We start from the raw sequence: 565805 nt of genomic DNA, 5'->3' as shown, positions 1-565805 counted from the left end.
TCTCATGTCCCCATTTCTTTATCTGATTACTAGTGAGCTGGTTGTAGAGCTGATGTCTACGTTGGTATCCTGCACCTCTTTTGTCATCACCCCATGCCTCTCGTTTGCACTGCATCCTCTGTCCCTTTTTCAAGGCCTCTGTTATCACACCATGCCTGCATTTCCTTCTTCTGTATCAATATGAGGAGCAGGGAGCACATGACCTCGTCTGAGTTTGTCTTTTTGAAAACAGGGGCTCCCAAAAAGATACAAAGTAGTAGCAGTTGTGGGTTGGTCAGCCAGAGAGAGCCTGTTCTGCTGGGGGAACACAGAGTACTTCAAAACCAGCTAGAGGACTACAGGGGATCAGACTTTTAGGAAACCAACTGGAGTTTTCAGTGTGGTAGCACAGACTCAACTCAATTTAGCTAAATTAAGCCCTTAATAAAAAATTCACTTTTTTCTTCATCTGCCTATTCTTCAAAGGCATGTGGACCAACCTATGGGGGGCATCATTACCAGTGGGCCCTTGGGTGCAACTAGAATATGAATATGAAATAATTCTGAGGAGTCCTAGTTACTGCCCCCAGTGTTGTTCACTTTGCCTGGAAACATCTGAAAGTGAGCACAGACCTGAACCAAGTTTTTCAGCTGAAATTCTTCCAAAACTGTTTTTTCCTCACATTGCATCTTTTTGTCAAGAGATTCCAGTTCAGCTTCTATATTTGAGCTTCTCAAATATAGAAAATTTTGAGAGGCTTTTTCTTAAAGCTTTGAAGGAAAAGTGTTGTCTATGAGGCAACTAACTTTAGCAAAAGTAATCAAAAAACCAAATACCCCTCACTTCAAAAAAATAATTAGCAAATTAACAATTTCAGCAGGGTCAGGATTTAATTCAGACTAGATTGCTTGGACCTCTGACCAGTCAATTCTTCAAAATCTACAAGGACACAAACTCCAAAACTTCTCTGAGCTCTTCCACTAATTGTCCTCAGTAAAAAGGGTCTACCTCCATTTTCTTTATGACTTTCACATATGTATTGAAAGACAGGTGCCTGTTCCCCTATCCCCTCTCCTCCAGGCTGAAGAAGCCCAGCTTACCAAGCTTCTCCTTGTTATCATGTGGGAATGAATCAAGGCCTCTACATCCCTGCCTCAACCAGTACTTGAGCTCAATCCAATTTAATCAGTAGAGAATGACAAATCATCCAAATAATCAGAAAGCTTATTCGCATAACAGGGCATGCTAACCAAAGCAAGTGTTCTCAGAGTAGTATCTGCACAAACACAGTTTAACAACTTAAAGTGCATGTAGGACAGGAAAGGGCCAAAAAATTTCACTGGACATACCACCATTTGAAAGATGATGCAGGTACTACTGAATTTGGGGCTGGGCTTACACTTGTGTGTAAGGTTGTATTTACTGGCCTGTAAAGTTACATTTGAGCACCTCACATGGCCTCCTGATCCTCTCTCTAGTGGTTCAAAGCAGCCTTTTTCTGAAGTTATCCTCCCCCATCCAATCAACTCCCAGTTTAAGACGGCACAGATTTCTTCTGAGTATAGAAATATCAGCTCCAGTTACCACGGATACTATTTTCTATAATGATTTCTACGAGGTGTCATCTCCAAGAATGAATCCCTCTCCCATAAGAGAAAAAAAGCAGCTGGCTTTCTCTAGGAAATCAAACAGCTACAAACCAGATTTTTCTGAGGCATCTCATAAAATGGATCTGGATGTTATGAAAAAGACAAGAGCACAGTCCTTATCCATACCTGGATGCCAGAGTGACTCAGACAAACTACACTGTTGATCCTCTCCTCCTTAGTCCTATTTTCATTACTGACATGTTGCTAGTAAGAAAATCAGAGGACTATACTATAATGTATTCATGTTGTTGGATTGAAAGTTTAAAAGCTTCCCTATTTGATTAAGTAAATGCAGCAAGTAACGTGCAATCAAGGGCCAAAACATTCCTTGGCCTGCAGCCCAATATATGAATCCTTAAGGAGCTGGCATCTCACTTCCACACAAATATAGCTCTCTGCTCATTACTAATCCAGTCTGAAATACTGGGGAAGGCTACAGGAAAACAGACACCTGGCAGAGACACTAAGTTAGTTTCCTGCATATTGATTTATGCAGCAATACTTCCGAAATCACTAACAAGGGGAGCACAAGCTCTGCAGTGAGCAGCAGCCCCAAGGTGTGACTGAGGTGCACAGCAGAGATCCTACAGAAGCCTTGCAAGCCCTACAGGTAGGACAGCAAGGTCTTCAGTGTCACAACAGCAACATGGGGTTTTGACTGACATCCACTTCACAGTCATTGGCAGGGGGTCCTCCCCCACAGTGTAGAGGGGCTGGAGTCCATTTTGAGCCTGCTTTCCCTAGGCTGTTTGATGTTGAGAGACAGGCCCACAGCAAGGGCAGCTAATGTCCTTATAGAAACCAGAAGCTCCAGCCTAGCTAGCTTTCCTCATCACTTTGGTCATGTCTACAGCAAGACACATTAACCTGCTCCTGCCTGGGATAGACCTCTTCCTTTACAGGCAAATTCCCCTTCTCTTCTATAGTTCTGTCTTACAGTTTCAGCTCACCAGAAGGCAGGAACTCACACATCCCTCATGAGTGAAACTCTGGTGACCCTGGCACCCAAACCCCACATCATCTACAGTATCACTGGACATCTGCCTCTGCAATGCTTGTTCTGCCCTCTCAGCTTACTTCTCCTTGGAATCAAACTTGGCCTCCATGAAGGAATGGCTGCAAAGACAGAAACTGGGACATTTATGGAAATAGTTGGGTAGTCATTAAGCCTGAAAACTTCAACAGTTCAATATTTCACTAGTGAGCAGGATTGCCTCCCAAAATGGTCTCAACATTATTCAGGTGTGCTCTTTCTCTTTCACATTGTACCTTTATTTCTGTACTTCTGTTTGTGTGCAGCACTGAGCACACTTTGGCTGACATTTGGGTTTGGTATTCCTAGGCTCTACAGTTGTAGAAATAAAGTATGTGATATGCCTAATTGAAAGTGTGATCCAGGCTATAAATTATACAGTCCTGTCAAAACTGAATTAATCATGTACCTTTCACCAGCTCAGCTGTACTCTACCCATTAATCCATCCTCACCAAGATGTATTCTACTGTTACAAATAACTCACCAGTTTCAAAGGCATTTCTCCCCAAACTATCCCCACATAGGACAGACAAAATTCAGATTCAGCCTCGGGCAAGTAATGCTTTTCTAGACATAAAAACCCTGTACAACAAAAACTCTCTCATCTTTAATGCCTGGTGGTTGTGAAGGGATAGAAAAAGGAGCCTCATGCTATTAGGGAAGGGCAATTCCCAGCTGCACAAAGGGGACACAAGTCCTGAAAAGACTCGAGATTTTAATGCTATGACTTTCTCTGCACGGAAATGCATTTGAGTAATTTTTAAATGATTGCACAGCTAATTCCTTTTGAATTCTACACAGTTGGATTCATTGAAATGGAGGCAACTTTGTTCACAGGAGTAGTATTGTTGTAGTTGTGAACTCTTTAGGCTGTAGCTGAGACAACGTTTCCAAGGAAAGGAATTAATTTTTATTAGATCAGCTAAGAGATGAAAAAAATATATCAGATAATCTTTTGCAAAGCCTTCAAGATTAAAAAAAAAAAAAAAAAAAAAAAAGAATCTCTGGATCTGAACACTATGGAGCCCGGGAGGAAAGAATTCTTCCAAACAACATTTTAAATTCACTACATTATTCCAGGGTTTGGGGGGTTTTCCCAGCAGTTGGCATGCAATGGGCTAAAAAGTTATCAGGGCTTCTTCAGGATGAGCCACATAAACAAGCTGTACTTCAGGACACATTAGGAACAACTCCCTTGTCAACTCATTCCAAAAAAAGCTTACCTGGCATGCAACTTGACTCCATCCACACATCACACCACAGCAAAGACTTTTCAGCTGACAGCTGGCACCTGCAGGTCACTCTTAGCCAAGAGAACAAGCAGTTACATCCAAAGAAAACCTTTGCTGCTGGAGTTTTGTTACTTTCTTTAGTTGGTTGGGTTTCTTTCCCTAGCTGTTTCTAAAAAAATAAAAGATAGAAATTAATGCAACAAGTGATGACATGAAGAGAAGTATTAAGTACTGAAGAAGCTGGAAGAAAAGCTAAAGCAGAATGTCACAGCTTCAGCTGGGAGCAAGCCAGGATTGCCAGCCCTAACTTCCGCAGCAGGAAAGTACATAACATACACAATTTAATGTTTCTCCAAAAGAGAACAAGCTCAGCACTCTCTAGCCTTTGGAAGAAGAAAAATGGGCTCCTCCTTAGGGTTAGTAATGGCAGGAGGAGCAACACTTGTTACAGAAATAATGTGCCATTAGGAGGAAAAGGCAAGAGGGGTAAACTTGGGAAGATCATTTAAGTGTGCCCACAGGCAATCCAAGCCAAAAGTTTTTTGGTCTCTTCCAAACATAAGATATTAGCAGTCCCTGCTAACTTTCCATCCCTTGGGTTCTATAGGCATCTTAACACCACAAAGAGGAGAAGAAAATCTCTCATTCAGTATCATCTTTGAGCTGAATTAAACTCCAAGAGGCCCACTGGAGACAGACAAAGGTAAGAGGCAAAAATCACCTCCCTCAGTGCTCTAGACGTCACAAAACTTTTCAGGCTGACTGGGAAAGCACTGCCCAAGCTTGGGTCTTAGATGGGTCTGCACAGGCTGGTTCAGATTGGTCACCAGTGAGTGTCAAATAGGCACTGTGAAACAAGGCAGAGCAAAGTCCTCACCAGCACATCGAGAGAGAAGGCACTTACCCACCCTTTACAGAAGTAGATAGTGTAGTAAAGCTTATCTGAGATGGAAGAACATCAAAACCCCACCACAAGAGTCAAGCCTTTTTAAACTTTTTTAATTTTTACTGCTTTTTAAGCAGACCTGCTGTCACCAGATGATGGTCCAACACAGTGTCACAGCTGGCCCTGTTTATATAACAACAACCATCAGCAGGACTGCAAAGGAAAACTTTGAGGCCCTTCCACTTGCCTCTATTAGCAGCATTTCCTCATTTAGCTGTTGCAAGTTTCCTAGCAACATCCTTGCATGAACATTAACACATTCATTAGATTTTGCACAAGCACCTGTAGAATAGTCAGAGCTAAAAAACTTTGCTTTCATGTTGACTCAGAGGGAAAATCAATTTGCTTCAAGAAGCAAACCCTTTCAGGGCAGCAAAGGCTACCAATATGCTTATGACATGCTTGTGAAGCTCTTAGTGAAGGAAGAACCCACTGCATTCAATTTCATTATTGGCATTTTCCACATAGGAAAGCAGTGGGTAATCCTCTCCCTGCAGCTTTCAAAGAAGACAAATGTCAATACACAGCATAATGCTCTGAATAACAGAAAGAAGCCTGAGTAGCCAGACAGGCAGACACTGGACAAAGGGTCAAAATGTGCAACAATTCCCTGCTACCCAACCTGTGTCAAACTCTCCATGCGTCTAATATCTGCCCGTTCAGGCAGATGATGCTACCCTTCTTTCTCACTGCCCGAGACAGTGGCTTTCTTGCCCATATGCAGTTAGTTGACAGATTCACCTTCCCCAGCACTGTCTCAGTGAGTCCATCATGGAGGAAGGACTTGTCCCAGTCTGCCAGGTGAGTTCAAATTTCTCACTTCATGCACCTGCAATGTCTGCACACCAGGGAGATGGGGATTCACCAAGTGCCCAGAGCAAAATCTCAGTAACTATAGGGAATGAGAAAATCATCCTTGATAAATCTCACTTGCAGCAGTGCCACAGGGAAAAATAACACCCTGGGCTAGGGTAGGGCAGAAATTGTGCCAAGTTCCTCATACCATTAATGTACACCAGCACCTCCCAGGAGTAGCAGCAGCATTTACCTACCACATTTGCCATGAGAGTAACACAGAGCTGCATGACTGACTTGGCCTGAAATGACTTGGAGGCTCCTAGACAAACAAGGAGCATTTGGGACATCCCTAAAGGTGATCTGGAGGGCTTGGAGGTCAGAAAACTCCCAGTCCTCCTCACACTGCGCTCCCATTTCCCTTCTCTGCAGCAGTAAGTTGAACTGCAATTTTTCACTTGTCTGGAAAGTGATTTGGAGCATGTTTTGAAGCCCAAGTGTACCTCATATCTTGCCCTGATGAAGCTTCATGCACTGGAGACAGGCATGGTGCGACAAAATTGCCTTGAGCCAAAATGCACGCTTTGGGGAGAGTGTTTTGCTTTTGAGGCAAACACAGCCTTGTCTTGCCTGCTGCCTAAAAAGGAGTCATGAGAAGCATCCCAATTTCCTGCTGCCTTTCAAATGGGATGCCCAGCCCTGGTAAAAGCCAGTGTGCAGAGCTCCTCCAGACTCGGAGGGAAGCTGGTGCCTCGCAGGGCCGTACCCCAGGGCAGGGAAGCGGCAGGGAGCTGGAGCGAAGCCACTGCTGGGAAGTGTGCATCTCTCTGATTAATGCTCTCAGGCTGCCTGTTGACAAAAGCAGCAAGAGGATTTGTAATGCCTAAGCTTATCATCATCACGCTCCAAGAAAATCCTTCTCCAAGAAGCAGTGTAAGTAAGTAAAGTTTTAAAAGTTAGTGGGCTCTCTTAACTGAGTAGCCCTTGTAAATTAATAACATTGAAGTAAATGTGCAAAGACTTCACTGACTTTCTAAAAGATGTCTAATAAGGTCCAGGTTTACTAAAGTCCCCAAAGGAGCAGGTCCCCAAACCTTTTTGTAATTTGTTGAGACACTAATGATAGTTAACTTCTAGTGGTTTATTCAAGAGCATGAGTATGAGAACAGCAGAACCAGCAGTAAGTCTTCCCTCCAGACCCAGTCAGGTGCCAGTCCTTCTATTCCTACCACCTGCAGTCCTACAGGAAAGGATGGGGGTGTCTCTCCTTCCTTCAAGTGGGTCCAGTGAAAACCATCCTTGGAGCACCTTTCAGAGCCAAAACAAAAAGCCCCAGGAGTGTCTTTGTGTACCACTGTTCCTGCCCAAGAGCTTCATATCTCACATGCTTCCATCCTGAGCAAACGTGTTAAATAGTTTAGTCCAGTAGCTAAAACATGAAAAAATACTTGGTTTCCATTTCCATTGCACTTCTTGCTTTGCTTTCCCCTGTTTCAGACATTAACAGCTTGGTTTCCCTTAGAAGAAACTGTGATTGGGTGAATAATGCAGAGTGATTATACTTTTTTATTTCTTTCAATGAACTTTGTCTTTCTTTGGTCATGGACACCAACAGCAGTTCCTGCTACTGCATTGACTGTTTGAATCTATTAGGTCACCCACACTGTATTTATTTTGACTTTAATGGCTGTGAATACTCACATGTCTTCAGTCACGTTTCTCAGAGCTTGCCTACCCTTAAAATTGTGCTAGTGTAATATGCATTTAGTTGAAGCCCCTCCTGACTTCGCTTGTACTCTACAGGATTGAGAAAAGCTTATGATGATCCAAGTTAAGCCTGTAAGGAAATTATGAATTAAAAAGCAGACGTAAAACACTTTTAGACTAACATGAGAGAGCTCAGGGAGAGGATTGTGATGCTTTAACTAACCCAGGGTAAGGCTGTGAGTGAGAAAGGCCTCAGGCGATGAAGAGTTGCCTTCCCTCAGATTCAGCCATGCCAGTGGAAGAGCAGATGTACTTCAGTATCTTCTCCTTGCCCCTGCAGGGATGGAGCCTACACAGCACTGCTGGGAGACCAGTCCACAGGAACCTCCCAAATCTGAGCCATGGATTAAACACATTATTTGAAGCCATCAAAATGGTTGATGTGAGCTAAGCTTGAGGATTTTGCACAACTTGAAACAGGGAGGGAAACTTGAACAGCTTCCCCAGCAGATTGTGCAGGGCTGGCAATTTCTAACAGGGCAGCAGTGCCAGTGAGTTGGGACAGCCATCCTTTCAACACCATGGGGCCCTTGTGCTTGTGTTAAAAATACTTAAACTGGCCGTCCCTTTCTAAGTTGTGGGCAGTCTTTGTCAGTGAAATACATGTGATTTGTGCAAAACAAAACCAGAGCAGACCTTGCATGTGCACCTCTCTCAGCATGAGACAGCCCCAGCTCAGGCAGTGGCCTGATATGTACAGAGAGAGCCAGGCAGAGGTGAATTCCCACCTCCTGCAGCATGATCAGCACCATGCAAACACACACCCCCCTCCACACAAGGCTGTGAGGCTGCTTACCACGCTCACAGTTCCTCAAGTTTTCCCAAGAAGGAAATGGATGCTAGGACCCATGGAGCAGTGATGCCTACCATTTGTTGAGTTTTTGATGGGGTACCCTTCCTTCTCGGACCAGGGTAAAACAGCAGAGGAGGCTGCTGTTCTGCTAAGTTCTTTATTTCATAGTCTCATAGCTTTCTTGAAGGCAGAGTTCAAAGGGGTTTACATTATAAAGCCAAGCAGCAGCAGCAACAGCAGGCAAAACCAGCTTCTTCTATATGTTCTATATGCTCCATATATTTTTTCTTACAGAACTGTGGATTATATTTGTTAACTGAGCAATAAGATTAACACACAATTCTAGTTTTTCTTTTCTTAACCTATCCTGGTCTAATTCTAACAATCGTAAGCCTTACACAAGCATTACACAGGTATTACACGGATTTGCATGTACAGTTTCTATCAGTTCTTATTGTTTAAATTGTATAAATTCATTGGAAACTCAGAGGCCAGGAAGACCTTCTGTTACCACAGACAGCAAGCATTTTGTGCAGCCTGGTGATAGTCAGTCTAGCAATCTCTAGGACTCTAACACTTCTTGAAGGTAGTATAGCGAATGGAAAATGAATGGACGTGGGGTCAGGGACTGATATCTGAGCCATGCTTCTCAGAGCCCTCAAATTCCATTCCCTTTGCCCTCTTACACCTTGCATATGTGCAGTAGGCTTCAGATCAAGCCCAAAGTGAGAGACAAGGGCTTGTTTCCACAAACCAAGTCTTCCAAAGCATAACAGAACACCCCTCTTTGCCCTGACCACAAGACAGAGAGAGAATAAGCAATGCTGTGACCTTTAGAGGAGTATGGAGTAGGATGGGGATGAGGGACACAGTGCACAAGTCCTGATCTCTCAGGGAGCAGCTGAGCTTTGGCTGACACAGAGCAAGCATGATGCACTGATTGCTGCAGATCAGAAGGGCTGTCACTGGCCAACAATAGCCCAGCTTTCTTTTGCACAAATAGGTATAGCAGGCAAGAGACCATGACTGTCTTGCTGCCTCCTATAACCTCCTGGCCTGGATAACCCTGTGACTAGATCAACCCCTGAGCTTGGAACTTGCTGGTGCAGTGCAAAAACCCTGACAGTGCAGAGAAGCTACTGCCATCACAGCTACCAAAACATCTGCTGCAGCCAGGCCTTTGTCCCTTAAGGAGCGGCATGGCCCTCACAAAACCATCCTTTTTCTTCCTCCTCTCTGTCTCCTCTCTCAGTCCCTAGTCTCTTCTCTGCTTCTTGGTGCAGCACAGCTCATGACCCACTCCCCAGAGGAGTCCCAGAGGAGCACTCCTGAACTGAGCCCAGCGTAGAAATCAGGAGTGAGATCTCCAACACTGCAATAGGATGTGCAATCTATGTGTTCAAAACAGGAGAGAAATACTCCTTTTACACTACTAGAAGCCAAACTCACTTCTGAGCTTCTCAAGCTAGAGATACCATGCCATGGCAAGGTCTTGTTCTTAATATTTAAATACAAGTAACATGCCCTTGGCAAGTAAGTGCCTGTCTGGTAGAACAAAGAGATTTTTTTGTCAATCATCAAGCAGAGGTGAAATTTTACTTGCATGCATCCTTAAGACAGCACAAAAAATGCTCCTGAACTTTGGGCCATATTTAAGTGTCAAAGCCAGTTCCCTGCAACTGCAATTCTCTTCCAGGCTTGTGGCATCTGCAGACTTACAAGCTGATGTGCCACAGAGGAGCACAGAGGAGATGTTCATACAGGGAGATATATGCACTCACAACGCATCCACATTGTGCAGCTGCACTGTGTATTATTAGACTAGCTTCTCATTTTATTAAATCAGATCACTGCAGAAATGAAAGAGATCAGATGCAGTGGTCTAATGAAACATCAACATATAAGGGAAAAAAAAAGCATGAAAGCTGCTGATTGGTTGGTATATGAAAACATTCAAGTAAATAGATATAAAGGTGAAGGGAATGGTGAGAAACAGCTGCTAAAGGTGCTCATAGAATAAAAGAAGATAAAGAAGCAACTCAGTAGTGCTTCTCTCCTCCTTGAGGAGCTCAAAAAAGCCCCAGAGCTCCTCACAGCCTTATGCTTCAGGTAACCATGACCCTAAGCCAAGCCAAATCTCAGGGCTGTCCCAGCTCTCATGAAAGCCCAGCCACATCATTTTCTGTTGGTTAGGTCTCCTGCTTGGTTTGTTTGGGTCTTTGCTGTCCTTTCAGTGGATCTCAGTGCAAGGGGACTGTGGCAAGAGCAGGTGACACAGGTCAGCCTCTTCTGCTCACAGCCATCCAGTTCCCCACAGCCCCTACCAGGAAAGCAAATCAAACTTCTCCAGGAAAGTGAGGTACCACGCTTCCCCAGTTTTCATGCTACCAGCTGGTCTAATTTCTCTTGACATTTCTTCCGTAACAGCAACTGCAATGTGTCAGGATTAATTAAGCCAAGCAGTGGGCAAGTCTCAAAGGAGAACACACATCTGCCGTGACCTCCCCCCACCTAAAAGCCAAGGAGTCTTTCCTGCCATGGGGATGGAAGGGAAAACGAAGAAGGAAGCAGGAATGATGAGGCATCAGCCAGTGGAAGAAGCACAGTGAGCAGCCTTGAACCACCAGGGTTCAGGTGAACACCAGCACAGCTACAACACTCCAGCTAGAGAAAGCGCCTTGTGCCCTGTTATTTAGTCATTCAGATAGACCCCAGCAGATTTTGCAAGGTGTGCGTCAGAGGTCTGGCAGGCAATTAAGGCTACTTCTCTCCAAATCTGAACATGGGACAGAGTTTGTTGGAAGACTGCCAGTGAGAGGGTCGGAGATCAGTGTGTTTCTGTGGTCTGGACAAAGGGCTAGACTTCCATCCACAGACCAAACGGTGGCCTAGCAGTGAGGAGCACAGCTATGTTTCCCAGTTTCAGGCTGGGAAGGAAAGTAGATCCCCAAAATAACTAAACTAAAAGATTTTTATAACTAAAAATCAACACACCTGGTAATGACAACATGAGACATTAAGTGCACAGCAGCTGCTTTTTGTGAAGTCAACCCTCCCTTTCCTGCTGTGGCCAGCAGAGGGGTTTTCACCAGGCCGTGTGCAGCAGTAAAGGATGCCCCTACCTCCACATGGGTGCAATTGCCAAGCAGTGGCACAATATCCATTTCCCTGGGGCCCCTTTTCCAGCTAGGAGGCGAGACATGGATCAGCCCCTCAGCTTAGTGGGTCTCCGTGGCAGTCATCTCAGCCACTAACAAGAGAATATAACAGCTGGAAATGCTGGGATGTACTCACTTCCCCTTCTTTTTAGTTGCTTCTTTCAGTTCCAGCCCTGCTGCCACACCTTTCATGCTTCCAGTAGTCAGATGAGGAGCCATAGGTAGTCTCCTCTGTGCTTTCAGCATTAATTCACACAAGCTGAGCTCTGTCACTTTCATCAAGTGGCAGGTGGCTCAATAATAAGAGACGTTCCCACAATTATCATAATGTTTTCAGGCAGGAAAGGTATATTTTAGTTATAAAAAGAAGCTGTCTCAGTAACTGGCACTACACGTAAGATAAAGATGTCATAACATCCTGTACAGACATAATTACCTAAATACTAGTGTTGGTTAATTATCAAAAATCCTGATCCATGAATCAGCCTTCTGCTCGACTCACTCTGTGTGATGATGTTGTATGTCGGCGTCTGGATAGCTGCAGAAATACTGGGCTGAATGTCTCCTAATTTTAGCAAAGATTTTAACACCAGTATATTTATTATCATGCTCTTAAAATTAATCCTCTCATCAGAGACCACCAAGACAGATTGCTGCATAACCAAGGAGGCCAACAAAGAATGCATTGCAAAACCTGTAATTTATTACTTAAAATTGTTTATTAATAACTTTTGAGAAAAATCTACTGGGAGAAAACCAGGATCGAGACACAATTCATGCACAGAAAAAAGGAGTGTTATATAAGCACTGTGCCATTGAGCCCACTTTACTAGGTAGTACTACCAGAACAACAATCTCTAAGCTGTGTTGTACAGATGTTACAATGCCAGATGTGAAAGGGTTTGACCTTATTTGATATACTCTGCATTCTTCAAGTGCTAAGACAAAGTCTCAGATGAGAGAGTCATATTTCTGCTCCTTTTCTACCAAAATAAGCATAGCTATTTGGCAAAAAATACACCAATCAAGCCATGGGCACAGAAAAGGATGGGGTTTTTCTATACATGCTGTTCTTGCAAACATCCAGAGCTGTGGATTCTCTCTCTGACACACTCTTGATGTATATTGGCCTATATATTATGAATACAGATATTATAATAGTGTATACAACCCATTCCAGTGAATCTCTCGTGCTCAAACTTCTCTAGGTATACCTGGACTGCAAAATTCAAGCCTGGCTCCAAATCTAAGTCCTTCCTTGTCCCACCACTGATGAAGAGCTCCATGTCTGTCAGGGTTCATAATGAAGAGACACTATGTCTCCAGAGACATGGCATACAATCCTCAAGGTCACTGTTTGTCCTTAGACATACTCCATCTGCATCCACACCCCACAGCTTATTGCACTTTAAGCCTGTCCACATGGTAAGTGGTTTTCTAATACCAGCCATAATTTTGCACCCAGTTGGCATGTGGAAAGCTATATTAAGCCCAGACGATTAATGCTGTCTTTGCTGAGAAGCAAGAAAATAGTCTCTGTGCTATTATACTTTGTCAGCTTTCCCAAACACTTCAGGCAACTAATTCTGAGGCCTTTTTGACTGAATTGACATAAAATACATCCTTCCCCTCTTGTTGCTTTTTAGATACTTTAGGTTAATTTTATACCGCAGTCTCAGAGGTCATTGGCAAGAGCATGTTCTGCCACCCACCAGGCACTTGAGGAAATTTTATGAAAACAGTCAGGTCCCATTTCTTCTGGTCATCCTTGGTGGTTTACATGTCAGCATAATGTGGTATGAACATGAAATTGCTGTTTGTCATGAGAAGCTCCCTGGGTCTGTCCATGGGGAGCTGTTTTGGAACAGATATAGCAGTCACTGCCTTCAATAGACACAGGAAGAATAATGTGGTCATCAGTAGATGTGAAACTGAGAGAGGCCACCCAGAAAGAACTACAAAAACTCTAGGAAATCCATCAGAGCAAAGTCAAGAGAAGAAGTCATTTATAAGGTAGACAGGGTGGGCAAAAGGTTTCAGAAAAAGACATTTATATATACACTTATACATTCTTGGCTTCTGGGATTGAATGCCTTGTGAACATATCCTTCAGAAGACATTCCAACTCACGGCTCAGTTTCCAAATACTTCTACATCCTTACGGTGTGAAATAAAGTGAAAGGACTGATCTTAAACACTAAACTGATATTATTCCCAGGGAATTGGAGGTTATTCTTTGGCAACCACCTTTTCCAGCTGCTTGCTATTGTTATTGACTGACATGGTACACACCAAGGTGAGGTTTGCAGCTCAGGAGTGAGAAGAACTGTGTGTACTCGCAGCGCCTGTGTGATGTGGCTGCCTGGACTGCAGGTACCTACATGTGAACTTGGGGCCAAATGTTTGCTTACAGTCAACAGAAAAGGAGTTAATGCAGGCTGCAGGCTCTGGAGAGCCATTCAGCCCATCAGCTGTGTCTACTGTGTCTAACACGAGCAACACAACTCTCCAATCTGCACCTCCTGCATTGACTGGATCTCTGCTGACTGCATTGTCAGAACTTTCCACATACCTGCTCTTAGGCAATGCAGCTGGAGGAAAATCTTGCTGTCAGTAAGAAGTTTTGGAAATTCACTCACTGCCAGATTCTAAGGTGAAACATGCTTCAGTCACTGCATATCCAGTTGGCCTTGCCTTATTGTCGTGTTTTGTTTTTCTTGTAGCTTGCTCTGACTAACATTAGGTATCTGCCTTCAAAGTGTCAATTGCAAACATGACATGTCCTGATATCAAATACGCAGGCTATTCTTTTGCAGACTCAGATTGCTTTATAACATCATAATCAGTGAGACTTTAATTTCTCTGACTCATGTCATCCAGGTAATGGGGCTTCAGCAATTTTGAGCAAAAGTCAGTCTGAGGGCAATCAATCAGACCATTGATTTCTATGCAAAAAATAAGATGTTGCTCAACTGCAACATTTTGACATCCACTAAGTAGGAGATGCAGTGGTATGGAAGTGAGAACTGAATGTTTAAACTCCTCACTGTAGATAAATTGTCTCAGCAGCATTTCTCCTGTCCACAGAGCCGCCATCCCTTAACCAATAAGCACTTTCTGTATGGACACTGCATTTTGCTGGCTGCCTTCCCGTGAGATTTGTGAATAGGTAGTTCCAACGGTGCAAGCTCCTCCCTTGGAACAGAGAGGGTGTTGATGAAAACTGCTTTCAAATCAGTTCAATCCCTCTTGGATCAAATGACATTTGGGAGACAGAAGACCTTCTGTTCCATCAGACAGAACAAAGTTATCTGTTTTACTGTGGTTTACGATGTCAGCACAGTCATGTGCAGAACACAACCAACAAAACCACTGCTGTCATGCACCACCATTTCAACAGGAATACTAGAATCTGTGTTAGTTCCTTGGCACATGACCTTCAAAAAGGCCAGTGAATGGGGGTTTAAATCTCATCTCTCTGCATCTGCTCCTAAGTTGCTGTTTTTTGTTATGGAGAGATGTAGCAGCATACTTTCTACAGAATCCAAATGACTAAATTTTCCAGTACTGGACAATGTAATTTCTGATAAGGCTGAGTTGCCCAGGCAGAAAACAAGAAAAGAGCAGTAAAGACATCATTCTCTTGCTATCCAAGATATGCTAACATCAGAAGTGATCATGTACTCAGTCTTTCTCATTGCTGACACGTTTTGGACTGGCAAAGAAGTCTAGGGCCCCATCTCCACTCTTGCTGGATTGCAAGGCCAACTTCTCAGCTGAAGAGCTTAATGGCGGGAGCTCCTGGGGGATCAGGTATTTCATGCCTGAGGACTATTGCCTTCACCAGTCTCATAAGTAACACAATAGGAACTTCAATAAGATAGATCGCATCTTTTTCTTCGGGCATAAAATCACACACAGTTCCATGATTTATACAAATGCAGAGTAGCTATTTGCCTTGTAAGACAGATGAACATTATGGAGATCTTTTCTCACATGTTGTTGGAAAGCTGAAAGGCAATCTACTACAGAATCAATACTAAGGCTTTGGCAAAAAAGGAGGAAATAGGCCAGACAGGATGGTTGACGCATTGGTATGAGACCCTCAGCCCACGCTGCACTGACTTCTGCACTGCAAAACATCTGCTGAAGACAACAGGAATTCAGATATGAAGAAAAGCAGGACTGGTCCTTGATATTCAAATAGCAAGAAGCGACTAGGGTTTGGGCAGAAAAGAGCACTCTGCCTCATGCAAAGACATTGCAAAACCCTTCTCTTGAGTTACTTGATGCAAAATATCTCTGCTCATTCGTGCTGGAGCAGCTAAATTAAGTGTGTTACTTTCTATAAATCCTTCCTGTTGTCAGTGGGTTGCCTTTTACTTATGGCCATTGTCCCTTTTGTTGCTACCAAGGAAAGAAACATAGCAGAGAGCTTTTGTTTAATGAGCCATCACATTTAAACATCATTTGTCTCAGTTGTTTTCCTTTTCTCATCTACCTTTGCTCATTAAACTCCACCCTGCTTGGCTGTTAACAGCATAATCATGGGGAGCAATAGCATCACGAGATTCCTGGTACCAGCGTGATGCTGCTACCCCTGCTGCTTTCCCCCAATTCAGCAGCTCTGATGGGGCTGTGCTTGCCTAGCATTACAGCCAGGGTAGCAGCAGCTTCAGAGCCAGCTTACTCTGAAGGCTGAACAGCTGGAACTGTACTGCCCCATATGGAGCAAGATTTCGGATGGATTTTCTTGGTGCTGCCTGTGACGTTCACCTTGTCCTTCAGCACGTCTGTCGCAGCCAGTTGCCAGCCCTTTGCCTCTGCAGAGGGCGTGGGGCAAGGGAAAGGGCCATCAGTCTGCTCTGTACAGATGGCACATCAGCTGTGGCAACACTCACTGGGGACAGGGGACAAAAATAATTGAGGTAGAGGAGTGCATCCGTGCCCCTCTGCAGAGGTGCTGCAGGAGATTCTCCAGCATAAAGGCTCTCCTGGGCTTCCTTCCCTGTCCAGGAACTTCAGCAATCTTAACTCAGGCAACCTAAGCCAAGCAAGCAGGGGAAGCAGCAGCCTCACTAACAGGGCAAGGCTCTGGGATAAGGGAGCTGCTTGCTCCAGTCATTCTATGACTGCAGATATCTTAGCCGGAGCTAGAGTGAGCAAAGACAAATGTCATTTCCACAGTTCTAATCTTCATGTGCATGCTCAAATATAAGCCAAAAAATTTACCCTCACATCCCTGAACCTCTTGCTTAGTCAGTTTTGGGGAGGAAGGGTACACCCATTGACTCTTACCATGACTCGTTTTTAGCATGAAGAACTATAATGAAACTCAGGCTGTGTCTGTTATTTACCTCTGTGGCTTACACTGATCATCTCTTCTCAGCTGTCCAGCACAGGGACACTCAGATCCTGATGGATGGCACTTGGTACCTGTGAGGGCAGTGCTAGGACCAGGAAGCTGCAGCAGTACCCTGCAGTACCTGTTGTTTGTCATGTTACCTGCGTGAAGGAACACATGATGAGTTTAGCCTGCAGCTCACAGATGCCAAGTCCAGGCACCAGTGGTGGGAGATGCCAACTGTGGAGCTGTCACTCTTCTGGCTCATGGGCAAACAGCTGAGTCTGGAATAGCCATGAGTGGGACAGTGACCCCATGGTTCTAGCAGGGGCGTTGTTAACCCTGTCAGGAAGACAGGTCCTCAAAGAAAGTGGTCATGTCCTTCCATCTGCACCACCATTAGCTGGCTCTGTTATGTTTCTCACCTATACCAGCCCAACTGAGGGTTTGCATGGGATCTCATCAGAGGATAAATCAAAGACCTTACGTTCAATAAAACAGGGAAGACTGGACATGAGGAAGACATTTCTGAGAACATGTTGTAGGATCCTGCAGAGATGGTCAAATTTGAATATTTTTCCCAGACCACTAGGAATACTCAGTAGACACTGTAACCTCCCACCAGTGGGAAGGTTAACATCAACCTCAAATAAAGTCCACCTGTCAGTTCTCCAGTTGCTCAACCTTCCAGTGAGCTGAAGCCAGCCAGCAAATATTCACACATTCAGATGTGCATATTCCCATTCTTTACTAAGCCATTGCGTGCAAGCAACTCTGCCTTGAGCCATGGGTAACCCTGAGCCCCTTTTCTTGGGCTGAATTGGCAATTACAACTACCAGACTCACAAGAAAAAGTATTCCTATGGCAGAATGAGGAACCAAGAGGCAGCACTTTTCCAATGGGCGGCAATTGTGCTTCTTTGTCAGCACCCTAACTACGCCCCATACATATGCACACACGGTGCTGAGCCCATCTCTTCCAGTTATACAGGCTGTGGCTACTTTTTGCAGACAACTGAGCCTTAGCAAGTCAGAGCCGAACACCTACTTCTCCAAGGCTTAACCCAGTGAGCACCATGAGTGGGGCTCAGCCTCTTTCATAGTGCACCACTCCAGTCTTACAGAGGGGCAGAAGAGTTGCAACTCCTCCATACCCACTAGATGATCCTGATCTTCATCTCTCCTTTTTTCACCCACACAGGTTGGAAAACACTCTTCCAGCCTTGTTAATTATTCTGTGTACCTTTCCTTCTCAGGAAAAAATGGCACTTTCATAACATCATGTCCAACACTGGCACAGCACAGCTAATTCCTCTTTTATGAAGGGCTTGATCCAGAGCCAGTTAAGCCTCTCTTGCTCCTCTTTGATTCTTGTTGTCCAGACCCAAGATATTCTTTTCAAGCTAAGCTCTTTATCAGCAATACCCTCTAGATTTTGTCATTGCAGGGAAATTTTACCAGTATAAACTAGGTTATGAGATCGAAAACTAAGTCGTTTTACTGGTGAAAACATGGATAGGAACTCCCCCTTTGTTTTAGTGATGTTTTGGAAGAGGCTTAAATTAAACCAAAAAGTCATTTATTCTAAAAGAATGCCTGCAGGGGACATAAACCAATAGTGCCTTAATTATGCCTGTATGCTCATTTTGATTGCTTTAATGTTTCTAATTACAGTGTTAACACTTCTCCCATTTGACAAGCAGGGAAGACAATTTGGCTCAACCAAGGAAGCTGGAGCATGGGTTATGGGAGATGTACACTACCTTCCAGAATGGCTTGCTTCTACCAGCTTGGAAAGAAAGGATGCTCACTGGCATTCTGTTATTTCAGCCTGTTCTTCCGCTGGGGCACTGATGGGGCAGCATTTTCAATGACAACGCAGTGGCAGTGAAAATGCTGTTATTGCCACTTTTGGCAAGAAAACTTTGTGGACATATGCAGAATCATAGAAAACAAAGTTGAAAGAAACTGCAAAGAATGATCTCTGCTTTTCTTGTGGGAGAAGACAAGATTCAGTGTGTTCATCCAAACTTCTCTACAGGCAGAAGGCCCCGAGTCATTTATTCCTGTGCTTAATTACTGTACCATTAGTAAAGGCTTCTTAATGTCTAACGAGATCTTCCTTCTGTTTAAGCCAATTACATATTGTCCTATCCCTCTGGAGACACAGCACTGATTATTACTTCAAAGCATGTTAAGGCCGATACAAATTTAACAGCAAAGGCTGGATTGTGAGTGAGGTATCTCAAGACTGATACTTACGCACGTTTGGATGAGAGCCATAGCCTGGACAATTTTTAACGGGTCTCCATAGACAGTATGAGTGCTAAAAAACTTCACTAGAGAAAATTTTAATCCAATTTCCTTAGATGGAAGAAAAGGATGGGAGCTTTTAACTACTGCCTGCAAAAACATGCTTCTCTTAGTCCAGAAGAATGTTAATTCAGATCCCTTAATAACATAATCTGAACTATAATTTAATTGGTAAGAAATAGATGATATTTATATCTTAGTAAATTTAATCAATGTATTGAATGTGGGAAGGGTTTCTAGTCCCTCAGCTCTAAGACTGAAGTGTCCAAGGCTTAGACATATCCTCATGCTCGGACAAGGGTTTCATCACCATGTTATTCACTGCTGAGCCAGGACAGTCCATCTAAAACAGCAACAAAGGCAAGAGAAAGAAAAAAAACAACACAGAAGTCAATAGAGTAATGCTTCAGATAAGTATATCACTCTCTTTGTAATCAGTTCCACCCCATTTTTAGTCTCAGATTCAGCCCCTGTGTGTGCTCAGGACCAAAAATAAACCTTTTCATTTCCCTCTGAAAATACTGAACCTTTAAAGGTAAGTAGGCCAACTCCGCTGAAGTCAGCACTCTTTTCCTGGTTCATTCTCTGATGCCCTCTTTGACCACATCCCAAGAAAGCTGTCAGTATCCATCCTGCCCCCTTCCACCCATCATCCTAGAAGATCACCTGTTTGCAGCTTCCATCTGGCTCCCCCTGCTTCCAGGAGAGCACATCGGGTCTGATTCCTGTAGGCACCAAGACCGCTCCTGTTTTTTCAGGAACAGTAGTTATTCAGAGTCAGGTGGAGCACACACTTCTCCAATCCCTGCAGATTAGAACATTCATGAAAGTTAAGGTAAATTACCAAAGATGTGAAATGAGTGCACATGAAAGCATGTTAAGCCCTGTATGGATAACTGGAGATAAAGTGACCTTTGCTTTGCTTTTGTTTAGTCACCATAGTGAACCGTGCCATTTTCCTCCTTTATCAGAGCCCTCACACAGAGGTTAAGCGCACTTCAACTTCTGCACATTACCTCACACTTCACACTAATTTGTCTTAACTCCCCATGTACAAACAAGCCCTCAGAGGACTGTTTATCTCCTCATGTGATGGTTCACTTTGTCACAAAGTGAAATGCATTGGAGAAAACCATTTGCAGGGAATTTTCCCTCAGTTATGCCTGCAGTGACATCTTTGTTGTGAATTGCTGCAAAACTTCTCCCTCTGCCTAAGCTTCTCTGCTTTTTTCCTCTTTCACACACCTATATTGGAACACCTTATAATTAATAAAGCAGCATCCCTCTACCAGGCAGAGAGGGAATTGTTGGCCTGGTCTACAGGTGAGGTACAGAGGTGATCTAGGGAGATTAACTGCTGGGCTAAGGATTACACAGGCTGTCTACATCTGAGCATGGAAATCATCTAAACCCAGACCTCTTCTGTCCCTGGAAACATTTTTTCTCCTGCTCTCAGTGGATTTTTGCTCATTAGAAATAGTCAATGAGCTTTTTCAAATCTCAGGATCATGCCAGTTTTGTGGGAAAGAAAAAACCAACAATTACTGCCATCTGCATCACTACCATCAAGGGACAAATCTTTCACTCTCCCTCTCCCCCTTGTCTTCCATCCTCCCTTTTTCTTAAGAGCAGTAGGAGACCTTCACATTAAGATACTGAACCCATCACAGTTGGAATAGACAAAGTGAAAAGGGAGGTGATGGAGGCTGAGACAATGTATTTTTAGTCATTTCGATGAATTATGGAGACGTGAAGTTGATAATTTATTGAAGAAGGGAAAGAGGGGACTCTATGTAAATGTTTTCAGATGAATAATTAATGTGCCTTTCTAGCATCAGGGGGTCTTTAATTAAAGCCTCTGTTAAACAAGGGAAGGCAGACAAGCCTGGCTCCTTGCAGCAGCTAATTGCACCTTTCCCATGTACAGCTAGGATTCAGAGATAAAGCATCATTTGCATCAGTAAGGAAGGACAGATCCTACCTACGGTGAGTGGTGGGAGGCTGTGGAGGCCAGCTGAGTGACCCCAGGGCTGCTTAGGTGGTCTGCATCATATTTTAAATTAGCTTGGCATACAGGCCAAATAAGGGGGTGTGGGGAAGAGAGGATGAAGAGGGTTCTCTGGCCACAAGGCTTTGAGGAATGCAGAAAGCCAACTCACAACCATCTGTGGATTACAGCCTCTTCAACAGGGGCCTACTGACAGGGTTATCCAGGGTCTTGCTGTCACTACGTGATACACTTGCCTTCCACAACCCAGTTCCATATCTGCCTCCCTGTTCCAATGCCAGGGACGGGCTCACAGCGGAAGGGAGCCCAGCAATGAGGCAGTGTTCACAGGATGGAGAACAAAGGCAAACCTGAGTCTTCCCAGTACCCAGCTGCTGTCCTTATGCCCAGCATCCTCCACAGGCACCATTCCCTCAGGTGAACTTCATGCCTGGACTCTTCCTTCCTTCAAGGAGTTTCACAGCTAATGGAGACAGGATTGGATGAAGGTTCACTGTGGACTTCAGCCAGAACACAGTACCCCCTCACTCTCATGCCATGTGATGGTGAGACAAAAATGAAACCTTCTGCCTTACAAGGACTGGGCCTCCCAGAAGGTCTGTGATTATTTTCCAAGACAACGTATAAAACCATAATAGTTTCAGGAACTAGAATGGCACAAATAAGGAATGACAGAAATTGCCCCAGTTAATGCTGCTGAGGAGTATCTAATATAATCCCAAATTTGATTTATTTAAATGTCCAGGAAACAGCAGGTAAATTTCTAAACAGGGAACAAAGTCTTGTTTTCCTTGAGAATGTTATCTAAACTAGACACAGATTAATTAGTTTTGACACCTTGGCAAAGAAACAGTATCCCACTTTTTTTGTTCATCTTTATCACCAGTAACATTCATGGTGACATTACACATGATGGAAAAAGAGACAGCTGAAACTTTATTTTTAACAGAAAGGGTTAAATCTAAGGTAGGCTAAACAGGTTTCCAAAGCAAATATTCCCAAACACAGAAGCTAATAACATGTCTCTTTCCTGCGTTACCAAAGACTGGATTAAAGGAGACCTCGAGGGGTTTACCTAGTCTGTGCCAGTCATCTACGAAAGAGGTTTGCTTAACCTGTTGGAAGTATCTCCCCATTTTCTGAAGCCATACTTAGGACACTCCCTTTTGGCAAACTTTGAGCACAAAGACAATTTGAACACCCCTTCAAGAAAGGTTTCTCTGATTTCTGCAAACATCTCGGTTTTCAGGAAAGCCCTGAATCTTCGAAATCGGGAGCATGTGTTTTCTGTTTGCCCTCACCAATGCTCTTGACAGGCCTGACATGTGCCTGCGAGCTCAGCGAAGGTTTACTGCTGTGCTTTGCGGAGGCAAGCGCCGCCAGAAGGTCTCGGAGGCCGCCACACTCCGAGCCCCTGCGAGCAGCTACGAGGCTCTGCTGCTCTCTGCTGGGAAATGCGGGCACAGCCCGGGCTGCAGGAAGCGCTGGGGGAAGAGCTGCATTTGCCAGCACACACTCAGCGCTACCTGTACAAGCGCAGACACCGGGGTGCAGTCTCCTCCTCAACATCGCTTCCAGAAGCACACCCACATCAAAGTGTGCAGGTACAGGAGCAGTTTGGGTGCAAATCAGCAGCCCCAGCCACCTCTCTTCCCCATGCACCCCAAGCTGGCTTTCTCCACTCTCTTGCACTAACACCTGCTCTCCTCACAGCCTGGTGGGTTTTTTAAAAACCCTCTGGATGGAGGGCAGAACAATTAACCCACCATACAGGTAAGGAACCAAAGTGCAGGGCAACCTCATGACCCCACAGAGTCATCGGTCAGGACACAGATGAGCAGAGATGTCTCTCCAAGGACCCCAAGCCTCTGTCTCACAGCCTGGTTTTTTTGATCATTGCTCCATGACCTAAAGCTGCTCTTTGCTCACCAGACCTCAGGAAGGCTTTAACTACATCTGGCTGCAACTGTGCAAAACCACAGGTCAGAGAGTCTTGGGGCTGCAGCATGCAGGGAACCACGAGGCCCCAGCCACGGGTATTGACTGGGCTGCTGCAGCTCATGGATCGTGAGCTCCCTGCTCCGGCCACCAACCTCAGCCCGGGGGAAACCCTGGCTTCTGACAGCAACTCCCGCACAAAGGAGGGGGACAAATTCCCCAGCCTGGTGCTGACCAAGGCCCTCTGGCCCTTTAAGCAATGACATTTAAATTTGCTGATATGTTTCATCCCATGCATCTCATTACGATTTTCAAGTAGTGGATGAAGCGACCAGAATTTGAGATAGGCATTTTCAGGATTTGGCTATTATATATGTATATTTACAGCTCAATAAAATAAGAAGAAATATTCAAAGTAAACAGACTGTGGAAAGTGATTTCTTCCAACTCTCCACTGCAGACTTGCAAGAAACCAATCAAAGACGCTCAAGAGTGGTTTGAGCATAATTTATTAACCCAAAAGGGGCTGCATTGTTAACCAACATTATTTATAGTGAGCAGCTCAACCATCTCTACTGAACAACTGTGCGATACTGCAGGGACAAATGCAGTGAGTTACTACAGACATAGGACAAAACCAGCAGCAGGTCTTTGTTACAGCTGTTAGAAAAAGCATCCCCAGGAGACAGACACTGAATCTCTAATGGCTATCTTATTTCTCTGACAATTTATTTAAGTTTTAACTTAACAGCAGGAATGATAGCCACAGTTACACAGTGACTCCCAATAAAGGAGTGTATTGCTAATCTGCAGCTGGTGTTTTCTTATTTATTTCAAAGTCTTTAAGTTCCAGACTTAGCATATGGTGCCATATAAATAATGATATAATAATACGTTTTTGCCTTCCATGTGCCTGTGTAGAAAAAAGCCAAGTGATTTATCTTATATGAGCATTGTATTTAAGGCATTATTTTGCTCAGAATTTTTAATGCGTTTAAAATGCATCTTCTGCTTTTTTTAATCTGTTCTTTTGAAAGAATAAACAGAGCAGTGATGTTTATTTAATAGAGTCATTCATCTTACTTCCTCGTGCAAAATCCTAGCTTTCCAGACCCAGCAGCCAGAACCCTGCAGTAGGGAGCGGGGTTGGAAATGGAGAGATCTGCTGTTTACCAATGAGGCACAGATGAAAGGAACACATGGGGCTCGAGATTTACCCACAGCATGACATTATATGAAGCCAGCAGGCAGCTGAGAACTGCTTAGTCCCGTCCAGTAAAGGATAGAAAGGAGAAACCCATGAGAGAAGTTCTGCAGGGAGTCATGCTGTGGAGAACACAGCACTGGGATGTCTCAGCACACAACCACCCTTACACACAACTGATATCAAGATGCTTCCTTCAGATAAAACTGTATCAGCAGTTACAAAAAGCCAGCAGTCCCATGCTGTCTGGAACCATCACTGTCACATGGAAAAGTGGGAGAGGCAAGAAGGGCTCAGAGGAGTAATGACCTGGCATCCCGTGAGTGCAAACAGCAGTGCTCCAGTGCAAGATGATCTGAGCGGTCAGTGTGGCTGAGGATAGGGACAGCACTGTCATGAACCTAGTACTGGAGCAGTAGGACAGCTGTTTCTCTTAAAAGGCCAGTGGCATAACCTGAAAAACACACACAAAGTGGACAGCTCCAAATGGAAGTGACATCTGTAAGTTTAGAACAGCTTTTGAAGTCCTGTATCTCCCTCCCTCTCACCTCCATAAGCCCCCATGGCAGTTCCAGCCAGTTGTTTAAAGCCCAGCTCTTGTCAGACTGAAGCATGAACCAGAATATGTCAGAAGCTGGTTACTGTGGTAACCCAGCACAGCTTTTATCTTTATTCCTTTCATCTCCTCTTTGGGGAAAACTGCCAGTCTGTTTATTTGCTTTTTCTGACGAAGTTCATCACGCAGAACACTAACTATCTGGATCTGTGTAACACTGAGCACAGGAGCAAGTACCTCTCACATCAATGTGCACGGAAATACTTCTCTCAGCACTCTACTACCCTACCTCTTGCTTCCCTGCTTCCCTTTACAAGTTATTTGACATGTCCTTTTCCATCTGCCCCTCCATGCACAGCTTCTCTCTGCCCTTCTCCTTCAGGCCTTCTCACTACCGTGGCACTTACTAACAGGGCCAATGACAGCAAAGGGCTACCCTGGGCTTTTCTGCACCCCTTGCAGGAGCGTGGCAAGGCCAAAAGGACACTGGAACTCACAGAGAAGTAACTCAGCTCCCTGCAAAATGAAAGCCCAGCGGCAGGCTGGGCTATGGGCGACCCCCGCAACCCTCCCTCTGCCAGGGGAGCCCCCACAGATGGTTCACTGGCTCTGGCACACACCAGGAAACCCCTCTGGCTGCTTTGAGGGGAAGAATAACACAGGTTAGGGGGCGGCCACCAGGACCAAGACCAGAACCAGCGCCAGAGCCAAGACCAGGGCCAGTGCCAGGTGCCACCAGCAATGGCATCCTGGCCTGTATCAGGAATTGTGTGACCAGCAGGAGCAGTGTAATAAATGGTTAAAAGGTTTTTTTTGGTTGAGAAGAAGTTAAAAGTTGCTTGTTAAAAGATTGGGGATATGCAGTTAATGAGTTAATTGTTATTGCGACTGTATGGGTGTAAGGTTGCTATGTGCCCACTAGATGGTGACACCAATGGGGGGAAGTAATGGGTCTATAGAAAAGAGGAGAATGTTCTAGAATGTTCTTAAGATGACTTAATAATTACGATGTAAACATTTTGGGGAATTATTGGTTAGGGGGCAAACCAATCACTCGACGCCCCAGAGACTGACAGAACTGAACACCAATGAGGGAGGATCTGAGCTGCACCAATCACAACATCAAGAGAGACTATAAAAACTGCCCCGGGGCTCAGCCCCTCCGGGGGGGTCTTCCTTAGGAACTTGAGTCTGAGGGAACGCCCTGCGCATCGCACTGTTTGTTTTTTCTGGGTTGTCGAGTGGGACTCGGGCTTACCTCAAGTCTCCGCTCCTGGTTTTCTTTTTAATAAATGAGCAGACTTTTACTCCACCCAAAAAGTCCAAGCCTCGTTTATAACAGCTGGGCAGTGATTGTCCCCCTGTACTCAGCACTGGTGAAGCCACACCTGAAGTTCTGTCTTTCGAGTTGAGCCCACTTCTGGGCCCCTCACTACAAGACATTTTAGGTGCTGGAGCAAGTCCAGAGAAGGGCAATGGAGCTGGTGAAGGGTTTGGAGCACAAGTCCTACAAGGAGCAGCTGATGAAGCTGGGGGATGCTTAGCCTGGAGGAAAGGAAGCTCAGGGGGAACCTTATCATTCTCTACAACCACCTGAAAGGAGGCTGTAGCTAGGTGGGGGATGGTCTCTTCTCCCGGGCAACAAGCAACAGGACAGGAAGGCACAGCCTTAAGCTGTGCCAGGGGAGGTTTAGGTTGGACATCACGAAGAATTTCTTCACAGAAAGGGTGATTAGACACTGGAATGGGTTGCCCAAGGAGGTGGTGGAGTCACCGTCCCTGGGCATGTTTAAGGAAAGACTGGACAAGGCAGCTAGTGCCATAGTCCGGCTGCCATGGTGGCGTTCGGTCACCAGCTGAATTCGATGATCTCGGAGGTCTTTTCCCACCGATTAGCTCTGAGATTCCCACCGCCCCCACCCGGCGCTCCCGCCCTCACCCAAGATGGCCGCGCGGCCCTCAGCGCCCACGTGACACCGGCGGCACCGCCCGCCGAGGCACGTGACGGCGGTTTCCCCGGCAACCGCCGCGGCTTTCCGCCCCCGCCCTCCGGCTACGGCGAGCGGCGAGCAGCAAAAAGGATCGGCGACGGCGGGGGCGAAGCGCCCCCAGCCTTTCCCTGCAGAGCCGGGAGCAGGTGAGGGAGAGCCCCGGCCGGGAGCCGCTCCCCCGCGCTTCCGTGGCTGCACCGCCCCGCTTCGCCTCGCCCCCGAGCAACCCTGCCCGGCCTCCCACTGCCTCCCTTCCGCACGAAGCGCCTTGCACCCGTCGTCCCCAGGAACAACACTCTCCTTCCCAATTGCGGGCGTGGGCGCAGGTCCTGCTCCCCCTCGGTCCTCCCCCAGAACTCCGCTTCCGGCAACAGTGCAGCAACCGGGACAAGGGATGGGAGGAAGAAACAGGGCAAGACTGCCTGCACTCAGTCACAGCTCTGGGAATGGGAGTATGGGGCATGGACACAGCACAGTCCACGGGCAGCTGCTCAAGGGGTAGATGGATAAAGCCTGCACAAATTGCAGCTGCTGTTGTCAGGGAGCAAACCTGGAGCTGCACCAAGCAGGAGCCGAGGGCAACCACAGTGCAGGCAAGGTGCACATGAGAGGGCTTACCAACAGTCCCAGGCAAGGAAAAGTCATTAGTCGGGTCTGGGATCCATCCAAGGGACTTCCATAGACACAAAACTACCTAGAATATACACTCAGAGTCACACTAGGAAAACTAGTCAGCAGGTGAAGATCAGGCACAGATACAGCTGCTGCATAGTTCAGACAGGTTCTGAAGACCTGGGCCTGAGCTGGAGTTCCTGGGATCATGCAGAAGGTGCAGGTGGGGCCAGTCACAGAAATAAACCATATCAATGCATGCTTTAAGTGTGGCTGCAGCATCTTTGCAGAAGGATGAAGTAATGTGCTGTGTCTAGTCTGTGGAGATAGATGTTTAAAATACTTTTGTTCTTTATCTGCTAAATATTTTAGCAAGCGTTCAATGATCATTCGGAATCTGAAGTGGAGGAATCTGCATACCACCAGCTGCTGAACCACCTGAGACCACACACCTACAGTTGAATCCCCACCATCACTGGATGACTCACCTGATTTAGAAACACCAGCATCTGCAGCCCAGCCATCTCTAGTGGAATTGGCAGTGTCTGCAAGCCAGCTGACTGTCAAGAAACCACCGGGTTCTGAGGACCCATTCCTGCTCATAGCATAGTCTGCATCCAGGGAAAGCTCACCTGAGATCAGATCACCTGTGGGTGAACTTCCAGGTTTCAAGATGTACACCTCCGACTCCACACAGGATGGCAGTAACACGGTTGAGACTGTGTTGACTGCAGCAGAGATTACATTTGAATCATTGGAGAATCCAGAGGCATTTGGAGACCCCTATCAAGTCGCCATGAATTATGTGGAGGAACATAAAATTCTGCAGATATTTCAGGTGAAACACGTATTTCTCATCTCCTTCCAGAGGCTTACATGAGAAGCTTGGCCTAAAGTTAGCCTGAACCAAATTATCTCTTCCCCAGATCCCTCCTTGTCCAGTGCTTTCTTAAGCATATATTTAAGAAAAAGCAGTAGAAAAGGACCCTTGAACATCTTTGGTGTCTGAAAGAGATTCTTGCTTTTTAAAATGCAGATGACCTTGGTACAGGAACAGCCAACCATCTATCCAAGGTTCAATAATTCTTTCCTTCTGTCTGTCTCTGTCTCAGGAGCTCACAGAAAAACTGGTGTTCCATAAGCCTGATGACCCCTTGCAGTTCATATTGCAGGAGGTATGGTGCCTTGCTGGGGCTCAGTGGGGACAGGGTCAGCTTTGCTGAGCACACCAGAATCATGGTCAGCCTAGGACTGTTTCTCTGACTCTGTGTCTGCTGTCTTGGGAGGAGGGAAAGCACAGGCAGCAGCAGAGTGCCTGGGGTGCAAGGGACCATGTGTGCTCTAAGAAGAGAGGGAGGAAAGGTATGGGAGGGTGGGGGAAGAATGGGATGAATGTGCCCTGGAATTACCTGAGAGGTGAGGGAAGCTTAATGACAGAGATGTCTCTGTAACCCTTCTCTAGCTGCCTCTGTCCTAAACTGGGAGGGAACGCTTCTGCCCGCACCCCCCTATTCAGGAGAGCTGTCTCTGCTGATCCTGCAGGGTATTAAAACACAGGTAATTCAAAGTCAGTGAAGTGAGACAATAGTTTGGGAGTGAGTTAGAAGTGTGGGTTGTTTCTTGGGAGAAGGAGGAGGTTAGAAGAAAGAAAGCAAAGAAAAAGAGTGAGTCTCTTCCTTCATTACCCTCTAGTCAGTCAGGAGAGGCACCATCTTTGAGGTTTGTTGCTGGGTTCATGGTGTACTGAATGCAAAACCTCGAGAGGAATGGCAAGGTCAGTTCTGGACATCGGTGTGAAAGGAAATAAGCTCCCAAATGACCCTTCTCCTTTTCCTTTTGCCCAGGTGCAGTCTATGATAAATGCCAGGGAAGCAGAACCGGAGGAGAACAAAGATGTGTAGGTGTTTCTATAGAAGAGGGCTTGTGCACTCCTTTTGGCCCCTACTGACCTTGCTGTTGTGGTATTGCCACACCATGCCTTCACAGCACCATGTAGTCATTGCCAATAACTTGGAAATGTCTGCTTGTCTGCCTCTTGCCTGGTTTCTCTGTTTTGTATGCTTGTGCTTTCCCTTGGGTTGAAATCCTGCAACAAAGTATTGGTTTGGAATCACAAACTGAGATCTAAGCATGTGTGGACCTGCATGCACATATGGCACATCTTGAAGAGGCAGGCCTGCTGAACTTCTAGGCATATAAATGCATAAATCCCATATTTAGGCCACTCCAGACTCTGTCTTTCTGTGCAGAGAAACCTCACAGCTCAGACAATGCAAGGACGAAAGCAAGTAGAATTAAAAAGCAGCCCTGGACAGCCCACAGCCTTCTTTTTTCATGCTGCATTGGTGGCTTACTGTGTCCAGTGATGCAGCAGCACCAATGCCCATCTAATACTTTGATAGTTTGGGTCTGGGCTTTCAGGCTGCCCCCAGAGCTCCTCTCATGCAAGAAGCTATCTCTCTGCCTCTTCCACACACTGGATGCAGCTGTCTCACCCTTAATCATCCCTGCTGGACACTGATCACTGTACTTTTTGGGGTTGCCCTGCCTGTGTCACTGTAAGCACAGTGTAAAACCAGAACAGTAAAGCAACAGCTGCACACACCCTTTATGCATTCAGAAGACATTGTCACTCAGGAATGTGGGAGGTGAATAAAACCAAACAAACCAAAACCAAGCCCTGGTAGCCCAGAGAATTAAGAGTCAAGGTACATTTCACAAACACATCATTTGAACTGCTCCTGATTTTTGAAACACTTGCAATCCTTGTTTTCATACTACCCAAGTGTCTGTTTCTACCCTGTAAAAAAACTTTTTGTTTCTTCTTCTTGTCTCTTGCCTGACAATTATTGAAAATGTGCAACAGAGCATACTGTTATTTTGGCTTAATAGATTGTATATGTGCAGTAGATGCCAGAAAGAGTTTTTATGTCACTGCAGGCTTTTCTCTTTTTTAGGCAAGTGCTCTAATTTCCTGATGAATGGTAGTGTATTCCCAAGTGACTGTCTCTATGGCTATGAAGAGAGCACCATAAAAACTTCCATCTATCTATTTTTAAAAAAATAATGTATGATGATTAGGTTTTGTGATTCTCCACAGCACAGCTTGGGCGCCAAGAGTCTGGGAATAACAGGGGGCAAGTATTTGGCATACAAATTCCATGTGTGAGATGAGTTTCCTTTCTAACTGAGTTTCTCAAGAAGGATCAGTTAACTCATGTGTTTCCAGATTAAAGGCAGGTAAGCACCCCTATCATTCATAGGGCAGGGACTTTTTCCAAGGCTGTTTGCAAGCCTAAAGATGGCTCAAGATTCATATTAAATCTGCATTGGTTTTATAAGAGCTTTAGTGTAGAGTTAGGCATCTAGGTCCCACTGCAGCAGTGAGATGCTTTTGAAATACCTACTTACCTCCAGCTGGAAGAATCTGACACTGAGAATCTGAGATTGGTCTGCTTACAGATTCTTGACCAAAAATGTATCAGGCTGAAAAACATGTATACGTGCCCTGTCCTAATGTATCTCTGTGAAACAGGAAGTGTATGGAAGATGAAGATAGTGTCTGAAGCCTTCTCATCTCTATGGTCATTTGTCAGCACATTGTCCCAGGAGATGGAGAAGCTGACATGTCTTTGAATTTTGTTGTAGAACAGGATTAGGGTGCCTTGGGGTACAGCCTTCACTGTGTATTTCCTGCTTCTGTCATTTGGGTATTGCATTTTGTTGTTCTCTTTTACTTACAAGAAGCTTTTAACCTGTAATATGTTCTCAGACTATAAGTATATGCCTTCAACTTCATGTCAGCATTAAGGGAGTTATGCAAGGGAAGAGCCTTAATTCTTCTTTCAGATAGGTTGAAATGAGCTGGAAAGCATTCTTCATACAGATGACAGAAGTTTTGCAAGAGAGGCCGTACCCAGTATTCCTCAGTAATCTCAGGGCAACAATTTTTCTTTGGTGGCCTGGCCACCTGATCTCATGCTGACAAAGTTGCTGTGTGGTAGCAAGAAGTCCTCCCCAGTACCCATAAGAGAGAGCATGTGTCTTTGTTTCTCAGGAAAGAGGAAAAGTGTTTTCTGTTTTGTCTTTCCACTAGGGAGAGGTCTCTCTCCTTTGAGGAGCCGCAGTTGTGTAGAAATGAATGAGGCTGTACCCAGGACAAGCTCTGTGGGCCTGGAGTTGGCATGTGTAGATGGCATGAGACTGGGGAAGGCAGTGGGCCAAGGACAATCCTTCAGCTTTCACAGACTTGGAGGGGGAGGCGGGTATATATCATCTCTGAGCAAGGACTTTGACCAGAAATCTTGGGGAACTTATCATGAGCTAAGGAGAAATGTCACTTCCTTCACCTCAAGCCTCTCAGATGATGGAACTGAATTTTATGAAAACAAAAAAAGCATCCTCCAGGACGTTTGCAGATTACTGTGTTTAAGGTAGTGTCACACAGCTGTCTTTTTTGACCTACTTCATAATTCTTCTGAAGAATACAGTCTAGTTCTAGAAAAATTCTACTTCACGTTAAGGCACCACTGTTTGTGTATAAGAAGGCTTTTCTGTGCTGAAGAAAAGAAGAAAAGTTAGATTTAAAATGGAAACTTTTACTGTAGTCTTAATTCCAGAGCGACTGTCCCTTTTCCACAATTGCTTTCCAAAACCACTGGATCCTTACTTCTTCCTAAGTGGAAATTTATCAACATGACGTTAAACTGTCATTAAATTTCTTGCCTTGAGTGCTCAGAAGGAATTAGCAGTTCCTCGTGTGTAACCGAAACTATTCCATATAAGTCCTTATAGGACACTAGTCGCAGTACGTTTGAATGCCCTCCAGAGTGCTAAGCAACGTGACTAACAGCTGTTGTTTGCTCTTTCTCCTCTCCACAAGGGAAATGGCTGTGCACTGAAGTGCATTCTTTTAAAAAGGGTGGTTTGGGGTTTTTTTGCCACACCTGTGTATTTCAGTGTACTTCTAGTGGATAAGTCATGAAGTGGAAGGTGTGGAAGTTGGAGGCAGTTTGTAGTTCCCAAGGATGATTCCTCTGTAGTATGAGCTGGGTACTGAGAAAGCGCATTATTTTCAAGGAAGAGATTTTTTTATTCATCCATGAACAAGCACAGAGGTGCAACACCCAGTTCATCTGCCAAATGGCATGATCTTATGGTGCCCAAACTGTTTCTGTTGTGAACTTTGTGCTCATCAAGAGGCAGAATGCAGAGGAGCCAATCAGGAGGAAAGTGTACTCCCTGTAAAATAGGTCTCTTGGACCAAAACATCAGTTTCTTTTTCTGCCATCTCTGTATGGAACTTAAAATGACTCAGCTGCCCCAAGCAATATTAAAGTTGCCTGTGTACTGCTCTAACCAATGGGGGAAAAAAATGTTGTAACAGCTGATTAAAAATCCTTTGAAAAGTTCACACAGCCTCTGCTCTGGTTCTTAGATGGAGGGCACAGGCAAGATCTCCTTTCAATGGGCAGCTACTTATAGCATGAGACATTTTATTGTGACTCACTGGATATGAATCATTGCTGCATACACACCAACTTTAAGCTAGTTAAATGCCATTGATTTCAAAGTTTCACAATCATGTGGAACTCATAGTAGGCAGCAGCAACTGCTTTCATGTCTGAAATGGAAGAAAATAACCTCTGGGTAAAGTCCAACAAAGAGCTTAGCTAAAGAGAGCTCTGGCTGAAGCCTGGAGAATGTTGACGTGCTTGGAGAGGGAATATACCAGGGCAAATTGATCAAACCCTGTCTGACATGCCTCCAGGTTTTATTCCAGGGAAAGCTTCTCTTGACCATTCTTTCATCCAGATGAAATGCAGGAGAAAATGAAGAAACATTCCCTTAAGGTCATTAATGTCCATGGCTGCATTCCTTTTTTTTTGGGACTGTCCTTATGGACAACACTGATGTAGCAGCATCACCAAAAGCTCACAGCCATAGTTTGACATACAGTAATGAAAAGAAGAACCTTGAGTTGTTGAAGAGATGTGGATTGGATGAGTAGTCATTCATCATCTTCTGGAGAAAGGTGGTGGGCTGGAATGTCACTGCAGAACAGAGGAATTTAGGTGAAGCAGATGCAAGAGATTTCTGTATCTATAATTCAACACTGAAAATTGACTGCAGACACCACAGTAGTTGGTCTATTTTAGAAATTCCTGGAATGAATGAATGAATGAATGGAGTGGCTCTTCTCCCTCAAGGCTATCATCTCAGTTCCCCATGCAACTCCTCTCACAGGTGGGAAGAGCTCATCCTACTTTGTTACAGACTTTATTGTTCTCAAGCACTAGGAAGGACGTCTCCATGGCTTATTCATCCAGGGGTCCAGGGTAAACTGTGTTCCAGGGCAGAAAAGAGGAGAAACTGCTGGTGTCATCTCATAAACTGCAGTGAAATAATACCAGGAAAGAAACAATGAGATCAACTAATTTTCTTTTTTGACGTTGTTACTTTGAGACTAAAATGAGCATCTTTTTCATTGTCACTCATTGAAGAGGCGAGAGGTGGAGGAACATGGGGCTGCACAGAGCCGGACTTATGAAGGTGCACAGCTATCTAGTACAGCTCTCAAAATAAAAAGGGAAGCATTGTAGCTAAGGGAGTGCAACTCTCAGTTTACACTTGCCATGGAAACTTCACTATAAACTTGCAAGCCTTTAAGGCAAATGTCTTACTTAGAATCATGTGGTCCAACCTTAAAAATTATTATTAACTAGGAGGCAGGATCCATGTTAGGATCAGAGAGTTTGTAAGGAAAAGAGGTGACCTCTGTCCTTCCTCCTTCCTGTCCCTCAGCATAAACCAGGAAATGGGTGAATAAAGGCCTGTGTAATACTGCAGTTGTTTGTTAATGGAAAAAACACATGTCACACCAGCCTTTGAAGAAAAACAGTTCCCACCTTGAGGAGCTTTTGGAGTTTGGACAGATGAGTAGACATTAGGGGGAAAGCTAAATTGCATGCAGGCAAAAGGTCAGAGACTCAAAGGTTTTTAACAGTGACTCCGATTTACATAAACATCACGAACACCACAGTCGCTTTGAAGAGCAGATCGATGCCAGCTCTATCCCACTATTGTTTAAGCATACCCATGGGTCTAGCATAGTATCCTGCCTCCTTGCAACGAGATTCAGTGAAGGACAGCATTGCCAGTTTGCTGAAACGCCACAGTACTGAAAGCAAACAGTGCCCGTTGGAGAACCCAGCTTTTGGCCCTGTTGTCTTAATCCTTGGTAGCATAACAGAGCTGTCTTGAGAGATTCCTTGACCATGGTGTAATGCCATGATACCAATATATGTTTCCCATGGCAGATAGAAGTGCATCTGGAAGAAGTTTAGCCTGTTGCTGGGAGCAACAGCTCCCTACTTTTTGCCCCATTAGATGTTTAAATCTTTGTAAATGAAGAGCAAAGTCCTTTAGAAAGGTAACGCTGAGCAGGGTCCAGCACAACTACAGATAGAATAACTTTTCCTAGTTACCTTCCATAGACCTCTCAGTAGTTGTTCTAAGCCTTCCTGGCTTTTCAGAAATCACGTGGAAAAACGGTGTTTGGGTAGCAGGTTAAAAAGCATCCTGAACTAAGAGCACTAAGAACACGAAGAATGAAACGTAACCTTTCCTATGTGTGCCCATGAGAGGGCAGCACAGACCGGCTGAGCCTTCACTAAAGGCCATTCAGAGGCATGAGTTTACATCCCGCCATGGAGGTACCTACAAGCAGAGTCGAAAAGATCCATGTAAAAGGACTGGATGGCCCAAAGCACAAGCCCATCCGTCGACCACCTGAAACTAAAACCCAGGTACAGCTGAGTACAGGCTTGACTGGGTCAAACCCCAGGAGTCTCACAGATTTCTCAGAGCATTTTCCAGTTAGGTACTGAAACCTAGAAGGAGTTTCAGTAGAAGAATATTGGACAGTGCCTGCAGTTGTGTCAAAGCAATGAGTCGGTATGAGACATCAACCACACCCTTGCCAAGGCAGAGGCTGTCACCCCGGGAGCACTATAAACTCGCCCGAGGCAAGTGCTATTTATTTCCATCACAGTGCTGCACCAGCCAACACCCCTCTGCTATTCCCCTTTCCTCCCGCTGCCAAGACTCTTGTGATGCAGCTTTAACTGACTGTCCTCCCTTTTTCTGCTGGGTGCTCCAGCCCTCTGGCAGGGTGGATGGTGGAAATGCTGAGTTAAATGGGACATATGCTTGCAGCAAATGTGTTGGAAACTGGGTACTGACAGGCAACCATATGTAGATGGCAGTGCTCCACTGCCAGCCCTTTACGGCATCAGAAGCAGCTAATGCAGTGGAGGCAAGCAGGTTTGGGAGGAATGAGGTATCCCCAAATACCCTTCAATAATAAGCTGGAATCAATTAATGTGAACAAGTTTCTTTGGCCCCTTGCAAACAAGCAGTAAAGGTTCCCAAACAAGACCTCTTCTTTGGAGCATGTTGTGGCTCATGACTGACAGAGCAGATTTTGAAGGAGAGGTTTTTAACCATCAGCAAGAACAGTGCAGTCACTAGATCCAGAAAGAACAGCTTGTTCCCAGTCTGTTAGGGGAAACTCAACTGAACTAGCAATAGTAAAGGACCATGATAGTGCCAAGGCCATTCAGGATCTGGGACCGCATCCTAATGGCTGTATTGACACTGACATATGCAGTCTTTCAGAGGCCAGGAAGCCCTCAAATTCATAACCAAGAGCAATACAGAGACACTGTCTAGCAGACCTTCCCTGGACATTGTCAGCCTTTTAAAGAAGCTATCTAAAAGACAAGCAGAAAAATTCTGCCTTCTCAAAAGTCTTTTCTCCTGCTAAAGATCTCTGCAAATCCCAGGCAATCCTTTGCCAAGGCACAGTGAGATTTCTATCATCCTGTGAGCCTTCCCTGTGAGCTCCTCTCGTATGAAGACAAGCTGAGAGAGTTGGGGTTTTTCAGCTTGAGAAGGCTTAGGGGAAACCTCATTGTAGGCTTCCAGTACTTATAAAGGGGCTTATAAAAAGGAGGGAGAGAGACTTTTTATATGAGCAGGGACTGATAGGACAAGAGGCGATAGCTTCAAACTGAAAGAAGGCAGGGTTAGATTTACATGTTAGGAAAAAATTCTTTACTCGGAGGGTGGTAAAGCACTGGAACAGGCTGCCCAGAGAAATTGTGGGTGCCCCATCCCTGGAAGTGTTCAAGGCTGGGCTGGATGGGGCTCTGAGCAACTTAGTCTAGTGAGCAGCATCCCTGCCCAGGGCAGGAGGGTCAGAACTAGATGATCTTTAAGGTCCCTTCCAACCCAAACCGTTCTATGATTCCCTGTGGCCAGGCTTCTCTTCAGAATGAGCTGGCCTGCCCTCATGTGAAGATGAGATGCAAGAGAACACCATGTCCTATTCACTGGCCCCTTCATGCCATCAAAGGCGTTGGCTGTGGAGCGTCACTCTTGGGCTCGGCTCCCCGTCCCTGCCAGGAGAAACTCCTGCTGGTGGGAGGGGAGTCAGGGCAGGGCTTGACCTCTGCACTCTCCCATGCTCCTCCGTGCTTATTTTACCTTCTGGGTTTTGTGTGTACAAAACTGTGACCTGTAGGTTGCTGAAGGACCTGGGTGAGACCAGCAGCTCTAAGATGCAGATACTTCGATCTGGATTTTCCTTTGCAGAAATTGGCCTCGGGCCTTTGTTGAGGCTCTCCTACAAGTTTCCTTCGTAGTCAGCAGAGTAAGAGACATCCTTAGGGTGAAACTTAGAGCCCAAATCTCTCTCAGTGAGCACAAGAAGGCACCCTGAGGGTCTTCTTTATTAACAGTAGTATTAATCTCTACTAGCCAGTAGAGATTAATCTTTATGAGAATCCACTACTTCTCTAAGCTTTTGGGTTGAGACCAGTGAGAAAGGGAGCAAAAGCAGCTGGTCAAATCGTTAGCAGCAGGGTACCAAGATTTAATTTGTTACTGCCTTTACCCACACGTGCAAATATCACTATGAGCACTAGCCCAAAACTCCCTGGGGAAGCAGTTCCGTGCCTGACCTCAGTTCCTTACCAGACAGAGCACCTTCCTCCAAGTTGTTTGTCCTTTCTGCTTGCTCACATGTCAGGAGAAACATTCTTCTGAAAGGTTGGAAGTAGAGATTTTCTTGCAATCTCATTATTCCAGTAGCTTGGGCTTTACACAAGAAATTGCAAGTTTTAATCACAACAAAATACAGACACGGTTATAAGCTCATAAATAAAGCTACTCTACAAAATTAGAAAGATAAGGTTCATCCCTCTCCGAACCCAAAATATGAATAAAACCCAGTCCTTGAGAGTGTGCCCTATAGCACTCTTCTTAGGAATGAAGAGTGCAATGCCATATTCATTGCTAAATGCAAAACACCAGGATTACCAGCATCACAAAAATGCTTGTATCTGAGTTCTCTGTAGCACTCTTCGCCAAGGTAGCAGAGGTTTTAGAAAGAAGTTACTGAGTGCATTCCACATCATACTAAATATATATATACAGTTCTGCTTTTCAGCCTATATGTTTGCAGGTTTAGCTGGGGCAGCCAGCCCAGTGGCCTGGTGGTTTATCCTAAGCCACTATAATTAGCCCATGGTTGTTGCTCCTGGTATGCCATTTGTCTCCCCACACTCAGCACTGTTTGGTAAACAATTTCAGAGACAGAGTTGCTCTCCCCTGATCTCACTAGGTGGTGTTCACATATTTATTCTCTGCACCCCCCAGTTATTCCTCTCTCTTGGGGTTGTGAGGTATAGAAGTGGCAAAAAAGGGCAAAAATGTTGTCGAAAGGGGGAGGCAGTGGTAGCAAAAGACACAACTCAACTGGGGAGGCAGGAGGCAAGGCTGGCAGGAGGCCAGGCCAGCTGCAAACCCAAGAGGCCCAGTGGACATCTGTCCCCCACCGCCTGCATCCTCACCTCCTGTGCAGCCATTAGGAATTCCCTTCTACTCCAGGGAGGAGCTGGCTCCCAGCCATGGCACGTGGAGGGCTTGGGTGGCAGACACAAGCCTCAAACCCAAATCTGGCCCAGAGAAGGAAGGTCAAACTGCGGACTGGGAAGCAGCTGTTCGCAGCCCTCCTGGGAATGCAGGAGCAAAGCTGGGTGGCAGGAATTGGGGCTGGGGCCACTGGGAGCAGTGCCTTCAGAAGGAAGTTGCTGATGCAGCCAGTGAGGTTGGGACTCTGCCGGGAAAGGTGGCAACCCTTCCACTCATGGGCACCACTTTTGCAGCATGCTGCAACAGGGATGCTTGGCTTCAGTCCCTGCAGTGCTGCTGTGAACTTGCCACCGTGTACTGGAGGGACAATCATGAAAAAAGTCCCCTCCCTGGGACAAACAGGCAGTGTGTGTCAAGCTGAACCTCTGCATGGGAGCATGGCTTGGCCAACACTGAAGCCACACTAGTAGGGATGAGGGATTTCCTAAGCCCTGTCCCTCAACCATGAGCTTTGATCTTACCATGGAACACCACAAATGCAGTCAGTAGCCTTCCTGCTAATGGATGGCAGTGGCTCCGTCATGACACTGACATCAGGGGGTCACAGAGATGACTCCTGGGAGTCTGCTACTTTGACCACAAGCTCCTTTTCCTCCCCGTGTGCTCACTCCCTCCCTAATTCTTCCCTCTCTTATTATCTTAGCCTTAAATCATTATTTCCATGCTATGAAGAGAAGAAAGTCAAAGGACTCAGGAAGGTGAGAAAGTGTTCTTGGAGGTGAAGAGTGGAACCAACACACTGGAATTAATATCTAATTAGCCCTTTTCAGCAACTTTGGGCATCCTCCAGCATGCCTTCCATGCCAATTTTGAATAAACACAGCATACTTTGTGACAGGCATGTTCTAAGTTTGCCCTGTCACCCACTGAGCACGTTGCAATAACCAAGTGATAGATCTCCTGAGAAATTTCATTTTCCACCTCCACCCAAAAACAGGCCAGGCTGTGGCCTCAGCATTGACTGCCCCTCCAGATGAAACCCCAAATGGCAGCGTGTCTTCACTCCCAAGTCCCGCTTTGCCTTTAACTCACATGCAGCAGAGGTGTGCATATATGTGGACCTGTGTGTGCATACACAAGGAAAGCACATGCCTGTATGGGTTTGTAAATGTGCACATACATGTGTGTACGTATGGCTCTGGGGGGGGTGTGCACATTCAGGAGTCTGGAGCTTTCACAAGCACGAGAGCTTGCACAAATGTATGGGTCTGGCTGTATAGAACTGTTGGTCCATCTGAAGTAGGCCAGCACAGACAGAGGAGGCTAAAACAGCTGCAGGCACCCCACTGGAGATACCCATGGGGACACCTGGGCTTCCTAACACAGGCTTGTCAGCCCCACAGTGCTCCCTCCCCAGCCTAGGTGTCTGTCAGACCCTCTGCTCTGCACAGACATTCATGTAAACTCATAGTCCGACCTTGTTGGCACACACCAAAAGACGTGCAAAGAAACAAACAAAACCCCCATCCCAACCCTCTCCTTCCCTATATCAAATTTCTCTCCTGAGATCATAAAAAATACTCTTACCCAGATTCTAAACCAGATTAACAAACTGTGAGAGCCAAATGGTGACAGCAGCTGAGGAGTGACCACCACGCACTCCAGCGTAACCCACTCTTCCAGCCCAAACAAGGATTCACTCTTACAGCTTTTTGCAGTGTCCTGGACAGGGCTATAGAGCTGCAAGAGCTCAGCTGCACCACGGTTCTCTCCCAGTGCTGGTGATTGGCTATGAATTTCACTGCCAGCTTCCCTTTCCCTCTCTCCTCTGTCCTCATCTTGTTTTCCCAAGACAGTATTTCCACAGTTGCTGCCTCCTTTCTCCTCCCAAGTGAGATGTGATGGGGTGTCTTGCCATGGCAAGCTTTTGTCTAGTCATTGCCCCAAGGTCAGCCAGGCTCTGATGCTCAGGAGATGGATACACTGCTTTTTCCCCTGCCAGCTGCTCTCAATGTCCAGCAACGATGATGGGAGCCTGCCTTCCTAGAGCCCAGGACAGCAGCTGGTGTGAAACACCTGGTCCCACCAGCATTGCCAAAATATGGGGTGGCAACTGTACCAAAATAGACTTCATGTGTTGTAGGGAGCACAAATAGTGGGCAAGGAGGTCTGAGTCATTTAAATCTAGACAAATCTACATCTGTATGCTTGAGGACCCAAGGGACTACTTTCTTGTCCCTTTCTACTAGATCAGGCTGGCTGCAATGGCTGGGTCTTCTTTTGCTTATGGCTGTGATACCTCGTGGAACTGGAAAGGCCAAAAGTACTGTCCTTTGTTCAGGGTTAAATCTCACACAGATCTCATGGGAGAGCGGGCTCTCTCTTCAGTTGTCCACAAGTACCAAGGGATCCATAAGGCATTAGAACTATTGCTCACTAATTGCACACAAAATATTTGCCAGGATGGCCACCAATAGGACATACACATGTTATTTTTGTGTTTGTTTTTGATTTGTGAAAGGCTCTAACATCATGGAACTCCCATTACCCTTCCCAAGCCCATTATTTATTTGGCTGGCTTTTGCATCAGCAGATGAAGAACAAGCACAACCACCTGTGCTTTTGCCAGACATGTTCAAGGCTCCAGTAAAGTGAATCATGACTTTTGGCAGACTTGTGCTGGAATGAGTGAGGGAGAGAAAGGTGAGAGACATTCCTTTTCTGCTGTGTTCCTCAGCCTTAGCCATTCTCAGTTCATCACAGGCCAATTAATCTATATATCTGTTCTTGACTTTGCTCAGTCTTAATAGGACTATGTGAAAAATCCAGAGTGCCCAAGGAAATGGAATAGTCTCCCCACTTTTCACGTTATCCAGTGTCTTGCAGAGTAGCCAACACTTACACTTCTGCTTCCAAAAAAAATCCCAAGCTAAGTAAAATGAAAATGGATCCAACCCAAACCACTGGATCTTGCCCATGCAACATTATTAAATGGAAACATTAAACTTTAATTTACTTTCTTTTTCTATTCAGTACATTCTTCTTATACTTACGTTCAAACAGTGATCCAGCAATCCTTGTATATTTACGTCCTTCCAACTTGCCCATCCTCTTTAAAGTTCAAGTACCTCGTATGAGTGACTCACTCATCCACCCTTTTGAGAGTATAATAATAGAAATTCTTTAAAGCTTTGTGTTTTCGGCACAACGGCATTCCGATATGATCTAAGAATCACAGAGACACCCTCTGGTCCTAGGAGGACCGGGGAACAGGTTTGGCTAGAAAAAAAAGTTTTCCTCATGTGATGGGCACCCCACCAATCACACAGCACGTTCCTCAAGCAACCTGGGCTCTTTAAAGAGCAGCAGAGGTGGGAGAAAGCGGCCTTTTCAGCTTTGCAGGTGGGTTGGGATTTCTGCTGGGAAGCATCACAAGAAGAGAGCGGTGAGTGCCTTGCTTTGGTTGTCGTCTTCCTTTTAATGAGGCATGTGAGCCGTAAGTGTCTATTAGGAGAAAAGACAGCTCTTATGTTTAAGGTTTTTTATTTTAGTCCCTGGACTGTTTGGTGTGTGGGAGTCTGGTACCTGGATAAGGTTAACTGCAGGAAATTATTAAGTATTTCATTTTTCTTACCTCAGGCTGTGTCTTCTCTATGGCTCTTTTAATTTCTTTCATATTTTTTCTCCTAAAGACTGAGGAGGAGGGAATGGAAAAATTAAATAGGTTGTAAATCTGAGTGTTAAAAAAAAAAAAAAAAAGAAGAATTGTTGTACAGGAAGAAGAACCTTGTAATTCCCCCTCACTTGTGAAAATAGGAAAGTTAAAAAAAACCCTCTTGTTTTGGCTGTGCTGAACTAATAAAGGAGAGAGGAAAAAACTACCTCCCAGCTCTATTTCCGAGGTAATTATGCTTGATGATTTACCAGCCACACCACTGTTCACACAGGCTTCATTTCATAGCACTCTCTTCGAAAGGAAACTTAATTAGTCAGTGACCCCTGCTTGATGCTGAGCTTTGTATTTGCTTTATTTTTCTCCCCTGGTAGCACAAAATAACTGTCTGCCTCTTCCATTTCTGAGTGTGGTTGACTCGGAGCACACAAGCAGTTTTCTGTGAGAGGTGGCTGCATTTCAGGGGAGGTAGAGCATTGGGAAAAGTCCAGAAGGGCAGGAGGAGTGCATGGGTTTGTGTCCACTGGAGATGTTTGCTTTAAAATAAGTAAACAACTGCTGAACTGACATTTGTAAAACATTTGGCTTCTTACAATGGAGTTCAAGCTATTCATCATAAACATATTAAATTACATCCTCTTAGAAACTGTTTAATTCTGAAGGTGTCCCAAGCACTTGGGAAATACCTTCTTTTTAAGCCCCATAGGTGCTAAATTTTCCATTACAACCAATTTAGAAAAACACAAAAGTAAGTTTATTGCTTGATGCATCAGGGTCCACAGGAGGTCCGGGTGTGGGCAGGTCTGTGGCACCGGCGCTGGCCTTGGCACAGCACCTCCAGCAGCGGTTCCATCTGGATGACTTCCTTCCATCAGCACCCCAGGGCTAGCCCAGGCATCTCGCTCCTGCCTGTAGGGACACGCTCTCCAGTTGGGCTTGGACAGGAGGGGTGGTGCCCAGGCTTCCTCCCCGCAGGGCTGCACGGGCAGGGAGCAGGATTCTGCCGTTGCGCAGCCGGGTTTGCTCAGCTGCGCTCGAGTGGTGCAGAGCCAAGGCGTGCAGAGCCCGTGAGTCATAAAACAAATGCATCCTTTGTCTCTGCCTCCTTGCACCAGGACATGGGAATGCAACGCCCTGCACAGGGACGCTGAGGGAAGGAGAGGTAGCAAGTGTGAAGCCCTTGCAAGCCCCACCACCATGCTAAGAAACCTCCAGGAGCAGGGTGTAGAAGCAAATGATGCTCACAGAGATGTTTTGGGATGTCCCTTTGTCACAGTGCTTGACAACTAGCACAAAATGCAAGGTGATCAAAATGACACCTGGTTCTGTGTTGGGCAATGCCAAATGAACTATTATCCATTGGGTTTTTTGGCTAGAGATGGAGTAGAGCTAGGCTAAGAAGGGCAATTCATCTGTAAGGCCACTGAAATCCTGTCCCAGCCTATAGAATAGGATGTGGAGGCTTCAAACGACCAGCCCAATGTGTGTGGGGGTACACAACAGACCCCAAATCCCACTTGAATCCAGGAATTGTTGCCAGAAGAGCTTCCTTTCAAAGTATGCATGAGGTTATCACCTAAAATACAAGGGCAGAAGCCAACCTCTGCAGAAAGGAGCTTCCTTTTCATGTCCCACAGTTGTGCTGAGGGTCTCAGAAAGCCACTGAGAGTAAAGGAAGGGAGGGGAGGTCAAGAAAGCTTCAAGAGCATGGAAATAATAGATTGCATGCAGCTTGTGGGGTACCAGGGGGAGGCAAGGCTACCCTTCTCCTGGGTTCTGGCAGGCTCAGCTGGCCCCCCATGAGTGTCAGGGGTGTTTTGGGGGTGTGAGGGGAGAGGAGAGGGGAGAAGTTACAACCAGTTGTACTGGTTGTGACCAGAATGTCAGGAAGAATACGAAGTATGTGCCTCAGGAGGGACATAGGGGTTTTTTGTACGAGAGCAACAGGCACCTTTCCAAAGCTGCTTAGAGCATGGAGCAAAGTCTTTGGCAGTGGTCATTGAATACCTCAGACCTAGATAGGTCACACCTAAATTGCAAGGTTTCTAGAAACCTTGAGAGAAACACCAGGTCAAGGCTGAAAATCCAGGACCTGGCTGCCTTCTTATGTGGAACTTTTGGATAACAGTTGCAGCTGAAGCTCCAGTTTCTTCAGGGGTTTCCCTGAAGCCCCAGGAAACTGCATTTGGGTCATAAAACTAATCTGAACAAGCCCAAGAAGAAGGTCCCTCTACCTCCAAATGCATTTGTGTCTGCAGGCAGAGGCTGCTGACACCTGTGTCTCTGGGGCTTGGGAGGAGGGCTGCCCACACCTGGGGGTGCCTGTGAGCCGCGTCTGTGCACAGCTTGCCTCGGGCATGCCAGCCAAGTTTGCCTCGTGTCTCTGGAGTCGTGTACCTGTGCCAAGTGCTGTGCGACCCACTCTGGCTAAACGCAGCTCACCTCTGAGGCATGAGGAGCAGGTGGAAAGCTCCAAATCTCCCACAGTTTCTCCTCTGGGACATGTTGGAGGATTGGCTCTCCAGCTGCCCAGCTGTTGTCATGGCCTTGGAGCACCTGCCTGGTCTCTCATTGCTGATGGTGATCCTGGACCATCTGCAAGGGAGAAGGGGTCAGACAAGGGGTTGCCACATGTGGCAGAGGTTAATAAAGTGGACACCAAGAAATGAACACTTTCAGCACCAATCACTGGGAGGCAGAGGGAAAATTCATAGAAATATGGCTACAGTGCGGTTTTTTAGGTCTGGAGTAAATCCTTTTTTCCTTCCCTTTTCTTCTTCCTGACTGCTCTGCTTCTCCCTGTGCTGCAATCCCATTGAACTTAGTTAAGGTACTGGAGAACATTAGCTTGTCTGGAAATTTGCCATTTTCCAGCTGATACCTGTGGTGGCGACTGTGTCCAGCTTTCCTCACAACCACAGTGGCCCACAGGAGGTGGGTTCACGCCAGGAGAAGGGGTTTGCTTTCTCCAGCTAATGTGGCTGCAATAAAACTTGCCTGAGGGGAGGCAGGAATGAGCCAAGTTATGTCTGCCAAGGAGGAGAAGAAAGCCAGCTTGTGGAGAGGCAAGAGCTTGGGCTGGATGGACAGCCCACATGCAAGGTGTGAGTGCTGTTATTACACTGAACATTGGGTAACACACTCAGCCTTGGTTTATACACAGCAACTGGACCAGACCTGCTTCTCCATGTAGCAGTCAGAGTTCAAGTGCCTGCATTCAAACAGGAAAGAGTTCCTTGCTTTTTGGACTGCTGCCTGGCTTGTGATGTCTCTTAGATGGCAATAACTAAATGTTTTTTTAAAATCTCTGGAGTTCGCAACACATAGGTCCATGAGCCAGGCAGTGGTCTCTCCAGCTTTCAGATGAGTGGAGGACCAGGATTCATCTTAGGTTTAGCAGACTCTGCAGTGCTGTACCATAGAACACATGGCTGAACATTGCCCAGACCCAGATTTGACTTGCGAGACAGTTTTATGTGATCCCCTGGATACCCTGGCTGGTCAGGAAGTTTGGCAGGGACAGAGATTCAGGTCGACCTCATGAGCCTGCCGTTTTCAAATACAGAGCCATACTGTTTCATGTATACTTGTCTGGCCTCCAAACACCTGGGTGGGACTAAAAATGGCTTCTCAACTTTAAAATAATGGCCACATATTATTAAAAGATTCCCACATGTGCTATCATGCAAAAATACTTAGGCACTCTGCTGGTATGATGGTGAGAGCACTGGAGATGTCTGCATGCCTAACTCTCAAACCACTGCAGAAAGAGTGGTGGGAAGTGCCTGGTTTTCATCTGTCACTGTTGGAAGTCCTGCATACCCCAAAAGGGGCAGCTGCTGAGGAGGCAGGAGGTAGTGTTGTTAGAGAGGTCTCACAATGCCCTGTTCCTCAGAAAGCTCCCCTTCGATGACGCCTTTGTCTGCTCATATTTCCCAACAGCTTCTTTGAAGAATTGTGAAGTCAGTGACCCCAGCAAAAGAGGCACAAGTGCAGGTACTCTGGCAGAGGAAGGATGTTCAAGGAGTTTTTCCTGTTGTCTGCTCAAGCTGGACTCACTTCAGCCTTTCTTTCCTGTATTTTTCTATACATATTTCCTATATTTTCTTAACCACCTGGCAAATGCAGTTGTCTCAGGGTTGGGGTTTTTTCCCTCTCCCTCTCCATGCACACGTGTGCTCCATCCCTTTGAAAGAAAAACTTGGTGGGCCCTGGTGTCTGAGCTTCTTTCTGCAAGAGGTCTCACACCTCTGACTGATGCCTTTATGCTGCTCTCTCTGGAAGGGGATGAATTTGATGCAGGGCACCTGACTCCAGACTACAGGATATAGCACTCTCAGGAATTTGGTAGGAATTCTACTTGGCCTGGCTCCCATGAGCCAGCTGCAACCTGAGCTGGTCCCTCCCTCCTTCCCTTCCTCCCTCACACCTGACTTGGGGGACTCAGCTCCTGTTCCCAGCATGGGTGGGAGATGGGGCTACCCTTAGCAAAGCCCTATGCTGGATGTGTGTGGGATACAGCCAGAGCACCGTGGTGACCAGTTAAGTCCCATGGTAGCGCTGGTCAAAATGGCCCAAGACAGCATGCCCTGGAGTAACGCTGGCTCCTTTGGAATAGGGGTGAGGTGAGGGTGCTGAACTTGTCCCATGTCCATCTAAATGTAGCGGGTGTTTTCGGCCAGATAGAAATGAAATACCATGAGCTGAGGTTGTCATGAGTCCTGTTGTAATGATGAAAATCCTACCCAAAGGGGAGCTGAAGACACCAGCTGCCCCCAAAGTGGTCCCAGTCTTCTGTAGCTCAAGTATCAGGGAGAGTTTGAGTTACCAGATTAACACTTGGGGAGGTGTCTTCTCTGAAACTACTATAAAGCAAGGGATGGGAGGTGTACAGACAGGCTGGCAAGTTCTGCCTATCCTTTTCCACATGGATAATTTGTGTTTCTGAGTGAAGCATACTGTACCAGTGGTCTAACTGAAGACTGTATTTGGTTTTTTTCTAGGTTGCATGAAGAATTAAAGATGGCAAAAAGTGATGATTGCGTACGCATCTTGCAGGGTCTGTTAGTCTTTGGGAATGTGGTCATTGGGGTAAGTGAAGTGGAACAAGTATGGGTGGAGGCCTCCTTCCAGTATGACACTTCTCAAAACAGCAGTTCTCTTTCTTCACATGTCAAGTCTACACATAAACAGTCCAGTAAACCATGAGAGAAGAGGATAAGGAGAGCTGTCCTAGATGATCAGTTGGGTGGGAAAGGGACAGCAGGGGCTGATCCACAATACCAAGATGGGTTCTAGGGGAAAAGCCTTAGAACTGTCAGCAGGAGCAGACCAACATTTTTCCAGCCACCTCTCTCCATATAGTGATGGAATGGTTGTGTTCATTCTTTCTTAACATCCTCAAGTCCTAGGCCTGACTTCTCAGATCAAGGCTGGGTGAGATTTGCCTGCAATTCTTCTGTGAAGTCCCAATACAAGAGATTGTACAGGTGGGCAGAGGAGGACTTGGGTAGCTCCCATTTGGCTGGAAGTTGAATGAAAAAAAGCACTCTACACCTGTTTCTGTCTTTGCTATTTCTTTGGTGAAGCTTGATCTAATGGATTTCTTGTGCTTCCCAGATGTGCGGCATTGCCCTGACAGCAGAGTGTATCTACGTTGTGTCTAGCCCCCATGGTCCCTACCCTCTCCTGAAAGCCACAGCAAACAATGGAATCTACGCTGCTGCCTGGATTGGCATCTTTGTTGGCCTTGCACTCTTTGCTCTGTCTATCCTTGGTATTATTGGAGTCATTAAGGCCAGCAGGACCTTGCTGCTGGTGGTAAGTGTGGCAAAGTTTGCCTTCCTATTGCTGCCCAACTGAACAAATGCTGCCTTAGTGTCCCTGGTCACCTTGGGAATCAACCAATGAGCAAAGACAGCTTTTTTACTGATAAGGAGACAAAGGTTCTTCTTGCTCATGGCTGTGGTGTCCCAGAAGGTGTCTCCTGTGAAGACACATGCACGAGAAGCTCCTGAACCCGGCTGAGGGAACTAATGGAGATAGCCACAGTGGAGGTTTGACTGGCTTGACCCTGACCTTGCCCTGAAGCAATGCAGGAGCACTTGTGCAATCACATATAGCTTGTTTCTCCCCACCCCGTACTGCTTTTCAGCTGTCATACACTATTCAGTTTAGGAGCTGATAGGTAATGACTTCTGTACAAGGCATTAGTAAGTGTCAGGATACCAAATATGGGGGCAATCAGGAACACAAGACATCAGCAGTCAGGCAGAAATTATAGGGGTGGGGACAGAGGTTTGGATAAGCCAGGGACAATGTTAAGATGTGGACAAATCTCTCTACAATGTCTTACTTAGTCCTTTAGTTTGACAGTAGCAAAACTTAATTGGTGCTTGCAATAATGAAGGGTAGGGACGAAAACTCTGGAATGAGCTCTCTCGTGGATGACTGTGGGGTTGTAGGGTGTCTGTTTTAGACAAGAGGCACTCAGAGGTCTGAATTGTTGGGCCAGGGAATATGCCAGCAAACAGCTGAGGAAATAGAATTCCCTTAACTCTGAATTTTGGTGTCTTGGCTGACACCCAAGGCTCTGGTTTAGGATATATGAGAGGGTAGAAGGGACAGAAGCTGGGGTAAGTAGGAAAAACATGCCTTAAATCAGAGAAGAACATTATAAAATGTGGGAGGAGGAACAGACATGAGAGGTCCAAAAGGAATATGGAAAATGTCAAAGGGATTATGTTGGAAAGGGAAAAGAAAGTGTGAAAGAGAATATGAGAGGTGACCCTTGGAATCTGTTTTCATGAAGGATCTTTGGTCACAATGTAGGAGTGTCCAGGAAATCTGATGATGAAAATTCAGGGGGATCTGACTGACACCCTAAGTTGCACCTTCTGTTTCCCCAAAGTACAATCTCCTGCTAGGACTAAGCAGCTGCCTGCTGAAAAGCTTATAGCTGGCAAGTGGAAGTGGAAGGAGGACACATGACACAAACATGGGTTGCCAATGAGATGCAACAAAGAAAAGGACAAAGTATTTTCCATGGAGGCAGGGTAGTCTTAATGCCAAGAGGTTCTGATGAAATCTTGTCTGTGAGATGGAGGACAATTCCAGTCATTCACCTTCAAGAAAGTAGATTTCAAATTGAAACAAGCACAGGGAAGGGCTACCTGAACATTTAGGAGCACAGAGAGGGCAGAGGGGAATATGATAGCCTGGCCATCTTTGCATCAAGCAGGGTTTCCATCTTAATCTTGGAAAAAAATACTGGACTGCTTCTCCAAGAACTAATTCTGCTCTCTTTGTCCCCCAGTACATCATTCTGATGCTGATCACTTTTGCATTTGAAATGGCTTCTTGCATCACAGCAGCGACCTACCAAGACTCCGTGAGTATTTCTTCCCTCGTGTATTCTTTTAACTGGGCTGGGAAACACAAGTTCTAGGGCACACAGTCATCCTGTTCAGTGTAGTAAATGTGGTAATACAGTGTAAACTCACAGGACTACTGCTGAGCAGAAGACAACCCCACAAGAAAAAACTCCAACATCATTATTCTAATCAAAGAAATAACTTTGTTCTTTCTGATACAGTTTTGTTATTTTTAACATTTTAAAATGTTTACAGCCTTGTAGTTAAGGAAATAATAGTGTGGGTTAGCTGAATCATCAATACAGTGTTTAGTCTTTCAGCTACAGACTGATTAATCTATCATACACACAGAAGACAAATCTTCAGCGTTGCCCCAGGCAGTGTTACTGGAGAGGGAAAGATTACATGGATTGTTGGAGATACTGTGGGGATGGAAATGGTTTTTGGTGCTTTAGTTCCAACATACCAGATGCAATCCATAGCTTCTGCACATCTGTTGGGATCTACATCTGGTAGTGCCTGCTTGAGATCTTCATCTTTGTTGCTCCTGCCCCTCAAATCCTGCTCTTTATTCTCTCATGTGTAAACTGGAGGAGAAGCAACATTCCTGTTCTCCAGCAGGACACTGAAACAAGAAAACAAACCCTCCCCAAATAACCTTGTATTTGCTTTATATGACCGCCTATTTACATAGTTTCTGCGTTTTTCTTTGCTGGGTTTTTTTTTTTCTGTAGCACACTCCAGGTGTCTTCCTGAAGCAAATGCTGGAGGGATATCAGAAGACAGAGCCAGCCAATAACAGTGACAAAGAGCTCACAAAGACATGGGATAAACTCATGCTTCAGGTAATAACAACACTGAAAAGTTGCTAATTACTAAATGCTCTGCAGGCCTGGAATTTCAAGTCCTCGTTGGGGCTGCTGGATAACAAAGAGGATCAAGGCATCTGCCTTGAACCTTAAAGAAAGTTCTGACACACTCCCCCTTTAGCTCATTTATCAGACGACAGACTGTCAAAGACAGGCACTTCAAAAATCTCTCCCATAAATTGGTGATTAATGCCTAACTGGCGTCCTGACATGTGCAGGGCTGTGACCTGGGCCCACAAAGACCCTTCCCTCCTCTCTCCCTGCAGAACCATTGCTGTGGGGTGCTGGGCCCCTCTGACTGGCAGGAGTACACGTCTGCCTTCCGCGACACACACAACGATGCCGACTACCCCTGGCCACGGAATTGCTGCGTCCTGGATACACAAGGGCTTCCCGTCAACCTTGATGGCTGCAAACTTGGAGTGCCTGGCTACTATAACAGCAATGTAAGATCATCTCTGCTTTTTCCAGTTAACATATGTCAGTCAAAAGTGCCTTGCTGGAAGGGAAAGAAACTGTGAATAGCCTTTCTCCTTCACTGTAAGCTACAGGTGTTCAAAAGCTTTCTGGAGGAGAAGAAATGCCTGTAGAGTCCTGACCATGTTGCTGAACACAGGACAGGAATTTTTTTTAGGATAGAGGCTTTCCTGATGGAGAGAGAAATCTCCCAAGCCACTTGTAAGAAGTGACATCTCTAACATGTAGATGGACAGTAGCTAAATCAAACTTAGCCCAGGGATGAGTGTATACAATGCAAGTGAGCAAATCATCAGTACCCCTCCTCAAGGAAGAACTTTTCAGTTGACCAGAGTGTCCTGTTCACTAGGTTGCTGGGTCATGAGCATCAGCTTCTGTACTAGCTTGCATTTCTAGAAGGCATTCAAGCTTCCAAATTTGCCTTCAGGTTCTTGATTCTGGAGGTCAATTCTCTGTCAACTGTGTTTGGTTATCTAAGTGTACTTGGCAAGTGAATGGCACAGGAAGTTGTCCTTGAAGTGTTTGAGGTGGGTCTATGTATCTGGAGCCAGAAACAGGTCAGTTATCTGCAAGTTGCAATAAGCAGTGTAGCTCTGGCTTGGTTTTTTGAGACCCTCTGAGCTACCCAAATTGCAGTAGGAGAGGAGCATGCCACCATGCCACCTAAGTCTCTCTCAGGGGTGAATAAGCTTGTCGCCTCACAGTGCAGGCTCAGCACTGGTGTTGAGTCATTCCTGGTTGTCTTTCAGGGTTGTTATGATGCTATTTCTGGGCCAGTGAACACACATGCCTGGGGTGTTGCCTGGTTTGGCTTTGCCATCCTCTGCTGGACTGTAAGTACTTAATATTTGCCTTTATTTCCTCTTCTCTTCTCTTGCTGTTCCACACCCAGCTGGGTGGAGGTGGATGACGGGACTTACGCATTTAAAATGTCCATAGATTATCGTCATTCATTCATCACAAATCTGCCTGTAGCCTGCTCCACTAACAGCCACATTTACAAGTTCCCCTCCATTCTGGCTTCCAGAGGTGAGGAACTAGATGGCCTTCCAGCCTGCCATGGCCTGCTGCGACCTGCTGCCATCTCAGCAATACAACACAGCAAACACACCTTGCAGATACTTCTTTGTGAAGGGTATTGGATCATCTAAGCAGTAATCATGATAGATAATTCGGTTTGTAGTTCAAAGATTTTGTATGAGTGTATTAAGTACTCAGGGTTCAGCAGCTTCATGACAGATAATCCCCAGTGAGATGAGCGATACAGTCAAATAGTTATAGCTGCACATATCTTCTTTCTTTGCTGTGTAGTTTCTGTGCAGATAAAAAACTTTAAGCTTCCTCTGCCTGAACAGGCTTTGCTTTTCAAGAATTTCTGTTAATCTCTCCAACCAGTTGGACTAAATGGGGCTGGAGGAGAGGTGGAAAGCAGGAAATAGGGAGCAGAGAAACTTAACAGTATTGTTGTTTCAGTTCTGTGTCCTCCTTGGTACCATGTTCTACTGGAGTGGGATTGAATACTGAAGGCCCAGCGTCCTCAGTGCTGTCCTGAAGAGCCATGTGAATCTGCATGTGTTTGTCTTCTGTTCCACTCTCCTTGGGCCATGGAAGATTTGAAGTTTTCCCACCACCTCTCCCATATATACTTTTGCCCCCCCATAAACTTGAAGCAAAGAACTGATGACTGCAGGAAAGAATCTTCGTGTCCGTGCTTTGCCCCTTGTTCTGCAGCCTTAATGCCTCCTGGCTGAGGTACAATTTGTTTTTCACTGTGCAAGAAATCCTGGAGCATAAGGAAAAAAGTGATCTGATTTGTTCTCTGATGACATCAGAAAAGAAACACTTGCTCCAGAAAAATGTCTCTCTAATATTAGTTTGAATTTAAATTATAATGCTTCAGCAAGGGCTGTGTGAGCAAAACTATAACCTCCTGTGAGCAATAAGGACGGATGCTGCAAGGGAGAAGACTGCAGACCTCTCTATTATATTTTACTGTTCAACTTCTCTTGCTGGTCTCTGTCACCCTTGCCTTAGAATAAGGCAGATTCTCTGAGCATTGATGTGTGTCAGCGATAAAAACATGTCACAGATAAAAAGTCTGTTGCTAGTCAAGCCCAATAAAAGGCTAGCTCACTCCTCAGCAATATGCTGCCTATATTCAAGCCTACCTCCTGTCTTTGATGAAACTACTGCATGTGCTCCTACCTTCAGAAGTGCCAGTCCAGGAAAAGCTCCACTTGCTAACAAGCAACTTCCTCAAAAAAGCTGTTATGTACTTCACACAAGATTTCATACACCTACGGGCTAGAATTTGTGCAGACTACAAGGGGTTCTGTGCTGTAGTTGCCTTTACAAAAGTGGCTGTCCCATGCTCCTAGTTTACTGTGCTTCTTGCTTCAGCTACCTGTGTGTATATGGTCACATCCCCTGCGTCATTCCCCTTCCACATCCCCGGATCAGGTAGGACAAACGGCAAATAATGGCAGTGAGTAACTCTTGTGAAAAAATGCAAGCAAGGAGCTAACTGAACCAAACCCAGTCCTTGCATCAGTGCTTGCAGTTCTCACTCAGTTCAATAAAGGCTGTTTACTTTGGCCCAGACTGAGCTGGTGTCTTTCCTAGTGAATGCTTCATTAGTTAAACGTATTGTGAGAAATGTGCTCCTCCACAGAGCGTTTTGAGGTGAAGCCTCTTCCAAAGATGTACTGGTTCAGGTCCTGATGCTTGCCATCTGCCTTGATTCTTTTTTTTTGTATATTCACCAAAATACTAATTAAAAAGAAAGGGAAGTGATTTTTTTTCTCTTGTTCAAGGTTGTGTCTTTGGAAAGGGTAAATAATAAAGGTCTGTGTCTGGGACATGTGGGGCAGGACAATGTCAGGCTTTAACATGCTGTAACAGAGAGAGTAAAGCACCAGGATGCAGCGTGCTCCAGAGACTCAGCAGCCGAATAGTTCCGTGCCAGAGTGCTGGGGGAGAGAAGGAGGCAGATATAAGGGCAAAGAGCTTGAGGAAGAAATGGGTCCCTGCAACACAGACAAAGTTTTCTGTGTGACTGTGCCTTCAGAACTGACAATCCTCACAGATCAGCCACTCACCTGGTTTAGAGGCGAGGTGAGGCGAGGCAAGGAGAGGAGAGGAGGGGGATGGGGATGGGGATGGGGATGGGGATGGGGATGGGGCAGGAAGGACATGGCAGGCACAGAGACCTGTCCTTGCTCAGCCAAACCCTCCAGCAACTCTTGGTCATGGCAGCTGTTGTGGATAGCTGCCCTCCTGCATAAGGGCCTCTTGCTTGAGTTGTTTCTGAAACTGAAGCAGCTCTGCAAATGGGTGAAACAAGTGGCTGTGGGATATTCTAGAGGCTAGTAAGCCCTTCTGAATACGGATGTCACTGGACATTCAGCCTGGAGAAAACTGGAGGACCACAGAAGCAGGTACGATCAAATACTATTTTCCTCCTCTGGTCTTCTTCCTCAGACCTAGATCCTTTCTGCGACATCTAAATGTGGTATGATTACAGCACTGCATTTAATACAGAGGAAAATGCTGCAGGATTTTGAAGGAGAAGAGAAACTGAGACTACTTTAAATAGACTATTGCAGTATTAACTGCCCCAAACAGTTGCAAGTGATACCATTGACCTATAACATAAATGGCAGCTCAAGTCAATTTGGGTTTGGGTTCTTCAAATTTGCTTTCTGCTTCTTAAGCCTTTCCCTCCCAGTGCACTTCATTATTTGTGTACTAAAAAAATAAAAGCTGTGACCAAGTGATCCAGGCAATGGTGGATCTGTGCAGAAGGGTCAAACATGCCACAGTGCATCCAGAAAAACCAAGTTTTATCTGCCTCAACTAAGGGGGTAGGAGGAGATTGGACTGATGACAGAATGATGTTGAGCAGGATATTTAAAAATTCCTGCTGAAAAATCAGAAAAAGCCATGCTTCTGAAGGCTGATTCCAGCCTCTGCAAGTTCCTTACCTGGGGTGCCAGGGAAAGGGTGAGGAGGGGATGGAGTCTTTGACAGGAATGGTGGTGATCAGGTTTATGTGTCAGCTGAGACTTGTAAAGAAATCCTGGTCAGTCTCAGCTGTTTGGATTGCTTCCTGAAGGCATGGATGTATGTGGTCTTCAGAGCAGGCTGTAGGCATGTGTGCATGAAAACTGCTGGACTAAGACATCCTGCTAAGACAGGATGAAGAAAAAAAAATGCCCCAGGTGGAAGTCGTATGGTTTGTTTGCAGATTTGCTCTGTGTATTTATTCTCTGTAGGTGTGAATATTCACAGTTCTCTCTCTCTCTCTCTTCAATTCTCCCATGGAGTTACCAAATGTATTTTTAGATTATTAATTTATTGCAATATTCCCAGCTCTGAGAAATCAAGAGTCTCACTGAGAAGCATCCTCTGTTCATAATTGATGGAGTGGCATATCCTCCAATCCAGAAAGAATCCCAAACCCTCAGCTGCTCCCCTCCCACACACACAGAAACGTAACCTGGTGTTTTTCACACTGCCGAATGTTTGTGGCTGGCAGTACTGAAGGTCTCTGTTCCTTCAGGCACTGCGGCAATGTGGGGCTGCCTTTGTGTATTTTTTGCCTTGACCCCATTTTTCCAACAGGTTTTCCTACCCCTTCCTCCCTTCCCCTCACTTCTGCAGGAGACCTCTTTGCACAAACTCTTTCAGTCCCTGCTTTTCTTTACCTTGCTGGTTTCCTTACAACATACAATGGCCATTATGTGCCATACTTGCATTTGGTTACCCACCTCATTGGGAAAACTGGGAACCAGGCTGCCAGTGGTGGTCAGTATCCTCTGGCATGGGTGATTTATTCCCTTTCCTGCTCACTGCCCTGGTATCCTAGTTTTTCACATTCCTTACAGCAGGGAGTCATGCCAAGCAAATGTTTATCGGGACCAATCACGTAAAACTAACTCATAAACAAAGCCAACCCTTGGCAGCCCTGCCCTTCTTGGCAACTGGGGAAAGCCCCTGCAATGTGTGGTATGCTGGGAACCTCCTGCAAGAGCTCTCCCTGTAATCTCAGGCATCTATCTTTAGGAGATCCTGCTTCAGGAGGAGTGGAATATGACTGCTGGGGGGTTATCCTCAACAGGAAAAAAGGTGAGGGTGTTCCTGACCTCCTCAGGAGGTGAAATTACATCATAGGCAAGGGCATGTGCAGTTCTCGTATGATCACTATGATGCCTTAGGTTTTAACTTTTCTGTTTTTCAAATCCTGTGCTGCCTGGTGTGTAACTCTGAAGTTCCTTGTGGCCTGTTAGCTGCAGTTCTCTCATGCTGGTTAGACATAACAAGCCTCTCCAGGTTTGCTCTTCAAGGACACCAGGCCCCAAAATGTGTAAAGTAAAGCCTTGAGGGGGGGGGCAAACTTGGGGTAATTACATCATTAACTGAAGTTATAATTGGAGAATTCACCCTGATATGCAAATGGACCAAACTTATAAAAGTGTGAAGAACCCGTGACCCAGGGTCCATCTTGGGTGTAGCCTTTTGACTGCCCAGGGTGTACCTTTGAAGGCCCTTCAGATAAATACCTCCTTTTATTCTCTTATTCTTGTCTAGCCTCTGTTTTTAGGTGGCCACCTCAGGCATCACCTAGTGAAGATAAACCCTGCAAGAGAGACAAGTGATGAGCAGTGAGCTGCTCTGGCTACCCAGAGCTGTTGCTAACTGTGAGCCAATGCAGGACTTCTCTATTTTTCCCAAAGCAATGCTCACCTTTACCAGGGTCCAGTGGCTGGCACAGAGGCTGGAGACTGTAAAGCCAAGTCACTTCAAAAAATCCCTGTAAATAACCAGCCTAGTCCTTGTACACTGTCTGACCCTTGGTGTTTAAAGTAAATTACCTCACAGTGCAAAAAAAAAGTAAAGCGGTTTGTGAGCACACATTTTTTCTGATTTATTCTTCCTGATTGTTATGAAATGTTGCCTGATATTCTTCAGACTGGTTCAACTCAATCTTATAGCTGGGTGTGGAGTTTTTTGAGTTTTACTTATCTGGAAACTTCCTCTGTTTAATAATCATCATGTGTGTTATTCTCCTTTCTCCAGCTCTGGTTGTTCCCATGTTTTTGTACCTTGTGGTTCTTTCTTAAGCAGCCACAAAGTTTTTTTGGAAGTCATTTCCTCTCACTGAATTCAAATATTTCCTGGTCTTTTCAGATAAGGGATTTAAATGACAGAGAGGTGTACCCTCTGCAGCAGATGTGCTATGGAAGAAAACAGGTCCCATTTTAAGATGGATCTGGACCCAAATTGCAAATGTAATTCCTAGGAGTTGTCTAGGTTTGCAAAACGTAGTTCATCTCACACTGCAGTCTGCTAATAAAACATAAGAAAATACCTACCCTGTTTAATTATGGAGTGAGGCAAACATTAGTTTTAACACTCACACTGTGTCTAACTTCTGAGGGCAGCAGGACTTGGGCACCTCTGAGCTTTGCAGATCCCATTCATTTCTAATCCTTAACTCTGAAACTGTTCATCCTTTACCCTTGTGGTGAGGCATGTTCTTTGAAAACTTTATCCTACTCAGATGGAATATGAACTCAGAAATCTCACTGCCTTTCTCCATCTTGGCTGTTATGATTCTGTTCTTTTTGTTGGTGGTGGTGCCTTGTGCCAGTCTCCCTTCCCCACACTGCCTGCCTCCCCTTTGCTGCCAGCTGACCTTTAGCCCCATCCAGTGGGATACCAGTGGGATGTCCTGGTGCCCAGAGCTGCTGGACTTTTGTGTTGCAGTGAGGATGCATGAGATACCAGTGTCAAATGCTCCTTGGCACTGGGCTAGGTTGACTCCTGGTTAACAGCCAGGGTGGGAATTTGCTTAATCCTGGTTTTGGCTTAGCTGAAAGTATCCAAGATGTTGTAGCTGTGGCTTCCAATACAACCTACACAGGGCATTGCCCTGAGTCAGGCAGGCAAAAGAAACTGGCTGAAATTGTGTTCAAGCATTTCCATATGTTTAAGCACCGTGATTTAGGGCACAGTGCTGACTGGAGCATAAGCCTTTTGCCTAATTTTCATAACCATGGGAATGCTGTGGGGCAGTCTGCGATTCTCCCCTTGCGTTATGGCCAAGCCACTGCTAGACTCTGTGGCACAAAGAATAGGAAAATACTGGTTCTCATACAGCAGTAATAATTGGCTCTGGCTAACAACAATTCCAGACTCCAACAAACATGGTTTTCTCTCTCAATTTGTGTGCCAGTTGCCATGGTAAGCAGGAAGCACAACCCAGGCATTTTCCTAAAGGGAAACTGAAGTCATGAAGGAGGTAGGAAAGGGAGTCAAGCCCTGAGTTCAGCAGCTGAGTAGGAAAAAAAATATTTAATTTAACCTGATGATTCATCTGCCTTTTAGGGAGAACACAGAGCAAGCTGTGCTGCAGATATGTCCACTGAGGCTACAAGCACAAGAACACCCCTCTTTTTTTTCTCTCTGTGTTCCCAGGATGGAATTAGAGACACATAATAACAATACTTGCTTCCATGCTACAGCTCAGAGACTGGGTCGGTGAGAGCCAAGGAACTAAATTCATAATTTGTTTAAGTTCTTGCTTGTCCTTTACAAATCAACAGAAGTGCATACATGATGCACCAGAGGCCTTCATAGTAACTTGTCCTGTTCCAGCTTGGCTTCTGCTGTACAAGCACTGGGATCACAAAGTTTTTCCATACTCTACTCTGAGTTGCTCTGCATTATCACAGGCAAGGCAGAATTCTGCAGGTGTGCTAAATGGGAGGACATGGTAGCACACCACTGAAACTTCAGCCCGGTAGAACTAGAAATGGTAAGAAAAAAGACAATTTTACCTTTGAAAATTTTAAAGCATTTCAGATACCATTAATTCTACAGAAATCTCCCAGCCCTCACTTCATTTTCAGAGCTGCAAAGCAAGTGCAGTTCCCATAACCTCCAATCAGAAGAGTGTGTAGTCAGGCCCTAACCTTTGATCCCCACCATCAAAGCCCGCACAAACCCAGATCAGTGCCCTGGCCACTCACAAAACAAAAGAGGGGCTCAAACTCCATATCAGAGGATGACAAAAGCATTTGCACTGCATTCATAAATCAAATCCAGAAAAATAATAAAATGTTACAAAACATCACTAGGGCACAGATCTGTTTTTATAAAAACTCCAGTTTAATCTCATGGCTGAGACCTGGCAAAACATCTTTCTTTTGTGGCTGTTGTTTTTCTTTTCTTTTTTTAAACAATCAGGCACAGAGGCAGGCAAGTCCACACAGAGAAAAAAGCTTAACAAAACTGCAATTCATCAGAGCTAGCAAGAAAAATAATCACAAACCAGGGCCCATGGGATGGAGACAGTCCTCTTCATAGTGTCCAGCTTCCAGCCCTTCTCTTGACTTGGCAGCAAATAATATTTCAAAGGGGACTAGTGGCTGCAAGCACAAGATCCAAGGTCTAGACTGCTGCATGGAACCCTCAGAAAGTTCTTGCCTTCTGCCATCCTTCCTTTCTGGGGCTGCTGAAGTCGTACTCCATCTCCAGTTGAACTCAATGGGAAGTTTTCCATTCCTTGCTTGGAGCAGCATTACTTATCACCAAGCCTTTACATCAATTAGGGGCAAGCACAGGTTAAACGAAATCGGGATCAGCTGCAGCTTCTCCCCCCACCCCTAGAGATTTTTATTCTTTTTTTTCTAGAGATGGAGAGAAGCAAAAGGGACAACTGCAAAACCTGGGCATGCCTGAAAGGTGGTATATGCTTCAGTAGATTGCTTGCATTTTCAAGGACTGGGGAAAAGCTTGTGGTGGAAAGCTAAATCAAACCTTGAACTCTGGTCTCCCCTGATCTTGTCACTTCCTTCCCAGGGCAAGATCCTTCTGAGGAAGGCAGATTCAGGCCTTCTGCCCACCACAGATTAACCAGAACTAATTAGCTAATCTGTGGGCAAAAAGCCATTTATCTCACACTCTCAGTGCTGCAAACGTAGCAGCAGAAAACAGTCCCATGCATCAGCCCAAGTATCACAGATGTGTAAAATACTATTTAGGAAATTCCTTCATTTTAATTACACTTCCTTTTTAATACATTTATATAGAATGATCTTTTATATATATATATATAAATTTAAAAAATATTCACCATTACAGGCGTTTCAGAATCCATAAAGAAAGAAAAAAAGATATTGATTGCACCATTTGGACTCTGGATGGGGGAAAACGTTGTAGATGGATGCTCTCTAATACAGACCTAAGTTCCTCTGAAGCTCTAAAGGCAAAAGAATTAAGCACTTCAGTCTTTCTGCAGTGATAGCATGAGATGGACAGCCCAGAGGACTGGCATTTATAAGGTAAAATACAATCTTCATTTCTGTTTCCTCTCCTGCCAGTGAGGCAGCTCCCACATGAGCTAACATTATCCACGCCCCTCCTTTCCATCAGGGATTCTCACCTTTGCCAGCTCAGCCCTCTCCCTCCGAACTATGTTTAAGAGAAGCTGCACCAACCCTCTGACTACATGGGAAGAATAAGTGAAATTTACTCACTTGCTTTCCACTGGTAAAAGTTCACAAGCAACACATGCTGGTGATATTTTGTCATGTCTGATACTGGGGCCATCTGCAAACTGGGGAATAGCCTTTACTTTTCACAGTCTCAGGAGAATTGAAATGTACTGCAGGGTCTCTGAAGTGATCCTTGTGGAGCTGCAGATGATGAGCCAGTCTATTTAGGAAGGTCCTTTCAGTAATACCAAGAAAAACTAGCTTGGCTCTCTTGGGCCAGACTTGTCTCCCATAAATCTGATCTATCCCTCTTCATAATGCTTCACAGATAAACAAAGGAAAAACAGAAACTAAACCCCCCAAAAAACAAAAACAATAGAAAACAAATCAAAAACTAAGAAGAAAAACCACAAGAAAGAAGAAAATCCTTTCTTAAAGAGATCAGGTCTGACCCCGAAACTGACACTGGGGATAGCTTAGTAAAGCTGGATCTCAGGAAGCTCCTGCCACCCAGGCAGCACCATTCAATGGGAGATGGCATCTGTCTTCTGGTCCTGTCCAACTCCCAAGCTCTGGTCCTTCAGGTGACTGCAGGTGCTAGTATCAGCATGGATCCATCACCAAGCTTTACAGGCTCTGCAGAAGGCTGAGTCTGGAGTGAGGAACGATGACACCTGCACAACAGGGCACCTTGCAACCAAGAACATGATTTCATCTCTGCAGGACCTGGGGCTTTACTTTAAGTGTTCTTGATACATCAGCTGAAGGCTGGAGATGAAACTGTAGATAAGAAATGGGATCAAGCTACAAAATAGAGATACTATTACAGCATCTCTGCTTAATCAAAATCCAGGACCCAGATCTGAGTTCAGATTCTTAAACACCCTTAAAAAGTATAGTCTGGATACAGATTTTAGTTGAGGCTGATCTTTAATATCAAGTAAAGATTTCTAATAATTTTCCCTTGCAGGAGTTTCACCACTTTTGCCAAAAGCACTATTACTTACTGGAATGCTGTTAAGAGTTGAGACAGTGTATTATATACAAATTGCCAGACCTCATTTTTTGTTCATAGATCAGCTTATACGAGAATAAGGAGGGGAAAAAAATTGTTTTAACATGCCAAGGTTTCATCACATTTTCTTTTCTGTTTGATGCATTACTTCGTGAGCTTCTCTAGCTCCCTTCCAGGTGCCTTGGCAGTCAAAACTTCTAGGAACTGAGAGACTGTAAGTCCTTGCCCAAAGTAAACTATTTTGTTGATGCCAAAAAAAACTGGACATCATTTCCACAAATTTTACTTCCTCTAAAACCTTACCACACCACCTCGTATCACACCTTCCCTTTGTCATTAAGCCAGCCACAGTGATTAAAAGCTTTCTCATGAGGCAGTGCCATGTAAATGCAGTGTGGAGCTGTGCTAACTATGAGGAGCAGGAAGAACTGGAAATTCCCTAGTTTTAATAAGAGGCTGCACAGGCATATTATGGTCTGGGAGTAGAATAATACAATTGTCATGAAGCGGCATATTCTGGGCCTGCTGTCCACAGCTTGCCCAGGTAAAGCATAGGCTGCTGCCTGTGAGAGAACATGGACCCAAACAAGAACTCCAGGCTCTCATCTGGTTTAGTAATCTCCCTCAACAAAACTGACAGCAGGGACTTAGTTTTCTGCTCTGTTCCCATGTGGCACTATACACAAATAAAGAGTGCAGTGGGGAGGGTCAAAGACTGCAGCTGGTGACAAGGAAAAGCCCTCATGTTTTTTCACATTCCCTTTGGATATGGAAGGAGAAAATTCTGCTGAAGATACATCAGTTGCATTTGTAGGCCCAGAATTCTCAAAAATACTCCAGTATATCTCTCCTTTAGCAATCAAAGAGTTCAGAGAGAGCCCTGTATGGGGGGGCTCAGGGCCCTCCAGCCACAATGGCACTAATAAAGTGACACAGTCAGTACAGACTAGAAGCTCATGGGTTGAGTTTACTAACCATTGGAAATTGCCAGTGCTTCAGAAAACAAAGCCCTAAACTCACATCTTTGGGGAAATTCTGGCTGACACTCATTGTGGTGGCTATAGCACCTCCTAACAGTTTACTGCTTAAACTACAGCCCATCGTACCCATCTGAGGGCCTATGGACTCAGACATTTCCAGGAATGCTGGCCCCTGCAAGCACATTACAGGGACAATCTCAGTGCTGGCAGCAACTGTGTTCCCATCTCCTCCGTAGTCACCAGTGACACTTAAATTGCAGAGACAGCACAGGCTGTATCTGACTTTGCCATCGCCCACAGCCATAGATCAGGCAATAGATGAGCCTGTGGTGAATGCAGAGTTAGAGGCTTTATAAAGGAAGCTTTAATTCTATTCCCACGGCAGCTGTTGCATATCTGAACATGTATTTGCCTGTAACATTAATGTTCCCTTCAGGAGAGAGTTTAATTCACTTCAAATCCCCCTCTCAGGACTTGTTCATGATCAGTTCTGCAGTCCCACAAATCATCCTCTTTACCATACTCTTAATCAATCTGAAAGCACTGAGGTCCAGGGAGGTGGCAACCAGCCACGCTCTCAAAGAAACAGTGTAAAATCATAGGAGAGGAAGTTTAAATGGAGAAGAAGCACCTGGGGACATGCCACACAGTGGCAATGAAAGACCAAGGGTCAAAGATATGTCAGTCAGGGTGCAAGAGGGCAGTAGCCCAAGGATGTGGAGATAAGAAGATCCTCTTGCTTTTGTCTGCTGTTGGCAGTGTGGAGCTCAGCTGGAGATAGCTGCAGAGGTGTCATCTGGCTTTAAGCAATGATGAAAATAGTTGATACTGGCCTTTGTTATGACCTTGCCTTGGCTTTCATTGCTATCAGCCTGAGGGGTCTCTACCACTGGGAAGCCAGCTGCACACTCATTCCTCAGCCACACGGATCTCGTGTGCCCCAGGAAGGTGTGACTGAGCACACAAAACTCATGAGCAAGACTTGGAAGACTAAAAGAACAGCTAGGCATTTCCTGTTCAGCTGCTTTCATTCCAGCCCTTGCACATGCTGGAAAGAGCATCTCCTTTGTTGCAAGGAGAGAGCTGGAGGCAGTCTCTTCAGGTTGTATGTTTATCACTGGAACATCCTTGGGTGTCTCACTCCCTGTGTGATTTGCTCATGCCAGCTTCACCTTCCTCATCAGCTATCACCAGCCTCCTGCACTGTTTATTTACACTGATTAATCAGAAAGTCCTTCATTGGTGTCTGGGAAACAATGGTAGGAGTTCCCAAACATCTGGACTTAGCTCCTCAGCAGATGTTTTGCCCCTGCATCCTGGGCTGCAGTGCTTTGTAAGAGTGTTTCCTCTCAGCCCTATTTTCTAATTATACAGAGATTTACTTTTCCTTTTTTCCATAGGGAGGATGAGAATTTCACAGGGCTTGTTAGAAAACAGGTGTGAGAAATGCAAGTTCCCTGGGACCGGCTTACCAAAAAAACCAGACAGTGAGGAACTGGGCAGGGGAGACAAGGGGAACAAAAAGCACGACAAAGATACTGTGACCTTCCATAGCAAAAGCTTTGCAGGAAACCATAAAGGATTCAGGTCCATCTTGCAGAGAATAGTCATAACAACAGCAAAATGGCAACAGAGTTGGTCTTGGACACTCCCACTCCAACCATCACAGAAAAAGAATAGGAGAAACAGCTGCTACTCAATCTGCCTCCCACTTCGTCCATCCAGAATCACAGAGCGCCTCTGGGGCTGGTAGAAGCAGCTGGTAGAGGTCTCCAGTCTCTGGCCATTCTTGGGGATGGTCATTTTGTTCCGCAGCGTCACCCCTTCAGGCGTTGTCCGCGCAGGGTCGGACAGATCGCCACAAATGGGGCTCAGAGAGGTGGTCTGAGTGGGGCTCCTGATGGGTGACAACAACACCCTGGAGTCTGCTGAGGAGCTGGGGTGGTCCATGATGGGGAAAGGGGGACTGAAGAGAATCAGACTCTGGGGCCTCCCAGGCCTAGATCTGTAGGAAGGTTTGGAGAACCCCGATGGCCTCTCTATCTTTGAAGACTGTGGGTTATCTCCAGCTGTCTCCCCGCCAGAGGTGCGCTTTCGGCGCAGAACAGGGGCATCCAGAGCAGGGTGATGACTGGACTGAGACGGCTCCAGTGGAGAGCCAAGGCTGCCATGCCAAGGACAGGCTGAGTCCTTTTGAGCCGGGTCACTGTTTTCTTTCTCTGCTTTGGCTTTTTTCTCTGTCAGCGGGCTCTTGGGGGCCTCCAGGTGGCTCCATGCCACCCGTGGAGCTTGCCTGATGGCCTGCTTGGCTTCTGCTTCCTTCTTCTCAGCAGCTGGAGCAGTGTTCTGAGCCTGCAGGGGCTGGGGGATCTGGGTGTACTGAATCTTGGGCGGTATCACAGGCACCGCTCTAGCCTGGCACATCTTAATCATGAAGGAGGTCCTGACTGCTGACACGCTGACTGGGGCAGAGTTACGACGGCCAGTGGTGGCATGGGCCACTGCTAGGTAATCCAAGTCTAGATCCACGGGGGCATTGAAACGAGACCCCCAGGGAACACCTCTACTGGCAGCAGGGCAGTGTGTCGGCAGGGATGGGACAGAATCACTGCTTTTTACTTCCTTCTGCCCATACAGGAGGTTCCCAGGGGCAGATGGCATGGACAGGCTCTCAAATGTGAAGAAATCTGGGGCTGGGAGGAGTGAATCCAGGTTGAGGGATGAAGGCCTGGTCTTTACTTTTCGAGGTGTTTCTTCACCTTTATTACTCAGTTGTGACTCAGCGGCAGAACACAATGCTTTGGTGACAGTCTCTCCTCCCAGGGCAGTGTCCTGTGAGATGGGTAACTCCTCCTTTGTGTTCTTTGTCTGTGAAGAACCGCCTGGGCTATTTTGGTGTGGCAAGGACAACTTTGAGCTCCAAGGGTTTTCTTTACTCACATGCACTTTCTTTTCGTCTGTCTCTGAAAGAAGGACTCTGGAGGGTCCTGCTTTCTCAGCTGGTGCTTTCTCCCTGATAAGAGGGTACTCAGGTTTTGAAGGTTCATCTGGAGGACTTGGGCCATTCCCACCTTGCAGAGCTTTACCCAAACTAGAGGGGGACATGGGTTGTGTTTTGGACAGCTCACAAGTCCCTGAATGCAGAATGTCACTGCATGGTTGCTGCTGGTCAGTGGCATCTATGAAAGAGAAGGGGGTAGTCCACAGACTCAGCACTGTGTCTTTACTGTCCAGGGAGAGGCTGCGACTGAACCGTGGTCTAAGGGAAAGGCTTGTCTCTGCTCTCTGGCTCTGTGGGTGAAACTCCTGTGTCATTTTCTCCTGAAAGTCCTTAAAAGTGGGGGAATGGAGAGGGCTTGTAACCCATTGGTGATCCTCCCATGGCTCCACAAGTTCTAAGCTCTGCACATTATCTGTCCAGGCATCCTCATCATCCTGGTCACCAGCATCCTGGGTTCTGCTAATAGTACTGCCTTCCTTCACCTCCTGGATTCCAGCTCCACTCAGTGCCTTGGAGGAGAATGTGTCCCTTTCATCAGTAGTCATTATCTCATGCTTCTCCCTCTGAGTCTGGACTCTGGTAAGACCATCCTTTTCCCTCTGCAGCTGGCAAGTGCTATCTTTTTCTTTCCCTGATTCTGGACATGCTCCTTTGGAACAAGAAAATCCATCACTTGGGGCAATCTCACTAAATTCTGATTGACCATGAAGCTTCCAGTCGAGGGTAGGAGCGAGACATTCACTCCTGCTGTCCAGCACTGAGTGGTGGTTCTTTGGAGTGGCTGTGCTTGTTGGAAGAGCGCCCAGTTTGGGTAGGGCTGAAGCACCATTCTGCTGTGCAACTGCATCAGACTGGCAGCTGGGGAGGCTGTCTTGTTGCTCCACGCCACTGCCACCAAATAAAGGCACCTGAGTTATCTGTGATGCTCTGCCTTCAGATTTCTGCTCAGCGAGTGTTGTACTCTGCCCTGGGCCAGAGGAAAGACTTTCTGTTTGTACTGGAGAAGAGGATTCAGAAACTGGGCTTGTCTTGGGGACAGCTGCTGGCAAGAGCAAGAGCTCCTCTTCAGGTTCTATAATTTTCAGTTCCTGCTGTATCTCTGGCCACAGTGGGTCTAGAAGGGCATTCGCCAGGTCCTCCTCAGTCTGAAAAACAGAAGAAATGCCATCACCTGGGAGCTCACAACTTCCAATAAATACCCCTCCATTTTCCCCCAGCAGCTCTCCCAGAACAGCCAGGCTCCTGGATGAGCACACTCACGGGTACAGAAACACAGACACACAGACTTCTACCAGTTCAAGGAAGAAAATACATCTATAAACAAATGGGTTTATGGAGGAGAAGGTCTGAGGTGCAGCCAAAAGAAGGCCTGGACAGATACACTGAAATAGTGAGCTGAATGAGTAGCTGGAATGTTCCAGCCCATTTCTCAGCAATTCCCATTCAGGCTCACTTGGCCTTGCCAGAGAATATGCATTCCCAAACTGCACACAAACTCGAATGAATAATCTATTCAAGGAGCTATGCCAACAGATCTTTAAATAGCTGTCCAGAGATGAGTATCTCTGTAAGAAACTTGGTGAAAAGGCTTTGCTAGAGATACAGAGGAGGCAAAAAATAGTAAGAATTTAAAAAATAAAATTGTGTGTAGAGAATGGAAGTAAAAAGGACTGTTCAGGCTGCCCAGGACAAATGAGACAGCAAAATTAGAAGGGGAATTCAGAGACCACGGGTCAAAATGCTCAGACATCCGGACAGTCTCACATCTGGAGAGTCTCAGAGCAGACAGATGGTACAGACTGAAATTGTACAGTTACTGGAAAAGATGACCAAAAGGGGACAGTAGGTAGTTACATAAAGGTAAATCACCACACGGTGACTTCATAGAAGTGAAGTAAATCAGCCCATGGTCAAGTCTTGGTGCTGCTTTGCCTAAGTCACAGACTGAGTTTTCCCAACTACACACACAAAATGAAACTTTAAACAACCTCCCAGTCACTACCACGACATGGTCCCCCACCTTTCTCATGCCTTCCTCCTTACCACATCTCTTAGCCGCGATCCTTCTTCTGTCTTAGCCATCTCAGTCTCCTGCTGGTCACAGCTGCCTTCTGAGGAGACCTCCTTCACCTTGAGCTGTCCCTGCTCTGCTTTGTCTGCTGGGAGTGGCCCCTTACAGAACTCCAAAGCTGGTGTTTGCTCCAAGGTGGGACTCTGCTCTGAGGACTGCTGAGGGCTGCTGGTGCTGCTTGTGCAGCTGCTTTGCCCACACATCTCCTGATTTTCTGCCGCTGGCTGTGGAGTTTCCGAGGATTCAGGTTTCCTGGCTGCCACCAGCTCCTCAGGAGGAGAGCCTGGATCAGAAACACAAACGAACAATATAACTATTTGAGAGTGAGAACTTGTGCCCTGGGACAAAGCAGTGCTGCTAAGAGCCAACACCAACTAACAAAGCTGAAGAGCCCCCTCCAGGCACACCCAGACATTTCTGGGAGGTCACCCACCTCCCCAGACTCCTTGCTGCAACAAGCACCACCCTGGCCTGCTGTCAGAGTCAACACCCACCCTGCTACAGGTTGGTCTCTTTCCTGCCACAAGCCAGGCTGGAGAAACCTCCACACCAGCAAGCTGCAGGGCACTTCCAGCAGCCCGACTGAGGATCCATATCCCTCTCCTTAAGACAATTTACCTCTGGATGCTGCCACTGGCAGAGTTGGCCCCGACTGTTTCTCCTTGCGCTCTGCTGCCTGCTCTGTCCTTGTGTGGGTCCCTGCCTCCAGAGCAGAGGGGCTTGTGCTCTCCACCAGAGAAGACAGCTCCTCTAGACTGGAAAGGGAATGCTTCTCCTTGGTGGGCATGCGGCAGGGTGTGCTGTTGGTGCTGATGACTGCGGATACCCTCAGTGGGACAGAGACAGCAAATGGCTCCGAGATGTTCAGGGCTTTCCTCTGGTGACGAGGGGAGGCCTCCAAGGGAAAGAGGCTGCTCGGAAAGCCTGACTTGGTGGCTGTTTCAGAGGTGTAGAACATGAGCACTCCTTTGGCTGAGGTCTGCTCATTTTCAGCATCCTCTGCTACCCGGAAAACCTTCAGCTGCTCAGGGGGTGACTTCACCTGTGGTGTCCAGGGAGGACCTTTCTCCCCAGCCAGCTCTGAACTTCCTTTGGCCCCCATGGCAGATCCTTCCCGCTCCCACTCATTCTCCTTGCTGAGGTCATATGAGCTGCCTGTGCCTCCTGTCCGTATCTTCGTGGGAACAAAGAATCCTCCAGTAGTCACTGACCGTTTGAACCTGCTTTTGTCATCCTCCCCTAGAGACGGGAACACAGGAGCAAGTCAGTGCGAAGCAAAGCACTAGCAAACAAACTTCCTCTGTGAGGAGCCCTCCTCAATCCCTCCAGGGATGAGTCCTGCCCTGGTGAACACTCACATCTCCCCAGATAGATGGAGACACTATGTACTGAAGACCTTCTGTGCTCTAGCCCTAGGGCCTCCTTCAAAATGGGCAGGCAGCACTGGATTGAATGCCCTCCAGTGGAAATCAGCTTTATTAGACACCCTTCTCTATCAGATGCAGCCAAGTCTAGGGCTACATACTGCCCACATACATACTGCCCACAATGCACACACCAGGATTTGTTAGCTTATTGTAAGCCTTTTTCATCTACGAATGGGATTTTTTGTGCCCAGAATAACCAAGAAAGAAATCAAAGCAATCCAACTGCCAATAAAGATGCAGCTAAACACCGTGGTAGTTCTCAGGTGGGTGCACTGAGATAAACAACACAGAAAAGAGTCAAAAAGGCATGCACACAGAGGTGGGGGCACACATCAGCAGCCATGGCATAAGCATATGAAGATACACAACATGGTGAGACAGACACAGACTGCAGCATCCACTGAGGCTGGTGAGGCCCTGGCACAGGCTGTCCAGAGAAGCTGTGGATGCCTCATCCCTGGCAGCGTTCAAGGCCAGGTTGGATGGGCATTGAGCAACCTGGTCTTGTGGAAGGTGTCCCTGCCCATGGCAGGGGGTTGGAACTAGGAGACCTTTAAAGCCTTTTCCAGCCCAAACCATTCTGTGATTCTGTGATCCATGCTGCTGAAAATGCAGAGCTGCAATCCTTCCCCCTTACAGTATAGGCTAGGGGTGTCTCACCTTCCACTGGCAGGGAACACAACGAGTCCATGCTTTTTGCAGGCCGAATAGTTGCTTTTTCTGTGGAAAAAGAGTTTTAGAAGCAGGTATCAGATCCTGTGCCTTTGCAGGCTTCAGCCCATAAAGATCAAAGGCTGCATACATATAGACAGGCATGCCAGGCAGACATTTTCCATTTCCAAGCATTCCCCCATGTATCTACACCACATGGCTTATTACCCACAACACTTGTCCACACAGCTGGGGATCTGCTAGTGCTAACAACAGCTTTGCACCTGCTGGACATGTGGAGAGCTATACTTAACCCAGCCAGTCAACACCACCTCCACTCTGAAGCAGTTAAGCATCCCCAAAGCTGTCATGTGCCACTCCCCTTCCCAACTTAGTCAGGCTATTGGTTGTGGGGGACTTTTTAACTAAACTGACATAAATGCCTTCTCACCTCTCATTGCTGATAGCAAATGTTGGGTTATTTTTACGTTGCACTCCCAGCTCTTTTGCTGATGTGAGCATACCCTGCCTCCAGCAAGAACTCCAGGAAATTTCTGAGGGCAGTAAGTGACCTATTTTGCTGGCCATCCTCACTGGACTTGCTTGTCCAGAAACAAGCTGTCATTTGTTACTATACACTCTACAGGTCTGTTCCTGAGAGGTTTTGGAAGCTTGTAGCTGTTACTGCTCTGAAAAAGGAAGGGAGGTGGGGAAACGTAGCTGGCAAGGAAGACAAGTTAGTCTCTGGCAGCCCAAAAACAGTCCATGGAGATCTGGAAAATGTCTGGGAGTTAAGTTTGCTGTTTACAGAGTTGCACAAAGTAGGTAAAGCAGAAAGTGAGCAGGCTTGTTGGACTTCGTTTACATAATTGAGGCTTCTAGCTCTGACTCTCACATGACCATAGGAGAAACACCAGCTACCTTTTACATTTATATGGAGTCCTGGCTACTTTTTACATTCATAGGACGTGATGTCTTGAGCAGTGTTTCTGCTTTCCAGGAGGAACAGAATTCAAGCTGGGGAGCTGTGTAAGTCACAATTTATGCGAGTCACAGATTTGTGTGCACAGACTCAAGCTGTGCTAAAGCATGTGCTGAGTTCCAGCAGCAACTTCGTCTGTTCCCTCACTTTAGGCTGTAAGCAGAGAGCACTGAGAAGTGTAACACAGCAGCACAAAAGGTCTGCTTCTGAAAACACTGCTTCAGTGCTGAAAACTCTGCTCATGGCTGTGCATTTGTGTGTTCCTGCTGGTGAAAATGTCCAGCCCCCTGTCACTCAGTTCTGTCCTTGGAACAAGGCTCAGCCTCCACGACCACTGGGGCTGCCGTCATTCCTGGGCCTCCTTGGGTTAGCACTATTTTGAGACAGAGTGTTCCTTATCAAGGTGAGGAGGTGATCCCATGATCAAAATAGGATCGAGAGCTATTTTGAAGTCTGTCACGAGCTCCCTGTGTGAAGCCATATGTACATGCAAAACATGGGGAAGGCAGCGGTCCAAAAAGAACTGGATCCAGCACTTGGATTTCTGATCCAAATACAGCCACTCTTATATGAAGTGATAGCTAATGTTGCTAACATTAACTATTTTATTTTAAGTCTTGCAATGTTAGGCAGTGGTCCTGCAAACACCAGCTCCTGGAGTAATGAGATTATATAAATAAAACATCCACCTTCATCTCCCTGTAGAAAGTAAATTCCTTGGCATGGAGATACTAAAAAAATCTAGAACATATAAACCCAAAACATTTCTTTATGAATTCAAATTAAAAGGGCATGCTTTCTTTTTAAAAATGTGATTACTTTTAAGTCAAGTTCATGATTTTTAGAGCTTGAGTCATCATTTTTTAACACTGGGAACTGGCACTGCCATGTGATCTTCTAGGAAGCAGAGTGTTCAAGAGATTGCAGCTCAGGAGAGGTTACAACTTGGGATTACAGCCAGGAGAAAAGACAACTTCTCTCTTGTAAAATCTGCAAAAGCAATGGCTTCCCTCAGAGTGCTGAGAGCCAGAGCTGTAGGCACTCCTGGTGCCTAGTTTTTCACAAAGACACTAAATGCAGTTGGTTCTTTACTGCCCTTTAGTGGAAGGACAGCCTAGAAGGACAGCCATTCACCCAGTGCCATGTAATGAGCCTTAGGAGGCAGAGACTGGCTGGGCTGGGAAAATGGACTAACCCATAAACATTTCCTAGTCCCCAAACTCAACAGCTGACACAGGAGCCCATTTATCAGGTACCAAAATGCAATATTTACTGTAGCTGTCTGTCAAATCCTCCTGAAAGGCTGTTTCTTGCCATCACAGGAAAAGGAGATGTGCATGAAAACAGGTAACAAGCACAACCCCATTAGAGGATCTCAAGTCTGTGGTATTAGTGGCAAGTGGCTACAGGTTGCCCCATACTACCAACACACAAGAGAGAGCTTCAGAGAGAAACACTCAGCTGGAAAGTGTGTTCTTACCAGAGAGCTTCTGTGCCCTTACAAAGACACTCCCATTTCGACTCAGTTTGGACTTCGATTCTGAGCCAGAGCGGCCCAAATTAAATATTGACTTCCATTTCTTGGACTTGGTTGATAATTTCCTCCTGGAAGGAAAAAAGGCTCAGGTGGTCACCAAACTTTAGAGACTTTTTACCTTTTTTAATACCCTCCAAAGGCCTCTGAGCTGTCTCCCCTCAACACATTCCATTTCTTTCTTCTCACACCTCTTTTAATTCTAAAGCATGCAAGGCATAGCTATACAACCAACCCTTGTTGGCTATAGAGGTAGCAATCACTCTCTAAGTGATTTATCTGTACTGCTGATTTAACCATTCCATGGATGGAAAGACACCTAAGCCTTCAGATAGCTGGCTCTGGCATCATTCTACAGCAACAGTGATTGAGCAATCAACCATGCTTGTCTCCAGAAAAGAGAGGTTTCCAAGGCTCAGGCTATCCTGCAATACAGCAAATAAAAAGTGCCTTTTTAACAGGTTTTAATGACACAATGTATGATAAATTCCAGAGAACTGATGGAACTGGTACTATTGCTCAGTGCACAAAGTTATGCTTTAAAGACCATGTCTTATGGCAAAAATAAAATTATTCCTTAATGAAAACTAGCTATTAAAGCTTCTCAGGCCAACATTAATTTAATCACAGGTGTTATATATTCATATGAAAGTATAATGTACTAAGCAAACAGGAGGAGGCTTAAGGGAACTAAATCAATTTCTCATAACTGTCAGAGGAAGTGGGACACCAGTTCCCTGTGTCTCTTTGGAAATCCCAGCTTTATGCAGAAAGAAGCTGCTCATTCTAACGCAATCTTTTTCTTGGATACGTATTTCTGCATGAAGCTCTATTTCACTTCCTTCATACTCATTCTGACTCCTCCTTCAATCTCCCCTCTTTCAGAGCAAGAATTCTCTTATCTCCCTGTCTTGCTCTCCACACTGGGCTTTCTATCCCCATATTTTTGCTTTTTCTTTCTGATCAGTACTCAGAAAAGTACAAATCAGTCCTGCAGAGGGGATTAATATCCTGGGGATAGGACTTCTCAAATGAGAAAGGAGAAGGCACTCTAGAGGGGCAATACATCCTTTTGTCTTAAGCTGGCTATTGTCTTGCCAGTATTCTGTTAGATGACTCCTTTTTCCTTTAATATATCAAGTGCCAACAAATATCTTTGTTCTGGTGCTTTCTGGGTCAGTAGATTAATGAGCCTCCTGCTGCAGAGGCTATAATCTATCAGACCCAAGCAGTAGAGTGGCTGTATATTAACAGTTAGATAGACCAATAGATAAATACTTATTCTGGGCAGCTGTGCCAACAACTGCAGCAACCTCAGCTGAAATTGGACTCTTCTCCTGGCATAGACATAGCTGGCATAGGTGCCACTACATAAATATCTCTCCATGCTGGGAGTCAAAATCAGCCTTCCTGCTTGGCTGTAATTGCACAGGAATCAGGAGAATGAAGATGCTGGAGCAGGTCAGTGGCACCAGGCGTGCCCTGGACCAGCCACCAGCAGGTGGAACTTGTAGATGAGCTGTGCCCCAACCTGCTCCATGCTCATCCCGTGTTTAGCCAAATTCTGAGCTGGCACAAGTATGCAAATACAATTCATTCATCCTGCAGGAGGTCTGTGAGGTTCTGCCCTGATGGAGAGATGAGAACTAGAGAAGTTATGAACCCAGCAGCTGCAAGAGTTCTCAGGAGCAGCTCTGTCTCTTTTGAGAAGGACACAGAATTTTCTTTGGATAGTGGCTGTGGATTCAGGTGAGTGCAGGTGTGCGGGTATCACGTTAGCAAAAGGATCATTCCCAATCACACTGGGGAACCTGCACTTTTTTGTTTGCACTTTACACTCCTCTTGGCACTTACTTGCTGTCAGGAAGGTCAACAACTGTGTGGAAGAGGGACCCAATTACAGGCACAATTTCAGGCAAGCTGTTCTCTCTCCTCTCTTTCCGAGCAGGGTGGGATGCAGACAGACTCCGTGCCTGTGCTTCTTCTAGGCTCACCAGTTTCATTGGCAGGGAGACCGAGGGGAGGGTCAAACTTTTCACAACTGATGTGCTCTCTGAAAAGCAAGAAAATACATTCCAGCCTGGGGTGAGGAGAGAAGAGAGCAAGAGCTTCATGACTTTGTTTGACTGGAACGTCTCCTGTGGAGGGGAGAAAGAAGTGGCACGTGCAGGGAGAAAGGCTTTTTGTCAGATAAGCCTTTCAGCTCCCCAGCAACCTTATCCATCTGAGTACACTCCCAGCAGGGGCCATGCTTGCCAGCCAAAGGCTGTGTTGTGTGGATTTGCTTCCTCTGCTGTGGACACTTCTGTGTGAAGGAGGTGTCTCTGAAAAGCACCAGGACACATTCCCTTTTCCTCCTCCCTCACTCCCACTTTTCCTCCATCCCACCCCCACCCTCTCCTAGTTTTGAAGCAGTTCAGTCCCTGATCCCAATTTGGTGCCTAGATCTTTCTCTCACTTCCACATCTTTCTCTTTGTCTTGTTCCAGGAAGGAGATTGTTCTAAAAACCAGCATTACTTCTAACTTTCTGATTCATTTCAGGGCCAGAGAAAGCAGTATCACTGATAGCCCAGGGAACTGAAAGTATCTGTTTATGGGGGCAGTGGCAAAGCCATGTTAAGGTAAAGGAGGGCAGAATGAGCTGACACAGGGCTGCAAAGCCGAAAGGTGGATTGTGCAGGAACCAGGAGAATTAAGTTCTGAAGGCATCACAGATCTTCCGAGTGTGTAAAACCAAAAGGTGTGTATTTCTGAAATTATGTGAGGTCACTGGGGATCCATGCCTTCTCACTTCCCAATCTTTGCCAACAAAACCATCGCTAAACAGCAAAATCAGCATCTCTGAAAACTGTTGATGTCCCAGGAAAAAAATAAATCTCTTTTATAAAATGTTCTCAGGAACAAGATATAAGTTTTTGGAATGCAAGATTAATTTTTTTACCGGGAGTGTGACTTCTGACTTGGGTGGAAATGGTGGCTGCAGGGCAGGTATTGTTGGTATGAGGACTGGGGGAACCTGAGGAAAGAGCTGAGACTGTGGCTGATGGACTTAGAGAGAAAGCTTAGACCAAGACTGAGAATCAGTCAGGTGGTCTTCCTTTTGGGGACAGGGTTCAGCCACATGAGATCACACAAAAAAATGAGACATAAGGCAACCAGAGAAAACACTGAAGGAGGCTAGTATTCAAAAAGAGAATGTTGAAGATAGGCATGAAGAAGACAAGAGTAATGAGCTATTGGGCTCAAGGTGTCTTTGGGGAAGTCTGTGCTGATAGCAAGGGTTACTGTGCTTGGAACATTAGTTGAAGGGAGAGATGAACTACATAGCAAGTGACATGGGAAGTGGGTCTGGGAGGTTGCTACCAATGTTCTCTGCAGAGCTGGCTTTCCTGTTGTTGCTGAAGATCTGATCCACGTGGTTCAGGATGAACTCGATCACCAGTTGCTGCACTCGCACCTCCAGGAAAGCTGCATCCCCATTGCAGCCTACTGCCTCAATCTCCTTTGACCTGCATGAGGAAAGAGGTGTACCAGTAGTGAGCATTGCCACACAAAGCCCCTGGCAAGGACAGACCAGATTTCTTCCCGCAAGCAAGGCAACAGGGATGATTTCCCCACTCCTGCTGTACCTCTTGCTCTCCTTCCCCCACAGGCTCTCATCCTTTCTTTTTCTTTTCACTCTTTTGAAAATTATTTTCCCTGTTTTCTTTGCCACCTCTGTTACTCCTTTCCTGAATGTGTTATTTTCCCTACTTAGCTTTTACATTCTTCAGCAGGTAAAACTGTGACTCTCAAGCTCCATTCTTCTCTCTCCTTTTTCCTATTTTAGCTATTTCGAGGCTGGGCCTGAAAGACAACACACAAGCCTTCAAATGCTGCTTCTAAATCCCTACTCAACGCTTCAATCATCTCTCAGCGAAATCCCTTAGACCCTGCTCAGGTCTTCCCCATGCCAATTTCTTCAATACTTTGCCCTGTGCCCCAATAGTCTCTTCTCTGCCCCCCCTGTGCCCCCACATTCTCAATCTTGCTCTCAGCAAAGAAACATTCCTTATCTTGACATGCCGAAGTGTTGCTGAAGAAATTATCTCTGGGCAATGGATCCTTTGTAAAGTTAATGACTGGTGTGTTAGATAAGAGCTTGGGGCATTGCCAAGAGGATAACCCTGTAAGGAGACTGCAGTTGCATTGCTTGCTCCTTTCTTTTCCTCCCTGTGACTTGTACTTACGAAAGATTGCAAAGGGAAACAGACTTCTTTTTTTTTGACAAGGACAGATGCTAGAATGAAAATGTCTTGGTAGTGAAGGCCCACTTTACAATATTCAATAGAGTGAACATTTGATTCATTTTCAGAACCTGCTCTGCCATTTTTGTGATTTAGAAGGTGGAGATAACTCTTTAGAGAATGCTTTTCAGGCCTGTACCTCTCTAGCCAATGTCCTCTGCCAGCCCAGGGCTCTCTCCACCAGCTCTGCCATCACCCCTCTCCTGCCCAGCTGCAGTCCTGGACTCTCCCTGCATAGTTCATTCCTCTATATACAGGGGTATTGGATAGATGGAAAGGGAATTTTGACAAGATACAATTTTTTTTTCCCAGATGCTATTTTTCCTTGTTCTGCTTAGCTGTACAACATAGCAGCCAAACCTCTGCCTGCAACTAATCCAGGCTTCTTCACAGCAGAGTGCCAGGCATAACAAACATGAAAAACTAGCTGGTGCTCTTGAGATCTGACACTGGCTGCCATTTCGAACCCAGCAAGCTCATCTCACTTTTGCACAAGCAGATCTGGGAACAGGTCTGTAGTATTACTGCCCTGTTTCTCTCCCTTCTGATCCTTGCTGTCTCTCCCTGCCCTGCTGCAGAAACACTGGCACCATCGAAAATGTCATTAACATTCCCAAGTGATGAGTTAACTCCTCATTTTAAATCTATGCTCAACTTGCAAACAACAACTTTTTTTTTAATAAGAAACCCACAAGCTTCCTTGGATGCTGGCAGTAAAACCTTAGATTATTCAACCTGGAAGAAAAGCTGTTTGCCCTGCTCTGCTCTGCCCTTTAGTTGTTCAGCTTTTCTCTGTCTGCATTTCCCTCCAGTGATGAGTCTTCAGGCTCAGATGCTGGCGCTCCCCTTGGAGCTCAGCACGGTGCTCTGGGTCAGAGGAATCTCTACAGTACCTGAGGAGATTTGGAGCCCACACCAAGGCCAGGTTTCTGGTGTGCATGTTGGTCATGTTGCTGAAGGAGGCCAGGTGAGTCAGGTGCTTGATCAGGTATTCCAACGTTCTGCAGTGGTTTCACACAAAGAAAGAAAAATGTGTCACGTTACCAGTGCCTGCCTGCTGGGACAGCAAGGCTCAGAGCCAGCCCTGTCCCCTCCCCAAGCGTCTGCAATGGCACAACAGACCCCGTGGGGCAGAGGATACACAGCACCAGCATTTGCAAGGGGTGGCAGTGAACACCTGAACAGCTGTGCTCTGGGGTGGCCCAGGGTGGGGCACGAACCAAAGTGTCCTCAGCATGATGGGAGCAAAGGAGACAGGAGATGGGTGGAAGAGGGAGTGGGATGCTGCAAAGGCTCTTAGCTCTTGCTCAAGCACCTTCATCAGATCATCTTCTCCTTACCACACCCAGGACACTGGCCAAGGGTGCCACAGGGGTCATACCTGGGGACGGAGGATGATAAGACTGCAGCAGGGAGATGCTGTTCTGTCTCTAACAAGGGTTTGTTCAATGATATTTAAATGCCAGATAAATTGTTGCCAGATTTGGAAATGGTGAGTCAGCTTTCGGAAATTGATTTCTGGAAATGAATCCCAGAGCTATTTTGGGCAATATTCCTGGTGAGGGTGAGGGTCACCACGCTGATCCTCAGCACCTCTATGGACATGTTCTTACCTGTAATGTGATGGTGGGAGCTCCTGGATGACATTTTGAATTCGTGCCAGCTGCTCGTCCTCGGGGAAGCGTGATACTGCTTCCTGCAGGGATACAAGGGAACAGTACACCCTGGCAATGGACTCAGGGGAAAAGGAAGAGGGATAAGAAGGGCCACATGAGACACCCTGTCTCAGAGGGAATGCTCTCTTGTTACCCTACAGAGCTTCTGGAAGAAGAAGTTTCTTTGTGTCCCCATCACAGCAGAGATTTCCTGAACTGTTATTCCATGTCTCAGCACCACCACCCCAGGCATTCAGACATGGTGGTCAGTATTTACGGGAGAGAGGCATTTAAGGACTTAGACCTTCAATTACGAATTATGGGGGGGGGTTGGCTTGTGTTGATTTGTTTTGATTTTGCTTTGCTTTTTGTGGGCTATTTTTTCGGCTCTTTTACCTTTTTTTAACTTGGACAGTGATGGGTGAGATAGAAAGAGAGGGGAAAGAGAGAAGTGAAAATAATGGAAAAAGTAAAAAGCAATGACACCCCCCAAAAATAACCTGTAAAAATAAAAGCTCTGTGTTATGAGAACATGATATACATGTTCCATATTCTTCAAAATAAACAATATTTTGACTGTCATAAGAACATAGCTGAGGGGATTGTTTGTATGGGTTTGCATCTCTTATGATGGAAGAAGCCTTAGCAGAATCCCTGTCCGGCAGATTAATAAGTTCTTATACTCAGGGTTAGACAGAATCAAGGTTATACATCTCAGTCTTGAGCAAATCTCTACAGACCAAGAGCTTAGAGAGCCATGATAAGCTTTTGTCAGCATTCCTAGGAGTTCACTGCATTGGTATTCATCTGTTCAGCTATTCCCTTTCAATATTTGTGCTGGGGGAGGACAAGCCACCAGCGAGTTCAAACAGTCCATGACTGTCTGGGAACCTCCTACCCACCCTACTGCCACTGGAGTTTGGAGCGAGTTCAAAGCAAGGTGCTGCGACCCACGCTGCCAGCACAAGCTGTGCCTCCAGACAGATGTCAGCACTGCCAGGGAAGGGAAGGAAGGGAGGAAACAACCCTTCCCAAGCCACCCGTTGCTTAAACATCATCAAGCTGAAATTACCAGCCACCACTAGAGAAGCATCTTCTTGCAGCAGTCACTACAGCACCCACCGTGATGATGCTACCACCGCTGGTTTTGTCACTGTCCTTTTCCCTGCAGTCCACTTCTCATCAACAACCACCAGCAAACCAAACATTGCCAGTTTCAAGGCCAGAGAAGTGACGGCAGATCAAAACAAGCGAGCTCACTAGTTAGGTATATATGAGATGCACGTGTATTTGTTTTGCCCAAATTAAAGGCAGGTTAACTCCTTCTAGTGCTTTTTACACATAGCTATAGCTCTTCTAAAAAAAAAAATCCCACAAATCCTACATATAAAAGCTCTTGTAATCTTAATACAATGTTTCCAGTTGAAGAGCCTTGTCCAAAGATGGATATGGAGAGAAATAAAAACTTTAACTGGTGCACCTAAAGCATTAGATTTCAACTAGATTGTACGCAGTATTTTCTCCCCCAGTGTGCATTTTCATTCCCATATTCAGTCTTCCAGGTCTCAAAGACCTTATGATTAGACAGCAAGCAAATACCAGCTTCTCTGAGGTCATGACCCACTCAGTCCTCTGAGCCACGTGTCTGACCCATACAAACTGTGCCTTTGAAATCTGAGGAGCCCTCCAAAACTGTGGATATGCATTTATGGCATATCTGTTCATCATGGTATGAATTTATGCCATTTAGGATTTTTTTTTACTCCACCAGTGATTCTGGGAGTGCACAATTCATAAGCCCTGGTTAACAAGTGGAATGAAGTCCAGGGAGAGAAGGCAGGCTTGGCCTCCTAGAGCTGATTTGCTCTGAGGGAGTTCTTGGTCCCCCTATGCCCAGGCTAGAACAAGCCAAGCCGAGTCAACTTATCTGTCCTGAGAAGCAAGCATCCATCACTAGGATACAAGATGGCAATCATCTGGCAAAAATTTATAGCCAGTGAGGTCATGACCAGGATGTTACACCTGCGAAGTTGACACAGTGATGACCAAAAGGCTAACCCCTCCCTAGTCATTAAGAATTTGACAAAATTCTTAGACAAAAATTTCTGAATCGCTCTGGTGATTCAAAGTGCAGCCTATCCCAACTCAGAGACAGCTCTGGCTGAGTCAGACTGGGATTAGCATGTGTTCTTTATTCTTACCAGCACTCGTCTGCTGAGATACAGCTGCCACTGTTCCCTGTTCAGACACCCCACGCACACACACGCTCCTCGTGGGTTTTCTGCTCCTTGGGGAATTGGTCTTTTTTCTTTCTTTCCTCCTGGTATCTGACTGTGCTTCCTGTCAGCTGGGTTATGAATTATAAATCACTACTGAGCAGGCTTACATGAACAATGGATTTTGTGGCTAAGTGGACAAACTGAAAAGCCAGAGATTTAAAAAAAAAAACTTTTTGGTCAACCCAAAGTGTTAACATTTTGGGGAGCTGGCATGAGATTATAGAAAGCAACTGTTCAAGGTTGACCAAAAGCATCACACCCAAACATTAGTTTGAGAAATTATAATTGAAATTTGGAACTATTTAACCCTTTTCTAAAAGACATTCTATGTAAGATAGATGTGTTGATGTAATGTTGAAACATTTCCCTTAGAAAGTACTTGTAAAAGAAACACTCAGTTAAAGAAATGTTTTCCCTTTTGTTTTTGAATAAAGCTATTAACCAAATGTATCTACTGAAAATCTGCAAGTCATCATCCCAAAACTGCACTTTTCAGCAAGCATTCTTTCCTAAAAAAAGTCTCCCTCTAAATCTTCATGTTTCCTTTAGAGCATTTTTTCTTTCATAAATCAGTAGTGATAGCCAGGAAGACACCAGCCAAATAGCTTCAACAAGAATGAGACTCATCAGTTACAGTGAATGGTTGAATGATACCCTGTATTTTCAAGATCCTATTCATCCTGACTCTCTCCAGCAATCCTATCCTATACCCTCAGAATCCTTATATCCTGAGGATACAGGTCAATTTTTCAAATCTGCTCGGGATTTTCCCTGAAGATTCGACTATACATCACCTTGAAACAAAGACCAATCTTACTTAAAATTTGGCATTGGAACAGCGAGACACCTAACATCATTGCATGTCTGTCAGGCAGCGCAGTGAGCCACTCCCCACCCCATGATCCCCAGCACAGCTGTGTCCCTAACAGCCACCTGACTTCTTGTAGCAGGTTCCTGCTTGGCTGGTCCCGTCTGGCTTTGCCCCACAGCAAGCACCCCTAGCACTGATGCCTCTTCCCAGAGCAGGCAACAGGGAGTCTTTAGAGAGCACCTCCTTGTGAGGACCCCGTGCATCTCTCTCAGTGCCTCCTGTGCCACAGCAGCGTCACTTGGAAGTGCTTGATTCAGGATAGTGGCAACTCAGACAGTAACACCTGATTTTGCACAACTTCTTCTCTGCAAGATCTGACATTTTTGGCAATGGCTGTCGCCTCCTCCTCCCAGCAAATGGGAAAGAGTAGGATGACAGAAATTCTTAACAAAGGATGGATGTTTCTAACGCTGAGAAAACAATCTTTCCCATCCCTCACCCCAGTTATCTTAAGAAGCTGGTGAATTCTTTTAGCTGCAAGTGCATACCTTCAGCACGCAAGATTTCAGCCTCAATGATGGGATTTAAATTTGTTGGTGTCATAAAAAACTGAAAGTGGATTTAGAGAGGTAAGAAACATGCAGCTTTAATAACAAGCATAGCTTGCTGTGCCACCTTTTAATAAAAATTATCTGTCATGAAAATTAGCCAAGTCTCTTAAAAATTCAGGCTTTGTGGTCTTATATTTCTGCTCCCCCGCAGTCTGCTCCTAAGCTCCAACTGTATCCATGTAAAATCTATGGCTGTTTTCCAGAATCAAGTAACTACTCTTTGAATTGTAATCTCTTTAAACAAAGTTAGAGATTTCTGCTTGGCCAGTTGCCACGTTCCTCTGCCATTTGTATTTATAACGTGATCGTCATGGACCTGATATGCCATATCTGGCATAACCAGTACCATCATTTGCAGTCCTACAAACAGCATGAAAAATGTGACAGATGCAGAAAAGTTGATGCTTTACACATGGGCTGGGCAATCAGTTTGTGCAGGTGTCAGGGACAGCTGGAGGGACAGGGACAAGGAAACTGCACGCTTGTGATTATGATCACAAGCCCCAGGTAACCCAGAAGACTCTCAGTGATGGACAGTAATGAGGAAAAGAAAGAGAATTAGTAGTGCTGGGAGGAGATGCACAGCGGGGAGAAAGAGAGGCAGTGGGGAAGCAATGCAGTGAAAAAATGAGCAAGAGGAAGGGGAGGAAACAGCAGACAAACTGAGAGAAATAAACATGAAATGGTGAAAAGAAACAAGGATAGGGAAAGAGAGCCAACACGAGATGAGAAGGGAAGAGCACTGAGAAGTGTTTATACGGATAGATGCACCAGAAGCCAGGACATTGGAGTGAATCCCAAACAGCTGTCATGGAGGAATCTGCAGCACATCCACACTGCTGGAGAGGAACAAGAACAGCCAAGGGTCTCACCGTGAATTTCTTGTAGAGCTCATAAGTGAGGAGAGGGTTGGGCAGTTCCCTGAAGTACAGCTTGCAGAGTGACCCCACACAGTGGATGTCCTGGAGGTAAACTTCCCTTGTCAGATCTGGGCATTGGTCAGAAACAAACTCTTGTCTGAAACAATATGGAAGCATAACAATATGGGTGAATAAGAGCTGTAGCAGGCCAGTACTCCACCCTAAGTACTCGTTTATAGCTAGAGAAAAAACAAATGGCAAAGCAGAGATGTCTCTGCAGACTGGCCCAGATTGTGTCCCAAGTTCAGGCCCTGAGGTTTCAATTAGTCTCCATTACCCCTAACATAGGGAGTGGACCTCAAACTGATATAAAGAAATTGCTTTGTCTCAAAGTGAGAGAGAGCAACTCAGCATTTGTGCTGAGACCCTCCATGCCTTACCCATTAACAGATGCAGTTGGAGATTAAGGTTATTTGGGCTAATCCCTAAAATGTTATCTTTCTCTGTTACCAACTTCAAAGGCAGTTTATCTTCTGCATCAGTGTGGAGCTCTGTTGGCCACAGTCAGTACCTGAGGGACTAACGCCACATAGGTACTGAGTGATGTCCCTGAATCCCTCTGACACTCACACACGTGGCCCTTACCTCAACTTCTGTATGTTGGATGTCACTCCCGAGAGGCGGTAGATCCCGTCCACAATGCCATGAGTCTCAATGAACTCCGCACAGCTCTTCAGCACGTAAGGGACTACGAGAGGAAAGCAAAGCAAGATGTCCAATGAATACATGCTGACAGCTTCCACAAGTCACCACACAGGAGACAGTTCCATGAAAAAACAGCAGAGGCTCTCTGTGGATGCAGGGAAGGGTACAGCAATGGGAGAAATATAGGACAAACCAAAAATAACCCCTGCAAAGTGGCCATGAGGATATGCTGTGCTTGTGCCATGCAGTGCTCATTGACATGTGACAATGACTGACCCTGAAGTCACAGTAACATAGTGGAAAGAAAGGTAGGGTTTCCCTCTCGTCCTTTTTCTTTTCCTTCAAAAATAGAAGAAAATAAGCTCTTTCATTCTAATTGAAAGCATGCCTTAAGGCATGAGGTCCTGGGAACCTCCACCCTCCCCAATATAGAGCTCCAGCCTCGCTGAATTGTGCCAAAAGGTCTCATTGGCTTGGATAAAAATCAGAGGAGCATTTGCACTTCCATATAAGCCTACATACCCACAGTTTAGTGCTCATAAATCCCACTGAGGGGGTATAAAGTTCAAATATTGACTAGATCTGCACACTGGCAAAACCTGACATCGGCTTCAAAAGAACTCCATCAGCATAACTAGACAAAGACTTAACCAGTCTTAAAGCTGAGAGGAGCCTGAGGCACAACATTTACATCCAGACTTGGACCCAAAGTATATGTTTATTTTTTCCCCATTATATAGGTATAAGAACTCCCCATTCTCTTGGTCAGATCAAGCTTCCCTGTCCCCAGTACTATAACAACCCAAGCTATAACAATAACAGTAAGAAAGCCCTTCCTTATTAGGTGCTAGAAACTACTGTGTATTTAATGCAATGCTTCACACAGCCATAGGCACAAAAGCCAGCAAATGCACAAGTCAGAAGTTCCCAGCTGAAATGCTGACTCTGCTGCACTGCACATTTCAAAAGCTGTATGGAAGAAAACCAACTAAGCCATAGATTTGACTGGAAAGCCAGGCATAGCAATTACTGCATCTTTGTGACACCCTAAAGACAATGCCTCTGGCTGGACCTTCCCTGAGTTCTTCTGCTCAGAGTTCAGGACTATAACGACATATTAACACGTGCTTCATCAGATGGCATCCAAAGACAGCACTCCACCAACAGCATGAACAAAAAACTGTTGCTACATCCTTTTATTTCTCATGGGAGTCACTGAGGCCAGAGCCAGTTCATGGGTGGATTTGTCCCTACCAAGCAGTGCAGGGCACAGGCTCTGGTGAGAACAGCTCCAAGCTGGCACCCACCTCGGTGACATGCTACTGCTGAACCAGTCAGTCAGGGAAGTGCTGCCCTTCTGCCTCCTGACTTACTGAGGGAAGTAAAGAAGAAGTCCTTTTGTGTGTCCCTTCTCTTGTCTTTTGGCCAACCCAAATGCAGGAGTACACAAAGTCCCAGTGATTACTTGGAAGCCCGAACAGTCCAAACAGACTTATTCTTCTCAGTCAAAGGAGCTTCTTCAAAACAAGAGGGAAAAATTGACTTTGTGGGGTCTTTGAGCAGGGACTCATAACCCAGGTACATTGGTCATGCTGTGTCACACTCAAAGCCCTTGTGCTGATTTTCGAGCCCCTCAAGTTGTTGGGCGGAGCTCACAGCAGAGGCCTTAAGCCTACAACAGTGTTCGTGAAACCATGAAATTGCCAAGAGAACAGGTGAAGTCTACAGAGTCAAAGCTTTGTCCACCACGGTATCAGAGTTATTGTACTGTCTCCTCAAGGACTTTTGAGGAGAAGGAGCATCAGTGCCTTCCAGAAAGGAAAGAACTGGGGAAGCATTCCTTTCAGTGCATGCAACACCTTCTTCCTATGCAGACTAAATGGTGTGGAAGGAGAAAGAGCAAAAAAGAGAAGTACGAAATTTCCTTAATATCCTGCCAAGAAAAGTCCAAGTGACACATCAAAAAAAGAGGACCTTCCTATCTCTGAGTAAGTTCTGATTATCTGGAACTGCAGTAGGGAACTCAGATCGTATGATGATGAGAATGCTAAAAATAAAAAAAAGGGAAAGACAAATTACTTCAAGCCTCATCTCCATTTCTGGAAAATCAGACTTTAACATCTTTATAGGAGAAGCTATGCATATATGGCATATTAAGATTTCCTTCTTGGTAGGGGTCTTGGAATAAATGACATGTTACCAGGAAAAATGAAAGTTAGGCAGATCCATGTCCACCTCAGATATACTTGGGTGAGAGAATAGAAACCACTGAACTCCACACAACCTGAAAAAAGAGGAATTAATTGAACAGAAAACATATTTGATCACAACCAGCCACATGACAAGGTTTGTTTAAAGGTTAACAGTCTTTCATGGAGACAAGCCTCATATGATGGTGCCTGGCTGCCAAAAAAATGGGGTCCCTGCACAAAGCATCCTTTATTAGATACTTTTTAAAACCTCAGTGTTAAGAATAAGAAAACCAACTAAAAATGCAGATACTGATGTTTGTTGTGACTAATTTGACCTCTTGAAAGTAAGACCTATTAAATCACACCATATTTTTGGCTGAGTTCTACATTTCCTTGGAGTAAATTAGGTCAAGAGGCCTCAGGCAGGTAAGCAAACCCCCTATACAGAAACCAGAGAAGGCTAGACCCGTCTGTTGAGGACTGGTATGCAAAAAACAGGGGCCTGAGGGGAGCAATCTGTAGCAAATGTATAAAATTCATGTTTAAAAGTGGGTAAAAACTCCACAGCAGAGACAACCTATAGACTGCAAATAGACAATATGCACTGATCTCTGCCAGTACCTATTACTGCAGCTCTGCACTCTCCCTTGCTTTTCCAGCCCTGGGCTTGTCACATATCTCTGCCAGTGCCCTTCACTCATCATGTACAAGATTTTCTGCCACACCAGGTCTTTGGCTCATAGGAAGAGAAGCAGCCAGTTATGCCAAAAATTGTGGTGGTTTTCTGATATCAAAAAAACCAATCCCACATAGGACACTTTTCACTTGCAACTTACAGACCTCAGATCGCTGGAGGTGAAGGGACTGCATCAACTTCCTTCAAATCAAGCCCCTAAATTCAGAGCTTGTATGGAACTAGAGCACAATAAATGTTTTCTTTGAGCAGAACCTGTAGCTCTGGCATTCCTGAGCAGCTCTGATCTCCTACAAAGCTTGGCCTTTTGGGCTCTTGGGGGTGGTGAGGTTAGAGCAGCAGTGAGCAGCTCTCTCCCATTTCCAGGAGTTTCTGAGCTGGTTGGATTATTTCTGACGTGGCTCCTGATGAACTGAGCCTGGGATCAACCCTCAGTGCAGGAAGGTACAGGCTCTAGCATGTGCTTTACAACAGGTCTCCATCGGAGTTACAGGGCATGTAAATCACAGGGCTGGGTCTCTCCCAAAGGAAGATCAGACTTGGATGGGGATTTGCAGCAGGGGCTGTACGTGCAGGCACAGAAAGGAGTAGGGGGGGAGGGAGTCCAATCTTGACATTCCTATAATTAAAACTGTGCTGGAAGCCTAAAAGGCTTAGAAGCTGGAAGGGGCAGCTGGTGTCACACAGACCCCGCTTGTTCTGCCAGACAGCCAAACTGTCCTCATTTAAAACTACAATAGAAACCAGATGGAGGAGGACAAGAGAGCGTGGAGCAAGGCATCAGTCAGAAGGGAAATTGAGTTATAAACATACTGCACACAAAAGACAATACTTCTCTTCCCCTAGACAAAAATAAACCAGAAGGGCAGTCGCAGTAACTTGTTCCACTCTCACTGGATATCACCTCCAAGTTCAGTGTACACAGAAATTCACCTTCACCAGGGACTTTTCCAAGACAACAGCTCATGCCACCTTCTTTACACATCTGCCACTCTTGCTGGGTAAGGCACCACATCATCCTCCTTCTGATCCCTCCAGCTTCCAGTGGCAGCAATGGGTGCTGAAATTCTCTCCTCCCAGCACTGCTGGCTCTCCCTTCTCCTGTCCCTTCCCAGCCATGGTGCTGCCACCCACCAAACCTCCCCACCAGCAAGCAAGGTGCTCATTCTTTGCCTGCCTGACAAAGGCTTCATCTGGCATTGGACTGAGCATTTTGGATCTAATCTGTGGAGGCCTTTAAGCATGTCCCTATTTAAATCCCCAAGAAGGAGAAGTCACTAAGAACAGAGGGAGTGACCCCACCTAAGGACCAGTGGGAAGATGGCCACCTGGCCTCCCACCAAAGGCCGCAAAAAGCAAGGAAGACGCTGGTCCAGCAGGAGATGCAGGCAATATCCTGTGACTTTCAGCGCCACCTTCTAGAAGAAACTCTGAGTCTCCATGGGCTACAGAAGGACCCCAGGGAGGAGGTTGCTAAGTCAGACACCCTAACCAGTCAGTGTGAAGAGTGCCCAGTTAGACAGTAAGTTAGCTAACCTGGACTGGGTCATGTGTTTAGGGTACACTGCACTGAACTGCACTGAATAGCAGCAGGCTTAATTTTTCACTTTATCCTTCTGTTATTTTCTCAGAGAACTCCTTGTAAGGATCAGCACTGGTGACAAGAGATACTCAGGGCCTCCTTGGTAGCTGGTTTCTGCCACATGGTGGAGGTTTCATGTCCTCTCTAATTTTAGTTTAATTTTAGTTCAAGTACTGGGAGGATAAATGCAGACCTTTCATTTCACCTGGAACACCAACTTTTTGATTTTTGACTTGCAGGAGATAGCTTGGATTTTTTTTTAGTTTCTCCCCACAATGAATGCTGCATCATAAAAAAAAAAAAAGTTGTAGGCATTTTTATTTCATCATTTTAGTTTTGTTATTCATTAGTATTTTTTTTTAATTGTCTTCAATTACCCTCAATAGTAGCGCTTCCTATCATGCTATGTCAATACCATGACAATAAAGGTCAAAAGTCTCTCATTTCAACTTAAATGACTAAAATAGGAAATATTTCCTTTGAAGAAGTGTTTCAGTCTGTACTAAGCAAGAGTTATTTTGTAAAAAAAAATGACAAAACAGAACAAACTAATATATTAAGCTGGTCTTCTAATCACAGGAAAGGAACAACATTGTACAAATGGCAACATACTTGATTGTCAGTATCTCTGATATGATATTTTTCTGCATTTCCTGACTTTCTACTGTAAATCACGAGTTTTTAAGCTGATTCACTATTTTTTTTTCTTTTTTGCTGACATTGCCTGATTTGCACTAGGCATAAGGTTGGTTGAGAAACAGATGCCAGAGCAGATCAAACTGTGCTCTCCTCCCTGCAGCTCACCCGAGGCCTGGTGCAGCACATCAGTTATGATACCAGATTTTCTCCCAGTGCACAGCCCTAACCAGTGGCAGGTAAGCATAAATCCTGCCTTCCCACCATGTAACATTTCCTTTGCCTTCCACTGCCTCCTTGTCAGTGGCAGTCAGGGATGGAAGGGACCACAGCACCCAAAATCCCTGAAGAGGGTCTCTCCTGCTCAGAGATGAAGTTGGCAGAGCTGGGAAAGGGGATGGTTTGCCCTGTCAGGACATAACTGCTAAAAGGACAAAGAGCTTCAGTCTCCAGGATGTTTGTGCATACTTTTCACTAAATTCATTTTACAGAATCAAAAAAAAAAATACCAAAACCTGTCTCACTCTCAAATTCCAGTGTTGAATTTGGCTGTTAGCTGTGGCTAAGCTGCCACAACCCCTCCATACACACACACACCTGTATTTAAACAGCATGAGACAGCTAAACACCACCCAACAGGCATAAAAACAAACCAACTTCTTACAATCCACCTCGTCTTTTCTCCCTTAGCTGCCATAAACACAGTTTGAAAGGATGAATGGTTGGTACCAAGGTGATCCTGTCCACATGGACAGCACAACTGATTCCCTGTATAAGTCACACATTTCATGTACTTTTTCCCCTCTACTTCTGTGGGAAATGCCCCTGCAATGTCACAAAGGTTATCACAACAGCACCATTCCCTGTGATGAAAGCACCATCCTGTGCACGGTTGTGATTTGGTGGGCAAAGATGTAGGAAAAACAGATCTCAAATCTCTCAGATGCTGCGAGCCATCATCCTCCATGGCCTGTGTGGGAAGTGGAAACACTGAGTGCTGCTTGGGATGTGGCATTCTGATTTCAAACACACGCGTTTCAACACAACCTGCAGGCTCAGCTGTGAGTTTGAATGAAGTCAATGGCACCACCATCAAGGATTTTTTTTTCCCATTGATATTATACCCAGCTTACATCTAACGTATCTACATAACACATGTAGGAACACCTGATTTTCCAGAGCAGATCTGATAACTGTGATGCTTGAAGCAGGCATGAAAAAGCCCGTGGCAGACCTGGCCAGCTCATAGACAACACACATCAAAGAAAGCCTAAGAGAAAGCACTGCCAAAGCAGACACTGAATGCTGACTCTCAGCCCCGGCGGTCACTGTGCCCCTCTGAAATGTGACTTTACCTTGACATAGCTGGCAAATTCTGTCACGCAGGCACTTTTGAAAGAGGTTGTATTAAAAACTAGAATAGTTTTGTTAGGAAAACATCCTGCTGAGAATTTCCGGCAAAAAAAAAGACCAGATAACAGAACAGGATATCTCCACTCCTAATTTTTATGACTCTGTGGTACAACCACCACAGAAAAGAGCAGCTCAGGTTCAGCATGGCAGGTCAATGAGCTGGGCACGTCCTCAGCTAACCATTTGAATCCTAACAACCCTGATCCATGGCAGATTAGGGTGGATATTGTGCAGCATTTTTTTTTACCACAGCACAAACAACTAGGACAAATAATTCTGGAGATAGGAGTAACTGGACAATTTATGCTGTGTCTGGAAATGGACTCAGGTGTAAGTATAGAAAATATCAGAATATTTTTGAAGCTGCACATAATGAATTGACCTCTGTCTTGGTAAATGCCAAGATACTGTGATTATACAGAAGCTGTGAGACAGGAATTCTGCCATTAACCTCAATTCTGGTGACATGTACTAAAAACACTAACAAATCCAAAGGCTGCATCAGCTGATGGAATGCAGGAGTGGGGCGATGCAATGCTGCAGCTCAAGGGAGCTGGGAGAAGCAGCCTGCCAGGGAAGAGTCCAGGTAAGTGTTGGGTGCTGGGATGGAAAGCCAGTAATGTACACTTCATCTGAAGTCTCTTGAGAGCCTGCTGTCTTTCATCCAGATCGATAAACAAGCTTATGTCACATTTTCTGTATCATCCTTTCCTTCCTTCTTCTGCTCTCCTCCTAAGCCTAGAAACCAATGTAAGCCATGCTAACCCACTTAACTGCTGACAACAAAGCAACAAAAATATATGGACTCCATAAGTTTTTTCCTCCTCTCAGCACATTTTGATCTACATGTTTTCATTTACAAGAGCTTCAGAAGAAAGTTAAAAAACAAGCAGTCTCCATCTTTTACCTGAGCCTGCCAGCTGATGCACACCTGCTCAGTTTCTTACAGTCCCAAAATTAATATAGAGGCAACTTGTAAGCTTTAACACATGCTTCTTGACTGTTATAAGGGTGTAGAAACCAAAATCTTCCTTGACACTTTGAGATTCCTAAATGGGATTCTTAGGATCCTAGAATCAGGAGAACAGCAATTCAAGGGGATCAATGCTCCATACCTGGCTGTCAGCGTTAGTTTGTCCCTTGGTCCTTTTCAACTTGGACCCTAGTGTGCCAGGCAATAGGGATTCCAGGTTTCTCTTTATAAGGCAGACTTTTGGGGCTATTAGAAAGAGATTCTGAGTGCTTAGATCTTGATGTGCACCTGAAAAATACCAGCTACTAATTAAACAGTTTTGAAGTCTTTTGTACTGTGCCTTTCACAAACACCATCTCCATACACCAAAATCTGTAGCATTCTCTAGAGGACATGGAATTTGCCTGCAGTTTTTGTGCTGCTCTGTCATGTTATCTCACTGTTTGACAGATCCTTGCTCCACTTTTGTAGTGATGGCATGGTGGTGACAAAGCAACTAATTCTCAAATAAATGCTATTGGAAGGCTGGGGAAGAGACAGGATGAAGCAAGGAACTGGGTTGTTATCTCTTGAACACTGGTGCTGCAGCAAAGTGGGCTGCTCTGCAGTTCTCTCTGCTGCTCTTTCCCAGGAAATTTCTGTTGTCCCTTCAAACGTGCAAAGATGGGATGGAGGTCTGTCAGCACTCATGGTTCTCCTTCCATGCCTGACACACAGCAAGTCATCCACAAGCATACATGACAGCCACTCCAAAGCTTTAAAGCACACATCCAGCTGTGCCAGCTAACTCAGGATGGCACTGCCAACAAGCTCAGGTGTGCGAAAGGGAGAACAGGGGCCCATCACTGCACTGAGAGCCCAGGTTATCGTTTGGTAGCAAGGCACAAAGTAACAGAGAAGCTGGTCCTGGACCAAGCTCTCATGTGGAAGAAAACTGGCATGGCTGAATCTCACAGCACTTATTTATATCTTCTCCCTTCTTTTTCTTTTGCCCTCTGTCACACTGATGGACTGATGCAGACTGACACTAGGTTATGCAGCAATGTTCTTTCACTCAGGCCTCTCACTGATCTTGCCTCTAGGGCTCTCCTAGTGAAGAGCAGTACAGCAATTTCCAGAGGTTATTCCAAATGGGCTGTTTTACAGACAGTCAACAATTTAGGGCAAAGAGCAGGAAAAATCGCTGAGGATCATTACATATCACAGGCAGACAGATGAGGAGCCTAAATGCAATCCCGTAACGGCTGCAAATGAGAAGTGAAAGGCAAATGAAAACAGACTTTCGAGAAAGAGTAAATAAGGCTTTATGATGTCAATCTGATTGAAAACAAACATGCAAAGGCACTAGCAATAATCAGTCATTATAATTTGTAGCCAAGCAGCATCAAATCCATTCCATCTTTGCTCAGTTGCTGAGCATATATTTAGACTGTTTTCATTGCCAGGTTGCCTGAGCCTGACCCAAAGAAACATACAAAAAATCCCATTGGACTCATCAGTATTTTTCACAAAAGAAAATAAAATCAATTTGTTCTACACCCTCTTACCTTTTACTGTGACATGCATATACTAGCAAAGGAGGTGTATACGAACAATAGAAGCATTTTCACCAGCTTTACAGGAGCACAAAATGATGGTGTGAGGTTCAACAAAGTGGAGAATTAAGACTTCTGCTGGCAGTGGAAGGTCACTTAGAAATGCTCCTCCCAGCCCTGCTCAGAAGAAGCTGAAAACAGGTCAGTCTTTATTTGAAGAGGATTAAGCTGTGGGTGACTTGGATTGCTGATGTTTTCCTGGTGAAACGAGGTGCTGTTCTACCCATCCCTTGTAGTGCCCAGTCTGTGGGCTCAACTTGTGTGTCCAAAAAACATGGAGAAAATTCTGCCAGAAGCAGCACCTGGTCAGACACACATAACTCTACACATCAATAAATGTATATATCAGTGTGTATGCATACGTATACACAATGAATGTATTTTTACATGTACAACTATATTTGTTTGTGATTGTGTGCGTGTGTGAGAGGTTTCATGTGCATTACCAGGAAATTCTGCTTAGAGAAACAGCTGGGTTTTAATGAGGTGTCAGTCAAAGCCTAACAAAGTCAAAAGACACAAAAGTCATGCTAGGCCAATGTCATAGGTCTGGGGGATACATCATTACATGCTGGTGCTCTTTCTTGTTGAAGCATTGCCCTGCTTGTTGCTACTGTGCTGAAGGCTCTGCTGGGTGAAGCACTTACAGCCAGGGAAAGCTGTTGGTCTGGGGGGCTGTTCCTCAAGCAAGCATGGACATCTACACCAGCAAGTCCAGAACCAGTCTCAGTGGATTGGTTTCACTCAGCAGTTTAGTGAAGAAGGGCAGCCCATGGGATATGGGTCATATTGGCTACACCTTTCCATCTTCAGGAGCTGCAGTACTCTAAAGTGTACTCTTACAGCCGTGACCGCAAGGGTCTTGTTCTCCTTTCCATACACCAGGGAGGGCAAAGAGCTCAAAAAGAAGCTGCTGAGTAGCCAGGCTCAAAAATCAGGATGTGGTGCTACTCCTTCAGGGCTTCTTTCAGAAACAGCAGGGAGCACAGCACTGCTCCATCTGCCAGCCTTGTGGCACATCAGTGCTCACATATGTTGCAAGAGGGCAGTTTGCTCGCTCTCCAGAGCCTGAGAGAATCATCAAGGACAGCAGAGGAGGCAGAACAACATTTGCAGATGGTGTCACAATGCCTCACAGCCTTCTAGAGGATGATGCTGGGCTGGGATTGTTTAGAATACTTCCTGCCATGCTGTTTGTGTCTGCCCACCTCTACCTCAGGATGTCAGCACACAACTACTGAGATGCACCCAGAGCACATGGAATGGTTTCTCCAAGGCTGAGCTACAGGGACTGTACCTCTGTAACTGTCTGCCAGAGGTGTAAGGGCACCAGAAATAGAAACTAGCTCTGTCAGATGGTTAGTGATGAAAGGAGGCACAATTTTGCTCTTAAAGACCCTAGTAAAAGAGGAAAAGAAACAAAGCTGAATAAAATATTCAGCATTATGGTATCTCCTTATTCTCAAGAAGGCTTCTATCCCCTCACCTAGTAAGAACAAGTCAGGAAAGATATTCATCTATACAATACTTCTATTTGTACTCCCAAGGCCCCTCTGCTCCCAGTGGTAGCATTGTCCCCATGTCTTTCCTCCACAAAAAATCCTCCCAGTTCCACAGGGGATACAAGCCTCTTGCTCCCTTCACCGCTCAATAAATATGCATGCCAGGGGTTATCAAACTGAGGGTCATTCTCAGTGCTAACAATGGAAAAAAACCAATATCAAACAGTTACTAAAGTAGTAAATCTAATCACTGGGCAATTGTGCTCCTCGGTTTCCAAGCCCCCCAACGGATTCCTGATATATTCCATATTTCACTCTTTATTTTGTTTTCCATTTTGCAAAGGACAGGCTCTGAACCAGTATGAAGAAAAACAACTTTCCCGCTCCCCTTCCCCCCACTTTTTTTTCCCCCATGCTATCTCTGCTCCAAGTCAGGCCAGGTAGTGCTTATCATTTCCTCTGCACAGCAAACACCAGGGTGCATGCGTTTCCTGCTGGCCAGTCCTAAACTGCGAGCTGACATTGTTTTCAAGGCCCCCCTCTTTCAGAGGCAGGAGCAGCTCTGCTGCACAGCTCTTCCTGTTGATGTCAGGCCCCTCTTCCTCCTAAAGCAAATGGGTTTCCTGATGGCATCTGTGTCCTTTTCCATGAGGACTAGCAGGAACCATTTTCCTACACAGTGGCTGGGAAAAAAAAAAATGGTACTGGAGAAAGGGATGTAACAGGGAGGAGCAGGGCTGGATGGTTTTTTTCCCAAGCAGTCTTGGAGAACATCTGGGGTCCCTCTCAATGAGGAGGAGAGAGAAGAGATAAGAGGTCAAAACAATACAGTTATGTCTTAGGGATGCTGGTATTTGCAAGTACCAGAAAATCACTTATTAGCAGAGAACATCAGAGACTAATTACAGCTGCTGATTTCCCACTGCTAAGGAATGTAAGCTCACAAAATAATAGCTACAGCCACAGCCCCTGCGTTCCAGCAGGGCTGTCATAAGCTGTGGGAAATGCCAAGACCTTTACACCAGACTATTGCCTTCTTTTTTATTCTCTCAAATGGAGGAATCACTACCACTGCCAGCGCTGTTTCACCAACAGCGGAGAAAATGGGCGACGATTGCAGAACACAGCTCACACCAAGCTGAATCACTTCAGCTTCACAGATTGCCATTGTGTGTGCCACTGCCACAGCAGAGAGGGGGAAACCTAACCAGACATCATTTCAGGCCTCCGCCAGCCCATGGTATTCAAAGTTTGCATTTGTCCCATTAGAGGAGGCGATGGGCTTGTCCCATCTCCCACCAGGAGGTCTGCAGTTTGCTGCACAGTGTAAGAAACAGTCAGGGAGCCTGTGGCTACAGGGACACACAGCAGGGCAGAGGGTGAGGAGCACAGCCAGTCAGGGCAACAGTGCTGCCTGCCCTCCACAGGATTTCAGCCACGAGGGTCCCATGGCCTCCTGCACAGAGAAAAGAGTTGGGTCCCCTTAGGACATGAACCCCAGCAAGGAAGGGTTTCCCATGATGGGGAAGTTAGAGTCCCCCAGCATTTTCCATACCACATCCATACCACTATAGCCAAACAGGTGAGGTGGGGAGGGTGTTCACTATGGGTGCACAGAAGTAACCAGAATAGGGCCTGTCCCTTAACAGACCTCTCTAGAACTACTGCTCCTCTGGGATGAACCGCAGGTATATTTCAATAAAATATATTGTTATAATGTAATTTTCTCCTTCTTTTCCTATCTGTGGCCTAGTCACCTTCCTGTGACACTGCAGTAACTAAGCAAAGAACTACACTACCAATTTCTGTCCATAGATTGGCACAGAGGCCAACAAAATTATTCCAGCTGTATGCAACTGTAGTCAACAGCAGATGTGGCCCCAAGTCTGGCAAAGCCAGCAGAGCTGCAAGAGAGTGAACTGGGACTTAGTTTTCCTCACAAGAAGAAATTCTTACTCAAGGTGCAATTGCAAAATCTTAACGGCTGGTGAGGGTGTGAGATGCAAAGGAAAAAATCCCACCTACGTTCTCACAGCAGGAGTTGGCCAGCGCTGCTGAAACTTGCAGTGCTGACACTGAAGTAAGCATTCCTGGACATGGAAGGTGTGCCCCCCGCAGCTGGAGCTGTGCCAGGGCTCACACACAACAGTGGGATGGGGCACAACGAGCTGCTCCGGGAGCAAAACTGCCCATTGATGACACCACATCTTCCCGTTCCTCTCTCCCCCTCTTTAAGTACAGCCTGCTATTCATGAATTACCTCAATCCCTCTTAAGCAGTGTACTGACCAGGAAAAGGGCGTGGGGATTATTAATGGAAAAATCCTTGAGTCTTTCAGCCCTGCAGTGTGGCTACAGTTACAAGGAAAACAGGATACCATGCGGCATATGGGGAGGAGGAAGAGAAAAGGAGCAGAAACTCTAATGACCTACAGGGATTAACGAGCAAGGAAGAACAAAGTGCTGGTGGTAAATAGGCACAGCTGGTCCCAGTGACCAGGAGAGAAACGAAGGCACACAGGAGAGGTCTGCACAGGGTGGGAATACCACCAAGGGAAACAGCTTTTTCTTGGCGATGAAGGCGTTGTAGTTATGAGTGAATGAAACTGTGAGAGGATATTAAAGAGTAGGGAAAACCTCCTAAGACTGAGACATAGTATCATGTAGAATTGCTTTCTCAGGGAGAGGGTGGGAGGCAGGCTTCCTGGATACTTAAAATCCGTCAGAAGATTACTCGGAGTGGAATGGTTCTGCACTGGCCACTGAGACAAAGACAAAACCATCTCACAGCCTTCCCATGTCATTATCAGGTGATGCCTTTTAAGCCACAGAAAGATTCCCTGGAAGAGTTAGCTGTGTTAAAGGAAAGCATAAATGCCAGCACTCGCTACAGCAAGAGACAACCACAACCAGCAGCTGGAGTTTAAATTGCATACTAAAGCATGCGGGAAGAAAGGCCACTTGAAAACCATCCAGCTGAAAGATTTTCCAGTGGGAAAGCGTGCATTTCACAAATTCAAAATGTTTCACCAGAATGAAGGGATTCTGTTCAATTTTTTAACCAAATACTCAAATATACTGCTCTTAGAAGGTGAAATATGCTCACTCCCTTATCATTATTTTTAATGTAATAAAACCTTTTGGAGAACTTTTATTTAGGGGGAGTTTCTCCTTTTTTAGTCCAATTCTGGATGAAAGGAAGTCTTGTGGTAGGGGAAGATGGAGTACAGTACAGTGCTAAACAGGAACCAGCTCTAATGGACATTGAGTGATATCATCGATGCCTGGCTAGTGTTTGCTCCTCTCTGTACACTTCTGAGGACAGCAGCACTGTTCCTTGCAAGCTGAAGCCCAGAACACTGCATGTGTTTCTTGTCAATGAAGGAGAAAAAAGGAGGTGAATGTCCTATGGCTTGCTTTTCAACCCTCAGGACACAAAAAACCCTCATTTGAAATCTTGCTTGTATGTCACGTCCCCCATTGTGAGGATAAAACCCCAGCACAGTCTCACAAAATGTGCTTTGCTTCTGTCAGCAAAAATCTAAGCCCTCAGCAAGGACTCATGAATTAACAGAGGATAAGGATCGTTCTCATCCCATAGGTGCAAACAGGAGAAACAGAAAGGATTTGGCCACCTGAATCATGCACAGAGACAGTGGAAGACCTAAGGTTAAGAGCCAGTTTTCTTGTATCTCAACTCCTGGCAAACAGAAACTTACCTTCAAAAATTCAGAAGTTGGTAAAGCATGCACAGATTGCAACTGGTTTGTCCGAATCACTGACCCAAAAAGTTGAGTTGAAAACCTCACACAAATGTGTTTTTCTGGAAGAGAATCGATTTCCCCCAAGCTTCCACCAAACCAGAAAGAGTCTCCCTACCCAAACTTCTACCCTAAACAAGAACGTACAGGCTAAAATCTCAGGAGATTTGAATCAGAGATCACTGATCAGATGGTCAGATAAACCTTTTGGGTTGTTTGTCCTAGAAGTCAGTTTGTGCCAAAAGACCAGACTTCAGTAGCCCTGTGCCTGGGAATGTTTGGAACTGGTTCTGTGCTTTGTGGCTTGGTGTCACTTCTATGATTCTTTTCTTTTTCTTTCCTCTTGAAATGTTGTCTCATAACTGAATACCACAATAATAGCAAGACACTACCAAGGGGTCATCTGGGGAGAAACTGCAATATTTCTGATCATTTCAGGGAAGGGAGGTTGGGAGCAGGGGGGTGAGGAGAGGCCTGAACTCCCTGAAAAAGATGCCCTGACTGTTTACATATCAGTTATACCAAACTTCTTGCATTCCTTGTCTACTTACTTCCTCCATCTCCTCAGCTACTCATTGTTTTCTTTTTTTAACCTTTCATTTTGATTTCACAGCGCACTCAGTTTTCAGCATAATTTTCTTCCCCTGGAATTCAGACTCAAGCCCCACCTTTGGGACCTGGACGGAGGTTTAAAATCCCTCCCCAGCAAAAAGGCACTTGGATCTGGCATTTACAATTCAGCCCCATATCTTCTAACTGCAGCTCTCAACTGCATCAAATTCTTTTGTTCCTAGCGTTTGTTCCCAGCTTTTGTTCCCTTCTCTGTTCCCTTGAAATGTCAGCAAACATGATGGCTTTGTTGATGCCGTCAGGGTGGTCTGACCGCTTCCCACGCTGGGCATGCGGATTGGGCAGCCGTGGAGCAGTCAGCAGTTCACTGGGTGTCTCCTCTAGGATGTTGTTGTTCCTCACACCAAGGCAGTGGCCTGAAGCAGCAACATTGCCATGAAATCAACAGAAAACAAATCCACCTCCAGCTGCCCTGGCTCACACAAGGACACGCAGGCTATTCCAAACCAGCAGCTGCCGATGCTGCCAGGCAGACAGGAAAACCATGCTGGGGCCACAGGGCTCTCCTTGGATATTGGGATGGTTATCCACCCCTTCAGACACATTCCCTGCTTTGTCTGGAGGAAGGCTCCAGATATATGCATTACTGCTGCCTCCTGAGCCAACAGACTGCAGGGCTGTCAGAGCTCAGATCTCTTGACTGTTCTAACTCTGCTGACTTCCACGTGGAAATGGTTTCTCTCAAGTCCAAGTGTATGTGTGTCAGGGTAGGGATGGGGTGGACAGGCATATCCTGCCCCAGAGACCTCCTCAGATGCCCTCAGGACTGCTCTGAGATGACCTGGGACCCTCCTGACCCATGTTGTTCCCAGTAAGATTGCAGGAGAGTCTGTGCCAAGCCCAGCAGGCCCTGCCTGACCTCTGGGAACTACCCATAAAATGTGTCTGCCTGCTGCCACAACATCCCAGGGCAGAGTTCTTGGAAGGAATGGGGAAAATCAGCTGAGTCAACTACCAACCATGGGCCATATTTTTCTGCCCCACCACAGGAAACAGTTCTAGCCTGCACTGCCCAGTAAGGGTTGCCCTAGCATTGCTCCTCAGCCCACCTGAAGTGTTTGTACCAAGGGGGATATTCAAGGGCTTCAGGGCATTTGTCCTGCTCTCTCTCTCTCTGCTTTGCCTACCAATATTCTGCAAAATTTTGGTCATGGCCTCTCAGTTGTTCTGAAATTATGTGCTTGGTTTCAGCCTGAGAAGCCGGAGCAACGCTGCTCTATTGCACTTTCCTGGGAACCATTATGGTACGGATGTGATCCAATGTAGGAATGAGCTGAGGCTCTTCCTGCTCTCCGCTCTGCATCTCTCGGGTTCAATTAATCTTTTTCTATCACAATGCTTTTTCCCAATATTAATTAATTTTCTTCAATTACAGCAAAAAGGGAACCCGGCCAAAGAGGAATTTTGCTGCAAGTCTCACAAAAGATGATATTTGTCTGCAGCTTAGTTTCATTTAAGGAAGGTCATTCTGTGTCAAGCGCTCTCAAAACAGACAATGCCTTGTCTCCAGGTCTCCAAAACCTCCCATCCAGACACTGTCATCAAAGCTTTCAGCTTGAGTACTCCTCTGATCCATATCCAGCATCACCAAGAGTTTGTCAGCAATCTGAGAAGTGTTCTAGGCCAACACAACCTACTTCTCTTGGAGCTCATGGCACCACTGTCTTCAATGTCAACTACAGCAGATTACAACAGTCTACCTACTGTTGACAAATCCACCTAAAATTTGGTTCTTTTTTTCATTCTTGGCAGCAGTTGAGTTCTGGTGCATTCCTTGGACTTCCCTGGAATTAATCCATGGCTCACTCTGGTAGTAACAGGGAAAGTGCGGATGTTGCAGAAACACTTTGTCACAAGAGAGATTTGCAAATACCCCCACCACGCAGAAGTTGCTTTTGATCTGCTGTTTCACTAACCCAAATCATAAGCCCCTTTATGGCTGGGAATACTTTCTGTATATTCAGAGCTGAAGTACTTCCATACCAGCTGGCTGCAGTAACCCAGATTTATACTACTGTCACTGAGGTCAGAGGCTGGCCCGATGCCATGCAGGCTGTGTTTCAGGAGGAGATCAGTGGTAAAAGGCAGTATGCTGAAATGGAGGCAAGGGGTCAGAGGGCTGCAAGGTGCTGGAAAAACCTTTCAGTGCCACAGTAACAAAATGAAGACACTTTTTTTCTGACAGCATGAAAATCCCTTAAACTGCTTGTGTCCCATGGCGAGACTCTGTTATGGAGTGTTTGAAAGGACACATGGAGTGGCAAGAGGCCCATGATAGGGAAGGCTTGTGGCACAATGTACAGACAAGGGGTATGTTCCTAACTGGATATTTGGTGTCCCCAACAGCCCTGCTCCATCCAACTTTGCCACACTGCTCTGCATATCCCCTTCTACTCCATAGCTTCTGGCCCACCCGAGCAGCAGATGAAAGGAGTTGCAAGGAGACACATCAGTACAAATCCATGAAGTGCAGATACAGCTGCCAAGGTCTAAAGCCCAGTGCCCTGGTCCCCTGGGCACAGATGGCCCCATGTAGAGACTGGTTTCACATGCAGCATTCAGGTCATCCCAGTTTCTAAGATGGCTCTGGGCACACATGGGAGACAGTTATATGAATCCTACACATAATGCACTTCCCTTGATCTGAAATGCTGGGCATGATGGCATGGTTCAGCTGCATAGCCTGGTTCACAGACCAGTTGGTTTTGCAGTATGCAAGCAGATGTTTGGATGGGAATGGAAGGGGAGATGGCAAAGTGAGTGTCACAGTCAGGTGTACACAGGCAAGCTAGTCCTGCGCAGAGAAAACTAAGGAAAAGTTGCAAAAGATAGTGGTGTTGTCAGGAAATCCAGTTCTGAATCTGGCTTGCCTCACCCTGACCTGAGACTCCTTTATAAATTGCATCAGGAAGGCAGCACTGGCCAACAGAACACAACAGCTAATCATAAAATGTGAAGAATATCTATTATGTGCTCAGCTAGTGACATTTCAAAGCCTATAATTTTTTGCATCTGTAGTCTCCTGGCCTGTAGTATTTATTCTCCTTTCCCTTGGAGCCAAGCTAGAGACAGACTCAGATAAAAATCCTGCAGCTGAACATCCTGTATTTCAGGGAAATTGAAGTCAGGCGTCTGTACTTCAAATTCACCCCTGATCAGAGCAATCTAAGAATAAGTTCAAAATGAACAGGACATCAGACAGGCATCTTAATCTCCAGCTTTGGCCAAGACACAGCAAAGGCCAGTGTGAGAGCACAGAGTGTAATCCAAGCAGGCTTCTGAGATATGCAAAACTCAAGTGCAACCCAAGTCAACTTTGTGGGCCTATGGACCTTTGCAGACAACAGGCACAAGGTCTATTTCTTCTGACTTCAGGTTTTGTTGGGGAAATTTCTTAACTTCAATTTGGTAGCACGTGGGTAACCTCAGTCCTCTCTTACACAAAAGCCTGGGCACTCCTGATAGGAACATTTACAGAGGGTTTGAAAAAAAAACATTGGAAAAATACGAATTCAAGAAACAGGAATGTTACAACCTTGCTAGCACAAAGGCAAAAGCCATTGTGTGCACACAAATTTAGAAGCACCAATGGCAAAAAACTTTGAAGGAAAACAGCAGTGATTTTTATTATTGCCTTATATGAGTTCAGAATGTTGCAAAGTTAAACAAAGCAACTATAAAGCTGGGTATTTAAAAATACCTAATGTTTCATAGTCTTTTTTGAGATTACTCAGGTATCCAAACATCTGGGGACTGCAACATACATCAGGAAACACAGACAGATGAGACACATCAAGACAGGAAGGTTTAGGGCTGCCATTGGATAGACAAGGAACAGCAGGAGATCCCTGCAGCTTCTTTCGGGTCAGAAATATTAGTTCTACATGAATGTGTACACTAAACAAAAAGAGGAAGAAAAAGAGAGAGCTCAAAAAGGTTTTTGCAAGTCTCCTGCTGTTCTGCGTCTTTCTCACTTTGCTCTGATCTCTCTGTACATGTCACTGGCTGGCAGGATGACTGCTTCCTGATTCATGATTTCATATCTAATTCTTCCTATATAAAAGGAATGTAAAGGAAATTATTACAAATGGTTTGGCCACACTGCATCAAGTCACTGGAAACTATTTCTTTATCCCTGACGTTTTCTTTTTCTTTTTCCCTCCTTTTTTTTTTTTTTCTCCTTTAAGAGAAAAGTTAGATGCTTTCCTAAACACTTTCCAGACTTGAGCTATTCACAGATTGCATGTGGAAGGCAAACACAGCCCAGGCCTGGAAGAAAGACTCTCTCATGCTAGTCACCCCAGTAGCTTGGGGCATTGCAGGCGGTGTCCTCAGCAGCGTTTCCTTTCAGAGAGCTGTGGCTGCATGAAAATGCTTTGGGTGTAGCAATCCTGTGCTCATCCCACAGGCACTTCATGAAAGAGGCAACTGTTCCATGTTGGGAATTCAGAGAAACCTCTGGCCAGCAGTGGCTGCGGGAGGCACCCTGATTAAAGCCCCATTGTTTTGCCCACTCCAGCTAAACTGCTCCCTGATGAAGCCCCCGTCTGTCCAGTGGTTTGGGGAGAAGCAAATAAGTAAATGAAGTCGTTGCTGGGAATAACTAAAACTGGAGGAAGCAAGAAAGAGGAAGCAACCAAAGAAAAAATCTTTTAATGCAATACATTTCTCAAAGGCATATGTCCAGGAATTGGGTTTCTGGACTGTGTTTCTTTTGTCTTTCTGACTCCTGGATCTTGCTGTACTAAGGGTTTTGAGACACTAACAAACACTCTGCAAACACAAGAAGGGGTGTTGCAGGAAAAGGGTGTTGAGATCATACTTAATCAAACTTCCTTACATTTTGATAGCTACAGTACTGCTGTACAAGTCAGTCATCTCTTTGCCTTTGCAGCTCTCCACAGCCAACACAGCTGAGCCACACGCTTCAGGCCATGACCTGTATCCTGATTTTAGTACATGGCTGATGTGTTTCAGAGGCTCCAGGCTAACTTCATGTTCTTGCACAGGTGTGTCTCAAAGGGGTATGAACTGAATGATCTAAAAGCAGGACCTTGCTGGAGACTGTAAAATCAGAGGAGTTTGGACTCATAGCACCGGCTTCCAAAGCAAAAGAAGCTGAAGCACCGCATCCTTCAGCAGGTGATGAAAATGAGCACATTCAAACGTGAGGTATTGAAAGCTTATCCAAGCGAGGCAAAGCTTCTCTTGCTCACATCCATAGACTTTGGAAATAATCAGAGACTGAAGCTCCTTTTAACATCACTTAGGTGCCAAAAGGGGAATGAAAAAATGTAGTTAGCTGATGAAAAAAAATGCACCACTTGCAGTGTAGTAACTCAATGGCATCTCCTTGCACTTTATAAAACCAAGCTTGTTTCAAGGGCTGAAAGGAGTCTGAAATGATTGTTTTACCTCTTGCCCTGTCTCAGTTTTGGGTAAAAATCTGGAAGAGGAGTTTTGGATAACAAGAGCTGTCAACATTGTGAGCATATTCCTTTAGTCCTGTCTATCTTTCAGCTGTCTGTACCCAGAACAGTATCTCTTCCTCTGTTCTACCCCTACTAACAAAGCTGCCAGGATTTTGAATTTTGTTCCCACTTACAGCCCTCTCTCTTCTACCATTCATTAGCAGTCTCCATTTGTTCCAATACAGTCAGTTTTGCCCTCAGACTAGTTTTTCCAACCTTCACCTCCTCCCTTTCAAGCATATTGGAATTTCCTCACACGCTTTTCTCCATTCCACTTTTGCCCGTATTTCCCTTTCCCATCCATTTCCTCCAGTGTCCTTTTCCATTTCTCTGCCACACTTCTTTCCTCCCAGCTGTTTCTTTGGATGCATTATCATTAACTTCTATCCATAAATTAAGGCTGGGCCTGGTCCCAAAACCAGAATCAACTGAAGTTGCTGCAGGCAACTTGGAAGGGGCAGTCCTATCCACGAGCCAGTAATGAACCACGTCCCATGGCGTGCAAAGGGAAAGCTAGGCTATTGCATATTCTCCCTTCTAAATCAGAGACTATAAAATGAAGACTGAAGTCTTGCAGAAATCCTTTGTAGCTTTTTTTTTTTTGTGCTAGGTTTCCTTTTTTTTTTTTTTTTTTTTTTTCAAGATTAGCAGAAGCATCCTGGCCAAGTTCCAGTCTAGGGTAATCTCTTCTGCTATTTCAGATACATGCTGCATTGTTTTTTCCATTTCCTAACACCAGAGGTTAGGTGGTAAATGGCTGTCATGTCCTCTTCAAAGCTAAATTGTCACGTATCAGGGCAGAAGCCTCACCAAGTCAGAACGAAGCACTCTGGGTACGTAATGCCACCCTGGTACTCCTCACACCTCCCTCGGAGGCTCTTGGTATGGAACCTGCTGAGACAGGCAAGCTGGGTGAGCCCGGTCTTTTCCTGCCCTCACTCTCAGCCAGCGTGAGCTCAGAGCTGCAAGAGCCCACATTTTTTCCTGGGTGATGAAAACACCTAAGACTCTTCCCATTTAATAACAACAATAATGGGAGCTTTGCATCAACAAGAAGATGATAGCAGCATCATTTAATCACTGAGGGAGGTAAGATGTGGAAAAAGAAGGCATGCCCTAAGGTCTCTCACTGAGCCAGGCAGTCGCAGGAGCAGAGCCTGCCACCTCCTTCATGCAATTTAAACTCCAGTCTGAGCAATTCAGCCTTCACTGGTGCACAAACACTAGAATGCAAAGGGAAAAGCAAAAGGTTTGCTTTGAAGCTGCTGACATCCCCAGCAGGTCACCAAACCAGAGGCGGGATACAGGTAGCCAAGCCGAGGCTGCAAAATCTCACTCCACACATGAACATTCACGTTCCCTTGTAGCCACCAGCACTGCCTCAGCATGGGGCACGGAGTGGACAGCACTGCCTAGGGCACACGCAGAGCTCTTCCCAATATTTCAGGCAACTGTGCTGCTGATAGCTCACGAAAGCACGCAGCCAAAACTGCTGACACGTGTCAAATTCCCCCAGCAGCGTTACTGGCCCAGCCAAGGGAGTTTGAGGAGCCATCTGGCCAGGGACATGGAGCCCACGTGTCAGGGAGTGGCCTCTTGCTCCCAGGGCTGGCATAATTGGACATTGTTCAGCCTCTGAATCGCGGCTCTGTTGGGCTGTGGGCTTGTCTCGTAGGGACGAGCTAATTACCATGCAAACTGCTGAGGGGAGAAGGGGGTCAGGGATGGTCCTCACCCCTTCTTCTGCCCCATAACAAACAGGAGGGTTTTGTGCCACCACGACGCCCCGAAGCAGAGAGGGGAGAATGCTTGGGCAAGAGGAGGTGAAGGGAGAAGCCTCCTGAACGCTTCCATTCAAACACAAACATGGGACGCCATGTCAAACCCAGGAGCAGATTTTCCTGTCATACGTGGGATTTTGTTTGCAGCTCCCTGGGAACCAGCAAGCAGCCCACAAAGCTGCCCAGAGATCTCAACAGCCCAGGGTGCCGTGCTTGCTGCCTTCCCTTCCTTGTCCCACATCAGCCAACGTCCTGTTTTTCACCACCACAGCCCAGCCAAAGAGCTGAAAGTACAGCAGAGACAAGGCTGCATTGAACGTCCCAACCTCCACTCTGCCACCACCATGAGGTAAAGTCAGCAGCACTATTGCTGCCAGCCACTTTTCAAGGAGGCAGGACTGGGGAAAGGGATAGAAATAAGGCACATTACAAGCTAAAATATCTTTCCTTAAGCACAAGAATTGATGTCAGGTGCACCTGCAGTGCTCCTTGAATCACAACTATTCAAAATCTTTTCATACCCTGCAAACACGTTCTGTCAAGAGGCAGCAACACATTTTTCTAATTTTTCCCATTCTCCTAAAGAAAACATGCGTGTGTCTTTCCTCTTTTTCTACCAAAGCTCAATTAGATTTGCTTCATAGGTATATAATATTGCAAAGAAAAGCCTTGCTGTCACCCTTTGTCCACCTGCTAAATCCTTCCACCATCCCGCAGTGAGTTCAAATCTGTAGTAAGAGATACATGAAAAATCCCAAGTAGGGAACCATCATTAGGGCAGGGATAAGCCTCTAAAGCCCTCAGGATCCAGAGCTGCAGTTCACGTCTGTTTAATGCCCAAGAGCTAACATCAATAATTTAATGAGCGCCTTACATCCTGAAATATTTCACAAATGGCAAAAACAAGACTCACTCCACCCACCTCTAGGCTGGGAGGTGGCAGCTGTTGAGCCAGGCAGAGCAACACTGCGTGACAGTTTAGGACACTGGATAAAAAAACAAATCCTAGCTCCAGCAGAAATTGCTTCTGCGAAGGAAAAGACACAGCACAGCATGTGCTGTAAAAAGTAAAAGAGACACTATCCCCTAGGAAAGAAAAAGATAAACCAGGGATTTTTTAAAAGTATCGGGGTCCTTGTTTTACCATGTGCCCAAATGGCAGTATTTCCCCCAATGATGCCAAGACAGCAACTTGACTGAGCTGATACTACACTTGCCATCTTCTGAATCACCCACCCCATTCCTGTAGCAGATTTTTTTGGGCCATTCCCATGCAAGCACTAACAAGACATAAACCTGCTTAGGGTGTAATTGCTGCAAGTGTGGCTTAAAGCTGAATGGCAGCACCCTTACTGAGCTGCCATGCTGAGGGGCCTAAATAGTAGCCTGCTAATCTTCTCAAATCTCATTATTGCAGCAGAGTGACAGATGGGTATTTTAGCAGGCTAGAAATGAGGACTAATTAGGACTCCTAGCCCTCCTTTGTGTTTGTCACATCAGTTCCTCTCCGCCTCAAGCATGTTTGTGAGCAGTGATGGAGGGCTGCCTCTACCACCATGTTCTGCCTGCCACCCCGAGGGAGACAGCAGGCACGGGGTCACCTGCGCCCACCTGGTCTACAGACAGGGCTGCAGGGGATTCCACTCCTCATCTAGGTTCTGGCAAGTCTGGAGGGTGAGCCCAAACTGAAGTTACTGGGATATGGAACTGAATTTCCTGACTCGGCCCCCATTTGTGGCTTTACACAGCGAGCCTTAGGCAGCAGGATGTAAACCACTATCGAGCCAGGAGGGAAGAATGATGGACTCAATGGATCAACACCAGCTCTTCTCATTTACTGCTCCTAAGCCTGCCTTAGGCACAGAGCTTGATGTATTGACTTTGGCAACATATGCATACTGCCAACCTGGCAATAAAGTTATCGAAATGGAGGGAGACGGGGAGAGGAGGACAGGGGGAGGCAAAAAAAAAAAAAAAAAAAAAAAAAAAGTAGGGGGAACTGAAAACACTTGAGAGAAGGGAGAATTCTCCACGCCCCCTCTGTACCCCTGAGCCATCACCTCAGGCCAAACCCCACGCTCTTCTTAGAGATTCCAGGATATTTGTTTTAACTTTTTTTTTGCTGCATTCCTCCTTGTTGTACTTCTGGTTTCCAGTTGGGACTGGAATGGAGAGAACAGGATTATAGAAGCAAGTCTGTTGCTCTATTTTTCTGGCTTGATTAGAAGCAGAAGATGCAATAAATCTCACAAGAGAGTTTGTTCTCATTTAGCCTCTCGTGTATCTGAAATTACCTGACCAGAGCAAGGGTAAGGAAAATATACTACCAAGTGGAGCACACTGAGAAGATAAAAACAGAAAGAGCAAACTGGTGAAGCTGTTTCCCTCTCTGATTTTGCACAAGGAAAGAAAACAATTCAGTCCCACTGACAGCTTATTTATTTCACACAAATTGCAGCACAGATGCAAGGGCTCCAGAAGGAGGCTCACCCTGCCTGATCACACCTCTGAACCTCCCGAGGTGTGACTGCCACCACTAGCAGCGGCACCACAATGAGAGAGGAATAGAAAAACCAGCACTAGTTGCACATGGAGCAAAGGGTTTTCCACATGCTGGTGGCCCTGTTGTGCTGCCAAGCTGCATGTCTGCAACAGGGCTGACAGTCACATTCACTGCCGAGATGGTAAATGCAGAACGCCGATGATACCAAAATATCCCAACTGAAATATTCAGCTGCAGATAAACACATACACACACACACACACACACACACACACCCCCTTTCTCCCAGTGTTCTGTCTGCTAAATCAGCATTTTTTGATGAGCCAGTGAATATAGATGGTGAGTTCAGGCACAGACCCAGCCTGGATTCTCAGCCTTGCAGCCTACGTGTATAGAAATCTGTGGGTGTGTTCAGCATCTTTCAGGTAAAAAGGCAGTACCAATGCTGCTGTATTTAGTGAAATCCAGCAATGGTATCCTTTAAATGAAGTTTGTATTGGAGACCTGGTCAGTCTAATGCTCTTCAGAAAATAAGTTACACAACTTAGTTACATCAGGAATGTCTCCTGGCCATTTGGATGTTCAATCCCTATTTTAGAGATGGAGGTATATCTCCTCAAACAATTTCCTCATGTGACAGTATTTAATGACATTAAAAAACAAAATACGTGCACATTCCCAGATTGGAGAGAGCAAAGAAAGGGCATGAGATTTAAAGAGAGTTTTGTGTTTGGTTTGGGGTTTATTTTGTGTTCTTCCTTTAACTTTTCTGTGCTTTATAGAACTAAACAAAGCCTCCTGTTGCAGATGATAAATCTCCACGCTGCTTCTGGCCCCAGAGAGCACAGGAGATAATAGCATTTCCAAAGGCATTTAGTTAGCTGAGCCCTGAGTGTAGAAGAGGGCAGTGAGGAGCTGGAGATAAATTGCTGTGAACCCAAGTCAGCTGCTCAGGGCATATTTCTAAGAGCAGCAGACACAGCTGAGAATCCTGCAAAGGGATGCACGTTTCCCCTCCCCTTGCTGGATCCCTGTGCTGGAGAAGTACATGTAACACAGCTTCTGCTCCCCTTTTTCCCAGTGTTTCTGCTCTCCCTTGTTGCCATAGAGGCTGGTATCTGGGACTCAAAATGTGATGCTCCACTGGTGAGAGTGGGTGGAGAAAAAGCAAGATTTGTATTATTAATAATTTCCCCATGGTATCCATTTTGGCAGCAAAGTTTCTCACTCTCCAGTCTGCTGGACATGCTTTGGCAGAAAGGACCTTGGCCACAATGCCCTGGTTCTGTGCACTGTGGCTTTGGGGGAGGAGAGAGGAGCTCTTAAAAACACCACCTGAGAAAGGTGTGCTGCTTCAAAGCATCTTCTGTAGACTTTCTATTAAGCCAAGGCTCTGCACAGCTTTCAGAAGATACAGCATAGCAGTGTATTATATAAATTAATTTATTTGAGCTGACTGGCAGCAAAACTTTAGAAACCATTAAAGAAGTGGGGCTCTTTATGAAAAGACAATTCATTTTGAGCATTAACAAGGGCAGAAAGAGCACTAACCAAGGCAGAAAGGATCCTTTACAATGTCCTGATTGCACATTAGTTATTGATTGTATTGCCAGCCAAAACTGGAATACCAAGGAAAATCTCTGATAGTAACTGTATAGATTACTAAGAACATCAGAAGAGTTAGGAGGTGAGCTGCCAGCAGGTGGAGGGAGATGAACCTTCCCCTCTATTCAGCACTGCTGAGCCCACAGCTGGAGTCCTGTGCCCAGCTCTGGGCTCCACAGTACCAGAAGGACTTACTGGAGCAAGTTCAGCTCAGGGTCAAAGAGATGATTAAGGGACTGGAGCATCTCTCCTATGAGGAGAGGCCAGGATTGTTCAGCCTATATAAGAGAAGGATCAGAAAGGATCTATCATTGTGAATGAAGACCTGCTGGGAGGGAATGAAGAAAAGGGAGCCAGCCTATTCTCAGTTGTGCCTACTGACAGTACAAGATACATAAATTAAAAGCCACGAGACTCCATCTGAACTCAATACTTTTTTACTTTGATGGTAATCTGAGGCTGGATCAGTTTGCTCACAGAGGTTGTGGAGCCTTCATCTGTGGAGGTATTCAAAATTCAACTGGACACAGTCCTGGGCAACTGCAGTGCTCAAGCTGACCCTGCTTGAGCAGAGGGTTTGGTCTAGTTAATCTCAAGAAGTCCCTGTTCATCTCAGTAATTCTGTGATTCTGTAACATTTTCTGCTGCTGTTAAGGTAACTCTTCCTATATGGACATTAACTCACCTAAGTCAGCCAACCTGACATTGCCTGGAACTGGGTCTGTCACATAAGTCATCAGCTGCTGACACCAGCATGGAGGAAGGCTGGTCTGAGCCTAGGCCAGGCGGCTGCTCCCAAATGGGAACGTGGCAACTGAGGTGGAAGAACTGAAGGCAACTGCAAAAAGCATGAGTTTTGTTCTGCCCCTTTTGGTGCAGTTAAAATTGAAAGGGCCTCTCCACGGGGGTGAAAATGGGGAATCTAATCCAGCTGCAGGGATGTGTTCAAGGCAGGGGGTGAAGCAAGAGGACTGAGACTTCCCTGTCCACTTATGTGCCAAAAGACTCGTAGCCTTAGGGACTGAACTCCTTGCTCTCACTCACAGGGGTAGCGGTGATCTGGCACTTGAGTGAAGCTGAAGGTTAGTACTGGTGTCTATAACTTCATTATATGCAAAGGCCCCAGCATCTGATGAAAAGGTAGCTCTTAAGCCCATGGTTAAGTACTTTCACATCTGCAATCACACTGGTGCAGAAGATCAGAAAATCTGCTTGTGGTTTCAGATAAATGTAGAAAACAGAGTCTACATTATTGAATTAAGTATGAAAGTTAATAATACAGTCAGCACAATTGCACAATGTAATTTCATTTAACACTAAATTCAATTTATGTTACACTGTTCTCAATCTGTGTCCATTGTAAACATACAGCAGATTTCTTTTTTTTTTTTGGTTGACAATGCAAAACACATTAACTGAAGTTATCAGCAGAGAAGCTGAAGGCTCTGGCATACGAACAAAGGACAGCTGGGGCTTGAGGCTGTGGGAATGTATGAAAAGGAGCCACTAGTAGGCAGCCCTTGAAACAACCAGCAGTGCAGCCATTTAGCAGCCCTTGCATGGCAATAAGGTATCCGTAGGTTTCCATGTCAGAGCTCCAAGTGTATCTGGCACCCTGCTGGTGGTGTAGGACTGGAGGCAGATGCTGGTAGCTCTCCATCCTTTAATCACCCTCCAGAAAGAGATCCAGTCCAAGCCATGATGTGGGCAGTCAACCTGACAGCCACCCCAACCCTGCTCCTTCAGAGCAGGGCTGGTTATACCATTGCTGACAGGCTGTTTTCATTTCCCTTATTACCGTTAAAGGAGAAACACTGGAACATAAATTTTTGGCACAGCCCTGACTGCCAGCAAATGCTGCTGCTGTAGAACTGCGTCATATATGCAAAGCCCGAGTTACAGATACAGGCTGTCTGAGCTCTCCAAACTAGAACCAGGCCTACACCAAAGCTTGGGACCCAAGCACCCCAGACCCTGGGGGTCTCCAAGACTTGTTCGTCACGTCTAGATCAGCCTGTGTGGTACATTCACCCTGTGCACTGCTGGTGTTTCATCCACTACAGCTGTTTCCCTGAACCCTTGAGAGCTGTGATACCACAAGCAGTGAAGTCCCTACTCCTTGGTTTCCAAGTTCAGATGAAATCAGCTGCTACCAACAAAGAAAAAACATTTGCTAAATCAAAATATGTGTCCTGATCTAGAATCTGCAGGCAAGATGCGATTCATGCTGTTTGCAGGGAGTGGGGGAGGAGACAGGATCAAAGTGGGGCTCAGTGCATGCAAACCACACGTCTGCCTCCTGCAGTGCTCAGTAAGGGAAATGTAAAGCAGGAGGCAACATGCAAGAGTTCTCTGCTAATCACACAGTGCGAGCAATGGAAAGTCAATACAGAACAAGGAGCTGAGCTTGCAACATGAATGTTAAACAACAGTAACACTGTGCCACAGAAACACAGAGATCCAGGTCCCAGGAACCAGAAACAGATTGAGGAAGTAACACAAACATCAGCCAAAACAAGAAGGAACAGCAAAGTAACAGAAGCAAACAGATGGCTTCTGTTCCCGTTGTTCCCAGTGTCTTTTTGCTCTCACTTGTTGCCATAGAGGCTGGTATCTGGGTCTCAAAATGTGATGCTCCACTTGTGAGAGAGGGTGGAGAAAATGCAAGAATTTACATTATTAATAATTTCCTCCGCAGTATCCATTCTGGCAGCAAAGTTTCTCCTCTCTTGTCCACTGGACATGCTTTGGCAGACACTGAAAAGCCAAGGAGCTGTCTTCCCCTCAAAGCCCAGCCTAGTTCCTCCACCTGCCAACACATGTACTCAGCTCTCAGCGCTCTGCTGTCACAGCTCTCCTTCACTGTACAATAATACAATCCCACTTCTTTTCCCCCAAAACTCCCGAGTTCAACTGTCCTTTTTGCTCCTGTCACAAGGATGAGGGGATGCAGCCTTAAATATCCACACAGCCTACATGACTAGAGCCAGGAGCAGACCCCACAGAGTGCAGGCCATGTGGCTTCCCAGCACACGAGCAGTGTGAAAATGTAGATCAGACCCCAGCAGCACATCACACACACAAAAAAAGAAGACTAAAGCATTTCTGAGCCAGCCCAAGAAGCTGTTCTTGTCCTGTTCTCCTCCCACCCCCTGCCACTTCCTTCCTTGAATGGAGACAAGTGTTTGCATAGCCACATAGTGAGGTAGGTCAGGAAAGAGATCTAGATTGAAAGCAATTTGGCTCCATAAAAAGGTTTCTTTTCAGCTTGATCAGTTCTTGAGACAGAAATCCCCAGTGCCACAGTTTCTAATTTTGAGAGCGGGATGAATACAGCTCTTCATTCTTTTGCAGCAGATTAAATGAGCGTGTGGCATTTTCATTTTTCCAAGGGGACTTTAAAAAAAAAAAAAAGCCTCGTCTTTTTCCTCCACTTTGCGTTTAATGATCCTTCAGCAGTTTTCCCAGGACTTCCTGCATGCATCACTAACCAAAAGCACCCAAAAGCATACCCAAAAGTATGGCCATGCCTTCATTTTGAAACATCACTACAGAAAGGTGGCATTAAAAAATGTCCTAATGACCTCAAATGCAGCCTTGTGTGGCACACGCTTACTTGTGCTATGGACTTGCATGCACCCCCATGCTCATCCCGGCATGCTCTTATCCCAAAACACATCCAAGGGTGACAAAGGAAAGCCACAGGGCCCAGAAAAGCTGCTTCACATCTGTGCAGCAGGTTTAATGATTGGCTCCAAAGGGAGTCTGTTCTTGAAGAAAGATACTTTTTTCCTGAGTGACAGGCCACCTTATCTGTTCATGTATGGACAAGGCAGCTTCACAGTGAAACACACGATGACAAAATCAGGCAGAAGACAGTGTGCTGAAGGGGCTGTACCAAACAGCCAAGCAGTATCCAAGTCCACCTCTCCTTTGTATACAGCAAATTACTGTTGAATTATTGTTACTGCTTTCCCTCAGAAATACTTGCCTATGCTACAGCAAAGGCTTTGCCTGCTGCAGCTCTCAGAAGCATTTAAGAACCTGCTTGTGGAGCCAGAGCTGGACAGAGCTACCACGTTTTTGAGACCACTAATGACAAATGAAAACTTTCCTTATTCTTTCATTCAAATGCAGTTGGGACAAGGCAGAAGCAGCCACTGCACAGCCACACAGCATAGAAGAGCGTCATATGGGCTAACCGTGTGCTCCTTCCCCATACTACAGCCAAGGGACTTGTAAGGGTTTCTGCACATGTCTCCCTGTGCTATGTTTGAAGACAACAGCTCCTCTTCTCTCCCCAGCCTCAGGGAGTGCTGCTGGCTGGCCTTGCTCTCTCTTGCAAGAAGGAGCCTCAAGTGGGGAGAACAAAGGGGTTGGTGGCTTCAAAACTTCTCAAACGAAGCAGCCCTTTTTCTAAAGCAAGTAACAAAGCCAATAAGCAGCATCAGATGAAGAGATAGAAAGTGTTTTGGGTGCTGCAGGCTCAGGATGACAGCCTTTGAGGGAGCTGTGGGGAGTGTGGGAGGGGGCTGAGGGGAAAAGCTGAGCTCATTGCATCCCAACCAGACAACATCAGGCAGGAAACAGATGTAGAAGAAACCACAGAGGGGTACAGCAACAGCAGAATTAACTCTCCAGCAAATAGGGGAATCTCAGACACACAGAGCTGACCTGCATCATAACAACAAGGCATCAAGTCTGAGACTTGGCTTTATACAGTCCTGGTAGCACCTCCCAGCCCAACATCGAGACACCAGCATACCAAACAAAGAAAGCAAACAATTCAGCCTTTTTCCAAATCCTACCTGGCTCTAAGCATGTGAAGCAAAGTTAGGTGCAGATCGGTAGCAGTTCCTATGCAAAAGACTGGACCATCTTTTACCATCACAATAGATGCTGTGTGCATTTCCATTTTAAAAAGTGGAAGTAGTACCTGGCTGTATACCTGAAATCCCTGTTTGAATCTCCCACAGTTAGAAGCACTGGCAATATTAAACTCCATTTTGATTTAGCTTCTCTCACTCGAACAGCTTTGACTCTTCCAACAGCCTGCTCTTAGAACACTTCTGCGATATAACCAGAAGCAAGACTATTCTTTGTGACTGTTTTCTTAAGCAGTTCAGAGTGTCCTGCCCCAGCTAAAGATGGTGCACAAACTCGTGTCTTGACTTCTCTGCTGGCCCATCCATCACCAGAAAATTATACTGTTGTTATTACAGGAGCTGAGAGCCTGATGTGCAGCTTCCATTGACTTCAGCAGAGGCACCATGCGTTTTTCTCCTCTGGAAACCAAGCTGGTTATCAAGAGGCCAAAACGTGACTCTAATGTTAATCCTTCAGGACTATTATCTGTTAGCCCCACTGCACTTGTACATTTCAATAAAGTTTGGCACAGTGAAATGTTTTAGTAGAGGGCATTAGTACTCACTTCCTTCTGCATGGATGCCTATCCATGTCCAAAGTCTGGGCATGGACACTGCTTTCTAGTGAAGCTTTTCTATTCCAAAAGATCACTTGCCTTCAGTGTGGATTCAGTGCTAGCAGAGACACAGGAGGGACTACGTAAAATTAGACACCTTTTACTCATTGGTATTGCCAGCCATCATTCATTTATGTCTGATGTGACCTTGTCCTCTTACATGCTGCTATTTAAGCCATTATTTGATAATTTTAGTGAGGAGGAAGAGAAGTTTCCTTTTCCCTAAGTTTCTAGCCCTCTTACCAAAGAGAGACTTGAAAACATAACTGAGATGCACACTAAAGTTTCAGAAAACAGAAAGCAAACAGAGAACCCAAAGCACTGATTTTATGTCGTGGTTTTTGTGGCCTGAGTCATGATTTTAAATGCTTGTGTGCGCTGACAGCAGTCTGCCCCCGTAAGGAGTGTGACCAGTGTCTGTGTAGAGACTGCCAGCAGGAAAAGGCCAAGTAGGGTCAAATGCAGTACTGACAGGAACTGACTTGAAACACAGTAAATTCAACACATCTGAGTTTCTAACTAGCCACCAGACAGCCACATCTGTCCATCACCACTGACCTGTGTCAGATCTGAAGAATCAACTTAGGGCTAAAGCCTTTGTATTAGATTTTTGGCTCCTGAGCTACTTCACTGTACCTGCTAAAGTCTTCCTCTTTGATCGTTTTTAAATACTTTGTAGTTCTGCTGCAGCTTTTATTGTATTATCATAAAGTTCTTTCTAACAGAGGCTTAGGTACATGTGTCTGGTAAGGGAGACAATGGGATCTTCAGCTGTCTCTGAAGAGAACCATAGCAAGTTACTAAAGAGTTAAATGAGAGGAGAGGAAATGCTGATACCTTTAGCAGAATATAATTCTCTCCACTGGAATTTGGCAACAACACAGGGACTAAGGTCCCTACAGAAAGCACAAGCTGCTCATCAACAACCACAAGCATGCAGGGACTCAAGTCGTGCCTCTCCTCTGCAAAGCATCGCACAAGTAGTGCAGCACCCCCTAACTGTAAAGGTCATGTACTAACCCAGAGGGGAAAATTCCAAACTGAATTGTCTACACCAGCCTTGGCCACCTCCTGTGCTCCCTTGGCCAGCACCAGCAAAGCAGGCCTCTGCCTCTCCTCGCCTGTGCAGAACCAGTCACACACAACGGCACTGCAGGATGGAGTAAAGCAAACCTGAGCACGGAAAGCACAACCAGTATGACTCACATCCTGCTGGGCCCACAGCATCTTCTTTTCCAGTTAACCCTTCTGGGTGCATTTTAAAACCTGCTTTCAGAAAGGTCCACAACAAAATGTTTGCTGGACAGCAGCCAAAGTGCTCTCCTGCTCCTCATCACTCCCAGATACCCACCATGAACAGTCTTACAACTTCATTGCTTCCTAGGGAACAACCTGAGCATGCATCCCAGTTAAACACAAGTACTATGTAAGGCAGAGAGAAAGCTACAGCTTTATGTCCCTACAAAATTTGCTGCTTACAGGAGCACTGACTTGTCATCAGAAATAATTCTTAGCAGGACAATTCAACTCTCCCCAAATCAACCATCTCTCACACCCTAAATGCTCTTCTAATTTGGTATAGTTACAGGTGGCAAGTTTGTGATGTCCTGGTGACATCTGAACCTTCATTTTTTCCCAAGACATCACTTCAGCATTTTTGGTCATTCCTATTCATCCTGAGAGTCCTACTACCAACAAAATAAATATCTCTAATGCTTTAATTTCTTTCCCCCCTATCCTGATGAATCAAATTGTACCCATCTAACTTACATACTTACCAATAAACCTATAACAACTGAGTCTTTCGTTTCTAGATCCCACAGCACTGGGCAATGGGATGTGCTACTGAGCAAACAGTAGTACTGCATAAAGGAAAGGAACTTCCTATGCTCCCCCACTGCTCCTCAGCATGGAAAGATAAGTAGGTTGGAACTGTGAACCATGCCACAAACGAGATTTGAGAAAATGTCCTTCCTTCTTGTTCTCAAAAAACTATTTTTAAAAAACTTTGGGATTTTCGGTAATAGATTTTGCTCTTCTGGCCTAATTTCAACTGCAGTAACTATGGTTTTGCCTTTAAAATCCCCCTTGCTGCTTCAAAAGAATATACTGCCTGTGCCTGCCTTCCCTGTGTTTTTTTCCAGTGCTCCTGTAAACAGCTGTAAATAGTTCCTCCACCACAGATCTATGGTAGCACTGGACTGAATTTATCTATCTGCACCTCACACAGGCAAAGGGACATCAGCTCACTAAGTCCATTATTTTTTGCCATTTCAATTCAGTTGCTGTTAAGAGCTATATAAGTTAAAAGATACAGGACCTGCTACAGACAACCCACAATGCAACGGAATGGCTGGTTTTCCCCCATACCTAAGTAAATGCATATATATAACATTTTATCTCAGTGATACATTTACTGCCCTCTTCACTGTGCAATGGAAAGTACTCCTGCTATGTAGTCCATCCCTCTGCCACTGTGGTTCCACACTGCACTTCATCAGCCATGCTCATCAGCAAATGAAAGACCTGATTGTACAGTTCTCCCTGTACAAAGCTGACATTGCTGCTAGAAGTCTTTCTTTTTTTGCTTGAAATAACCTGACATCAGTAAAATTGGTTAATTCAAATTGGAACATAATGCTAAACCTGGATCATAATGCTAACATCAGGGATAACAGGCATGCATTTATTTTTCCCTCTTGCTAAACTGCAGGTCTTTCTGCTGGACAAACTCACAACCTCTTCTCTTGTCATCCAACCCACTTTAAGAAAAATCGTTCTCCTCCTTCCCTTATCAAGGACTGACCATTTCAAACTCATGACCCTCTTATTTCGTTGGAGTTACCTCTTGTCTGAGCTACTGTGTTCTCATTCAATACCTGGGAGCATGAAGGTCAAGGGGAGAAGGAATGAAAGACAACAGGCAGGGTGGTGAACATGTTAGCTCAGATGCCTCCTGCACCACACACCATACTCCACCCCATAACCTAGTCTCCGTCCTGCCTCCATCCAGCAGTCCAAGGACAACATGGGAACCGTACTGGAGTCCAGTTTCTCCCTACAGCCCTGCAAAATTCTAGTCTCATGGACTTAAGGTGGATTTTGAAATCATGGAGGTGGCAACACTGAGCACAGTTCGGATTTCCAAACCTGACTCCCAAAAAGCCTGCTACTCCCTCCCACAGCCAGGCAGATGGGAGAGGGCATCACAGCCAATGTCAGACTGTCTTTGTACACACTTAGGCAGCCCAAGAGCCCCAGCCCAGTCCTTTGCACACACACAGCATTATTCATGCAAGGGTCATGCAGATGCATCACCAAAGCAATCTTCCGATCGTTCATTCATTGTGAGTAATGGGGCAGTGACTCCACTTCCCAGGGATAAACCAGCTCCAGGTTGTCTAACCCTTAGCTTTTGGAAAGGTCTGGTTTGCAGTTGTACCAGTAAGAACGGGGACACGCGCTTGGCTTTTCTGCAACCAGAGTGAGAATAAAGAAGCATTTACCATCCTGCCCAGAGCTCTCGAGATACTCCGTCAGGTCGCAGCCGAACGCGCTCGCGGCTCCCTTCCTCTTGAGTTTCTGTTTGGCTCCCTTGTTCTTCATGAGGTTAGTCCCAAAAGAGGTTCACCCCCCTCCTGCCTTGCCCCCCTCCCCCCGGCCTCACGCTGGGCGACAAAAATCTTGCTCTTCTCCTCAGACCACCGCCCGTGTCCCGCTCCCAGGGAGCAACATCGGGGGTCCCGTACAGCGTCCAGCCAGAGAAGTAAACATTAATCCCCACCAGATGTTGGGCTGCTCCTGTGGCAGAAGGTCAGGGCGAGAGGAGGCTCCACAGCCCGCAGCAGCAGCGATCATAGCCTGAGGCCAGAAGGGTTCTCATCAGAGGCAAGTGGGTGGTGGATGGGTGCCCGCATCAGAGCTGGCAAGTTGGGGGCAGGAGATGGTGAGGGGGACGTCGTTCCCTCAGCGCAGTCCCGGGACCCTCCACAGCCACCTTCTGGGTTTCGTCAGTCGCGCTGTCGCCACTTCCAGCAGAAAGCGTCCCAGTCTGGTCGTCCTCCTCTTGGCTTTCGGAGGAGACTGGAAGTTCAAACACACTAATGAAAAGGGACTGGGGAAGAGTATGCACAAGGCTCCTCTTTGGCTCCCCCCCTTCCCCTCCTCCTGCCTTTGGACAGTTGGAGGAATAAGAAACCAGCTTCCTGTCCTGACTCCCGCTCACTGCCTCTCTCCTTTCCCCCGTTTTACAAATCCTAGGATTATCCAGCTCAAAAAAATGCTGAAAGGAAGTTAGCTGAGGAGGGGGGCGGAGGACGGTTTTTGGCAGTAAAATGCGTGTGTGTGTGTGCGTGTGTGTGTGTGTGTGTGCGAGCGAGAGGCTGAGGGAAGGCGGGGAGAGGAGTTGGGGAACAGGGATGGGGATCGGGGGAGGAAGAGGGAAAATTTGCCCTGCCAGTCGACAGATAACGGGTTGCCTGGGAGGAAATCACTGCGGGGCGGCGCAGCCCGTGGCGCGGGCAGGCGCTTCCTGCTCTGCCAGCCCGCGGCTCGGCAAAGGCCCGGGGAGGGTCCGGCGAGGAGCAGAGAGACCGGGAGCCTCTCCAGTAAACCTCTGTTCGCCGAGTCCTTCGCTGCAAGGCGCCTTCCTGCCCCCAAACATGACTCTGTCACTTCGGGATCTGCCTTTCTATAGAGAGGTGCAGGCTGGAGCTGCTGAAGTGCAGGAAAGGGGCAGAGTTGGGAAACTGAAGAGAGGGAGAAGGAGGGAAACCTTCAGCTCCCTCCTCCCCGGCAAGCAGAAACAGATGCTGTCCGGGCATCTCAGTTCACATACTTTTGAGTCAGCTCCCAAAAAAGTCTCCCCCTGGCCAAAAAAGGGGTTTAGATAAGGAGCTGAAAGGACTCAGTACAGCAAGAAGGGAAATGGGACAGGTCTGCCTTCAGGTCCTGAGCCTTGTCTGTGTCATCACCCCTTTCACCGCACAAACACTTTCCTAGTCCAGTTTTCAATACACACACATGTTGGCTCATAAGAGCAGTTTCTTGCTCTTACTTCACATTTTTTTATCCCAGAAATTCATACTTCTTTACAGGGCTGGTTATGCCCATCAGCATACCCAGGGAGGCAAAATTAACTCTACCAAGGCTTCACTGACCCCCTCTCTCACTCTGTGCCAAATGTGGCTATATGGGTCTGGGTGGAAAAATGAACAAACAAAAGAAAATCAGGAAATTGCAGCTTTTCACCAAAAATCAGACCAAAGACAAGGAAAGTAGTTTTGGTTTGGAGGAAAACTGGCCAGGAAATAAGACAAAGGTCTCCTTTAACCCACCTGCCTCCAAAACCCTTGGCTCTGTACTCTCATGGGACAGAGGAACCCCTCTGCAAATTCACCACCTCACTCACTTGAGAGTAATATTTCAGAGAAATCAAACCTCTGTCTGAGATCTGACCACTGTCAAAATCAATTCAGGTCCTGTCTGTTGGTATGGTGACTTTTTTTTTCTTTAGCAGTGTTGGATGGCACCTCTTCACACATAAGAAAAAACATCAAGAGCCCTAGTGAAGGACCTTGCACAATTATAACTCCGACTGTGCAGTTTATCACTGCAATTATCATCATTATCCCCATTTTACAGCTTGATGCCTGGCGGGTTGAGGGGAAATGATATGCAGAAGGTGTCATAGAGATGTCTGGCCTGTCACCTCCCCACTTTCTGCTCCCACTCACAGGCTAAGGAGGAAAACTGAGCTCTCACCACCAGACCAGTGGTTGTTCTCAGGAACCCTCGGTCTTCATGAAACACTTAGAACTTCCTTGAATTTATTCTGGGCTTCTCAGAGCACCTTGATGTCGAGTCAGTGCACAGGATCCCTCCCCGCACCGGCGTGCTGCCAAAGCCGTTGCGTGCCGCAGCGCATCCTGCCTGCCTGCCAAGGGCCACTCTTCAGACGGCTCACACAGACAACAGGGCGCTCAGACCTGGATGACTTGCCAGGCTATCCTCCCACTGTCTGGGTGGCTGGCTGCCTTCTGTAGGAAGATAAAGCCCTGTCCTAGCCCCCTCAGGGAGGAGGCATGTCCTGCTGCACTCGCCAGCCCTTTCCCACATGGCTGAGTCCCCACACCGGACCAGAGGTGAGAGAACAAGCTCACCACGGCGAGTAACCACACCATCTTCTTTGAAGTCCTGAACTCCCTGCTGCAGACCCCTCTCTCCCTCCTTCCCTGAGCCAAACAAGATGTTTAATCTCACTGTGCTGGTCTCCTCTATTGCTCTGCATCAGATAGAGGTCACACCACTTACAGGGCCTGTGTCCACCTGTACCTTCTCCTGGTGACCCACTACATCACACTCCTGGCCCATCTCCATTGCCCTCCCTCATCTTAAATATGGTTTCTCCACTCCTCTCTTGCAAGTTTATCCAAACAGAACATCTTCAAAAGAGGGTGGCTTTATTTTTAAATAAATAAATAAATTCAATAAATAAAATCACACCCTGCATGAGTAAAGCTTCCTCATGTCACCAGTGAGGGAGTTCTGGCCCCAGGGGCAGAGGAGAACCCTGTGCAGCATGGACCCCCTCCCCTCCCTTGCACAGCCCTGCTCCAAGGCCCACAGGCCCAGAGCATGGGCACTCAGCAGCACTGCTGGGTCATCACCCTTGCCCCGTGGCATTTATTACAGGCCACTAGGCATTTTCAGCTGGAAGCACCATTTCTAGGAGCTGCCTGCAGCTGCTGAGGGAGGTGCCATCTTTGAAGCCATGGAAGTGGTTCCTGCTGGCTGATGAACACTGCAGAAATTGAGTGCTTCCATCTCATTTTGGTTATCTGGGGTCTGTGCTCTGCTGCCCTGATCCCAGCCAGGACCCTGGACCCTGAGTGTCCAGAGCCAGGCTGCAGAACCCACCAGCAGCTATCACCACCGTGGTACCCTAGTGGGGAAAGCAGAGAGACTGCCACACCCATGAACAGAAAAAACAGTATTTGAAGCCCGAGTACAGAGAAGCTAGAAACAAACCAGGGAGTAGTCCCACTTTATTCACAGAGGCTCTTTCAGATGCTGAAGGTTTGCTGCCCTGCTGCCTTGTGCTGCTGCCCAGCTTCTCGTTCCCATGGAGGGAAGAGAGAGCTGGAGAAAGGAAATGGCATGGCAAGCAGGGTGAAAGAGGTGTGTGCTGCAGCAAGAGAAAGACGACATGAGGAGCTCCAGGAGAGGTCTTTCCAGGCAGGCTGGGCTACAGGGGTGGCTCTTCCCATGCCAGGATAAGGTTCAGCAAAAGGACAGAGGGGAGGTCGCTACAGGATTGCCCAGGGAGCATGTGGCCAGGAGGAGGTGGAGGAGAAGGAGGAGGAGAAGGTCAGGCAAGGTGAGTGGGAGCCAAACAAGGGAGGCTTTACAAATAAAGCACTTCATATCGGAGCCTGGAATCAGTGCTGAGCCAAGGGATTTTTCTGAGGGAAAGGGGGGATGTTCTCCAGAGAGGAAAAAATACGAAGTCTGGATTTGCGCAACCCAGGAGGCAGGGCAGGTCTCTGTACTAGTTCAACTGAGCAGGGCTAAGGAGTGAGCCAGTGTCCCGTATGCAAAAGCTTTCACAGACAAGATCAGGCAAACCTGGAGAGTAAAAGTTCTCAGGTGAGAAGTATGGAAAGCAAAACGGAATTCAAAGTTGAAACAGCTGGAAAAGAAGGGGGAATTTCTCTCCCTCCTAAAAAAAAAAAAAAAAGTAGAAAAACGTGAATCTGCAGAATAAGAGCAACACCAAGCCAAACCAGAGTTCTCATAGCAGCCATCTCTCCACAGAGATTCCTTCCTCGTCTCTGCTACCATATGCAGAGTGTGATGGCCAGTGGCCCCACAGTGCCACAGCCCAAGTCTGGAAGCCATGACCCATGATAGTTACTTTAATTCCTTCCCTTTGAACCTGTAAATATAGGTCAGGATTTTAAGTTAGTTACAAAGGCCTCCCTGTCAGCAAGGGCCACAGGTTCATACAGGAAGGTGGGGCACCTTCCCACCCCACTTCACTGCTGATCGGCGATGCCTCACTCTCCCTTCAGCTTGAGAACGGATGTGGCGAGCCAGCCTTGTGTGTGAACGAACACAGCACGGGTAATGACTTTACAGTTCTTCACAGTTCTCTCCGTTCTCACAGAAAAGGTGTCAGTGACACCAGAAGCACTCAGAGAGCTGGGGAATAAACTTTGGCCATTAGGTCTAAGTATTTCTTCCCCTTCCACTGAGAGCTGGGGGCCGTGGCTGAGGCATCGCACAGGCTATTTCTGGGCACCCATCTTTCCCCTCCCTGCTGCATTTCGTTCATTGTGTTTGAGCTCTTTCCTATCTGTGGCCTTTAAATCTCCACCAATCTGCCAGGCGCCACTCAGCACAGAAGAGGGGGGGGAGGCAGACTCAGAGAGGGAGAGATCTGAACCCCTAAAAATAGCCCTGCCGAGTACGTCTGTTTTCCTGACACAGACGGTTCATTGTTAGACTCTGACACGCCAGCTCACCCTCCCTCCCCACCCCTCAGCATACTCTCTTTCCTCTCCTGCCCCTCTCCAGCCCAGTTTCCTGTCTACTCCCATCTCTGTGGCCAAAGCTGGAGTGTATTGTGAAGCCAAAGGCTGGTGTGGAGTCTTTTGTTTCTCTGAATACATTTTGGACCACAGACTATGGGGTTGGTCCTTGTCACAGGGCACCTACCACTCTTGGTTCCTAATTTCACCCATTCCCAGCCACATGAGCCCTGCCTCCTCAGCTCTCACCTCCCTTTTTGCCTTCCATAGGACCTTCTTGACCTACATCCTGCCATACCTTGTCCTGTATGTCTCTGCCCCGTGCAACTGTTTTGTCAGCTACTTTGCAGGTGCCAGCACCTCGGGTACAAACAAACGGGGCACCCCACACATGCTACCAAGTCTCCTTGCTGCTGGCTGCCTGTCCATGACATGACAGTGTAACACGGATACAACAGCCCTTTGCCCAGAAGCTTCCAGTTATGAGCCTGCACGACGATGTGATAGCAGCCACGTTGTAGAAGGCAGCCAGAAGAGAGCAAATGGAGCACCCCTTCTACCAGAGAAGTACCCTTCTCCCGCTTTGCAGCTTGGGGCATAGGGCCAGAGGACTAGATGTGGTCACTGACATATTGAGAGCAGACTGTTCTCCCAGTCCCAAGCAGACCCACCTATTCCACCTGCCTGGTTGTTGTCCCAGGTGCAGCGAAGTCTGAGGTACATAAGACATGGCACTTAGGGACAAGGCTTAGTGGTGGATTTGGCAGTGCTGGGTTAACAGTTGGACTCAAAGATCTCAAAGGTCTTTTCCAACCTAAATTATTCTAAGTAGGCTGATATAACATGATATTCAGTACTGACCATACGGAGCACAACTACAAAACATGCAACTGTTTTTAAGCAGATTGCCTTCTCTCACTGTTCACAGCCCTTTCAGAGATGTCTCGCATACAGGAAACAGGATGAGGAACATATCTCCATTCCCTTATTCAGAGCATAAACTTGTTTGAACCATGACATCTGCCTAATTCTGTGTTTGTCCAGCATCTAGCACAGAGGATCTCTAATTCTTGACTGGGGACTCCAACTGTTCATTATTTAAACAACATAAAGACCATTTTAGAAAGGCTTTATGTGTAAAACTCTATTGATGGCTCAGTAATATATGATAGTATTGTAAAACAAACATTCAGAGAAAGAAAATCTATCGGACAAGCCACACAGCTAGCAAAAGCTTCCTTCATCTCAGAGGCATGGTCTGAACCTCCTCCTGGCATCTTACCAGTGGGATGACCCATTTGGTGAGGCAGGAAGACCACAAACCTTCCCCGATGGAGACATTCCAAAGTCACACAGGCCTTTTTGAGAGCATCCTGCCAGCAATTTTTTGGATAACTTCGAAGAGACAGCTGGCAACTTTATGCTGAATACAAGCAAGGTAGTGTGTCACAGAGGTGATTTCTTCAACACATTGCCTCACTGTAAATAACAACAATAAGGATTCCCACCAAACCAGGAAATGGTTTTGCCTGCTTTTTTCCACCTGATCAGCTAACCAAAGAGGCCCACAGAAATTAAGCAACTTTCTTAAAACTACATTGTGGCTGCATAGCGCAGCAAAAAGCCCCATCAACTACACCTATGAACACAGGGAATGTCTTAACCATAAGCCCATTTCTTCTCATGTCTTACCAGCCTGTGAATACAAGTGATAATCAGAATTCTCAAGCACAGACAGGTTCTCTAGGAGCTGAGAAAACTCAGTTGGGGAAGATCTATCTACCCCTTGCTTTGTCACTATGTGGCAGCTTTACTACCACAGCCTGAGAGATAGAAGGAGAGTTTCAAGTACCAATCTCTTCCTCCACATTTGCAACCTGCTGGTTTTGTTGCAGTTTCCACTGCCCTTTAGCCTAAAAAACACTGTTCTAAGAGTAATGAAAAATCTGTTGAGCCGGAGGCCTGTAATACAAAAAAAAAAAGAAACTGCTTAGTCTCTCATATTCTCCGTTCTGCCAAACAACAGCATTGGTAGCACTCTGTAAAAGACCCCACATGTGTAATTTCTGATTAGCCCAGCTCACCACCACTCAGAGGACACTGACACCAGCACCCACTTCGCTGCCTGTATTTCCACTTCCAAATGTGCCTCTCTTATCATCCGTTCTGCTAATCATGTTGCCATGGGAGAAGGAAGTTGTAGGTTAACCTAACTGCATAAAAACAGCAGCCTTGCATTATTTTAATGGTGATTCAAGGTTAAGGGCTAAGAATCAATCTCTATTATAAGGACTAACCTGGAAGGGAGAAAAGAAGTGGGTTTAGGGGTTCACGCCAGCAATCATCCATTTTGGTCACTTTCTGTAGAAGATAAGGGCTGTTTCATAATAATCTTTTTTTGTTGGAAATAAAACCCCCAACAAATAGCTCAGGGGATGCTTACTATTTTAGAGATAAAAGCTAGCCTGTTACATGCTATTTTTAAAAGTCACTTAAAACCTGACTTCTTTTATTCTGAGGTCTTCTCTTGATCACTTGCATGAATCATCTTTTGTATGAGAGACTTATCTTGTTTTAGCACAAGCTTTCAACTAAGATCCCTTTCATTGTGCCTGAACATCCAGCACAAGGATGAGTTCCTATGAAGAATCACCAGCTATGATGCTGGTCTTCAGCTAGCACAGTCTGCTGCTTCACACCTTCTCTCGTTCTCTGACAGGTCAAAGGATGATTTGGTGGCAGGAAAAGGGGAAGAGAGGAAATACAAGTTTGCAAAAGCCACATGTCCTCTCTGTAAACACCTCTAACAAGAGGGCTGGCAGCTGTGAGGGGTAGAGAGTGCTGGCAGCTGTGTCAGGCAAGGCCAGGTGTTCCTGCAAGTGGCAGGCTCTGGCACATTTGTTGCTTTTTATTTCTGCTCGTTGAGCTAAATCCCTGTAGGAAATGCACTGGTGGGTCTGCACAAATGATCTCCTATTGTCTTCTCTGCAAGGCTGATCATATCCCCTCTTCCTTCTAGGCTTTTTCTTCCTGCCTCACGCCGCATCTCTCTTCATGGTCAGGCATGCCCCTAGGTGAAGTGGAAAAACAACTTGCCTTTCTACTGTACTCTCAAATGCTGAAGGTACTGAGCAGGAAAATCAGCTCTGTGGGGAAATTCCTTCTGCCTGAGATTTGAGTGTCCCCTTGCTCAGGATGTGTAAAATTAAAGCTCTCCATATCGTCCCTCAGGAAAAGCCACGTTTCTCCTTTAACATTTCCTTACCTGTGCCCTGGCTGTTCTAGTGGGCTGTGTTTTCTATGGGGATATGCCCAGTTACAGAGGATGTTTTTAAGCTTATTTAGCACACTTGTTTTCTCTTTTCCTCTGCTTTCAGAAATGTCAACAGCTCTGCAGTGCTGTCAGCAAAATTATTTAGTTTGAATCCTACTGAGTCTCAACACCTCCAGGCAAAGGTGGCACAAAGTTATCTTCTTTCCATCATAGGTCAAAAGGGCTTGGCTTGCCTTCATTCTGGCACCTCATTCTCTAAATCTGTAGTTCACATTATTTCCTGACTCATGCTGAAGTTATACTGGGTGTAAATTATAGCAGAAAGTACTCAAAAGACTTCAGGCTGGAACCAGTTATATTCTCTCAGTGCTTTGCAATTACTTACTCAGCTTAACAGGCTGCTTTCAACTTTTATGGCTAGTGTAGCATTGTTGTAGCTGGCCAACAGGACTGGGACATCTAGAGAGCCCTCTCCTGTGTAACTGAGGTGCCTACAGCAGAACTGGTGTCTTTGCTGTAGACTAGCAGAGCGGGTTTGTCATCTTTAGAGTAAGCTTTGGCAAAGAAGCCTGGCTCCCTAATGCTGCCCTGCTATATTTAGACCCTCTTCTGGTGTGCCCACCCAGTGCTGTTCCCCTTGTTTGTTTCCTCCCAAACAATGAGACCTGAAAGAATTGCTTGGAAAGGGGCCAATGCTCTTGCAAATGAAACTGTCAGGCAGCCAAGCTTTGCAAGGGCCCCTTGTAACATACTGTACTGGGAAATGGGAAGCGATTGTGCCTCTTCACTTCAACATCCACCATGGGCTTTTTCCCCATGCTAAGAGCTCTGTGGTGTGGCCCTGCCCTAGGGACTGTCTTTGAAGAGGTGTCAGAAGACACGGGGGGAATGCCAAGAGGCAAAAAATCAGGATGGCAAGGAGCAATGTAAGATCTGCTCTGTGTTCTCCCTCACCCCTAATCCTGTATTCCTGCCAGAGTGCATTTTACCAGCAGGTTGTTCCTGGAAAGCTTTTGCTATCTCTACCCTGATTGTAGTAGAGGCTGTTCATGTACATATAGGGTTACAGGTGTGGCCAGATGCCCTTCTCCCTCACCCCATTGCTCTTTTCAGTGCTCTTGTGGTGTTTGGCCACCGTTCTCTGCAATGGCAGCACTGTAAGGGGAGAGAAAAAGCAGCCCCAGCCCTACTGGTGTGCAGAGCAAGAACCACATTAAGATTACTTTTGCTTGTTTTAAACAAATGGAGCCAAATTAAAAAACAAAGAGGGGGAGAAAACAAACAAACAAACAAGCAAGCAAGCAAACAAAAAAGCCATACATAGAGAAGAGAGAATGAGAAGAGGTTTCTTTTAAGACTGAAAGGTCTGCCTGATCCACAGCAGCCTAAATCATGAGAGCCTGGAAATCACAGATTTGCATCCAAAATGGATTTGTTCTATTACCTTAAGTTCCAAATTTGCTGCTTCTTCTGGCCCTCTGAGCCTAAATATCTCTAGCCAGAAAAGGACATGTGTAACCCTGAGGGAGCTTCCAGGAACATCCTTCCACTGGATCAGGTTTGGGTTTTCCTTGAGACCCACAAGGACTAGAGAGGTTTTTTTGAGGGGGAGGGGCGGGGGGTGGGGGGTAAATAGATATGTAAAAAAATAGACACCAACATTTCTTACGGGTGGGTAAGAAAGGTGCTGAGTACCAGAATGACAGAAAAATTTAGGGAAAGAGAAAGATCACGTAGGAAAGTATCTGCCCAAACCACACAGACATCTGCTAGTCCTGCCTGAGAAGAGGGGTATAAACGTCTTGTGAGGAGGAGGGCAGGAGTGCATGTGACCCCAGTGCCATGCTCACACTCCACTGATCACCCCATACACAGTTCTCTGGCAAATTTAAGAGATGCTGGGACAAATCCTATGGTTTAAGTTATAGTTATATAGCATCTTTTTGTAACAATACCAAGTATTTCCAACTTGAAAATGGAACCAACTTTTTAAAACAGCTTAGGAGAATGCATGCTGTCAGGAAGAATGCAGCTGGGGCAAAAGTAAGTAGATAATGATATTTTGACACCATGGGCACACAACACTGACTCATGGGCTTTATAGGACGGCAGTCTCAGGAAGAAACTGTAGATGAATGGAGGGTACAGGGAACAACTCAAGTGCTACAACTCAAATTTCACACGTAAATCAGTGAAAGGGAGAAATTAATGCAGCAAGGAGAGGCTGTATTTCAGACTGACCCCTAGCAGGCAGAGTCTATAGGATATGGCAAGCAAGACCCTACATTGTTGCACTTCAACATATCACAGAAGACAATTTGAGTAACTCAAAGGTCCCTAATAAAACTGAGTCAATTTGGAATGGCCTTTGTCATAGGAGATCAGGGAGTTATTAGAAAACCCAATATGTGTTGGGTTTTCTGGGTTGTAATATTATTGTCACACACAGCAACTGTCTTAAAATCCCAGCTCCTGGTGTCAGGGGGTTTCTTGTAGGACTCTCAGATTTCAGTATAAACCACTACCAAAAAAGCTACAGCCATCATTAGTGTACAGAGAAATTTTAAAGATGGAAACCCTAAAAACTTAGAAAATTTTGGATGTCAAGCTGAGAAACAAAGGCCTGTCTCTATAGCAGCTCCTGATGAGTGCACACAGGCTGGACAAGAAATCTGTGATCTCAGTTTGTGTTGCAGTAGAGAAGGAGGTTATTTCATACTTGCTGTTTATTGCAGAACACATATCCACTGTGCTCAGTAACTAAAGATCATTTATGGAGCCTTAACAGTCAACAGGAAATTATATTTGCATTTTGCCAAATCCCTTTATCATTATGCCATTTTGAAAAGAGCTGTTCATCTATTTCAGTGGTTGCTTAGGAGACGTGAGAGGGATTGGTCTGCAGCCATATCCTTTTCTGACTCTCCAAGACAGTGCTGCAGCCTCTTACCTATAAGAAAGCTACAGGGCAACTGCTTAAATGGCCAAGGAGATTTTACCCTTGGGATCCTTTTGTGACCTGTTGTGGCAGCATAGTGGAAGAAGTCCTGAGCTCCAGCTGAACATAAAACAGAAAAGGTTGCCAGCAGGGAGAATCAGGAGAAGAAGGTGGATTAATGACATCCTGAGAAGCTCAGGGAGGGCAGTGAAATGGCTGCTGAGGTGGTACTAATTGTTTGAGGAACATACAACAAAAACCTGCATTTGGTCATCGCAGAACGGGTCCTGTTCTGAGAGGAGCCTCTTGCTGAAACTTCTGTTTAAATGTAAAATGAGTAGGAGCAATGGGAGGACTGCTAGGGGTGCAATCATAGCTGGTTTGGGGTTTTTTTAATTGTGTTTTTAGCTTTTAAGTTAAATGGACCTTCGTTTTGGAAAATGAAGCTGAGAAATCAATGGGAAGTTTTGACACAGTGTAGTAAAGGCCTAATCTCACACCAGCAAAGTGAGGTAAGTCACCAGTGAAAAGACTAGAAAAAGTTTGCAGAAGTCCAAGATCTCCTTTCCCTACAATTTGCAGCCTTTTCTGGAAGTTCTGGGAGGTTTTCCTAAATTTATTCATTATTTATTATCCTTTTGATTCAATAACTACTGCTCTTACAGCACTACAAAGTCCATAGCAAGTTGGAAAACCAAGGAAGTCTAGATTTTTTTCTTTGGTCTCACTGTGAGGCTGGAAAGGCTGAGATCTATTAGCTCTAAAACCTTGTGAGACATGAACCAAAAAGAAACAATTCAATTCACACTTACAGATACTATGTCCTTACCTTGCTAAATCAGTTTTATCAGCTTCTCTGTCCTGCACAACTACTGGGTAGCTCCACTATCAAATAAAAAGTAGAATTAAAATGCTGTCTTTCTGCATCTTAATCGAATTCCAATTCTTATCCAAAAATAGCTTGACACAAATCAAAATTTTAAAAAATATATCATGTAAATAAGCAAAACCATTTGCTATTTTCTAACATAAGTAAATGCAAATTATGGATTTGAATAAATGTGAGCAATTAGATTGTTCTATTTACATGTGCAGAGAGCCCAGTCTAGCAAAAAGTTACTAAATTTAGAGGAAAGGCTATATTTAGTTTCAAATCAGGATGTTTTAATTACCAGCTAACAGGAAGCAACCTTTTTAGTTCAGTTTTGTTTTGTTTTCTGGTAATTTTTATGGAGTTTTAGAAATAACTATAAATATGAAGCATAATTAAAATAGATTACACCAATCATCCTTTTTTTGCTATCTGATATTTTTAAAGCACACCGTCTCAAACAGACATAATCATATATCAGCCATGTGGAAACTACAAATGCAAAAGATACCCCAGTTTGTGCCAACTTACAATTGTCTCCCTTTTAAACTCTCTAGGCTCCCCACAAATGAGTTGGAGCTGGATCATCTCTTTTCAGTCTAGCCTTTGCAATAAGTAACATAATTTCTCATGTGTTTGCTGGTTTTGCTCATTCTTTATGGCCAGAGAAGAAGTAGATAGCAGTGGAGACCCCCAACACTCAGTGTGTGCTTAGCAGCCTCCAAAAAAAGAAAAAAAATTACAAACCATCCCTTTTTCTGTTCACTCTAGGCTAACACTAGCTCCTGCTTATTACAGGCATGTGAAACCACAGCCACTCAGTACCTGAGGGTTATAAACACTTTTTGAACTCACTGTGAAGTGCCACTGCGCCTGAGTACAGCTCTTGCATCAGGGATAGTTATTTCCAGAAGACCTTGGAGTCTCTGTCACCTCTATCAGTCCTCCTGCTCTGCCCTTTCCGGGTACAATGTTTCCCATACTTCAGCTTTTCATGCCGTCCTTGGGTTCCCAGGGCCCGTTTGGAGCCTGCAGAACAATAGCAATTGCTGGAAATATGGAATGAGAGAAAAGAAAACATCTTGGTAAAACACTCACACACTGGGAGTAGGATATAAAAATAAGATGTGACAGCTCAGCTCTAGGGCCCCAGGATCTATAGGGTGTGGATAAAAACGGCTTCTATTTTTCTTCTAGAGTCTTACCTCTTGTTGTGCTTCTGAAAATGCCAATAAGGAGACAGATCCTCTTTGTCATCTCTCCTAGGGAGTACCTTCCTCCTGTGCCAATACCATCATACCTTCTATTACTGAAAACCATTCTGGATCCTTCTCCCTCCTTTTATTTGGCTCCTAATCTCAGTGAATAGTTTTGCAGTGAATTGTTTATTCAGCAAATCTCACTTCTTTTTCTACTTTTGGAGTAACCCAGAGAAGATTGAAATTTCCTCAGGTTCTTTATTATGTTATGCTGTCTGGCAGGTTTTCTGCAGTTTCTTCCTCTCATCCATGGATTGGCCATGAACTTTGACTAGTTATGTTTTCAGGCCCTTGGGCCAGCTGTGACGAGTGAGACTGCATGGCCTGAGAAAAATCAAGAACACAGTCACATGCCAATGTTTGATTGCAAAAAGATCATCATTATTACTTTCAGATGCTGTTAACTTTTACACCTGTATCTTCCACTTAAGGAGGATGCTGAAGGGCAAAAAATTTAAGTATAAGACTGCGTGCCATCGAAGGGGAATAACTTTTTCCTTATATTCAGAACAGTATGTAGCCTCAGATATAAAATTCAGAGAGAGAAATGACGACTGAGAAATTATATTGTCAAGCTGCCAAAAGCTGTTTCATTTCATTGCTATCCTGGGGCACCCTGGTGGTCTCCATGTCCCCATCCCTGCCCCTGATAATTTGTTGTTTGGTTGCTGGAGGCAACTCTTTAGGCAAGTGGAGCAGGTAGTGATAACAGGGATAAACCCAAAATGCTCCTTCTTTTAAATACCGTGTGGGTGTGGGTTGCCATAGTAAGGAAATCCCATGAAAGGATGTCCCAATGTTGGTGTAGTGGGAAGGAGGGCCCTTTGAAGGGACATACTGGTCTTGGCTGGCCTCTGCTGTGCTGTGCTGGCTGCACCTTGCTCTAATGAGGGCTTTGGTGCAAAGAGCAGGCTTGCTGCATGCTCCCATCATCCCTGAGCTCCTTCATCTACCTTCCCAGCAAGGGAAGGAGAGGCAGGGGCTTGGAGAGGAATAGCAGCATGGTTTCTTTGAACAGTCACTGTGCAAGAGTCAGAGCACTTTGTGGAAAAAGAAGAAAACAAGGGAGCTCCACCCTTTTACCACAGAAACGTCTCAACCACATCCCAAACCTCGGCTAGCTAGAGATTCCTTCCTCACATTGAGAAACGGAAAGGAAGCCAGGAGAAGTGGGATGTACAGGGACCCAGAGATATTTTTAAACGTGCTGGAGGTCTGATTGCATAGTTTTGGCCTGGTTTTGTTGGCACAAGGCCCTTTCTTTACTGGTTTGGATAGAGCATGCTTACTGAGGAGGCCCTCCTCATGAGTCAAGATGAAATTTTCAGGCTGGAGAGACAGCTTTGGGGACGAGTAACCAGACCCAGCAGCTTTCCTAACTGTGCTTGTTCTGCAGCCTGCTTTGTTAAGGAGACCCTCCTCTCGGACCTGCTGCTCCATGTAATTAAGCAGGACTGCCAAAGAGGACCTGCTGTGGGTCTTGACACAAGATTTTCAGATGAGGACTTCAGGCCAAGACAGCCTTTCCTTCCCACACAGCTCTTTGGCTGTCCTACAGCCAGAGCCTCCATTCCCTGTGTGGGAGGCAGGCAGCCACCATGCCATGTTGGACAGACCCTCTGTCCTTACAGAGCTGTGCCTCGGGGCCTCTTACCAGCTTGCCAGCCACAAAAGAGGACCACAGGACAAGGGAATTGAGGAGGAACTAATTAGGGACGTGAGCCATGACTCAACTTTGTCCACTGAGTGTATGTGGAGAATGGGCAGGGAAAGAACTGTGGCTGTACTCAGGGAGGGAACTTGGGTTCCTTACACCTTTGAGAGGTGTAAGACACCACTGCTAAATGAGAAGGTCGAAACCAGATGATGAAATCCTCTTGATTAGGCTGTGGAGGGAGGCTCTGCACCCAGTATTCTTGATCACTCTTCATCCAGTGGGAGATGATGATGAGGAACGGGAGGCAGGAGAGGCCCAGACACTTCCCCACACATGGCTGATCTCAGCCCATGTCATGCTGTGGTGATGCTGTATGTTGTGGTGATGTGGGACATCCTGTGACACAACTTGTGACAAAGCCAAGAAAGTTTAAAAGTGCTAAAGAAGAAAAGCTTTGCTGTGTTTATTTTTGGTAGAAACAAGAAGGATGCTGGTGAGGCTAAAAAGAGTCCAAGCCATGTCCTTTCAGAAGCCTACACCTAACAAACTGTATTTTCCAACACATGGTAAAGGCAAGATCTCATCCTTTACGTAACAGATTTCATGGAGAAAGCGTTCAGTTAGATGGGAATTTCTTCACCTCCTGCTGAGAAACAACCCTGTCTGGGTGGTAAAAGAGCTGTCATTTAAACCTGAAGGTAACAACAAGAAGTACACATCTGAGAAATCAAACTTGTGGTAGGTAGGAGTTTAAACCTGTCCAGAGTAACAGTGCCACACAGGCCTTTCCTGAGGAAGGAAACACAGGACTCGTCATTAACACACTTCATTAGGGGCTTCAGTGTGCAGCTCATCTGCAAGGGAGCACCTCCATCACTTCCAAATTAAGCTACTTGAAGGAATAAGCTACTCTTGTGGGTCTTGTTGCATGCAGAGGAATCCTTGATCCAAATGCTGATCACAATTTTTGTGCTTCATGTACGAATGCTGCCAGAGCCATAATCCTAAGCTAAGGGCTCCTCAGTTTTTCTTACTGATTCTGGTTTTAAAGCAAGTAAAACTTGCCAAGAGGGAACAAAGGAATAATATAGCCTCACTTTCTGGTAAGTTAACTTTTCCCCCTATGGACCTATATTAATTTTGTCCTTTCATTAATGGTGCGAGCAGGTAGATTTGATTTTTGAACAAAATCACAGTTAGTAGCTGTTAGTAACACCTCATCCTGCCTCTCTCGGCAAAATACGCCTTTCGAAATCCCTGTGTCTGCAGTAACTAAAGCCCCTTAATTCAATCATTTGTCAACCATTTTCCTCTGAAATAAAATTAAAGTCTGCTCTGACGCAGTTGCTGCAGCAGGAGCAGCATGTAGGGCCTTCCATCACTTGACACCGGAGGCACTTGTGGGGGACACAGTTTGACATCTAGTGGCAACGTGCGGTATAATCCCAGAGCTGATACAGGGAGCACAAGGGTCACAGTCCGGCATCCAAGATGAGGGAGCATCATCCCCCCTTCATCCCAGTATATGTTTGTGTGCTGCCTGTACAGCCACACATCAGTGTTATGTGTCTTCATATCCTGCACTGCCTTTTGACTAAGGCAGAAAAACAGCTAAGAGGTAGACCCAGGTCACATTTCATCCAGAAAAGAAACATCTTTTAAGATTTGTGTTTTGATCTCTTTGCTTATGATCCCTTAGTTGGTTCATTGTGCAATAGCAGGAGGGTCTTAACACAAGTAAAGCATCAGAGGATGTGCAAATAGTTAATTCTGAAGTCTGGCAGGAGGAGGAGTTTAAATAAATTTGGGATATTTCAGCTTCAGGTTTGATTGGTGCCATTAATGATTGCAACCAGGAGAGTCTTGTGAAGCTGCTCTGCTGCTAGGAACTAAATAATGAATGCACTGCTAGAACCGTCTTTATTAAAAGAAAATGCAGGGAAGAGCAAAATGTTTCAGGTGATTTGAGCAGCAGCCCAAAGTAACACTTCTGGAGGGTTACCAAACGTTTAAATGTTTTTTATTTTTTTACTTCTCTACATTTTCTACAATCAGAATGGGAAAGTATCACTATCCCTTCAGAAACATGATTTTAGCCCAACCTATACCCAAAATCTGACGGGGAAATTGCCTGCTGTCAAAAGTTTAGCCAGTTTCTTAGCTTGGACTGCAAGGGTGAGCAGCTCCTTTGAACTTGCAAGATCTGCTTCTTCCCACTGAAAGCAACCTGTGCAGATAGAAAGTGGCCAGGCAGTTTCTCAGTCTGCCTGGAAACATTAGATTAAGATGTATACAGGGATTAGTAACAATTTACAAGAGATTAATTTGGCCCGCTGTGTACAGCTGCTGAAACAAAAAGAATAAATGTTAATTAGAAAATATTTTAAGAGTTCTGAAGAATTTTCTTTTCTTGTCTCTTCTCTTCCTGTAACTGCAGTCAAGTGCTCCTCAGGGCAGGAATTATCTCTATCTGTCAGGAGGGTGCCACAAACATTCGTGGCACGAGACAAACAGGATAGTGTTTCTTCTAGAAACAGGTACAACTACAGAAAGAGGAGAAAATCTAGCAATAACAGGAGCTTGGCCAGTGGCGTCTCTAGTGTTTTCTTGTTGGTGCTGATCTTGAAAGAAAATTTCGTGGTTGATATGCTTATGCATGTGTAATGTGTTAGAGGTTTAAAGGAAGACTATCGAACAAGAACAGTGAAAGATTATTCATAATCAAGACATTACTCTCAACATGAAAGTATATAGAGTTCTTTTGAAGGGAGGGGGTGAAAAACAGGGGGGAAAGGCCATTACTTCATAAAAGACCTTGTAGCCCTCTCCTACACATCTCATCTTTGCAATCAGCCTGTGTAGCTGCATGTCCACCTCCAGGCCTGGGAACAGCCAGTGAAATCCCCGTTGAGGACTAGTGCACAGGAATACAAACACAGAAAAACTCTAGAATTTTTAAGCATTCTTTAGAAAGTGTATGAATCTATGTTAACTCACTATAAGTACTCTTAACAAGTTTCCATGAATACATTTTTTTTTTAAAATAACACATGAGTATTTTGGAGAGTGGCAACTCAGATGAACACAGAAAAGTCTGTATAGGAGAAAGTTGAAAAGATAATGGCCGTGTCTTTGGTCTCACAACACAAATAACAACTAAATCTTCTTATCTTGTTGGTATCATCTTGATAATAATAGTGATAACCAGTGCTGTTCTTCCTAATGATAGTGATAACCAGTGCTGTTCTTGCTTTGTATGGTATTGTCCCCTTAAACATCAGTTGCATTTTGCTGTGACTGTACATTATGTTAAAACAAAATGACAGGGAAAGTCTTCAGTGAAATTTATAAAATACTGGTGGGAATGGATGCTGCTGTCCCCTAGGTAAGAACTGTTCCGGTCTTGATCTTCAAAATAGAAGGATGAAGAAACAGGATTTTTGTCCCTATTTGTGGGAGTTCTTCCTTCCCTTTTCTCCTCCCATCCTGTCTCCTCTAACGGTTCTGCAGTCCTTTCATCTGGGAAGGTGAAATCTTGAGTACTCAGGTGAGTGCTGGCTTCTGCTGTACGGAGAGGGGATCCTGGTCCTGGTGTTTTACACCACAAATCTCTGAGCCTTAAGGGCATGCTGTATTCCCTGCACAATGTCAGCTCTCTCTTCTCTTGTTCCTCAGCACCTTGCTCTCTGTGCTCCCGTTCCTGCACCTTAAAACAAACATCAGTTCATTTGCTAGGGAGAAATGGCTGAAAGAAGACACATGCTTCAGTGTATTGGCTGATGCCCTTTTGCAGACACAACAGAGCAGGGACTACTGCAATCTGTCTCTGGGTACTGTTCCTATTTATCAGGAATGACTCTCCAGCTTAAAGCCTCCTGTTACTGCCTCAGTCCCTCTGAGCCCACAGAGGCCATGCAAGGCACAGAGCCAGGGAGACAGGGGACACAGCAGCCTGTGACCACTACCCACTGTGCTTACAGCAACCAGCAGGAGCCCCAGCATCGCCACAACTTAAACAAAAAACAAAGAGCCCGGATAGACCTGCCTGTGTATTCCTGGGCAACAGTTTCCTTCACAACCCAGCTGTCACTTATTCTTTGCAGCAGTGCAGCTCAGAGGCAGAGCCCATGCAGAGGTACTGGAGGAGCAGAGCACTCTGCACTCTGGCAGGTGCCCTCCTTACACAATGCACTTGCAGAGCAAGTGCCATTCTTGTGCCAGCTGGGACCTGTGCCCACCACGTGCCTGGCCATCCTTCCCCTGGGGTACCATCCTGCGTCCTCTTTAAAGAACTAAACTGCAACAGCTCCAGGGCTGGAGCTCAAAATGTTTTTCCTGACAGATTTTCAAAGGAGATGTCAGGGGAGGATTCTTCTCCCCCAGCTGCGCAATGCCTACGTCAGACCTTAACATCTACAATATCTCTCTTTATGATCAGCCACAACGAACAGGCACTTGAAGGGCATGGTTCATCTCTTTTTGCTGACTATAAAGGAGGTCCACAATGATGAGCCTAGATGCAGACGTCTGCATTCAATCAAGGGAGGGAGATGCATTCTGTCCCAGTGCCCAAAATTTTTGGAAGCTCTAAACATTTAACCCCATTGCTTAACATTCAGAAATTATTCTGCATTTTTTAGGCTGAAAGCATTTCTCTCTTTTTTCTGGCAAGCTCATTCTTTCCCTTCTTGCACGCTTTATAAAAAAGGAATATCTTGGCATCATCTCAGACTAAAATGGTGGATGCTAGTTAATTGTCTAACAAAACTGATTGATTAATTTTTTATCCATCTATTTATAAAACTCTCTTAACGCTATGAAGTGCTATAGAAATGCCATGTTGTTTGTCAATAATTAATGAAGTAACATCTGGTGGGCACAAAGATGGATCACTGTCCCACAAATTAAGGTACACTGTGTTAACTTGAACTCTATTTTTAGGTGAGTGCAGCTCATTACAAGCCTTCACAGAACAGTTTTGCCTAAAGAATGGTCCTTACAGCTTTTATTGTTCATCTTGCTGCAGCTCAAATAAAATAGTAGCCCAACACTTTGTTTTCGTCAGGATTATTATAAATATTCTTCCCTCTTTCTCTATTCTGCTCAATTTCTGGAGCCACCCCAGCAACTGGGATACCTGGTCTCCTGCCAATGCTCCGTCGAGCAGCTGTCCTGTGAGCCTCTCCAGTACCCTCCCCAAGAGGTAACTTCTGTGAGTGTGTGTGTGATGCTAATGAGATGCATGTGGCTTCGTTTAATAAGTTCAGAGGAATGTGTTGTGCATTTGGGTTCCAACCGATCCCTCCTTTTCAAGGCTGCAGGAAGTAAATCAGTCATGTTTTAAATGATCCCACGCTCCAGCTGCTGCAGATTTGGAAATTGTTAATGAATGCTGCTCACAGCATTATCTGCTTGTGGCCATACGGCTCTGTGGGGAGAAACTTTCATCCCGAAGTATTCTGCGCACCTTTCTGCCGTTCTGGCAGCACTGCTGGACGGTGACCATCACCAGGCTGGAAGGTGACAAACAAATCTTATTCAGTAGACAGTGCACTGCAACTGAGCATGAGGGAGAATTTTATTTTTATGGCTTTTACACAGGCTACTGGGGCAAATTTTGTTTTCTGTGCCAGTGGAGAGCAGATCTTAAAAGCCTTGACTCCTAATGATGTGTGGACAGCATCCTGCTTGGCATTCTAATGCATGAAATTAATCCTTTTTGATGCTGTATTCTGACTTGGAAATTCTCTGATCCCCTACTCAAGGCTCAGCAACTTTTGGAACAAATGTCCATTCCTTATCCCTGCATTCCAGTGCCAGACCTCTATCCCCCTTGTGTGTGACTAGTGGGAGGCTTTATCATATTGAATGTAGACTAGTAAAAAAATATGGGTTAAAAAATAAAAAAATATGGGTAAAAAAAAATGGGTTAAAAAGGGACCTCAAACATTCATTTTACCCATCTTCTGCCCCAAAGAGAATTACCTGTATCTGGGCCATTCCTGGCAGATATTTATCCAATGTCACCATGATGGAAACTCACCCATCCAAGACAATCTATTTCACTGCATCTGTAGCCTTAAATTCCTATTGCTGCAGTTCATTACATTTCCTTTCCCCAGCACAGATATGAAAAAAAACCAAAAAATCCCATACATTTTTCAGTGGCCTTTTATGTGTTGAAGACTGTGCCTCACATCCTCCTCCTCAACCACTGTCATCTTCTCTAGCTCAGGCAATACTCTCTGTCTTTTCTCACACATCTTGTTTTCTCGACCACTGACCTTTGTTGGCACCCTCCTCCCAGACTCTGCCCAGTTGATCCACAAACATTTTGAAGTGTGATGCCAGTTGTTTAAATGAGATCATACCAATCACTAGTGCTGAAGGATTACCCAGGCTCTTTACAGGAGTCTAGCAATACATCTGAGTCTGGTCTTACACATTTTCATAACAGTGTGACACTGATGATTCACTGTCTTATTTTGATCTGGTGGAAACCCTTCCCACCCACCCTTTTCTCAAACCCCTCTGTACAGGACTGTTACATAGATAGCAACAAACAGTTGCTTTTCAGTATCTAAGGGACTCGCTTCTCTTTGAATGCTGCTGATTTCCCCCTGGGAAAGATGAAAATTCTGCTATAGCTCCCAGATATACCTTAGAGGACCAATCTCCAAATTCTTAAAATTATTACACCGATTTGCAAAGCTAAGTAAAATTAGGCTTCTCCCCACATGAGGTCTTTTTAACCCCTACATGAAGCTTTCAGCCTATTTTGGTTGGCACCAGCAGAGCCTTGGCCCTCCCTGGCGGCAGGATGGAGTTCACTCCAGTGATAGGAAGACCAGGAAGGGCTTGGCTTGAACTGCAGCACCCCATGAGCAGGAAAGAGAGTTTTGTCACCTCTCCTGCTGGAAGAGAGTACTCTTATAGTTTAGAGGAGAGCCCTTTGCTAGAAAACCTAGGGCATGGTTAGCATATTCTCTTCTGTTGCTTCCTCACGCAATGGAGAGCTGCAACAGTCCCTTTGACATTTCACTGAAAGGAAATGTCAAGGAAAGGCCCCTTTAAGCGTTGTTCCAAGGGCTTCAGAGCAGGCCAACAAAAACAGGCAGGGATGATTAAACTACAGACCAGCAGAGGTGAGTTTGACACAACAGCTGATGTTTGGGTCATCCAGTGCCTGCTTTCTGTCCAGAGGATTTTCCTTTTGAACAGAGGAGGGTCCAGTCACACAGGTTGCTGGGCTGAAGCACGGAGACAGAGCTCAGAGATGAGCTCTTCATGGGCCCAGGGGAGGCAGATAACTTCCAAAGGGGCTGCCTCATCATTTTCATGCTGTTACTATGCATATGTGGCTGGAGGTGAGTGCTGAGGGGAAGGTCTGTAGCAAAAGCCGGCTTGTGGCTCTGTGAGGATGATGGGACAATGCTCTGCACAAAGCAGTAGGTGGGTTACTGCTCACAGTACCATGACAACACCAAGAGCTTCCTACCTGCCAGTGGCCCCTTTCCCCTCCTCCTACTGCCCAGCCAAGTTCTTTGACCTCCATGCTCCCAGTCAGCGGAGAAGGGAACAGCCCTGCAGCAAAGCCGAGGACAAGGCAGAATTGTCAGCCTCTGCCACTGGTGTCAGGGTCAGGCCAGCTGACAGACAAGGAACCATTTGAGCTCAGGGCTTTGGCAAGTGAAACGAGCAGTGCTGGGATCGATCACACACTGGCCTGTGGGTATTCATCATGGGTTATAGGTGCTGTCCCCAGAGGATGGTGCTTACAACAAGGGGCATCCCTATCTGAGCCTCTGTAAGAGTTGCAACTGGGGAGAAGACCTGGTCCATATGGAGAAACTTGTAGGAAAGTTAATGCCCTACTATGTTTAAAAAAAAAAAACAACTTTTTTTTCTCAACAGAAAACCTCTCTTTTTAAATGGAGCTAGTTGCTGATCTAATTCCAAATGCTCTCTGCTTGACTTGAAAGTGATTTCAGCAATGCTTTGATCTACACCCAAAAGCCACTGGGAATAGTACCAACTGCTCAAATAGGCCAAAGCCAAGAAAGGAAAGGATCCCTACACTTAAAAAAAAAAAAAAAAAGCATCCTGGTTCTTAGGCCTCCACCAGATCCACGCTGCATCCAGGCAAGGTCACAGGTTCTTAGGAATGCTTCTGTTCAAAAACAGCAATACCCTCTGGAAGGTCATGTGCTGTTGGGAATGATTTCCTTCTCTTTCTAGATCACTCTATCCAGCCTTCTAATTACAGCTGGCTAGATTATTTTTACAAATAAATTATACAACTAATTCAAGCCTTTATCCAGTTCATGAATCATTAGCAAACAGACTTTGCTTTTTGTTGCTCTTGGTAATTATTTCATGAGTGGTTCATGCAAATAAACTTCATTCTGTGGGGGGTGTCTGCAATTTGCTGCCTTCTCCCATTCAGGCCGTCTAAGTGGCTCCCTCGCTGATGTGCTGTGCTTTACAGCTCTTGAACTACATGTCAGAATGCTTTTAATTACAAGATTTCTCCTTCCTAATGCAGAAACCCCCCCGCCACAGCTGTGTCCCAAACGTACATGTCAGACAGAACCCCTCTCAGACCCATCCTCATGAATAAGAAACAAAAGACAGTGGGGGAGGAGGGGAGATGAGCAGCTGTGCAGAATCTGAATAAATATTCACTGATTCCCTTTTCTGCAGCATCTGCTGTCTAAGTCTCCTCCTCATGTGCAAATAACACATGAAGTGTGTGCAGGGAGAGCTCAGAGACAGTGTTATGCCACTTTTTTCTAGGGATGGGCCCAAAGAAGTTAACAAGTCCTAACCATGCCTCCAGACAGAAACAGAGATCCTTCTGATTATTATAATCCCCGTTGCTGCCTCATCTTCACACCTTGTGCTTCAGGCTCCCACAGCCCATCTCCCGGGGCCGTGCAGCTTGGCATATCCGAAGGAGCCAGAGGAATAGCAGAAGTTTTCATGCTAGAGCAGCTCTGTTCATCACCTTTCATTGTACATTCTCCTAAAAACTGATCAGACAGATGTGTTCTAAGATGTAGTAAAATAGCGGGTGGCATGCCTCATGTTTTCGTGTACGTTTTGGAAAGAAATGCCTTCCTGACTGTGATCCACTTAGACTGTGACACATGACAATTGGCAGCGGTGGTTGTTTCCACCTACTGGGTTGTTGAGCAAATTCTGTTGTTTTTGCACAGGCTAAACTATTCCTTTCTCCTGCCCTTGATTTTTCCCTAATATCCCTTGCTGTACTGTGTTGAATCCACAGCTGTTCTGCTGAGTGATGTGTATCCTTTGTGCCTGTGTATTACTACCTGCTGTATCCCAATGCAAGAAGAAATTCTTTCTACCCTATACAAAAAACAAACAAACAAACAAACAAACAAAAACAAAAAAAAAAAAAACAAAAACAAAAACCACCTTGGAATAGTCAGTTCACACTTAGCCCTAAGGCAGTTGTTCACAAGATGCTGTGAGCCAGCTCCCTGTGGTTCAGTGCTCACGTTTTCTCTTTAATGGTGCTCCCCTTTATCTACAATTTCTTATCTGCCATGCCTTGAGGGCACTAACAGACCTGAACTGCCCTGGCTAGCTTACCTCTGGCCATTAGCCCAGACCTGAGCTTCAATAAATCTCCTGAGTTATGTTGCCTGTGTACCTGTGCTCAGCGCTGTCCTGGCTTAATTAATTCTTTTTCTGGAGGTATACTGGGTCTACTTGTAGAAGGTCTCTTCTTGTTCCCTGGTGGGAACCTGGACTTTCCTCACCACCTTGCCTTGCTTGGGGCTGTCAGTGGACTCTGCCTCAATCAGGACCCTGCCTGGTGCTGTGGGACTGTGCCTGGTCAATGAGGGCACCACCTGGGCTGTGATTACCTCTGTGACAATAATTTCTCCTGGTTGCTTTATGCCATGAGCATCATACTCCAAGGAGTTGTCGTTTATTAACAGTGTTGCACCAGGAGTTCACAGAGTGGCAAAGATGCATAATACATCAAAATTCATACACATAAAAATGTGTGAAGCTTGTGACTTTGAAATAATATGACTACCTCAAAACTCTTCCACTCAAAAGTAGCCATAAGTGGCTACCATTGGCTACCAATGGCTGCCTCTTGTGGACAATCCTGTCCTGCTGCTCTCGAGGAACAGTTGAGGTTAAAGCTGTCACCACAGTTGTCCCCCTTATACCCAAACTGATCAGAAGGGATGAAAAGTTGCTGGAATCTGTCATACATTTGGAGCATATTCCACTCTCCTGTGGAAGATGGGGCATTTCAGTCTCAGCAGTTGTCAGGGTGACATCTTTCAGGAATGATAAACTTGACAAAGAGAGTGAAGGGCACTATTATAAACAATTAACCTGATTACAGACTATATATAGCCCCTATATGCATTGCAGACATTCACAGAGAGATTCCTGCCATGCTGTAGGGATTTCTATAGCACAGTAGCCTTAAGCTGGAGGTGGGAAAGCGTCTTGAGGAAGCAATGTAGGAGCATGCTGTGCCAAGTTCATCAGTCCATAAAAAGCTATCACAGGCAGTTATCTGTTTTAAGAGGCTATTTGGTTCTTTCTGCTTTGAGAGCATTCCATTTATTATCCTGGTTAGAATGAACTGCTAATACATTCATCAAAGGCTTGCTTTTCTTGGGTTTGGTTTTTTTTTCTGAACAAAAACTGAGTTTTCAAATGAGCAAATGCTCATGAGAAATGCATGTTCTCTTAGAGATTTTAATTCTTCAGAACAAAAGCACTTGATTCTTCTCCAATTTTTTGTTTGTTTAGGCTGAGGAAGGGGTATTAAAACAAACAAACATTTTTGTATTAGAAATTAAATTGGATGAAATTGCTTAATATGACTGATGAAAGATGGTCCAGATGAAATGAAACAGAAATTATGATTCAGTGATCATATCTAAATGAAACAAAGTTGGGGGTGGGGGAAACTTTGAAAAAAAATTGAAAGCTATATATTTGTGAGGAGATGTCATGAGTGGAAAACAGGCACCATATTTTGCTATTCCCAGTGAAACATAAATATGTTTGGGGAAAGTTGATGGGGCTTTATAGTTACTGTTCATCAGTTTTAGTCAGAGCTCTGGCTGTAAATTTCACAGCCACAGATTCCCTGTTGATATTCTTTTTCTAGACCTTTGGCTTCATTGAATCCAGAATGTTTTCAAAGTGTTCATTGCAAGGAGTGAAACTAATAGCAAGATTGGAGTCAGCTAAGAAAGCATGACAGACTGAAGAAGGCTCTGGCATCAGAGCACTGATTTGGGACCCTGGCAACAAGATCACAGAGAATTTAATTCAGATTGAAAGGGAGGACTTCAGGATATCATCTGGTCCAATCCCCTGCTCTAAGCAGGGCCAGCTATGAGATCAGACGGAGTTGCTCAGGGCTTTGTCTATTCTGATCTTGGAAACATACAAGGATGGGGACTGCACTTGACCCATGAAACTAATGGTTAGTGACCTGAACCTTATCATCCTGAACCATTTAATCTATTTTATGCTTCTGTTTATCTCCTCATGTTCCCACCACAGCAGTATCTCTGGTCATAGTAGTAGAGTGTGATGCTAAAAAAGCTGTTTAGACAGGAGCTGTCTCTACCCCTGCTGGCTGACTACCACTTCCCTGCTGCCTCATTCTAGCATTTGTGTGCATTCATGGTTAAATATTCAGATTCCTTGGTGATAAACATGAGCACGATCAAATAACAGACTGAGAAGCTCTCCATGTCACTTTAAAATGTGTCATGTCTAGCAAACTCTTAGTACAAAGGTACTTGCATGGTGCCCTAACTTCCTTTGACATTATTTTTCACATCCCTGTCTGTTAAGCACCTGTGCTGCCTGCTGATAGGTAGCCCGATGTCAAACACATGTTGGCTAAAATTCAGAGGCACAACTGTTCTTAATCCCCGAGATACACTCAGAGTTAAAGATTCATACTTGGTACTTGCAAGTACATACTAATGGCTCAGTGCCTGTTATAAGGAAAGATCTTTATGTAGAGGAGACCTGCTAACAAAAGTGGTGTCATGAGTAAATAATAAAGTTCTGCAAACTTCTCATGTTCATTTCTGTAGTCATGGCTATAATGGGAACTGAGGTTGCTCTCCAGGACTGGATTAGTTCTACACCAATAATGATAACTTCAGCTGACTTTCAATGCCAAAACCAGAGTAAATTACTTGTCATTACTCACACAGCTGCCTGTTTTTATTAGGACTAACTCCTGAACCATTTAGTGGACCATGCAGTGTGGCTGTGCACTGAGAAACTTCAGTACTGGACTCTGGAGAGGACAATAGACAGAAAGGTGGATGCAAAGTCATCTTCCTGCCTGTTTCATTATGCATTCTGCAAGACACAGCTCCTGGTCAGTGAGGGTGTCTAGAAGACACTCGGTGATAATGGCAACTGTTATGCTTTTCATTTATTTCTTGTCAATTGGCTCTAGCAGAGAGCCTCAGCACGTAGCCATACACTCTTTTATCTGCACTGGCATATGCCAAGATAGATAGGGTTGAAGTGCCTGTATGTCTACGATCTTCATCCTTAAGTCCTTACAGGAGCAGAAAAACCTCAGAGTCAGCAGGAAGGCTGCCAGCATTCAGTCCACAGCTGCCTGTGAGTGTGTCCACACTGCTGCTTTAGGGACACAAGGAAAATGCTCCTTCTACCCTTAAAGTCCAACTGCACCTATTAGGGATCCATGAGATAGCTGAGAAGAGCATGCCAGAGGTGGCCAGAAGGAATCAGTGACTATTGACTTCCTGAAAGTTCTTGATTTTTATTTTCCACAGGATATGGTGTAAAATAGGATCTCCTCTTAAAATTATTTTTTTAGGCATGACAGACTTTGCTATGTGTTGCATTCCAGGGAATGGTATATTCACAGGGGAAATTTCAGAACAAAGGCCCTAAAGAAAAAGAGGTTTTTATTGCCTAGTCTGAGAGCATCTGTACATATTCTGGACTTCAGGAATTCAGTTTAGCTATATATTTTTATGCTATCATATTTATAACTGTAATCGATGACCCATATATTTTATATGAAAAAAAGAATACTTTGTTAAAACAGCTACAGGTACCTACTGCTAAAATCCACTTACAGAAATGGTTACTGGCAAAGAAAAGTCCTTTAGCATTCCCTTCTTTAACATATCTCAGCCCACGAAAAGATATTCACATTTTCAGCTAACTGAATCCCAATTCTCAGGTACTTTGCAAATGGGCAGTAGCACAATAAATACCAACTTTCTTGTAAGTCACACTGGAAGTCAAAAGTTCACCTCTCTGAAAAGCCAAGATGGATATGCACTTTCTGCAGCAGAGAGGGTGTCAGATGTGTTACTTTTCCAGGGGGAGGAAGAGATTATACTTGAGATTTTCCATTTTAGTGCACTTGAGAGACATTTTTTATCCATTTACTCCTCTAGCATCAGTAGCAAGAAAGAGTGCGTGAAAGAGATTACTGAAAATATAAAGCCATTCAATAAATCAATAGTGTGCTTTCACGTGGAATACTGTGTTCATTCCTAGTCACCAGCCATCAAGTGGCAGCAGCAGAAATGGAAGTAGCTCAGAGATGGGTGACATGAATGATTATCTGCTTGGGAGGCTCCTGTTAAAGAAAGATTGAGAAGGATGTGATCTCTTAGTTTAAAGAAGATACAAATAAGAAGAGTAAGGTTAGTGAAATGCATAACAGCAAATGTAAGACCAAAAGTAGGGTTAGTATTTCTTGGGATTCTTCCCATTACGACAAACACAGTGAAAATTCTGGGCCTGGATTATTTCTGCATGTGTATATTATTATAATAACTAGAGTTTAATGCAGCATCTTTTAAAACTGTGAGCTTTATAGACAAACTTAAAGACACAAAGCACCCACTCAGCATTCAGCCTCACCATCCTGTGGAGCAGCTGTAACCACTCTCGGTCTGCACAAGCCACCACAGAATGAAAATTCTACATTTACAGACATAAGTTTCAATAAATATTTCTACCAACACATATAGGAAGGCTGTACTCTTCTTCCTTTTCCTCTGTCTGTTTGGTTTGGACTAACACTGGAATGAAGCACAAGTTTTTCAATAGCCTGATTGTTAGGGACAGCTAATTTGGGTTCTGTAACATTTAGGGCTCAGTGAGATGATTCCCTTGAATGTATCAGTGTTCAGCAGTTGAACTTTCTCTGCCATGGGAATTATTGCATCTCTTTGTTTATATGCTTCAAAGTCTTTCACAGCCCTTGGTCTTACATGGGGTCCAAGGTTGGGAGGGGTCAAGCCACATGGGGCTACTGGGGACTTGATCAGTTTACAAGAAACAGTGTGGTACAGTTGCTTTTGTTAGGCAGGGACTGGCCTATATCACCTTGGAGAATTCTTGCATTCATATGTTCCTAAATCACTGCACATTCTAACAGCAGGATAGTAGTGTGTGCATTATGTGCAGGATTTTGCTCCATTGCAAGCTAAACTTCTGGTCATAATCCTGGTTCTTCCCACTGCAGGCTGAATATATGACCCACAGAGCAGTTCACACACATAAGTGTTATCTGCTATTTCTTTTATTCACTATGAATATGTTTATTCCCTCAGCTGTCCTGCTGAAAGAAAGAGAGCTGCTAGCGATGGAACGAGGTAGAGCTACATGCTGGGGGAATTGGTGGAATTTGTGAGATCTAGTTGAAGATGCAAATTTGCCATGTTATCTCAGAGTCTGGTAGAATAAATCCTGACACTTCAGACCTGAAGGCATGGAACACATTTGCACAGGAAGGGTGTAAATCATGCTTTGCTCAGAGCTTAGGCAGTAGGAATTGTGGTGCCCATGTCTTCAGCTGGCTCCCTCCAAGAGCACTCTTTAAGCACCACCAAGGCACGTTGCAATGCAGTGCTGGGGTTTTTTCTCTGTAGTCTTCACTGGGATGTCAGGGTGCCAGGAAAGGTAACAGCCACCTGACAAAATATCCTCATCATCCCAGGGTTTCAATCCAGAACCTCCTGACAGCACTGAGGAGCCCTAAGCTCTTGTGACGAATATGCTTCTCTCCACCCGCACTACTGCTAAACCTTCTCGCCTGTAGCACCGCTGACAATCCAGCCACAATTAATACTGCTCAGAGGGAGCTGAGCTCCTCTTCCATTTTATCATTCAGACACAGATGAAAGGCTGAGGAAACAGCTGATTTTCCCCTTCCTGTGATGTATTCTCTTTTAAACGCTTGACTCAGCAGAGAGGTGACCAAGCATCTCCTGAATGACTTGCATTGCAGTAGGCACCTGGGCTTTTCCTTAGCCCAGAGTGACACAAGTGCTGGCACTTGGTGACTTGACACTTGCAATGTATTGAATGTGGCTGGGGAAGAGATGGATCAGAAGCAGGCAATCTGAGGCAAAGGAATAAGGTATCCATCCTGACCCATGTCCAGTGGCAGTGGAAACTATGGCTTGCAGCAAGCTGGACAATATCCCACATTTTTACACAGAAGCTGTGTTGTGAACATACACCGGAAGCAGATTTTAGAGTAATTGCCATTTACATACTGCATTTCCCAGATAAACCACTCATTGCCCTCCTGGGGCAATGTTTACTGGGTTTACTGTTTGTTTGTTTATGCTAAACAAGAGCGAGCTGAGGCATATGAGCAAATAACATCTCTGTCTGATGTTGCACGTAGTGATAAAACATTGTGGCTGAGAGTTTAATGGTAAGCATGGACTACAAGCAAATTTCTGATAAAGGAACGTGTTTTGCTAGGGAGAGTTGTTTTTCCTTGCTTGGGTTTGTTCCCTATTAGCCATTGTTGGAGTGTAACTGAAGAGTCTTTCCCTTACAGAGGAGGTGAGGATGCTGGCTGAGTAGATGCCTGTCTTGCTCCAGGAAGAACCAATGCTGGCTCTCTCCCTTTGGCCTGCTCCCAGAGACCCCAACAAGTCTGCTGTGGGCTGGGAAATCACCTGTGCGATTGGCCATTTATAAAAAAACAAGATCTTTTTCAATGGATTATAATGAAATTTAAACCTATATTATCACTCTATCTATATGTGTATGACTATCAGTATTTCTGGATCTCCGGTCTCACATTTATTATTGATGTTTGATGTCCTCTGCTGCAAAAATTTTTCTCCTATATCACCACTTGTCCCCTGCTCAGTGAACAGTCCCTGTAGCCCAGGGAGGCTGCAGACAAGGCATCCTGTTACAATGGACAGTTGCTCATCTACCTCTGAAGCTCCTGCCTGCATGACTTAAAACACTGCCCTCTGAAAACCCTTGGGAAGATGGAGAGATGCCACTGATGCCCAATCTATTGCCAAACAACTGAGCATGTGACATGGCCAGCACCACTGGCCCCATTTCAACGAACCTTGTGATAATTAGCTAGAGGGAAAGCAATTCAGACAAGAAAGACATAGCTGAAAAGCATAGAGATAAATATTCTGTCTTGCCTTATGGCTACTTTCTCAGGGACTCCCTCCTTCCAGAGCAGTTGCACAGATCCAGCTGTGTCCTGGACTCTGTCTCATCATCTTTGCACCAAAGCACAAGAGGTACCTTTTCCACTAACTCCCACAAAACTCTGCAGCTGTAGATATGAGAAACAAAGACATCTTTGCCTTCCTTTATTTAGTATGTCTTGGCATTATATATCTTATCATGAGCTTACTGAAGACAGACAGACTTGACAGGTGCCAAGTCCCAATGCAGTAATTTTTATGGTTCTTGTAGGCAAAAGAGTAAGCTGTCTCAAAAGCTAGCCTCTAGCACTGTTATAAAACACGGATGTTGATACCATCGTGACACCAGATCACACACTCCACACCCTGTGAGAAAAGCCACGAGTGCAGGAGTGCAAAAATGACACTGAACTCAGCTCATCACAGACAAACTGCACTGAGATGGCAGCATATAGGGAAAGAAATGTTTCAGCTGCTCATGCTGCAGTGCAAAGAGACTCTGTAACAAGCAAAAGAATTAGAAATTCTCATTGATATAATTGGCATTGCTGAAACCTGGTGGGACAATTCACACGACTGGAATGTTAAAATCCATAGGCTTAATCGGTTTAGGAATAAGTGAGCAGAAAAAATAAGTGGAGGTGGCAGTCTGCATTAAAGATGTCATTACTTGATTTAGAGTTATTGATAATCCAGAACCAAAGGATGTTGAATGCATATGGATTAATGTGTTACCTAATAAAACTCAGGAGGCATGCAGGTACAGGGATGTTCCAGAGTGCTAAATCTAAGCGGAAAATAAGGTGAGTTATTCTTTGGGCACCTGTCTCTTCTTCATACCTAATGCAGAAAGGAGAAAAAATGAAAGCACTGTTTTAATGAGCTTTGATTATAAGGATATATGCTGGGGCTGACAGAGTTTAAAGGTTTCTAAAATTACAGATGATAATGACTGTGAGATGATTACATTAAATGTGGGCAAACAGAGGGCAGTTGCAAAGAGCTAATTTCTCAACAGCAGAAGAAAAATACAAGTGAAGTTGATGGGGAAAAATTAGGCATGAAAGATGAATGAAAATTGGCAGGTCTTACAGAAAAGTTTGCTGGAAAAAAAGTACATCTTTTCAATCAGCAAAAGGGATGCTTTGCCTTGAGAGCTCATCATCCTTATTCAGCTGCAAAGTCAAAGCAGCAATCAGAAATTGGGAAGACATGTATGATAAATGAGTTATACTGTATCAGAAAACAGATGACAGTCAATATAAATTAGAAGTCATGAATATAGAAAATTGATAAAGGAAATTAAACATAAGTTGAAAACAAGTACGTGGTAGAGTTAAGGACAATAAGAAGTTTAAGTGTCTAAGGAACTAAATAAATTCTATCAAGGTTCATGACTAATGGAGAGAGTATTTCATTATATATTGGAAAAAAGGAGACTGACTTAAGTACTTCTTCTGGTCTGTATTAAAAAAACAGCGACATTGTAAGAGATGAAGAAGTGCTTTCCAGTCCATTAGTGTCCTAAGCTATTAAACATCACCCATTAAGGTTAGTTATTTTAATGTTTCCAGATCTGAATGACTTTTACCCAAGAGTCCAAAGGAGTTCACTGTGTCACCTATTGATTAGAGCCAGTAATCTCCAGTAAACAAATCTTGGCACGGAGGCAAAATCTCAGAAGACCGAGAGAACTCTAATGTTGTGTTAATGTAGCAAAAAAATGCAAGCAGCTTGTTCCAAGTAATGGTAGGTCAGATGGCCAGATGTCAGCTACTGACAAAGTAATGAGCAGAAATATAATTAATGCCAATCAACATGTCAAACCTGTTATGATTTTCTTGGACTCACAAGTTTAGCTGAAGAAGACAACCACACAGATTTCTCTTCACTTAGTAGTGCATGATATTCTGATTAAAAAACAGACCTGTGATGATTTTATAACATCCATAAAGCACATCATAAATGGGTTAAGGATAAGCAGCTGTAAGGCCTTTAAAAAGAGTTGCTGGGAAGAACAACTCTTCAAATGGGGATGGTGTCTCACACAGCTCCACAATCAGAAATGGGCCTGATGCCTAATGATCAGGAAGTAAATAAAAAATCACAGCCAGTAAAGTTTATAGAGAAATAAAGTTTGGCAGAGTAGTAAATATAAGAAAAAAAGCAGTCATGGACCCTGAATTGCATTCAATAGCAAGTGGATACTTACAGACAAAATGCATTTTGACATGGTTGAATGAAAAACTAAGAAGAAAGAGTACAAGCTATTCCTACCACAAGTGCCTTGTGACACATCAACTCTGAAGAAGATCTAGTGGCAAAGCCAGACAAGCAATGATCATCTTGTACCACTTTTTGACAAAGAGAGATAATAAGAGCCTTCGATGCAGAAGAAAAAATTGTTTCTTACTTCTCTGTTGTAGAGAGGTTATTTTATGTTTGTGTGAGAGTATTATGGAATCACAGGATATGCTGAGTTGGAAGGGACCCACCCACGAGGATCGTGGAGTCCAACTCCTGGCCCTGCACAGGAGCATCCCCAAGAGTCACACCCTCTGCCTGAGAGCATTGTCCAAATGCTTCTTGAACTCTGTCAGGCTTTGTGCTGTGACTGCTTCCCTGGGAGCCTGCTCCAGTGCCCAGCCACCCTCTGGGAGAAGAACCCTTTTTCTAGTATCCAAATTAAACCTCCCCTGACACAACTTCAGGTCATTGCCTCAGGTCCTGGTTGCCAGAGAGAAGATACCAGTGCCTGTCCCTCCACTTTCCCTCACAAGGAAGCTGTATACTGCAATGAGGTCTTCCCTCATTAATCAGACTAAGTCAAGAATACTTATGTTCAGCTCTGGTGTCCATCCTTTAAAGGGTGCTGAAAAACCAAAGATAAAAACAAATAGCAACTAAAATCTTTAGAGAGCTGGAAAAAGTGCCTTTCTATGAGAATCTCAGTGTTGAGTTTGTTTAGTTTATCAAAACCAGGACAGAGAAGTGATTTGATTGCAACTTACAAGTACCTTCATGGGGAGAAAATGCCAGCTACTAAAGGGGTCTCTGTAACCTAGCAGAAAAGAAATAGTGCAGGAGTCACTGACTGGAAACTGGACAAATCTGGGCTGGAGGCAAAACATGAATTTCAACAGAGAGGATGGTCAGCCAGGAAACAGCACTGACATAAGATGTAGACATCACATCCCCTGCTCTCCTTGAATCAAGACTAAATGCCCATCTAAAAGAAAGATGCTTTCATGGAACACAACCTCTTCCTGCCATTACAGTGGCAATGGAATAAGAATAGGAAAGACCCACAGTGCACAGAAGGTCAGACTGCTTGATCAAACTGTGATTCCTTTTAGCCTGAAATGTGGTAGACCCAGGAATTGCATTTGCGTTCAATTGGTCAAATGAGCCACATTGTAAAAATCTAATCTCCAAAAAAAATAAAAAGAGGGTCTTTTTCTGCCACATGTGAATGTGTTATTCCCCTCTACTGACCATCCACTGTGGAAGCAGATGGGGACCTTGAAGAATCAAGCCTAACACTGTGCTGCTCCTTCATCTGTCTTTACTGTTGCCTTTAGAGGTTTTGGTAGCAATCCCTAAAAATCAGCAGAACAAAAGCACAAGATCACCTGTGGCAAAGCACTGTGGAGTGTGTTGAACTCATTTCTCTCATTTGGAAGCCTGTCTTTAGCTAAAACCCTCTGGCACTACTTGCTAGTATTGGGTTGTGCTGTAATGTAGCAGGGAAAGAATTTGTACAAAGCGGGACCAACTGAAGGCAGCCGCAGAGCCAGGAAAGATCTTTAATTCACAGGACAAAACAGCACTGATAATACTTCCAAAGCAGGGGGGGGGGCTGTTTTAGTCACCAAGTCAGACTGGCTGCACAGCCCAGACCATAGGAGGGTAGGTATTGCCTAGATTTGTGAGGTACCTCCACCACTGATAAACCACGTGCTAGTGCCTACTTGCCAGAGGCCACCTCACCTCCTGTTTGAGGTATGAATGCCTGGGTATTGTTTCTTTGCTGCCAGCTGGCTCCTGAAGGTCGATCTGGCGGACTTCTCCTTGCAGTGTGAGCAAAGGGAAAAGAATGGAAAATGCCAAAAGGAAAAAAATTCAACTCCATCTTGCAGCTAATTATTAATCATATGTAGTTTCCCAGAATTTCCCAAGTAGTTCCTTGGTCCCCTCAGGACATGCCTTAGCCTTATGAATCACAAACAAGCTTTTCTCTTTCTTTTTCCTTTGCCACTTAATTGCCACATATTTTTTCCATTCTTTTGCCTATTTTCTCCTGCCCATCATCAATACCCCTTCATTTCTTCTTTGATCCTTCTTTCCCCAGCTGCTACTTTCCAATTTCTGTTCCCTGTATCTCTTCTTCCATCATCTCTTTTGCTCCATACTGTTTTCTCTCATATTCCCTCCCTCATAGCTCTACTACAGCAGCGCCCTGACACAGGAAAAGTTATCTGTTTCTGTAAGAACAGTACAGCTGCAGCCCCAGCCTGTTTAATGAAAGCCTTGAGTTTATGGCAAGAACAGTTTTTGAGTCCCTGAGGTAGAGGTAGTATTTTGTGTTAATATTTGATATCTTATTTAGGATGTTAAATCAGATGCATGAAATCTCCCAGGAAGAATTGAAGGCAGAGTTCTGTTTAAATGATATAGTGCTAAGCCATGCTGATGGACCACCCCCTCTTGTCTTCCTGCCAGACCTCTGTGAGCTGCCCTGGTTTTAGATGGAGCACAACCTGCTGTCTGTCAGAGAACCAGAGGAACAGTATTTATGAAACCCCTATACAGCTTACTTTAAGATTCCCTGCAACTGTGTCATCTCCCAACTTTTGTCTTGAGTTACTTCTCTCTCTGGTGGAGTGCCTAACCCCAAATGCTGAGCCAGATCCCTTCCCACATACCTTAGACCAAGCAAAGAAGATGACTGTGCATTTTTTTACTCCCTGTTTCTCTCTCTCTCTCGCTCTCTCTCACACACACACATATGCAGAGGGACATTCCCCCACTGTCTGCATCCACATATATGTGGCAGGGGGAATTAAAAAGGACCTTACACTCATTGTCTCAAGATGCATAAAGCCAAAGTGATTTCGACCCGGTTGAAGATGAAGATTTCCCAGCTTTCCCTTTAGGTGTCATTCAATTAATGCTTGTACCTTGCTCCATGTTACCCCCAAAACATGTGTATGCACCCTTGTCTTTTCTGCAGATGTTTTGGAGACCCTCATCTCCAGAGCAACCTCATTCTTCCAGATCTGCTCCTGCAGCTCCTGGCTGAGCTCTTCTCTGTCCTTTCTGAAACTCTGCATCTCAAAGTGGCATTAGCAATAGCCTATTTCCCTTCCCGAGCCTGAAAGGGCTTGGTAAAGGTAACTCAGGGCACAATTTGCTCTCATTGCATTCTTCTGTCCTTGGAGGGAGGGCACAGGAGGAAAGGTAGATGCATTCTCTATTTGTCTCTCACCTTCTCCTTGAGATAAGATGATGGGATGCAAGGAAGTAAGAAAAGAGGGGCAGAGGAAGAATGCACCTCTTTTAAGCCCTCACTGCCTCTTCTGCCCCGGGAGGAAGGAGAGATTGGGGAAGATCAGTCCTTCATGCCATAGACGTGGCTTGTGTTCAGACAGGCATCAATGCTGCAGGACCTGTAGTCAGACACATATCATGAGGCTTGGAAAAAAATGATTTCTCTGGCCTGGAGTTTTGGTCCGAAGAGGTCAGAGATATAAAAAGCTGTGATCTTTGTGTACCTCTTCTTGAAGATAACATTTCCATCTACTCTGCCCCGGGGAAGCCCTGGTACAATGGCTCCTCACTGCATGTCTGCTACCCTTCACAGAGGCCCTTTTCAAAGAGCTGTGCCTGACTGGCTTCCTTTTTTCAGGATGCAGTGTCTTAGCACGAGAGATACCTCGGCAAATGGGTCAGTGGGAGAAGGGAGGTTACCTGCCTCACAAACGCCCAGAAGGGCAGTAACAGGAGTAGTGAGGAGAAAAAAAAAACCAGCTTTTTTCCTCCCTTCTGGGCTTGGGCAGACTGACAGGCACAATAAAATGTGTGGGTGTCACTTGGCAGGTGTGAATCGTTAGACAAGCTACAGTACACATCTCTAGTTGTTTTAAACTGTCTTCATGCATCAGACCTCACCACCCCTTACACAGATTTATTGCCACAATCTTTCACTGAAAGGATTAATGTCACGCAGACCTGGCCACTTTGGACATTTGCATCAAGGCTGCCAGCCTAGTAGTCAACATTTCCTCCATGGCCGTTTCTTCCCCGAGTCATTAAGGAGAAGATCAATGCAGGAAAAGGGAAATTCTGGCATCCTTCAGGTGAAGCAGTGTCCTGTCAGCAAAACGACTGACCCTCTGCAGCTCCCCTGTGCTAATGCACAGTGCATTGCCTCACTGAGCAGAGAAGTCCCACCCAGGACCTGGGGGCAGGTTTGGGGAGGAAGTACAGCCAGAGGTCTGGGCAGGCATCTGGAAAGTCACACGTTCTCTGGTTAAACTCTGAGGCTGACTCACTGCCTGACCCCCAGGCAAACCACTCCCTTTGCTGAGCTTGTTTTCCTGTGTGACTTAGGGCTGATGGTAGTAGGGACATAGCCCGGGGCAAGATGAGGGGGTCTAAACTTACTGCTGTGAGCAAGAAATCATTGCTGGTGTTGAGCAATTAGGTGTGTGTTGTGTGTAGTGTTTGGCAGATTCTGGTGTTAGATCTGGCTTCATGCAATCAGAGGATTATTTTTTCCTGAGGAATGGTGATCAGCTTTATCTCAATAATAAATCAGAATAGCTTTCCAGTTTTTCAATTTCCTCATGAAAGCAATACAAACATTTTCCCACTCCAGAGCTAGCACTTCCTCCTCACTCTCTCTCGCTGCTGGCTACACAGGAGTCCGTGAGCAATTAGATTTCTTTTATCAGGCTGCCTGCCAGCACGATTAACCCATCAGCTCCTCAGCAGAACCCTTACACTTTCGGGGAAGCAAAAGCCCACTGCCACTACGGACAGACGGTCCTGCCTCCCTTGCTCTGCGCCGTGCACACACACAGTTACTCCCCATATGCATGGATTACATCCTCCCCAGGATTAACCATTTTTTCTATGGCTTTTTAGGGCTTTTTTCACCTCATGACTGTGAAACCGAGTGGCACCTTGCTCTGTGTGTATCCTTGGCTCTCTGTGTATTTAAGCAAGCCGGAGGATGCTGGCCCCTCACTGCAACAAGCACGGACCTGAAAGCTCTGCAGAACTGTGTTAGTGCCAGGCAGCCTCTCTACAGTACTGTACCGTGGCTCCCAAGGGCAAATATTCTTCCTTATATAAAATACACTGTTCTCCATGTCCTTCTTTTGGCTACTGCGACCAGTCCTATTTTGGTCATATACATTTGTGCTATAAATGGTCTCCTAAAGTCAGAGCTTATCAACATTGGCTCTGGTCTCAGGGCTTCTTTCATTGCATCAAAGGTACATTGACATTCTTCCATCTAATTTACTTCCCTTATTTTTGGCGTCTTTTTTTTTTTTCAGCAAATTGGTCAGGGAACATGGTAATAAGCAAAAATTCAAAAATAGACATCTGATAATAATCTTCTACCCCTAAAATTGTCTTGCTTTTTGAAGCTAGTAATTCAGCACTTCCCCTACAACTCCAACTTTAGAAACTACTTGGTTTTGATTTTCCCAGTGTCCTTAAGATACTTTAAGTATCAACTCTCTGAACCAGTCAGTGTATGTTTAGCAGGCATGGTAAAGAAGAAAGCTGCTGATAGTTATCCCCACTTCAACTATTTAGTTTTGGACTAATTTCACTGAGGTTGAACATTGCTGCAGTCAGTTCTGTAAGAGATCATGTCCTTTAGGCTGCCATATCCTCCACTTGGAGCTGTAGAAATAAATCCATGAGATGCTGGAAGGTCACCTGTGGCCCCGAGAGTCCAGATATCAGTGTAATCTTGCAGAGGTGGCAAAGCAGATTTTGTATTTGCACCCTGACTCCAGGGCCATCAGCCATACATGCTGGCAAGGTCTAGTATGGCCATGTACCTGCTTCTGTTCTGCACATCCAGCAGACCAGCTCAGTGAAGCAGAGGGTAGCTGGTACTTCAAAGCAGAAGCCCTAGGGAAGCACTAACTGCTATGAAGAGACAGCAAAGGCAGTGATTCTGTTTGCTGCAGACACCAAGAGCTCTGCTGCTTCCTTGCTTCACCCAAGGCTTGGAGGACTGTTTGTGGGAAGAAGCATGTCTTTTTGATACCATGCATTGCCCTGCACGGCTGCCTTTGCCTATGTACAAATGTGCTGACAATCTTGCTAAAGCTGTGAGCTCTTCCTGCTAGCTGTCCCTTTGGCTGTATATCCCCTGTTCCCTCCCAAACTGTGTGCTTCTACCTACAAAAAAATAAAAAAAGAAGGGACTTTTTTTTTTCCACATCTGAAGTGCAGTTCAGAGCTTCCTGGGATTTCATTCAGGCCAGAGACATAGTAAATCTACTTCAAAGGTTCTCCTCAGACTGTTCCATCCCATAATCTTCACCTCCTCCTTCCCTGCTCAGCCCAAACAGCTCCTGCCATTTTGCCTGTAGTTTATCTTCAGTTGCAGGTAGTAACAATAAAGCTCTTCCTCGTTGCCAGCCTGATTAGTTTTATCAGCCAGCCTGCCTTGCTTTTTTTGTCTGGGATTTTTCCTTATGCTTCTCTCTCTTATCTCTAAACTGTGATGGAAGTGTTTGGGGTTTAGCTTTGGACTGAAGTCCAGAAGGCTTTAAGCTGTCTGCCATTCAATACATAAAATGGAGAAGGTCCTGCTGAATCATGTGCAACCTCCCACTGGGCACACAAAATGTAGGACAAAAATCACCTGAGCTCCATTCACCTGCATACGTTTCTTCTTAGGGCCTGATTCATTCTCTTGACTAATTTTTCCATCCAGTGATGATCAAAAGACCTTTGAATGGCTTTTCTTGGGAGGAGGAAAGACTGGAAGTAGTCCTCTACTCCATCAGTTTCTCAGCCTAGTCAGAAATGTTTAACCAAGCCTTGCACAGCTCTTTCTGCCGTAGTGCTGTGTAGTGGAGCTCCCTCTGGCCATCAGGTCATATTATCAGAGATAATCAGAGCATATCAGTTTCACACAAAGCTCAGCCAGACAAGCAAGACAAGATAGTCTCCAATGTGCCATGAATCTCTCACTCACATCACACATCATTTTGCTTTTAGCGAGACCACCCTGTCACAGCATATGATGTACAGTACCCATCTTCTTAGAGGGCAGCAGTGAAAAACATGTTATAGCAGTAAAATGTTTTATTGTTAAGGCCTATTTATTATTTTTATCCTCATTCTGAATCTGAACATCTCAGTATCTATCTTTCTGTGTTCGTTTTAGCTTTGTTTCACTGTCATGCCTCAGTAACACAAAGCAATAGAGTTTTCCAGGCTGCAGCAGGGGAGGAACCAGTGTGCCACAGTGCCGAAGACCACAAGGTAAGGGAACACGGCTGGGAACCAAAATGGTGCAAGAGGTTTCTCACCCAAAGGGAAGTCGCCTGAAGGGACTGTGTGTGCCTGCATCCAGCTTCCTCTCCATCTTCCAGACTGCAGTGAGCAAGGAAGGCTCATGAGGGATCACAGAGACATGGTAGGACGTTACTCACAGCTGGAGGCCAAGGATGTTCTTTCGGAAGGACAGGCGGGGCAAAGAAAGAAACATGAGGAGGTTGCTTTGGGGTTCCATCACAAACCCTTGACCAAGAGGAGGAAGTAAATGAGGCTTCTTAAAAACAGCCAACAGAAATCTCCTTAGTGCAGGCCCTGATCCTCACAGGGAATAGCAACCATCCAGACATCTGCTGGGAGAACAAGAGGAAACCCAGGTATGTCCTAGGAACCTCAAAACACTGCAGGGATAAAGCAATGCTCTTCGTGTTCACAAACAGGGGGTAATAGTGGTGAATGAAAATAGTTTGGACCACAGTAACTATATAATCATTGAGTTTAAGATCTGGAGAAGGTTTGGGAAGGTAAACAGCAGTTAATACTCTGGGTTTTCCCAGAGCAAATTTTGATTTTTTTTTTAGAGACCTTCCAGGCAGAATCATATGAGAAAGAAGCTGCCATGAGGGCCTAAGATACCGAGGGGGGCTGACTGATTCTTAAAAAATTATTGAGAGCATAGGAACAGTCTTGTTCAGCAGGAAGACTGGTATTTCAGCATAGGGCTCATTTGGATAAGCAAGGAACTTCTCAATGAATTAAAATGTGAAAGGAGAGTATACAGGCAGTGAGACAAGGACAGACATCAAAGGAGGACTAAAGAAACTTTTCATGGATCCTTGGGGATGAAATAATGAAGACCAAAGCAAACAAGGAACAGAGCAAGAGAGATTGGAAACCTCAGCAAGAAACGTCCAGATGGGATTCATTTTAAAAAGTCAAGGCTAAAATATTGCTAGCACATACTCAGCAAATAGAAGGTATGTGAAATGTTTCTGGTTACAGCATAGGTCCTAGGGAGAAGTAGCATCAACTAAACAGAAGGTTTTAATATAAAAATGTGCAGAAAATGGTCCTTGTTGCTTTGGGCACCTAAGAAAGATGGGGGGAAATCTGACTGGCAAGAGTTTACATCAGCTGTTTACTTGTAGCACTTCTGGCCATTTCTGGAACTGGAGATCAGACAGAAATGATGAGACCAGTCAGAGGGCTAGAAGGTCAAATTTACCGCAAGTATTACGGAAGTTAAATCTATATTTGTGGGATAATAGATGACCAAAAGCAAACACAGCTATTCATCAATAGCTAAAGGGCAAGGTTGCTAGGGAGGCAGGAGACAAACTGGAATAAGCAGGAGCAAAAGAGGATATTTCCAACTCAGTATCAGGTAAGTTTTATGGCCAAAGTTGCACTGAGTTGTGGAAAAGTTTCCTGCGGGCAGAGATGGAAGCTCCCTCTACTTCATTTCACTTGTATAGAGGCCTCTGTGCTGGGTAGCACAGAGTGATCAGTGCCAGCTCTGGGTGGGAGGTTTTGGAGTCAGGATGTGAGAGGGACAAGGAGAAAATGGTGTCAAGTCCTAAGAAGGGAATGGCACTACTGTGTTTGATTGCCCTGGGTTTCTGCCTGCCATATGCTCTTCTGCCTTCACCCGAACCAAAACACCCACCAGGGACTGCTGCAAGACATCAGGGTTGGGCTCAGAATACAAACCTGATTTCTTGTAACCCTTATTTTTGGGTCTCACTGCAACAGAACTGACTTATCTCCACCTAGAATGACATAGCAGGAGCTACAAGCATCTCCCATGGACCCATTTCCCCTCTCTACACAAGATTGATAGTGAAGTTGCTCAGTTCCTTTGCAGTAAAGTCCAATTCAGTCAGACAAAAGGGACACAAACAGGATTTGGATTAAGAAGGTGTTGGAAAGGAGTGAGTAAGAGTGCTGGATGTATGGGAGAAGTTAATTCTTCCTCACTGGGGCCATTTGGGGAGGACAAATCAGAGACCTTATAGACATAGACCCCAGGGGCTGAGACCTACCTGCACACCAGGTGAACTGAGTGCTGTGTGGGGTAGGGAGAGAATGCATCATGATTCCCCAATCCTGCCTACTCTCCCCACCACATACACGCTACCCACTAACTTTTTGTGTCCTGTCTGCCAGCTCTTCCACAGCGGGTGTGAGACTGCAGATTTAACTCTCAACACACACTTCAGAGAGAAATGGCAGCTTTGGACAATTGCAGTCTGTTTAACTGGAAAGCTGTTCTGTCCACGCAGATGGCAAAAGGGAGGTGATTCCCCCCTCTCCCCCAGCCGGCTCACACCTTGCAGTGCCCCGACCGAGCGCTGAGCTGCCAAGAGAGGAATCCCTCACTCGCCCCTGACAGCTGCTGAGCCGCTGGAGGGAAGAGCGCTTGGTAATGATATGTACGCTTTGCTCTGTCAACACGAAGATCTGTCCCCCTGCTGCCCTCCCCAGCCTCACCCTGCAGCTGGATTCCAGCCAGTGGAAGCCCTTTAGAAACTGGAAATGGATGCATCTTTCAGAGTCATTAGTGTGGATTGTGCTAATGGGATGTCATGATAAATACTGACAGTTAGCTGAGGGCAGCAGCGTTCACTGAGACTCCAAATGAGAGGGCAGCAGATGCTACAACAAGCTCCAAGTGCACCCTTGGAAGGGGGAGGACGAGCTCGGAAGGCAAAGGCAAGCTGGTGGGCAGGCAGGCTCGTGAGGAGGTAACAGAGCTTGCTGCATCAAGGTCACCAGCCCGAGAGCAGTCCTGGGTGCTGGCAATGCTGCAAACGCAGAGCACGGGGGTAAGGGATGCAGTGGCTGGCAATGCTGCTTGTCAGGAAGGTGAGGGTCTGAGGGAGCCTCAGGAGAATCCCAGCTGTTAGCATATGTGTGGGGAGCCCGGGAAGGGCAGGCCAGGGGGCTGCACGGCGGGATCAGGTAAGTGCTACTGAGCACCACTAGCAAGGGTAGCTTCAGGGAAGAGATGTGATGCCCATGTTCAGGGGAGGGGATTACTTGACTTGCATTATCATTTGAGCTCGCATGCACACGAAAAGATGAGCTGAGAGCTTCAGTACCTCAGGGAACTGACCAGCATAACTATAGTTAGATAATTATACCATTAAATCTATGCTAATACTACTAAGGCTGATCATGAATTTTTTAACAAACCAGTGTTTCATTGGAAAATACCAACTGATTTTATCAAAGATGAAACTTTTCTCAAGGACAAGGACACTTCAAATTTAAAAAAAAAGAAGACAATAGGAGTCAGAACACACACTTATTACAGTGAAGGTACAGTTTTCAGGACATTTCTTGCTAAGCAGGATTTCTAAGTAAACGTCCATCCATGAATCAGAGAGTCAAGGGGCCTCAAACTGTGGATCATCCACCCACAGCAGATACTGATCAGTAGGATGCTAAGGAGCTCTTCCTGATCTCACTGATTTATTTTCAATGATAAAAATCTTAGAATAATCTGATATTTATTCTGGTGCCGATCAAAAAACAATTTTTGCATCCTGAAGTCTGGTAAGGCAGGAAAAACTAGTTCACACTCTGCTCTCAGTATAATTCACCCTCAGGGAGATGATGTTCTAGAATAAAAGCATTTTCTTACCTTGGAACAATTACTCTTATTCCAGAACAGATTATGCACACGAGGGAGTTAAAATAACATAGCTAGAGCAGTAACTGCTATTCTGCTGCCACACGACTCAACTTCCCAGAATATTCAAGTCTTAGAGGATACAAAAGTACATATGTTGTCTTTTTCTCATTAAGAGTATTAGCTCTTCTTAGGACAATGTTGCATATAGATGCCCTATTGACAAAATCAGTCTTGTCTGACAAAATCAGACTTGCAGACAGGTGACAGGTGGCCCATGACTTACTCAAGGAGATATCATTGACTTCATTCCTTGTGCTGCAGAGGTAAAACCACACCTGCATGCACACACATGGAGCTTGTGCACATTCATGTCCATTTCATATCCCTGACCTGATCTTTTGCTGCTTCTGAGATGGAAAGCACAGAAATTGCAAGGAGGCCTTTCACCACAAATGAGACTGAAATAAAGAGTGGGGTACAAGGTCCATGTGGTGTCAGCACATTACATCACATCCACCCATCATTCTTCTCCCAATATTTCTCACTGGAAGTAGCTCTGAAGACATCACAATAATGACTATTGGCAGGATTTGTGTGGGCGAGGTGCTGAGAGCCAAGCAAGCCCAAAGTCTGCACTAACGTTTGAATCTCCCACGCAGAGTGTCCTCTGCAGCGCTGAGATGAGGTCAACAGATGGAGGAGGGAGAGGAAGCGACTTCCATATCAGTGCTCATGAGCTCATCCCATTTCTTTGCAGACAGAGTCTTTCCTCTTGTTTCAGGTTGGGTGGCACTGCCTCTTGTCCTTAAGGACAGCCCATCAGCAGCAGTATAACCCATTGTCCAGAGGTCTGAAAGCTTTCTGAGCCCCCTTACGTCATTGTCATGTCACACTGGTCTAGCACACCTTGTAATACTCTATTTCAGGATTGAAATAGAGTTTCATGTTGCAAAAACCGTTAACTGGCCAAGCACTACAAGCACTCAGAACTGACAGCTTAGAAGTTGAGATGCCTTTAACAAAGAGCTCAGCAGAGTGGCCTTTCTATTTGCTGGTGTAGCATAATATAGCAATCACCAAGAGTCTTTACTTCTTCTACAGACACATTTGCAGCCTCTTGTCCTGTTCATGTTCTGGTTTTGCTCATGGACACAGACTTCTTCATTGCTGATTGACACAGAAACAGCCTGTTCTGGCATTCATCTCAGGCTTGGGGTTTTTTTGCTGTTCCACTCAGCACAGCTGTAATCACCTTGGCCTGAACAGTGGTCAGGAGATTTCCAGAAAGCAAAGAATGTTAAAAGCACTGAACCTGTAATGTCCAAGCTATCTCCCAAGCAGAAACCTAAGCAGGATTACAGTGGAGTAGTGGAAGCTGTTCTTGTTGAGGAAGAGCTTGAAGGCTCAGAGGAAAAGACTTTGCAAAGAAAACTGGGCACCCTGTACTTCTCTGCCTTGACAAAGTCTGCTTTCTCATCAACAGATTCAGCCCTCCTAAGAGGAAAGGCTCTGCCCAGACTTGGCTACCCAGCCTCAGAAGGCTGGCATCAGTAGCTGACATAGCCAAGGGGTCCCACGCATCCTAGAAGGCCGGATGAACGAACATCTAAGTGTTCACCAGCAAAGACCAGCATACATCTTTCTGTGATGCATAACCTACAGCAGGAGGCAGATTCTGTTCTAGCAGACGATGATCAAAAGCTTCTGTCGCATTTATGAGATGACTTTGAATGTTTGTGTTGGAGGAGGCATGAGGCTGACTCGGAGAGTCCATAGGGATTTGTGGCTGCCTCTCATTTAAAGACCAAAAATCACAACTAGAGCTGTAACCCAGATCAGAACATCACCACATCAAGAGAAATTTCCTATCTGACCTCCACATGTAGGTCTTTCATCCAGCACTTCACAGCTGTGACTACATGGAACTGCTGGCATGCTCAGACTAACATTCAAGCACTAACCCAGCAAGTAGGGGGGCACCAAGTGCAGAACAGCCCTCCCCAGCCACTAGATGTTGCACGGATGCAGCACTGCATGTTGAAGAGGGCAGTACTGCCCTGACATTTGCCTCCTTCCGCGGCTGGATGGATGCATAGACTCTGCCCCCCTGTGTCCAGTGCCAGGAGGGAAGGCCAGCCTTGGGGGCACATACAACTGACGGCGATTGCGTGTCCCCAGGACAAGCCCATACTGTGTGAGGCAGGTCCCAGCCTGGGCAGGCAGTGCTATTTGACCCTTGCACGGACCATTCATTCCCCTCGTACAAAAGAAAGTCTTGTTCAACTCGATGCCGATGAAAGATGTGGAGCAGAGAGAAGCTCGGAAACAGAAGCCACTTTCTCATATAGCCGAGGAGCTGGGTGACAACTGCCCTCTGTTCTCCACCCCCAGCCTCCCTCCACCTCCCAGAAAGAACAGACAAAGGATGTGTCACGATCGGCTTTTGGGAAAAGGATTTGACATCACTGTCAGTAGTTGTTGTGGAAAGCAGGGCTGTTTGCATCCTTCTGGATGCAAGATTAATATTGGCTGTTAGGAATGGCAGGGCAGAGAGATCTGTTGTGGTCAGGGTGTGTTGATGGCAACATCTCCTCGTCGAGGTCGGGGTCTCTATGACAGTGTTTTCAAAACTACTTGTGCATCAATTCACTGTAATGGGATGGAGGATCCATCCGTGCTTTCAACTGATAGCTCACATAAGATTTAGTTTCTTAAAAAGTAGTTACTTATAGAACTTTATGGAAAAGCCTTACAGAATTTAATGGAGATGAGACTGACAGAATGGCATAGAAATTGTTCTTAAAGCTGACAGTTTAACAGAGAGCATCTTCCTTTTTTAAGTCATTCTGTAGAGATTAACCCTCAGGATATAGCTCTCTGCTTGACATTAAAGAATGGGCCATAAATCGATCAAAAGGTAAATCATATTTTCCCTTTGCAAGACTTTTCCAGAGGGGCAGGATGCTGAAGTGCCATCTTTGGGGTACACGTGGAGCCCCCGACCAAACAGCTCAATGGTTCAGGAAGACCAGAAGGGCTGGCTGCCTTCAGGTGGTCGTTATATATCTTCAAATTTCTGACCTGCTACTGGCATTAGGGAAAACTCAACCTGAATTTGTCACCTGAGCTTGGGTTTCTTTAAACTTCTTCATCAGTACAACACTCCTTCTCACCTCCCTGCTCCCATCCTGTTCTCTCCCTATCACATGGGAACATTCTCTCCTGCTGGGATGAGAGCAAAGCCTGAGACTTTCTTTAGTTCTGCATTTCTTTAGCTGGTGGGCAGGAGGATCTGCGGATAGGCAGTCACTCATGCTCTCTCCAGCCAGACCCCATCCCTAGGGTGCAAGGTGTATGCAGAAGCAGGCAGTTGCTTCCCCCACACAGAAGCTGTGTGAGGGCTCTGGCCTGCATGCAGCAACCCTTACACATGCTGGAAGCTGATTCCTGGGGAGCTTGCAAGCTCTAAGCCCCTCGGCAGTAACACTGCCTTGCAGGTGGCCGAGGAGGGAGCAGAGAGCACTGGAAGCACCAAGCCAAAGGCCTGTGGGAGGCTGTGAGCAGAGCCCTCACAGCGGCTCCTTGCTGCACCTTTGGAGCGGTGCTGCCGGAAGAGCTGCCTCCCAATCGAAGAATAGCAGATGTGTTTACCACACATCAATCTGTCTCTGTCTGGGTCCTTACCCGGCCCCCATCATCATCCTATTCAAGAGTCTGCAAAGTATTTAAAAATAGCATTAACACTAACAATCTCTTTTCTTTCCTCCCAAGCTTATAGCAGAAATAGCTTGATTAGTGTACAGTTCTGGTGCTTCAAGGGGGAGAGAAATGAAACTGCAGAGCTTTGCAGAGTGGCTTTTCAGCCTTCTTCAGGCAGCAACTGCTGGCTGCTTCGCTGAAGCACAGGTTCTTCAAAGGATGGCATATTTTAGATCAAGGACTGCTTGTTCTGCCGTACATATTCTCAGGCAGATTTACAATGAGGAGAGAGAGGCTCTGCTGCAGCTTTGGACCTTGGAAGAGATGCACCTGACACCCCTCTCCATCCCCTGCCATTACTCTTTAACCATATCCAGAAGGTTGGGAAGAAAGGAAGTTGGGAAGCTGTCCTGGGGCAGAGGTGTGGAGAAGGCAGAAGATAGCTCAGCAAGCTCTCTAAAAATACCATCGGGCTGTAGGTAGCCTGAGCAGGGAGGGGCTTGGCAGGCAAGACCACTGGTGTCTCATTGCATCTCTCAGATGTGGATTTCAGGGGTGACTTTGGGGGAATAACTTGTCTTTTCCAGGGCTTATCCTCCTTCTCAGCAGAAAGGGAAAAGTTTTACCTTCCCAATTCACAGGAAAGGTTTTGCTCACTTTACTGTGTGTGTGCGCAGAGTTTTGAGATTTGTATTTACAGAGACTGTGCGATGCCACTATCTAGCAATGCTTCACAGGCCACGTCAGGTGCGGGCACAACACCGGACTGACCTTTTCAGTAGGTTTCCTTCCCAACTCCACATCCCCTGAGTGCCTTCTCTAGGGCTGCTGGCAGCTCTTCCTCATCTTTTGTTTGTGAAATACACCATCCCAGCTGGGAATCAGCAATGGCTCTCTTTGCTTCTCCCCTGCCTTGAGGGCACTGAAGAGTCAAGTTCTCAGCACAGCTGCTAGCAGATGGTCCCAACAGCACAGCACCACACACATTCCCACAGCAGAGGACACCGGCAAAGTCCCTGGTGCCCTGCAGCCAAATCCCTTGTCAAAAGGAAGGGTGGGAAGTGCGAACAACTCACTCCCGCACTCCTATAAAGTGCCTCAGACACACACTGTACCATGCATTGCTTCTAAGAGCTGCAACAGGAGGGGTGAGTCAGGAGAGTGGGGAGCAGCTGCAGCCACTCAGCCCAGATGGAGTAAGACCTCAGGAGGCTCACAACGCTGCGGCACAGCTTCTTCCTTTGCAGCACGAGTCAGTGAACATTTTCCACAGTGTTTCCTCTCCTGTGACCTACTGCTGCAAGATTCAGGGATGTGGTCTGTGGGTCTGCCTCAAGGCTGACACAGCATCAGGCCCCTTAGGGCATGGCAGTGAAAAAGCAAGAAAAGCAAATTGCAGGAATAAATTGCGCACAGATTGCAACTGTAAGCCACTCTCTCCAGCAGCATCTCTCCCAGGATCTTGAAGCACTTATCACTTGGGAAGGAGCTTAGCTTAGTAGCAACCTCAGGATGAAGATTTTATGGAGTTTCACATCATGTTGTACTTTCAGTGGAGGAAGTGTGGGCAGAGAGGGACAGATGGCCTGGGAAGGTATAGCATGCCAGGGAAGAGCTGCCACCCAGAGCACTGCAGTGTGGATTGCTGCATATGTCTGTGCTGGACAGAGCTGTGGTGGCAGTGGAAGGAGGAAGATCTTACCAGGGCAGCAACCCCACTGCCATGTGGCTAGGAACACAGACTGCCCCAGCCACTGCCTTCAGGAGGGATAAAAAAGACTGTAGCACACTGGATACTCCACCGTCTCCTCCAATAAATCTACTGTGGATGCTCTAACCAAGAAAAATATCTCTGCACAGACCCAGCTGCCCCAGAACTGAGTCTCATTTCCAAAGTGTGCAGCTTTTGCCAGGAGCCAGCTCTGACTGGGGGATGAGGGGAAGTATCTTCCTGCACTGCCAACTCTCAGCACCCCCAGTCCAACCATAGAATAGGCTGACTAAACTGTGGCTCTGTGTGTAGCAGCAAAACAGACATGTCAAAGGTTGTGGACATAAAAAGGGAGAGCATGGAGCATGAGTAAGCAAAGCCTGAGTGGTCTGGGCTTCCAGAGTATCCAGCAGCCTTGGATCTGATATCTTCCTCATGCTTTTCCACTCCAAAGAGAGCCCCAGAAGTCAAAGTCCTTAACCAACCTCTCCTAGAGAGGTCCCAGGGTTAGGGTGCTCACCCAAGGATTGCCTGCAGCTCACTAACGACCCGAGATGTCTGTGGTTAATACACAGTCAGCCATCTCCTCCCCAGCCACAGGAGGATAAAGCCTCTGCCTTATCCCAGGGAATGCTGAAAGACTCAGTGCCTTGCAGGCGTAGGCAATCAATTTTTTTTGGTGCGGATTTTCCCAAAATCAAGGTGCCGCAGAGCTGGAACAACCCAGCTAACTCATCCTTGGAGCAGGGTAATGCTTCTGCCAGTAGTGCAAGAGGAATTCAGGCTTCTGCTGAGCCATCTGTGGGGAAGCATCTCACCACTTCCTGACACTCACATTCTGGCTTTCATCCGCGAGCACACAGAACCCTTCTGGCCTGACCGTACAACCTGGGGACTTCATGCCTCCAACACTGAAGATGGCTGGGTGGATGGATGGATGGATGGATGGCTTCTATTAAGGGCAGCCTGGGATGCCAGGGAAGAATAGTGCCAGCCCTCAATACACTTGGTGAAGAGCAGCACTTTGTGCCCTGCTCTAGCCGGGGGAGAGGTGCAGAAGGACAGAGCCAGTGGGTCTGCACAGCCATCAGCACAGCAGTGCTGAGCACAGCCACAGTCCTGCTGGGCACTGAACACATCTGCTCAGAATGTCCCCTTGGCAAAGGGAGAAGCAGGTGAGCAAAGGCACTGGCACTGGCCTGCTGCTTTGCCTGTGTTGGGTTTGCCTCTGTGTTCCACGTTGTAAATGTCATTTGGGCTGTAAAAAGACACTTGATGTCTTTCTTTCCAAGGTGTTTTCCAGCAATGCCAGCTCCAGAAAAAAATGTGGTCAAGACCTGACAGCTAACCTGAGAAGACGGACTTCTCTTGTTCTTCTCCAAGAGCGCTTGCCAGCCAAGGATCTCAAAATATTTTGCACAGCTTACTGCATTCCACGGCAGGAGCTTTGTTACCTGGAGCTAAACTTGATCAACAACTCCCCACTTGAGCCTGGGACTGTGCTACCTTCTGTGCCTCATGGTTTCCTGAGAGTTGTTTTACCGAAACCTCTTCAGGAGAAACTCTTGGAATATGGCAGTCACAACCCTCAGAAGGGTAAGGGAGGAATAGATGTGTGTGCTGTGCAGCCCAGTGCAAGGAGAAGTTTGCTACAGCAGGGCTGAGGTGTACAGACCTCACTTCTGCCCTCCGTGCATCCAGCACCAGCTGGGAGGCTGAAGCAAGAGCTGCTTCTCACATCCCCCTTCAAGCAGCACGGTGACTTTATTATGGCCGAGAGAGAGCTCCTAAGGGAGGCAGGCAGGGGAAAACTGAAGCAGGCCAGTCTTCAGCTCCCTCCTAACCTGCTCCGAGGCAGAGGCCGCCAGGCAAAGCATTGGCTGTGGCTGTTCAAGTGGCCAGAGCAAGGAATGGCCCAGCGGCTGCTGCAGTGTGAAATGGTTGCACCAACATCACCGTCATCCCACCTCAGGGAAACTGAGGCACGCAGTGGCGGTGTGCGCAGCAAGCGGGAGGATCAAATCCCAGAAGCACTGTGGCCGCCGACTTCGGGCTGTGACCCCGAGGTTGCCTTATCGATAGCCAACCCGCACGGGCTGTAGCCATGGCAGGTGGCTCTTTCTTGAAGCAGCCGGAGCGGGAGATCACTCCAGCACCCAGTCAGGAGCAAAGCGAGACCTCCGGGACGGGCAAAAAAAATCCCGGCCCCTCGCCTTCGGCGGGAAGAGCAGCGGCCGGCCCGGGGCAGGAACCCTCCCCCTTCGAGGGTGCCCGGCCCCGCTGCGGGCGGCGGGGGCAGCGCTGCGGCCGTGCCCGGCCCCGCTCGCCTTTCCCCCTTTTCCCGGCTCGGATCGCCTCCTCGCCGCTCCTTCCCCCCTCGCTGCCTCCGCGCTCGACCCTTCCCCGCTTAAGGTGGCCCCGCGGGATGCGCGGCGCGCAGGAGCCGCTGCGGGCGGCCCTCGGCGCTCCCCCCACCCCCGGCACGGGGTGGCCTTAAATCGGCTCCGCGCCGCGCGTAGCCGCATCGCCGGCGCCGTCTGAAGGCGGGCGCCGCCATCCGCCGGCAGCGCCGACGGGCCGGTCCCGGTGCCGGTGCCGGTGCCGTTCCCAGGGCGCAGGGAGGACGCGCCTCCGCCCGGCGGCGGGCGATGCTCCCCCGGTAGCCCCCGGTGCGGTGCCGCCCCGCGACCGGCGCCCCGGCGTCTCCGCCGTGACCGGCTCATCTCGCCAGGTAAGCGGGAGACCCCGCGCTCGGGCACCGGGGCTTTGGGGGTGGGAGCAGCGCCGGGGATACAGCGGTGACCTTGCGGTCCCCCGGCGCTTGGCGCTGGAGGGGTGCCCTGCCCTACGACCGGCAGCTGTATCCCCGAACTTCATCCCTGCTCAGTTCCCGAACCGGCTCCGCGCTTCACGGGGAGCCCCTGTCCTTGCATCCCCGCACAGCTTGGTCCGGACACCTTCCAGAGGAGCGACATCCCATTCCCAGACTGGAATTTTCCAGCTGTGGGGAGATGCCCCGATTCCTGGTGTGTGTCCACCCGGGAATCTCGCCGCCGGGATCTCCGAGCAAGGGTACCCAAACGCGGGTCCCGGGCATGCCGCTGCTCCCGGAGAGGTTTTTTTGAGCCTCTTGGTGGCAAATACCGGAAAAGCCAAACTACAGAAGGGCGACGGGGTTTGTGTGCAGGCACAGGTAGCCTCGCTGGGAACCGACCCCAAGTGGGCGTCCCTGTGAGGGGCTCTGGAGAGGTGTATTGGGAGGCAAGAGCAGGACGTCTGGGGAAGGGTTCTGCCCGTTTCTACCCCTGACTGGCGCACGGGTGTCTGCCGAGGGATGCACTTGCTGGTTTTCTGGAGCAGTTTGGGGTGGATGTTGCTGGTTGAGTTGGAAAGTACTTTTTTTTCGGCCTCCCGCTCCAGTCACTCGCCCATCCAGCCTCGGGCCGGGGGAGAGGAGGGGGAGGGTCAGCAGCCAGTGCGTGACAGAGAGAAACCCCTCAAGGTGCTGCAAATCTGGAGAGAAGCAGCCAGTTCCTCAGCCAATCCTTAGGGAAACCTGCCAAGGGGCAGTTTCTGTGCAGCTGGAGAGAAGGGGTGTTGGAATCAGCAGGGCAGCACCAAGCATCACCGTAGCAGAGCAGTCATGACAATCTATAAATACCTGTCCAACAACTTGAAGTCCACACAGCTCAGCAAGTGAGTGGGGGAGAGTGAGCAATGCAGCTTCTGCAGGTGCTTTCAGCTCGTTTTCTGGACCCACAGGAAGCTTCCTTGTGCAAAGCACATATGCAGAGAGTGTAACAGGGTACAGCAGCTTCACACATGGGTCTGATCACCCACTTCTGCTTGGGCTTAAATCTCATCAGGTGCAGAAAGGGAAAAATGGGTGGGGAGGTTCATGCCTTGCAGCCCTGGACAACCAGCAGAAGTGCAAGGCATTGACCTCACGAGCCTCGGACAGGACTAGAAACAGGGGCCATGTAGCACTTCCACAAACTGGGAGACAGGTGCACAGAGACAGCAGGATAGGAACCTCACAGGAGGGAAGCCATCATTACTCCAAAAAGAGATTCCTTGGTAGGAGATTATGGGGACCTTAGTGTCAGGCAGCAGAGAGGGTTACAGGGCAGGAGGAGGCCACTGGCAGAGCTGTGTGTCACAGCCTGTGTCACGTCTGTTTGCAGCCATGCATGCTGCCAAGTCCCTTTTCTCTGTGCCCTGAAGCAGGATGTGGGGGCCTCGATCACTTTTGGTTGGTGCCTGCTCCATGGTTTCCTGGAAGCTGTCTGTTGGCAGGCTCACCTGGGATACAGACAGAGCAGGAGTGCCAGTGGCTGAGCGCACGCTGTGTCTGCCCGGTGTGAGGTCAGGAGCTCCGTGGCTGTGATTGCTGCCCTCCCTTCCTCCCTGCCCCCTCCCAGGAGTGACTTTGGTGTTGCTTTCAGGGTACTCCAGTCTGCATTGAATCAAGGCTCCGCAGAGCAGTTAATGTACAGAGGTAGATGTGCAGCTAACACGTCGTATCGGGTGTTTCAGGAATCTGATGAGATCAAGTTAAAGCTCTTCTTTGACACTTTCAGTGTCGAAGTAAAAATAATAGTAGTAAAAATTTGTAGTAATTGTAGTAATAATAATAATAATAGAGAAATCATCTAGGCAACCTTGCAATCACAAAGCAATTCAACCAGCTGACACAGAGCACAGCTGAGATGCAGCCACCTTTACAACAAAGGGCCTCAGCCTGGCTTGCAAGACACTTTAACAGCCACGGGATAGAAAGCAAAGCAGTTGCGCTGAGGACATTTGCTCCCACGACAAGGGTTTTAATGAGGAAAGCTCCCGTACCTTTGGGCTTTGTTAGAGTGTCATTTGGGAAGACTGTTGCCTAGGGAGCTGTACAGAGCTATACAGCAGCTAAATGTACGCAAGAGAGAAAACACTTCCACAATGTACAGCCCTTAAATTCATATTCTTTCCATGGCTTGGGAACGTTTTTGTGCCTAGTGGCTGTGTTCTCTAATGACATCTTCCCTGCAGAGTGTCTGAGGTTGTACTGGACAGCTCAAGGCTGTGTCTCCTGTGTACTCAGCATCCTTTCTTCTTGCCTATGAAGCACTGGTAAAGGTGCTTTTTGGCAGGGAACTTTCCTCTGCTTCAGCAGCAGGCCAGGAGATGTCCTTAGTGTCCGAGGCCAAAGTCGTACCTAGCAGGCAGGAGCCTGGATTGGATTCATGCCAGCTCTACCCCTGGATGGCTTTCCTCCCCTCTTCACCACGGTAATCACCTTCCAGTGGCAGTGCTCTACACATCCCTGTGTTTCTCAGTGCCTTCATAACTCCAGCCTCGGCTGCCTCTCTCTCCCAGCGTGTTGGTGCTGCAGGCACAGTTACCTCCTGCTTACCTCTAATGCCTCAGGAGACAATATTCCTGTCCCAACCATAAGAAGCCACCCCACAACTCCATCCACCTCCTGGAACTACTTCCAAGGCCTCTTCTCCTTGAGCATTTTCGGTGGTCTTTCCTGTTCACAATATTTGGAAGCAATAAAGACATGTGCTGGAAGCCTTCATATGTATGCCTACAAGGGATGAGGTATTTGATAGGCTTCAAAGATGCCCTTTACTGAGCATGCAAAATTGCTCTGGGAAAGCGCTGCAATTATTCTGCAGGATGTACACAGGAAAGATGGTATCTATCCCCTTCCTCCTTGTATCTAATTCTTCCTAATAAAAGAAGAAGACTAAAAAGGAGGTAATAAGCCAGACTGGAATCCAGGTCTCACACACCTCCAGGGCCCTGGAGAAGTCTAAAATCACTCTGTCCTTTTTGCTCCCGGCCTTTCTGCCTAATAATAAGCATTATGCTTTTCTGCACCGCTTCTCATCCTGAGATCTCCAAGTACTCCACATATGTGATTAAGAGCACTCCCTGCCCACGTACAGAGCTGTTTGTCAGGATGACTACCCCCTCTTTACAGGGGAGACACTGCAGCTCATCGCGTCAGAGCTGAGACAGCCCCAGATCATCTGTCTCACAGGCGAGAGGCCCCTGCGTCTCTGGGAAGCACTTGCTGGGAAGCAGCTCAGCCTAACAGGACTGTGATTTAAAACCTACCAGTACCACAAAAGACTAACAAATACAGGACATGGACAAGACCTGTGGCTGTCAGCACCCTCGTCTCGGGGGCAGGCATGGCTGCCTAAGTCCAGTTCTTCAAAAGGGACACTGGTCAGACCCCGCTGATTCCTCCAGGTCGGGGTGTGTCTCCAAACCGCACCTCAACCTATGGTCAGCACACTTAGAAATCTTTCATGCTGTTTTAGCTGTGCAGGCTCATAATTAAGAGCTTGAAGTCTCTTTTAGCTTGCTCTCATGTGACATTAGTGCTCCCGAAGGCCTTTCCTTAAAAGCTCAAATTTATCTACTTTGCCAATGTTCCCAAGTGTTCAATCAACTGTCTTGTTGGCTTCCTCCACCACGCAGTGTGGGGGGCTGTCTGACATCTCTCTGCCTGAGATGAAAACATTGCACTCTGCAAATTCCTGAGATTTATAAAATGGGAACTAAGTTTCCTCATGAGACACAGCTTCCCAGGTCTGAGACACAGAACTGGGATCCACAGCTGCAGCACAGGGATCTTCAGATTTTGTTTGCTGTTCATCCCTACTCCAATGAGGTAATCCCTCTAATGTCCAGTGCACATAGAGAGATTCCTTAAGATGGGGTTAGTTAGCTCAGGAAGACACATGAGGAGGGATGCTGGGGTGCAGAACAAAGCAATCAGCAACACAGAAGAGGGAGAATGAATGCTTCTCTACAGGGCTTTTCTCAGTAGAGGAACTGGACTGCATTCAGGAAAACATGAAAGGTAGCAATTTGATGATAGAAATAAGTATTTTCCCATGCTGTGCATTGTGACATAAGGAACTCTGTGCTACAAGATGCTGCTGGTGCTGAGTGTAGGATTCAGGAAGAGGAGAGATTCTGATGGATAGTAGGTTGTTCATCACTGGACAGGGCAGTCCACTTGAAATAGATCTAAATCTTCAGGGCTGAACCTCTCACATCCTCTAGCATAGGATTTCTTACACCTTCCAAAACCCACAACACTGATCAATGTAAGAGGCAAGGGACAAAAAGATACAGACCTGTTCAAGTGAAGATCACTGGAGCATATTTTAATTTCCCAGCAGAAGCAAAAATACGTGTTTTCCAGCCTGTGTGCTGACACTTAGCTCTCTCAGGGTTTTGTCAGCTGGAGTGGGTTCAGGTTAACTTCTGCAGAGATTTGAGCTGGTCCAGTGGTGCTTACGCTGCCACTTCCCCTGCCTGCGTTGTGGATTTTAGCAGACTGCCGGCATCCTGGCAACTTTGTGTGGTGCTGGTCTATGAATAATGCTGCATTACAAAAGGAGATGGTTTTCTTTGGATGTTACCCCTCGTCAGTAAGAGTGAGGGCATTTATTCCCAGTACAGCCAACCTGTAGCCAAGCAAAGTGCTGGGATTACTTGAACAGGGTTAGCAGTCGGGCAATCTCAGCTCTGGATGAAAGATTTTAGAGCCGCAGTGTTATCTCATTCTGTAAGTTCACGGTGGGTCTGTGTGGGGGAGTACAGGGCACATGGGAACTGTGATTTGCTAAGCAAAGTAGGATTGCTCCTCAGCAATCCTTGTGTGGGAGAACTTGGAGGAAAAGCCAAGGGCCAGGCAGGCAGCAGTAACTTGCAGACCCTGCCTTCCCTGGAGCGTTGCAGGGCAGCCTGGCTTCTAAAGACACTGTCTTTAAGGGCAGGGTTTTAGCAAGGTCCTCTGCTCCCAACAAAAATCTCCCAGTGCCTCTTGATAGAAACAGCACAGTTGATCCTTGCCTGGCAGGAGCAGAGGTTGCTGGCTCCTCTTCCCCTTCATGCCTCAGTTGTTAAAGTAGGATTGTTGACATTCATCTTGCCCTGACCCTCCCTCATTCTGAAAGCTAAAAACAGCTGTAAAGGGGTATTTCTCCTGTGACTGGCAGATTTAATTTATTATTATGGTTATGTGCATAGCTATGGGTCAGGCAACAGTGCTGGGCTTCATGAAAGCCCTGACTGTGACCACAGCAATAGGACTGTCGTTCATTGGGGTAATACTGCACGAAGTGCCACTTCAGAGACCAGTGCTGGGAGAGCCTGGGTAGCAGCAAGGGATCTTGTCCTCTGCTGTGCTGGGGTGCCTTCCTCACTGGTCCAGCCTATTGCGTTCACTGTGTCTCCCCTCCACTTTCTCCAGCACAAACTGCCAGGGTGATCTTAACTTTCTCCCTGCTGATACCTCATCCCCTGGATCCTTCACTCCCGAGGCCCTTCCCCCAGCCCAGATCCACACAAAGGTGAAAAGGAAGGAGGAGACGATGGCTTTCCTGTATCTGCCAGCTTCTCTCTCCACCTCTGACGTGAATGAGGCCCTTCATGGTTTTCTCTTGAGCAAACACAGATGCTTTTGTTTTATGGGCTTGTGGGACGGGATGGAATTAATAAATCAGAGCGCCAGTGCTGTGCCGCCACATTCCTGCAATTTTAAGGCAAGATCACACACCAAAAAAAGGCAGAAACAAAATAGGCAATCTCTTCAGAGAGAGCTCAGATGATTTGACTGTGCCTCCTGCTCACTGTCCCACTTGGTCTCCTGCTCCCTCACCCTTGTTCATTCCTCCTCCTCCTTTCTCCCACTTTCACATTCCCATTAACCTCATTTCTTCTTTTCCCTCTCCTTTCCTCAGGAATCACTTTCAGTCACACCTTAGCTTCTCACCTACACCCGTTTTTCTTCCCTTGTCTTCCTTCCATTTATGCTTCCCTTACCCTTACCCCATGCTGAGATGTGACCAAGGCTTGTGCATCCAGGTATGAAGTTCAATGTCCTGCATGTAAGCCAAAGAATCAGGAGTGCCTCAGCTTTTTCACCATGGACCAAAATGTCTGCTCTTTCACCTGCTTCTTCCACCCCACTTCAGTTTTTCCTCCTAAGAATGTTGCTGCCTGAGAGATTCAGTGAATGACTCTGGGAATAAAACACAAAGTATTACTGTTCTCCTCTCAGACGTGGTATTTAACAGTGTTCCTGCGAGCAAAATTAGATCCTGCCCCGGAACTGGCAGACCCTTTCCTTCCTTGAAGGATAACCAGAAATGCTTTGCCTAAAATTAATTCTTTTGAGCCAAATGACAAGTTTTAACATCTGTGCTTGGCTACCACCAGGTGGTAAGGAGTTAGGAGAAGATCTTTTTTCTCCCCTGTAATTAGCTAACTGTATGTGGGGCTTCAGGAGGGCAAAGTGAACCGTGTGGTTAGTACAAACTACCAGCAAGGGGCTGAGACAGTTTTATTCACCTCACTGGTTGTTTTTTCTCTAATGAGCCTAGGCAGTCGAAAGTCATTTCCCCAGACTGCTTATACATTGTTGTGCTTATCTTACCTGTGGGGGAACTGAGGCACTGAAGCAGGTGAAATGATTTGCCCAGATCCACATACTGACGCATAGTTGAAGCCAGAAAAAGAACCAAGAAATCTTGTTTCACAGTTGACTGCTTTATCCTCTGGCCTCAGAGGAGGCCAGCAAAGACCTTTATCTTGTTTAGATGAGTGGATAGTCATTCCAAGAAGGCGCTGGGGCAAGGGTATCTTTCTGTACTAATACGTGTCTTAATGAGTCCTGTTGCTAAGCGGCTTCAATGATAGATCATGCATCTTCTTCAGTAAGCATTGAAATAATTTTTTAATCATTAAAGCTAATACAGAATCCTCAGAAACATCCAAATCTCACAGCAGGGGCTGAAATTAGCAAGCAAACAGAAACCAAATCCTGATTATCCCTGTGCACCTCACAAAGCCCACAAGCAGTGTCTGCTGAAGTCAAATGCGAGCCTGGCTGAGCTGTATCTCAGGGCTGGGCTGGGCAGTCAGAGGCAAGCTGGCAAATCCTGCTGCTCCATGGTCCACAGTAAGTTTCTTTCCTCCCTCAGACATGCGTGCCAGCTCCTCATCTCTGTGGAGCAATAGGAAAGGAGGAAGGAGTGTTAATCACTGACCCCAGATAGCTGAGGCATCCCCTGGCAGGTCTTTAGGAAGGAGAAATTATTTGCATTTTGTCAAGTGTTATTAAGTGGCAGATCTCAGCCTGGCCAACATTGCTCCCCCAGCCTGTTTTTGTTTTCTTTTTGGCCTTGGAACCACCTTCTCCATCCTAGTCCCACCAACATCTTACAGCCTCTGTTTTATGAACAATTAGATATTTCAGGTATCCTCTTCAATCCAGCCCCCTGCTCTGCCTTAACTCATATGTCTGCCCTCCAGCATGGGATACCAGCACCTCTTGAACTGTAGCAGCCCACAGGCTTCTCCATAGCTCCTCCAGTAATCCCAGTAGCCATTCTAGTTAGCAACTCTTGTACTGTTTCCTGTTTCCCTCAAACCTACAGTGCTCAGCAGCATGGTATCCAATTATAACAAGAGGTTTTTTACAGCCAAAGTGATGTTCCTAACTTCCATGTTAGAATAGGACTCTTGGAGCATTTAGGAAAACACAACAAATCTCTTTATTACTCGATATGCATCAGCAGCTCCATTACAAGGGAAGTCACAGGACACTGATAAGCATTTTGCTATGATCATCACTGCTGACCTCTGTGCTAAGACTTTTGGGGTGAATATGGTTTACTGCAAAGGCATCATTACCATTCAAAGAGCCTTTATGCATGGAGTTGTCTTCTCTTGTCCCCCTTTTGAGAATATGTCCAAGACTGTTCCTGTGTAACGTGTTCCTGTATCATGACCAGTCTCCCCACTTGTGCTCCTAATCATGTTAGCCTGCTAGACAAACTCTGCACACTTTATCCCACCTAGCAGTCTCTTCTGGGCGTGCTGCAGAGGATGCTTGAGGCTCTTCTGTCAGCACCAGCTCCTGTTCAGTGGTAGATAAGCTGCCATCTCAGCAAGTTTTATTCATAGTCCATCAAGACATGCCAAGCCACACTTGGATTGTAGCTCTCTTGAAGTAAAACCAAGTCCTGGAACTGTTAAACACAGGTGCAAAATAGTCACTAGGCAAGACTTCTGCTCTTGTATACTTCCTTCTGCATTGCACTTACCAGACTGATAAAATCTGATACCAAGTATTTCTTTCCTAACCCAAACACAGGTCCTAATCTGAGCACCAGAACAAGCACAAATGGCCTAGAAATTATTTACAGCAGCAGCAGCAGCAGCGAAAACCCAGTTTCTTCCTTCCCAAGCAGCTTTTGGATGTTTCCTCCACCTAGGAATTCTTGCTGACCCTTTAGGGGTATTTTCTGCAGAGCTGGTAGTGGATGGATATAGTTCATGTGTCCACGTGTGAAGCTAGGAATACCTGACCTGGCTTGTTGACCTCCGCAAATGTCCTTATAACCAGAGAGAATTTTCCTTCCCCAAGCACAAGGAGGGAGCCAGATTCATCCCCAGAATCAGGAGAAATTCATATCCACCTCTCAGATTTATAGCAGCAGCCCATTTCTGGTTTTAACAAGAAACCACTCTTTGTCTGCCCTGATCTTCCAGGCCAACTTGGTCTGCCTTTGAAACTCCAAGGGCTCTCAAACTGCAGAGAAGGGTTAAAAAAAAAGTCTAGTTCATCTTTCCTATCCAGCCAGAAGTATCTATTCATCAGTTATTCTGTCCAAGGCCAACTGGCAGCCCATGAAATGTGGAATTAAGGTAGGAAGGACAGCACTGCCCAGCACCCCAAGTGCAGAGGTGTAAGAGCTGGGGAGACGCATCTCTCAGGGTTATCATGGTTGTATTTGTGCAGAGATGATATTCCAGTCACAAGAAACAGATAGAGCAGGCAACTCACCAGCCTGGGGATAGTATCAACCCCCTTTTGCATCCAGGCCTAGGGCAGCCTGAAGGACACAACTTCACAGATAAGCCCACGAGTACAATACAGCACAGGCTGACCTCCCTCCCAAGGGAAGGTTTATAAACACTACGTGCAAAGATGACTTTCAGACCAGGCTGCTTTCATGGGCAATTAAGGAGCATGGCGGAGAGCAATTCCTATACAAGCAAGCCCTATGGCAAGCCCCATGCACTCAGAGAGAGCAGTTTGTTTCTCGTGCTGTGAGCTCGTCTGCCCTCAATTCCCTCACAGCCTTCCCTGCCTTCCCAACAGACTCTTCCATTTTAACTGTGCAAGACATGGGAAAACAGAAACCAAAACCCACATCTTTTTTCTTCTGGTAGGTTTGGATTGTTGTTAGAAAGGGGCATTTGACTTTTGCTACTCCTTAGCTCCATCTGTTCACCCAAATGCACTGCTTACTTTCACTACAAAATAAAACTCACTCTGATCATGATGCAGGGATATATTCTGGCAGCTGCTGCCAGTGCCCAAGTTAGATATTGCTCCCCTGGCATTCCCAGAAGGTGGGAATTGCATATGGGTCTCTTGATCTCAAACACTTAGGCACATAATTTGAATGTCTGAATGCCTGTCCAGAGTCAACAGCTTCCCTGTCAGGACAGGGAAGGGCAGCAGGACAGTCCTAGCAGGACACTGACCATCACCTTCCTGCCCCTTCTTTCTTTTGCTCTCTTCTTCCCTTTTTATTTCACACACAGAAGGCAGGAAAATAAACACTGTCTGCTGACTCTAATTTTCATTCTAGTGTTTCTTTTCATCAAGCCCAAGCTATACAGATCAGCTGTGGCATTTAAGGTACAAATCAAGCAGCGGACCATAACGTATATCTATTGCAAAAGACGATTCTCTAGGTGCCAATTTATCCATTCTACGTTTGTTTCTAGAAGTGTCCGCATGACACTTGGATGCTGCACAGCAAGTGGCAAATATAAAGAGTGCTGATGATTTATTTGGAGGAAGAAATCAGAATTAGCATTTTGGACCACCTCATCTAGTTACAAAGCGAGCGTATTTCACACAGCTCAGAGAGCTGCAACAGCAAAAATGTCCATCAAGGAGACCAAAGTGGTGTTTCTCCTCTCTCTAATCTCACACAACTAACACCTGCATGATGTGGCATCAGTGCTGTCCAGTGTCCTCTCCATCTTAATCTCTATGGAGCAGCCACCCACAAGAACATTCCACACAAAGTTGCTGTTTGCATGATGCTTTTATTGATCATATAATTCAGCCAGCATTCCCAAATAAAAACTTGGGGGGATTCTTGCCTTTACACTGCACTTATTCTCTGCCCACAGTTCTTTCCACGCAATAGCAGATCAGGGTTCTGATTCCTCAGGGGGCCAGCACACACATGTAACCATTAAAATGCCAGTATTTCCACAGGTTTTGGGAAGACAGACGTATTCAGCTACATCGGTGTTTTAAATGGCATAACTGAACTGCTGCCCCACTCATTTGCAGTGGGATTTCAGCCAGAGCAGTTTCTCCTTTGCTTTCTTTTGCTCTCCCTAGGAGTAACAGGGAAGTCCAGCAGGGAAGAGCATTTCAACATCGCCTTTGAAAGCAGGAGGAAAACAAGCTGTGTAAATCAATCAAGAGTGTGCATTAGTGATAGCATGTTCCTCTGGAGGTCTGCATTTGATGTCATATTGACACATAGCTAAGATCAAAGCCTGTCTCTGCATCCTGGCTGCTACCAGAGGAACAGCATTGACCTTTGGGCCCCATATCTTAACAAGGAGCTCGTGATCAATGTGATTTTTTTTTTTTTTTGCCCCATAACAAGCACCTGTGAAATGTAATTATCCACCAAATAATGCCTAATGCCTTTTTCTCTGAAAAAGTAATTCCTCTCCATCTTTGAAAATGTTCTGGAAGGAAATACTATGGGCTTTTCCTTTCTGCTTTTGCAAGAAAGCTGTAAAATGACAGCTCCCACTCCTGCTGAACAGGCATCAGCTGTTAACTCAGTAGGGAAAGCTCTGAATGAAATATATAGAAACTTTGGAACAACCCGCTATTGTTTTTGCTTCCTTAGAATTATTTTGCCTCCTTGGGAAAAAAAAAAAAAAAAAGCAGCTATTTTTTTTTTTGGCTAGTGAAGATATTGGGCTGATTCATGCTGATACGTTTGGAATTATTATTCTGTAATAGTCATCAGCATCTAAAAAGGACCTCAGTTCTGCCAGAGCTCAGCAGCAGGGAAGAGAAGCTGACGTTTGAATAAGCCCCTGACTTCCCTTTCAAGAAAGGATAACTCCAAGCTTAGAGGTCTCTCAGGAGAGAGCTAGCTTTCTCAGGAGACATCTGGTACCCCCTGCCTCTCTTCAGGCCTGAGCTGCTAATCTTTCTCTGGGTATTTCTGGCATCCCTGGATTATGGCTCTGCAGTACAGGGAAATTGTGACAGGGCAGAGGGCTGTGTCCCTCTGAGTCACAGCCCACCCTCACCAGTGCTCAGGGGGCAGAAATGTGGTGACAGGTTGTATGGATCAATCGTGAAGGACATTTGGGTCTAGGCTGATTAAAAATAGCCTGGCTTAGACCTCCTTTTTCAGGCTCCGGAAGGCTCCCTGCAAGGACGGGCTTTGCAGCCAAGTTCAAGGTCTAGTCTGTATTCAAACTGGGTTATCTCCATTCCTGCTGATAGCCCAGATAGTGCCTGGATACCCTTGACGTACCTGGGGATAGCAGGCTGAGCCACGTGCTGTCTCTAAAGTATTGGCTCCCGTGGGACCTAGCCAGCAGATTTAATTAGCTCCATCAAAGTTTCTTTTTTGTTTTCCGTTGGGTTTTTTTTTTCCTTTTTTTTTTTGACTTGGAAGAAAGCCCTGTATAAAGCATCACCTTCCTCCAGTCCATGCTCACACACACAAGCCACATGTCTAGGACAAGGACATGTCTTCAGGAAGGTGCTGTGTCAAGCTGTTTATGGACCAAGCTTTGAGGAATGCTCAACTTGGTTTCATGTGGGCAGTGGAGGGATGGGGGTTGTGCACGGTGTACTCCCGAGGGACAAGCCTGGTTTCTGGGCTGAAGGAACTGTGCTCCCATATAGTGGAGGAGCTGGCAGGAGAGGATGAAGCCTTTCTTTGCATCTGAGGAAAAGGCGCGGGGGGCTTGGGAAGGGCGGCTGTTTCATTGGGAGTGACTCACTTCCTAGGGAAGTTGTCCCCACAGGAGCCTGCACACCAAGGCACAGAGTATTGATGGGGCTGAGCCTTGAAACTACACAGCTGCTGGTAGTTCTGCTCTTCCTGCCCTGGGGAAGGACCTGGCCATCCTTCCCCATATTGTTTTATTATTTGTACTTCCCTGGGTTTTGTCTCTCCAGGGGACTCGCTTAATTTTCCTTTGCCCTCCATCCCCATGAGCAGTAGGGGAGTGCTCACCTCACTCAGATTGCAGGTGTCACTTGCCTGCAGCCATTCACCAGTCTGCAGCAGAGGGATGATTAAAACCCCCAGCAGAAGAGCACTCTTACACCCTGGGACAGAACCACAGTCTCCTGCTATTGCCTGGGCTACTGGGAGGTCAAGATCTCAGTTGTGGGTTTAGGACAGAGTCTTTTTCTTCCTGTTTCATCCACCTCTCCTATGAAGACAGGCTGAAAGACTTGGGGATGTTCAGCCTGGAGAAGAGAAGGCTCTGGAGAGACCTTAGAGCCCCTTCAAATACCAAAAAGCGGCTACAAAAGAGCTGGAGAGGGACTTTTTATAAAAACATGTAGTAAAAGGATAAGGGAGAATGGGTTCAAACTGAAAGAGGGTAGGTTTAGGTTAAATATTGGGAAGATGTTCTTCCCTTTGAGGGTGGAGAGACACTGGCCCAGGTTGCCCAGAGATGTTGGGGATAGCCCATCCCTGGAAGTGTTCGAGGCAAGGTTGGATGGGGCTTTGAGAAACCTGGTCTAGTGGAAGGTGTCCCTGCCCGCAGCAGAGGGATTGGAACTTGATCTTTAAAGTCCCTTCCAATCCAAACCAGCCCATGATTCTATGATTAACATTTCCCTTCCTGGAAAAACCGCTTCTTTTTTTTTCCCCTTTGCTTTTCAGTCACCCGGTTACAGCAGAGTTTAGGGGAGAAATTGCTACTTACAGAACAGAAATCCAAATCTCCCTTTTCCCCTTCTCTTTCCCACCCCCACAAGAAATACAGCTGGATGTGAGCCCTCAGGCACTGTCCTTTAGATCTAGCCTATCCGTTCTGTCCTACAACGATGCCATTCCTAAAGACCTGTCTGGGGGTCGGAGGAGTCTCGCTACTGAGAAATGCCCTGTTTTGGCTGTGTTTGCACAGTAATTACCCCTGCTTATCCCAGAGCAATAACCCATTCCACCCACTCCTGTGGTTCCTTGAATCCATCCTCCCACTTTATCGTGCACATCTCAAACAAGCAGGCAGCTGCCCAGTGAGGGGAAGCACTGCAGCATCTCGGCCTGCCTCAATTTTTAGCACTATTGTAGTTTTGGCTGAAGGCTCTGATGGGCCCAAGGGAATGGGGGGAGAGGGGACAGCGGCTTCCTGTGCATCTCAGCAAGGCAGAGACTGAGCCGGTGCTGCTCACCACAAATACCGGCACTGCCATGAATTATGCATTCCTTGTTTAAAGAGAGGTCGCTCTCATCAATAATTGAAAGCTCGCTGCTCTGCCTTCAGCATCACATCTCCCACACCGGGAGTTGGGAACTCATGAAATCTGCATGGACTTCCTCAAGGTGGCCAGAGGTTCGTGGAGAGAGGCAGCAAAATGCAGGCAAAACAAACCAAAAACCCTGCTGACAGCTTTGGTGCGTGAAATTAAGAGTCATCTGCAGCTACCTGCCGGTCTGCTTCAGCCCTGCCCCTCACGTTCCTCTCTCCTCCCCTTTCCACACCTGTCTCCTCCCAGGGTACACACAGAATGATAGGCTTGCAAACATGGCTCAAAACAAGATTAGGGAGTCTTTCTTGAAACTTTTGGCTCCATTACCTGAGAACAATTTGCTTTGGGTGCTTGTCTAGAAAATCGTTACACTGGATGGTGGGATGTTCCCAAGGGACAGTTTGAACTGTGAAATTTGTCCCTCTGGGAAGGTAATGATCTTTAGAGCCTGTGTCTCTGACTGGAGCCAGACAGTCCTGGGGCTGGGCTTGGTCCAGCATTCAGAGTTTTGTAAGCCTGGCTCAGACAGGCCAGCTGCCCTGAACCAGAGGCTGGAAAATCACCTTTCTTGCAGAGCAAACTATTAGAAAGGTGTGGTTCTCATTCTGGATCAGGCAGGCAGAGGGCAGAACCAAAACCTCAGAAGAGAACTACCAAAGCCCATGTGATCCTAACCATTTCTGAGTTATCAAAGAGGATGTAAACTGAGCACCTCCTCAACAGGGCTGTAGGAAAATCAGAGGCACTGGAACGTGTTAGCCTTATAATCCCCAGTCAGCTGCATCTCTCCCTTTCACCTCTCTCCCATTCACCCAGCATGTCCTTTCAAACACTCTGCAACTCAGGGAGAGAGTCACTGCCTGGGTCATTTTCCAGCCTGGAATCCTTATCCCTCTCTCAAAATCTGGGTTGTCCTGCCCGTAACAAATTGTTCCCTGTTGGTAATTAGTCAACAACAGATGAAGGAATTGGTCACTTGTGATGGTCTGAGTCTCAGCCAGATCTTACTTCTCTTCAGCATCGTTCTGGGGAATCCAGCTCTTCCCGTCGTGTGCTTCTCTTATTGTCTTCTCCTGAATCCTTTCAGAATAATGCCCCCTGCATCAGCACATGGAGCTTAAATGGAAAGTGAATGGTGTTGCATCCCAGGAGCCGAGAAGTCTGACAAAGCAGCGTGAAGCAAGAGTAGAACGAGAAACATTTTGTCCCTATCATACTCAGCTTTGTGCTCTGTGTGTGTGTTTATTTTTTAATGGAGAACAGAAGATTGATGGATGAAATTAAGAAGAGGGATGTGTAATTGGAAAACAGCTCAAGAAGGCTACAGGCAGCATATTGAAGGCATCCATCAAACATTCAGCTAATGTTGTTAAGGGTGTGTAACACAAACAAGGGCTGCAGGAGACACTAGGGAAAAAAAGAAAAGGAAAGAGAACGGGGAATAGGCAGGACAGGGGAAATAGCTAGGGAGGAGAAGAGCCAGCAAGAGAGTACAATCAATAATATTTGTATTGCAATCACATCCAAAGGCTCCCATTGGGATCAGTGCCGGACTGTACGAGCACATTAAGAGATAGTCCCTGCCCTCTACAGCTTAAACCAAGGAATTACCAGATGATCGCAGGAGATGGGTTTAGATGATCACAAAATTTTCTTCTGATCTTGAATCTCATTTAATAGAATCTGCTCTGGGAGGGGTTAAAGGCAGGAGGAAGGTAGATGGTTGTGCCAAGAATACACACAGTAATGTTTGCCAGCAAGCATGCAATTAATCCGAGCCACTTAGGAGACTTTGGTTTTAATTATAAAAAGTAGGTAAAAATATGTGCAGTAAACCTCTGTAAGCCCCAATGGGGCCATCAGCAGGCTACCCAGAGGCATCGATATGTGACTGGATTTTGATGCTGTGTTTTCAAAAGGATGGACTGATGCTTTAATGGACCACTTTGTGGGAAATATTCCATTCGGGGTGGACATTAAGAGAATGCAAAGGGCCTTTGTGTGGGTAAGGACAGAAGACAAAGGCTAAAATTATTAATAAGCCAGGGGATTCCTGTAGTCCTGGAAACAGGGAAGAAAAGAGACTCTGAAGGACTGAGAAAAGGCAGGTGAAAGATACAAAGCAACAGAGAAGAGCACGCATGATGGATGCAGGGGGAGACAGTGGGGGAGACAAGGCAGCATTTTAAAGAGAAAATAAAGTATTCCAAGAGAGATTTTTTTGAAATGGGGTTAAAGTCAGCTCCTCTCTGAGGTTCACAAGTTACCTGGGGCTTTATGCAGGGTTTAACTTCTTCAGCCTTGTTTGCTTCGGAAAAGCAATAGAGAGAAGATGCATGTAGAAATAAATGAGCATGGAGCACCAGGGGAGTTGCACACACAGCATCTCCACTTGTTTGCAGTGTCTGGGAACCATCAACAGGGCTGGCTGGAAGAGGGAGGAGGAGAAGGAACTAGAAAGGGAATTCGTGAAAAATTCTTCTAACCCCGATCCACTCTCCTCTGTGCTCTCTTGGTAACACGGCTGCCTCTCCTTCCCTCCAGAAGTAACCTGAGTTTGCAGCAGTAGCAGGTCTGCTGCATAGAAACTGTGTCTAATTAAGGCCTTTTATTAAAGGGAAGAAGCACTGGCTGCCTGACTCTGGTGCAGGGACATTTGTAATTGCAAGCATACTGGAGGAATCCAGGAGCTGTGATGACCCTGAGCCAGGGCCTGGGTGGACCTAGGTATCTGCAGTTGTTAATAGCAATCCTTGGACTTCTTTTGTGGCTCTGTCTGTTGTCACAGCCATGAGTGATGGGAAGCTTTACTCTACACTGCTGGTAAGAGAAAGGATTTCCTGTAGGGAAAGCAGTCCTTGGTGTGGGTAACATCGTCCTGCCGTGCGCCCAGCCTGGATCTGTAGCTTACCAAAGACCCATGCCTTTGGCACTAAAGCTTCAAGGACACTCTTGTACCTGGCCCAGACCCAGTCACCAAAAAGCAGTGAAGTTAAGCAGAGCCAGCACGTTTGCTGCACAAAGCTCCTGCTCACATCACCAAAACACTCCTGTGTGCCCCTGGCCACACAGGCTCCTTGGTTCACTTCTTCATCAGTTTTTTATAGCTTGAAAGTAGTGAAATGCTCACCATGGTGCTTCCCAAGGAGGAGGTAAGAAACGTTAGATATTATCACCATTAATGGTTGGCTTGGGGAGCAGTCAGTGGGAATACATTACCCTAAGGGACTGCTCCAGCACGGTACCATTGGTGTCTAACAAGGAATGAGCTGGTGTTGCAGTAATTTCCTTAGGTGGGCTTATGAACATCCACTTGCCAGCCAGAGGACTTGCTGAGACATGCTAGTCTTCTGTCAGATTTGGCTGAAATAGGATTGACAGCTATTGGTGGTAGGGCACTGACGAGCCCTGCAATTGCATAACCCTTGTTTTTTCAGGACACCAAGGTCAAATGTCAGAGAAACAATTAAAGACAGATTCTAAGAAGGTCCCAGAGGATGAATTTAGAATAGCATGTCCTAATATCTTCCAGGAGTACTCTGTGGCTGCTGTCAGTGCAGAGCCCTTTTAGACCAATTGTCATGTTTCTTCTCACACAATTCTTTAACTCTGAAGCAAGGCAATCCTTCCCCTCTGGACAGATGAGCTGCTGGACCCAAATCCTGGGCAAGGAGTTGCCTTTGAACAATATGTGCCTGCATGCCTTTGAGGACCTTGGTTTTAGCTGACTGGCAGAGTTCAGTACACTTAAAAATCCCTGGCAGAGGAGGAATTTAGAGCCAACCAATTTGAACCTCCTTTCAATCTTTTGTATCAGCATGATGCCATCACTCTCTTCCCTCAAAATGCCTTCAGCCTAGGAGTGCAAGAGGACCTGGTAGGGCCTGGTGGGTACTCCAAAGTCTGTGATTTAAACTAAATGCTGCAATGGCCAAACACTGCAAACCAGAAGTAGAAAGGGATGTGGGATAATTGAACATTCAGCAGGCAACACCAGCACTGTGGAATCGCCACGGCAGGGATTTCATGGAACACTTAGTAGGTGATAGCGTGCATGCCTGATTTCCTCAATGCACCTGCATGAGGAGGATGAATTAACACTGCAGAAGTGTAAAGAGATGCTGGCTATCTAGAGAATGCCTGACATCTACTGTTTTGTCCAGTTCCATGTTCAAGCACACAAATCTTGCAAACAGTTCTAAAAAATTGTACAAAAGAAGAAAATGAAATGGTCACCACAGAGCTCAGGGATGAACATAAGTCCTGAAGATGAGGCAAGTAGCAGTCATCTCTGACTTCAGAATCAGCAACATGAACAACCCTAAGTCAAGGACAGTGGTTTCATCACGGAATAGTGGGAGGTTCTTTATAGCAATAGAAATAGCTAAAAGTTTCTATTCAATAGCACCAAAGCTGGATAATGGTTTGGACCTGCAACGTTAATGGAGCTCCTTGTAAACTTAGACAACGCTTTGCTGGATCAGGGCCAAACATTTGTTGTGCCTCCCTGCATTTTCGGTGTCTGATATTTCGGAGGCCTTATTCTTTTTTCTTTTCTGAGAGGTAGAGAGATGCCTGGGCATTGGAAGCTCCCTGCAGCATGCTGAGGAGACGTAACCTTCTTACCACGGTCCTGATTGCCTTGCCATGGGCTCTTCTCCTAACCTTGTGGCACCAGTATCCAACCACCCACTACCTCAGCCTGCTGAGAAGTAAGTGCAAAAGGTCTGCTGTTGGTGTGCTGGTGGCTGTGGTGATTTCTGGTGTGAACCCTGAGCAGGAGATGCTCTCTCATGGGATGGGTTAAACAAAGACAAACTTGCCTGAAAGCCCCCTCGGGGTCTGCCAACAGCAGGAACATAAAGTGTTCTTGAGAGCACATTAAACATGCACCTTAGGCTGGCTTTGGGAAGAGGATGTTGTTGTGCTAAGCACTAACTCCAGACAGATGTGTGCCTCCCTGGACAGGAGGCGGCCCAACAGTTATTAGTCCTCTGACATCTTCTTTTTCTTCCTCTTTCTTCCTTCCTTTTGCCCCAGAAGAGACAGACGAGAACGTGACCTCTAAAGTTCTCCTTAATGGTACGTCTGCACTGAGAGAAGAAGGCTTCTCATCATGCACTCGGCAGCAGCAACGCGTAGGGGCAACGCCTAAAATCATCCAGAATTATGTGTACTCCAGGCCTCCCCCATGGTCAGACACCCTGCCAACTATCTTTGTTATCACCCCTACCTACACCCGGCCAGTGCAAAAAGCTGAGCTGACCCGTCTGGCCAACACCTTCCTCCACGTACAGAACCTGCACTGGGTGGTGGTGGAGGACTCTCCACGGAGGACCAACCTTGTATCCAACCTGCTGGAGAAGGCTGGGCTCAACTTCACCCACCTCAACGTAGAGACACCCAAGAGCCTGAAGCTGGGTCTGTCCTGGATCCCATCCCACACCCCAAGAGGGACACTACAGAGGAACCTGGGGCTGCATTGGCTGAGGGACAGCTTCAGCAACACCGCACCACCAGAAGGGGTAGTCTATTTTGCCGATGATGATAACACCTACAGCCTGGAGCTCTTTGAGGAGGTAAGAGACATAAAATTACATGGGACAGAAAAGCAGGATAGAGCTGCAGAGCCTCTTAAGCCCAGTTGTACTTGCAAAGACCTCACCCACTCTGCATGCAGTGGCAGCTGGGTATAGGACAGATGCAAGCCTGTAGTTATGTAAACCCAGTAGCCAGTGCTCTAAAGGGCTGAAGGGGCAAAAAACACATTTGCCATGCTATAGGCTGCAGATGTGAACAGCCACTCACACACCATTGCACCAGCTAGGGTTCTCCCTGCCACGGAACACAGGATACATACCTCAGAATTTATGCATCTCCTCAGGGAGAGCTGACCAAGTTTAAATAAGCACCAAAGACAAACTTCTGGTAAGGCATAAATCTGCACTGTTGTTGGGAAGAGATGATAGAAAGGGATGATAGAAAAGTTGTCTGACTTTCTCCTTGACTGCCCTTCAGTTCTTCAAGTTCCAGCCACAACAGGGCTGTGCCTCTGGGATCACAGAAGCTTGCCCAGACTTCTGCTGGAAACCTGGCGTTTGTGAGTTGCCAAGCCCTTGTAAACTTGCAAAAATCCAGTAAACTCCCTTGTCACCCATTTAAGCCAAACTGTACTAAGCCACTTGAAGAGCAGAATTATGCATCAGAACATATTTCCAGTTTTCAGAGTTGTTAGGTCTCTGTTAAGCTCATCCTTTCTTACTTCTTTCCAGGTCCTTTCTGACAATTTCAATAAACCTCCACACTTTAAGGCAGTAGCCATAGTTGGAAAAACAAGGCAGGAGGTAGGGGGAGAAATTGCAATAGGTGAGGATGAAGATTAATCAGTCAGGGAGGGAGATTACTTGCATGAGTGTGAAGGTGGAGTGAGTGGAGCTGATAATACAGAGCTGGAGGCCTGGTAGAAGTAGTATTTGGCATTTACAAAAATGATAAAATTCTACCATAACAAAAAGGTGAAAGTGCAAATGGGATGAGAAAACCAGAGGTTTTCATTCTTCTGAGGGACTGAATGTGGGCACAGAAAAGCAGTGAGTTTGGTGTTCAGAGAATAATGTGCTAAAAACTTGCCTCGTGGCCGTGGAAGCTGTAGCTCTTCAAGCAGCAGCACAGGTGAAGTAGAGCTTGTGCTGCCTAGAGCAGTGTGGTTGCCTAGGAAGTCAATGGGGGAGGACAGGTGCCAATGAAAGCAGAGGATGGTGCACTAAGGGGTTGGGACAAACGTGGTGGGGTCGAATTCTCACAGCACTGTCTCTTTCTGGCACACAGATGCGCTACACAAGGAGGGTCTCAGTCTGGCCAGTGGCTTTTGTCGGGGGGCTGCGATATGAATCCCCAAAAGTGAGCCCAGCAGGGAAGGTGGTGGGCTGGAAAACCGTCTTTGACCCTAACCGGCCCTTTGCTATTGACATGGCCGGATTTGCTATCAGCATCAAGTTGATTTTGGAGAAGCCTCATGCCAGTTTCAAGCTGGAGGGAGTTAAAGGAGGCTACCAGGAAACCAGTCTGCTGAAGGATCTAGTGACTATGGACGGGCTGGAGCCCAAAGCAGCCAACTGCACAAAGGTGAGTAGGACAAGAAATCTGGAAGATACAGTCTCCTTGCTGGGTCCTGGCTGTTTTTACAGCCTCCTGCCACACCCCTCCACCTTCCAGTGTGCCTGCCCTGTGCTGGCACATGTCAGTGCCAAATGATGCTGGGACAGACAGATGGACAAAGCCTGCTAAATTCTTCACAGATGTGAAGCTCAGAGAAAGCTGAGGAGCAGTGCTGTGCATTCTCTGTTATTAAAGAGTCTCAGATGTACAATTTGTGCCCAGATTGCTTCTCCAAAATCCAGGATTGGCAGAGGGTTGAGCCTGGAATTTTGGTCAAGAATGATCCCTCCTCCTTGTCACTGTTTCATGTGCCCATGAAGTGTCTCCCAGGATCAAGCCCTTTGAACCACATGCTTCAAACAGCTGTGAGCCTCAGGTTTCTGAGGATGCCATCCAATCAATGGGTGCAGTACTGTTGTTGTTTCCATGGCAGTCAGAATGCCTGAACTCTTTGTGATTCCCTCTAGGTGTTGGTCTGGCACACAAGAACTGAGAGGCCCACTCTGGTTAATGAAGGCAAGCGTGGGTTTACAGACCCCAGAGTAGAGGTGTAAGCAGAGAGCCAGCTCCAGGGTGTGAGTATCTTTGTCTTTATTGTTTTTAGCAAGGCAAATAATCTGTACCTGTTTCCTTATTTCTACTATTATTTCCTCAAAAACAGCATATGCAACTGCTCCAGTAATTCACCATGCCACCCTTTGGACAAGAAGTAGATTCTCATCTTTATCCATGTATGGTCTGTATTTCTTACTCATTCAAGCCTCCTTGCAGACCATGTGGGAGTTTTGCCTGACAGAGAGAAAAGTGACAGCAGAATCCCCCAGTTTCACTCAGTATTAATGACAAGCCAGATTCCTTGCCCCTGGACTCTTTAATCCAGCTCCAAACTCCCTTTGGTGTGGGAGTTGTCCTACAGTGTGGAACGAGATCCCACTCCTGCAGGCAGCCTTTCGTCCCAGCAGCCCTGCCACCTCTATAGTGCTTCAGGCATCCACCTTTTATCCTGCATGAACAGCTGTGGTGTGGGTGCAGCAGGGAAAGGCTGATGGAATGCTTACTTAGAGCACCTCAGAACAGGAACTGGCAAAGCACAGCCTACACAGACTCTCTCAGTCTGAGGTGCTACCAATGCTACCAGAGCTAGGAGCTGAGGAGAAGTGGTGAAGGCACTAGGAAGTGCCTTTGCAGTTCACAGAGCCAGGTTCAGCAGCAGAATGGGGGATTATGGCAACCACCACAGGTGATGGCAGGAATGTATCAGAGATCATTGATATGTTCTTAGAAAGAGATTGATGATGAACAGGCTTCAGAGGAGCTATGACCTCCTCTGCCAGATGCCATGCCCTCTGATCTCAATGGCAGACTCCTATCCCAAAAGTCCCAAAAGAATAAAAGTATCCCAATTTCAGAGTACCCAGCTCTTTCTGAAATGACTTGTATCTGTGTCAGGACACAGGATGCTGAATGATTTTGTCCTTCTTTAGAAGATATTCCAGGACTGCTTTCAGTTTTGACCCTAATATACACCTCAGCTCAGCTGTACCAGTGAAAATAAAACTGACAGGTTTCATACAGGCAGTCATGAGTATTTCAACTCCTGCACTGATCTCCTGTGTGCATCACTAGTAGCTGCACTCAACATTTCCACAGCACCTCATCATCTCTGAGTGACAGCCACACAAATAGTGCAAAGCAAGCCTAGTGCCTGCACACCCAGCAGCAGATGGAAGGGACAGGACTCAGGCACCTGAGCACAGACACCTGGTGCCACCATAGGGACCCTGGGGTAGCCTACCTGAACCTCCTACAGCACACAAACCCTGTACCATTTCTGACAGCTTTTTATTAATAGTTCAGATATCCTGGAAACCCATAAATGATGCAAAATACCTGTGCTTAGGTGGCAGCTCCTCTTTTCACCAGCACTTCTGTGAGATCCACTAGCAGCAGCAGGCTCATTTTGCACTCTCATCCCTGCTGGGTCTGCAGTAGTCTAAAGCTATGATTGCCCAAACTCAGCTCATAAGGACTCAGAGTCCAGTTAACTGGTCTGGAGGAATCACCTACTTTGTAAAGGATGAGCAGGGCTATAAATCTCAGATAGATTAGACCCTCCTTGCCTGCTTGCCAGAGGAAGGGCTGACTGCTCTACTGGAGATGCAGAGTGCAGATGTGATGTTTTCACAAATGTGCCATTTATGGATGGGCACTTTAGTCCTCACCTCCCTCCCTGGCCAAACGCTCAGCCAGCCTCCACAAGAAATGCAATGCACCAGCTATGGATTCTCATGAGCATGGCTCCCCATGAGTCACTTGTTGTGGGAAAGGAAAGGAAAGCAACGATTCTAAAAGATTAAGACACTGCCACTGATTCACCAGCAGGACTTGCACCTTTATCCAAGCCATCCTCTCCAACGGTTCCAAGCAGATTGTTGGCCGGGTCAGCCCTGCAGATTTTAAAGGATCTCTGCACTTGCATTAGCAGTGAATTTGACCACGATCCCTTTTGCACCACTGTCTGTCATGTGGGGGCAGCTGCTCTGACTCACCAAGTTGGCAGGTGGCATCTACTCCATGCAAGGTAAATTGCTTGACAATCAAGGGCAATCAAGCAAAATCGTTAGATTGCCTCTCTTAAAATTTTACACTGAGATCTCTGCTGAAGGCTACAGTGTTTTGCAGGTCCTTACTATCAAGGCTGCTGAGCTTCAGAGCCTTGATAGGCATGATCTAGATAAGCCAGTGCTGAGAAAAAAAAGAGGCAAAATTGCTCCCCTGAGGATCTTCAGTTCTTAGACACAATAGGAAGAATGTTTCCATCTTTCCCTCCTGCCAATTAGTCCTCCTTGAGGATCAGATCAAGCCAGTTAAGTCCAAGACCTCCCAGAGCCCTCCTTCCCTTTAAATCCTGCAGATGTGAGTGAGGCAGACATTGCTTGGTGTGGGATTTGGTACTCTCCTGATCTCTAGCTGGACCATGTGCATGGCTGCTTGAGACAGAGCAGCCAAAAGCTGTCACAGCATACATCCCTGCCGACTGTATTGAAACACCCTCGAAACACAGGCTTTGGCTTCTGAGAACAGGAGATGGAAATCAATTTCACCTCGTATTTTTCTTTGTTAAAGTCCTGAAAACTATCACAGAAGACTGGTGTTATAAAAACTACCTATTCTTATTGCTAACTTTTATTTACAGGCATCCGAAAGAGAAGAATGTGCTTAGGTTAGCATAGGACTCCTGCTGCCTTGTGAAATTTGGAAACAGAGAAGGTTCATCTGCATTTCAGAGCTTCCAGACAGACTGAATAGAGATTCTCAGATCTCATCCTCCTACTCTTTCTTTAAAAAAATTATCAAAGAAGTTAAAATAATGACTTAAAGTGCAGACAAAAAAAAATCTGTCAGAAACTTTATCTAATTCATAAATAAAAATCTCCCAGCTAAGACTCTAGTGCAGATAGAACAAGCAGCTCTTCAGCCATACCCCAGCCCAAAGCCGTGCACAGTGTGGTTGAGGAACCTGTTTACTGATGCCTGCAAGGTGTTTGTCTGAGCCAGGGGATAGCCCTGTTACACTGGATGTTGTATTTACACCTTCTTACCTCACCTTGTGTTTGTTTTGACAGAGGCAGAGGGCTGTGATTGTTCCTGAAGTCCATCAGCAACCGTAGCAGCTGTGCACCCTGCCTGTCCTGCCCAGTGCTCTGCTCCACAGCTGGAGGATGATAAACACCCCCAAATGTCATCACTCCAAACAGCTCCACTACCCAAAGAGGTGGTAATAAGGAGAGACAGAGCTGATGTGGTGCCCTGAGATCCTTCCCACCTGGGAGAGGAGTGCTTCCCTTCCCCACTGGGCCCTGTACTTTTAACCATTCATTATAACTTATTAGATGTGATCTTCATTCTCAGCTGTGCCAGCACAGAGACTGAAATCCAGGATGGATGCAGGTGCCACCAAAGGTCTCTCCTGGCATTTCGTGAAACCTGAGCTTCAGTACAGCAGCTGTGAGCTGCAGTAGTTCAAGGACAGGAGTTGCCACTAAAGCACAAACATGGACTTGTTGGCCTGAGGCTGGTGTGCTCTCAAAACAGCTTTAAAGTAAAGCTAGCACAAGAGTCCCTCCCTCTGAGGGATGCACTCCAATATGTACACAGATCAGCCTTCAGTGCTGGAGAGGAAGCTGTGCTGAAGAACCTCATTTGGGGTTTGGGAGTTCAGGGAGGATCTGGTACCTATCCCTCAGCTCAGATCTTGAACTGTCCCTGCTTAAAGTTGTTTTGGAAAACGCCATCTCAGATCCCCAGGCACAGAGCCTTCTGGATGAAGTTCCTCTCCTGCTCAGGGAGACACGGCAGGTACTGTACCTCAAAGGCCATGCCTCTGTGTCTTGCTGCAGAGACCAGAAAGCAGGGGCAAAGATGGGTGGACTTGAATGTGTTCAAAGCCTGGAAGCCTGCTGCAGCACTATCAGGTGCTTCAGTAGCCTCAAATCATGTGCATGGACTTGCTTCCTAGACCTCCAGAGAGGAAGACAACTCTCTGAGAGGGAGGTGGTTGAAAAGTGCTCGGAGAAGAGGAACCCTCAGCCTGCACTCATCTGCTGTGAGAACATCAAGGAATGTGGAGACATCACCGGGAAACCTATCTTGAGCACATACAAGACAACTGAAATAATAAGCGTGGCAAGGTTTTCCAGCTGAACTTTGAGAGGAGTATGTGGTGCTGTGAAGAGAGAGGAGTCAGTGTCATGTGGAAGGGTTTCCCTTTCCCTCAATAAAACAGGAAGACGGCCAGGTGGGAGGCAGCCTACAAAACAGGAGGTGCAAATGAGGACCGAAGGAAAGATGCACTGGATTAAAAGCACAAGTGTTGGTACCATATGTGTGCGTGGGGAGTGGTGTCGCTGTGACTTTTCCAGGAAGATTCCTTGAATGACCCAGAAACCTGTCTGAGCATATCTTTAAAACATTCTTCACTCAGGCCATGAGAAACAAGGCTTTAGGCATTCAAAACACATCAAGGATGTCACAGCTGGGAGGAAGTTGTAAGCAACTGAGTCATCCCTTGCCCAAGAAATTCTGGGCTAGCAGGAATCTTATTTATTTGTTGATTTATTTATACTAGAATTCTTCTCTGCCTATTCCTTGTTTAATTTTGGTTTTTAGCTTAGGTCATGTGACATATTCATGAAGAAAGAATATTTTCCCCCTTGCCTCAGAACAGTAGAGCTTGGTGATCGCCAATGAATGTCGTGTGTTCTGGGCTCCCCGGGGTTTCTTTACAATGGTATCTTAAACTGGCAAAATAATCAGAAACACAGCAAGGGGGGCAGTACAGCGAAGGAAATTACAGTTCCTTTATGCAACAGACATGGGTGGCACTAAGTTTCTGGCTCCCAAGCAATCACAGTGAGGTAAAAACATGAGCAAAGGACTGCCTCACTGAGCAGACAGTCCCCATGGGATCTCAGGAAGCCTCCATGAAGGGGGCTCTTTGAAGGGTATCTGAGAGAGGGAGTTGATCCATATTCCTTCAATGGAAAAGGAGCAGCCACACATCCTGCTATAGGAGGGGGCCAAAGTATGGGAGGGGCAAAGGGGATGAGATGCCTCCTTTCAGAGAGAGAGAGACAGAAGAAATCAAAGAATAGGCATCAATTAGAGAAATGGAGACCGCATTTAGTGAGACTAAGGCCAGGGTCTGTCTGGATGAACACACCAGCAGTACAGGCTCACCCTGCCAGCTGTCTCAACATGAAGAAAATACTGAATGGGCTGAGAACAGTGTCTTCTCTGGACCCTAGAAAGGTCTTACAGAGCAAGGGTATGGCATACTGGCACTGGATAACATGAAGGAAGCCCAGCATCCACAGAATGCTTTTCACTCTGCATTTGTCATGGCTTTCTGTCCTGCCTTCTGCAGAAGGTAGCAGGGCTTGCACTCCAGTGGGCTTTGCCAACCCATCCTGCCACCACACAGGTGGGCTCAGTGCTTCTACCCAGCATTAACCCAAGACTAAGTCCCCTTTTTTGATGTTTCAATGAATGAGCAAGAGTGAGGGAATAAAGGAGTTGATTTATGATCCTCCATTTTCTCCTCTGAGATGGGCAAAGTTTCTGCCCGTATGAACAGGAGGAGATGTGGTGATTAATTCTCTGGCCTTTAATCTCACACAGGTCCTACCTAGGGTCTAGGCACTGACAGTGAGTGTTTGTAGCAAGGATCTATTCCCATTGCGACAGATGCCGCCACACACGTTTTTAGAGAGTTGTTCTCTCTACCTCCTTATAAGAAAGCAAAATTACTCCTTCTGTATGTACTATGCTGTCAGTTCAGTCTTGGTCAGAGTCAGCTCTCAAGACCAGCCCTATTGCACCATCTCCATTCTTGCCCCAGCCTGGCCCTGTGGAGCAGACCTTTTGTAAACCAAGAAGTTCTGTCAGTCACTACATTGTGCAGAACCAAGACCTTGTATGGACAGCATGAATGTATGCAGCTGATATTCCAGGCTAGCAGACATGTGGGCCTGTTCAGCACAAATACTCTTTTCCCTGTAGGGCAGCCTGAGGACAGCAAGGACTGCTGCTGGCCAAGGCATATCAGCTAAGGATGGCAAGTAACAGGCACCACAAGATGGTTGTTCACCAGCAGAGCTGGGTGGGAGAGCCCAGGACAGCAGCAGCATCGGGGTTACAGGCTTCAGGGGAAGTGAGTGCAGTAAGGAGGGAAGCCACAGAACAAGCCTGAAGTATTTAAACGCAAGAAGAGGCATCCTAGCGCCTGGTTTTTACTAGCATATCAGTACTGATACTCATGTTCTCTGAGATTCATCCAACTCACCAACCAATGAATATTACTAACCTTTCCTGTTGCAGAAAATACTATTGATGAACAAAAGAGAATGTCGAGAAAGTACTTTTTAATGGTTATTTATTTATATTGAATGGTACTAGAGCATTATTAAATATGATGTGAATAGTATGATATTGCATTGTCTTGTCTGCAGCCTAAGTGCTTACTTCTTTTCCAGGAAAACACAGCAGAACCTATAATGGGAAAAGTATCTATTTTGGTCATTCTCATTTCAAGGCTATTCATTTCACTCTTCATCTGACCTGAATGTTACAAGAGAAAGTCAAGCAAAAACACTTCAGGTCCCTGAGACCAGTGCATGCATTATGGAGATAAAGGAAATAGGAGACAGAAGACTGTAGCCTAAACTCCATAGTCTCATGGCATCTCTAGCAGCCATTTTGGGCACGGTGCCCATCCCTACTGAGATTGCTCTGCAGAGGTGCTGACCATGCCTCAGAAGTGAGTGAGTGATGGTCAAAACATATTTTTTTGGCAGTCATTTCTCCATCCCAAAGGGAAGGGTGCCACAAGCTGTCTTAGTGAAATGTCTATTTGACAGGAGCCCACTTCTGGCTATTCCACAAGCCTGGGAGAAGCTTGGATATCCAGTTCTTGTTTCTAATGCTTTCACTAATTTACTCTGTCACTGGTCCAAGGTACACGACATCAGCTATCTGGGTTTTTTAACAACAGGGCACTCACCTCCCAAAAACATGGAAGCAGTTTTAAGACTCTTCTGAGGAAGCCCTGCTAAAAATTTAGCATACTAGAACACAAGCCAAATTGATACCTGTGTAATAAAAAAATCACATTCACAAAGGTGTTGCTAGAAGAACAATGTGCAGTTTACAAGCCAAGATCCTGCAAAAGGCTGAGAAAGAACTGCTGTGGCCAAAGTACCTGAAACATCCACCTCACCAGAAAACACAGTGTCATGGTTTAAAACCACCTCACCTCCCAAAAATGAGGAACAGCTCTGCTTGGCTGACAGATTCCACCTGCAGAAGGACTAATGCTACCTTCCTCTTCCCTTAATGGAAACCCTGGGGACTAGGAGGGCAGTGGAAAAGGCACGTTGACCAGCACTGTATGAGCACCCAGCCTGGTATCACTGTGTTCCACCAGCTGCTCCTCCCCTCCTTGGGCCCTGCATTTTCAAGGCAAAGCTTCCCAAAGTCACTTTGCTGTACTTTCAGCAGGGATCTAGTGCAGCCCCCAGGAGACAGGGCATGGAGGAGAAAGGGAGAGAAAAAGAGCAAGCAAGAATGAATCTTATTAAGCAGGGTAAGGCACTTCTCTCAGTCTCTCATTATGTTCAGGCCCGACTGGAGGTGAAACCGCACTTGGAGGGAGGGAGGGAGGGAAAGCCCCCTCCCTTGGGACAATCCAGAGGCTCTCGCACAAACTTAATTTCAAGCTCTGTTGAAGATGGTGTTTGGTTTGGTTTAGTTTTTTTCTGTATGCATTCAATTTAATTTCCCAGGGAGTTGTGTGAAAATGAGAAAGGCAGACCTTTGACTGTGAAGCCAGCCCCGTGTCTGTTTCTTACAGATCCAGTCTCACATTGTTTTCCTCCATCACTGCCCTCAATAAATCTCTGCACAGAGGTTGCTAAAATGCCTGCCACCTCCCTTCCACGCTTCAGTGGAGATAGTTACATTATTTTTTTTGCATTTAAGCAATCCAATTCATTTTTAATTCAAAACACACCCTAGTTTCCACAGCTCTGTTTAAAACAGGAGCACTGTGACCTTGAAAAGGCTCAGACCTGCTGGCACCATGAAGTTCTGACCCCTACTTTGCCCTCTGGTCCCAACTTGCTTGCTTTGTGTTGAGGAGAAGGCTCAAGGTGGGTTTATAATCCACTCATTTCAGTGCTGATGGTTGAAGGGGAAGGAGAGGAACTGCAGTTGGTTTGGAAGGCTCCTGAGGGAGACATTTCTGGAGATTCAGCTCTCTGAGCCTGCACAGAAACACGTGCTGGCTGGCTCCTCTGCAGACAGCTGATCTGCCTAGCTGTATTTAGTTTTCCAGTCAGGAGAACAAATATACACACAGGTGAAAATACACATTGGGGTAGGCTGTTGCCTTTCCATCTGACCTGCTTCTTCTGCCCAAGAACTGGCACAGGGTAGCAATTTTTACAACTAAGCCCTGACTGCAAGGAAGTTAGCAGAGCCACTGATGAGGGACAGCTCTAGTGGGTCCAGCTTCAAACTTCTCCAAGACAGATGGAGGCAGACATGCTTTGTCCAAATTGTTCCTACATTGAGATTTCCTACTGTGACCCAAGGAAGGATTGTAAGCAAAACATAAAGCACTACTGGCCCTAAAACAATTGCTGTCTGCAACCCCAGATCATACCATGAAAATCTTGGTTCCCTTCTTTGTTTCATAGCTGATGCAGAGATTAATTCTTTCCTGTCCTTGGCATTGTACTTGCTGGAGCTATCAGCAGAACACTGAGTGTTGCTTTGTTTTATGGAGGGGAAGACAGGCAGGGTGGGTTTGCCATGATTGTAAAGGGAATGGCACAAGGAGAATGTCAACAGTAGAGACTCATTGTGGTGTATAAAAAAAACAACCTTTGCAGCAGCAGCATTGGGTGGGTTTCAGTAAAGCAAGACTTTGCCCAGGGAAAAGAAATGTTCTCTACATTTTTTATTTAAAAACCCAATTAAGTTAAAATCAAATGTGAAATGATGACAATTTGCATCCAGGCCTTAACCAATCCACTTAAATTGAATAATGGGTTGTTCTGTGCAGGAGAATGACTGAGATCAAGTTTCCCATAGATGTGTCCCATACATCTCAGTCCAACTCTGAAGCAAGAGTATTCCCAACTTCTCATAGAAGTGATATCACTCTGTCCCCCCATCTTCTTCCCATGCCACACCATTTGGAAGGCAAACAGCAGCACAAGCCTCACGAATCACAGAACAGGTAAGACTAGAAGGCCACTGGTGATCATCTGGTCCAACCCTCCCGCTCAAGCAGGGTCCCCTAGAGCACATTGCTCAGGACTGTGTTCAGACACCTTCTGAGTATCTCCAGGGAAAGAGACTCGCAGTCTGTCTGGGCAGCCTGTCCTGGTGCTCAGTGCTGTGCCTGGTCTGGGCCAGCACACACGGGCTGCCCGCCCAGCCAGCAGCTATGCCTTGGAGCGAGCGGGATGCTGGGCTCAGGGAACCTGTTCCCTCTCACAGGTACAGATTTCCTTTTAACTCCCCAATGCAAACGCAGCCGACGACAACTCTGCTTTGAGGTCATGTAGCAATTTAATATCCGTAAAATGTCTTTTCCTCTGCTGCATTTAAGCAAAAGCAGGCACATGAGAACAGGCAGACGACTGACAGCACAATCTAAGCCCCATCTCTTTACAAAATCAGCCAGAGAAGAGAGGGGCATAAAAGCTGAAATTTTTAGGGGCAGCATGGCCATGGCAGGAGGGCTCTCACAGTGGCCATGCTCCTGTGGTCCCTTTAGGCACTGGCTGAGGTGCATCCATTCCAAAGAATCACAGAATCAATCAGGTTCGAAGAGACGTCTGAGATTATCGAGTCCAACTTATGACCGAACACCACAATGGCAACTAGACCATGGCACTGAGTGCCACGTCCAGTCCTTCCTCACACACCTCCAGGGATGGAGACTCCACCACCTCCCTGAGCAGCGCATTCCAATGTCTAAATTTCCATTCATCTCTCCCTGACCAGTTTAATAACCAGTTTAAAGTGGGGACAGCAGTCGGGTGTTGACCGAGGATACGAGACGGGGGGCAGCCCAGCAGCCGCCCCTATCCCTCCACCTCCTCGCCCACAGCGGTTGCCGCCGAAAGAGGGGGCGAGGACTACACCTCCCAGCATGCTGCGCGGCAGCACAGCCCGGCCGGGGCCCGCCCTGCCCCGCTCTGCATTCTGGGAGCTGTAGTCTCGCCGGAAGGCGGGCGGGGGTGGGCGGGTGCTGCGCCTGTGCCACAGCGAGCCCGTGCCGCTGCCCCGGGGCGCTGAGCGGGGTGGCCTCGCACATCTCGTTTCCTCCTCCAGCCCGCTCGGCACAGCTCGCACCGGGAAGGGGAGGTCTGGCTCTCGGCGTCCTGATGAAGCCCAGCGAGGGGAGCACGCTGCCGCCTCAGAAAGTTGGAGGAGAAGGAGAGAAGGAGAAGGTCTGCACAGCGATGTAGCCCAGAACGTGGAACGGCAGCCCGTGGAAGGCAGTTCAGCTCCTCACCGCCCTGATCCCGGAGCATGGGCTAAACACTATGATCCTCTCCCGTGTGGAAAATCATTGTTTTCTGCTGTTTGTGTTTGTCTTCCAAGCAATATTTATCCTGATCCTCTACCGAGGTGGACCTTCGAATGTGTTTCGCGGGTTTTTAGAGTCGCCTCAGGGGGCGGATTACTCGAAGCCCCATGATGTGTACACAAATCTCAGCTTGTTTACGCGGGCTCCCAGTGAGGACACGATGCCGTACTGCTCAGCGCAGTCCCCAGTCCTGGGTAGGTATGAACCATTCAAACACTATGGAAACGTGGTGTGAAAGAACCTCTTTGGTGTGTCATAACCCTGAACGTGTCATAAATGTAAGTTGTGTCTTCTTCAAACTTTTCCACTTTGAAACAGGTGTGCTGATGTACTTGCACTGATAAAATTTTCTCGTGTTAACTAACTTGTTTTTATTGGTTATGTGAGGAAAAGTATTTTGCTGCCCTAAAAATTTCCAGTATTAAGAGTTTGGTTACATAGATGTCAAGATTGTAGAGCAAGAGTGAAAACAGTGCATGGTGATAATATCAAGTTAGTAATACTTTTTTTTTCTTGGCAGTCCTGTGTAAAATGTCCCAACAATTCAGTAACTGCATAACAATGACCTCTGAGCCTTATATCAAGCCTGTAGTTCAATATAAATTGATTAAGTTGACTTGAATTATCATTTATATGAGGATGTATCTTGGCACCTTGCTCTTCATTGTAATCCTTTGGCCTATGATTGTTACACATCCTTTAGACTTAGAAACTACTCCATTTGACTGAAAATCTGGTCACAGGTTAATTTATATTTACAGTAGGACCAAACCAGAGCTCATCTTAGAAGCAGCATTCATCCAGCTGTTGCACTACTAAAACAGTTGAGAAATTTTAAGTCAGTACAAAGTCAAACCTATAAAGCAAGTGTGTTGGTGGTGAAGCTCAGGCAATAGTGAATCCCTTCGACTCAGCCAGCCATGAATGGATTAAGTGCCGTCAGCATGCACTTTCAGCTGGTTTGGGGCCATCACCTTCTTAGAATGCTCTGTAGCAAGTTGCTCTTGTCAGGTTTTTCCATACTGCATAGGTTTCTGCATGTCTAAGTGTTGTATACACCTAGCCTTGGACCGCTGTTCAGCAGTGGCTCTGCTGTTCTGGGAACACATGGAGCCCGTTCAGAGCAAGTGGTTGACCTTGGTTCACGTGGAAGTTCTGTGGGAAGCCAGTGCTCTTGTGTCAAGTTGCTTACTTAGGTTAGAGAACTCTGCTGGGACCCTGTGGATGAGCCTGCTTAGACTGCAGTCTTTGTAACGATGCTTGTTCTTTTGAGGTGTTTCCTTCTTCCCCTGTTGCTTGCAATTGAATTACATACACGCAGTATGCGTGATGAAACTGTAGGATAACTCTGTGTATGTTTCAGCATTTCCCTCAGAAATGGCTCTACTAAATCCTGAAGTCCTGATAGCACAGAGCCTTTTTGCACAGGTGCAAGGTGTCACGGCCTCAGTGCACTGTAGCCCATCAGTTCTGGGAAGCTACAATTCCTTGTTTCAGGCTGAGTTGTTTTATTTGAAAAAGCACAGCAGAAACGTGACTGCACCTTATTTGTCTCCACTACTGATGAAAATCCTTTGTCCTAAAGAGTCAAATGAGACAGCTTTAGTGTCAAAAAAAAGAACCAAACAATGCTGCAGCTTGCCTGCAAACCATCAAATAAGCAAAAGTAGTGACGTATATGGAGGAGGCAGATGCAGAGTAAAATTACACTAATCTGTGCTCTTAGAGCTGTGAAATATTTTTAAGCACTCTTCTTCTCCCTGTCACCGGGAGTGCTGAGAACAGGGGATTGTCCTGCAGGCGGTACTTCGGAGCTAAAATGGAATGTTAGTCATAGACAGAAACAAACAGTAAGTTGGCTGGGAGAAAAAAAATCCAACCATGAGGCAAAGTATTTGTGGAAGCTTTGCTGTATGAAAATACTGAGTTGAGCATATGAACCCTTGTTGAGGTGAAGCACAAGTTAATTTGGAGCACTGATACAGATTCAGCTTAAGGAAAATTAGGTGTCTGCTTGTAGTGGTTTGGTTCAAAATACTCATTACTTACTTGTTTACCTTCTGTGAGATAAGAATTAGGAGAAAGCAAAGTAGGCACAAAACTTAAAAGAACGCATGACACTGCTACAACTTAGCTTTTACATGTGATATTTCCCTTTCAGTGTAGGAAGTAAATTACTACATCTTGTATCACTGCATGCCAACCTCTTCTGGATGTTTTGCTTTTTTTTTAACTGAGAAATGTGCTATTTTGTGAGGGAGTTGTCCTTTGTTTTGTATGTGATGGGCACACATGAATTGAGATATAAATACTTTATAAATGTTTTGAATAGTTGTTGCCATCGTCTCTCATGAGACGGTTGTTTCTTGGAAGCATTATACTGGAGAGAGCAATGCCTTTTAATATTAATTTCATCAACTCTATTAAATGAGATTTGAAATCAATTCTTGAGGACTCAGCCTCCAGTTCAGAGCTGATAATAAGTCACTGTGCCCACTCTAAAGCGTGTTAAAGTAACTGGAAGGAGGCCAAATGGCTTAAATGGTTTCTGCATCAGGGCTTTTATGAAGTGCAGCACTTTTTCCATTTATATATGTAGTAGATCATTTTGATAACTGTTTGAATGTAAATCAGCTTGCAGCTCATCTGTCTATTTCCTGTCTCCTGAATCTGCAGCAACTTGATTCTTCCAGGGCTGTGGAGTAAGAATTAAAGTGTAATTGCTAAATCTCTGCCTTAGAGGAACTAGACTCCTGCTGACTAGTGGTACTTTTTTAACTCCTAGTGGTGTCCAGTGAACGTTTTGTGACCAACTTGAAAAGCATTGCAGGTGTTCAGTGTCTTCACTAATATTGTGAATAAATTACTTGAGTTCCCTCAAAGGTTAAAGTTTCTACACAAGTAACTGGTTTCTTCCTCCTTTCTTTTTAGGAAAAGCAAAGTGTTTATATGCCAGGGTTGTACTTCTTTAAACAGAACAAAGTAGCTTTTAAATTAGAAATCTGATTTTCTCACATTGCATGCAGGATGTCTTGTTTCAGTTCATCATTTCCTCTCACAAGGAATGCTCTTTTCGATGCTAGAAGACTTGGCTTTTTTTTATTATTTCTGTTTTGGTTTAAAGGAGTACCTTCCTTCCTGCATGGTATGTGCTGAACAAATTGGTTTGGCCCGCGAGGACTTTAATAGTTGAAAGTTCTGTCTGTAACTCTGCTGTTTATAATTCACTCGTGCTATGGAAGGATTTTTTTCCAAGCCCTTCTTATAGCAGTTACTGCCTTTCACTCCCATCTGTCATAACCTGTTCATGAGCAGGACCATCTGTTGTATTAAGTAGCTCCTGCTACATTTTTTAATGCTGCCAGTGTTTCTTCTCTTGGATTTAAGGAGAAATAAAAAGGTGACAGTGCTAATGCTGAGATTTATTTTCAGGTGCCATTGCAGCAGCCTTGTATTCTATCATTAGAAACTGATGCTTAAGTGAAAGCTGTTGGTCTGATTTTTAATTTTTTTTTCCCAAGCAGTGATAGAATTATACAACTATGACTCTGTTAATGTAGTGTGTGGTGCTGCACTATCTGAGTGCAGCATTCACCCATGCTACTGTTCCTGTTTGCTCATCTTGTGTAGGTTCTGATTATTCTGATTGGACTCTGTAATTATAGCTGCAAACTCTAAATGTATAGAAAGGAGTTCAGAAGTCCTAGAGTTACTTTCATAAGGTGGGATAGATATGGTCAAAGTCAATAGATCACCTGACAGGCAAGTATGCTGCCTGGAAAGTAAAGCAAACAGGGAGTGTGCTGTCACTGGCACCAGCTGACAACACAGACAGGGAATTGTGAGGCCTAACTCTACACACTGAAGTTTCATATTCATTAAACACCCTCCGTGTGATGGTACAGCACAGAAACATCTTAGGAACCAGGCCATGGAAAAATTGCTTGGACACATCAGGATGTTGATCCTGTACCCTGCCTCAACAGGGATCCTGTGCTTCCTGGTATGGCTAAGATGGGTTTTTCTTCCTTTCCCAAAGCTGCACTTTGGCAGTTTTATTTATCCCTCTTTGGTCTCCAGCTTTCAACTGCTCTGTTCACATTTGGGATTTAATTGGATTAGATTGCATTAGCCTTTTGTTAGCTGGACAGCAGGGAGACATGAGAGGCAGAACGTAGCTTGTAGCCAAGGAGTATAGGGCAGCCAGAGGTTTTGGGGATATAAGTCACACTGATTTGGGGTTTTTTTTCTTCCCTTGGCATATTCTAGATTGAGTTTCTGAGCTGATTTGTTTGAGGTATGGAGCCAAGCAGCATGGGAGAACATGATATCTTGAAAAACCTGGAAAATGCAAATGTTACACTCCTGAATGGTATGCTTGGTTATGGAAGGAGAGAACAGGAGTGAAGCTATTCACATTATCTTACTCATATTCTTACGTTCAAAGGAAAATCTTATTTTTTCTGGAATTTAAGGATTATTGCTGCATAATCCTGCTCTGCAATACAGAGTCCCACGTGTTTTATAGAAAACAAAACCCTGCCTTTGTGGGAGAATAAAAGGGATTAATTCCCTTTCTTATTTTTTCCTTAGAGCAATGATCTATAGTTGAAATCTCTGAATATAATACTTCTTTAGCAAGCTCCAGTTGTCATCAAATCAGTGGTTAATAGTGCTTTAGTTGAAAGATCTGATAATCAATGAGTCCCTAAATCTAAACAGCAACTGAAACGTGGGGGTCTAAAAGGTGGGAAAAGAAACTATGTGCATGGAAGTAGGAAATAACACCATGAAATCTTCACTGTAAGTGTGACCTAGATTCATAGCCCACAGAATGATTCTCTGAAGAACTACCCTTCTGTTTCAGGTATAAATACATGGCAATGTACTCTGCTTTCCTGCTGCAGGTAATGCAGTGAAAATCAAATTCTTCTGTATTTTAAATAGTTGGAGAAGGACTGAAACGTGAATTTAAGAGTCAGCTCTTGCAAAATCTTGCTGACAAGCAAAAGTCAGGCTTTCTTTTTAAAAACGAACAAACAGAAACCAACAAAACCCATGCAGTGGGATTCAGACCAGACATTTTTGACAGCATGAGAAATGGTATCAGTGGCTCTTCAGACTGACCTTCAGGAAATGCCATTTGTGTGTTCCTTGGGGAAGAGAAGGAGACACTTACGAAGTATAGGTTTGCCCATTAGAAATGTGAGGTGTAACAACTTCCTCATGGTAGAAAAATGTTCCCCAGTTCCGAATGGACCCTTTGAATTTTATGGCAAATTTAGTCCTTAAGCCCTGTTACTGCTCTAAAAATCCCCCAACCAACCAAACCCCCCAAAAAAACCAAACCTCTAAAACCAGAGGAGAGATGTTGCTTCCTTCTGTGTCAGTTAAACAGGATATGGGTGCGGGCAGGCTCAATTTTTTTGTTTGTTTGTTTTTGTTAGAACTGTAGCAGAGGCTTGAATATAGGATGGGCTGGAAGAAGCATATTCTGGACTCACCTGCTCATTTAGTCTTAGAACACAGCTGTACCTTTTCCTGCTCAAATAAAAGCTTCTAAACACCAGGCCTAAATATTTGCTCTCTCTCAGGCTTCATTGTCAGAAGGTTTTGAGAGAATAATTTATTTCAGTGGTTTAAGAGGGAGTCTGACAAGATACTGAAAACCTGATTTAGGACAGCCATAGCATTAATTATCAGCTTGGAAAGAAAGGAAAGTCTTGTTTATAGCTATAAAAAAAAACAACAACAAACTTGCCCTAAAGACTTCTGATGCAAAAGAACATTCTGCCTTTGGCAGCATGGCCTGCAAAGAATTTTTGAATAGAACTGTCATTTGAAATTGTCAGCTTCTAATTATGATTTAGGTGAAAGTTTTTCCCTAGTTCATTTAAGCAGTGGATGTTAATCTTGTTCTGCATCTGTGCTTTATTTTCTTAAAAGTTCCGAGTTGTAGGAAACCATTAAGACACACTGATTTGTATATAAATACAAGTCTTCTGCTACTTCTGGAAGCTTTTCTCACTATCCAGGAGGACAGGCATTTAAATAATTGTAGAATTTGTTTATTCATATTGTAGCAATGAAATTTGTGTTAAAATGGTAACTGACAGTTAATACTGACTCTTTTTCACTCGTGACTTGTCAGTATTTTTCCATCTGAAGAATGGAAGAATTCATGTGAAAATGCAGATTTATTTTAATTAGGTAAAAATTCTTGAACATATCCAGTATATTTTGTATTTAAAAATGAAGTGCTGAGTAGATGAACAACCATATATCATTTCTTTTGCTACCCTGTGCCTGTTCCTGAAAATGCATCTTTCTTCTTTCTCAGTTCTGTCATCTGCTTCTCCCAGCATTTTGAAGTACTGCCTGCTTGTCGCAGTGTATAAAATGAAATAATATAGCAAATACAGCCATTGTGGCATGTGATTATAACATCAAATTGAACTTGAAATGCTTTTAAAGGTAAAGCTGACATTTCCTAAAGCATTTGTATTCATCCAGGCTTTAAACTGTTTCTCCCCTGACCTGCTGAGTATCCACTTGTACATCTTTGTCCTTGAATCTCTTCTGAAAGAGGCTAAGAGAAATTTTCCAAATGGGTAGCAAAAGCAGATGTGTCTGTTCATCTTGAATAATTTTCAACGCTATTTCTTTCAGTGAATACATTTATTCAAGGATCTCATCTAAGCAACACAAGACTATAGTAGGCAGCCAATCCCAGGGAAAAGCAGCTGTGCAGCAGCCCAGTGAGACTTGCTGGCTGTGCCAGGACTCGGGATGCCTGGCAGGTAGCATGTCCTGCTGGTGCTGAGCCTGGCACCACTCGGTGCGGAGCCGGGGGAGGTGGCCAGCAGGCAGCGGTGAAATTTGTCACTGAGGCACATCTGTGTGGGCACTGTTAGCTGTTCTCTGGCGGGGCTGCTGTTTGAAGGACTGAACGTGGGTAGCTAATCTGGGAGGTCTGAATAAAGGTGGAGGAACATCACTGATGTTCCGTTTTCTGTGTCTCCTTACAGTTGGTCCATTAACCATCACCTTCAGGGTGCTTCCTAGTGAAAGGGTGATCATGAAGAGAAATCCTTTTGTTCAGCCTGGTGGCCACTACAGGCCACCTCACTGCTTTCCACGCTACAAATCCGCCATCCTTGTGGCCTACAGGAACCAGGAGAAGTACCTGCGCCATCTTCTCTACTATATCCATCCTTTCCTGCAGCGCCAGCAGCTCAGCTACACTATCTACCTGATTCAGCAGGTAAATCAATCTAAGTTACATGTGCCTGCTGGGAAGCTCAGCTACACCACTTAAGGGTTAGGCTCTGAACAAAAAATGTGACTCTTCTGATGTGGAAATACAGTTTTATGCATGGGCTGAGAGGAGGTCAGATATGTGCTGTCCCATCTCCATGGCTGTTAATGATTGAAATACCATACCACTTGTCAAGATCATCGTTCTGCTATTAATTGGTGCTGTTGTGGTTTTTTTTCCTGGGGGTATGAACTTGTCACTAAGTGTTTGTGCTGGTTTGAAAGTAAACCAACAGGAGAAATTAACCCCCACACAACCACCTTGAGAAAGATTTCAGGTCAGAATGACAATTTAATAGAAAGATTACAATAAATGCCAAAAAACAGAAACACTGGCTTAAGCTGACAGAGTACAGCCTGTCCCCCGTTGGTCACGGTGGTGGTCACAGTCTGATTAAGTGATGGGTGCAGTGTCGAAAACAGTGATCCTGTGGAAGGTCTGGTCCTCATCTGGGTCCCTCAAGTGGTGGTGGTGGTGGTGTCCCAAGTCCCCAAATCGAGATTATATGCGGTCAGGTTCTGGTGGTACCTCCCCCAGGGCGGGGAGTTTCACAGTGAAGTGGTGCAGTCCTATGAGTGATAGAATATTTTTCAGTCTTGATGGTCGATGCTGCTGTCTGTTCTGCTGGTGCCATTGAGTTCATGATGGCCACTTAGCAGAGACAACCCCTTCAGGATGAATGGGACTGCTGCTTCACCGGAGGGAGTTACCGCAGCTGAAGAAAAAGAAACGCTCTCGTGCCTCGCAGGGTTGCCTCTTTTTTCCTGTCTCATTTAACACCCAGCTCGTAGCCTGAGGGGTGGCGTGTGCACTGGGCAGCTACTGCGAACGACCCATCGTTAACAGTTTGTGAGAAAATGATGTAGAGGAAACTAGGATACAGAGTTTGGTTACACCCCACATTAGCACTTTCCTTTTGTAACCCAAGACAGTGGTAACTTTTATTTTCCTCTTTTTGAGAGATTCGTGTGGTTTGTCTGTAGCTTGTCAGCGTGGAGACTAAATGCTGAAGTGAAGTTGGATATTTTTAGTCTGTATCAAGTACAAACATGTGGCTTGACCCTGCTGTGGCGCAGTCCGTGCAGGTGAAACAGCCTTTTGTACCTGAAGTGGGGTGGTGTTGCAAAAGATCAGTGGCAAGGGAGCAAGTTTTGGATTCATCAGTTAAAACCAACAGTTGATTGGGAGGCCAAAGACGCTTTTTTGTTTGACCAAGATCTGTTTTTCTCATTTGTAAGCCTTAATAAACAGCAGTCAGGGCAAAAGTGTTGCTGTGCAGATTACACCTGAGGATTGGCTTATGGGTGTCTTGAAAGTCAGCCTTCTTCAAGTGCCAACAGTGCACAGCCCCTGACACAGCAAAGCTGACAATTTTGAGTGTGTGGTGAAGAGGATGTGTGACATTTTCAAAGCTGGGAGCATGGAATTTGCAGCCAGTAATAAATCATTCAATTGAATAAGGCTTTTTGACTAAAATAGATTTTAACTGAGTTATTATCTTTGTTGTTTTGATGAAGAAATGTAGGTTTTCTTTTCCAGGTAGGGACTGGTTCATTTAACCGAGCAAAGCTGCTTAATGTTGGTGTCCGGGAAGCCATGAAGGATGAAGAGTGGGACTGCCTTGTCCTGCATGATGTTGACCTGGTCCCTGAGAATGATTATAACCTCTACATTTGTGATGAATACTATCCCAAGCACATGGCCAGTGCCATGGATAAATTTCAGTACACGTAAGTGCCTCCATTTGCTTCCTGTGGCTATATTCCAATTGATTCACTTTCTGTTAGGAAGTATGGGTGGGAACAGTGAAAGACACAACCTTTATGAGGTTTTCTGTGTATTAGTTGTGCAGTAGTGACTTCCCTAGAAAAGGATATTCTTGACCCAAGCATGCAATCTTGAATGTTTCCTTGCTTGTAGTTCCCTGTTCCACAGTTAGCTCAGCTTGGCAAATGACTGGCAGGTTTCTCTTTGACTTTCCTTCAGGAAAAAAAGTATCAGGTTGGAGTATTGGGTCACATGGAACATGATGTTGTAGGATACAGGTACTTCAAACTGATCCAAGAAATGAATTTTGAAACCAGCTTACTTTGGGGGAAGGTGGTGGGAATCAATGAGGGGACTTGGAACATCATGGGACTTACACTGGGGTTACTGTTCTGGGTTTGGCATTGTCATGACAGTGTCTGCAAATATGCAATTAATGTATGTGTGACTTGGATCACACTGTTAGTTGTGGAGGACAGGTATTAGCCTTCAATAGTGATGCTTTGCGTTTTGTTGGTTGGGGTTTTTTGGGGGGGTGGTGTTTGTTTACTTGTTTGTTTTCTCTTTTAGTCTGCCATACAAGTCCTTTTTTGGGGGTGTGTCTGCTCTGACTCCAGAACATTACATGAAGATGAATGGGTTTCCCAACACATACTGGGGCGACAGTGGTGAAAATGATGACATTGCTACAAGGTACCAGTGCACAAGACAGGCTTGAAATGGATTTAAGCTGGCAAGTGAAGCATAGCAGCACCCTCGGAAAGGAACCAAGACACTGTTCCTTCGTGTGCTTGCACTATCATTATAATCACCAATGCTGTTGGTACTGGGAATGCTTAATGTCAGGAGATGCTCAGAACCTATGAATCCAACCACTGTGTGCTGGGAAAACAATGCTTTCTCATTTCTGGAGAGCGGAATGTTACTTCACATCCTTGTGCCTTCAGTGCAAGGGGTTATAACCACTTGTAGTTGATAAGTGCCTCCCCAAGGGAGGGAAGGCATCTGCAAGCATGAGGAATAAGAAGGTACTTAACTAATTCTCAGACAGTTGGGAATTTAAGTTAAGTGCATTTAGGTTGCTCCAAGTGTTACCTAATCACTGATACTTGGCATTAAGGAACACAAGGAATTCTATCTTTTGTCTGCAGTGCTGGGTGATGGAGAAGCCTGTGTACCAGTGTGAGTCAGTGACAGCAAGAGTTGATGGTTTTTCTTGTACTTTGGTTGCCATGGCAGCAGCATTCTATAGACGAGTTTAGTTCCAGGTGCTCTGCCTAATGCGAATTCTTCAAGTACAGAATCGTGGCTGCAGCTTCTCTATTCAGCTTTGGAATTGCACTGTGCACCTTTATGATCCAGCACTGAGGCAGGCTCATGGGGAGTTTATAAAACTAAACTGACCATGGAAGCCTTTGTTATTTTTGTCTTGCATAATGTGGCAAGTTACACAAGTTTTTTTTCAAAGCAGTATTCATCTGGGAATTGAAAGCCAGATCTTCTAACATAGAATTCCTCCTTTGCCTTTCAGAGAAAGCCAACTAAAAGGTTGTATGGTTGTTTAGAGAGTCAGCATTTATGAAAGGAAGAGAATGCCAGGAAAATAGATCTTTACATCAAGCACTACAATACTGGGTCTATTCAGCTGTTCTTCATGTAGCTTAGGCATCTAATTTGGTTTTTGGTACCAGGGGTATAGACTCATGCCAGTTGTGCATAGGAGTGCGCTTCTTTGAAGAGAATCCTGGAAGGCAAGTGACTTACATAGCTCCCAAAATAGCCTTTTCTGGAAGGGAATTAGAGCAGATATTTTCAGAGAAAACTTACACTAATGATTAGCAATGTTTTGGCCCAGAGATACATGGAGGCCATGGGCAGTGCCTGTTAATGATTTATTCACATTCTGAAGTCTCAACCTGCAGAAGTTAGGAATGAACTGGCTGTGTTCTTCAATGACCAGCTGGGATCTGGGTTTTAGGAGGTGCTCAAGCACTTCTTACCATGTAGCAAAAAAACTAATGAATCTCTTTTTTTGACATTTCAATGTCCAGTTTCAAAAAGTTCTGTGCAAAGATGATTTTTTTTCTAGGATCCTCCCTATTAAAAGCAGAGTTAATAAAAAAACCTGCCAGCTGCAACTTATAGTTGGCAGACTGCAGCACTCTATAATACAAGTCATAGCAAATACCAGGTTCTACCTTCTATTAGAAGAAAACACTAATTGGAGCCACTCATGTGTTAACATTTTCACCTACAGGAAAGACTGTTGGCCTCTTCTTAACAGTAAATGAATGTATTAACTGTTCCAGGCTACAGTTTTAGTCTTATTTTGCAATGCAAAAACCTGTAACAGCAAAGCTAGTTTAGTGGTCTTGCTTTTTTGTCTCTTCATGATTGAATGTGCCATAAGCTTATGTTCAGAAAACAAGAAACTTTGGCTAAAACTCCATCTGAAATAATAACACTTCTGTCAGTGAAGTGTTATAATCATCTGATGGCTCTAGCCTGACAAATATTTTCAGTTCCGTAGCCTTTCAGCTTCATAACATTCCTGCTGTATCAGATCCCGATGGAACACAGTCAAATGCTGCCAACATGCCAGTTAGATAATCTCAGTTGAGCAAACATTCATTCTTACATTCACAGGAATTTTCTCTGCCTAAGGGCTGTCCTGTGATAACAGAGGTTTGGTAGCCCTAGCACTATTAAAGGCACTTTTTACTGGCAAAGTAACATAGATGCTATCAGCAATGGGTTGGGGGTTGCTTGAAAGTCACCCAAAATGCTGGTTTTAGAAGCTCTGTTCTGGAATTCTGAGCCTTCAGTTCCTCTTTTCTTATCTAATGATCCTGCAGCTGAGCTTACATATGTTTGTCTGGTGCCTGTATTTATCCCTAATCTTTTATGAACCAGTCTAATCAGGCCATCTGAATGAATGGCACTTCTCAAAGAACAGAGAGGCTTAATCTGGGTTTGGAAACTCAGGACTGACTTCCTTTCAGAAACTGCAAGTTTGAGATTTTTTTAGTTTTGGGGGGGTTTTTTATGTTTAGGTGATGGACCTTTAGGCAGCAAAAGCTCTGCTCTTAGGAGGAAGTGGAATAATGCTCATTTGTCAGATTCAGGGGAATTGCTCTTGAATGCTCTGTATGTTGAAGTTCATTCCCTGCTTGCTCTAATCCCCTTGTGCCCTGTCAAAGTGCACTGCAGCTGGGAGCTTTCTAGCCCAAGCCTGGCCTAGAGCCCGCTAGAGAAGATCATGTGGCCCTATGCTGCTTCTGCACTTTGTTTTTATTGCATTAACACTGAAAATCATCTCTGACTCTGAGCCTGGAAGTGGCATCTTGATGCCTAAGCAAACACATTTGTATGTTGTTTTAAAGGATTCACTTAGCAGGAATGAAGATAGTCCGGACTTCACCCCACCTTGGACGCTACCGAGTGATGGACTACAATGAAGAGACAGAGAGACAAGAGCCTTGGAGGAGGTACCTGGTGGGGCTGGGGGCTGCTCTGTGCCTTCTGGCAGGGTGGCTGTTTGTGTTGTCTTCCCCAGAACAGGCTAAGTATGGCTCATGTCACTGCTGCTTTTTCTGCTTTAGGGAGGCTATTTAAAAGCAGCCCCCAGTCAGTTTCAACTGAACCATTCAGCTCCTGTCTTCATGTTTGAAGGGTTTCTCCTCTTTCCTACCTTTTCTTCCTATTGTGAAGGACGCATGCCAGCTAGGAAGCTAAAACATCAGATTTAAATACGAAATTATTCAGGAAGTAAAACTTAAAGGAAAAAAAAATACTGCCTGTCTTGTAAATAGGGAGATTGCAGTTTTAAAGAGGCACTGTGTTACAAGTTCCCAATAATAAAAGCTTGCTCTTCAGTCTGTGGAGTTAATGTGCCATTAAAATAGTGGAAAGCAATATTCTAGTTTGAAGACACAAGAAAGGTGCTATGAGAGACTTTATCAAAGACTGTTTTATATAGAAGAGCTGGAGGAGGGTGTTGGGTCAAGTGTGGCGGAGGCTTCTCATACCGACAGTGCAGATTTCTCTTTATCATCTCAAAACCCAGGTTTCCATAACAACCCTGTCAAAAACCTACCTACAGCAGCCTCTGTACACCGTGGCTGCAAACTTCGGCGTTGCACTCCCAGATCTCTCTAGCTGCTGACAGCTCCTTGGCTTTTGGAGACTGTAGCTGCCACCTCACTGGTCTCCCTCTCTCATCAGGGTCCAGTCTGAATTGTCCTCCTTGTTTGGAACACGGTGTGAACTTACTCTAATCTGTTCAGTCTGTATCATGGGAAGAATTGTCTCAGGGCTTTTCTGCCTTCAGGAAGACTCTTTCTTCTGCAGCTTCAGCTGCAAATGTTACCTTCTTTCTTCCATCTAACCACAGGTATTCTTCCTCCCTCAGGCCTCCTTCCCGACACAACACCAGAAAGACATGGAAAGCTGATGGAATGAATACATTACAGTTCAGGCTCCTTTCAAGGACTAAGCATCCTCTTTATACTAAGATCACTGTGGATATTGGATATGTTCCCCCATTTTCTTGAGACTGAAAACAAAGCAGAGGTTGGGTGCCACATGGGCATTCAGCCAATACCTCCCATTTTCCTGTGGTGTCTGCCCCACCTGAGATTAACCCTTTTGCCTTTCACTTTTCTTCAAACTGTTCCAGATTTAGAAGAGGCTCCAGGAATAGGGTATGACAGCTACTAAACAGCCTGTGGCTTACTGTAAAAACTGTCCAAGTCACTGTAAAACTGACTCCTGAGCCATGTCTCTGTGACAGGAAGCTGATCCAAGCTTTCTGGAACCTTTGTTCGGTAGCTGGATAGCTCTGTCCTGCTTTGTACTAAGTGTTAATTGGGATGCAAGCCATTCTGTCAGAGTGGCCTCTGACGTGTTGTATTTTGAGAAAGTGTTGAAGCCAGTTACAGTTCTATAAATATCTCCTGTGAATTTGAGTAAAATAAATTGAGTTATGTGTTTGGCTTAAGAGTTTTATAAAATATTAAATAAGAGTGTAATAAAAGAGAAAGTTGCCCTGAAACCAGAGTTTAAATCCCTGATTGTTTTTTTTTTTTCTGACCGGAACCACGACTGTTTAAATTATTTTATTGTAGCTGCAAGTAATGCAGTCTAACCTTCTGCTCAGAGCAGCAAAATTAATCTACTACTACAGCTGTGGCTCCAACATTAAGTATCATTCAAAGCTGAGCTGTCTTCAATACAAAATACTTCTGAGAAATTAAATACTAGAGCAAAAACGAAGTCAAACATGTCAACAGTGGAGCTGTGACCCTGGCAGGAATGCATTTGTACTTACCTGACTGTGAGATTGACACAGTCTGCCCAAACCCTTACCCTTGCTGTAAAATTTCTTTCTCTGCCAACTCAGTCTGTGGCACTGCCTGCCAGGTCCAGTTATTTTGAGAGTGTGACACAGGATATTTTGGCTTGTTACTTAAAGATACAAAAATTCCTTCACCACTGAAAAGCTGCATCTATGCCACTATACCTACAAACATTTAAAGTTTCAGTCTTTACAGTTGGAATAATGTCCTAAAAGAAACTCTCCCAAGCCTGGCTTCACATCAACATGTAAAGACAGTTAAATACAATGCAGTAAGTCAAGTGCTCTAATCAAGATTTCAGCAGAAATGCTGCAGCACAGTGGAACAGCTGGTTATCCACAGACATTCACCTGTTCCTTGAGCAAGACTCAGATAATGGCCTGGGTATGTAGACAGATAACACACTCTGCTAACAGTGTGGCTCAAAGCATTAAAATATATGGAGAGGAATTTCTCCCTATTCAACACAGCTGGCCACTGCTGTTCCTTCCCAATCCCTGGAGAGTAACAGGCATAACCTGCTGCAGAATGAGATTGATCACTGCCATGGGTTACATCAGCAGTCCTGCAGCAGGGGACACTGTGGTGTGAAGGACAAGACACTCTGGAGTTCCGTGAATTGCATTTTATTGAGAGATTTGTAACATCCCCTTACCCATTACCATTACTGCCCTTCCCTCACACATAAGCAGTTTTTCCTTAGGCTAGAAAAAATTAACTTTTCTCATCAAGTTTGTAATTCTTGAAGAATTACTGTGCTTTTAATGAAACCACAAATAAGTTTAGAAATAGTTGCAAACCAAATTTTTTTTTCAGGGACTTGGTTCAAGTGCTTCCACTGGACCAGCCCAAACAAGGACACTTTTTCCAATGTCCCAGCAAAAAGTGCATAGAAGAACACAAGGACCTGTCCCTTGGGTCAGTCTCTAACTCCAGTCCTCACAAAAGGAAACTCTCAACCACTCAATGAGATGCTGTGAAGGAACACTTTACTTTTTCCTGTGCTACTGAAGGACTCTTCCAAGCAGGTGCTGGAAGTCATCTGCTCTAACAGCAGCCACAAAGGAGATCTGTTGCCATTTCCTGTAACCTGGGAGGTGCTGGCCCCTATGAGACCTTGGGCTGCACACTGAAATCCACCGTGATGTTGATGTACAGCGGGTTGTGTTCCACTGAGAGCAGTTTGTAGGAACAGGAATTCAGCCCGTCTGTCTTCCATGTTCTAGAGACCTGACGGAGCAGCTTCATCCTGAGGACAAAGAGGAGAAAAATCTTCACTGATATGCACAGGAGTGGAGTTTTGAGCTCTTTCCCAATAGAAGTAAATTTGGAAGCAAAGCTACTGCAATTTTCTATCTACTGGGAATGCAAAGTCCTGTTTCCCCTGTCTTCAGCACAAGCACATATGGGGAGAAAAATCCTTTGGAGCAATCTCTGAAATCATATGCTCAAACCATACCTATGTAACTGTAATTTTGGAAGTTTCTAGGGAACACCACCAGTCAGTTCTAGGAAGATCTCATGTACAGAAAGCAGCTACCAGCTGTGAACAGTGTTGTCACAGGGGTGTCCCCCAGAGCCTCTGGGTACCGCACAAAATGCCTGTTTGGCCTAGAGCAAAGAACTTGGTTCCCAGGTGCCTGGCTCAGCCACAGACCAAGACGAGACGAGGCAGAAACCTGTTCTTGACCCACCTCTCTCGATTCTCCTCGTTACCGTGGTCACGGTTGTGGAAGATCATCGTGTACCTGGCCACATCAGCAGGCGGCCTCACCACTTTCATCTTCTGCATCTCAACCCTGCAAGAAGCAGTCAGAAATGTTGTGAGGAAGACAACACCTATAAACCAGCTCTTAATGATAAAAACCCAACAACTGGAGACTTCATCTCTTGTAGATGCTGTGGAAGCAAATATAGAGAGTTGTAAAAGCTCATCTGCATCTATTCCACAACCCATTTTACCAGAGAAATGAGGCTCAGAATTGCATTTCTGGAGGTCTGGGGGCGGGTGGCAGATACACCTTTCTTTTGAACAGAAGCAGGCAGCTACTATAGCAAAGATGTAGAGCTTAAAGCACACATTATACAACAGAGTACATTTGTATCAGTATGGACTGGACTACTCTATACTGCCCTGCAGCAAGTCTCCACATGTTCTGCGACAAGTTCATCTCAACCCCTGCAATAAAACCCCTATACTTGATAGTTCTCCACTTTAAAAAAAGAGAAGAAAATTTTTTAAAGCTTGTTTTCTTTTTTAATAGCTGGCAGACAGTTGAAAAACTTTTATTTGTTCACATGAAGAAAATTTCTCTGAGAACAATGCCAGAAGTGGAGAGCCCTATGCACGGATTTAAGCGTCTGACATCAGGCACTTGGAGCTTTTGACCTTACACCTATCTGTGGAGCACAACTTTGCTCTGACAGCAGAAAGAAAGAAACTGTATGACAAGGGAATTAAGGAATAGTTCACCTCTTTGCTAGTCACTCATCAGCTGAAAGAAAAACAGGAAACCAAGATTTGAAAAAACTGAGCCCTTACAGATTTCCATGACTTTGTAGCAGTAGATTATCAAACACCTACAACAAATGATCTGAAGTATCTCTTTGTGATACACGCCTTAGGAGGGGGCCCAGAAGAGACCATGACGTTTGTTCCAGAAGCAGAACAGTAGAATCTGAAAGTCCCCAGCCCCGAATTTTGAGGGCACCGAAGGGATGCTGCCATCTGCTGACTTCCCTCGGGAAGGCTCCAAGGATCTCTCCACACAACAACCCACCAGACAACAAGCTTGCCCTGCAAACTCGGTCACCAGCCCAGCCCAGCCCAAGGCCCAGCCGAGAGGAAGGGCACAAGCCAGGTCCAGTTACAGAGCACACACTGGCTCATGACTTCGTTTCCCGACCAAGACGTCAACAGCTGCAAAGTTACAAAGTGCCACACACAAGCATCAGTTTTGTTTCCAACTCCCTGCAAACATCATAGAGACTCTCAGTAAATCCTGCTGTCCTGCTGCTTCTCTGCTGCCCATGGGAACATCTGAAAGAACTATCACTCTGGGAAGCCAGGGAATAAGAAGGCACCAAGCCACCCCCTACACTATAAAAGCCAACTCCCAGGAGGTCACAGAGAATTTGGTGTGTCTAAGCAGAATTAAGAAGGAAGAAATAGTTGTGGTTAAGAAGGGACAGAAATCCATGCCTCCAGCAGACCTTTTAGATTTCTTGAGATACAGCTGAGCAATGCGCTGGACTGACACCGAGAAACACTTTCATTTGCAAGTTCCTAACTTTCAACACACTTGATCCCCTGTATATTTACACAACATCACCAGGGATATAAATTTTTTGTCCCCAAAATGTTTGTTTGCATATTAAAGCAACTGGAAAGGATAGCAACTAAAAATGATAAGCCAAACTGATAGGCTCTGCCAGCAGAGCTTGCAGAGTTGTGGGTTCTTATCTGTTGTTTGCTTGTGGTTTTTTTCTCCATTTACTAATAGCAATGCAGGATTAGAGGTTCCTTCCTAGGCAAATGGCAAAAGATCAACAAAAAAGTTTTGCTGACTTCTTTGTCCCACTAAACCTCTCCAGCCAACAGGTTTCTCCTACTTTGACAGGCACAGCTGCAAAATAAGTTTTCACAAGAGCAAAGGGCATATGCATATATATGTAGCTTTTCTAAAATTCAAGTTATTTGCTATCTTCACTATAATCAACACCACACAAATACAAACTAAGCCCTACTTGGAGTAAATCCAGTAGTCAATGAATGCAGAACACCCAGTCCCACCAAAACACTCCCACACTCTTGCAAAGTACTGGAACTCAATACATTTGTGTGTCTCTGGCAAACCACACTCCAGACTTCAATTATAACCAATTTCCAAGCAAGAATACAAATGCTGTGTGTCTGAGACAAAATCGAACCAAACCAACCAAATAACCCACAACCAACCAACTGTGAGGAAGAGGACTAGGCATCAGACACAGCTAACCCTTGCAAAGAGGAAACTGCTCACAGAAGTGCATCTTGCACTTCACATCTCCACTGCAATACTGTTCAATACTGGTTTGAATGAAGGCCCCTGTAGTGTTGTGCTCTTGGAGGCTTGGTGTGAAGTTGCACCAATTTTTAAAAATTTTTTTAACTAATTCCTCATTGTTTACCTGATTCGAAGGTCATCATCTTCTCCACCCCAACCCCAGTAGCTGTTAGAGAATCCATTCACTTTGGAAAACTGATCTCTTGTAAGAGCAGTTACACCTCCAAAATAGCCCCGGTACCGTAACCTAGAGGTACAAGAAGAGAGAACGAAGAATTAAGTCAAATTCCATCAACAATGAAAATATCACTCCAGATCTAGACATGTCTTTCACAGAATTAAGGGTGCACAAATCCTTAAAAGCTGGTCCTGTTCTCTTCCTCCTTTCACAAAAAGATGATGATTTGCTTTAGGCCAGAAAAAGTTACCTATCCAACTGAGAGAAGCTTCTCTCTCTTTACACAATTCCCCTTGCCAGCCAAAAAGGTATTTCACTTCGGGGACTCTGATGTATAGAAAAGCAACAAAGCTATGCACTAATGTGGTAGAAGCTTTGCAATAACAACAGCAAGCCATTGATTATCTTAGAGCTGAATCTGAAGAACTTGGAATGAAATCAGCTCACAGCAAGGGGACATGTGCTACTGGATATTGCAGTAACAATTCCAAGGTAAGGTACAGTGCAAGTTACTTAGTAACCCAATGTAATGGAGCTCAGCTCTAGAGATTAATTTCTAACTTTTACCTTCCTCATCCTGAAAAATTTATCTACTTTAAAAAGGTGTTTGCATACCATCTTTATTTATCTTAGGCCATTCTGCTAATTGTTTTTTATGATGCCCTCCTCTGTCTTGGCCCTTAAGGTAACATTACAACACAGCCTCTACTACCTTGCCCCTGCCCATTCAGAGGTGATGGGCACATGGCTGCAGATTGCATTTTGATTTGTACACATATATGAATCTAAACAGATGAACAAATTGCCAGGGCTAGAAAGTACTCATTATGGCATTTGACATGCCAGACAATGCTTATTATTATTTCTGGTTTACCATGAATATATTTTAAAAACACCAGAGGAGGAAAAAAAAAACAACACAAGACCCCCAACACAACCTCCCTCAAGATTCTTTTTCCTGGCTGATTTTTGTTCCAGTCACAGCATCACAGAGGAATTGTGAAGGTCAAAGGGGCCCCTGGAAATCATGCAATCCAACCTCTCTGCTCAGAGCAGGGTCTGCTAGAGCAACTTGCTGAGGAACATGTTCAGTCAGATTCTGAGCATCTCCAAGGACAGAGACTCCACAACCTCTCTGGGCAACCTGTTCCAGTATTTGACCACCTTCACAGTAAGAAAGCTTTTTCGTATGTTTAAGTGGAATTTCCTGTATTTCAGTTTGGGCCCATTACCTCTTGCCTTTCACTGAGAAGGGTCTGGCTCCACAGTCTCTACTCCCGTCCATCAGGTATGTATACACATTTCCAAGATCCCCCTCTGCCTTCTCTCTGCTAAACAGTCCCAGCACTGTCAGCCTCCCTCACATGTCAGATGCTGCAATCCCTTCATCATCATCTCAGGCTCTCCTTTGGACTTGCTCCTGTGTGTGCCAGAAGTGGACACAGCACTCCAGGTATCATTTCCATGGTGCTGAGTAGAAAGGAATAATCACCTCCCTCAACCTGCTGATAACTCCCCCACTAATGCAGCCCAAAGGTGCCAGTGGCCTTTGTCACAAGGGCACCTTGCTGGCCCAGATCCTTTCCTGTAAAGCTGCTTTCCAGAAAGTTAGCCTCCAGCAGCTACTGGTGCACAGAGTTACTTCTCTCCAGGCCCAGGACCCTGCATTTCCCTTTGATGAACTTCTTTGTTCGGATTCCTGCTGCCCACATTCTCCAGCCTGACAAAGGCCATGCTACATAAACCAACCCTGTGAGATTTCTGTCCTCTGAAAACCTGCTGAGGATGCAATCTGCAACCTTCCAGGCTACTGATGAAGATACTAACTAGTACCAGCCCCAGTATCAAACCCCGGTGTAAACCACTAGTGACTGGCCTCCAGCTGGACTTTGCTCTGCTATTCAGAACCCTTTGAGCCCAGCAGTTCTGACAGTTTTAGCCCATCTCAGTGTCCTCTTATTACTCCATATTTCATCACTTTGTCAGTGGGACCATTATGGGAGACAGTGTTGAAAGCCTTCCTAAGATAAACATTATCCACTACTACACCTTCATCCACACTAGTCAAATCAGAGAAGGCTAATCAGGTTGGTCAGGCCTGACTTGTGAACAGATTTTTCTCTCCCCTTTATCTCCTCTCCTGGAAGAGACAAGCCACAAGGTAGAGGAGGTTCCATCAAGTTTTAATTACACATTACTGCCTTGAGACTTCTGCTACAGATACTCCAGAGGAACGCAGTAAACAGATGGAACGGACAGCAAGAAGGTTCCATAAACAGGAACAGCAGGGCAGAGCCCTACCCAGCTGTGCTTTCAGGTCACTCACCAACAGGATCACATCCCATTCCAGCAGCCTGACAGTTTGGGAACTGACTGCCCATGCACACATCCATACACACACCCCACTGCTTGCTTATTCACCCCATAATTCTCCTACACCACTGGAGAGGCAGACACCAAAGGAACCACAGCTGAGGTGCATTGGGAAGAGTGGGGCCAGCAGGTCAAGGGGGGATTCTCCCCCTCTACTCAACCCTAGAGAGGCCACATCTGGAGTGCTGTGTTCAGTTCTGGTCTCCACAGGTCAAGAAAGACAAGGACCCGCAGGAGAGGGTCCAGCAGAGGCCACAAAGATCATGAGGCGTCTGGAGCATCTCTTACGAGAAGAGCCCGCGGGAGCTGGTCCTGTTTAGTCTGGAGAAGACTGAGAGGGAATTTCATCAATGCAAATAAATATCTCAAAGGTGGTGCCAAGAGGATGGTGCCAGACACTTGAGTGGTTTCCAGTGACAGGATGAAGAGCAATGGCCATAAACTAAAACACAAAAAGTTCTACTTCAACATGAGAAAGAACTTTTTTCCATGGAGGGTGGCAGAGCAGTGGCACAGGCTGCCTAGGGAGGTCGTGGTCTCTCCCTCTCTGGAGATATTCAAAATCCACCTGGACAAGTTCCTGTGTCACCTGCTCTAGGAGACCCTGCCTTGGCAGGGGTGGCAGACTGGATGATCCCCAGAGGTCCCTTCCAACCCCATCCATTCTGTGATCCTGTAAACAGGACAGTGCTTTCAACCCTTCTCAGGCAGCGCAGAACTGGCAGGACCCAAGCATAACTTGCTCCCAGCTGACATCACCTGCAAACATGCATCACTGTAACAACCTCTGTAAACACCCTTCCCTGAGGACAAGGGAACATCAGCTCCTTTGGAATTTTTAAAACTGACTGAAGAATACGTACAATAGGAACGGTCAGGAGGAAAAGATGTTGTGCTGGTCTCAAGGAAAAACCTTTATTAAAATAAAAGAGTTTTCCCAATCTTATCTTCAAAGCTTTAATATATAAATCTTGTCTAAAAGAATCTAAAACTGAGCTGTAGTTATGTAGCTAAAGATAAGGCACTGGATCTCCAAAGAAATACGGGTGCTAAGATTACTGCACACTGCATCACAGTAGAATATAGCCCCCTGGAAGAAAAATAATTCCCCCCATGCAACACCAGGAAACTAAAGAAAAACCCAAAACCAAAAAACAGACAAACAAAAAAAACCCCACTTCCCCCAGAAACACCCTAAAACCAAAACAAAACAAAAAAATTCCCACAAAACACAAACCAACCCACATTCCTGTGCAGGACATTTTGTGTTAATACAGAACAGTTCCGTTTTCTCTACCTCATCTGAGCAACATGTCTCAGTATGCTCACCCCAGCTGCAGCAAAACACTGAAGTCAGCCAACCGAGATTTCAACCTGTGGTATCAGCTCAGTTCAAGTATCATTCTTGAGCTCAGAATCTGAATTCCTTCAGACATGCCTTGGAAGCAGAGCATTATTATCCCCACTTCATGGATGCGTAAACACAGGCAGTGACACAGAAAAAGTACTACTCAAATTCAAGCCACCAGTATTCCAGTGGAATACTCTGCAAGTGCTCCAAAAGCCTTGTATGTATGTACTTGTTCCAGTTTTCACTAAATGACTGGAAAGTGAGTATTATTCTGTGTAAGTATTGGCACATCCCACCTCTTTCTCATATACTTAACAAAGGAAATGCAGAAGCAAAGCAGAGCTTTACTTCAAAGTACTTTGAGATTAGCTTTTGCAAAGCCCACTTCTAATCAATATTTAGAGTGACATGACATGAAGTGAATCTTGAAAGAAACAAGTGTAAACACTTCTAGTCATTAAATTCACCAAGTTCAAGAGCCTTTCCTCTCTGAGATAGACTGAACCTGACTTTTCACTTCAAACTATTTAGATCACATGAGCACTTAGGGGACTCATTTAAAAATCAGAATTATCTTGTGTTATACACTGTTCAATCAAATAATTAAAGGACAGACCTATCCCTTGGCAAATTCCCACACCTGAGCTCTCAATATCAGGCATTACCTCTTCAACAGCAGAAGTAAGTGGCAAGTTCTGTTACAGTAAAGTCCCACCCTCAAACCACAGGATCAGGAAACTGTAAATGTGTATCTAGCTTTGACAGAAGGTCTCTGCACAACCTCTGGCACATTGCTTTCCTCTTGAAACACCCCTTAATTCAACCCCAGAAACCAGAATAATAACAATGATCATTTGTACAGGAAACCACAGGGGTGACTTCAGAGGTGTCTGTCCAGTCCTGTACTCCAGAGAGGTGAAGTGTTACCACCAGAAACCTGGTGTCAGAAGGAAGGGTAGATAACAGCATACAGCTCCATCAGAAGAGGAACATTATCAGTAACATGGCATTTCCCCGCTGGTATTCTTTCCATATTGCTGGTTTCCTACCTGTATCCAGTATTGTTCCTGCCAACTACAAGGTGCTTTGGTTGTGTGTCACACATGTAAATGTTAAAGTCATTTTCTGGCACCAGATCCACATCATGGAAAATGAAACAGTCCCAGCTTGCTTCTTTTAGGGCCTCTAGGTATCCTACATTCAGCAGTTTAGCTCGATTAAATTTGGTGTTGCCAGCCTGTGGAAGAGAATGGAAAAAAACAACTCTGAAGAAGGTGCCACAGCTTTTGAACCAGAGCTGCTCCTGGGCATTTGTTCCGATCGCTTGGTTTGCAACCACATCCGTGTGGCTTTTCCAGCACCTCGGCAGCAGTGACTGCACAAAGAGTGCCCCGTAACACTGGGCACAGCATCGAAGTGACCAAAGGTGCAACGTGTTTCTCCAGCCTCTATTCATCATGAACACACACAGCCAGGGCCAGGAAAGCCTGTGGATAGCTGGGTACCCCACCTGTGAGTGCTCCATCATGTGGCTTAACTGCCCTTCTGCCCCCAGTCCTGGAGTTACCATCAGGCTCCACAACAGAGAGGTACCAGTATAGCCTAAAAATGTGTTCCATACAACTGTGTCAGTAAGGCTTATGGAAGTTCTTTTTAAAAAAGCAAAACCAAATCCCCATGTTAATCCCATGCTAATTAATCTCTAGTTGTCAGGCCCTTGCCACAAACGATTTATGCTTGTTCCCTCAGCCTCAAGGACAGCGATGCTGAGAGTTCCCTGTATTTCCTCAGCTCACACACAGATGGCAGAGTGGGAAGCGAAAAGCAGGTCTCCTCATTTTTACCTCCTACCTATAACCTGATTATGCTGTTGCATGGGGCCTGCTCCTAGCACAGAGCTTCACCTTCTTTTTACTAGTCTTCATCGTTTGCTTTTGCTATAAGTTAGTTAGCAGCTGCTTTTCAAAAATCTAATTTTTCACTGCTGAGGTATAGGTATATCCACGCACGCCTGGCAGTTTCGTAAGCTTATCATGTCACTTTGGAGCCATACATGTGCTTATCTTTCTGCTCTTGAGGACAAAGTGAGGATCTGCCTCCAGTTCCCACCTGGAACCAGAGGACCAAACCTTGCCCTCCCAGAAATGGACAGGACAGTCATTTTCCAGAGCAAGGAACCTGATATACTTGAAAGAATAACAATAAAAAAATTTCAAGAGAAACTGCTTGGAATTCTAGGATATTTTCTAGAAGGTGCCTGGACAGAAAGAGGCTCCATGGAAAATGAGAAAGAAGCTGGCCTCCCTAGGCTAAGAGAAGGTGAGCTGCAGGGAAAAGCTGTTGTATACAAAACATGTTTTATTGTGCTAAAAAGTAACACTTTCCTCTAAAGCAGAATTTGTTCACCATCACTAAAACAACCATCTGCTCCTGCACGAAGATGATTGATGGGATTTATAACTCCATACCTGCAGTCTGAAAAATACAATACAGTGCCCATTCTGAGAAGTTAAGAGATGGATAATCAATTGCATTCATTCTCTGGAGATTAATTTTCCATTAGAAAATTTAGATACAATTCACCCAAAATCAGGGTGTCAAATTTCTGAATGGGGGGGCTTTTGTGTGTTTTGGATTTTTGTTTGTTTGTTCTTCTTAAAATGTCCTGTATATAAAAATACCCATGAGATATCTCCTCCTGAGGATGAAAACATAGGTTATTGAGTGAACAGAACAAATCAGGTGTCAGACACATTTGGAGACCATCACTTCTATTGAGTATCAAACCCAGCTTAGTTCAGGAGCAGCATCTTCCATCTGCTGAAATTCTGTTTTCCTATCACGAAAGCCACCACAGCACCCAAATGCCAGCTGACAGTGCTTTCCAGGAAGGGCAGTTTTCCATGTCAGACCACACACTGAACAAATAGCAGAACTTACTCGTCTTTTATCAAGGACAGAATTGTCTCCCTTTGTTTCTATGGAAGAAGAACACTAACCACAAGACAAAATTTATTTGGGCAAGAAATTACTCGCCCTTTAGGGATTACAAACTCACACTGTTCTAAGTACAGCATTCATGTATGCATACATTTAAAGAAGCATGACTTTAGAGATGTTAAAAGCAGCCCAAAAAGAAGAAATCTGGAGTAAGGCCTTCAGAGGCTCACAGAAAAAATACAAAAGGCCCATTTAATCTACCTCCAAAACAGACTCTATTTCAACAGTTAAGTTCCTGTTTGTCTTTCCTCAGAAGAGACTTAAAACAACTAATGACATCACAAATTGAGAGTAAAAATGGATTTGCCCCACTTGACCCACTTTCCAGGCTTTGGGCATGCCTATCTGCATGGAAAAGCTATGTGAAAGCTTCCAATCTTCCAAGCACAATCTCTGACAGAATAAGTTCAGGTTTGACACTGCTGCTCTGTTGGGGAAGATGAAACAGGAAAGCCTTATAAATATGATTGCCTGACAAAAGATTTTGGGAATATGAAAACTACAGGCAACATCGAAATGAAAGCCACCTTTGAATTACCAAGTCTTAGTTACTGAACAACTGGAAAACAATGGTATGGCCGACTGAAGGTAATCCCCTCTTGATTGAACAATACCCTCTGCTTGCAAACAAGTCCAAGGGTCAGAGCAGACCCTACTAGCTCAGCAGAAGGGGTCCAAAGAGTAGTTTTTAGAAGTTAAGATGTAACACTCTATGGTAATATAAGAACTCTTATAGGCTGTATGTAAATGCTATAGGATTTGTATCTTGTATTAGATTGGTTAGTGACAATTAGAATATTCAGAACAGAAGATGATTTATTGTATTGTAACCAGGACTTCAGACACTCTTATTCCACTCTTACTCTTACTACACTCTCTCTCACTACTTCTTCACTCTCATTCCTCTCGCTCTCTCTCTCTACTTACCCGCTTACTCTCTTGCTCTCCTGGGCCTGCTCCAAGCTGAGTCTGGCAGCTCTAAGCAGTGCCCCTGTACCCACGCCCTTTGCAATAAACCGCATGTTCCAAGATCTGACTTTAGAGATCTCTCGTCTCCGTCCGTCCCGACCGAGCCACCCACCCAGGCTCCTACACTGCTCTCATCAGACAAAACTTCCATACTTCTGTATTACTTTTTGCTAACATGAAAACAGCAGTTCTCCACTGCACATATTTCAAGAAATTAAAAAGATATGCCCATTCTCCCAATAATTTATTCCTAACCACCACTTCCTGCTAGAATGAGCCAGTAGATGAATGATTATAATACGTAGTAATGCAGAAAAAAGAAAGCCCTCAGTTTTACCACTCTACAGGCCACATGATGACTCTAAACAATGGAAGAGCAGTTCATTCCAAGTAAATATATGATGCCATGACTTTTATTGCAGTTCTGCTGAGACATTCAGCTGAGCAAAAGTGTAAGAGTGTAAGCTTTCACCTAGAAAGCGCTGCCTCATACTGATTAATTGACTCTAGGCTCTTTAATCAGGAGGGAAGAGAAACTGTATTAATTTATCACCTTTTTCTTCTGCTGTTTGAAATGTCTGTTTGGAGCCAAAGCAGAACACGTAAGTAAATGACAGTGAAAGAAAACAAACATAACAGAAGATCAAGAAAAAAACAACATATTACGAAAGTGCAATATATAATGCTATTAGCATATGCAAGTAGAACATAAGCACCTTGATGAAAGACAATGTGGCACAGGTCTGCTTAAGTTTTAGCCACTGAAACACCATTGGTAGGAAGAATACAAATAAAGAAATTAATAAAACTTTCAGGAACCAAGTGCTCTTCCATGACGACTACTTCCCACCACACTTGATGAGCAAATAAAGCAACTACAAGCAGCAGCTGTTGTGTTTAGTTTGAGAAAGCAAACATAAAACCACATTATACACACAACTTACTAAGCACAAGAGCCTGATGGGAGAGAGGGACTAGAGACAAACTGAGGCCTTCTATCCAAATGACTCCAAATGTGACGACAGAACAGGCCAGCCTAGTTACATGTGTGGATACTGCAAGAGAAGTGAGTTGCATTAGCAGTGCAAAAGATGCTTACCTTGAATGCTAACTCAGGAACACGAAGTTACTTAGACTGGGAAATGAACACCAGTTAAAGACACTGCCAACACTCCCCAGCCCTGAGATCCAGTAGTGCCACCAGCAGTGGCTGCAGGCACTGTTGCACCCCTCAGCAAGCAGAACTGTTCAAAGCAGGTTTGGAGGATGGATGTCAGACAGCAGAGGCAGCAGAAGCCTCTCCTCAGGCTGCAGGGCACAGCCATCACCCTCACCCAAACAGCTCTGCACAGCTGCCTCACCTGGTGAATGACGTAGATGCCATAATCCAGCTGCTGCCTTTGCAGGAAGGGGTGGAGATGCTGCAGGAGGTACAGCAGATGCTTCTCTCGGTTGCGGTGAGGGATAAGGATGGCCACGTGCTGCAGGGCTGAGCACTCCACAGGGTGGTACCGGCCCTTGGCTACCTGAGGGTTCTCCTTTTGCACTTCTTCCAGTGTAACAGATGGTTTGAAGGAGAGTTTGCTGGCACCTCCTGTAGGAGAAGCACAAGAAGCTTTCCTGAGTCATTTCAGATTGTGGCTGGTCCAGTCACTTAATGAGGCACTCTGTAACCAGTGTAAGAAACCCAAGTTCAAGCCCCAATTGGTTTCCTTACCCTTCCAAGAGAAAAGTAGTACTACAAGGATATTACACAGGCACTGGAAAGAGAGGGTGTCAAGCATGTAGTCACTTAAATTGATTATGAAGTAGAGGCAATAAAAAATATTTTAAAAAAACTCAAGAGAAGTTCTAAGCTACTGCAGAAGGACTGGGCAAAAATGACTGCCAGGCAAAGCGCAGGAGAAGAAAGTGGAAAGAGACATAGGACTGTGGCTGTAAGAAGTCATCACTACCTAAAGCACAAAAAAAGCATGACAGGCTTAAGGTTATCAATTTGTAAGATAAAACATAGCAAGGTTTTCTGTAGCCAAATGAAATTTTCATCTCTTATCTCCCACTGAGCTATCATGCCAGCTCCTGTGGACTCAGCAAGCCCATGAAAAAGTACAATACAGCCATGCTGCATTTAATTAAGCAAATACACCTTGGGGTTGGAGTGAGGGTGTGCAGGGAGACAGAAGCTTTTTGGTTTACATCAGGGAAAAAGGAAGAATCCACCTTCGCAAACAAATCCCTAATCAGGTTCACAATAAGGAAGAGAAAGAAGATAATGACATGATACTGCAAAGCAGGAGCCTGGTGCTGCTAGCAGTACCAAGCCAAGAAAAAAGAATAATAAAAATGCCCAAACCAAGAAAACAGTCACCCATTTGAACCTTCATCATAATTAATGCTAACTCCAACAGAGTTGTGAAGTCCTTCAATTGTCAACACAGAGACACAAAAGTATATTTAATAATGAAAAGGCAAAAACCTGAGGAAAGGTGAAAAGACTTGTGGTTGAGACAAAAATAGTTTAATTAAAAAAAAAAAGCAGAAGATGCACACATAAGCAAGGGAAAAAGAAAAATTCTTTCATTAAGCCCCACTGGCAGGCAGGTGTCTGGCCACATCAAGGGAAGCAAGGCTTCAGCACATTCAGCAGTTGTTGGGAAGACAAATGCTGCCACCATGAACATCCCTCCTTCCTCCTTTCCTCGAGTTTTTACTGCTGAGCATGATAAATGGCACAGTCACAGGGTATGGAATACCCCTGCAGTCAGCTGGGGTCAGCAGTCTGGGCTGTGCCCACTCCCGGCCTCCTGCCCACCCCACTGGATTTTAGGGGGCCAAAACAGACAGAGACGAAGCCTCAGGAGAGTGCAAATGCCGTTCAGAGTAGCCGAGTTACTGGTGTGTCACCAAAGCTGTTTTACCCACAAATGCAGAGCGCAGCACCAGCTGCTCTCCCAGCCAGACCCAGCACAGGCACTCCGTGCCACACGACACTTCCCACCCTGGAGTGCTTCCTGCAACTGGTTGTACTGGTCTCACAGGAAAGGTGTCCAGCTGGTAAACGGCTAGGAAGAAATCCAAGTCAGCAGCACTACAGCAGATTAACTTGTCAGAGAGGAGAGGAAAACACCATCACTTACGCAGGTATGGGGACACAGCTGGGCAGGGACCCTGAAATGACTTCACCATGGGAATGTCTGCAGTGGATTTGATCTTCTCTTCCTTTTGACTGTGCTCCAGGCTAGTTACCTTCCTGAAAAATTCCACCATGCTCTTAGCTTTAGGAATTTCCTGTCTGGTGTCCACTAAGTAACTGAATGTGGTCCATAGCACCATCAAAAGCGAAGTGACAAGCACCAACACTTTGAACTTATAGAAGAGGTGATAAACATCCAAGGCCATGGCTTTCCCTGATTCACAAACTGCTTCCTCTGCTCTGATGCCAAGGCAGGTCACTGCATATCCAGTGGGGATGAAACCACAGCTCCCAATAAGAACGTCACAGTAGGGAAGGAAAGCTGGAGGTAGGGAGGGCTGCCACACTTCCTGCAGTTTTGAAATTCATGGAGCCATAGTATTGTTTGCTCTTCAAATGTCACAAAACATGACTTTAACCTGGACCACAAAAAAAGAAAAAAGGAAGGAGAGAATTAGTTTCTGCCACCTCTACTACTACACCTTCACAGACTTCATGAAAACAGGTTATGACAATACACAAAAGGAACAGCAAATACGAACAATTGGTCAGAAACCAAGACACTGAGCTTTGGTCCTAGCTCAGCCACAAACCAGCTGCATGATTTTATGTAAACCACTTTCCTGTTTTGTTCTTCTCTCTCAACCTTTTTTTTTTTTTTTTCAGATCAGAAAGTGCAACCACTACCCAGTGTTATGTCTGTGTACAGTACTTGGCAATACAAAGGTTTTACTACTTCCATTCCTACCAAAATTAACAACAGCTGCAAAGCAAGAGATTCTGCTGGCTATGAGTAAAGCCCCACCAAAATGAAAACCACCTGAATCTTTGCAGAAATAAACTGTTTTCTTCTGAAAGACAGTATTACCGATGCTATGTTGCGCTGCACAATGCAGTGTGAAACCTGACCGGTATCAGAAATCATTATTCTTTATCTGCTACCTGTCAGCACCACCTTATGGGTCTTTGTCCAGTATTCCCCTCTCACACGCAGTTGAAGGAGGAAAATCTTCCTGCTTTTTAAGGGAAAGGTTCAGTTTTTCAAAAGTGTTAGGTCTGTGAGGAGCCAATCCTTTGTTCCACTTCCTGCCCTCTTTCAAGAGCTCCATTTTCATACAGGCTTTTACTGCCATCATCATATAGTTACCACTCTAGTTCTTTTCGCTGTTATTATCATCTCATAGCAGAGAAAGAATGAAACTTCAATAAAAGAGAACTTTGATATAGAAAACACACAAGAAAACTGCTGCCTCTGAGAAGAACAAGGACTGAGGCTAAGTGAAGCAAAGGCAGTGATTAAAGACAATGCACATAAAACAGGCTAGATCAAAGAGAAGAAACACAAAAACATGGAAAAGGTTATTTTATACCAGCCTCCAAAGTACATGAGACCCTGGAGAGGTATCACAGGCACAAGGAATAGAGTAAGTCCACATTTCCACTAGTTTAGGCCAGGTGTCTTTTGGAGAATTTGTGGGATGTGGGGGCCTGACCCAGGACTAACAAGATGAACTCCCAAGCTTCTCAGGGTTCACTGGGAATGACCAGCTGCTGTCCCTGCTAGCAGACAGTTCAAGGAATAACCAACTTGCTCTCCCCATTCACATGCAACACACAGTGTTGCCCTAAGGAAGTAGAGGGACTCAAATAAAAGAGAAAATGTCCATCCTCCTCCATTGGTTTATACCCTGCAATAGTTGCATACAGGAAATCAGTGATGAACTCTATGAATCATCTGAAAGCAGTGTGGACCCCATGGGTAATATTAGCCTGTAATTATTAAATCAAAGACCTTAGAATCTGCTTATCTAAACTCTACCTGCAAGTTTCTATGGAATAATCTCAATTGCTGCCTTTCATGGCCTCTAAGCTACTATGCAGCATTCATGAGGTGAAGCACTTCCCCCAAGGGGTGTAATTTTCTCCAAAAAACCACAAAAGTCCCAGTGCACTAAGTGCATGCACAAGGAGGGAATTTCCTTCTCCATCACCCAATCCAAGTGTGCCCCAGATAAACCTGGGCTGAAAAGGACAACATAAAAGTTAAGATACTGAATTTAACATGCAACGAATGACTATCAAAAGGTGTTTATTATATTCACAGCTTCCCACTTTCCCAGAAGTGGACTACAATCTTTAAAAGGAGTTAAAACAGTTGCTTACCACTGGTACTCACATTAGTGCAAATGGTCCGTCCCTCAAAAGAAATTATTTTTTCCATAAATAAAATTTAAAATTAACTATCCATGGGAAAAGACATAAAGAAACATCAGGAGGCAGTCAGCAGTATTAGTCAGAGGCAGCTTCTGAAATATTTTGTTGTTTTTGTTAAAATATCAGGAAGAGCATGCAGGTGTAAAATTGCTAAGGTACTAGGATGCTAAAATTATGGACATAAACTATGAGCTTACTGCACCAACCCTATTTCTACTCTCCTCCACTCCTGTTCCAAATCTCACACATGTGAATTTCCTTTGTCAGCTTTGCAAGATTCTATAAGTAGTTGCTACTAAAAGTTCACATTACTTGTCTCTGACAAATATTCACACTATACTACTGTCAGTGTGAATAATTTCCCATAATAACTAAACTCACATCTCCACTGGGTTCTGTGGCAGCAACAGAATGCTGCTCTCTCTTAAAATACACTTGAGCACTTCAACCGAGCAGCATAAATATGCACGCACGATCACAACCATTAGTTACCTTCAGCTCATCACAACACTCATGCAGAAGGGCAATAATTCATCTGATGAAAGGAAAATTAAGTTTTAATTTACACAAACCAACTTTCTGACTCTGCCTGTTTCACACAGTCGAGTAAGGACAGATTTCCCACGCAGGATTTTCCAGAAACCCTTGCAAGCTCCTAAAGCTCATGCACATATTCCAAAGGTAGCAGAACAGGTTCAGCAGCAATGAGCATTCACTTGAACCTAATTCTAAAAACTGTAATAAGTTCAAGCAGGAAATAAAGCATGAAAAAGTTCCTTGGGACTGCATTTAATCAGCTCTGTACTATGCAGACAATTTATTAATTTATCTAGGCCAAAATCAAAAGCAGCAATGGGTTAGCTCCACGTGTATCAGAAGTGTAACAGCCTTCTTCATGAAATCCACCAAGAAGGAACTAAAATTGTTCACATCTGTCAAGATAGAAAGATCACTCTACAGCATCAGCTTTTCTATGCAGGACAGTCCAAGTCTTCAAGTTTTACAAGAGTCTATACCTGCTCCTTTCACAGACACTTCCTTCTTTTCAACAGATTTGTTTCTTAATAGGGCGCTAGGCCAGTAGCTTTTAACACCTCTTTTATGCAACACTTTAACAATCCTGTTACCTCTTCCTATTTAAAACCCACCAACTGCACCGAGAAATTGTGCTATTTCAAAAGAAAAACAACAAACAAAATAAATCCAATCCTCAAACAAACTCCCTTTCCACTTCTCAGAATTTCAAGCCAAATGAAGAAAGCACATTAAACCATTCACTGCTGCTGCCATCACTCTCCTTCTTGTCGAACACTCGCTCCAAGAACTACGGAGAGCACTTCACAAGCAGCAGACACTTTTCATCCAGGAAACCCCACACCATAAAGAGACCTCTGTTACCTGTCACAGGCTGCAGGAAAGAATCAGCTCAAATCACAGGATGGGAGAAAAAAAAATTTTAAAGGAGAAAGAAAAAAAAAGAGCCAACACATCCCACTTTTCCTCAGGCCAAAGAGGCGCTCTGGTGCTGTCCCACATGCCCCTCCCTCAGCTCATGAACCAGCCCCAGATGGCAGCCAGCCTCCCTCCTTTCCTCCTAGCACAGCAGAACCAGCACAGAGGCACTCAGGCATGCCAGGACAGAAGCAATACTGCTCAGAAATAATTTCCACAACAAACCCTTCCATTAGAAACAAAGGCTCAAGCCTTTGCTCCTAAAAGCAAACCACAATTTCTATCAGTGCCCTTTTGGCACCTGCTCCATTTGGAGATTTTAAACATTAGAGATGTCATTCATCAAGCTGCCCACCACCCTCTTGTCCACATCTGTGGAGAAGTCCCGATGCTCCCACCACACTCCTGTCTGTTATCACCTGGACATACCCATTGATGGCAGTCCCACCATGGACCAAAGCATCTACTTCATGCAAACAGCCTGGCTCACTGACCTTTTTCATGAAAGACAACTTTCTACTACAAGGTTGTCCCTCACTGGTGCTTTTCCTACCACTTTGACCTGTAAAACTCCTCTAGCAACCTCAGAGGATCAGCTGGATGGAAACAGAGGTGTCACTTTGTCATCTCACCCATCTGGGGCTCCCTCAGGCTACCAGGGATGCAGTACTGCAATGTCAGTGCTAGCTCAGCTCCGGTACAGTTTTCCTGCCAACTTCCCTAACCCTCCTCCTGAGCTGCTCTGTGTATGTGTGTGTATATATATGTGTGTGTGTGTGTGTGTGTGTGCTGACAAACACACTTCCTTCAGTAGAACTGCATCTACATCAGAGGAATTTATGAGCACACCTGTCTGCTAAGGTGTGGGATTTTCTTGTGCTTCCAGATGGTATACAGATATTACCTAAAGATACAGAAAAGATAAGAACTGAGCAGACACAGGATATATGGGTATGGTGAATTGTTGTAAGGGATGGGAGAGAAAGTATAGGTACAGCCTCATGAAGAGTGATAATCTCTTGTAACTCAAACCTGTTTGAACTCTTTGTGCAACACATGCATTCCCCAGCAGGTAGGTATTTCAAGGCTTCCCCAGTGAGTGCCACCTCCTCTGTGCCAGAAAGGTCTTATCTATTATCAAGACTGCACAAGTATTTCGGGGAAAAGCTTCCTCCTTTCAGATACTCAGTAGTGCAGAAAGGGCCTTTAGTACTACCACATGTTTCAACTGGTCAGTCACAAAGCCAGACCAGTCTGGGTCTCAACTAGTCACCATCTCATCTTTCTCTCTGGTCCAGTCCCCAAACTATCATTTCTCTACACCAGCACAAGCTCTCATGAAAACATGGAGCTGGCTGAATTAGGAAACAAGCAGTACTTCTAGCAATCTTCTGTAATCCTTTGTCTACACTTCCCACTGAAAAATGTCAGAAAACCTGATATGACAACCAGCAGAAAAACAGTAGTTCAGCTTTCAGTTGACTGGGAATGGTTATTTTAGGAGAATGATAACAGATATTTCCAGGCAACGACTGGTAACATTCTACAAACTGCCTGGAACCAGGCAATTTTAAAGAGGAAATGTATGAGTTAAAAACAAACAGACCAAGGTGCATTTGTGGGGCCTGATTACAGTAACAGCCACTACCAGCTAAAATATTCCAGTTATGTCAAGAATACAAAGAGATACACAGATGTGCTGGCTCCACACTCTTTTTCTTATTATTTATTACTTGATAACTGCTTGATACTCAATATAAAGGAACAAAAGTACTGGCAGCTCCAACTCCCTGAATTACAAACTAAAAAAAAGATAAAAGAATATGTAACACACCAGGAAACAACTGACGTGGTTTAACCCCAGCTGGCAACTCAACACCACACAGCCACTCCCTCAACTCCCCACCAACAGTGGGATGGGGGAGAGAATCAGAAAAGTAATAATGATAAAACTCCCAGGCTGAGATAAAAACAGCTTAATAGGACAGAAAAGGAAGAAAACAATAATTAGAATAACTGTGACAATAATGATAATTAGAATATAGAACAGACATGACGCAATTGCTCACCAGTGCCCAGCCAGACCCTGAGCAGCTGCCCCTGGCCAGCCTTCCCACTGAGCATGATGCCTTCTGGTATGGAATATTCCTTTGGCCATTTTGGGTCAGCTGTTCTGGCCGTTCCCCCTCACAACCTCTTGTGCCACTTCAGCCTTTTCACTGGGAAACTGGGAAGTCCATGACTTGGGGTAAGCACTACTAAGTGTGTTATCAATGTTATTTTCATACTAAATGAAAACCACACCACTCTACTAGCTACTAGGAAGGAAATTAACCCTATCCCAGCTGAAACCAGGGCAATAGCCTGGATAGTTTAGCTTACACAGCTTACTGTCTCCAGGAGTGTGGGCATCACAGAAGCAGCGATTGCAACAACATAAATGAGGAAAGGCTTGGTAGGTAAATACAATAAATCCATTTCATACAAAGAGAATATCACAGCAGAAAAGCACTGAAAGAGCACTTTCCATACATTTTTAACTCGGACGTGCAGGACAGAGAAGAAAATAGGTGTGTCTCATTATCTCACCTATCCCTAACAGGGACACCATTGTTATTCCACTCAATATTACCCCAAACAAGGAGCGCTATTCCCATGTTCCAGCCTGCTCTGGTTTATGATCAATAAGCTGAACAACTCTCTCCACAGGGAATGCACTAGACAAATGCAGCAGTCCCTAAGCACTGGTATGTGTGAAGTCCATTGTCCTTTGAACATGTGTTCCTGATTTTCCAGCTGCTAGGCACTCATCCAGCCACTCTCTCACTTTACCGCTCCTGAACAGAAGAGGGGGAGGTAAATACTCAGCGGTCACTTATCAACTGACAAGGCAGAGACAACTTGGGGAAAAGTAATTTATTGTCAATTGAAAACTGAGTGGGATGGTGAGAGACAAAAAGTACAATTCACCTCTACTCCCTTCTTCCCAGGCTCAACTTCATTTATTCATTCCCACCTCCTCTACTTTCCAATCCACAACAGTGCAGGGGGACAAGGAATGCAGGTCATAGAATTGTAGAATCATTTAGGTTAGAAAAGACCTCTATGATCGTTGAGTCCAACCATTAACCCAGCACTGCTAAGCCCACCACTAAACCATGCTCCTAAGCACCTCATCTACAAGTCTTTTAAATACTTCCAGGAACAGTGACTCAATCACTTTCCAGGGCAGCTTGCTCCAAGACTTGACAACCCTTTCTACAAAGAAATGTTTCCCAGTATCCAATCTAAACCTCCCCTGGTGCAACTTGAGGTTGTTTCCTCGTGTCCTGTTGCTCATTACTTGGGAGAAGAGACCGACCCTTTCAGGTAGTTGTAAAGAGAGGTAAGATCTCTCCTGAGTCTCCTTTTCTCCAGGCTAAACAGCCCCAGCTCCCTCAGCTGCTCCCCATAGGACTTGTGCTCCAGACCTTTCACCAGCTCTGCTGCCCTTGTCTGGACTTGCTTAAGCACTGTGTCTTGGGGTGACTTGATGTAGTATTGCCTATGGCTGCTCTATGCCCAGAAGTTAGTTTTATGCCTTTCTATGCTTTTAAACTGAGCGGAGAGAGCGAAACCCGAGCAAACTTCTCAAAGCAGTGCTTTTCAAGGACACAGACAGACAACACACTCTCACTCTCCGCATTTTTTCTTCCTTCTGCTGCTGGGAGTGTGAGAGCAGGAAAAGCACCCTGCTTGCTTGTTCAGCCATTTTTCGGGATTTTTTTTCTCCAGAGAGTTGAACTTTGTTTTTCCAGGAATTTTGGATTTTCTCCCTTTTTCTGCTGGACTGCTTCAATATCAGAACACATCGGGAGGACTTTCCACCGAGCACAGAGGGCCTGGCCCTGGGCCAAGTCCCAGCTCCGAGGAAGAGGGAGACCAAAGGGAAGACTCCAACATTTTCCCAGGCTTTTCCTCACAGCGAGAGATTTTATTATTTAGCAGTATTATCCTTTTCCTGTGTGTTTGTTAAATAAATAGTTTTTATTTCTTTCACTTCCCTTCGAGGAAAAAGTTTCTTTTTTCCCAAACCTGGTGGGGGAGGGGTGGTTTGTAACCTGCCTTCTCTCAGACGATATATGTCTAAATTTGGCCAAACCAGCACTCACCTCAATGTCTTTCTTCTAGTGAGGGGCTCAGAAACCAACACAGGATTCAAGGTGTGGCCTCACCAGTGCCGAACACAGGGGCACAATCACTGCCCTAATCCTGCTGGGCACACTATTGCTGATCCAGGCCAGGATGCCACAGGCTGCAGCTTCCCTCAAGGCATCTCCTCCTGTTACAACATAGGGCCAACTACTGTACACTCAGGTGAGAGAGTTCTCTGCAGCCTATACGTCCAGCCATAGCAAATGAGCGGGTGTTACTCCAACACTGCAGTACAGTTTCCACTTTCCTAAGGCACAGTGAATTCTGATGCTGCTCTAGGAAATGCCATCTAACATCTCTAGGCCAAGAAACACATTTATGAATGGCCCCTCTTGTTACACAGCTACAGCTGAGCCACTGACCTCACTGTAAGACGCAGCACTGTCAGCCTGAGCCCAGCCGAAGTGACGGAGTGAGGGATACAGCAAACAGTTCTGGCACAGCCCATCACTCCCTAATGCTTACCACAGAAACATTTTTTAAAGAAATACAGCACTTTTCAAAAACATCTTCCCATCCAAGATGAGTGGAATACCCTGAAAAACCACATGATAAAATAGATTTCTGAGAACACAGGAACCTCGTGTGTAATGGAATGCTCAGGTCACGACTCAACTCAGCAATACCCTATCTTTTTCTGGCAGCTGCTGCCTTGCTGGAGTGGCATCAGTCAGTATAGGTGACTTTATAAAAACATGTCAACACATTCCTGGTCGAATTCCTCACTCAATTCTCTCCTGCACAATAAAATAACATCTGAGAAAACCACTATATTACAATATAGTGTATTCTTATTTCAGCTTCACAATACAGTTTTTTAAATGAAAGTGTCAACCACAGATAAATAAAGCAATACAGAAGTAGTATAGATTTAATACATTTATAATTTTCAGTTTACAAGTACCTATGAACAAAGTTGTAAAAAAAAATGAAAACTAATAGAGTTGAACATGTATTATGAAAGCTTAACTGAGAACAGAATCCCATTATTTGTTTCTCATAAAGGTACTTCAGCATGAGAACTGCACCAAAGACATTCCAGCTAAAGCTTCCTTAGGCATGAACAGATTTACTTTTTTATTATTTTTGCAGTCTTATTCCCGTAAGGATTACAAATTGTCAGAGCCTACTGCAAAGACATCAAAAAGCTGCGCAGATGGCATGACTTTGTTAAGCTACTAAATGTACAGGACTTTTTCCACATTAAAACACAATTTATGTGTTTTATACATATGCCAGTTTTCAACCAATTGGCAAATGGATTTTTATGCAGCAGAAAACTTTCAAACATACAATTTAAGAGCTCTAACTCAAACCCTTTGGAAGTGATATGGCCTAGAACAACATTTTGGAATTCAAAACTAGTACAACATTGCAACACGAAATTTTAATCAAATGCTTGCAGAAGCAATTTGAAAAATATACTCCCGAGACTCAGGATATTATTAAACCTTTTGGACAAGTAGCTCAGCAAAATTTCAGGCAGAGGGAGATAGCATATCACTCTTACATTCAGTTACTAATTTCTTTCCCCCACCTAACCAGATCCTGCTTGAGAGTCTGGAGAATTAAAGGAGATGGCAATGTGGGCTCCTCCTCTCCGACCCTCTCAGGGCTAAAGAGCTCCTGTCTCTACAACCCTCCGCACACAAGCACCAAGACCTCCCTCTCTTTCCAGGAAGAAGAGAGAAGGTCAAGAGGGATGATACTTAACTCAGAAGCAGAGCAGGGATAAGTGGCTCCTTTCCAACCTTTCACTTCCCATTACTGTGCAGGCCTTACCCCTTCCCATCTCACTGATGAATAAAATTAGCTGCAAGGGTTCAGAAGCCAACTACAGAACTGAAGACTGAGGGGAAACACAAGATTAGTGCTGATGATGTCCCACTAACACCAGATCCAAAAACATTGCTCTTACTTTTAACTGCATACATTTACAATCATCATTATATCTGTTTAAAAGGATTATCTGAATTAGAATGCATGATAACTTTATCCCACAGTTCACTGCCTGACAAATAAATATTACCCAGCTGTTGCTCTCAGGACACCAAGATGACCCAATTGCAGCTCTAAGGCATGTTACTTGTAGGCATGCCAAAGCACTTCAAACAGAAGACAAAATACTTATAAAGCTAAAGATGTTGAAAACAATAAAGAAAAACGTGATGGAAGCTCTCTCCCATTGTTTTACCGTATTTTCAAGGTCCTATTTATATGCAGGGCAAAACCTCCAGTCTCTGAAGCAAAAAAAAAAAACCAGCTCTCCCAGTTGCAGACCTGCTGGGTGACTTTTGAACTACTTATTTGCACAAAAAAAAAACCAAAACCAACAGCTTTTAACCAAATTCTTGCATCAATCGACCAGGCTACAGAATCTCCAGGCAGACCTCCTTCAAACTAACAAAACCCAAGTTCACCAAACTCATACAGGTAACTTAGACTTAAGATCATATTATAGAAAGCCAGCAAACACCCGTCAACTCCTATTTTTTACTACATATTATTTGAAAGAGAAGGACATGCCAACTCAAACCAAGGAGAAAAACAAAAAGCCAAGTTTTCCAAAGTTGAAGTAGCAAATGTCTTACTTCTAACTGAAAAGTATTTGTGAAAATGAAACACAGCTTTTACAAAAACGACAAGGAAATACCCACATAAATCAAAAACAAGATCAATCATACCTAAGGGAAGTGTTTATCACAAAAACTCATTCACAGTAGCAGCATCCTGGATGAAAGGTGATACTTCACACTGTTAAAGAAAGGTTCATGAAACATTATCCAAGTTGAACAGTGAGAGAGAACAATACAATACCCTGAACTTGCACTTTTAAGTATTCTAAATTTAATCAGAGTATTTGTAATTAACAACAGAAGACCTACAGAATCATCACTGAGCTGGCAAAGAAAAAATATATTTAGAGAAAGAGCATCTCACACAGCTACCAACTTTATTGACAAAAAGTGTAAATATTTAAGTTGAAGAATGTGAACTGATCCCAAAGTTTATTTCTTTGGGTTTTTTTAATGGTAGCTATCTCAAAGACATCAAACTTTCACCTTCTGTTTCTCTAAACCTCTCTGTTGAAAACTGTCTTGTAAACTGCCTCAGCTGTCCCTTGGGAACTTCCATAGCTGTTAAATGAAGGGGTAGAAAAATTGTCAAATCCACAAGAGATATTCATTGTTAACTCTTTGAGACAAGCAAGCATTAGTAGGAAACTGAATATACATATTCTTTTTGACTATTACTCCTCGAGTGTTATGACAATCTTAAGTCTGAAAGGATTCAAATCTTATAAGAGCTCTACTTTAAAAGCATTTATATTATGATTCAGAAGTAAAACCTTGAATATTCTTGCTAGTAGCCCCACTTCTGCTTCCCCTCAACACCTGCACACACATTTCCATCATCCTCTGGGGTGTTTTTGTCAAATGGCAGTTTCCATGAACCTGTGCAAGTCTCCTTACAAGCCCTCTGATCACTATTCTGGCTCCTCCAAAATAACACCTGGAGTAGTGACTGAAAAAATTTATGTCCCGTCAGTAAGAAAATTTTAGTGAACAGCATCACTTGCCTGTGCTCCGGTTTCCATGTGTGAAATGGAGAAAAAAAACACCCGGTACTGTATTAACATAAACCCATTCAAAGCTGTAGTTAAAGTGCAAAAACCAGTGCATTGCAGGCGTCCTCCTGACTTCCAATCCCCGAGCCCGGTACAATACGTACTTCCACCTGGTACGTAATTTTTAAATATGTAACTATTGCAAATTATTTCAGTAAAGCTATGCTGTGATGACATTATGTCCCATACCATTACTCGCACGATCACAGCCTCAAGTCCTGCCTGCGATGTCCATGAGGGGTTCCCCGCACGCACAGGGACTCCCTGGAACTCCTGAGCTGCATAAGACGACCCAGTTTCGGCCACGTACCAGATGCTCTAAGTCCGAGGAGGTGGAATTAACCCAGCCCCCCTGGCCCCGCCGCTAACGATTCCAAACCGAAACACCGGCCGGGCGCTCGTTACCCCCAGCGCTCATTCCCACACCCTCCCGCCGCAGCCCTACCCGCTCGCCCTCAGGACGGGCAGCTCCTCGCCGCGCTCCCCCGCTCTGCACACGGAGCTCGTACTTACGGGGCCCGCGCCTCCCACCGTTCCCGGCGCTGCAGGGGCTCGGCCCCGCTCCCGGCGTGGTTCCCGCTGCCGCACGGACACGGACACGCTCCCAGGGCCACAGGGACGAGGCCACACTCCCGGCGCGCCCCCGGCCCGCCGCCCACCCGCTTGCGCAGGCGCCCTGCCGCCGCGCCGCCCTCCCCGCGCTCCCCTCAGCGCCCCTCCCGCCATGGCCGCTGCTGGCCCATCCCGGGAATAGCGGGCCAGCGGGCCTCAGCCGCTTGTTTGCTTTGGGCTTCCCGAGCAAACGCGGCACGCACGGCTCTGGCAGCGCGGCTCGGACGGTCCCAGCGGCTCGGCACGCCCGGGCTGCTGGTGGCGGTGACAGAACTCTGCCAGCTTTGCCATTTACGAGAATGCTGAACCGCCTGGGGTTTTGGTTTTTGGGGGTTTTTTTTGGAGCTGCAGGGGAGCTCCGAGGGCTTGGGCATCACAGTATTTGTATGGCTGGTGCTCATCAGAAGCCAAGTCTCACTTCCTCTCCAAACGTCTCTATTGGAAGATGTCCCTGCCCGTGGCAGGGGGTGGAGCCAGGGGATCCTTAAGGTCCCTTCCGACCTGAACCATTCTGTGATTCTGCGGCTCTGTGATATTTAGCTCTTCTTTACAGTGAAAATTAGGTGAGGCTCCGCAGGAGTTCTTAGAGATAAGAACTTAAGATGCCTGCTTCCAAAACCTAATGCTCGGGAACGAGAATGGTGTCCCCCTTCCTTAAGTGAAATCACAACAGGGCTTTTGGTGTCGAACTCTTAAAGAGTGCAAAAAACCTCTTCAAGTGTGTTTGCCCACATGCAGATGGCTGAAAGTGTTTATCTGTTACTAGTAAGTTAATATTTGAAAAAAGCCTCAAAATCAAAGGTGTTTTCACCTGCAGGACACGTTAGATCACCGTATGGATTAACCAAATTTCATATTGCTGTAACTTAGCATCGGTTGTTTCTCCATACAAACCTTCTCAACCTAACAGTCCCTCTCTACCAAAAAGTCCAATTATTTTAAATTATTTGATCAAATAACAAAGCAGTTTCACCGACAATAGCAAGGAGAGCAAAAGGGGAGCAGTAGGGATGATGCTGCTGCTACCCTGCTCTAGAGTGAGCCTGCATATGTGCCTGTCAGGAGCTGGAATACACCACCCAGACCTCATACAGCTGCACCCACGAGGAATCTGCTGTCAAGCACCACAAAAGTCCTTCAAGAAAAGGGAAAAATTCATCTTCTTTTGTGGAGAAAAATTACTTCTGTTGAAAGAACCAGAGAGGAGAAAGCTTCTGTTTAACAGGGTAGGAAATTAAATAAAGCAAAACAATGTAATTGTCAGAAATTAGATCTGAGGAAGAATGAAGGATAGTATTAAATTCCTTCTGTTTGTAAATAGTAACAAATGTTGATAATCCAAAATTAAAAGAGATGTGAGGAGTTGTCCAGTAATAGCTGTGTGAGTGACCCATTTCTAGTGGCATCAGTCATATCTATTGATAGTTTTAGTCAGGTTTTATGATGTTATGTAATTGTCAGATCCAGATGCTACTTCCAGATTGTAAACAAATCTGCCAAAGTGCATGGGTCTCAAATATAGTACATTTCTGTTAGTGCTGTGTGGATCAGAACTGTAGATACAGAAGACACTCTCTGCTGAGAGAGTGACCCAGAGTGTTAGTCATTATTTGACCCACTGAGAGTGCATTGGCATTATCCAGCTTGTCAGTCCACCCTCATACCACAGATTTAACCAGCGTGTATCTTAAATCCCAGTGCACACAGCAAATCACTCGTCCTACAGACCAACAAAGAGAAGGAAACGAACAATGAGACCTGAAATTACTGTGGTGGTGTTCTCACAGAATAGGGAAGGGAGAGGTGAGATGGCCAAAGGTATGTGTGAAGATGCTCAAAACGAACCGCGTTATGCAGAGCACCTGAAAGCGTTGTATGGACTTGCAGTCATCAGGAATACTGTGATGCAGGATGTATGCATCTAAAGGATGTATGGGAAACTTGGGCTATGTGATCGCAGGGGATGTGGGAAACATTGTGAGAACAGCAATTAACTCTGTTTATGGTTCACGGAACACTGTGTTTAACTGATGTAAGCACTTTCTATAAAAGTCTCTGTGTGTGTTTTCCTCCACAAATATTCTTATCTTGCAAATGTAACATTTGTCTAACTTTGTTTAACCAGGTTTCTTTTCTCCAAACTAAATGTTATGCTTGTTCCAAAAAATAAAACCTTGTGGATCTCATGGGAACAGTCTTGAGAAGGGCCCTGAGTCTGGGGTCTCCTTCAGTGTTCTATCTTTATTCTCTTGTGAAGCAAATGTTACATTTTCCCCTACTTCAAATATTCACGTTGTCCTAGGTGCGCTCTTTAGCTGCTGGTTTTAATCTCACTTGTAGAATATGACAAGGACTGAATTTAAACTACCCAGAATATCAATCATTGTTGAGCTCCACACCACATGCAAATGTAGTACAAGCTGGGATTTTCCCAGATGCCCCAGTGACTCAAGGTTAGCAAAGTGTAAAATTATACTTTTTTAATTTTTGAAAAGGAGCAAAGATCATTAGTTGTGGAAATAATGCCATCCAATAAATAATTACCTGTAAACTTAGCAGGAGGTATTTCAGTGGAATGCTACATCTCCAGTTTGGAGAAGGACACACAGTACATGGCATGCTGAGTGAGCAACATTATTACATTGAGGTCATGGAGAGACCAATATTTTTTCCTGTCCGGAAACAGCAATGATATCAGACAGCAAACCTGATACCTCATCAACTTGCCCAGCACAACATAAAAGGTTTCCCTAAGAAATCAAATCCTTCCCTGCAGGTTGTTAGTGCTGCTAAAAAATTACTGAGGAAGCAATCCCGGATGTAGTTTATCTCAATACTGCGCCATAGAAATGGCAGAATTTCTGCGCAAACAGAATCGGATCGCGGGTCATTTGGGTCTGATTGTGTTAATGCTGCTATTTGTTGAGCTGCAGTAGATTTTGAATCCCTGCAGGTTCATTTCTTACTCACATAGACATCAGTGACTTGAAATAAATTTGTTATAACACATACTTTTAGAAGAGGCATAGAAGCCCTGTTTTCTTGGATGCAGATACAAAGTCTATGTTGGGTGTTCTTCCCTGCAGCATTTGAAAGCAGCTTTTCTTTTCATCTCTGTTCTTCAGTCTCACAGTTTAAACACAGGGATTTTTACCTCATAAATTGTTTGGATGAAAGCTGGTGCCATGTGGCCTCGAAATGTGAGTAACAATGGCGACTCTTTCTTGCATGTGGTTATGGTACAGAGAGATCTTCAAAAGTCATCCCAGCAGTTGCTGGACATTACAGCAATTAGTTCATGCTGAATTTCACGTCACTACAATTGCACAGTTAGTGGTACCCAACCTCACCTGGACATGTGTACACAAGACTGAAGTTACATCTTTGCTTTATCAAGGTAAGACTTTGAGATAAGCAACAGCCGTATCCCAGGGTAAATTTAAAGGACTGTTCCTGTTCCCTGGAGTGAAAGGATAGAGGAGGTGTTTGATAAAATGAAAAACTGAGGAGTTAGTAAGACAGGAAAAGGATTTGAAACAGGAGGGAGAATGAGTGGCAAAAGGGGTCTAGGTTTTCTCAGGGACAGCAGAAAACACAAAGCATAGCAGAAGTGAGAAGTGGGTGAAAATCACATTAACCTAAATAACAGAAAAGAAATCAGAGTTGGAAGGAACAGATAGGAAAATCAAATGTGATGAGAGCATAGGAAGTTGTATACTGTTAGTGTTTGCTGGGGGCAAACTGGTGTTGCATGATCCAGTAGGAGTGTTCTAAATCCCTGCAGCAGTTACACATTTAATCAAAGAAGGCTCTTTTTGAACCTGGACCTCTGTGCTTTGCTGAGCTTCCCACATATGTAATCCAGTATTTTATGATAAAGTCTCAAGCAAGGATAAGTTAGAAGACTGCTGAACAAGGCAGATTTCACAAAACCTAGCCAGGATGGTCTCATTTTTGCCATTCTGCCTGACCTGTTCCTTGTTTCTCAGTACTAGTTTCCTTGGCTCAGTCTGGATTACAGTTTCCTTGCAAATATAAGGAAAGCAAAGATCCAAACATTCGTGCAGCTCTCTGATGAATTCATTGATAAAAATGCAATATGCCATGGATTGCACACGAGGACCCTGGCAGACAAATGCAGGTTATTTCTGAAATATCATTATGAAGGGCAGGTGGGTACAAATTGTCACTCCATTATTGTCCTGGCCACATTAACATTTCCATGTAAGAATGAGAAAGGAAAAGAAGAGACACCTAAGTCTCCATACCATTTTATTGAATTCTGTAGGCATAACAATTAGTACATAATATGCTAGGGAGGAGAGTGTGTAAATCTTTAAAACATCCCCCCAAAATTGTGCTCAAGTCATTAGCCTAACTTTAATATATAGCACAAAGTTACTTCTTTGATTCAAAATGCACAGCAGCTATAAGGTTCATCTACATATATCCAGACTTGAACTGTTGTTCAGATTTGTGACTGAGAAGGAATTTCACCCCTGTGGAATTAGCACAGATCTCTGTCTCCTACCTTACTGTGGTTTGTTGCATAGTTCCATCAGCTAAGTTCTCCTGGGCATATTTCACACAAAGAGCAGGTTTCTCTTGGAGCATGCATCTCAGGCCTTAGAGACACCTGGACTGAGGATAAGAACAATTTATTTCCTTGAATATTTCACTCTTTTGTTTGGGTACTTTTTCCAGCTCATCTGGAGCAATAGAATGCTTTGGCAGATTTCCTTGGACGAGGTGTGTATTACAGAGGCTCAGACACAGAACTACAGCCACAGTCTGCTGGTACAGCTGGGCTGTCACTGGTCATTTCTGTGGCTAAAGGGGAAGGATGAGCAAAGCTGAGGTGTGAAGTGATGCAGACACAATCAGTCTGTTCACTGAGCAGCAGCTGTGATCCAGTTTGTAGACATGGAAATTAAGTGAGAATGCTGCTGCGGGAGAAGGTAGGAAAGTGAATGCATGAGGCACAGACCCCGATCTGCTGGCAGGGAATGAAGAGGGAGAATTCTCTACCAGAAACAAGCCAAATCACACTGATAAGCCAATAAGACTTTACCAGAGCCCCTTCCAGACATTTGTTTTAAAAGTAAAACAGAAGAGCTGTCCTGGTTTTGGCTGGCATTGAGTTAATTTTCTTCCTAGTAGCTAGTGCAGTGCTGTGTTTTGAATTTGGTATGAGAATAATGTTGATTATACAATGATATTGTGGTTGTTGCTAAGTACTGCTTACCCTAAGTGAAGAATTTTTCAGCTTGTCGTGCTCTGCCAGGGAGCAGGTGCACAAGAAACTGGGAGGGAGCATGGCCAGGACAGCTGACCCAGGCTGGGGAAAGGGGTATTCCATACCATAGAATGTCACACTCAGTATATAAACTGGAAGAAGCTGGCCAGGAGTTGCTGGTGGCTTCTAGGGGATAGGCTGGGCATCAGTCAGTGGGTGGTGAGCAACTGTATTGGGCATGACTGTTGGTTTGTTGATTTTTCTTATCTTGAGTTTTATTTCTCTCTCTTTGTGTAATCTCTGTTTTCATTACAATTATTACTAGTTGCATTAATGTTTTACTTTATGCCAATTATTTAATTGTTCTTATCTCAACCCACTGATTTGCCCTTTTTCCGGTTCTCCTCCCCATCCCACTGCGGGGTGGGTGGGGCAGTGAGTCTGGGTGGTACTTGGTTGCCAGCTGGTGTTACATTGTGTCAACATCCTTCTTGGCGCTCAACATGGAGCCCTGAGGGTTGAGGTAAAGACAGATCTGACCAGAGCGTGTTAAAACAAATTCATTATAAGCATTTGCTGCATTGGTTTAACATTCACTGGTCACAACATCGATTTATTTGCCCTCAGAGTCATTGCACTTGTTCTCAGGGCTGTATTATGGAGCACTTTACTTGCAGCATGTGTTCCCTGTCTTGGCTTTATTGCCTTTGAGGTCTGGGCTAAGGTTATCATTTCATTGTACTTCGTAATGCTGGCTTGTGATATGATAGAATTACTGGTTGTAAGACTAATCTGGTGTGTGTACTCAGCATTGCTCACCTCTGTTCTTCGAGAGCCATCTGTTGGGAGCTACCAATAATCACACCCTTTGTCTTTCCTCCTCCGAGAGACAACCTATGGAGGAGACATCCTTCCACACTTTCCCCTTTCCTGTCAGACTAATTACAGTAGTGTTTGAGGATTTTGAAAATTTTGAATGTCCTTGGGATGTTGAAACTATCATGGTCCTCTTTCCAGGAATGCTGAATATGTTCCAGGTCTTGCTTGTGGTTAAACAACTATTTAAGAATACTACCAAGAGAATTCCCTGAGTTTGGTTTGTTACAAGTAGCAGGATGTGTAGGATAGAATGTGGCAAGTACCTAGAACAGTAGGAACCTGCAGTGTTTTGGACCTTCCTCCTGGAACAAGTGCAGAATAAATATTTGGGAGAAGTATGCTGTTATCCTGTCAATTCCAGACAGGCACAAATCACTGAGATGTGCTGGGGCCTGGCCCATGCCTACTGATCCCTGTTCAACACTATTCAGTACCTCAAGGGGATGAGATGGTCTCTGGATCTGATGGCAAAGCGTTAGGCACTGCAGCTACTCCAACTCCAGTGACAGGCAGTGCAGCTGAACCAGAGACCCAACCCATGCCAGTGTCAGTCGCCCCTACAGACAAGAAGAAATGGACATGAAAGTCGACTCATTTAGTAAATGAGGACAAAGTGGGGCCATCACAAGAAAAGGAGGAAGAAGCAGAACAGAAGGTAACCACCAGTCGATCCCTATCACTGAGTGAATTATGGATTATGGGAAAAGATTTCATCCATTGCCCAGGTGAGCACATTATCGCCTGGCTGCTTCAATGCTGGGATAGTGGGACTAGTAGCCTGGAATTAGAGGGTAGGGAAGCCAAGCATCTGGGGTCATTCTCTAGGGAAAGGGGAATTGACAAGCTTATTGGAAAAGGGATACAAGTCCTCAGCCTCTGGAAATCACTCTGTCAGGCATGAAGGAAAAGTATCCCTTCAAGAAAGATGCTGTATGTCACCCAGGCAAGATGGACATCATTAGATCCCAGTGGGTGTGATCAACAAAACAACAGCTACATCTCCACCATCTAGCAAGAAGGAAACGCAAGCTTTCTAAGGTGCTGTGGGTTTTTGGAGAATGCCCATTCCAAATTACAGTCCTCTCTATCAAGTGACCCAGCAGAAGAGTGTCCCCAAATGGGACCTGGAGCATCAACAAGCCTTTGAACAAACTAAAGAGGAGATAATTCATGCAATAGCCCTTGGGCCAGTCTGGGCAGAGCAAGATGTTAGAAATGTGAGCTGTGCTGCAGCCAGAGAGATTGACCCTATGTGGAACCTCTGGCAGAAAGCACCATGGGAGACTTGAGGTCAACCCCATGGCTTTTGGAGCCAGAGGATCTAAGGCCTGCTACGTTCCAGCTGAAAAAGAGATAACTGTGGCTTATGAAGAGGTTTGAGCCGCTTTGGTAGTGATTGGTACTGGAGCAGAGCTCCTTCCGGCACCCCAGTTATCTCTGCTGGACTGGATGTTCAAAGGAAGGGTCTCCTCTGCATATCAGACAACTGATGCTATGTGGAATAAGTGGGATACCGCTGATCACACAATGAGCTTGAATAGGAAACCCCAGGCATCCAGAAATCTTGAAAGGGATCATGAACTGGCCAGAAGGTAAAGATTTCAGAATATGATCAGAGGAGGGGGTGAGATGTGCTGAAGAGGCTGCACTATGTGACAAATTATCAGAAAGTGAGAAGCAATATGGCCTGTTTATTGATGGGTCCTGATGTGTTGTAGGAAAGCATTGGAGGTGGAAGGCAGCTGTATCGGGTCCCCTACGACAAGATGCAGAAACTGCTGAAGGAGAAGGTGAGTCCAGTCAGTTTGCAGAGGTGAAAGCCACCCAGCTGGCTTTAGACATTTTTGAATGAGGAAAAATGGCCAATACTTTACATTTCTACTGAGTCAGGGATGATGGCAAATGCCCTGTGGAGGTGGTTGCAGTGATGGAAGCAGAGTAGCTGGCAGTGCAGAGGTTAACCCACCTGGGCTGCTGCATTGTGACAGGATATTTCTGCCTGGGTGGAGAACCTGGTCGTGAAGGTGCATCACGTAAAATGCTCGTGTGCCCGAGTCGGGCCACTGCAGAACATCCAAACAACCAGTAGGTGGCTCAGGTGGATCTGGATTGGCAACATAAAGGTGAATTATTTATAGCCCCGTGGGCCCATAACACCTCAGGCCATCAAGAAAGCAATGCAACTATAGACGGGCGCATGATTGAGGGGTAGATTTGACCATGGACACTGTCACATAGGTTATCCATGAAAGGGAAGCATGCTGAAATTAAGCAAGTCAAGTGGTTAAAGGCTCTCTAGTAAGAAGGACGCTGGCTGAAATATAAGAAGGCCTGGCAGATTGAATATATCACACTCCCACAAATCCACCATGGGCTCACTGGAGGACTGGAAACATATTCTGGGCCCCATAGCACCACCCAGAAAACTATCCTGGGCCTTGAAAAGCAAGTCTTGTGGGGACCTGGTAGGCCAGAAGCAACTGAGTCACACAATGGGACTCATTTCCAAAACAACCTTGTAGACAACTGGGCGAAAAACATAGTATTGAGTGGATATAACAGCCCCTATGGCACACCAGCCTCCAGGGGAAAATCCAGCAGTGCAATGAACAGTTAAAGACTGCACTGAGAGCAATGGGTGGAACCTTCAAACATTTAGCAAAAGCCACTTGGTTAGTCAGCGCCAGTGAATCTGTCAGTCAGGCTGGCACTGCTCAATCAAAACTTTTACATACTGGAGAACTAGGCATATTCCCAGTAGTGCACATAAAAAATATGCTGGGGAAAAAAAGTCTGGGTTATTCCTGCCTCAGGCAAAAGCAAAACCAATCCATGGGATTGCTTTTGCTCAAGGACTTGGGTGCACTTGATGGGTAACATGGAAGGATGGGGAAGTCTGGTGTGTGCCTCAAGAGGATTTGATTTTGGGTGGGAATTACAATTAATTAAACTGTTTGATATAATTGCTATATAAGACTGTGTGTTATCACTTATATGGTGGTGATATGCTCATCAGTGCACTGAGTACTTTGCAGCACCCGTCTCCACCAACTCCGGATTTGGGGATCTGAACCCAACTCCCTTTTGATTACCACATTAATAAAGAATGAACTTTGATGAATCTGGACAAGTGCAGTGGTGATGTAATCAGAACTGGCTTCACCATGCAACAGTCCAACAACACACACCATCTTCTCTGCCCCAAAAGACTGTTATGGCAAGTGCAACTCAAGGTCATGGACAAAACAAACTCAGCTGAGATTTCATGGAGATGGACTTATGGAATGACAGCTGTGTGTATACAGCAGAAGACAGGAAGGATGATGGGACATTTGAAAGTGTGGGAGCTGGCATGATATAAACTATATAAAATAAGAGGTGGAGTCTGTGCTGGTTTCAAAGGGGAACACGAGCCTTCTCCACGTCGACTGAGGGTGGCAATGGCAGCAAGGCTTTCCAGCTGCTGATGTCCAGCCATGGGATAAATAGATGTGCTGGCTATAATGAACCAGTTCGTTACGATTTTATGATTTTGTTTTTAATGGAATCTCATGATGCAAGACATGGCCACACGTCAAGTCCCGTGTCCAGTTCTGGACCCCTCACTACAAGAAAGCAAGAAAGACATTGAGATGCTGGAGCAAGTCTAGAAAAAGGCAACGGAGCTGGTGAGGGGTCTGGAGCACAGGTCTGATGCGGAGCAGCTAAGGGAGCTGGGGTTTAGCTTGGAGAAGAGAAAGCTCAGGGAGCACCTTAATACTCTCTCAACCATCTGAAAGGAGGCTGTAGCAAGGTGGGGATTGGTCTCTTCTCCCAGGCAACAAGCGACAGGACAAGAGGACACAGTCTTAAACTGTGCCAGAGGAGGTTTGGATTGGACATTAGGGGGAATTTCTCCGACTAAAAGGATGATTAGACATTGGAATGGGCTGTCCAGGGAGGTGGTGGAGTCATAGTCCCTGAAGGTGTTTAAGGAAGGACTGGACGTGGCACTCAGTGCCATGGTTTATTTGACAAGGCGGTGATCGCACATAGGTTGGACTCCATGATCTCAGAGATCTTTGCCAACCTGATTGCGTAATTCGGTGTGGAGCTCTCGCTGTCTATTTGAACCTGTGATTCCGGAGCACACGAGACGGAGCGCCTGCCTGAGGAGCCCCAGCAGCGAGGCCAGGCCGACGGCAGCGCCAGAGCTCTGGCTGCCACCACCAAGATGGCGGCGCGGCGCGGCCGCCGCCCCGCCCCGCGGCTCCTGCCCTCCCTGGGCCGGCCGCGGCCGCCGGGGGCCGCCGCTGTCGCCGTGTGATGAGAGCATCAGCCCTCACTGCCACGTCTCCCGGGCAGCCGGCACTGTGCAGGGCCGCGCCGGGGCGCCGAGGCCGGACCCGCCCGCCTGCGTCCTCTTCCCCTCCTTTCCCTCCCGCTGCTCCTGCCCCGCCGCGGGGCAGCGGCGAGGTGGGTCTGCCCGGCGGGAGGAGGGACACTCCACGGGGCTCCCACCGCCGCCGCCGCAGCCTCGTTGCCCCCGGGCGGTCCGGGGGTTGCGGGGCCGGGGCTCGCCGCCGGGCCGCTGCCGCCGGAGGGGACCCCGCTGCCGGCTGATGTCCGAGCCGCGCCTCCGCCCGCGCTTGGATGTGTGAGTACCGGCCCCGCCGCTCCCGCGGGCTGCGCCGCGCCGGGAAAGCCACGGCGGCTCAGGCGGGCGGCGGGCAGGGACCGCCTCAGCCGCCCTCCGGAGCTTCGTGTGTGTGTGTGTGTGGGAGTGAGTGGTGGGGACGCTTGTGCCGGGTTTGTTCCGTCCTTCTGGTAAGTTACGGCACTTGGTCCCGGGCTTCTCCTTTCAGACATTTCGTCCTGTGTCCGTGTTAAAGCAGGAGGTCCACGCACGGTGCTGGGAGCCGGGTGCTCTGTGGTAGAAGGGTTGAGGATTAAGCGCGGGGAAGTTGGGCTGGGGTCACGGGAAGGTGTGCTGGAGGCTTTTAAAGCGCTGTCCCTACGTAACCAGTCCTGCAAGGGCACTGTCCCGTGGAAGATGAAGAGCTGAGGCAATCTTCTGTAAGGCCAGGCAAATCCAACCCGCCATAAGGTATCGTTTCCAGAATGGATGTGGGTGCGCGTTTCTGTCGCTGTTCTTTTTTGTACCACAGAGAAAACAGTGTATCAATCATGCTCCCTTATATAGGGTAGCAGTTGGGCCCATGATTTTTCCTATTACATGAGGCAACTCCTTCGCTACTCCAGCATCATTTTAACATGTGAACGTACAGCAGAAACAGAGGCAGCTTTGTTTGCGATCTCTGATTGCTCTCATGCATGCTTTCCATTGTGAGTAAGGGGCCCCTCGTGTCCCTGTCGTCTGTTACAACTGTTAGTGAAGAAATGAGATGTCTGTGTTACAAAGGGGTGAGTTACGAAATTTTTGGAGACAAGGCATTCCTTCTGTAACCATCCGTTCTGTCTGTTAACTCACTGTGACCAGAAGAGATTTTCTGGGAGAGGGATGCAGCAGTAGAGGCATGGGACTGGAATGGCTCAGCTTCAGTTTCACAGGATGCTGAAGGCAGAGAACATCAGCCCTTTTTAACCCCCAGTCTGCTCCATGGCTCACCTCCAGGCACTCCTGCTGTTGGGCTGTTTCTGACACTCATTTCTCCTTCCAGCTGCACCTCTTGGAGTGCAGGCTCCTTCGGTCAAGGTGCTTGGATGATAGTCTGCTAGTAAAATCTGGACTCACTGGTGCTTAAGTGGTAGCCAGGAAATGCTGACCCCTCTGGGGGTTGGGCTGAAACTTCACCTGCTCCTTGTTGTCCCTTACCTGACTGGAAGAAGTTCTTCAAGTATAGATACACCTAACTCCTTGTTTCTGTTCTTGAGCATCTTTGCCTCAGGTTTTGCTGTACAAACCAGCACATCAGCTGGGAATGTTTTCCAGGTCTGATTTATTTGGTACAACAGAGAAGCTCAGGTGATATCACTGACACAGTGACCTGTGCTCAGCGTGTACTCCTGATCTCAAGACCACAGAACACCTGTGTGCCTCCTGTACAGCTCATTCCTGGCTGTCTCTTTCCAGACGTTGTGACTTGCAGGCATTTGAGACCTGACTTCCAGAAGCTCTGGGTGTCCACATTCTTACTGATAGAGGTGTCCATACTGCCTCAATCTGAGCATTCAAAATCTTTAATAATTTAGGAAATTCAGTCCTTTTTTTCCTTACTTTTATATTTAGTCTTTCTGATTGTAAAATGGGGATAAAACATTTTGCTTCCTACTTTGCAGAGCATGTTTCTATTCTGCTTGTAAGAAGAGAAATTCTTATAAAAACTTCCTGCAATATACAGATTAGCATCTTGCTGAAATATTTGTCTTTCAGAGACACTAATGGCATTTACCACAGTAAATTCTGTGGTAGCTAAGGAAATAAAGCTATTCTCATCTTACGAGCCTGCCTGTAATAGCAATAATTGTGCTGATGCAACATTGCCAATATAGGTGGACTGTTATGTAGTACTCAAAAGCAGACAGGTCTAATCACTTTTTTAATCTGTGCATTCTTCAGACACTACTTTTTGTCCTGAAATTTTAGATTTAAAAATTAAAAATTAAATTAAATTATGCATGTAGTATTTTATAGGGGAAGCCCCACACCTTTCTGCTGATTTTGAAACTGAGTAGCACTGAACACAAATCTTTCTCTGAAAAGGTATGTAATGCAGATTGACTCAAGCCTGGTTGTCATAAAACTTAACACTTTCTTTCTGTCTGTAGACACCACATCTGGACATGTGAGAATACAGCCAAGAGCATATGTACTAGACATGTTTGTTAAGGTGGCCTCCAGTTTCCGTGAGCATTCAGTTCAGAAACCAGTTGGGCCACTCAGTGCTCCTCAGCAGAGTTACAGTTCCTAAAGATGGATGTGGTGGAAAGCAACAAGATAGTAGTGATTCTGAGACCATCCTGCTCCTTAGTCTTAGTGTTTTCCCTCTGTCTCAGAATCACGAAATCCTGGAAGAAGTTTTTTTTCTGGCAGTTAAAATTGGAGCTTTAGTCCATTTATTTCTAACCCTACCAGAGCTGGGTAAGTGGCATAGCTGTTAGCTATGTGGATTTTTAAAATCAGAGGTAAATCTCTAGTAGCTGTGTGACTTGGGAAAATAGCTCATTAGCTTTCACAAACTTCCGTGGAAGATTTCGTGCCATTCTTTGGGGACTGTTGTCATTGGTGAGTTATTTCCAACCTTTTCTTGACTTTTTTTGGGTATTGCAAGTGAAAATGAGACTTCTGATGAGAAGTGGATATTATGCAACCTCATCAGGGAGACAGGGTGCAGTGGAATCCCTATGTACTGGGGGGTTTGGAATTGTTGGTTTAAAGCAAAATTATCAGTAGACATCTGCGGCTCAGAAATACATATAAGGGAGCGTGGATGCAGATTCAGAGAGCTGGATTAGTCTCAGTATAATTAATTATACAAGAGATTAATGTATCCTCATGCATTTTCCCAGTCTGCTGGATTAATTGCTCTGTAAACAGTCGTATGAAGCTGAGTGCTGCCTACCAAAGTCATGGAGTTTGAATTGAAGACTTACTGTTTTGTGGGGAATTTTTATATCCCCTGAACCTGTTGTTTAAGTGGCAAATAGAGGAGAGTCCATGCATTTTCATACATGGTTTATATTTTAAATCAAATTTATGATTTATGCAAATTACGATTTGTTTAGAATTCCCTGCAATATTGTTGCTTTTCCGCAGTGGCAGGGATGTGCAAAGTGTTGTCTCACTGATGCTTTCCGCTGTGAATCCCAGTGTGATGACTTTGTGCAAGGCTCAAGGAAGTGAAGTGGTTTTTCACTTGTATTCTACTTCATGCCTTCAAGCTCATTGCTACAGATGGCAGATGCCTGCCTTATTTTTAGCTCTTTGAGGACAAAATAGAAAAATCCTAGTGACTCCCCACGATTTGTCATCATGGCTGATCTCCATTAAATTAAACATAGGGATTGGCAGAGGAACAAAACCAGCAGGAAAGCTGCTTCTGTTTGTTTTAAAAAAAGCTTGTCTAAAGCGCTAAAATAATAATGTAAAAAATATTCACTACTACATACAGAGACCCTTGGGAGGAGAAATACTCTCTGAACAGTTTATCTTGTTTTGGATAAGGAAACGGAGGTCTGTATTGGTAAAACAAGTTCCCTGGAAGTCAGTTGAAGAGGAAAGATTAAAAAGCAAAAGACGTCCTGGCCTGTGCTCAGACCATTAGACTGTGGGTTTGTGTTCAAGGTTGGGAGGAGAATGCATATTTTGGTGGCTTGCTTGATGGAAAATTTTAAGATGGGCTCTTAAAGCATGAGCATCTTCTATTTTTTTTTCTTCTTTTTCTTCCTCAGTAGTGATCTGTTTTGTTGTGCATTTGGTTTGATATCTTAGAAAAAAATCATTTCAGTGGCCATACCTAAAATGCCCCGCCTTTCCCACTTACTGCACATAGCATGGTATAAGGGAGAGTGATCTGTAGCTGAGTTTTAGCAGAGCTGTGGCTGTGCATAATGTTTACTGAAGAGCTTTGGTGCAAGATGTATTTAGGAGTGAGGATGCATTGACAAATTGTATTAACGGCCAGCTTTGATAGCTTTGCCTGTGTTGTGTCTGCTGAAGCACTGCCCTTGTGAGCTAGCAATACTTCCCAACTAGTCCCCTTCTAAACAGAACTTCAGTTTTTATCAGTAATGTGGGGTTGGAGTTTAAAACTTTAGTGTTGTTAAATACTCAGAGAACTGTCTGTCTGGCTCAGTAATTCCTTCCAGCTCTTTAGTTTGGGCCTCTCACTCTGGATGAGGCTGGGCTTGCTGTCCCTTTCCCCACACAATTCAGAAGCATGGGAACTGTAGGACCAAAATAGACTGTGACCCAACTGGTCAGGCCTGCATTTCCCTCTGCTGCTGGAAAAGCTCAACTTTGCAATTCTGTCTTGTTCTCACATGAGAATGAGCCAATGCTTTCTTTATTTCCAGATCAGTATTTGGCTGTGAGCGTTGCTGTATACATCAGAAGAAGCCAAAGAAAATGTTAATGTCTTGCTAGCTGTGTAATACTTGTTGGCTTGGTGAGGAGTGTTATTGGCCACTTGGAGCTGCTGAGCCTTGAGGGTCTTGTGTTGTGGGTTTGTTTCGGTTTTTTTCCCCTTTCTTTTGGAGTATAAATTCGCTTGTCTTCATTCATAAAATTATTGCAGTCATTCATTAAAGTCTTCCTAAGATGTTTGCCTTGACCTCCTGCAGCAGTTAGTTGCACAAGGTAATTATATGGTAATATAAGGTAATACTATTTTATTACACCAGGAGTTATGGCTTTGTTCCTGTACTTGCCAGAGGTTTGTTTAGAGCACTTAGTGTGTGTCTCAACTTTCCTCCAATTCACAAAAATTTGAACTCGCCTGTGTTCTGAAGAGGACACTATTGCCTGCATACCTCTGGAAATTTCTTCTTTGTACCCCCTAAAGTAAGGTCTTTGAGGGGATTTTTAGGGAATGTGTAGGATTTACCTGTTTTTTAAAAAAGGCTTTTTCAGTATCTTGAATAATTTTGTTTGTCTAGAGTATTCAGAACTTAAATCTATGTCCTATCCTTAAGCATGTCCGCAAAATGAGCTGACTGAGCTTACTGCACTTTGAGAGGCTTTTCCTGAAAAACCTTTCTTTCCTGTTCCCATCTTTGTATTGTGGGTATTTGAAGTACTGTGGCAGCTACAAATGGCAGGCACTGCCTTCGCCTTGTTTTTAGCTAAAACTCTTATTTTTCCCACTTACTTTTCTGCTTAGATCTAGTCTTTCTTGCTGAAAACACTTGAACGAAGTTATACGGTATATATGCCATTTGTTAATTCTTGCCTTCATCTTGCTACTTTGACCCTTTGGTTTTGGCATCTGTGTAGAGGACTGATAGATGGAGCCTCTTCAGCCAGAGTTGTGCTGTATCAGAAAAGCGTACGCTGACCTGGAGATGGTTTTAGAACAGAGGACGTTCTTGGTTCTTAGTCACTCAGCAAAAATTGGTCTTACTGGTGCACCACCTAACATTGGTGATTCCTCACCCAGCTGTCCTGTTTGATGGAGTCTGGGCTGCACTTCAGGGGGTGTTTCTGTCTCTCTCTGTGCCAAATCACCCTCTTAATCCATCGCTCTGTTTGGCATGAGGACTTGGAAAATGTGCTGACTTGGAGACCTCCCTCCTAACCGGTTTTGCCTCCCAGCTCTGGGCCAGGTGGCGGGTGTGTGCCTTTGGATCCAGTCAGAGTTGAAAGGTTGTGTTGACTTAGCACTGGGGCAGCTCTGTGCAAGCCAAATATTTAGCTTTCCATCTGATAACCTGTCGGTTGTTTCCTCCCTCTCAAAGACCAAATGCTTATTTTATTCCCAGACCAAGATGGGGCTTTCACAGAAGTTTTGCATCTTTTTGGCTTTTGGTGTGGCAGATGTGAAGGTGCTGACATGGTGGCCTTGTGACCAAAGCTTGAGTGCAGCCATCACTGTTCCTCTGTTCTCTGGTGATTTTTTTTCTTTTTGGTGTTTTTTTGGATGATTACTAGGCTTTGTGTTTTTCCAGCTGTCAAAATGGGGTTTTGCTTTGGTTGTTTTTTAATTTAAATTTAAATAAATAAATAAAAGATTCACACTAAAAGGAAGTAAAAACAACCTAGAGTAACTAGGACTCTCAAAGTTCAAAGTTCAAAAGAAAACTTGTCTGATAATTTACAAAGATTTTATTAGAATTGCTGGACAACTGCAAGTTTAGGGTTAGGCTGACCAGCTGCAGTGAGTTGAATTGAGGATTTTAGCAACCAAGAGAGCATTTTCAGTTTCAGAAATGAGTCGTGCTTTGTGTCAGTGCTCTGCAGCCCTGTCGTGGGGGTGGCTGCCTGCGCTTCCCTGCGAGGGAGCACTGCACACGTGGCAGGTGCGTTTCCATAACGCACGGACACCCTGAATGGAAGGCCTTGCTGGGAGTGTCTGTGTTGCTGAAGAAGCAGGCAGAGTCCCTCACCACAGAGGCCACGTGTTGCTTCACCCCCAGCTGTCACATGCTTCCTCAGCAGGAAGAGGGCTGCTTTAATCGAGATGGAGAGTTGTAGTGAGAGACCTGTGGTCTTCTGGAACCACATTACTGCAAGTGAGGATGGTCACATTTCCCTTTCTGCTCTTGCAAGGAACGGGTTGTAGGACTTGTGGAGCCAAGGAGAGCCACTTGAATTTTTCCAGCCTCTGAGAGTTCTCCTGCCTCAGTGCAGCAAACTTCCTGGGAGGACTGAAGAGGCTTGGAGTTTTCTCCAATTACAAAACATTAACGCCATCAAAATAACTGACTGTGCTTTGTAGCATTTCCAGCAAAGAGATGGGGAACCAGGCACACTTTCCATTCTGATGAGTCACTGACTCTCTCCTGATCTGCCCCTTGCAAGAGCTGTTTGGGCAGCTGCTGATGTAGGATTCTGAGTGATGGTCCTTGGGGAGCAGGACAGGGCTGCACACTGCTTCACCTCTGAACTGGTGAATAATTCATCTGCCTAGCTTGTTATCAGTAAAGTCTTGCACACAGCTGTGGTTCTTGCCTGCCTTGATCCCGCCTCATCAGGATAGCTGGGGAGCTGATGGGCAGGAGGGATATTGTTGCACAGAAAAAAAACCTACAAAGTGCCTTCTGTCGTCCTAAAAACAGGAACTGGAAATCAAAACGTCTGATGCCTTCTGTTTCTGGATTTTCTTCTAACTGTGTCACAAATGAAGGTTTTGTCTCTGTCCTGAAGCATGGTCTGTCCTAGGACCCAAGAGCTGTCCATACCCACATCCATTCCCTGTGCCTGGGCAGGACCACTGCTGTTCTGTAGCTGGGCTCCAGATCCTGCCTGTGTGTTTTTATGATGCCCACACCTGCCTCAGAGAGGAGATCTTGGAGGCTAGGTAGTATCTGTTCTGAGGATTTGAGGATGAAGGGACTACAAGGATGTGACTCGTGTTTGAGGGAAATTGTAGGTGAACTGGAAAGAACAGTGTGGAGTCACATTAATGGACTAAAGAGTCTTGTCAGGAAAAGCTTTTATCTTTCATCAGTCACTTTTTCTGCATGACTCTATAAAATAAGATCATTGATGGGGTGGGGAATGCAAACAGAGAAGGGAGCAGGGTGGACTCTTCATTAATACTTTATATGACTGGCATATTATCTGTTGGAGTAAGGGGTTATGGACACCTTTTTTTCTTATTCACATATTTTTCAAAGTAGAATCATGCCTTTGTTTATTAATTGGAAGCTATAAAAAGGCTTTTCCCCACGTCTTTCTCCTCAAAAAGGAGGCCTGTTGGTTGGTTCAAGGCCAAAAAAAGCAGACTTAGAGTCAATCTGATCTGTAATCTCACTGCTTTGTTTAGCTTTATCTGTGGAGCTTCAGTTTTGTGTGGCTAGTTTTACAAAATAAAAGCAAACAAAAAAGGAATGGTTCTTAGGCAGATTTTGCTCCAACAAACACCTACCTAATTTGATCTAACTCCAGTAAAGTAAAGTTATTTAAAGCTTGGCTTGAGGAACTGCCCAGTCTATATGTTCATGAATCACTGTGAAAGGGCTTATTCAAGTGCATTTAAAATATGTGCACTGATGTTAAGGATGGCTTCTTTCCATGCGCAGTTGTTTTTACTGGTAGAAACCTGCATTTTACTGGTTTGCAAAGCCAGGGGCTGGAATTGCCATTACTTCGTGTCCAAGTGTCTGTATTGGCGAGCGTGTGAGGCATACTAATGGGGTGATACTAATGAGACCTGTTAAATTATTTACATGAATTATTGAATGTGGTATAAAATACCTTCCACTGTTAATAGCACTAATTAGACCACCAACATATTGCATCCATTATCATAAATATCCTGTAGGTCGAATCAGACCAATTGTTTCAGCTACCACAGGCCATGTGGTAGCTAAATTTGGCTTAAAATGGCTTTCAAGTCTGTTCTTTTTTAGAGGTTTTTCTCTTTTTTTTCCTTCACTTCAGCTGCTTATCAAAAGTGTCTGAATGCCCTAAGTGCATTCTGCATTGTTTATTGCTGCCCCTGCTCATCTTGCACATGCAGGAGAATTTTCTTGTTTATATTTAATTCCTGAAATACAAATATTCCCAAATAAAACTCTAGAACAACCTAGGGAAAATTGTCTGAAAGCTTTAAGTCTTGACTAGAAAGGTAAGGAAGGCTTCAATCTCTGTTGTGTTGTTATTGGAGATATGAGAGTTTTAAAGTCTGCCAAAACACATTATTTACCTCAAAACCAAAATTCTCCAATGTTTGCTCACCTTTCATGCATTTTCACATCTCGTTTTTCATTTTTTTCTCTCTCTCTTCAGGATCTCTGTTTTTTGGTGTGGTTTTCTTTGGGTTTGGTTTGGTTTTTCCAAGTGACTTTCATGTGGGTATGTGGAAAGCATTCATCTTTTGAAACATTGATTTTTGTTGAAAGTTTGAGAATTGGTATCCTGGTTTCAACCATGACAATTGTTTATTGGAGTAGAGATGAAGGATGGGAAATTTTAATACAAAGGGCAATTCTTTGAGGGAGTTTTTTAGAGAAGTACTCCTGCACACTGTGTTTATGGTGACAGTACTGTGACTCACTGAAAAAACTTCTGGCATTTCTGCCAGCTGTGATTTCTCAGGATTTTAAAGGAGGTGATGACTGAATTATAAATAGACCTTAGGTTCCATCTGTATATTTCAAAGCTACATCTAGAGTTTCCCAGAAGGTGGGTGTGCTTTTTTGGCCCCTGGGCTGGTTCTGGCTATGATATTTTTCCAAAAGGGCAGCTGATTTAGACTGCAGGCACACAGACACACCAAAGTCCTTGTACTGAGATGCTCACTCAGTGTCTTTTCCTGTACAGCACACATGCACGCCAGTTCAGTCCTTCACTGCCTTATGTCTGCTGTGTGTTTCCATTGGAAACTTTCCTGACTGCCAAAATCCTTGCAGTGTCGTGTGGGAGACCAGTGAAATAGAAGAAAAATTGTATGGGAAGTGATAAAGTCTGTGCCAGAAACTCCACCATTGTTTCTGCTATTCAGAGTTGCCCAGCCTCTCTCATACTAGTTCAGTTTAAGGAATTGATAGATTTAAATGTGTCATTAAAAATAAATAGATTAAATAAACATGTACAAGCTTACTTCTGAATTATTTTTCTTTTGAGGGCTGGGTTATGTGATTGCCTATATGAGCATTTGAAGTACATGCATACATGTATGTCCTGCTGCACTTCTCTGCTAACTAAACCCACTTTTAAACGGATGTATTACCTTGGTGTCAGTTGGGCATTCTTAGCACAGAAGGAGCTGAACCATGCAGTTCCCTTCGTGGACACCTGTCTGTCAGTTCAGAGCTCTGCCAGAGGGTGTCCAAATTACCTACCAGCATCAAGAGCCGGGCAAGTAATGTGCTGGGTGGCTAAAAAGACCTGTGGAGCTCTAGTAGCTCCACCACAACATGGAGAGGGCTCTTCCCAGGCTTGCTTTTGAAATAAAGCCCGTTTGTGTCGTCTCCAGCTCTGGAGATGCTCAGTGGTGCTTTCCAGCCAGCAGTAAGTGCTATCAGTCACTGATGGCTGTTATAAGCAGCCCCTTTTTAGAGACGCAGTGTCAGTGGTGTTCATCCTGAGTGTGCAAGCAGACCTGCTGCCATTGAAGTGGCACAGTGTTTTAGAGTGGTGATGAGTGTCCCACAGGGCTCTGAGTGTATGAGAGTGACTTCCCTCTGCATGAATTTGCTTGGCTGGAGTGTGAACTGGGTGACCAGCAGTTTAAAGCTTAAGTGATGTTTCTGCCTCCTTTGCAGACTTGGGAAGGCTTTTGGATCGTTGTCTGGGTGTTGGGGCACAGCCTGCTGGAGGCACTGGCAGTGGACTGGTTCCTGGTCATGCCCGGTGGAAGGAGGGGACCCAGCCGGCAGCAGCTAAGCCGTTCAGCTTTGCCTTCTCTCCAGACTCTGGTCGGTGGGAGCTGTGGAAACGGTACTGGTTTGAGGAACAGGTGAGGACAAAGGGAGGGTTGTTGAGGCACCTATGCCTGGGACAGCGCTGAAAGCAAGGAGCCTTGATCCACCCTGAACCCTGGCGGGAGTGTGGCTTGGTGGTGAAAGTGAGGGATTGGGAAATGGGAACCTTGAGCCTTCCGCTGTGGCATTAGGAGATGGCTCACCCAAGAGGGAACAAGTCCTGTGTGACAAACCTCTTCCAGCTTCTCTTCTCAGCTCTGCTGTGGTACATGCTTCTCTCTGCAGCCCCTCTTTTGACTTATGCATTAAAACCAGCCCCATGGAGGGAACTGTGGAAGTGGCCTCAGCCCCCCTTCACCACTCACTGTGGTCACGACAGCCAGGGGTGGAAATCACACAGTGCTCCATTTGTCTTTCCTGCAGCAGTTCCCAGAGCAGTGAGTCCTAGCAAATGATGAGTCCTTGTCTCGCTCACTTGCCCTCACTGCCCTGGGGAATTAGTGTGACACGTCAGAGCACAGCTGTGACTCCTCCTCCTGCATAATAGGCAGGGCAGGAGGATGCCCATATTCTGTTTTAGACCTGCTGGTTGCAGATGAAACTAATTCTCATAGTTGGAAAGATGACCTCCATTTTCTGGGGAAGTTGGGGGCTGAAACAGGAACACACAGTGACATTGAGATCACCACATTTGGTATGAAAACTGAAAGGGCCCAGCATTACTTCCTTCCATAGAAAAGTTGGCAGACTAGAGAAGTTATTTGGTGCATGCTGGGGCCCTAGAATAGGTTCATTCTTGCAGAGTAGAGCAATCCAAGCCATTTTGCTTTGGCCTTTACAGACTTCTCTGGGGCAGAGAGACAGATAACACAGTTTGACATTCTTGAGGAGCAAGTGACTGTTGAGACTGTGGAGTCAGGGCCCCAGGGTCCTGGGAGAGCGTTGCTTATCTGGTTTCAGTCAGACACAGCATAGTTATGTCTGAACTTCCTCCGTCAGTTCAGTATGCCAGAGCTTTTAGTTGGAGGTCCTAGCCTCCTCTGAAAAGCTAGGAAAGAAGGAAGTGTGAGAACACTTGAGAGGTTTGCCTCTAGGAAGTAGCTGAACTACTCCATTCCATTTTTAGTTACTCTTCTTTTAAAAAGAAAACAGAACAGGACATGAACAGAAAGACAATGGGCACTTCGCCATGCTAGAGAAGGAGGCTGGGTGCTACTGTAGTGGTGATGGGTGGAAGGAGCCAATATTATGTGTTTGGTGTAGCACAGAGTCCTTAGTGATTTTTGCTCTGTACCTCTGCTCCTCAGTGTGCAAGTTTACTGAAATACTGCTGGGCATGTCACAGCAGTTCTGACAGATCAAGCTGTTGCTCAGAGAAAATTCTGGATAAGGGTTTTGTTTGAGCTAAGATGATGCTCACCACCAGCCTCATGTCAGAAATATGAATGCAAGACTGCTGTCACCTCTGCCCTAGCAATGCCCAGTCTCAAATTTACAACCTCAGGCACTCTCTGTCCTGGAAAATGTCAGAGCTGTTGTAGAATGTTCACCAAGTAAGTGAGATCTATCTACTTCAGGAATGGTAGTGCCATCAGCCTCTCAGCGCCTCCGATCACAGCACTGATTACTCCGGAGCCTGTGCGTCACTGCCGGATCCCTGAACTGCCATTGGATGGGAGTCTTCTCTTTGAATTCCTGTTCTTCATCTACCTTCTGGTAGCCCTCTTCATTCAGTACATCAACATCTACAAGACTGTCTGGTGGTACCCATACAACCACCCTGCTTCCTGCACCTCACTGGTGAGTTCCCCAGCAAGTGCCATCACTTGGGCTTTTTCATGACACAGCTTCTTTTCATGCTTCTTCAGTCCAGGAATCACCAAGCATTTGACATTAAGGGAGCGAATGAGAGTTCACGTGCACTCCCATCAGGCAGGGCCATGTCATCCCCCATTTTACAGGGGAGAAAATACATGGCAGGTGAGAGAGGGGAGTCAGCAGGACTCCTTCAGGGGAAATTTGCAGATATTTGCATGGCCTAGCTAGCCCCTAGGTTTTGACACAGAGTTGAGACTCCAGGAGCTGTCTGTGAGTGCCCCTTCCCAGTCGAAACAACAGACCCTGAGAGAAGGAAGATGTGCAGATTTTTGTTAGGATCCCACAGCAGAGCAGCAGCGGAGTTGGGCAGGGGGTAAGATCCTCAGCTCACGTAAAGCTCTCACCCTCCTCGGTTTCAGTGTTCTTGCTGTCCCAATAAGCTGCCTGTAAGCCAGCAAGCCTCACATGAGCAAAGCCAGCCTGTGCAGCTGGAACCGTGTCCTTATGGCTACTTGGAAGCACGAGGTGGTCCCTCAGTTACCTGTACCGACAGGTGGTGCTGGTGTTCCAGTCACCAGCCTCCTGCTCAGCTCTGCTGTGCTGGACACAGCTGGCTTAGAAGTAAAATCATTCTGTTTGAGGCTCCCTACCCGGCAGGATTTAACAGTCATTTGTTTATTCCCATCACAACTCAAGCATTCTTTTTTACCCAAAATGTCCTTGAAGTACTGAACAGCAGTATTTGAAGTCTGCTAACTCTCCTGGCCAGACTATATTTGATAACTGAAAAAGTGTAAGAACTGTATCTAACTTGATGCAGCCAGAGAACTTCATGGCCAATGAAGATGAGGTTTCTCGGATCCACTTGGTTTCATCAGGAAGCACTGGTTGCTACAGACCATTTTTGAGACCAAAAGGGAAAGTGAGCTGGTGTGCTCACTCTGGGCTCCATTTGGCTGCCCTTCCTCTGGTTGCTCAAGGGCTTTTCTGTGGAAAACCTGCAACCTGTTCTCCATAGTAGGATTCTGGTTTTAGATGTCCCTTTGACCCCAAAAATACCTGCCTGAATGGTGGGTTTGTTTTGTTTTCTGTGGAAACCTCTCCATGGGAAGGAATCTCCCTATGGAGGAGATCTTGCTTCTGGAGACATAGCCGTGTTACTAATGTAATCCCTTTTCCCTCATCCCTAATAAAGAGATTTGGGGAATGTTTACATGAGGTCCTAACAGTCCTAATGTACTCTCCAGCAGCCAGCTTTCTAGTCTCACCACATCTGGGTGGTTTCAGAGTCCCCTTTCCTGGTGAAGACCTTTTTTCTTTCCTCCTTCAGAATTTTCACCTCATTGACTACCACCTGGCGGCGTTCATCACAGTGATGCTGGCACGGAGGCTGGTGTGGGCCCTTATCTCTGAGGTAACATTCCCACTGTTCCCTCTCCTGCCTGTAGAACTGCTGCAGATGGTCATCCATGGCCTAAGAAAATTCTGCACGTTGGAGGGTTTCTGCCCTCAGAAAAGTCTGGGTGTGAAGGACTAAGTTTCTGGGGATGCCCTTCTGCCTTGGAGTTTTCTCCTTGAGACCAGTCATGTCCTGCAGTATTGGGTAGCTCTGTTGCCTCTACATCTTAAGAGGAGATGAAATGGTCCCACTTGCTTATTTACTCTGCAGGTACAGCACTGTACCCCACTATCTCGTGGGTACCAGAAAGCAAATAGGGAGGTTGGCCAAGAATGAACAGGAGATCAGGGGGAAAGGTCAGGAGGAGGATGTCTGACTACACCAAAGTGAATCAGGAATACTGGTCGAACTGCTTTTCCAGTCCTGGTTACTCAGCAACTCAGACTCTGGTCATTCTACCACAGATTTTGAGACCTTCCTTCTCTGTGTTTGTGGGAGCAGAACCAGGCCAAATAGGTCTCTGTAAAAGGTCATTTTCAGGAAGATAGAAGTTTTGTCCACTGAAATGGTTAATACATCTCTAGGCTAAGCAACTAAGCAGTGTTTAAAACTAAGTAAAGAAAATAAAGGAACAGTTATGTCCTGTTGAATAGATGAATGGAGATGGTGGGAACTCTGAAGTTCTCTTTTCATCCGATTCCTTCCATTTTCATTTGTGTTCACAGCCTCTGTAAAATTTCCCATAGACTGAAATTCCTGCATTGAAATCTTCCATGCAAGTTCTTGTGTATCCCATGTGTTGGCTCTAACCCTTAACAATCTTTTCATAGTTCAGTTTCCTTCTCTCCTCTGGAGATTGGATCAGGCTTTCTTGCTGTGGTGCCTCCTCACTAGACTGCAGCCTGCACATCCAAAAGAGATAAATTATGGAAATCTGTGTTGGGGATTGCCAAGGTGTACAGCTTCTCTTCCCTCAGCTGAGAACTGTGACCTTTCAGAATGCTGAGACCTGATCCTTCTAAAGAAAAGAGAGAGGAAATGGGTTTCAGGCTATCCTGGGCTATCATCAGAGCAATAAGGGACTTTAGCAAAAATATTTTTCTACTTTGCATCCCTGAATTTTTCCTCAAACACCATATTTCAGTCATGCCTCACAACTCGTGATTATTTGAGTCTTTTGGATCCTGTCAATTACTAATAAAACCAAAGGCATGTACCTTTGTAAGAGAATCAATTTCCTGCTTCTGAGAGGAAGAGGGCAGCTACCCCTCTTCTAGTACCTCCTGGCACCCCTCTTGCTGCTCCTCCTCCACAGGCATCCCTTGTGCTCATCTTCTAGCACTAGTTGTTATAGGACTGCTGAGTGTTTCCTCTCCATTTGCAGGCCTCTCAGGTGGGTGCAACATCGGCGATTCACTACATGGTGCGCCTGGTGCTGCTCACCCTCTGTGGATGGGTGCTCTGCTGGACTCTGGTCAACCTCTTCCGCAGCCATTCTGTTCTCAACCTTCTCTTCCTGGGCTACCCGTGAGTGACACCACCTTGTACCTTCTGGGCAGGGGGAGCACAGTTGCTTGGGGGTGCCATGAGCCACCCAAGCCACTGTGGGAAGCAGAGCTGTTGGCTGTAATATCTCCTCAATTTAGGATTAAAAAGGAAGCAGGAGTGGCTAGGGGAGGTAGCACTGAGCTGATGAAGTGAATTGCCTTAGTTGCTGTTTGTGTGAGGGGCCTTTACTGCCACTTGAAGACTGAGCCATTGGGATTGTTGGTTCTACAAATGGGGTTTAAATAAGCTTCTCTGCACAGGTGTTGAAGCTGCAGCCCCTGGGCTTTTAGTGGGGAGAAGAGTTGGCTGTTTGCTTCTGGAGTGAGGGTTCCTATGTGCTGTCACTCTTGTCAGGGCCAGTATCTGTTGAGGAGGTGCCCCCTGCTCCCTGTTGGGATGGCTATTTCAGCCATTGTTTTCTTTCTTCCATGGCAGGTTTGGTGTCTACGTCCCTCTGTGCTGTTTCCACCAGGACAGCAGAGCACAGCCTCTACCTGCAGACTGTGGTTACTTGGTACAGGACCAGGTGGCGGATGATGGGGCTTCAGCTGTCAGCAGCCTGGTCAAAGACTTCTTCTCGCTTCTGTGGGAATCCCTGAGAGAGCAGTTCAATAATCCTACATCTATCCCCACCCACAGCTGCCCCCTTTCCCCAGATCTCATCCGCAATGAGGTGGAGTGCCTAAAAGCAGACTTCAACCGCAGGATCAAGGAAGTTCTCTTCAACTCTCTCTTCAGTGCCTACTACGTGGCATTCCTGCCACTGTGCTTTGTGAAGGTAGCTGTTGTCTGGCTCTCTCTGTGCCCCTGCCCGCCGTCTCCTTCTGACTGTTGTGTGAACTGCTGCCAGGCCAGATTCCTGGTTAATTCCCCTTTTCTCTGTCTCCCCTTTGGCAGCCCGGATAGCGGAGCATGGCTGCATCCGGAGTGCACTAGTACTGCTCCTGGTTGGCAGATAGGTATTTCCATAAATGTGATGCACCTCTAGTCCCATCACCCCACTTACTAACTCCCCTTCTCCCACCCCCCGTCCTAGGCAGATGGATAGCTGTGTTCTTCCTAGAAAAGAGAACCTGTTGTTACCCGTCTCAAATCCAACATTGTGGCTTTTGAATGCTTGGATCAGAGGCTTTGGTGGCCAGCCCGATAGAGCCAACTAGGATGCTTGGCAAACTAAATCCAGGAACCTCTTGTCAGTGTGGGGGTTGTATTTTTTCATCTGTCATTTATCTAACTTGAACAAGCTCCAGTTGGTGCAGAGAAATGGGCAGGGCTCCACAATCCATGTAGCAGTCTTGGTGTAATTGGTGCTCCTGGGGCAGTTCTGTGGCAAGCACAGTGCCTTGTTACCTGCTGCTGGAGGAGGAGATGCACCAGCTGCAGTATCATCCCCTGCCCTTTCTCCTTCAGCTCAAGGAGGGAGTCTTGAGTGTCTCCTAAGCTGTAACCCTCCGAAATCACCGGTCCAGAAGCGCATGCCTGTAACGTGTGGTGTGGGTCTGCTGGATGCACATGCAGTATGTCCCTTGTCATTCCTCCTTCTGTTTCGTGACAGTGGTGCCAAGTTCTTGTCTGGTCTCTTCACAGAGCACCCAGTACTACGACATGCGCTGGTCCTGCGAGCACCTCATCATGGTGTGGATCAATGCCTTTGTCATGCTCACCACACAGCTGCTGCCTCCCAAGTACTGTGACCTGCTCCACAGGTCTGCCGCCCACCTCGGCAAGTGGCAGAAACTAGAACATGGCTCCTACAGCAATGCTCCACAGCACATGTGAGTGTGGGGATGGGCAGGGCTTGGCGTGCCTAACAAGGGGCTGAGATGTTCTAGTAGATACAAGCAAATACCAGCAGTGCTTATCTACTCAGGATGTGTCTCCACTTCCCAGGCAACTCTGCTGGCCTTGTTCATTGAAAACAAACGTCTGCTCTAGAGACCTGTCTGAGCTCCTCCAGTCACTGCTGGTTCCTTCCCAGAAAGAAATGCTGAGATTCTTGGCCACTGGAGAGTATCTGGAGCAGAGGCAGGGGGTGGCCCCCTCCACTGCAGTGGACGGGGTTCTTGCACTGGGAGCCATTTGTTCATATTACTCAGAGTCCATTGAATGGTCGGTGCTTTTCCAGTGGGAGCTAGGGAGCAGAGGCTCTGGTGTTTTTCAAGATGCAGCCCATTCCCACGAACCCTTGTTCAGGGGGTTGGGAGCACAGATGGTAACGCTCTGGCATTGTTTCCCCGCAGCTGGTCAGAAAACACAATATGGCCGCAGGGAGTTCTGGTGCGACGCAGCCGGTGCCTGTATAAAGCAGTTGGGCCTTACAACGTAGCAGTGCCTTCAGACGTGTCCCATGCCCGCTTTTATGCAAGTATCTCTTCTCTTGCTTGGTGCTTTACAACTGCGGGAGGGAACAGAGGCTCAAACCCAGCTGCAGCAGAGTAGACCGTGCAGGACAGAGTTCAGTGCTACATAAGAAGCTGTTGCTGCTGAGCAAAATACATGTTGGCAGCAGTGGGGCTTTCCTATTCAGTATTAGTGACCTCTGGGCAAGATGGGAACCAAAGCTGCCTTGTCAGTGCTTTCTCACTGAGGTGACACAGCTCTCCCAGCAGGCAGTGACATTCTCCTAAGAGGGTTCTAGTTAACATCTTTCAGGGAAATGGGAGAGTGGGTCAGCGGGCCAATAGGTTTATTTCACCCACTACCCCTTCTCAAGCAAAATGCCACTTCTACATGCCTTCTTTCTTACTGTTTCCCCTAAGTAGCAGCTAGTGGTGGTGGTGGAGCACAAGCACTGCTTCTGCCCTGCAGTGGTCCCTGACAGCATTATGTCCCTATTCCTCCTCACTTCAAGCCGGTACCAAATGACACAAATCTCTCAACTGTTTCCCTGCAGTTCCTTTTTCACCGTCCATTACGGCTGCTCAACCTGCTGATTCTTATCGAAGGCAGTGTGGTCTGCTACCAGCTCTACTCCCTGCTGCGCTCAGAGAAGTGGAACCACACCCTCTCCATGGCCCTCATCCTTTTCTGCAACTATTATGTCTTATTTAAGCTCCTCCGGGACCGGATAGTATTAGGCAGGGCATACTCCTACCCACTTAACAACTATGGACTCAAGGCACACTAGGCCGGCCAGATGTGTACCCCTTCTCCTCCTCTTCCCCCAGGGCAGGGAGGGAACCTCAGAAAAAAAATATTTTCGTACAGTTCTATTTTTTTCTTGCGACGTTTATAAATATTTAAAATATTTTATATTTTGTATACTATTGTTTTTGTGGGGCGGGAAGGGGACCAGTGGCAATTAAATGTCGCTTTATAAACAAGGTGTTATTTTATATATATATATAAAAAAACCCCATCCATGTGTATATACCATATATCTATACCCATACATATATCTATGTGAAGCAACAGGATTGTGTGTGTGGTCACTGTGTCTGCTTTGCTCACAGAACTGCTGTTAATTAGGAACTGTGCTGCTGTAGAATTTGGATAAACTAACAGCCAGGGGGCAAAAAAGGAAACACAGGGGCCTTTCACCAGGATGAGTAAAGTTTATTTTAATGACCTCAGTACCAGGAAAGTCTTGCACTGGAAATGTGCATTGATGAGATATGTTTGGGCAAAGGGAGGAAGCAGTGTGTGAAAAGAGAGGCTGAGTTACTGTCAGTCAGTAAAAACTCAGTTCTTTCTTCTTCCCACTGTTAGGAGGATGCAGGTATTTTTAAAAAGTAACTATTTACTTTAGCCTCTCTCCTCCTAGCAACCTGAGCTCCCTCACCATGCCCAGAGAATGAACTAAATATTGAAATTATAATTTTAGGATAGTGTAGCATTTAGGAAGGGATTTGAAATAAACAGCTTTATCTCACAGGATGGTAATTGAATATTTTAGACACTCATCTCTAATTCTTTGAGTAATACCATTGAATTAGGAAATATTCAGCTATTTCCTTCAAGCAGTAATGTTCCTAGCTAAAATTTATTCTTGTGAAACACTTACCAACTCCCTGATTGCTAAGCAGTGCATTTCAGCCATTTCATTCTAATGTATGTTGGTAGTGTTAATAACTTATCATTAATAATAGAGGAAATACTTTGCTTTGAGACTGTTCTTCCTAAAGCTGAACTATACTAGACTAGTGAAAAAACAGTTGTGGTGGTATCCCACAGAGGAATTAAACATAAAAAGCAGTATCAACCATATAATTAACTGTGCCATGCTGGTGACAGTTGATGGTAGGAGTTGATGTTGTAACTCAGGTAATTAAGCAGGGACAGCAATGCAATGTTCTTGCATTCAGATGCCATCTGACAACTAAAGTGCTAGCTCTGGTTAAGGAGTATCTAGGTGTGGAAAAAAAAGCCCCAAAACTGTACTGAGTTTGGGAGAAACTGCAACTTTCTGTTTCTTCTTTCCTTCCAAGCTATGTAAGAATACAGTGATCTCTGCTGTCTGTAGGACAGCTGCTCCAGCAGCCTGATCACAAGTCCAGGATGCCTGATGAGGGAGGCAACAGGAGATGCCTCTGAGCATTAACCCCCAAATGAACACAAATGCTTAGGTTTAGTTAATCCTAAAACTTTTCTTTCATGTGGCCCTAATGTTGCTGGCAGGACAAAGGTACTAGGGAATTTACAGTTGGGAGCCTTTCAATAAAACACCATGGCTTAACAGCCATGTCATGCTTTATGTAGTAATCCATATCTACCTTGATTACTTTAGGAAGTACTTTAAAGATAAGAGAAGATTGGCTTCTTATCTAGAGGCAGGCTCATTGCTGCATATGGCTTTGTGCAACACCTTTCTTGCATCCAGATTCAATTTTTGCAGTAGCTCAGAAGCATTTCCTACAAATTTCACCTGTTTCTAATAGCTGGCTCTGCACCCCTTGAACATTATTTCATAGCATTATCCAGCAGTTTCTTCCATTTGGACACCTTGATGATAGTAGGCTTATATATAAGCAACCAGCAGGAGAAAAGAGGCTCTCCAAGGCTTAGCTTGGGAAATGGAGATGTGCAGAAGAAAGCCAGAACACGGTACCAGGGCTTTGGGTCAGAGTCAAGGAGGGTTCATGGTCTGGCTCTTCCTCCCCTTGCATGCCAGGCCGAAGGTAGGCAGAACTCTGGGGCAGTGAGCACATCCAGATGCTGTGCAGCCCTTGGGCTGACCTTGCACTGTTGGCAGCACGAAGGAGAGAGGCACAGCAACATTTCCATAGCTACAGGCTTCTTGGTTTGCACCCAGTGACTGAGTACAGGGCCAAAACAAATGCTGCCTAACTGCAGGTGTGTTAAGATCCTCCTCCTCCTCCTGAGGGAGCTAGGCATTATTTGCTGCCTTTCACCTTCTGAAACAGTACCCGGAGGAGGAAGAGTTCCATGAGAAGGTTAAAGGTCTAGAGGTTGTACCTTGCCATGTACAGTTCTGTGAACTGCCTGCATGCAGTCCTGTAGATGCAACTGTCTTCCACCCATACACGGGACCCCCTACATGGGAAGAAATTGTAGAAGATAGTTGCAGTTCCCCCTGTTGGCAAAAACCCAACTAGCTAGTGCAGTTAGTCTCCCTAGTACAAACTGGACCATCCACCAAGCAGGGAGAAGAAATTATGTCTGCTCAGCCTCAGTGCCTGATTAGATCTGTGGTTTGTCCCCATTCCTCAAATGGGCCTGCTACTAAGCCTTATTCAGATGAACACTGAAAACAAGTTCACTCTAATACTTGGTCAGGTCAGACTAGGAAAAAACAGACTTATTCCCCATCTTGGTTGCTCCATCATGCGAGGATGTCATAATAAATGGATGGCTTTTTGGTCTGCTCACGGAACTGCTCTAGCTTTAGGCCGACCCTCAGAAGAACAGCTTCATCCCACCATTTTGCCATGACCTGGGAGAAGATGAGAGGCAGAAGGAGAAGAATGAATAAAAAAAACTAGCAGCATCACACATATAGATGCTCTTTAAGCCTTGGAAACAATTCCCTCCCTTGCCCCCCCCCAACAGACATGTCTTCCCCTTTTACCCCAGTAAGTATAGCATCACTATTTGGGATAAAGGCAGCTGTGTGACTTTCAGTTGCAAGACATAGATCTTTCCTTTAAATGAGACCTGTTTCAAGAGTAAAGGATTTAAAGAAGTTACAGAAATGAGAAATAAGAGAGGAAAGAGTAGTGACCAATAGTGGGTATTGATGCAAGTAGACAGGGAGACAGAGAAATCTTTCTCAAAAATACCCAAAGAGATCCTCTTCCATTCAGGAGTGAGGCAAATCACCCCCAAATTAAAGCTTTTATTTCCAGAACCTGCCAGCTCCTCAAGTGAGCTGTGTGGAAGAGCAAGGACCTGGTTGTGGTGCTTCAGGACAAAGCCAGCCAGGGATTTTGTGCCCCAGCATTCACAAAGACTCACCTGGAGGCTAATCGGAAGCCCAGCAATAGAATATCCAATGGGGACCACAAGGCCTGGAATCCCAGTGAAGTTACCAAGCTGCATGAACCTAGGGGGAAAAAGGTGTCATCAGTATTCCTGGTGCCAGCAGCAAATTCATCCCTTTTTGGTAAAGGCAACTATGATTAATCTCTCCCACCTTACAGTCTGAGGTTCTTCTTCTCCAGCTGTTCCCAAACTTTTGTTTCTGTAGTGCAAGTAGCACTTTCCTTACCTCATGGACCGGACTGTGAAGGACATATCGCTGCTCCCAGTCAAGAGGTCAGATTCATAAATTCTTGGGGCAGTGCAAGGAACAGCTGTGGAGGAATCACAAAATGACTGAACTTGAAAGGGACCTCAGAAGTCGTCTAACCTTCTGGCTCAGGAATGGTCAGCTAGTGCAGGGTGCCCATGACCATGTCCAAATAGCTTTTGAATATTGCCAGGGATGAAGATTCCACAGGCTCTTTGGGCAACCTGATGCAGTGCCATGGATACAACCAATAAATCTAGAAATACACAGCAGTCTTTCTAAACAGGCTGCATTATCTTCTCAAGGTGCAAGGCACAGCAAAGCGTTTGCACATAAGTCATACTTAAAATTGAGGAGGGAAAGCTAATGAAGTGACTGTTCCTAAAAGGCACCACACAGCTGCTGAGGACTCGCTCTTTAGCCAAGAGTGCCAATACCTGGTGTAAGGATACAGTTCACAGTGCTGAAGATCTCTTGCAAAAATCTCATGCTCCGAGTTCTCTGTCGATTTGCCTGCAAGCAGAGAGAATACTGTCTGATGGGCCCTTTTGGCACACAAAATTCATGTCTGATGCTGGCAAACTCTGCCCATCAGCGTCTCTGCCTTTGCAAAAGACACCATTCCCACAATCTGGAATCAGGATACAGGACAGGTGGCACATCTTCTGTGGTGCCCCACCATCCAGCATGCTTTCGTGGCAGAGGGCAGCTAGAGCTGGGTGACATCTTCCCATGGGTATGGGGAAGCTAAGAGAAGCCCCTATCCCACCTTTACAGTTCCACTAGGTGCCTCCCTTCAGCCCTCACCCGAGTATGTTCCTTACCTTGATATAATCCAGAGCTGTAAACTGGGAAGCCAAGGCCAGGCTAGCCCGAGTTTCCAAATTCTGAAATAAAAAACACTGATCAAGGCTCTGCTTGCAGGAAACTGAACTGTGACAGTCCAGGAGCTCTTTTCCAGGTCTACTCTTCTGTATCAGTAATCATCCAACAGGTAGTTTGTCACAGAAGAAGGAGGAGGACCTCAGGTTTCTCACTGACATGACATCTGTTCTGTATCAGCCAGGACAACTACTGACACTACTCCTGCTGCTACTTACCATTTCATGGAAATGTTTATTGAAGTCAGGTTGCAGGAAGTCCCTCATCTCACTGAGAATGCAGATCACATGTGCCACTCGCGCCTCCTCCATCTCTGGAAGAGAGACTTCAACCACACTGGCTCCCAAACTCTGCAGGTGCTTCACCGCTGTGTACAGGACAGGTAAAGCACAGACAGCATCCCTGAGTTCACCAGACTTCACAGAAGGGCTGCAAATCCCCAACCCCTGCAGAGTGAGAGACCCTGTAGGCCATTGCAGGGCAAGCATCTTCAGTGCACCACGTGGCATGCACGGCTGCAGCTGCTTTTCCTAGGGAGATGCTTTTAACCTAACTACATCTCAGTATTCCAACAGGGCAGGGGCTTGCAGACAGGTTCCTAACTTACCTGCTGTACTTCAGGCAAATTCACCTCATCTCTCTAGCTTCCCAGTTAAGCCAAAGAGTAAAAGGACTGACAATGTTTCCCTGAGCACTTCACATCACCAGTGTTCTGTCAGCATGAAGTGATTATTTAGCATCATGATATTCCCATTCAAAGCCTCTTCTGAACCATAATGATAGAGGAACCAGGGGATACCCAAGAGACCAGGTAAACAAGACAGGGCCACTAAATCTTGATGCACTTTAACAAGGCTGAACACCAAGACTTTGGGAAAGGTGACTCTTTTGAAGTCTGAAAAGAATCCTCTTCTTTCTGTGACCCCAACTTCTTCGTAAATACCCAAGCTTGCCTATGGTCCACCTCTTCTAAGAAAATGCTGTAAATGTATAAGTGTATAAAGAGGGTGAAGAAAATCCAGGCAAAGCCTGAATACTGTGAACTATCCCAGCTCCAATGCAACTACTATACCAGGCATTGTAGAGGCATACTCCCCCACCCCCAAGTACTCACCAGGGTCAATTCTGCGTAGTCTAAACTCTGACAAAGGCACCCTAAAGGCACCACTCGGCTGATTTCAAGGAAATACCAGAGAACTCGATACATCACAAAGACCTAGCACTGTATTACTACTGAGCATTATGTTGTGAAATAAGGCCCTGCCTTAAAAGTCTTCTACCATTAAAGCTTGCAGAGTAAGTATTACCAAGCACAGATCTGTCTTTATACACACAGAAGCTGAGCACACTGGACTGCATTCTTCCATTGTAATCTGACAAGCCTGCAACTGCTGAGCTTTTTAACCCTCAGCAGTCAGGGGGGCTTCCCCAATACAAAGCTCCTGCTGTTTATCCAGCCAGACCCCTTTAAGCAACTGCCTGTAAGGGCTTCAGGCAGGACCTATTTAATGCATACATAAGAGGAGCACCAAGTGACACCGTAACATCAGGCACAATAAAAGACTTACAGACTTTTTGTCTTTACCTTTCTCACAGGCAGACAGAACTTCAGCATCACATGCCTAAAGAATAAGAAGAAAGAACCAAGCAGACTTTAGTAACTGCTCTCCTCCTCTTGGTGAGCACACTCACCAAGACTTCAGTCCTCATGGTGCTCTCCTTGTTCCTGTCCCTAACAGCAGTGAAACAGTCCTGCAGGACTGCCTTAGGTCACATGCTGCAAGAAAACAGCTTGCAGGTCACACCCCTAATGAAAAGGAAAGGTCACCTTCTCCAAAGGAGAGAATATTCCTCCTCTGCACTGTGGCAGAGCCAATAAGAGTCTTTTTTTTTAGCTCCAGGAAGAAATCCTGAGCACATTTGTGGGGCTGCATTACAATTCTCAAGCAGTACTAGCTTGCAAGCCCCACTTCTACACTGGAATAATGAAATAACACTCGGCAGCTACAGCACTGTCACCAAGCGGATACATTCCTTTTCCTCATTTGATTTTAAACTAACTGCCTTTTGTAATCAGTTCAGAAGCATTGTTTCCAATAGAATCAGCAGTAGTCATTACCTTTCCTAATGCCTTCAACAGACTCCTACTCAAAAGGCTGCCTTAAAAAATATACCTCCTTGTTGATGTTTTCACACAGGCTGTATTATCTTCCAACTATAAGACTAAATATAAGAAGCTCTAATGATGACAGGCAAGACAACAATGAATGCACTGGGCTCCTTTAAAATCTTATTTTGCAAAGCAGCAGAAAAATAGAGATAAACCAGGTACCTTAAAAAATGTCCAGTCCACTCCCAGTTTTAAGCCTTTCAGGTCAGGAGCACACATATCAGATAGGGTTGCTTTGGGCTGTTTGAGTCCTGCAGGGAACAAAGAAGAGTTCCTGCTTTTATTCTAGGATGCCTCTAGGAAGGCAGAGCATCTGGGCTCAGGGAGGGAGAGGGCTCACCTACCATATGGATAGAGCAGATCTGGCTCAGCAAGGATACTGTAAACAATGGCTGCATCTGCCACTGACGTACAGATAGGGCCTGTAAAAGAGACCAGTTATAAAAAGTGGTAAGAGGTAAATAGTACCTTCCCCCCCACATCTTTTCTAGGCACAGGTTGCCTCCCCTGTGAGAGGTCCCTGAAGTGAAGCACAAGTCCTCTTACCTACGCTGACTGTGGAGTAGGAGAGCGGCAAGCTGCCATGACAACTGATGCGCCCAAATGTACCTGGAGAACAAGAACTGGGACTTAGCTGGGTATCAGCAGCTGCTGGGAAGAGCCATCTACATGCTCTGGTGCACCCACGGTAAACAAACCCCTGCCAGTCACTTTTATGTCTGCTGTTTCAGAGCCCAGTCTCTCATCCTTCAGTACTCTGTTCTGCTGACCACTGTCTGTCTCATCAGTGAAACACATGCATTCAATGAATAGTGCAATTGGTTTCACCCCTAAGAAATTATTTAGTTGAAGGGAAATATGTGCAGGGACATTTTGGAATATTTGTATTTAAATATGCAAAAGCAGCATTTATGGTGTGGAGGATGGAGAGGCAGGAGCAGAGTATCAACCGCAGGAGACAGCACCCCATGGGAGGTCTCACCCACTTCACCAGTGAGACTTCATGCCTAACACCAGCTGTCTTCTGCAAGTACTCATATCACCTTTCTGGCCAGTTACATTTTGTCATCATCACTATCTTCCTCAGATGAAACAAGATTTGTCAAGTTGACCACATGTGAAGGATGGAAAGAGAGTAATGGCTGAGTATCTGGTCTCAGATGAAAGGTAGAAGGAAAAGGGTAGAAAGGAAAAGCAGCACGCATATTTTGTTTAGCATTTAATGTAAGTTAAGTTAGGTTTTTTGAACATCTGTTCAACAGACAGTAGAGAATACTTCCATGCTGCCAGTCTAACCCACATGACTCTCAGGGTATTATATTTCAGAGTTTCTCTGGTCAAATTTTACTTCACAGGAATTAATAAACAAGTGCCTGACTTGTTTGTGGCATTCTATCTGAAACAGCAAACAAGATGAACACACACTCCTCCAAGATTAAAGGGCTCTACCTTTCAGCCCCACCACACCACAGAACGAAGCAGGAATCCTCACAGAGCCTCCTCCATCTGTGCCAATAGCCACGGGGCAGAGACCTAAAAAAACCCACACGTTGGCCTGTGATCAGAGACACATCATGTTGCCCTGTCCATTCTACCAGCAGCTGCATCCAAGGCAGCACACAGAGCTCTCTGTTTTGCTAGAAGTTCCCTCCAGCTTCTAAACCCAACCCCTCCCCCAAAAAACCTAAATGCCTGAGGTACTCTGGCTCAGGACCTTCCTCCCACCAACTCCATTTAGGACCACCTACCTGCTGCTACAGCTGCTGCTGACCCACTGGAGCTCCCACCTGTGAAGTGGTTAGGATTGTAGGGATTCCTGGGGATCTTGTGGTACCTGAAGCAAACAAAGATTGTTGAATCTTTTCTTAGGAAGGACTCTGTGCACTACAGGCCAGGAAAAGATCCAGAAACACAGCTCAGGGATTCTGATCTCTTGGTAAGGAGATGCCATTTAACATCAGAAGTGCCATGTCCCTAGAAAACAGGATGCAAATAAGACTTCTGCCTCAGAGTCCAATCTCCTGTGAGTGTAAGCAGCCTATCCAAAAGAGACAGGCCCAAAGCAAAGGAAAAGATGCCACTTCAGTTATTCTGTTTGCAATGGCACCATGCCTGCCACAGTGCATTATGCAATTCCGAAAGGTGGAGCAGTTGGTGGCCAGCAATCCTTACAGACAAGCAAGTCAGCTCTGCCCTTTATCCCCAGCCTCCAGGCTGACCACAACGCCAGCCAGCAGAGCCCTGCCAAACCGCTGGGTGTCCATCCCACCTCCCACGGTGAGGAAATGCTGGCACGCTGTTGCACCGAGGGGGAGCCCTAGTTCCACCCAGCTGCACATGCACCAAGCGTGGTTCTCTCTACACAAGGCTCATCAAGGCCGTGAGCACCACTGCTCTGGAACTGAGCAGTGAACCTGTTTTAGCTAGGAAGTAAAACCACGATGTTCTCCTGAGATGGTTGTACTTTTTCTCACTGTTCTAGGCCTTCAACCATCATTGAGGTTGAACATTACATGGCTATTTATTTGATTTCTGTCACAGCTTTTGTCTACCACTCATCCTATAAACATTCACACCTCCAGGCCTGTAAGGCCTGACAAACCAAGTTCCTTACTCAGCAGACAACACTCAGAGCCTCTCCTCCGTTTGGTTTCAGGAGCCTTCAGGCTTCCACAGCTACTCTAGCCCTCAAATCTACAGTGCTGGGTTTCCATACCCCCAGGGCTCTGTCATGCTTCCATTTTTCTCACATGCTTGCCTTTATTTTTGTACCCTTTCCTGTGAGTTCTGGACACTATTTCTAGATGGGGGTAAGAGAGAGGAGTTTTTACCTATTCGGGTTGCATCCAGTTGTTCCAGTCCCTAGTTCATGCATGTTTGAGACCCCAATAATGATAGCCCCAGCCTCTCGTAGCTTCTTGGCCACAGTAGCATCTTCTGTTTCTGGCTGTGTCCCAAGATACACTGTTCCTACTCGGTGATGGTAAGGTACCTTGGCAAGAAGACACATAATTATTCATTCTAAAACCCTGGCAAGGTACACATGCACACTTCAACATCACAACAGATCCCAGACATTAGGACCCATGGAAGTGAGGGCTAGGGAACATCACTCTTCAATTTGTTCTGTGTTGGTCTCTGTTAGGAGGGATACTTAACCTTTCAATATTTGGTCCTTCTCCCATGCAGAGAAGTCCTTTTCACACCATCATACAGAAGAGCAGAAACATGTAGATGGTCAAAGCCTGCCTCCCTGCAGCAATGCAACTGCCGTGCCCAGAGGCTGCAGAACAATCACCTTGGCCCCACAGCACACAGCTCTGTGTTCCATCTTTCTGTGGACAGAGCTACAACATTTCAGATCTGCATGCTTTGAAGCCGGGCACCAAGATAAGTCGAATGCCAAAATACCAGATGGACTTATTTTAGGGTATGCTAAGTACTCTTTAGTTCGAGGCGGCAATAGAAGAATCTGTACATAAACAGGACTCCCACCACAGGTAGATCTCTGCAGAGCCTACAACAGCCTGATGGCACTGCCAGGAGTATTTACTGCTAGCTGTTGTTAGGCCACAGGTAAAAATCTTTGTCAGTAGGGATTTTCAAAGTAACTTGCGTATTTCTGACACATGTACTTCAAGGTAAGGAGACAGGGATGCTTTGCCAGTGGAGCAGAGTCAGTGCCTGAGAAATACACACAGTTACACCCACTATACAGATCTTGTTATACATTCTCATTTCATCTCATACGAGACTGTTTCCCACACCCACCCTCTACTCCTCGTGGATTAAAGAGATCAGTACAAGATATGGAACACGTCTGCTGTGTGCAAGCTCTGTCTTCACCTTGCAAAACTTGTTAATCCTACTCACTGCAAACCCACGTACAACCCCTTATTACATATTCCCAGGCTTTTGCGGAGGAGTCGGTCTGAAAACCTTGTCACAGTGAGCTGCCCAGGTTAACCACCTGCAGCAGGAACTGGCAGCTAGACAAGGAAACTCACCACTTTGAATTCTTCTTTCAGACACACTGGGATGCCATCCAGACAAGACAGGGTACATTTATTCCTGTAACGAGTAGTGGAGGCCTCAGCCATCTGCACAGAGGGAAAAAAAAAGCATAAAGCATATGTTATATATATTTAGCTGAGCTGAAGGTCATCACCAGTATTGGAATGGATATCAAAAATGGCTTTCTTGGCCAGTCTATCAAAGTTTCCTTCTTCTTCCACCATATGCTGGTGAGAAACTACAACTTGGAACCATCTATGCTAATGGATGCCACATAAGCACAGAAGTCCCATTATAAACAGTCATCCAGCAGGAAACAGATTGCTTTAACGCTACCTCTCTTTGCAGGAAGGAAAGCAAACTTGTTTGTAGACCTCTAAACACAGAGGAAGGAAAAATGTACTTATTTTTCTGTGCATATTGCCCCTTCTAATGGATGCTACTGCCCTTGGGGTGGCAGAGGCCCCTTTCCTACCAGAGGCAGACATTACCAGCATTATTTGCTCCCGGTCCCATTGCACTACGGCTCTGAGTGGGGGTGTGGATTTGTCGCAGTCCTCCAACATGGCAATGATGTTCTTGGCTACTTGGGATGGCGTCAGCTTCCCACTCCTGCAGGACAGGAAAAGTTGGGCATTTGTTATAAGACCTTCCCTCACCACATCCACACACAAGGTTTGTCTCCCATGCAGCAAGATGGCAGCTGCCACAGCTTTAAGCAAGAATTAGGTAAGAATCTCTGTGTGGTGATGATCAGAACACAGCTGACACCATCAAAACAGGAAATTCTTTTCCTTAAGGGGAAAATTTGCCTACACAGAATGGTCCTTAGAGTAGGGGCAAAAGCTAGGAGAGTTACCCAGGTATTCCTGAACCACCAGACAGATAAACAGGGACAAACAGCTGACAGCTTTACTGAGCTTTCCAAGCTCCTGAAAGCTTGGAAGCTATGAAACTCACAGTATCATGAGCTAAGACCAAGAGGCCAGACCACTTTATGCAGGCCTCCCATTACAGAGAAGGGGCTCCCAGCAGTACTGTCATAACTCACCTTTAATAAACCTTCCCTCCCTCCTGGCAAAGGCTGTGTTACACCACAAACACACCATCTCTGGCTGACACAAAAGCCTTGAGGCCACGATGTGCCTGTAACACCAGACTGCAGTGTCAGCCCTTGGCTCCAAGGCCACAGCCTGCAGGCAGAGGTGGCCCTTGAGGAACAAGTTCCAGGAGTGCAAGAATATTTATCCGAGGGCTCCACACCTGGCACAGGTCCCAGAGGCAACTAGGATTACCTGGCAGCCAACAGCTCATGGAACCCCAGAGTCAGGGATGTGTTTTCAGCTCTTTCCAAGCTGGACACATTTACTGGGTGAAAGCAGGTGTCATGCTCAGAGAAGCACAAGGAGCTGGGGAACCAAGGGATTTGTCAGAGACCCACGGTAGGCACAACTTGCATAACCCAGATCAACCTTCATCTATTTCTCGCTCATGTGTTTGAGCAAACAAGATATGTAGAAATCTTTCTCAGAGAAGACAGACAATAAGCCAAAGAAAATGGCATTTAAATATTCTTTCAGGACTTGTAAAGTTGTGCCAGCTCTCCCAGCTGACTTTCCTTTGTTATTCTACTAAAGGGAAAGAACAGTAGGAAGTGATGATAAACAGTGGCACCTCAAGGACAATGCTAACAAAGAAATGCCTGAGAGCCTGTGAACAGAAGCAGCCCACAGCAGGGGAACATGCGGGACAGAGGTTGTTTCCAGACCATAGTTTCACCTACTGGTAGCATTCCAGATAGTCTTTGATCCCTTTGAAGCTAAATCCATTGCTAGCAGAATTAGACCTGAAAAAAAAAAAAAAAAAAAAAGGATTAAAGGGGGCAACTGTGAGCGACCAAAGGCGGCTTTGTTTAGACCTGTAGATTTCAGCATCACTGTCCAATGCAGGTTTGGGCATCACTCACTCACAGGAAACCATGGGGATTGCCAGCCCCTGCATTGCATCTCACACTCTGTCAGACTCCTTCCACACAAGCCAGGCAACAGGTACACTAGGGATGCCACAGAAATAAGGGATCAGTTTTGCCAGTATGTTCTAGTTTCTTCATATTCCTACTGAAATACAGCAGTCATTAAACTGTTCAAAACGTATTCCAGATTTACATTCACTACTCACCACTGCAACATTATAGCCTAGCTGGAATATACTTGAGAACCTACTCCCAGGACCTCTGTCAAAACTTCGATCCAGAGACAGCCAGCAGCACATCTGGTGCGTGGTGCAGGAATGGGAAAAGGCACCGTGCAGCACACACAAGGATCACATCAGCAAACTCCTTCAACACCAAGTCAGTGGCTCTAGCACATAAGCAATGGACCATTTCTCATCACTAACAAAGCCAATTTCTTGCACATCATTTTCTTTAAAACCTGTGCTCCTCCTCTCCTCCAAGTAAACCTGGTGTTCTCTCTGAGATTCCCTGCAGACAAGAAACAGCACTCCTGCAAACTTACTTAGAGGGATCTATGCACTGACCAGCCAAACACTAAAAGTATCTGCTTTAATAGTGCAACTAGAGCCCTGGAAAGGGCAGAATTTGGTCTCTCCCCAATAGGCAGACTCCCTTAAGCTTTTCCTTTTCATGTTGCTCATAATTACTGGTGATTTATGAGTTACAAAAGGCAGGATGACTGACAGCACTATTCCTTTTGTGAAGTGGCTGGGCATGGAAACAAGAATTCAATCTAAATTGCTGACAATGACAGTTCCCCACGAATGTAACAGCGCCAGCATGTGTGTTCTTCCACTTCTCTCTTACACATCACATACTGACCTTGCATCTGTCAGCTGCTTGATAACATCTGAAGTGCTTTTAGCCTCAGACTTGTCTTCTGTAACCCCCGCAGCAACCTCCGGGATGAATGTGGGATCTTCATGAATGTCAAGGGAACGCATAAGCGAGAAGTTGTTCATCCTGAATGAGAGAGAATCACTGCTGGAGTTTTCAACCTCGACCATGACTAATTTTTCAGACTGTTCAGAAGGAACCTTACCCAAGAACATTTTGTCTTAGCAGCCTGCTTTCACAGCAGGGAGTTGCAACAGTTACAAGCAACTAATCTCCCCCACATATTCTGCTTGCTTAACAAAGCCTCCTACCTCTTGACATAAGGCCAGCCTCTGTAAACCCTAGCTGGGAAAAAAAATGGTGAAAGTTTTTGATTCACTTTAATTAGACCTCTCATACACAGACCAAACAAGACAGGAACATGGAGGAAAATAAAAGGAGAATGTAGTATAAGCCATACACATTCAACCACTAATCCTGTTAAAACAAGCACCTCTTTAGACTTTTCCGTGACCTGTATTTGTTTGCAATCAAATACAACAGGGATTGCAGCATAAATCCATAGCCTGGACCACATAAAGCATGGAAATCAAAACCTTGTCACAGATATCCAGGAATGATCTGCAGTGTAACAGCAGTGCCTGGGTTTGACTTGCTCAAAAAGCCCACCCCCCCAGTAAAACTCAGGAGCGACACAGTTCTCAGTGTCCTGGGATCTGCGCAGATGACCCTTTGAATGATGGGCAAACTATGTGAAAAAAGCATGATCCTGGGGTTCCTGAATCTCTTACCCAAGTGTCTCTTAGTGCAATATATACCTGAAATCAGTTTCTGAACAAAAACACATGTGAGAGAAAGAGGAAACGCTGACCTAAAATAGTGAACATCACTAAAAAGAACTTATCAAAACCTCTGAACTTTATGTTTGGCCTCACTTCCCCACTACTACTATTCTTTTAACCCTATTAGTGATAAGCACAGCATATTTGCACATCCATCAGCTTTGAAAAAAAGTTTGTCCTTTAACAAAAGAGCAAAGGCAAAGAAACATAAACAAAAGGCAAAAAGAAAAGCTGGCAAACAGTTTCTATGCACCTGCATGAGTGTGAAAAAAGGTTAATTTCTTCTCATAGAGACCCACTCAAATGACAGTAGTTAAAAAAATAGTCCAGAAAACATCTATGAAATAATCTTACTCACTCTCCAATCAAATTAAGCAGCTTTCCTCTTAAAATATAATTTCAGATAACCTATAAGCAGTGTGCAATGCAAGTACCTTAAACATAAAAAAAAGATATAATAGAAACTCGCAGTGGGAGAAAACTCCCCACTCTTACCTCATTAAGAATGGCAGTAAGCAGATCTGTCCAAAAGCCTAGGAAAAAAGCAAGCAAAAATGTTGGTTTTCAGCAACTTTGACCTGACTTCTTCACTAGACAAGGAATGCTGAATATGCTCATGATTGCTGCAGGCTCAGAGCACCCTAGAGAGCATGCAACGCTATGCTGTAAAGAAACAGCACAAACACTTGTATTTTGTGCCACAAAAATGGCCTGAAATGCTTTTCCCCCACCTCTCATATTTATGTAATTACAAAAAGAGTATTATTCTGATTCTTCTGCCTTTGTCTTTCCCTGACTCACACAGAAAGCCTGCATCTGCAGCTGCAACACTGTTAAGAAGCATCTATATAGCTCCCATCCATTATTTTCTTTGTGTTCCACGGATTATGCAAACATTGGATAAGGTAGGAGCTTATTATTTTATTTATCGCACTATTAGGACCTTTCCTGTCTCTCAACCAGCTCCTGCAGTAAAATGAGTCAACTTGGAAAAGCGTGAGAAGTTTAGAGACTCTGTGGTAGCAGACAGCTGAAAATACTCTTTCAATACCTTGACTCCCAGTGTAGCAGCACCAGCAATTCCAAAGAGACCAGCCTTGTTCTAGCCTGTCTTAATATCTCAACAATGGACTCAGAAACATGTTGTGGTATGTACAAATACAGTACAAGTCTGAGGCAAGGCTCACACTGCTAGTCCCACAAAGCGGTATGTTATCTCACACATTGCATAAGAATTACAGCACCTCTTTGAAAACACACGGCTCCTAATCTACATCTAATCTAACACAACACAGTCCTGTAGGAGATTGAGAATCTCACATCCCCCTTCCAAGGGGGATGTCAGAAAAGGAAACAAGCCCTTTGCCATGCACCAGAAGCAGCCACAAAGCGAAGGATAACAAGGTATTCTGGTTGTTACATCTTGACAGAAAGCCGCTCCCAAGATATTCTCACAAATAAACACAGCCCATCAAGCTTTCACTCCAGGCCCAGGCGAACATCAAGCTTTGTAAACAGGTGACACGGCTGAAAAGAAACCTTCGTGCCTACCTTGCTCAAAAGGAAGGCCAAGCAGCAGCAGCAACCAAACCCAGCTGCTTTCAGCAGAAGCTGGTGCGGGGTGAGCAGTGCCCAGGGCATACACACTTTCCTCCCCCCTGCACCCTGACACCGAGCGGTCCCACTGCCACAGCGGGATCAGCCCTCAGGCTCCCGAACACGCCAGAGCCCACCCGAGGGGAGCACAGGGGGCACAGCTGCCTTCAGCACCCTGCTGGAACCCCCCTCAGAGCGCTGAGGGACCCAAGCCTCCTGACGTCCAAGGAGAGCTGGTGGCAGCTGTATTTCGAGTTTGGTATCATCTTTGCTCCCCACACCCAAAGACGCACAGGATACCCTCAGCTAGAGGCCGGCGCTCTCAGCGCCCGCGGCATCACACCTGTGGGACCGGGTGAACCCGAGAGCACGAAGAGAGCCACAACCTCCCCGCCGAGCCCCGCTCGCTCCGAACCCCTCACCCGGTTTTCCCCGAGCAACCCCGGGTTTCACTGCCCTGTCCTCCGCCGGCCCGCACTCACCGTGTTGGCCACATGGACGAAGAGGCGCAGCCCGGCGCCGCACAGCCGCGGAGCCCACTGCGGAGAGAAGGCGAGAAGAGAGGTGAGCGCCGGCCCCGCCGCCCCGCGCCCGCCGCCCCCCGCCTGACCCGGCTCTCACGGTGTCCCGGGGCGGGCCCGGCGGCCCGGCCTGGCGCGGCCCGCGGCGGTGCAGCACGGCCGCCGCGCTGCCCGTGTGCCGCCGCCCGCAGCACAGGTAGGCGGCGGCGGCCGCGGGCAGCAGCGCCAGGAGCAGCAGCAGCAGCGGCGCCATCGCGGTGCTCCCTCCCAGCGAGCCCGCCCGCTGCCGGGGCGGTGCTGGGGCTGGCCCCGCCCGCAGCCGGCGGGAGGCGGCGGGAACGGCGCGGCCGTGGGGGTGACTGACATCCCGCCATGTCCCGCTTCTTCCAGGCGCTCCGCCGCGCCGGCAGCGTCCGGACCCGGGGTCCGGGCGTGCAGGAGGCGGACGTGCTCCGGTGGGGGCTGACAGGTCAGCGGGGAGCCCGGGGGAAGGGTCGGCAGGGAGCCTTAGGGGGGTGCGTGCTGTCAGAGATGGCGGGAGGGGGCGGAAAGGCCCCGCGCTGCCTGGTGCTGCCCAGCTCATAGAATGGCTTGGGTTGGAAGGGGGACCTTGAAGATTATCCAGTTGTAATTCCCCTGCCATGGGCAGGGACGCCTCCCTCTAGACCAGGTTGCCCAAAGCCCCATCCGACTTGGCCTGGAACCCCTCCACGGATGGGACATCCACAACTTCCCTGGGCCACCTGTTCCAGTGCCTCACCACCCTCACAGTAAAGAAGTTTTCCTAATATCTGATCTAAACATACTCTCTTTCAATTTGAAACCATTCCCCCGTGTCCTGTCACCGCAGGCTCTTGTAAATTGTCTTGCCCCATCTCTCCTGTACGTTCCCTTCAGGTACTGAAAGGCCGCAGTTAGGTCACCCCGAAGCCTTCTCTTTTCTGGCTTGAACAGCCCCAGTTCTCTCAGCTGTATTTGTCTGGGGTCTGTTTTAACAGCCCCCAGGCCAAAAATAAATAAAGGTGCAAGTAAAGCAGCTCCCGGGCCTGTCAAAGTGAGCTGCAGTGCTGCAGAGGTGGCATTGCTGCCATGCTCACCGCTCCATGCTTGCCTTCCCTGGCTGCTGCAGTCCCTGTCCTTGACTTTGTGGTTAGGTGGGTGTTTGGGCCAGGGCTGAGCCCGGCTTTAACCCCCCTAGTGCCTCAGCACAGCCTCAGACAGCTCTGTGCTTCGGGACAACATGAACAAGGGTTGGCCTGTTCAGCGGTCCTGAAATGGGCTGATGGTGAGTGTGAATTAAAGTGCTTTCTGCTGCCTGGAAGGTAGGATATTAAAAGGGAACGCCTGGGCAATCCATCCTGCCCGCACATTTTCCTTAGCTGCTGGAAGTCCTTATCTCAATCCCCGGGCTGGTTTGGGTTTGTGTATCCTGCAGGCTGGTGAGTTTCTTCATGCACTCAGTGTGCACTTTTTCCCAGGAAGGAGAGGACAGCAATGGCACAACACACAGCACTTGAGTCCAAGTACAAGGACAGGTCTTGCCAACTCCTATGTAACATGTTTTGTGTTGGTTTTGACATATTGTGCACCATAATAAAGATTGCAGTGGTGGTAGTAGCCACAGTGGCCTATAGTTGAGGTCTACCCTAGCTTTAAGTACAGTAAAGCTGGGAAACAGCTTGTTGAGAAATTATTATTATACAATAATAGATTGTGACAAACATTTCTGGTAGCCTAAGGCATGTCCCTGGATCTAGTACTTACATATTTTGAAAAGTGACTGCAACTGAAAATCAAGCTGTCTTGTAGGAAAGCAAAATACCAGCCTAATTATTAGATCAGGTTCCTTGTACAGTCTGTTGCAATGGCTTGGGGCATTTCTGTGTGTGTAAGTTCCTGAATATGCTTTAATTTAATGGAATTGCTATAACATTGGGGTCTTTGCTCTCCAGGAGGGTGAACCAGCCTCTGCTGAAGGGTGCTGTGCTTTTCCTGTAAGGCAGATGTTTGGGAAGGCCTGTTCTGGGCAGGACCTGTTTCTGGTGTGTGTATAGAGTGTATTGTGAGTGACTGTGTAAATGTAACAAATCACTTTTATTCCCAGGCATTAAGCTTCGTCCCTATCAATTAGAAGGTGTAAACTGGCTGGTGCAATGCTATGAAGTCCAACATGGCTGTATCCTGGGTGATGAGATGGGCCTTGGGAAGACTTGTCAGGTGTGTCTTCTTCTTCTCCTTCTTCTTCTTCTTCTGGAAAATGATCTTTGCTTAAATTTTTGGGGTTTTAGCCCAGTGTTTTTGCAGAATGAAAAAGAAAAAGCACCCTAATGATTCCCCCCCACCTTCAGAATTCCATACTCAAGTGAGAGCTCATTGTCTCTTTCACTCCTTAACCACTTAAAACAAGTCCTGAGTTAAGTCCTGAGTAACTCTAAAAAGGTTTCAGGGTTTTGTAAAAAGATGTGTGGTCATTTTATACAAACACCTTAATGCATAACTCATAGTGTGCAGAGCTGAAGGCACAGTACACAGCCAGTACAGGGAAAATAATGTCCTTTTGATGCACCTGCACCAAGGGGATTTTTATGTTTGTCAATACATGGATTAAAATTTATAGGTCTAATTTTTTCAGAGGCTTGTTGGATTTTTTTTTTACGTTTTTCACTGGGTTTAAGTTTTGTTGGAAAATGACTGTTTGTGCTTTGGTTCAGCTGATTTTATTCAATAGGTCTTAAATTACAAGTAGTTTTAGGAAGTGATGTGTGGTAGACCTGGTTTGTGATTGTGCAAGAAAGGCCTTTGGAAAGGGGCTCCATATATTGAGGTAGTGTTTTAGGATCTAAGCCTTTTTGTCTGGATCCCACTTAATATTCTGTTAACTCTGGTTTGTGCTAGTGAACCTATGGAAACTAGCTGCAAAGCTCAACAAGGAGACAGCTTACATAAGATCAGGCTATTGGGTTGAACCCTTCCCTTGTTGTAAAAAAAAATATTTTCCTTGCCTTTTAGACCATTTCTCTACTTCTTTATTTGACAAAAAAATTATCCAACAAAGAGAGATTTCTGATACTTTGTCCTCTGTCAGTTCTCAGCAACTGGAAGGAAGAACTGGAGAGGTAAGTTTCAACAATTGTCTGGCTTACTATATTATTGGCTCAGCCAGTTGCAAAGATTGTTTTCAAATGTGCTCACTCTAACACTTTCTTTTTATCCTTTCAAAGGGATAAAAAGTAAAAAGGGAAGCTGCTACTAAACCAACAAATCAATGCAGACTATGCAGTTAGTGCATAGTCTTTACAATGCTGTGGTATACATTAATCCATCCATCCTATAATATTGGCTGACTTTCAGTCCAAATGCCTCCACTAGCTCCTTGCTTTTTATTGATTTGTAACCCTCCATGCTCAGCCTCTCTTAGGCAAAATCTGCTGAAGACAGCCAGGAATCTTTATAATGAAAGGTAAGACCCAAAGTGGGGGGCATGCTCACGTATGCACGCAAAATACATCACACTTGTGCATGCAGCCCTTCCTCACTGCGGTGACTGTGCCCATCTGCTGTGCCCAGAATAAGTACATTTGTGGTCTGGAGCCCACAGATTCCTTTTAAGAGGGAGGGCAAGAAGTTAAAGGTTAGAACAGGAATCTGTCTGTGTGGCTGTCGGGCGATGCTGTCTCTCAGCATCTGAAGTTATCCAGGTTACATTCTGAAGTGAGCTGGCCTGATGTGGATAGACTTTGGGTTGGAATAGTTGGGAGAAAGTGCATTCCTTCGTAGATCAGCGGTGTGGCTCTCCAGAAGGAATATTAAGTAAATAACAGTGGTGGGATTAAATGAGGAACATTAAATGCGGTCCCAACAACTGGAACTGGTTTTGTCTGCTTTTTGACTGAGAGAATATATTTTTGAGGCCCTGACTTGGACCTGTTTGCTGCAGACATCTTTTGTCTTTATTTTAGTATGATTTAGGCCAATTCTTTGGCCTCAGCTGGGCAAATTGTATTCATTCACCTGCTTCTCATGAGCTTTTTTCAGTTCAGAACAGCACTTGGGCCATGAGACTGGTTTACAGTCATCTGCCTTGGACTCTTACAGAAGAATAAGAATACATATTTATTTAGAAGAAGAATGCAAGTTTATTTAGGACTTGTCCAAATGAGAGCCAGCAGCTGAAGTGCCAACCTGAGGTGAAAATCATGAAGCAGTGAGATTCAAAAGCTGAGATCCAGACACATCTCACAGGAGTGTAGGGTGTTTGGATAGGAATTCTCCTTATCTGTATAGTGGCTGTGTTTGATAAGGGGGTCCAGGGTCGTAAACACATAGAAAGACTTAGCTTGGCTCTCTATTTTTGCTCTTTCTCTTAACAACAGGTTTGCTCCGGGTCTTTCTTTCATAACATACATAGGCAGCAAGGAAGAGCGACCCAAAGTGCAGGAGAACCTAAAAAAGGACTCTCACTTCCATGCAGTCCTGACAACATATGAGGTATGTGATGTCTTTGTCACTTAAAAGGGAGGCTCAAGTTTTCCTTGCCTTTTTGATTCCTCTGTACCACCCAGTTCATGAGTTGTCAGCCCACAAGTTTTCTCACTTTTATCCTTCCAATTCTCTTCCCTCCTCCTCTTGGGCAGAGTGTGAGCGATGTTGGGGGGTGTGTGGTGTTAAACCATGACATGCTGAAGGTGTCATGTAGCTGTCATGTTTTTTTCCTCAAGTAGTAAGTGCCTTCATTCCACTCTGCTCCATTTCATCATAGTCTGCAAGCAGACAAAAAAAATGCTCTGTTTCTTACCTGATATATTTACTTAAATCATAAATCACAGGTCATTTTCTTTCATTGCAGATTTGCCTGAAAGATGCAACATTTCTAAAGTTGTGAGTCTGGTTTTAATTTCTTCAAATTTAAGTCTGCACATCTGTCAACGATTTCTTAAGTGAATGTTTGTATGTGTGAGATTCTGTGTTGTTTCACAAGAGACAGGGATGATCTTGGCTTGTGATTAGAACTTTGCCTTTTCCAACTTTCACTGAGGAGTCTTTAATGTCAGCTAAGATATATTTGAACTTCCCCCAAGGACAGTTTTCAAGCCAGTTAACTCAAAGCAATATGACACATAGTGACTTACAGCAGTACCTTAAGTATCAGTCCAGCAGAGAAGATCCTCAAGAGCTTCAGGTTATAAAGGTGTTAGTTGCAAAATTCACTGAAACTGACCTGTATTATGTAACACTGATAATGTGCTAATACCATATTCTGGAGTTTATTGCCTCCAGTCAGAACTGTAGAGGGCTTATGAAGCATTATGCCTTTTAGACAGACTGACTATTCAGCTGAAATTCAGCCTGTAGGAGGTACTGTCATGGTCACGCAGAATTGTACTGGATCTGCACTTGAAATGGGGAGAAATTTTCCTTTTTTCTTAGCAGTAGTGCCAGTGCCTTGCAGTGGTGTTGTGACAAATGCTGGGGGCAGCTATACATAATGAATGGCTCAGTATCTTTGTAGAAGCAGAAATCCAGTGACTCCCAGTGGCACCATTTTCTGTCTGTCAGGACTAGTCAGGCCCACAGTGGGCACCCTCCTGTCTTTCAACAAAGCATCCCTTGGCCACTGCTGGAAGTAGCAGGTTGTGCTGCACATCATGGTAGAAACCAGGTCTAATGAAAGGTAGCCATGACTGTATTGTCCTTACAGTTTCATATCATGGTCTGTATTGCTGCATATTATTCTGTTTATCTTAAAGTGTAGCCCAGGTAGGTAGCACCCAGAGAGAGCAAGTAGTCAGCCCTAGCATCACAGAAATGTCAGTTCCAGAGTAATTTCCTACTTCTAAAGCTAACAAATAACATAAAAAACACGTCACTCCAATTTAGGGGTTTGCCCTTTAGTCTTCCTTCTGAAAAAATGTGGTTGCTAATCATTTGTACCTTGTCCTGTGTAGGAGCATTTGGAGCACTTTGTAGAGGTGGGTCAGAGTTATCAGATGACTCACCAGCACTACTCCTTACAAGCAGTGTAACAGCACAAATGAGTTGAGCAAGAGCTGTGCTCTAAGGGAATAGGTGAGGGATCAGACTCTGCTCTGCACGTGAGCTTCTGTAATGCTTCACCGTGCCGAGTCCTTCTGCAATTCAGCTCCTGAGCTCGTAGAATAAGAGCAATGACGTTTGACTGTTGTGGCAATGGAGAACCATTCCCATATAGCAGAGAGGGAGATTGATAGCAAAGAGGGAAATTGAGGCAAACAGAAAGGCTGTGAGAAGAATGTAGGTCACTGGGATTTCAGATGTTGTATTCCACTGGGAAGAGAAGCATGTTGGTAAGAAAAGATGGAGGTTCATGCTTTCCCTCCTCTGGAAATGACTCTGATGTAGGAGTTGAAACCCTAGTGATAAGGAGGCACCAACACTGAGGGTTGAGAAGATGTGGAATTTCAGTTAAGCCCAGTGGATCTCCTGGATCACCAGTGATTCTGCAGTCTGCTTGAGGAGACGCTGCATAGAGCTGTATGAACCCAGAATAAGTTGAAGCTCCTGTCTTGGGTGGTTTGCAAAAGCCTCATGATCACTCTTCCATCACTGCCCTCATGATAGTTGCTGGGTTTTGCACAGGTTCTAGGCCCTAATCTCATGTCTCTTTTTCCAAATCAGAGGCCTCCTTTAATGTTCAATGAACTTGTGTTGATGTCATTTTCCTGATAGTCATGGGGATGGAGAGAGAAGCAAGAAATTCAAGTGAATTTTGTTAGTCTTGATTTCAGAAAAAACTCACCCAGGCAATAGTTAAAAAGTTGTGTTGGTTCTTCAAAACCAGTACCTGTGAATTCTACCCCACTTTTGGTATTTGCTTGTTCATGGCGTGGGACCCCACCTCAAGTTGAGCCAAGCAGAGCCACCACTTACTTCAGTCTTTTTGTGCTTACAAGAATGAATTGTCAGCCCCTAACTGAAGATGCTGGTTTTTGTTTGTTCAGCTTTAACTGGGCTGCCTTGGTTGTAGATGAAGCTCACAGACTGAAAAATCAAAATTCTCTGCTTTACAAGACACTTTCTGAGGTAAAGTAACTCATCCATCCTCTAGTATCTTAAGACTTTTCCCTTTTTAGATTCTCTGTTTGCTCCCAGAGCATTAAGCTCTGATCCATAACTCTTTTCCATCAGAGCTGGTGAACTGATTCCCATATTTAGTGGCAGAGAGATAAAGGCCTTGTTGGCTTTGCATGGAGGTGGGCAGTATTTGGAACTTCCCTCTCATTCTGCTTCATGTTTGGGCTTGCCACGTTGGAACAATTTGAAATACTTGAAAAGGTAAAACAGCCAGATGGTGCTGAACCACAGCTGTGCTACTGCAGTAGTAGAAGTGTGGCTGACCTAAGCAAAAGAGATCATCTCCAGCTCTGGCAGGGTGAAGGAACCCTTGCCTAGCTCATGAGACCTCAAGTCTTGAACTACTGACTTCCACTGTCCCATTTAATGGAGCCACCCTTGTTTACAGAAATCAGGAGAATTGCTCCAGCTTCCAAAGCGCCCTGCCAGAGCAGCACAAATGCCTGAGTGAAGGCTGCACTTCTTGTTATGGCAGTGAAACATTGGCATTTGGTGTGTGCTGGCATCAGCAACAATGTACTACAATGCACCTTGGAAAATATGAGTTTTTATTGAATTCCTGAAAGTCTTATATAGTCTGGACATTTTGTCCATGATGTCTGTAATTTGGGAGCTTTGGTTATAATCACAAAAAAATAGATGCAATTCACCTTAACTCTCCTCCTAACATGTTTTCTATTACCAAACATGAGAGAAATTTCTATCTTTCCAAAGGTAAACATATTTCCCAAGTCTCTTTATGGGGATTACAGTGGATGGACCAGATAATGTTGCTGTGTTTGTCAGTTACCCAACAAACAGAAATGGAACTTAGTCTGACACAGTTTCATTTCGCTGTCCTATTCCAACTGCATTTTCCAGTTATCCCTCCTTATCTAACACCTAGTATGCAGTTTAGACCGTAGACTGCATTGATCTGAGCATTTTAATGGAGTCAGTTTTGCACTTCGTTCTTATTTTGCTTACACTGAATTCCTTGCACTGGTGCCAGCCTAGTCAGTTTGGAGCTGTTTGGCTGTCCCACCATACCTTATGTTTGGATGGTTTTGGCAAATCTCTGCAGTATTCTGCAAGCAGTTCTGTGCTGCCTCTCATCTTTTAAATTAAGAGTGGCGTGGGTGGACTTGTGTATTAACTAAACTTTCATTACAGATACTTTTTCCTAATAATTTTGTTTTATTGCTGGTTTTTTCAGTTCTCAGTAGGCTTCAGCCTGCTACTCACAGGCACTCCAGTCCAGAACAGCCTCCAGGAGCTGTACTCCTTACTCAGCCTTATTGAGCCTGACATCTTTCCTAGGGAGCAAGTGAAAGAGTTTGTTGAGTATTACCAAGTTATTGAAAAGGAGAGTGAGCCAGGTCAGTAACTAGCAATGTTGTACTTCAATCAGAACCAGCTTTTATCTTGACTAGGAAACAACTGTGTTGTGTCCTCTTAATTTGCTTTCTTTTAATGGTGACAAGCTTTAAAACAAAGCCACAAAAAACTAGTGATTACTTTTAAGGCAAGAGCTATCTTAATATAGCTCCTAAGTGTTTCAGGTATACAGCTATGTTTTGGTTTCTCTGTTTGTAAAATGTGGCTTGAACAATTTCACTAATAGATGTGAGATTTGTTTTACATTTATTTTGAAAGTGTAGTTGTGAAGGTATTGTATAAATTCTGTACTTTTAACACAGTATTCTCCTCTTTTTTTTTTTATTTCCTTTTTTCTTTTTTTTTTAATATCTCCCTGCCTCTGCATAGCCAAAGAATTGCACAGTCTTCTGCAGCCATTTCTCCTTCGGAGAGTCAAGTCTGAGGTGGCTGCAGAGCTGCCAAAGAAGGTGGAAGTGGTTCTGTACCATGGAATGTCGGCTCTGCAGAAGAAGTACTACAAGGCCATTTTGACAAAAGATCTAGGTAGCTTGAGCATTTTGAAGTCTATCAATTATTTTTAAAAACACAACTAATTCCTGTTGTACCTGCATGCTCTGTTGTAAAGAAGCAGAAGTTACTTTGGTCTGCAGAATATGTACAGAATAAATATGCCAAATTTGGGCTGCTTGGTTTTTTGGTTTTAGCTTGTGGCAAAATAAGAGACATGTATTGTTCTATTGCTCAGCTATTGCAGAGTTAGGAAGGGTCAGCTTGAGGATCTTCTTTGTGCCAGTCTCTAACTAAAAACACTTATCACAAGGTGAGCCTGCTCCTATTGCATGTTTTTGTGTTCAAACAAAAGCGTGGTACAAGAAATTTTGGATCCGTGGTTCTCAACAAATTTTCCAGTAGTAGCACAGATGCCATAAAGCAAATTTCAACCTACTGGATGCAGATATGAGTTTTTTTGGAAACTACAGGGCTATGTAGACAATGCAACCCACCACCATTGTGGTTTGTGAGTGCTTATTTGTCGTAGGGAAATGAAAACTGGGGAGTTGGAGATCCTTTGTTCTTCTTCTCGGCCTTTCTAGCACTTTGCATGAACATCACCAGGAAATCTGAGCCTTCATCTTCTCCTGTAGCCAGCATATGTGCACGCATTTTCTTTTGTTCCTCACGAAAATGCAACTCTTCTTAATGTTGTGGTTGCCCAGGAGATCTTGAGTGTACTGGTTTTTGGGGTTTTTCTTTTGAAAATGCAAATGAACTGCACCAAATTTCTTTCACTAATTTTGATGATTCGCTATTAGAAAAATTACAGTGACCTTTTTGAGGAAGTCCAGAAAGTTCAATGAGTCTGACAAGGCAAAGTAGTGTTTATCAGTGTCATTATTTCTAAAGGCTTGTCCAAAAAGTGTGAGGGAAAGTTTTTTTGATTCATGAAAACAGATGTATTAGTCTTGAGATGGGAAATTCAAATTCAGATGTGATTCACAGAGAGAAATACTCCAGTGCTGAAGCACTTCAGAGCAGTGCTTAGTACCAAAACATTACCAGTCACACCCATTAATGCAGCATGGGCTTCCCTGCTCTGTTCTTTTCTGTGCTCTTTGTTCCAGATGCATTTGAAAATGAAACGGGAAGGAAGGTTACACTCCAGAATGTCTTAATTCAGCTTCGGAAGTGTGTTGCCCACCCGTACCTCTTCAATGGTAGGAAAGCACTGTTCTCTCTCGAAACAGAAAAAAGAACTTTCTTGATTTACACAGTGGTTTTCTATTATTAGTGTAATGCTTAGAAGAAGCAAGTAATAAACACTCTTGTACTTGAATCAGTAGCAGCTGTGAGTTTGTGACCAGTTCCAGCACATGACAGTTCATCAATAGTGATGAATAAAGTAGGAGACTGTGTGAAGTCTGAGTTTCTGACTGCAGCTTTCTATTTGTATGTCTTCTCTCACCTAAACAAAGAAATCACAATGCTTTATGAACTACTGAGGGTGTCATTTAGAGATAGAGAAGGACCACCATTTCTGAAGCAACCATCACGTGGCTCTGCTCAGCAATAGTGGCAGTGCAGACACACACCACAGAATTGTTATTTGTGTAGTATTAGCTCTGCTTTTAAAACTCCTTTCTGTTCCAGGTGTTGAGCCAGAACCCTTTGAGATTGGAGACCATATTGTTGAAGCCAGTGGCAAGATGTGTTTGTTGGATAAACTCCTTTCATTCTTGTATGCTGGGTATGTCGTGTTGGGATGGGGTTGACATAGGGAGAAAAAGTAAACTGTGAAAGCAAACTACCTTATTTAGCCATAGATTGAGCAGTTATTCATCACAACACAAGCACTGACCTATTTATTGCATATTACTACCTGAAAGAAGTAAAAAAAGCTGTATTGGAGATGGTAGAGAAACCTTGAGGATTTCTGTAGCTTACCTTTAAGCATTTTTCAAAGCACTCTACTCTCTCCCATGTTCTCATATTTGCCATATTTGAGAACCTGGGATGATAACCAATGTGACTTGGTATTCAGCATATCCGCTTTGACTGTGGGTTTCCTGAGAGTGGTTTCGAATGCCTCAGTTGAGTTGCCTTGTGCTAGCATGCCTGCATCAGCCTGGGAGGCAGAATCCATGGCAAATGTGAAAAAGAAAAACCCAAGAATAAGCTGAAACTTCAGGTGTCTTGGGATTGACGTTCAGAACCCCTTGTGTTGTGCTCTGTTCAGAACCTGGAACCCAAAGACCGAAGGACAGAGCTTCAACAGCCCTTGTGAAGTTCTGATGTGATTTTGTTGTCTTTGTCCTGCTGTGTAGCACCTTGTGAGTGGCTGTCTCTCCACTGAATGTCTTTGCTGCAGGACCAGCCCTGTGCAAATTCTGGACTTGAAAATGTCTATGTTCTGCTCTATGGCAAAGTCTGATTTAAAAGGAGCAGTGTCTGATGCCTAGGGCTGGGAGGGAGGAGAGTTGATTTCTTACACACTTTTTAGGTAGAGTTTGATCTTTGGGGGGTCATTTGCTGGAGAAGGAAATGTTCTGCTGTCACAGAGATGCTAATACTACATTTTCCCAGTATTTCAGATGCATTGTAGTGTGTGATTTGAGAGCAGTCACATGGTGAGAAAGACCTTATCATGCTAGGCTGAAGCTGAGGGTCCTTTTAGACAGGCTGCTTTGGTTCCTCACCAGCCTGTATCCAACCAGCAGCAGAACAGTGCCTGAGCCTTATTACTTCTCTGTGACTCCACACGCTGGACAGGGCAAATGATGACAGCAGATAAAGCTTAACTGATTGCATTTAGATGTGAAGCTGAAAATGTGGTGAAGGAATGGTCTGTGATTCTGGGAGGCTTTGTGTACAGAGGTGGTGAGCCGTGCTGTGTAACAGTGACTAATAATGGCTGGTCAGGCTGTTGTGATCCCCCCCAGCACACTGTGAAATGCTGACACAGTATGCTGAGGACCACAGGGTCTCATGTTCTTCTTGCAGTGGCCACCGTGTGTTGCTCTTTTCTCAGATGACTCAACTGCTCGATATCCTGCAGGACTACATGGACTACAGAGGTATGTTCTGCACAGTTTGATAGGAGAGGGCTTATCCTAATGGTCTCTGCCAGATATTGTTCCTGTGATTTTGGTTGATCTGTCTGGGATGGAGAAAGGAATGTGATGAAAATTTATCAGTTCTTTGTAGATAGGGACCCTATTCCTGCAGTGGCTCTGTGTGGTGGAGGGTCTTGAGTTCAACTCTTTGCTGTTACCAGCTTCCTGAAATGACCTGGCAGTTAAGTGTTGTTCTTCAAAGTAGCTTCATCTTTTGTGCCTTGATAAAATGGAGCTAACAAATGGAAGGGTAGCAATGTTTCATTATATACTTACGTTCAATTGTGTATCTGTGTCCTGAAGCAATTGCAGTAAAGGCAATAGGCTTGCTCTAGATTCACTTTGTCCAGCACAAAACTCAAACTGAGCCACAGTTATACCAGGAAATTAATTTTTGATTAAAACTGTTGTTGACAGTGGGGCCCCAACATGTCTGGGAGGGCAGGTTGGATCAGACCATTTTTGGCAAGGTTAGCAAAGTGTTCTTGGGACATTCTCTTTTGTTTCAATCCACATGGCTCCATGCCTACTTAGGATTTCCCATGAAAGAGGCTTTTGTTTGGTGTTTATGGTTTTGGACGACTAATAATGTAGGATAAAGCCAAATGTAGTGCCATATCCCATACTGGTTGCTCACAGGAAAGCACACACTGAAGGCCGTGGGAGTTTGGATAAGGAGGATCTGATGGTTGTTGGCCTGCTTTGTGGGGCCGACAGCCAGCACAGCATAGTTTGAAATGGGACTGTGTGCTAATGTTCTTTTACTTGGGCTCTGAATTTTCCTGTTTTGTTTCCAAGCAGTAAATTAAATGCTATGAGTCTCTGCTTCAGACTCAGCTAAATTACTCTTTACCAGTCAATCTGGAAGTCAGGGTTGTTACCTCAGTTTATACGAGGTTTAACTGGGAAAAAAAGAAGGAGGCAATGAAATGAGAACCAAGTCAGAAGGATTTGGCACAAAAAGATTCAGGAGAGCAATGAGACAATAGAGAATGAGGTAAGAGGGTAAAAGCAAAGGCGAAATTTCAGAAACATGAAACAACAATTCATGTTGTTTGTTTGGAAAGGCTACAGCTATGAGCGGCTGGACGGCTCTGTTAGGGGTGAGGAGAGACACCTGGCCATCAAGAACTTTGGTCAACAGCCCATATTTATCTTCCTGTTGAGCACCAGAGCAGGTAAGTAAGGAGAGACAAACAACCCATCTTGCATCTGCACTCTTATTTTATTCTTTCTGTCAAGGTTTCAGGGAATTCTGAATCCTGCAGAGCCTGTTCGTGTGGGGGAGTTTTGGGGGAGACAGGACACATCCTGAACTTGGGTCTCTCATCTAGGACATCTGGTTTCTCTGCTTTCCTTTTGGCAGCTGATGCCAAGATCCTTTTCATATTGCAGCCTCTTGAGTTTATTTTATTCCAAGTTCCATAATGCCTGTCTCTGTGCCAGTTTGAGCTTAAGGAATCTCACTAGCTTTTTATTTCTGCAAGCATCAGACTTTAGGCAGGAACAGACTTCCTTTAAGTAAGTTGGTGGAATGCTTCTCAAGTTTGCTGAACATGGACATGCTCTTTAGCTGGCAGACAGACTGAAGCAAGAGCCTTTTACCATCCTGAGGCTGCAGAGAACTCCATGGGACTGCCATCTGTGCTTCTTCCCCTCTTCGCTCCCTGGGCAGATCTGTGTCTTCTACACCGTTTCAAACCTCCCTGTCTCTCTGTTCAAACAAGCATAGAGCCAGGCTTCTGCTTGTCTCCAGAGGAGGAATCCACACTGCTTGGTCTCAAACATCAAACTGGAGCCAAGTCTTCCTTCGGGCTTCTGGTTTGACTTTTCTTGATGAGCCTGGCTCCAATGACACCACAGTGCACTGAGGGGAGCACACAGGAATAGTGAAGGGAAGACCCTAGTAGTGCATGTCAGGAGTGTGTGTGTCTCTCACCACAGTGCCTGAACTCTCCCTCCATGCCAGCCAGACTTAGAGTTGTTTTTTACTGCACACTGCTATGTCTGGCCAAAGCATCTTGTATTCAGCTGGGAAGAGGTGTGCTAACAGTACTGCCATTGCTCTTTTATTATGGACAGAGATTCTCAGGTGCATGACTGTCTCCACTAGCAGGGATATTCTGATTACAGTGGAGGTATCTTGTCATGAGCTGGGTGAAATGTAAGGCAGCAGTCCGTCCCCTCTTTAACTACAGTATGTGGTCACAGTAGAGGTATTTAAAAATGCAAAATTAACTGGGTTTTTTATCTTTTTATTTCATGAGAGCCCAAGTTCTAAGCTCAAAACCTTTAAGTCATACAGACACCTGGGCTCTGGTTATTGTGTAGTTTGGCTTGGCGTTTCCTACTGTTTCAGTGGTGTGTTTACAGCTGGTTCTGTGCTGCAGCCAAGTCATGACTTGGGCAGTTTCTTGTGGCTTCAGAGAAGCCAGTCCTTGCTGGGATAATCTGCCTGCCAGCAGAAGAGTAATGTCTATGTTCATCAGTCCTTGACAATCAGTCTCCTTTGCATTGGTTCACTCAGACTCTATGGTTTTTGATTACATTGCATTGTACAGCTTCTTTTTTGGGCTGTTGCAGAAAGCTGGAAATGGAAGGCTTACCCATCTGTTTAGATCCTTATGAGACTTAGATTTGGGTTTGAGAGATGGATTGAATTAGCTACAGTTGATCAGATCTGACAGAACTTTGCATAGCATAAATTCTCCAGCTTCTCCTTTATTTTCTGTTGGTAACATATTTTATGACCTTCTTCTTTTGTTTGTAGGTGGAGTTGGCATGAATCTGACAGCAGCAGATACAGTTATTTTTACTGATAGTGATTTTAACCCACAAAATGACTTGCAAGCAATAGCAAGAGCTCACCGGATTGGGCAGCACAGGTGAGAAATGGCAAAATTTGTGGTTTGGTTGCTGACTCTCTTGGCCTCTCAGTATTACTTTCCCTTTCCATAGGCAATGGAAGGTTAAAGTATAAGGGTAGATTGAAGATCAAAGGGGAGCAGAGAAGATTTTGTGTCTTCATTTTCCAGCTGCAGCCTCATACAGCCGTGTCCCTGTCATGTATCCAGGGTGGGAACTTTGTAAAGCTGGAGTAGGAGATGGAGGCTGGAGGTTTGCCTGCACTTTTGCAGTGAGCATTTCTCCTGTGTCAAGCAGAATTGTATCAGCATCACATTTCTGCTGATCATTTTTGTTCATTTTCTTCCTGCCTTCTTTACCTACCAAAGGAGTGGGTGAGGGGATAGTAAATAGCTGAGTGCACCTCAAAACACAGTAAGTAATTAGAATTTCCTTAAACTTTTCAAGGCCTGTAAAAATTATCCGTTTGATCGGGCGAGATACAGTTGAAGAAATAATCTACCGCAGAGCTGCCTCTAAGCTCCGCCTGACCAACGCCGTTGTAGAAGGGGGGCAGTTTGCTCTGGGAGCGCCCAAGCCTCAGGGAGCAGCAGAGTTACAGGTAAACCAGAGTTGTATCCCCAATCTGACTCCAGTGACCACCTGAGAAATGTCCCAGAATGTTTCTGTGTTTACGTTGGATTTGAACCTCTCCAAACAGTTGTGTGTTGACATGACAGCTTTTGTATGTAGGAATCAAAATGACATCCCAGGTGCAGACAACATCTGATGTTTGAAGACAGTTTTTGCAATTTTGAAGTGCATTCATTGTGGGAAAAGGGTGTGTTGGTTTGGAGAAGAGGGGAAGACAGAACCTTTCTTTGTCTTGTTTTTTTAATTATAATTAGTGGAAATTATAAAAAGTGGAAGCTGACTCATTGTTTCTAGAACTGATCTGTCTCTGGTGCTTTTCTCTCACAAACAGAGCTGATCAGAAGTCAGCTGATAACCTAGTCAGCTTTTGATTGCTAGTCTGAAACTCGGTCAACCTTCTTTTGACCTCTTGGCAAATACAGTGTCTCAGGAGTCGGGGCATGATTTATAATTCTGACCTGAAAGCTGAGGTTTGTGCTGAGAATCTGGCTTGAAAATCTCAAGCAAAGTGACATTTAAGGGACTATAACCCCTGTGTGCAGCTAAACCTAGAAGAGGTTTGGATTTAGTGTATCCTTCCCCCTCTGCCTCCCCTCCCCGCCCCATTAGTATGTATCTCAGCAATTACAGTTTCTGTGGGAGAAGTGGAACTGAGCCCATAGGAAATTCCATGCTGATATTTTTCTCCCCCTGGATTTTTATGGTATTTAGGCTTTTGTTTTAAAGGGTTTGGGGGCAAAAACAAACCTGGCCTTTCTGGCTATGAAGAAAGCTGCTTGAATGCAGTCAGTACAGTGCTGTTTTGTCATTTAGCCCTGAAGAAAAACGACTGTTCAAGTCTGGATGAGTTAAGATTGAAGGAGGTATGTTGCTGGGGCTTGTCCCATCAGGTGTTGGGAGAATGGGGCATGTTAAAGCATAAGTATTTTGATAGGCAGCCTTAAAGCTTATGTTCCTCCACTCGTACATCCTTTGCATTGAAGCCTGAGAAGTTCAAGACACTGGGATTGACATGGAATTAGAGGATAATAATACTGAACTTCCCCTTCTCTTTGTTAAAGCTGAGTGAAATCTTGAAATTTGGCCTGGATAAATTGCTCTCCTCTGAGGGAAGTACTATACAGGATGTGGAGCTAGAAAACATCCTTGGAGAGACAAAAGGAAGGCAGTGGATAATGGACATTGTGCTGCCACAAAAGGAAGAGAATGAAGAAGAGGATACAGAGAGTAAGTTAAGAATCTCAACAGCTGTGTCATTTGAGTGCTGATAGAGAAGGCTTCCCAGGTAGGGGTTGCATTTTTCAGGCAAGAAGAAGAAAAGCAGAATTGTAATTAAGTTACTTGGATTTTGTTTGTGGCCTATCCACAAACTTTATTTCTGAGTCTCTATGTGTATTTTTGTTCTTTTTGGTGTCCTTATTTGCCTGTTTGTAAGGTAATGTTAACAATATTTGCCCAGTTTTGGTGGCTGGGAGTTGAATTCCTTTTCATATTTTAGTACCTCAGATGGAAATTCCTGAGAAATGGGTAAATACTCATATTGTACCTACTGCTTTTCCCACAGAGAACCATTAAGATAGATCTACAGTTTTGGAGATGTAATAGTAACTTAACGAAAGGCTATATAGCAGGTGTTTCATTTTGTATCTCCAAATAAAAGATTATTGGCTATGAAAATCCAAAAGGTGAGATAAGAAATGCAGAGTCATGGATTCTATACAACTAAAACAAACCTGCTCTGTCTTCAGAACCCTGCTCTCCAGCCCAAATGTCACCCAATTTTGGTTAATTTTTCATAGCCCCATACTAGATGAAAATAAATTCTAAGGATGCTTCCCTCTACGAGTGCTTTCTTTCCCAGAGAAAGACTGAATTTTTGTCTGGGTACACAGTAGCACTTAAATACAGGTTTGTGACTGAAGTTAAAATGTGGCCCTGCAGGATAGTTATTGTCCATCCAGAGCAGTTGCTGGCAATGAGTAATTATTTCCTGAGAGTTAGCAAAGAGTGGTATTTTCTGGTGGTGACTTAAAAGAGGAGCAGTGGTACCACACTGTGTAATAGGTGTTGGGAAAATAACTCACGTGGTGAGCAGCAACCCTGGGCTGCCAGAGTTCCTTGCTTTCATTTCATTGGGGAACTCAAAAGCAAAGATTTGCTGTCCCTTTACAAGAGCTGCCTGTAACTACATAGCAGAGCTAAATGAACTCTCCACTGGCAGAGATGGAATGACCAAAGAGAACAGCAATGGAACCACAATTTAAAATAATTAATTGACTGAAATAAGACAAAAGGTTCCTTGCCAGTCTAAACATCTAAAATGAAAAGCTTTTGTCTAAGGAAGCAAATCTCGATTCTCTTGTTTCTACATGATGCTGACTCTGGTCATACCAGAAAATTATGAGAGTGAAGAACTTTTTCTGCTGAGGGTAGAACAATGTCACAGAAGAGCCAAATTTTTTTTGATCTCACTGTACATTTTAGGTGTTAGTAGGTTTCAGTTCCCTTTCACACTTTTAAATTATTTTTTAAAGATCACATGTACGTGTATGAAGGCAAAGATTATTCAAAAGAACCCAGCAGAGAAGACAGAAAAGCATTTGATCAGCTTTTGGATCTTCAGAAAACATTGATTGAAGAGACCAGTAAGGAAGGGAGAGCTCTTCGGAACAAAGCAAACGTAAGGCAGATGTGACAAGGCACACGATGCTCTTTCATTTGCTTGTGGAAGATGAAACTTGGCAGTTTTCTCTTTTTACCTACAGCTTGCAGAAGGCATGTTAAAAGATTTGGATGTAAATGTACTAAAGTTGGCTCTGGAATCGGGGCTTGACAATTCAGCAGTTCTGCTGACAGATCTGAGATATGCTGTACAGGGCACTCATACAAACTCAGGTCACAAACCCACATATTATGTGACAATTGAGATCTGATGATTAAGACTTGGGGACAAGTAAACAAATGGGAAAAGAATGTAGGTTAAGGAGGGCATCAGGCATGATTTTAAGAAGAGCAGTTTTTTTCTGTGATATGTCTTTCTTTCTCCAGGCCCTTCTCACAGGCCTACGGGAACAGTCAGCCAGGAGGAAGCACCTGCTGAGTGAAGAGGAGCTGAAGGCTCGGAGGAAGAAGCGCCAAGAAGCAGCAGCAAAGAGAGCAAGGCTCATGGAGGAAAAGAAGGCAGCAAAAGCAGAGGCAGAACACAAGAAAAAGTATGGTTTGTGCTGCATCTACTACTTGTGAACTGATGTCTGTTGCACTATACTCTAGAAATGTGTGTCCGACTGACGAAAATAATATGCTCAAAGTGCACAACATGGGGATGTGAAGGTGGAAAAATGGCTCGAGTCCCTAGCAAGGGCTCTTTCCTCCTGAATATGCTGCCTGACTTCACATCTACTCTAATTCATGGAGAGAGGCCTGAATAAGAGCCCCATGTCTGACTGTACAATCAACGAGCACTTGGGAGAAGCTTTCTGAAATATCACAGTTGGCCCCTACAAATTGGTCTGACATCTGTGACTCTCTGGCACATGTCTTAACTTCCTCCTTCTTGTTTCCCAGGTGTTCTTCCTTTTCACCACTCCAAGTAGCTCCTTGCCCTTTGTTATACGCTCACTTTTTCCATGCCTGCAATTGGCTTATCACATTGGCATGTGGCTCTTAATATCATAGATAAGAACTGTGGTAACTTGTTCTGGCCTAAAGTAGGGGAGGGAGCAGAGGGAATGCAGGTCTAGGTCTCCTGTGTTTCACTGCAATGATTTAAACCAAGCTGTGTGCCCCCACCTTTGATTTTCATTGAACATCCTCTTCTCTTGTTTGGTTTCAGGATGGCCTGGTGGGAGGCCAATCATTACACATCTACCTGCCTTCCTTCAGAGGAAAGTGGCTCTGAGGAAGAGTTTGAGGAGGATGAGTTGGGGCAGAATGTTGATTTAGATTACAAAGATGCAGACCAGAACTATATCAAGTACGTCATGGGAGATGTAACCCACCCTCAAGCAGAAGAGGAAGATGCCATCATTGTCCATTGCCTAGGTGGGACTTGTGAACAACAGAAGTATTGTTGGGTGGGGTGAGCAAGGGAGCTGAATTGTCCCTTCTGGCTCAATAATTTCTAATTCTGAAATACTTTGGATTTGAGTCTGACTTAATCTCAAGTGGTGCAGAGGCAATACAGCCTCTACTCCAGCATGTACAACCCACACAAGTACTAGCAAGGTGTGCAAGGGTCTTTTTACCCCATTCTGGATTTATGGGTAAACCTCTTCAAAGGTGCCTGTAAGGCTTGAAATTTTATATCTGTGGCTAAATGATGACATTTCCTGAGAGCAGGGCCTTTTGTTTATCCTGTAGGAGCTGTAGGGATCAAACTGAAATACTGAAATTCATCATCTTTTTCCGGTCAGCAGAGAGAGACAAACACTTCGAGAGGCTGAGGTCAGACTTCCTTGGTCCTTGTCTCTCAACACTGACAGTACAGAGGCTCTAGGCTAGTCTCCTAATTTAAGACCCTGTTTTAAGACACTAAAGCTGAGGGAGATAAAGTCACATTACGGAATTTCTCCTGAAGCTGTGTTGGAGCTGCTGTCTGGCCAGGGCTATGGCAGAACATCATCATCTGCTTTGGCTTGGGTTACACTGTGCACAAAACCTCATGTTTGAAGTGAAAATGCCAAGTAAAGTGAAAGACTGCAAGCACCTAGTGTGAGAAGCCCAAGGCTTCTGCATGCATGCATGCTTTGTGTACCTATATGTATATATGTGAGGATAGTGTCAGGTTTATATGCTCAGTGCTATGGTTAGTGCTTGTTTCTGCATTCTCGGTGGACAGTAAGGAATTTTTCTGCAGAGCTTTTCAGGGAACTGTGACAAGTTTGTTTTTCTCAAGGGCTGAGGTTTATCCTTTAGGATAGTCCCCTGATAGTGGCTGGCTTAAGTCTGTGTGTAGTTCCCATATCTGGTTTTGATAATCACTTGTTGCCTGTGTACAGAGCAGCTGCCTCTCCTGGAGAGGTGGTCTCCAACCTCACTTCTAAAAGGAGCCTAACTTGTCATTTCATTCTAGATGACTCTGGCCGCTGGGGAAGGGGTGGTTTATTCACTGCTCTAGAGGCTCGTTCTGATCAGCCAAGGAATATATATGAGATGGCAGGAAAGATGAAAGGTAAGAGATTAAAATATGACCTGAGGCCAAGGTACTTAAAGAGCTTTAACCCCACTGACACTGGAGGAGTGAGGTGCCTGGATACCTCGATACTCATGCGTTTTTCTCTAGATGTGTGCATCCCAGCTCCGAAAGTAGTACTTCAGCGGGTGCTTTGACTTGACTTGTTTGGAGTGTGAGAACTCTGTGTAGGGGTTGATCATTCCAATCCATCCTGCAAGTCATAAAAAAAGGGAAAAAACCCAGACTTGTACATTACTCACAGAATGGTTTTCACTGTGTAAGACAGAGCACTGCATCTTCTGTCAAAGTGCTTTTAAGAAGGGTGAAGGGCACCTGAGGCAGTACTCAGCTGAGCCTTTGCTTCCCTCTGAGCACTAATCTTTTCCTGAGCATGTATTAACAGTTTTGAGATACCTGCAGCTGGTTAGGGATGAACATCTAGCTATAAGGTGGACCTGTTGGTCTTTCTCATCTTCTGGGAGATGCTTTCTTCTCATTTCAGTGTCTCTCTTTCCATTTGTTGTCTTTAACTAGGAAGTGTGTATGCCACTGTGTGGCTTGGGGGGAAAACATTTGTTGTGCTTCCCTGGGCAAAGGATCTGACTGCTAAAACCATCATGAGGAGATACAGTCTCAGAGAATAATACAGAATGTGACCGTGGAATCATTGCTGCATTGACTGCCTGTTTACTCGTGGGGACTGATTTTTTATTGTTGTAATGTTCTTTTTCCTGGACAGACCTGGAGTTAGGAGGAACCCTGCTATTCCCTATTGATGATAAAAAGTCCCGGAAAAAAGGACAAGATTTGGTGAGAATGAGTTCTTTTTCTGTTTTGCTCTCTCCATATGTTTTTGAAGCTGGGTGAAATGAACCTTATGTCTTTTTCATAATAATAATGGCACTAATTACTGAACATGGCTAAGTTGCAGTTAAATATTAGAGATAATGAGTTCTTTTCCTCATTTATTAAAGCTAAAAGTTAGTAATGCAGCTTTCCAACACTATGTCTCTTAGTACTGTATATAGATTCCATTTCAATTTTTGATGTTTTTTCCTTAGCTGGCCTTAATTGTAGCTCAGCACCGGGATCGGTCCAACAACTTGTCTGGCATTAAGCTGTCAGCTTTGGAAAAGGGCCTGAAGAAGATTTATTCAGCAGCCAAGAAAAGGAATGGTAAGTGTCTGTGCAGTAGAACAGCGAATCCATACATGTGTGGTTGCACGTAAAGATGATGACCAATTTCCACCTCTGCTGTTTTTTCTGAAGTGAAGTGAGATCTCCATAGCAGATATGTCGCTCAAAAATATTTCTTCTGTTCTTATTGGGTAGCTTGAAGTCTTTTTCTAGATTGCTTTCTGTTTGTGTATCTTCTCCTGAAGAGTGTGCACTCTGTTCCCTCCTTCTCAGCAACAGTGCATCTTCCACGGATCGGGTATGCAACAAAAGGCTTCAACTGGTACGGCACCGAGCGGCTCATCCGAAAGCACCTGGCAGCACGGGGTGTGCCCACTCTTATGTATCCTTTTAGGGTGTGTCTCATTCTGTTCACCATCTAGTACTGAAATGATCCTCTAAATAGCTTGGTGAATGCAAAGCAAGGAGGCAAGGCAAGGCACAGATGCCAAAGTGCAGCTAAAAACCTGGTTTCTTTGACTTTGCTGTCAGCATCCAGCATTCCTGACAGCATCCAGGTACTCATTCCACACCAAAGACTTAGCATTTTAATGACAGATAAGTGTGATTCAGCATGCCTGTCAGAATTTGTTAGAGCCAGGTGCTAGTCTTCTGTTGACAGCATGGACTTACCTGTATATGCCACATCTGTGGGGGACATGACTGGAATTTCAGATTAACGGAAGTGACTCAGAAAGCAGCAAAAGTGAGAATATAAAAAAACATTACAGTGTTCCAAACAAGTGATAGCCTGCTTCCTTGGCTGAGCATGATGAAAGTTGGTGTGTTAGGACAGGCTTAGGAAGGCTTTCACCTTCCAGGAAAGGAAGCAGGTTTACAAGGAGGCTCTGTTTTGTCACTTCTCTTGGAAGACGTGCATTTGCTGTACTGACGCTGTCAGCAATTCTGTGAAACTGAAAACCTGAAACAAAGACAAAAGTATTCAGAGCATTTTCACTCTCTTCCTTGGTGAGTCTGTTAGTGGACATGTTGTCTGGTATTTGTTGACACTTCACAGCATTTCCTTGACACTTTATTAGATATTACTTCTCTAGGAATAAAAGTTCCTCCTCTGCTTCACAGCCATATTCATCTTCAACAACAGTCTCAAAGCCATGAAGATGCAGTTAATTTCACCAAGAACATGTGCAAAAAGTGACCATCACTCAGGCAGTCCATGTGCATTCACGTCAGAAACATGGCTTGCACAGCCGTTATTCACACCTGTACCTCTCTGCCATGACTGGCCCCCCAATATTTGCATATTGTCAGTGGCTCTGGAGTGGAATGAGACTCCCTCTAGCTTCAGAGTCCAGAGAGGAAGGATGTTGGCTCAATCCCAGATCTGTTTTGGAGATGGAAAATTAAACTTTTAACTGATGGTCCATTGTTATCCCTTACATTAAGTTACTGTTAGCGCTTGGAACACAGTATTGTTTGGCTGTATTTCCCTGTCTCCTCCCTCCCTCTCAAATTTCATACCTTATCTCACTGTACCTCTTTTCAATCAGCTTTTTAGTGGTTATCTGGCATTCAGTCTACATGTCCACATATAACTCAGCAGAAAGGAACCTGTCAGCTGTATGACAACCACACAGGATAAACTGCTTATACTCTTCTCAGAAATCCATTTGACTTGCATTTGTTCAAATATAAAATTTAGCTACCTAATCATGTGGTTAAAATCAAGCAAATTGCTGACCAGTATCCTCGGCAAAGGTGTGTAAGGCTGCCAAAATTTGAGACTGACTATAAATGATACCTTTCCTTCTCCCACAACTCTTATTTCATTACACAGTTTTTTGTTGCAGCTGTTGGGCAAAACCGGTTCCTTACTGCTGTCTAAAAAACTGTGTGAAAGGTTCCATGACCCTTTGATTCACTTTTTAGTGCAGAGTTTTTGATGTTGGCTTTGCTCTACTGCAAGAGAGCTTTCCTGTTTTTCAAATTGTTGACACTGTTGGCTTTAGCCAACATACTTTAGGGTGTTTTTGTACAACCAGGCAATAGTAGCTCTCCTAATAAGTGCCGTGACCAGGGAGACTGTGAGGTGCCAAATTTAATTCAATTTAAAGTTCATCTTCCAATAGGAAATCACCCCTAAAGTATGTCCCTAACTATCTCATTGCCAACATACATCTCACTGGCTGCATTTGCACTGCCTCTGTGGCACCATCTGGTTATTTAATAGTTCCAGGCCTGCCATGGCTCATCATGCTGACTGGTGTGCTCCACACGAGGAGAAGCCCTCCTGAGCTGTATGCTCTATCGTTCACTCTTGCTGTAGCAGACAACCCCACGGGATTTGTTACCTTCTTTGACCCTGCTGGAGCTGAGGGCAGTCAGTGCTGTGCAGCACCTCTGTGGGTAAGACCTTTCTTGCAGCTGTTGCCAGGAACAGCCCCCTCTGCATTTGGCAAAGTGCCTGCAGAATCAGAGTCCGACTGTGAGGACTTGGAGGGGCAAGAGGTGGTGAGTGGATGTACCTTGTTTTCCCCAGTCTCTCAAACTGGCCCTCTTCCAGCAGGCCGGCTGGTGGCACTGTTAATCAGCTGCAGCAGCTCACGGTGCTTCTCCAGCCTGGAAAAAGTCTCCCTCTTTCCCAGAATTAAAAACACCAATTACGCTTTTTTCTTTGGCAGCTTCACTGAACACATAATTTCAGTCTGCAGGCTCAAGGCTCTGTTCCTCCACCTCTTCTTTTTCCTGCATGTTTATTGCCCTTCGTTAAAAGCTTTCATTCCCAAGTGTTCCAGTGTGTGCAGTCTTGTTCCTCAGCTTCACGCACACCTAGGGGTTCTCTGGCCACTGGGCAGTTGCACATGAACAGGATTTCTCGTGTGGCTGGGTCCACCAGAACAGACTGAAGTGTCTGCCCCCACTATGGCCAGCTCTTCCTTTTTGAGGCCTCATGCTGTCCTTTGTTTCATCCTCCGTGCCCCCATCCTGCTGTGACTGACTAGAACTACAAGGGAGAGGAGGGCTGCCTGTTAGTGTCTCTTACCCCTTAAGATAAGGTCTACAGGGAGCTGCGAGGTACCTGTAACACAGAGGAGAGGGCATGGAATGCAGATTTTAGTCCTCTAACTCAGGGACAAGTAAATAAATTAGGTTCCTTTCCTCTCTCGTCCTTTTCAACTGTATGGATGGAATCTACCTTATTTTTTTCCCTTAAGTATACTTAGGAAATGCTTCTGGAGTGGGGGGATTTTGTTGTGGGTTTTTTGCTTTCTTTTTTTTTTTTAAACAATATTCTTCAGTATTCTTTAAATCACCTGAACCCAAAGAAAAGCTCTACCTCTGTCTGCTTTGAAACGGAAGTGAGATTTCAACTGAATCCTGAACTGGGTTTTGCAGAATCTCAGCCAAGTGAAGTTTTTCTAGTGTTTGCTACCCACCACCATTTCTCTTTATTTGGGCAGAAATTGTGTATTTCAGATAATTAATTCCATAAAGGGCTCAGCAGCTTTTATACAAGTTGCTATACAAAATAAATGTCATGCTGTTTCTTCAGCTGTGCAGTACTACGCATTTTCCCTTTCTAAATAGCAACCACCCCAAAAGGGAAGGAAGGTGCTTTTGTAGTCATGTCCCTCTGGCCTCTCTCTCTTCCTTCAAACAAGATTTTTTGCAGCCTAAGATCTGAAAAGTGGCACCTTGTGCATTTCTGTCATTGCATGTTTACTTAAACATTTGATGTAAGCTGCTGGATTGAGGTCAGTGGCCAGTGATTATGCATGGCTCAGATGGGCTGCACAAGCAGTTTCATCAGATAGGACCTATGAATTGACATCCAGTCTCAGGAAAAAACTTTGCACCCCGTGCTGGAGGCTCCAGCTGATGCTATATAAAAGCAGGCTGTAATTCAGAGTGACATTTATACTTGTGCTGGCTCAGCTCATGCTTGTGTTTCTTGACAAAGCACTGCCTCATTCTCAGGGCATTATGCACACAAATTTTGTCTTTAGTGGCTTGTAACTTGAGAATGATCTTTTCCTTCTACTCTGGAAATAGTAAAAACAATACCAAGCTCAGAAATCAATCAGGTTTTATGGACATATGTAGATATGTGATTTTATCACTGAATTTTGTCAGAGACAAAATTTTGTCAGAGATAAAAATTATCTGTGTGTTGGGGAAGGTGCAGCCTGGATTTTGAGGAAAGAAGAAGACTGGTTTCCAAGGTGATGGAGGAAATCTACAGCAAATTCAACCTCAGTGTCTTAACAAAAATATTGTATGTGTGTATCTCCAAACAGCAGAATCCGACCCACAAACATGATGAATAGAAAAATATAAGGATAAGGAGATTGATTCATTTAAAAATAAGTGAAGCTAAGGTCCTGAAGGAAAAAGGAAAGCAAACTTTTGAGCTGAGAGATGACTTAAAATGTAACATACGTGTCAAGTTGTGTGAAAAATCTCACCACTTTACAATATATGATCGTGGAAGACAGAATGTAGACCTTTATTCAGATGATTGCAGTGAATAGCAGGTTTCTCATGCACTGTGATCAGCAAATCAAAGTGTAAGACTGATTCAAAACCCTAATGGATTTGCCATAAGAAAAGATAATGTCCACATGTCAGAAAGTGCCTCATCTCTCCCTGGTTTTCTGTCCAATTCATGCTTTTCAGAGTGAAAAATACAAGCCTGAGGAATGCAGTAGATGGATTCGTGGAATTACGTATGAGTATTTTCTCCAGAACACAGATCTCTGTTACCATTTTGAATTTCCTGCAAGTGTGTGTATTTCATGTTGGGCTGCATCATCCACTCATCTTGGCCCTGCTCAGATGGTACTGCATTGGTGGAAAGGCACATAGACCCTTCAGAAAATGTGATGAGGACAAGAACTGTCTGGATCCTCATGTTTCAGGCAGGAAGAGAATGTCCCTGCTTGCACTTGTAACATTTTCCTGTGTGTTTCTTCAAAGCTAAGGATAGAAACAACCTCCTGAAGGAGCTGTATGAAATGAGAATGTTAATCATGTTGCTGTTAAAAAAAAACAAACCAAAGGAGAGTTAAGGGAAGACAGAAGTTGCTTTTTGTAAAATATGAAAAAGGCTCAGGTTTTGCTGGCTTAAGCAGAAAAGAATTATTTTATTAACTTACTTGCTGAAATAAGTGCAGGGCATCTACTAGCCTTTCTCTGCTGCCTCCAGTGAGCTTGAGGTTGCAGCATTGGCATTCACGTGATAAGGATTCATTTTTTTTCCGCAAAAGAGAGACAAATTAGAAGCAAATGAAAGGTATTTATGATCTCATAAATCTCATTAAATGTTCTTAAGTCATCTGCGGAAGGGGATGAAGAATCTGAAATCATATCCCTTTTTTGTGTGCCACTTCATGAAACAGTTAGGGCTTGGCTTCATGTGAGTGCTCTGCCTCCTCAACTATCTATGTATACATCTTAAGATCATGCCATAAAGCAGTGCCAGGCTATATACTTGAGCGCTTACAAATCCTTCCTGAAACATCTCCTGGCCACTATTCGAGCAGGAACAGGAAAAGATCAAAACAGAAGCGAACTGAACAGTGAAAGTGTCTTGTATTACAAGCACACTCTGGACCAGAGACCAACTTTGTTTGACATGGACATGCTGGAGTGAGTCCACTAACATGATTCAGGGATTGGAGCATCTGACACAGCACAAACTGGAATTTTTTAGCTTTGAGGTTTCAGAGTGGAATTCATGTGTGTAAATGTCTATCAGCATGTATAAATACCATTTGGAAGGGAGTGAAAAAGTGGAGCCAGACTCTTCCCAGTGGGACCTGGTGAAAGGAAAAGAGGGAATGGATGCGAACTGAGATACATGAAATTACATTTAAATGTGAGAAAAAAAAATTTTTTACTATGCATGTGTTGAACACTGGAACTGGTTGCCCGGGGAGGTTGTGGACTCTCTGTCTTTTGAGATGTTCAAAACCCTCCCTGGCACAGCCCCAAGCAACCTGCTTTAGTTGACCCTGTTCTGAATGGGGAGACTAGACCTCCAGAAGTCCATTCTAACTGAAACAATTCTCCTTGTGAATCCATGAGATCCATTCAGGTACCTTAAAAAAACCCTAATCAACTCTAATTTTACCTACACAGTAGTGTACAGGCGCAGAGCACTTCACAAATTTCTCAACTATGACCCTACTACACAGGTAGCTTGACTCATAAGAAACATTTCCTCATGTCTCAGAGGTTTAAACCAATGATGAGAGATAAGCATGTAACAGTATCTCAGAATCTGCCCCTGAGCCCATCTTCAGTGTATTTCTCATTTGCCAGTCTTCAGTGTGACCTAGCTGGGTGTGAGGGGGCTTCACTATTGGGTCTAACAGGTCTCTGCACCAGGTCTGGGCAGGGCATGGATGCTGGTGCCCACTGAGGTTTGTACACATCCCCAGCTGAGATCTCTTAGCAGTCTCCTTTCTGTGGGGTACTGCAACAAGTCCTGCTGCTCTAAACCATGAAACGAGTGTTGAGAAATCCTCTAAATCTTCTTGAGCCGCTGCCAGGGCAACAAAGTAGGAAAAGAAATAGAGTTAGCACAGTTTCTTTGTTGCTTTCAAAGAAGTCCAGTTAAAGACCTTTGGTAAAAGGCCTCTTTCCCTTGTTGATATTTTCCCCTGAGTTTCCACAGCCTTTCAGGCAGGGCAGTATCTCCCCCACAAAGCACAGGTAAAGCCTTGCTCCTTGTACTGAGTCTCTCCCCTGCCCCAGATGCATGTCCTGTGTAAGTTGTGTAAGCCTGTTGTCTTTTGTCACATTATGCCCACCTCTGAGCAGGGAGGAAGCAAGCCTGTGAGCCATGGAGAGCCCTTAGCAGGCAGTGAGACTGGGGCAGGCTTTCGGCAGGGTGTCAGACACTTTTCAGGGCAGAGACAGTCCCTGGAATGCAGCAGAGTACTCAGGCCTTGGGCAAGTTTAGACACATGTTGATGCATAATACAAGATGGAGCCTATCAGTTGATATCAGACTCTTCCAGTCAGTCACAGGGTTGGGTAAGCATGTATGCCATGCAAAATTGGAGGTAATGTAGCTACCAGATCAGTGATATGGAAATGTTTCTTGTCATTCCTGGTTGACTGTTCCATTGGGAAATCATTCTATGGGCTATGGGTGTTGAGTAGGGGGCAAGCACCACAAATAAAACTGTGGCATTAATTTGGAAAAAGCGGAGTGAACACAAAGTGGAAGGGAAAAATAAAAGATGTCATATACAGAAGCCACAATAATGCAAAACATACACTATCTAATAGGAATAACTTCAGTTTCTTCTGAATTTGTTCCATTTGTGGACTGGGTCATTCCTGAGCAGTTCAAAGTGCAGGACTGGAATCTAGGAGGTCTAGATTTTCTTCATACATTCCCAGTTGCTAGCTCATTGTGTGTCTTGAAAACTTAAATATTTTTAAAGGGTAAGACAACCCAAAAGTGAGATGAAATCAGAGCAACATTTTCATGTAGAAAAAGTGACTTGCACTGACGTAGAACTCTCCTGTTTCCTTCTCACCTGCCCAGAGCAAGTGCTGCCAGTAATTTGGTGCCCAAGGCAGCCAGGCCCCTCTCCCTGGGCAGCAGGAGGTCCTTCCTCACGGCAGACCTCTTGTGACCAGGGGCAAAGGGCGCTGCAGCTGCAGGCTTTGGGTGGAGGCACAGACCAAGCCGTCCCGAAAGCGAGGCATTAGAGTGCCTGGCAATACACTTAGACTTCGAGGAAACCCAAGCACACCGTAGTCTGGGATGGGATAGCTCCAAGGGACTGATCTTTCTCCTAGAGGACAGGGTGGCGGCATAGGACAGGCGAGGAGCATGGCTGGGTGGAGGAGAGCTGCAGAGCCTTGGAAGAGCTGCGGGCCTCTGGGGGTGGGCACCGGGAGCAAGGAGGGGGCGATGGGGAAAGCAGCGGCAGGAGATGTGAAGGAGCACCCGAGGTGCTGAGGAGGCTGAGCTACGGGGAGAGATTCAAGCGTCACATCAGGCCTCGGGGGCTGAGCAGCGGGTCCCACCGCACACCCGCACCAGCTCAGGCTGCAGCAGGGCCCGGCTCCGGGGTATCGCGGAGCCGGAGTCCCGGTGAGCGTGAGGACGACCGCTGCCCGGGCAGGGAAGCCTCGCCCGGGGGGCGGTGGCTCCGGCGGGGGAGGGACGGGGTGCGGGGCGGTGCCGGGCACAGGAAGCGGAAAGCGGCGGCGGCAGCGGCAGCAGCGACGGCGGCTGCCGCCGGGGAAGGTGGCGGGGAGCGGCTCGGCGGCGGAGGGTCGGGTCGGTGCCGGCAGCGGCATGGGACGGCCGCGGGAGGGAGGTGAGTCCGTCCGTCTGCCCGTCTGTCTGTGCGGGGCCGGCCGCGGTGCGGGGGGGCAGTGCCGCTGCCCCCACCACGCCCTCCCGCCGCCGGGACCCCGGTGCTGGGGCGGCGGAGCAGCGGTGTGGCAGCCTCCGGCTCCCACCCCTGGCCGCAGGGCCGGCGCCCGGCCGGGCGGTGCTGCTGAGAGCCCCAGCGGTGCCCGCTGCGGGGCCAGCCCGCCGCGTCCCGCTCCCCTGCCCGGCGCTTTCCGGGCTGCGCGCTGGTTCCCGTGCCTGGGCGGAGGTGGGAGGCGGCCGGGGGCCTCCCTCCTGCCGGCCGGAGCTCTGCCTGCCCGCCGTGAGGCTGCTGGGGCGGCGGGTCCGCGATCTCGGCATCCCGGGGTAAACCCCTCCGTGCCGGCGGGGGCCGCGGGCGCAGCCCCGCACGGCGGGCAGCGCTCTGGCTGCCGAACCTCGCCTTGGAAGGAGCCCGTGTGCTGTTCGTGCGTGAGGCTCCACGCTGGTGTGAATGGCTGATGGTGCCTTGCCTGCCCACGCCGTGTGAAACAAACTGCTCTGTGTCTGGGCTCATCCCGCTGGGCAGCACGGGGTTTGGTTTTTTATTCAGAAAATTGTCACGGTGGTGAACTAACTCTCTTATGCCAAGGGCTGAAGTCTTTGAATTGCGGAGTCTGTGAAAGTGGCTTGATGGCAGGGTTTTCGATGTGGGGAGGCAGGTGGGCGATTCTATGACTGTTTGGAGCAGTGGGATTTCTTTGGCCCCGGGTTTGTCCGTAATGAACTGCCCACAAGATTTGTGCAGCTATAAAGAGTTGAGAAATCGAGTCACGCTGGCTGGAAGTGCAAATTAGGATGTTATGAAGTGTGTTCTGTGATATCATTGCCTGTGAGCTCAGCCTGACTTCGAGGAGGAGAGCTGTGGAGAAGGGAGCTTCAGCAGTGCTTTGCCGCCTTTGAAAAGCTTCGTTTTGACCATGCTTGGCTCTTTTCCCCCACTGGGGTTTGGCTGTTTAGCTGGCCGCAGCTACAAGACCAGTGTTGGCTCTGTGATCACTTCAGTTGTTAATTTTGAAAAATAAATGTGAATGGAGTCTTGTAGCAAGCCTCCTTTAAAAATGTTCCCTATAGCTGAAATTTTGGAACTATCCCAGGCTGTACTGGAACCAGCCAGGCAAACATTTAACTGCTCACAGTGACTGACCAGCAGCTCCCAGTGATTGCTTCTGGCCTTTTGATTTTGGTTAGCAGTGGCAGTTGCTCCTTGTGGCTCTTGTCTTATGGATATGTGCACCTGGAGAGGGCTTACTGTTGTTGAGAGACTGGGATACAGCATTAGGGAAACACTACCAAATGACTGCAGTTGTCCTAGCAGAGCTGCACGTTGTGTTGTTGTAGCCTGCCTTCCTTACACCCCCACCTTTGGCAACCAAGGCGAAGGATGGTGTCAGAAATGCGGCTTTGATGCTATAGGGCTTGTTGTGATGTGTGGGGACCTGATGGGCAGACCCAAGTGGAGAACTGTGATGTCCAGTTCTGCTGGTGGGAAACAGTAAGTTTATGCTTCTCCATGTCTGGTACTGTCATTCGGAAGAAGAAAATGAACCCATGTAAAAACTATCTTAGTACTTCTTTTAGTTTCTCATTAGCCTGTATGTCAGAATTTTCTGACTTGGGTCAAATTAAAGATCAGTGGTTTTTTTCCTCAGGGGTAAACACCTTTGCCCTCTCTCCTTGCAAGGACAGAATAGCACTGGACTTGTACAGATTTGAGCAGGAGGGAGATAGAGAGAGACTCCATACTGTGTAGTCCCACTGTGCTGCATACTGGGGATTTCTTCTGGGTCTGTCAACTTCTTTTTTGTTCTAAATTTAAATAGAAAATGCTGGCAGATATGCAGTGTCTTAAAGGAAGGGGTGCTCTTTCAGTAGAGAAACCTTTTGCAGTTCATACCTTTTAATGCTAGCTCAGTATCTAAGTGCTATGGCTAAAAGTAAATATTGACAATGAGGTACAGGTACTGCCTGCTGGGATAGGTAGAGTCAGCAGTGTCCTGTGAGACTCTTTTCCCTGTTTGTTCCAGTAAGGCTTTAAATGTCAATATGGAAAATTGTATTCCTGGGCACACAGGTGCTCTGGTGTCATGAGGGTGAGGCCACAATACCTTGTACCATGTTTCATGGCTCTGGGATGAAGAGGTGTGCTGGAAGGTCTGGCAGCACAGGAGAGACGTAGGAGTGAGGTAGCACAAGCTTTCACCAGTCTGACAGGATGGCACTGAGACGTAATTTGCATGATAGTCTTGAATGCTCATTGAGCTTGAGAAACTTGGACAGCGCAGATGTGGCTCTTAGAGTGGGCAGAGGACATCCTCCAGGGAAGTGCTTCACAGACAGGCCCCATGTAGAGAGCTTCCAGCTGTGTAACAGGGGGGTAGGAGGCTGGGGGTTACTGCTTGGAAACACCACTCACTTGGGTGGTGGTTTTGCCTGGCTGTTTCTCTTGTCAGTTGAAGCAGCATTGCTGTGTTTTCAGAGCCGTGTTGTTGCACGTTCTGACTGAACAGTGGATTGCTTCAATAAACCAAGTGGCTTTTCTTGCTGAAATATCCGTGTCATGGGCTAATGGTTTCCAGCTTTGGGGCTGGAATTTCCAGGGGATCTATGAAATCTTTCTAAGGAGCCTCTGAGAAGCAAAAGAAAAGAGAACCTGTTGCTAGAGGGATTGAATTTGCTGACTACTAAACGTTTTTTTTTTTTTTTAAATGAAGGGCTTGCAAATCAAGAGCCACCACCATAGAGTAAAAGCCCTGGTTTAGTTATATATATATATATGGCCAAAATTGACCTTATTTAATGGCATGCAAAAATAAATGAAAATCTTTTGGAAAAACTTTGTTTCCCAGAGCTCGTTGGCCGTTAAAACTGAAAGTCTTGGCTCTGTGGGTAGATTAGCATGGATGAACTTCTGTGCTTACAGATCAAATTGCTGGATTGGGGCCTGCTCAGGAAATTCAAAAGCAAGAGGTTCCTGTGGCATTGCTCATAGGTCTTACTATGTCTGCAGTTGAACACAGCAAGTTACGCAAGCTCTCGTTTTCCTGAAGTGAATAATGGGAATGCACTGCAGCAGTACTGTGCAGCCAAGCCAATGCCAGAGCTGGAAAAGCTTCCTCACTGCTTAGCCGTCTTTTAATTGTTTTTACTTTTGAACTCTCAGCGCTTGAGGTTCGGTGTGTTTGATTTGCAAAGCTCTTCGTTTCACTAAAGGAAGGAAAAAAGATTTCTCAGTGCAATAGCTTGTGGGCATCCATTACCCTGTAGACAGCTGGTGCTGTTTAACAAGTGAGGCTGACGGCGTTTGGAGCTGAATTGTGCGCACATCCTCACGGACACTTTTGGCTGCTTGTGCTCCAGATGGCACTTCCAAATACATATAACTTCATGAACTAACTGGTAAATCAACTCTAATTGATTGCAAGTTTTAAACAGAGTAAGACTGAAACTGTACAAAGATTTCAAAGATGAGCTGCTCTGGAGTTATTTGCCTCACTTCACAGGGGAAAATCCATCGGGGAAGCATGGGATGTAAAAGAGAGCTGTTTGCGTTTGCCCTCTTTGATTTAAAGATGTAACTTGCTCTTTGAAATTTCTCTTGGGCTGGGAGCCAAACTGTGCTCCCTTGAAGACAATCACAAAGCAAACTTCATTGGAAATGGGATTGGGCTTCCAGCATGGAAAATAGCAATTCAAAAGAACTCTTTTTGAGATTTATGAGCATATGAAAAGAGGGAGTTACAATGAGTTGTGTAGCTGCGTAGAAACTGTAATTACAGTGGTCTCTGCAGTATTCAGGGGTAACTAAGTTTCTTCACTGTCATGCAGGGTGTGGCAGTCTTCCTTGCCAGGACAGGGTCCCAAAATTTACTTTGGGGTGCCCTTACCATTGTTTTCCATCTAGTACTTGGCTTCTTTCTGCTGTCAGTGAGTAAGGGAAAGGCAAAGTGAAAGTGCTGGCCCTACTGGGAGCAAAGTTCTGGGTGTACAGGTTATACAATTGTCGTGGTGGAGGCAGAGGAGGCATTCCTATCTCCCCTCTAGCTGTTTGCTTGTGCTGCTATTCACCCTGATGTTGGTTTTGATGTTTTGAGCTGTGCTGTGAACTAGGTCACGGAAAGGATCCAAGACAAAAGCGTGGCAGGGGGGGAGAAAAGGGATTTTTTGTTTTGTTTTCCAGCAGTGCTGTTTGCTTGCTGAGAATTGTGTTGACACAACCGAGAGTGGTGAACCGTGGTGCGGAGGTGGGAGCTACTTACACCAGCTTTCTTGTCAACGCTGAAATACAGTGCAACTGTACCCTCAGGCCAGAAGAGCTTTGTTTCATGCAGGGCCAGAAGCTCTGCAAACAGACCATGCCTTCAGCAGAGTCCTGTGACATGTAATGATCTTTTGTGAAGCCATTTCAGTTGGCTACATTAGACTCTGAACTCACTTTTTTTTGTGAAGGGATGAGGCCCCAAATGAAGGGGCTGCTGCTTTAACCAGAACAGTTGTTCTTGCCCAGAGGGTTAGGGTAGGAATCATCATTAACAGTGATTTAGTGGTGGAGGTGTGTAAAGACTGTGCTTGGTTTGGGTATGGTTGCATTACGAAGGACTCATGTAGGGGTTGACTTCGGTCTATGCCATTGGAAGAGCTCCCAAGATGTAGTTTAGCTTGTTAGTTGTCTTTTGGTCCCTTCCTTACCTCTTCCACGGTAGTTTCAGAAGCTTTTCTGGGGTAAGGCTGCCTTGCCTTCCTGCTGTAAAATAGACGGGAAGGTGGGTAACCTGTTTGGCATGGCTGTGAGGAGTGTGTTTGGGCTGTGCTCCTCCCTCCTTGCCTGGGAGTGGTGTCTAGCAATCCAGGCTACCCTCTGTTGGACAAATCTAGGAAGCCTTCTTGACAATCAGCCTGGGCTGGGCACCAGGCAAAGCCAGCGGTCTTCTGCTTTTTCCAGCTGAGGTTGGGCAGATAAATTTTGTTCCTGACTGTCCGGTGAGTGCCTTGACAGGAAGATCTATTTATCCACCGGTGTGCCCTGAAGTCAGGGCAAGGAGATGGTGCAGAGTCCCTGAGTTCATCATAGAATCATTTAGGTTGGAAAATACCTCTAAGATTTCTGCTTTTGATGATGATCCAGGAGACCTGATGTTTTTTGGGGGCTGCCTTGTTGACTTTTCACAGAGCTGTGTCAAAACCGTTGCTCTTGCTTACACAGAAAAGGAAAGTTGGCGTGATCCAGCCTGCCCTGATGTTCCTGTGTTGGTCTTTCCTGCCTGGTGCCCAGCACTGCCTTGCTTCACTCACCATCAAATGGGCACTGCTTGTTCATGGTACTTGCCCAGGCAGCCTGTGCATTTCCACAGCAGCCTCTACCTGCAGAAATGTTCCCAGATACCTCCAGAGGAGTATGATCCCGTGCTGATGGGGTGAGAGGGGTCAAAAGAGGAGCTCTACTCCCAGTCCCTGTCTCAGCTCTGATTCTTTTACCAGGTATCTGGGGGAAAATTCTTTCATGTGGTTAGAGGAAAAGGGTGAGAGTTTATACTTTCCTAGAGGGCTAGGAAAAATACATAACCCTTCCTGATGTATGCCAGCAGCTCTCCTTGCTTTTCCTTTCCCTGTAATGCAGTGGAATGTATCTGTGAAGGTAGGGGTTGTTCTCAAAGAGACTCCAGTTACATGACAAACAGTGGTTTAAGACTACAATGTGTGTCACCTTTTGCTCATCTGAGGGTGTTTCTGGTCTGTGGTGCCTAATGACTGCAAAGTCCTGTGTAGCCATCTCCTCATAGTGCTTTTTGAACGTAGGGGGGTCGTGGCCTCACCCCCATTTATCAGAGGAAGACAAACACAGAGGAAGGATTTTTCTGTGGTTGCCTAGCAGGACAGTAGAGGTAAAAATCAGCTTTAATGAGTCACAGCCTATTGCTGGAGCTGTAAGCTACAGGCTGTGTGCAAATCTCGGGAGTTAATGAGTGTTAACATCACGTCCTAGGCTGGGGGATTTTTATTCTTGTTACTGTAATGATGCCATCTTCCAAACTGTGCAGTGCCTAGGCTTTATGTGTTACTGTGTTTAAATCCATCCTCATTCCTTTCCTCCTGAAACTGGGCCTTATGATCCCATCCTTATTTGTCCTTTCCGTATTCTCTGATGCCTTTAAGTTTTCTCAAGGCACAATGTGCCCTTAAGAGCTTGGGAATCCTGTACACAAAAGGTCCCCACACCTTTCTGCTTTCCAAGAGCCCTGGAAATCCAAGTTTTGTGCTAATACCTGCATCTCTGGATGCAGTGGGGGTGCTTCTTTACTTCGTTGCAGATTGCACTGCCAGCCAAGGAGCCCAGTGGGGAAGAGGCTTCATTCTTTGGCACAGCTTGCATGTGGTAGAGCTCTCTTCTCTGTTACAAGCTTTTCTGGAGGTGTTAGTGGAGGAATCTTATGGCTGGCAAGAATAGTTGGCCAAAGCAGGATTTCTGTTATTGTCCCTCTGTCTTTGGGGAAGGAGAGGGCTGAAAGCGGTGGTTGCCTGTTTTATTGCTAACAGCTTTGAAAACTGCTGTGAGCAGAAAACTATGGAGGGATCTAATTTAATTTTAAAGTCGTCTTTTGCCCGCTCTGAAAGTACTTTCATGGCTTTAGTCCTGTGTTGGCTGGGGGCAGGAGTTGCCTGGGCAAAAGACATGTGAGAGTGCCCCTGTGTGCCACAGGAGTGCTGAGCTGTGCCAAGGTACCTCTGTCCTGTAGCTGCCACCCTTCCCTCTTCCCTATTTGCATGTGTTTCCCCAAACCGGTGATTAACTCCTTAACTCCCCTCCTGTCCATTTCTCTTATCACCTAATGCAGGATGTGGATTTGGAAAGCAGGTTGATGTCTACCCTTCCTTCCCACAGGGTTCAGGGGTTTTGACATGTAACTGTTGGGAATTGTTCTAATGTTCCCCTGCTCCGGTTCCAAAAAAACATGACCCTCTTCTGCCCTTTACAGATGTGACTTAAGCTGCTGTTCCAAATGGAAGTACACTCTAAGAAGTGTTGGCCCATATAAGCTAGATGTGATCTCTAATCACCTCTCCCCAGTGTTATTAGTATGTGTGTATATATAGAGATGATTTTTAATAAAATTGAATTATTCGAGGCCCAAATTAGCTTCTGGAGGCAAAGGTTACAAAGAGAGGGAGGTGTTCATAGTGCCGTTGATTGTATAGTAACTAATGCCTGTATAATGGGCACACCTCGAAGTTGTGAAAACAAAGCAGGTTCAGGCACGGTGGGCTGATTCTCTGCAGCATTTCTCCTAGGAAAGTTGCCCTCACGCCCACCCCTTCCCCCTGTAAATAGTCTATAATGCTGCCATTCTGAATCTGGGGTTATTTGGGCTGTGTGTCACACAGGAGAAGAGATCTGGTGTTGAAGCCGAGCCTGGTCGTTTTTCTGTGGGTGAATTTTGGTATCTGAGGCTGCTGCGCCTTCTCCAAGTCTCTGTCTCTACCAGGTGGCCTAGTCTGTCTCTTCCAGAGTTTTAGAGCAATGGGCTAGACCCTGCAAAACAGATGCATTGAGTTCATTTAAAGCTCTTCAAATGCGTGTGTTTCACTAGATCGGAAAGAGGTATTGACCAGGACAGGCTTGATGAGTGTGATAAGTGGCCAAAGTGAGGGAATTCCTGCAGTAGGAATGATGTTTTGCTTTGCTTAGAGTGCACTTCCATGCCTGTTTCTCGTTTCTTAGGCCGATCGTGAGAAGCCAAGCGCCCTCCCTCCCCTCCCCTCTGATCAGATTCCTTTTAAGTGAAGCTCGCTCAGTCTCTGGGGACCAGATCTCACCGATGACTGGGAAGCAAAGAGTACCCAGGAAAGCACTTTTACCACGGACTCCACCTCAGGAGCACCAGGAACTCATCTTCTAAATAAAATCTGTGCCCCTTCCGTGCAGACCCGATGTCTGCTGCAATGGATACAGAATCAACATATTCGGGATACTCCCACTACTCAGGTCACTCCAAAAAAGCTCACAGACAAGGGTAAGGAAATGTTTATTTTTAATTACTTACTGCTCTAAGTTAGGACATGTCCTATGGGGAAAAAAATTGTAAGCCAGGATAAAATCAGTGGGCGCACATCTCTGGAGGAGATAACACGGGGAGAGTCCTCATGGGGAACACAGGGAGACTTGAAGCTGCAAATTCAGTGATATTCAACCTGTTGGATGTATGCTGGGGTTATGTATGGCCAAAAAGATTGGGATAGTGCCAGCAGAAAGAAAAGATCACCTAACTCCCCTCATCAAGGATGAGGGATGAGTGCAGTATCTGGGGAGAAGACTTCTTAGACTTCCTAAACTGGTAATTGCTGGTTGTCTTCTGATGCCATTTCTTTATTCTATAATAAGAAGTTTTCCTACCTCTCCCCACCCTCCTCCAGGCGACTCTGTTAATGGTGTGTTGGGGTTTTTTTTAAATAGAATTTGAGTGGTACTTGAGTAGGCAACAAGTCCTTTATCAGCATTGATTGGATTAGAAGTCAGGCTTTTCTGAACTTGAATAGCAAGTCCTCTCTGTTGCGGTAGTTCAACAGCCTGAAAACCCATCTGCTCAGAAACTTCTGATTATTTGGAAACGTTTTCGGTTTTTCTTTTTTTTCCTATGTCTTCCTTAGTTTTACATGTAAAATCTGTGTCACTTAGTGTTTGCATCTTATTACTGAGCTGGTCCAAAATAATTTTGCAATTCGGAAGCAATTATCCTGTGTGGTTGGAAAAAGAATTCTTCCATGAAGTCTCTTTGCTCACAGTCCAGTTATTGAGTAAAACAGCTCTTGTTTGCCTTTTTTTCCTTCTTTAGCATCCAACCCCCAATACAGATTGCCCTTTTAAACTTAGAATGCTGTGTGGAAAGAAGCCTTCAGAGTTCCAAAAACAACATAAAAATCCTAGAGCCCTTAAATTGGAAAAAGTGTCATCCCATGAAACCTTTGGGCTTTGGTAATTCTAAGAGAGAGGCAGAGCTGGGATATTAATGAGGTTTAAGCCAGTCCCTGAGCACAGTGAGGGTTTCCAGTGTAAAGGCTGCTTTCCTGTCCATGTGGGAAGGGAGAGGAACACATTGGTGAGCAGATTGGTAGGGCTTAATTCATCTTGAGACTTTCTCAGATGAGAAGCTGTGAGGTCTGCAAGTGTACTCTGGAAATAAAGACTGGCCTTGTACCCTTGATGTTCTCGCTCTCTTTGTGAGAGGTTAACTTGAGGTTATTAACCAGTGGAAATAAACGTCACCGATTGTCCTACAGTGTTAAGGTCAGAGATGACAAGACTCTGCTTTGCAGGAACTAAAGCTGTATTGATTCACTCCTTATGTTAACTGGGCATGTCCCTGTGAGACACTTTATTGTAGGTAGAGAACTGTGTAGACCAGTAAATCCCAAATGGAATTGTCAGTTGTTTGGAGAATGCAGGCTTCCCTTTCAAGCACAGCACTGAACAGGAAGCTGTTTCAAGAGAACATGAGGTGGTGGGCGTGCATCTCTGTCCTCTCCTCTCCTATCACTGAGGGAGTGGTCTGTCCCAGCCTCCAGGCTGTCACCTTCTCTGGGCAAGATCCCTTTCTACCTCCTCCAAAGCTCATTTTGTCACAGCCTGAGTTTATGTTGATCAAGAGATGGACAAGCTTGACTGATCTAATGCTTGGGGCACCTTTTGCAGGTAGAGGTGCAGCACATTTCAGGCCCTGGAAAGTAACTGGTAACATTATTCTCCTCCTCTGTTTGCACAAGGAGCCGGGACAGACACAAATCTCCCCGAAGCAAAGATGGCAGTCGGTCAGAGAAGTCCGTCACTATCCAGACACCTCCTGCAGAGCCGCTGCTGGGGAACGACGCCTCTCGGGCAGAGGAGGGCCAGGTAAGGAGGGTGTGAAAATAAACATGGGGTGTGTGCTGTGTGTGTGACTTACTGGTCGTGGGTAGGAAGAAAGAATTGCTTGCATGCCATTGAGTAAAGAATCATGACTTATGGGTGCCCTGTATTTGTGCCTACAGCCAAGGTCTCAGTCACTTCTGTCTTCTTCTGAGGGCGTTACTTTTGGCAGCACCAGTGCTGATGTGACAACTCCTTGGGCACTAATTTGCTCTGTCGCCTGAGTGTCATCTGCCAGGCTCTATAGAAACATCTGTTTCCATCATCTCACTGTGCATTATTCAGGCCAACCCTTTCACTTGTATGTATATTTCAGTTTTTAAGCCGGATTTGCTCCAGGTAATCATGCAAAGTACATTAGAATCAGGATTCCAATAGGGAAAGGAGTAAAGAAATGTAAAACTAGTGTGAAATAGCTGTGAAAGAGGGTGAACTCAGAGAAAGCTGGTACATTAACAATGGGTTAAATAAAAACTAGAATAATGCTGCATTTGGATTGCACCTAGGATGGACCCAGTGCTCTCTCTGCTTCACATCACAGCAGGTGATGTGAAGATGCATATTTATTTTCAAAAAATGGCTGATGCTGCAAGACCTGGAGTGCAGCATCAGTACCTTCTGGGCTGGATTTGGGGTTAATCCTTGGCTGTGGTGCTCCAGTTCTACCTTTTCCAAAAAAAACAAAAAAACAAAAAAAAACCCAAAACAAAACAAACAAAAAAAACAGTGTCCAGTTTCCAGCCAAACTGTGTTTGGTGGTAGTTGTGACAGTATTCGTGTAGTTACTGGTGTGCTCATTTCATGTCCTGTAATTGGGTATTTTGTAATCAGATGCTTGTTTTCATGAGTCCCAGCTTTATTTCAAATAGTTCTAAAGGCAAATTCTTAAGTCCTTGTTTTCATGCAGACCTTCTCAATTAAAGCCAAAGCTAAATAAGTTGATGTGTGAACCAGACTTTTCTCAGTTAGGTCCAACAGCCATGTACCACTAGAGATTCAGCCTCATATTTCCTCTCCTGTGAGGAAAGGCTGAGAGAGGTGGGGTTGTTCAGCCTGGAGAAGAGAAGGCTCTGAGGTGACCTTTTTTTGTGGCCTTTCAGTATCTGAAAGGAGCCTGCAAGAGAGCCAAAGAGGGACTTTTTACAAGGGCATGAAGTGATAGAACAAGGGGAAATGGCTTTAAACTGAAAGGGGGGGTGGGTATAGATTGGATATTAGGAAGAAATTATTTGCTGTGAGGGTGGTGAGGCACTGGAACAGGTTGCTCAGAGAGGTTATGAATTCCCCATCCCTGGAAATGTTCAAGGCCGGGTTGGATGGGGCTTCAAAGAGCCTGGTCTGGTGGAAAGTGTCCCTGGCCATGGCAGGAGGGTTGGAACTGGATGATCTTTAAAGTCCCTTTCAACCTAAAGCATTCTCTGAGTCTGTGGTTTCTATACAATTGCACGTCTTTTTGCATTAGGCTGTGGTTCACTTTTTCAAGTAGAAAGAGTTGTAAGGGGTAGACTGTTACTAGGGTTGCCTGTTGTCTTCTGGGATGTAGCCTTGAGCTGCTCTGGTGTTCCTGTCCCTTCTCTTTTCCTCACGATTTTGCAGCTCATCAAATGGAGGAAACTATGCAGAACTATTTAATGCATAAACATAAAATAGTTGAAATGCTTAAATTGCTTTATTGGAGATGCTGTTAAAGAGGGAAATGTGGTAGGAATATGCTGCCTTTCAGGACATACTACAATGCAGATATCTCTTCTGGGGCCTCTGCTTTGGTGAGAAGTGACTCAAAAAACCCCTCATATTAATTCAAGATGCTGACTGTTTGTGGTTGGTCTGTCTCAAAACCCTACTGCTCTAGGCATGGGAGGTATTCATGTCTTGGAGTGCATTACAAGTTAAATCCCTGGAGCTGGGAGTTGTTCAAAGTAGTTGTGCTGCCTCAGTCTACTCCTTTCCCAAAGACTCTTTCCTCTAGCCCTTAAAAAGAAGTGAATAAAGGTTTAAAATCGTGCCTGTGTCTTTAAAATAGATTGTTTCGGTCAGCATGGGCAGTTGGAGAAGTCTGAGGGAAGTTGTAAATGCTATTAATGACACAGGCTGCAGGAAGATGTTCTCAGGAAGAAAAGAAAAGTGTGGTTCTGAGTGAGCATTGCAGCTACAAAGGTGCCAGGTGCCAAGCAGCAGAGCACATGCATTGCCACTCTTTGGCATGCATTTGTGGGAAGCATCAGGAGCCTTTATGTGCATGAGTCACTCCAGCAGCAGCTGTGAGTCAAATCTATACATGTCAGTGTAACTCTTTGGCTCTGCTAGCGCCTGGAAGGAGCAACTGGAGGCATTGTAACATGGGAGAACCAAAGCAGACATTGTCTGATGGTAGCTAGGGAAGAAATGAGACTTTCAGAACACGTAATGTAATCTGAACCTTGCCTATATGGTGACTGTATTTCAGGTAAGCCTCTCTGTGAATAAGTGGCATCTGACAATGGCCTGGGATGTAATACCAGAGCTACTTGGCAGTCTAGGATCCTCTGAACTTAAAAGCCCCATACCTGAAAATATCCTCTGTGATCACCTGTAATGTGTTGATTTAAGTAAACTTTTGTTAGATTGTCAGCTACTGAGAGCAGTGCTACTGTAGAGGACAATAAAAGTGGAGGAACTTGCTGGAGGTGTGGTTGCTTCTGTTACGGATGGAAAAATAATGTGTGAACATGTTTTTGATTGTGTAACAACAACAACTGGCTTGAAACACTGAAATGAAAATTTCCCTTCCAGGTGCTTTTGTGGTGCAGTTGCACTGCAGAATTTGTGGGCTGGAAGAATACTAGTCCTTGCCCTGGACATGGGAACTGGTGATTACTACAGTTTCCAAGACTTATGTCATGTTACTCGTTAAATGTGCTGGAAGAACCACCTCTGGGGGTACAGTGAGTGGCACAGCAAGCTGAGCTACCTGCTCTGCAGTTACGGGCTTTTAGCATCTAATGTTTATAGTCACTGGTTTGGACAGGTTGCTGCTGTTTGCAAACGTTTACTAATTGTCAGGGTTAATTATTCACTGTGTTGAAGGTGTTGCTTTTGCTATGTATTTTTTTTTCTGGAACTTAAGGCTGTCATAGCAGTCTTTCCACGTAAGAAAAATAGAACATCTGGAAGGAATAGCCTGATTTTTTCAATGTTATTTCTGTTTATCTCTTCCTCCTTCAGGATGACAACTGGGGTGAGACCACGACAGCAATCACAGGCACCTCTGAGCACAGTATTTCCCAGGAGGACATTGCCCGGATCAGTAAGGATCTGGAAGACAGTGTTGGGTTGGACTGCAAACGTTACCTGGGCTTAACAGTGGCAGCTGTTCTCGGACTCCTAGTCTTCCTTACCCCCATTGCCTTCATTCTGTTACCCCAGATCCTGTGGCGAGATGATCTGGAGCCGTGTGGTACTGTCTGTGAGGGACTGTTCATCTCTGTGGCGTTTAAACTCCTCATTCTCCTGATTGGGACCTGGGCTCTTTTTTTCCGCCAACCCAAGGCAGATCTACCGAGGGTGTTTGTGTTTCGGGCCCTTCTGCTGGTCCTCATATTCCTCTTTGTGTTTTCCTACTGGCTCTTTTACGGCGTTCGCATCTTGGACTCGAAGGACACCAACTACCAGGGGATAGTGCAGTACGCCGTGTCCCTGGTGGACGCCCTGCTCTTCATCCACTACCTGGCCATCGTGCTGCTGGAGCTGCGGCAGCTGCAGCCCACGTTCACCGTCAAGGTGGTTCGCTCCACGGACGGAGAGGCGCGGTACTACAGCCTGGGACACCTGAGGTAGGTACAGGCCCTTGGAATCCAGTGGCGGACGTAAGTGTGGCTCTGCTGTGGCATGAAGCATCAGCTGCTCTTGAGTATGTGTTATTGCTGGTTCCTGAATCTTCCCCCAGAAGAATTCCTAGAGTCCCTCCGAAGTTACCAAACTGAACCTCTCTGCCCCCCTCTCTGAGTGTGGGAGAGGCTGTACCTGCCTCAGAGGAGTCCTGTGCATTTCAGGAAATGAAAAGAGCTGATGTCACAACTTTGGGATGGTCACTGGCCAATGCCTGATGAGATCTTTAAGATCCTTCTCTGGGCTTCTTGCCCTTTCTCCTTACTGGAGGAAAATAGAGAGCTCTCCTTGCATAGCTGGGGCTGGCTTGTGCATTTAGATTGTACAGGCCAGGCACTGCTTTGGGAGCAGCCCTTCAGGCAGAGCATATCTGCTCAGAGACTCCTGTCAGCAGGCCAGGCCACGTGGCAGGGGCTGAAGGTTTAGCACGATGCTCTTTTTGCCATTAGGTATGGATCAGTTTGCTGGGCTGGATGTATCTGTGAGCGTTTGGGAGCTGTAGGTACGACATATGCGTGCTGCTTCCACATTCCTGCTGGCATTAGTGCTTCTCTCAGCAACGGTACAAAAAAGGACAGGTGTCTGAACTGCCTTAGTTCCTGTGTCCTGCAAAGCTCTCCAGAAATCCCTTAGTTCCTGCATCCTGTGCAGCTAGCAGCTGAGCCCTGGAGATGATTCTCCAGGCTGAATGTGCACTTAAACATCTGTTCAGCTTATCCTGTCCAGCCCCAATGGCCTGTATATCTGTGGCAGATGAAGAGATTAGCATCTGCTGCTTTAAGTGGATGTAGGAACAGTCTCCTGCACCCGTTAGCTTGCCAATGGAATTGCTTTGAAGCAGATTTAGTGGTTCAAGCTCAAGTCTGGGAGTTTTCTCCTGGATGTTTCTGGCTTAATAGAAGAACTCGAGGCCTGTTGGGTGAAGTAGGTCTGGACTCTGCTTTGTTTTCCTTCTCTATGAAATGTGAAGGGGAGAGCCCCTCTTTTGTGATGGAAGTGCACCCATTCACTTAATTAAATGCCTCTTTCAGGAATTCAAAAAATGAACTAATATCAGTTGGGTTTCTTGTGAAATCAATTTTTTTTTTTAACTTAATTGCTCTGTGGTCAGTGATCCAGCATAACCTATAAGATGAGAGCGATGGAAAGATGATTACCAAAGTTTCCCTGTGCCACAATATTGTGCCTTGAGGTGTGATGAGGCAGTTCAATCATAAGTAAATTCTGCAGAGAAAGTTTGGCATGTGTCTGTATTTACCTGTATATACACACACAGCATGCAGATTTGGTTTGAGAGAGTTTGCTTGGTGGTAGATTGTGGGTTTGTGTTCAGAGGAATTGAGATCCTACATCTGCCAAAGTCTGCATGCCTAACTTGCCATCAGAGGCAAAGAATTTGCTTGAGAATCAGGGCCTAAATATTTAATAGGGCGTGTTAAAAACAGTGTTTTCTGCAATTCTTTCTTTGCAGCAAGGTTTTGAAATGTCTTGGGTGATGCTAAGGCAGCAAAGAGTTGTAAAAGCTAGGGTAAAATCTGAGATGTGTGAAAACTTGTAACTCCTCACTTGTTGGCAAGCTGATTTCAGTTTCATTTGGTACATGGAGTGTGCCATGCCGCACACAGGTGCTGCAGAGTCTTGTGCTACAGAAGAGTCTCGTCAAGTGTGTCTGATAATGCTAAACTAGTGTTGCTTTTTCCTTAGTTTGACAGATGAGTTCAATGTGTATTGACATGTGTTTTGAAACCTGTGTGTCTTTGCATATTTACTGCTGCAAAGGTAAAACTGTAGGTTTGACTAGGGGCCACGTGTCTCCCAGCTAAGGAAGAGTTTGTCCTCTCTGAGTGTTACTTGTGTGTAGGTGGTAAGGAGAACTTCTGATCTTGATAAAGAGTGTGGCTCCAATGTGACAAACTGTGTAAAAAGTGAATGTAGTTGATATCTCCTTCAGCTTCTAAGGGCTTAGGATTGTGAGATGTTTGTGAAACATGAACAAAAAAGAGAACTTGATCATCTTCACGGCATAATTTTGCAGAGTTTTCATGAAGGTCTTGTCATGCTTGTTGGCGAAATGTAGGTTGAGGTCACAAGGTGTTGCCTTCTGTCTCTGATTGACTCTCTGGCTGAGGCATCAGGCTGGAATGGGAGGTCTGTTGATGGGAAAATGTGAAGACATGAAAGGACAGTCTGGATTTCAGGAAGACTGGAGAAGCAGCCTTGTGGGTGTGCTGGAGAGGGGGTTCTAACTATGATGGAGTAGGCATGTACCACTTTCTGCTGCCTTTGGACTCTGTTTGCCCCCATGCATGCTTGCCTTATCCCAGCACTTTTAAGGGGTCTTGGAGAGGTTCTGAGCTGCCACCTGGAAGGAAGAAGCATGCTTTAACAGCTATAGCAATCTGATTGTCTCCTGAAGTCAAAACCATTTGTCTCTTTACACTCTCAAATATCTTGAAAGTTTTGATCACCAACAATCCATGGAGTCTGTCTTCCTCAGCAGTCTAGTGTGCTCTGGAGAAGCTGGTGGTGAGAAGGGACTTGAGACATCTTATGTTTCTCAGTGTTGCTTCTTGGAGTAGCTCTTTTTATTGTTTTTCACATCAAAATTGTTGATATCACCCTTTTTAATCCAAGATGGAAGCTTTCCAATTCTAGGTCTTTTCTGGTGAGGCAGAGGGAGCTGCTATGTAAGTATGAGAACAACATGTTTTCTGGGGGAGAAAGGAAGAAAACAATAGCTCAGCTGCCCTTCTGGCAAACAATGTTTTTGTGAGGCAGGGTACAGACAGGATTTTCCACCCTCCTTGGCTCCAAATGCCATAAAGAAGTTGAAAGTGCTGAGTTAGGTATTCCACTCCACCCCTGAGAGCCCTAGGTCCAGGAGGGTAAGCATATTTGGGAGTAGTTCCCCAAATTCATATTCTAATCAGCCTATTAATAGGCTGGCTTGGTCCCACCCCCAGCACTTTGGCTATTTTCTTCTGGGAGACTTGACTGCCAAAATGAATGTTCCCTTTGGCATTGATTCAGGAGCTTGGAGGGGGGAGGTGAAAATTAAATAGTAGTCTCAATGAGTGTGGTGCCAAGTCTCAGCTCACTGACTGCTCTGCTGCTCCTGGTAGGAAGGGTCACCAGGCAGGGCAAATGCTTTCTGGTCGTATATGTGGGTGAAGAGCAGGGAGCAGCAGAGATGCAGGAAACGTCAAGCCTGGGAAAATGCAGGAGGTTGGGTGAGAATGGTGGCAAAACTTTGAAAGCAAGAGCAAAGGGAAATGAAGGTGGGGGAGCACAAGAGTAGATAACTTTTCAGTTGAAAGGCCGATACTTTTGTGAGTGGAGGCTTGGATTTGCAGCAGAGGCTTCGGTTTTTCCCTGTAAATAGGGATGCTGATGAGACTTGTCATCCGCAGTTCAGTACTGTCTTTTATGGCTCAGAAACTGTGTAGGAAAGCTCTTGCTGGAGAAACCCTGACTTTTCTGAAGTTAGGGTGCAAAACATATTGCCTTCCTATCCAGTGAGTGCTCTTTCCCACCCTAGAGCTTTGCTAGTCTGGACAGCTCAACAAAATGAATGGCTTCTAATACATGTGGTAATTACTGATCTTCCACATAGTCCGAATGTTGGGCTGCAGTATAGTTAGTCGTGGTTTTCTGAGGTTAGAAATGTTTGAGAGTGGGTCCTTCTCCTCCTTTTTGCTCATCCTTGCAGCAAGTATATGAGGAGCAGGACTGTGATAGTTCATCTTGTGTCGGGCTGTTTTAAGTAGTAGGAGTTTCAGTCGTCTTTCGTGTCTGTCCTGGTTTAACCCTAGCTGGCAAATAAGTACCACACAGCCCCTCACTCACTCTTCCCCACCTCACTCTGTAGTATGGGGACGAGAATCAGAAAAAAAAGGTAAAATCTGTGGGTTAAGAACAGTTTAATATTTTAATTAATGTAAAATATAATATTAATTATAATAACAGTGATAATAGTAGTTGTAATGAAGAGGGGAGAGAGGGGAAATAAAACCCAAGGAAGGCAAGTGATGCTCAGTACAGTTGCTCTCCACCCACTGACTGATGCCCAGCCTGTTCCCAAGCAGTGGTTGGTGGCTCCTGGCCAGCTGTCCTCAGATGATACACTGAGCATGATGTTCTGTGGTATGGAATATCCCTTTGGCCAGTTTGGGTCAGCTGTCCTGGCTGTGCTCCCTCCCAGCTTCTTGTGCAACTCTTCACTGAATGGCAGGGCATGGGAAACTGAAAAGTCCTTGACTTAGAGTAAGCAGTACTTAGCAACAACCCAAACATCAGTATACGAAGAAGAAAAGTAAAGCAATCCCAGAGAAAACCAGGTCACTGTCCTTTGTGGCGTGGGCTTGCCTTTAGGAACTGGGAAGATGGTGGGGAAGCCTGTGTACACCTTTGGAATCAGGGTACAGGTTTTGCAGATGGCTGTGAGCTGGTCAGTGTTCTCTTGTCAATCTAATCAAGAGAAGCTTAATACTCAGAAATAGCAGTTCTGTACGGTAAAAGTGTACTTGAACATTCCTTGTATCCCTGTTACCCATCTCCGTTTGGGTATATGGATGTTTGCTGAACTGTGGTTTGAAAATTCAGGAAGGGAACAGCTGCTTCCTCAAAACAAGTATATGTCTCTGAAAATGCTGTACCTTCCCTGCAGGAATTATCAATGCCTTACTGAGACACCCAGTGGCTTGCACACACTCACAAAAGAAAGTAGATGCAGATGTGTTCTGTGGAAGGGGGATGCATTCAGCCTGTCTTCCAGCTGCTTTGGGTGTTTGTTGGACCTGTTGCTTATAAAGCTGATCTCTAGGTTGTCAGTATTTACTGATTACTCTGAGTGCTCTCTTGTCAGGCATCCCTTGGTGCCACTGGTACTTTGTTCACTATGGGGGGAGTGTGTGGAGGGCTAATGAGTGGGAACAGGCTTCTCCATATTCCAACCTGCATTTGTAAGCGTTGACATCTGATCTTGTTGCTCAAATATGCCTCCACATATCAAGAGTGATTTTTTTTCTAATGATGAGCACAAGGTCAGCATTTGAGCTGTACAGAGTGCTCTTGCCTGGAGTTGTGTCAACACTTACGCTGTTCTAAAATCTTTCTACTCCTCAAAAGGAAAGCTTCCATGGAACCTCTTGGTTTCTGTTTCTAGCATGGTTGTAACTGTGGGTTTAGGCAGCTGGATCTCTTCCCTGAGCAAGAGCTGCTAAAATCTTGCTGGTTTCTGGTGAAGGAACTTGACAATGTGTGTCTAATTGCATTGTTCCTTCATAGTGTGACTGATCTCACACATACACTTCTGTGATATTTCTGTTTCCAGTGCGGCAGTCAGAAGTGGGACTGCAGAACAAGCATTGATGCACTGTAGTGCAGTGCTGTACCTGCCGAGGTAAATCCTGCTGGAGACACTCCAGGCTTCTCCTTCTCCCCTGTGTGCAGTTTGTTTGGTCTGTGTTCCCAGGGCCTTGAGGAATTACGCTGGCCCTCCTTTCTCTTTGGGGTTTCTTCAACCTCATCATCTTCTGTAGTGATGCACACTGATGAAACAGATTGAGCTGATGAGTTTTTACCTTGTTCTGTAGCAAAACATATTATTAACTGTCCTGCTGCTTTGATTGCAGGAACTTGCTAGAACAGCATGTTACACAGACTTTGCTGACCAGCTCTGTTGCCGGAGCCTCCAGCCTGTGTGAGATTAGCCTTGTTCTTGAATACATTTTCCCTGTCCTGAAATCCGTACAAGGTGTCCTGATGCCCATTTGTGCGAGTTTCTCCTGCCCATCACCAAACATGACGAGCACCAGCACTGATCAGTCTCCCCTCCCAAGAAGTTCTGGGATAGCCGGCTAAATGGGTGTTAATTGCATCTGCAAGTGTGAAGCTCCTGGGGAAACTGAGGGGTCCCCTCCAGAGCAGCTTCTGAGGGGTGTCAGACTTGTGACCCCCTACCCAGTGTCTTTCCAGCAACACTTCACAAAACTGGGTGTTTACAACCCCTTTTTTGCAACTTCTTGCAACTCATCTGGGCAGCTTTTCCATGCTCCCATTCCTGAGCTTGCTGAACTCTGTTCACAGTGGGCAGTTGAGTGTTAGCACCTTTGAAACACCCATGCCATGGAGCAGTCATGGAGTAGGAAAGAAAGCTCTGACTTGTGGATGAACTAATAATGACTTATATGGGAAGAGACTTTCAGCCACATTCTTAACCATTTTTAGTCACAGGCCATACTATTCCCTCCTGCCTGTGTCTGCTGCCTCACCTCTGGAGGATGGTGCTGCAGAGATATGATTGCTCTAGCCAGGAGGGTATCTGTGGAATTGCAGAAGGGAATTTTCCAGTAGCCTCTAAAAAAAAAAAGTACTGTTCCCTGCTGAGTAGGGAGCAGTCTCCTTTGATGTTCCAGATGAGTTATGGGAATGGTGCCTTGTTCTGTTTTACAAGGGTCTGTTTGGTGGTGCGAGGGCTGTGTTGCCAGCAAAGTTCAGCTAGGACTTACGACATGGGTCAGAGCAACAGCTTGTTAAGAGGCTGCTTGTTTGTGGCAGAAGTGATCAGCAAGCTCCAGGAATGCCAGGTACTCCTCATTAGAGGTGAGTGGAAAGTCTAGGATAGACCATAAGTATCTGACCACATGCACAACTTGTCTGGGAGTTTCTGATGCGGTAAAGTCTGTCTCCAAGCCTGGGAGGGCTGTGCTTTTCTGAAAGGAGCATGTTTTCCTAGCCTCTTACCTTTCTGCATAAGCTTTCCAGATTTTACATATGGCTTTTCATATTGAGCTGCTCCTTGTATTGATAAAGAGGAGAGAGCTTGGGGAACTGAAGTGCCCACATCTTTCTGCCCTTCTCCTTTCCTCGATCTTGATCCCTGATCACCCCCAGCACCCCTCATGCACACACCACTTCTCCTCTCCTCTTCACCAGGAGGAGCACGAGCTGAAGGTACCAGACCCCAGGCCATGTACCAGTCTTATTTGTGCTCCTGCAGATGCACCAGGCAGCAAGGGCAAGTGGTGCAAGCTGATTGTTATACCCTGGAGCCGTCTTGCATTTTTGGAATACTTAATACTTTAAAAGTTTACAAGCCTACTTGTAGGTGAAGTGCCCGCTGTCAATTATTAACCCACCTGGCCAGTACAGTATTACTTGCTCCCTGGTGAGGAGCTGCTCGGCTTCGTCTTTCTGAAAGAGGTGGTGTGGAGGAAATGCCATTGGGTTCATCTGCAGGGATTTCCTTTCTTGTTGGCTTGTCTTTCAAAACCAATACTGCCCAGAAGTACAAGAACGGTATGCACTCCAGCCTACCCTGTACTTAGGGGGTTTGTCATGGAATTTCTGTTGCCCTGCTGTCCCTGCCCTCCAAAGTGCCTGTGTGTACCACCCACGGAGACAGATGGCCTCCCTAAGCTGCCAAACAAATTTTGTGGCCATGAAGGTGCTTTTATCTTTGAATGCTGCAAAAAAAGAAATCCACCCTCTCAACCTTTGACTTCTGTTTCTTGTGGTGAGTGATGAAATACAAATATTCTGCAAAGAAGCGAGCTGTGTGCCCTTTGGGGGAAAAGAAGAGGCTCGCTTTTTGTTAAGAGGACAAGGAATTGTGAATTTACAGTTCTCATATAGCACAACAAATAATGTCCAAGAAATATGGAAGCTAATTCCTGACTCTGCCCTGAAGAAATAAGGAAAAGTTAATAGGGAGTTGTGTGGTAGTAATAGAATTTTAAAAAATTATTTATTTATTAATGGCTATAAAACTGAGGGCAATATTTTCACTTATAACTCGATTCCCCCTCCAGTACCTGCTTAAATGAACTTCAGTGTTTAAATTCCTTTTGTGCGATTTAGGTCAAGTGGGGATATCAGCTGACAGTGTGGGAGAGCTATCCCTGGCTGACAGGAAAACAGATTCCTGGCACAGCAGTAAGGACTTTGGCTGTGGTTTGGGAGCTTCAGGCTGCTGACTCTGGCTTGCACTCCTCTAGTCCTGGTAGAAGGTTATCTGTATCCTTGCTGGGACTGGGTTTTTCCTCTGAGCTCGTAACTGCAGGTCATGTCCCCGTGGCCCCATAGGGTTGCTGAGTGCTGGTTATAAAATCAGGTGGCTCTTGCTTGTGCAAAGCTTGCTGGGTTGGAGCTTTGTGAGTGATGCCCTGTGGTGCAGGGATGCTGTGCAGGGAGGACTGGGCTGTAGTTTGAGAGCTGATACCCCTGTGTGCGAAGGTCTGCTAGTGGCTAACATGGATGCTGCCTCTTCAGGCCTGTCTGCATAGGCTTGCAGGAGAATAACATTCCCAGGTGTTTTGAGAGGAATCCTAGAACAAGTTAAAGCTGCTCTATTGATTTTAAAGACAGCCTCGTTCAAAGTCTTGCCACATTAATCCCATCTCCTCCTGGGGGGGGGTCAAGTAGGAGGTGGTCCTCTTTCCTGAGAGAGCATCCTACCAGGCAGCAGTGGGATCGAGAGCTGAATGCTGATGTTTTATGGCTGCAGCATCTAAATGTAAAGTCCTATTACAGCACTGGAGTTTTGCTGCCAGTAGAGGCTTTGAACACTTTGTTTCTGTTGTTTCCTTGGAATTAAAGCTGTATTTCTTAGCTTTGACTTTAAAAAACACCCTAAATCAGCAACTAACCCTTTCTCCCACCCTCAAAAAAACTACTAACAAAAAGCCCCACCCTTAGTTACTTCATAATGATTAATGTAGCTTGAAGAATTCCGTGGCTAAAGACTGGCCTTACTTGAAGCATGAACAGGCTTTAAATTATCTTGTGAAAATGCAGAGTCGTGTAAACTTCTTGCCATACCTGCCAGTTCCTGCATCTACTTTTTTTCATTTGAGGCTCAGGCTAATCAGAGGCATAGCATTGGGTGTATGTTGGGAGGAGGAAATGCATCGCTGTCATGGATTATGCTGCTCCCAGGAACTGGAAATGCTAATCCAGGGTCCCACATGTTGCCGATTTCTGCAGGGTTCCTAGCTGCTTGAGCAGGACACAAGCTTGAGTTGGAGGCTGAGGGTTGCCCTGTAGCTCAGGGCTTGGGGGTGTCTGCTATTTCATCCCTTGTTTCTGCACTAAGTGCCTGTCTCACCCTTGCCTGCAGGGTAAGCTCGTGATCTTGCTCCTAACTGCTGTGTTCAGAAGGTAAAGCACACCTTTTGCTTGTGTGTTGTTCTGCACCCCTGACTTGTTTGAAACTCCCTAAATCCTAAATACAACCTCAAGTGTGTAGAAACCTTTGAAAGAGGTTACGCCTCCCTCAGAAATACTCGGTACACCCCTCAATTACATAAATGTTTGATCATAGTTCCACATCACTTCTTCAGATAATGCTGCTGCAAAAAAAATCCTGTCAGCAGCCTGATCCTTCCTCACCCCTCCCAAAGAAATGTTGTCTAGTTGCACAGTGATGCAGTGGCAGAATTGTGGAACTGGTAATTTATATCTCTATTACCTATGCAGCTTTGCAGTTTGTGTGTGTATTTTTCTACCTGGATTATTTTGCTCAGCTTACTCATTCCCCAGTCTGTCCTTACATCCAGGATTGCCACATTCCAGGTGCAGAATCTGTCACTTTCCCTTGTTGAACTTCACATGGTTGGTAATTGTGCAGCCCTGTAATTTGTCCAGGTTTCTCTGCAGGGCCTCCCTGCCCTCAAGGCATCAGCAGCTCCTCCCAGTTTTGTATCATCTCTGAACTTGCTTAGTGTCCCTTCCAGCCCTGTGTCCAAGTCATTTATGAGATATTGAAGAGCACAGGACTAAGGATGGAGCCCTGTGGAACCCCACTAGTGACAGGTCTCCAGTCTGATGTCACCTCATTCACTGTAACCCTTTGCACCTGACCCAGTTGCTCACCCATCCCATGATGTGTTTATCCAGTTGTGTGCTGGACACCTTGTTCAATAGGATCCTGTGAGAGACAGTATCAAAAGCTTTACTGAAATCCAAAAAGATTGTACCAGCTGGCTTCCCTTGATCAGTTAGGTGGGTTATCTTGTCGTAAAAGGAAATGAGGTTTGATAAGCAGGGGTTTCCTCTCATGAAGCTGTGCTGGCTGTGAGTGATGACTGTATTGTCTTTCAGATGTTTTTCAATACCTCCCAGAATAATCTTCTCCATCAATTTATCAGGCACTGAAGTGACACTGACAGGCCTGTAGTTTCTGGGATCCTCCTTCTTGCCCTTCTTGAAAATCAGGACAATGACTGCTCAAAAATCATCAAGAGAGGCTTTGTGATGACATCAGCTAGCTCTTTAGGGACTGTTGCGTGAATCCCATCAAGCCCCGTAGACTCCTGCAGTCTGCAGGAGCCCTCCTTGGTGGGGCAGGGCTCTGTCTGCAAAAGTCTGCTCCTCTGCTGAGCTTGGGGAAGGGAGAGCCTCCAGTCGTTGCTTCTCCTCCCTAGTCCAGCTGACCTACGAGGGACCAGCCTTGGCCCAAGCATAAGGCATTGGTCTTGAGTACCTCAGATCATGTCCTTGAAGATTCAGAGCTGGACATGGTGCACAAATGGATGGCAGCTTACTGCTGTGGACTTGGTTTAGAGTCGTATCTCCAGCTGTGAGACTGGACTTTGTAAATTATTATCTTGAGCCATGCAGGTCTCCTTCCACAGGAGGCTCGTTGGCCTCAATAATTGGCTCAGCTGTGCAAATGGTAACTGTAAGATCTACTTCAGCAGTCCCTGACTCTCTCAAATTGGTCACGGGTCTGTGTAGAATTGGGTGTGGACAAGTGGATCCTCTTGGACTGCTGGCAGCTGGATGCAACACCCACAGTGCCTGGGGAAGCCAACTTGTCCCTGCTTTGTCGACACCCGTGTCTTTCTGGTGTGCCTGTGGTCTACCATGCTGTGCAGGTTTGTGGGGAAAGCTCAGCAGCAGCTTCTTCCCATCACCTTTTCACTTAGGTTGTCCCCTTTGTGTTCTTCTCTCACTGCTTTCCTTCCCAAACTGCCCATTTGCTCCATAGATGAAGAAAACCTTTCGCAGCTTTGGCTTTACTTCAGTGTGAGCAGAGGGTAGCTGGTTGTTTGTGGGGTTTTTTCTCATGAATAAGGAAGATAGTATTCTCATTAGCTCCCTTGAGGATAGCCCACGACTTGGCAAAACCGTAACATGGAGGCAAATGCTTGGTGTACTAGCAGTGCACTTGGAAAACCCCTTTCTGAGCTCTAGCTGCTGGATCCAGTAGCTGCTGCTCTCCATGTCCTGTTAAACTACTAGTGGCTCCTGAGGGTGCTGGGTTGAACTTGAGGTGTGGATGTCTGGCCAGGTGTTGTTTTGGTTCACTACAGGTGTCTGGGACATGGCAGGTACATGGCAGGGCATGGACAGGTCCTTTGCCTCTCATGTTTCTTGTCTGTGTTGCAGCAGACCCTGGAGCAAGAGATGCTGGTAGCAAATATTCTCTTTGTCTGATGAGAAGGGAGCACCTTTGCCTGCTTGAATGTGTTGTATGGGATCAAAGGGAAGTGGGTGTCTAGTTTGAGAGCTGTTGGGGCATCTGCATGGGATGATTGATGTCTGAGGAACTGGCTGAAATGCAGCCCAAGCTGTGAGTGCCTGAGAGCTGCTGTTGTTCCCTGGCTAATCTGTGAGCTATACCATTTGGATTTAGTGGTTTTGCTAGGTATCTGAGTGGTGAGGAAGTGCTTGACAGCACCTCCCTACACACGCTGTTCCCCTTGGAGAGGTGGTCTTGGCGTTAGAGGATGCGGGCAGTTTGCTTTGGAGCCTGCTCTCCTGGCAGCTGGCTTCCTCAGCCTTCTGAGGGAGAAGTTTGTGGCACCACATGTTCAAGCTTTCACAAGCTGCTCTTTCAGATGCAGCTCCTGAAGCTGCTCTTGTTGTACACTCACCCATCCCCATGGATGGGCTGAGGCAACTGGGGCCATGTGGCTTTACCGCATGTTAAACTCCCTTTTGCTACTCTGTGAGGGGCTGGAAGGCAGCCTTCCAGTTACCTAGGCTGACCTGCTGCAATAAAGCTTCCTAGACTTGTATATAGGGAACCTGGCAAGAAGCTTAGTCTCAGCAAGGGATTAAATCTTCCTTCTTTTTTAGAGTCCTCTGCCTTCCATAGGAAGCTCTTCTGGTGCTCCAGAACCTCCATTGTTTCTAAAACTCATGTTAGACTTCTACAGCTTACTCAATTTTCTGTCTGTTGAATATGATGTTGGAGATAACAAGAGTCCTTTTGATCTTTGTCTCCCTCAGCACAACATACTGTGAAAAAAATGTTCACTGTGTTACTGAGAAAGAGAAGTGTGGTGCTGTCACAGCATCTGACCTCAACACAGTGATTGTCCTTTCCTGGCAAATCATATTATTGGACCTTTCAGACCACCCTTTAAATGAGAGGATTGTGCTCTCCTTCTCTTCCTCCTCACTATATATACCAGTAATGTCTTGCAGTTTTTTACTAGTCTGTTATGCTAGCTGCCACCTTCAGCTGTTGGAAGTGGAAGGAAGGGCAGTGCAGCTGTTGGGAAAGCATTCATCAAATTTTGAGGTTCTACCAGTAAAGGTGACTGGGGAAAACATTCAGGCTGTGTGCTGGTACCCTGTAGACCAGTTAACTTCCTGAGGTGTCAGGCTTGGAAGTTTCTCAGGAGAACTGCAGTAGGAGCATGCCATTGGGTTTACTGCGGTTTTATAGCTGCTGGCTAAAACTTAATGCTCTGTACTTCTGTAGCAGCATCTTTTTAGTGCTGGCCTGGGAGTACTTTTATAGGATTCCTCAGGAAGGCTTAAGTAAGTAGCTTGTTTAGGTTGTGTGATGTAAAGGAGTTGATTCCCCCACAGCCCCCAAGTTTGGTCATACCCTCCTGTAAAGTCCTGGTTTTTAAAAATACTCACAGCTTCTCTTCAAAATGAAAACATTCAAATGTAACAGCAATGTTAGTAGTGGACTTGCAGGGGTCTTTTTCACCTGTACTCGATAGTTTTTGACTAGGTTTTGACTAGGCTGCTTCTGAGGTTTGAGGAGAACAAACTGAAAAACCCAACCTGAAAATGAATTCCGCTCCTCTCTCTCTCATTCAGAATTTCTGTGTTGAAATCCCTTCTACATCAGCAGTGAACTATTGTATTGCTCAGCTGGTGTGTTGATTCTGATTTTTGTCTTGCAGAAGATGAGACTTGTAAAGGAGTGTCTGTTGGGGAGCCGTGTTTCTTGGACTGCACAGGGCAGAGAAGGGGAGATCTGCAGTTAAAAGCTGGGCTGGTGCTCTCCTTAAATTTACAACAGTTGTGTTGCTCAGATGTGCAGTGTTGGGTATAGATGGGGACACGCTTTAAATTCCGTCATTTTCATGTTGTTAAAAAAGGCTGTGAGGGGAGAGAAAGACAGAGACTGGTCACTGCAAAATGGGGGCAGACCTTTTGTGTGTTTGGGTTCCGTATTAATTGCACCATTAACGGAGGGATGTTGGCTGCCTTGGGGGCAGCAGCTGTGCTGCCATCACAGTGGTAACCTGCTACTACAATGAGGTTTTCTTCCCTTCCCTGATAAAGGTTTGACCTTGCAAATTCTTTTCCCTGCCTCACCGAATGCCAGGAGTTGGGTATCTAAAACAAACTCGCTGTGTCCCGGTTGCCCGGTGCCTGTTCCAGGGAGGGCGAGGATTGCGCTTGCCTGCCTTAGCCAAGTAGAGATCTCAGTTGTGGTTGTCTGACAAGAAAATGTGGTTTTCCTTTTCCTAGAGGCTGCGGTCCTGTTCTCTTGACTGTACCAAACTGAAATGCTCTTGTAGTTATGATGATCAAAAGGCATTTTTCGGCTCTGCTTGTTTGGCCACAGCTGCTGAAGAAGTTCCTTGTCTTGGTATCTCTGCTGAGATCTGACTCGGGCTCTGTTTATTGGCAAGGGCCAAACTGTAGCCAAGGCATTTGTGCTTCTGCCAGCACTGCAAAGTGCTTCTGCACAACCTTTGTCCTCTTGGGAGCCTTGCTCCAAGGTGTTGCTTGGGAAGGACAGTGAGTACTGAATCCCTTGGGTTCTGCCAGCTCCTGGCCCCTGGCAGTGCTCCTCAGGGTCATCTCTGTGGGCAGCCTGTGCTGGCCTCACCTGTAGCTGTGACAGGCAGAGCAGGAAGGCAAGTCTGCGTGGAGGATGGTGGAAATCCCTTCTGTAATCATTTTCATCAGGGATGTTGGTGTGGGAAGCATTTGCACTTCAGCTGTCTATTTCCAGTTTTATAAGTTGTGGTGACTTTGCTCTGGGAAAACAGTCCAACATGGTGAAGAATCAGGAGCTTGAGCCCTAGCTCTGTGCCTTGGCAAAAGAGTATGAGGAAGGGGGGGGGGGAAAGGGAGTTTTCTGGGAGAAAGATGTGATTGCAGGGCAAAGGAAGGCAGAGAAGGCCTCTGAACCTGTTGGATGTGAGCTGACAGCGCTGCTAGAGTAAGAAGTGCTCTGGATGAGCAGCTCAGTGCCCCAGGAGACCTCAGTATTTCTTGCAGTAGCCAAGCTTGATGGAATTGTAGGCTGGAGACATCTGGTAAAGCAAAGCTGGCTCTCCTTGGAAGGTTGCTTTGTGGAATCTTTTCCTAGCTTTTCTTTGAAGTGCCAAACTTCCCAATTGGCTGTGGCAAGTGTTTTATGTGCCCAGAGACCTTGTCTTGTTTTGATGCTGTGTCTGTTTTGAAGAATGTTTAAAACAATGTTGTTTGGAGGAGAGGAGTCTGTGCTGGGAACCATTTGATTAAATAACCCCAGGCTTCCTCGGCCGTCAATTAACACAGCAGTCATCAAACCTCTGCCTATCCCTGTGTGTTTTAGGTGTGTGTGGCTCACTCTAAACCCTGATGCTGCAAGATCTGCATCTATGGCAAGATTGCCCTGGTAGCAAACAGCTCAGCCCTTTCTGGATGTGTACATAGATCTGTTGCAAAAGTATGGGGCACTCCTCTGCCCTTGATAATTCTCAGTGTCTACTGATGTTTGGTATAGTACCGTGACAGGCTACATTTCTAGCTTAGCAGGAAAGCACAAAACTGCTAAAACCATGTGAGTGACAGGTGCATAGAGGTGTGGCTTCAATTTTTAATCTTTTTTTCTGTCCTTATTTTTAATTTTCACCAACCCGTTTCGTACCACTTCATAAAACTCAAAACCCTTTTCCTAGAAACCACCGGTGTCCAAAGCCAGTATTTTGATGATATAAACAGGTTTCTTTCCTTGTGCTTTTCTTCAGTTTAGTACTGGCTTGTTTTCCTAGAAATCCACTAAGAAAAGCCAATTTCAGTATTGGTGTCACAGAAGGCAAATACAAAGTCAAAATGGCCTCTGAGGTGCAGTGTATTGCAAGACTGCAATATTCAAATCTTTTGTAGCAGCAAGCACTCAGACAAAACTGGTCCTGACTTACCTTTTTGAGAGAAAAAAATAGTTGCTACCTTCGTGTCACAGAGTCCCCCTCCTCCACTTCCTTGGATGCCCTATAAAAGTTAATTCATTACTGTTAGTAAAGGGCTCTGCATTTCTCTGCTGCCAAATGCCACTGTACTTCTGCTGGGTCTGCTTGTTTGCTTTCCCTCTTGGCAGCATGCTGTGACATGGCCTTCTTCAGGGGAGTAAAAATAATAATCAGAAAAAAGCAACCCTCCAACTACACGAAATCCAAAGCAACAAAGCATGGAGCCTCACTGACACTGCCTGCAAGGAGATCTGTGTTTCCAGTAGGCCCCTGGATTGTGCAAGAGGTTTTCCTCTCATGCCATAAGTTTTGAATCTGAACTGTTGCATGGAAATGCTTTTTGTGTCCTGCTTTTTGTACTCTGCCCATGGCGGGGGTGGAGGGGGGTGGGGTTAGAACTAGATGATCTTTAAGGTCCAAGCCTTTCTATGACGATTTCCATGTTTCCCTGATGTACTTTTTCTGCATAGCTCTGGTAGTTTGCTACAATGCCTGAAATATACCGGGCTGCCAGACCCTCTTGGTGGCACATGAGAACGATCCTCACTCGGAGTCTTTCCTACAGGCGACTGAGTATCGAAACTTTCTGTTCGTTTTCTTCCTGCCCCTCCCCATTCTTTCAACGTGCTGAACAAAAGGAGAGCCTCAGCCCAGCTTGCGAAGTGCGGGGTGAATGAATGCAGTGACCGACGTGGTGCTGAACTCCTCCCGAGACAGTGCTGCAGGGAAGCTGCCTCTCCAGACGTGGCCTGCAGGAAGGCTGCCAGTTTCCATTCCCGCTGGAGCTGCCGTGTGGGTGGAGAGGCGGCTTCCCGCAGCCGCTTCACCTTGCTCGCAGGGCAGCACAGGGTCTGCCTGCGGTGGGAAGCCCAAAAAGCCTGGATTTCTGTTGGGAGACAGCAGACTTCCTTGGTGTTTTGCTGTGCTCCTGCTGACTGCTGCGGGCTGCTCTGGATGCTCCCATGCCTGCGGTTGCCCTCCTCCTGGAGCGAGGTGTTGCGCAGGAGCGTGGGGTGCCCTTCTGCCGTGCTTGGGGCGCTGTGCCTGGTCGGGGCCGGCCTTCTTGGTGCTTCACAGCTCCGTGTGGGGCAGGGCTGGCCGTGCTGTGCTGGGCAGGGTGAGGCTTCCCCTTGATGTGGGTGAAGAGGTTGAGCAACACAGCTCAGGAGGCTCTGATTCAGCCTTTTCCTCTCTCTCGCGAATTACTGTGACCCTTCTAATTTACTTGTCTGCAGCTTCTCTCTGATTTTTTTTTTTTCCTGGAACAGAGAGTTTGAAGGGTTGTACTTGGAGCTGTCTTCCTAACCTGCCACGCTTAGGGTGGACTACATGGGAGACAGAAATGGGCTGGTAGCAATTCAGGAAACTGATGTTTATTACCTCTCTCTTCCCAGAGAGCAGACACTCTATGTGGCTGGGGTATCTCATGTGCAGGATTGAGCCTGTACTGGATTTGCATCAGGAACTAATACCTGGGCTTTAAATTTTCAGGGCAATGATAGTTGCATGCTGCAATGTAAAAGCTTTGTTGTGTTTAGATTTTGGGTGCACGTGCCAATGAATTGGTGGGGAAGGTTATTTAATGAGGGGATGGAAGGGGTGTTAGGTGGGGAAAGCTGGCATCCTGATGATAATACTGTCAGTGGGGTCCAGGGAAAATGTGTATGTATAAAAATAAATTATTCTCTGCTGCAGTGCATTGTGTTTTGTCCTAATAGAGCTAATTGGTCGGTGGAGCTCCCAAACATTTCCCGCTGCTGGGATGGAAGTTCCAGTGCTGTTTGAAACGAGTATAGTGTATTAACAGAGAATAACTGTTCGTTTTTATCTTCCTGTTTTGAGTTGGTCCTAGTTTTCCAAATATTGTGTTTTGTGATGAAACTCTATGGAGTTTTATCTTCCTGGGAAGCAGACATGGAAAAACTTGATCATGTTTGAATGCAGTCAGAAGGGGGAATATGTGCTGCTGCCACATGATTAATTCTATGAAATTTTATTTATAGGCTGCAGCAAATTCACAGTAGAAATCAGAAGCGTGGCAGGGAGAAATAAAACTGCTTTCACCTGTCAGCATCTATGTGTGTCTGGCAGTGGGTCAGTCTGCACTCCTTCATCAAAGGAAAATTGTTTCCTTTGTTAACTGGTGGCTCTTTACCACAAATCAGTAGCTGAGTGCGTAAGTGGAGTTGCTTTTACCAAACCTAAGGTGAGGAAATACGAAGGAGTGGCGCCTGAAAGGTAAAGCTTCTTTAAGACGCTCCAGCTGGATCCAAAAGACCCCACCAGACAATCCTAAAGATGGAATTTGCTTCTAAAGCTAAATTCATAATCTTAAAGGTACGCAGCTAATGAAATAAATGGCGACGTACCGTAATACTGACTGATGAAGCTACACAGTGAGCAAGTCGGGGTTTGTTCTTCCTTCTCAGAATCTCTTGAATGGGCTGGCATCTGTGCTTAATTCACTGATCAGTGGGAGCATGGCAGCTGTAGAATGAGGGTGGTTGTGTGTGTGTGTTTAAATTACTTGGGTGTGATGCAGAAGTTTAATATTAGCGCATAGCACAGGAAAATTTAAATTGCTCCTCCGGGAACACACGTGGAATCTGTGGTAGTGCAGAGAACTGAATTTAGGGCTTAATTTGTTAATGTCTTATTTTCCCACGTTACCTTCCTTGTAATGTTTTCTTCCTATGTTGTAACATGTGTGAGAATACTTTGTTGCTTTCCTTAGGAGGGGCCTCCTTGGTAAGTGTGACCTTTGCAATTAACTGGCAACAAATGTGTTGGCAGTTACATTTTCATTTTGAACCAACAAAAATTATTTTAAGTGTGGGCCCTTGGCAAGCTCCAGTTGGGTGAATAGGTGATCTTGGTGATTTGCTGAGAGTGCTGCTGCCAGTCCGATGCCACGCTGAGGCACAGAGCCAGAGCAGCATGGAGAGAGCTGTGTCCTGTTCCCGCATTTTTAAACACCAGAGCTCGGGCTTGTTTTGAAATGCTGTCCTGTTTGCTGGTAACAGTGCCTACAGACATCTCTCCCTCTCCGTTGTCGAAATGATTGCAGAGGAAGATACCTCTGGGTTGAGCCTTTCCTGCGGCTGGCGCGTGTGTTTGTTGTGCTCCCATGTGTCATCGTTTCGTGTAAAGGCGTCCCTTCAAAGGGATGGAGGGAGTGTCACTGCTCCTCATTCTGTCCCTAGCCGGGGATTTAACAAGGAATACTGAGGTAATCCCGTCTCTGGCAGCCGTACTCCTCAGGCAGCGATCTTATCTTGCTGTGAAAGCTGAAGAGATCACACTCCTGTCAGTGCTGGGATGGAGGAGGTCTGAGGAGCTGCGAGGTGCGGCTGGAAATGACTCGGAGGGAAAAGCATCCATCCTGGGCTGGTCCCTCTGTCCAGGCTGGCCAGCTACAGCAAAACCCATGTGGTGTTCTGGTCTTCAGCCTGAGCAAGCTCTCTGCAGCAGAGTGATTGTACTGAGGTGGGCTGAGCTCTTGTTCTGTAATTTCCCGTGCTGCAGGCAGCCTAGTGCTTCACTTTGTGCTGCCCGTGTTTGGGGATTTCCTGTCATCCTCCTATAGAGCTGAGGGCAGAGATACTTATCTTGCATCTCAAATGAAATTTCAGGTCCTAGAGAGAGTAATTAATATTCTGTGTATTGCACAGTCCTGTAGGCGTGACAACTCTGTTCCAAATAATATCACTATTCTTCCTTTCTTTTTTTTAAATATTTTATGAAGACAAGAGAGCTTGTTTCAGTCTGAGGGGGTTTGTCTTGTTTTGTTTTTTCTTTCCCTAGCATCCAACGAGCTGCACTGGTGGTTCTGGAAAATTACTACCGAGATTTCACAGTCTACAACCCAGCCTTGTTAACAGCCTCCAAAACCCGAGCAGCCAAGCACATGGCTGGCCTGAAAGTCTACAATGTTGATGGTAGGTGAGGTGAAATGTAGTCTCTGAGACTGGGTGGGATGGGGAAGGACTGGGTTGGCTTTATGCTTTGTTATGCACACATTCTCACCTTTTTGTTTTGCCAATCCTTGTCTCTTGCTGGAAATCTTCCTAGCAGCCCTGAGTTTGCCAGTTCCAGATGACTTTACAGATGTGTTTAGCCCACAATAAGGCTTTTGTCTTTGCCAGGTGAAATAGCCACGTTTTGGGTCAGGCTTAATTGTCATGTGGCTTGACACTTTTCAGCACCACTGCTTGTTTTTAAGCAGCCTCTGCTTTTGTCACCCTTGGGTCATCTCCTCCGTTGTGATACTACAATAAACACAACTTTTAACCTAATGAGTTCCCCAGTCGTTTGTGCTGCTTTCACATACAGCCTTCAGGAAAGTGAAGGAGCTGTGGTATAAGCAGCAGTTGCTGATGAAAGTGCTGCTCATCAGCCTGCAGCCTCAGCATTAAATGAGCTATGCCTGGCTCACCCATGGCCATGGAAACTCAGACACAGATAACGATCCTCATTGAGCTTTGCGGTTCGTAACCGTTTTCAGGCTTTGGGGCTTTAAAAAAGCCTTTGGGAGGATGGGTGGATGGATATGTGAATACTCAAAACAGTGAAAACTGGGCTTAATCATTTGACACTCTTAAACCCTATCAGTGAAAGCCATGTTTGATAAGCAAGATGTGCCCAGCAGCCTTTATAGGGGTGCACATTCCTTTGGAAGAGTTGAAGTTGAGTAGCAAAGCTTTTATGGTGAAGGATGGCTGAAGTTGTGTGACAAAATGTGGTAAAGGCACGTGCTGCCCATGAATTTGTTAGTACTGAAAGGCTTTGAGGCTGGAAAGAAGAGACTGAAAAGACTTAACTGGGCAAGTTGGCTCTGTGTGCATGGCGTGGAGACTGAAATATCAAGGATATCTGTCATATGAAAAAACATGAGACATGATTGTTTTGCTTTCAACAAAGTTTCAGTGCCTTATGGGTGTGGAACGTTTTGTTTTCATTTTCCTTTTTGGTTTGTTTGTTTGTTTGGATTCGTTTCATTTTTGGTGAGTTTCAAAGATGTTATCCTAAAGGCTTCTCTAACCTCATGCAGCACTCCTGAGTCCATAAAATTAATTGGAGGTTTAGATCCTTACAGTGAGATATTCTGATCCTGATAGAGGAAGGGGGAAATGAGGGAAGGGGAAGGACAGGTTGCCCATCATGTGTCCATTGCTGCCTGGAGTGATGCTCTTGGTTGAGTTGTGTTGGAGAGGGGAAGCAAACCGACATGTAAACAGAAATGCTCTGTGTTCCTCTAGAGGTGAAATCATTCCTTCCAGCTGCTCACTCTCAGTGAGGCCTGGTGTATGGAAGGTGAGGGCTTCCTGATCCCACAGGTGTCTGCACACTGTTCAGACCCCACAGCCTGGCAGGCTGGCTGCAGGGTGTGCCATTCTGATTACTGGCTTGTCTTCTCCTGCACTGCAGTGTCCCTTCAGGAGCTGGTGTGCTCTCTTTTCCTGCAGCACCTCCTGGGACAGTGGGACTCCCAAACTCAGAGGAAAGATGGTCAGTCTGGTAGTGTGAGTGCTCAGAAGCTGCTAGCTCATGAGGCTTCGTTAGAAGAGAAGGAACCAGGAGCAAGCTGCAGGTGTGGCTGGCAGGCTTTTCCAAGTGTCAAGCTTGTGAGCCTGCCAGGGCCTGGAACTCCTGCTTTCCCTTCTGGGGCAGGACCGGTTGCCTGGGTTGTTCTGTGTGCAATGCTGCTGCCTTTGTGGACATGGAAATCTCAGGCTTAGAGGCATGGCCTTAAGAAGATTCCATCCATCTTACAAAGCAGAGTGTAGCTCTGGCTGCAGCTTACCCTGGCAGCCTGACAGTCTCTTATACCCTTCTTGTAAAAAGACAGTAATGCTATTAAGGCAGCCTAATTTGTTGACAGCTTTTGTATTTGATACTGCAGCTGCCAGGAAAGAAAAACATATTGCTGTAATCTCTCTTTTGCAGAGTGGAGAGGTTCACCTTCAAAACCAGGACTTTCATTGCCAGGCATAGTCAACAAGGCAAATTAAAGATGTAACCCAAATTTGGGAGCTAGTGTCTCCCTTGAGTCATAGCCTCCATTTCAAGGCTGTCAAACAACATCTGAAATGTTTAGACTCTTAAGAAGCTATTTGTGTGAGTGCTTGTTCTTCCCGCTGCTGAGTTTCAGGCTTCTGTCTTGGAATTCGGTTTGGGCTTTTTAGGAAAAAAATTGAAGAGTTGCCCTTGCTTGAGCAGAACAGTTTTGAGCGTGTCTGTGCAATTGATTGGCCTTAACCACTGCCAGCTGAGAGTGTGGGCTTTCAGAGCAGTTGGCACAAAAGCTGCTCTTGGTGGTTTGGAGGCAGTCCTAGACTGCCAGTTCTCTCTGGGTAGACCCACCTCTGCCCTCTATCTGAATACAAGGGGTTGTAAACTCTTCTGGGGCAGCCTTTTTCCTCTCCCTAACTGAAAAGCCAGAGCTGAGGGCTTCAGGAGAGAGTTGCAGAACCTAGTACTGTATTTTAAGGTCACTAGTTAAGGTCTTGTAGTAGACAGCTCTGTCGACTGACTAGGTGTTACAGAGCAGATTGCAGCTTCCCTGTTCCTGTGGCTGTGTAGGATCTGTTAACAGCTGCAGAAGCTCTGATGGCAGGTGCTGCTCAGGGTGCCATGAGAAGCTACTACACATAAAGACCCCAGCCTACCCAATTGAGGGACTGCTGCTCTGACAGCACCTGCCCTTGTGGAAAACCCTGTGCTGTGTCTGGAGGTGACCCTGCTGCCCCTGCATCCTGTTTTCCCTTCCTGCGGATAACTGTCTGGAGTTTGGCTTTCATTTATTCATCTCCATGTCTCATTATGTTCTTGTGTTTGTCTCTCTCCTCTTTCCAACTTCTCACTTCTTGTGCTGTCACACTGTCTTGATGCTGAAATGTGGTATGTTCCAGCTGCCCTTGCCTTCAAACTGAAAGCATATATAATGGGGGGTAAGTTGCATCCTTGGCATGTTCACCTCACTCTGCCTTTGTGTATGTTGCGTGAGACCCTCCATCCCAACTAACTGCCCTTGTCCACGTGCCAGAATGCCCTCTCTAAGCCTGTGCTGCCTTGCAGGGTTTCTACCAGAGCTCCTGAGGACCGGGGAAGGGTTTATAGCGTTGGCTGGGAAGGCTGGAGCCCCAGAGCACGTGTGACAGATGCCGTGGGGTGCCGGACTGTCCCAGCCCCGGCCCTGTGGCACTGACACCGCCTTTGTCTCCTTTGTGCCGTCCTTGCTCCGCAGGCCCAGGTAACAACGCGTCGGGGCAGTCCCGGGCCATGATCGCGGCCGCCGCCCGGCGCAGGGACTCCAGTCACAACGAGCTCTACTACGAGGAGGCCGACCACGAGCGCCGCGTGAAGAAACGCCGGGCGAGGTAAAGCCAGCCTGTCGCACGTGCTGCTGTGAGGCTCGGCCGTGGGGGCTTGCCCAGCCTGGCGGGTGCCCCCGGCCCACCATGAGGAGCTGGCTGCAAATCTGTCACGGGGAAGAAGCTTATGAAACCCAGATGCGTAAGGGAGGGGGAGTGGAATTCGAGTAATTCCAGCTTGCAACTGGAATTATCCGAAGAGCGTGCATGCAGCTGAGCTCGTGTATACGAGGCAGATAAGCTAATGCAATGTCATGGATTATGGAACAGTCCAGTGTTTGACATGTCTGTAGTTATTTGCTGTAGGAAATCCCATTATTTTTGCCCACACCCAGGCTTGTCAGCTGAAGGAATCCAGGAACAGGATCAGTGGAGTTCTTGGTGTTGCCCATTCATGGGTGAGGAGAATATTTGTGTTTGCGGACTAGTCAAAGGGACGGTTTGACTGCCTTTCGATGAATTGAGGAGGAAAGACTTCACCACAAACAGTTACATTTTATTTTGGAACACATATATGTCTTCTGCCAGTCACACTTAGGCTGCGAAGTTGATGCTGTCTTGAGGTGACCCAAGAGAGTGCCTCTGTTTGCTCAGGAGCCTAATTGCAGTCTGTAGTTAGCATACCTAACAGTTTGAGGCAAGTTGCTTATGGGCAGGCACCCCTGTACTGAGCTGTGTTTGGAAGGAATGTGTCATAACTGGAAGGAGCTGGCTCATTTTGAGTTTTCTTTTGGCAGTTTGTTTCACTGGGAAAGTGCTGGCACAACGTCTCCTCCTTGCCTGCTTCAGTCTGACCTCTGCTCTATAGCCTCTGTCTTTTAGGCTCTCTTCCAGCCTCGGAGCAATAGGAACTTAAAACTTTCTCTTCTGTGAAGTGTAGCATCCTAACTTGGCCACATCTCCTGTGCTTGCTGAGTTTGGTTAGAACAACTGCTTAGTCAGAGGGAAACCATCAGTCACCAGATAAGGCCAGGTGTTTCAGGCCAGGAGTTTAGAAACTGATTTCCACCCCCCACCTCCCCCGTGTCAAATTAAACAAAAGGGGCAAGGGTCAGGACTTCTCATGCTGTTCCTCATGTACAGTATGAATGCAGTGTGCTATACCTCTGCTTGTGGTGAGGCAGCTGCCCCTGGCTTTAAGATGCACTGGATATTGAGATCATTGTGGACAGTTGTTGGTGACTTGAGAGGAAATTAAGTATGAAACGAGTCCTGTCTGAAGAGGCCGAAGAGTTCTGTTGGGTGGCTCTTTCATTATTGTTTTTTCCTCACTTGCAAGTTAGCCCAGTACTAAGTAGCGAGCATTGTAAGACATCTGTTCCCCTTTCATGGTGTGGTCTTGGTGTTTGCTCACCTGTGCCAGCACTGGAATGGTTTGCAGAAGATGCCTCTAGCTGCAGTGTTAGGAGGGAAGCTGGAGGGGTGTCTTCACCTTTGCTGTTCAGTGGAGGGGTGCAGGGCGGTCACTGGGCAGCTCTGCACCCAGCTGGTGGAAATGCGAGCAGCCTGCAGCTTGTGAGCACAGAGTGTCTCGGAGCAGGCTGTGTCCTGGAGTGCAGTCAGCCTCCCCCTGAGTGCTTGCCTGTCCTGTGCTTCGTGCTGCAGTCCTGTGTGCTGGGACCCTGTACTCAGACACGCGTTCAACGCAAGGGCAGCTGTGTCTCGTTTGAGTCATGTAGCTGATGTTTATGCTGTGCTGGCAGAACCAAGTGCAGTGCTCAGGGCTTTACAAGCTTAATCCTGGTTTATGGCCCTCAGTTGCTGGATGGCTTGGGCAAGGAAGGAAAAGCTGCTGTCTGCCCCTCAGACTTCCAGTAGAGAAGATTTTGCGTAAATTGGGGGCAGGCAGTGACTCAATGGCTGATGGGGAAAGGAGGTTTTGTAAATCCTGACTCCCAGGCTCTGCCTTAACCGCAGACCCATCCTACTTCTTGTTATGACTCTTACTGTCCTGATTTTCCTTCTGCAGGCTTGTGGTTGCGGTAGAAGAGGCTTTCACTCACATCAAACGCCTGCAGGCAGAGGAACAGCAGAAAGCTCCAGGAGAGATGATGGACCCCCGAGAAGCAGCCCAGGCAATCTTCCCCTCCATGGCAAGAGCTCTGCAGAAGTACCTTCGCACCACCCGCCAGCAGCAGTACCACAGCATGGAGAGCATCTTGCAACACTTGTCCTTCTGCATCACCAACAACATGACACCAAAGGTAAAGCTTTCTCTAACGCTGCTGCAGGAGGGAGGGAGAAGGGGATGGCACATCAGTGTGTGCAAGCAGAACAGAAAGTTGTCACGGGAGGTGAGTGAAGGCTTTCATAGTTGCTCCCGGTGAATCGACCAATGCGGTGTAGGTTGCAGCGGGTCTCAAAGGGAAGGAGTATTTCCTCTGCAGCATCTTCTGTCTCTGTATCTGAAAGTGCCTGTGAGGTATTCATTCTTGTATCCAGTTCATCAAAGAGAATACTAAATAAATGTTTGAAAGGGTGGCATTGAGTCACAGGAATTTTTCCAGCTGGCTTGTGGTTGCAGTATGATGCAGGTGGCAACCTGCAAACGATCAGTTTTCTGCCCCCTCTGCTATGCTGCATTTTGGACTGCTAATTATTGCCTAAATCTGTGTCTCTCTGACAGTGTTTCTAATTCATGAGCTGCTTGATCAAACATAGTTTGCTGCTTCAAGCCCAGACTGTGACTGTTGACTTGCAGACACGGGGAGGGACTGAATGATAAGGGAAACAGGTCACACAATTCCCCTCCCACTCTCTACCTTCCCCTCTAAGAACACCCCACAGTGCTAGGGAAGGGTTATTCCTGGACGTTCACCCAAGACTTAACTGCAGTAAGAGCAGAAATGCTGTCAAGAGATGGGGCTTAGCAGCCTCTTGCTGTGAGATGCCTGGGACCTTGCCCAGGTATGCAAGGGGAGTTCTGCTGCCATTAAGGTGCAGAGGGACTTCAAAACACGGCAAGGTCAAATGGCATTTTGCATTCTGTTTTCAGTTTTGCACCCTCAGGCTGAAAACATGGAAACATCTGTTTACCAGCTTAGCTTGGCCTGAAGGAGAGAGCCAGCTATCCTATCTGGCTGGCTGGGACTGTAGTTTTGGGATGGATTATGGGGCTGGAAGTGGAGAAATGACCTCTGCTCTACTGAACTGCTGCCAGATGGCTGTGCTGATGGCAGAAGTCAGGGCTATAACTTTGCAAACTTGCTGGGATGGACTGAAAGAGGATCTCCTGATGTTTGTGTCTACTCCTGGGTCTGAAAAGCTGGGAGGGACCGGGGAGATGTCTTCTGAAGTGTGAAAGCTGAAACAATTTGCAGCATGGCAAACCCATGCTTGCAGAGCTGTATTTGGGGATGGGGAGAGAGCAGGGCGAGTTGTGGGGCTGATGCTAATGTGTGTCCCACTCTTGGCAGGCATTCCTGGAGCGTTACCTCAACCCAGGCCCAACCCTCCAGTATGACAGGGATCGCTGGTTCTCCAAGCAGTGGACGCTGGTCAGCGAGGAAGCGGTCACAAGCGGGTTACAAGATGGCGTCGTGTTTGTCCTCAAGTGCTTGGACTTCAGCCTTGTTGTTAATGTGAAAAAAATCCCCTTCATCAAACTCTCAGAAGAGTTCATAGACCCTAAATCTCATAAATTTGTCCTCCGCTTACAGTCTGAGACTTCAGTCTAAGGGATTTTGAGGGTGGGTTGTTGGGAGATTTTTATTTTTTTTTTTTTCAGTATCGTGCTTTTGGGTTTAATTTCCCCAATGCTGACTGAAACTGGCAGATGATGGACCAGTAATATTTGACCATCTGCACTTTATTTGGAAAGGGGAGGGGGGGAAGTTGGGCTATCTTATCTATAAAGAAGTATCTTAAGAGGCAACAGGGTGACTTGGCTCAGTTAGCTCAGCCTTGGAGACAGAACAGATTTTTTTCTTTCCCCCTCTTTCCAAGCATCCTGTAAATCTCACGCTCTTTCTCTGCACGGCTGCAGTGTCAGAGCTGTTGTTGGAGCGCTGCCTTACACCGCGCACGCCTGCGCCCTTGTGTCTCTGCTTTTGCCACCTGTGGCTGCTCCTGAGGGCTCATTGCTCGCCTCTCCCTCACAGAAACCTCCTGGCACTGGGTGCCGCAGTCCCTGCTCACTCAGGGAGGAGGGGATATCAAAGGGTGGGAGTGTGAGGGGACTTCTATTCTTTATTCTTCTCCTCCTCTCCATGTGCCTCTTCTGTCAGTGCCGGACTTGTATGGGCATAATGGGATGGTTTCACTCTCTGTTGCTTGTCTTGAACTGGATCAGCCCATTTGCAGCTCTTCAATTTTTATTTTTTGTTTCTTAATCAGTGCTTGTTAGTGAAGTTGTTCTTCATGTCACAGCTCCCTGTTATGTCTCACCTGCTTCCCTCTGTTCTGCTTGTCTGCGTCTTTCTCAGGCACTCCCGAGGCTTCCTGTTACTGTCCCTTTCTGTCTGGGTTTCTGAATGTGTTTCTCCAGGCACTGGCACTTCCTTCTGCACCTGCAAGGGCTGTGTATTTGCACTGGAACAGGGTCAGTAAGTAGCTGGCTCCTCCTCAGATAAATCACAGACCCGCCCTATGTCTGACAGCTTCTTTGAGGGGAAGGAGGTGTGGGCAGGAATGTGCCCCTCCCTCTCTAGCCAGCTTCAGGTGTGTCTGGAGAAAAGATGGGCAAAAACACTTCCCTCCTTCAGGAGAGGAGCCAGGGAAAGGCTGACCTCTGCCCCATTCAGTTGCTTTGGAGAACTCTTGTGCTCTGGAAACACTGCAATGAGTCCTTCCCCACCGTACGCCTTCTGCTGTAGCTAAGAAATACCAAACAATGCCTGAATGTTGAAAATCTGTTGTGCTGTGGGAGTTTCTGCTCAGTGCTGGGATCTGCTTTAGAGAGATGCAGTTATGTTTGTGAGGCTGCCTTTGCCCACTGGTGCAGCTTTCACGTGTGAGTTTAGTCACCTGAGTTTGGAAGGTTTGTTTTTAACGGAGAGCCTAAGTCAGTGTCTGAAGTCTGATTGCCAGCACAGAGCATGGAGTGACTGGAGCCAGCTGCAAGGCTCGAATCGACCTGAAGGTCACTCAAGATCTGTGTGAATGTAAATGATCAATTCATTCTGCTCAGTCTTTTGCCATGCAAATATCCCTTATCAGGCAGGATCTGGCCTGCCCTCCATATGGATGTCTTAACCAAGAAGGCCCTGGTTCCAGCAGAGTGTAAGTCAGTGCCTTTCATTGCCAGCCTGCACAGTCTTCTGAGGAGGGCTGCGACAGCCCCTCCTGTCCCTTTTGCCCTTCCCCAGACCTTCCCATGGCAGGCATGGGCTGGCTGGTGCCCACCACAAGCTGGTGGGAGGGAGCAGCCACCTTAAACAGGGATGCTGGGGACAGGGCAGCAGGGTCCATCCTCTTCCAACTTCAGCAGCAGTGGAGATGCCTATCTGACAGCACCTGTGCATAGTCCTCTTGGTATCAAGGGAGCACCCTGGTGAGTGAGGGTCCAAAGTGATGAAATGCCATCCAAGTGACACCTGCAGTTTCCTGCACCTTTCTTACAAGCACATGGTAGTTTCCTGGATCCTTTTTAGTCCATGTAATGTGCCAGACGTGGTTGTAAAGAAACTGGATGGCACAGCACATGACAGGATTATGCCCTTTGCCCTTAAAGGATGGGAAGTGGGTAGTGTTTTCCCTTCTCTAAACTCAGTGTTTGGGTTTTGTTTTGGTTTTTTTTGCAGATCAGGCTTTCTGGTAGTCTGTATGGGGACTCCTTTATTGACTGTGGCCTTTGCAGTGTTATGCTTTGAAAAAATATGTTGGTTTATTCCTTTATAAGAAAAAAAAAAAAAGGAAGGAGAACATACAGTATTTTACACTTGGCTCTCCTGAAGATGCCTGCACCTGGCTTTTATGATGTGCATAACCAGCAGGGTGGGAGAGACTGGGAGTAGCTTGGGAGACTGTGGAGTACTTAATACCTGTGTGGAGGCTACTGCCTGTGGCTGAATTGGCTCATATCTGTGAAGCCAGAACAAGAACCACCTTGCCGGGGGCTTGGGTGTGCTGTTTATGTGAGAGCACCTTGTCACAGGCACATCTGCAAAACTTCTTTACTTTCCCAGGATTTCCTTCCCCTTTCCTTTTCCCTGCCCCATGAGGAGGGGTTGTCTGACAGTATCTGCTCAGGAAACTCATGTCTTAATTTTGTTAAATCCTTTAACACATGGAGAACCAGACGGAAGCAGCGTGTGCTCAGTCTGGGTCTGCTTCTTCATCTCTGTGCTGTGGTTCAACACTGCCTTTTCTGCCTGCTGCCAAAAAGGACACTCTCAACAGGGGCCAACTCCTGCATTTAATGCTCTTCCCTATGTCAGCAGTGTGAATGCTTTGCCTGATGAAATCTGAAGGAGAGGACTCTCTCAAATGGTCTCTTTAGAGATGCAACCTGCTTAGAGGCAAGGACAGACTGAAAGGGGAATCATGATTCCTGAATATTCCCTGTTCTGGTATTTTTAGTGACATTTTTCAGGGTCTCTCTTGCTTCCCTTCGCCATGCAAAGTCAGGGGACCACTGTCATACCTACCTCACTGGGGTGTTGTGAGGCTAAACTCAACTTGCTTTCAAGTGCTTGAGATCCACAGTTGGATCTGTGGCATCTGTAGGAATTCAAACTATAAAAGATACTGAGTGGTGAGTGCAGACTGGTTTGTTCAACTCTGTTTATAGCCAGCTAATGAGTAAGAATGGAGTCATAGGGAACAAAGCTCTGATCCAATTCCTGCAACCCTTACTTCTGCCGAGCTTGCCAAGAGCTGAGCATAAATACAACTTGTAGGGTTTGCCAACCAAGTGCAGGCTGTTCCTCCGAATGCCTCTCCTATCCTGCACTGTCTCCTTGCACATATTTTCTTTCCTCTCTCCCACTCTGGATGTTTGTACCTGGTTGGGAATTGTGGGGGTTTTATTAGAATTCAAGTGGTCTTTTAAGACAACCCTGTTTGTGATTAAGTGGTCAGTGTCCCCCTTGGAGATGATCCTTGCACTGGATGTCCTTCACTGGACCATTTGATAGGATGCTGTGCTGCCCAGCTGGGGAGTGGTGGTGGCCCACTCCTCTCTTCTGTGTTGGCACGTTTCCTGTAACTCAAGTTTGCTGCTCAGATACTTTAAAGACTTTGGTTTTTTGCTCTCAGATTTGTTGCAGCCTAAATCCAAAGCCATGCTGAGGTCTTCTTGCAAATCCAGATGCAGCTGAGACTTTCAAGTGTTCTAGAGCAGATGGAAATGACTGTGGGTTTCCATGAAGGCTGGCTTTCTCTTTCATGGCTATAAAGTGAAAGATTTGGATTTCTTGCGGCTTCCAGGAGTGTAGGGGCAGATACTACTCTAAACACTTTGCCAGTCCTGTAACTGGGCATGGGCAGATGTTGTTGTCACATCTGTTAGCCTCTCATTGCCGTGTGGCTTCAGCTGTGGGTGCAGACTCTGTGAGGCTGCCCTGGGTCTCAGTGTCCTTTCCCACACCTGGAAGCCAAGCAGGCAGCCGTCTTGGAAGTGTTAAGCATTGTAGCACTCTGCTCCATAGCATATCTGCAGGGCTGGGAGGTGCTGAGGCTGCAGTTGAAAGCTTGGAGGCAGTGCACAGTAAGGCTCGAGTTTGGAGGAGATCTGAACAAATCCCAACCCTTACGAAACCTCCAAACCTTTTCCTTTGGGATGGGGCTCTCTGGGCAATGCCCAGGGAATCTGCTGTTGCTGAGTATGCCAAAAGCTGTAGGGAAGGAGTTTCTGGAGCTGGTCTTGCCCCACATAAGTAGCTGTGAAGCGTCTCATTTGAGATGTGCTCACTTCCAACACTTGCCCCTGAAGAAACTGGAAAGATCCATAACTTGGCTAAACATGGAAACCTATTCAAGCCAATTTCATCTTGCTCACCAAAACATGTAATTCTGCCCTTTTCAAAGGTAAAACAAAAGTCTTGCAGTCTTCTGCAGCAATGCAGTAGTCTGGTCCCAAGCTGGCTCCTCACTTGGTCTCAGTGCTGCCCAGCTGTGTGAGAGCTGCTCCCGAGGTGTGTGTGCAGGTGTTTTCTCATTCAGCTTGTGTGTGTCTGTGTGCTTTTCCCCCTCTAGGTGTGCACATTATACATGCTTAAAGCCTCAAGCCAGACTTGGTGGTTCAGTGTTTCAGCTGTTGTTAAGAAAGAAGTGCTCTTGGAATTTCTTGGTCTTAGAAAACAAACAAAAAAAGATGAAGTAAAACCCCCAAATTTCTGTTCTAAAAGAGATGGCTTTGAGCCATGATGTCTCCTACAGGAGTGTGCGTCCTCCTGCGTTCAGGCTGCTGCCTCCCATCAATGATGACCAAAAGTTGCCGTTTCTGACAACTGTGGGCGGTGCAGGTCGCTTTGGGATAGCGATGAGCTGGGTCCCCGCTGTGCCAGCGGTACAGCTGGCATTACCCACCCATTTGCATCCCTCCAAGAGACTGCATTTTTTATCCCTGTGGCACACGGAACCCTGTGGGCAGCAGGCAGCCGGCCCTGCCCTGGGTGTGCTCTGCCCGGGGAGGAGGGGATCCTTCCCCCCCTCTGGCTGCTTCCCGGGCACCTCTCACCAGCGCTGACGATGCTTGGGGGTATCTCCTGTGTGCACCGTGGGGAGATGCTGTGGCCACTACCTGAGCAGGCATAACTGTGAAGGAATCTTACACTCTTCTGTGCCTGTTTCTTTGATTCAGCATTATTGTGTCTTGGGGACGGGGCTGGGAGTAAAATGCCCTTCCCCCACCCTCCTTTATCACTGTGTAATACTTTTTCTACACACTCTGTGTATAGTAAGAAGGGTTTTGCCAAGGTTTTCTAATTAATAGACACTAACCAGCATTTCTTTCTTTTTTCTCTTCTTTGCACATGTGACTTTAACTGCAGTGGTACATGGTCTTTCTGTTCTTTTCTAATCGTGAACTTAAGTAAGCAAATTCCTGGTGTCTGTGACATTAATGCACTGTGGGTTTAGCCTTGTAAATTGTTCTGTTCCAAGCTGGGTTCTCTTAAGTTATAGCTGGATGGGGTTTTGTTGTTTTTTAAACTGAAACATAAAACCGTTTTACACTTTGCATATTTTGTACAGTAAAATTCTGGAAATAAACTGAAACCAGATTTGATTGTCCCAGTCCTTTCTCTTTTCAGACATAAAAAGCTCTTTTGGTCTTTAAGCATTCCTGAGCTGTGGGCAGGAGGGGCCCTGCAAACATGTAGTTTATCTTTTTTGAGGTTGTCTTTTTGTCACCCTCATTCTGTGCTGTTCTGGTCTGCCCTGCCACACCACAGTAAAATGCAAACTCATTTATCACTCCTGAAGGAAGACTGGTAGGTGACTGCTTTGAACACCTGAAATCTCAAATGATGGGGATCAAATGCAGCTGGGGAAGGGGGAAGGAGGTGGGGGGCCGCATAACTGGAGTGGGAACAGGTTTTTCTGCCTCCTGTGTTCTCATAGTTTGCACACAAATTATGAAGTGCAGGATTCACTGCCGAGTTCCTTATTTGGCTCTGGTGGGGAGGAGGAGTGGTGAGCGGCAGAAAAGCCAGTGCTCCTTGTTTGTGCGGATGCAAGCCTGTGCTCTGCTAAGAAAAGGTGCAGGGATCTCACCTCAACAGCATCTCTGGGTGTGGCTCTCCCCACCATCAGTTTCCATCTCCAGCACGCCAAGAGCTCAGAAAGATCAAGCAGCTGTGCCCAAGGCAATGTGGGAGCAGCTTTTTTGTCTAGATGTTCTTTGGTGCCCACTCCTCAGGGAAGCCTAGCCCAGCAGATCTCCTTGGTGGCTTCAGCTGCTGGAAAAATCCACAGGATGCTGCTCTTCAGTGAAAAAGAGTGCAGCAGTTGTGGAGATAAGCAGCACAGACAAAAATGCCTGTGAAGAGAAACAGCCACACGGGTAAATCTCTGCTTGTGGGGAGACAGATGTATTTGGGCTAGAGAGAGCTGACCTAAGGCCTGGGAGGAAGCAGGAAGGGTGGGACAGGGGTGTGCTCTGTTCTACCTCCTGCCCTCCCTTGATCTCTGCTTTTGATCTGTGCCCTTCATCCTGCTGGTGCTTTGCCCAGCCCTGCACTGCTTGCGGGTCAGCTCCCAGAGATGGCCAGGGAAAGGAAAGAGCATTGCTGCTGCCCTGCAGAGCCTGAAATGGGGGTGCAGCCATTGCTGGTCCCCTCCCGCCCCTCAGAGGAAGACCTGAGTTGTCAGACTGGAGCTTTGTAGGTAAAGGCTCTGTGGGAGTCGGCCACAGGTGTGTCATGGGAAGGTGTAAGCAGCAGGAATTTGGCATAAACAAGACACTGGGCTTGTCAGCCTCGTTCCAGGCTCTTAGCCTTGAGAGCTGTGTCTTTACATGTGAGTTCAGCACGCTCTGTTTAATTTCTGGGATAGTGCTGATACCAAATCGACACCTGACTGCTGCCGTTCGTGGCGCTTTCTGTCCTGCTGTGGGCTGTGGAAGCTGATGGAAGGAACAGGCTTTGCTAGAGGGACTAGTTCCCTTGGCTTTCACCCAGAGCTCAGATATCTGAATCATAAAGGGCTGTGGTATGTAGCTCAGCAGAAATTAGAGCTGAGGGAGCTGATCTGGTTTGGCCAAGTCTTTTCACTGAAATTGCATGGACCTTTGAGGTGTGATGGAGCCCCAGGTGCAATGCTGGGTTAAGTGTTACTGACCCAAACCTCTGACAGAAAGGGGATGGAGTCTTTTACTGGAAAAATCGCACCACTTGGAAGGACCTGGCATGCTGAACCAGAGGTAAGCATGTTCTGCCTGAGGGACATACTGGACTTTAGGAGGAGATGCCTCTCCTGCAGTGCCCCTCTTGACCATATGGGCATAAGGCCCTGGCTGCCCTGAGACAGCACAGCAGCAACCACTGCTATGGGTATTTGGTGGCTGAGCTGGAGCTTAATTCATGTGAAGATTGATTGGCCCTGGTAGGTGATGGGACCAGGCCTCACAGCCATGGGCAGTGAGAAAACATCAGCTGTGGGGAATGAAGTGGGAATCTATGGGGCAAAAGGGCCACATGCAGTCAGGGCATAACAAACAGGGCAAGAAAGGGATTTATCACCTTCAGCAACCGGTTCCAGAGCCTTGCTTGAAGCACTAGCAGTGCCTCACCATGTGATATTGTTAGCTAAATTAATAGTTCAGTGAGACATCTGGCTGTGGATGTCGGCAAGGCTTCAAATCCCAAAACATTTCCTGGTGCAGTGAACTGGCTCTGCTGTGTCAGCCCCAGGTCTAGACTCCTGGCAAGTACAGGAGGGGTTGAACTCAAGGGCTTCCAAGGGGTCCTGGAGCTAGGGACAGGTGGGGTAGGTGCAAGGGGAAGGGGATCTCTCAGCAGGACATGGTGTCTCACAACAGCATGCAGGAAGGGAAGGTATGTTGGGAACTGGCCAAGCAGAGTGCTTTGATTTGTCTTTCAACAGCACTCCCGAGTTTATGTTGGATTGGGAAGGTGATGGGTTTAGGTTACAGTCCTTTCCGGTACTGACAGATAATCCACTGGGGCAAGGGCGTCCATTCCCATTTCATGTGTGCATCCATGGACTGCTGGGTCAGGAGGTGCTGAGAGAAAAGAGCACTGAGCACAATGTGTCTGCAGAAGTGGGGATGGTGTAGTGGGGTGATGGCCTATGCATAAATCGTGAGCTGTGAACAGGGTTACCCGAGTTGCTTTGAAAAGCTGTAACAAGTTTTACAGCCCTGCTGTGAGCTTGTGTGCTAGTTTGTGCTGACATGTTGCTAGGAAAAAGGGGAGTACCTCAAACGGGAAGAAAGCTGTTTTCCTGTTTGTCCCCATCTCCCTGTCCCCCTCCATAATGAACTTGGAAAAGGTTGTGGGTTGTTCGGGTTCCCCCCTGCCCCTCCTGACTGCTGCTCACATCGTAGTCTGTGTTCAGGCTGGGGTGTGCTGCAAAACTGCCAGCCTACTCCAAAGCCCTGAGCTGATCTTCCCTTCCTCCAGAATCTGGGGACCTGAGTGGAGTGAAGACTTCTGTACAGGATTTGGGGCTTGCTCTGGTTCCAGCTCAGTTAATGAGGATAACCTGGAGATCCCAGGAACCCTCCCACAGTGGCGCTGCTCCTCTTTGGCCTCCCAAAGCCCGTGGGTCCTGCCTGCAGGAGAAGGAGAACAGGTGTTTGCTGCAGGGACCACAGCCAGGACAGAGGGAACAATCAGTCTTTGGGCTCTGTGTGGGCAGCACTAAATACAACTTAAAAGAGGAAGGAGAAAGATAACTTTTACCTTGTGGATGTGCATTTGGGGTAGCTCAATGCATCCACCTTGCTTGTGTATCAGAATATGGAGCAAGCAGCAAAGCCTCAAGAGAGACAGTAACACAAGGCAATGTGAAGTCAGTGCAGGAGACCTTAGAGTTTAGGGCGTGGGTTTTCCTTCCAGCATCCTTAGGAACATGAAGGCACAGAGATTTAAAAAAACTGAGACACCACAAATTGCTCTAGGCACGAAGCTACTCTGTAAATTGAAACATTTTAAGTATCTTCCAAAGGCAAAAATCAAGCTTACAAATGCTTAAACATATAGTCTTGGTTGTCTTGCTTTTTTCCTTTTTAATTCTTATTATTTAAAAAGGTAGCACAAGTGAAAAGTGGATGCATGGGGAGAAGGGAGTTCTTGACAAAACACATTTGATTCAGCCTCTTTGAAAGTTTTAAGAGACATTCAGAATGTTAAGGCTCTTTGGACCTCTCTTCGGCACAAGTCAGATGCTGTGGGCATGCTTTAAAAGAGGGAACAAGAAGGAGCTGATTATATCTGGGCCACAGATGTGAAACAGATCTGCAAACCTTTTAGCTTCTATTTTGTAAAAGCTCATTCTTGAGTACTCATAATACCAGATCCTACAGTTGATTATAATTTCGCTTTGTAAGTCGTTGTGAGAAACTGGTTTAGTAATTCAGTAACTAGACTGTGGGAAGCTGGGCAAATTCCTTCAGCAACTTCATTTTGTGAGGACTAAAATGTTCCTCAAACATTTAGCTACTTTTTTTGTTCAATAACCCCTCTCTTTGTCACTAGCAGGAGCAGGATTTTGAATGTTGCATTGAATTTTAAAGCAAAAATCACAATCTGACACCGGGCAAATTTCAGGGCTGCTCTCTGGTCAAACAACACTTTATTTTTTTACCTGTGTTACTGAGGGAGGGACCTGATTCAAGCTGGGATTTCTCCAAATGCAAAAGCAGGTGAGGTTGCCCATGGCTATTTAAGTCCCTTACCACCCACCACCAGGAGAAGGCTCAGTCAGGCCAGCCACTGGTAGTCTCTGGCAGGGAGGTGGCTTTCTGGCTGCTGTCGAATATGGGATACCCCTTCCAGCAAACTCAGCTCATTTAACCCTCAAGGCTTATTTCTTGTATGTGAAACCATGACACTTGTCTTCTGCTCAGATGGTGTAGTGGTGTGATTGCTGGTGGCACTGGGTGTTACTGGTCTCTTCCTGCAGTGACCACAGTCAGGGCTTGGTTGCAGGGTGGTGGTTCCTCATCTGGATTTTGGGACAGTGGGAAAAGAAGTCCACCAAAAAAATTCTGGTGCTTCTGCCCAGGCTGGTGAAATGGCTTTTCCTTGAGCATATCCCACCTGTCCCGCTCAAAATAAAAGCCAGTGATAGCCTTGTCCGCACATCTTTCTCCTCAGAAAGGAAATGTTGTCCCTCCTGATGTTCACAGCTATGGGGATCCAGCACAGCCAGTTCGTGGCAGTGGTGTGAGGGAGGCTGCTGTCTCCCTGGGCTGGGATGAATACAAGCAGTAGGGGCAGGGAAGGGCTCTGTCCTTCAGTGACCCTCAGTACCATATGCTGTGGGGGTGGGTTGAGGAGAAGAGGAAGTTTGGCTACATAGAAATGGAGAGAGAAAATAAATTTGGGGAGCCACTGAAGGTCAGAAGAGTAGTAAGTCAAGAGGCATGAAAAGAAAGTGAAAAAGCTGTTTTCTTGTTTTCCATAGCATTAGGGACAATGCCCCTTAAGTGCTTTGCTGATCCCCTTTATCACAGGGGCTTGGCAGAGAAAGCGCAAGGGGGGAGCGAGGCACCGGAAGGATCTTTGCTTCCATCCCAAAGGCAGTTTGTAATCTGATTCCTGAAACGGGTCTTCAAGCTGCAAGGAAGCTCGGTAGCCTTTTTTTCCTTTAAATAGCTTAGCACCTTTTAAACCTGGCAGAGTGTTCTGGGAGCTGGGCCAAGACTCTGCCCAGAACCCTGCCCCATGGTCCCCATTGTCATTAGATGTCATTTTCTGCCAAAGAGGTGTGAGAGTCATCCCACAGCTGTCCCCCAGGGGTACTGACCACCCAAGGGCTGCTTTGCTAGGGGTCAGTGGTACAAGGGAGCGGGGACAAGGCAGGGGATGCTGCAGTGCAGTGAGTTGACACAGAGCCTTGGGTCTCAGGTATGACACAGTCCTGCTGGCACAGCCTCATTACCGAGGTCAGTTATCCTTCCTGCTGTGCTCTGCTGTTTCCAGTTTCTAGCAGCTGCTCTTGTGCTGCATGGCATAGATGCACCTGGGGTGTGAAAGTAGCCAGGAGGCAGCGAGGCAGATGAGCTTTGCCTCAGAGGGCTGGGTTGCTTCCTGCCTGTTTGCCCATCCTTCTCTTCAGCCTCCCAAGTCCAGGCATCGATGTGCAACTGGCTGTGTGTGGGACTTCCTGAAAGCCAAAGCTTTGCTGCAGTGGAGAGGAATCCAGATGCAATCTTGGCCTGCCACAAGACTGTAAGTCAGTGGCAGCTGGGATGTGATATGTTCGTGTCTAATTAATTATTTTCCTGGGAATAAAAGGCGATGTTTCTTGTTTGGTCTCTGTAATGAATCAATCATTTCTTTAGGTATGATGTGCAGACGGACATGGAGAAGCAGCTGGTGTCCTCGGCTCTGTGTTCACGTTGGTGTCTAGCTGAGCAACTTCATTCTGGGATGGGAAGCAGCTGAGATCTCTGGTTTCACTATGGGGCCATTCCTCTCCCAAGGGAGAGACAGCAGACTCATCACTCCTCACAAACATCACAAAACATCACAAACATCACAAAAACTGCATGACACAGCTGACTCTGAAACCATGGAGTAATCTGTGATTTCCAGAGTGCCTCCCTTGTCCTTTCCCCCTGCAGCTGTTTCCCAAATGGTTGACATAAACTCAGAGCACTTTTGGGTTCACAGAGCCTCTATATCAGCGACTGCTGCAAAGCCAGAAACTTTCTCCTCCGTGCTGCAGTATGAGAGCTGCAGTGTGTTGCTCCTGATGGGTTTCCCTCTCCCTTGATTGTTATCCATGAGCAGCACAGGGTGGGCTGTGGTACTGAACCCCAAAAAAACCCCTGGGTGGTGCCCTCCAGCCCTGAGTCTGGGGACTGGGAGGAGGTGCTGCATAACTTGGTGTTCTTGCCACATACTGCGTGTTAGGGGGGTCCTCACCAGGCTTTGGAGTACTTTGGGAATTAACTTGACATTGGTGGGTTAATGGTCAGACTCAATGATCTTAGGGTTCTTTTCCAATCAAAATGACTGAATGATTCTGTGAAGAAACTGATCAGCTTGAAGCACTCACAGTTGGATGAGGGCAAAATACAATTCCTGTCTTTATCTGTATAAAGACCCATTTAATATGTCTAGTTAACATGCTGGAGAAAAAGAACTATTTATGAAGAGAGACATGCTTGTTAAGCACTCAGTGCTGCCCACATACACAAATTCATATTTTTTTAATAAAGGCGTTTTTTTGCAGGTTCCTCATCCAAATGTGCTTTTTGCTTCTCAGGGTATAGTGGGCAGGGTTAGCCTGACTGCTCCTCAGGGCCACCAGTGCCTTTCAAATGCCAGTTGTTCCTACTTCTGACTGAGGACCCCGGGAGCACCTGGGCTTGTGGTCCTGTATGTCATCCTCATACCACTGTCCCTGCAAGGAAAACACTCAAATTCAAGCTGCCACCTCCTTCACAAGGGGCATTGAGTCATTCAGCTGTTTGGTTATTAGGATCTCAAGGCAGAGGAGGTGTTATGAGTAAATGGGAAAGGCTTTGCTGCCCACCCACCCTCATTGCTGCAATCCTTCCTCTGTGGCAATGCTTTCCTAACTTTTAATGTGTTTATCCCAAAAGCTGACAATAAATAGTCCCTGTTTGTGGGCAAAGACAATGACAAGAACTGTAATGGCAGACTGAAGGAAGAGAGAAAGGGCAGCCCCATGCCTGGCACGAAGGAGTGGCAGCTGTAGGAATAGCTCTTTCTTGCAAAAGTTTCAAGGGAAACTTTCTATAAACCACTGGCACCACTCCCCAGTATGAGTTCAGCCTCTGCACTTCTACATTATTTATTTTTTCTCTCCCTAGAGGTCTGTTGCTTTGAAGTGTTTAAGTGCCTGTGAAACACCTGTGCACTTGAACATGTCCCTGGTGCTGTTTGCAGGGTCTGCCTGCTCTGCCTGGGTAACCTGTGCCTCCCAGAGCATCTAGAGTGGGGCACTTCAGAACAGAGGGGCGTCCACAGTGGGAGAGGAGCATGCAGAAAGCACCCAGGCAATCAGCGTGGCTGGAGATTGTGCTGGTTAGGAACAGCAATAGACCAACTCTTAATTTCTTCTTCATGTTTGGAGTGACTGATGTGGAGGCACAGGGCCAGTGCAGGCTGTTGCCTTATGCAGGGTGACTCTGTGAATGTTTTCCTCCTGGGAATAGCCCAAAGGTAAAGATAAGCTAATTATTTTCTCAGATCAGTAGTTGTCCCTTAATCACAGGCCAGAAGATTACCAGAGGGCTAGTTCTGCCTCTTCTTGCTCCTTACCAGTGCGCATGAATGAGATCTTGAATCCTGCTCACTCCCTCTCAGACCTGGGCTTCCTCCAGCAAACTTCTTGAGGAAAGAGCAGGAGAGTGCTGGGCATCCTGTTTGCCAGCAGAGTGGGGTGTGAATGAAAGAGAGGAGGAGACTTCCATGCTGAGAGCACCCTGAATTTCAAGGCTTTGGAAAGTTGTTCATCACCCCAGAGCAACCAGGTGAACGTTCTCACTGAACAAACTTGGTTCATCTTCCAGGCAATTCTTATGCATCATAAGGGAAGCAAGAAAGGGCAAATGGTTGAACTGGAGGCTTTGCTGCCTTGTCTATTCCTCTAAGAGGCTGTATCTGTAAAGCACATGAGTGTTTGATGCTCAACAAGGAGCTAACTTGGCCTACAGTCATTTGCCATGTTAGCACAGTATTCATTCATGTGCATTGAGACAGAGGGATATCCAGCCATGTGTCATTCATAGTGGCACTTTCCACCAACGTGATATGGCACACATGGGAACATATCAATGCTTCAGCTTTTTTATACCGGTAGTTTCAAATTTGTATTTCAGCTCATGTAGAGAGAGAGAGTCAAAAAAACTGATCAACAGGCAGGAAAAAAAAAATCTATAAAATCTTGCTTTGCAGTTCATCTGATAAAGGAAATATATAGTGTGTAAACATTGTTTCTCATCAGGCTGATTCACATTTGTGTAACGAGCTCTGATTCTTCTGTCCCTTGCACTGTTATTTCCCCTGACATCACGTACCTCTGTCCTCTACCAGTATAAGGATGGTCAGAACAATGTTTTTTGTTTGTAGCAAGAGAGGAGATGTGTACACTACCTATGCCAACAACTCTGGACAACTGGAGAGCATCTTTATAAATGTATTTATAAAGATAAAACCATCTCCAAACTCTCCATTCATTGCACTATTGCCAAACCTAAGAAGCCAAGATAATTGAAATCTGCTGGCATGGGAAAGCAAGGACACCTAATGCTGCCACAGTGACCTGCACATGGATGGTGCTGCACTCACCAGGACTGTGTTACAGACCCTTGGCTTTGTGAGTGACCCCTTGACTGCAAACTGGTGCTCTGAGCTCCTACTCAGCCTGCAGCCAAAAGAGGCTTCTCACATGGGACACCTGAGTCTCTAAGCAGGGAGTAACTGTCCAACTAAATACTCAAAAGCCAAGCAGCTTGAATCTGTCCACTGCTCATGCCCCAACACACCTCATCCACTATCTAATATGTTTGGATGGCTGTGTTCCCTCCCAACATCTTGATCATCGGAAAAGATGCTACACAGGGTTTGGGTGAAGAGTCAGCAACAGCTGGAAGGTCATGGGGAATAGGAGTGCTTCAGGGTGGGCTCCTATGGATGTTTCCATTGCCTTGGCTCAGTGCCATGATCTTCAAACTCAGTGGTTTGGCCTCAGACTGGGCTCAGAGCTGGATCAGCCTGTCCAGCAGTTCAGGAACTCACAAGCTTTGATGTTTCATATCAGGCCCCCTGCACCAACTCCAGCTGTGGCCCAAGCTTTCAAGAAGAGGTTCAGACAGGGGACCGGTGTTTGGTTTTGCATTGCACTGCCAGACAAGAATATCCTGTTGTTATGTGGAATCACTGAAAACTTTAATAGCATCCCTAAAACCTCCCTCCCCTCCCAAAGCATTTTGCTGCTCTTAGCATGTTAGGGAGTAGTGACAGACTCCCGCAGCAGAACTTGCAGGATTGAGTGGTCTTGGCAGAGTAGCTGCAAAGGGCATTGTGTTTAATAAAAGGGCTAAACTTTACAGTTAGGGTTTTCCCTATGTCTTGAAGTGAGATTTGGTCTTTGGATGTTAAGTGCTGGGCTGATGAACACAGAAGATACAAACTGGCTCCCTGCGTCCCTCTGGCAGCAAGCAGGCAGGCACTTTTCTCCTGCCCTGGGACACTCGGGGCAGATTCCCTGCAGATTCCTACTGTCCTTACTAAGGAGGCATGATTTGCAGCGGTGCTGGGTGCCTGCAGGTGCTGTCCTCCGCAGGGGCAGTCCCGGTGGCTCGGCATCGCTGGGAATCAGGCGAGGGGGTGCCAGCAAGGGCGAGGGCAGGGGGAGCGGGGCAGGGGGGAAAGAGGAGCAGCGGTGCTTGCTGATGCTCAAACATAGGTCTTCCAATGGAGGGACCTGCCGCAGGGCGAGGGCTCTCGGGCCCCACAAGTCAAACTGCACAGAGTCACAGTTAGTCATCATCATCATCATCGTCGTCGTCGTCATCATCATCGTCATCGTCATCATCGTCGTCATCATCGTCATCATCATCATCTTCATCGTCGTCATCATCTTCGGTATTTATCTTCCCAGAAAGCACGTCCTCTATCCAGTCCTCCAGCTCCTCGGCTGTGGGCAGGTCATCATCATCTCTGATGTCCATCCAGACGCTGTCAGCCTGCGGGGACAGGTGATGAGGGATTAGCTGCCCTTGGGAACACGTGGAAGAGATGGGGTACACAGCTTTTGTTGGGGTGAAGGTCGGACCACAGGTGGGATGCAGGGATGGTGGCGGTGTTAGCTCCCTCTCTGACACAGCCTCTGCACAGGCTCAGCCAGAGCATCTCTCTGCCCATGCACTGGGATCACCACTTCCCCCTGGAGTGCTGCTGCGTCTGACCAGGGGCAGTGGGACTGGTCAGCAGGTTTGCAGGAGTGTGTGGTGGTGCTGTGTGCCCTGACGAGATGTGTGCCCACTGCCTATACCTGTGAGCAGGAGCGTTGCCCACCTGATGCTTTCCTCACTCTACCTGGACAGTTCTGTAGACTCCAAGCCTACGCAGAGACCTCAAAGAGACCTCTGCCAGCAGCCCCTGCCTTACCCCAGTTCACAGGACATCAGTGTTTCCCTCCTTCCGTCCAGAGCCCTTCTGGGACCTCTTCCTTGGAGCCTTTACAACCCTCTTCCAGCACCCCTTCTCCCCAACCTCACCTTTGTCTCAAGACCCTGCTCTAGACTCTCCATCTGTGATAATGGTTCTTGCTCTTGGAAGACCCTTTCCTCAGATCATCTCAGCCATGCTCCCATGCATGGCTGAGGTAGCACATCATGCATCTCAGCTGAAGAACGGTGAGAAACACCAATGCCCTGGACTGCAGGTACCACTGCTCTTTCCCTCCAGCTGTCTGCATCACTTCCATCAACCAAAGGGGATGGGGGAATTCAGTAAGAAGACAATGACAAAATTGTGGCTGTTACCCAGGGACAGCAAGCTTGGATGGTCTCTGAGGCCTGGAAATGAAAGTTTTCTTCTCTGCTTTGCCATAGGTTCCTTGCTTAAATGCCCGGATAAGCCCCTTTCCCTTCACTGTCTCCCCTCCATAAAACAGGATCAGCCTCCTATTTTGCAGAGGCGTTATGAGGTTATCTCATTCAGCATTTGATGTTGCAGAAGCAAGTGGTCTTCACATATCAGAAGAAAACTACCAGCTTTTGCAAATGAATCCAACTTCTTTCCCTATCTGTGGTACCTAGTTCTCTTTGATTTATGGCTTACTAAAAAGCCAGACCAATTTCTGCTCAAGGAAAGCTGTGTCTCCCATACAATATATCCGTCCTAAATCATCAAAACTGCAATAAAAAAGAGCCATGGAGAGACATGCAGCTCTTGCTTCACGCGAATGTTCATGTCCCTAACCTCAGGACTGTTTGTGTGGCAAAAAGTGACACTTTTAAATAATGGGAAGAGGAGTGGCTCCATTTAACCTTGAGAAGGTGCTGTGCAAATAAAGCAGCGATAATTTGCAGGGCATCATAGCCCTAGTCCTGAGCCAGTCACCACAATGTGATGAGCCACCTGGGGCTGCTGGGAGCTCTGGTGTTTGCATTGGCAGGTTTTTACAGAAGTGATGGGGTCACAAGGGTTATGTCCACTGAAGCCAACAGCAGTGTTTATTTTCACTCTGTTGTTTAAGTCCCACTTTGTACCTATGTAACTTGGTTGAATGCAGTGATGTAACACTGAAATAACAAAATGAGCTCAATGTTTGTTTTAGATATCACCTGCCAACCTAGAACTTTCTTAAATCTCTCTCGAGAAATCAAAAAAGTACTTAAGAGGAATGAAATAAAACCTGCAAATACTGTAATCAACAACCTGAAACATTTACTATATCAAAGCCAGATAATGCATGAGTTTTTATGGGTCTCTGAGTGACTGCTGAATAATAAGGCATGTTCTTACCTAATTCTGCATTCTATATGACTCTCATGCCACTGAGAATCCGACTTCCATGAATTTCCACTGATTGCTGTTTAATGTAGCTTTGACATGACTTAAAAATGACCAGTCACAGTAAACATAATGAAGGGAGATACTGTACTAAGGGCTAGTACTAAGGGCAAAAGACTGGAAGACTTGAGCTCTCTTCTGGCTTGTCCATTCATTTCTCCCATGATCTTAGGTGACACATGACATTTTGGCCCTTTTCCCTTTTGTCTCTCCCTTAAAAATTCTGCGAACAAGCCTTAACTCCCTGGGTCTTCACTCCCTAGGTGTCTTCCCCATGGTCTGGTGGAGTACTGCTCTTTTACAGGCAAAAAGCTCACATCCAGCCAGGGCTGAAACTACTCCATGACTCCCAAGTCAGCCTCTCAACCCCCTCAATGGGATGAGCAAAATCCAAGGGCTCTGCTTTCTTCACAACACCGTTGCTTTGTCTTCCCCACCCATCACGTCTCCCATGTTAAGGTCTTGCAGCATCTGTTACAACAGGAGGCACAACCATCCAGTACACCCTTGCTGTTCCTCTTCTTCTGGGGCGATACAGGAGAGAGGATGTGGAGGCTGGAAGCCAGGTCAGTGTTGAGTCAAATCAGCACCCAGCCCCACACACTTGTCCCAGCTTTAATTCCCTCACTGCTCTCTTCTAACGAAACATCAAGTTCACTTATGACTCAAATTTCAAACATGAGCTCAAGCACCAATTTACAAACACTTCTGCGGTGGAGAGATTGCTGCTGCCAGAGACACTTACATACCCACACAGGTTCATTTTAAAGAGTTTAAAACAAACACCCAGCACTTAAACATTAAAAATAAACTAAGGTAATAGGTAAGCCAGGCAGGAGCATGCTGCGTTATAAGCTCTCTGATCATCTGGAGTGTTATCGTCAGAAAGAGGAAAGAATGGTTTCTCTCTGTGTCAGGGCTGTGAAGCACGTTACATTGCACTCAGCAGCCCTCATGAGATCTCTACTGGTGAGGGTCAGATGGGTCCCTCTCCCACCTGCCTTTAAAGCCCACAGCGTGTGGGCAGCACCAGATCAGTTCCATAGCTTGCTGGTTTGAAGGCAACCATAGTGAAAACAGTAGCTGCTAGAAAGTTGTCCCAATAGCACAGCTGTGGGTGCTGTGGGTACTGTTGCTCCCTCAGCTGTGCCAAAGGAGCACCTGTCTCTGCAGGTCTCCCTCTGCAGCTGCTGCCTGTGGGATGGTGTGGAAACCTTCATTGCCACCTGGGGTGTGGGGCTGGCAGCTCTCCTCTTCCCACCTAAATCTCTCCAGCACTACCTGCACAGCAGTGGCTGAAGGGGAGGAGGGCCTGGATGAACCCCCGTGCATGCTCCTTACCACAGCAGGATCCCTTCTTTACCAGTTTATGCTGTACTTCTGTTAAAGCTGCGTATTTATTTAGTTTTTTTCAAGCTGTGCAGTTTCTCCCTGTCATCTGTCAGGGAAAGTCTTTCCCTCCTACACTCAAGCTGTGCCCTTTTGCTTCTGTAGAAAAAAACAACCTCCTTTTTCTCCTCTTCTCTTCCACTAAGCATGGCTTTCTTTCCCCCCTACACACACTTTTTCTCCACAAAGCCCCCCCAGCCTGTCAGAGCAGGTAATGGACAAAGGTGTGTGTTGTGGGTCGGGACAGAAATGCAAGAACTTGAAACCAAAACTGGGCAAAGCCCTGAATCCCAGGCCACAGAGGCTGGTCCTGTCCTCAGCAGGTGTGGTTTGTGTGTGATTTGGGAGCAGAAACACACTCAGACTAAAGCCCTCAAGTCCAACATCCGAAGTGTTACAAACCCTCTGGTATGTGGGAGCGGTGAGGTCTTCATGTTTTTTTCCCCAGGGAAAAAGCCTGTTCTACTTGCACTTAACAGTGGAAATCCCACTGATTCCAGTGTACCTCAGAACCCACCCTTTCTAGCACCCTAATTTTGGGATCCCTGGATTTTCTGGGCACATGCTACTCACGTCTGTGACGTTCACCACCCCGATCTGTGGTCTGAACAGGTCAATCTTGAAGGTCTTCTCCCAGTAAGTGATGAGCTGCAGGAGAGAGACACAAAGCTCAGACAGGGGTGTTTGCAAGGCCTTGTCGCATTAGTTCAGTCAGCTGGGCTGTGGAGCAAGGAATGTGCATCGATGTGTGCACAGGAGAGAGGAGATGCTGCACGCAAGCTTGGGCCGCCACACATGGCAAAGCAAAGTGCTGACTCTGGGGGTGTTCCCAAATCTGCCTTGGGAGGCAGACCCAAACAAGCAGCCTTCAAGGGGATGGCCTGTGGTCCAGTTTCCCATCCTTCCCTGTCCCAGATTCCCTGGGGCAATTCCTGCACTCGTGTGAGCACACGCACACCCCCACACACCCCCTCATGCCCACCCCATCCACAAATTAAACCAAGAATGGGAAAGAGCCTCTGCCACTCACCAGAGGAAAGTCATCAGGGTCAATCCAGACAATGCTCAGGTCGGGATTATCGGTGTTGTCCCTGGCAACCTGCTTCAGGATTTCCAGGAACTCAAAACCGTCTGAAATGATATACGAACCACTGCAACTCTCTTGCAAACGCACAGGCACGTTTTGCTTGTGGGTTTTTTCCCTGGCTCCCCTATGCACACAGGCGTTGTTTATAGTTCTCATTAAAATGCTGTCTCCCAGCGCTTTCTTTTGATAATAAGGCTTTTAATTTCAAGCATCCTCCTCGGGTATTGAAATTAGTTACACATGAATTAAGCCTCATAATCCTTCTGTGGAGTGGAACAATGTCACTATTTTCTTGTAGTGAGGGAGGAACTGAGCTCCCAAGAGGCCAAAGCTTTCCGATTTGCTGATGGCTCTCAGAAGCACTGATGCCACAGTTTTTCAGGAGTTGGTGGCCTCAGGTTTCCCACAAGCCTATCCCACACCCAGCCCTCAGCACTTTCACAGAGCCACACAGAAAGATGGATGAAGAGTTAGGGAGCAAATCCTGGTATGGGGGTGGAGGGAATGACTTTTTTTCCCCAGGAAATCATCTGTTTATATCCAATTTTTGAGTCCCACCAGCACAAACACCCAGTGGGTGTTTACAATGCAAACAAAGCACGTGAAAATACACTTTCTTGAAGGATGGAGAGTCACACAAGGAAGAAAATGGCCTCCTACCTGGGTCGTCTTCTTCAGCAAAGGCTACGATGTGGATACCCTCCATGTCATCCTCCTGGAAAAAACACAACTATTACTGATGGGCCAGGGAGGGAGGATGGAGTCTGGGTGGTTGCTGGAGATGAGGAGCAGTGGGATGCCTTCAAAAGGGACAGTTACAAAGGGAGGCTTGACTAGAGCCCCACTGAGACACCAGAAATGGGAGCTGAGGTGAGGCTGAGTCATGAAGGTATTAGGTGCTGAAGGGGGTAGTTTGGGTGGTGTTGTTGAAACTGTTCAGATTAAAATGAGGTGAGCACCATGATGGCAATGGCAAGGGAGCTTTTGATGGTGTGAGGCAAAAGCTTCTCTGCAGAAAAGGTCAAGGTCCCTCTAGCATGAGAATAAAGGCTCCCCCTTCATGCCTGAGGCCACCTACCCTCATAAATTTTCAGCTCCCGGGGAAAGGTTTGCAGGAAACAAGTATCTGCCACCACGCTCAGCCCCAAAACAAGCTCCTTTGTGGCCAGCAAAGGAGGTTTTCTCACAATATGAGAGGCAAGGTGGCTCATTTGGGCCCCTTTTTGGAGGTGAAGGGTCTCTGCTTTAGGTGAGGGTCTCTGTGAACAGTGAGGGAAATTGAGTGGGGGGCTCATTTCGGGGGTCCAGTGAGTGGAAGAGAGAAATTACAGCCTGGTGGATTACTTTTCTCCATGAAATATGTGAGTAATGATATTGGCAAAGGCCAATGGATCTGCTGGCCGGTTCATCATCCGCCTGCTATGAATGTCATCTCTGAATTATCCCATGGACCGGTTTCGCCTTCCTCACCCACCGTCAGTCTCGGCTTCCATTTCAATTGGTATTAATGCAAGAAAAAATTCCCATCTAAATGCTAATTTCTTTTCCCTTCTGAGCCCAGAGGTGACAAAGCCACCAACAAAAACTGAAAGGGAAAAAAACCCCTGAAAGATTAAGTGGAAAACATTATCTTTAAAAACAATAGCGGATGCTGAACCTTTGTGGATGTCTTCAGGGAATATGTTTTCACCAGGACATTCTAGGCAGATTTACTTGGGATTCAGACCACTTGCAGCTGGCAAAATTCACACTGTTGCTTTTTCTACGTATTTGCTAGCATAATTGCTATTTTATTTATTTTGTCAGACAGCAAAATAAAAAGTTTATATCTATATGCCATATATAATTACATGTATATACCTCTATAATGCAGCTCTATTCTGGCCTACAAAGCAGCAAACAAAACTGGAGTAACTCCAGTGAAGGCACTGAGGATGTTGTGAACTTGCAGTGAGATCAGAATCCAGCCCCCTGTCTTCTGTAGTTATGAGCCCACTGCTCATCGCAAAGGCAAGCTCTGTATTCCCAGGCTGCTGATTAAACAAGCATCCCACCACTGGGAGTTCACACTTTTTAGAATATGTTCAGCATGAAAGTGAAACCAGTGCATGTGAAATTTGGATCTCACTGAAGCTCCATTAAAAACCTTGGAGGGTCTTCGATGGATCTTGGAAGCTGTGTTCTATACAGAATCTGTATTTCAAAACAAAATGAAAAGCTATCATGCCTAAGTGACTCATAACTCCTGGTTCAGTTTTATTACCTCTTGCCTTGCTGTATTAAAGGCTCCCAAGGTTTTTGCCACTTTGGAGTCCCGCAATGTTTCATGTTACACAGCCAAGAAGGGGACATCTGAATGCTGTTATAAATGTGTTGAGCCTTTTGGAAGAATGACTGCATCTTCCTTAATGTCTGTAAAGCACCTGTTCAGCTTTGTTTTTCAGCGTTCATCTGGCCCTTGAGGGCCCCTGACCAGCTTTTAACATCATATTCATTCACAGTGAAGGGATAACTTGTTATACACACTTTTCTTTTCATTTTCACCCTTCCCTTCTTCCCCACCCTTGCAGACCACAAGAGTCCTCTGTGTGTGATAGGGGACACAATGCTGGTTAGTTCCTCACAGTTGCTGATTTGCATCTTGCTTGCATCCCAAGAAGTGCAACCAATGCACTATCTGCTTTGAAATTTATATAATCAACTGTACTACCTGCCTTCACTTGCATTTTGAATTGTACAGTGGCCCTGGTACTTTTACAAGGACATGTAGTGACAGGATGAGGGAGAATGGCTTTAAACTGAATGAGGGTAGATTTAGACAGGATGTTAGGAAGCAATTCTTTACTGTGAGGTTGGTGAGACTCTTGAACAGGATTCCCAGAGAAGTTGTGGATGCCCCATCCCTGGAAATGTTCAGGGTCAGGTCAGATGGGGCTTTGAGGAACCTGGTCTAGTGGAAGGTGTCCCTGCCACAGCAGAGAGGTTGGAACTACATGATCTTTAAGCTCCCTTTGAACCCAAACCAGTCTATGAATCTGTGAGTTTCCATGGGACATCTGCACGATCTCTGTAGCTCACCCAGCAAGCAGGCCACAGAAATCCCCCCACCACCAGCACTGAGGACGTTTAACTGAGATGGAGCATCCTTGGGCAGGATCACTACCCAGGCCCAACACCTGCCTGGCACACTGCTTAGCTTTCCCTCTTCCCTCTGTGGAGCAACAGGAGCTGGCCTGCTCTGCTGCACAAAGCATTTGAGCACACTGTTTGAACTCAGGCACTAGGCATCACAGCCAAGGCTTTTCCTTTTTCCTGGAAGAGAGACAGCAGCTTTGCAAGGAAGGAAAGGTAATGTTTTGCCCAGCCAGAGGCCAGAACTCTTGAGGGCAGTTTCTTGTTGGGAGGTGGCAGGGGGCACAATGGTTCCTACCACACATGCTTACCCACGTCTCATACATGTCCTCTGGGCGCAGCTTCCTCAAAGTGGCCCTGAAAGGAAGACAGAAACGCTCTTTGAGGACATATCCAGCACTGCCACATGTGACACCATGGCACGTTTGGCTGGTGACTGGAGTCAGCCACCACATGTTGAATGCAAGGATGGGAGCACTGTGGGTCAACTTATGCCTTTATTTATGGTGATAAAAGCCTGCCCCTAGCCCCACTGGAGTCACTGTAGCCACTATTTCTGCTTGGGGAAATGACATACTTCTCTGTACTGGGATGTGCTGATGAATTAGCCTCCACACATGGCAGACAGTTCTGTCTGTGCTGAGAGCATGGGTGACCCATTCATTTTTGTCTTGCAGTCCCTGAGACATTCCTATTAGGCTCTGTCCCCCTTTCTCCTGGTTTCACCCCAGCATAATTTCAGCACAGAAATCCTTCCCACCTCTGCTGAAGCAAAGAAGACAGAATAAACTCTGGGAAGAAAATTTAGATCCTAATCACCATTGACAAGGAAATATAAACCTTAAGACTGGTCAAAGCAATTTTTTTTGAGAAGTAGTCCATAAAGGATAAAAGATAAAGAGCAAATATTTTCTGATAGATTTGAAGCAGGAAGCCTATCAGACAGCCTGGCAGGCTGAGAGTTGACTGGGGTGTTAGAGGGGCACTCAAGAAACACAAGGCCATAACAGACAAGCACAAATCATCCTTTGCACATCTGCTTGCTGTGGTATCAGCTGTTCAGGGAGGATCCCCCAGCGGAGCGGGTCTCCCTGGCTGACCTGCCCCAGAACCTGCTGCAAAGTGAAGTGTCAGTCTATGAGGTTTTGGAACAGATTGGTGGAAGGAGTGGCAGCATGTTGCCAGAACCAGGTGGAATAAGTGAGTCACTTCAGTTTGCCTCGCAACCAGAGCAATGGAAACAAGGGAACATTTTTAGAGGTTCCTAAAGGACCTGAGGAGCCACGGAACCGAGCTGCAGTTAGATCAGAGGAGGGGAATCTCCTGTGGATTAATAACATTGAAAGGTGGAAATGAATAGTCAGTTTTCATGACAGAGGGAATTAACCAATTAAGATTTATAGTATATTCTTTGGCATGATCATATGCATAATGTATTTTCACATAATCTGAAAAAGATGGGAAGTAGGAATATGGCAGCATTTGCTTATCATATCCAATTCTTTGGCAACCAGCAAAGGCCTGACTATGAGTTGATGCAGAGGATCTCCTGAGACTTGAGTATCTGCTTGATAGACAGACATATAGCAAGTAACACACTTGCAGAAAACCAGCCCTGATTGTACAGGTGCAGCAATGGGTTCTAAATTAGCTGTAATTAATTACTGCCTCTCAGGAAATGGGCCCAGGTGTCACAAATTGAGAAAGCATCAGCTCCAAAGGAAAAAGGCCAAAAGAAGATTGCAAACAGTTGGGAAATGCCCAACTGTTTGCAATCTTGCATTATGGCAGTGGACAGCTACACTGTGAACTTCCACAGTGAATTTATGTGTAGTTCTGGTCATCCCATCACAGAAATGATATGGACAACTGAAAAAGGCACATGGAAGCATGGCAGTGGTGAGTGAAGTTATGGAATGACCTCTATTTGATGAAGATTCAATAGGGGAGAATTCTTTATCTTGTGAAAGAGGTGACTGAAGAGGGATTTGGTAGGTATTCTGAAAAATCAGGAATGGTAAAGAAAATGTGAATAGCTTAGAACACGGCCAAGGTTCTAATAACGTCAAGGTAACATTGTGGGTTTGATCCCTGCACAGGCCATTCACGTAAGAGCTGGACTTGATGATCCTTGTGGGTCCCTTCCAGCTCAGAATATTCTGTGATTCTCTCCCTATAGATTACCTTAAGTATTAACCATTGTTCCTCTTAAGACAAGAGTTAGTAGGTGTCCAGAGAAATTATTAGGTAGCAGGTACAAACTAAACAAATAAGAATGGGTTTTTGCTGTAATTCATAATTCAGCTGCTGAACTCATTACAATTTGGTACATTCAGCATCAAAATAGAAATAAAGTAAAAACAACTACAGAAATGGAAGAAATAGCCGCTAAACACAAGATCAGGGATACAATTTTTCACCCAGCAAGTCCTTTCATTGTTGATGGTCCAAAACTAGAGATTATATCAGGTGAATGCATATTATGTATTTAGGCATACTTGTACTTGGCATATAAGACACTTTCCCTAGCTGTTTTCTGGGGAAACTTTTAGAGAAAGGAAACTCAGTGGGAAGGACCTGGCCATACCCACGTGTACTAATCGCTGTGTTGTGACTCTGAATACTTCCCTGTGTTGGAGGGAGTGAGGCAAGGGGGGTTTAGGTAAGTAAGAAAGAGCAGAATTCAGCCCCCGTGTTGCTACATCACAATTGCAGAGAAGTGGGGGTCCAAGCCCAGCATTTTGCATGTGAAAGAGGCATCAGCTCAGAGGACTGTACCATGTAATTTGTATTTGTGCAACTGAGAGTGAAATCTGGGCTAAGATCTTGGAGCGGCAGTGACCACCATGCCCAGATGGACACCCATCTGTGCAGCCTTGGACGAGTCACCCCATGGTGCTGAGCACCAGCTTCCTGACCTTCCATGGAGAGGATGAACTATCTCACCACAGCCTGCAGCTGCCCAGGAAAGTCTCACCTGGGAGGCTGTGCATGAGCTCCTCCTGGGCACCTGCTTCAGCTCCTGTCTTGAGCTCAGCACATACCAGTTTCTATGCAGGGTTAGAGGAAGTGGTAGTGAATCCTGTCTGGGCATAGTAGTGGGAAAGTTGTTTTAGGAAGCGCTGTTTAAGGCATGCCAAAGAGTCTGGATACAGCTGACTAGTGGTAGCTTTTCCCAGTGATGTGATGGGGCTCCTTCAGTGGGATGGAGAGATGCCAGTGGAGCTTTGCATGTCTGAGGAGGGATAGTCCATGACTATGAAGAGAGAAAGTCTGCTGTGTGAGGGGGAGGGGGCCACTGGTCCTCTATACCTTCCTGCAGGGAATATCCTGCTGGGCCCTGTCTACAGGGAACCAGCACATGCCAGCTGCTGAGGTTGCTTCATTTTAGTCTACAGATCATCTCCATGTCTGACTAATTCCAGCCTGTGCCTTTAGGTCCTTTACTGGTGGTAAGGCAGGATGAAGCACTTCTGCTCTGAGAAGCTCAGCACTAACTACTGGGAACATATTGCTGTCACTCCAGGCTTCTTCCCCTGCCATGGCAGGACCTTGGCAGGTTTGGGATTTCAGACATATGATTTTATGGGCTCCTTTTAGTTCTTTTCTGAGCTTTGGCACTTGCAAAATACATGGCCTACCCCCTTGCTTCTACGAAGCACCGCAGAACAACTTTAAATATGTAAGACTTGGGGGCATTCCACTGCAATTTTGTGCTGGTGAGGAGTTTGCTTTATTAGGACAGCATTTAGATGACTGTGTTTAATCAGCCTTCTGGTGCTGCTGCCTGGCAGAAAGAGCTTGGGGGAAAAAGCCATGGGAAGGACTAAGGTCAAGAAGCCTAGGAGGTCAGCAAAGTGAATTGTGGGTACATGGAAGATAGAGGAGCCCTTCATATTTCAGAAAAAGCAGAGAACTGTTTCTGGTGAGTCTCACATTCTGGAGATCATCTCCTGTCTGTGTGAACACAGACCTCCAGCTGAGCCTGATTTGAGATCCCCCTTCTCTATTGATGGCCCTGCTTTCCTCAAACTTGTCTGGTCTCTTGATTATCTGCTGGGAAATGCAGTTTTAGGAGCAACAGGTAGCCTGTGACACTCTCCTGAGAGGTGTTTCTAAGGGTATAAAAATACAGCACCTCCTGGGTAGCTACGCCCTTATACTTAACCCTGTGCTTTTACACTGGATCAGCCTCTCTAGTGACTTCCAGACTATTTTTGGTAGCTGAGTCCCTAAACAACTGCGCAATAAACCTGATTGCAAAAAGCATGAGCATCCACAGCTCCTGCTGAGTTGATCAAACACTGTAGGTGCTCAGCACTGTTCCCACATGAGGCTCAGCATAGCCATAACAGCTGTGGCTTCTTCTCTGTGCCTACAGTCAGCAGGAGCCTCTTAGTCCATTATGGTTCCTCTGAGCTTGGTCTGAGCTCTAGACATATCTGACATCAGGAGAGAGATACACCCATTAGTAAAGCTGTTTTGGGGAAGGAGGGGACTGGACAGGATTGGGATTTGGCTTGAGAGGCCTTGGAGAGGGTCATCTTCTGTACAGACCTAAATTAAAAGCATGGGCAATTAGGGTAAGGATTCCACTCTCCACTGCCTTCCAGCCTCACTGCTTTTTGAGTGAGGACTAACCGGGGAGGAGGAACAGTAGGAGGAGAGAAGCTGTGTTATCCCAGCTCTATTGTGGTGAAATCTGACTTCTGTGCAGGTACTTGCACCTCAGGAAGTAGGAAAAAAACAGCCACAATTTCAAACCTGGGTCAGAAACTCATCAAAAGGTGGTCATCATCCTAATTTTTTTTGAGAGTGATGTGCAAGAGAGACAAGGTCGCAATGACAGACACCTTTACCCACTTCCCTTGTCCAGGAGCACCCTATATGCTACATACCTTCTGTGCTCTCTCACAAAATCAACCAGCTCCTCTTCTGAGTAAGGCTTATCAGGGATGTGAACAGGCTCATCCATAAAGGGTTCATAGAAGTCCACCTCGTTCATCTTTAGGCCTAGCTTCTTGGCAACCTGTTGCAGTGCAGACAGTCACAGGTGAGGGGGCCTGATGTGCCTCTTTGCCTACCCAGAGTCTCCTCTGGTGGCAGAGCTGAGATCAAGGTCCTTGCTCTCTCTCAGAGCATGTGCTCCTAGGGGTGACTCACAAAACATAATGGATCTTTCCTTGTTTAAAAACCCACTGATGCCCCCTACGCTACTGGTATCAAACACTGGGGCAAAGCAAAGCCAGAGTCAAGGGCCTGCAGACCTAGAGGAGCTGGGTTCCAAACCCACATAAGGACCTGCCTCCATCTGGCAGAAATGGCCTTTTATCTTGCGACAGGGCCAAAATATCAATGCAGACACCAACACCCCTGGAACACTGAAAATGAGAAGCTGAAACCAGACAATAAATCTGGGGACATCCTGAGCTCTCAGAAAACAGGTGGTGGCATATGTGAGCTACCATGAAGGTCTGTGGATGCTTACCCCTTTGTCAAAGGTGGCAAAGAATTTGACGTACGGCTGGAAGTGTTCAGCAGCTTCTTCAAATGCTTTGAAATCTGGAAGGAGAAAAGGAGAATGAAGAAGATATTTCACAGATAGCTGGCCACACTCTGATCAGCCCAGAAGGTATTGGAGAAGAACAAATATAAATTACTGCAAATTCCATCAAATGACGGCCCAATGTTTCTTCACTTCCAGGGTTTACAAAGAAGGATGATTCCATGTGGACCAACATGCTGTGCAGTCCCACAGTGTTCAGGAAAGCTGCAGAGCCCAGCATGACACACTTAACTGGGGCTGAAATCAGCAGCCCTGTGAAGCAGGTCCAGGGGTAGTTCAGCCTGGGAAATACATGGAGTTGCTCCAGCATTAAGGATTGCTGCCATTCCCTAAACAGTCACCAAGTGTGATTAGGCATGCTTCTCCTGCTGCAGGAAGATGGGGCAGGAACCAGGTAGGTTTTTACTGTAACTACTATCAGGTCCTCATGCTGGGTTCAGGAAGGATGCTTTCAGCCTGGCAGGAGATTTTACAACAGACATTTCCCACCTTTCTTCCTAGTAGTTATTACTGAACAGTCTTAGGGTCACAGCCCTGCCCAAGCTGCCCTGCAGCCCAGTTTGAGAAAGCTGAAGAGAGAGGTGGGTGGGCTGTTGCATTGCAGCAGACCTGGTGATATGTTGCTTGTTCAGGTAGGAATACCTGTCTTTCTGCTAAAGGCAGGACATGCCAGGGTGGGGTGCACACTGCCAGCATTGCCCCGACAGCAGGGAGAGCACTTGGGGCTGGCAGAGGAGACTGCAGGGCTTGACAGGGAAATTCTCAGGTGAGGATTTCTCTAGGCTTGTGAAAGTTGGGTTTGCCCAGAATGGTCCCTGAGCTGCACATCCCTCAGGGCATGGGACCAGCCTCTTTCTGGTCTTGGGGGTGAGCAAGAGCAGGTCAGTGCCTCTGCCAGGGTGCCCCAAAGGGTCCTGCTTACTGCTGCTGTATAGTTTGCCAAGTTAGTATTTAATAGCGTGTCCCCCTTTCCCTTCCCCTCCTCCCTTTCCTCCCTCCTACTTTGATCCTTTGGGCTCATTGCTCACAAGAAGGGGTGCTTTGCTCCTGTTAGTTGCTCTCTCAGTGTAACTGTAACCTCGGCTGATTTTTGGGTGAGGTAAACTCCCTTTACTACAGGAGCCCCTGGATTATGGCCCTCTTCTCTTACCAGCAGACACCTTGCAGAAGGGTTACCGCTGTCAGTGTAGGAATGCTCATGCATTACACCAGCAGAAACTTGCCTGCAAACCCACTCATCCTCCAGCAATTCTCACTCTGTCACAGGCTGCCATATACCACAACACCCTTCATGTTCATGCAGAACAACCAATGCCTGGCCCCCAGAGCTCCCAGGCAGGCTCCAAGCCCCATGAGGAACACATTTATCTTACGTTCTGAGTCTTCTCCCTTGAAGTAGCCAATGAGTTTAATTTCGTCGTCGATCTGGTCAAAGGCCTGAAGCTCCAGCTTGCTGTTTATGACCTCCACGGGGTCTTCTAGCAACTGCCATGACAAATGCATGTGGTAACGCAGTGATTTGCAGCACCAACCTATGCCTGGCAGGGTGTGTCACAAGCAGCCTAAGCAGGGAGAAAGAGGTCACCCAATTTCTCTGCTGTTGGAAACCCTACTTATTGCTCTCTGCCTTAATGTGAGGAGCCGAGAGAAGCAGGTCACCTTCAAAGGGAGACATTAGTAGGTTCATTGCAGAGGTGGAAGCATCGAGAGGGAGGTGATAGAGGACTGGGTAACCCAAATGGATGCTGAAGGACCTACTGTGATGAGGGATAAGGGGTACCAATTGCAGCTGGCTTCAAGGAGGCCAAGAAGTAAGAAGAACAGTTGAAAGGAGGTGGTATGAGCATTGTGAACTCCTGTGAATGATAGATGTGTGTGTGTATATATATATATATATATACTTTTTTTCAAGTGTCATTTGCTGGAAGAGGTCATTGCAAAGATCTTGCTTTTGAAAAACATTAAAACCAGCATGCTAGAGGGTGGCCAAACAGAGGTTTGGAACAGTAGAAAGTCTGGATGTGAATTTTCCTGGCTGATCCTCCTCCTATACAAAATAGTTTAAACCTATTCTTTGGTCATATACACATCACAGTGTTAATGAGGAAGATGGAAGACCTATCTGGCACTTTAAACTGTCACTGATCCAAACCTTATTTCTCTTTTCCTAACTAGTCACTGCTGGTGAAAAGGTTCAGTCTGATTATTTTGCCCAGCAATTGTGGTATAAATCAAGTGTGTTTTCACTAGAAGAAAAAAAAGCAGGCAAGCCACTGCCTACAGAGGAGTAGAGAACTTCTGTGTTTCTTTTACTTTTCAGATCAGGCTGCCGACCTCACAGATGTTTCTGGTTTTATTTCCTTGCTTTTCCAGGTATTTTCCTTCCTGAGTGGAAAACATAAACCCAGAAACCCTTGCTGTCTTTCTTTTTTTTACAGAACATGCTTTTTCAGTGCCACACTACATGGCATAGCAAGCAAAACCTCATGAAGTCCCTTACAGCTCTGGTATGAGGCTGTGCCTCTGCTGTGTCCCTGCTGTGCCCGCAGCAGCATGTGCAGTTTCCTGCTGCCATAGTGGCCTGAGCCATGGAAACCTGGGATCCCACTGCTGCAGGGTCATGACAAAGCTCTGCCCTGTCTGTGGCGCAGATGCCCATTTCTGTCCCTGAAGCCACTTGCATGTGTTTTGGTCACAATACCCAATGCACTCAGCCACAGACATTGTCATAGGAGATCTGAGGTTCTGGGGATCAGTTTTTCTTCCCTGGCCATGTCTCTCCTTACCAGCAGTCCTGCACCACAGGTGACCGTGTAGGCAACCTGCCACCCTGGGAAACAAACCCTGCCTGCTCCACTGCTCACCTTACCTCCCTTATCTGCATTACTGCACAGCCTCTTACAAAGAGATCCTCACTTCAAAGGAAAGCCAAGCCACTGCAAAATATTTTCATTATAAAGAAAAGACCATGGTTTAAGTCTGTTGCCTCTCCTAGGAATAAAATGTAAATAAAGAGAAGTGCAACATGTAGATGTGGGATTCAGCATCTCTTTTGCATTTAGGCACAAAGGGGAGTACATCATTGTGCCCATGCATGAAATGACCCAAGACCATTTAGGTTTAGGGCCTTTATCTCCTCTCACTCATGGCAGTGCAATTTGGGAAGTTTGCTGAAGAGATCCTGTGTTCCTTGTGTCTAGAAATGGGCAAATAGTTTGCAACATAAACCTTTTTCAATGCACTGAGTTCTTTTTAGTTGCTCTATGACAATCCTACTTCTTGGATATTCTTTTTTTGAAAATAGCTCCTTTAAAAAAAAAGAAAGAAAAAGTGTGAAATATTTTGAAAATGGCAAAGTGTTTGCACATGGGCTTGCTAACTGAGGTGCATGAACAGCAGTCAGTTATCTGGATTGTTGCTGATTTCCATTCAAATACTCCATAAATAGGAAAGAGGGCAGGTTGTCTCTAAGATATAAAAAGGCTAGTGGCATATAAGGGTACCACCTTTCCTGGGAACTCACGGTCAGGCAAGTATTGGGGAAGATGTCAAATGCCATCTATACCAGTGAATAGCAAACAGAGATGAAATTTCAAACAAAGATACACTTGTTTTTTTTTAAAAACTAACTATTTGCAAGGTCTTCTCTGAGAGGTTTTATCTAGCTCCAAGCTTATCCATGCTTACATCCAAGAGGAATTCCACCAAAACATCTGCGGACAGTTCCCCATCAAATTCAATCAACCGCTCGTCCTTAAAGACATAGAGACTTCCCTCTTCAAACAAGCCTGAAAGAAGAAGAGAGGAAACAATACGTGGTTAACATGTTGTAAAAAGAATGTTTAGTGCAGAGTGTCTTGCTTGTTATCCCAGCAATTCCTCCTGGGAAAATGCAATTGCCAGTTTGCTGTGTTGGTCTAATTAGAAACAAGCTGGACAATCCCCTGACTGATGTTTCATGACACAGGAGACAGACTTCAGCCAGAACTGGTGCTCGCTTCTTCCCAAATGCTGAACTTTTCATTCAGGTCACAGTCTGGTCTCAGCTGGAAAAATTCTGCACCAGGAACTTGTTCTAGCTTGGCTGTCTATCTTGCAGTAAATACTGGGCTCTAACTGACAGCTCAGATTTTAACAACCTATCACTATATGGAAAATGGATTTTGATTCAGGTTGTGCTCACTGTCCAGAGAAGGCTGAACTATGTGAACATCACCAGTGACCTGAAAGTGAGCTTCAAACTGTCTGAGGATTAGCTGGCCTTGGCAAAAGGGTTAGGAAGCAATGATAGAGATGCCACAGACCACAGGGTGACAGATTTCAATGCTATATCACTGGACTGAGGGCTGAGTGCCACAGAACCTCGTTGGAGGCTCCAAAATCAACAGCACTGGCCTCCTGCAATGCAGGATGGCAGGGTACCGCAGGCCAAGGAGATTGGTAGTTTGATTCTTCTTGGAGAGAAGCTCTTGTCTTTAGTTTAGCTCCCATTACCACTCACAGCCTCTAATTTAGGGAAGAAAATTACAGTCCACTATGCTTAAACCTTAGGTTTAGTGGTATATTTGTGTACTGTTGCGTTAATGATGTGACACAGTATTTCTGTATTAATTTGTGGGCTAAAATTGAAGGCACTGCCAGCCCCTGGAAGGCAGCTGTGTCCAGGGGTGACAATGCAGCAGCATCCCACCTTTAGAGCAGATTCCCTCTTTTGCTCTGGGGAAAAAACCAGAATGACTGGCACCGAACTGCCAAACCATTGCAAGGCTGTGGCTGCCCCATTTGTTGACAGGGGTCACCGTGTCATGGGGCTGGTGACATTTGGGGGACTGTGTGATTTCCCTGTGTGTTCTGGTTCTGCACTGCTGTGTTGGTCCTGTCTCTGTGTAGGAAGAGCATGAAGTTACTCAATGGCACCTATTTACTGTTTCGGCACAGAAAGCTGTGAACTTACACCCTGCCATCATTACAGCACAAATTGCCTTTCTTTTTTACTTGGTTTGGTTTGTTTTGTTTTGGCAGACCGACCTTTTTTCTGGAATGGTCTTGGCTCATCTCTCTCATTCTCACCCCCACCCCTCCACTTGATGCTGCCTGTGTTGGGGGGGGCAGGTGGGTCAGTGTGCAAGTGCCACCATCATCCTCCCCATCCTCGTAACAAGGATTTGGCTGTCCTCTGTGGGCCTGCCTGTTGGACATCACTCCCACAGTCTCTTCAAGCTGTTCCAGAGATATCAGGCCTGGGACTCACCTAACTTTTTGGCAAGCTTGGCATCCTTCTTGGAGTCCACCATCCCAAAGCCAATGCTCCTGGGCTCCAGGACCTGAGCTGCCAGCTGTGGGAAGAAGCAGAGAGCCCAACATTAGTGGCGTTAACACCGCAGGGTAGCTAAAGGGCATCATGCCCTGCTAACGTGGCATGACAGACACAAGTGACCCATATTCTGCTTTTGAACAACAGCAAAGGGTGGGATGTGTCACATGCTGCCTCTCTGCTGAGATAACCCAGAGGTCACAAGGGTTGGGTTTGTTCCCATTGTGTTGCAGCAGGGAACCTGCTGGCACTACCATCTGCTGTTCACTGCTGCTTGACACTGGCTTTGGGAGAGGACTCCTGATGGAACTGGGGACACCAAAGCAGCGGGTATTTCCGGAAGAAAGTCCTGTGCAACCAACACAGAGCAAAACTTGTTTTCTCTGTGGTGTCTCAGTGGCCTCCTGCAACGCAGTGTGACATGTGGGCACCGTGGACATTTTAACTCTGGAAATGCATGGTGCCAGGCAGCAGTGGGTGCAGGACACTGCAGCACCATGTCTCCTTTTCCTATGAAATGCTTGAAGTCATGCCTCCTGTCCAGGCTTCATTAAGCCCCCAGACCCCGGTCCCCTGTTTTTACTAAAGAAATGCATCTAAGCCCAGCCATGCTCATGTTCACCTTCTCACAGCTTTGCAAAACCACTGCACCCTGTTCCCACCATCTTTGATGAAAGGGCCTCTTGAAGATATCGAGTTCCTGCCTGTTTTGTGAAAATAGATATGTGAGGAAAGGAGAGACGCTCTGCAAGGGCCCCGTGGTGGGAGCGACCCCGGGTGAGACCCTGTGATTTCCAAATTGGCTCCTAGAGATGCAGTGACCCTGGTAAATGGATCCACTTATGCACTGGATGACTGACAGCCCCATCACAAGCATGCTAGAGACCCTACAAGGCAGTAATGATGCTCTGAGAACCACCAAGCAGCTGTAAGAGCCTCCTCCTCCTTCTCCCTTCCTGCTCCACAAATGCCTCTGATGCTGATGGTCTTCTTGCTGTTCCTCCTCCCAGCCCTGCCGGATGGTGGGGGATGATGGAGATGAGGGGTCAGGAGCTTCTGGAGCAGGAATGTCCCTATTAGGGCACAGCTGTCAGTGCTTGGCAGGGAGAGGCTGGAGGGGAGCAGAAGAAAAGCCATGGCCAGAGAGATGGTGGGCTGATTTATGAGGAAGCTCTCCACCCACCCCCACCCCCCCAGCCCCAGCTCATTTTGGCTTCCTCCCCCAGACTCAAAGCCAGTTTGAATGTCACCCAACAGCACTGCCACTGTGGCCACGTGGCCCCTTGGCTCCCCTGCTATAAATAGCTTCCGCCTGTGCCAGGCCTCTGTGAGAGTGAGCAGCGATTATAGCACTGGGGAGCAAAAGTGGTGGGGCAGCCACCTTGCCTGTGCAGCAGGGTGTCATGGGGCCAGCCAGCTTCCTGTGCTGTCAGCCCACAGCCTGTCCCCAAAATTCTGGGGGATGGTGGCAGGCACCCTGGCGATCAGGGCTCAGGGACCTTGCTTGCGCAAGGAGGAGAGATGGAGAATGAAGCTGGTTTCTCCCTTCCACCAATTACACATCCTCAGGCCTGTTCCAAAGCCCTCCAGGAGGAAGAAGACTCCACCGACCACCAGAGCACTGCTGCAGCCTTGACCCCCCTGCAGCCCCCTGCCCTGTTTTCTTTAGGGGTAACTGCCACCGCGGGAGGCAAAAGGGGTGCTTGTGTTACACAGGAAACAGGTGTCTCAGTGCTCTTTCCTTGCTCTTTGCCAGTGCTTTGAAGTGAAGATAAGGCTGCCTGTTCAGGGCTTGAGCTTACAATGGACACTGCCTGAAAGGGGCAGAGCACTGGTTTGTGTTTGCACATCCATTAGTAAGGCCAATAAGGCACTGGTTTGGTTTGGCATCCCATCTGCTGGCTCAGGCCACCTTAGAGTGCCTGAGAGCAGCTGGTACTCCATATAGCAATAAGAGATGGACGCCTCTTGCGAACTCTCTAGACATCTGCAAGTGACTGGTGGTAAGAGAAGTGATTTTCTCTTTCACATTATGGGGATATGCCCTGACTGGACAAAAGTGGAGCCTGTAGGATCATCAGCTTTCTGGGACGTTGTCAGCACATCCCTGCTTGTTGGTGGTTGCGTACACCAGCAAGAGGTTCCTCAGAGTCATTGCTTGAGACTCTGGCTGCTCTGTGACCAGAGGAAGACACAGAAAGCCCAAGGGAAGAAGACTTGTTCAGTCATGTCCAGTCCAGTCCATACGTGATTTAGTTACTTACAGTTATGTCAGCCATGTGCCAAAGTCAGGACAGCTTAAGCCCACTAGTTCTTGACTCTTGCACACGGGAGATGGTTAGGGTTTCTTGTTTGTGTTTGAAGGCCAGAAAAATGCAGAAAAGCTGCAGCACCTGCTACAGACAAGTGGTTGGATGTGAGCAGGGATTGGCAAGAGAGGAGGCATTGATCAGGAGTCATGTATGTCAGCATGCAGCACACACAAGGTAACTCTTTGGAGGGGTGTCGGTGCAGCTGTGTAGCTGTGAGCATGGAAGCTTGCTGGGAAAGAGTAAATGTGTGAAGAAAACGTGGGTGATGTGATGAAAGCCTCTTCATGTGAGACTGGGAGTGCTCAGTAGTCAAACAATGGTCTCAGTAATGCCGGAGGTGTGCCTGTTTGTGTGGCAGGGCTTATGTGACTGTGTCTAGCAAGACTGTCTCCTGGAGGTGCATGTGTGGTAGGTATGAATGTTTGGAGGTGTTCCTCTGAAGAGGCTCATCCCCAGAGATGTGCAACAGTTTGGGCATATAGGAGAGTACTTGTGGATGGTGTGTGAGCATGCCTGAGGGGACAGAGCTGAGAGCTCAGTGGGCAGCCTGCCTCCTCTGCTGGGACCTTCATGCCAATGAGACAATGAGGAGTACAGCCTGTGTTCATCCCCAGAGCAGGGTCTCACAACAGGGAACTCTTTGTGCAATATGAGACTTTTGGGAGCCCTTCCCACTGTGCAGAGCCTGGAGGCAGGAGACTTTGCAGGGTGACTATGTGGGGGCTGGGCGTTGCTCCTGGCCTTGCTTTCCCTGCTTTCCACTGCAGCAGGTGAGTCTAACCTGTGCATAGGTGATGATATATTCCCATACCTGTATTTGAACCCCAAAAGGCAGCAAAATATGGAGTATGCCAGAGGGACAGCAGTCTGGCTAATTGCCCCCTACTCATTACAGCATCAAGCATTTATATATCCCCTTACAGTATTTTCTGATTCCATAATGCTAGTGGGATTTGAATGCAGATAATGTTTCTAATCTTGACAATCCTCTTGGCTCAGGACCTTGGGACAGAGGCATCTGTAATCTAAGAGCACAGCCCCTCCTCCTCCTCCTGCCTTTAAATTCATATTGCTCCAAGTCTTGGCCAGCCTTGCCTTTGTGTCAGCCTCTATCTCAACAGCATATAATTTAGCTTCAACAGCTGCACGGGGACATGGAGGGTAGAAACTGCCCTGGAAGAACTGGACCTAACAGATCATGTAGTCCCTGAGGTAGAGCAGGAGCTTTGGGCAGGCAGAGTTGGCTGAGAGCATGAGCAAAGAGCCCAGTAGCTTGTAAGTTCACGTCCCATGCACATTTTGCAGCCTTATTCTCATGTGCACGAAGTCTTTGCAATGCGTACTTTCTACCCATAAGATCCCAAGCTGTGTCCTGTTCAGCACTGGGAAAAGGAGGTGTGAGTTCAGCAGCACTCCTCCTTTCTCCCATATCCCTCAGGTAATAACCATACTTGAATTTGGGTAAGTGTGAGGGGGTGAATGGCCCTCTGGGGTGTGTGAGAGGTCCAGCCCAAAGTGAAGCTTGAGTACCACCAAGTATGCAAGAACCCTCTCATCCTGGATGGCATCAGCAGTTACGGGCACTCAGAATAATGGACTTGGAAAGGCACAACTCCCTGCCCAATATCTCAGATTCACACCAACTATGCCTATCTGAGCCTAGGTGTGATGCAGGGAAGTTTTGGGAGACTGAAGGAGTACCATAGGGTCATTCTAAAATCCTAGGTTATACAGCTGCAGAAATGTCACTGTCTGCCTGACTGTGCTCCTATTCCAGATGCAGACAGGACTGATTGCGCCAAACCTTGCATTTGGTGTCAGTTTTGCTGCTAAATGGCAGACAAAATCCCTGGAGGGGGTTAAAAATGGGGCAGGGAGGGGTGGCTGTCTCAGCATGGTCAGTTTTCATTGCAAAGTGACATTGTGGCATTCTGGCCTGGATTTTCTTCCCACTTCTCTTAGCACCTGCCCAGAGCTCCCACAGAGACAGTAAGGCTCATCTTCCCCAGCGGCTCAGGCTGGGAGGAAGGGGGCTGGGGGAAGTTGGGTGTCCCTGAAAGCCATCATGAGTAAACTTCTCTTAACCATGGCGAGCCTTCTGTTTTGCTAATTAGCAGTGGAGGGAGAACAAAACTCCAGCAATGCAGGGGGAAGAGCAACAGGAGGTGATGAGGAAACATCCCTCAAGGAATCGACGTTTCTCTGCTGCTTGGCTCCTACTCTCTTTAATGCTGCAGTTGATGCTGGTGGTCAGAACCTGGTTGATGAAATGATGATGGTTTTATATCCCAAAATGTTAAGTTTTTATTTTCAGGAACAGCAGGAGGAGATGGCAAGTGTTTAGTGTATTCCCCCAGAAGTTGTGAATCCTTATGCAGGACTCCCATCTACACGCTATAGCTGGCTTCTCTGTTTGAGACATTGGGCAGTTTCTTGGAGAACAGAGAGTGTTATTTCTCTTTCCTAATGCTGTGCTGTCCCCACTAGCACCCCTTGCACTAGTAATGTCTTAGGTTCTTCCATAATTCAGGCTGTCCTGAAGCACTGTGGTGATCAAAGAGCAGGGCCAGAAGCCTGCTGAGCAGCTGCCACTAGAAAAGTCACTCTGCTGGCAGGGGGGACTGAAGGAGAATATGTTGGTCCCACCTTACCACACTTTTCCACCCCCTGAGCTGCTTGGAGAGGCTGAACCTCCCCTCCTAGGGATCACTGCTCCTTGGACTAAAGGCAAGTCCCCAAATATGGAACACCCAAAGGTCACTCCCTCAGAGCTGGCTTTCACAGGTAATGCTACAAAAATGCTGCCCTGGAGCTTTAATTGTTGCGCAGCCGCTCAGAGGGGTCAGACATACGGCAGTGTGCTCTTTGGCTGCCTCCCTAAAGGTTTCACATAGTTAGGGCTGTATTTTTATCTGCTCCTGGCATCCCTAACTTTAGTGAGCTGCAAGCCAAAGCACAGCCTCCCCAGCCATGAGCTAACCAAGGCTGGTGCCCATGCCACCAAGCACCCATGGGTGCAGGGGCCACCTGCCACTGCTCCCAGCCGGTCCCCACTGGCACTACGTCACAGATGTTTTGACAACTCAGCTGTGCAGCTTGCACGTCAAGGGCAGACAGGAACTTTTGTGTGGGTGTGTGGGTGTGTGTGTTCTGCCCCAGGGGTCTGGGACTGGGCAAGGGGCCACCCCACTAAGCTGCCCTTTCCAAAACAGAGACTGATGGTGTAGTTTGGGGGCTGTCCTTGACAAAGGTGAGGGTGTTGTTGCCTGGTTGTCCTTCTGGCCTCAGAAAGGCTGTTTTGAAACTGAAGGCTGGATGTTGCTGTGAAGCCCACGCAGGGCAGAAAGCTGTGTGCCTACAGTGGGTGCTGGAGGAGGGAGGCATGCTTGGTATTAATCCCATCCACCTAAACATGCCCATTCAATCCAGTGCCTCTGGCTCTCAGGAACAAGCCAGATTTCTCCAGTTTCTGACCAAGTGGGTGTAAGCCAGCACCTCTGAAATCCCAGAGAATCCAGGATGCTGCAGGCGAGAGCTGGGAGCTCCCATCTTACATCCACAAGAAGTTTCAGTGAGACAGGGCCCTGGGGGAACAGAGTGGTCCTTGAGACAAGAAAGACCTTTTCCCCAAGGAGTGAGCAGAGAGAAATAAGAACTGAGGAAACTTTTAAATATACACAGCCCTCCTCGCACAGGGTTCGAGGTGTCAGAGGTCTGCCAGCTGACGGCAGTGTCTGCTGCCAGGGCAGGGTTCCCAGAAAAAGAACATATCATGTACAGCAGCTGGCCTTCATCGGAGCTGTGTCAGAGAGCACGCAGGAATGAGCACCATCAGCACTGCTCAGGAGGGAGCGCTGACCCTCCAGGGTGCTGGGGAGGGGAGGAGCAACTGCCTGGGAATTGAGTTCTTGGTCACTGCTCGCTCTATTTCCTTGGTATGTAGGTAAATCCCAATGCACAAAGGAGAAAAAAAAGAAAGGAGAACTTGGACCTTGCTAAGTCACTTCTTTTCTAGGCCTTGGATTTCATGCCTGGTTGCCTGTTATTTAGGGACAGAGGCTGCAAAAGTACATCTTTGGTCATCAGACTCAGAATCGTGTCATTCAATCTCTGTCACAAAGCGGTCAGTGTCCATTTAAAACTCATTGGACTGTTCTCCTCTTCCTCCTCTGGTGATTAGGGACTTTGTAGTTCCAGACTTGTTTTATTCATAGCCCATTTGTCCTCAGGCTTTGCGCTTAAATAGCTCTTCTCCCTCCCGGGTGTTTAAAAAGAATTATCATATCCCCTTTCCAATCTTCCCACAAATGAAGCTCAGGCACGAAGGAAGGGCAGTCATGGGGTTTGATTAGTTTGGTTTTAGATGAAAGGCAGTGGCAGACCAGGCTCTGGAGTAAGGTCAGGGTGGGCGAGCATGGCATGGACACCCATATCCAGTCTGCCTCACAGAGCAACAGCTGCCCCAGCCTGTGGTCAGCTCCTGAGAAATGTCAGGGTCCAAGGCAGAGAACATAAAATGGTAATTACAAACACTGCACGTGTCCACTGAGTAGGTGGGTGTGAGCTCAATATAGCCCTTCTTGGGCCCTCCACTCAGGATAAGGGCAAGAAAAAATTCTCCATTGTGAGACTGGTGAGACACTGTAACAGGTTGCCCGGAGGAAATGTGGATGCCCCTGGGAAAGGGGCCTTTGAGCAGCCTGGTGTGATGGCCCACCCTTAAGGGGAAGTTGCACCTGGTCTAGTGGAAAGTGTCCCTGCCCATGGCAGGAGGGTTGGAACTAGGTGATCTCTAAAGTCCCTTCAAATCTAAACTGTTCTGCTTTTCTATGAAAGGCACGTCATTATACAAGAGCGAGACCCTGCCTCCTGAGAAACAGCCCAGCACGAAGGCACTGGGAACCCTTGCTGGCACTTTTAGGGGAACCTGACTAGCATAGCAGAATGGCCAAGACCAAAGAGGATGGACTTTTCAACATTTTTCTTCAATTGCATTTCTGAAGGGAGGAGCGACTCAGAGTCTCCATGCAGCTCAAGGTCTTGCATAGAAATGGCGTCAAATTGCACAAGGGGAAGTTTAGATTGGCTATTAGGGAAAATTCCTTCCTTGAAAGGGTGCTCAAGCCCTGGGATGGCTGCTCTGGGAAGTGGTGGAGTCACCATCCCAGTGAAGTATTTAAAAGACATGTAGATGTGGCGAGATATGGTTTAGTGGTGGGCTGTGCTGCGTTAATGGTTGGACTCAATGAGGTTAGAGGTGTTTTCCAGTCTAAATGATTCTGTGATTCTATGGCACCTACAGAAGTTGTAGCCACCTACAAATGGACTGTGATAAGAGCTCCACACTTCAGGGTGAAGAAAGGCCACAAGACGTGAGCAGACTTGGCCTTGTACTCCATCAGCAAAGCAAGGCCAAGCTCACAGGGGTCTGCCGTGTCTCCAGGTGACATTTACATTCTTTAGATCCTGGGATTACAGCTGGTTTCTGCTCAAAGAACTCATGTCAGTACAATCCTCTCCCCAATCATAATTTAGCAGATGAGAAACGTGCCTTTCAAAGCACAGTTATGGCAGTGGAAGTGGGGCCTTATGACAGATGCTGCTCATGCAGCCAGTCCAAAGTCACCACCAGGAACTGACAGAGGGACTTCAAAGAAACATGGCAATAACAGGTAATTCAGCCTTGGAAATTATTTTTGCCCCTCTTATACAGAAAGATCAAGTCACATAATTGTCCCTAGATGTCAATGTGCCCATCTGTGAAACAGGGAGCTTTCTGTAACTTGTTTTTGTGACTGGCATATCAGTGAGTGAAATCCCCCTGGGTGCTACTGCTAAAAATCAGTACTCTGCTGGCTGTTGATGAGTTGAGATCTACTTACATGGCCTCAAAGGAAAGTAATCAATGCACACTTTTTCCTTTTCTTTTCCTTCCTCCCTTTCTTATTTTTTACATTAACTTATCTGCAGTGGAAACTACTACTTTAGTAGCCATAGAAGCCAAAACACCTCTTTTATTACAGGTATGTACAAGGCTCTTGCACTGTAAGCTTCCGCACATCCTGACAGGTGTCCCTCATCTCTCACCTTGAGGACTTGTTCTGTAGGGACCCAGGGAACTGAGAGTTCCTGTGACACTTACTGAACATATCTTGTATATCCGTATTTATACTCATACCTCGACGCTAAATTGTGTTGAGGCACTGTCCCATAAACATGGCCATTTTCAAAAAAAAAGTCTGAAATCTGAGTTTGTGAAACAAACAGAAAAGGGTGCTTAAAGAAAGGCGTTGGGTTTATATTTCTATTTTTACTGATTTTTTATAGTTTTAAAGTATTTTCTATTTATATACCTAGAGATGGGGATGGAGTCTCGTCTCCCGCTTCCTATGCATTTTTGGGATAAACTATACAGACGTAAACTGGTAAAACTTTATTCTGTGTTGTTTTAGAAGCAGAGAGAAACTTTTTGCTATGTATTTCATGGCTCGGAACTCTTACGGGAATATCTGCTCTCAACAGAGTTCAAGACCAAATGGGTGAAATGACCACCAAACCAGCTGATCTTGTACTATTTTTTCCATCCTGAGCTGGAAGCTGCAGTAGTTTCAGCACTTGGAAATACATTAATTGGAAGGTAGAGCTTAGACACAGTTTAATCCTTGCCTTTTACTGGACTCAAAATCCATCTTTCCCTTTCACACTATAGGGCGATACTGGCTGTGTTTCCATGTGTTACAGAATTGGCCAAACAAGGAGTTTCACTTTGTTCTGCCATTTATTGCTAGAGGCTGGACTGATCCTAGACCTCATCTGGAGAGCAGAGTACCACATCCCTCTTCTCTTACCTCTTATCAGACTGGTTTGTGCTAGGGCAGCTCTCCATGAACTTTTCACTCCAGGGGCACTGTTGCATTGAAGGGACTAAAATATCTGGGCTTGATGAGCCTCTCTTTTCTAAGGATATTGCATGTACACACAGATGGCAAGGGAAGAACAGCAGGGGAGCTGGGAGTTTCAGCAGAAAGAGGATACCAGAGTACAGTGCAGGAACCCTACTATGATAGTGAGAACACCTCAGCTGCTGGAGAGAACTTCTCAAGTGTGAAAGGAAAGCCCCTAACACCAGTGCTCAGTTATTCTTGCTACATGATTCGTAGAGACAGGGGCTGGCCCACTGAAAGGCCAAACTCCCTATTTAGGAGATTCAGAGATGAGAAGGGAGAAGGTCTGAGAAGTGATGGTATGAGACAGGGTGAAATATGGTAGGGGAGATAGAGAGGAGAAGAAAAGCAGAACAGGTATTTCTCAGCTTCACTGCTTTGATCTTTTCACCTCTTAACCCTTCTTCATTAAAGCTGAGACCATTTAGGACAAGAAGCTTTTCCTTTGACTTGGCTGTTAAATAATTGTTGTGATTGCTTGGCTGTTTCGTCTTCTTCACTGTGCTCACCTCATGGAGTGTGCAGATTTCTTGTAAACATCTGTGCTGGTTTAGCAAAAACCTGGTGTGTGGAGGCAGAGAAAAAAGTCACCCCAAGACAGCATCACCGAAGGGTAGGAATGGCTACTGTTATCTCTGGGACTGCCTGGATCAAACTCTGCATTGCCCTGTATGGAGGCTTTTCCCTACAAAAGATGCAGGTTCTTTCCAGTAGCCAGCAGTGCAGAGTGGAGTCATAGGAGAAAAGTACCCAAAGAAAAGGAACCCTTTAACCTGAGCTGCGAAACAGCCTGTGCTCATGATACCTCTGCCCGGGGTTGTCTTAGAACAATCCTTCCCCAAGTCTTTTCCATCCTAGCCAGAAAGCAGTAGGCATGTCTAATCATTCCTTCAGCTATTTCTCCTGACAGACCAACCCAACAGCCCTCAACTCTCCAATCTGAACCTGAGGGGCTGGCACTGCTGCCCTTGGAGCTGTTGTCATGAACAAATGATGGTCCAAAGAAGCTGCTTTTGCTCCCAGAGGGGTTCAGTTGTCCCTGGACTCTGTTGTCACCAGGTGGCACCCTGCAGTGTGGGTGGCAAGAGCTGATAGGACTGCTTCATAATGATCAACACCTTCATTCCACTTCTAAACTGGAAAGTGACCCTGGGCCACGTGGGAATCTGTTGATCCAGTACACCTGGATACAGGGAGCTGAAAACCCCATGTGCTATGCCAAATGCAATATCAGCTTGATGACATCATCCCTTTTCTGGTGATAGTGGGTGTGCACCCACGGCTTTCAACAGTGTCAGTCAGTCCTATATGATAGTCTTTTTTCTTGAGAAGGAAATTTTTCCTATCATATCACATCACTTCTCAGTCTTGTGTTCTTAGCTATAGTTTGGTAAAGTCCTTAAATAAGTGCTTAACTTTACTTATGTGCTGCCAGGTTGTCAGTTTGGTTTCCTAAGTATATGAGAGCCTTGTGATTCTCTTCTCTCTCCCCTGTCTACCAGTTGTCTTCCCTATTAAGTTTTCTAGCTATTGGCCCTTTTCAATCAAATTTTCCAGAGTCAATGATCTCAAACATAATAAAGCTAGTGCAAGTTTTGTGAAGAGCAGAGACTTGGAAGGGAAAAGGCTGAAGTGCCCTGAAAGAAGGAAATGTTGCCACTTGAGCTCAACCCCCATGGAATGCCAAAGGACCCAGTTAAGAGAGAGCCTTATATGCTCTTCTCTCCTGGGAGATGCCCCAGTCAGAGCCTGTTACTGATGAGCTATATATTTCAAGGAAACCATGGTGCATCTCTCTTGCTCTTTTTTATTAGTGTCTAAGGTAGTTCTTCATGTATTTGATCTTTGGAATTGTACATTTCTTAAAAGGTACATGTGAGAGAAGCAGAAAGGGTGGACTATTTGGGGGTTTTCTGGACTTTAGATTCACTAAGCCCATGTGTCCACCCACACATGTCCCTGAGACAATCTGATGTAACAACCCTTAACCACCAGCTCAGACCTTTTCTTTGCTTCACACCTGCCTGTGTGTTGGATGGCGGCTCACTATCATTCCTAAGGATGAAGACTGATGACATTATATGGAAGGGGGCTAAAGACACAATGTATTGCCAGGCTGTGAAAACAGCATGTCTCAATGTGAAACAGCAGGAAAATTGTCAGTACAGTAAGATGGAAAAACATGAGGCGCTCTAGAAAGGACAATCTTATCACAGGCAGCACCCTATGCTGGGAACCTCCCGAGACAGCTGGCAGGGAATAGTGAGGGCTGGAGTATTTACCTCTTAGATACCTCATTTCAGGTGTAAAGGACCTTCAGCACTCAAAGTCCTAATTCCTCTACTGAAATTAGATATGTAAAACCTTCCTGAGTGAACTTTTCTCAGGTTTGGCTGGAAGGAGAGCCCTGCCACTGCTCCTGTGCCTACAGAGCAGCTCACTACTCTAAAACTTGCTCAAATTACAGGAGAGCTGGTTTCAGCTGCTGACTGCTTCCAGGAATACTGATCCCAGGCAGTTCATTCCACAGGGGAACAGCTCCACATCTCAGCCAAGGAGCCACTGCAGACATTTCTTTCCTTGCCTCTGTGCTGGTGAACATGCAGTGAAGTCCAGCAGCTGAATGAGCTCTGACAGGGAGAATTAAGAGTGACCCCCTATGGCACAACACATTATGGCTTGAGGTGAGGGAGTTGAACGTTCTCACAAGAAGGACAACCTGGCTTGACCACTCCTTTCATGAGTGCTCCCATGGCTGAGTTAGCACAGAAATTGGGAACACTAGCACCATGCCAGGCTGTGTCCTATGCAGAATATATCTTCCCTCGACTTCTGAGACCCTCTCCCCTTCTGATTCCCTCCAGATGACAGAAGCAAAGAAGGGCTCAGTCTGCAGATTTCTCTTGTGCTTAGGCTGTCAGATTGCTGCGCTGCAGTTCCCAGTACAGGGTAGGGACTGGTCTGAAACTGTGAGACATGCACTGAATCAGCACTGCAAGTTCTTTGGAAATTTTGAGGTCAAAGCCACAAGTGCCAGTTGATGTGTGGCACAGTTAGCTGGTAGCTGAGCACTAGGGGACTGGAGCACTACAATTATGTAAAGTCTGCTGTAGGTCTAATCCTCTTGCCCAAGGTCACATAAGAAGTCCATAGCAGAGAGCAATTGGAAACCAAATAAATCACCAGAACCCTAAGCTAATGTATTCACGGCTGAACCCAATCCTGAAAATAAAAGCTTAAAGCCAGGTTGTATTGCAGCTGTCGCAACCTTGATATGGGTCACTGTTAGCATGGGTGAAGGTGTCATGGGGGCTCAAACTCATGGTAGACGTCAGACCATAGAATCACGGAAACATAGAATGGCCTGGGTTGGAAAGGATCTTAAAGATAATCTAGTTCCAAGCCCTGCTGTGGACAGGTACACCTTCCACTATTCTAGCTTGCCCAGTACTCCATTCAATGTGGCCTTGAACATTTCCAGGGATAGGACATGCTTCTGTCAGGTTTCTATAAATATGTATCTAGTAACTGTTTGACACCTATCAAGCACAAAATAGCTATCCTATTAAATAACAATGTGATTATACTACCAACAATACTCATTTCAGCTGGAGTTCAAGCATTACTTTTTTCTTTTCTTTGTCAAATGTTATTTGATCACTCACCTGCAGAAAGTAACCATTGCCTGACAGGTGAATAAATCTGGTTAGTTTTTGAATCTTTCTTTCTGGCAGTCCTCAGGCTTACTGAGGAGGTCAGCAGACCTTGAACTTGACACTGGACTTTTTTGGGTCCTTGCCCTCAGCAAGCGTATTTTCTTATTCACATTTCCTACACTCTGAGGGGTGCAATGCATTTTGTCTCTGGATCTGATAAATAAAGCTGAAGTGTTTCTTCTGAAATTCTCAATTCACTTTCTTTCCAAATATGTCTTTTAGTTAAAAGGGAATATTTGCAAGCCCCTAGTAGGAAACATGCACTTAACAATCCAAGCTTGCAGCTGTATGATTCCCTAGATTACAGCTACACTATAAGAAAGAGTGGTATGAATCTACATTGTCACTTTTACCATGATTTATTTTACTGAGGATTAATGAATCAATTGTTCATCAAAGAATTAACAACACTCTTTTTCCAGCACAGAAGTGAATGGTTGCATTAACAAGCGGCTATAGACTGATTCCAAACAGGCAACCAAGTGTCAGAAAAACAAAAAAGGATTTAATGCTGCACCAACAGGGAGCTTTTGAGATGGGGAGCTAGGACACCCATTTGCTGCACAGCTTGGTAAGGTTTCTTGGCTGACTGCTCCTAGTGGGATAAAAAATGGGACTGAATCCAGAATACAAGTGGGATACTGGCTTGCAGAGAATGAGAAAGGATCAAAAAATTTCAAGCTATGGACTCAGGTGCTGAGATTTCGGAAAGCTCAGCTGAGCTGAGTTCGTGTTTCTGAGGTTCGCAAGGTTACTCACTATTGCCTGGGTTTCTGACAGACAATCCAGAAAAACTAATTCCCAGCAAACTGAGAAGAGCACAAAAGAGGCTTTTTCCCGGGCTTTGCGGAATTCAGGCAGGGGCTAACTGAAATCCAATTAAACAAACTTTTGGATGCCTAACCTCCCCTGCATGAGACTATTTGACTCTCCTGTCTTGTGGCTCCTGTCCATGACTCTGAGCAGTGCTGTGGTACTGACTGTGACTGGGACATGCAGCGGCACTTACCTCTAGGACCATCTCTGTCATCTGGAACTGCTTCTGGGAGGCCTTGTCAGAGCTCACAGGCTCATGGAAGAGCAGGCAGAGCATGTCATACTTCTTCAGTGCCTGCTTGTAATTCTTCTCGTTCAGGTCGATCACTCGGTCTTTCCCATCGTAAGTGGGGAAGTTCAGTCCCTCTTCTGCCTTGCAGCAGAAAAGCAGGTAAAAACCTGCCAGGATCCAGCAAATTGCCTTCATAGGGGCACCGTTGGAGTGCCGCAAAGGGAGGGTAAATGTCCCCCTCTTTCTTGATTTGAGAAGAGAGGGAGACTAAAGACTCCAGGTGAAGTTTGAACTAAGTTTCTCTTAGTTTCCCTAAGTTTCTCTCTGCTACTTTCCTACTGTTCAGCCCAAACACTGCAAGGCTGGTGGGGAGCAGCAAACTTTGCTGTCCTGTACTCACAACAAAGAGAGACAGACGGGAGAAGCTGTCAGGCCAAGCCCTGGATACCTTACATAGCTGTGTCCAGCTCCCGTGTCATTAGGAACTCCATTTTTAGGAAGCAGTTGTTTCAGGCTAAAAATAAACCCTGCAATGAATAAAAAGGACAGATATGACACCATTGAGGGACTTGCTGGCACTCTGCATCATCTGAGAGACAGGGAATGAGCAAGAGGGAGGGAGTGGAAGATGTCAGTCCTGGGAATATACAGGCAGAATTTGTGAAGGGACAAACTTCACTTGTACAGGGAACCAAGGCACAGACTGTCCTACTAGGAACTGACAAAAATAGAAGGTATTTACTGCAATTTATAATAAGGGTACCTCTCTTTAAATCCCTTTGGGCATCACAGTGATTAGGCTTTTGATAACAGATCTCAGGTTAAACAGTTTCAGAGCCTCATCTGCGCCACTAGAGGAAAAAGTCCTGTTTCCTCAGCAGCAAAGGAGGTGAACACTCCTGGGACTTCCTTCTCCTGCCTGGAGCACCATTTGGAGCTTCTGGCTCACATTCAAGGTGCTTTCTGAAGCACATTCTCTGCTTGTGGGGCAGCAGGAGAATTGCTGGCCCTTGGACCTGTAATCCAAAAGCAGAGGGAAGCTTATGCTGCAGCCTCCCATTTTCACAGCAGTTCCCAAGCCCCATACATTGCCGGCAAGTGGTTAAACCTTATCATGCTAAAGGGGCTGAAGGGTGGGAGGCACGTGCCCAAGCCAGTCTCTTGGGACAGGAGGCAGGGCTCTCCTCAGGAGGATGGTCAGATGGCACCATCACCACCAGCCTCCCTTTCTGGGACCTGCCTGTTGAACAGGAGCAGGTTTTCCACACAACCCTCTTGCATTTCCCAGCAAGCTGTCCTGCATATTCTTCCTCCTTCATGTCCCAGGAATGGTGCCCAGTTCCTCCTTCTGGGGGAGCTCAGTATCACCTGCACAGCACTGCTGGGGGAGAGCAGTTCAGAGGCACAGTCCCTCAGCTCTTCCCCTACTCTGACCACGGAGTCACCTCTGACCCATGACTGGCAGCAACAGGCAGGTGGAGGCAGGCCAGCTGGCCACAAGCCAGCCCCGGGGCTGGCATGGATCCACTGGAAAAGGCCTGCTGAGGGGCTGGCAGAGAAGAGCTTGACAGGGGGCACGGCTCCCTTCCCTGTGCCAAAATGATGTGCAGACAAGTGGCCTTATCAGGTCTTTTCCTTGCATGCTGCTCCATCACAGCTTTGCTCCACCCACACTGGGGAAGAGATAATGTCCCTTCTTAATGCAGTTGTTCCCATTTAATTGTATGTCTGGGATTATTTCAATATTTGGGGCAAAAGGTGAGCATTACTTAGCAATTACAGAGTCATAGAATCATTTAGATTGTAAAAGACTCTAAGATCTTTGAGTCCAGTCATTAACCAAACACGGCAAAGTCCACCACTAAACCATGTCCCTAAGCATCACATCTACACATCTTTTAAATACCCCCAGGAATGGTGACTAGAACACTTTCCTGGGCAGATTAAACACATCTCCTGGATGATTTAGGAGCACACATCCTTTCACTTCTATGCCAGATTTCATTTCTAACCTGAACAGCCCACAACATACTGACTGAAACCTTCTGGGCAATAGTTTCCAAATCTGTTTTATTCCCAAAGCCTTTTCAGAAGTTCAACATTTGCTGGCAAATTAAAGTCCTAATGACAAAGCCTGAGGAATCTGGGTAAAAGCCAAAGCAAGACAGCCTCCAAAATACACTTCTTAGAGGCAGCCTTCAAGGGCAGTAATTTTTAGAGGGAGAGGTAAGTCTGAATAAGTCTGATTGCTTTTAGTGGGAGACAGAAGACTTGTGTCACAGCGGGTGGCAAGGGCTGGTTAGGTTTATGCTGAGCTTTTAGGATGTAAAACACAGAACCAAGCTTGTGGGTTGACTAGGCATACATTAGGTGGGTAGGTTGCCTTTGAAGGACCTCCATGGATGTGGGGTGCAGGAGCAGGCTTCCACTGGCATCACAATGTGTTTTAAAGCAGGCGCACATTAGACAGGGTGTGAAAATGAAACGTTCACAGCTACTTCAAAAATTGGCTTATGAGGCTCCTGACCTCCTTTATTCTTGTAGATCTTCAGCAATTGCTCCACTTTGATATTGCTCAAGCTATTTTTGATGTGCTTTTTCTCTAGTCTGAATAACTTTTTAATCTGCCTAAAAATAGATATAATCCAATTTTCATTTTCTCCTCTTTATCCAAAAAGGAACAAAAATGCTTCTTATTCACAAAAATTGTTGCTTCTTTACCCGCACATGAATCTTGTTTATCTGCTTGTGGCATGAGTAGCAAATATTTGTGATTGTTAGGCTTCACCTCTGCATCAAAGGGAATTCCTCCAGCAGACTGACACTGGATGTCATGGTCACTAGGGAGTCCATCTCTTTGTGTCTCCACTCAGAACCTCGTGGGGCTGCTAGGGCTAAATCTAGTGGACATTTTCTGTGGTCTTCTAGCTATAGCTGCATCTATATGAACTTCAAGACACTATTCACCAAGGCAGAAGTAAGGGTGAATTCCTCAAAGTAGGAACAACTGCCTCAATCACCTGAAATTCTTAATTCCAACAAACTTTAGTCAAAGCAGATGTTCTCCTTGCAGCCCTGCCAATACAGATCTGAAGTCCTGGATGCATGTGTTTTGGGACGTTCTGAACAGCAGTTAAATACTTGAATCTGAGCAGAGCTTTGTTTTTTCCCCCGGGGAATAGCAGAGCTGGGACTGAAGCAGATGCTCCCACAACCCGACAAAGGCCATAAGTACTGTGCCTTTCTCTTCATCATCTCTCTTGGTGCTAATAGCAGCACACTGAAATGTGCTCATCTCAAGCTCAGAGGCAAAACTCCTTGGAATTGCAAAGCTTGTCCATCCACTCTCAGATAATGTTTTAAATTTGGAATTTTGGGCCAGGCTCACTGTCAAAAAAAGTACAATGTGTAGACCCCATGCATTTGGGGAACCTGAGTTTTGCTGAAGGTGCATTTCTACAGGACACTGACATAAGTTTTCTCTGTGTGTCAGATCCTCTTTCATGGGGTAGGACCAACAGCAGTTCCCCATGGGAGTGAAGCATGAGGGGAGCAAAGAAATTTCAGACTTCTCTGTGAAACTTCGGATTTTGCATTCATCTGTTCACTGCAAATACTTTGTGCTATCTTCCTGCATAGTCCAGTGTCTTCCTGATCCCATATAACTTCCTGTGGTTTCAACACATGTGTTTCTGTGGGCAGTGTCACACGAGGGAAGGATATGGTCTGAACTAAATCCTGAGACACTTGCCTTTCAGCTCAGATATCTCATTTCCTGGCAAAGCTGGCATCTGTTAGTCTCTGATATAAACTGACTGCAAGGTTCAACCTCCCACCTCTGATTACTTAACCATTGACTCCTTCATCCATTCTGTTGCTGCATCTCTTAGTCCTGTGTAAAGAAACCAGTACAATGCTTTTCCCCAGCTAACTATCCCAGAGATGTTTCCCTGAAAGCTTTCTGAGAAATGAGCTGGTAGGGCTCACTGCCTGTCTACCCTGACAGGTGCCCATGTTGTTCCAAACAACCTTCAGAATTGGCCCAAAACTTAAGGTAAAGAAAGAGATAATTAAGAGGAAACACTTGCTGGTAGTTTATTCACTACTCTAGGCTTTCTGGGTTCACCCATCGAGCAAAATCCTAGCTCCAGGGATTTAGGTTGCAAAACCACCCCTGACATTTATTGAAGTAGGATTTTTCTTTGTTTCTTCCAATTTTGTGAGGATAGATAGTCAGTAACAGTGCACAAAACAGTACAGCCTCATCCCTTCAACTCAGGCTTGCAGAAATGCTGGGGGGGAGGGACATAGGATAAATAAAAATCTCCTTCTTGTTGATTTTTTTCCTACTTGTATTATAAATTAGGGATATACACTTGCTGTTCCTCCCTCCTGGCCCCTGCAGCTGCACTCCATGCTGCCGTTCTCACCTTCACTGTCCTTTCTATCTCACACAGTAAAAGAGGTCCCCAGCCACTGCTGATCCAAATGTTTCAGTGAGCCTTTTTTCCAGGATTTAGGGTTGTGCTTTAGCTAATCTCTTTTCAAGCTTCTAAGACCTTGTATGTTTTGCAAGATAGTAGTATTCAGAAAATATGCCTTTTGCCACCAGCTAGCCGAGCAAGGTCACTGCGGGGAATAGCTTGCAGCGTACTGCTATGACCGGGGTGGGAGCCTCAGAGACACACTGAACCTTCCTAAAGAGACCAAGGGGAACACTATTATCCTGAGAAAAGCTCTGCAGTGTAAAAGATCCCAGTTCTCTCTCCCTTCCCTTCAGTCCTGAAAGGTGATAAGTCCTTCATGGTGCTTTATATTGCCTGTATTCCAATGCAGTCATGCCAGTGATGGCAGGCAAGTATAAGGCAGAGAAGCTCTATCATTGGCGCTCCCTCCCTTTTTTGCCAGTTACAAACTGCCAGAGATCTTTGGAGTACCTGACAGTACTTTGACTGAGGTGTCTTGCGACCTGCTGAGTGATAAGAAGATGCTCTAAACCCTTCTGTTTTCTGACACTGGTTTTGATGAGGAAAAACAAATACAGGACAGACAAAAGCACTTCTATGAGATTATATAGAAATTGTAAAGGGAAAGTCAAGAAGATAATCCCGGTGTCCTAACTCATTCTCAGTCACATAGACATTTAAAAAAACTCTTGTGTTTTTTAGGCATTGTGTCACCCAGAGCAAAGTTGCTCTGTGCCACCTTAGGGGGATCATTGCACTTCTCTGCCTTTGGGACCTGGTCTGGCACCTTTGACTTGTACGTGTCAAAAAGTACTTTAGAAGGTCAAAACTGGGACTGTCCCAGAGGATTGTGACAGTTACCTTATAATACCTTACAGACAGAAGGAATTTAACTAAGACATCACTGTGGCCAAATGGAAATGGGCCCATTGGCATGTATGGAAATGAGAGAGAAAGAAATTAATTGAAAATGAAAAGCATTAAGAGAAATTATGGAAGGTGACAAGTCTGCTGCCTCATGCAGAGATCTGACAAGGGCAACCTGTTGTGGTGGTTGGGGGACCCATCAGGTGGACTGGAAAAGGTGGCAGATACTTTGCAACAGGGCACAGAGGCAGTGACCTGCCTACCCCTCCCAGCTGGGCTGGGAGCTCTGCCAGCCTGTGGGAGCAGGATAGTACTTGTCCACATGCAACCCACTCTGGAAAGGGTGGAGGGGCTCCCTGGGGGGCTTCCTGAAGGTAGCACTGGGATGGGAGAATTTTGTGCATGTTACAGCCATAGGCTGGTTAGTAAAATCCTTGCTTTGCTGGTAATCACAATGAGTTGGGGCCCTCCAGATGTGACTCAGAACTATTCCAGTCATGCAGCACAAAGCAACCCACACAGAGCCCTGGCTACAGTGCTGCCTGCCCACCTTCTCATATGCAGGACCTGGGAGCAAGATGGGGTCTGGCACCCTGCACAGCAATTTTAACCTGTCTGATGAGATGCCTTTTTTTTTTTCCCAGATACCTCTAACACACCCTACTTCAGAAAAACCACCACATTTCACTGCCTCCCTGCCCTATTTTATGCCACTTTCTTCTGCTGATATATCACAACTGATGAGTCAAAGCAGTTGTCCCCGAGACAGTGGCATAATCTCCCCTCGAGGGGAAAGGTGTGGGCAGGTGCTTCATGAGGGACAGGAAGTGGCTGTGGGTAGGAGATGGATGTTCAAATTTTCCACAGTCACAGGCTTCCCACAGGGCTCTGGAAAAACCTTTCCATGCTTCAGTTCTCCATGTGAACTGTGCCAGCAGGGTCCAGGGATGATATGGTGCTGCAAGGTGCTTAGACATCAGATTCATAGGGATTAGTGCTTTAGGCAGGCAGGAAGCCTGGGCTAGGTCTGGGCTCCTGAAGGTTTTGGCATCATGGAGAGCTGGAGAAGGAGATGCAACTGCTGCTGACCATGTTTTCAGGAGAGCTGGCTCAGAAACCAGGCCAGGCATGTTCCTGTGAGAGGTGCTGAGATCTCTCTGAAATCCCACAGCCAAGCCCACGTCTCACAGCCAATATGTGAGCCAGTGTCAAAGTTTGGCCCAAAGATGGTGCCCCAAGAACTGGGGTGTGAATGGTGCAGACTGACCTCTGGCCCAGGGACCTCAGCAATTACAAATAATATCATAATAATATTATTAATAAAGTAAAAGAAATAAAACAAAGGATCTGACACAGTTTATACCCCTCTGGAAAACCTTAGGGCACATACAGCCTGGCCATTTCCATCAGTCTCCTGCCTTTTTCTTGGAGGAGATGGGATCACTGGACTCTTGCCCAGCCTTGGTCATGATCGGTATGTCCGAGCATGTGTCCATGTGTCTGTCTGCACGCACCCATGCACACATTAACCACTGGCACTGCTTCCACCCAGCTCTGTGGGACCAGGCTCTAAAAGAAGGATCCCACACAGAGAACACCCAGTTGGGGTGGACAGGTCTGGGGTGACACTTGCACCTCAGGTTTCTCCTAGCCATGAGAGCATCAGCATATTTAATAACATCTTGATGATTGGAGGGGTGTTTAATTTAGTGGCGTGGCGCCTGCTGCTGCCGACAGAGCTGTTCCCAGCAGATTTACACCTGTTTCAATGGAGTGGCTGCTTGGTTCTTCTTTGCTCCCGGCCTCTTGTGCTGCCCTTCAAAACCTTCCCCCTCCTCTGCCTGGACAGTGACGCCTGTTGGGGCACAGCTGACAGGCCAGGAAGCGCTGGGGTGAGCTAACTGTGCCACCAGGAACCTCATTCCTTTTGAATGATGAGCCAGACAAACTTAGCGCACTCCTTAATTTTGTAAGGAGACAGAGAGGATTTGCTGCTCTTGAATTTCTGCTCCATTTCTACCTTCTTCTTCTCCTCTAACTGGGTTTTATACTGTCTGGGACGGCCCTAAGTCTCTAAAAAGTTCGTTCATCAGGCACTTGCATTTCTGGGGGGAATAGGTTTCCAGGCAGTCCAGATATCTTCCAGGCAGTCCATTATGCATGCTTGGGGCACGCTTTTTTGTTTTGGTGCCAGGCAAATTTTGCAAAATTTTTGAATTCTTCTATGTGAAAAAGCTCTACTGGCAGCAAATCCAGCACGGATATTGGTATGTAGCTGGGGTACAGTTACACAGTATTCCCAAGAATTCAGAAGTAATCACTCAAGTATCCCCTACCCTTGGATTATTAAGTCAGCCTAGAAATATGGAGACTTGAAAAGTGCCTTGCTTGTGACATCTTTCTCTGGCAACTTCAGGGTGCCTGTGCTCAAGCTTTTACCTGCAGTCACAGAAGAGAGAAAAGTATCTCTATTAAAGCCTCTCTGTTTGAAAATGAAGTGGAAATGTTTGGGTAATAGCATGAAACCTGTAATGAAGAGCCACAGAAGGATCTGAAAATCACAAACTGTATGATGATATGGTGGAAGTCAGCAAAAAAGAGAGACCTATCCTTAGGGATGGCTGAAAACTGCTGCTGAAGCTGATGGTGGGAAGAGGCATGTTACAGAATCACAGTCATAGAGTAGTTTGGGTTGGAAACGACCTTAAAGATCATCTCGTTAATCCCTCTGCTATGGACAGGGACACCTTCCATTAGACCAGGTTTCTCAGAACCCCATCCAGCCTAGTCTTGAACATTTCCAGGGCTGGGGCATCTAGAACTTCTCTGGGCAGCCTGTGCCAGTGCCTCACCACCCCCAGAGTAAAGAATTTCTTTCTAATATGTAATTTAAACCTACTCTCGGTTTAAAGCCATTCTCCCTTGTCCTATCACTACATGCCCTTGTAAAAAACCTCTGCCTTATTGAAAAAATCTCTGCCATACTGAAAATCAGTCACTACCAACAAGTCATGTGGTTAGCAGAACCATTTGGGCAGCAGCAACATTTTGCAGCTTCTTCTGAATCTTTTTGCCCCCTCCTTAGAAATGGCCACCCACTCTTGAAGAAACATTGGCTTGCCTTGATGAAGAGTCTCTTCATCCTGGGACAGAGCACTGGCCCAGTGGCTGCGTCTGCTGTGAGAGGCTGGGAAGCAGAGGCTGAAGCTCCACCTTGGTAGGCTGGATGCTCAGAGGAGCCCTGCTAGAAGGAAGATACCCCAGCAGCACCCTCCCGCACCAGCTCTGTCCTGAGATAGAAAAAACCAAACCCCAACACACCCAAAACCATGTAGTCAATGCTTTCCTGGAGAAAAAAGCAATAGCTGTGTCTGTCCAAGCCTGGGGCCAGCAGGGTGTTATGCCAGAGCATGGTTTGGCTTTCTTTCTAACCTGAGGTTTCTAGTTAAGTATCACCTGGCAGCATCTGTAAGCCACAGCCTGGGTCATGGTTTCCATAAAGGTCTGCTGGGTTCACTCATATTTATAACTCTTGCCCCTGGCACGGCGTGTCACCTTGCAGAGGTCAGCTCTCTCCTGGGAGCAGGGAGTCCTTCCACAGGCTGTGTTCTTGTTTCCATCCCTGCCTGCCAAGGGGCCTGGGGATGGCTGGGTGAGGGGCATGGCAGAACGATCTGAGGGGTAAAGGGCATGAGGAAAGAGGGAGCACAAGAGATACAGTGCCTGGTTTCTAGTGTAAACTCTAGGAGGTATGTGTGTGGCATTCTCCAGTGCTCCAGGGAAAGTGGGAACCATTATATCCCTGTGGGAGACAGGCTCTCTGCAGGCAGGTGAAGAGTTTTCTTCTTCAGGTGTGTTTTAGTTGGTACTGTGGGTAAGGAGGATCACAAAAAACTAACGCATGGCTCCAGCTTGGACCCTTCTCCTCTGAGTTCATCAAAGATGACTTCAGACTGACTTGTAGAGCTGCCAACTGTACCACATGGTACACTCCAAATGGCGTTGTACCAAAGAAAAGATCAGACCACCAGATGCCAGCCTGTGGCCAACATTCAGACATTCCTCATGGCTTGGCAACAAGCCATGACATTGCTCTCAACAGGTCCCTTACTGGGTGCCGTGGTCCTAATGAATGCTGAAGATCCCTGACTGAGAGGTATTTGGATGGGCAGGAGACAAAAGCCAGCTTGGAGGATGTGACAGGTTGTAGGTTAGAAATCAGGCTGTATGCTGAGGGTATTCTTCGTCCTCTTGTGTCTCAGAGCACGTGCGTGGTGTGAGGAACCAGCACTGCCAGCAAGGCTCTTCTGCCTCTCAGGAGCCACACGTCACAGCTGTGTGTAGCACCCGCACGCTGACGGCTGCAACTAAGCTCCTACAAAGCTCCCTGGATTAGCAGGTGTGGATATACAGGGCAGGGACGCAGTAATTTGAGCTGGAGTAGTTAGTGCAGTCAGGCAAATGTCACATGTAAAAAGAGGATCTAAAATGATCTAGCACAGCAGTTTGTACTCAGTTCTTACTGGCCAGTAGCAGGATACCAAGACAGCTTTATTTTAGTAAATAAAACTGATACCTGTTCATCCTCGGTCAGTGTATTTTTCTTGGGTTTTTTTCCCTTTTTTTTCCTATGTGTTTCCTTCCTTCCTTCCTTCCTTCCTTCCTTCCTTCCTTCCTTCCTTCCTTCCTTCCTTCCTTCCGAATTCCGAATTCCTTCCGAATTCCTTCCTTCCGAATTCCTTCCTTCCGAATTCCTTCCGAATTCCTTCCGAATTCCTTCCTTCCTTCCGAATTCCTTCCTTCCGAATTCCTTCCTTCCGAATTCCTTCCGAATTCCTTCCGAATTCCTTCCTTCCGAATTCCTTCCTTCCTTCCTTCCTTCCTTCCTTCCTTCCTTCCTTCCGAATTCCTTCCTTCCGAATTCCTTCCAAATTCCTTCCTTCCTTCCTTCCTTCCTTCCGAATTCCTTCCGAATTCCTTCCTTCCTTCCTTCCGAATTCCTTCTGAATTCCTTCCTTCCTTCCGAATTCCTTCCGAATTCCTTCCTTCCTTCCTTCCTTCCTTCCTTCCTTCCTTCCTTCCTTCCTTCCTTCCTTCCTTCCTTCCTTCCTTCCGAATTCCTTCCTTCCTTCCGAATTCCTTCCGAATTCCTTCCTTCCATGTTTTTTTCTGGACTACTTGCCTGCAGATTTATGAACACAATGCCCTTTTAAAGACCAATTTCAAGCTGCAGTCATTTCAGGATCATTATTTCATTTGCAAGTAGCAGATTTTTGGGGTTTAAACAGCCAATTAGATACTTAAGGCTAGTCTTGTGAAGATGTGAAACTCGGATGTTCTTTTCTGCTCCTAGAGTTTGTTCTGATTGCTGTTTGTCCAGATCAGACCCACAGATGAGAGATTTAGGCAGCTAAATGAATCAGAACAGGGCCTGATTCATTGATGCACTTAAAATTTTTCAACTCTGATGAAGACCCTGAGTATTTAAGACTTAAATTAGTCCTTTTGACTTCCATGTGTTGTGATCAAATACAGAACTATGTGGCTGAACAGCATCGTGTATCCTGATGGTGTCAACCCAAATAACTGCACATGCAGAAAAGGGGAAGATTACCCAGCAAGCATCTCAGGTGGGCTTTCAATGACATTAATTGAAGGGTTAATTGAAAAAACCCAGCTAAAACTCTCCAGTGGCAGAAAGCACAGATCCTGCAATATAAAGGACTTTAAAAGTGTGTTTTAATTTGACACAACTGTTTGGAGTGAAAGTATTTCTTTTGATGTTTTGAAATGCAATATTTTAATTTTTATCCAAAATTCCCTTCCCGTACCTAAACTGTGTCTCAGATGAGGGCTGGGAGACCAGTGCTTGAGGACCAGGCCCTAACATTCACAAACACACACACACACACACACACACATAAGGAAACCTGGGGAGCCTGGTACTCAGGGAGAAGTTGCAGGAGCAGCCGAACTTGCCCAGAGTCGTCCAGTCCTGAGAAATTTCACTTATCAAACTCTAGTGAACCAGCTGCTGTCTTACAGCTATCCAGTGACAGTAGCTTGGCTTTTCTTTTGGCCTGTAAATTACTGTACACAGGTGGCAAATTTATTAGCATAAGTAAAATTGAGAAGCAGCACTCCATCCATCTCCCCACTGACACTGACAGGCTGTGAGATGTTGACCTTCTCTGAAGCGTTAGTCTGTACGGCCCTGAACCCAGCAAAAACACTTAGGCCTGCACCTAATTTTGTATCCCATTAGGTCTGCCCTTCTGCTAGAAGTTAAGTAAGTGGGTCACTGTTTTCCTGGATCAAAGCCCCAGTTCCTGAAGGTCCTTCAAGATTTAGCTAGATAGAGCTTCTTAAATGATACAATGCAATTAATATAATGGGATTCTGCTCTCTTTTCAGCTAGTGGCTGATTTGTGATGGGGAGGCTAGGCTGCTCAGAAGTATACAGCCAGCCATCGACAGTTTCTCACAAACTCTCAGCTATAAACACATTCATAATTTTTAATTATCAAAGTCTCTGGGAGATCAGCCTTTTTGTAGCTGATCAAGGCTGTCCCTCCTTGCAGACCCAGGATCCACATGCAGAGGTCTAACTTAAGAGCCAAACTCTGAAGCTCAAAAGTGTCTTTGCTTTAGCTAGGAGCTGTCAGAACACTGAGAGCAGCTACTGCAGAATGATCAGGTCTCCAGACTGAGCTGGCATCTTTTGAGTCTCCTTGGTGGTGGGCATCACATGCATGGTGGTGTGCCTGGCATGGCAGGAGACAGAGACTGACCTTTCCATCTCCTCTGACAGAGGCAAAGGAGGCAACCATGACCTAGAACCATAGAATCAGAGAATGTTTTGGGTTGGAAGGGACCTTAAAGGTCATCTAGATCTAGAGATCTGAGAAGTGTCTGGTCTGTGATATTTCTCCAGCATGGCAACTTCAGGGTGCCTGTGCTCAAGCTTTTACCTGCAGTCACAGAAGAGAGAAAAGTATCTCTATTAAAGCCTCTCTGTTTGAAAATGAAGTGGAAATGTTTGGGTAATAGCATGAAACCTGTAATGAAGAGCCACAGAAGGATCTGAAAATCACAAACTGTATGATGATACAGTGGGAGTTTAGCAAAAAGTTGGAGACCTCACCTCCCTCCTTAGGGATGGCTGAAAACTGCTGCTGAAGCTGATGGTGGGAAGAAGCATGTTAAAGAATCACAGAGTCATAGAATAGCTCGGGTTGGAAAGGACCTTAGAGATCATCTCGTTCCAAACCCAGTGCCATGGGCAGGGACACCTTCCACTAGACCAGGTTTCTCAGAGCCCCATCCAGCCTGGCTTTGAGCACTTCCAGGGCTGGCGCATCTAGAACTTCTCTGGGCAAGCTGCTCCAGTGTTTGTGAGACCCTCAGCTTTTCACACGTGTCCAGCCAGCACGGGTTTTCGCCCTCCGGCTTTGCGGCCGCTCCCGCGCCCGCCGCGCGTCCCCGGCCCGCGGCCGCCGCCTCACGGGAACCGCCGCCGCTGCCGGCCGCCAGGTGGCGCTGCCACCCCGCGTGTGGCGCCGCGCGCCGCGCCCGCCTTGTCCCGGCAGCCGCGCGTGCGGCGTGAGGGGCGTCCCGTGGGAGAACACGGGGACGGCCCGGCGGGGGCAGGGAGAGCCCGAGTGACCGGGACACCCCGCCGTGGGACGGCAGGGAAACCCGCGCCTGAGGCCGCATGTGCCGTGCCGGGGCCTGCCTCGCCCGCTCAGTGCTTCCTGACCCCTGCGCAGCCCCGTTCAGAGAGCGGGTCCGGTTCTAGAAGGATCTTGGCCGTGTTTTGCTGATGGTGCCAGCACTGTGCGCTTGTGGCCAAGAAGGCCAGTAGCATCGTGGGGTGCTTTAGGGAGAGCAATGCCAGCAGGTCGAGGGAGGGGATCCTATGCCTCTGCTCAGCCGTGGTGAGGCTGCATCTGCAGCGCTGTGTCCAGTTACCGGCTCGTCAGGACAAGAGAGATGTGGAGCTCCTGGAGCAGGTCCAGTGGAAAGTGACAAAGTTGACTGAGGGACTGGGAGCATCTTCCTTGTAAAGAATGGCTGAGGGAGCTGCACCTGTTCAGACTCAAGAAGAGAAGACAGAGAGAACCTTATCAATGTATTCAAATATCAGAAGGGAGGATTCCAAGAGGATGGAGCCAAACTTCTCAGTACTGCCCAGCAGCAGGACAACGGGCAACAGGCAGAAACTGTAACACAGGAAGCTCCACCTGAACATGAGGAAGAACTTCTTTACTGTGCAGGTGACTGAGCACTGGGACAGATTGCCCAGAGAGGATGTGGAATCTCCTTCCATGGAAATATTCAAGAACTGTCTGGACATAATCCTATCCAGTGTGCTCCCCACCCTGCCTGAGTGGGCAGTTTGCACCAGATGATCTCCAGAGGTCCCTTCCAGCCTTGCGTATTATGAAATTCTGTGTTTTAACCAGGACCTGTACAGAGTTCTGGGCTCCAGAGTGGTCCCCGTGGACAGTGTTTGTGCAGCTGACTGAGTGTCTGCGACGTGGGAAGGAGTGGCAGGGAGTCACAGGACTTTGGAGGTAATTGCTAGGGTGAAATTCAGGTCTTGGCTTTCCATTTTTAAGTTCTAAGGCTCCCCCCACCACTTCAAGTTGCAGAGGGCAGCTTGGAGCTATGATCTATGGCAGGGTTTTAAAGGGTCACAAACCAAAATGTAAAAAAGCTCACCCCTTCCCAAACAAATACACACATAAAAGTCTATGTATGTAAATTAAATCTTACTATTTTAAAATGGTAATGTAACTTTGATAGCTGCCATTTTTGAACAGGTAAAGATGGGTCTGCTGCGTTTTAGAGGTGTGATAAGCCCTTCTCCCAAGGCTGAATCCAGTAGCAAGGCACACCCCCACCTTGCCCACGGTGGGATGCTTTTAGTACGTTCTTCCAGCACTGATGGAAACAAGGCTGCATGGCCAGTTGGACTCAGGTTTAGCCTTGTCTGCTGGGGCCCCTTTTCACACCAATTCAGACAGCCTGGCATCAGTCCCCGTCTTTGTACTATGGGAGAGGGGCAAGTCGGGGCACACTGCATAGCGAGGAGCCGCGGGGTCTCCAGGCAGCGCTCGGCGAGCGCTGGCGGGCACAGATGGTGTTATTTCCCCCCGAGGGCCGCAGGGTGCCCGCAGCGATGCTGGTGTGCGGCTGAGCAGGGCGCTGGGATTTGCATGTGCCCTTTGCACGCCAGGCGCCGGCTATTTAAATGACAATGGGGCGAGGGGCAGGTTAGGTGGAGAGATATTTCTCTGTCTGCATGGGCTGCTGCTGGCAGCTGCAGTCCAGCAGCCGTCCTCGCCTCCCCTATCAATATCCTTTCCCCTGAGCTGGAAGGACTAAGGGATAATTTAGTCTTTATGCTAGTTTGGACTTTGTCTGATTACCAGCTGAGCCTGATTACACAGGCCTTGCTGTCCCTTCTGGGAAATAGTCCAGACAGCACAGAGGGGCCACTGCTCCTCCTGCCAGTATTGCCACTGCCAATCCCTCTGATTTTATTCTGGATTGCAGGAAGGGTGGCTTGTTCTCTCTGCTGTCCTCCCTGTGCACCCACTGTCAGGGACCAAAGGACCTAGTTTTTCTTGAGGGCTGTAAGTCACATCCATGCACAGGGCTTGAATACAAACATGTAGAGCCAACTGCTGGGGAGCTGAGCTCTTGGGATTACTGATGACATGGATCTGGGTCCTGTAGCAAGGAGCAAAGTGAGCCTCCTTACCCACCCCAGTTTCCCTTTTCTTTCACGGTTTGGCACCTCAGTATGTGTCAGTGGGTGCCTTGGATATGTGTGTAACTGGGAGCAAGAGTGAGCTGTCAGGTAGAAACCAGTCCAAGCAGCAGAGCTGAAGGTCTGCTCCAGCTGAGCATCCCAGCTCCAGCTATTTTACTGAGGACAGAGCGAGTGTCAGGCCAGGCAGAGCTGAAGTACTGGGAACCGACAGCAGCCAGCAGTTGCAGTCCAGCAGCCAGCCCATCCTCCCCCACCAATTACCACTTAGGAGCACTTGGATCAGCCAGACACAAGATTCAGATCTCCATCCATATCTACAGTTCTGCAGAGTTCAGAGGAAGTGAAGTTTTGGCTTTGGACTTAAGCAATTTTCAAAGCTAATGAACAGATGGTGTTTTACTTGCTGTCTCCAGCCCCTTTGTATTAACTGTGTTCCAAGTCTAAACACCACAGATTAATTAGGATGGTCATGTTCCCACATTCACTTGGAGGGGAATTATGTGGGGAGATGGAGGGACATAATGCAAAACTAGAGCCAGGACCAGTTGAAAAGCACCTCTGCCCAGCTGGAGCAGTGTGTGTTGCACAGAGGAGTTACCACAACTTCTGAAGCTCAATGAAAACACTTGACCCTTGACTTGAACTGAGACCTCTGGTTATTGATCCCACGGAAACTTTAGAGAGAGGGCAGTTGCATTCTGCCTGCAGCAGCTTTAGCTCCTGAATGACTCCTCCTGTTTTTAGGAACTGTCACATCGAGCTCTCCCTTCAGCCTCTCTGCACTGTCTCCACACATTGTGGGTGACTAGGACTGTATAAGCGTTTGGCAACATCATCTTTGGGGCTCCCTTTGAAATAAGTGTAGGCTGCTCTTATATTGCCTAGTAGCCTCTCTTTATCAGAGTACAAGCCCAGCTCCTAAAACCTTTTCTCACAGGTTAAGTGCTCCAGGCCCCTCACTATCTCAATCAATTCTTCCAGGTTTTTTAACATCCACTTGGAACCTGGGAGGTCTGAACAGAATATCTAGGCACAGTCTCACCAGCACTTAGGAGCAGATTAGGATAATTTCTCTCAATCTGCTGGCCACCTTCCTGCTGATGTAGTCTAGAACATGGACGGCATTATTTGCAATGACAGCACTCTCTTTGGCCTCCACTTGTAAACCTCCCTTGGTCCTTTTCAGCTGGGTATAAACAGGTATATCTACACTGAGAGATCATATAGGCCCAAGGAGTGCTCCTGGTGGCATTGGTGGGCTTCCCCACTTCTAGGTGGCATTTGGGATTTGACCCCCTGAGTCCCATTGGTGGTGGCACCCTGGCCATTTTTCTGTGTTCTTTTCCATGAATCTGAAACAATATGAGAGCTTGGGGAACATCAGGGTGCATCTAGCTGCTGAGAACTCATGCAAGCAAGTGCCAGAGGATGGAGCTCAAGCAGTGGGTTGTCTGGTGGTACCAGGGGTGCTGATCTCTCCTGTGGCACAGCAGGCTCAGGTAGCACAGTGCTGTCCTGTGCTCTGAGGCACAGATGGTCTGAAAGAGACTCACTGGTACGTGGTGGAGCAAAACATCATAGGCAATGCTGTGACAACTCTATCGGACCAAAGAGCTGTCTGCCAGCATAGTGTTTCCAAGCATGGCTAGCAGCAGCTGTATAGGGAGAAGGTACCAGGAGGAGGATCACTGTCAGGCCTACCTTTGTAGCTTTGGGACATTTTGGAATCCACAGAGAGGAGTTTGATCAATCTTTCCATGACACAGCATAACTGAAGCAGGATAACTCACAGCCCAAGATGTTTGCTGATTTTGCAGTGACAGTCTGAGCCCCTTTTCATTGTACACAGGCACTTGTGCTCTCATAGGTGATTTAAGGGTGGAACATCTCCAAGTTACTGAAATGCTCTGTATTAATAGTTCATTTTCAAGCAGCTTCTTGCTTATGTTATATTTTTAAGGTGAAGCAAAATATTTTCATTGATCGGAAACTCGGAAACTCATTTCTTTGCAAAGAGTTTTTTTTAGATGTGTAATTTCAAATTCCAGGCTGGTTTTCTGGTATGGGTTGAAAACAGGAGTTGAATTTTTTAAATTGCCTCTGCTGAAAAAACAGAGGAAAACTATGGAATCTCAATACTCCTAGACTTAGTTGACCCTTCTGTTAAGTTTGGAGGGGTGGGTTTGTTGTTGTAATGGTCTGGGTGAAAGCATTGCCATTCCTTGCTAAGAAGAGCACAAGCTGCTGAGCTGTGTCATGTTTGCCAAGGCCAAACTTCAAGTGTTTTGCTTTGAAGAGCTTGGGGGCCTGTGTTCCTTGGTTGGCTAATTGGGATTTTAGGAATAGAATCTATTGGCTATAAATGATGCCATGTAGGCATGCTAATGGGCAAAGTGTCAGCCCGCAGATAACAATATTGTTCTTACAATATCCTGTCCTGGTCCTGGCTCCTTTTGCCATGCTATTTGTGCTGCCATCACTGAGGAGGGCTGTGCTACACCTGCTTGCTGCTGGTGTGGGCCCCTCCAGGTTCATTAGCTGTGCTCTGCACTGTGCTAAAGTGGTGCTGCTGCAGGACACGAGCTGTGCTTCAGCTCCTGAGAGCAGTTGTGCCTGAGTTGCTGCGCCATGGGGCTCAGCGTGGGGCCTTCACCTTCATGCTGCAGCTCACGTGCAACCTGGACCCACTGCCTGCAAGCCTTTAACTTGCTCTGTGCCAGTCCGTGCTTGGGTAACAGGGGGCTGCATTTGGGCTCTGCCCCTGGCTGCTCTTATTTATGGAAACTGGGCAACTGTGCATGGAAAAAAGCTGGCAGAGGGTGCCTTGCCAACCGCTCATCTGCTGGCAGTAACCTGCAGAGCACGTGTGTGTGCAGTGGTGTTCAAAGGAGGTGTGCGGCTATGGAAACCTGCCTCTGCATGCCCAGAGAGCGTGTGAGAGCCTGCGAACAGAGGTACTAATGCTCCTCTGCCTTGGCTCCCCTGTGATCTTCTGCAAACAGCCCTGCGGGGAGAACCACTTTATTTTCTGCTCTGCATTCCCTATGCTCACAATACCTGGGGAAAAAATGACAGCTCTCTTTTCTTGAGACTACATGTCAGATGCCCGGGGCTGTAATGAAATATAGATCTACCTGATGCTGGACATAATACACGGGTGTTTCCTTCTACACTTGAGGAAAGAGCCTGCCATGTCTCCAGCTCACTGTAGCCTACTGCAGCTGGAGGAGAGCCATTCTCTAGCTTCACTCACTTTGCTACGAGACACCTAAAGTATGGTGTTCTTTAGGGTATAGCGAGGATCCTTGGGAAATATGATCAACTACAAAGATCAGTCGGGGGCTTTAACCAAAGACCCTATTTGGGGAATTGGCACCTGACTACTCATTTCACCAGTGCTTGTTTCAGAGCCATCTCGGTGTCTGTCGTGCATCTGATCTGGGAGGTCCTTCTTAAGCAGCTGCAGACGTCTGGCACATCTTCCTTTCAGGCCTGACACATTTAATGCTTGGGAGGACTGGTGAAGACAAGCTGAGCCAGAGCTGACCTGGAGAGGAAGGAAGAGGCAGGGAGACCTGAGTTGCCCAGAAACGTTTTCTGCACTGCAGTGATGGTCACCACCCTGAAAGGGGAGCAGGGGAAACTCTGTATCTGGAGGAGCTTGCTGTGCTCAGACAGAGACCCATTCTGCTGCCGCTCCAAGCGTGGTTTTAGCCCAGTGTGTGGCTGTAGTACAGCAAATTAATGAGTTGCCACATGTCAGCCACACCGTGGTAGCCATCTGTGTGTGATGGATATGTGGTGTGCAGTGGGGGTGCTGAGAAAGCCACCTCACCTCCCCATCTTCACTATTTCAAGTGGCTTTGAGTTTGTCACAGGCTGTGGGCATTGATGTCTGCTCAGCTGCCATGGGGTGGTGAGCCGCCAGTCTGCAGAGCTTGGAGCTACTTGCCCTTTTCCAAAGTGAGGAGTCAAGCTTTGCTGGAAGGAGATGTTTCCCCACATACTGCCCATGAAGGCATTCACTGTGACAGGAGATCACTGAGGCCAATGACTATGCTCAATTCAAAAAAAGCATAAATATATTTGTTTAAGCAGGCCTTCTGAGTTTACTTCTATTGGTAAATATGCAAAAACATGCAAGAGCCATGAGGGAAACTGAAGAATCCAGCTTTGAAGTGTTACAGCCTACCCTGGACACAGAGTTCATGCAATATTCTCAATGGATGGGTAGTCCATCATGGATGACAGCAGGTTTTTGAGCACCTTTTCCAGATGAGGCAGCCTCATCCCATTCCAGGAGATTGAGCTGCATGAACCTTTTCCTTAGTCTGGCAGGTTCAGCCTGAAACCCCTTCACATAGCTCACATCAGACCAAGACAAAACAAATGCTCCCAGCTCAGGTGTTAGGCTGATTTAATGACAATCTTTCTTTTAAAACAACCTCAACATCACATCGGTGAAGGAAAGTTATTTTTTAAATTGGGCAGCTGAAAAAAAAAAGGAATTAACTATGAGGACTTTTATAAAAAAACCCAATTTTTAAATAGTTGGTGAGGAGTCATCTTTGGTAAATGCCTAGTTGCTGGCTTGACGTGGGTCTTCTGTCTGCCTTTGTGTGCGGGTACATATGGTCTCAGTGGATATGTGTGGAGTGGAAGCAGTCCTGTTCTGTAGGTCCCCTGTGCTCAGGTTTGTGTTTGTGTACTGGGAGCGTTAATGAGAACAGACTGCCTTTCTTTCCCTTCGTTCCCCAATCCCATCTGTTCAAACAAAAGGCTGAAAGGGAGAGAGAGCTGAGACCCTGCTGGTCAAGAGGGGATGGATAATAACACATATCCTTGGGCTACATTTCAGCACATGCAACCCTTTCAAGCTGTGCTAAAGCTTTTATTCAGGCAAGAGAAAGAACAACCAATATAAAATAAGTATTTTTTTCTTCTTTTTAAAAAAGCTGCATCAGGCCTGAAGGATGCTACATTCCGTTCTTTCCCTCTAACATTTTACAATGTTGGATTATCAAAAAAAAGAGTCTAAACCCATGCTGATTATATATTTGTGTGTGTACAGACAGAGCATGATATTGGGCTAGAGCGAGTGACATATGCAGAGGGGCCAGGGATGGCTTAGAAAGTCAATTTTCACTCTGTTTGCACATGGTAACAGTTCCAGATTCGTGTAATTAACTATACATCAAAAGGGTGTGAAGGAAGATATATTCCTCTCCACCTTGGGGATTTGATAGGTACTTTGCAATTCATGGTTAACCCCCCATTCACATATTTGTCATTATGGTCGTGCCAAACAACTCATCTGAAGATCAAAACAGCTTTCTTGGGGGCTGTTACAGCGAGAGCAGCACAAGAGATGGCACCTCAAATCCCAGAGTGGGTACTGAGTGGCAGAGAGGGATGCAGCCCTGGATGGCGGCGCTGGGGTTCAGCCCTCTGCCAGCCGTTCCAGGGACGTCATAATGGTTTACGGGAGAAAAATGGTCTCAAATGCCATTAGTTTAATGCTTCATAATGTCGTTGTGTCTGTTTTAAATGCAATCACTGAGCTCAGGGGACATCCAGGACTAAAATAAAAAAAGAGGAAAAGAGCTTCCAGAAATGTAACGATGGAAAAGGAGGCAGGGAAATCTTTGGCAAGTGAAGAAATGAGATTCACTGGTTCGTTTCCACTGAGCAGGTAGCACATGAGTAATTGGTATAGGACAGCTAAAGGGATATTCATCATGAGAACTGATTGCACCCAGGTTGTAATAAATACACCAGAGTAACATAATCAGTCTGGAGGCAGAGGAGAGTTTTGCAAAACACGAGACCTGATCCTGGCCAGATTTTCAGAAAGAGTAATTTCAAGTGAGATTTCTAGTGCTGTGTTACTGGCGCTGTCTGGTTTTCAGAAGTGGTGCACAACAGATCCCACCGAATGTGTCCATCATCCCCTACCCATCCAGCAAGTTTATTGATGTGTATGTGGGTGCCTAACTCCAGGGTGCACTGTCTCAAAGAGAGGGAGCCAGAAAAAAATGAAACTTATCAAAACCAGTGAACGAGCTGAATCTGACCTGTTCACATCCATAGAAATGCAAATAAATAAATTGGAAAAGCAATGACTACAAGCAGTGGTTGTGGTCATGCAAGCTTTAGAAATCTTTCTAAGTGTCTCATGTCTTGTTTCAGTCACACAGGTGGAGCTGTTTCCTTAGGGATGAAATCCTCTGTTGGTTGACATCTCCCGCTCTGAGTGAGGCAGGTACATGCTCCTTTCAGACAGGAGCTGTTTGGTTTCAGGACTCATCAGTTACTCTTCTCCAGGGAGGGATTAAACAAGGTGAAGGGATCATAGGACCATCCAGCACTGCTCCTTTGTGTCCTTTTCCTTTGGAATCCTAGCAATTGGGAGCAACCTGCTTCTGTGCATTGATGCTGGCAGCTAATCTAATGTAGAAAATTTACATGAGCAGCACATCCCCTCCCCTCTCTACACCTCTTCTCACAGGACATCCATCTCACATGTAGGTTGCACGCTGTGGCTGCCCTCGTGTCTATCATTAGAAAGCAGACCCTTGAGCCTGGCCTAACTGTGCACCATTGATGTATTAGCAGGACAGGCCTCTGCTGAATTCATCCATCAAGCAACCGCAAGAAGTGATTTCTACGGATTAATGTGCTGGTGGGTGCATGCAGAGGTTGAAAGAGGAAAGGTTCATGGTAGTAGTTCTCTGGCTTACTGAAAAGACAGAGAAATGAATGTGGCAGAAATAGGGTCCTTAGCATTGCAGATAGGTACAGATCAATAGGTTGTTGCTTTCAGCTCTTGTATTTGCTTTCTGCTACAGCTATTGGTAGAAAACAAGAAAAAGGAGTTTTTGACAATGCTTTCTACAGGGGTGGTTTTAAGAGTCTGTTCCCCATGTCTTACAACCCAGCTGAATCTCACTCTGGAGGCTGAGATTTGCCATGGTGGATGTCTCTGGTGGTTTGGGTTGAGGGAGCTGAGTTTAATCTTGGAAGTGGGTTAGAGAAAAAGAAACATGTATCTGTAGTTTAAAATTGATAGCAGTGCCTTTCTTTGAGAAGATCTAAAGTTTCTGTGGAGCAGAGATTAGAAATTTGGCTTGAAAGGAGCTCCACTGCAGGGGATACTACTTCTGTCATACCCTGAAAAACTGTCCCAGTTTGGCCAGATTGTGAGTCTCCAAAGCAAACCAGAGTAAATCTCATTGGCACTTGGCAATAGAGTTTTATCAGAGTTTAACAGCCAAACTGCCTGTCCATCCTTGACAGATATGACCACAGTGCCTGACCTATCCCTATGGAGCACAGCCCTGAGCTGTGTTTTCCTTGGAATGCACTTAACCATGTGGGACTGCCTTACTGATGAGTACCACAAGTGCATACTGTGGGAATACAGCTGAGAGGTGCACACAGAAAAGTTTCTTTTGCATTTCACCAATGGCTAAAAGTGTAGCCAGATGGACGTAGAGCATCAGGAATCACTGAGTAAGGAGAAAAGTCAATGAAGTAGCTATTTGCTGTCATGGATGACATAGATAAAATTCTTCCGTTAGTTCCTGATGTGAAACAAATAAACTAAGGGGAATGTTTTTCACTGCAGGCCATCAGAGACATTTTTTGTTTTCCTCAAATATATTCCCTGGATGTGATGTATCAGCAGGCTTCCGGCACAAGGCTTTAGAAAAACAGAGTGTTTGTTGGCAATATGTTCAAAACCTTTTCTAGGAAACATCCTTTTCCTCTACTGACATTCAGGTCGTGTTTCATATCTTACCCTGCTTCCTAGGAAAATAACAGCAAGGTTGGTGATATTAAGATACTTAGGTCTGCAGAGATGGTTTTTGGATATGTGAAAGATCAGATGAATAGCATGACTGGTAGCTTAGAGTAACTTTGGAAAAAGCTGGAGGTTCCAGATGAACTAGCAAAACTGTCCATTTCTTATAATGGAAATGATGTGCCTGAAAAAGAAGTTAATACAGCCAGGTAGGCAAGAAAAATATGTTCAAAGAGTTACATCAAAGGTATTCAGGAATGGAAAAAATCAAAGAGATGAGCCAAAGAACTTTCATGCTGGCATCAGAAGGTCAGTGGCATCAAGGAAGCTGATGAAGCTTGCCAAATATGTAGGGATAAGTAACAGAAATAGTAGGGCTACCAGGAGTGAAATAGTAAATGAAACATGAACAAAAATACTAGTTTGCATGAAACCACAAGAAGCAAAAAATAAAGCAAGGGTTGTAAGGCTGATCTGTATTGGGCATCAAGCATGACTTCAGCAATCAAACTTGTAGACACTGAGGAAGATGCTGTTTATGTCAGGCCAGGGCTTCAATAGGGCCCCAGAACAGACAATTCCTCAGCAGATATTGGCTCTGATAAACCAGAGGATGACAGCAAGGTTGCAGCACATTGAATGTGTCATTGTTCTTCCCATTATCCCAAAAGGAAGACAGGCAAACAACCATGAGATGCTCAAAATTAGAATTCAGAGGTGTTGTGTGCCAGCTGTGCCTAGGGTTTATGGAGGCTGAAGTGAACAAGACTCTGAAGCAAAAACTGCTCCCATAGATTCTGCTGACTCTGAAAAGGTATAAAGGACCCATTCCAAAACCAGGTAATTGTCAGCCAGAAAGAGGATTCCATTTGCATGGAAGCAATTTTTCCTGGATATTATATACCTGACACCAAAATATCTGTACTCCACAGTCTATTGGACTGGGTACTAAAGTACTTACTGAGGATGAACACAGACCCAGATTCAGACAGATGATTAGCACTGTTACAGTTCAGAGTGGTACCTGAACAGTGCGGGTTGTCACATGGTCAGTAGGAAACTGAAGAACAAGAAAAATCCTGACAAGAACACTGGGAATCAGAGTCCCTGGTGACTCCAACACAGAAAAAGCCATGATAAAACAAGCATGCTATTATGCATCCTTATGATAGGAGGTAAAGTTGCAAATGGTGAGATTAGCCCTGCTACCATAGAAGACAGGGAGATACATCCAGTGAAAAATAAGGATCAGCTTCTCACAACACAAGTGCAAATGAAGCTGGAATGATGCACTCTCTGTTCTGGAAGGGCGTCAGAGAAAGACAGCAGGATTATGAGAAGACAGCTGATGTTACGTGACCACAACAAGCAGACTTACTGCTGCTTGCCAGCCATGCCATTGATCTCTCAAAGGAGACATTAAGACACAGTAGATTCAGCATTGTTGAATCAGCTAATCCAGAGGCTCACTGGATATTTCTGCTTTTTGTAGGTACTTTTTCAAAGTTCTGTGCTGCAGGGATGTCAAGCAGGGATCCCATTATATGGTGAAGTGCATCAGTAACTAGCTTTTGTGACAATCAGCTGTGGTGCAGCGCATACGGAGACGAAGGTCATCCTGTACCATTCGCTCCAGGAGAATGATGGTAACCTCCTTGTTCCTGAGTGCTTGCTGAAGGGTGCAACCTTTTACTCACACTCCATAATTAGAGACAGTTTCTGTTCTCATAAAACAGTGGCCAGCAATAAAGCAAGGCTAACCCACAGCTCTAGATGAAAACAGCCTGGGATGTTGATCTGTTTGAAAGCTGGCTCCTAGTTTGGTGGATGAATCTAATGCCTTAACAAACTGGCTGACTGCAGATGGGCATACACAGGCTGCTCAGCTGCCTTTTTTATCTCTTTCAGATGTCACTGCTAGGAACAGTGATTAAATCCCCATGTGACTACTCTAAAACAGTAGGAGCAGGTCTTGTTTCTCCAGAGGCTCAGCCACCTCATGGCACTGAGAGAGCACCTGTGTTAGCCAAGGGTTTAGATACTTCTCATGGTGGGATGAAGCTAGATGGGAATGGTCAGCTTCACAGACAGGGTGGGACTGGGCAGGTTGCAATTCCTCCTGCTGTGTGGGTCAGATCCTTATACTGCTGACAGAGCATTTGCAGTCTAAACACGTAAAGGGTGGAAAAGGGAAGCATATGTTGTCTCCCAGGAGGATGTGAGACACAGAGAAATACCAGACTGGCTGTGAGATTCAGAGATTTAGAGAAATGGCTTTGCTAGTGTCAGTCAAGCCAGAAGCTGCAACTCTTAGAGAAACTCGAGGAGCCACCATGCAAAGGAAGAAGGAGCCAATCTGGTGTGGACACTTCTCTGAGTGTAACAGTAGTATAACTTCCACATGACAGAAATTCCCCTGCTGAAGATGCTATTGTTTTGAACGCAATTATCTTTTACAAGGTTCTTCCAACCCACCTAATCATCTTTATCTTAATGTGCTTCTCCTTTCTACATTGTAATGTAAAATCCATTTCCTTTCAATTTACTTCAGATCTATCTGCATCCAGATTACTGTAACTTGGATGCATGGTAATTAAATGTGGTTTGTCTGACTAGACAGGCAGTGAATGCTATTACAGCTTGTTTATGCTCGTGAGCAACGCAGGTTTCTCTGTGCCGTCCCACCAGCATAGCTTAACCTTACCGTAGAGACACTGTGTGCTAGACCATGTGTGAGCTTCACCATGCATTTGGTCCTTGGTTCATCGAGTGACATTGGTCATTACTGCTCCTTGGGTTTCAGATGCTGAGATTTCAAAATATTTGTCCCGCTAGGATCTGCCTCAATAGTTCATTCTGTGTCAGCTCTCACCTGAACCTCTATTTCTGGTGGGAGTATTTAAGAGACTACGGACAATATCTGCAGGTTAAAAAAGGATACAAGGGTTCTTACCCTTTGGCTCTACAATACAGCCTTGTGCTAGAGTCCCTGTGCAGCTGACAGGATTTGACCCTGGCCTTGGCCCCATATAACACTATGTACTCTGTGAGCTCGTTGAGCATGTACTCTGAATCCTGTTTCATGTTGTACTTTCACCTTTTGGATGCTACTGAGAAGCAAATTGTGTGGTAGCAAGAGTCCTGGATGTCTTGAAATGATACAGAGGAGGTATTATGAGTGTCTGTAGTTCAAGCATGCACTGTAAATGCACCACTGAGAGCTGCTTTAAGAATGATTCAAGAAAAGGTCAAGTGAGGTAAATTCACCTTTACAGAGTAAGGTTCCAATCGGTTAAAATCTCAGATACTGTTACAGGGCAAATGGAGTAGGAAAGTCTTGTGCTGACTTACTTTGCACATTGTCGCAAGATTCTTCATGGGTCAAGAAATCTGGGAGGTCTCCCTTAGAAATCCTTTGGCACTGGTGAGCCTTGTGTGGGGAACACTGAACTGGGAGAGATAAGGGGGCTGCTCTGCAGTTTTTAAAGACACTTTCTTTGAAAGCAGTGCTTTCTCTGGTAGAGCCTGAGCTAGAGAGTGTAGTTTGAGACAGTCATATGATTATGTACAGCAAAGTGACTTTAGTGTTTAAAGATAATTTCTGAATCTCTGGATCCTTTTTGTGTTCTGTGTCCCCATCAAGAAAATGGAGTGAGTGCCCCCAAACTACTTTTGAAGACCCCATTCCTAGCTGGTCAGCAAGACCTGGCTCATACTGGAGGTGGATTCTGGCCACAAGATTTACGCTGGTCTGTACTGGGATTTTCTGAATAACTACATGTGGTGTCTGAGACTGGTTGTTTGTCTGAGACACCTTGGATCACTCAAAAAAGCCACAGTGGGATGAGCTTAGAAGATGATCGTCCATTCCTCCCATAGTTCATGTACACCACAATTTTCACTCCTTCTCTGTTACCCTTTTAATCTCCCCTTTCTTTTCCTTGTTTCTTTCTCATTTTTGAGAAATGAATCTAAAGTCTGTCAAAATTTGCTAGGTTTTGACAACCACAATGGCTGAATCTAAACTCTTCAAGTCTCTCAGCAGTCCTTTCTCCTTTCAAACACTTTGCTAGATCAATATTATTCAAGGTCTCCCGTGCTTAGGTCTTCTTGGGGCAATTCAAGCAAGATAAGTTGTGAGCCTGACTAATAGGACCTACCTGTTCAGAAGGCAGTCGTATCAAAGTAAAGTCTGAAAAACATGTCAGGACAAGGAGATGGGCCAAATTCAAAGCAGGACGCCATCCTACATTTGACCATCCTACCATACCATGATTATCTTCAGGATCCTCCTTAGGATTTGTTCTCTGATGACAATCATAAGTAACTCCTTTGACATCATGGAACTGCTGTAAATGTGTTTGACATCAAACTCCAACCCTCTGACATTCAGGAAAACCACATTTGTTATGCTTATTGCCCCAGGGAAGAAGAAGTCCTCCTCCCTGCCTATCTAAAAGATCATACTTATCTTGTCACATTGTCCTACTGAGGACACACCATACAGACAGCTTTTGTGGACAGCTTTTGTGTTCAGGTCCAAAGAGACCAAGGCTTGAAAGATGTTGGCATCTGTCAGAGATCTATTTCCTTCAGATCATGAAGATGTACACTGAGCCAGACTGAAAATCCGTCTATCCCAGCATCCCAGTTCAAATGGGAGCCAAAGCAGATGCCTGGGGAATATCACAATAGCAAAGGTATATATGATACTTCCTGCTAGAAGTCTGCTGCCCTTCAGCTGTTTGTGATTTGAGGAGAGCCTGAGTTGGGAGGAACTTCTACACATTTTAAAATCCTCAGCAGATTTCTATTTTGTGAGCTTCTGTCCTTGAACTTGTATAAACATTTTTGCTTTCACAACATCCCGAGGAAGGAGTTCCACAGTTTTACTGCACATGGTGTGACAAGACACCTCCTTTTGTTTGTTTTGAACCTGAAATCCAACAGTTTCATTTGATGCCTCCTGGTATCAAATTATATTGGATGAGACAGGGAACAACTGATGGCTCTCCACCATCCCCTTGTTAACTAGGATATGATGATTTTCTGTAAAATCACTGCTGGCTCAGTCCTTTTCACTTAGTCATTTGCTGTATGGAAGCTACTTCATGCTTTGTGTTACCCTTGTTGTCATTCTCAGATGCTTTTGGACTTTTACTTTGTTCTTACTGAGACTGAACCAGAGCTGCACATGGAATTCAGGATACAGACTTATTTTGGTTTCATGCAATGGCGTAATGATGCTCTCTGCCTTGCTCTCTACCTGTTCTGTTCTCTCAATGGTGATAATAATATCTTACATTTCATTTTCTTTTTCCATGACACAAAGACCCAAGCTGATGTTATCATGAAGCAATATATCATAGCTGCAAGATCTTGCTTCTGTGCTTGGCTCAGGACCGATCAGTTATATGTGAAGTTAGAAATGTTCTTCTCTGTGTGCATCACGTTATCACTTTATATAGATTGAATTTCTCGTGCTATTTTATCAGTCTCGCACAGTCCTTCTGCAATTTTTCGTGGTCAGTCCTTGTCTTTATTATCTTGAATAACAAAAGTCCAATACAGCTTTATGGCTCTATCCTGTAGGGATCATTTCTGGGATAGTCTTGAAGCCTGTCTTAAATCTTGAAATTGCTTATATGGTCGGAAGACCCTTGGTATTGGGAATATTGAGTCTGATATGTGGGAAAGAGTTGTCTTTGAAGGCTGTGACTGCACACAGTGGAATTCTGCTTTCTCCTGCTCTGCTCTGTTCTGCATTTCTTTTTTTTTCTTTCTTTGTGTTTGCCTTGCCTGTGAGCCCATGCTGAGCTCTAGCCCTGGGGTTTGCAAATCTTTCTGCCACTTCTATGCACAGAATCATTTTGAGCAAGGAGACAGAGAATTTCTCTGGAGGATAGATGTTATATGACAAACCCCTTGTCTTTTGGTCCTTGAAAAAATGTTACTGTGCCAGTCCATCCCTCTGGCCATGACTAAAGTTGTGGTGATCTCCCCTGAGTAGTTTTGAATGTCTAGTTAACAACTCCTTCCAGTTCCTTTCCTGCCTGGTGCCTGTCTGTTCCTGGACTGAACTTGCTTTTAACCCCCGAGCGAGCTGCTCCTTCTGACTTGCCGGAGCATCTTCTCCCCATCCACCCATACCAGGAGCTCTACCTAGCTGCTCATATCCTTGTCCTTCCTCACACTTCCCGCTGCCATCTTTTCCTATTTTGCTGCCTGCCTTCTCAGATGCTTTTTGTTCCTCATTAGGCCCTGGTGTAGACCCCAGGTTCACATGTACACCCCACCACCCTCATAGAAAGTCCTTCATGTTACGCCTGGTCGCTGACTGATGAGGCCTCTCTACCTATGTGGCCTGGCTTCTTCTGCCTTTCTTTCACTCCATGCTGCTTTTGCTTTGATTTAAGCACTCCTAATGGCACTTTTTTTCATACCTTCTTCCAAATCTCCTTTGAATTCTCCACAGAACAGCTTTTTCTTCTCTGATCATCTTCTTGTTTCAGTGAGGAACAGCAGAACAACTGTCACCTGTTGCTTTTCAAGTGACTCTGTGCCCAGCCACTCCAAGAGCAATCATTGCATACATCAGTGTGTGTGTGTGCACTCATGTCTAGGAAAGTTTGAGAGAAAAAAACCAGTAAAAACAAGGTGGAGGGTGGTGTGGGGAGGGGGTGGATGGGGGTCTTGTATTAATTTGCTAAGAATTCCTTAAGCAAATAGGTGGGTTTGAGAAGTGTAAGTTCTGTAACATCCCTTCTCTCAGATCAATTGAGTAGAAGTCTGCATGGATGAGAAGTGAGACACCAGCCCTGAGCTGGAGCACCAAGCAGCTCCCTGTGGGAGCAAGGACCGTCTGCACTGCAGGGCATGGGCTGGTGGGGTGGCAGAGAAGCAGAACCACCTCTGCACAGTCGTGCTACTCTCAGGGACCTTGAAGGGCAGGGTGGCTGTGGGAAGGCCAGAAGGAGCAGCTGGAGGGAGGGGCACAGGAGCTGCTGTCAGAGCTGGACTCTGAGATCTTGGTGGAGAGCAGTGGTGGGCAGAGGAGCCTGCTCTGAAAGGACAGAGGAGGTAACATCAAAGACCACAGCCGTAAGCTGAGAAAAACAGCAACTTTGTGCCTGCGCTTGTGTCTGAAAGTGGACAGGGTCTGAGCTCTCTTTCATTTTAAGCCTGAGTTATTCCAGCCCAGTGACTCAATTTATTTCTGTCTCTGCTCCTGACATTTCTCTTTCAGGTGGCTGCTGCATGGTTTTGGGTGGGGCTGTGGGCTGGGGCGACTAATGTTTTCAAGCTCTTATCGGCATCAGTATGATGTTCTGCTTTTCTTTTCTGTCATACGGCATCCCGCTCCCCTCCCCTTCCTCCCCTCCCTCTGCCGGCTCCCAGAGGAGGCGACAGACGGTCCTGTAATTTGGTTCCATTCGCTCGACTGGAGCAACACCTGCCCCCCTCTCTGGGGACAGGAGGGTCTCATCCCAAACCGTGCAAGGAGCCAAAGATGAATCTGAAGCTCACATGCAAATACAGCCTAGGATAAAACAACACGGCCATTCTGGGCAGGAAAGGCAAAATCCGTCACCAGGGGAAGAGGCAGGAAAAACGAAATCGGCTCTGAAGAAATAAATAAGAAGCACCAGGAGATTGCCTTTTCCTTTTGGGTCAGTTGCTATTGTGGTTATTGATCTGTCCCACCCTGGAGAATAAACTGAGAGTACTGAAAAATAATGGCTGATATTAGAACACATTTATTCACCCTAAAAGAACTGGGTTAATTGGGTTACAGGATGGCTAGATGGATAGATATGTGAAGAGATAGATAGAATGTCTCTGCTATTTCTTCACAGCTATATAATGGAAAAGATCCATTTCTTTGTTGAGTTTCATATACAACATCCCCTTCAGCTCCCCACCCCCCATCTCTCTCTCTCAAATACACACACGCTCCCTTTGCTAGAAATACTGCAAAGATATCAAATCACATCCAAGACCCTCAGAATTTATCTGCTGTAAGTATCACTGGTCACATCCTACCTGGCTCACACACTTTTTAACACAAGCAATGAGACTTGACTTTGTGGCTGGAGAGTAGTATGATCCTGAATGCACAGTATCATGCACTTTGCTGGAGAGTGATGATCTATGCCTAGAAATTCTTCTTTTTGTATGTGCATATGTAACAGCAGCATAAATTCAAGTCTATATTTTGGAATATTTTGTGCTCTAGATCTTTTAATTTCTTAGGAAACTGTGTGGTACTCAGATACAGCTCCCCCTTAGCTGTACAGTCCTGTCAAAACCATTATGTTTATTTGGAGGAGTTACTTTTGGCTTGCTGTCTGTCCTCGTTTGCTGTATCAGGGTCAGGATCTGTTTCCAGGGTTCAGATGAATACATTAGTTGCCCTGCTTCCTAATGATACCCTGTGAGTGTGTATTGCACCGTGTCCCTGTGAGTCCATATAGGCCTGAAAATGTGTCTTAATAGGTGTTATCACCTGATGTTAGCATGCATTGGATATCCCTTGTACTGGGATATTCTAGGTTTATCCGCTAGAAGTACTTGCTCTCGCTGAATGCTGGAGGTTTCCATTCAATGTTTTATATATTTTATTTAATGTTTTAAATGTTTTATGTATTGTATTGAGTCAGGCCTAAGTCCTTCTTTTCCGAGTCAGCTGAAGGTCCAGAGGTAGTGCTCTGCTTCTCTGTCTTTGAGTGCACTTTCTTTCGTGATTTGTAGGATGAGCTCCTCTTCTGGTGTGAAAGAGAGGTATCTGAATGTAGCTAAAATACCAGGAAGTATTCACTGTGTCTCTTCCCTGCCAATTGCTGTAATGGCTGAGTGTGATATAAACTTCCACCAGCAGTTCCAGCCCATTCCTCCTATAGTATTGTCATTCAAGGTCATTTATTCCTTTATTGCTGAGGGAACATACACATATGCAAAGTAACTTTGATTATGTAATTAGACTTTATTGGTATCTAACCCAGACTTGCAATGAGATAGAGTTAAATTTGTTTACCCATTCTTCATAAATCCAGACTTTTGAGCACTTACCCATGCAGCCTTTTTTTCCCATTGGCCTTGTAGCTTGTGCATACTACTGAGCTCCTTAAGGATAAATAAAAGGTGTGCACTGTGGGAGCAAAATGTACACTCTGTTTGCAACATTCATCAAGTGCTAGATGAGAATGAGTTTCTTTCTTGGTGCCAACATTAAAAATAGAAGTAGTTGGGGTGATGTTATGGTGGGGACAGGATTTCAACAAGGTGGTGGGTGTATGGAAGTGAGACAGGACTTGTAGGAAAAAGCAATTTCTTCCATCAGATAAAACCTGGGAAGAAATAGACATCTCTTCAGGTCAAGTGCCCTGACCCTTCTGCAGGTTAAACTTGAGATTTGGCCCTGGATACCACCAAAAGCAAAGCCCTTGCTGCCCTGTGTCTGAGTGCAAGCAGGCTCTCTCTTGTCTCGGGGGTGGTAGGAATGGAATAGCCTACAAGATTTTCTGACTTCCAAACCTGAGCCTGTTCCCACACATCTCCACGCTGTGCTCTTCTTTGCTCACAACACAGGGGCCTCACTGGCTTATCACTTGGGCACAGGATCACGTGGCTGGGAACCTGAGACTCAAGCATTATCTCAACCTGTGCCTGTGACACGTGTGAGACCCCCAGAAGGGGAAGTGAGGCCAGGGAGATGTGGGGTTTGCTCCTACTTATCCCACAACCTGTGTGCTTCAATCAACTGCCATTGACCACAGCCACTATACTTTACAGTCAGGTGTTGCAGAGCACTGTCTTCCCTAAAACATGCGTTCCCAGCAGTCGACAAGGAAATATTATGTTTATCTTTTTATTGACTGAGTCATCCCAAATGCTGGTAGCATGAAGGCTTGCTGGATGGCAGGATTTATAATATCACTCAGGCAATCACCATCAAACTCAACACGGCACCCTGATGTTGAACCTAAGAAACAAACCTGTCCCAAAGGAAGCCAACTCCAAAGTTGGTGGAGTTATTTCAGCCCTGAAAGATGCAGGATTTGAAACCTGTGCATTGAACTACCAAACCAGTGCGTGCTCCTTTGGGACATGGCAAGCGTGTATTTGTAGAAAGTGGAATTAAGAGTCTCTATGACAGGTTTTCTGCATGGACCTTTTCAGCTGTTCAAGACCACACTTAATTAAGTGCAAAGTGTCAGCCATAAAAATGGGGTGGAGGGGAGTGTTTTATCTCTCCAGCAAGTAAGAATGGATGACGAAGCCACCAGAGTCAATGGCACTATTCAAATTATAGGTAAAATTAACCCCTTGTGGTAAACAAGAAAAGGGTTTAATAAATGAGATGATTTCACATTACTCGGGTAATAACCAGTCTGCCATTGAGTCTATATCTGTTCCATGTTTCAAATGACAAGATTTGGCAATGAAGCCTTATATAAAAGATCATGCGTGAGGTTTTCTAAAGTAGTGAAAGGGCACAAGGTTTTTTCTTGGTTTCAGTAGAAGTAGACCTGGCCAGAGAGGGATCAAAGCTGAATTTAAGCAAGAAAAAGAAAGTCTAGTGCACTCAGGCAGGACAAAATGCAGGCATTTGTGTGGCAAAGCCAGGCATATCAAAGAGTGAGGTGGCAAAACAGGTGCTTGCAAGCATCAGATTGGATTGTACAGCTTGAACTTTGAAACATGTGACCAGATGCCAGTCATGATGAGACTGGGAGAAAGGGACAACGAGGGTTCTGTGTCTCCTTTGGATTTGGGCAGGGCAGCCAGCTGAGAGTGGCTGGAGCAGGGGAGCTGTGGTGGAGGGACTGCAGCCCGAGTCTCCCAAGGAAGAGGCAGGTAACCTGTTGAAGCTTCCCACGCACGACTTGGGAAGCCTTTGCAATCCTTATTCATAAGGACATCGCATGTCTGTCTTACAGAAGGACCAACAGGGAAAAATAATTAGGAAAAAACAGCTTTTATTTGATACTTTTATTTATATGCAAAACAGCTCACCATTCATGAGAGATATGAAAAACGCATCAGATAGAAACCAGATTTATCTATTTTCACTACAAAATATTGCATTATATAAAGCAACATAGACACACAAAAAAACCCTGAAAAAGACTAAAATCTTTGGATAGCAGATGTGTTTTTTTTTTTTTTTCTCTTTTGTCTCTAAAATGCGCTTCTTGTTTTAAGAGATTCACAGCAAAGAACATGAAACATTTTCAGGTTATAGAATTTTTTTGGTTGTCACAAAGGAAAGCAGTCCTGGATTTACTTTTCTTTCTTTTTTTTTTCTTTTTTTTTTAGGAAAAAATGTCCTTTCCTAAAAATATACCACACACATACACACCCACGCTCACTCCCACACACATGCATGTATACGCACACGCACATATACACCCACAAAGAAACTACTTCCCTTATAAACGATTTGCAAAGTACTTTTCAGACGTAACTATTGATCAGAAGAACAACAAGTTTTAAAAAAAACCTCTCCTAGTTAAGTGCTAGTGGTTGTTGATCCCACACAAGGAAAGAAAGAAAAAAGGTCAAGAACAAATGCCTTGATATATATAAAATATACTTATAAACAAGGAGGGAGGGGAGGTTTGTGGTACACAAGTGCAATATAATTGGAGGGAAAAAATAAATTAAAAAGAAAAGAAAATGAACACTGTATTGATCCCAACAAACACTCATAAAGTCAAACAGAATATTCCACAGGAGAAAGTGTAAACACCCGACTATAGAAACCAATTGGCACAAAGTATCCAAAGTAAAATTGCCACCACTCTGAAAAATAAATAAATCTTGAAAAAAATAAATTGTCAACTCCTTCTACCATAAATAAAAAATAGTTATTTTTAACTGCACCCATGGGTCACACGTTTAAGGTCACAAGTAGATGTTTTTGGATATATATAAAGGGGCACTTGACAGCCTGAAGAGACAATCCGGTTATACAGTTCTCTTCGAAAAGCGGGCTCTCGACCGGGCGGGGGCCCTCCGGGGGCAGAGCGCAAGCAGCGGGGACTCCCCGCCCCGCCGCCCGCCCCTGGGAAGGCGCTGCCCGCCGCGGCCCGACCCGGGGCGGCGGGACTGCGGGTCCCGGGGCTCCGGGCGTCCGTCGGGCGCTACACGTCCAGCACGTGGTTGAGATAGGAGATGTAGCAGATGGCGAGGCGCAGGATCTCGATCTTGGAGAGCTTCTTGTCGGGGGGCAGGGTGGGCAGCAGCTTGCGCAGCTCGGCGAAGGCCAGGTTGAAGGCCTCCACGCGGATCCGCTCACGCGTGGCGTGGGCCGAGCGGTACTTGGCCGTGGCGCGGCGCCGCCGGCGCTTCTCCTCCCGGCTCAGAGGCGGCGGGTGCAGCCCCGGCCGGCCCCCGCCGCGGCTCTCCCCGCCGCCGCCGCCGCCGCCGCCGCCGCCCCGGCCCTCGCCGCCGCCGCCCTCGGCGGGCTCCGGGTCTGAGACGCAGCAGCTGAGCGCCTGGGCGTCCGCGCCGCCCAGGGACTCCGGGTCGGAGGGCGCCGAGGAGGGGTGGTCGGAGTCGGCAGCTTGGTCCGGGCTAAGCATCATCTTGGAGGGGGCGGAGGAGCCTTCCCGAGACAGAGAAGCAGAGAGAGCGGGTCAGGGCCCCGGCCGCGGGAGACAGGGGCAAGGCGGGGAGCAGGGACACGGGCAGGGACACGAGGGACATGCCGGTCCCCGCGCCCTGCCCCCGGCGCCGGTACCGCCCGACCGGGGAGGAGGGAGAGAGCCGGGTGGACGAGTCGCGACTCCTTCAGGGAGTACTAATGAGAGCAATATCGGGGATAAACGATACCCCGTCATTTAACCATCCCCTCTCTAGCGTTTGACGGTAGCTTCAGCAGAGTGTACTTCCTGCCCTTATTCCCCGCGCTTGCTTGGGTGTTGAAACAGGCCCAGAGAGCAATTGAAGAATTTTTTTTTTTTTCCAAACAAGCTAATATCCAGTGTCTCAATATTAGGGTGGTTCCCCACCACCCCCATCACCCCCCAGTTTTAATATTTTCCTTTCTGGCCTGCCGGTTTCTGCTAAACCGTTTCTTTTTCGGCAACGCTCTGTGGGATCCAGGCTACAGACATGATGCTTTTAAATACAGAGCTCAAGGCTCCACAAACATAACAAGGCCAATGGGGAGATTTATTTCTCCAATCCCTACGGGATCCTATGTATCTGCTAGGCTCTCCCCTCCGCTCTTTTCTCTGTGCTCCCTCTTTTTTTCCTTTTCTTTCTTTCCTTTCCTGCTGCTAATTGTGCAGATAGCCATTTGCTAGCGATCAGATGGGAATGTTTGGAGAGTTTCCGTTTCCTAAGTGTGGGATTCAAAAAGAAACAAAACCCCAAAGCAGCGGCCAAACTTTTCCACCCCTTTAAATTTTCCCTCCTCTCCCCTCCCTGCTCGAAAAGAGGGGGAGGCTAAATAAATAAATAAATAAATGCGGACGTGCCTTTCAAAAGAAAATTGAATCGTATCTTCTTGCGGCCTCACAGAGCACCATCTGTCATGTAGACAGCAATACAAATCCGAGCGCGTCCGTGGACACGCCGGCATGTAATAAAACAATACATCAGGCAACTAGTGAATAACCTTGGACACAAATGTGTGTGTGTGTGCAGCTGGGGTGTCGAGCGAGGTGGGGAGCGAGCCCGACGGAGGAGGGAACATCGCATCCTCTCTTCCCCCGAATTAAGATTGCAAAGTATTTCCACATAAAGTTTCCAGGGAAAGTCCCAGTAAGGCCTCAGACCCGGTTGGGAAAAATAAGCTATTATTATTATTGTTAACAATAATAATAACAACAAGACGGGCAGGAGGAATTCTTCCCAGGCAGGGCTAGAGCCAAGCCTCCCCCCACGGGGCGAGACGCGGGGCACGCGTGGCAGGGCAGAGGGCTCCACCGGGGGCCGAGGCTCTGCGCTCCCCGGGGTGCGCAGGGAGCCAGGACTGGGGAGGGGGAGAGAAGAGAACTTCCTTCCCTGGGAAAGGGCCGTCTCTTGCCGGGGCCGTCGCAAACGCTTCCTCTTCGATTTTTAATAAGGAGCGTTAATCAGGCCCACAAGGCAGGGGTCGGGAAAAAACCCATTAGCGCGCAAGTCAGGTATCAGCGATCTCGTGGGGCAAAAAGATAAAGAGGAAAGGTTTAAAATCACCTTTCAACTGGCATCCAAGCGAGGGGGCTTATGCGAAAGCACGCTAGAGAGGCAGGATTTGCAGGGCGGTTGTACGAAAACGGGCAATTAAAGCGGTGGTTCCTGAAGAAAGTTGCTTAGAGGCTTTTCTACGGTGTGTGTTGAATCTCTCGCTTTGATTTAGATTTATCTGTATGGTGGGGTTTGGCGAGCTGATCCAGAAAGAGGCTTTCTTTTCCTCCCTCTCTATTTATTATTATTATTATTATTATTATTATTATTATTATTATTATTACGGTAAACCCATGCCCCGAGCTACCTGCAAAAGGGAAAGATATTGTTAAGGCTGCTTACCTCGGTGGAGTCGTTTGGACAGCCTCTCTCTCCAGGTCCCCTCGCCCCCTCGGCGATTCCTTTACAGTTCAAATGACCCTCCGGGAGCGGAGCATGGAAAAATTAAAAAATCAAAATCAAATAAAATTAATTACGAGCGAAAAAGTGTCCTGCTCGAATAGGGAAAGGCAGATCTCATCCCTCGCCGCGGCCTCCAGCGCTCCAGAGATGGGAGATGTTATACTGTCGTGTTTGTTTGCGGAGTATAAATAACAACTTAAGTTACTTACGATGCATCAGGGGAGAAAAAGCGTTTCCCCATCAAAGTCCTCCTCCGCCCGTTTGTCCGGGGCAGCGGCTGCAGCGCACCGGCGGCTTCGGCCGGTCGGTTTTAGAGGGGGAAAGTGCCCTCTCCCCCGCTTTTCTTCCTCCTCTTCCCCGACCGCGATAAATAACAAAAGGGATGCGGCGACAGCACCGGCACCGTCCGGGATTATTCCCTCTCTCCCGCCCCCTCGGCCTCTCCTTCCCCGCGGCGGCCCCGCCGCTCCCGGGCCGGGCCGGTCGCGGGGCCCGGGGCGCGGAGCCCGGGGCGCGGAGCCCGGCGCGGCGCTGCCGGCTTTGTTCCGCCTCGGCCCGGCGCACAGGCACGCCGCGGGTCGGGGTAACAATGCGTCGCTCCCTCCTTTCTTCTCTATCTTTTTTTTTTTTTTTTTTTTTTTTTTGGGGGGGTAGGGGGGAGGGTTGTAACGTGAGGTTTTGTTAATTCACCGGTCCGGCGGAGAGGGGCAGGAGCGAGGGAGACTCCGTCGGAAAATGAATGTTTGATTTAGTTCTTCTTCTGGTCCTTCAAGAACTGGCGAGGGGAGAAAAAAAAGGATAAACGAAACCCCCATCCGTCCCTGAGCTTCCTAACTCCTCCTGCATCTTTCGAGTGAAAAATAAAGAAAAATATGCGAAGGCTGAAAAAGAAAAACAAAACGAAATAAACGAAAATCTCGGCGCGGATTCGGAGCAGCTGCGAGAGATAACGGCGGTGTAGGACAAGGTACGCTCACATGCACAAAAAGAAAGTGCAGTTCCTCCTCCCACCCCTCCCGGAGTGGCAAAGAAGCCAAGGAGGGGTGCGGAAGGTGGCAGGGGCGAGACAGACTGACGGAGCGGAGATGCGTGTGGATCCACTTCTGGTACCAAAGGGTTTCGCCTAGAGATGGTCGGAAGAGATAAAGGCTCGGAGAAAAGGGGGCGGCATTTTTTCCCTCTTAAATTGGTATTTAATGGGAAAGCCTATTGGACAGAAACCTGGACACGAGTCACTTAATTGGACTTGACATCTGTCACAGTGTGGGAGTTTTCACAGCCCAAATATTTTCAGCAGATCAGATTCTCACTGAATCTGTGCCACAAATTATAACAGTCGAGAGCAGCCCATGATATAAACCCTAGCCTCTGGATATACAGTCTCTAGCCATGCTCGCTCCCACTGCCGTCGTCTCCCCCCGCCCAAATATTGGATACCCACTGATCTAGAAAAACACCGCTGGCATTTCACATGTAAGCTAATAAATAAGCTTTAAACATCAATTTGCATCATGTATACCAAGCTTGTGGAGAATCATCAGACTGGTTTTTTAGTTCATTTATTTTGGCGGTCCCCCTGCCCTGTCTCCCACCCACCCCCAATCCCAGTGAGCGGCAGGCATGGACCTGTCAGAGCCAGGGGGACAGAAAGCCTCCCCTTCTCCCTTTGCCTCCTGCCCTCCCTGCTCCAGTGCACAGACAATGAGGCGAGGGAGTCAGCCATGGGTCTGTGGCTTTTCTGCTCTCAAGATTGAGCCAGGCTCCTTTGTGCCCGAGTCAGGGGATGCCTGTGACCAAAGTGACTCCTCTTGCTGTCACCTTGCTCCAGCCCCTGCCAGATGGCAGTGCCTTCTCTGCCCTGATCCCCATTACCCTCCCTGCCGATCTCTTCAAGTGGGTTCCACTGCCACTTTTCTGGGTGTAATTGTCTTCTTCCATGGGGACTTTTCTGTGCCAAGAGCCTATAATGGTAGGCTCCCTTTGGAGCCCCCAAAAAGGGACAGTGGGAGGGGTGGGTAAGACAGAGCAGAACTGATTCTTCTGCTCACCAGCAGCTCAGTGGGTGATTCTGGGTCCCATCAGTAGGAAGTGTGGGGGAAACGTGACAGGAAGACACTTGCAGGGACACCTGAGGGTCACCCACATGCAACAGGCTGGAAGATCTTTGAATGGGGAGAGATTCTGCACTTGATATGATTTACAGGACCTTAACTGGAATGAGTAGCATGCCTGAGTAATTTTGGGTTTTGCCTATTTTTTTTAAATGGTAGATACTCTAGCAAAGAATATAATCCCCCTGCATGACACCTGGCCCACTAGGGAAAGAAATGCCCAAAAGTGGATCCTTGTGAACACTTCTCACAGGGAAGTTTGGGGATTTATCTCCCTTCCCCTGCCCATAAGAAGTCTCCAAGGCAGCAGGAGGCTGTCACTTGCTCTGACCCCACATAGTGGCACTGGTTCCATGGATATCCAGCATGATCCCAGCCAGGCTTCTGGAGATGCTTGGCTAAGCTATCCTTGTCTGCAGTGGGACATGCCAGGAAGATTCAGATGCGAGCCACTGAGGCTGTGGCACATCCCCATTCAGCTCACCTTACTGGTAAACTTCACAGGTGCTCTTTGGAGATCAGGATCTGAGCAGTTCAAGGTCACTGTGCTCCACATGCCAAGGCCCAAGATCCCGTTCCATCAAGTGACCACCATCCCACACTTCAATGAGAAAGCTGTGGAGGAGACCTCCTCCAGCTCTAACTTGACTATGCTGGGGGCTTTGGCTTGCAGTGCTCCCCAAGATGTAAGTCTGAGGCCTCAGCCCACAGAAGCTGCAGGTGATGGAATAAGTAGCTGGCTAAGGCTGCAACAGATAACAGCCAGGAAGCTGCTAATTCATGCAAGCCACCCTGCTCTCTGCTACAGATGCTGTCATCATATGGCTTGCTTTTTAGTTTTAATTTTCAGGGAAGACCAAACAGTTGCTTCTCAATTTCTGTAGTTATGATGGACATTTCTGACACCTGATAAAGCACTGGTTACTGCCCCTGGGATTCGATTACCCCACTGCTCTGCTACCAGATGTATTAAATCTAGAGGATCCCACTTTGCCCTGGGCATGCCAGGCCTGCGGTGTTTACCCAAACCTCCCTGCTGGGATACTGCAAATCTTCTCACATCAGCTGCAAGACACAGGGTGTAGTCTCTGTATCTTTAGCCTTAAAAAGCCAGTCAGAAATGCTGGAGCTGACAGCCTGGCTCTTCTCTGAGCAAACAAAGCCCCAAAGCCCAGAAACAGGGCCGAATTCTCCCAGCAGAGAGCTCTCCTGCCACTCACCACTCACACTCACCTCTCACTCTGGAGCAAGAGGCTGGTTTTGAGAGCTCAGCATACTTGGGGCCAACTGGCCCAGGCATGGAAGTCACCAGAAACAATCAGAAATTGAGGGACAAAAGTGCATTTGATGAAAACTAAAAGTTCCCCTTTGACAAAGGAAAGATGACTATAGCTCTCCCTCAAGGTCGTTTTGCCTTTTTCTTAGGAAATAGCCCACGACAAGTGGAGACCTGTACGTTGGCAATCAGTATGGTCCCAAAGGAAGCTGCATAGATGCAAAGCCACCTTATGATTTGTATCCCCAAATACACATGCAGCCAGACACAAGTCTATGTTTGGCCACTTCACTAAGCAAGCACCTCACTGGCATCAAGGCAAGCTGAGATTCCCACATGGTTTGAAAGATGCCCTCAATGGCATGAACAGCATTGGTTTGGCTTCTCCATAAAAGGTGAAACTGCAACCTACAAGCTGCACACACTGAAGAGAAATATATGAAATATATTAATATATGAATAGGAAAAACAGTGGCACAACAAGGGTCTCCAGTCTGTACAGCAGGCATCCAGAGATATTGTATGGCTGTGGCCTTACTGCAGTCTACATCCAGAATAGTGAGCCTTGCAGCACAGGTGGACATGAATCTCCTGGAGGAGTATTTGGTATTTCATTTTGCCATGCTGGAGGGCTGTAAGGGAGTCATGAACATCTCTTCTTCCTTACCTGGCTTGAGATGTTGTCTGGCTGGAGGTACAGGAGAAGGGGAGGTGGTTTCCTGTGGACAGCATTGCAGCTCACACTGCTCCTTCCCAGCAACCTCTTAAGTTTTAGTGAGAATGAAAGGCGTCCAGAGAAAGACATGGTATGAACAAAGTCACACCCCACCTTTGTTGGGGCCGTCTCACTGAAAAGCAGTATAAAAATCATTCTATTTTGACTTCCAGGGCTTGCTGACAAGCCAATAAAACCTTATGAACCAGACTGCTCACTAGATAAGTCCTAACACGCAACTAATATTAGTTAGTTCATTAATGATAGCAAATAAAAGTTGCCCACTCCTGTGAGACTTACAGTAAAGTGTCACAGGCCACCAAACAATATCAAGTCATAAGTGGCGCTGAATTTGTGACAAGAGACTCACAGCTCAGGGCTTTTCAGGCATCAGTGGGATCAGATTTTGGAAAGGCAAGATTCAGAAGAGGATTGTCTTCAGGATGCAGTATGAAGAGACAATACTGAAAACAGTGCTTCCATGTGATGGTATTTTGTGGAAAGAGGGGACTCTCTTGTGAACATCTCATATTCACATCACACAATGATTTGAAGGTGATGTCATTTTTGAGAATAGTCTGGGCTGGTGTGTAGCCCCTAAAAGTCTAAAAAGGTGACACACTAACACCCTGAAGTGGCCATATGTCCCAAGGAGATGTCCTCCTGGCCTGGAAAAGCAGATTAATGAAAGAGTTCAACTGCTCTCTCCAGCCCTGGGCCAGGTATTAGGTAATAATTTTTCACTTTCAGTTTGAGCAAATCTCGCAGGTCTGCCATGGGGAGACATCAAACATGAGAACCCACGATGCTGCTTTTATGGTGTTGCTTGTCAGAGCAGAGTGGCACTTCCATTACCTGCATGTCCTCTGTCTGCCGAAAGGACAGCTTTGTGGGGTGCTTGAGAACATCCATTCTCTTTTATAGCATACGCCATTCACGTTGCTGGCATATGCTGCCCATTGAAATAAATGGAGCTTGTCACTCTTGGATGTGTTCCTTGGAAATAAATGGTCAAACAAATTAGAATGCTGAGCCATGAAAATCCTTGTCCTTTTGAAAAATCTGTGCTGGATGTAGCTCAGTGCCTCTGCTCATGGTTTCCTTAGACATTTGGGTGATATTTTTTGGTTTTCCATTGGTCATGTTGTAATAACAGGTCAGGAACTTTGAGGCTGCTGGCAGGAACAGCCTGTGACTGGGTAAGGTGAAAAACATAATGTCCCATGAACAGAGGTACTAGGGCCACCAGGTCTGGATGTGAGTTCCCCCTGGCTGAGGTCTGCCTCAGTTTATGGGACTGGCAGGACCGTCAGCTGCTCCCTTGCAAATATGAGTGTGACTTCCTTGGGAGTGGCTGCTATGTTTAAACCAGTAGTCTCCAGCTGAAATATATGGCTTTTGGACAAAATCCTGATTCTTTTTGTCTGATTGCAGCCTTTGGCTTATGTCCCTTGGTCTCCACTTCTAGTCTTTTCCTTTGCTTGTTGGGCTAGAGGAGCTACGGGATTAAGATCCAGCTGCCACTGTAAAGAGCCAGGTGTGCTCATGAGGGTGGTCAGGCCCCTTCACTGCCACATTGTCTTGACTTCTCCAAAGATCATCCTTGATATGTGAGTATTGACAGCTCTCATGAGAGGAGGGTATCTTGAGAAATGGAGGATGATGACGAGTTTTTAAAGGCAGAAGGGGCCACTGTGAGCATCTCCTTGCAGGCTGAAGGCCCCAGGACTTCCCTCTTCATTTCCTTTATGACTGAGTGTGCGTTTTTCAGAAATAATACCCATTCTTGGTCTAAACATTGATGGTGGAGGATTCCCTATGGTCCCTGGCAGGTTACTCCACCAGCTGTTTCTCCCCACTGTTGAAAACACTGACGTGAAAAATAAGCATGCCCACCTTCAGCATCCAGATGTGGGATTTTCTTATATCTTGGCCCCTGGATTAAGAGTTCTCTTTTATTATATTATGAAGTTAAGGTCGGGATTTTGTAAACAGGTGCATACATGTGTGCTGTACAGCTGATATGCCTGCCTGCACCAGTTATTAACTGGGACTTTCTGGTCATGCAGAGCATAGCTACAGCTATTGCTGCTGCTCTGGTCAAATGTCTGGAAATTTTGGACAAGTGGGAAAATTCCACCTGGGCAAACATTTCAGACAGAAAGAAAAGACATGCCTGAGTAAACCCAGACATCTGTTGGTCCTTCCTAGGTCAGTATTCATCAGTAGTGGCCATATCGATTCTGCAGCCATCTTTTTGTTAAACTGAACAGGATTCAATGTCTTGTCATTACGCAGAAGAGACCAAGACTGTTTTATTTCTAAGGTGCTTCTGATCATGGGATATTTTCTGTTTTTCCTGTCCATCATCCTAGACCAGAAATGTGATGCTTAGCATGCCAAGCTCTGAATGTAGAAAGAGAAATACTTACTGTGCTCTACAGTGTGTCTGTAAGACCCTAATGCAGCCTGGATGCTCCTGGAACATGTATATTAGGAAATCATATCACACTAAAATTACAAAAAACACATATAAAAACCTAAAAATGTCCACAGTAGGTTAGACCAAAGGTATCTTGTTTTCAGCAGTACCAAAAGAGGGAAACCTGTAAGAATAATATAAATCTACAGTGATACTGCCCTCAAATATTCTCCTGACATCCAATTAATTAAAGTTTAATGCACTGGATGAATTTTCCTTTTCTGAATTTGTCAAGTTGCGGTTTGAATACATGTGACTTTTCAGCATCCATAATTTCCCGTGGAAAGGACTTCTCTGTGAGCCATGTGATTTAGGTAAATGCATAAAGAGGTGCTTGTAAACATGTTTGCAAATAAAATAGCCAAGTTTGCTGAATTACTGTGGCTTCTATTGCTGATGAGCACATGAAGAGTAATGTTGAGTATGTGGGCAGCAGTACCTTATGTTTTCAATGAATGCATTTGGTTGGAAGCATAAACAGTGGGCGGATTAAAGCCAGTTAGGAAAAAGAGGAGGAATCTCCTGCAGCCTGGGTAGGGGGAAGGAAGCAAGACCAAGACCTGGTTCCTTGAAATGGATCACCTTAAACTGACCTGGGCCAGGGCCTGAAAATGAGACTAGTCATGCACAAGCACACACATTTGTTACATAGGTTGGAGCCATGGAAAGTGTCCATGTGGATCAGGCACTAAAGGAGTTAACAAAACAAGCCAGAAACAGAGATGCATTAACCTTTGCAAGGAACTCGATAGCTATCCCCACACATAAATGACTAGTGAGAAATTTGCGAATTAAGCAGCACAAATAGGGGGAACTTGGTGATTTCTACACGCCTGATGCACTAAATGGGGAGTGTGAGCTTATGTGGCTCCCAGACACACGGCTGGGAGGCAGCAGTCAGTGAATTGAGCGGGAGGCAGACACCGTGTGCTTTGCCACCAAGGACCTTACCTGTGCACATGTGTGCAACTGCTGGCTGCCAGGGTGAGGAAAGAAAAAGTGGATGTCAAGTCTAGCTGGCAGCCAATGCATCTGTCTTCTGTCTTTCACTCACCCACAGTCGAGGTGGAACTTGGCTATTTTTAAATCTGATGTCTGTGTGTGTAGCCATGGGGAATGCTCTTTCTTATGAAAAAGAAAAAATAGAAAAAGAAAAAAATTAAGATTTTGCATTCCATAAGCAGATATTTCTCCCTCTATTGATGCCAAGCACCCCATCCCACAGGTTTCCTTTCTTCACTTGGAAGTAGAACTTGTAAAACAAAACCCAGTGATCATTACTGGACTGCTTAGGCCAGCTGACCAGGGAAGAAAATCTGCCATGTGATACATGCAGGGTAAGAATGGCCTCATGGGACATATCAGGTGCTCTGCCCAGTTCAGTGTCTTTTCCCTAGACATGGCCAGTATCAGCATCTCCTGGAATGAGCAGGAAGGTTTCCACCAGCATGTGGGGTGTTCAAGACCATTTTATTTCTACTTGTATAGCTAAGGCCAGCTGTAACTGGCTTTATGCTGACTTCTGTGAATTGTATGGTCATTCCTGGCAAAAGAGGGAAATTGATTTATTCCAAGAAATCATTCAGGGCTAACAAATTGTTTTTCCTATCAAAATGTTTCCAGGGAACACAATCAGGTGTCTGAAAAGCCATTCCTTTCCCACAGAGGCATACACCATGTCCTAGACTGCATCCCTGTGCAGGCTTAACATCTTCCAACAGCTGCTTCTCCCTCAACTTCCAGACCTCTGGTTCTCCAGTCCTGAGCATGTGGAAGGTGGTGTTGAGTCTTCTGCATCTTCAGTCATTTCCACTGACCACTTTCCCCATTTCACTGAGGCTATATAGCACTGGTGTCCTGATTTTTGAGAATCTCTCTGAACTTAAACCAGCTAGGTCACTAACTGCTGGATATTTCTCTTTATTATATTTGCATAATATTGGTATATATTTTATATATTTTATATATTTTATATATTCCCATAATTTTGAACTCTGTCTTCTGGTGTGAGCTCTGGAGTTGGTTTTGCATCCTCTTCTTGGACATGTTTCCTCATATCTTTCTCAACATTAAATTTGTCCATTGGACACTGTTATCTTTCCTGCCTGGACCCCCTATTTTCCCTTTTGTTTCCCCATGCTTGTTATTTGTTAGTGTTCATCATAAACTATTCTCAAACTACCTAGTTGGATGGTCTCGTTTGAAAGGAAGAAGTCTTAACGAGAAGACTGGCTGGTCAGGACTCAGTCCAAGTGAAGAACACAGCCTCCCTGAAGGATAAAATAACCTCTGTTATCTTTTCAGGATTTCCTCACGAACTCAGACCATTTCTATTTGTATCTAGGACAGTGCTTGATGCTTACAGGAACTCTACTAAAACATCCTAGGGCAGTAACTCCTTATATATATGTATACATATGAGTTCAGATAGGCACATTTGTAAGGCAGCTTCTTTAGATTCCTCTCAGGCTCCAGATTTTCTGCTTGTCTTCTCAAGAAAACTCCACTTTTGGGCTACAATTAAAGATGAAATGAAAAGCAAAGCAATTGCATGTCTATGAAATTTCATGTTATAATTCACATTCTAATTATTTCTTTCTTCTGCAGCCTCTGTGTTCATGTCTGCAGGGTTAGTATGAGACATATCTGGTTAAGGAGTCTGGATTTCTTCTGGAGTCATGATTATGTAAAATTATAGCATCCCCTTAGAAAAGTGCTTCTAGCCTTCATGGTGTTGAGATGAATTTGAAACTATGCCTGGAGAGGGTTAGATGCAGAGAAGTATGAATGTGTATGAAGAGTACCGAGGTCAAAATTCTATGAGATATGAACTATCTTGCTTCATTTTGATGGGGTACAATTTCATCATTCACAGTTACTGACAAGATTTTTAATAAGACTAGAGTTGTACTAGGATGCTGTAAAGCACTTGAAAGCCCATATGGCTTAGCAAGTGTATGCATTTCGAGGAGGTGAAGAGTGCCTGATGTTGAAGGCTGTGGGATAGAAGAGGTTTCCATTTCTGCGTATGGTAGTTAAATGTTCAGCTCTGTGCAGCTCCACTTCAGCAGTCTTTCTTATCCCTGTTAGGGCTGTGCCCGTTGCCCCAAGAAACTCTCATTGAATGACTGGAGAGGGACTTTTCACAAGGGTGTGTAGTGACAGGACAAGGGGGAATGGCTTCAGAATGAAAGAGGGTAAATTTAAATAAGATATTAGGAAGCAATTCTTTACTGTGAGGGTGGTGAGGCTCTGGCACAGAGAAGTTGTGGATGCCCCATCCCTGAAAGTGTTCAGGATCAGGCTGGATGGGGCTTTAAGCAACCTGGTCTAGTGGAAGGTGTCCCTGTCCATGGTGGGGGCACTGGAACTAGATGATCTTTAAGGTCCTTTCCAACCCAAACCATTCTATGAGTCTATGATTTTATGAGCCAATTCAAACCTTTCTTCACCAAGACTCAAATGTCAGGAGTTTTTATGCAGAAGAACAGTCCCCTGCCTACCTCCATGAAGTGGCTTAGGATAGAGCAGTATCTAATGGTGCTCTGCTAAACCAGATAAGCTCATACTCCCAGGTCTGCCGATGCTGTCATTCACTGACCCCAGTGTTTGGAGAACATTCCCAAGGGAATTATTCCACAGACTGGTGGTAGCCATAGTCTGCATAGGGTCATTTACAAAGCATAGCATCTCTGAGTCCTTGGCTCCAGAAAAAGTGAAACCTCTGGGCTGATTTTAGACTGTAAAGACTCTTGTTTGCTATTGACCATAGTTGGCTTGCATTCAGGTTTAAAGAAATAAAGTTGAATGCTAGGCTGTCTTGAAGTCCTTTTGTGGTTTTCTCAGGTAAGGTCTCTCCACTGCTCACTTTCTCCATAGTCTTTTAGAATGAGGACTGAGTTTTGAGTTGTCCCCCTGTGTGTAGTGGGTATGAACTTCCTGACAACTGCTGCTCTGCAGAATTGAGCAGAAGCTAATGCAGTTTGATTCACCACTCACTTAGGGTTGACAGATGAACTGGCCAGTCTTTTTGTGGCAGTTTAGTCTACTTTCATATCCAGCTGTCTGCCTCCTCCATCAGCCACAAGTTATTGCCCCTGTGACAGAAAGTCTCAGCAGCTCCAGTTCATCATCTGGTGTCTCAGTGCTTTTAAGCTAATGCACCAAACTCCGCCATGGCAGAGCCACGGGAGGATGCACATTCCCATCTGCCAATTCTGCAAAGGGAGTAATGGGAGGAGGATCACCAGGAAGTTCTTAAACTACTACTGTGGGGCTCATCAAAGCTCATCTGTCAGAGCACTTGAGTGAATCAAGTTACTGGTAATTGAGATCAGTATCACTGCTCTGTGCCTGAGCAGACTGCAGCTTGCAGGTTATAGAGCCTCTAGCCTAGCCCTTGGTCCTTAGAGCCTTAGGTCCTAAAAGGAAAAGTCTCTGCTTTTTTGATGGATTCAAGATTTCATGACCATATCCATATTTTATATGCTATAGCTGGAAAATGAGTACGCTTTTCATTCAGAGCTTGTCATCTCAAGGAAAATTACAGGATGGGTCACTGGAGGAAGCAAATTATGGACTGCAGCTAATAAATGGCCATTTACTGGGGCTGCAAAGACTCGGGAGATGGAGGGTCTTCCAAGGCTGCTGTTTCGCAAGCAAGATTAACATTTCTGCATGGAGCTTGACAAGTATATTCAGGCTCTTTATGCAAGTACCTCAAGAGAAAAGAGACCTCCCTTTTTGTGAAATGGGGGAGCATGGGGAGGTAGCTGGGGAGAAGAGAAAGATTAAAGGCTACAGGCTGAGTCAGACAAGGCTTGGTTTTGTCTCTTGTCAGAAAGTTTGGATGGAGAATACTTTAAGGCATGTAGCCTGGCTCTGGAAACATTCCTTCCCAAAAAGCTCAGCCTGGCTCACGGTCCATTTGCAGGAAAGCAGGAGGTGGGCGTGCACCCACTGCAAGCATCAAGCAGGGGCATCAATGTGGCAGCTGGCTCCGGTCCCTCTTACAGCTGCTCGGGCATTTCCCTGTGGCATACCCCTGAAAAACCCAGAGGCATCCCAGAGCCTCAGCAGAGGCTGAGACTTTGCCATGGTGCACACACTGGTGCTGGGCTCCCCCTCACCAGCTGGACTGTTCTTCCAGCAGCCAGGAAAAGCAATCATTGGCAAAGGTAATGAGATGGAGTCAGGCACACTATGTAAATAGTGTTTGGGCTACATAATCCCACACCATGAGCCACATTTCCATGAGAGAGGCAGTCTGGCCCCCTTGGATAATCTTAATCATTTCTGACATGAAGGCTTCTTCTCCTATTTCATGACTTATTTCCCCAGTATCATTTAAATGTATTAAAACACTCTTAGCGTAGAAAGTAGGCATCATGTTAGCATAATATCTAATCAGAACTAGTCTGCCTGTCCCTGCAGAGTTTACTTATTTATTTATTTAGTGTCTGTTTGTGCTGTTTTCTTGTTAGATTGGAAAGCCCTTCCTTGACATACTCATTTGTTCTGCTGTGTAATAGAATAGGATCCTTCAGAGCTGCTGACATCTGCTTTATTTTTGAGATCTGCAACTCTCAGCCCACAAAGCAACAATGATAATAATAATAGTGATGATAATAATAATCATAGTGCTAGGAAGCCTGAGAAGTGAAGTTAAGCATGAAGAGGAGAGGACAAAAAATGGATGAGGAAAAAAATGGGCTGGCAAAGAGTGTTTCGATCACTGGAAGTGTATTTTTATCGGCCCTGATTCTCCACTCACTTACTCATGCTTTATGATTGCACTGCCCTGTGGACTGCAATTAATTTCTTTGTGACTTGCAATATTGCAGGGGAGAGGGGATCAGGCACCGTGGTGTGTGTGATCAGGACACTTGTTCATGGGTATATTCAGCTCTGCTCTCACTCAAGTGCATTGCTTTGATTTCTCAATGGCATTGCAGTATTGATTTTGAAGGGAATTAGTTTCTTCAGAGCTCCTGAAGATTTGGCCATTGTGATTTCTCAGGACTTATTCAGCCTCCTCCCCCACAACTTTATCCTCACATGTCACAGCTGAAATCATTGGCATTGCACTATATCAAACTGGCAGGATGCAGTCCTGAAGGCTGGGGGGAATCAAATCCAGAGCAAGCCTTGACAAAAAGCTGCATGAGGAAGAGAGTTGTTGGGCTAAGCACTGTCTGAAATAGGCCAGATAGCCATGACTGCCTGCTCCAGGTCACCTTGTCTGAATCTTGCTCTGTACAGGGCTTTGTACTAAGGAGAGGAGACTGTACTGCAAGGAGGAAAGGAGGGAAATGGTAAGAAAAGGTAGGAAAGGGAAGGAAAGAAGAAAGGAGTAGGAAAAGAGGAAGGAGAAGTTACTAAAATAAAAGGAAAAAATAAAAAAAGAAAAAAGGTTCCAGCAGTAAGATCAGGTCATATTGAGCTTTGAGAGTCCTTGAGGGTGGTGAACTTATATTAGTGTGTTAATCTAAGTGGCTGTCACACCATTCCCTAATGTAAATTATTCACACTTAGGAATTCTGCATGATTTTAGACTTAGGATGGAAACAAAGGTGAGGACTCATGGTATCAAAAAGTTAGGTTCTAAAGACAAGCTTCATGGTTGATCTCAATAGTTGTGGCCAGTAAATAAGCAAACCTAGATGGGCTTGAAATTGGTGAATTTACCTCATCCTGAGCGGCTGAGAGTGAGTGGCTCTCTTGCTCATTAGCCTAAGGCCTTCTGTAGTAAAAACAGGGTGGCTGAGCAGAAGTCTAAACAGCCAGGCTGACCTGGCAGAAGTCTAAACAGCTTCATTAGCAAAGGCACAAAACCACCCAGACCCAGAAGCAAAACTCAGGCTCCAGCATTTGTTGCCCTCCCCCTTTCAGAAGGACAGTCTGGGCTGAAGACTCTTACTCATAATGGGTTTACCAAGTCCAGCTTCTTCTGGCCCAGAGCTTGGGTCTCCTCAGAGCCCTCAGTGCACACTATTACTATTACTGGTGTCGTAATTTTTTACACCAGACATAGGTGTGACATCTTACAAATATTGGTAGGGTCACCCTTCTGCCAAGTTCCTTATGTATATGGCATGCAGGCATAGGTTAACACAAAATAGGAAAGGGATTTATGAAAACTAATGATGGAAAAGACTTATGAGGTCCCATCTGCTCCATTTTTTTCCCATCATAGGCTTACAAATTAACGTACCTCTATTACTGTTTTGCCTGGTTTTTAAATACTCTAGCCACAGGACTTCTGTGTCCCATGGAAGGCTTTTCCATCTACCAGCGGCTCTCACATGCTCCAAAGGTGCTTCAGGAGACCTTCTCCAGCACCTCACCCCGTGTCAGATCCCCAGAGGATATGTGTGTTCTACAGCTTGTCTGATTTGCCACTACTTGAGCTACATCAACCTGTGGCATCCCTCAGATACTTAGAAGCATTTTAGTACCATTCAGGTGACTATTTTCCATTTCAGGTGACTATTTTCTTTCAGGAGGCATAGCAGGAGTGGTTTTCTCAGGAAGCTAATGGATTCTTACATCTCTCATGAATGACACGGTGTCACCAAGCTGTATGAGCCACCAGAGCCCTTCACTGGCATCGGACTGTGCTCACCACTCTTTCACACATCGTGATTCATGCCTGTGTGAGTGGCCACAGGCTCGCTGGCAACCTCTGTCTTTACAGGTCCAGATCACCTTCTCCTTCTGTTAAATCCTGTATGCCTTCTTGTTCTGCTCCTTAGTGCAATCCCACAATACTTTCCTTGTTCTGGTGAGTAACTTCTGTCTGCGCCCTGCACTGGTCAAGCCAAGCTAGCTGCTCTTCCCATGCTCTTTCCTCAAAGTAAAACTATCCTGCCCAAATGTAGGGTTATTTCTATTGTTCTTCAGTTTCTCCTTGCAGTTTACTCTTGTGTCTGTGGAAATCAGGCATTTACAATCAGTTCACTGGGCAAAAAGGCCATTTTGGAGATACTTAAATTGTATCTGTCATTGTACTCCTTGGTGAGCTAATGATTTTGAGTTTGAGAGCCTGAGGATGAAGTAATAATACTTTTCTTGACTTGTTGGTTAAATAAGACTTAGGGAAGCTCTGAGAAATGTGAATATGCCAGTGGTTCTTGGCATAGGAGAGGCTGGAATGGGCCATAGTCTCTTGAGATAGGTGGACTAAGTGTGCAGATAGAAAATGAGCTGCAAGATGAGGGCATAAACTTATGGGAAAAAATTGAGTTTGGCTGAAAATAAAAAAAAAAGAAAAGAAGGAAAAAAGAAGTGGAAGGTATATTACCTCCACTGAAGGGAGGAGAAGCCTTATGGCTTACAGGCTGGATGATAGGACTCTTGGAAATGAGGGCAGGTGATAACAGGCTATAGGGATGTGCTTCCTTGTGAGAGAAATCTGCTACCTTTCCCGTATAACCAATGGGAAAATAAACTTTATTTAAAGAGCAAGAACAGTGAGCTCTGTTCGATGAGGGCCATCATGGGTGTCATTTCAAGAAGACTCCTCACAAGCACTGTTAATTACCTATCCATGCACAGTGGCTCATATTTTTATACCTGACTGAATGAAATTAATCTCTCAAATCTAAACATCTAAATAAAAGTGTCATCTATCTCCCAGAGAAGCTAAGGCTAGAGAATTTATGGATGTACAGGAGCTCTGAAGATAAGGCCCTATTTGTTTCAGTGTGTCTTGATTTTTTGGAACTTAACTATGGTCACCCAAACCAAAATGTTTTGTGCTCTGTTCCTATGGATATAATCACATAATCTACAGCAATTTAGCCAAAACAGGGAAATCAACTACTCAGAATTTCTCTCAGACACCAAACATGCCAGTTTTCTTGTACTCCTGTGTCACCTCATTATGGGATATTGATTTCCATTACTGTGTATTTCAGAAAATTCCCTGAGTAATGCTCTGGTGATTTGCGCCGAACAGGGCACCTCAGTAATCTTTTGGCAGGCAGGAGAAAGAAACACAGCTTGCCTGTCAAGCAAAACCCTGTCAACTCAACAGACCAAATTCATTCAGCCCACTGCCCAGTTCCTGTTCCTCTTGCAGTATCTCTAAGGTGGAATTGAGTTTTCAGATTTGTTCACGAATCAAATGAGATTCAGGATCATTTGCTTCAAAATGCCATCTCACATGTTGTCATCCCTCTGTGTGATAGCCCAGTGAGAAAACCCTGCAGTAATAATGTTACCCTCTGGCCCTGAGGATAACAAATACCCAGTTCTGATGGGAGAAAGATGCATTGGTAATTAGCAAATGTTTGAACATGCTGCACCCTGCCAGCCTATACCCAACTTGATGCTACGCTTCCCATTAGGATATACATTTATTCTTGCTGCTGGTGAGGAGCCCTTAAGCATCTCTTACTGTATGATCAATGTCAGTAAAGCTGTGGTACTTCTCTTAAGCTACATAAATTGCTTAAGTTGATACAATATGGGAAAGGTAGTGGAGAGCTAGGAAGTTTGATATGAGCTCCTGGTGGGCTCTTAACAGAACCAGAACCATCAATTCTCTCATAGGTATTGGACCTGTTATCCCAGAAAAAAATGTCACGGGGGCTGGCCATGAGTACCAAACTTGTTTAAACACCAAACACTATTCAAACACTTGCAGGATAACAGGAAGACTGGAAAGCAGACTGAGACACTGATGTTTAGGAGGGTTTTCATTCTGTGTAATAAGGTCATAGAACATTCTGCTTTTAATCGAGTAAATAGAACAGATTTTATCTGAAACAATACTTGCCTTTAGACATGACACTGCTCTAACAGTCCTGGAACTCAGCTCTTTCTGCATGCATGATCCAGTTCTCATTCATTTCAACAATCCCACACATGATAGTTGGATTCTTAGCTGCCTTAGAGCAATTTTGTCCCTCAGCTAGTGACACTAATCCAGTGTCACTGCCTTACACTCAGAGAGATGCAGAACACTCCTAGTGAATGACTAAGGTTCAGAGGAATAACCAGCGTGGTCAGGGGAATTACATTACACCTGATCAGACTGCAATGAAATGACTTGTTATGTTGCCTTTTCAGTTTCTTCATTGCAAATCAAGAGCAACTTTATAATTGCAGAAATATTCCATGTGACTTTTTACAGGGGTGGCTGAGAACAGAAGATGACTTTGTGTCTTCATCTTCCTTGAAAGCATCTAAAAAAAAATGCTTTCAGAGCTGTAGTTCACCATCTCCAGCATCTTCTTGGCTTTCTGATTTGCTTCCTTTATGTGCTTCCTTGAGGATAGGTAAACAAACCTTTCTTTTTAAAGGACTTATTCAGAAAAGAAACCAGGAAATCTGACATTTCTGAAAATAAGGATTTGGGCTGTAGGCCACCCTTGGGATTTGCAGAACTATTCTCTGAATTTGATAATGCTCATGGTTATTTTTCTTCGCTCAAGTTTGGATTGTTCTGTCAACTAGAGTAAGGGTCAATCTATGAAGCAACCTTAGATACCAGTGTGGCCAATATCCTGTTTGGAACATTTCACGAAACTCCAGGAAAAGGAGAACGCACACATGACTAATCTCTATGGAGCATGGATACTCCTTAAAGCAGAGGCAGATTAACACCTTCTTGAGAGCTGGTCTTAAAGAAGCCCCACTTCAGACAACCATCTGTTCCCTGCCTTCTCTTGCCTCCCCCAACCTCAGACAGGTACTATGTTCAGGAAAAGGTGATTGTCATTTCACTATTTAAACTAGATATGGTTAACTTTAGGTACTGGCAGTTACTGAATTTTCAAGTTGTCCACCATTCCTGAGAGCGATTTTCAAGCTCACCTGAGTCACCACGTTTTGAACATGAGTCATTTTCCTCACCTGACAATGTCCTCACAATGGAGGTATCATCCTCATCATTATTGACAAGCATCCTGGGAAGGGATCCCTAGGGACCAGCTCCTGTTTTCTGAGATGTGATTGCATGTGTGTCTGTAAAAGAATGATGGAAGGGATAAAGATGAGTTATTTAGCAGAATCTTGGTGCCACGGACACACCTGGAGTGGGATTTCTCTCTTTTAACTTCTTATGTCCCCACTTCATCTGAGATAGTTCCTCCTCACTCCCTTTACACTCACTGGAGAAGACATGATGATGATGTGACACATCTTGCCTGTTTTAGATGTTTGTGGTAGAGTGAGGTGAAATACTCACCAGAAAGACCTGCTTCTCCCCAGTAAGAGTAGCTCAGACTGATGACTGGAGATGAAGATGCTCAGCACTGATCACAAATATCCCAGACCCAGCTTCCAGAAGAGGCCCATCCAAGTCACATACATAGGTCCGGCCTTCTCCCGAGCTGAGATTCTGCACCTTGCTTCTCCATGCTGGGCCTATTCATTTTCAAATCAGTTCATATTGAAAAGGATTTCCATTTCTTCTACAACTGACAGCAGCAGAAAAAATGGACACCCTTGCTGTAAGATTTCAGAGAGGCTCTAACCTGTCTCATTTTGGTATCTCCCTACCAAAGCAATGGTCCAAACATCAGGTTTTTTTATGAGACGCTGTTGGGATCTTAATCCAATCATTTGTCCTACAATTCCAAGATCCCTTTGTGATTTATTTGGTTATTTGGCATTTCCACAGGGGCCTTCAGCAGACGGAGAGACCCAGCTTTCTAAAGTGTTGTACAGACATAGGAGTTCCTGCTGTGAAGGATTTCAAGCAGTTTTACTCCTGCCGGTCACTTCCGGGCTAGTGAGAATGTCCAGACAATGCACAGGTCCTCAGAGGTAAGCTGCAGGTGAGGCAGCTCCTCTGGCTCCGTCTCTCATATCCCCATAGGATGTCCAGAGAGTAGCTGCAATCCTCTTGGTGGCATGGAGCTGGTGCTGGAGTTCTCAGATTGTACCCACTCTGGCCTGGGCGGGCTGAGGAGCTCTGATCTCTGTTTGGACCCCTTCTCTTATCCTTACAGAGAGACCCTGTTTGGCCTGACCGATTGCGAGGAGGGGTCAGCTGTTGCAGGGGCAGAAGTGCACAAAGGTGCATTTACCACACTTCTGTGGGCTTTCCCTTGGATTTGACTGGCTATTTTTATACTTCTCTTCCCTGATGCCTCTCAGCCTCAATCTCCACCCTCAGAACAAGACAGACTAGCAGGCAGCGTAAATGATTGCTGCTCCACCCAAGACAGTCCCCCAGAAATCACAGCAGCTGCAGACCCTCTTCTCACCTCTCCCTCTTCCCTTTCTTTCTCCTGATCTCTTCACTTCTTTGTCTCCCTCCTCCCCACTTTTTCTGTCTTTGTTTTTTTTACCCTGTTCCCTCATGATCTCCCTCCGCCTGTGTGTCTCAGTCCCTCTCCCCAGCTCGCTCTCTCTGGAGACAGGTCTAGTGGCCTGGTTGCCATCTGCTGCCTGGGTTGTTTTTTGTGTGAGTGCGTGCGCGTATGCGTGCGCGCGGGTGCACGTGGGGCTTTTTTTATGAGGTTGAGATCAGATGGCATCTAATCGATCGTCATGGTCTCCATGGTTACCTGGGTGACAGAGTAGTTGGGAGAGACACATACTCCAGCCTGGGGCTGTCAGACCATTCCTGAGAGAAATAATAAAAAAAAAAGAAAAAAAGAAAAAAAGAAAAAAAAAAAATCAAAGCTCTTCCATCACATTTTACGCATTTATATCTTCCTCGGATCCAGGAAAATGTAGCCTGCGCTTCTGTTTTACATTGTCACCCGTTGACTTGGCTCGAGGAGGAACAATGCAGACTTGTTTTTCTTTCTGCATGGCAAAGGCACTAAAGTGAACCACATATTTGGGAGAAGCTTCCCTTTCCCCTTTTGCTTCTCTGAAAGATTTGATTTTTTACTTTTTTTTTAATCCCTCCCTGGTCACTGTTGTAACCTTAATGATTATTTTTATTCTTCTAAATTGGATGGTTAGTCTCTTGAATTGACTAAAGGCAATGGTATTCTCTGGGAAAAGAATTTTTATTAGTATGAGCAGTATCTTTTCCTGCCTGGCCTCAGCCCCTAACACTGGACCATCTTCAGCTCTTGTTATGAGAGATCAATCAATCTGTCTATGATTCTGTGTTTGGAAGCAAGTGGAGTGTGCTCCTAAGGATGAATTATGGAATTAGGTGGGTTTCTTGTCTTTAAAAGCAGATTGAGTTGGGCATGGCAACATCTCTGGCCATGGCAATTAGTGTGTCAGGAGCATGGGAACTAAAACCACATAGTGCAGAATATGAACCTGCATGAATCTGGAGAGGAGAATGATATTGCTGCATTTCAAACAATCTCGTTGTGGCAGACACTCCTCAATAATCCAAGAATTTCACAAAGTTTGCCAACAGTGGACCACCCAGGTACACCCTGCCTGGTTCCCTGACAGCCATATTCTGCCTGGTCCAACGAAAATTTGTGTTTGATTTGACCTCAGCATGGCCCCCAAAAGGCAATCAGGTTACATCATCTGTTGTCTGGCTGCAGTCAAGGTGTTAGTGCTCATCAAAGCTCACCCACTGCAGTACTGAGGCTGTTGCCTGGCCATGTTCCTGCTCCTGGTAGCACACAGGGCTTTGGAAATGGCAAATGTAAACACAAGCAAAGCATGATAGCACGGATGAGCATGGCTGTGATGGACTGAGAGACTGGTGACCCCTCAGATTTCTCCAGAGATCCAGAAGTGCTGACTTAATGCTGCTAACTATGAAATGTATCAGATCAGAGCACCCCTGGACAAGCAAAGAACTCCCATGGTTTGAGAGCTGGATATGCCTTTACTTTTCTCTTCCCCAGTTCTGAATTAAACTGACTTTTAGTTGGAGCCTGTGGCCTCGCTTTGCTTTTTTGCCGTCCTGGTAGAGGCACAAGGTGCCCAAGTTGGGTCGCTCAGTTCAAGCTGCAGATAGGCACTGAGGGTGGTATTAAGTTGTCTAAGGGGTGTTATTGCAGGTGACATCCTATCCAGTGTACATGCACCACCCCCAAAAGGCCCAGGTCTTAAACTATGCTTATGTATGATCTGCCAAACTCCTTTGTTTAAAAAAAATCCCTGGTCATGCCTATTTGAATTCTGATTCTGCTCCCTCCCATCAGCATAACATCCCAGTTTATAATCAGGGTGGGAAATCCTCTGCTCTTCAATATTCCCTAATGTTAAATAACATGGGCCTCCTAGATTTTTATACTGTACAAACACAAACTAATTAAAGTTGTACAAATACATCCCAGGCAGAGGATGAGAATCTGCTCACTTGAGGGAAGACCACTGGCTTCCACGTCCCAGGGAAAGCTCCCTCGCAGTTTACATTGTTCTTTTTGCAAGGGATAATTTATGGTAAAGCCAGTTCCACTGAAACAGCAGACGTGCACAGAGAGGGGAAAAAAATGTAAACACAACAGCATCTTTGTGAATGCAGCAAGGTGCTGGTGCCTGCCTCTGCATGCTCCATAATATATTAATACACACTGGCTGGCCAATCCCACTGGAGCATTCAATCATGCCACATTATAATAGAATTTAATGGAGTTGACAGCTAAGACCTAGTTGCTGGAGACATGTGAAAGACCTTTGCAATGAGGATAACAATTAATAAAGGAAAGCGCCATAGATTTTTGGAGAACCTCATAAAAAAGTAAAATATCGACATTGATCACGGCATGCAAGGATATTAGACACGTAAATCTAGCTATTGCCTTTATTTATTTATTTGCACATCTTTAATATTATAGGCACAGGTTTCCCCAAGGCCAAAATGCAATTTCTCTCTCCATTTCTCAGCAGGAGCTTTTCATCTCCCTATTCACCAGGTTTTGAATTGCACATTTAATAAGCGATAAAGAATTCCTGTCTCTTTTCCTTGGGCTTTCAGCCCGCAGTTTTTCCCTCCCTTCTGTCTTGTGATGGAAACAACAATCCCCTTTACCTGGCAGTAGGTTCCTTGGGGATGTGGGGGTGGTGTAAAAGGGGACCTGGAGCCCACAGGGAGTGTCTGGACTTCAGTGTCTGCTGATGTGCTTTGTATGCCAGGTTGCACTGGGAAAGGCAGAGTGCATGGGATCAACATAAAAAGAGAGAGAAAGAGTCTACAACACTGTAAACCAGCATTTCCCTGACTGCCTCACCAGAAATTTTTGGCAGGAGGAACAGCTTAGGTCTTTACTGGCTCATCCCTGTCTGGGGAGAGACACTCTTCACCCTTCATGGAATATTTTTTATTTTAAAGAATCAATCCTGTGGGTAAACTGCACCTACCTCAATCTTCTCCCTGATGGAGGTGGCAAAAATTTCATCAGCCTGCAGCTGGGAGCATTACTGGGCTCCCACAGGCTCAAATCTCTCTGGATTTCTTTGGCTGTGCTCAGTTAACACACTCCTGAATCAGGGCTGGCTCCTCACCTCAGAGAAGTTCTGAATGGCATTTCCAAGAGTATTTAGGTGTGAATTGGTACCTGGTGGGAAATTTAGAAACACGCAGGCTCCTCACTGCCCAGAGGTGCTGCAGTGCCTAAGCCCCTGATGCTCACAGTCCCTGCATGTGTAAATGGCTGTGTAGCACTGGAGAGTTGTCCTCACAGACTGACAGGCTTCAGCTCCTTCTGGCTTCAACTTTACACCACTACAAGCCCACTCATCTCACTGGGCTTCCTCTTAACCTCCCCTGATGAACACTGAGGACAGGATCAGCCCCAAATGAACCCAAGCTCCTGCCAATGTAAAGGCCCAGCTTCCTTGAGGTAGACTCAGTGATCCTTGTGGGATCCTTCCAACTCACGATTGCTTCCTATGATTCTATGATTCTAAGAGTCCAGCTGTGCAACCTCAGGAGCTGCAGCTTAGGGCATTGACCCCACATCAAAGCCATTTGGAGCAGTCAGGAAAAAAACTGAGGGGTCAAATCCATCCCTGGTTTAGAACTGTTGAGACTGATGGGGTTATAAGAGGGGTGACTTTAGCATCATGTTTAGAAATTAAAAACTACTGTATGGGTAGTTGAATGGGCATGGTGCAATTGTAAAAAAGGGATCAAATAATTAGATGCTTCAATTTTACAACCAGCTGCAGTAGGTTAATTTCTTGTCAGGTAAATCAACTTTTTTTTTCTTTCACTTACCTATGCACAGATGCACTTCCTCAGGACAGGAGATGTCTTGCTTGGAACAAAAGAGGCCATTTGTCCATATCACAGCAGCAATGACTGCACCGTGTCATCTCACGCTCTCCTCCAGCAAATTGAGTTTGTCAGTGCTCAGCCACACAGCTGAGTGGAGTGCTGCATGATGCCTCACCTCTCCTGGGAGAGAGAAGTTGGCATAAGCCATATCGTAATGGGATCCAGAAACAAAGAAGCGTGAATGAAGTGCTAATTGCATTCATAAAGACATTAACAAAGGAATTAAAATGGCAGAAGCTTCCTTTCCCCCTCAAGGTTCATATAAACAACCAAAAATATATTAATAATCACTGAGGTTTACACTACTTTGGAGGGATTATACAGAGACAGGGCATCAAGGCTTGGAAAGACCATTTCAGTGGTCTTTTTTATAGGATTCTGTATCACAGATGAGACACTTCACTGCTTCTGTTTATCCAAATTAGTTCTTTTCTTTCTGTCTTTTCTCTTGTCCTTTCGCTCACTTCAAAGAACAGGAAGATTGCTCATTTTCGCCGGAATCTTTTAATATGCTGTAAAAATAATGACACCATGTTAAAAACTGTAAATTTTCCTTTAAAAATCTCCAAAACCAAAATGACCTCAGAAGTTTGGCCAATGGCACAATGGAAATTTCTTGTATAAAATAGCCTGAAACATCCTGCCTGGGTTTTTAATCTCATTCAGTTCTGCTTACCTTTCCATGGAAAAGGAGGGAAAAAAGTCATGCTTTCTGCTTTTTTCTCAGTCAGTTTCTACATGATTTCAACCTTCCATTACCAAACTCTAGCACTCTGTTCTTATTTGCATTGCTACTACCGAGAAAAAACATTTCCTGTTAAAATTCTCTCCAATCAATGGGGTCTTTTCCCCCCCATGAGAATAGTACTATTAGCCTTAAACATGGAAAGTGCTTGTTTCACAGATCCTAAATTTTGAGGCTACTTTATATCGCTTGTATCAGCAAAATGATAGCTCTTGCTTTTTCAGCTACTTGGCTGTATTTATCACACCTCTCCAACTCTTGCACTCACCTCCTTTCCACCTGCTGATGTGGGTGTAGTGCTAGTGACAGCTACAGCTAAAGTCAGCTAAACAGTTTGTTCTGTTCACTAATCTTCAGTCACTCATAACTTTCTAAAATGTTCGTTCTGGAGGCTGCAATCTGCCAGTTCCTCATGACCACTTGAAGGTGGATTTCTCTAGGAAAGCAGTTCTGTAGAAGGAGACATTTTTATCACCTCAATGATGAGGCTGAGGTGCCTGCAGAGGCACCATGCACAGAGAAGAGGACCCTGAACCAACACAGGGAGGTTGCCAGCCCTGTGTCTCTATGTTTGCTCCATCCCCAGGCTGAGACTGAGGACTTGTGAGTGCCAGGACTAGTGTTTCTAGCTCTGGAGGGCAGAAGGCAGGGAGAAGTAGGGAGCACATCCAGGGAGATGAGACAGGATATGCCACAAACATATCCTGAAAGATGAAGCTCAGACCTTCATGCATGTGGGAGGTGTGTGGGAGCATGGGGATGGGGTCCAGGATGAGGATTCTGGCTGGAGAAGGGGAAAGGCATTAACCAAGAAGGAAGGGTTGTGTAGGGTGGGACAGGGTAGGCCGAGAGACCAGAGGGGCACAATCCCTCCAGCATTCTCTGCCCTCAGGAAGAGGGTCTTCTCCAAGCAATGTTGGGACATGAGCAAACAAGAGAAGCCTTACCCAAAAACATTGTGAAAGAAGAAGGCGAAGAAAATAAATGCCTTTGTGCTGCATAGAGTACAGTGAGAGAGACTATGCAGCTGACTAATACCCCAGCTCCTTTAAAAGAGCTGAACCATTCACGGAAGTGTCCTTGTTTCAAGAGCACACCTCTTTCCATGGTGTGCACAGTTCTTTCCATGAAAGCCAGATTTGGGATCGTTAGGGCAATGAGGAATATTGGAGCTCAAGCACAAACAATGGTGGGGTAGTTGGTATTAAATCCTAATTCTGAGGTGGATTTAAAGCCTAAAACCCCCCCACACTAACACGACCTCTCCCACTCCTCACGTCCCCATCTTTGCTTCCCTTCTTTACTCCCAGACACAACAAAATCCCTCAGAAATACACTCATAACCCATCCTTCCTCCTTTGCTCCACAAGGTCCTGCCAACACCTCAGTGGGACCTCCATCTGCCATGCTCTCCTGGCACTACTGCACTGCACCAAGAGCTCCTGAGGTCAGGAGCTAAAAGCATCATGGAAGGAGTGATAAAAAGACTTGATGCTAGGGTGAAGAATGAGCAGTGCTACCCTATTAAATGCAAACACTGAAATTAAAGCAATTTTCCATGTCACAGACAGCTGTCTGGACAGGAAAACTCGTTACCAGTTAGCAGCAGCAGGAATTTTCAGGAGGTGCTGGGAGTCAGGATGGGGCTCAGCTATTCTTCTCATCTGAGTACCCCCAGTTCAGGAAGGAAACATACCCCTGGCTGTGACTTCAATGCAGGTAAATGGAGTGCAAGGGCACCCTCAGCCCAAGTCTCGTTTCTGAATAAATGAAATGTGTATCTTCCGTGTTTTCAGCGGGGAGGAGGAAGCCTATCTCAGGAGTGATGGCAGGTGCTGCTGAGCTATTTCCATTTTCCAGCTCTGCAATCTCAGGAACCTCTTTAATCCAAACCACCCGCCAAGCTCCATTCACTGGCCCTGAAGATCAGCCAGTGAATTTGGATTCATTTTTAAGGCTGTCTTTAATTTTTTTGAAGTATCTTGCTGGCAGATTTTTGGTCTCACCTGTGACTCAAGAAGAGATTTGCAAATCTCATTCTCACATTTTCAGTCATTTAAAGGGGTACATCACACTAAGAATTTAGGTTCTGCTTTTAAGAGAGGGAACACAGGGTAAAGGTATATGAAAAGAAAACCAGGAGGTACAGAAATGCTTTGACAGATTTGTTAGAGATGAAAACATTCTTTATTTGATTTCTGCATTCCCTGGGACAGTGAGGGGAACCTATATGCAATTGCATTGAAGTAAAGTATGAAAATCAGAGAGTGAATTTGACAAGAAGCTCCACCAAACCCACCAAGAAGCTCAGTGAAGTGCAAAATGTAAAGCTAACAGAGTAAAGAGTGGTGTAGCTCAGGGGCAGGATTTTGGTTACCATGTTCTAAGGCATTGGTAACAGGAATGGAGATAGGAAAATACACAGAAGGTACAACCCAGTGTGATCTTACTTGGGGGTTATGCTCCATGGTGTTGACAGCTATTGGGAGATGTCAAAGGTAGACAGTAATTTTTTAGTCAACCATGCAATATTTTAGTCAATTCTTACAAGGACATGCGTGTACTGCTACTGTCCAAGTGCCTCTTGGTGTCTAGCTTGCTGAAATGCTTTCAATTAGGGTTTGGAAACGTTCGACTCAGTCAGCCTATGTGACACTTGCCAAAGACAAAATTAGTTTCAGTCACTGATGTTTTCCTTCCAAAAATCCAAAGCCTCACTCTCCCTCTCTTTCCCTTTTATTGTCGGAGACTATTTCTCAGGTAGGTGTTTAGCTGATTTTTAATGTCATGGAAACTTCATCTGCAAATTTGTTAGGAACTCTTTAGTAAAGCAGCCTAGTAAAACAGATGATTAATATTGGTAAGCTTCTCATTTGCATATTAATTAGTCTCTGTACTCAACTAATTAAAACAGGCCTGCCTGTTTGTAGACTTTCTGAATTCCAGATTGTTGCTATTGCTCCCATGTAAGTGCATTTAGCACAGCTAAGGTAGGCCACTGATATTACAAACCAGGCACCCCAAGCAGCAGTAGCAATATTTTAAGGCATTTAAGTCTATAAGGGAAGTACTTTCAGTGTTTTCTTTAAAAAAACCAAAAACAAGACTGATGCTTGAAATGGCAGGATGTAATGACTAAGCAGTGCTTCTACTTCCCTGTTATGCTCTCGGAGAGCAGGACAATTCCAGAAACCAGACAAATCCAAGGCCAGAGGGAGAAAAACACTGCAGGGCACAAAGAAGCCCAGGCTGAGCTGCCATTAAACCTTGCAACTCACTTTTCTCCAGAGATGCAGCCTAAAATTAAGCTCAGGCTGATGACTCAAGACATGAAAATTCACGGTTAATTCTGACCTGCATTGCTCTGGCAGAATTCTGTTCAGTCTTCCGAGGCTGGGGGTGGAACTGGCACTTGGAGTCCTTGCATATCAGCTGGAGTTGTCCTTGCAAGCCCAGCTCATGGCCCCACATGCTCCTCAGAGATGCTGCAGGGACTAGGCAGTGGCTGAAGTGACTTTTATAGGTAAAGAGCTACATTTTCCCCATCCCACATTTCCCTGCTGACTCTGGCTGTGTGGTTGGATTACAAAGAAATTCCCCTGTTGAGCTTTAGCACTCAAAATGCAGCCCTCCTACCACCCACAAAGTCCTCCTCCATCCGAGAGCCAGACAGGATCCTGCCTCCCCCTCCCTTTGCCTGCCTTGAGTATACACCATTGCCTCCTCTGCCATCCGGGCCAACAGGCAGCCCCCTTGTGTTTCTCAGCCAACACACCTGCCGGTGGCCATGACACTCCTCTGTCTTCCTACTACCCCTTCTAACTCCTCCTGCTGTTCTTGCTTCTGGACCTTGGCTCTTTATCTTCTTCGCCTTCTCATGCACCTGTTTTTTGTTCCTCCCAGCTGTTAGCATTCCCCACTTTGCTATCCCCATAGTTGTGCTGGACTCCTGTAGAAATTCAGGGACTGCGGATAAAACACCCAAGACTAAGAGGCACTTTATGATGTATATTTACTGCCATAAAATATTTTGCATGGCAGTGACAAGTAGGTTTTCTCAAACTGTCTGTGCACTGAGACTTTTCCTCACCCTAGCTGCCAATAGCAGTTTGACAGGTTTTATTATACTCCATTATTCACAACAAGCCAGGTCGCTGTGCCATATGCTGTCCAGTCCTGCTAAAGCTAACCATGTGCCCGTGTTGGCTGCAAACCAAGGCTGGTTAAAACCTGCTCCTTTTTTGCATGCTATTTGTTTTGAAAGAATTGGAGACGGGCTTCATGTCAGATGTTCCAGTGTGTCTTATCACACCACTTTGCTCACCCTCAGCAGCCTAAACACCAAAACAATTGGAAAATCAGGGGTCCTCGTATAGTTTGGACCTGGGGTTCTTCTAGAAACAGCCGCTGTCCTGGAGCTTATGGAGTATGAGGTAGGAGAACAGCCATAAATCTCTCTGGGGCCACTGGCAGTGTGTTCAGCTTGGAGTGTAGCTTTAGATATGGTTTCATGCACTGCTTAGTAAGACCCACAGCAAAGAAAAGTGCAATGTTTCTGAGACTAAACTGTGCTTCACTGGCAACAGCTATTTCAGAGGCACTGCAACTACAGCAGTCATTGTGTCTGTATGTGGCTGGACGAACTTCCTAGTGCATTCTCCAAAGCCCAGACTCCTCCAAACCTGCGCTCACAGCTCCATGGCCCACGCAACTTGCTGTTTCTTGCTTTTTAGCTGCTTTTGTTGGTGTGTTTTGTTTGAATGTTTGCTGACTTGCCAAACCCTGCAGTCACCAACATACAGCCCCATCTAGAAAGAACATTTATTTCTGCCTCTCAAGTCTGCCAGACTTTGGATCCCTCTCCTACTCATTGTTTGCACTGTTCTTGTTCTCAGATGGATGTTTTCGTTCCTCTTGCTGCATCCATTTAGCTGATCCTTCTTGCTGTTCCCACAGATTTTTCCTCCCAACTCTCCGTCAACCAAGCTGACGGCAGAGGCTACTTTTAAGTGCACCCATTTCTGGACATGGCTCTTGTTTCTTTGGGTGTGCTGTCTGCTGGTTCTCTTGCATTGCCTTTGATGGTGTCTTCCCGTTTGAGAAATGAGCAAAAACTGTGGTGTGTTCCCTTCACCCTGCTCCATGTACATCACCAGCCCGTGATTTCTCTGATTACGATTACCAGGGACCCTTGGGGTGTGTGGCACTGTAAGGACCAAACAGAGTTCCTATCTGCCCAACACTGTCCATGTGGCACCACTGTGATGGTACATGTGAAACATGGTGGCAGCCTCAGGTTGGAAACTGTGTGTCTCCCATTGCCCGCAGTGAAGGCAGACTTAGGTCTGTGCTGATGACATGAAGTACCTTTGATTTTAATTGTATACCCAGATTTGCACTTGAAACACACTGTGAGTCCTGATTCTTGCGTCTTCTCACAAGGTACTTGATTTCCATCGCATCCTTAATGTATCTCAATTTCTAAGAGTTCAGTCATTTGCAGAAATTGTCATTTTAATGCTGTGTGTGATCATGAATCGTAACAGACTGCATACTTCATTTTTCTTATACAACCAGGGGTCTTCTTGCCACTGTCTTTTCCTCTTCATGTTGTCATAAAACGTCTATAGATGTTCTTCATTGTTTTCTGGCTTTACAGTCAAGGCCAGCAAAACTCTTAGCTTCATTAGTCTCACGGCACAAAGGGGTTTCTATCTAACTTTATCTTAGTCTTGAAGGGCTTTCACCTTCTGGAAGTATTTTGGTACAGAGCTGGATAAGATCTACAATAATCTCTTCATCCTCACATATGATGAGAATGTCCTGGCATTCCCCCATGATCCCATACAATAAACAGAGCACTAGCATCTCAGCTTTTTTTAGGCTGTCTACCACACGCCCAAGATAAGCTCAGGGCACAGATGCCCAGATCTAGACTGAGCTGTACCTCTGCCTTATCCTGCCTTACTGGCTGGTTTTCAAGGTTGGACACCAGACCTGTGTTGTAACCAGCTTTGTCCTAGCTCTGACCCCATCGCCTACTGCTTCTCATTGATCTCTCTGACCTCACTTCACCTTATCTAGGACAGTCGGTGGACTGTCATTGCTCTGCCCCGCTCCAGAACTGTGAGACCATGGTGGTGAAGGTGCTGTTCTGCCTATGTTGAGGTCACCCTCAGCTTCCTGCCTGCCCTCTTTAGCAGAGCAGCCTTTACCATGCTGCTCCTGGACAGGTATCATGTTGGTGCTGTCAGGCACGTCCTGTTTGGTCAACTCCATAGCAATAAAAAGCAGCCAGCTATCCAGTTGTTATCAGGAGAAATGGCCCAATATTTTTGTGGTAGATCCAGAGAGACAATTAAGTCATCCCATCTGTAACGTTCAGGGAGATGTTGGCACCCAGGTAACCTTGCTTTAGTACACTGCACGCATCAATACTGAAATTCTGCCTGCTGTTGTGGCTCTGGTCCTGACTCTTCTAAAGCATGTTTGTGGCTTCCTTTGAATCTTTCCTGAGATCGGGATGTGTTTAGCTTTTTCAAGCACATAATAGGCTGCTGTTTCCTGTACAGAAAAATGCATTTTCTATGAATTGCATTTACCTTCCACTGGTCAATGCATAATCAGCACACAGATGTATTTCTCCCAGCTCATTTTCCTGCTTATCATTTTTGCTAGTATTGCATGGCAGCTGGGTCAGCAGTCCAGCAGAAATCAAATTGGTCATTGATCTAAAAGCTAAGTAACTACAATGGTAGCTGAATGGCAGCCTTCAGACATGTGCCTCGCATGCATGGATCTCCCTGGCTCTGTTATCACACTACAGAAATCCTCTGCACTGGAAGTCTGTGTCATGTACCTTACCATCCGTTACACAGCTGTGCTTTCCTTCTGCAGAAGACATCCTGCTGGGAGGTGAAATTGTGCTGTTTCTCCAGCATCTTCCACACCTGCTCATGACCTGTATGTTATCCACCTTTTCTCTTGAATTGTTTCTGTGGGATGTGTCCTGGATTATGATTTATTATTTGGCTTTCCTGCTTCATGAAAACTGTTAGTTCTGGCAAATACACTTGTTCTTCTGCATCAGCCGTTGTTTTGATGCTGTTTTTGGTTCAGTTCAGCAGCCCTTGCTACTCTTTCCCTGAGCTTTCCCTGGGTTTGTGTCTCTGGGCAAGCTGGAGTTCTCTCAGTTCACACGTAGGATTACTTGCACGGATCTTTAGTGAAGCTCACTGAGAGTTTTGTTGCTGTTGATGTTTCTTCCTCTACCTATGTTTATTCTGCATGGTATGCTTGTATAAGCACCAATACATTGTAACTTCCCTAAAAGCAGCTCTCTCAGTTCTAATTGCACAGGGGTTACTGTACTCACCAAGTATTTTGCAGGCATAATGGGGGTATGGGTGGGTCTACACACAAGTGTATCTCACTCACTACTTAACCTTTTACTCCAGTGAGATGTGAAAGGAATAGCTTTGACTTCTGTGTCCATGTGCCCCATAACCAATGATGGTAAAAAAATCAAAGCTGGAACACTTCCTTGCAGACTCAGGCACATAATTTCGAGTCTTGAAGCAGAGTACCCCTGCACCATTTCTGCAAGTTGCTTTCTTTCCATGTAGCCTCATTCTTGCTGTAGATCTCACAGGACTGCAGGCAGTCATCCTCTTCTATATTGCCACATGCTCACTGGGTAAGAACCAGAAAGGTTCCATCTATAAAAGAGGCCTCCTTAGGGATAAAGATGATGTATTTTTACAAATAGCATTAAAATACATGTGCAAACTGACTTATCAGTTCCTCCAATATTTCCTTCCCACTTTGACACAGACTGCTACATCAGAAAAGATGTCTTTTTCTGGATCCTCAAAATCACTCCAAATGCTGCCCAAGGAACTGTGAGCCCTCAGCCCCAAACAACAGATGGATAGGTTTCAAAGGCTGGAGTCTCCACTTTGTCTGGCAGCTATTTTATTAGTGCCAAACAGATGTGTGTGCAAATGCCTCCTGCTGGAAGCAATGCCTTTGATCCCTGATATCTAAACTATTCACTGGTGGAAGGAGTCAACAACCCAGGTTTAATAATGAGTTATTGTTACCCATTTTTTTCTTATTCCCTGGATCCTCTCCAAGACGAACCAATGGCTTTGGTAGATCACTTGACAGACAGAAATAAGACATTTCCAGTTTCTCCAAAATATCCCAGGCTACAGAAACTGAAATCTTCAACCTCTGCCCCTCAAAGGCAACCCTTGAGGATGAATGCTGCTGCAGCACACTGTTGTAACAGGATCTGAAGATGATCTTGCTTATTAACAGATCACAGAAATGTGCCCTAAACCCTACTGATTCCTGACCTTTGTCTGACCATAAATTCTGCCCCTCTTGCCCAGCCCTGGGAAACATCTTGAGGAGTGACTTGATTGACCTTCCCTGCTTATCCACCTGACATGGTGCACTTGCATGAGCAGGGGATTCTCTGCACATGACACCACTTCTAGGCCAGAAAGAAATGCCTCTTGTGGATGGTGTGACTCCAGAGTGGCAATTCAGACTTGGGAACTGCTACCTCTGTCTCGCTTTGACAAGCAACATTACAGGGTGTGCAATCCAAAGAGCTCGCTGAGTCTCACATACAGGTCAGTGCCTTTGTTTAAACATTCAACACACTTCTTCCAACTGCCTGGCAAAAGGAATGTGTTTGGAGGTGTAAATGATTTTGACAATTCAAGTGTTGTGTGTTAATACACTGATCAAAATGCTGAGAATTTTCAGGTCAGGGCACATCTGTTCATCTCAGCGATCTTGTTAAGAGGTAAACCCTTATAGCCTGGGAGACACCGAAGAAGCATTGCAGGATTTCTCTGTCTGGCAGGATTCCTTTCCAGAATTAACTAGTGCTGGATCTTCACCACAGAAAGATTCCTGTCAGGGTCTTATGCACTAAACAGAGACCTCAGCAGATCACTGTTAAACCAAACAGGACCGAAAAGGCCAGAAGCGCCTCCACGCTGTTTCCCTGCCTCAGCACTGATGAATGGCAAAAGCCGACAACCATTCATCAACACAGCTAAATGAATGCAAGGAGTTTAGACAATGCTAAAAGAAGGAGCAGAGTCATGGGGCCAATCTGCAGAGCTATTCTTGCTCATGTGAAGTTTGGGTCAGTTCCCTGCCTGTGCTACCGATTCATTAGATAAATCTGAGCGCTTCTGAGGCTAACAGGAGGTTTCCTGTTGTCTGATGGGAGTTTGGCTTTAAACTGTCATTGCCTTCCCTGCTTAGGAAATATGGATACTTCTGCTCGCTAGGGAAGCTCTCTTTCGGCTTGCACTGCCTAGGATGTAACAAAAAGCTAAATCTCCCCGCCTGGATGCAATGCAGCTTGTCTATCAAGAAATATCCCTGAGAATAAACACTTCTGTTGAGTTGCTGCACTTCATTCCTAACAAAGCAGAACAATTTGCATTACAACTCAGTTGTTTTAGAAGACAATGGGTGAAATCTGGAGCTTGACACTTGGCTTTCACTCAGTCTGTCTTCTGTGGGACTATCGCCAGCTAAAGAAGGGATGGAAGACAGTGTAAGATGCAGTGGTACCAACAGTGCATTTTTACAGTGCTATTTGTCCAAAGGCTTCAGAGTGAGTATATTTATAAAGTAAGGTAAAGCTCAGGGAAATCAGTTGAAATCTTTGCATTGACCTTAAGTAGCTTTTGGGTCAGTGACAAAATAAGAAAATATGCAGGTTCCAGAAAATCCTGGCATGTAGGCAAGAAGAATACTCTATTTCGTCTTGGAGGATAGGGGGAGGAATGGAGGCACAGAGATGAAATGGCTCGTCTGGTGCTGCTTGGATAATCTGAGACTGACACTAGGTAAATGCATATATCTTAGAAGTACTGAGCATGGCATGAGGCTGTTCAGTTGATGTGAAATGAGATAAACTTCAAAGTGCAAATTCAAATTGCTTCAAGAAACTTTTCAATCTAAAAAATTCCCAAAGTCTCATATGGATTTGGTATAGCATGAATTAAGGAAAAACTTCTTTTAATTGAATCTAAAAAGCTCTCTTGACTATTCTCTCTTCCATTTCTGCCTTTCCCTTCCTTTGGTGTCTTTGTAGCTGTTATGTTTTATTTACAGATAATTGGAAATGGAACATAAATGAGCCCAACTGGAACTCCAAAGAAATCAGCAATTAATGAATGTATTTGAAATAGTCTTGCTTAGAGGCATTAATGATGGATGGGTGGATGGATGGATGGATGGATGGACAGGGTGGTAAAAGGTACATTCTGACATGTAGGGTGAAAATATTTTAGATTATCCAGATCTGGCCCCAGATTTTCCTGGCTTAGAGAAAAACTAAATCCCCAGGCCTAAAATCTAGGAACTGACTTCCTCAAGTGTTTTAGTTTCTGCATAAGATTGACCTGCCTCTGATCACAGCTCTCAATTGACTCAATTGACAAGTCTTTACTGACTTTCAAATAGCTGAAAATATAGATCCTTGCCTGAATTATGGAGTGTGGTTCCTTCTTTTGGTATTAGGAATATAACTTAACTGATCATGTATAATGTAACTGGTAATATAATTAAAGTGGTCATGATGGGCCAGAACATGACAGAGGAGAACATAGGACTCTGGTCAGATGACTAAAGTCACAGAAAGTTTTGAAGAAGGGGGTGTTCCATTTTACCTCAAGTGTTGCATTCCCTTTCCTGGGAGGTGTTTCATCCATGCTGGCTGATAGCTAGTTTTCCTCTCCTTCCCATGGGCAAATCCGTGGCTCTCACCTCCTGACTATTTGCTTGTAAGTTTAGCAGTGCATCTCTGCCAAAAAAAGACTCTCAATTTCCATTTTCGCCTTTTCCCTTTCAGTCTCCATAGACATAGATGTAACTTTTCTCACCTAACTTCTTTCTGTTGATTTCTTTATTAGCAAGTATTAAACTATAGAGAAGTTTGTATTGAGGTCCATATGGCACATATGATAAAGTTGTTTCAAGTGGCACTGTGGACTAATCACTTCCCAACTGTTCTCCACTCACGAAGAGAAAAAGCAGCTCTGCCTGTATTCTTAGCAAATCTTTCCTTGCTTTTATTGGCAATGCTTCTGTTTTGGCAGCAACCTGTCAAGTTTAGAGCTGGCAACCACAGTTTTTTCGCATTCTCAGATGAAACGTAGGCAACATGTTTTCTATGAAAACACCCTTCCTACTCTTCATTAGTGCTTCCAACATTATTGTTCTTGGTACAGAAAGCAAACATTGGTAGCTTTCCCTCTCCCAGCACTGTAACTTGAATGGAACAGGGCTGAACTGACATGAAGTTTTTGAGTAAGAAAAAATGTTCAGTGAAGTAACAACAAGGAAAGTCCCCCTTAGCAAGCCCAGAATGGCTGAGTCTGTTATGCAAGTGCATATCAAGTCTAAGAGTTGTAAGCTGGTTTTGAATGAACTGCCAGGTCCACACTGTGCTGTGCAGAGATACTCAGTTCAGAGTACTGGAAATGTTATGATGTGTTAGCTTCACTGCACCATGTTCCATTCATGTCCCACGCATCTCTTTCAGCTCCACAAACTGATCCTTAAAAACATATTACACAGGAAGCAAAGCAAGTCAAGTCCAAGAAGTTGGGTTTCTTTTTCCACTTGGTATAAAAGACGTGGCACACATCTGAAGCATCAACAGGCTCAGGATACTTTTTGATTGAGAAATGAGCTTGTCCCTACAATCTTTGTTTAAAACCCATCTGGCTTCCTGTGCATCTCGCAAATTACTTAAAATCCAAATCCCTGTAGGGATTTTATCCTCCTAGATCTCTGCCGTCCTACTGTGTCTGTGCTTATTGTGAGTTTTCTACCTTTGGTCCCCTCCTTGCAGGAAGGTTGCCAGCCCAGACTTTGCAAAAAGACCTGGGATAGTGACAGTCCACAGCTGTATCTGGAAAAAGACCTCATAACATCTTTCAGTACTGCTGCTGACTCCCTGTGCATCTCACAGAGCTTACAAAAATCAGCTTTGCTCATGGCCTCCATTTCCCTAAGACTCCTAAAACTGACTTTTAGGTACTTGCTCCACTCTAGCCCCTAGGACATCTGGTAATTTAGGGTGGGATTCAGTTCCCCATACTCACACATGAGGGTTTTAAAAATAAACTGTGAGGCAGTGAGGAAGTTAATCTCTGCTGAGAAGCTTGGAACCCTTTCTCTTGCCCATCCTGGGGTTAGGATGTATATCCCAGCCCCAGTGAGGAGTAACGCAGCTGTTCACACTTGTGCTTCCTTTATCTGTCCAAATGGAGCCTTTGCCCCCTTGACACAATGCACTTCAGTGGCTGCAATCATTAAAGGCGTTGGAAATAGGGTCTGAGACTTATGCAAACTCCTGCCTCAGGTGTCATGACCAACGAACCGATCAAAAATGCCAGCTCCTCTTAGAATGCCATCCCTGAATTCATACCCCACGGCAGATCTGTCACACAGTAGCCAAACATGTTAATACAACTGAAGCCTTTAGGTACACTTGTACCCTCAAAACTCAGTGGAGTTGCTGCCATTCTCCAACTGTTCAGTGGCCTAGATGAAATTAGTTAGAAGTCTAAGTGCAGCTGCTAATAAAGACACTGTATTTCCACCTCAGAAAAAGCACCAGCTCCCTTTGCTACCAGATGTCCTCTTTGGCAGTTTGAGTCAATGAGGAGCTAAGTGATGGAGAATGAACCCAGTTTCCAAGAGGAGGCCTCAGGCCCTGAATGTCAGTCATGGAAACTGAAGAAGGGAATTTCTCTATTGCTGCTCCCTACTGGGGCTTGGAGTTGATGTCAGTGCCTACTGATGCTGTTCGTCACCAGACTCTAATATAGTTGCTTGTGTGAACTGTCCCCTTCCCAGGAAACTTCTTGCCTTGGCTCCACACAGGTCTCCTGGAAATCGGTCTGGGCGTGAATCAGCAGAGCAAAACCATCAAGAATTGCAGGGTCTGAGGCCAGCTGACAAGTACATTTTGTGGATAACGAGATTTTGGGGAGGACTAATGTGTATCCTACCTTCTCTGCCTGCTTGTTACTACCAGAATTAGACTGGTAAACCAGACTCAGCTGGATGGACTGTTCTCACAGTCCAGAGCTCCCACAGAGGGAGGAAATCGAGCAGGAGCATTGCCTGCAACCTCTTCTGAGAAGTCTGTACATATGAAGGCTCTGAATTCAGCACCACCACCACCTTTGGCAGCAAAACTGCTCTCCAGCTTTTACTTCATTTATATCAACAGTCCTAAATCAGATTGCTCCAAATGGCCAGCTGTGGACTGAAAGAAGTGCTTTGGGAGCTGGTTACAGAAAATCACACATCCTAGAACATTTTATACACTTTCTCCCTGCATTTCTAGCTGAGGAGCTTTCCCAGATAATTCTTCCTTGGTGCACTGTCCCAGAAGAATAGCAGGACATCTAACAAAGTAGACGATCTCAGAGGGTTGGGGCTGTTCAGCCTGGAGAAGAAAATGCTTTGGGGAGACCTTAGAGCACTTTCCAGTACCTGATGAAGGGGGCCTAAAAGACAGCTGGAGAGGGACTTTTCACCAGGGCAGGTAGTGAAAGGCCAAGGGAGAATGGCTTCAGACTGAAAGAGGAGAGATTTAGATTGGATATTAGGAAGAAATTCTTTACTGTCAGGGTGGTGAGGCACAGGAACAAACAGGTTGCCTAGAGAAGGGTGGATGCCCCATCCCTGGAAGTTTTCAGTATCAGGCTGGGTGAAGCTCTGAGAACCCTGGTCTGCTGGAAGACCATGGTGGGGTGATCTTTAAGGTCCTTTCCAACCCAAACCATTCTATGATTCTGTGAAAGTTTACAGAACTACAAGTGGTATGGAAGATGCAAACTCTCATCCATTTCACCAAATGAAGAACAAGGCATTGGCAGGTGATGGGCGTCAGGACAACCACAGGAGGTCTTCTTTCAAAGAACATCGAGTTACACAGTGGAAATCCTTGCTACAAGACACAGTGAATGAAAGAGTGAGCAGCACTTCCCAAGGGGACTGGACAATGGAAGAGAACCTCTCCAGACCTACTAAGCATGAAGGCATCAGCTAGGGCTGAACCAGCCACACATTGCAAGAAGCCTGGGAAAGGGGCCTGGGAAATCTTGGGGTATACTCTCCACCTTCACTATAGTCTTCCCTTGATATCTGCAACTCGACAGTCGTAGAGACATTACTGATTTTTGTTGAGACACACTACAGCTACTTCTATATGAGGTGCATACTAATGATACTGGCAAGGGTTAATGGGACTAGTCAGGTGTTAGAATGAGCTCATTTCAAAGTCAGACAGCCCACCCTGGCCAGCATAGGTAGAGTGGGCTTTCCCTGTGGCCATAAGACACTTACAGGAACTGAAGTGCAGGCACTCATGGCCTTTGACTCCGGATTGAGGAAGACATCCAAACCCACCCCCACAGAGCTGTGCAATAACTTTTACTGAAATCCACCCAGAACAGCAACATGAAGTTTTGGAGAGACATCCACATTTCCAGCAGATCTACAGAATACAGAATCTGTCTTGGAATGAGTGCATCAGAGTCACCAAGTTTGTTCACGGAATCACCCACAATTTTCCAGGATAGAAATATTGGTGGAAATAAGATCTCTCTTTCCTTTATCATACAAATCCAGAAAGACCAGAAATGTGGTTGCCTGTTGCTGAATGTATTTTAAATTCCTCTAGAATGCATTGATTCAGAAGATCATGTATTTTTAACGTGGAGAAATCCTTCTCTATTTGGAGGACAAGGATGACTCTCAGATTTTAACATCATCCAGATTTTCTAAAAAGTCTTTGAATTTGCTGCAGAAGACTTGGATCCTTCCCTTTCAGTTTTCTAAAAGGATTTTTCCCATTCAGCCTATGCTAACTCAAGACAAATTTGCTGCTGTGCAGTAACCCAGAGACTTAAAAACATATAAAACTGCCACACGCATTTACCTCCAGGAATTCAACTATGTGATTTAGACTTGGGAAGGGTCTCATTCTGCCCTTCTCCCAGGTTTTGCCAACATACACAAATTTTGCAGCTACTCTGTACCTGTTATGGCAATTTAAAACTCCCCAGCAGTCTGGAAAATGTGACCATCATGGCCAAGTGACAATATACTGGTAAGACTGGTACTTATCATTGCCATGTTGAGGAAGTCAATCTTTTGTAGAGCAGCTGCTGCTCCCACCTCTGGTAGAAAAATGTTCTTTGGCTTTTGTCGTATATTACAGCTCCATGCTGGTATAGAGTGATGTAGTGATGGGCACAGTGACTAATAGTCAGAGCAATTAAGAACTAGATCTTTACATGTCTGAATGGCAAATTTGCATATCTTTTGCCAGAAACATCCGACGAGACTGCTTTCATATTCTGACAAAGATTAATCCCGGCTATAGCATCCAACCCCAGATTTCAGCCGTGCCTTATTTAAATAGCACATTTAAGCAGCAAGATGTGCAAGTTGCTGTCATGCCCTATGCTTCAGGAGACACGCCAAGAGGGCTGCTGCTCGAGTGCCGCCCTGGATAAGCGCCTTGCACGGACCGCGGAACTAATTAGCAGCGGTTCAAGGCCCCGCGCAGCGGATCGCGGCCCCTCCGCGCCTCTCCGCCGCTTCCCCCGGCGCGGCAGCGCTCGGCCGCCCCCTGCGGGCCCCCGCCGGCGCCGCAGCCGCTCTTTGTTCCCGGCGCGGAGGGAACCTCCGCCAGCTGTTCATTTATTGATGGGTTTTGTCCCGTCCTGAAAAGAGATTTAGGCATCTTCCTCGGTTCCTGCCTTCTGTTGGTGGAAGGGTTCCGCCCTCCCGTTTGTTTCACCCGCGTCGAGCCAGCGCTGGGGGCCGGGAGGGAGCCTCTGACCACAGAGGGGCTCGCCTTTGCCTTCTTCCTACCCTGCTTTTTTTCCCTAAGTGCCAGTTGCTGAGGGTGCCGAGCAGAAACATGAGAAACGTGGCACCAGGGCAGGTTTAGATTGGATATTAGGAAAAAATTCTTCACTGAAGGGATGGTCAGGCATTGGAACAGGCTGCCCAGGGACCTGGAAGTGTTCCTAACCATCTAGAAGTGGCACTTAGGGACATGGCCTTGTGGTGAAGATGGCGGTGCTGAGCTAACAGTTTGACTCAATGATCTTAGAGGTCTTTTCCAACCTTAACAATTCTATGATTCTATGAAACTGTGCCCTGTGTGTCTTTTTTCTACCCATAAATGAACGGGGATGTCGGAACACAAGGATAACTTGAAACCTCCTTTTTCCTTGGGTAATGGGAAGCATCTGGGATTCTCTTTTTCCACTGCCTAGCTGCACAAGTTTCAAAAGTGTTCTTTGCTGCAAAACATGGATTGTGTCACTGTCCCTTCCTGGTACTATTGAGTGAGGGTCTTCCCTTGCAGACATCTTTTGTAGACGCTCTACAGGATTCCAAGATCACTTTGAGAACTACAGTTCCTTGGAGAAATAAAGTCCACAAGACCTTTGTGTCTTTGGAGCTCTCCCAAGGTGCAAATCTGTTTGCTGGAGAAATGCACTACTACTACCTATAAAAAACCTCTTTGTGGAATTCTGGTTATTCACGTAACGAGTATCCCCTACCTCCCATGTCTAGGGCTAAATATACGGAATCCCATCATCCATGGATGCTTCCTCTGTTTTGTGCAGAAGCCTAAGGTACGTCTACATGGTTCATTAGATCATACTTAGCATAGCCCTGAGCTAGTGCCAGTCAGAGCCTGGCAGTCCATATGGCACAGTCTGTGCCTGCCCATCAGGTCCCACAAGTAGGGCCTCATGAGAATTTCCATGGTCCTGCCACAGTGCTCCTAGATCTCCAAACTTCTGATAATTTTGACTATGTGCTTCTGCCTTATACTCAGCAGCACTTGCCTGGTGTCTGGCTGTCTTTACACCTTCCTTTTTGAGGGGGTGTTCCTAGGTTATTGCACTTCTTTTGCAAGAGCAGGACAGGAACAAACGCCTTATTTTTCAGTTTGGAGTTGCTGTTGAAGGACAAAATTCTCCTGTGATAACCTGCAGCAGTGGTGATTAAGAAATTTAATGGGGGGTCAAACATACTGAGCAGAATACCAGTACTGCATTACATGGCAGACCTGGGATAGAAATAGATGCTGAAATAGATGAGGTTGTCCTTATTTTTTGTATTTTGAGGGAATTGTGAAAAAACTATCAGTTGCCAAATGACCTCTCTGCCTCCAAATCCAGAGTGCTGTTGCCTCTGCCAGACAAACCACCTGTAAGGGCTTCTGCTTACTTCTGTGGGATCTTCATCAGTCTCCAGAGCAAGAGACATGGTCCAAAAAGTCTTTTGTATGCTGGTGATATGGCAGAGAATGAATGGTATAAATGTCAAGATTATGAGCAGTACTCCAGCCAAATGATGACTGCTTGGAAAGAAAAAAGCCTACAGAGAACACATGGGTTCTCTCAAAGGCAGTGTGGCTCAACTGCTCAAGAGAGCCATTTTGAGTTAAAAGCACTCACCTTTATGTTCAATGTTGTTATCCCTGTCCCAGTCACTGCTGGGAGGCCACAGAGGCCAATCCTGCTTCTTAAGACTACACTAGGTTTTTTTTAATGTCTAAGATTTTAGTATGTTTAAGCACAGAGGTGTGCTTCATAAACTCCTGTGCTCAACCTGAAGCCCCTGACAGTGTTTGTGATGAAAGCAGAGCTCCCACCCCAGGATGGACACTGCAGGCAATGTCTAAGCGATGGGAGATTGAGCAGGATTGAGAGTTACAGAGGCTGTTGGCCAAGAAGGTGTTGGCCACAGATGTGCACTTTGGGGCGTGACCAGGGGAGACATCCTGAGAGAAACTATTCACTGCCACAGATACATGGTATGTGAGCAAGCTCAGATTTCTCAGGAACCTGAACTGGATCTGTTTTGAAACAGACAACTGTCCATCTAGGAAGGGATAGGGAATCAGCTTTTCACACCATTCACGGTTCAGACAGAAATTCAGTATCCCCAAGCCTCATCTAAAATTGAAAAGCGCCTCCAAAGGAATTGTTTGTTGCTTTGTTTGCAGAAAGTGCAAACAACACATCAGAGAAGCAAAAATGCCTTGGTGGATTGTTTGGCTGCATACTTAGTCAGGGTATATTGTAATGAGCCATATGCTAGCTTTGCATAGTATTATGGGGTAAGCCAGCTGCAATGTGCAGCTGATTAGTCTGGTTGGAAAAAATCTTCATTTTCCATAACAGGGGGCCAGCAAAGGCAAGCATTGTGGCAGATACTGTCAACCCTCTGCTCCTGTCATCTTGCTGTGGACCAGATGAAGATAAGAGGTCAAGAGAACCTCTGCTTTATTTTCATCCTAGAGGAGGGACCTCCTCTTAGCCCTGGGCTTGTTTAATAGTAATGGGTTTCATGAACCATAACCCTTTAAAATTATTGTGAAAGAGATATCCACCACTCTTCCCACAGCTGCCATTCTCACTGCTGCAGTCAGAGCTCAGTCTTTTACCATTCAGTGTTCAGCATTCAGCTCAGCTGACGTGGTGGAAACCTCCTGTAAGGTAGGGGGATGGAGGCCACGAGGGGATGGGAACCTGATGAAGTGCAAGATCACAAAAGTGACTGTGCAACAGGACAGCCAATGTCCTTTCTGGCCCAAATGCCATCTCTTGCTGTGGCCAAAAGCTAATGCCTACACAGGAGTATCACAACAGAGGGTAAGTATTTCCTTCAGATATCAGCTTTGCACATTTTGTGTCCTGGGGACTCTTCAGAGACAGAGGTGTTTCCTCTTTTAGATAAACCTCAGAGGAATTTTGTACTTGTTAGTACTTGTTGATCCTTCACTTGAACCCACTTATCTTCTGTCATCCACAGCAGCCTGGGCTACAGAGTTTCATATCTAACTCAAAATATCCACTCATGGATGACCTGAAATTTCCTCCATCAGGAACAGAACTTCTTTAGATCTCATCTGGGCTAACTGCTGAATCAACAATTTGTGTGGACACCCTTTGAATGGATAAGAAATCCCCAGCCAGAAGGTGGGAACATCAAAAGTCCTTTTAAGGTCTTTTCTGAAACTACTATTGCTCATGTTTCCAAAGAAAAATTACCAGCTGTTGTCAGAATCTACTACTAATGAATATAGAAAATCTGGAAAGACAATGTCAATGAACTAGAATGAGTTTTTAGCTCTAAGATATCCAATTTCCTCTTTTTTTTTTTTTTTGCTTTTTTCCCCAGAGAGGAACATAGCTTAGGATTATCCCTTTGCATTTACATATATCTAGTACTTTGAATGCTCTGGGTAATCATTACATACAGACACAAAAAGGCAGAATGTATCTGGAACAGTTATTTCAGAAAGGCTGAAAAAGAAGCCATGCAGCTGTCTCAGTTTTGGGGTGCCCAGATGAATTTGATGTGTAAGCCTCTAATGGCAACAAACCCATGAAGCAGCAGTAACAGAGAGGGGGTTGGGAGCGACGTGGAAAAACCTAGGGGGCACTGTGTTTCTGGCTGAGTAAGAAGCCTGATTTGCTCTCTTTAAAAGAAAAATTCCCCACAGACAGGATTATTAAGAGTATTCTTATTTGACAGGGTTATTAATGAGGAGGAGGAGGGAGCAAATTGTACATTAATGAACTTCACAGACAATAATACTCTGAGAAGATCTGAGGGCTCCAGCAAGGACAGATCATTGGCCAAGTGGAGTGCTGTTGTTATGTTGACTGAAACCTCTAAACATTACATCCAATCCTCTCCAAAACCACTGGCCTCATGGGACAGACATCTTTTATTGCCAGTGAGTTTTTTTTAACTGGTCCCCATTGCCTCTTGTCCTGTTGGAAGGCAGCACTGAGAAGAGCATGGGCTCCTCCTCTTCATTCCTTTCCATCAGGTTATTTACACACATTGTGAAGTTCTTCCCTGAACCTTCTTAGCTTTAGGCTAGACAGTCCCAGTCTTAGCCTTTCCAGTCCCTTAATCACCTTCACGGTTCTCTGCTGGACTCAGTTTGGGAAGTAGCAGCACAAGAGGAGACAGCTCCCTGACAGCTGTCTTCCCCAGGCACAGGGCATTGTTGCACGGTTGATATGCTTAAGGCCAATGCTGTAACTTCCATATGGTCAGGACTGGAAGCTGCGGGAGTCAGAGGTGTTATCTCAGCAGAGGCGTGGCAGGAGCAGAGCAGAAGCATCATCTGGAAGGCAGCACCCCATGGAGGTGAATACAGAAAGCTGACAGTTCTTAATTGCTGCCCATATAGCAGGCAGAGCCTGGAGCTTGGGTGGCTGTAAGCAAGCAGGGAACATAGGGAGGAAAGCCCCAGGCAGGAGTGCTGGAGGTCCCAAGTGAGACAGAGATGAGAAGAGCCTGGGGAACTCAGGGTGCACACAGCAATTCGGGAGGCAGTACCATCCCGACAGGGAGCCATGTACCACCTCCTTCCCCAGGGTCTGTTCACCTTTGCTCAAGAGTCAAGGAGGAGCTGGGTGTTGAAGGTAAAGGCAACAGCCCTCCCTGTTGCTGAGCAAGCTGGAATAAAGCTGTGGTTGCCATCGAGTGTGGCTGAACTGGCTTGGAGAGTGGGAATGATGCAGGGGAGATGAATGCAGAGCTCCCAAATGCTAGAACATCTTCTCCACATCTTAGCTGAGCAATAAAATGAGACAAGCGCAGTTGGGTGAACAGCAGAAAGGTCCTGACATTTCAAAAATCCTTTTCTGTTTTTCCTTTAATCAATCTGTACTAAGCCTCAAATATGAAAAGAAGTGCTTAGGGCAAAGGTGAATTTAATTTTAAGAGTAAATTGCTTTGATGATTGTCAATTTGCCAAGATTTTTTCAGCCCAGAAATGGTATTATTTCCCAGGCTCCTGGCATGGTCCTAAAGGTCACAGCTCACAACAACTCTCTTCCTTTCTATTGTTCATACAATAAAAGCTACAAGCATAAAGATGTTGCTGCTGCTTCTTGGTATCACTAGGTAAAAAAAAATCTCAACAATCTAAATTGTTTCATGTTCCTGGAGCTTTATTGTAAAGGTGTAACGAAAATGGACCATGAAAAGCTCATTGCCATTTTGCAAGATTACTATTTCACATGTATTTATCTCCCTTCCCTTCTCTATGCAGTAGAGTTCATGCTCCCTCCCAAACCAGTCCCATTACTTCTAAGTGAGAACTTCTACCCCATGTTCACAATGAAGGCTCTCCAAATTCTTTTCATAAAATACACAACTACAGTTTCATGGAGACTGGTGTAATGGAGAGAGGCATGTCCTCACCAGGCATCAAATCAAGAACAGTAAGATTTGTGTAGGTCCAGAACTGATCTCTAGTGGCACCTACACAATAGCCTTATACCAGATTCGGCTTCCCCCCCCCCCAACTATCGGCAGGTAGGAGATGAAGTATCATTACAGAATATTCCACAGCTGAGGTGTGTCAGCATTTTGGCGTCCTCTGTGAACTGACAGAACTTAAGCAGCGTGCACTATGTGGGTACAGCTTCCCAGACACAGGGCTAATAACCCTGTTCAGTAGTACGGTGCAAACCCGCTGAGCGCACACTGTAACTCCATTGTGCTTGATGGATGAAACCTGACGATGAGAGCCCAGCTGCTGCATGGACAATGCCATAAAACCCGAACACCTCGCCAGCACGGACCCAGCGCAGGCTTCTCGCCCAGCCCGCAGGGCTAGCGTGCTGCCTTGGTCTAACCGAGGGTCCAGACATAGCACCTCTCTGCCCTTTCCCCTTCCCAAGAACTGTGACCAGGTGTGACCTGAGCAGGCGCATCGCCCCGCGCACCTGGCACGCACCTCCCCAGTGCCCAGCCCGCTCACTGTAAGGGACCCTGCCCGAGGCACCTCGGCGCTGCCTCCCTGACAGCGCTCTCACACAGCCCCATCCCAACCGCTCCGCGCACGGCTCCTCACACAACCCCATCCCAAATAATTTAATCCCGGGCCGTGCGCCTGCGCTAAGGTCGAGTGCGTTTCCGCTTCCCCAGCGGCCGCCCGGGAAGGAGGGAGGCGGCCGCATCCCGGCTGCTCTCCCCGGAACCTGCGCATGAGCACCGCATCTCGCCTCCCGCCCTTCCCTCCTCTTTCTCCTCCTCCTCCTTCCTCTCCTTCTGCTCCAGCTCCGCGAGGGCCCGGCCGCCGCTCCGCGCCCCGTCTCGCCCCGGGGATGCACTGCTCGGCGGCCGCTCGTAGGAGCTGCGCGGCGGGCGGGGAGCGGGATGGAGGTGGAGGAGGCATTCCCGCTGGTGGGGCAGATGGGCCCTTATCAAGTGTACCTGTGCGTTCTGCTGGCCGTGCTCCTTCAGGTGAGAGGCCGCCCTTCCCGCCCGCTCTTGTCCCGAGGGGGAAGCGGTGCCGGGAGGGCAATGCTCTGGGTGCAGTGGACAGCTGTTCCCAAGGTGTTGGGTGGATGTCCATGCGGTGAGTGCTGCCTGGTGCGAAGGCTGGTGTGGGAGGGCTTCTGCTGAGGGCTGCTGGTGGCAGTAACAAGTCTTCCCCTCTGGGTCTGTCCTGCAGTATCGTGCTGCGCTCCTGGGACACAGGTGACCTCTGCCCAAAGGCAGTGCTCAGTTCTGCAGAGTGTATTTGGGGCAAGCAGCTGATGCTCTCTGTGCCGCATTGCCTGAGTGGTTACACCTTGTGTCACTCGTGGAACATATTAGGAGCTGGTCAGGTGAAGGGCTGGGTGAAGTTCAACCGAGGCTTCCATGACCTGGACTGGACAACATTGACTTCTGTGAGAAGCTCTGCTGGGAATCCTGCGCAACCTGGAGTTAATGGCCTAGACTGGGGATTTCTAGGTTGCGTGTGGTTTGATTGTCACTGATAAAGTGACAGGTGGCCACTGGGACCTCTGTGTTCAGAAGCTCTCATGCAACCAGCTGACAGGTGTTGATTGCTTATGGTGCTTTGATTAGCCTCGACTTAACTCTTGGAATACAGGGACAGTGTCTCCATTAGTTATTTGGATGAAGCCCTACATTTTGGGTAGTCAGGTTTGGGAGATACAAATCTGGAACTCTCTTAAATTTTGTGATAAAAGTGGAGTCCAAAGTAACAGTAGAGTGCTAGAAGAGAGCACTCTTCTAGTGCTCTAGAAGAGACTCTCTTTGGAGAGAGTTTCAGAGATTGCATGAGCAAGTGATGTGCTCTGCAGCCATGTTTGTTGCCTTTCAGTTTTGCTTCATCTTTGTGAGGACAGGAAGGAAGGAAGGAAGGAAGACAAGAATAATAAGTACACCTTCACAGTCAGGCCTAGGACTGAAGTATGGTTTGAATGTGGCAAAAGTCTGGTTTACTCCATGTTAGCATCAAAATCTTCATTGTCATGAATTCAGCTAGGCTGACAAGTGCTGGGTTACTTCCACTGTGGAAGTTTAATGGTTGCAGGAAGGAAGAGGGGAACTTAACTGTCCTCCCACCTCTGCTGACCCGTATTTTGTAGTAATCAAGAACTTCCAGTCATGAGCTGTGAGACTGAAGATGTCTTCTCCTGGCAAACCCTAGTTCCCCTAGACTGACCGAAATATTAAGAAGCTTTATGAGATGACCAAAGAAATTTCAGATGCCCAGTCCTGTTGGATGGGAACTCTATACTTGGTTGTAAAGTTACAATGATAATCAGCAAAAGCTTTGTAGGGTTCTATTTCCTTGTACTGTTTTTTTTTTTCTTTTTTTTTTTTTTTTTACTGATTTAGCTATTTAATTCCTTAATATTAGACATTGCTTAGAGCTTGTTCTGCTGGCTGGCTGGCTAGCTAGAAAATGTATATGTTCACTGAAGATTAGGAATCAAGGAAGCAATAGTTACTTTTTCTTCCAGTGCTGGTCGTGTTCTGGAATGTACTGCAAACCCTGACAAGTGCTCTGTGTTTTCAGAATTTTAAGTAGTGTGGGTCAGCTGTTCTGTAATGTTTGTGTTCGTTTGTTTTGTTTTTAATGGATTAACTTGCATTTCTCATGGGAGAAGTAAACAGAAGGATCTTTGCAAATCGTGGAACTAATTCAGAATAACTAAAGAAGGAAAGATAGCAGGTTTGCAGGTCTGCTTTTTTTTCTTCTCATGTTATCTTTAATTCTTGAACTGTACCAATGAGGATAGTCCTCTGACTGGTAGGTTTTCTTCAGATCATGCAGGCAAAGGCGTCTGTAAAGAATTTAGATGTGAAGCTTGTTGTCTTTCAGTTCATGAATAGATGTGGACTTTTTCAACTGGTTTCTGCTTGGGTGGTTGATTGCTTTTTGTGTTCCTTTATTGGTGCCAAGTTACGTAATGTGTCACTGGGATGTGCGAGAGCAAGACTGAAGGCAGATTTCACAACTGGTGTTAGTGTTTTGTCTGGTCCAGCCTTTGGAGGATGGACCCGAGGGTAAGTAATGTATCTTGTGTGTGTGGTGTAGATCTAGGTAGTCGTGGGCTCCTTTAGTGGATTAGATGCAGCATATGGCAGCAGAATGAGAACTCCTGGTAGTCTATGTCACTGGCTGTGCCACAGACTGATTATTCCATTTTATTGCTAGTTTCCTTGTCCCTTTCCATGTGCTCCCTCAGTTGGCCTATATTTTCATATTGGCCTGTAGGTATAAAACATATTTTTACATTCTTAAAGATAAGAATACCTGATGTGTGAAAAATATTTGTCTGCTGTGTCAAGTCCCTTCATCTTTTTTGCCAATATCCAGAGTTTAGACTCTGTGCTTTCCCTTCCCAGTAAGATTCCCAGCAGGTGCACTTGCTTTCTTTGTGGGCTTTTGTGCTTTTTCATCTCTGCATGTTACTAATCTCTTTGAGTTTCATACTTTATAAGTACTTCCCCTCATTTTAGTGGGGTTTTTTTAAATATAAATTTCTACAGTAAGCTACTTCCACCATGTAGTCTTACTGATATGCCAATGTATCTGGTCTCTGAATTCTAATTACAGACATGGTTTAGCTTCTTTGAGGCAAACTCTACCAAACAATTCTGTGTATAGGGGTGCACATGAGTCCATTTTCACGTGGGCTTGAGTGAACTAGTTCTTAATATGTGGAATGAGCTTACTGACAATTCTGACAAAAACCTCCAGGTTGCTTGCAATTAGAAAAATGTTCTTCTATGTTATCAGTGTAAAACTAGATTAAGTATAAGTCTTGCGGGCTCCTTCTTTCGTCTTCCCTGATTTCTGTTATTCCTCTGCTACCTGCTGCTGTTATTTGTTAACCTGCTGAGCTGTTACTGTATTAAGGTATGCCTGGCTTATCCACTACCAGCTTAACAGGAATTTGGAAGATCTTTAGGTATATTCTGTAGCAGTGGTTGCTAACTTTATAATGGACTGACAACAGCTACTGTAGAGAAAAAAATTTCCAAATTATCTGGAATTACACAAAGACCGGACTTACCTGAAGAATGTGAAGATTGACTAATGATGTGAATTTGAGGCTGCATTAATCCTGCATTTCTAGTATACCTTTAAGAAAGTGAGGAAGAAACAAAGGGAGCTGACAACACTTAAAATACTTAGGAGTTTATTTTGAGCTAAAAGTGAGTACTTGATACCTGTTGATTACTGGTTGTCGCAATCTTTTGAAGAAATTATGTTGAAGTATTATTAAAGAATAGTCTTGGTGTTTGTTGAGTGTGTGTAGCAACGTGAGACAAAATCCCACACCTTGATCAGACACTTAAGAGCACACAAACATATTCAAAAATGAAAAGTTTCTTTGTCTCTTGTGATTCAAAATATGTGGTTGAACGAGTCTGCCCTTTGCCAGTGAATCCGAGCCACAGGATTGCCCAAGTCCAAACTGAGAATGGAAATGTGCTCTTACTGTATTTCTACTGAAAGGCTTTTAAAAACATGTTTAAGTTTAAAAGGGAGTTCTTGTTTGCGCAGCTGAAAAAGGCTTTGCCTTAATTTGAGTAATGTGCATTGCCCAGCAATATGGATAATTACCAAGGGTGGCTGTTCCATCCGTCTTGGGAACTCCTTACTAACAGAGAGGAGGATGTAAAAACAGTTAAGATAGTTGTATCAAGTTGCTTGAATTATACCTTTGCCTTGAAACAAACTATTTGTGATGCAGTGCAGCTGTAATGAGTGGTGTTGCTAGCATCACTTTACCTTTGACAACAATATCGTGTATGACTTCTATCATTACAATATTCCAGTGCAGAAAGATGGTCTTTAATCGTCCCATCTGCACAAATGTTTTGAGGGAAAGCTCATTCTGGGGCATGTGGCTTAAGTAAGGCAGGCTTCCACATTCCAGATCTCTAGAAATAATTCAGAAGAAATAGTGTGTGTCTTCAGACAGGATGCAGATGTGATCCCCTATGTAGCCTTGCTTAATTGTTTCTTGACATTTCTTATCTACACCCTGTACATACTCTACCTCTTTTAATGGCATGAGACATCACGCCGTAGTTGCAATGACAGTCATGAAATACTTTGTCAGTGAATCTTCTTTTAATATTTACATTTGCATTAATCTCTTAAACTGTTCTTTGAACTAGCCAGATTTGATCTGACATTGAACAGCTTATTCCCAGTCCTTGACGATGTATGCTATTCAGACTTTATCTGAGCAGGAAAAGCAAAACAAATTGGAAATATAATGAACAATTTAAAATTAAGGAAGGAGGGGCATACTACACAAATTGCATTACAACTGATGGCGTATTGTGCTGCAGTTGTTACAGGGGCATCATGACAGGTATGGTGTTTATCCAAAGTTACTTGTATTGTAACTTAGACACAATTCAGCTACAAGTGTCTGTAAGTAAGTGAGCAATGTGGCAGGTACAAAAAGGATTTTCAGAATTTCTGTTTAACCTTTTTTGATTACCTCAGTGTTCAGGGGTTTTTTTGTATGTCTGTGGGAGAAGAGTTTCAAGTCCTTCTGATTCTCAATAAAGCAGATGCAGAATGTGTGTCAGACATGTGCAGCCACTTCTGTGGGGGAGAGGTTTCAAATGTGGCATGAGTACAAACAAAAGAAGTAGGGACCGAAATGTTCTTCTTGAGGAAAGCTTTGTATTCCCACGTCTTTTTGTGCATTGTATCTTACTCAGAACATGCTTATGCTGAAGGATGGTGTTGCTTTCCTTGTAAATGTGATGAAAGCTTTTAGAGTACTTGCATCACTGCATATAAATCCTTGATCTGGTATAGCATACTTCTGTTTGGGAGGACAAATAAATGAGGTGGGTATGAGTATGTAAACTATTGATGCATAAAGATGTGCTGCTACTCATTTAGCTAAGAATATTTCCATCTGAAAGTTGATGGAACTTCTAAGTGAAGACAAATCCTACCATTTACTTCAACTGGGTGGGGGAAATCTTTCAAGAAAAAAAGGTAGTTCTTTGTTCATGTGTGACATTTGATTTCAGTGGTGCTAACCAACAATCCTTGGTCTCTTAGTCCCTTACTTCTTTCATATCCGTAACTAACTGTCCCTTAAGAGAGACAATCACCTACCTTTAATGATACCACATTTATAACCTTTAAAAACATGAATGCAGCTGATGCAGACATTGTGCTATTTTCTGCAGAAAACCTGAACTAACAATGCTGGGCTGTAACATGCCTTATTAGGAATGGGGTCCTTAACTCTCAGATACAGCACAGAAGTCTGGATGCTAACAACAGCTTCCTTACCGATTACTTTGAAATAGCTAACTTGCTTTTGTTTGGTTTTTTTCCAAAATAATTCATAGTGGAGGGAAGGTAAAAATACCTAATCAGCTGCTGACATCTTCATCTTCCCTCCAAGTTATGTTGTGTCTTAATCAAACCACAGAGCAAGCTTGGGGTAGAGAAGAAATGTTAGTTATAACTCTAAGACCTTCCCTTCTTTAGCTGCATCCAAACTGCAAAGCACATGCAATTGAGCTCATATTTAAGTGTTTTTAAGTGTCATTTGCAGTTGCTGGGTGTTCTTGCTCTTCTAATGACCACAACATTCACTCTGACACTAAACCAGACATTCTATGCATGGGTATCTGTATCAACACCTCTACTCAGCTTTTGCGATTTAACTTAGAAGGCCGACACCAGCTTCTGTGCAGTTCAGTCTGAGAAGATGCCTGTTCAATGTGCTGTTGTGAAGACCTTAAGAGAATTATTGTTGATGGGCATAGCAAGAAGCATGAGTTTTGGGAGAGGCACAAAGTAGGCATTCTGAAGGCTTACCAACAGAGGGAAGGTAGCAGAGTATTCTGCCTATTTAAAAAAAAAAAAAACAAAAGCAACCCCAAAAGCAAACCAAAACCCAACTTTCTTTTTTTTTAGAGGAAGGTGGCTACATACTGTGTAGAGTGAAGTTGTCAGAAGGAAGTTGCTCTGGGCTCTTTACTGGAGCTGTGGCTGAATGCCTTGATTTTTGCAAAGTCTTTTTAACAACGGGGAAGGGAAGGTGCCTGGGAGGCACTGTGCCAATAGTGATTGTCGTCTTTGTGTAGGCTGTGGGTAAAACATACGGGGAGATGTTTTCAGATTATTAATAATAAAGTTATTAGGTATAATGTTTGGTGCAATGGGATGGTATTTAGATTCAGTGGGAGCTGAAGCAATCCCATCTTCTGCTATTTGCCTTTCAGCGCGGCAAACTACAATCCATCTAGCCAGTCTGTCCTCTGAGCGCCCTTGGAAGAGCAGCCTGGGAGTTAACAGGCATAATTCTACTAGGTAGCAAACACTGTGGGTTAAAAATATTTGTATTATGACACATTATTTCCCATTCCTTCTTTCCTGCCTCTGTGTACACACAGTTTCTAACTTCCCGTGTTTTATAGGCAATAAATTACCTGTGTTTTTCCACTAGGAATATCAAGGCACTTCTCACTGACACGTCGCCATTTTAGAGGCTCTAATTTCCTTTCCTCTTGGGTGAGAGAATTAGTAGGTGTGTAACTGAACTCAGAATAGTTGTTTCCAACTTGAATGAGATAGTTGCTCCTTATTTCTGACATAGATAAAGTTTTGTGTTCTCAAATATCTTTGTTATTTTAACTGGAGCAGTTAATATAATTACTTCTGCAAGATAGCGCTTCATGTGTATTGTTTGCATTAAGCAAAACCTCTGTTTGCTTTTTCCAAGTGTTAGCCCAGTGGGACTGGAGTCCCTCTGGAGCAATAACATCTGTTTTTTAGGTCTCATCTGTTTACAGTTTGATCTCTGACTAAGTTTGCAATTTAACCTGGTTAAACATTGTGTTCACTTGGTCATTTTCAGGCTCAGGATGAAAGAGTGTTAAGAATTTGCCGTGGAAGGCTCAGTGAAACTTTTGAGATCTTCATATAGGGGAAGATGGAAAGAGTTGTATGTATAGCTTATCAGACTTTGTGGTGTGATGTTTAGTTACTGGTGTCTTAAAAATAGATAAATACCAGAGTTCTTTAATGTATTTTAATTTGTAGACCCCTGATGGACTTCCTACTGAAGGAGTTAAGAGCTTTTACAGTAAATTTAAGAATGCTGAAATTTGTAATTCTTAATTATTTTTCTGAACACTTTTGAGAAATAATTCTGGGAATTCTGAGGCCTATAGGCTCTGAGCTTAAAATCAGTGGTTTAGTAAGTTCCACGATGAATCTGGAAAAATATATCTTTTCAGCTCTGGAGCATCATGTTGTTCTGAAATAGTAGTAAACAGAAGATATTTTTCAGTTTAAAAAAACCCACAAACAAAACACAAGTAGATCTAATTGCTTACCCTCAGACATGTCCTTAAAATTAATAAATAAATCAAAGTAGCTTGTACAAATGGCAGCATTGTCCTTTAGTCTGGATACTTAAACAAAAACTTTGGAAGTACTCAGTAAATTACCAAGTTAAATGCTTTAGCCAAGAATATGCTCTTATAGTCTTAGGAAAACTGCCTCTGTGGGACCAGGATGCTCACCCAGTATTCCTTGGCAGTGTCCCGAAACAGCATGCAAAGATGAGGACTTTGATCTCTTAAAATACTGCCTGTGACTCAGATAAGTTCATAGCCAACACAGGCTGGAAATTACGGAAAGAAAGAGGGTCAAACATGAAATGTAGACAAAAGAATAATCATGCTTGTGGAAACAGGACTAAACCCTGATACTTGTCAGCCCACAGTTCCTGCTTTCTTTTTGCCAGCAGTTGCTGACTTTTTTTTCCTGTTATCCTATAATGCCATTGAGACAGTCCAATCCTGGGCTGCTTTGCATTGAATACATAAATTGGAATAGGACCTTACAGCGCTTCCTTACTTTGTCCTGTTGTAAGTCCTTTTCCTCATAGGAAGAGGGGAGTGGCACTTTCGATGTCATATTGGTGAAACCATATAGCTGGTATTTGACTGCAGAGCCTTGGCGCTTGATTGCACGTGAATGTAGTTTGACTTCCTTGAATATTCCTATTGAAGCAGAGGTAGTGTTAATAGTGTTTTTTGTAATTTTGGTTCATATGTGTTGCCTTGTTTCTCTAGCTTATCTGTCTGTGAGCTTTCTTTTTGCCTTGCGTTTTTAAAGGCAGAAAAATAACACTTCCAGCTTCATTGTTCGTGTTCAGAGGCCTGTCGACCTGTGATGTGAGTGAGGGTGCTGTGTTCCCTTGGCTCTGTCAGACAGAGATGTGTACCTCTGACTGAGTCACTTGGACTGCTGTTGCAGAAAGCTTGTGCAGTGAAGGTATTTGTTCTTCAGGTGCCAGTGTTTGCCCCTGGAGAGTAAAGCAGCCCTTGTCTGTGTATGGCAGCAGTCACCTGACTAATGGGCACATGCTCCTGCCAGGCTGAGCAGGAGCAACAAATCCCTGCTGCTGCCACTGCCCACCAAAATAACACTGAGTGTGAAACAGAGCTGAGAGGTGTATGTTTGGATATTTGGAACACGAAGGGGAAGCTAGAGGGATATTTTCCACAAACCTGTAGGAGGGGAGGCTCTAAGAGTTGGCATCTGCTGTGCAGAGTTTGTCTTCATTGTAGATGTTAAAGAATTTCTAGAATGAAGTTATGTAAGGTTTTGGACAGACTTTGGACTTTTTGCTGTGGATTCTGGAGGCCAGCAATTTCAGGCTGAAAAACTCTAAACTGCGTAGGTTTTCTCTGTGCTCTGCAGAAACCCTAAATTCTTTCAAAATCTGTGTCTGCTCTGTCATTGATAAGTCACAGGTAATAACCAACAATGGTTCCATTCTTCATGGGAAATATTCCCTCTCAGACTGGGTCTGGGCTTGGTAAGTAACTGAGATGTGATGTTCTTCTGCACATGGGGGTTCTTTGCTTTAACTATGACAGCCTTTTCTTCTCTCTTATGGTGTTCTCTTACCATGCCACCAAGAAGGGAAGAATAGTTTCGTAGAGGAATATGTTGTCAGCAGCAAACAATAATTTTGCAGTAAGAAGACATTTTAGGGCTTTTCTACATAGGAGTTATTGAGGAGAAAAAATAATGTGAATTTAAAGCCATATCACCCTTTAGAAATGACTTGGAGCAGATGAGATCATCAGATTTTCAGAAATTAGGTTGCCCTCCAGCTTTTCAGCTGCTTGTCATGGGTTCAGAAGAAATTACTCTAATCCTGAACTGTAACCGTGTCTTTATCAAAGGCCAGAGCAAGGTCATTCATTGTTCTTCCTTAATTTGTCTTTCCTCAGGGTGCAGTTTTAATGTTTCTGTATTCCAAAGGTCAGAAGTTACTGTCTTACTCATTTTTTTGTTCAGCAGTGAATGCTTCAGCTGATACTTGTCTAGAATGACCAGGCTAGTTGGGAATTGCTGATGAGCTGACTAAAAACGTTGAAAGCTCCTCTTCCTAGAATTGAAGTCTTGCTTTTGTTTTTTCATTTGTGCTTCATAATGGGTAAATTATGAGCACTAAAAGACTTTCTTAAATTATTTTTGTGTTCGTTTTCACTATACACAAGTGAAGCTTTAAATTCATTCTCCCCCTTCCTTGCTAGTCTTATTAGAGATTCTACATCTTTCTTGCATATAATTTATTATGAAAACGAACATCAGGAAAGCTGGTCAAGACATGTCAGCCACTTCTATTAATAATAATTTTAAGTTAATTTCAAAATCAGTTAGTGAAATAGCTTTGACTGGCTAACTAAAATCCCTTCTACTTAACGGGGAATGTGAAAGTTCACAGGTTATTAGGGCATTGCCTTTTAATAAATTCCCTAACACCACAGTCTTCTAATTTAGGCAGACTATAAAATTTTAACCTAAAGAGAATTTTAACAAACAGGAGAAACCTCAACTAACAGAACTCTAAGCCTCGCATCATCAGTGACTGTGAGTGGGTGCCTTGTCCCCATGTGCTTGGTATTCATCTTGATTAATACAGATCAGTGTAGGGAATTTGGTAGGGAACTGTTAACATCCATATAGAGCCAATTAAAATGTTCTATGAATAGGAACTATAGACTAAATGACATATATTTGGCTTGACTTGGGTTACAGAACAAATGAAAAATGAAGGGCTTTGTTTGCCGCAGTGCATATAATGTAGCCATTTTATGTTTTATACAGCTGTTATATAACATTTCTATTTGATTTGTTAGTGTTTTGTGTTGTTCACCAGTCTGCACAACTATGTTACTGTTAAGTGCAAGCATTTAGAATTCTTAAAGGAGGAATCTTCAGATTCATTAGCACAACTCTTACTTAAATGAAAACTTTATTCTGTAATTAAGCCTAAAGTTTCCTTCATCATGTTTTTAAGATCACATCTAGAAACTATTTCTGACCTTCAGAATTGTAAATGAATTTTTGGGGGTGTTTTGTGGGCTTTGGTTTGTTTCCACAATGAAATTAATAGGGTTTACTGTATCTCTTACCCAAAATACAATGCAGGTGTTTACTAGGAAGGAGAATTTTGTGTCAGCAGTGACTTAGTGAACTTGAGTATAGAACAGTACTATTTGATAACATCAAAACACGTCTCCATCTTCATATGGTTTGCTGATTGCACAAACCAATTGAAAGTATTTCTATCTTTGTGATATCCTTGGTTGCTGCAGCCACTAGGATGCTTAAGGCTGATTGTTGGTTTTTTTTAATCGAAAAAAGCCCTGTAGTGTTTCTTCATGTGCCTGCAATCGCTTATTTTTCTATTCAGTTTTCTGTAGCTAGAATGGGTTTCACCTAGAGTAAAAATGAAAAATGTTACGTTTTCCTTCTTTAAACCAAGCGCCTTGAGGACTTCATTTCCTGATCTACTTCAAAAGTATGTTTATTATTTCACAAGACAAAAGCAAGGATGTTTTCCCTTAGTCCTGACACATAAGTGTCTGAGTGAGTCAGAGGAGGGATGCACCACACATCATGACCTGTAATTCTCATTTCTCAGTAATTTCAAGCTGTTCTTGAGAGTACCGTATCCACACATCCCTAGCAACATGGCCACTCAGCTTTTTAAAACCTCTTTTCCCATGTGATCTTAGTCCTTGCCTTCTTTCCCAGATGAGTTCTTTTACTTTTCATTGTTGTTGATTTAGAAGTTGTTCTTTAGCTTAAATAAATAGCAGTTAACTGGTTTTTTCCCAATTTCTTCTGATATTTGATAATTTTAATGGAAAATGGAAGAAGAATTATTTAAAAAAATATTTATCTACCTGCTGTTACTAAAGTAGCAGTTTCTCATGTAGAATACAAAAAGGGGCTGATGGGGAAAAATGCTTTTCAGGGGGGCTCTGTTTCAGTTTAATAATAATTCTCATTTAGATCTGTGTGCAACTACAGCTGCTCAGCTGTTGTACAGAACAGAGCAGTATTATCTGGTGTTGCTTCCGTCAGAATTTAGAGGTCCTCAGGCTGCTTTTTTTGTACCTATGGTCCTCCCAGTTTTGGCAATTATTTGTGTAGCAGCCTTCAAAGAGAACACACTTCTTGTGGATACATTCTTCCCAAGAACATGGGGAGGAGATGCTGGGAGCAGAGCAGGGACTGTTCAGGCGGTGCCTAAGTAGGGTTTATAGAATGGAGAGGGTTGGAATGAGGGTTTTTTATGGAGGAAGGGTGGGGTTTTTTTGTTTGTTTGTTTTGTCAAGAACCATTGTGCCGTGTTACAGTTCCTCAGTGAGGGCTTGAGACGAAGCAGTTTTATTTGAAGAGTGTGTGGCGTTGTTACTAGCAACTCCTTTCGTCTCTCTGAAGACTTAATGATCCGTCTTCTGTTGCAGAATTTGTGCCACTTCTATGTTCAAACAGGTCTCAAACCACCAGATTTTAAACTGTAGCTGTAATGTGACCTATGAATGTTCTTCTGAGCAAGCAGCAGTAACCCAGCTCTACACCAGGCTTGAACTGTCTTGGTTTACAGCAGTTTTATTTATTCTTTCCTAAACAAAAGGTGCTGTTGATCACTATTTAGACCTTGTGTGTATCTGTAAATGTGTAGGCATATAAAAAATGCATATGTGTGTTCACATGGTTGTCTCTTCTGAGAGTAAAACAGGTCCACAGAAGATAGACAGCCAGCAAGGAATTTTGTTAAAACTGGGAAAGATTAGGTATGAGACCATGGGGAGATCTATTCCAAATACCAAATTAGAGGGAAGTGAACAACACAGGTGGAAGAAGAGGATATAAGAGTAATGTACTTGCATTAAAGAACAGGGGTTTTTTCCTCCTTAGGACTTCTAATGACTCTTCCTCCATCCAGGATCTGTACCTGCTGTGGGTGGGAGTTTGGGGCCCTCTGACTGAGTGAAAGGTGTCAGTAGGGGAACTTCTCTCAAATATCCAACACATAAAACGTGCAAGAACCACTTTGTTAAAGCTGTGGTTCTTCAGTGTGTGCTGTTTGATAAGACAGGGGCTATACAAGACATCTCGTAGTGGTAGAAGGCAAATATAAAAATAGGAATATTTTTAATACTAATTTGATCCAGTGGAGGAGACATTGCTTGGATGTAAGTTGAGCAGTGATGTTTTTTGTCTTTCATGCCAGCTCTATGTGGCCACTGAAGCCATCCTCATTGCGTTGGTGGGTGCAACTCCTCCCTACCACTGGGATCTCCAAGAGCTCTCAGCTAATCAGAGCCATGGCAACCGTTCAGTGAGCGAGCAGAGAGCTTTTGGGGAATGGCTTCTGATTGCCAATGGCAGTGAGGTGCGCAAGCACGTACACTTTGGCAGCAGCTTCACATCCATAGTCTCTGAGGTAAGTCTGAAATGTGTTTTGCAGCCTCGTGTGTAAATCTTACTGAGGTGGTTCTGGGGGACTCGTTGTACTGCTTTTGTCTTGCATACTAATGCATGTTTTGATTAGCAAATGAAACACGTGCTACCTCCAGTTAGAGAACAGGTAATGTGCTCATGTCTTTACTGGCAACAAAAGCTAGCTTTATATAGCTGTGCAGATCTTGACCAGCATTGTGCTCCGAAACTTTCCACCTTTTCTGTGTGGAAGTTACATACTGCATCCTGCAGCCTGGTTCCACGTTTGAGCTGGAATCATGGCATTCATTTTACTAATACGTTTAAAATGCTTTATGGACCCTGAGCTTTTTCTGGGCACCTCTTGAAATTCCCCTGCTGAGCTCCAGTGCATGTACTGCATCCATCATGGAGTTAGCAAGCACTGGAGGAAGTGGCTCCTGCAGTCTTTGCAACTCCAGGTATGAGAACATTGGCAGTGGGGAGTCAGGTGGACAAAGCAGCTCCCTCACATTCTATTCCAAAACAAGCTTTAGCTTCGTTGGCACAGCCTCTGTGTGTTTTAAGCAATTTCTCTCATGATCTAGCCACAGTCCCTACAGGAATGATTCCAGACTCTGTGTTGATGTGTGTAGCACCTGCCCTTCCTGGGGCTGTCAGTATCTGTTAATGTCAAATTGTTCTGTACAACAGCCCTGGTTACAAGGCCTGAATGTAGAGCTGAACTGTGGAGTCAAGTGTAGTACCACTTGATAGTTTGTGGCTATTGTCCAGAGGTATTACTGCTATCCAAATTACTCCTGTGAAGCGCTTTATTGGTTAGGACCATATTAATAAAAATGGCCAGCTTTGGAATAGTACCAAGCCATTGTGTACAAAAGGCATTGCTTCGTATTCTGGCAATAAAGAGGGTGAGTACTTATGATACCATTTAAATTAAAATTTTAATGGATGGTGGATTTCTTAAGCATTATTTAAAATTCAGTCAGGTTTTTGAATTTTCTCTGGGGTTTTTCTTTTTTGTTTTTTTTAACTTATCCAAGAATCTTTTACTCTCTTAAACTTGACAAGTCAGACATGCTTGTAGACCCTAGCATATGAGATAGGTTTTGTACAGATTTTTATACTTTTTGGTTGCATAAGTAAGAAATGCAGGTAAAGAACAAAACCTGCATGAGCAATAAAAAAACCTAAAAAATCTCCCCAACCAAAACAAGCCAAAACCCCCAAACCCAAGGCAACTTGTGTAGATTCTGCTTTCTAATTCTTTAGCATGTGTTTTAGTAAAGGCCCATTTGAATAAAATCTTCTTATGTCTTTTGTTTCCCTCTATTAAAATACAGCTTTTATTAATTTGTTAGCTGAATATTTGGTATATTTGGAAGTTATGTGCTAAGCACAACAAGATTTTAAGAAAGAACATATATATTTGGGAAATATTTCACCACTAATTCGTTATTAATCTGATTTCATGAGTGATTGTAAAGAAGTTTTTTCCTACATTTGAGGAGGACGTGTCAGTGCTTAACCTTGTGGCATCACTGATAACGTAACCATTACGAATTTACACTGAAAAATATTCTGATGTAAAAAGCTTGATTTGTGAATAAGCATAAATGCAGTATGTTTTTATGTAGAAGAGAAAAGCCTTGAGCTCTCTAAAGGGCTTAGATGTTGAGATAAATTTTCAGAACAAATTTTGCTTTGCAACCAAATTATCCCTTAATCCCTGAATGATTCAGAAAGCATCTCATGTCAACAATTTTCATGTTGCCAGCTTTTTAAATTTTTATACCAAAAGTTAGGGCATGATTCTTGTAGCAGTTCTAAAACAAACTGACCATGTTATTTCAGGATAAAATTAATCTCATATGCAATTACTTTACAAATGTATTTTTCTGAGAATTGTTTTTAAAGTCTGCAGAAGCTTCAAAAGCTTCTGTCATGTTGGTTTCAGTTGAATTTTGTCAGTTTTGGTGCTTTAGGGGTGCATTTCCTACTGTATTAGTAACCACCTCCCTGTTAAAGTAACAATTCAAAATGAAGCAGTTTTAGAAAGTAAGCAAGTTATTTTCTTGGAGCTTATGAATGATGTTTTGTTAGCATCCTAATCTTTGTGAGGTTTAATTGCATCGCTCTGTTCTCCTGATGAGGTAGTTTATAACTGAGCTTTGAAATAATATAAGCTTTGCTAGAAAGGATATTTAATGGGATTTTGGTAGCGGAAGAGGAGATTATGAAGAGAAGATTAGAGTGTTATTGCAGGGATAATGACATAATCACCAGCTTACCAGCACAGGAAGAAGAGTTGGTTGTCACTAAAAGGAAACATTATCTCAAGGTGCAAGAGGAATAGAAAAAGAACAGAAGATGTGGAGTGTTTAGAATACAAAAGGAAATAACTTTTGAACAATGAAAGCATGGCATATTTTCATTCTACACTTCTGAGGGACAAAGAATTTTGTGAGGTTCAACTTGAGACGTTAAGCCTGTAAGAATCAAACATTTCAAGATCAGCTTTGTATTTGGAATTGAAAAGAACTGGAAATTACAAAGTACACTGTAAAAAAGATGTGTGTGCAGAAAACATGACTAACCTGTCTAATTCTACCAAAGTATTTCTCAGGGACAAGACAGTTCATAAAGAGGAGCATGTGCAGGATTATCTTCGGACATAAACCACAACTATTTTTTCACACTGTGTGCCTACACACTGCAGTGACACGTCAATAGGTAGAACTGAGTCTGTTTAGATTAATAGCTTTATGTGAAAGAAGGCAGAAAAAGGGAAAGTGGGAGAAAGCTGCAAAAATTAGAGTATTGTGAGGAATCTGTTCTTGATTTCAGATTCAAAGACTGCATTTGATTTGGGAGAACTGTGCAGTTGTTAGTATCCTGCAGTGACTTTGGGAGACAACAGTGGGGACTGGTGATTTACTGAATATGATGCTTAGGAGATTTATGCAGAGCTTGATCTTCTTTAAAATATGTATCATCCCCTCCAGCTATTAGCTGTTGGTGAATTGTTTGGATTCTGGTTAATTTGCCTTTTTGTTGTTTTGTTATTCCTGGTTTTTTCTTCCCCCTCCATCCAGTGGTTTTTAATTGGCAATGCATCATACAAAGTCAGTGCTGCCAGTTCTTTCTACTTCAGTGGTGTGTTTGTTGGAGCCATCTCCTTTGGCCAGCTCTCCGATCGCTTCGGGAGGAAGAAAGTCTATCTCACAGGTAACCACTGCCACTCAACAAAATGAATGACGTGGAGGTGTCATGTCCCTGAAGATCAGTGGCAAGAGCCCAGTTTCTGCTGGGAGTTTGATATGCAGCTGTAAATCATGTGCTATGATTTTGGTTTTTTTGGCATTCCAATATACTGGTGCCGTGTAAGTTGAGACAAGAAATTAATATTTCACTATTCAGTTACTGTTTGAATATCCACGAAGTGTTCTGGCTTTGTGAGTCATGCCATAAAGGCTTTCACTCATGCAACTTTGTGCTCGTGGGATCTCTGCAAGTTGCAATTATTATTTTTAATAGTTTTTTAACAGCATCCTTACATGTATAACCTGTCAGGAATTTGTTGCACCTTTTCTTTCCTGTCTCCATGATTTATTTTTTATGTATTTTTGATCCTCATACTGTTTTGAAGCTCATAAGCTTTCTAACTGTCCCTGGATCCAACAACATTTGAAACAGCACGTTTTGTGTATGTATAAAGTTGTGTGTCAATGGATGAGCATGTAGAGTTTAAAAAATGTTTTATGTTTGTTGTTTTTCTTTTAAGGAACAACCTTCATTCAAAGCACATAAAGGTGGGCCTGCTGTGCAGTGCAAACCCACCATGTATTGTCCCCTGGCAATGTTTCTCTTCTGTGGTTTCTATACACTGGTCTCTGAAAATCTCTCTCTCTCTGAGGAGAGATATTTGGTCATATATTTAACCTGTGGCTTCTGGATCGGGGACAAATATAAAGCCATCTTTAACAGGAGTCAGACAATGGTTCTGAGTGTATAAAAAAATTGTCTGCCATGAACTGAATTTAAAGGTTCAAACTGCAAGCTGCTTATCAAAAAACCACTCCTTTTGTGTCCCTCCTTTTTTGATATTGACCCTGTGTATTTAAATTTTTTTTGAAAAAATACTGCCTGCAATAGTATTGTTGACTGTGATGGCTTAGGACAGATGCCAGTGGGGATCAAGTAAAGATATCAGTAAATGCTTCTGCTTCTTCAGGTACCCTTCTAAAACGAAACTTTTTGCCTTATTTTCCAGGTTTTGCCCTTGACATCTTGTTTGCCATTGCAAACGGATTCTCACCCTCGTATGAATTCTTTGCCATTTCTCGATTCTTGGTAGGGGTGATGAATGGTGGGATGTCACTGGTAGCCTTTGTTCTACTGAATGAGTGTGTGGGTACAGCCTACTGGGCATTAGCAGGTAAAGTGCCTTTATTGTCAGAATTCATAGATTTCAGTCTCACACACCGTTTGAGGCACACAAAGCTAACACCATAGCAGTTGCAAATTCAGCTCCACTGGAGCATACCTGTGATCACAGTCTTTGAACTCTGCTTGTTTAATATGAACCATGGACAAGCAGAGTAGATGATGTGGGGCCATTCCGATCTCTGCATCACTCAAGCTGACAAAGATCCAGCTGAAATACCTCCCATGAATGTCACCCAGCTAAATACTCATCCGAAGTTTGCCACAGTTGAGCTGTATCAGACTGTTGGACTCTGCTAGAACTAAGTGTTCGTATGCTAAATATCAATTCTTTCCTTCCTGGCAGTTCTTAAAAAGAAATCAAAAGTGTTTTTATATCATAGGAGGATGAGACAACTCTTGCTTATATGTTAAAAAAAAAAAAAAGTTGTCCCAGGCAGTAATTGCCCTTTGAATTTAGAAGGTGCAGACACCCTTAACTGTTTCGGTTGCTAATGTTGGACCTGTCCTTCACATATGGTGTGTGTAACCTGTACTGCTACAGCTCCAGGGCCTGACTTAAAAAGCCCAAGAAGTGCTGTGCTGAGACTGTTTTAAACAGGGTATCTTACAAATCATGGGATCTACAAATGAATACTACATATTCCTAAAACTAGCAGTTTTTCAATGTTTTGTAGTATTTAGGTTTACACATAGAAAGCTGCATACTTATGCTGCATACACACACGTACTCATATTTGGAATTAGAAGACTTAATTGTTCACAGGGCTTTGTTGGGTGTGGAGGATGTAGAAGAGCACTTTTTGAGCTTTTATTGATCTTTCCAATTAGACATATACCTCTGCTCTGCATGAGTGAAGGACAGGGTATTCTTTGATCAAAGAGCCATGGCTTTGCCTGAATTGCTGAATGAATTTTTGTTAATGAAGACTTAGTTCCTGTCTGATCGCATGTGTTGGGATTTGCTGATGTTTCTTACAGAAGTGATAATGTTCTGTTTTGTTTTTAATTGTACGTTAGGTTCTATTGGTGGCTTGTTCTTTGCAGTGGGAATTGCCCAGTATGCTTTATTAGGGTACTTCATTCGTTCCTGGAGGACTCTGGCTGTTGTGGTTAACCTGGAAGGAACACTCGTCTTTCTTCTCTCTCTGTAAGTTGTTTTTCAAACTGAGTTTCATAAAGAAAGATGTCAAAAAAACCCCCAAAACAACAAAACGGAGTAACCATACTATTAAGTCAAGTGCCTTTCTAGGATGGCATGAAATTATGTAAATAAGGTATTTCTCTCAACTTGTAGCCCTCTCCCTCCCCTCCCCCAATGGTCTGTGGTTTCTTCAAATAGTAGTGCTGCAATGTTTGAGCTTGTAAGTCTACATTGTACTGTATGTGCTGTATTACTGTAGATGGGAACAGTCTCTAGAGTAGGAGAGAAGCACATCCTATTCTTCAGCTGGTGTATGTAGATGATCTAAACTGATGTGCTCCAAGGCACTATAAATACGTGGGAAAAGATACAGGAATGGTTTCATGGTTTTGTGATAATGTGATGCTTGTGTTCATACAGAAGGAACAGCATCAAAATTGCTTGCCTTTTCAGTCTTAAAGGTGGCATGCAAAAAAAAAAATGGGAAGCTCCCTTTAATTTTTCAAATGTGATATTTTTGAAGATAGTAGGGACTTTGTGTTTGTCAATTTCAACACTGAAAGCTTTGTGATGCAGTGTGCTCTTTTCTTACTTCCTGACATCTAAATCTCAGTAACTGAAAGAATGAAATTACTTTAGCTGCTGTTTAAACTAGAGGATTTTTCCTTTCCAGTATCTACTTCACTTCAGTAACTCTTTGAATAAAGCTTTTTTTGCTTCTCAAAAAGTCCTCACACCCTTTCAAAGGAAGCATCAGAACTCAGGGAAAGGTCTTTGAGGCTGTTCTTGAGGTCAAAGGCAGAGATGACACATTAGATATTTCAAAACCTTGTGGTGCTTGGGACCCTTGGGGAAAAAAATTAACTTTCAGATTGATATGTTCAACTTTTTAAAGTGAGTTATGCTTGCAACTTCAAAGCTGTGCTCAGAGGCCTATATTTCCTCTAAGAAAAAGGTTTTTTCAATTCCAAATTTCATACTGCCTCCCTGCCATATTGCTTAAAAATTACTCTATGTAGAAAATACTATCAGATTTTTATCCTGGGGAAGAAAATGCATTCCTTTCTAAGCCTTTTTCTTTGGTGAAAACACAGAATCACATTCTTTTAAACTTAGAGGAAAAATATAATTTTAGATCAGAGGCAAAAATCTTAAAAAGCTTCTGGCAAAAGGCTAAAGTTTAAATTAGTCCTGGAAGTCTGAAAGTAATAGAAGATCTGTTTAGTAGACAATGTTGGAGTTACAGACCTGTCAAGTGAACACTGCACATGAGGAGCATGACCTTTGCAGAGTTTCTGCCTTCTTGTCTACGGGAGAGAATTTGGGAAAAAGCTGGAAAATGGGAAATGAAAGCTGGTCTTATGGAAAATGAGAAATAGGTCTTACAAAAACATCCTGTGTTACTTGTAGTAATGTGTCCCTCCTTAATTCTGAATTCTCCAAAGACAGGATCCTAATCATACTATAACTTGTAATATTGTGCTACGTGTGTATATGTGTATGCACTCAATGTAATTTCTTGGTATCTAAATTATGTATGACATATGTTTCCTTTCAACATGCTTTGCTTCTGTTTCAATAAGTGAATTTTATACCTGAAGGGTTGTTTGAAAAACTCTCTGTTATACTGAAGTGTATTTCAGCCTTATTCCTTTAGACAAGTTCAGCTTCATAGAGAAGAAAATCCCTAAAGGTGTCTGTGTGTGTGTTTCAGATTCATTCCCGAGTCCCCCCGCTGGCTCTATTCCCAGGGCCGTCTGAACGAGGCAGAAGATGCCCTCTACCTCATTGCAAAGAGGAACCGCAAGCAGAAATGCACTTTCTCATTAAAACTCCCAGCAGAGAGGAGCTCCAGAGAGGCTGGCAGCTTTCTGGACCTGTTCCGATACAGGATTCTCTTGGGACGCACCTTGATCATGATGTTCACCTGGTACTTGAAATACTTTGTAGGCCCAGCTGTGCTACTGCGACCTCTTTAAGTCTTTGAGAGAATATGGTGCTGAGAATTGGCTCGTCCTACAGATTGTTAGGGGCAACGTACCTAAAAAGGATCCTAACACAAAGCTGTTTTTACAGTCCAGTTCTGAGGTGTTTTGTGTCTGCATTTCTATCTTGCTTTTTGAGTATCAAAATAGTTGAGAACTACCTCTTCTGTTGTGACCCTCAAGGCTGCTGAGATTAGTCACACTGTCCTCCTCTTAGGCCCAGTGCTGTCAGTATCTTGTCACATGGATTATTCCTTGTTTTGTGAGTAAGGAGCCCATTAGCAGGTGGGTGGCCTACCTTGTCTAATGAGCATGTTTGTTTTCTTAAGAGAAAGTGCTGCCAGTGCTGGCAGTTGGTGTAGTGAGGAGCAAGAGCCTGTGATGCTCCCTCTAGTCACTAGCAGAAATTTAACTCCGAAAGGGCCTGGTTTTTTTCAGATACCTCGCTAGCCCTGAGGTCTTTTGGTGGTACTTTAAAGAAATCTTATGTGGTACATGGTATGCAGGTCCTCAGGCATTACTGCTCATATAGTTGCTTTTATAATGGATATATTTGGGAAAGACGTATTAAGAATAAAATTATTTTGCCAGCATACAACACTGAGCTGTTTTCCTGTTGCTTTTCCAAATGCTTACTACAGAATAAATAGCTGATTGTTCTCTTCCTTAAATGAGAATTGCTGATTTACTGCAGAATGAATTAGTGACCAGTTTCTTTCCTCTCTGTAAAGACAACTGCCTTTACTGACATGGGGGCTAACGTGACAATAGGGTTACAAAAGAAAAGTTAAACAGTTGGAGAATGAGTAAAACTGGATCAGGGTGTAGAAATTAAAAGAAGGGTGAAGTGTTACTTGAACTGCTTGAGAAATTTGGTTTACACACAATTGGAAAAAGTGTGGATGAAAGTGTAACCTGATAAAAACAAAAGGGACAAAGACATTTCTGAAGTCAAATAATACAGTTGTGATTGTGTTTTAACTGTATTCTGGTTTATGCACATTCTTCATAAGTGTAGTCTTAAGTTTTACTCAGTAGTAAGTCAGGAATTGGGTCTGTGCTGAGACATAATGGTTTATTTGCCTAGAAAGCATCGTACAGAGAAACATTTTAGACCTATCTGCTGAACACTAAATATAGTTTGTCATATATTCTGCCAGACCAGTGCTTCAATTTGGCAGGCAGTGTCAGCTTTGATTTTACTTTTTTTTTTTCCTGTCTTTTGCAGGTTTGTGTGCAGCTTGGTTTACTATGGTCTTACCCTTAATGTGGGTGACTTAGGTGGAAGTATTTATGCCAATTTAGCCCTGTCAGGCTTGATAGAAATCCCAGCGTACCCAATCTGTATTTACTTGATTAACCAAAAGTGGTAAGTGTGGAATTTATTAACCCATTCAGGATTTTGTTATAACTTTTCTCAAAGATAGGTTTCCTGTGTATCACACCTCCTAGCTTATATCTGTTGTGTGGGGCTTCCCACTTCAATGTGAAAGTGCCATTGATTTATCTCTATTTCAGATAGCAGTTCAACTTGTTTTCAGTCGCTCATCTAATGGTGAGGCATGTCCCTGGCTCAGACGGGGTTGATGTAGCTCGGTGGAAGCTGCGCTGACTGCAGGCTAACACTAGATAGCGTCCTTCCCACCGCTGCCCCGGGATCCCGTCCTCTCTGCTGGGACAGAGCTACGCGACTCCACTCTGCTGGAGCTGTGTGTGGTCTCCTGCAATAGCAGTACCTGTGTGAACTACTGTGTGAGGAGAGCAGACACTCAGCTTTTTCCTGAACCACGATACTCTGGACAATGTCTCTCAATTTTTTCCTCCCAACCTCTCTTCTGTGTCTCCTGAGGAGGTTTACAAATGTCACACACAGCAGGAGGCAACTCCAAATCCTAGAAATTGTCAGTCGCTGTATAAAGTTGGCACTCATTTTGTTAAGTGTGCAGCAGAAGCTTGTTTAAAAACGGTGTGAGAGGAAGTGTTGGTGGAAGACGGTATTCAGAATTCCCAACTGCAAATAAAGAGTCAGTGTGAATTTAGAGGATTCATTACTTTGCAACGCACAAACCCAACGCAGAATATAAACCTTTGTTATCTTTGCGTATCAGGTTTGGTCGGAAGCGAACACTGAGTGCGTTTCTGTTCCTGGGAGGATTGGCTTGTCTTATTGTCATGTTTCTGCCTAAGAAGAAAGGTAAGTATTGTTTCGTTTCTGGAGTATGTGGTAACAATTGGTAAAGGCAGCATCCTACAGCCTAAGAGTTTGATGGTTGCTGGAAGATTAGGCTCATACCACATGCGAGTCTCAATTTTTGAAGCCAGAGAAGCCAACTCAAAAAAAAGAATAAGCTGTAACCTTCTTAAGACATTAGATAAAACTTGTATTAGAAAGGTTTGGATTTGAATTTTTGCCTTTGGATTCTGCCCTTTACTTCTGTTCGCATCAGTTGCTCATTTCGAGTGTTTCTGATGTAATCGCAATGAACGATGTTTTGTGTGGTATCTCCATTAGCCAGGTGATATCTTAGTGTAAGTAGTACCCATGCGACTTGGATGTATCTCTCCAAATGGAAGATCAATGTCAGAAGATCAGAAGAATTGAGTGATGGGGCAAGTCTCCATCTTTCCCTCACTGCTCTGTAATGTTCAAGAGTAGTGTGATTGTTGTAATAGTAATGTGACCACATAACTTACAGCTCAGAGAACATTCTGATAAACTTCTGAATTGGGGGGGTTCTTTAAGAAATGTGAAGTTAAACTCAAATTGTTTAAAGATGCACTAACGTTAATTTTCAGATTACGTAGCAATTTTTCTTTTTAAGACCAGATAGATAAATTCACCTTGCTTGTAAGATTTGTGGATGTATATTACCTTTCATAAAGTGAGAGAATCTTTCAAACACTTGAAGAGTGATTCAAGAAATTAAACATCTATGACAGAGTACAGAAGTTGCTCTAGATGGCAGTGGGTCTAATAGGTAAAGCTTTTTTAAAGCAGTACAACTCAAGTTTTCAGAAATATTCCAGATGCTAGAGCGTGGACACTTTGCGATATTCTGGTTTGGCTGGTACCAGTCATCAAGTAGTTTTTGCATTTAGTTCCAAACTTAACATGTGAAAAGAGGGGACAGAACTGTGAGACCCCAGGAAATCAGCTGTATACTGGACTGCCCAAGTCAGGCAAGGGTGAAGTGCCTTAGGAAGTAGAATGGCTCACTGGCCGGAAGGAGGCACTTGTCTTCACTGGGCATGAGCTCCGATTTGCCTGATAGAAGCAAATAAGCACTGGCTGTTCTGACAAACTAAGCTGGGTGGGAAATTTGGTATGGTTCTTTACAGCATCTTCCTTTCAATGTAAAAATGTTAGAAACATGCTGTCATCCTATAGAAATGACAGTGAACAGGACTCTTGTTAAAAAAAAAAGGGATAACTTTTGGAAAATGTATTTGTTACACTTTTCTTCAACTTACTGATAGAATTAATTTAGTATCTAAGTAGTGGTAGACTCTGAAAATACTGAGTTGTAGTTTCAGCTTTTAGATTCTTCACTAAATTCCTTTTCACACCATACTGTTGTGTGATTGAAATGATTAGAGGTGTATTTGAGTGCTCAAAAGCGTTACAAGGGTCACATTTTCTCTCTCAGATACTGGAGTGTTTGCAGTGGTGAATAGTCACTCTCTGTCTTTGCTGGGAAAACTGACAATCAGTGCTGCTTTTAACATTGTCTACATCTACACATCAGAACTTTATCCTACAGTCATCAGGTAACACAAGTTAATTTTAAGTCTTCATTTTTCTGGTTCTCTTACATGATCATCTTTTATTTGTCTTAATTTTTTTCTATTAACTGTAATTTTTAACTTGAATTTTTCAGTTACGTATAATGATTATATGTAGTTTTACATCTGAGAATTCTTCCCTTATCCTCTTCTCACTTCTTCTTCCATCAAATTTGCAGTGTTCTCTTCACACTAACCATGTTTTTATGTAACAGTAAAATAGACCTCTAGCTGCTTGGCCTGCTTACAACTCCCCTTCTAGTAATGAGGATAACAATAGCACTGCTGATATTTCTTTTAATTAGTGCTTTATAAAACCAGACAACTCTATCATCATACTTGCTAAACCAGGAACATCGAAGATGACTGGTCAGTAAGCTTTGTAAAAGTAACTTGATGCTTCATAAGCTGTGTGTAAGCAACAGTAAGGTTTCATTCACTAGAGGCAAAAGTACCCTGTGCTTGTGCTGACAGAGCAGACAGAAGCTTCTGCCATGTGGGTGCATATGATGGTCAGCCACCAGTGAAACTGTACTGTGGTGTTTTTCACGAGTGGGTAAATCTGCCGATAAATAGGATTTGTATAAGTACATTCTGCCAGAGTTTCAGACAGAGGCAAGATGCACGAATTGAAATCACACTTGTTCTGCCTCACTGTGTGTGTATGTAAAAATTCTGAATGTAAAGGGGATTTTTGCTTCATTTTAATCACAAAAACATGTTTCATTCCTGTCCTCAGATGCTTTCAGTTGCATTTGACTTTTCTTTGCCAGTTAATGTGCTCGGGGTGATGACTGATGAGTCTTTTTCCTTGCTCAATAACACTTTGCAAAAGATTAATTATTTTTGGTTTTTTTCATAGGAATGTTGGAATGGGTGCCTGCTCCATGTTTTCCCGTGTTGGTGGAATCATTGCGCCTTTTGTCCCTTCATTGGTTTGTCTGAACTTCTGTTATGTATATTTTTGTTTCGTGGTTCTGGTGCATCAGAGGCTTATAGAGATGGGAATGTTTGGGATAAATGATATATATGAACTAAGATACATAAATTGCCTATCTTAACAGTATCATGGTAGGCCAAAGGCATTGCAGTATCATCTGTGTGATTAGACAAAATCTCAGCATTATTTAATTTAGAAGGTATTTTAGCTCAGTTAGAATTTTGGGACCTAGCTAGGGGACCTTAAAATACAATAATTTCAAATCACCAAGATGGTGATACCAATTTCAAATGCTACGTAAGTGATAGCAAAAGACCCATGCGGTTAAAAGAATTACTGCATCAAAATTAAGCATATGGGCTCAATAACTCGTGTTTTTGAGAAAAAATGAGTTTTACTGTCAGTGCACTTCATTAAATATCCATGGATTATTAAGTATCAGCCAAGCAGTTCATCTTTCAGTAAATGAAGATGATGTGGAGATCTGATACACTGGCAAGACAAAGAAGGATTCTGAAGAACAAAACGTGGGGATGATACTGTTACTTTCCTCAGCTTAGAGTGTTAAGTGTATGCAGGTAAAAGTGTGCCAGTTTTTCCCAGCTGTTTGCTGAGGCCCAGTGACAATTCCTTTAATGTGACAGATTTCATCTCAGATAATTTTCCTCTCTGCCATTTGCCATCTTACATGTGAGGCAGAAGGTTAGCAAAAGGGCAGGTGAGCACAGGGAGCCTTTTAATCTGCAGAATGAAGCACTGGGCAGGTGAGAGCGTGAGCACCTCTAGGGAACAGCAGGCAAAGCCAAGACTGCTGCCAGTCTACCAGGTGGATTTAATAGGCAGCTTTTATGTAGCAGTTGGGGCATCCATTATATTGTGTCAGAGATTTGATACTGCATGAGACACAAATCTTGGATCATAATGTTTGAAAAGGTTCCATGAAAATGAAAATAGTTCTGGTTAAATAACAAATGAACATTGATTTGAGAAAACAATCAATTATTTTTGTATTTTGCAATTCCTTCCAGTATTTTAATACATTTTCAGTGTCTTTTGTCTGGAGCTCTATCTTAATAGTAAGAATAGGAAAAGTTAACTGCTGAGATAAGAGATGAAATGTTGGTCTTTTAGTTGATCATAGCCTGTTATTTTCCTCAGCTTAGAATTGCTCTTTACAAGGTGAATTTTTGAAACAAATTGCTAAACTCTCCCTTTTTAAAAATAAGCCTTCTTTGCTGTGAAAACAGCGGTAGTCATCAGAAGAAGAGTATAAACATTGCTTAGGCTGTCAGAGGTGATGCCAGGAATGCCAAAGCTCAGTTGAAGCTAAAACTAGCAAGGAACATAAATAGGAATTCTGTCAGCTAAAGGAAAGCTTTCTGTCAGTGAAAATGCCTGTTGATGAATGGGATGGGCATCCATGCCATTGGTGGGTGACATGGAATTAGCTGAAATACTTGTACTTCAGTTTTGAAAGACAAAGCTTGCCTCCAAGACTCTCTGCCTGTCAGCGCAGTTGAGGAAGCAGAAGGCCACCAAACAGTAGGAGGAGCAATAGGTTCAAGAACACTTAGAGCTGAAAGCTTTCCATTCCATGGGATAAGATTCTATAAGAATGGTCGGGATAGTGAAGCAAGTGTTCATCTGTGATAACTATTGTAGTGAAGGATCACTGGTAGCTGTGGGAGGAAAAAGGCTAATCCTGTGTGTGTCTTAAATATCAGATAGTGGCACCAGGAACCTCTGATTCAGTCTGTGGGAAGATTGAGACATGACCTCCCAGAGTCTGTTTATAAGCATGTGAAGGCAAGGAAGGTAACTAGGATCACTGAACATGGATTTATTAAGGACCATTCCTTCTCAGCCAGTTTGATTTGATAGTCAGCCATTTCATCACAGAAGGCAATATGGATGAGGAAAGGGAGGAGTACAGGGAAGGCTTTTGTAAGGCTTTTGACACTCACCAACATTGTTAGCATATGTTTATCACAAGTTTTGGCTTGGGGTTTAGGTAGGAAATTTGGAAAATAATGTTCTTGAGAGGCTTAATGCGCCTGGAACAATCTACTTGGTGGGGAAATTGCTGTCCTTGGCATTTTGTTGATATTTGATTGTGTGGAGTGGTGACTAACCTGGTCTAATTGTGGCTGTAGTTGTGCTTAGAGTAGGTGGTTGGCCTAGATGACCTCAAGAGATTTCCACGCAGCATGCCTGTGTTCCTGTGATATCTATTCCTTTCTACAAAGGGATGTTGCATTTGTTTAAAAGTACGTATGTTAGAGGCAAGAATTGAGCTCAAATTTAGCAGGTATTTCTTTTAAAGTTCATGACAAAATCTGTGGAGTTGTAATAGTATTGACAAGATACAATTGACAATACTGGTAAAAAGCCCAACCAACCAACCAAAAAAGCCCACAGCAGAAGGATTGGTGACTTTTGTACTAAACAGGAACACAAACACTGCCAGATGGAATGGTTGTAAAGGCTAGCTCCTTTAATATGCAATATGAACTACAAGGAACCAATCTCGACCTAACTCTGTTATTTTTTCCAGAAATCTGTACAGTGGTCTCTGCCTTACATTGTGTTTGGAGCAACTGGTCTGTTGTCTGGGCTCTTAAGCTTATTGTTGCCAGAGACCTTAAACAGCCCTTTGCTAGAAACTATATCAGACCTGCAAGTGTGCTCATACTGGAGGCTGGGTGATGAAGCCATGTCATTACAAGCCCTAGATGGCTCACAGGTATACTAATTCTTTTCCTAGTACTTTTCTGTTGTGTTTATTTCAGCTGTCAGCTTGAATCTGCCACTCTAAATAGATTAGGATAGTGATTCTTGGCCTGTGGAGTATAGGCCCCAAGGAGAAGATGGTGTAGCAACCCTACCATCATGTCTGAAATGTTTTCTGGAAACGCAGGCTGAAATATAGCTGGATTAATTCATCCCTTCAAGGCCACAAGCTTACAACATTTCCCTTTAGGATAAAATGATGTCTGTGCGTCTCTAATCTCTAAGACTGATTGCTGCAGTTTGCTTCATCCAGAGCTGGACACAGAAGGTTGAGAAGCCTTAGATGTTAACAGAACCAGAAGCCTGTTCGTGAAGGGCTGCTCTCAAAGGCTCACTGCTTCTGAGCTGCCCCAGTTATCAGGTCTGTCCTGCAGAGGCTCTAAATGGGTTAAAGCCAGCCTAGCCTCTGAGATCTCTCCCACTATTGACTCTGGGAAATGAGATGAATTGAAAACACTGGAACTACAAAACTTCCAGGTATAAGCATAAATAAAAGCAGGATGTTTTTCAATGAAGTTTCCTTGAATTGTGTTTTTCATATCGCTTTATTTTGTTAAACTCCTGGACACCTCTTCAGGTGTCTGTATCTTCCAGTCATGTGGAGGTTTTTTGACATGGTTGTTCCTCTGTGAATTAAGTGGGATTAGAAAGAAGTAGCTAGAGAGATGGAAGGGGGGTGTTTGAATTTGGGTAAAGTTTTAAAGTTTAAATCCTGGTCCCAAAACTTTTAAGTATCAAGGGACTTACAGAAATAGAATAAGTAGTCAGAAGACTTGAAGGGAAACTCATAACAAAAAATGTTAGTTGCCCCATTAGGCTGAGATGAAACAAGATCCTTTTAACACCTTTTACTTTCATTTGAATAGTTTTTGGCAAGCCCTACGAGATTCACAGGTAGTCATACTTATTTTCACAGCCATCACATATTTCTAGAATGGGGACATTTGCTTCCTATCAGAAATTTCAATATGTTGCCTTGTTTACAAAGTTTAGCTGTAATAGTTGTTGACAGGACAGCACTCTTGAAGAAAGGTTGAAAGAGGCAGCCCTGTAACCATTAATTTTGTACTTTAGCTACTTTACATGTGTATTTTATAAACATTTTCAACCATACTGGATAATGTGTTATGGCACCACATTCTTGCTGACTACACAAATCCATCATACACGTTTACGTGAGCCGTTATTTTGGTAATGACATGATTATTACGTCTTAATTGTGCAGATGGTTTACCAACAAAAGCAATTCTTGCAAGCAGTGCAGGTGTTACAACTTAGAGATGGGAAGTCACATTTTTATTACCCTTTGAGGTGACAAATATTGTCTGTTAGTATTCCCACAAATTGGTTCACTTACGTTAGTCAGTCTTCTCAGGTTTAAATCTTCTTTGTGCTTCTCTAGGCTTCTTAAAAATTCCAACTGAACAGGACCCACGAAAGGAAAAAAAAATTGAATGTTCTTCAGAAACATTTTGCCCAGATGGATTAAAATTACTGAATCCAAATGAAAAAGTCATTGGTTCGGGCCTTAACTAATCCTGTAACTTCAGTGAAGTTATATCTGGAATGTCTGTGACACATTAGGGATTTATTTTAAAGCTCACAAAGAAAGTGCTGATAAAAAAGCTGTTAAACATTAACCCTATTTGACAAGGCCGTGAGAGGTCTTACTAAGCTGTTGTGAGAAAGATTTAGAATTTATTTGGCATACCCTGAATTCCCCCTGTGGAATCCATTGTCCTTTTGTACCATTTTCAAGATAACATGTGTTCTGATTGCCCAGAATGGAGGGTTTTGTTCCTGTTAACATACATGAATGTGATATTCAAGTTGGACAGCATCCAGTGATAGCCTGACTTTCCTCAAATAGTTTTAGAAGTCTAGAAAAAAGCCTAACATGGTTCCCTTTACATCTTCTGACAGGTCGTAGTGCTCAAACTGCTTGAAATTCCTTTGCAGTTAACGCACACTGCTGTAGCAAAGCTCCTCTGCAGAGAGATCTAAAGCTACAGATTTTGCTTGCATGGTACTGTCAGTCAGGAACACTATTTCCATTTCTCTATTTTTCACCTTCTCTCTCAACCTTCTTAGCATATGACTAGGCAGGCAGAAGTCTTACGACAGATACAAGCATACTGGGGAAAAAATCCTAAATAATCAAACTAGATGGAGTTTATACTAGCAGGAGAATCTTTTTAAACTGGAATCATTTGTGCCAGTTCCATGGAAAAATGCTTCACTGGCCAAATAAAAATCAATTAGCTGTAATAGCTGGTTTTATTTTTGGGTATGTGGTATAAATTGTGTTGTGAAAAGGACACAGTAGGTATGCCTGTAATAGGGACTTCACTGTCTGAAAATACAGCATGGTAATGGTTTTTCCCTTTTCCATAACACTTTCACTTAGTATTGCAGGGGGATCTTTTATTAAAACTTGCACAGTAAAATGTCCGTGCTACCCAGGGAAAAGTATTAATTCTGGATGGAGAAGCTTTTACCTCATCAAGTAATCTGCATGTTCTGAGCTGTGGTGTGAGCTACTGTGTTTCCAGTAGCTCTCCACAGAGTAGGCACCTTAGAATAAATTTAAGAAAGTTTAGTAGATTATCACTTCAGAACCACTCTAGCCAGTCTCTCCTGCATATATTCCCTAGTGTACTGGTGGATCAGAGGAAGTCCATCCACTAAACCCCCCTCTCTTTTAAAGATACTTTGAAGAGCCAAGGACTTAAAGAAATCTTAATTCATGTAATGTCTTTTACAAAGTTTTAATACAGTGGTCTGACCTGTGTTTTCTTACTTTCTCTCTACCAGCATTCCACAGAAGTATAATGGTTCATGTATGTTGAGATTGATTTAGTCTAACAGTCTAGTCTAGTCTAACAGTTTAGTCTTCAGTCTAACTAATGACTTCCTTTTTGCTTCTAGTCTGGAGACAAAGACAGTTCTACAGGGAGTGGAAGTGAAGATGAGGAGTTCTATGATGCTGATGAAGAGACTCATATGATCAAGTAATGCAAAGAAGAAACACTGGCTTATTTTACGGTTCTTCTTGTCCAGTCAGTTCAGCTATATGACAAGTACTGGGGACCTTGCTTGTCAGGGAATGTAGTTGGACAAGTGCCTGTGTTTTTCCTTATTAGGAGAGGGATTTGAGTACTGTTCAGACTGATGATGTCACTGATGCGCTCCATACGAGGCAGCCATTCCAAATCTTGTGGTTCAGAATGACAGTGCATGGACTGCATTGGAAGCCAGGTGAGACAGCAAGAGTGGGATGATGTATTTCAGAAGCCCAGGAAGTAACCTAGGCTTAGACAGATTTGGACAGATCATCAGTGCACATGTTGGTATTTTATTTTCAACGTGGTGGATTTTGTTCCAGTACAAATTGATAAACTTGAAAACAACCACTGTATTTTTCCATAGGGTGAAAGTGGTCAGAGAGAGTGCTGTGTGCTACTCCACTGGGAACAAATTGCCGAAATTGTATGTTAAAATGGCTTTTGCATATTCAGTAGAGGAGAGGCAGCTATGAACATAAGGTTTCTTTGTGTGCACACCTGTGCAGAGTTACAGGTGCAGCTGGTTAGTCATGAGCTGGGCTTTAACTTAGTGATAATGGAAGGCTGGGAGGAAGGACTACACAAAAGATCAACCACAAAGCCTGCAAATGTAAGGAATGTTACTCACTTTTTTCTTTCTTTTCATACATGAAAGCTTTTTCTTGGTCTGTCTTGTGCATATGTTTGCCACGTGTTCCCCACATCTCAGCATTGCTGTTCATAGCTTTGCCTAGTTTTACCTTGTCTTCACTTTTGCCATAAATATTGAAGCTCAGCAACTTCTCTGTGGAGTGAAATAATTCCGTGACAGATATCATTTCCTGGGTGTGACAAAGGTGAGGTATTTATCGCATACCGTGTGTGTGGTGTGTTAGAATGTATAGCTCACTTTTTTGGACCTATCTGGGTCTTTATTTCTGGAAAAGACTTAACTCTGAAGTGGTGAGAGGAGCTGTGGGGTGCTGTTATATTTTGGGCATTGTTGTCAGGAAGCTGCTAGTGTTTATTTTTAAATAATCTTGTGTGTAGATAAGGTTCTTATTTAAAAGGAAAGCAAATCTCTTTGGACTTTTTTGGTTATTTGATGTTTTTTAACTAGTGCTTGCTCAAGCACTTGGTTACTTGGCCTTGTTAAGGAAAACAACTTCACTTCCCTGTTTCCACTGAACTTTCTGTATGTGCTTCATTCGAGGGATATGGAATCATGAAATATGAAACATGAACATGTGAAATTCCAACTACAAAAATGAGGCTTTACAAAGATTCAGTTTTCTTGAGGACATTGTCATCTTCACCCTCTAACCTGCGGCTTTCTGTTAAGATTGGTTTCCATAAAATGTTTGTTAGTCTTCCTACTTGGAGTCCCTAGCAAAGTGCCACACAATGGCAGCAAATATATTTTCAGGCTCACTAGCCATTTTTGCAAATCTTAGAATTAAAAAAGGGTGTGTAAAAAATCAAAAAGCTGTCTGCTGAATACTTCCTGGTTAAACTGGGAAGTTCCTTTACTCTGCAAGGAAGTACAAGTAAACAGCACCTAAAGTTTGCAGCTAGCTGCTTGAACTTTGTTCACTGGGAACTGTAAAGTTGAGCCAAGTGCAACTACCCTGGCTGGTGCAGAGGGCAGCCCAGAGTCTGCACATGCAGGGTTCCCACTGGGTCTGAACTTGATCCAGGTGTTGACTAAAGAAAGTTGGGAACTTCAGTCCCTATGGACAGTGTATCAATATTGTTGTGATTTTTGCCTGTATTATAAGCTTTACTAGAAGAATTCTCACCTATGCTCTTCACTTTTTTTTCCGCCCCAGAATGTTGAGTAGTTGTTGTAGGTGTGGCACTTTTTAACCCAACTGGGTGGTCTTCCTGCCTTATTTGGCCCTTTTGTATATAAGAAAATTTCACCAAATAAGGTACTCAGTAGTTGAAAAGGTTGAATCTATTCAAATATTTTTAAATCTTTTATTCACATTTTAATTTATGGACAGCTGGGAAAATGACTTTTTGTTGCTGATGGCAAACAGCAGCAAGCCTGGCAGTATTAACATGTTGCCAAGAGCCAACAGTTGTTTTTAGGTGTTTCTTGCCTCTGTTCCTCCTCGGGTGGTGGGTGGTATAAGTCAGGGACTGTCATTATCTACTCCTGGCAACCCTGTGTAATGCCACAAGACACCTCAATATAATTTTCATTAGCAGTAGGATCCTGTAATGGTTCAGGTGGAGAAGATCACTCTTTAGAGGACCTGAGCTAGATTTTGTTACAGTTTAAAATTAAATTTACCTCTCCACTCATGTACTTTTATATCATTGGTATACATATGTAAAATTGCAAAAAAATGAGTGAAGACAAAATTAGCAATTTTTTTGCATAGGAATTGCTGCTCTTTTTTTAACCTTGAATCTGTCCCATGTTTTCACCATTGGAATTTTAAAGTGAATATTTAAAAAGGAATATTACATCTTCCATTGTTACTTTCCTGTATCAGTTACATCAGAAAGCTTAGAGGAGAGAATCCCTGCAGGAGGAGCTCAGCAATGTAGCATCAGACTTTGCTCTCCAGCTTTGTGTTCTGAAGTTCACATCCATTAGGCGCATTAAGTTTCTTTTCTGAGGCCGTTCATTTTTAATATGAGCTGGCCTTCTGGTACAGAAACCTGCAGGATCACTTTTTTCCTTACCCATAATATGTAATGCTTTACAATATTGAGATAGTCATGCTCTGTGTAGCATTCACTGGTGAGAGGTGCAACACAGTGTTCTGTAGCCCGTGTGCATTTCCTGTGTCTAGGTGGAGCACCACTGCTGAGCAGCTGTTCCTCACTGAACAGTGCCTGTTGTTGTGGGTCTCACAACCATGGTACTTTAAAGCCCAAGTCAGAAGGTCGGAGAGAACTTGTGATTTTGAAGTCTGAGCAGGCTCAGACTTCAATTGAATTTCAGTGTCTGGGTAGTAAATTTGCCATGAGGAGCTCCTGGAAAGCAGAGGATGATACAGCACTGGATACATCAGTTTACTACATGTTGTAGTGCTAAGAGTCTGAGGCCCAAGGCCCTTCTATGCTTCAGTGCAATATGATAATCTTCTCCCATGTTTTTTGCTAGAGTAGCTGGCACTGTTGGCTATTTTTGTGTTGTGCAAGCACTAAGATACCTTTTCCCAAGATGGAATTTCTTCTCTGGATTCCTTTGGCTGTGATTTTTTTTTTTTTTTTTTTTTTCCAGGTAGCTCACTTAGTGGGATTATGTTAGAGAGGAGAGAGCCTTTCCCTTGGTGCTGATTAGTCAGGTCTTAATACTGTCTCAGCAGAATCCCAAACATACCTCACCTAGCTGAGGACCTCAAGTGATGAGTGAATACAGCTAAGAGTGAAGGAGAGTGACAGGTCATGTGAGGCAGCATGGAAGAGAATGAGCTGGAAGAAGTAAAAAACAGTGGAGGATTCAGCTGAAACACTTTAGGGCAAGGGTAAGTGAAAACACAAAATAGCAGCTGGTGGGTAGAAATAGCCCTCTTGCTCCTTGTCTTCACTTTAAGCTTCTGCTTTCAGAGCTAGTATTGGTTCCAGGAGGTCATACTGGGCATATCAGTTTCATAATTTCCTTTTTAATGTCAGCTGTGTCCAGCACTGCCTCTTTAGTGATGAAACGTTTCTTTGGATCAATATAAAATGTGGCCTGCCTGTTTTCTTTTGGACTCAGCTTCTTTATGAAATGGCATGGCACCAAAATAATTTTTTGGAGAGTGTTGTATAACTGGTCGTTATGGCTTAATTTGCCAGCTTTCCTTTAGGACAGGAATGTTGGAATTATTTGATGTGTTTGTCATGCAACCTCTTGTGAAATTATACTTCAGCCTTCTAAAAGGATTTTACTACCTGGCTGTTTTTGATAGGCTGAAGAGAATACAATACAAGTGATTAGACAAGTTTATTTTTTTAAACGTCCCCTGAAAACAAAGCTAGTGCTTTCTCTATAGGAATTGGGAAAGTGCTGCTCAGAGACCCCTGACATGCCAGAAACTTAGAAGCTCTGTGTTAAAGGAGGGCCAGAGATGACTCTCTGTTCAGGTCAGGATGCTGAGTGGAGAAGATGCTCGCACCCCTCCTGAGACACCTAATTAATGTGGAGCAGGTTGTAGCTTGTTTCCACCATAGTTACAGTCAAGGCTTTAAGGATGGGATCCACATGCTCATCAGCTCACAGTGTGCAATCCATGCCAGGGTTTCCAAACTGTGTGGACATACTGAGGTTAGTAGGGTATCATTTACAGAACCATGGGGAATGCAGTTGAGCCATGTATTTTCCAGTGTATTTCAGCTAAGCATATAAAAGCACTTTGCAACAGAATGTGTTTTTTGTACTGAGGTAAAGGGGAAAGTGAGGAATTTTTCCTGGAGTGTGTTAAAAGAAACATCTGAGCTAAAACTCTTGTTCCTGAGTCTTCTGCATAATCACGGTATGCAGATTTGTTAAGTAGTAGTTTGTTTTAACTGAAGCTGTGTATCCCTTTTCCCACCCTGTTAGAGTTTCCCTGGTCATGCTCTTTGACCCAGCTGAAGCTGTGACTGCAAACTGTGAGCCTTGCAGTAAAGATGTCAGAAAAGCCCAAGAGCGGTGCTGTCATTTGATGTTGGAAGTTAGTCTGGCCTGACACAGTGTCTGTGTCAGAAATGTCTATATTCAGCTGTTTACCAAACAGGAGACTTAGGGTATAGCTGTATTTTGAGTCTCATTCATTTTATCTTACTGAGAGATTTGTTAACATGGAAGAAAGACACCTACATAAGAAAACCTCTCTGGCAGATCTAAATGTAGAATTGGAGGGCAAAACAAATTTATACATAACTTTCCATGCTGTGTATTTTTAATGCCTTGTCTAGTCTGTTGTAGCCTTCAGATTTTCCAGGTGCTACTGTTATTTAAGGCTAGAGGAGCTGGGTAAAACTTTTACCCCAACAGTCTGAATTTACTGAACTTTCTTATCTTAATTTTAGTACTACTTTCTGTTTCTGTCATTCTGAAAAGTGCTCCTATATGTGCCTAATAGGGAACGGGGTTCTTTGTTCTAATTTGAAGTGCCTGTTTTATAAAAGCAGTCTTTAATTTCCTCAGTAAATTTTATATGGGACTATGTGTAAAGTAGCATCATAGAATTGGATTATTTAAGTGCCAAAGACAGTTTTTGCTGGAAAGCAATAGCCCAAAACTAGTTCTAGCTGCCTTCATTTAGAATTCTTCCATGCAGCCTGCCAGAACTGGTATTTACAAGCATCCCTGAAACTATAGGGACAGAGAGTTACCTTTGTTTGCTTGTCTTTCATTGCTCAGTTCACTTAAGTAGCTTTTGTTTCTGAGAAACCAAAGAAATTAAATGAAGGATTAAAGTGTTCATTTTGTAGGACGTTCAGAATTTATACCATGGAGCTATTACAGGGAAATCTGCCGAGCCTGTTTGATTCTGAGTTGCAAATGTCAAAGTTTACTTAAAGACTGATAAAACCTGGTTAAAAACTACACACTGGAATTTGTTTGTCCATTCATCAATCTTAAAAATTAACATTGCTAGTAAACAGCTTGCCTGCAGCTTCATGGAATCTAGCATATTTTTATAAAATGCACACTCTGAGGCATTTGTAAATAATAATGTATAAATTTTAAATCCCTATTACAACTAATATTGACTGCAAGTCAGCCTTGTCGTGCCTGCATATTTGTCAGTAAAAAAGCAGGTGGATAAAACTTTGTGCAGCAAGGGCTGATTACCCCCAGAAGAAAGATTATTTCTTTTAAACCATTCTCTACTGTGTGTACAGAATGAAGGGGGACCATGGGGTGTCAGGGTATTCTCATGTGTAGCAAGATTGTAGGTTGGAGTATGTTCAAGTACTTGCCCACCCTCATTTACTAAAGGTTTCTAGAGGAAATCTGTGTTTATCATGCTGTTACTGCTTCCCACCAACAGATCTGAGGTGCTCATATTATACCTACCTTGTCAGGAGCCAGGCAGAAAGTATGGCAGTAAGAAAACCTTTGCCATTATTGAAAGTTGTATTTACTTAAACATATCCTGGGAGAGAGATCTGGTACATCTGTTTTGAAACAAAATGTTTTTAAATTATGGAAACCTGATTGGGAGACAGGCATTTCTGATGTTAGTTTGTAGGAAAAATCAGTTTTGCAGATACTGATGAAAACTGTTATAGAACAAACAACTGCTAGGTGATTTGTGATGAGAGTTGTGCATGCTGTGATTTCAAGTATGCCTCTAAAATACTGGTTTCTAATATTTGATCCCTTTCACTCCTCAAAATCCAAACCAAGTTTTATTTTGTTCTTGTTAAAATTTGAGTAATGTGGGAAAGGGAAGTATATTTTTCGTATGGATACTTTTTTTGCACTACCTTTGCCTCCTGAGTCAAATAATAGTTTGATTTTTTTAAGCTACCTCTTTATGTTGAGCTTTTTTTGTCACTTTTGTATTTTATTGATTTTTGGGAAACTACAAAATATTTCCTTTTTTATTTGTGTGGGAATCCATGGCTTAAAGTCCTCAAGTCATCCTTCTCTTTAAAGTTTTTCTCAAAGGCCTTTTAAATTTAGTTAAAAGACTTATGACTTTCAAGGAGCATAATAATTACACGGTTAGAACTTGGCTTTTCTGTATATACTGTTTGCCTCTAAAAGGGCCAGAAAGCCCTTAATTTTTTACTAATGTCAGTTGAGGACATGACTTTCCAGGGGCAGTAAGTTTTGAATTGGGGGGCTTTAATCAATTTAATTTATTGCCAATTCGAGTTTTTAGTTTCTGCCTTGGTATTTGAATTAAAAATAATTAAAACACTTAAGAAAAACACTGCTGCTTTTCTCCAGACACTGGTCTTCCTTCTCTCTCCCCATGCCATCCTCAAATTCCTTGACTGCTTGTCATGCTCAATCCCTTCAGCAAGGCAACAGGCAGCACAGGAGACTGGGATCAGTCTGTTGTGCTTCTGTTTATTCGCTGCTCTTCATTTCTTGTTCCGCTGCTCTCTTGTGGGTTTCAGCACCAGGCACAGTCCCTTTAGAGTTGTAGCTCCTTTTGAGTCTGCTCTCGGCCTCTGCTCAGGCTATGATTTTCCTTTGGTGTTTCTCCTGCTCAGCTGTCTCTCAGTTTCTCTTGTGCTGGCGTGGGCTTATCCTTTTTTCCTCTTCGTGTTGCAGCACTGTAATCTCTTTTTCTTGGCATTTACAGCCCTGTCTTAAACATGCTTTTGTCAAAGTGCCAGCTGCTCCTCTGGCAGTGTTGGAGTGCAGTGGGTTAGTGCTCACTGGGCCCAAGAGGCAGTGGGCACTATGTGAAACACAGGAGGATCCATCTGAACGTAAGGAAGCACTTTTTTAATGTCAGGGAGATGGAGCACTGGCACAGGTTGGCTGGAGAGGTTGTGGAGTCTCCATTTGTGCAGATACTCAGGAGTCATCTGGACATGGTCCTAAGCAGTCTGCTTTAGTAGTTGGTTCTGCTTGAGCAGGGAGGTTGGACCCGGTGACCTCCAGAGGTCCCTTCCATCCTCAGCCATTTTGTGATTCCTATGCTGGCTGCTGCTGAGCTGTCTGGGACCAGCACAGGCAGTCCCTGGCATCTTCCCTTACAAGACACCCTGCAGCCCCCTCGCTGCCAAGGCCCTGACAGCTGTGCTCGTACACTGCTCTACAGGGTTTTCTTGCAAATCAAGTCCTTAGCTTGGGCTGACAGTTTGAGAGTGGTGGTTGGTACTGTATTGCCTTTCTGTGTTGCTGTTGTCTTAGGTCAAGTAACTGAAACTCCTAAGGATATAATCAGACATTTATAGCCAAGTTCTGTGTCTGTTTGCATTTACATCCTTGCTAATTTCAGAAGACAGAACTTGGACCTCCTCTTGACCAGAGGACCAGCCAAAGGAGTAACTCACTTTTTTACTGCTCCACCCTTCATCATAATGAAAACAAATCTTTGTATAGTCTCTATATCCTGTAGACTTTGCATTGTTTTTTTACTCCCATTTAATTTGATCTAAGAATCTAAAGTCCTTGCCACTTGAGAGCCGAGTAACAGGAAATTGGTGGCGGGGGCAGGGGGAGCAGATTCAGTTAAAAAATGAAGTTTGTATATAGTTGATGTGTGTATTGTTGAATATTTAATTTGGATTAATGGAATACTGAGTGTTATGAGCCTTCCCATGTTAAAATGAGGACTGATATATTTCAGAAGTACTTTCTCTTCTTTAACTGTATTGGTGTGCTATTGTTAACTCAGAGCTGTACTGCTGAAAACTCTGTTGGTAGAATACTTCATCTGAGAAGTCACAACTGAAGACAGCATAAGCTTTTCCACAGTAGACCTTTTATGGTGATATAATCATATGTTCTGTGAACAGCTGTTGGATCCATCTTTTTAAGATGTTCTTTGCCATAGGTGAGGGGCCATAACAAATGTTGAAATATTCAAAATAATTGCACTTATCTATTCTGTTTTCTTAATGTATTTCGTATGCATACTGCCTTACCTGTATGTATTGTACTTCACCGGAGGCACAAAAGTAAATACCAGGTTTTTAATTTACAATATGTTAATGAGTTTTTAAAATAATTCTGTAATACTAAATATTTTCCAGTGATCTCTGTCTATCAAGAGAGGGTGATGGTGGGTAAGCCCAGGTGAATTTAGTCAAAAGTTAATATTGGTGGTCTTTGCATTCTCTTTTAATTTCTGAATTACTTTGATAATTTTAAATACATCTTTTCTTTTAGGAATTTTGTAGAGGCTGACCTATGTTAGTAAGCCAACTTTTAGGTGATTTGTAACAGCTCTGATACTGCCTCTGACTCGTACAGTTCATCCAATGTCTTTGTAACTTATTTTGTGCCTTTTCTTCCCCTGACACAAAATGTCTCAATAAAAACAACTTATTTTGCAACACTCCAAACCTATCTTATTGTACTGATTTTTTTACTTGCCTGACCCTTTTGTTTTGTTGTCTGGAGGGGCATGAAGCTCTCAGAATAGAATAGATATTTATAATGGACTCTGCAGAAGAAAATTGACAAGGTGGAAAGCAGGTCATTTTGGAAAGGCAGTGCTACAAAGCGCCTGGGAAACTGGGACTGTCAGTACTAATCAATATATTCCACCATATCTATCACAAGTCATTTCTAACAAAAACTGGCACCAGTGGAATGTGAGAATCAATTTACTACTGGCTTCAGTTGTGCTGATTGATGTTGAGAGACTGGAAACACTTTGGGGGGTTTAGCATAGCAAAATGTCTGTGGTGGTGTTACTAACATGTACTGGGGGAGTTCCCACAAGCGCTAGTTGTCACTTAAACACCACTTCTTTAAAATGGGATGCAAATGTACAAGGCCATAGTCCCTGTCCTCAGTGCTCCTGCCAAAACATCTTGTCGGGGAATGGCGGAATTTGAACATTTGTCTTCATTACGTGGCAATCAGGTGATAAATAGATTGAGTGCGTTTCCTGTCCCCTGTCCAGTGGCAAAGAAAACATTGTCAGAATCTGGGAAAAGTCACTGTGGGAAATAGGGATCAGTGCTCTGTTTTAAACTGCCATTTGATTGTTTTCTCTGGCAGCCTTTGCTTTGTTTGAGAGCAGTTCATGGAGTCCCTGGTAGAAGAAACTGAATAATTCTCTGTTCCCGTGAATGCTGTTCTTCCCTCCTGACCCAAACTGCCCCTCTCCTACCAGACAACTGGTAGCATTATTCACCTCATTTTCCATTTGAAGCACATCTGCCCATTTCCCTCCCTTCAGAAAAAGGAGCAGAGAGATGGCTTGCTCCTTCATGCACTAGCCTGGCCAAACGACTTGTTCTGCATGTTCCCAGTGGTTTTAGTCCACTATTGTTTCTCCTCCGCCACTCCTGTTTTCAGTGCCCTTAATCTGCATTTAACTAGTTCTGGCCCTGAACATCTATCCCGTGGCCTGTCACTGCCTGGAGCAGATGCAGCACAAACGATTGACCCTCTCCCTTTGGCAGTTTGGTTTTGACTGCACAAAACAGCCAATAAACTGGAAAGGGCTGGGCAGCTGATTATGGGAATTAGCTTGAAGCTGTATAGTTTTATGGGTCTGAGATGGAGGAGGAAGTGTTCGCTTAAGAATGAAATTGCATTCTTCTTTCTTTCTCCTGCTGCCTCCTCTTGAGGATGACTGTCGGCAATTGAATGACGGGCACACACTGGCAGGGAATCTCAATCGTTTGCTCAAACGAGTGAGTTGGTTTCACACACTTTTCTAAGGCACCGTATTTCCTTATGTGGCGTGCCCTATCTCGTGTTGCCGCATCAGCAACACACTTCCTAAATATCTTTCTATGGGGTGGTCACTCGCTGTTCACCCGCCTGTCAGCCTCCGGCTCCTCTCTGTAGGGGTCTGCCGTGTGATACCTCCTCCCCCAGGGTCCGGTGGCGACAAGCCTCTCTGTGCCACCATGTGCTCTTTTGTTCTGCCATGTGCCTCTGTAGGCAGGTTTTACAGCTCACAACCCAATTCTATCTTATAATTCCCCATAGATGACAAATTTCAGAAGTTACAGAATAAAAGAATAGCATATATATTAGCCAGACACAGCTTGGACTGGAGGCTGTTAGCTCATTTTCCAGTGACTGAAGCTGGAGTGTGTAGCTATGCCGGTCATTATCTGATCTGCTTAGAAATTCTGTGAAAAGACTTGACTGAAGCCTCTGTAGAGATTCTTTCTCAGTCAAGGCTTGTTCTCACTAGTGTGCTGATTATCTTGCTCTGCTTTGTGGTACATACATCATGCAATTAATAAAAAGCAAATTTTTTCTCACTTCTGCTGGTGCTCTTATTGTATAGTAATTGTTCCCTCATGGCGATTGTTTCCCTCTGGGCCCATGCATTGCTGAGTCTCAGTGACTGTCCTCCCCTCCCTTCTTCCCCACACAGAGCATGCAGGTGTCTGGGCCTTCCCCTGCTTTTCTTGAGACACTTCTACAGGTACATTGGCAAAATATTCCTTTATCCTGATTGCTTTTTCAGCTTCTTTCCATCCTCTCCACCATGCCATGGTAGCCCCAGGACACAACACAGTGTCCAAGTTGGCATATCCTAAGGATCACCTAGGAAGTTTGGTGTCTCTGACCTTTGTGTATAGGGTGGCAAGCTATAGGTCAGACAGCTTTTATAGTAGATTGACCATACTGCTAACCAAGATCATACAAAGACACATCTGCTTTTAGAGTGATTCAGACAGAATGTGGTTGTCAGCTGTCTTTACTCTGTTGGGGGCTTTTTGTGGGTTTTTGTTTTGGGTGGGAGGGGATGGGAATGTTTGCTTTGTTGTTGGGGGTATTTTGTTGTTTTGTTTGTTGGGTTTGTTTGGTTTAGCTTTGTTTTTTTTAATCTCACTCTCCTCCCACACCAGTATTTCTTCCAGCACTCTGAAATAGCTCCTGGGGACCAGGCTTTCTTGGGTGTGGAGACCCTTCTCAGTTCGCTTGCTGACACTGACCTGTTTGTTCTGCAATAGTTGTATTTTGATCAAGAGAAAGCAATAGATCTTATGGGTGTGTAACTGTGATAGATGAGACCTAGTTTCAAGCTCTGGCTCCAGTAAATTCTTGCACATTTTTATTAGTCAGTGTCTGGATGAAGCACATAAACAGGGATGCCAGTCTGAGTCTTCTCTATCCCAAGTGAGTTTGTATTGGAGTGACTATTCTCACTTAGCACTGGTAGTTTACTCAATTTGCTTCAAACTGCCATAGACTCAAGCAGTAAGTTCTGAATCGGGTCAATTTGGACATAACAGCAAAGTGTAAAAATAATACGAGCTAACATTGTGCTCTGGAGAGCAGTCATGAAAAAAAAATACCAGCTCCTGGAAATGCAGTCATCCAGTCTCATTCAGCCATTCATGTTGACAGAACATCGTTGCAAGCATGCTTCTTGGTCTGGCTCTTTTAAATCTTGGGCTTGGTCTGTCTGTCCCAAAGTTACTGTGCCTCTAGATTTAAAATCCTTTTCTTGACACCTGAAAATAACCAGCAAACCTATGCTGAGATCAAAAATGAGGCAGCTTTTTCTCACTTGAAAAGACTTCCACTGCTAAAAGTTTTCCCGGTTGCACTGTGCTCTGCCAAACACATTTTTTCCAGATGCTGTTTTTCTAACCATGTGTTTAAATCGGTGGTATTGAGTATTTCCTTTCTGGCATGCTGGCTGTTTACCTAGGCATATAAATAAAAGTGCTGGAAGGCTCCTGTTTTTGTGGATGTTGGCTGCAGGTAGGTTTTCAAGATGGTTGGACATCCTGATTGAAACAGTAGAACAGTAGTTGTAGTTTAGTGATGGATAAAACATGGAGAGGAAAAATATCCTTAGAAATGCCTGGAAATGGGCTAGTAGAATATTTTATGTTTAAATTATGATGCACTGAACTTAGACTATTTCAGTCAACTTTCAGAGGACAGTACATGGATTCAGAACTCAAAATGCCAATTTCCCTGCCCGACATCTCAGTAGACTCTCCTGGAAGCCTCAGAGCTGATGCAGCCAGGGCTCCCAGCTTCCTGCCTCTCCTGCCATCCTCTGAGCTATCCATTTTAAACTTGGAAATTTCCAGACCCTGAACACATCACCAGACTGGGTCTCAGTGATCTTGGCAATACTAGAAGCACTGCTGTATGATTTATGTTTGCTGCCCAATGGCTTGATGTTTAACAGCAGCTACAAAATGGACTGGATTCTTACAAATTTCCTAGTTGAGGCTGGTCAGTGGTGGGTAGCAGCATTATAATCTCAGCATTTTTCAGAATTTCCCGTATCCTCAGACAGCGATCCTGGAGTGATCAATTTCTTTGGAAATACTACACTGCAGCATGAAAAGGTTCAGTTTGTAAATAATTCTGGGTTTCAAATCTCTTCCCAGGTTAAGAGAACTCACTTCTAGCAAAAGCTATCTGCCTTTTTCTGACACGTCTGGTATGACCACGAATGAAAAAAGGATATCAGGTTTTATAAACCACTGGACCTGATCCAATGCTGTGCTTAGTTTGGAAAGGATATAAACCTTTAACTTGCTTGATATGAAGTGCAGGCCCAAGGCTAATGTGAGAATGTGTGGCAGTGAGAACGAGCAGCATAGGCATTCGGAGCATTTTTGAGCCTGCCAGGTATTGATTGGTAACAGGAGGGAATGAGTGGAGAAGCATTTCAATTTGGCACCCATATGTGATTTTGATGCTGTCACAGTGAATTAGCAGCACTTTCTTTTCCCCTTAGTCCATCGCAGGCTTTTATCGTTGAAGTATCCCCTTTGCTCATATCAACTTATTAAAAGACAAAGTGGAAAAAACCCAAATAAATTCCCAGAACTTTTGCCCCCAAAAAGCCTGATTATGTTATGCTACTATCCTCTGAATGGAGGCTGAACAGTACTAACAACTGTCACACATAAATGTTGTAGGGGATTCAAGCTACAATTACTCATTTTGTACAGTCACTTAATCCACTAATGGGGAGAAATGGGACAGCAGTTTAAGAAGGCAAGAGAACTGTCAGAGATTATTAAATCTGTTGGGATCATTTGGTTTAGTAGTCTGTCTTGACCCAAGTACATGCTTCAGCTAATGCAACAGACTTAATGCCTCTGGTAATTAGAGCAAGAAGAGGTGGGTCATCATTAGCAACTAGAAATTCAGAGTTGTATTTCATCTGGAAGGCAGCATTTTCAACAGGGCTTATTTGTTGCCACTGCAGATCATCGGTGAGTCACGAGTGGTACATTGGACTGACTCATTTGTGTGATTTAGTAGGGGCTTTTTAATACTTGCTCACTGTTCCGTATGAATAGTTTTTCTAAATAGTTCCCCAACAGAAAAAGGCACAATATTGGACAATCCTGTGCAGTTAATACTACTGCTCTTACTTATAAGATGTTGGTGATTTCTTTATTGTTGTGCAGTTCACAGTTCAGATTACTTTTGATTGTAGGTTTGCAATGTCTTTGTCATATCTGTGAAACTGAAGAGTGAAGAAAGGAAAGCCAAGCAAGCATGGAAAGCATCAGTAATTGGCATCTTCAGAAGATATAAGAGCCAATCTAATACCATTCAAGGCATGTATTCACAGAATACTTTTACAAGGGTTTCACAGATCCACAATCATATTCAGTCCTGCATATTGCCAACAGCATGAATGAAAATGATATATCACAGATTCAGAGTTTTTGCAGATACTAGGAAATTTCTAAATTCTCTTCAAAGAGTACTGATGAGTAAATGTATCTGCAGGTACAAAGGAAATCAGCCACGATGTGAACTCTGTTACAAGGTACTATGAAGTGGGAACTGAAATAATATTAACGGGGGGATGTAATATAGCTGAATCATTTCCGATGACCTTATGCAGATCAGCAGGCAGGGAACTGTGACTTGAGAAGACCGAAGTATTAGTGTGGCTTGAAAATGCTTGAGAGAAACCAGATAAATCAATGGATGCTAATCAAGCAGAATTTGGATGTCTGTGGTTGGCTAATTACGTAACTGATGCTGAAAACCTCCTCAGGGACACCACCAAAGAGGGAGGGAAGGTTGCAGTGCTTCAGCAAGAACTGCCTGGAGAAACTGTCTCTCAGAAATATGCCCAGACTCCAGTGGGGGCTTAAGGCACTTCTAACAATCAATAGAAAAGAAAGGGATTCAGAGGTGTCTAAAAGACAGGCATTCTCAAGTGTGGATGGGAATTTCCTTAGAAACAAGTATACTTTAGAGTTTAATTTGCCAAATCAGCAAAGTTCAAAAGCTCTCAACAGTGCTCACATCCATGATATCTGATGGATTGTGAGCTAACTAGAACTGAAGAGACCTTTTGTGGTTTTGTCTTCACATGGTTGCATGGCTTCGGCTGAGTGCTTTTTGTCTCCATGAAGCTGTTTTGAGCTTTTCACAAAACAATGGGTCAGGTTGCAAGACACCACAGTTGGGTCATCTTTCCAACCTCCCTGCTCAAGCAGGGTCCTCCTAGAGCACATTGCACAGATTGCATCCAGACAGTTCTGGAATATTCCCAGTGAGGGGGACTCCACAACCTCTCTGGGCAACCTGTTCCCATGCTCGGTCACTCCTGCATTTAAGTTCTTTCTCATTCAGGTGGCACTTCCTGTGCATCAGTTTCTACCCATTGTCTCTTGTCCTGTTGCTTGAAACCACTGAGAAGAGCCTGGCTTCATCCTCTTGACACCCTCCTTCTTTACTTCTGTGCTTCTTAGAGTGAGGAAGAAATAGCCATTCTTCACTCCCTCTTGCTGGTGTGCCCGGGGAATTAAGTTGTTGTAGGCTCAGAGGAAATGTTTTCTCAGGAAATTGTGTTTATCAGCCTTTAGAGATTGGATCCATCTCAGGTATTCTCCATCTTAGTCTTACTTTATACAAGCACTGTCATGATAGAAGGTTCCTGAGAGGGACCAATCTGATGGAGGTTTCACTGCAGTAACACTACATCAGCTCAGTAGGCCTCACTGGAGAAGCCTGGATTCTTCCCACTGTGTGTCTACGTCCTCTTTTATCTATGCAGATGTTTGGATTTCTGCACTCTCCTTTGTCTTTTCTCTTTCCCTCTGATGCAGGTTTTTCCCAAGTAATATTCCCTCCTCACACGTGGCCATCTGCTGCTACTTTTCTGCTGTGTTCTGTGCTATCTGGTCCTCATGTGACAAACGCAAGTTCTTGTGATGTCTGTTTTCCTCAGTGAGGTCATGACTGGCTGCTGCCTCCCTTACCACTCTAATCTGTATTTTGCTGGTGGTATAAGGGCCTTTATCAGTTGTAGTATTTTCTGTCAGCCAAATAGCACTCTTCCCATCCTATAAGTAGTGTAATATGTGCTACTTACAGGATGGAAATGATGGATTATAATAATAAGTATTATGAACATAAGGTATGTTATTATATAAAAGAAAAATGACCAAAACTACTTCATTTCTCTGCCAGTACCATGTCTCTGGACAACTGTCATGAGGAGAGACCTTATAAGTGCAAGAAAGACCCTTAATGTCTCCTTGCTTCATAATACATGTCTGAGATGTTCTGGGTATTAAAGTAATGTGTGGTGGTGTCAAGAGCGTTAGGGAAGTTGTCTGCTGTCTGTGCAACTGGCTGTCTGAGGGGGCACAAGGGAGTTAATGTTTTAGGGGCATGCTTTTAATGGAATCTGACCATTTAAAAGGCTTCATTCTCCTCCTTTGTACGCCCTGCTTGGGTATGATCCCATCCAACCTGCTCCTAATAAGTCCTTCTCAACCTATTGTTCCACTCGACTTCTTTCAGACCCTGCCTTTTATCTGGCTTCCCTAGCAGAGCTCACATAAACTGCTGGCCTCTCAGGGGAAAGACAGCCAGTAAGTCTTGAAGTGGGCAAGAATGTGGTATGGGTCTCTAAACACTGGGGAACCAAGAAAATCTTTTTAGTGCCCAACTCTCATGGAAGCTGGTTTGGGAAGTAAATGCCTGCATGTCTTTGTGAAGGAGTCCTCAAGTCCCTCAGCAAAAAGACAATGGCAGATGTCTGGCAGAGAAAGGTTTGCTTAGTATGTGCTGGGGAAGCAGATGTCCTGCAGGTATTGGTGCTCCAATTAATTACTTAAATTAATGTACTTAGTATTTGTTAATGAAGGACATCATGAAGGATAACTAGCAACAGCAGTGCCTGTCCTGAGGTAGCATCTAGTGCCCACCCAAGTGCTGTCTTTTGCCAGCTGCTGCAGAGGCAATAAATCAGTCAAGGGATGTGAAAGTTCATTTTCAAGGGGGAAACTGATTTTACTCAGAAGTGGAGTGTGCCTTCCTTAATAAGGAATGCTTAGCAGCATGGGATCTCATCTCTATACTCTGTCACTCCCTTCCATGTGCTGATGTACCCTTCTTTCTAAACACCACCAAGCCTCACTGGATCAATGAAGCCTGATCAATTGTTTTTGCCTCTGAATCATCCATATGGGGTTGTTAGCTGAGCTGCTGGCAGAAAACGAGAGGCAGCTTTCTGTCTGTTTACTGTAAAGAAAGTGAAGCAAGCTACGGGAGGGGACAGGCTGCACAATATTTACTGTCAATACAGCCGGAGAGAGAGAGGACATATAAGGAGAGGAGGGGAGGAGAGGGGAGCAGGGGCTGCAGACTGCAACCCCAGCAAATGATCTGAATGTAAAAATACCCATGCATTTTCAGATGGAAAGAGAGTGGATTAAAGTCAGCAAGGGATAACTGAGAGCGTTTAAGGAAGGGTGTAGTGAAGGTCTAGCGAGGCAGGAACATACCAGTGGCATGCATGCAGAGTAATAATGCTGTGCATGAGTGTACTGAACCTGCACTGCAATCTGAAAAGCACTTTCAGATCTGCCCTGAGACAGAGCAGTAGCTGGGATATTTTTGTGTACGCCTGCATGCAAGATCCACCATTTTAAAGTAATAAGATGAATAATAACAATTGAACTTGGAGAATAATATTTGGAGCTAGTTCTCCAAAGCAGCTGGATGTCACCATTGTAGCTCAGACCGCAAGAAGAAAATTATTAAAAATAGACATACTTCCTTGCTTCTCTCTCCTCTTATTCATCCACAGAGGTATTAGGTGACCTGAGCTTCACAGGGCAAGAAGGTTCTGAGCAGCTTTCTCTGAGTGTTCCTCTACTTCCAGAGGCAGGTGAACAAGTGAAGAGTGAATTCACACTTTAAAGAGCAGCAAAGACCATCTTGCCATGAAACCATTCACAGATGAAGATGTAGAAATCTACATCCAGAGCAAGGTAAGACTTTATCTGACCAGATTTTCTGTCTCCCACACTAGGTGTTGATTCTGAAGGGTGCCAAATTTGACAGTTAGTTGCTCGCCTGCTGTCTTCCTTTTTGAGACAAGATTGGGTGAAGTTTCATGAGAACTGTATTTCTAATGAGATTTCTAGGTTTCCGTTGCAAAATCTAATCAGCTGGTAGCCTAATTTTTCAAGGTGCTTGTCCTCTTCTTCTTGGTGTCCTGAATTTTTGTTCCTGATCTGGAATTTCAGATGTGAGACTAGCTGTAATTGCCAGCGTTTAAATCTAAGGAAAGGTCCTTGCCTCTCTCCCTGTTTGGTGGTCTTGGCTTGACCGAAGCAAGACCAACACCAGGCATTGCCTCTAAGAAAGATTCATGTAGGAACTGCAAAGACAGACAGATATTGTTAGAATTCAGTCATCAGTCTGTCACCTCAGCTTAGGATACTCCTCTATATACCGTGATTAAAATAACATGTCTCATTAGCACATGCAAACTGGAATCACATTTTCTCTTTTATGAGATACTCCAGCACTCAATTTTTCCCCCATTATGAAATGAAATAAAACAGAATAAAATCCTCTGTGAAACAATACTGTTTAATAAAACCTCTAAGTGAGCCATAACATTTTTTTAACGCTGACATGTTTCATGGCAGTACTTAGCTAAATCCTGTTTTATAGTCTGCTTTCCCCAACAAAATGCAAGATACCAAAGTGACAAATAGTTTCAAAATGGAAAAGTTTAAGGCTTTACGTAAAGGATTACATATTCTAGTACAATGAAGGGGCTGGTCAGAAAGGTTTGTTTTCTCTATGGAAATGTTTTGGTGACAAGTATGAAAGTTCTCACAGAAATACACCTTCTTCAGCCGTGCAGTGTTGTGCACAGGAAAATTATTCCATGAGAATCTGTTCAGTGAGCTATAACAGTGAATGCTTCTATGAAGATTTAAAAAGCAGAGCTACAAAGGAGGGAACAGAGGGAAGCCATGCACAGGAAGATGCTCATATGACAGCCATAAGTACAAGGAACAGAAGCAGAGTGTAGTTAAGTGAGGCTCATAGTTGCCAATATTTTAGGTTATACTGAAAGGCTGTTTTCTAGCAGCTCTCCAGCTCTGATGGATTCCTAGTTTCTGCCTGCTCCTGAGTCTCTTGTCCAAGTGAGGCTGCCTAACCTTCAAGCAGTTCAGCTTGTCAAATGCTGCCTGTTTTTGGAAATAGGTCAATCACCTGGTGCAATGAATCTCTATAATACCAGAGATTTCATCCTTAAGCCACTCATCAAAGGAAAAATTCAAATGCATATGGAGCGGATGTGGCTGGGTAAATAAGAGAAAACCCAAATATTCTTAACAGTTCCTAATAAATCCCAATCCTACTTCTTTCCTCCTTAATAAAACCTTAGTTTACTTTGTTGTTCAGGGTTTGTGCATTTGTTTTGGCTTGATTCTCCAAGTTAAGACCTGTTAAGGGGAATGCCAGTAAATCATAGAAGTGACTGTCCAGCAAAGACCTTATGATGTCTCTTCTCCCACTGTGTCTGTGCTGATGCTAGAGGCATCTGAGATAAATGTCTTGGCTCTTCAGAATTATGATCTGTTTTCTGATTTTTTGCCCTCCCTTCTGTAGGAAGGTTGTATTTTCCAACAGCATGATTAGGGAGCTAATTATGGTTAGCTAATTATAGTGAGCACCCTCTGTCGATCACATGCCCGTTGTTCTTCTATCCCTGCTCCAGTGATGAGGAGTTTACATCGAAAGAGGTGTTTAGTGGTATGTGGATACAAAAATGCTGCTAGCAAGGATTTTCTTGCTATTTTCTAAGCCCATGAGAGACTTTTCTCTCTCACAGAAGAGGTAGCAGAGTTATGTAAACAACCAAACACCTGCAGCCTTGAAAAGTCTTGTTTATGGTATAGTAGAAAAATATTTTGACAATGGATGTTTTAGGATTTTAGCCAATCACCCCAAGGGGTGGCTGATCCTTTGTCCAATTAGACTATGAAGAAAAAAGTCTATAAAAGAGTTTGTAAAATAATTAAATAAATCAATGTTGCTGCACAATTCCTGCCTGCTGGATCTTCTCCTCCCTACGGCTGAGGGACACGGTAATATACCATAGGGCATTTTTTTTTTAATTAGTGGTACTCCCTCAATTGGTTTTTTGAGTGTGTACTCTTATAAAGAATTCATGACAACTGCTGTAGCCTAGCCAATACGTGATGAAGGCAGAATTAAATGAGGCCAGGCTGGATTGGATGGCCTCTCCCAGGATACTGGAGGTAGCAAAAAATGTTTCCAGCAGGTGCTCCTTAGAGAGAACAGAGCATGAGCAGTGCATACAGAGGGCACTGTAGGTCTCCATTTGAGATGACCTACTGTGAGATTGTATACTTTCTACACTTTTCAGTAAAAAAAAGTCTTTTTTTTTGTCTAAAAGCTCTTAGAGATGGACAATTTCTCTGCCACTCACCATTCGCTTGCTGGAGAAACCATTAGGTATCTTGTTGAGCAAGACAAGCTTATTGGACTGTTCTAAGGAGTTGTTCTGGATGAACAAAAATAAGGTGGAGAAAATATCTATAGATGCAGATGGAGAAGTGCCGTAAATGAAAGCTGAGGAGGTGAAAATGAATATGGGCTAAAATCTTTCAGTGCTAATTTATTTTTTATTTTAAGTACATGTAAGCTAGCTAAAACTGTTCTTAGAGAAAAGGATGAATTGGAATGAGGAGGAGGGTGACTTACCAGGGAAATTAAAGGGTATTACATAAACATAAAGGACTATGTGGTGTTAAGATAGCCAAAAAACAAGATGTCAAAGGTGGATGAGAGCCCAGTGAAGGGAATGTGGTGCTGCTAATCTGATGTATTTCCCACTTCCAAAAGTTATTCAGCCTTAGTAAAAGTACTGTTAACTTTGTTGTCTGAGGGAGGCAGGTATTCAAACTCTGCTGATCTTCATGTTCAGTATTAGGCAATTGCTGTTCATTGGTTAATGGATGTGAGGCAAGCACTAGTCCACTTTAGTCAATTGAATGGTCCCTTGTTGTGAAGAAGTGAATCTATTTGTCCCTGCCAGGGCCTGGGGACACATTTCAACACACTTGAGTGTTTTTGGCTGATGGTTGAACATTTGACATAATAAAGGTGTCCAGAAGGACTTATAAAGAAGTTCTTGTCAATGATATTTTTTAAGAGAAAAGAGAGTTGTTTAGATGCTGAAGAAGATGCTGAGTAAACAGGACATAGGAATTTTAGAAAGTCATAGGCTGGTTTGAGTTGGAAGGCACCTTTAAAGATCATATAGTGCAATCTCCCTGCTGTGGACAGTGACACCTTCCACTAGACCAAGCCCCATCCAGCCTGGCCTTGAACTCTTCCAGGAATGGGGCATCCACAGCTTCTCTGGGCAACCTGTGCCAGTGACTCACCACCTTCACAGTACGGAATTTTTAAATTATGCTTTTGCTTCCTTTTGGTCTTCGATAATAACAAAAGACTGTAACAATTATGTTTGACTGTGGCAATTATGCTTTATCATTCACTTTAGCCATGTGATGATCTCTGTTTCTGATTTTTTTTTCTTGCCTTCAAGCAATAAGATTTAGTAGAATATGGTGAGGAAAAAGAAAAATCAATAAGAAAGCAAAAGCTGCAAGCAAATGAGATGAAGCATAGGATCCAAAAAAGAACAGTAAACAGTCTTAATATTTCACTCCACATAAGTAATTCTGGTTGTATAAGTAATGACAAATACGTTAATGAACTTCATTAACAGTAGCTGAATCTCCTCACTTTGGTAAGTGTGTAAGGATATTTGGGAAATATTAAATGTCCCTTACTAACATGGTTCCTTCATGCTCCTCCTGTTGAATCTCCTTGTTCAGATTGTGACCATCTCCTTATGCCCCCCTTCATTTTTAGTCATAAATGAAGGTTAAGGTCCATTTTATATTCTTCTGAGTTGTCCACCCCTCACCTCAGTCCTTCCAAGACTCAGACATTTCACTGAAATAATTTTCATTAAGTAATTATGCTACTACTACTTGAATTGAAGAACTATCCTTTAAGCCACACAAACACCTAGTTCCCAACGAGACCAGCTTTGGAAAGATGCTTTCTCACTGTCTAGGAGTAGACTCTCATCTGTACTTCAGCCATAAAGATGGTGTGGATACTTTCAGTGTATAAGGCAGGCATCTAAATGATGTCACATCATCTACCACCTGACTAATGAACAGATCTGTAACTCTTGATGTCCTGTCAGTTCTTGGAATGAAACATATCCTGGCTTTGATAATGGCTACTGTATGCAGGGGAGTAGCTGGTATTCTGCATCAAATGGATAAAGAATTGAGACTGTAGCTGTAGTTGATAACACATTTATCCATGTAATGAACCCTTTTCCTTCCATCCAGTGGTGTTGGCATGGAAATACCAATTAATGCTCAGTAGTTTGAATATTGACCCTTTGGTATTCACAGCTCTGTCTCATGGTAAATTGGTTGCAACACACAGGGAACAATTTTTATTCCCAGTGCAGCACAGGCACAAATGTTTCAGGATGCTTTAAGCTGATTTGTCTGCTTCTCACTGGAGACATAGACTGCAATTACCTGTAACATGAAGTGTCTTTCCTGGAACTGACAGGTGGAACAGCGACATTACCTGGTTTCCAAAGCAGTGGAGGAGGTGCAGAAAATCATCCAGCAGCTGACCACCGAAATCAGCTACAAGGCTGTGAGATTCCAGGCTATCTCCAACTCTGGCATTCACAATGAGAACATTAAGGTATGGACAAGAGCTCTAATGTACTCTCTGGCAGCCTGTAGGCAACCAGTAAGTGATTTCTCCATTATGTAAGTGTTTGTATGGGCAGGTACCTCGCCCAGTACACCGCAGACAATGTGCTGACACTTCACTGTGGAGTTCTAGTGACTGGGTCATTGGCACTTACTCGTGGACATCTCACAGCCAGAGGAGCATCGAAGAGATGGATAAATCAGGCAGAGCCTCTCTTTACAGCTGCTCTGTTTACAAAGAGCATCTATAGCCAGAGCTGTCAATCTGCAAGCAGAAGCCAAAGCTCTTTGGGAGACAGAAAGAAAAACTTATGCAGCAGTAACATAAGAAAAAATGCTCATGCCTTCATGAGCTATGACTCATATTTTTCACAGGTGGAAAAGCAGTCAACTCACTAAAAAAAAAAAAAGAAAATCTAACGTCTTTCTTCTGCTATGAACATTAGAAAGCTCCTTCAGGAAAAATTTGTTTTTTCTTCATCATGGATCAGAATTGTGGGAGAAGTGAAATGCCTCCCCATTTTAGACCTTCAAACATGAAAATAATAATGTCCTGTCCCAGCTGCGACAGAAGGCTGCTTAATTCTTGTGACTCCATAACACAAAAGTAGCTAGTGTGTAAAGACACAAGAAACAATCACAGCAATGGCAGCTTCAGATGAAAACAATCTTTTTCATCTGCACTAGTTTAAATACTCTAATGTCAACCATTATACTAAACCACAGCCAGTTACAGATCAAAACACAGCAAATATGTAAAAGCATGAGGCACCTTTTGCAGCTCTCTAGGACTGAAAGGGAAGAAGTCTTTGTATCAAGCTGCTGGAGGGGTATGGATGTGGAGGCAAAATATAATCACCCAGTCTGAAATGTGGCTATTGTCCTGGGAACAAAGACATTCAGATTCATAGCTTGTCTGGAATTTTGTGTATCCCAGAGCATGTGGTCTTGCCAATAAGTATGGCCACAGTGACATAAAACAGTGCCACATCCTGGTCCATGTTTTCCTTAGAGCCAGTCTGCCAGCCACCTCTTGTGCTGGAACAAACCTGCTTGGCTAATGAAGTCTGACAGGACCAGGGTCAGGGTAAAATTGTTGCTCTGGAAAGCAAAGCAGAACAAAACCACCAAGGCAATCTATTATGAGCAGTGACTTGGAGTTACAGTAGGCTGATATGAACAAATTCTGCTTGAAAGAAATCCTCAAAGTACATTTCCTTAAAAGTGGCAGATTTGTTGTTCATGCTTAACAGAACCCAGTGTTATAAATCTGTGGAAGTAACACTAGGAGGACTAATTGTCCTGTATGTATGGGGCATCAAAGAATGAGTTGATGAGAAATTATTTTGGTTTGGGCTGTCTGCTTTCAAAAACTGGAAACTTTAATATCACTGCTGACATAATTCAACATAGAGTAGACTTGTGTCAAGGGGAAGTGAATGTATTCAATGTGTTTAATTTTGCAACATCTTTTTTTCTGTCAGTTAAATCTACAGTAATTTTTCAGAACTTTCAGCTTCCGGTTAAAAGGAATTAATTTACCATGGTGAGAGATCCAGATTTGTTGAGAAGCCTCAAGCTCCCTTCTAAATATGAAGGGCTGAGTGGAGAATAGTTAAGAAAAGTCTTTAGGTATTCAATGTTTTCCTGTAACCCACGTAACAAAAAGTCACGCTTTAATAAAAAACTTGAATTAAAATTCAGATGAACAAATCAGATTATTTAATTTTTAAAAGTTTTAAGTGTTTGTTTTTGTTGTGGCCTACCATTTTTGGAGCTGTAAACTGTGCAGGGCTGATGCAAGAGCTGTGGAGGCTGCAGTAAAGTTATAATGAAGAGGTCCAGACTAATCACTGGTACTGTACTGCCCAATGGCATTGCCAAGTGTTTAATCAAGGTGAGGGCAAGGAGGGGATTTTCCTTTAACAAACTCCGAGCATCCAAGGAAGCTTGCAGCTTTGCTCTGTGAATGAATGAATGAATGAATGAATGAATGACCTAGCACATGCTTTCTCTCTGTTCTGCGTACTTCTTGTTTTCCTTTCTGCTTCTCTCAGGATCAGCCAGCTTTACTGGCCAAGTGGTCAGCTATGCTTCGGAGGAAGCGCCCATTCCACCCATCCATCCAGGTACAAAGCCCTCCTGCCACCTGGTGCCTGACAATCCCTGTGCTTGCTTCCTCCTCACCCACCATCTTCTCCAGACAACTTTACCCACCAAACTGATCCTTCCATGACTATTTCATCCTCTGCACAAGAGACTTGCTTTTTTTTTCTCAAAGCACAATTATTTTCTTTCTAACCTAATATTTCTGCCTCCCTGGAACAGCCTGGCCAGGTTCACAAGAATGAGGTTGTATTTAATTTGCCCAGGATACTTTAGACAGGATTTTAATACAGCAGAATCAGCCATAATTTATACCCCCAGAACTGGAGGCTCTTGCTCAAGCCTGTGACTTGCTGGGGCCCATGGTCTGCACTTAGCATGTGAGACCATTGTGTGACAGAGCATAGGTGTGGGACTGGGATTTGTTTAGGGCAAGAAGGCACCAACTGCCCAGCTTTACAGTGCTATTCCCAGCCTTGTGTATCCTGTTGTTTTCTGGTAAGCCCCAGGAGGAGGACCCTTGTGGCTTGGATTTGCAGGCACTCACATAACACCTTCAGCTCTTCCCTTTGCAGTCTGTTGGGTGCCAGTGCATACAAGACAGCATTTTGGTATGGGTGGGAATGGTTGTTTACCTGCAAATGTGGCTGAGGCAGTGAGAGGAGCCATAACTGCATGACAGCCATTGTATTTTTTCCTTATGGAGCCCAGTACTCTGTTTCTGAGCTGCTCACAGGATTTCTCAGCCCCACCAAACCTGGTGTATGCAGGTCAGCTTGATCTGCAATGTCATCCTTTCAGCACGCTCCTGCCTTTATGGTTTATATTTGACAAAAGAGCAGCTTCCTGGTGTTTTGTTTGCCATTTCTGTGCTTCTTGCTGGCCATCTTTTGTGTTCCAAATCTCTTCCCAGGGAGCAGAGAAGACCAGCTGCTCCATGTGGGAGAGACAGGAGGTGAGCGTAGCAAGGCAGCCCCCCTGCCCTATGGTCCCTGAGTGAGACAGACACAGGGAGGGCAGCTGGGTCAGCCAAGAGTCTGGATCATCAGGCAAGTCCACTGATAAGTCAGGTCTGAGGTCAAGCCACTCCCCCACTCACTGGGGTCAGAATCAGCCTCAACAGTAACCAGGGCCAGACATGGTCTATTGATTCCAGGCAAGTCCAGAGTGGTCAGATAGGTCTGAGGCCAGGCTGGGAAGGCATTCTGCAGTTAGGACAACAAGGTCTATGGCCAGGCACAGGCACAGCTGTCACAGAGTTCGAGACCAGCACTCCTATGGTATAGCCCAGGACTGACCTGAAATGGGGCATCCCAGACCTGTGGGCAGAAGGTGTGGGTAAAAGTCCCAGAAAGGCTGCTTCGGGACACTGCAGCCTGTTACTGCCCTTGGGGCCCTGGCACCTCTGTGGTAATACTTTCAATCAGCTGAGCTACGAGGAAGGCTACCAGAGTGTTTTGGATTATCACAGGAGAGTGACAAGAGTGTTTCATTCACTCTGGGTGTAACCACCTCGCAGCAGCAGCTGTCACTTCACATCCTGCTCATGCAGCAGCTTCACCTTACTTATGCCAGAGTAAGTTAGGCTTGGTAGTAAGTGGCCTTGAAAAGCTCCTAAGCCAACATGGTAAAAATCTGAAGGAATTTGAACACCCCTTCTAGAGCCACAACTGCCAGATGCTTCCAAAGTAGCACCTGGACATATCTGGCTATGCCCTGGGCCAGTGTGATGTTTTGTGGTATTTGAGTCACCTTATTCTTTCCTTGCAAGCACTGTCTCAGAACTGGTTTTTATTGGAAAATGGTTGTTCCCCAAGTGAGGCAAATTAACTGGCTTGCAAACAAGCCTGTTTAAGGCTTCCTTGTCCATTGGTTGCTCCTTCTATCCTTACACTGTTTTTGTCATGCTCAAAAGGAGATGCAGTTCCATACATTACAGCTGGCCAAGAGCTGGGCTTATTTCCGAGAGTGCCACTGCCTGAGTAGGCTCAGGCATGTCACTTGCCTTGTGTCTCTGTCCCTTTAAAGGCCAGTCAAACAGAGTGAAACACTTGTAAAATTAATGGGCCATAGCCTTATTTTGCTACTGTCTGTAGTGGACTTCGAAACAGATCAGAAAGGTTATAGTTATTACTAGTATCGGACTCCAGGCTTATCTCAAGTAACAATTCTGTGATAATAACTAGCGCTATTTGGGTTTCCCTTGGCTGGATCCCAGAACATATTCTCTCATGCCTTCCTGCACCTTGGAAGCTGCTGGTTATTACATCTCATGCAATTGCAGGCTAAAAATAACAAGCAAAGGGGGAAACCATGGCAGGCGTGGTGGCAAATCAGCCAGTGAGCTCTTGTCTTTGAAGAGCTTCACATCAGACTCCTTCTAAGACAATTTCCCTTTAGTCTGCATGCCTCCAAGGTAGCCCTTAGACAGGTCTTGGCTGTGTTGAATTGGTCCCATCATACCACAGTTTTTCCTTCTTTTCAAAGCCTCCAGTTCTACATATTACTTTCTCAACCCTGTTTTCCTTACTTTAGCTCATGGATCTGTCCTTGTGTCCTCTCTCAATCTCTCTGAACTCTCCTAGGTCTTAGCACCCAGCCAGTTCCTCATCACAGTTCCTCTGCGTGGCCTGTCCGGGTACAGGGAGTGCCAGGTACGGCACTGGCGCTATTACACTGTGAATGGGACCAAGCTCCTCTCCTCCGTGCGGGACCCTGAGGAACTGCATCAGTGGCTAGAGGTGGAGCAGTTCTCAAAAAGCCTTCAGCAGTGGCATGAAGAGGATGTGAACATCGAAGGTGATCTGGTTCCAGCCAAAGTCCTTATCGTCTTCCGGGAGCTGGTGGAGAAGTCGATTGTCTCCTGTAACCTCTCCAGTGAGTTTGGTGGGGACACTTGTAAAGGAAACCATCACACACACGAAGTGTTTGGCTTGCATGCTCAGAATCTGAGCAAAACCCTCCAAAATCAGGAAGCCTTCAAGTGATTGCAGTGATGTACATAGACCTGCATTGAAGATAGAATTCAGTAGTTCCTGGCTTCTTCGTACCCAAGATGTTACTCCTTTCTTAGGGATTTGGGTAGGGTCTCCAGCAACATCACCCTCACAGTTCAACTAAGAGGCAGCCCTGATTTTTAGAACATTTAAGAGTTTGTTTCGGGAAAAAATCTTTCTCTGCTACAGCACCTGCAATATATTTAGATTATCAAGGAAGGTAGTATAGGAAAATTGGATACCAGAAAGATATGTACATCTGAGGAGAATGTGTTTGAAGATATTTATAGGGCAGATAATGTTCTGGGGAAACCTTAGCTGCTCACAGCTTTCCAGCATGGGATGGTAGGAACTAAGTAGAAGGACTTCTGCTGAAGCAAAGTGTGTTGGACAAGTGCTCTTTTCCCTAGTGTCCAGGCTACTCCTGTGGTGCCTGTTCCCATAGTATGTTTCCAGGATGACTTTACTTATCAGCAGCCTAATGAGTCTTCTGTATTTCAGAGCAATAGAAGCCATGTCCACTCATCTGATCGTACTCTGAATTGTAGTCACGGGAAAAAAAAATGTGTTAAAGTCAAGCTCTGCTAGATAATGGCATTTTTTCAGAAAATACTTGTTATCATAGCAATGGAAAGGTGGATAGGAATGAAATTTCACCATTGAGGCTTACAAGACCAGCTGGAATGTGCTTGCTTCTGAGGCTTTACTTATGTGAAAGTTACTGTGTTGAGCAGCAGTCACATCAAGCTGTTGAGTCAGGAAGGGTACTTGCAAGGACCCCAAGAGTGATGTTTGGGTTGATGATTCTGATGCCTTTTTTGTAATGTCCGCAGGGAGGAGATGAGCTGGGAGGAGAGGAGATGAGTCAGGAGAAGCAGTTACCATTTTTGTTAGTTTCTGTGAGGAACAGACTTCCTTCATCTCCCACAGTATGGCTAAAGTTACAGAAAAACTGCACTGATTTCATTGCTTCCCTGTTTTTTAATTCTTTGAGCACCAGCAAAATCAGTTTTTGAGGTGTCTCACTTTTCATTAGTGGAAAAATAGGTATAAGCATTGCAATACTTTCAGAAATGCCGTGAACATATTTGCGTGCTGACACAGCGGTTGCTGTAACATTTTTCAGCTGCTAGGGATCCTTGTTGGGAACTTGGGAGCAGGACAGTTCCTGTTCTGATGCCAGGCTTGGCTGAGCAGGGAAATAGCATGTAGATCTTCTGAGGCTTATGAAGTTCTGGTTGGGTTGGACTCTACTCTTGGCAAGGTAATTCACCCCATGAATTGTTCCTTAGCCCATGCCAGTCAACATGAGGTGGGATAACACACTGCTCTTTAAACTGCTTATGTTCATCTGCTCAGGCTGTTACTTCAGTGGGTTAGAGGATGAACATGCTCAGATGGCAGAGCTGAAGGGACAGTGATCCTGCCAGAGTGACAGGGACAGAAACTTCTTCCATGAACATAACTGGACCAACAAGAAATATCTCACAAAGTCCATTAGTTGCAGCTTTCTTTCCTTTCTGTACTCTTAGATTGTGTTGTTCCTGGAGATGAGTCACTCTTCTTTTACACTGAGGAAACTTCTTTCCTCCAAATCACCTTGGAACTAACTCTTCTTAACACTCAGCACTCACAGTGATGTAGCAGTTAGCCTTTTCTGTGTGACTGCTCGGCACAGCAGACCATAATTTCTGGTATTGTCATCTGTGCATCTCCAGAAACAAAACTTACAGATACCCCACAAAATATTCTGAATGACTGGCAGTGGTCAGTGTGATCTGGCAAGGGTCTGATCTCAGGTTCTCTGAAGGAAGAAGAACATCTTTAGATAGGAAGCGTTAATCTGGTCCTCTCTAACCTGCAGTGATTTTGTGCTGTACCGTTAGAAATGTTAGGTTGCACCACTTGTCTTGCTTTATTTTTAAGAAGCTGATCCTAGGATTTAAGAGGACCTACAAAGGAAGAAGAAAGCATGGTAATTGAGTATAAAGTTGAGAACTTAGTTGTTCTTTCATCTTCTTCCTGTTCCCATTCCCTGGGGTAGATTTAGGTAGATTTAGGTTTTTCTTATATTCCGCATGTGGCATTGAAGAGGAAGTGTTAAGGCAGACCAATAGAACTGCAAGATCCTAGACAGCCTCTTGCCTGGCTTGTGGAAAAGGACCTTTTTATCTGTATTATCTTCTCTTGTTGTTCTTTCACAGATAAAGTGACAGTGCTGGAGAGCTTCAGCTCAGTGGTCCGGGTGGCTGTGGAGACATCAGAATCCCAGGTTGAGGTGGAGCTGGTCCCGGCTGTGGAGATTCCAACTTGCTGGCCCGAGAAAGCCCGGTGGCCTCGTTGCCTTAAGCGTTGGCCTTCTCAGGAAAAAGTGCAATGCATCAAGGTAAAAAGTGTAAAAAACACCCTTAACTCTGGGATGGAATTTACCTGTCAGGTGTCTGACAGTGTTTTCCCAAAGGAAGAACTGCATGGCGATGGGTTAGAAGATGTATTCTCTAAAGAGAGAAGCAATGTTTCAAAATATTCTGTCAGATTTTATTTGGATTTTGTTTTCCCCCCCTTGCAGTGGTGCATTCTATAGAAAAAATCTGAGTTAACTTTTTATTGCACGAGTCTCTAGCAAACAGTTCTGCGTGTGTCACACAGCTCTGACGTGCATCATTGTTGCTGTTCTGCTCTGCCTCCAGCAAATGGGCTGCTGTCTTGCAGTTTTCCCTTCAGCTCAATCCAGTCTTTCCCTACAACACTCGTGGCTGGATTCTGGCACTTCAGCTCAGCCCCAGTTGCCATGTTCCTGCAGGACCCATTCTGCCTTCCAGTCCTGCTGCACAACCTGCTGCTGCACAGCAAAGTGCCTGCAGAGCTGCACCTCCGCTTTAGTGGCACTGCTGGTACTGTGCCTGATGGCTCTAGAGCAGGATCTCCCAGCAGTAACTGATACCAGCACACAAGGAAACAATGCAAAATGTGTGTTTATTCAACTAAGAATTAAGATGGGAGCATGCCTCATGTTTGCTGTCTCTGCTAGCCCTGTTTAGAATAGGCTTTGAGAGATGTCACACATGCTTTTGTAACCTCTCTCTGCATTGCTGGGAGAAGTTTTTCTCTGATCTGCTGTCACGGTTCCCCTGTTGTTCACAGTCGCTGGGTTTTGACCTCCTGGCCCGCTCTAATTATCACTGGCAGCTGTGCTTCTCCCGTGCTGAGTACATCCTCATGGAGGGACTTGATGAAGATGGTGGTTGTCGCATGAAGTGCTTCAGAGTCATGAGGCAGATGAAGGAAGATGTCTGGTGTGCTGGAAATAAGCCTGTCATCACAGCTTATCACCTTCAGGTAGGCATCACCCTGATACCAACGTGCAGTCGCGGGATCTGTTGCAGTGGCTTCCATCCAGTAATGTCAGAATGTTGTGGTGTAAATCACTGTAGCATCTGTGTCACTTCTAAGGTAACTGTCAAAACTGCTGTACCTTTTCATTGCTTTATGGTGGCAAGGAGTGCACTAAATATGTGTTCCAAACTTCACTAAGAAACTAAGGTGTGTGGGAACATTATGATTGCAGCAACATAAATAATTTTAGCGTCTTCATGTGGTACTGTTGTCTGTAATTGCACATTTACTTCCTGCTTCTTGACTATCCCAGCCATCTATATCCACCTGTCTCTCTGGTGGAAGATGGGGCTTTTTTTCTTTGTGGATATGCACCAAACAAAACTGTCTTAGATGAGCATTATTAATGAATTAGGTGCAAACTACAGTTCTGGTGGTGTTTCACCTGGGGTAGGAAGGGAAGAAACAGGTAAAGGGGTGGTGGGATTCTCCCTGCACCTACTTCAGGGTTCAAGATGGCTTCAAACAAGATTTGTGAAGAAGAGAGAGAAGACTCTGCTCTGACTTGTGTCGCCACATCTGACAGCTGCAGACACTGACGGGCCACAGGCAGCACCATTTATCAGACTATTGAGCAATCCTGTTTTCTGGGACTTCATCCTCCTGGAGTTGCCAGGGGAGAGGGTGTACTTTTCCTGCCTTGAAGCCTCAAGCCACTAGGTTCCCACAGTAGTTACTGATCTTTTGGTGTCCAAAGCCAGATGCAGTGCTAAGATTCCTCCTAAAGAAAAAGCTGGTGACCATCAAATGTTGTTACAGTCATGGCACTACTCTTAAGTCAAGATGGAGTCAAAAAGAAATGATGAGGCTGATTATAGCTCAGCTAAATGCAAAACTCCTCAGTGCCTGTAAGAACAACCTGGCAGGAAAACTGTCATACGTAAGACAAAGTGGAAAACCATTTAACCATTAGTAACTTTTTTTTTTCCCCTGGCTGAAGGAGCAGATGTGCAGGAAGTGCTGTTGCTTGGACCCTTGATCAAAGTAAAAAATTATTTGGAAGCTCTTCAGTTCTTTACTGTAACTGTACTTCAGGCTTTTATTGCAAGAGAGGATTGGTTTATCAGACAGAAAGAATTTTTCAAAATTACTCTCATTAAAAAGAAAAACAGGAAAAAAGAAAAGAAAAATGAAAGAAACAGTGGATAAACCACCAGTTGAGCAGAGGCCTAGTGTTAGGTTTCTTCATGTTCTCAGGTTCCTCCTGTCAGAGGTATCCAACAATTAGGATTAAACAAGACTCCATATGAGAAAGACCCTCTGTGACAGAGGAACTCTGCCTCCCAGAAGCTGAGAGAGCCAGAGAGGAGCAAGTAACTGCACTTCTTCTGCTTACCTCCATAGTAATGAAGTTCAAGACCCGGAAGCTCAGAAATACCTAGGTACATGCTGAAAGCCAGCTCTATGCTGTTGGTAGGCAGCTGGCAGTTAGGGACATAAGTGCTGGGGATAAATCACCTGTTTGGCACCTGACTGAAAAAGCAGTGCTGTTTTCCTTGCCTCCAGAAACTTCATTGCAACTGCTGCTCATGGATCCTGCTGAAGTAGTTCTAGTGTGTCAGAAGGTAACTGCTCTGCAAGTCTTCAAGGAGCAGCTCTCAGAGAGTTACAGCTTGAATTCCTCACTATGTCTTTGTTCCCTGGTGACATTCAAAAAAAAGGCTTTGTGGTTATTTCAGCTGTGAACAAAAAAATTTTCACATTTGAAAAACTGTTTGAGAAGAAATTTGTCAGCAGTACAACTATAGATGAAATTCTGCCTCTGTAGAAACAGACAAGTTGAAGGCTGTGGTTCCACCACCTCTTGCAATGTCTGTGAGTCTCTTTTTGCGTAGCTGAATTTGTAAAATAAAATTGGGATTCAGAGGACAGTTAAGGGACTTAGCAGAATTACTGAACCCAGGATAGGTGATTTTGTACTTAAAAAAAATTATTTCAGGCTGACCAAGGCAGTCAGTATGGCTTTTTTGGTACAATAAGTCTAGGTTCCTTCAGAAAATTCTTCTCAGTTACGGGAAAGTCTGAGAATATTCCACATGGGCAGTGTAAAAATAATACTATAAGAGCAATAACCATATGTATTTTGTTATTTTAACTATGTATTTCTCAAACCTTAAATTGCATAAAATACTCTTGGGGGAATAGAACATAAGGCATGCAGTAGGTATCACATGTCAGAAAAAAACAGGCAGCATCTGACCAGAAGGCGAGCCTTGCACCTGCAATAGCTTCTTGGAATCTCAGTCTGTTTAGGATGCAGATCTTTGTGCGTCTTCAGCACAAATACAGCTGAAGCTAACAAATAATTATGTTAATCTCATTATGCTCTGTCCCTCCTTGCACCTACTGGCTTCTGCACTTGAATAATAGGCCATTTTCTACAGCCTAAAATGCCTGGCACATCTACAGAGGCTCCTGAAGGATGGCAAATAGGCTGAGATTATTTTAGCAAGATCATTTTCCTTGGGCTCCTGGCTCAGTCAGTGGAGAGTGGCTCCTCTGGGGAGAGATCCTAACCAGGAACCTCCAAGCTGCTCTGCCTGGTCCCCTGAAGAGACTTTAGCTGGGATCCCTCCATTGCAGAAATGTTAACACAGGGAGGTAGCAGCGTGAGTCTCTGTGATTTCCAAGGCTGTCAGCCATTCACCCGCACTAAAACTGCCTTAGTAAGCTGTGTGAGCCCTCGACAGAACCTCTAACACATCTTCTCTCCCATCTGCTTCTTGCAGACAGTGCTATTCTGGACGTGTGAAAAATACCCACGCACCAAGGATTGGCGCTGCTTCCCTGAAGCCTTTCTGAGGCTGGTACAGAAGCTGCACAAGTGTGTAAGCCAGCACTTCCTCAAGCATTACTTTCTCAAGAACACCAATCTGCTCAAATATGCCAACACCAGTGACCTGGATCTGGTGGCCAGCAAGCTCGCAGTCTTCTTGGAGAACCCCGTTTTCTGCCTGGACTAAGGCATGCAAAGGTCTCACCCCAACCCCGAGTCGATCCCCCAACTCCTCTCCCCACCTGTGGTTGTTCTCCGTGTCCTTCCAGTACTGTTGCAGCTGGTTTTGTAAGACAGTTGGCACATGCAGCGTGAAAGAGAAGTGTCGAGCTGGCAGCAGTGGGCGGTGAAAAGTGATGGGAGGTATCACTTGATGCCCAGCTGATCTAATTTGCTTTCAACAGTGACAGCCTGCCTGGAAGCTACAGTCAGTGAAACCCAACTTTCTGTGTCAGTCAGAGCAGGCAACCGCCTGGTTCTGTGTCTCCAGTCTTGTGGCACCTAAGCTGAAAGGCAGCGCAAAGGAGTCTCGCTCTGCTGCCTCTGTAACCTAGCACATGTATTGTTGCTGCGATCGCCTTTCTCACAAGGACAGCGGGTTTATTTGCCCTCTTACCTCACAGGTCAGCTCTGCAGAAGAGCAGAGGAACATTTCTGAGGTATTCTGAAGCTGGAAGCTTTCTCAGAGGCACTTTGATGCCTCCATCTGCAATTCAATGAGATCCTGCTCCAGTAGGATCCAGTAGGAATGTAACCATGCTGCTAGTGTTGAAGAGCTCAATGGAAGCAAGAGGAGGAACAGTGGGTTTTGCCTCTTCATTTTTCTCTCCTCCATTTATATTTTTCTTCCAATTTCTTCAAACAAGTCTTTTTCATGTTTGCCTTTGCCAGTTGTGTTAGTGCCATACAAACAGGGGACTTTGGCAGGGCTCATTTCACTCCCATCCCTGGCTCCATCCAGCAGGCTGGAGGAGGAGCAGGTCTTTCCGTAGTTGTTAGCACCCCCGTATTTTTGGGTGCCATGCAGAAGGAGAATATTTTTCAAAGGCTCTTAGCTTCAAGACCCCCAGTACTTTTAATTTTGTGGATGTTTCAAAAGAAAATGAATTTTAGTATTTCAAAAGAACAGAGCTGTAGAATTAATATAAAGAATGCTGCTTTTAATGTTATTAAATCACTGAAACGAAACCAAAATAGGGGGGTTTTGGGGGTTTGGTTTGGTTTGGTGGGGTTTTTTTGTCACACCTGTGCAGGAAAGTAAAGACGTCCTTTGCCAAGAGGGGCGGCGGAGGTGGGATTTGCATCCCGCGCTGCCGGGAGCTGCGCGAGGCGCATCCGCGGCGCGGCGTCTCCCCCTCGTGGCAGACTGCGGTACAACCACAGGTCTCCAGCGCAGCCTCTGGATTGTTCCCTGCCGCGGGCAGCGCTGGGCCTCGCCGCTCCCCGGGGACGGGAGCGTCCTGCAAGGAGTCCAGGGCGTAGCAAAGCTGGTGGAAGGACTGGCAGGCGTGTCCTGTGAGGAGCAGCTGAGAACTTTGGGCTTGCCAAGTTCAGAGAGATGGAAGGTGAGTGGGGACCTCATGGCCCGCTACAGCACCCTGAGGAGGAGAGAAGAGTGAGATGCCTAATCCCATCTCCGTGGGATCCAGTGATAGAACACATGGAAATGACTCAACGCTTCCTAGGAAGGTAGTCTATGTTCCAAGCATGTTTAAGAGGCATTTGGACAACGTATTTTAACTTTGGTCAGCTCAGAAGGGCAGCTGGACTAGGTGAACATTGTAGGTCCCTTCCAACTCAAAGAGTCTGTTCTGTCCTAATGTCTATTCTATGCTATCTGTTCCTTCACCCAAGTATAAGAGCAGGCTTTCTTCTACAATTCTTGAGCAGAGTAGATATGGATCAGGAAGGATCCCAACTGTGTGATCCTGGTCTCCTGCACCAGATCCACCACGTACAGACCTGATCCTACCATGTAAACCGGCACCCTCTTTGCTCAGATCCTCAGAATACTCTCCAAGTCACCTTTCCACGTGGGTAACTGCTTTCCACGTGGAACTGTTTTGAACAGTTAACTTCTCTTGCTAAGCCTTTGTTTTCCAGGCTCCCTAAATGGGACACAAGTGTCAGTTTCATGATGACACCTCCTGTTAAAGTGTGGCTTTCCTGTTTCCTGTGAGCTGAGCTGTTTTGGTAAAGTGCAAGGAGATGCCAGTCTGCCAGGCAGAGTCAGGCATCTGTGGCAATGAAGTAATGTCTCCTGTTTTCGTCTTGGTTTTGTCTTGTGGTTGAAGGGCTAGCTTCTGACGTTAGAGGAGGGCAAAAACAATTCAGACTGTTCAAGGACAGTGAAAAACATTCAGAGCTATTAATCCCAAATTTGGTATTTTACTGCTCTGATGCATGATCCTTTTGGGATTTAGTTGTAGCTATTGAAGAATTTATCTCCCTTTATAGCTGGGTGAAAAAAGTGTTTCAGTGGTGATACCTTAACTTGGATGCAGCTGTGTATCAGAGTCCTCAGCTGCTGTGGTTCACAGCCTGCTGTGAAGCAAAATCATGGGCATGCACCGTGTGCTGCACAGCCATGACATGGAATGTTCTGCTGCTCTGCCAGAGTGGCAGCCTCTTACAGCCAGGAATGACAAAGCAAAGCCAGGAAATAAGCACAGAATGTGATGGGCCCCTGCTTTGAGCCAAGTCTGATCAGTTTGTGCTCTATTTTCTTCTTGTTTACACAAGCAAGTGCATCAGCTAGCATATGCTGCTGCAGAGAATATCCTTGTCGCCACTGAGACATGGATGGTACATTACTATTGACCACAAAGACACAGGAACAATCCCCCAGCTTTTTCTCCAGAACAGCAAGATGTGATACAGCTGGCCACTAGCAAAGGCAAAGGGCTTTGAGGAAAGGACTAACGTGTTCATGGAAGTAGCTGAATACAATAATTATTTCCTCTCAGAGACATTCTTTGAGATTACTACCTTGTATCATCTTGTGCAGGTCTGCCTGGGTGTGTGGGGGTTTTGTTGTGAGGCAGTTTTTTGTGGTTGTGGGAGAGTTGTGCAGGAGGCCTCTTATTTAAAAAACCAAACTTGCCAAATACATTTATCACATTTCTTACCATAGTAAACTTTCTGCAGATAGCTTTTCACTTACACACCAAGCCTGATTGCAAAATCATGGCCTCATCCCAAGATTTTCCTCCAAAAAGAGATACCACATTGTGTTTTGGCTACAGAATAAATAGTTTCATATTTACAATTTTTCTTTTTAAAAGGTGAGCATCTGGACAAATACAGACTTTCTTGAAATAGGTTTAATCAAAAGTTTTGTCTTTGTTCAGAGCATCTGGAAGGAATGTGATGACCATTTTCTCTCCCTCTCTTTTTCATTGCTTTCATGAGTATTTGCTGCATTCTCAGCCCCCATCACAGTCAGCATCGCTCTGTCTGTCAGAAATTTCAATTGAATGTGTTGCTCTTCCATATAAAACCATACAAAACTCCTGATGTTTTAGTCTTTCTACACAGCCTGCCTTCTAGTCACTAGAGGGCAATGTCTCTCTGAAGCACAAATCAGTGTTAAAATCAGTGTCTTACTATCATCGAGCTGAGACAAATGAGCTCGATTAATTTAATGCTGAATTCTGTTGCCAAAAAGGAGAGAAGAGACCATGGGAGAGGTTTCTAATAAATAGGAAGACTTCGGTAAAAAGTCTCTAAACTCTGGAAGTCACTCTAAGAGCCGGAATATGGACTTACTGTCTCTGATGGTCTTGCAGTAATTCCCAACAGCCTTCGATTGGGAAAGCACTAACAAGCAAAGTGCAGGCAGGGTTCTGGGAAGGAGGGAATTTGCAGGAATAGCCACTGCCCTGCTCCTTTAAGGTCCTGCCCTCTCTCTATGGAGGTAGGCCATGACTCCCATGTGTGCCTACCCCTCAGGCTCTGTCTCCCTCCTTTTTACGCCCTCCTCCAGGAAAAAAAAAAAAAGAAAGAAAGAAAAAAAAAGATATTTTCTCTGAACAAGTTTTCTGCTGCCATCCCTTTGGCTCTGGTGGGAATGGTCATTCCTCAGTGCACATCAACTCTCTTTTAGTTCATGGAACCCAGGTATACCCAGAGACCATTACAGACCATCTATTCATCCTCACTTATACTCCATCTTTAGTTTGAAATGATGCCCAGCAATGAAGTTAGGGCGCCTTGCAAACTATATTCCCAGTGGAAGCAGTCTGGCTTCTCTGACCAAAGCTGGGACATAGACAGTGATAGATAACAGGATAATTCGGCCTTCACACTAAATATTTTTCTGCTTACCAATGCTAGGATTTCTGGTTTTGAGGAGAAACATATTTTTTATTATACCCCACCCCCACTCATCTGAGGTCCTTGCAATGTTGCGTGAGATAGTGACACAGCAGCCAGTGCTCAAATCATGGTAAGAGATCCCACTCACCCTATAAGGCCAACCTGTGCCATTACTGTAGGAGGTGCCCTTGACCTCTGTGGGATCTGACTTCTCTGGCTGGAATAATAAGCACAATTTCAAAGCAAATTAAACAGCACCAGATAGCAAATGTGTTTTAGCCTGTTCTGACCCAAGCCCTTGCAGCACAAAGAAATGGACAACACTTCCACTGTGTTACAGGTACTTGTCAGTTCTGCTCCAAGCAACATCTTTGAACTGAAAGAAAGGACAGGATCAACACCTGGCTTTGAAAGCATCTCCTGGATAGGTGATGAAGAATGCAGAGATGCCACCAGACACCAAACCTATGGAGAGTGCAGAATGTATTTTTCACAGGAAAGATTCTCTAATTTACCATTAGCATCTTCACAAATACAAATTACAAGGAAACGCATTAAGGAAGAATTAATCAGATTGAAAGGCTTTGTAGTAATTAGAAAAAAGAATGGCATCTTCATAGGCTCCCCTGGGTGGTGGTAATTACCAGCTGCACAACTGTGGTTCGTGCCACTTAAAAGATTTCTGGACTAAAAATCTTAGTATCTTTTAGTTTCCATTCTTAGAGAAACCACTGTTGGAATCAGGCAGCAACACAGGCCAAGAGCTCCGAGAAGCATGAACTGAGCCTCCTTCAGCGTGGGAGGGCACCACTTTACATGCAGGGTGGTCCAGAGCCTGATCCTCAACCATGGTTCAGTTGCATCTGGCCCAGCACATTTTTCCTGTTGCCTTGGAGGAGATGGATACCATTTGTTACCCAGCAACGTGAAGAGCCAAACCTCTTCTGCCCCAGCTGCAGGCAGCCTTACACCCATCTGCTTCTGCAGCACATCCTAGCAGCAGAGGGCAGGCCATAGCCCCTTCTGGTGCCAGTATTGTCACAACACAGGCAGGGGACATGAAGGGCAAGCCTGCATGCAACCAGGGAAGAAGTTTGGTTAATTCAGGAGAGCTTAAGAAAGTCCAGTTCCAAGCTAGTAGCGAACCAAAACAAGAATGCAGCTCAGAGGAAATCTTTAAAAATCCATGGTAGAAATTGCTAAGGAAATGAACATCAATGTTGAATTCCTGGGATCCCATTTTAAAAGGGTGAGGACATGTAGCTGGGAGGAATGTCATCAGCCACTGAATTAATCTGCTGCTCTTCCTGGTCCTTTCCCCCAAATTAACCAAGAGCTGTTTCAAAGGTAGGTAAATACTTTGGCCCTGGCTCCTGAGGCAGGCAGATTATTTCAGACCCACACAGATCATTAGGAGCCTTCTTTGAACTTCCAGCCTAGATGTGTTCGCAGCCAGTGCAGTCTGGCTTGTACAGATCAAGCTGCTGCTCACCTTCCATAGGGTTTGCTGTCTGTGCAACCATCACAAGGGTAACCATAAGCTCCCCTGCCTTCAGCTGAGCGTGACCCGATGTGCCAAACTCTGTGGTCTCTTTTTCTCAGATAAAACCTCTGTTCCAGTGCTGCTCTATACTGAGTGTAATTCATCTCTGCACAGATAACCAGGGTGGTTTGCAGCCTTCCAGATGGAGCCTCACCAGTAGCTGCTGTAATGGCATGTTACGTTGATAATACTAATCCCTGCAGTATATCCCCTGTGCTGAAGAGGAAAGAACACACAAAGGTCAAGTTCCCTTAAAAAATAATGGCAACTTCAAAGGAGGAGCAAGTATCATCAATTATTTCCTTTGGCAAACCAGGTTAAGCTGGTTGAAAGGCTTGCTGTGGGCTGGTTGTCTTGGAAGTGAACCATATTCCTGGGGCTATGGGCCAACAGCTTCATCATCTCCATAAGACCTGAGCTCAGGCCAGAATCAATGAGTCTGCTCCAGCCTGTTCCTCTCTGCCTTCCCCAGGCAACAACCGGCTCTGGCCTGTAATTCTCCCACATTTCTTCCCCTTGAGTTAGTGGTAGACACCATTCATCCTTGTAACACATACCCAGCTTTTACCACTAAGCTGAGGAGTTTGGCTGTTTTCTAGCTGTGTCATTAAAATGCCATAGACTGGAGAGGCAACAGATCAGTGACCAGAGCTAATAGCAGCAAAAAGGATTAAATGAACAATAGATCTTGAGTGTAATTTATGAATGCCATTAGCCACTGACAGGGAATTATGTTTTGGCTGCAGTTCTGAGGGGGAAGGGTGGGTCTTATCTAGGCAGGAAGAAAAAAAGTGTCTGATTACATTTGGATTAACAAACAACTATATTGATTTGCCATGTGATACATCTTGGGCTTTTATGTTTAGATCAGATGTAATAACATCTGGCCAAAGACAAACTGTATTTTCTCTATCTTGTATTCAGACCCTCATGGCCAGACAACGTTGTGGTCACGTCTCACAGCTGCCAGTCACCGAGCATCTGCCACCCTGCCTGACAGAACACAGTTCTCCATCAAAACTCTTGCAGAAAGGCAGGTCTTCTCTTAGAGAAGAGACACAACTTTAGTTAAATCAGAGTTTCCTTGTAGCCCATGCCCCATGTCCTGGGGATGGGACTGAACAAGTAATGCCTTTGTTTGCAGTGTGTCTTCTGCCTTTCATTTGATAGCCGACACAGTATCTCATTAAACTGCTTAGCTTGGCAGCTGGGGCCATTTGTTATAGTGTGATATGAAGGATCATAATCAGATTAAACCTCAGGATCATATTGTGGAGACAGAGATTAGACTGGAGAAAAAAGAGAAAGTTTAATTTCATTTGACAGTGCAGAGTTGCCTCTGCTTGGGGTGGTAAGGAGGGTAAAAAGTGATTGTGGAGGCTCAAGCCTGAGGGGATTTTTTTTGATGCCTCCCTACTCAGTTTTGAGCAGAAGGGTTTTAGCACCCACTTTGAAATAGGGAGTAGCTCTGCAGCCACTAGCCCCTCACTGCTTTCCTTCCCAAATGAGGGCCTGAATAGGGGGCTTGCATGGGGAAGGAAAGTTCAGAAGGTGTAAATGATGCCAGAAGCCAAAGCTTCGTGTGCACAGAAGCATGGTACTTCTGGGAGGGGGTTGCCCTTGGGATGCAATGCACTTAATTATCATTATCTCTGTGCTGGAGGCCCAGGTCCTTGACTTGAACTGCTGTTCCCCAGTTCCTTCCTGTTCCAGTGCATTTAGCACAGCATCCTATGAGACTCCAGCAATCTGGGGACAGGAGACACTATCCAAAAGTCAGCAGGAGCCCCACAGTAAGAATATACATCTAGGAGGTCTTCTTGTGATCTCCTCTGAGCTGGTTTGGCTAGTATTAGAAATAGCAGTAAGAGAAAAGTTGGCAGGTTGGGAAAGGCAGCATATAGGTGGATTTCTGGCATCTGTGCCACCAGAGAGAAATGACCACAGGTCAGAGCAGCTCAGTCTCTGTTGTGAGCCCATTTAACAGACAGGTCTCAGGAAAGACCCCAGCTACCACCAGCTTTAGAATCAAACTCAGACCTCTGCAGTTCTATCCATGGACATCCCATCATCACCAGTGAAAACAGTGGGACTATATAAATATTCACATTTTCAAAAATGGTGTCTAGGCAGAGTCCTATCCCAAATGAAGTAAACAGATGTCAAAAAAAAGGAGAAAAAGGTGGGTATATAAATTTTTTACAACTATAGCTAAGACCATTGTAAGTTCTGTTCCTGCACTCCCTCTGTTACTTGTTCTGGAGATATACTTAATGAATAATATATTATCTCACTGGCTTGATCTTTTGCTCAGATATTGTACCCTCTTTCTTCTCTTTTGTCTGCTCTCCACTCCCCAGAGACTAAGTACTTAAGGGCAGGAGCCTGGCATACAAAGATCTTCAGTTTCATTGTGCTTCCTGAAACTTAACACAATGCAAACCCTTAGCAAAACCTCAGAGTAACAAAGGAGATCCTGGTCTGAACAGCTGGAAAGACAACAGAGCCTTTCCAGCCACCCAAGATAACTCCTGGGGTGATAAGGAGGGGAGGAGCAGATGGATGAGTGCTCCTTGCGAGTGCCACAGCCATGCAGATCGCTAATGACATCCCCTGGTTTAGGATGATGAAGTGGCAGCATGCAGGGGATGGCAGTGCCAGATGCTCTATATGGCTTCGGGGAAATCACACCCGACATTAACAACCAAAAAAAGACGGCAGCAGACTG

The 565805-nt window shown here is 45.3% G+C and overlaps 13 protein-coding genes and 2 long non-coding RNA genes across 27 annotated transcripts; 10 read left to right on the top strand and 5 right to left on the bottom strand.

Annotated features, from left to right (window-relative positions):
* The first annotated feature begins 26740 nt into the window (after window positions 1-26740).
* Window positions 26741-32733, top strand: LOC116439244. Of its 2 annotated transcripts, none has more exons than XR_004238103.1 (4): window positions 26741-26854; window positions 27693-28158; window positions 28433-28495; window positions 29165-32733. It is a non-coding gene; the product is annotated as an uncharacterized LOC116439244 (long non-coding RNA). The 2 variants fall into 2 exon arrangements; XR_004238104.1 differs by lacking the exon at window positions 26741-26854 and adding an exon at window positions 27076-27543.
* Window positions 32734-41487: 8754 nt separating this feature from the next.
* Window positions 41488-53440, top strand: UPK1B (uroplakin 1B). 2 transcript variants are annotated; one of them, XM_032098504.1, is made up of 9 exons: window positions 41489-41703; window positions 45874-45927; window positions 46935-47022; window positions 47551-47751; window positions 49247-49321; window positions 50039-50149; window positions 50440-50619; window positions 51400-51483; window positions 52124-53440. In XM_032098504.1, exons 3-9 carry the CDS (start codon window positions 46954-46956, stop codon window positions 52172-52174), a joined length of 771 nt encoding a protein of 256 aa, XP_031954395.1. In that variant the 5' UTR covers window positions 41489-41703; window positions 45874-45927; window positions 46935-46953; the 3' UTR covers window positions 52175-53440. The 2 variants fall into 2 exon arrangements, with proteins under 2 accessions (XP_031954396.1, XP_031954395.1); XM_032098505.1 differs by lacking the exon at window positions 45874-45927 and having other exon boundaries at window positions 41488-41703.
* A 5361-nt stretch (window positions 53441-58801) lies between these two features.
* ARHGAP31 (Rho GTPase activating protein 31) lies at window positions 58802-119290 on the bottom strand. The gene is made up of 12 exons (XM_032098503.1): window positions 118345-119290; window positions 82960-83062; window positions 82327-82471; window positions 77712-77794; window positions 76992-77099; window positions 75176-75321; window positions 73666-73864; window positions 71758-71882; window positions 69305-69364; window positions 67836-68456; window positions 67190-67500; window positions 58802-66291 (listed from the first exon to the last, which is right to left on the bottom strand). The coding sequence occupies exons 1-12, from the start codon at window positions 118442-118444 to the stop codon at window positions 63838-63840; spliced, it is 4455 nt and encodes a 1484-aa protein (XP_031954394.1). The 5' UTR covers window positions 118445-119290; the 3' UTR covers window positions 58802-63837.
* A 51504-nt stretch (window positions 119291-170794) lies between these two features.
* Window positions 170795-199185, top strand: LOC116439240 (galactosylgalactosylxylosylprotein 3-beta-glucuronosyltransferase 1-like). 3 transcript variants are annotated; one of them, XM_032098501.1, is made up of 6 exons: window positions 170795-171185; window positions 189603-189751; window positions 190083-190618; window positions 191868-192164; window positions 192665-192772; window positions 195824-199185. In XM_032098501.1, the coding sequence occupies exons 2-5, from the start codon at window positions 189640-189642 to the stop codon at window positions 192749-192751; spliced, it is 1032 nt and encodes a 343-aa protein (XP_031954392.1). In that variant the 5' UTR covers window positions 170795-171185; window positions 189603-189639; the 3' UTR covers window positions 192752-192772; window positions 195824-199185. The 3 variants fall into 3 exon arrangements, with proteins under 3 accessions (XP_031954392.1, XP_031954391.1, XP_031954390.1); XM_032098500.1 differs by having other exon boundaries at window positions 170799-171185; window positions 189607-189751; window positions 190080-190618; XM_032098499.1 differs by having other exon boundaries at window positions 170799-171185; window positions 190080-190618.
* A 3802-nt stretch (window positions 199186-202987) lies between these two features.
* Window positions 202988-217504, top strand: LOC116439238 (beta-1,4-galactosyltransferase 3-like). Its single transcript, XM_032098498.1, has 6 exons — window positions 202988-203555; window positions 210390-210625; window positions 212219-212409; window positions 213017-213139; window positions 215830-215934; window positions 216858-217504. The coding sequence occupies exons 1-6, from the start codon at window positions 203318-203320 to the stop codon at window positions 216997-216999; spliced, it is 1035 nt and encodes a 344-aa protein (XP_031954389.1). The 5' UTR covers window positions 202988-203317; the 3' UTR covers window positions 217000-217504.
* A 913-nt stretch (window positions 217505-218417) lies between these two features.
* Window positions 218418-245053, bottom strand: B4GALT4 (beta-1,4-galactosyltransferase 4). 3 transcript variants are annotated; one of them, XM_032098495.1, is made up of 8 exons: window positions 244915-245034; window positions 243458-243527; window positions 232858-233332; window positions 231082-231314; window positions 226801-226988; window positions 221974-222096; window positions 219498-219602; window positions 218418-219052 (listed from the first exon to the last, which is right to left on the bottom strand). In XM_032098495.1, the coding sequence occupies exons 3-8, from the start codon at window positions 233117-233119 to the stop codon at window positions 218911-218913; spliced, it is 1053 nt and encodes a 350-aa protein (XP_031954386.1). In that variant the 5' UTR covers window positions 233120-233332; window positions 243458-243527; window positions 244915-245034; the 3' UTR covers window positions 218418-218910. The 3 variants fall into 3 exon arrangements, with proteins under 3 accessions (XP_031954386.1, XP_031954387.1, XP_031954388.1); XM_032098496.1 differs by lacking the exon at window positions 243458-243527 and having other exon boundaries at window positions 244915-245053; XM_032098497.1 differs by lacking the exons at window positions 243458-243527; window positions 244915-245034 and adding an exon at window positions 236526-236646.
* A 31-nt stretch (window positions 245054-245084) lies between these two features.
* Window positions 245085-247199, top strand: LOC116439241. The gene is made up of 2 exons (XR_004238102.1): window positions 245085-246239; window positions 246712-247199. It is a non-coding gene; the product is annotated as an uncharacterized LOC116439241 (long non-coding RNA).
* Window positions 247200-255441: 8242 nt separating this feature from the next.
* On the top strand, window positions 255442-275105 carry TMEM39A (transmembrane protein 39A). The gene is made up of 9 exons (XM_032098494.1): window positions 255442-255764; window positions 265997-266190; window positions 267733-267955; window positions 269304-269387; window positions 270757-270899; window positions 271356-271698; window positions 272508-272695; window positions 273161-273281; window positions 273814-275105. The coding sequence occupies exons 2-9, from the start codon at window positions 266078-266080 to the stop codon at window positions 274045-274047; spliced, it is 1449 nt and encodes a 482-aa protein (XP_031954385.1). The 5' UTR covers window positions 255442-255764; window positions 265997-266077; the 3' UTR covers window positions 274048-275105.
* On the bottom strand, window positions 274455-290858 carry LOC116439235 (fatty acid amide hydrolase-like). Its single transcript, XM_032098493.1, is given in 21 exon segments — window positions 274455-276813; window positions 277335-277422; window positions 277588-277672; window positions 278046-278121; window positions 278433-278495; window positions 278709-278857; window positions 280076-280112; window positions 280823-280911; window positions 281005-281082; window positions 281207-281269; window positions 282110-282193; window positions 282409-282494; window positions 283492-283652; window positions 284668-284760; window positions 285166-285286; window positions 286458-286520; window positions 287511-287651; window positions 288863-288900; window positions 290446-290502; window positions 290585-290830; window positions 290832-290858. Coding segments are annotated over 21 exon segments (1956 nt in total). The 3' UTR covers window positions 274455-276702.
* Window positions 290795-317086, top strand: CHD1L (chromodomain helicase DNA binding protein 1 like). Its single transcript, XM_032098492.1, has 23 exons — window positions 290795-290953; window positions 292589-292701; window positions 293494-293600; window positions 294858-294972; window positions 295331-295362; window positions 297462-297543; window positions 298790-298952; window positions 299341-299496; window positions 300576-300668; window positions 301102-301198; window positions 302452-302525; window positions 303632-303742; window positions 305335-305449; window positions 305877-306030; window positions 307124-307289; window positions 308597-308742; window positions 309111-309274; window positions 309895-310103; window positions 311134-311232; window positions 311975-312045; window positions 312297-312411; window positions 312646-312754; window positions 313452-317086. Exons 1-23 carry the CDS (start codon window positions 290857-290859, stop codon window positions 313528-313530), a joined length of 2667 nt encoding a protein of 888 aa, XP_031954383.1. The 5' UTR covers window positions 290795-290856; the 3' UTR covers window positions 313531-317086.
* A 3562-nt stretch (window positions 317087-320648) lies between these two features.
* Window positions 320649-366525, top strand: VANGL1 (VANGL planar cell polarity protein 1). Of its 2 annotated transcripts, XM_032098490.1 has the most exons (9): window positions 320649-320717; window positions 328491-328782; window positions 330530-330656; window positions 333876-334483; window positions 353783-353916; window positions 356890-356928; window positions 357225-357357; window positions 359321-359555; window positions 360768-366525. In XM_032098490.1, exons 2-9 carry the CDS (start codon window positions 328700-328702, stop codon window positions 361026-361028), a joined length of 1620 nt encoding a protein of 539 aa, XP_031954381.1. In that variant the 5' UTR covers window positions 320649-320717; window positions 328491-328699; the 3' UTR covers window positions 361029-366525. The 2 variants fall into 2 exon arrangements, with proteins under 2 accessions (XP_031954381.1, XP_031954380.1); XM_032098489.1 differs by lacking the exon at window positions 356890-356928.
* Window positions 366526-369959: 3434 nt separating this feature from the next.
* CASQ2 (calsequestrin 2) lies at window positions 369960-409453 on the bottom strand. The gene is made up of 11 exons (XM_032098488.1): window positions 408949-409453; window positions 394905-394989; window positions 393341-393441; window positions 391027-391138; window positions 389576-389649; window positions 388986-389116; window positions 384399-384444; window positions 381616-381670; window positions 380899-380999; window positions 380442-380516; window positions 369960-376645 (listed from the first exon to the last, which is right to left on the bottom strand). Exons 1-11 carry the CDS (start codon window positions 409180-409182, stop codon window positions 376439-376441), a joined length of 1221 nt encoding a protein of 406 aa, XP_031954379.1. The 5' UTR covers window positions 409183-409453; the 3' UTR covers window positions 369960-376438.
* Window positions 409454-442864: 33411 nt separating this feature from the next.
* On the bottom strand, window positions 442865-448003 carry NHLH2 (nescient helix-loop-helix 2). Its single transcript, XM_032098487.1, has 2 exons — window positions 446429-448003; window positions 442865-444515 (listed from the first exon to the last, which is right to left on the bottom strand). Exon 2 carries the CDS (start codon window positions 444493-444495, stop codon window positions 444052-444054), a length of 444 nt encoding a protein of 147 aa, XP_031954378.1. The 5' UTR covers window positions 444496-444515; window positions 446429-448003; the 3' UTR covers window positions 442865-444051.
* A 44038-nt stretch (window positions 448004-492041) lies between these two features.
* Window positions 492042-537435, top strand: SLC22A15 (solute carrier family 22 member 15). Of its 4 annotated transcripts, none has more exons than XM_032098480.1 (13): window positions 492043-492350; window positions 504962-505174; window positions 508266-508398; window positions 509444-509608; window positions 510637-510766; window positions 512475-512690; window positions 513974-514114; window positions 514854-514939; window positions 516393-516513; window positions 517391-517463; window positions 520023-520211; window positions 523187-523269; window positions 537318-537435. In XM_032098480.1, the coding sequence occupies exons 1-13, from the start codon at window positions 492264-492266 to the stop codon at window positions 537343-537345; spliced, it is 1665 nt and encodes a 554-aa protein (XP_031954371.1). In that variant the 5' UTR covers window positions 492043-492263; the 3' UTR covers window positions 537346-537435. The 4 variants fall into 4 exon arrangements, with proteins under 4 accessions (XP_031954374.1, XP_031954371.1, XP_031954372.1 ...); XM_032098481.1 differs by lacking the exon at window positions 537318-537435 and adding an exon at window positions 523402-532270; XM_032098483.1 differs by lacking the exon at window positions 520023-520211 and having other exon boundaries at window positions 492042-492350.
* On the top strand, window positions 523429-565392 carry MAB21L3 (mab-21 like 3). Of its 3 annotated transcripts, none has more exons than XM_032098484.1 (8): window positions 523429-523516; window positions 540942-541125; window positions 545792-545932; window positions 548001-548072; window positions 550635-550926; window positions 553250-553431; window positions 554190-554384; window positions 557171-565392. In XM_032098484.1, exons 2-8 carry the CDS (start codon window positions 541078-541080, stop codon window positions 557402-557404), a joined length of 1164 nt encoding a protein of 387 aa, XP_031954375.1. In that variant the 5' UTR covers window positions 523429-523516; window positions 540942-541077; the 3' UTR covers window positions 557405-565392. The 3 variants fall into 3 exon arrangements, with proteins under 3 accessions (XP_031954375.1, XP_031954377.1, XP_031954376.1); XM_032098485.1 differs by having other exon boundaries at window positions 523431-523516; window positions 541017-541125; XM_032098486.1 differs by lacking the exon at window positions 548001-548072.
* The last annotated feature ends 413 nt before the right edge of the window (window positions 565393-565805 follow it).

This window comes from Corvus moneduloides, chromosome 2 (assembly GCF_009650955.1).
Source record: "Corvus moneduloides isolate bCorMon1 chromosome 2, bCorMon1.pri, whole genome shotgun sequence".
NCBI classification, from domain to species: Eukaryota; Metazoa; Chordata; class Aves; order Passeriformes; family Corvidae; genus Corvus; species Corvus moneduloides.
This window is presented reverse-complemented; position numbering and strand designations above follow the sequence as displayed.

Coding starts and splice junctions, on each gene's coding strand:
- LOC116439238 (XM_032098498.1), top strand. CDS start 203,318: ATGATCCTCTCCCGTGTGGAAAATCATTGTTTTCTGCTGTTTGTGTTT. Junction 203,556..210,389: donor AGCGCAGTCCCCAGTCCTGG/GTAGGTATGAAC, acceptor GTCTCCTTACAG/TTGGTCCATTAACCATCACC. Junction 215,935..216,857: donor AGACAAGAGCCTTGGAGGAG/GTACCTGGTGGG, acceptor TTCCTCCCTCAG/GCCTCCTTCCCGACACAACA.
- CHD1L (XM_032098492.1), top strand. CDS start 290,857: ATGTCCCGCTTCTTCCAGGCGCTCCGCCGCGCCGGCAGCGTCCGGACC. Junction 308,743..309,110: donor CTCTTCGGAACAAAGCAAAC/GTAAGGCAGATG, acceptor TTCTTTCTCCAG/GCCCTTCTCACAGGCCTACG. Junction 309,275..309,894: donor GAGGCAGAACACAAGAAAAA/GTATGGTTTGTG, acceptor GTTTGGTTTCAG/GATGGCCTGGTGGGAGGCCA.
- UPK1B (XM_032098505.1), top strand. CDS start 46,954: ATGGCAAAAAGTGATGATTGCGTACGCATCTTGCAGGGTCTGTTAGTC. Junction 47,023..47,550: donor TTGGGAATGTGGTCATTGGG/GTAAGTGAAGTG, acceptor TGTGCTTCCCAG/ATGTGCGGCATTGCCCTGAC. Junction 49,322..50,038: donor CAGCGACCTACCAAGACTCC/GTGAGTATTTCT, acceptor TTTTTTCTGTAG/CACACTCCAGGTGTCTTCCT.
- TMEM39A (XM_032098494.1), top strand. CDS start 266,078: ATGCCCGGTGGAAGGAGGGGACCCAGCCGGCAGCAGCTAAGCCGTTCA. Junction 269,388..270,756: donor TGTGGGCCCTTATCTCTGAG/GTAACATTCCCA, acceptor CTCCATTTGCAG/GCCTCTCAGGTGGGTGCAAC. Junction 270,900..271,355: donor CTTCTCTTCCTGGGCTACCC/GTGAGTGACACC, acceptor CTTCCATGGCAG/GTTTGGTGTCTACGTCCCTC.
- LOC116439240 (XM_032098500.1), top strand. CDS start 189,640: ATGCTGAGGAGACGTAACCTTCTTACCACGGTCCTGATTGCCTTGCCA. Junction 189,752..190,079: donor CTACCTCAGCCTGCTGAGAA/GTAAGTGCAAAA, acceptor CTTTTGCCCCAG/AAGAGACAGACGAGAACGTG. Junction 190,619..191,867: donor GCCTGGAGCTCTTTGAGGAG/GTAAGAGACATA, acceptor TCTGGCACACAG/ATGCGCTACACAAGGAGGGT.
- B4GALT4 (XM_032098496.1), bottom strand. CDS start 233,119: ATGGCCTTGGATGTTTATCACCTCTTCTATAAGTTCAAAGTGTTGGTG. Junction 226,989..231,081: donor GCATCTACGTCATTCACCAG/GTGAGGCAGCTG, acceptor TCTCTTCCACAG/GCTGGCAACACCAAATTTAA. Junction 222,097..226,800: donor AGGAACAATACTGGATACAG/GTAGGAAACCAG, acceptor TTGTACCTCTAG/GTTACGGTACCGGGGCTATT.
- CASQ2 (XM_032098488.1), bottom strand. CDS start 409,182: ATGAAGGCAATTTGCTGGATCCTGGCAGGTTTTTACCTGCTTTTCTGC. Junction 393,442..394,904: donor CAAGCTTGCCAAAAAGTTAG/GTGAGTCCCAGG, acceptor TTCTTCTTTCAG/GCTTGTTTGAAGAGGGAAGT. Junction 391,139..393,340: donor TGGTGGAATTCCTCTTGGAT/GTAAGCATGGAT, acceptor TTGTCATGGCAG/TTGCTAGAAGACCCCGTGGA.
- NHLH2 (XM_032098487.1), bottom strand. CDS start 444,495: ATGATGCTTAGCCCGGACCAAGCTGCCGACTCCGACCACCCCTCCTCG.
- SLC22A15 (XM_032098480.1), top strand. CDS start 492,264: ATGGAGGTGGAGGAGGCATTCCCGCTGGTGGGGCAGATGGGCCCTTAT. Junction 508,399..509,443: donor GAAGAAAGTCTATCTCACAG/GTAACCACTGCC, acceptor CTTATTTTCCAG/GTTTTGCCCTTGACATCTTG. Junction 514,940..516,392: donor GTTTCTGCCTAAGAAGAAAG/GTAAGTATTGTT, acceptor TTTCTCTCTCAG/ATACTGGAGTGTTTGCAGTG.
- MAB21L3 (XM_032098484.1), top strand. CDS start 541,078: ATGAAACCATTCACAGATGAAGATGTAGAAATCTACATCCAGAGCAAG. Junction 545,933..548,000: donor TTCACAATGAGAACATTAAG/GTATGGACAAGA, acceptor TGCTTCTCTCAG/GATCAGCCAGCTTTACTGGC. Junction 550,927..553,249: donor TGTCTCCTGTAACCTCTCCA/GTGAGTTTGGTG, acceptor GTTCTTTCACAG/ATAAAGTGACAGTGCTGGAG.
- VANGL1 (XM_032098490.1), top strand. CDS start 328,700: ATGTCTGCTGCAATGGATACAGAATCAACATATTCGGGATACTCCCAC. Junction 353,917..356,889: donor GAAAGTCTACAATGTTGATG/GTAGGTGAGGTG, acceptor GGTATGTTCCAG/CTGCCCTTGCCTTCAAACTG. Junction 359,556..360,767: donor CCAACAACATGACACCAAAG/GTAAAGCTTTCT, acceptor CACTCTTGGCAG/GCATTCCTGGAGCGTTACCT.
- ARHGAP31 (XM_032098503.1), bottom strand. CDS start 118,444: ATGAAGAACAAGGGAGCCAAACAGAAACTCAAGAGGAAGGGAGCCGCG. Junction 83,063..118,344: donor CGAGAGCTCTGGGCAGGATG/GTAAATGCTTCT, acceptor TTCCTCTCGTAG/TCCCTTACGTGCTGAAGAGC. Junction 66,292..67,189: donor GATCGCGGCTAAGAGATGTG/GTAAGGAGGAAG, acceptor TCTGTTTTTCAG/ACTGAGGAGGACCTGGCGAA.